Raw genomic sequence first — 576,716 nt, forward strand, 5'->3', positions numbered from 1 at the left:
TATAGTTTTCCTTTCTCTCATAGGGGTGTTGATACGCGACGCGCCCATGACCATGACCGTTGAGTATGCGCAATACTGGTGATAACACTGGCATACATAGTGCATGAAATTCGTGCCACGGCAATGATTTTGTTAACAGGTATACAGTCAAATTGGCTTAGAAGATGAACTACGCCCAAGGCAGTGTGAACGCTCGTAATGAGAAAATCGTAATGCCTACGAAGCCGCAAACGAAGAAGATCGATTTCACATCAGGTGGCGCAACCAGCAACACTACAGAACTGGGTGTAAGAGATATGGATGTTCAAGGTTTGTTAAAAAAGAAGCTACACTACATTTAGAATGGGCAAAATGCAACTGTTGGACGAAGAAAATGCAAAGTGAGCGCTTGATGAACTATTCCAAACCGAGAAATGAAATCGAGGATATACGAAAATTAATGCAATGAATTATTACACGACGTGTATGGATTGTCGAAGTAGGAACAACAGGATAATAACGAAATAAAAATGTGTGATGAAGGTCTTTTTTGTAGCTAAGTGCCGACAAAATCTGCTTGTATTAATTTTCTTTTATTCATTATTTTTGCCGCATCGGTTTCGAGCATTACCATTCAGCATCTGCGGTTACAGCACACATAATCAACGGGTACTAAACTGCATCATCTATGCATTCCTGTATTATAACCTGTTGTAATACCCAGCTCTAGGTGCCAGGGTAAAAAATTTGCATAATAAAAGAAAATTAATAAAGCAGCGTTTGTCGACCCTAAGTGTCCAAAATGACCGTAGACGTCAGCAACTGGAGGGTGGGGGGGGGGGGGGGTATGAGGTGGCATTTGCCCCTCATCTTCTTCTCTGGATTCAGAGATTTTACTTATGACAGAATTCTCAAACGTTCCTAAGAGAGGATAACCATTAATTCGGTAGCATGTAATAACTTTTTTGTGTCACTAATTAAATTTGGTTCTTCTGGCATGATACTTCTCGAAACTGACCAACTCGTTTATACTGAAAATGATAACTTTAGAGTATTGCCGGCCTCCCTGCCCCTGGAAAATATTCTGCGGAAGCGCGTGAAAAGTACCTTCATCATATACCTCTTAGTTGTACAGTACCCACTCTTAAAAGTAAATAAAACTACTTGCAGTCGTGTGATTTCTGATCACCAGACGGATGTTTATGGGAACACGGGAACAAATATCTAAAAATTCCAACGGTAAACATGCATTACGAATATCAGTAGACCAATGGCCGGTAACACAGTCCTACGGATTTGTATAATCAGCCGTACTCACGACAAATTGAGAGCACTACACACGCTGAAACCTACCGATCAACTGACAAATTGGACGAGTGTGGGCGTTTTGGCCAGCCGACCGTCCGACTTTTCTTGTCGGTCTGTCGATTGGGTATGACCATCCGACAACCGACCAATTCAGCCGACAAAGTGTGCCGTGTGTAGTGGCGTCTTGCCAAGAGCCCGACGAAAGTTCGTCTTTTGTCATTGCGCGCGGGATTAAAATATGCTGTTCTAATATACATGACAGAGACACGTTTAACTTTTAACGAATCCATAATCGTTTCCTGTGGCACATAGAATAAAAGGTATTCATTTCACGAATAAAGGTCTGTCGACCTTCTGTATCTCGGTTTTATCTCCGATACTTAAGGGGTATTAAATCTAAAAACTGAAACACAAATAGATCAGATCTTGGATTCCATTTCCGAAATATAACGGAAATAAAACCGAAATACAGAGGTTGATGAAGATTTATTCTTGAAATATACTTGCTTCATTGTTAGAAGTGCCAAAAAATCCAGCCTACATCCAAGTCTTTTGCTATGAAGTGAAAAGTGTAGGACTTCTTTCGCAATTCTGCCAGTTGCCAAATGGTTCATTTCTTGTGTATTTGTTGTTGTATTTATTAGATGATGCGCGTCACCACAATTTGTAGTCTTTCTTCTTCTACTTTGAAATGAATCAGTTTAATGTACAGGGGATGACTTTTACTCTACATACATAAATAAATTAATAACGTTTACATGAACATCTTTTATGTTATTTTTCATTGATCAAATGAAACTATATGGTTTCAGAGTCTTCTCAAGTCTCAAACATCTAGATTTATATATGCAGACTGATGCGACGAAAGAAAATTTTTATTCGTTATTTATTTTGGTTTACCATGGTGTATTTCCTCAGTAAACTACAAATCACGTTGCAGATTTCAGGTATAATTTTAGATAGTAATTGTGGGGACACAGCCGGCCGCGGTGGTCTAGCGGTTCTAGGCGCGCAGTCCGGAACCGCGCGACTGCTACGGTCGCAGGTTCGAATCCTGCCTCGGGCATGGATGTGTGTGATGTCCTTAGGTTAGTTAGGTTTAAGTAGTTCTAAGTTCTAGGGGACTGATGACCACAGATGTTAAGTCCCATAGTGCTCAGAGCCATTTTGTGGGGACACAACGGCACAGAATTTAAGGTCCCCGTAATTTCTGCCAGAAAGTAGAAACCGTAATGTAGCTAACAGCCTCTCCTCGCAGCTTGCAACCTCTCTCATGACTGTTTTCTTTTTCCTGAAGAATGTTTTGATGATATTCAGCGGGTCAGGAAAGTGTGTTTAATCTATTCTTAGATGTTAACAAAAATCGTTGACTTCCACCTTCTCAAGGGGCCTGCACAAGTTCAATATTAATTGACAATACTAGTTTGTCAAACCTTCAATATACGTATACTGAAACGATTTCACAATATCAGTAACATTGACAAAAATTGTCAGTTGACAACGCGATTTTCCAAGATAATGTGTAGAACACCCAAAAGAAAGCGTGTGCTGCAATTATGTTACCCATAGCAACAGAACAAACGAAAAGGAGGAAATGTGTCCGAGGTTGGTTGAAAAGATGGGCGAGTGGCCACATGTTAATTTTCTGACTGAAATCAGAGTCATGGACCCGAAAGATTTCGTAAATTATTTTCCGATGAGCTCTCAATCGTACGACAAGTTATTAGTGTTAATACGAGATAGAGAAGGAAAATACGTTAATGAGAGTGGCAATCGCATTCAACAAAAGATTAGGGTTAACTTCGAGATGTCTGGCGACAGAGAGCTCATTCTAATGCTCGAAGTTAAGTGTTCTGTAATATCAGGATGCACAATTATTAAATTTCTATGGAAATCAGTGAAGCAATTATATTTATCAGGCAAGGATCTGTTCAGGCAATTAACGTAAAACATTTTTGTAACGCTTTGTGATAATTGGTAAAATGGACATGCATTGGGCCAACCTCTTCGTAGTCATTGCAGAAATACGACGTATTTTTCGAAAGGGCAGCGTTTTTCAAAACTGCTGTGTAACACCACACTCTATACTTTATTTTCAAATAAGTGAAGTAAACAGCGTCATAGAGAATCCTTCGTTAATCATCCTAAAGTGGCATATACAATGGTTATCCTTTCGCAGGCCTATTACAGTTCTTTTGTGTTGAAAGACTCCTTAAAAATGGAATCTGATGTGTGATATATACAACGGTGAATTGAAAAAATAAACAGTGCGCACTAACGCCGCGTCACTGTTTCCTGAAGCTCTGTCAACATCTGCATGCAGAATATTGTCAGACCGTCAATATTTGTACTCACTTGTTCGTTATGTATTGACAATACTGAGAATATTTTGGGGCCCATCAATATTGCACATCAGTATTTCTAGTATTGTCAATACGTCAATAGACGCTCTCAGACGCGGAATATATAGTGACAGTTTGACAATATTATTGAACTTGTGATGGCCCCTTTACGTAACAGAGCGTCGGTGAATTTCTTTCTTTGCTTTAGCCACTTCTTTGCTCACTGCTTTCTTTCGGCTTTTTTTAAAAAAAAATTATTGCCTCTAACCCGACAAAGGCAAATTCCAGCTTTTTTCCCATATAAAACCACGCTGCATCTCGTGGAACATAACCTCATGAACTTACTATAACCAATTCGCTACCAGCGATAGGAACAGAGTGGCGCTGTAATTGTTGAGTGCTGACATTTTTAGGCTGCCACGAAATTGGTCGGGGGTCCTTTAACGGCGGCTATAAGGCTGAGACTCTATTGACAAGATCTAAGCGAAGTAGTTGGTTCCCTGTCTCGCTACGCAGAGCTGAGGTAAGCCAGATTGAAGAGCAAGCAAGTGCGGACACGGGCGGAGTGGAGGAGGGCTCGCTCGCTGGCGTCTTCCTTCCGGGCCACCGCCGGCGCAGCACTTCCAGCCGCCAGGCGACTAGTGCTCCGCTAGCAGCCGTCCCACCAACACGCCACGTGCGCGCACGACCAGCCGTCACCGGACAGTAAGTCACACGTCATTTAACGGGACCAGCTCACAATTATTCCTGTCTCCGCTCCTCTCTTGCCGCGACTTCTGCACGCTTGTGAGTAGCATGTACGGTCAGAGCCTACGGAATTGTGTTACTTACCAATATGTAGAACGGTGTGCGGACATTTGCCACGCCGGACATCTGCCACGATTTTACCTGCTCCGAAGGGTTGCGTCCCTTGCCTCCCCCTCCTCCTCCTCCTCCTCCTCCTCACCCGCCGCCCGACCCCTGGAACTGCATTTGCTAACTCAACTTTAGTGGCACTGTCATCAGTAGCATTACCGTCGCTGTTGCGCAGCAGAGGTACTTATTGAGCCTTTCCGCTGGTTTACTTAACATAGGACAAGAATGTCTTTGGATTTTCCGCCACATTTCTATAGAGAGCTTCGTTGTGGAAACTATTAAATGCATCTCGCACTGAAATCCGCACAAAATTTCGAGCCTGAGTAAAACTTCGCCAATCTTGGAGATTTGGCGTTCGTCTAAATTATACGTGCCTTTTTCGGTGCTCCTGTAGCAGCTTTCCGTCGTGTTTTGTGTACCATGGGGGATCAGTTCCGTATTTTATTCATTTATATGCTATGAAACTCTAGAGTGCTGTTGATACTATTTCTTTGAACTTAAGCCACACATAGTCTTCACATACATAGTTTGGAAGGATCGGAGACTGTCTCTTAGAAAGACGTCAACTGAATTTTTAGCTGCTTTTATAAATAGATATATTTCGCGTTTACTTTTGGTGAATTTCTTTGTTACCGAATTGAGCCTCGTTACGACTGTGTTCACTAATCCCTCTATCCGTCGTGATGCTCAGGATTATTTGTGGCTAAGAGGTCAAGTGTGTTTTCGTAACCATTTACAATTTGAATGGCCTCGTGAACTAATTGTTCAAAATAATTTTAAAAAAGCATTTAGAACAATTACGGAAGATGTTGTCTATTTACATTAGGGTCTGAAAATGTATTTTTGTCAACATACGGAAGGTAGATTGAAGTCACTGCCAACTATAATTGTATGAGTAGGGTAACTATTTGTGATGAGACGCAAGTTTTCTTCGAACTGTTCAGCAACTGTTTCATCTGAGACCGGGGGTCGGTAAAAGGAGCCAGTTATTAATTTATTCTGGTTGTCGAAAATAACCTCTGCCCATACTACGTCACAGGAACTATCTGCTTCAATGCCGCTTGTGAACTGGAACACACATTACATTATTTTTCCTTAAGTTGTGCTTCTTGTTTCTGTTGTAGTGCAGATCATAACAATTACGGATTTTCCTTCCAAAACCTAGGATGATTTCTCTGTGACCCTGTAAATACCAAAGCTAAACAATGTAGAACAACGTACGTCACAAGCATAGCATTCTGTATTACTTCATTTCCTTATTTCTAACATTTCAAAATTGTACGTCGACTTTAGATGACACGTCAATCATAGATGTTCTTATCTCTATTTAGTGAACGTATTTTCAGCCATGATTTGAACATTGCCCCGCTACACTTTATCAACTAATGTTTCGCAGCAAGGGATATCGGATTTTAGAGAGTAAATTAATATGGAGTATGTCGTTCTTCTTTTCAAACATTCATATACCCATTTTTTCTTTCCTTATTGTCTTTTGGGCATGCAGCTGTAGTAATTAAAGTAGGCACAAATGCAGTGATCAAAAAGAAACGACTAGCGTACATTCGCATTCTCTTTACATCGTTTCTTTCTTGTTGCTCCCATGGCGATGGACTGTTTCTATCGCAATCAGTAAGCGTGAAAGGAGGCTACCGTACAGACAGAGGGATCTATATTTGTACTTGGCAGAACTAATTACATACCGACATAATCGTCGGTATTGCTTTCGTTTCCACAAAGTATTTAGATTTCGGAAAAGAAGCTCTGTATTTCGCCAAATGTCGAAGAAGGAGGTCCCTTACGTACTGGTTGTATCGAGTAAGATGTGGAGACGGCGGTTTGAAAGCGGACAGTAGTAGTGCGAGGAAGGGCGTCCCTTACCTGAGGGATCGCTACTCAAGCTACCTGGCGAAGTGGCAAGTATGGCAAATGTCCGGCATTCATGCAGAACCACTGCGGGCTTCTCTGAAGGCAGAATCTGAGAGAAGCTTTTGAGACTAGCTCAGGATTCACCAAGATGAATGTGCAACAAAGGGTAAATAACACGCTCGGACTGACCAAGCTTCGGTATGTTCTCTTCTCCGGCATGAGAAAATCTTGTCTATGTAAGCTGTTGTCCGTCATACTTAAGTATTATACTGTATTACCAACAACACTCTGGCTCCGCGAGAAAGTAAAAATAAACAGCCGCATGTTATTGCTAGTTGGAGCGTCTCAACTGTTCGTTTATCGGCGCAACTGTCGAGGCTTTTCCTCCCTCCGCAGATACTCGTCGCTTCCAACTGAAAAATATGTGTGTGCAGTGGATTTATTTAGCGTAGCTAGCCGTGATGATTGCGTGTAGTGTTTAATATCGTGATTGTATTGTTGTTGATGGTTATAGTAGAGAAACGGATAAACCTGGCGCTTACGTAAAACCTAGTACTCACGAATGGCACCAGAAAGCGGTTTGTCCCCACCGATCACTGCTGATAATGGAACACGTTTACATTCCATGGACCACTGCGGGAAAGTTTGGGAGTGTGCCACCAATTCTCTCATGCCGCTAAAATCCCGGAGATGAAAATGTCTACCACTGACGGGGCTCAAACCGGCTCTCTTTGGGCCGAACGCCAACACTTTAGAGTGTGTTAGCGACCCCTACCCCCTAGCAATTTTCACAGTTGATCGATGATACATGTACCTTAGACGTAGTAGATAGTGTCGGAAGTTCCATGCGGCTTTTCGCGGATGATGCTGTAGTATACAGAGAAGCTGCAGCATTAGAAAATTGCAGCGAAATGCAGGAAGATCTGCAGCGGATAGGCACTTGGTGCAGGGAGTGGCAACTGACCCTTAACATAGGCAAATGTAATGTATTACGAATACATAGAAAGAAGGATCCTTTATTGTATTATTGTATGATAGCGGAACAAACACTGGTATCAGTTCTGTAAAATATCTGGGAGTATGCGTACGGAACGATTTGAAGTGGAATGATCATATAAAATTGTTGGTAAGGCGGGTGCCAGGTTGAGATTCATTGGGAGAGGCCTTAGAAAATGTAGTCCACCAACAAAGGATGTGGCTTACAACACACTCGTTCGACCTATACTTGAGTATTGCTCATCAGTGTGGGATCCGTTCCAGGTCGGGTTGACAGAGGAGATAGAGAAGATCCAAAGAAGAGCGGCGCGTTTCGCCACAGGGTTATTTGGTAAGCGTGATAGCGTTATGGAGATGTTTAGCAAACTCAAGTGGCAGACTCTGCAAGAGAGGCGCTCTCCATCGCGGTGTAGCTTGCAGTCCAGGTATCGAGAGGGTGCCCGTTTCTGGATGAGGTAGCGAATATATTGCTTCCCCCTACTTATATCTCCCGAGGAGATCACGAATGTAAAATTAGAGAGATTCGAGCGCGCACGGAGGCTTTCCGACAGTCGTTCTTCCCGCGAACCATACGCGACTGGAACAGGAAAGGGAGGTAACGACAGTGGCACGTAAAGTGCCCTCCGCCACACACCGTTGGGTGGCTTGCGGAGTATAAATGTAGATGTACCTTACAGGCAGCAAAATACTCTTCGGAGATTAATCAAATTTCTGAATCTACAGTTTTTTTATATATTTTTTTTATTAGGTTGGTGCAGAAGTTCGTACTGTTATCGTTCTGCATGTTGGTATTCCGGTTGCTATGGATTTATTTATCGATTATCAATTTCATTTGTAGTTCACTGTCGCTATTGCAGTTTATATTTTGTCATTTGGAGATAGTGAGTGGCGCTATGGACGCTAGAAAATGGGGTGGTAAGTTGAGAAATTGGAACATTCTCGACAGATTCTTCTGTTGGAGTTCAGTAGGGGGGTGAGAGCAGCGAAAGCAGCAAGGAACATTTGCGCCATATATGGGGTTCCGACAGAGCACGCCCAGAAAATGGTTTTCTCGTTTTAAGGAGGATCTTTCTGGATATTAGTGATTCTCCACGTTCAAGAACACCTTTGGGGTTTGATGATCACTGGCAAACGTGATGAACTATTATCATTCCACCATCGTCCGACATCTGCATGTAGTGGGGGAAGGTTCAAAAATCGGCTGTATGAGTACTACATGCTCTAAGCCAAAATCACAAAAACTAGCTGGTGACCGTATATGCATCTCTGCTTGCTTGTCATCAACTGGCTCGTGAACACCGACCATTCCAGTCATGTATTGTTACTGGTGACGCGAAATGGCGTCTTTGAGCTAACATAAGAAAAAAAAGGAATGGTTGAGCCAAAAAAAGAATAGTTTCCCGTACAAGGAACTGCCCGCATTCACAAAAGATAATGTTATGCATCTTGTGGAACAATGACGGTGTGGTTTATTGTGAATTGCTTCCCAGAGATGTAACCATCACTGCCGAAATTTGTCAACAACTGAGAATCTTCCAGACGCAATCAAAGAACAACGACCAGGAAGACTGCGTGAAGTGATGATATTCTACGACAACGCCCGCTCCTATTCTGCTAGACGGACAAAAAAACATACATGAGTTGGGTTGGGAAGGCATTCCGCACCCATCTCATTCACCTTATCTTGCACACTCAGATTTTCACGTGTCCGACCTTTACCGAACAACTTTCAAAGAACTTCCTTTCCGGACGAAAATGCGCTCTGAACAGCGTTCGACGAGTTCTTCGCCTCAAAGCCACGTGATTTCTACAGACGCAGAATCGGAAAGTTACCCCAACGTTCACAGACTGTTTTTAATAGTAAAGGAAAATTTTATTATTGATGACTAAAGTCTCTGCTTAGGTGTATCTGTTGTGTTTACTAAACTTATGGAAAAACGCTACGAACTTATGCACCAACCAAATATTATGAAAAGTGTGAGAAACATGAGACTGTAGACATCAGGCTACGCCGCAGATCAGGTTGATAAACTGTCATTTATTTTTCAATCACATTTCTTGGCTTAAACAGTTCAGTTGTCATCGTCCAGTATATCTTATCTAGGGCTACGCTAGGGATTAGTCTGTAATTAAAACAAAAATTCTGGGGCGGGAATGAGATTTTAACACTGGATAAGCAGACAATCTGTGGGCCCATGTGTGTCACATTTACAAGTTTAGAGACGATCTCTGGTCATTCGGCGGACGTCCGTCGTTGCAAAGGCTTCCTTAATTCTCGCTACTACTGTCTGGAAGAAATAACTTATTTCATTATTCGCGGAACATATATATACATATATTACCTATGTAATCAAAAGTGAACACCCACATACCTGAATTTCCGAAGCTTAATGCCGAAGCACACTAATTTTCTAGAAAATCATTATCCCTTTTCATCTTACAATCTGGAAACGCGAGGGGGAGGAAAAAACGCAGTTATCTTCGGGCATCGCCATATCGATATGTTTCGAAATATTTCTTAGATAGAAGTGATGCTCGTAGCATCATCAGTGACGTGAAACGACTACCAGTTATTGGTGCGTTTCAAGATACACTGGTAGATAATCACAGGAAACAATCTTCCTTGACAGTGATGTGTTGTTTTTATCCTAAAGCCTAACCGCTCATAAATTAGCAGATGGAAATAATTTCCGCTTGTACATCAAACATTTAAACTAAAATTTCGTCGGGGCACGGTATTCGAGGACACCAACTCCACTCTTGAGTTACTTTCATTGATAAGAATATTTTGCACTAGTTTACGGAATACAAAAAAGTGAGTTAACTGAATACCTGGCAACTACTTAAGGACTTGATTGTCCTATCCTCTTGAAGTGTTAAAGCAGCAGACATGAAAGGACCATCTTTTGTTATGCTCTCTTAACACTTCTGTGCCGTTAAATTTTTTTATGAGTGTTATGAACAATATACGATGCATCGTTTTAAGGCTTCGTTCAATGGTTTATACGCCTCAGCCGTGACCGGGGCAATGGGTTTCAAGAAATGTTTTGCTCAGGTATCCCAGACTTTTTTTGTAGTTACGTCGTTTTGCCAAAAGTATTACAGCTAGGACGACTTCTGCTGAAACTGTTGCATTATTTTGTATCTTTCTTTGACTTAAAAGTTCCTCAATTCAGCTACCTTAATTTCGAAAACGAGATCTATTTTCTTCCTTGTTGTACAATCATGTAACATACTTCTTATAGTCCGTAGCTCGTGGTCGTGCGGTAGCGTTCTCGCTTCCCACGCCCAGGTTCCCGGGTTCGATTCCCGGCGGAGTTAGGGATTTTTCTCTGCCTCGTGATGACTGGGTGTTGTGTGACGTCCTTAGGTTAGTTAGGTTTACGTAGTTCTAAGTTCTAGGGGACTGATGACCATAGATGTTAAGTCCCATACTGCTCAGAGCCATTTGAACCATACTTCTTATCTAATGACTTCAACGACGACGGGTCGTATAACCCAAGCCTCTTGACCTCTTTTCTTTCAATGGTCTTTTTTATTACGTCTGCGCTTACATCGATTTCACCATACCGAAAATTGGATTATTTCTATCTTGCTTATATTTTTAGATTACCGGTACTAACCTAAGTCATCTCTGACGTAGGGGCTCTATCTATCAACTAGCGTGAAGTTTCTTGCATTTCTGTGTGTTAAAAAAATTACTATTGCAGCTATTGTATAGTTAAGGCCGACTTACCGTACTCCTTTCATCAGTTCGACCCAATGCAGATATTAAAGAGTAAGCTGTCTACGGAGAAAGCAGTTTTAACAAACGTGTGTGCATTAGCATCTCTAGAAAAGATTTTGCCGAATGGGATATTCTTCCACGTTTGTGTGACGCCAGATTTCACTCGCAGCGAGACTGCGGCGTATCATAACGGAGCAAGACTGATGCGGCCCGTTACGAACGTACCGGTTGCGCGGATTGCAAACCACGTTAGATGTGAAACTTCCTGGCAGATTAAAACCGTGTGCCCGACCGAGACTCGAACTCGGGACCTTTGCCTTACGCGGGCAAGTGCTCTACCATCTGAGCTACCGAAGCACGACTCATGCCCGGTACTCACAGCTTTACTTCTGCCAGTACCTCGCCTCCTACCTTCCAAACTTTACAGAAGCTCTCCTGCGAAACTTGCAGAACTAGCACTCCTGAAAGAAGGGATATTGCGGAGACATGGCTTAGCCACAGCCTGGGGAACGTTTCCAGAATGAGATTTTCACTCTGCAGCGGAGTGTGCACTGATATGAAACTATGAGGCAAAGGTCCCGAGTTCGAGTCTCGGTCGGGCACACAGTTTTAATCTGCCAGGAAGTTTCATATCAGCGCACACTCCGCTGCAGAGTGAAAATCTCATTCTGGACACGTTAGATGTATTCATCGAGATCTAACGTATAATATTGCTGATTATGAATTCTGTCTTGTAAATAATGTGAAAAGTTACATATGATGAGAAGTGTATGCTAATTAGCGTGTATTATACACAAAGAGTTGTTAGGCGCATTTTCTGTGGTGTTTCGGCAGATAACTGCAATTTCGTTTTGGCATTGTTCCGCTCGAGTCAGCTCAGAACAATTCCTACTCATTAAGTCCTCCATGCGACGCCCAGTGTCAACCGTAAGCGTCGGTTTATTTCCCATTACAAACAAAATGATTTTTAAATCGGAATTTTAATTGCCCATTCGATATAGCAGCCCAGTACCCTAGAGGCGAGTGAGCAGCACTGCTGCAAGGCAAGAACAGTCAGCACGTCAGGGCAGAGCTATCGCTGTTAGAGTACTCCTTAGTTTTACTGTCCCTGTTAATGCATATCGATGAACCAAATATCGCACTAGACTAATCCGGAACCGCTCTATCGAATTGGACAGAAACATTCCGGTTTACAAATAGTTTTGTTTGCAATAGGAAACAAACCGACCCTTTCTGTCAACGTTCGGCTTCGACAAGTAATCAGCAGCATTTGTTTGTGTCCGAATAACTAATGCAACCTACATCCTTCTGAATCTGCTCACTAGATTCGTTTATTGGTCTCCCTCGATTTTTACCCCCTCCTCTCTCTCTCTCTCCCCCTCTCCCTCCCCACTGAAATACTAAATTGATGATCCCTTGATGTCTCAGAATGTGACCTATCAACCGATCCTTTCTTTTAGTCAGACTGTGCCACGAATTTCTTTTCTCCCCAATTCTATTCGATCACTCCTCTTATTTAGGTTAAAATTTAAAGCGGAGACTTAAGTTTTGTGTGTAAAATTAATACTGCAAACAAACAATTAAGTTAATCGGCAATTCTTTGGAATTCGACGTTTACTATTAAGGTCTGCCCATGTTTTAATCTGCTCCATCGTCCGTGCATCTCCCACAGTCGACAACTTGAACCTTCGCCAAGGGAAGACATGAAACACCGTACCATGTCCCCTGTGTAACGGTAATACGCTCTGAACGAAATGCCAAAGACTATTATCTCAAGTCATCGAATTCTTTCACATCGGCTCACTAACAGATCAACAAGAAAAGATAGCATCTCAAATTGGTCAAGAGTTCATGTTCGTGTATAAAATCTGTATATGGTACATACATATGTTTTGAAGTATACATTGTATGTAGTGTCGATAAATAAGTGTTCGAAATGACGCTTGTTTATTTCTACAGAGTGCTTAGGCGACGGTTGTAAGAGACCTCAGAGATGACGCTTTATATGCAAATAAGATTACACTCAGGGAGTCCCTTCCATTGTGCGATGCTAATCATGATTCGGCAGATATGGCTACACATCCATGGATACGACAGTTTGTTGACAAAGACAAGAGAAACCAAAGAGTTGTTGGTTCGTTTTTAGTACTTTGTGTTCTGCTTGTTATATGACAGTTAAATTCAAAGACAGGAATATAAATGCAAGAGGTCAAAATAGTTTATTTAGCAGTGTATTCTAGCGATTCCTGGGGAACTAGATCTTACCACCATATCGCACAATCGAAAACACAGCAAATAAAACACTCAGTTTAATACTTATTAAATTGATGATTAGAACTTCCTTCTGACGACTTCTTCAGTCCATTTTCTGTAGAATGACATGCATATCATCATCACATCCTTTCAATAATTAGGCTGTTACCTGTTCAGAACTCACAAACGAAATCATTCTCATCTTTTCAAGATCTTCCAATATCTTTTTTCCTTTATAGAATTTCATGATAGTTTATTTTTATACTTTATGGGCCAATGTCCTGCTAATGGTACCACAGACAGTTTGGAATTTGTGTATTTTACTTTCAAAATCAGTCAAGTGAAAATTTAAGCACAAGCTAAACAAGAAATTTGACACACACGAAATAATACTGAATTATCCAAAATAATTTTTGATCTGACTGGATATTTTCTCGGAATGCCATTATTTTTCCTTTGTTGCTATAAATTTTAAAGTTGTACTTCCTGCAAATTTCGGTCAGTTGGTATACCGATCCTTGGTGGTCATCTTCGTTCTTCTGAATAACGACGACGTCACCAGCAACCAAAGGCACATTCAGATATTCCTCAATCGTTATCGTAATTCCTTTGTTTACTTTACATTTCCATTCGCCAAGAATGAAGTCAATGTAAATGTCAAAAAGGGTGAGTGATAGTAAACACCCTTATCTAACAATTTGGTTAATAGTTACTTCTTCCAGTCGATTCCTACCTGTGTTTATTACAATGCGTGTGGTTTTGTAAAAACGTTTCACTGCGTAATAAAGATATCCACATTCAGACATAGTCTTCCATAGGCTACCACGGCTCACACGAACCAAAGGCTTCTTAAAGTCGATAACGGCCTCACGGATTTCTACATTAAATTCTCTGCGTTTTTCTATAATGTCTTTAATTACAAACACATTGTCTGTGCCTGAACGACCTGATTTAAATCCATTTCGTTCTTCAGAAATAATAGCTTCTGTGATATTCCTCGTGCAGTTACTGATTATCTTTGAGTATAGTTTGTAGCCAGTGTTTAGAAGAATGATGCCACGATGGCTGTTAGGCATTACGTTTCCCTTACTTCTGCTGTGTACCAAGGGTCTAGGATCTTGCAGTCCGTCCAACATCCATTTATAAATGGTAAAAGTCTTTTATCCAGTGGTATCCCTCCACATTTAATTAGCTCTGCGTTTATTCCATCTATTCCAGTAGCTTTCCTGTTTTTGGATCTATTGTTTCATTGCACCTACTTCATCAAGTGTCATCTTTGGCCTTCTGCGCACACCACAACTCTATATAATGATTTATACGTTGTTCATTGAGTATAATATCAGTGAGGCAGTGCCTTTTTTCTTTTTTCCATCTTGAGGGCTTTCATGACCTTATATGCACATTGCTGTCTACTGTGTACGTCGTGTTCTAAGACGATTATGAATGCTTTGCACACAATTTGTTTCGCAGCATTCCTTTTCTTAGTATGTTCCACAACTCTCTGATGTTTCTGGCTATAGGAACTTCAAATAAGCTATATGTTTTTCTGTAAGGTTTCTTTAATTTCTATGTTCCAAATTCTGGGTAGTTTTTTCCCATCTCTTTTCTCCCTTTTACTAAGTGTTTTTGAGCCTCCTTCAGTAACGCAGGTTTTGATATTATTCTATTCTATATCGATGTCTTTATCACTGGTAGTGAAGCAAACTTTTCTTGAAGTCTGTACTGATAAAGTTTCCTAATACTGTATTCCGACAGGAGACGTACTTTGAACAACTCATATTGTCGCTTCTTTTGGAGTTTCTTTGTCTTCTTCCATTTTGATATTAACTTTACCTTACTGCGGGAGCAGTCGCTACCTATGTCTCTTCCTCTATGAACACGTGTATCTTGCATAAGATTCTTCATTTTATCAATAATTAGTATGTAATCAATTACAGACCTTAATCCTTGTGCACTCCACGTAAACTTGTGAATGTCTTTCTTGCTGTAAAATGTGTTAGTAATTTTAAAATTACTAAAGGAGGCAAATTGGAGTAGTTAATGTCTATTATTATTATTAATATTATTATTAAGAGTCTTCTTCGGATAGTCCTACTTTTCCTGATATGGGTAGATTCCATCTCTTGCATTAAAATGATTTTGTTCACTTTCTGAAGATCATCGTAAGAAGCATAAGTACTGTCATTTCTTCCCCCCTTCTGGGCAGTAGACACCTATAACTGTTAGACGACCTTTTGGAAAACGAATCTGGCTGTCATTCTTTTATTTATGAAGCTGTTTTCACGAATCTTTCCATTTATCACTGACTAAGATTGCTAGTCCAGTACTAGCTTGTTTTCTTTGTGGGACACCACTGTAAACGATCCAGTAGTCTGTCAAATCTTTTGTTTCTTTTAGTTTTTTCTTAGTTCCTGTTATTACTACAATGTCTGCTTTCCTCTCTTTGAGTCCTTGATTCAACTTGCTTTCTTAGTTCGTCAATCCTAGAACATTCCATGAAGCCAAATACTTACTATCATCCGCAATGTGAAATCGTTTGTCCTCTAAGATTTTCCGGTAGTCACCAGTCAATTCATAATTCCCTGGCTGCGTTACAAGCGCTGCGCAAGTCAAGTCTTGTGATGGGGCTGCGACCTCTAGTTATCGCGACCTGCCTGATTTTCTGTTGGGGTTGTACCCTTAGGCAAGCTGGCTTCGCCGCGCCTCTAGATCCCTCCCTACCCTGTGTTGTGGAGACACACTTGGTCTGAAACTTCCTGGCAGATTAAAACTGTGTGCCGGACCGAGACTCGAACTCGGGACCTTTGCCTTTCGCGGGCAAGTGCTCTACAATCTGAGCTACCCAAGCACGACTCACGCCCCGTCCTCACAGCTTTACTTCCGCCAGTACCTCGTCTCCTACTTTCCAAACTTCACAGAACCTCTCCTGCGAACCTAGGTACTGGCGGAAGTAAAGCTGTGAGGACGGGGTTTGAGTCGTGCTTGGGTAGCTCAGTTGTTAGAGCACTTGCCCGCGAAAGGCAAAGGTCCCGAGTTAGTCTCGGTTCGACAAACAGTTTTAATATGCCAGGAAGTTTCATATCAGCGCACACTCCGCTGCAGAGTGAAAATCTCATTCTGGACACTTGGTCTGTCTCCTCAGTCGGGACCACTCCTGCTAGGGTGACCCTGCCAGTTCCTACGCAACTGCTGGCACAGCTCTCGACTTCGTCGAAGCACGCAAACCCACCCGTCGAGCACTGAAGGTGCCTTCGGTAAAGCGGTGTCCCCTGGGAGGGCAGAACAAACGTAGCATATAAAATTAAATCTTGATGATCCAGTCTCTAAGAGCACACTAATACCTTCATCACTCATAAAACCTCCTGTTAGCATACACAATTTCTATACAATTTAAACTACAAGCAAACAACACTGGTGGATTTTGCCATCAAGGAATACAGTCATGTCTCATCGAAAAGTACTTAGAATGAACGGAGCTAACGTTTTTACGGTACGTGCGCATACACAATAATACTTTGGTGAGGGAGCCCTGGCAGTAGTGACATTGTAAGGGAAAATAAGCAGAAGATGTGAATTGCAGTTTGTGTTGGGGAGGGCACTCAACGTGGGTGGTTTGTGCAGCAATGTTGACCATCGTGCTGTGGCGATGCAAAGGTTAGCGTTTCTGCCTAGCAAGCAAGAAGACCCGGGTTCGAGTCCTGGCCGCAGCACAATTTTTGATTCCTTTCTTCTGCCTCAATCATTATATTCACGTAGTTGCTAACTAAACCGATTAATATACAGGGTTACAATTATAGAACTATATGATAAAAAAACGTAAATTAGTTACAAACTAAGGCATGCATACACGACGCGAATTAAGACTTTGAACGAGGAATGGTAGTTGGAGGTAGACGCGTGGGACGTTCAATTTAGGAAAACTTCAGGGAATTAAATAATCAGAGGACCACAGTTTCAATAGCGCGCCGAGAATATCAAATTTCAAGCATTACCAGTCACCACTGACAACGGCTTTCACTTAATGACCGACAACACCGGCGTTTGTGTAAAGTTGTCATTGCCAACAGAGAAGCAACAGTGCGTGAAATAATCTTAGAACTCAATGTGGGACATACGACGAACGTATAGTTCGGACAGTACAGCGAAATGTTGCGTTAATGGGCTACAGCAGCAAACGAAAGACGCGAGAGCCTTTACTAATAGCACGACATCGCCTGCAGCGCCTGTCCTAGGTTCGTGACCATATCGCCCGAAAACCTGTGGCCTGGTCACATGAGCCCCGATTTCAGTTGGTAAGAGCTGATGGTAGGATTATTGTGTGGCGCAGACACCGCGAAGCCATGGACCCAAGTTGTCAACAAGGCACTGTGCAAGCTGGTGGTAGACCCATGACTGTAAGGGCTATCTTTACATGGAGTGGAACGGAATGGGTCTTCTGGTCAAGCTGAATCGATCAGTGACTGGAAATGTTATGTTCGCCTACTGGGAGACCATTTACAGACAAACGACAATGTAATTTTTATAATGACAGTGCACCACGCCACCATAGGACAACTGTTCGTGAGTGGTTTGAAGAACATTCTGGACAGTTCGAGCAAATGATTTGGCCACCTAGTTTGCCCGACATGAACTCTGCCGAACAACTTGATGAGTTCATGCCACGTCGAGCTGCTGCACTACGCCGGGCAGAAGGTGGCCTGACACGATATTAGGAGGTATCACATGACTTTTGTCACCTCAGTGTGTATTTATTTTAGAGATATACTTCCATTAATTGTCGAATAGTAGAAATTCGAAAAATACAGGCTAAAAATGATGCTTTTTACTGTCAAATCTCAAACTATGTTTTTCATCTGTTGTCAAAACTTATTTCTTAAGTCATTACAAATACACATCGAAATCTGGAATAATTTTGCACAACCTCGCTCATTGTAAAAATGAATAAACATTATCTGCCATTGTTTTATTCTTTTCGTTATTACCCGTTGACGATAATGCACCTGAGCCACTTGACTTTACAATACTGCAGAGCAGACATATGTGCATGTTATGGTTCATCCACGCCACCACTGAAGAAATTCCCTAAAGGACACCGTTAACAAATGTAACGATTCTACATTTTTCTCGTTTCTTACTTGTTCAACAGCGTATTTATTTCCTCGTGGCTTCATTACACTTGTTTTCAGTATATACCGTAACTGTTGAACGCACTCGACTGGCTTCAAAGAATATGAAGGATGACGGCGAAAGAGAGGGTCGTACTGTGATCTAGAAACTCTCGTATTCTGCCTCTAACTGAGAAAAATATAGTGGTTTTTCAACATAGTCAGCGTAGTTATGAAATTGTTGACACTGTTCTCGGGTAGATATTGTGTATCTGTGAGTTACGTCTGGTCCGCGACGCAATTTTCAAGAAAAGAAAAAAAAATATCGGAGTACTAACACAACCTTTTGAGAAAATGGAGTATTATCTCAACAATCCTCCCTTTCTCGCAGTGTCAGTGTACATGATTTGTTTATTCACTTATTTCCTTTCACGAGCGATATAAACTGTTGACTGATAAAAAAAAAGCGAAAGATAGGCTACAGAAGAGGGAACACAGGACCATTTCGCTGTTCCCAAGGACGACTAAAGGGCAAGCCTTTTACTTAAAAATGTTAACGTCAGTTCGAACTGTCACACCACACCAGAACGATATTACGTCTATCGCTTCAATTCCCTCGTGTCGTAGCATTTAGTGATTATTGGTGGTGATTAACGATCAGGGTATTGCTGGCATGCCTTTGATGTTCTGCTCATGGAGGTCGCGTCGGCGCGGAAATATTGTTCGATTGAGCCTGCTGGTTTAGTTCTGGCTCTAAATTCCATTGCTCTTTGTGACAGCCATGTTACCATGTTCTGCGATATCGTCGCACTCCTGGTTTTCGTCCATGGTTACTCTTCGTTATTGGCTGTTACAAATAGAGTATAATGTCATCAGTTACGGTCCCTTTGCTTCCGATACTGCCAGGATTATGTAGAGTTTCACACAATGCCCGAAGAATCTCACCCCCCCCCCCCCCCCCCCCCCGACAAGCTACCCTTGTCAAGTGCCGAAGGGATCTCGTAATTCTGCGTATATGCGTGCGTGTAGCCAGTTGTCCAGAAGAATCGGTAATATACTACCTAGAGCACAGAAGTGTAATCTCATTCACTGCAGTAATAAAACTCTGTCAACGTACAAATATCATTGTCCAATGAAGGTAAGGTGGCCAGGAAACGGATTACATTGCTTAACCACCGGTATAAAAGAAGACTCCCCTCCTTTATCATATGACTGGCGGTGCTTGTACTGAGGACATCGGCATACGCACTAGACATTTGCTCCGTGATTTCATATTCGTGGGAACAAATACACGTGAACCTATTGTTTCAGACTCGGCGCTTATATGTAATGAACCCTTTATTTGCCTCCGCTGAATGCGTAAGTTCTCTGCACACTTCTGTTTAGTGCTGTTGTCGATACAACGAAGTTCTCTCGGTTATTATTGCACACAAGGACAACCGCCCTGTTTTGCATTCCTTCAAATCCTTTTTAACCGCAACTCGCTTGCTTGACACTTGAAGATTTTTGTTCGGAGCAAGTGGTCATACCATAAAATGTTAGTCGAAGTGCATGAAGAAATGAACGCTATGCCGACATTCTATTATCTTGCTTGCAAAATGAGGGCACGAGTGCAACATCTGTAGCATCGTTGACAGGACGGATTGCGGATCGTCGGCACCTATCCGAGTGGAGGGTCTGAATAAGAGATTCGGACGAATCTGCGACCGTGGAGGCTGCAGATTCCTTGACGTGCGCCATAGGGTGGATAAATGTTACGATCCGCTTAATAGATCAGGAGTCCATTACGCACAGGACTTGGCTACATGGGTAGCGGGGGCTGTGTCGAGTGGGCTGAGCGGTTATTTAGGATATACAGGATCATCGAACAAGAAAAACAAGGTTTCACTTCAAAAGGCTAAAATCAAACACAGGAAGAGGAGAGACCTAGGAAACATTGGGATGGCAGTTGTAAACAGCAGCAACTGTGTTAAGAAAGAAGAAAAGCCTCAAGTGCTAAACAGAAAGCACTAAAGCTGAAATTTTGTATAGATATTGAAAACTGACTAAAGCTGTATGTAAGTTCATCTGAAGTTTCTTTTACCAAGAACTGAGCAATGTTCATATAGGACAAAGTCAGTTGGAGGTGGTGTGATTGTTGCTGTTGGAAGTAGCTTACTTTGTAATGAAACTGAAGTGGATAGTGATATGTCCGCGGACGGCGGCACAAAAAATATCCAGGTAGCAATGACAGACCAAGTTGATTTATCAAAGATTAATGGTACGTCTCCTCCGACGCAAATTGAAACAAAACAAAATAAACCACTCTTTAAATTAGAACAATAATACTTGACAGCTGAAGGCCTGTTTGACTGTCACAAAGTTCACTGAACACACACCTAATGATAATCAAAATCGTGTAGGATCTTCAATGTTAATGTGTAGGGTCTTTCAAATACTACGCAATTTTTAAAAAATTGAATAATTAAGTAAAAAAAGCATCGAAATAAAAAATTCTTTCATCTTCATCTCCATACACTCCCATTTAACTGTGGAAAATTATATCACGCACATGTCCACCTCCACTGCCTCAGAAGGCTGTTACTCGATCTATGAAGTTCGTGATGGTCCTTTCATAGGCATCTCTGTTGATGTTGATGCCGCACTGAATTTCTTCCTTAAGTTGGAGAACTGTTTGTGGTTTGTCCTCGTAGACCTTGTACTTCACATATCCCCATAAAAAGAAGTCACATGGAGTAAGGTCACAAGGTCTGGGAGACCATTCCAAGTCGCCACATAGTTAGATGACAGACTGAGGGACTTTTTTCATGGCATAGGGTTATTGTCTCGCGGGATGTGTGTGACGTAGCCTCATCCTACTGAAACCGCATATTGGCTGTATCCACTTCATGCAGATCGGGCCGAAAGTCGTTTCTGATCATTTCATGGTAATGATCACCGTTAACTGTTACTACATTGCTGTCGAAATTTTCAAAAAAGGGGCCAATCATACCACCTGTCAATAAGACACAACAAATTGTGATTCATAGTGGATGCATGTGGCTCTATCTGATCACTCTAGGGTTTTCTTGACTCTAAATATGGTAAATTTTGGTGGTTAACGAACCTACACGGATGATACTGTGCCCCGTCAGTGAAGGTCGTTGTCCTCTTCTTGTTTTGTGGGAATCCACTCGGCGAAATTTCTCTGTTTCAGATGATCTGAGGGTTTAAGGAACTGCACAAATTGAAACTTGTGTGGATGCATATGAAAATCCTTTTTCAAAATTCTTTGCAAAGAGTCTGTCGAAATCCCCAGTTGTTGAGACAGACATTGAAGAGACTTGTTAGGGCTCACTGCCACACTTTCTTGCACCAAAGCAATGTTTTGTTCCGCGGTTTCGTCCAGGCGATTTTGTGGTTGCAACAGGCCCGGTTTCCTCGAATTTCTTTATCTACCGCAGAACTGTTGATTCTGTAGGAGCATTACTACGCCCAAAGATGCCGCGAAATCTAAGAACAGTCTCTGCATAGCATTCGCCGGTTCTGTAATGGGTTTTCATAACATGTTCCTCCTTTGTTAACTGCTCCATGGCATCTAAGATCCTGAAATACACAAACAACGATTGATCAAGTAATCAGAATGTCAATCATTATTAAAAGTAACAAATACAGTGCTGTAAATTCGAAAACAAAATTTTAACACTTAATTTAAAAACTGTATAGTATATGAAAGAACCTGTACAAACAGAATGAACAAAGTTTAAATCCCCGTAGGGAGCAAAATTGTCTAAGTCCGACTTTTAGGTAATGGAAAATTAAACAGGACTGAATTTAAAAGTCCACAAGTCTGTCACGACGACAGTCCCCGACGTCTTCGGCAGGAAGGCCACGAACGCACTAAGCCCACAGCTGGCAGCTCCCGGGCTCGCTAAGTCTGAAGTGATTGGCAGTGACGTCGTGGAGGCGGTTCTCGAGTAAGAATCCTATTTGATGCAATCCTTGTGGAATCGGCCCCTGGCCTAGGAAACTCAATTCAGAGCGAATTGCTCTGGTCTGACGCGAGCCTTGACCAAAGTCCCACTCGAAGCTTGGGTACAGCCGGGCCTATTTTCGACCACGTGTTTTGTGGAAGAGAATAGGTCCGTGCAGCCCACGGCCTCTAGCAGTGTCTGGGTCGCCTCCTGATGGGACGTCGAGGCATGGTAGCCCGTCTTCTAAAAATTTACCCCCTGTGTTTCAGGGATTTTTAGAATCACGGATGTGGTAATTGCTGATACCACGGGCGTTAAGCCTCGGTACAGCAGATAGTTGCTGTGAGCTATTATGGGTAGATGTTATACATAAAAATCAGAATTAATTAATAAAAGTCCTTTTACCTACCCCCCCCCTTCCCCAACCCCTGATTAAGGTGATACATTTGCTGAAAGGTTCAAAGAAAACGTCTCATTTCGGATGGGTAGTCAACTCATACAGTTACATCATACAATGTCGTATAATGACCAGCCAAGTGGTACCGCTATGTCGACGCAACTTACGTGGTATCGACATATAGTACAGACGAATTAGGTGCCTTCCTGATACATCTCAAGAATATTAATGCGAAAATCAATTTACTATGGAGATGGAGAATAAGGGCCAACTGAATTTTTTGGATGTGTCTTATTAAGCGAGGGGACGGGATGTTGGGCCACAGGGTATATAGAGAAGCCACGCATACTGACCGTTACCTTCATAAAGATTTTAGACCCTTGATGGAACCACTGTGATGTTTATGTGGGTTCCTGGTCACGTCCGTCTGCCGGGAATAGCAGCCGCTGACGTTGCTGCCAAGGCTGCAGTCCTGGTACCTCGGCCCGCTAGTTCTTCCATTCCCTCCCCGTGTTGCCGTCTGTCAGCAGGTGGTCATTTTGGCATTACCACTCGTTCTTCCTTCATGGGAACAAGCTCCGGGTAATTAAACCTCTCCCAGTGGCTTGGACGACCCCTCTCAGCCTCTCGCCGTCAGATCAATTTAGCTAGGTTGCCTATTGGGCACTGTCTTTTTAGCCATCGCGAATCGTAAAGTGGTGCTTCCCCACCACGTTGTGATCATTGCCTTCAACCTTTAACTGTTCGCCATTTCCTGACGACATGTTCTTTTTTTTACTCACTTACGTTGCAATTTGTTTAGCGTCTGAGTAATCGGCCGTTTCGCCGGGCGGAGTGGCCGAGCGGTTCTAGGCGCTACAGTCTGGAATCGCACGACCGCTACGGTCGCAGGTTCGAATCCGGCCTCGGGCATGGATGTGTGTAATGTCGTTAGGTTAGTTATGTTTAAGTAGTTCTAAGTTCTAGGGGACTGATGACCTCAGATGTTAAGTCCCGTAGTGCTCAGAGCCATTTAGCCATTATCTGTCGTTTTAGCAAACGGCGCGAGGGCTGTCGCCCGCGTTATACCTTTTATCCCTCGTAGCAATACAGTGAAGAACATTAAATCTTTAGTTCAGGACCACCTCTATTTAGCTGTCTTTCCTTCCGTCCATTGGGCTTGACTTGCAGTCGCTTTTAACTTCTTTTGTCTTCGTATTCTATAGTTCTGGCATGGGCGCGTATGGCCGTCATTTTTGCGCCGAAAACAACACAGATTCTAACCATCACGGCAGACAAAAAAGAGATGATTAAAATCTTGGTGGTCAGGACGTTCAAATTTTGTGAACCGACTTACTTAAAAGATGAAGTTGAACATCTACGGTCGGCTTTCAAGAAGAATGGTTATTTTAACAAGGAGATGGATAGTGCAATTCGCGCTAGCGAGAGAATCTGGTTCGACGAGGGATAGTAGCTGCCCAGCGGGAAAGTATTCCTTCCGTTCATTAATAAGATTATAGATCGTATCGGGAAAGTATTAAAGAAGTATTGTGTTGAAACTATCTTCAGACGTACCAGGTAGATAAAAGAACGTTTAAGATAGGCAGAAGACATGCGATATCCTTTGGCTACACCGGACGTATACAAAATTCCTTGTAGCTGTGGACTATCATATATTGGTACCACGAAAACAAGTGTTAACACCTGTTTGGTTGAACACAATATGAAGTGCCGCCTGGGACACACAGATAAATCGGCGGTAGCTGAACTGTTTACCAAGAGGATGTTCACGAAATAGATTTCACTGAGACGAGCGTCATATCGAAAACATCGCATTATCAGGCACACATCACTGAAACAATTTTAAAAGAACCGTGCAAGATCTTAAATTAGACAACATCTGGATGTTAATGACGATCGATTACTTTCACTCGAGAATGTTGGCACTGGCAGAGAATCTCATAGCCGACGTCATGTGATGGACTGAGGTGGTCGTAGTAAGACTGAACACCCTAACATCCAAGCAGACCATAAAATAAGCTTGAAATATAGCTATTTAAGAAAAGCAGATAAAAATTATGTTGGCACCTTCCTCGGACAGTTTCCATCCCTTCCAAATTACGTAAACATAGACCAGATGAGGCCGAAAGTCAAGAAATGGTATTCACGGCAATAGAGAGAATCGTGCCAACTGCATTATAGACAGAACAGATCCCAATTGGTACGCAAAACAGGTCAGGACACCGTTGGCAGAAGCAACGAAAAAAGCGCGCCAGATCTAAAAGAATGCAAAATTTCTAAGACCGACGATGTTTCGCAGACTCTCTAAACTTGGAGCAGACTTAAATTCGAGATGCTTTAATAGATTCCACAATGCTCTGTCTCGAAATCTAGCTGAAAATCCAAAAGTACTCTGGTCGTATGTAGAATATGCCAGGAGCAAGGCACAATCAATACCTCCACTGCGCGACAGAAATAGTAATGTTACGGATGATAAAACCACTAAAGCGAAGTTACTAAACACAGTTTTTCCGAAATTCCCTCGCCAAAAAAACTGCAATAACAATTCGAGAATTCGAATCAAGAATAGCAGCGGACTTTACAGATAGGCCTGCCTTCAGTGTGAAGACCCAAGTTACAAAGACCAGTTTTCCTGTCCGGATTGCTTCGTTCGAGTTAAGTTCCATAATCTTTTAGGCTGGAGGTTTTAACGTGTTGCAGAGTGGCTGGCTCATCCTTTTATTTTCGTGACCAGACAGCCACGATCCTCTGCTGTACAGTTTTAATTATTTCTGCCTTTCTTCTCTATGTTGTTTTTGTTGCTGTGCTCCGTTTTACATGTTGCCTTACCATTGACCTTGGGGCTTTTCTTCTCCCGGAATTTTTCTTTTAGTGTTAAGAATGACTGGTGGATGGTTTCAATGTGCTCTGTGTGTTTATGAAACAAGGGACCGATGACCTTTGCAGTTTGGTCCCTTTAATCTTTAAACCAACCAACCAACCTACCTTTCGCAGTACGTTGATGTAGTAGCTCAATATCTAGCAACGTCTACACGCATGCTCCGTACCTAAGGACTGGAAAACTGCACAGACCACACCAATACACAAGCAAGGAAACAGAAGCAATTTGCTGAAAATAGACCCACACCATTGACATAAATTTGCAGTAGGATTTTCAACACAGGCTCAAACATTATGAATGACCGCGAAGAAAACGATCAATCGACACATCGCACTGATTCAGGACATATCGATCTTGTGAAAAGCAACAGGCTCTTTATTCATTAGAAATAATGATTGATATCAATAGATCTCAAATGATTCCATATTACTAGATTTCGAGAAGGCTTTTGACACCGTTCCTTATAATAAAACTACGGATATTGGAGTGTCGTCTCAGTTGTGTTACTGGACTCGTGATATCCTGTCAGAAAGGTCACAGTTCGTAGTAGCTGATGAAAAGTCTTAAAGTGCAGCAGGTGTGATATCTGTCGTTCCATAGGAAATGTTATGTCCCCCCCCCCCCCCCGTTCCTAATCTATATGAACGATTTAAGAGACAATGTGAGAATCCCTCTTAGAATGACTGCACGTGATGCTGTTCACCTTCTAGTCAAGTCATCGGAACGACAAAAACAATTACAGAATGATTTAGATATCTATGGTACGAAAAATGGCAACTGACCCTACCCTAAACGATGAACAGTATTAATCCGTTAAATTTCGGTTACGCGATAAATAACACAAATTTAAAGGTTGTCGATTCAGCTAAACATCTACTGATTCCAATTACGAACAACATTAAGTAGAGCTGTCAAACAGAGAATGTTATGTGGAAATGCGAACCAAAGACTACGTTTTATGGGCAGTACACTTAGAAGATGCAACAGATCTACTAAAGAGACGACCTGCACTACGCTTCTCCCTTTTCTGGAGTATCGCTCTGCGGTATAGGATCCTTACTAGATATGATTGAGAAATGCCATCGGAAAAGACCATCCTCAGTTATTTTGCTTCCCAAATAGCAAAATTTCGGAGATATTACTTTTCAGCACGCCCTCGCAGTATAGGGCGTAAGTCTCATCATTGATAAATATTTCGGAAAATTACATTACAAAAGCATTATAATGCTTTAATTTATTAAATACATCATAGATTTTTATGCCTTGTAGCGACTAACCTTCCGTGGTGTACTACGAAATTTAATGGAAGTGAGATGCAGTTGCAAAGAAGTTTACCAAAATTTGTATCTACACTGACCAACATAGAGGTGCGTACAACATTCCTCTATAATGGTGAAAAAGCGTTACTCCCTGTAACGTCACTGTCGGCTTCGACAATGCTTGAAACGGGAAGGTGTCGACACTTATGATAAAAAAGGCCGCAGCTCAGAAATGCATGTGTCGTGTAAGGCGGGTTAATGGTGTGATATTGGCACCAAAATTCACCACAATTCTCTTCTATTTAACCAGGCTAGTACCACAACGGTCAATATGAGCATGCAACGACAATGGAAATATATATAACTCCATTGTTTTCAAAAACCTTATGTTCAAAATATAAGTCAGTTGTATCCAGTGATGTTTCGTCCATTTTTACTTATTTTCTATTTATTAAGATTTTCCCCTATACTAAGGTTTTTCTGTAACATAACAAATACCCGGAAATTAATACCAGGTGATCAAAAAGTCAGTATAAATTTGAAAACTGAATAAATCACACATGCTTGGAATGTCATTTGAACCAAAAAAATACAAAAATTCAAAAAATGTCCGACAGATGGCGCTTCATCTGATCAGAATAGCAATAATTAGCATAACAAAGTAAGACAAAGCAAAGATGATGTTCTTTACAGGAAATATGTCCACCATCATTCCTCAACAATAGCTGTAGTCGAGGAATAATATTTGTGAACAACACTGTAAAGCATGTCCGGGGTTATGGTGAGGCATTGGCGTCGGATGTTGTCTTTCAGCATCCCTAGAGGTGTCGGTCGATCACGATACACTTGCGACTTCAGGTAACCCCAAAGCCAATAATCGCACGGACTGAGGTCGGGGGACCTGGGAGGCCAAGCATGACGAAAGTGGCGGCTGAGCACACGATCATCACCAAAGGACGCGCGCAAGAGGTCTTTGACGCGTCTAGCAATATGGGGTGGTTCTAATAAAACCCCATGTCATTCCAAGCACGTGTGTCAATCTTTACCTCACTATCTACATTATTCCGTGGTTTATTAAGTTTTCAGATTTATACTGACTTTTTGATCACCCGGTACATCTGATATGTAAGATCTTAGCTTATCTCGTAAGGACATCCCTCCAGGTGTTTCGATCTTGTATATCTTCTTCCTCTGCACCAAATATTCTCATTGTTCAAAAAATGGCTCTGAGCACTATGGGACTTAAGATGTTAAGTCATCAGTCCCCTAGAACTTACAACTACTTAAACCTAACTAACCTAAGGACATCACACATCCATGCCAGAGGCAGCATCCGAACCTGCAACCTTAGCGGTCGCGCATTTCCAGACTGAAGCGCCTAGAACCGCTCGGCCACACCGGCCGGCATTCTCATTGTTAACCGTCCATTTTGGAACCAGGTGGTCATAGGGCGTCCTTTTCCCTTCTTTCCCACCGGTTCCCATTCCAGGATAATTTTCGGTATTCTGGCTTCCTCTATTCTTCTTGAATATGCCCATACCATTGTAACTTTCTTCTATCCATCAAAAAAATGGTTCAAATGGCTCTGAGCACTATGGGACTTAATATCTGTGGTCATCAGTCCCCTACAACTTAGAACTACTTAAACCTAACTAACCTAAGGACATCACACACATCCATGCCCGAGGCAGGATTCGAACCTGCGACCGTGGCGGTCACGCGGTTCCAGACTGAAGCGCCTAGAACCGCACGGCCACACCGGCCGGCTTCTATCCATCACATGTATTTCTTCTGTTACTTGCATTCTCTTTATTATCTCGTCGTATCTTATTTGCTCTTTTCTAGAAATTCTTGCTGATCTTCTCCAGAAGTCCATGTCTGCTGCTTGCAGTTTTTTACGTGTTTCAGATTAGTAAAATTTTGGAAATGGTCTTATGGGACCAAATTGCTGAGGTCATCGGTCCCTAATCTTACCCACTACTTCATCTAAATTAAACTAACTTACGCTAAGCCCCCCCCCCCCCCCCCCACACACACACACACAGAAAGCCAGCTGGGCTGCTTTCACAAGCACCTTCAACAGTTCTACCCCTTCTTCTGTTGTCTGGGGTAGCCTGCGCCGGCTATCTGGCACTAAGGTCCACTCCCCAGTTTCTGGCTTGAAGGTCGCGAATGAAGTCCTTGTGGCCCCTGAGGCTGTCTCCAATGCCTTCGGCCGCTTTTTCGCCGAGGTTTCGAGCTCCGCTCATTACCACCCTGCCTTCCTCCCCCGCAAACAGGCAGAGGAGGCTAGGCCACCTGACTTCCGCTCCTCGAATTGTGAAAGTTATAATGCCCCATTCACCATGCGGGAACTCGAAACCGCACTTGGCCGATCACGGTCCTCCGCTCCAGGGCCTGATTCTATTCATATTCAGATGCTGAAGAACCTTTCTCCTGCGGGTAAAGGTTTTCTTCTTCGTACATACAATCGCATCTGGATTGAGGGACATGTTCCCGCATGCTGGCGCGAGTCTATTGTTGTCCCGATTCCTAAGCCGGGGAAGGACAAGCACTTGCCTTCCAGTTATCGACCTATCTCGCTTACCAGCTGTGTCTGTAAAGTGATGGAGCGAATGGTTAACTCTCGATTGGTTTGGCTGCTCGAGTCTCGACGCCTACTTACCAATGTACAATGTGGATTTCGAAGGCGCCGCTCTGCTGTTGACCATCTGGTTACCTTGTCGACCTTCATTATGAATAACTTCTTGCGGAAGCGCCCAACCGCGGCTGTGTTCTTTGATTTGGAGAAGGCTTACGACACCTGTTGGAGGGCGGGCATTCTCCGCACCATGCATACATGGGGCTTTCGCGGTCGCCTCCCTCTTTTTATTCATTCCTTTTTAATGGATCGACAGTTTCGGGTACGTGTGGGTTCTGTCCTGTCCGACACCTTTCGCCAGGAGAATGGGGTGCCACAGGGCTCAGTTTTGAGCGTCGCTCTCTTCGCCATCGCGATCAATCCAATAATGGATTGCCTCCCAGCTGATGTATCAGGCTCCCTTTTCGTGGACGATTTTACCATCTATTGCAGCGCGCAGTGTGCACGTGTCCTGGAGCGCTGTCTTCAGCGTTCTCTTGACCGTCTTTACTCCTGGAGTGTCGCCAATGGCTTCCGTTTTTCTGCCGAGAAGACGGTCTGTATTAACTTCTGGCGCTACAAAGAGTTTCTCCCACCGTCCTTACGACTCGGTCCCGTTGCTCTCCCACTCGTGGAGACAATCAAATTTTTAGGCCTTACCTTTGACAGGAAACTTAGCTGGTCTCCACATGTGTCATATTTGGCCGCCCGTTGTACCCGTTCTTTAAATGTCCTCCGTGTTCTCAGTGGTATGTCGTGGGGAGCGGATCGAACCGTCCTACTTCGTCTATATCGGTCGATCGTCCGCTCCAAGCTGGATTATGGGAGCTTCGTATACTCCTCTGCACGGCCATCCATCTTACGCCGCCTCAACTCCATACAACATCGGGGTTTACGACTTGCGATCGGAGCATTTTATACCAGTCCCGTAGAAAGTCTTCATGCTGACGCTGGCGAATTGCCACTCATCTACCGGCGCGATAAACTGCTTTGTCGGTATGCCTGTCGGCTACTGTCAATGCCCGACCATCCGTCTTATCGTTCCTTTTTTGACGACTCTCTTGACCGTCAATACGGGTTGTATGTCTCTGCCTTGCTACCCCCTGGAGTTCGCTTTCGTCGCCTCCTTCAACACCTTCATTTTTCACTCCCTGCAACCTTTCGAGTGGGCGAGAGCCGCACGCCACCTTGGCTCCAGGCTCAGGTCCGCGTTCACCTCGACCTCAGCTCGCTCCCAAAAGAGGTCACCCCCGGTTCGGTCTACCACTCCCGTTTTTTGGAACTTCGTTCGAAGTTCAACAACATGACTTTCATTTATACAGATGGCTCTAAGACCAATGACGGGGTCGGGTGTTCCTTTATTGTCGGGGCACAAAGTTTCCAATACCGGCTCCATGGCCATTGTTCGGTCTTCACAGCTGAGCTCTTTGCCCTCTACCAGGCTGTTCTTTACATCTGCCGCCACCGACATTCTGCTTATGTCATCTGCTCAGATTCCCTGAGCGCCATCCAGAGCCTCAGTGATCCGTACCCGGTTCACCCTTTCGTACACCGGATCCAACGCTCTCTTCAGCAGCTGGTGGACGTCGGTACGCCGGTTAGCTTTATGTGGGTTCCTGGCCATGTCGGTATCCCTGGGAACGAAGCTGCAGATGCCGCGGCCAAGGCTGCGGTCCTCCAGCCTCGGACAGCTTCTTGTTGTGTCCCTTCGTCCGATTTTAGCAGGGTCATTTGTCGGCGCGTTGTGTCGCTGTGGCATGCCGATTGGGCTGCACTTACCGACAACAAGCTTCGGGCCTTAAAACCTCTTCCCGTGGCTTGGACGTCCTCCTCACGCCCTTCTCGGCGGGAGGAGGTCGTTTTAGCAAGGTTAAGAATTGGACACTGCCGGTTCAGCCATCGCCATCTGCTGACGGCTGCGCCGGCACCGTTCTGCCCATGTGGGCACTTGCTGACGGTTAGACACATTTTAATGTCCTGTCCTGATCTTAACACACTGCGCCTCAATCTTAACCTGCCTAATACTTTCGATGCCATTTTAGCGGATGACCCACGAGCAGCTGCTCGTGTTCTTTGTTTTATCAATTTGACACACCTCGCTAAGGACATTTGATGATGTTTTTTAATCCTATGCCTGTCAGTCTGTCTTTTATTGTGTTTTCCCTTTTAGTTGTTGTTGTCAACTTGTGCCTCGCGGTGCATTCTTAGAGTAGTCAGGGCGCTAATGACCATTGAAGTTGTGCGCCCGAAAACCACAAAAAAAAAAAAAAAAAAAAAAACACACACACACACACACACACACGAGGGAGGACTCGAACCTCCGACGGGGAAGCCGCGCGGACCGCGAAAATGCGCCCTAGACCGCGCGGCTACCCCGCACGGCCAGATTAATAGCCAAAGTCGCCACTACATACGTAACTATGCTCTCTGTAATCGATTTATGTATGATTCTTTTGATTAATTTTATTACATTTCTACTCCATAAAACTGAGATGAGTATTCCAGTCACCTTCCTTCCACATTGATAATAATGTTATTAATTTCTACCTCTGATTTTCCCTCAATCTCTAAACTGTATCCCAAATAACAAGTATTGACCTTCTTAATTTTCTTTCTCTCTATGTATGTCATCTGGATCATTAGTGAGGTATTCTGTTTTCTGATAATTAATCTTCAATCCTCAGTTTCTGTACTCCATTGCTAACTGGTTACATATACAATTTGCATCCTATAAACCTTGTGCTATAACTACTTTATCACCAGCGAATAGTATAAACTCCATATTTAATTTCCAGCCCCATCCCGTTGCAATTACGGGGCCATGTCTTAATATTTATGTCTATATACATTTTAAATAATGTTAGTAATATGCGGCAGCCACTTTATATTTACAACAAATTAAAATTTACTCATGGTTTTTTGCACTGCGTACCACTGGGGTCATTATGACGCCAGCCTAAATTCCTTTCATTTCTTGAATGTACTATTTATGATAGTAGAATGATGACTGTTACCTTGACCAACTGCAATGTATGTTTTTATGTTCATTAAAATACTGTCATTTTATTCCCTGCAAATTAATTGGGGTCTAGATCACCCCAGTGGTACTCAGTGAAACAAAAGAAAAGCTGGTGGAAGCAGGGTTAAAGAAAATCAGCTACGAACCCGTAAATAATATTCTCCTTCGAAAATAATGAATGTAATTAAAATTTTGTCTGCTGAGTTTTAACGAATTTGAGTAAAGTTTTCATGCATGTTTTAATATGTAATTTACTCAGATACCCCATTATGTTCATTCTCTCACCGAACAATTTTACATTTCCAGTTTCCACCGCTAGGCACAACGTAGATGTAACTTTCCCAACTGGTGTCTCCACTTGTTACTGTGTGCCTTAGTCCTACGTAAAGCGTCGCAAACTTTTCTTCTATTTGGTGTTCGGAAGTTTAAGTTCATGATACAACCTGTTTTCCTTATTAACACGATATGTAGTGATTTGCAATAAATTTCGAGACAGCCGTAAATGTCAGTCCCTGCAACATCTACATCTACGTCCATAGTCTGCAAACAAACTGTGAGGTGTGTGGTTGAGGGTTAGGACATTTTCCCGTTCCATTCAAGTGTGGGCTGCAGGAAGAGAGAATGCTTAAATGTCTCTGTGCGTGTCGCAATTAGTATAATGATGCCCCCTCGATCGCTACCAGAGCGATACACACTACAGTTCAGGAAAAAAAACAGAACACCTTGAAAGCCTAGAGACAGGACGTTCATATTCACAGGACTTGTACATTAGTATATTCTACAGAAATGATTAGCATTTGAACCATGTCGGTCTACGGGTTTAAGGTCAACATCAACATCGCGGCGCAACACCACCCACCGGTAAAATGTGGTTGCGGTTCTCGTTGTCGCTATAAACCGACGGTAATGGATCACGGCGACTTGAGCAGACGTGCAGGATGCCTCGCAGATGTATGCGCGAACCGAACCGTTATTGGCATGAGAGAATGTGATGTATCCCGCCCCTGAAATTGCTGCTCGTGTGGGACGAAGTGTTTCGGCAGTGCAAGGGATGCGTAACGGGTGTGTGTCGAATGGTTCACGGAAGGCCGTAGAACACGACGAGATGGGTCAGGTCGCACCACACAGAACATCCCCAGAGAAGATACACCTCATCCGAATAGCATTACAGGACAGATCTGCGTTCTCCTCTGCTCTGGCGCAACAGTGTACCAGTGTAGCACATGGTACACTGTCAGAGGTGCTAGTTCGCCGCCGTTTACTATGGCATGGGTTACATGCGCGTCGTCCACTTCTCCGCCTATCTTTGACGAATATACATAAACTTGCTAGACGGCAATTGTGTATGGAACGACGTCACTGGGGACAGGATTAGCATCAGATAGTGTTTTCGGAGGAATCCAGGTTCTGTTTGTTTGAAAATTATGGCCGCGTTTTGGTTCGCCGCAGACAGGGGGAGGGGCATCACAGTGGCAGCATTCGCACAAGACATAAAACGCCAGCTCAAGGCCTTATGGTGTGAGGTGATATTGGGTACAGCCACAAATCAGTTCGTGCATGTCCAGGGCACTGCGATCTATGTGAGGGACATCCTGTGACCCATATTCATACCCTTTCTGCACAATCACCTAGACACCATTTCTCAGCGAGGCAATGCACGACCACATGTTTTTGCACGAACACCTGCCTTCTTGGTGTGACAAGACGTCAACCTTTCGCCCTGGCCCGCCAGATCACGAGACTTTTCGCCAGTTGAAAATGTGTGGAATATGGTGAAACGACAGGTGCAGCTCTGCGATCCACTACTAATCACCACAGATGAACTTTGGAACCAGATGAATGCAGCAAAGGATGACTAGTACACAGAACGCCATTCGCGCCTCATACACGTCGATGCCATCACGCATGGAACAAGTTAAAAGGCCCCTGTACCTTCCCTATCCGTTATTGAAGCTGTCAGTTGCTCAAAAAGGAGTACATTATTCAGCAACAAAAATCTTTGATCATTTGTCCAACAACATAAAGTGTCTGACAGGTAGCAGATAAAGTTTTAAATCTAGCCTAAAATCATTTCTTTTGGACAACTCCTTCTATTCCATGGACGAGTTTGTTTCAGAACTGGTAAAAAAATTGTACCTCTAAATGTAGTTGCATGTGTAGAACTAAAAATTTGAGTATATATCTGGCTTGTTCCACATCATGTCGATAAGACAATCGTGAAAATGATCTACAGAACATGACATGACTAAACTAAGCAACAGGACGCATGCTGAACTGAGGTGGCTGAGATGCTAATAATTTCTGCAGAACATATTAATGTGAACGTCCTGTGAATATGAACTTCTTATCTCTAGTCTTTCAAGGTGTTCTGTTTTTTCTTAACATGTGTGTACAAGGGATTGCAGTACATTCAAAGATTCATTACCTATAGCTCGTTCTTGATTCTCTGTAAGCAAGCTTTCATGGGATAGATTGCATATTTCTTCAATCGTTCGCCAGTTTAGTTCTTCCAGCAGCTCCGTAACACTCTGCCACAGGTCAACCAAATCTGTGACTATTTGCGCTGCACTTCTTTGTACATTTTCAATATCCCCTGTAAGCCCTGTTTGATTCTGATCGCACGTAGTTAAGCGATGTTCCAGGATGGGTCACATGACTGCTTTGTAAACAAACTCCTTCGTAGATTTATTGCATTTCTCTAATATTCTACCAAAGAACCGAAGTCTGCCACATGGTTCTTGTACGATTGAGCCTACGTGATCGTTCCATTTCATATCCTATATACTGTTACAACCAGGCACTTCTGTTTTGTTTTGTCATATTCTTCTATGTATACGAAAGATATTCATCTTCCGACTGCTGAATAGGTTAGAGAAGCCTTAGCGAGAGTCTTCAGAAATTCATTTACTTTTTTCAGAGAACTGAAGCCTTGTGGCACGGTCCTTCAAAATCCTTTCCTGCAATAGTGTTAGTCACGCACACTTCATATGAAATAACACAGGCATTAAAGGAAAGCTCCACCTCCCTGGCCTCCGACGCGCCAGTCATACTCAGCCAATGGTGTCATTTCGGTGCGATATGGAGGGCGCGCAGCACACCGCTCTCCCGGCTATTGTGGGCTTTGTATACCTTCGAGCCGCTCGTTCGAGTAACTCCTCAGTTGCCAACACGAGGCTGAGTGTGCACCTCTTTCCAATCCTCCTCCAAAGGAAAAATTCCTGACAGTACGAGGTATTGAACCCAGACCCTCCGCCTGGCAGTCAGTAACGCTGACCACTCAGATGCGTAGGCGGACAACCTCTAGATTTAACAGTGTTGGGATAAAGTTTAGTCAGACTGGGAAGCGTGCACAGATAACCTATAACCTAATGGTTAAAGAGAGAGCTCGCAATAAGCTTGAAATACAGGTTCGATTCCCGGTCTGGAACAAATTTTGAATTATCACTAAGCGTTCATTACATCGCATGCTCATCCTGTCCGAACAGTTTGAACTCATATTGTTTCATGTCATGCATATTCACTGAGTTCAGTCCCATCCGCCCATTCGATTCCTTTAACTAACTAAGAACGCAGTCTTGCCCAGGTGTGTGTTTCTTCCAATCTTCTATTAGTCAATCTCACCCACCCCCTCACTATGTCAATCTCCTCATCTCCGTCTTCTTCTCTCCCCCCTGTCTCTGTCCATCTCCTCCTCCTCCTCACTATCTGTGCCCATCTCCTCCTTCCCAATCGGTCTGTTAATCTTCTCCCCATTTCCTTAGCCACGTTATCATGCTCACGCCAATAACAGGCTAGTGGATCTTACCGCCACATTATTTCTCTCCAGACTGTAACAAATATATGTACAAAATCTGGTTGTAATCGTTCTGGTGGTTTAGGATTAGCTTTCTACCTGTAGCTTTGTCCGCTTACGCACATGTCAAATATTTCGTCCTGCAGTTTCATTTTCACCCAGTTGAATGTTTGACGTATCTCCTGCTATGTGCTGTGCAATGATACAATTTTTGCAGGTACATCCAGTGGTATAGGTGGCTATTGTCTTCTAAATGTGATGGAAATAGAATAGTAAAGAAGCAGTAAATTAAAACGTAATACACGATGCTGCAGTTTTTCACGCATCTCAGCGTTTGACGTCGTGATCCTAAACCATGTGTCGTACAGTGATATGTCTTTGTACGTACTTTCAGAAACATATGTCGATATTTCCTGCGAATTGTGCTGCGAATAGAGTTAGCAGCAACGAAGTAATGAAGTTAAACGTCTTGCATGATGCGACAGTTTTCCTCGCATCTCAGTATTTATGACGTCATATCTCCTGAACTAAGAGTCGTACATTGATATAATTTTTTTCCGATACATTCACTGTTATACGTAAAAACTGTCTGCAAAATGTGTCGCGAATACAGTTCGTAGTAAAGAAGTAATAAATTAAAACGTCATGCTTCATGCGGCAGTTATACTACACGAACAGCGGAAATGTAACTTCTTTCCTCGTCATTTTGTGGCGGATCTTCAGGGAGAAAGTGTTTCGTAAAGATAAAAAATTATGTGTAAAGTTTGTTGTAAGTCTCTAAGTGCTCTCGTTCCCAAATACTGGATCGCTGAAGTATCGGTATTCGTATGTAATGGGCCACCCTCTGTTTTCGCCACCATCCCCCGCTTTGGTAGCTACGTGATTCTTATCACCACAGATATCTCCAGACAGTAAGTGATATGTGTACCAAATTTGGTTGAAATCGGTCCAGTGTTTTAGGACGAGTTATGCAACATACATACATGCATACATATATAATATCCATTCATATAATGTGTATAGATTCTTCAGATTCTTGTCTTGTAACTTAAATTGCCTGAGCGCTCTTTGTGAGGAACATATTAATTTAGAGCAAGCATGTTTTATGAAATGAAAAACATTGCGAATGGGCATCTCGTTCTACCAACTCTGTAATCATCACTTAGCTTGTTAGACTTGCTGCCAACCTTTTATGGTTGTAAAATGCTGTAGCCTCCTGATTTCAAAAAGTGCCTGTGCCATCAGCAGTCTTTCCTACATTATACGTCGTAGAGACTGTCAAAGCTGCATCGAATTCCATAAGAAAAAATTTCTTCGTCTGCGAGATACTCTCGAGTTTTTTAAAAGAAGACTCGAGAAACAGCGTTGGGCAATGAGCATTTACAAAAATATGTAGGCTAACTCGTCCGAAAAGATTTAGCATCGAATTACGATCTGATATAGTGTCGCTCTTTACCAGTTTAGTCACATGTGAAGGTTTCTTTTCCAGAAAGTTAGTCACTGTTTAGCAAACCTCCACGAAGCGTTGTACAGCGCAGACAAAACTACCGAGAGACTCTTAAACGACCATCAGTAGCAGTGACATCAGTCGGCACGAAGATTAGACGTGTCTCGCGTGTTCTCTTGGAAGAAGTAGACTGCTGATCAGCGTTTAAACTCACGTTCACCTTCTGAAGTTCCCCAAACTCACCAAAACGTGCCAGTTTATACGCAGAACAGCGTTAATTTTCAGCTAATGACCACAAGTCGGTGGTATCCGTGTCATCATGTTTGTTGTTTTATAGTACTGTGAAAAATTTACATTGCTATCCGTGCGTAATGCCTCTAGCGGGTCGTTCGCTGTCTCATTTCTATCACTGAAAAGACAAAACGAATGACACTAGTCCGTTCTAAGTTTTGTGAGAACCATAAATACCAGATTAGAGGAGGAGGAAAAAGTTAAAAGGTTTTAATATAACACTGACATTTCAACACGAGGCGGTGGTGTACTAGCGGCTAGTTGTTTACTTGTTCCGGGATTATGTAGCCCTACACAGTACCTGCCAATTGATTTACCAAGAACCTCATGAAGTGGCGTAATGGTGAAAGTAATGAGCAGGGTACGCTTCCATGCAGGCCCAGATCGGGGGTGGGGAGCAACCAAGGTATCTGCCCCGGGCGGCAATGTCAGGGGACGCCAATTTCATATTCTTGAAGAGAAAAAAAAAAACTTTTTTCACAAAGCGCCTAGTATTCAGCGCATGTTCGTCTATCGATTATTCACACGATTTTGAAACTCATCCCTGTTGGTTTGCACAGGGTATGTGATGTCTGTGCCAGGGTACGCATCTAGAAATAATCAATTTTCCCGCAGAAAAAAGGGGACAGAGCTAAACGACCGGAACCGAATAAGCCCTAACGGTTGGATGCCAATCGCTGTTTGTTAATGTGGTTGACGGGGTATGCGAATGATCAGCGTTGTTATCATCATTAGCGAAATTCATAGATTCGGACTACCAGAGTGGAAATAAACAACTAAAAGGAATAACAGGTAAGAAAGATTATATATTATCTTCTCGGTGTATCCAAGAAACTGAAATTTTGACAGAAAATTTTCGCCAGATAGCTACGCTGCTACTAAGGGCCAGTTGTACAGTCCCCAATTAGCTGACTCTTAAGTTCTATTCTGGGAAAAGTGCGAAAAATGTGGTGTGCGAACACGTAATAAACCCTAAACGGAGAATAAAAGCGGGATAACAAAACTGGTGATCCTGGAAGGGTCAGTGAAGTTAACCGGAGAATAAATTTTGATAATGGCAGGAACAGTTACAGAATTAGCGATGACAAGATTGTTGGTTAGAACCAGGAATGAGGAGAAACAGTGACACCACACAAATTATATGAATGAATATGACGATTCCAAATTATATAAAAATTTCGTACTACTACTTTCGATATCATGCTTGGAAACCGGAGTGTATGAATTAGATATGAAACTATTTCCTAGTATAATATATTTTGCTTGTAGTACATCTACTAGGCATTTGATATTGGTACTTCGTGAATAATATTCTGTCGTGTTATTTGTGTAAATGAGGTAGATAAAAATGACAGTTTGTGCCAGAACAGTCTCACCTAATTGTTACAATTTCTCCAATATTAGAAAGGGCTATTTCGTTTTATCTAGCAAACCGTGACAAAATAGATGTAATCAAATCGAGAAACCACGCCAGTTTTGGGTACTATCCGTATTAACAGCTTATTCAGTATTAGACAACGACATTGTGATGTTTCATGTACCAAAACGTTCGACGAACTTTGATGAGGTAATAGATCCTTTCACAGAAAGGAAAGTTGTAGCAAGAGTAGAGAGGGAGGAAAAAAAAAAAAAATTGCTGATGCCTATGGATTGAAGAAATGTGTACTGTCTTGTTTGTCTCTTGTCTTCACTGATTTGATGTTTCCTATATTTAATTTTGTTACAGAAAAGATAAAGTAAGTAGCTAATAGGCAATAAATAGTGCAAATGATCTGGATAGTTCTTACCCTCCCGGTTACAAACAATCCCGTTCAGTATTAATTGAGAGTTTAAGAAGGATAGAAGTTCAAACTGACGGATTGAGAGCAGGAGGGGCACCACAGGCCATTTTAATTTCCTCTGTCCTGAATATAGGTTTGACGGCTTTCATTACAAAATTACACGCTTTAATTCCACAGAGCGAAATACAGTGCGTGCGATAGAAGAATGCTGTGTGAAGAGGAGGTGGCACTGCGCTTAGGCACGCTTAAGACCAAATATCATGACTTAAATTTCCTCGAACATATGTTTTACACATAAAACTCTTAAAAAATGTGGACTAAAAAATGAAAATTTTTTGAAAAATCATTTTTTTATATTTTTGACGATCTACCTCAAACACTCGAGGCGGGTGGGGAAGGGTCGCCACTATAAAGTTATGGCTCTGGTTCGGAAGTATCGTAGATCCTGGGCTGCTTCCATGCCCAACAGATTTATGTTTTTCATTGTTTGCAAAAAACAGCTAAAGAAGATCACGGGATGTTAACATCATAAAGGAAACGATCTCGTTGCTTTCTTCACTTTTTTCCACGTAAGGTCATGTTCCTGTATTTAATGAAGTGATCATCTTAATTTAGAAAAAGAATACAGTTTGTCAGTAAATAAATGGTGTTTACAGGAGTGTCTTGCATGTTATGAGTACTTTAGTCTAAACACGTACACGACGCATGTGAGGCCATTTTCTCAGTGTATACATGGGTCGGATCTACCAAACTGGTATACTCGGGCAAGTCAGCTGTAGGGCGATGACGTTTTCTGTTCGTTACCATTGTCAAGTTTTGCCTCTTCAACACCATAATAGAGAAGAATCCGCTCGCTAAGGCACCAGCCACCTGTGGCCGCCGATCAACAATGCCCATACGTCTTTACTGATTTTGTGCTACGAAAGTGGATTTCTTTCTGCCCCAGGCTAAAATGAACATATTCAAAAAACACTGTGATAACCTAAAGCAGTATTTCACATTCTTTAACATTCCCCTCATCCCAGCAACCTAACCCAGGTGTTTCCAAAGTTTTCCTCTACCAGAGCACGCTGAGAAAACGTGATACTTTGATGGAACACCTTGTTTCTTTTGGAGCATGAAATTTTTTAAAAAAATGAGAAACTCATTTTATTCCGTGATTGCTTCAGTTTTAAATCACAACTAACCCTTAACGACACAGGTGCGGTCTCGCAGACCGTTAGCGTTTGTTGTTCCACCATTGTTGATGCCTAGGAATGGAGTAGGAGATTACAGACTTCTCGTTCTTGCCTGCAGCTGCCGTCGCTTCCTTTGTCAGTAGTCACTTGAATGTGACGTTCACCTTCTTCCGCGCTAGCGGTCTGAGACCGCACCAGGGACTTCGCCTTATGGATTCAGTAGCAAAGACTTTGTTTCGGATACTGTTTTAAAATGGCTTGAGGACAGTTTAGGCAGTGGTGTTGGATTAGACAGTGACAACGAAATTGAAAGTGAACATAATTCAGATTAGGAACAGTATGAAAGTGAAGACGAATTTGTTTTGCCACCTCTTAATTCATTGAAAGAAACAGGTGATCAAAGTGGTGAAGACGGAATGTAGACTGAATCTTTAGCTGAAGGTTCTGCTACAAATGTGTTTAGTAGAATTAAATATCGCTAGCCATCGAAGCCTCTTCCTTTTCCGCGTGTTGAACAAAAATGGGATGAATGAGTATGCCCGTCATAATTCTTACAAAGACGATACTCAGGTGAGCCACTTAAACTTTTTGAAGAAGCTTAGACACTCTTTGGCGACACCACAGATAAAAAGCGAGCTAACGACTACCACTACCACATAGCCTGTGAACTTCGGACAACCATTCGCTGTGTTTTGGGTTAGCAGAACAAAGAGTAAAAGTCGTTGTAGAAAGATCGGAAAAACGCAAAACATTCTCCACCTGTGACTCAAAAAAGAATAGAAAGACGCCTTATATTTGTAATTGTTGCAAGACGCCAATCTAACTTGTTTTCTCTACAAAAATTAACAGCGAGTGCAAGACAACCTTTGAGAAGGAAACTAAAAGCTGAAAAATACTAGTGTAATATTCATGGTTTTTGAATGTTTCATGGGATATTTTGTGTGTTTTATTATTACATCTATAATAAACAATAAAAATAGGAAAATGTAAAATTTCGAGTGCGAGGTATGAGTTTTCATAGCATTAACATTGTCATGTGTTCATTTCGTGCAGTTTTTCGTTTAAAAGTATTTTTAGTAAAAATTAACTTTAAAATTGATTTGGATATACTTGTTGTGTGCTATTAATGTAACCTTTCATATAAACTGAGCTGTTTCACTGAAATTGCTGAATACATTTTTTATTGCTATTTAAATTTAGCGGTATCAGGCCGCACTTGGGACACTGTGGCAGAGGACTTGGGAAGCTGAGGGTTACTAACACAGACATCATGATAATCTTTTAAAAAATAATTGGCGTCGTCAGCATGTCGTAAAAAACCGCCACAATATTAATAGTTTCTTGCGGAGAGCTCACAATTTGGGAAACCCTAATTTACTCTAATCTGTCATGCGTTCTCCGGCAAACGTGAAAAGCCTGCAGATCGCACAATGTTTTTTCAGCAATTTTATCTATACGATTATTTTTTTAAATGTGAGTAAACGTTTTGTACAACCAGATAGAATGTATTAGATTTTAGGCATTTTGAAATGAATGGGAAAATCAAGAAAAAATTTGGTAATGGCACTGTACTCCTGACGAAATTTATTACTTGGATTTCGCATACAAATTTTTGATATTGGCATACAGAGAGAAAATTGAGAGGAGTGTGACTTCTGAATTTTCACAAGGCAGCCCACTGCCAGTTAGTGTCGTTGTTTCGCACTGTTTTGACAATTTGTTTATTCACTATTGTTCACTGTTTCTTTTTTATTTAATTAACCAATTATTGACACACAATCGGACTTCCACCTAAACAATGATTTACACAGGAAACGCGCATTATTGTTGTGTCGGATTACTCGGATTAAACCAATGATGGTGAAACTGCGGTCCCTGATAAAAATTTTTGTGCAGCCAATGGTTCTCAGCTATACGTTGTAATGATATGCATTTAGAAACTAACAGCCGAATCAAAAAGCGTCCCCTGACGTAAACAGCTTCTTAAGAATGTAGTTTTCCTGCTCAACAACAAACATAAATACTCAAAGCAATGTTTTATGATGTGCTTAACGTTGGAGAATTCGGCCGAGGGAAGTAAAGTTGGTCGCTTACCTCTGGAGCAGAACTGTCATGTAGCACGCCCACTGCAGGGTTACAGGTGGTGAGAGGGGAAATGTTTTATGGATTATCTTCTAGTAGTTACAACCAATGGGCGTGTTTGTGCCTTGTACCGATCAGCTGCTATGGCGTAAGTTTTAAAAGTATGTAACATGGATTCATGAATGCGGATTATAAACACGATCATCTTCAATGTGTAGCAAGGAATATGAAATTACATCAAGGCTGTTTTAATACAACGTAATGAGTAGAAGAAAACTGACCTTCAAGACAATTAGTAAACATTTGCGATCATGTTTCATACTGCATCATGCATTTAAAAATAAAATTACCGATACTGTTGTTAATCAATTAATTGTCCGTTCTCACAAACACTTCGTTAGGGAATTAGTAACGGGATCGCTGAGGGAGGCAGAAACCTGAAACTGAGAACAGTCGACACGAAATGTTCCGTATGATTTCGACTTGTAACAATCTGTGGTCGGGGGCGGCGACCAAACTTGTCGCGTCGCTAGTATAGCTAGACTACCGGGGTCTCATAACATACTAATTTAAGCAGGCTACCAATTAATAATGAGGTCGATACAATGCGGCCGGAGGTGCCGCCCGCAATGTCATGATTGGCTCTTGAGTAAAGGAGTTTGACGACCGCTAGGTTAAACTGTTTACTCCTGGGCGATAGTAGGATTAGATATTTAATAGCAGACACTAGATGCATTTCTAATTTCTCATTTATGTATGCTACTTTTATAAATTGTGGGTAACGAACTCCGTAAAGCACTGTATTTATTGTAAAGCTATTGATAGCATCTCCATTTAGAAATTTTGAGAAACCGTGCTTCACCTTCGGTTGGGATGCCTAGCTTAGACAATTCTGCTAGTTGAAGGTTGTTGGAGTATAAAAGAAAGGAAAGAAAAGGAACTACTGATGACAGCTGCATCAGTACTTTGTGTGGACTCAGTGGTGATGAGTGAAAATGTGTGGCAGACCGTGATTCGAACACAGGATCTCCTGCTTACTACGCAGTTGCATTAACCAATGTGGCATCTGGACAGTGTTTGTTGCAAATGTGCGGACAATTTTGGCATACATCCCACCTGACTCACATTCCCACATAGTGCCACCTATCCTCAATCCCCGTTCATGCTTGCTAATTTTAGATTCCCATTGGAGGTCGAATGATATGTGCATCTGCTCTGAAGGTGTCCAGAAAAACAGACACCACACATTCGTATAACTGATTTGCCTCAATGGCCAATAAATCCACAACCTTCAGTGCAGATGCACATTTTGTTTGACCTCCATTGGAAGTCTAAAATTAGTGAGCTTGGAGGATGTGGATGGGGACTGCAGATAGGTGGTGCTAGGTGGGAATGTGAGTGGACCGGGCAGTGTGCCAAGACAGGCCACGCATTTGCAATAAACATTGTACTGGATGGTGCAGTGGTTAATGCAACTGCCTAGTGAGCAGGAGATCCCGGGTTTGAGTCTTGGTATGGTGCATATTTTCACTCTATGTGCTGCTGATTCTGCACAAAGACCCATTGCAGCAGTTGTCATTAGCTCCTGCCCTTCTCTTTCATTTCCTTTTCACAGCTGCAGATTCTGCTGGTGTCTCTTCTTCTAGATATGTCTAAAAGAAGACACACCAACAATCGTATAATTCTGCTGAGCTTTGAGTCACTTGCCAGGGTCACCAAGGCATCACTCACATTAACACTGAGGGAGAATGATGCACTAACGGCCCTCTGCTTGTGACTGTAAACTCACACTGTTGTCACAGTGACATTAATACAGAGCCATTTTGGCCAGGTAACCATAGCTAACACTTGGTTCAAGAATCATAGAAGAAGGCTGTATACATGGAAGAAGCCTGGAGATACTGACGGGTTTCAGATAGATTATCTAATGGTAAGACAGAGATTTAGGAACCAGGTTTTAAATTGTAAGACATTTCTAGGGGCAGATGTGGACTCTAACCACAATCTATTGGTTATGACCTGTAGATTAAAACTGAAGAAACTGCAAAAAGGTGGGAATTTAAGAAGATGGGACCTGGATAAACTGAAAGAACCAGAGGTTGTACAGAGTTTCAGGGAGAGCGTAAGGGAACAATTGACAGGAATGGGGGAAAGGAATACAGTAGAAGAAGAATGGGTACGTTTGAAGGATGAAGTAGTGAAGCCAGCAGAACATCAAGTTGGCAAAAAGACGAGGGCTTGTAGAAATCCTTGGGTAACAGAAGAAATATTGAATTTAATTGATGAAAGGAGAAAATATAAAAATGCAGTAAATGAAGCAGGCAAAAAGGGATACAAACGTCTAAAAATGAGATCGACAGGAAGTGCAAAATGGCTAAGCAGGGATGGCTAGAGGACAAATGTGAGGATGTAGAGGCTTATCTCACTAGGGGTAAGATAGATACTACGTATAGGAAAATTAAAGACAGCTTTGGAGATAAGAGAACGACTTGTATGAATATCAAGAGCTCAGATGGAAACCCAGTTCTAAGCAAAGAAGGGAAAGCAGAAAGATGGAAGGAGTATATAGAGGGTCTGTACAAGGGCGATGTACTTGAGGACAATATTATGGAAATGGAAGAGGATGTAGATGAAGATGAAATGGGAGATACGATACTGCGTGAAGAGTCTGACAGAGCACTGAAAGACCTGAGTCGAAACAAGGCCCCCGGAGTAGACATCATTCCATTGAAACTACTGATGGCCTTGGGAGAGCCAGTCCTGACAAAACTCTACCATCTGGTGAGCAAGATGTATGAAACAGGCAAAATACCCTCAGACTTCAAGAAGAATATAATAATTCCAATCCCAAAGAAAGCAGGTGTTGACAGATGTGAAAATTACCGAACTATAAGTTTAATAAGTCACAGCTGCAAAATACTAACGCGAATTCTTTACAGAAGAATGGAAAAACTAGTAGAAGCCGACCTCGGGGAAGATCAGTTTGGGTTCTGTAGAAATATTGGAACACGTGAGGCAATACTTACACTACGACTCATCTTAGAAACTAGATTAAGGGAGGGCAAACCTACGTTTCTAGCATAGCATTTGTAGACTTAGAGAAGGCTTTTGACAATGTTGACTGGAATACTCTATTTCAAATTCTGAAGGTGGCAGGGGTAAAATACAGGGAGCGAAAGGCTAGTTACAATTTGTACAGAAACCAGATGGCAGTTATAAGAGTCGAGGGGCATGAAAGGGAAGCAGTGGTTGGGAAGGGAGTGAGACAGGGCTGTAGCCTATCCCTGATGTTATTCAATCTGTATATTGAGCAAGCAGTGAAGGAAACAAAAGTAAAATTTGGAGTAGGTATTAAAATCCATGGAGAAGAAATAAAAACTTTGAGGTTCGCCGATGACATTGTAATTCTGTCAGAGACAGCAAAGGACTTGGAAGAGCAGTTGAACGGAATGGATAGTGTGTTGAAAGGAGGATATAAGATGAACATCAACAAAAGCAAAACGAGGATAATGGAATGTAGTCAAATTAAGTCGGGTGATGCTGAGGGAATTAGATTAGGAAATGAGACACTTAAAGTAGTACAGGAGTTTTGCTATTTGGGGAGAAAAATAACTGATGATGGTCAAAGTAGAGAGGATATAAAATGTAGACTGGCAATGGCAAGGAAAGAGTTTCTGAAGAAGAGAAATTTGTTAACATCAAGTATAGATTTAAGTGTCAGGAAGTCATTTCTGAAAGTATTTGTAAGGAGTGTAGCCATGTATGGAAGTGAAACATGGACAATAAATAGTTTGGACAAGAAGAGAATAGAAGCTTTCGAAATGTGGTGCTACAGAAGAATGCTGAAGATTAGGTGGGTAGATTGCATACCTAATGAGGAAGTATTGAATAGGATTGGGGAGAAGAGAAGTTTGTGGCACAACTTGACTAGAAGAAGGGATTGGTTGGTAGGACATGTTCTGAGGCATCAAGGGATCACTACTTTAGTATTGGAGGGCAGTGTGGAGGGTAAAAATCGTAGAGGGAGACCAAGAGATGAATACACTAAGCAGATTCAGAAGGATGTAGGTTGCGGTAGGTACTGGGAGATGAAGTGTCTTGTACAGGATAGAGTAGCATGGAGAGCTGCATCAAACCAGTCTCAGGACTGAAGACCACAACAACAACAACAACAACAACAACAATATCATGAAGAAATGACTACAGTCAGACAGACCATGGTTTACGTGGCAGCAGTGCGCTGGGTTCACATTATGGATGGGCAATCAATTAATTACAGCTAATTGATTAATCTTAATGATTCATGTGGTGGATGATGGATACACTGATACTTCATGTCAGTGAAGTTAACATAATCTATTATCATTGTGACTGATTACTTCAATTTTTGTTTGTTTTAAAGCCTGTTGAGTGCTCACCTGCTGTATGTAGCTTGATTACAGTAAGACGTCAGAACATTTGATGTTAATTGTATTTGGTTTATGAATGTTGCCAACATGAGTGAACTAGCAGTAGAGACTGTTCTGTTTGGTGCAGGTTTCACACACTAGAGCAATGTTCCAGAATGGGTCACACGAGTGATTTTTAAGCAATCTCCTTTGTAGACTGAGTAAAATTTTCCAGTATTCTACATCTGCCTTACCCCAGACTCACACTGTGTGATCATTCCATTTCATATCCCTACAAAATATGATGCCCAGGTATTTGTAGGCATTGGCAGATTCCAGCTGTGACTCACTGACATTTTAGTCGTAGGATACTACATTATTTTGTTTTGTGAAGTGTATGTTTTACATTTCTAAGCAGTTAAAGCAAGTTTTCAAGCTTTTCTCCACTTTGAAATCGTATCAAGATTTGATTGAAGATATAAGCAGCTTCCTTCAGACAGTACTTCACTACAGGTAACTGCCTCATCTGCAAAAAGTGTAATATTTTCTACAAGTTCATTAGTATACAACATGAATAACAAGGATCCCAACACACTCTTTGACTATATCTTCTCTCAGACTTGATCATTAGGACAAATTTATTACTGACAATCTGGTTAGTCTCTAGGACATTGATTATGGCTCTTCCATCTTTTTTCCTCAAATGTTGTTCTCCAAACAGATTTCAGTTAACTCATATTTGGACTGACATCCAGATTTTCCCTCCAATTTATTCATAATTTTTACTGAAGTGCATTCCATGTGGGGACGGTCACCCAATGCCTAGTGTGGTGGTCAGTCCATGTGGTGGAAGCCCCTTGACTATGAAGGGATTGCACTATTGATGCCTGAACTGTTGCACGTGCACGCTGAGGAGCAGGTGCCTGTAGTTTTGGGGGGAATAGAACTTCAGATAATAGCCATCAAGCCAGGTGACCATTACTGTGGCTTGCGGTGCCCATTGTGAGAGCGCCGGACCAGAGTAGGCAGCATCATGGTGCATATCTTGCTTAGTGAAAAGACCTAAATTATCAGCCAGTGGCTATAAGGCTCTGGCAGTATCTTCATACAGACCTGAAAGCTTTAGTGCTTATCGTTTTGACCCCCCCCCCCACCCCCCAAGAACTTTGCTTCCTTGGCCAGGTCATGGTTGGAAAGCAAATACAGAATGTATGCACCACAGTTCATGGTTTGCACCTGGACTGATGGAGGGTCATTTCTATCCACTAAGCTTAAGTCTTTTATATACAATACCAAAAATATGTTTGGAGAATTCTCTTCCCTCGGTAAAATTTTAAGTGATTCTTTCTTAATCAAAACAGCAATCCTACCCAGTCCCAATTGTTACTTTCTTGCAAGAAAGTTGGTGACCTACATACCTGTTAACATAACACACCATAAGAGCCTGAACAGGGTACAGGGTTTAATTTTTCACTAGGATTTAATGCTGCAGATGGATGAGAAATTACACAAAAACTTGGAGAAGCGAAGGATCCACTTCATAATTGTGTACATCAAAGCCAGCAGACAACAAGGTTGTCAGTGAATGATTCATCCTCACGTTTGAGAGAGATTTGCTTCCTGAGAAAGTTAAAATAATTAGCTACTGTTGTGATTTGAAGACATATTTCCACCTTAATGTGGTGTTTTAAATGCAAAAGCTTTGTTCATGTGTCTTCATATTGTGCAAACAACCCGGTTTCTCAGCTACCTCATGGATGCTCACCTTGTGGATAACCCCAATCCTGTATCAAATAAGGAGATGATCACATACTCCCCACCCCACCACCAATCTCCAAAGCATGCAACCTTAATTAAGAAAAATAAAATCCAGGAACTTAGTACCTCATCACATCTCATATTTTGATGCTTGGAAAGAGTAAGATCACTTCTCTCCCATCTCAGCAGTTGTATCAGATTTTGCCACTACTGTTCCCAGGTCATTATCAGCACCTTGAGGGCTCACTCTTTCCATTCCTTCAACAGCAAATGCTGGTAAGCATGTAAGTAAATTAACCCATATGGGGACAGGGTCCCCCAGTTTTTGTGGTTCCTGCAGCACTACCTTAAAGGATCTCGATTCCCCACATTAAGCCAAAGAAGCAGCATATTCCTCTGGTGTCTATTGGTAAGAGGGCTCCCTTTAAGGAATACTCTCTCTGGAAATCTACAGACTAGCAAACACACCAGCCAGTGGCTGAAAGATTTCGAGACTGCTCACTCCTTTTCAGTCCCTGCTCTCATAGCGATTAAGTGCTCGAAAGTGTCCCAGCCATCTAGAGCAGGTAACGAGAAAATGAAGAAATCTTAGCAGAAGGCTACTCTGGGGACACTGGAAGTGTCATATTCCCCATGCCATCAGACTCAGAACCTACATTCACTGTATTGTCCTACCTCACCAATGGCACACAATGATCCTGAGGTGTAATCTATCCTCCTGTCCCATTCATGCCTTACCAGGATGCCCTTATGAGAAATGCATTTCATTGATGACCATTCTCCAACCCTTCGAAGTTACTGTGTTTTCTGTCAGAACAATACTGTCTTGAGTTAGCATCTGAAGTTGTCTGTACATTGGTTTGTGCAGATGCCATCAGTGAATGGATTCCCCTCCCCACTACACTGTAAGCAACAGCAATGCAAACGCAAATGAACCCACTTATTACCATTTCCAACATCTACCTAGACATAGTTACTTTAATCTGACAACTCTTCTCCCCACCACTTTTCTCCTACTTTGGTATTTCAATGCATACTATTCTCTGTGGAAGAGTACCTCTCCATCTGGTAGGAGCCTTTTGATTGGCCAACCTTTTTGTGACGTTGATCTGTATATTATCAGTGACAGTACCCATGTCTACTTTAGTGCTGTTGATCCTACAATGTCTTCCCTTAATCATATGGCTCCACTACAATGGTCACTGTACAGTGATCTTGGCAACAGTAATTACTATCCAGTGATTCCACATTGTCCTGATGGTCCAATTGCCTAGATGTGCTCTCCAAATGGTCAACTGGCAGTTTTACATCTCTGCCATAATATTTGTTGCCTCTTTCAGATTGTATCGATGAAGTTATCAGGTCACCTGCCCACACTACTTGAACAACTAACTCCTTTTCATGGGCTTCCTTCATATTCGGCCAGCACCATTGTGGACCAAAGACATGGCAATAGCTATTCAGCACCCTTGAAGGGTCCTGAAACACCTCAGGTGATGTCCTTTGGAGGCTGTGTTCATAATTTATAAGTGACTCTATGCAGAAGCTCACTACCCGACCTCTTTATCTCAGTGTGGACTAATACACTACTGGTCATTAAAATTGCTACACCACAAAGATGACGTGCTACAGATGCGAAATGTAACCGACAGGAAGAAGATGCTGTGATATGCAAATGATTAGCTTTTCAGAGCATTCACACAAGGTTGGCGCTGGTGGCGACACCTACAACGTGCTGACATGAGGAAAGTTTCGAAACGATTTCTCATACACAAACAGCAATTGACCGGCATTGCCTGGTGAAATGTTGTTGTGATGCCTCATGTCAGGAGGAGAAATGCACACCATCATGTTTCCGACTTTGATAAAGGTTGGATTGTAGCCTATCGCGATTGCAGTTTATCGTATTGCGACATTGCTGCTCGTGTTGGTCAAGATACAATGACTGTTAGCAGAATATGGAGTCAGTAGGTTCAAGAGGGTAATACGGAACACTGTGCTGGATCCCAATGGCCTCGTATCACTAGCAGTCGAGATGACAGGCATCTTATCCGCATGGCTGTAACAGGTGATGCAGCCATGTCTCGATCCCTGGGTCAACAGATGGGGACGTTTGCAAGACAACAACCATCTGCACGAACAGTTCAACGATGTCTGCAGCAGCATGGACTATCAGCTCGGAGACAATGGCTGCGGTTACCCTTGACGCTGCATCACTGACAGGAGTGCCTGCAATGGTGTACTCAATGACGAACCTGGGTGCACGAAAGGCAAAACATTATTTTTTCGGATGAATCCAGGTTCTGTTTACAGCATCATGATGGCTGCATCTGTGTTTGGCGACCCGTGGCTCTACCCTTCATTCAATCCAAGCGAAACCCTACATTTCAGCAGAATAATGCACAACCGCATGTTACAGGTCCTGTACGAGCCTTTCTGGATACAGAAAATGTTAGACTGTTGCCCTGGCAAGCACATTCTCCAGATCTCTCACCAATTGAGAACGTCTGGTCAATGGTGGCCGTGCAACTGGCTCATCACAATACGCCAGTCACTACTCTTGATGAACTGTCGTATCATGTTGAAGCTGCATGGGCAGCTGTACCTGTACGTGCCATCCAAGCTCTGTTTGACTCAATGCCCAGGCGTATCAAGGCCATTATTACGGCCAGAGGTGGTTGTTCTGAGTACTGATTTCTCAGGATCTGTGCACCCAAATTGAGTGAAAATGTAATCACATGTCAGTTCTAGTATAATATATTTGTCCAATGAATACCCATTTATCATCTGTGTTTCTTCTTGCTGTAGCAATTTTAATGGCCAGTAGTGTATGTTATCCACAAGGCTACCAAAGATATAAAACTGTTCTGGGTCTCCTCATTCATGGTGGTAATTCTACCAATGTGTTGGTTCATGCTGAGCACCCAGCAACCTCCTTGGTAATAGCTTCTTACTTGACTGCTTTTAAACTTCAAAAAAGACTAGTTGAAGACATTCTGCTCCCCCCCCCCCCCCCCTCCCCCATCATGATGATTTACCCCTATAATCCTGAATTATATAATGAACCTTTCACTGACTAGTACCTGCTTCAGGCTCTTGATTCATCTTATGATATGGCCTCAGGCCCCGATTCAGTTTATAAATATAGGATTAAACATGTGAATGTGACTTACACCTTCTGCTCTGGGTCTTCAACCAAATTCAGCTAACAGATATTTTCTCTTTACGGTGGAGAGATAGTGTCGTCATACGAATCCTTAAACCAGACAAAATCTAACATCCATCCAACAGCTGGTGACTGATTAGCCTCACCAACGTGCTCTGCAAACTGGTTGAAAGAATAGTAGTCTGATGATTATGCTGGCTTCTCCAATCATGGGGCCGTTTGCTCTCCTATAGGTGTAGTTTCCAGGGAAGATGACCCATACCTGACCATATTTTGGAAATAGCAACCTGATAGGCTTTTTCTAAATTCCATCTCATAGAAATCTTTTTCACCTACATAATGAATATGGCACTGTGCCACCATCACAGTTTACTTACCCTCCATGACTGGATATTTTGAGGCTCCTCAACAATTTTTGTCTTTTTTTATCTCCTGTTAATTTCAGGTAAGAGTTGGTACATCACTCAGCTCTACATATGATCAAGAGAACAATCACCATCAGGGCTCCATGCTGAGTGTGAACACACTTTTTTATTGCCATCAGTGGGCTAGTACTTCCGCCGGACCAGTGGTTACGCTTGGCCAAACTCTCTGCCACCCCAACATCGCTCTTTTACTCTGTTTTTTTAATCAGCTTCAGGTGTGGTTAGCACTTTTTTCTGCTGCACCCTGTTTTACTTTTTAGGAGTGCTTCTTCATATAGCATAACACAAGATCCTAAGAATTCTTTAGCATAAAACTAGTCAGTGATGAAAGAACAGTGTGTTCTCTTCTCATTATAAGCACTCTTGCAATAAATGATTAGTTGGAGGGGACACCATTCACTGCATGCTGAACACGAGGGACACTAGATTGTACCCACCCTCCTGCTGACCTGGTTATTTTTCTCACCTGTTTTTGCTATTGTCAGTCCCACATGCATTCATCACATTTTAAACCTCCTAATGTTAACTATTGTGGTCTACTTCTCCACCCAGTTTGAAAGAATTATTTATTCTGTCAGTCCTTTACTGCAGATGAGTACTAGGGGACCTCATCTGCTCTCTGGCTGACCACTATATTTTATATCTTGTGCAACTATTTCTCATTTCTGACATTACTGTTGCTTTTATGGCCTTGATTTTAGCACTCCTGCATACTATCACAATGTAATCAGTTCACTAATTCCAGATGGACTGTTCCTTGAATAAGGGACTGATGACCTCACTGCCCATTCTGTACAACATACTCATTGAACTAAAAAATGTCGTGCCCCAAGAACTGAATTTTGTATGAGACATACAAAATGTTTTATATGCTAAATGATGTTAATTAACGACTGAATGTTTATTGTTGGTAGATTACTATGGTACTTAAAGTGTACACACGAATCATTAGGCTATACGAAATACAACTTTTTAAATTTAAATATTTTTTGCCATACTTTTTCGAGACATAATGATTGTAAATCGTATTCTCATAACGTTTTTTAAATTATAAGATTCGGCAAGTATCCAAAAAAATAAACAACTACTTAGGAAATAAAAATAAAAATAAAAAAAATTGGAGAGGGTGTTATTATTCATGTAATAATAATGTTATGTTGTAATAATAATGTTATGTTGAAAGTAAACATTATAAATCTGAAACATAAAAATACATAAAGACAACTGCAATACTCTCTATTATCATCAGTAAAAATACATAGTCATAAAGTGTCATTTGCTAGCACTCCTCAAAAGTTGAGAAACAAGAAATAAGTTAAAAGTTATAGTTTCCCAGAAATATTTTTAAAACTTTGTGGGTGTATTGCTCACACTAAAACAAGACAAAATGGGCATAGCCATATAAACATATAATCAAAATTTTCCATTTTAGAGTTATAATGAAAGTTTTTAATCAATACATTAAGAGCACAGCAACATTCAGCAATTGAAGCTTGCAATCAATACTTAAAATTCCTCTTGTGATTGGATTGATGCAAATCAACAGGCCGAAGCACTCGTTGTACCATGCGTCTGCAAAATCTCTCCACAGTGGTGAGCCCCATGTGTGTCACCTTGTGGGGTGTATAAGGTTGGCAGCACATGCAAGAGTCACATGTGGGTGTTTTTTGGACCTGCAGGACTTGCAGTGGTAGAGTTGAGATAGTAGTGTTGCATGTGAATTGCAGCTGTTAGTTGTGTTATTGTCTAGTTCTTGTGTAAGCTGAATGTAGTGAGAATGATTACTGTCGCAGAGAGGGCATTTGTAGTGGAAGAGGTCTTCTGTGCAGGAGGAAACTTTATGGGGCCTGTGAAGTGGCAATTTAGATTGTGTTTTGCTGCTTTGAGGTGTCCACATTGTGATGCTGTACATGATTTAATTAGCAAATTCCAGACAAAAGGTTCAGGTCATGAGACCACAAACTAGTAGGCCCATAATTTCAACAGGACAGAATATTTGACATTTTGGACAAGATGTTGCAAAGTCCAAAAAGATCAGTGGGAGATTATCGCAAGAGGCTAAAGTGTCTCCTTCAACAGCACATAAGACCACTATCACAGCTCTGTATAAAATTACTGCTGTGCAACAATTAAATTGTGTCGATCATGTGAAATGAATAGTGGAATAGTGTTTTGTGATTGGTTTCAGCAATTTAACTGACAAGGAATTGGTGTTAATTCCCAAAATTCTCGAATTTGCTCATCAGAAAATCCACATGCCTCAAGAGAAATGCCATTGCGCACAGAGAAAATTGGAGTGTGGGTTGCCATAATGTAAATGTAAATTATAGGGCCAATCTTTTCTAATACCACTGTCACTTCCGATGTCTATTGTTCCCAGACAATTTATCCATTTATTGTCCTGCTGAATGAAAATATCAGTCATTCACTTTTCCAACAAGACAAAGCTACCACTCATACAGCACACCAATCCCTATGACTTTTAGAAGAAATCTTTGAATACTGAGTAATTAAGGTAGGTCTCTGGCCCTTGCACTCACTGGATCTGTATCTGCTTGACTGTTTCCTTTGGGGTATGGCTACAACATTTGTTCATCAAAATAACTCAAAGACAATAGATGAACTGAAGACAGTGAAAATTGATTATCTGCATTCAATTACATCTGAAATATTGGTGAAGGTCTCTGTAAATAAATGTAAACATGTTGAACTATGCCTTCAAGAAAGAGGAAAACCTTTTCAGCACCTACTGTGATACTGGTGAGTAAAGTGTATTTAGCTGTCATTAATATAATTAATTAATTTCATTGTTTTAATTGTAATAATAAAAATGTTGAATCCCATCTCCCATCATAACTGCAGCCACCAGTAGTGAATCTCAGCCCCTACCTTATACAAAGTTATGAATGTGCTGCCAACCTTAAACACCCCACAAGGTGAGACAAGCAGAGCACACCACTGTGGAGAGACTCTGGGGATGCACTGTATCTTCAGTGATGTGTTGCCTTGGGTATAGGTTTACATTTGATGTTTGTGTACATTTAAGGGCTGTCTGCATTAATTGCTTCACATGTATAGTTGTGGTAGCAGCGGCGGCGGCGGCAGCAGGAGTGAGTTATCTAATAAATGTTCCTTAACCATGGTGAGATATTTCTTTTGTGAGCAGGCAAATATGATTTTAATGTAAAACCACATGAACGATAATGAATGCAACATCATATTAGAATGTGTTTTCAAGCAAGAGACAGCTGAATAATTAAACTTTTGCTGTTGTTTATCACATTGCTGACTTAAGTTCTGTGGCATCTCTAATGGGTGGTTTAAAGTAGACCAAGACTAGCTTGTATGCTGTCAAACAAGATGTAAGTATGATCACATGCACATCACAGAATGATAATGATGATGTTAGATAGATAACCATGGTCTGTAATTTCTCTCAATCTTAATACTTTGTATTACTATCTTATGAAAAAACTGAATATTTCACAGAAGTGCTGGACAAGTAAAATCAGAACAGTGTATTAGCATGTAACAATAGCACTTACAGACCAATAGAACACTGCTGTAGTGATGGGTTGGCAACAGTCTTTGTGCCTGCGTGATGGAGGCAGCGAACAAGGTGATTGTGCTTCTCTATGGTCAGGTAGTGTAAGTTGCAAGCAGACGTGGCAGCAATGTTCTCATGGTAGCATCAGTATACGTCTTTTTCTCTTGAATGTGTAAAGGGACACAAGTGGGTTACTAAACAAAAAAACAAAAGGGAGGCATGTAGCTGTATTTGTTACAGTTCTGTTATCTGTATGATTCCTTTTACTACTTAAGAATATAATTCTTGATCCCTTGTTCTGCATGGAATGTGTGGCCAAAGAAGAAAAATCATTGTGAACCATATTGACTTCAAAATTGAAAGAAGATTACTGTTAATGTAGTAAAAGGTCCACGCAGTGGACACCAAATGAAAAAGCTACTCCTTACGTTTCTGATCTAGACTGCCATAAAAATGTGAAGGACTGTTAATCAGAACTCGGGGAGAAGTTGCAGACTAATTCACAATCGATTTATTGATCTTAAACAAGAGAAGACAACAAAATTATTAAAGAAACATCATACAAAAAATATTTATTTAACAAAAGCCTTACTAAAATGGGATCTATGGTGGACAAAGTGCTCTGCTGGGGATCGACACACGGCACTAACCAGAACACTACTCACTCTATCTCACTTCATACACGTGAATCCAGGTTATGGCATCAAACTACGCCACCACCAAACATCTATATTCTACCATACAAAAAAAAAAAAAGGAAAAATATGGTTCGAAAGAACAGGGTGCTGAGTAATAGATATTATAGCCCTACATTGCAGCAGTGAATAATTTACCATCCTACTGGTCAAGGCAGCACAGTGCAATGTGTTCGGCGACTGAAGTCATGGACAGTGGCAATCTGTTATTAAATGTGCATTCCCGAAAAATGCAAGTACGCGGTCTCGCATTTGGTTAATTCAGAACGCAGGTACTTCCCTAAGAGCCTCTGAAACTCCGATGGATTCCAGTGTGCAGGTGGACCCGTTTGCTGGTCTGCCAAACCAATTTGACTCCATGCCACGACTATGTGTGTCGGAATACGTCAAATGTTTAGACGGCCGGCTCAAGACAAATAAGTACCCCCACGCGTCACTTGTTGTGACCATGATGATATAAGCAGTACTTCTGGCGGTTCAGAAGGTGACTGGCACAGGCCCTAAGTTGCGCTCTAACAAAGGACACAAGTCTCACTGTTTAGGTAGAGACCTGCAGTTCTTCACTAGCGAAGTGCCAGAACAAGAGATTTGTGCCAGAGTGCTAATCTCCTTTTCTCAGTGTTTCCTCCTCAGCTCGGTTTCAAAAGCACATTTCTCTTTTTTGACCACCCCCAATTTTGCACAAGCCAATCATGAGCTGGAGCCCGGCATTCTAAGCTCGGAGACTGGTCTTTGCACTGCAAACTGATTCAACCGATCAGAGACTTTAAAGTTAATTGGCAGAAAACGGAAAAAATTCAGTTTCTTTCCCACAAGTTTGCCATGTCTTTTGCTAACACAATACAGCGTGGAAGTACAGCCCTCCATAAACAGCTTGTTATCTCCCCTGTTGCGTCCATTTCAAAGTTTGCAAAGAACGGCCACAAACTCGCATTGACAAAAGATGTTGTGAAACAGAGTCTGCACATCTAGGTGCCAGTTTTCCTATCCCATGGACATTTGCAGAACGTTTACATTTCTTTTGGCAGCTTGCTCGCTAACAAGGCCTACAATGCGCTGTCGGCGACTTTTCGGTGCTAGGCGATATATGTGGACGTCTGGCGCCAAAGCTTAATGTGTTTCTGCACAATGCAACCACGGCACGGCCTGTCTGGAAATGTCTCCTCACTGTTCTCCAGAAAAAAGTGCTTTGTCACCCCACCAACTCTGTGCTTTTACTGCAGTCGTTTAAGTCTGCACCTTGTTTCTTTGAACGCAGGTAAAGCTTACTGTATTTCTTTCCCTAGAGCATGCAAACAAGACCATAAACTGCTGCCCACCATTTCATCAGAATGTATGAAGTCAAATCGCCCTAGATCATATTCCCTACACCAAATCAGAAGTGAGTGTGCCCTGCAATCTCTCAGTCACTAGCAAGTTGCCAAGGATATAATCAAGCAATTGCTCTATTAAATGCACCACAAATTGCTGAAAATTCAGAAATAAGAAAATACTGTGTAATTCCAAATGTCAAAGCTTCACTCGTTGTAAATTGGAATACTGGTTGTATCAAGAAAGTTATAAAGTGAATATATTGTATAAAGATTGTATTTTTTATAAGTGGGATTGATAAAATAAATAGATTGCATACAGATTGAAATTATACCTATTCATCCACTCTTCATTTATCTTTTCATTCTGGCATATCTGTCTTTGTAACTTCACAAACTGGTTGACCAGAACCCTACCTTGAGAAAAGATTGAACATTGGCCACTTAGTTCACAGTGATGTTGGCCATTTCCTGACTTGTACAATTTGTAACTGTGGAATCAAATCTACTGTTAGGTACCAACTCTGTATCAGGCAGCTGGCTGCAGTATTTCATAATTGCGAGACCTTGTTCCCTTTGAGTTCCTTGTGGGAGTGTCAAGTTCAAAATGAAATGGCAGCATTTCATCATATTAGCAGATCAGGCAGAAAGCAGGACATCAGTGCTTTGCACAAACTGGATAGCTAGCATTAGCAGGAGCTTAGTAAAGCAATACAACTGAGAAGTATCACATCACCTGCTTACATGAAGTAAAAAGCCGGACCAGGCTGTTGGTATAACAAATGCGTTAAGCAAATAGGGCATGATATGAATTGCTGATACATTCATATTAGGAAAGCCTATGTGGTCATTACAAGTGACGTTGGGTCAACGCCAGCCGATATTTCACACTATAAATACTCCAGCATTTGAGTTCAGAAGGGAGACAGTCAGAAGGATCGATGATGTACAGGATGTGTGCACTTGATTCTGTAACATGGTATTGACTCTGGGTGTAAGTCTGTTGTAGATTTCCTGCTTGTGCTCGACACCACCGACAGCCACCAGAGAGATGTCTTCCTCTCCGTAAGCCCCAGTCAAGAGTTTGGCACTGCTGACAGCTTCCAACACAGATGGGAAGGCCTGGGGGTCTTCCATGTTGACTTGGGCCAGGACACCAGCGTACCTGACACTTCAGTGGAGCCACAGGGCCTACCTGCTTGGCAGGCCAGGGTCGGCGCACTTCCCAACAAAACGGCAACTGTCTTCACGGTTCGGAGAGCAGAGATGAGCCACAGTTACAGGAGGTGATTGAGGACCTGGTAGGTTGGCATGTGTAAGCCACATATGCATGCCCCACCTTCTTAGAGTGTGGAGGGTGGAGACTCAGCATTGTCTTCCTGAGTAGCTACCATGCAGTCATGGTGCATCTGGACAAGCAGCAGCAGAGGACCGCCGTAGATTCGGTAAAGGAGAGGTGTATTTGCAGAAATAAATAGTGAAGTCACTCTTCTTTTACTGTGCCCACCGGTGTACACAGGTTACAACCACCTCCTCTTCCCTGAGGATCTGGCAGGTGGCGACTATTGGGAGGCGTGGCAGATGGATGGTGTGTCAGGAGGCACTCGTCCAGTTTGCCACTTTTCCGCTTGCTGGTTCCTCAGGGAAGAGGAGGTAGTTGTAAAACGTGTATGCCAGTGGGCACAAAAAGAAGAGTGACTTTTAACCATTTATTTCTGCAAATACATCTTTCCTTTAGCAAGGATATGGTGGTCTTCTGTTGCTGCTTGTGTGGGTGTGCCGAGACTGCACAGCAGCTACTCAGGAAGACGATGTTGCGTCTCCACCCTCCGCACTTGAAGGAGGTGGGGCATGTATATGTGGCTTACACATGCCAGCCTACCAGGTCCTCGATCCCCTCCTGCAGCTGTGGCTCATTTATGCTCTCTGAACCGTGAAGATGGTTGCCGTTTGGTTGGGAAGTGTGCCGACCCTGGCTTGCTGTGCAGGTAGGCCCCATGGCTCCACTGAAGCGTCAGGAACACTGGTGTCCTGGCCCAAGTCAACACGGAACACCTCCACATCTTCCCATCTGCGTTGGAAGCTGTCAGCAGTGCCAAACTCATGAATGGTGCTTACAGAGAGGAAGACATCTCTCCAGTGGCTGTTGGTGGTGTTGAGCACGAGCAGGGAATCTAAAATAGACTTACACCCAGCTCAATATCATGTCAGAAAATTGAGTGGACACATCCTGTACGTCATTGATCCTTCTGACCATCTCCCTTCTGAACTCAAATCCGGAGTATTTATGGAGTATTTATAGTGTGAAATATCGGCTGGTGTTGACCCAACATCACTTGTCATGACCGCATAGGCTTTCCTAATATGAATGTATCAGCGATTCATATCATGCTCTATTTGCTTAATGCATCTATTTTCACCACCAGACTGGTCCGTAACAATATTCAGGACACCTTCTTGTGTTAGCGATGCGGCTTCTTACTTCATGTAAGGAGGTGACTTGATACTTCTGCCATGTTGCCTCACTAAGCTCCTGCTGATGCTAGCTACCCAGTTCACACAAAGTGTTGATGTTCTGCTTTGTGCCTGACCTGCTAACATAATCAAACGCTGCCATTTTGTTTTGTGGTTGTTGACACTCCTGCAAGGAACACAAAGTGAATGAGGTCTTGCAATTGTAAGATTCTGCGGCCAGCTGTGTGTGTGTGTGTGTGTGTGTGTGTGTGTGTGTGTGTGTGTGTGTGTGTGTCTTTTTTTTCTTTTTCTACTTCTACATCTCCACATAGGTCTGGAGTTGGAGGTAAAGAAGTGTTAATTGGTAATGCCTCATACATAGGTTGCCCAGAATAACTGGTTTATTGTGCAAAAAGTGTTGGAATGCATTCCAGGGGGGTGCCCCAAGCAGCTAGTTGTATTGCTTGGGCCTTAAAACTGGTCCTTGTCCAAACAATAAACAAGTAAAAATAAAACTCAGAACCTTGTAAATGAGATCAAGTAAAATTATTTTTCAAATGGTTCTATTTGGAAAGTGAACATTGCAGTTGTTCACTCTTGGTCAACTGATAGCCTCAATTACTCTATACATTAAAATAAGAGATTATTTTGATTTAAGTGAGTAACAGTACCACTGTAAATTTCACGGGAAGTATTAATAATAAAACAGTCCTGTATGTTTCAGAGACTCCTTAAAGAAGATGAAGCCATCTGGATCACTAATTACACTGATGCTAATATGCACTATAAAATGTAAGTACAATGAGAATAGCTTTGTCGTGCCTCTGTGATTTCAAAAAATTTTGTTACACAGTGCAGTAGTAGTAGTAGTAGTAGTAGTAGTTTGTTGTTGCTGTTGTTATGTCCTGTGTTATAAACATAGTGAATGACTTAGATATGACAAATTGCTTTGAGACACTATTACTACACAGACAATATGAAAATCTGAGTCAAAATTGGTGGACTCCAGCCAATATGTATGTAACACAAAAGTAATATAATTATGTAAAAATCTGTTGAACTTGCATTTAAAGAGGTTTTGAGGTGTTTTGTTATGATGTAGATATATATCTGTGTACAAAATATAAATAAAATTACTTCTTGCATTATTTTGTCAAATGAGTACTGGAAGGAACATGAGTCTTTTTATAACAGAGAGGAATAATTAATTACAAAAATTAATCTCATAATGAAGGTTGAAATAAGTCTTAGACCCATTGAAAAAATGGACAAATATCTTTTACTCACCTCTGGGATAGATGGTCACTGTGAAGAATAAAACTGCATTATCAGTGACCCATCAGTGGAGCCAAACATATCTAAAATGAAAGATAATCTGAGCAAAGGCACAGGAAACAAGACAATGTAAGTATTCCCAGCTAAGACTGTGAGCTGTTAAACAGCCTGAATAAGAGGGTCAATCTGTTAAGTGACCCTCATATTGTCTGAGTTCCATGAAAATCTTCTCGAATAGTGGTGCCTTATTGGAGAAAAGGGTAGGAGATTAGGAGAATAGAGAGGTACAGCCTTTTGATGTTTCCAAATTAAATATTACTCCTGGGACCATTGTCTGTAACATTTAAACTGTCAGACCAGGGTTCTAGCCTGATCTTCACTTTCCTGGGAAATGCACTTACTATTACAACATTTGCATCAAGATATATCTTCAATTTAATGTAAGTAGATATGAAAAAAGAAAGATTTTATCAAATCAACCTATATTACCATTTTAGTTTTTATGGCCTTAAATGACCAGTTACCAATTGAATACTGTTTCATGCTTTTAGGAAAAAATGTCCACTTTGCATTTCCTTTTGTTTTGCTGGTGCCAAAGGTCAGAATTATAAAAGGCTAATGAGCTACAATAGAGGTGAGCTTCCATTATGAGACTGCTCCTCTTGCTGTCAGCTGAGATCATACAAAGTTGAAGATGTATTGCGGCCCATTATTGTCTTTATGTCATGCCTGTATAATACAGCTGATATTTCCTTTAGTAGCACCTCACCATGCTCTGTTTAACTGTCCACAAAGAAAGAGGAAAGAACAAATCTAGAATGGAATATAATAATTTAAATGAGGACAGATTACAGAATAAAGCAGGAATTGAGCAGTAGTGTTCTCCATTGGTTATAATTAACTTCTGGAGATTAGTTCCATTTTAGAATAAATCACTACTCATTAAGGTACTGAGACCTTCAAAGGCTCTACCCTTGTCACCTTGTGCAAGAGCAGGTCTCCTATGCCTAATCACGAAAAATAAACAATATTCATTGGACATTTGCTGATTGGCCACAAAGTTTGTGCATGATAATCACCAGTTGAGCTTTCAGACAAAATGAATTACCAAATAACTATTAAACTCACAGGGCTCACACAGGCATAATCATTCACTGTTTTTACACTGTGGCTCAACTCCATATTCATGATGAATGATAGAAACATGAAAGACTTAGGACATGTTGGAAGGAAGAGTTATTGGTACAAGTTTGGAAAGTGTTAGTGCATGCAACATAGGTTTTGACATTTAGACTAGAACGATGCGAGCAGTGTAGGAAACTATGAAGACTGTACAGTATAAACTCTGCAGATGATGTTGCAAATGTTGGAGTTCATAATGCAGTTAAGATCAGATATTGATTTTGTTACAATATGATACTCTTTACCAACCTTGCACTGGAATTATGAACATTCCTGTGTCTCACAATCATCAGAATCATTGGCAAAGCTTTGAAATAACACTTCATGGAGAGTACAGTCTCTGAAAAGGTTCTACCCTGAAAAACGGGATACAAATGGCCTCCTTGTGGCATTACAATGTAAACTTCACAAAGAGAATTAAGTGCTATAGCCTGACTCTAACCTACTGAAGAGTTGGTGAAAGAAGATAATTGACAGTTGCAGTGGGCTTTCCTCTACTACAGCCAGTCAGCAATGCTGTTTTATATATGTCTCTATGGCAATATCTCAGTGTTGTTGCAGCTCTATATATGAGTAATGTTTTTGCATATAGCCATTTGAGCCTGGCAGTTGAAAGCTGGCAACGTTGCTGTTAGCTGTCAGGGATATTTTTCTCACTGAATCTACTATAGGTAGGTAATTGCTGTGAACCATGTAGTGTGTGGAATCAAGAGCAACACTAAATCAATAGCTTAAAATGTTTAGAGAGTGCACATTAAGACTATGAACAGTATGAGCCTGAATAACTTCTGATGAATGAAAGCCAGAATAATCTTATGCAGCACTCACAGTTTCAAAATCGAAGTCCAGGTCCAGAAAGTGAGGCAATAACTGTAGTTTAGAACTGGTGTAACTATGGGTTTAGTAATTAAAATTCAATTGGTGGATGTGTGTGCTGTGCTGAGCCTTTATTTCCAGTAGAGGGCTAATGGCCAGCCATACAAGATATGTTTCTTGCCACACCTAAGCTGGTGGTTGCCAAATGTGTTTGTTCGAGCCATACTATATTAACACCAGCACTCTCTGAATTCATCTCCACATTGATGAAGTAGTGGGCTGTTAAAAGACCACACATTGCTCACAAATAAAGTGCAAACAAAACTGAGTGTAACAGGTCTAGTAAAGATTTTCATAATTGTTGAATAACATCCTCATTTGAAACAAGGAGTGCTCCTTTCATATACAGCTGGGACAATTGATTTATGCAAGAATCTTGATATACATTTACACTCAGTGCTCACTTTCCTAATTCCATTTTATTTTTTTTATTTTTTTATTTTTTTGTTTAGCTTTTTGGTTAGCTTTTTGGTTTTAGTGTATACAGTTTCTATTGAGGATGTGTTCCATACCGTAAAATTTTTAAGAAACATTTGCAGTTACATCAATGAGCCAACATGTTATGAACACCTGCTTAATAGCTTGTTTGTCCAGATTTGGTACACAATACAGCACCAGTACTGCTGAAAGATGACATTGCTCTCAGGTAAGATGTGAAGCATGAAGGGACGCAGATGGTCCGCAGCTGAAATGTGTTCTGTTACTACTACAGGTCTCATGCACAGGAGACTGTTTTCCGTAGCATAATACTGCTCCCACTGGCCTGTGCCCAAGCCATGGTGCATATTTGGAGTTGCCGTTTATCTTGACGATGGGTATTTGTGGAGATGATAATCGACCTGGTTTAGCAGAAAACATGGATATTTGAAAGACACGTTTCCAACAATCCACGGTCAAATCCTGATGGTCCTGTGCCCACTGCAGGATGTATTTGGGTCAACATGAGAACACACAGAGGTCGTCTGCTGTGGAGTTCCATGTTCAACGGTATACCTTAAACAGTGTGCTCTGAAACACTTCTGTGTGCCCTAGCATTGGGCTCTGTTGGCAGAGATACCACAGATCACCATGTATCTTTTGTTATAGAGCAGACAAGTCTCAGAACCCCACATTTTGCAAAGAGTCATGGATGTCTTACCGCTTAGCGCCCAGTGGTAGTTCCACGTTCTTCTACCACTTACCGTAGATGCTCATGACAGTACCATGTGAACATTGGACCAGCTTCACTGTTTTTGAAATAGTTATTCACAGACTCTGTGTAATAATAATCTGCCCTTTATCGACTCTTATCTCAATAGATTTCCCCATTTTGAGCCCATATCTTCACTAGGGTGATTCCCCATCTATCTCTGCTCCTCTTACATGCTCTCCTTACCACATCATGCCTAAAATGCCACCAGGTGTCATCCAGCATCACAGTGAGCAAGTGGCATAATGGTTTTGCTGTTAAGTGTAGAAGTGTAGAATCTTCTTCAGAACAGTGTGCAGCATTTTACAATAATGTAAAAGCAGCACTGTGTGTGTGTGTGTGTGTGTGTGTGTGTGTGTGTGTACATCACCATAGATTTAGTTCACATATGCAAATCATTAGTTTACATACACTGTCTGATCAAAAGTATCTGGACACCTCCAAAAACATACGTTTCTCATATTAGACACATTGTGCTGCCAGGTAATCCATATCAGTAACCTCAGTAGTCATTAGACATCGTGAGAGAGCAGAATGGACCACTCCACAGAACTCACAGACCTCGAATGTGGTCAGGTGATTGGGTGTCACTTATGTCGTACGTCTGTATGTGAGGTTTCCACACTCCTAAACATCCATAGGTCCACTGTTTCCAATGTGATAGTTAAGTAGACATGTGAAGAGACATATAAAGCACAAAATGTACAGGCCGACCTCATCTATTGCCTGACAGAAATCGCTGACAGTTGAAGAGGGGTCATAATGTGTAATAGGCAGACATCTATCCAGACCATCACACAGGAATTCCAAACTGCATTAAGATCCACTGCAAGTACAAACTGCATTAGGATCCACTGCAAGTACTATGACAATTAGGCTGTAGGTGAGAACTTGGATTTCATCGTTGAGTGGCTGCTCATAAGCCACACATCATACCAGCAAATGCCAAATGACGCCTCGCTTGGTGTAAGGAGCATAAACATTGGATGATTGAACAGTGGAAAAACGTTGTGTGGAGTGACAAATCATGGTACACAATGTGGCGATATGATGTCGGGGTCTGGGTATGGCGAATGCCCGGTGAAAGTCATCTGCCAGCATGTGTAGTGCCAACAGTAAAATTTGGAGGTGGTGGTGTAATGGTGTGGTCATGTTTTTCAAGGAGGGGGCTTGCACCACTTGTAGTTTTACGTGGCACTATCATAGCACGGGGCTATATTGATGTTTTGAGCACCTTCGTGCTTCCCACTGTTGAAGAGTAATTCGGGAATGGTGATTGTGTCATTCAACATGATCGAACACCTGTTCATAATGCACGACGTGTGGCAGAGTGGTTCCACAACAATAACATCCCTGTAATGGACTGGCCTGCACAGAGTCCTGACCTAAATCCTACAGAAAACCTCTGGGGTGTTTTGGAATTCCGACTTCGTGCCAGGTCTCACCGACTGACATCAATGCCTCTCCTCAGTGCAGCACTCTGTGAAGAATGGGCTGCCATTCCCCAAGAAACCTTCCAGCACCTGACTGAATGTATGCCTGCAAGAGTGGAAGCTGTCATTAAGGCTGAGGGTGGGCAAACACGATATTGAATTCCAGTATTACCGATGGAGGGTGCCATGAACTTGTAAGTAATTTCCAGCAAGGTGTTTGGATACGTTTGATCACATAGTGTATATATAAATGTATAAATTGATATAAAATGTGAAAATGTGAAATTATCAGTTTCTTGTTGAAATAACAAACCTACAGCTACATACATTGTTTTACAAAGAGACATTAAAATTTGAAATGTTCTACTGAATAACATCTGTCATCCATTAATAAATGCTTCAGTTTATTGTTTAAGGTGTTTAAACCAGATATCTTTGGTAGTCTGTTGTAGAAAATTGCTCCTATTGAATGTAGACTAAGGTCTGCAGCCTTTTTTACTTGCATTTCTTTGAATGTTTTCTATTCCCTTGAATTACAGTTATGTACATTACTGTCTATTACATTATGTTCTGGATTTAGTTTTACAAACATGATTGCCTGCAGGATGTACACAGAGTGGATGGTAAGTATTTTATATTTTCTGAAAATTTCTGTACAAGGCTCTCTACCTTAGCTACCTCTCTTGCTGCCCTTTTGTGTTGTTTGAAAAGCCCATCTTTAGACTGCTTGTGCTCCACCCAAGATCTCAATACTGTACTCATGGACTGTAGACATAAATGGTAAGATCTTCCTGTAACCATGTCAACAAGATTCTGAAAAAGTTAGGAGAAGAGCAAATAAAAGTTCAGAGAATGTTCTTATTTTATAATCAGAGACTGAGGACTTTACACAGACATGAAAAAGCAATAGTAACAACCTCAGTAGAGAGATCCATAGGACGTGCCTCTTAATTTAATGACACTATCTCCTTTGTCTAAAATTTCTGAAGTCAGACTAATGACTTGTTCCATCTTTGCATGGGAATTACACAGGAGAGTGTGGATTTACATAGAAGAGTACTGTTAGGAAGAGTTTGATGGGAGTTGATGAATCACATTCTTAACTATTCATTACAAAGTGCTGCAAATAGTGAGTAATCATAGCAGTGCAGAAACAAATTCTCCTTTGAAGGGAGGAAGGAAGGAACGAACGAACGAAGGAAGGATGGTGGGATAGAAGTAATGGGACGAGGGGGGGGGGGGGGGGGAGGAGGAGGAGGAGGAGGAGGAGGAGGAGGAAGTAGTTTACAACCCCGAAACAGGCTGTTAGAGGAAATATTGAGCAATAAGATAGTCACATTTGGATGATCCCTGAAGTTCAAATAGTTTAAGCTTCAAGTTGGAAAAAAGCACCAGGCATCTGTTGTCAAATCCTAAATGCACATGAAGTACATGAAACTGATAAGACAAGGTTTGAGGAAGAGTGATGATACATTCAAACTTCTACTAAACTATAGCAAAACAGTATCAATAAACACCTGTTCACCCATTGAGCTACTAACAGCACATCATATTTGCATATTAGATTCCATTTCCTCAAAAACAGCTAGAGATGAAGATCGTGGATAAATTGTAAATGAAATCTTGACCCTGTCAATAAGATAGCAATATTGAGAACTACATTTCTACTGCACGTGTCCAAAAAGACGAAGATTCATTTTCGAGACACCTTTCTTGGAGGTTCCATGCATTGTGCTGTTACTTGCATTTATTCAAAGGAACAACTTTCACTTTGTTAGAGTCATGCTGGACATGCAAGACAGGTGATATGAGCAGAGAAAGTTATGTCACCATAACAGTTGTTCAGTGAGGAAGTTACTTGGCTAAACTGAAACCCTTAGGAACTGATGGAAGGAATTAGGGACCCGAGATACTGTACCAACTTTCAAAAGACTTTGATTTTTGTGTTAGATTTAATATTCTGATTGATAATGTACAGTCAGTATGTCATGGTTGCCAAAAGTCAAGATCTGTTGTGTTACTTAGCCATATATTTTAGTATAAGTAATTAAAAATAGCGATTGCCAGCATGAAGATCTGGTATAGTGTGTTCATTGTAACCATCTCGGCCTTGTCAGTGAATAACAATAAAAAAACTACCAGTCCACCAATTACATCTGTCTTATATTGCCATTAATAAATGCTGTTTGTAATTCAGTGACATACATTATTACAAAGATGCAGATGTGATGAATTACTTATGTAGATTACATTATCAACTGTATCTCAAAAATGATGGTTGGTTTACAAATATATCTAGGAAAATTTCCTCTCTCTCTCTCTCTCTCTCTCTCTCTCTCTCTCTCTCTCTCTCTCTCTCCCTCCCTCTCTCCCCCCCTCTCTCTCTCTAAAAAAAAGTATGTATTCCATGTTTCAGCTGTTATGAGCTGTGCTCGTTCAAGAGACTTTGCCCGAACACATGATGCCTTAAGCACCAATCTAGTCGAGGTAAGTTTCTTTTTTTATAATTTTTTTTTGTATGTTGAGAGTGTGAAATGTCATTAGTCAGATGATGTACATTTGGGAATCATTTGACTGATGCACAGAAAACTTACAATAAACAGTTCTCACATACATGGCTTCTCTGCTGTTAAAAAAACTCTCTGCCAATGAGTCTCCTAAAACACTCATTCCTTCTCATGCATCGAACTTTATCTTCAATAACTATTTTTTTCTGGTTTTAAAGGCCAGACTTAAACAATAAAGTATGGCAAATCTGAAAGACAGAATACTTACATCCTTTGCCGACCTTTCCTTGGGCAGTGTGGAAGGTGTATTGCTAATTTATTTACCTTAACTTCCAGAAGCTGCATCACTTTATTTTGTACATGTCATTTGATGATAATTTCTTGGACTTGACTCACTGCAAAGAACAACTCTTTAATTTCCATAAACAGCTGAACTCAATTTCCTAACTGAAATTTACTTGGTCACTTTACAGATTACAAGCCACTTTCCTGAATGTTGACTTCCATCTTACTGAGGTGGCCTTCTTCACACTAACCAGAATGATCTGGACATTTTAAACCCCTGCAGTGTCAAACAGAGCTTGTGTCTCTGTGGTAAAAAAAGATTTTCAATTACCAAATCTGTTAATACGTACATAAATATATCCGTTCCCAGGCTTTCCTCTACCAATCTGACTTTATTTTTGGCAATGTTCTCCCAGTTCAAAACTACCTGAAAGCCCATTCCACCTGTTTCCCAGTGCCACTGTGGCCTTCAGTGACATTAGAGATTAGTTCACTATTCTGACCAACCTGTCAGAACTCCGGAGATGGGAACTTGCCCTTCAGTATATCCTCTCTTCTTGTTATCTCTGATAATTTCAATTTGCTGCCGCTCATACCTCACCTGCCTTTCAACAACATCTTTGCCTCTGTACATCCACCTCGACTGACATCTCTGCCCAAACTCTTTGCCTTTACAAATGTCTGCTTGTGTCTGTGTATGTGCGGATGGATATGTGTGTGTGTGTGTGTGTGTGCGAGTGTATACCTGTCCTTTTTCCCCCTAAGGTAAGTCTTTCCGCTCCCGGGATTGGAATGACTCCTTACCCTCTCCCATAAAACCCACATCCTTTCGTATTTCCCTCGCCTTCCCTCTTTCCTGATGAAGCAACCTTAGGTTGCGAAAGCTCGAATTTTGTGTGTATGTTTGTGTTTGTTTGTGTGTCTATTGACCTGCCAGCAGATATATTTTTCCCACGTGGAATGTTTCCCTCTATTATACAGACTCATTCAGTTTAATATGAAGGGGCTTTGGAGGAATTTTTGGTGTGACTCGCTGCCTTCGAAAGTCATAATTTCACACCAGCCATCTGTTCTACAACATTTAGTGTGTTTATCATATGCTCATAGGATTTTGGTAGTGTGTTCAGAAACTGACTCAACAGAAAGTATTCCCATTAAGATTCTCATAAGAGGCAATTTTTATTGGAAACAGTGAAAGACAGTTTGTAAATAAACACCTATGACTCTTTAGTGTTAGTTTCTTCTTTATTTGGCTGGATACTTTTGGGAAGCAAGTCAGGAGCCTGTATGCATGCAACTGTGGTGAATTTTATTCATTCTTACTAGTCTCCACTGCCCTTGAATAATGACTTCATATGCTTTTGGGGCTTGCAGACTATAGCAATTACTGCCAATCAAGATTGATTTGCAAGCAAGTACACAAGATCTCTTAGAGAGTTCAGAGTATCTTTCTGTATGAAGGATCAAGGAGCAGAGGTTTCACTTCCCAAAAGGCAGGATGAAACCTTCCTAGTAATAAACTGAGTGCAGAGAAATAATTGAACCACATGAACACAAGATTTCACCACCAAGAAACTTTTAAGCAAGTATACTAAGACTTAATGTTAAATTAAATTACACAGGGGCAAGTAGAGGATGCTCCCACTCAGCTATCAGAGAAGGCACTGTTATATGATCATCATGGAGTGAGGAAAGAGAAACACTGGAAGACTAAGAGGAGAATAGTTCTAGACACGACATCTTACAAAAGCAATGCACCTTATAAAGTACTATAGGCAGGGCCAAATCTACTAGCTGAAAGCATAGAGATTTTATTGAGATTCAGTGTACATTCCACTGTTGTCATGGACATCAGGGATTCCTTCAGCTGGTCTCAAATGAAGAAGACAGATTTGACTAGGTTCTTCTGATCCAGTATTAACCAGGACAAAATGGGAGATCTTCAAATAACAGTCAGTGTAACACAATACTGCTTCACTAGGCTCCCATTTGGCCCTGTGCAGCCCATTTTTACTCTCTGCATCTCTAAGAGAACATGCTGACAAAAGTATGACATCATTTCCCTCTGTGGTACCTCTTACAAACAGGAGCACATGCATGGGTGACTATGGCAGCAGCTGAAAGTGATAATTGGTGATCACCATATACTACGAACTTGTAGTCCTAATGAAACTGATCAGCCTCCCCTTATTGGAATAGGCTACCAACTCAAAAAAACTGAAATTATTTGGAAGGATGAAGGACTAGAATCCCACATAATGACTCAAGTTTTAGGCATAGAGTTGAACACCAAGAATGACTACTTGTGTATCGACCTCAGTGAAATCGCACAGAAGTCAACAGAAGAGCCAGACATCAGATAACTCTTACAATCTACAGGTAGGTTATGATCCACTTGAACTGTTCTGTCTCTTCTGTTGGAAATTTGTTAGAACAGGACATTTACTGCAGGGAAGCACCTGGAATGAACTTTTGTGCCTTGGGACCTAGGAGCACGGTGGTGCACATGAATATTGTCATTATCACAGGCATGTGTTCCAAATGGCTAATCACAGTTCATGGTAAAGACACTCATGTGCATGTATTCTGTGACACATCTGAAAAGACTACACAGAGCACTCAATGTTCTAGCTCATTTAGCCTATGGCAAGAACATAACTTGCTCTTGTTAAGGTGACCTTGCCACAATTGCTACTTTCAGCAACAGTAGTGGGAATCAGACTACTGGGTTACTTCTGCTGCACAACAGAATTCATAATGTCTCATGCAATGTTGTGGATGGACGCTACAGTCACATTAAGTTGGATTTGCTGCAACCCAAATGGATGGAATATCTTTGTTCGTAATTTTGAAATTGAGATTCAAGCTCACCCGACTCTCACACACTGATCATCTTTAATGAGGACTCCTCAGAGGTCAAAAACATTCCATGGAAATTTTGTGGAATGGACCACTTTGGCTTGCACACCCTCAAGATACTCCAACAGTGGACTGGCTACTTCCCAAGGAGAAGACAAAGAAAACCCATAGCAAAGGTCTGTTGACATCTACATTGACCAGCATCATGAACCTTTCTAAATTCAGCTCATACTGTAGGCTCATTCCAACTAGAGAATGTACTCTGTTTTCAATACAGTGTTCATGAGGAGGAGGAATCTTCGGGAGAGCTTACAGTATCTGAACTATTAGCTTCCTCAATGTATTGAATATGAGGAGCTCAGAGAGAATTCTTTGCTGAAGAACTAAGAGACCTTCAAAATAATTTCACTACCAAGAGAGTAAAAAATTACAAAGTACAACCATTTCATAGAAGATGGACTGACACCTAGCAGGTCGACTGAAGTGCACTAGCCTCAACAGGAAACAAAAACATTGGTTGCTCCTTGATGGTTTCCACCATTTGACACAGTTGGTTGTTTGAGGGGGATGCATCTGCCTCCAACACATTGGTGTTCATTCTGTACTGCCCTAACTTTGGACAGAACCTTGGAGCCTCAGAATTTGTTAGACAATCAGAAGAATCCTACACTCCTGTTTTGCATGTATCCTGTGTCCTGAAGAACCCATCATGGCAACATATTGAAGTACCACTGCCATCTGAATGAGTTATGCCAGCTAAACCATTTGCTGTAATAGGGATAGAATTTGCTGGACCACTATTCATCTAAGAGGGAAGAGAAATGCAAGAGTCACATATTGCTGTTTCCACATGTGTTACTACATGACCAGTGCACCTAAAAACTCTGTACAGACTTGTCAATAGCCAAGTTTCTTATGGAACTCCAGTGTTTTGCCAGAAGGTGTGCACTATCGCTTATGATTTACACAGACAATGTGAAAACATTCCACGCCACACGTCCATTGTTGTCCATTGTGCATTCCGACAGACATCAAGTAGGACAATGTGACACCCCAAACTTTCAGAATTGCTACATAGTGGCTCCAGGAACACTCTTCTGAGTTAAAACACTTCTGCTGGCCACCAAGCTCCCCAGACATGAACATTGTTGAGCATATCTGGGATGCCTTGCAACACGGGTGTAGCACAACTCTGAAAGACGGTAACCACTATAAAGACTAATTCCTGCAGATGCTATTGAGACTTGCAAGCTCAGTGAGGAACTACTGATCACCACTGTGATTAGTACTGAACACACTGTGAACTCGAGAATCATTACGCAAGGTGACATTGAAGATACGCTAACCTCTTTCTGTTTTCTGACTGGAAAGAAACTCATAATAATTCCAACGGGATCAGAACCTATATTGAATAATAACCCAGCAAAAGAATTCTAGCTGAGACAGCAACTCTTAGACAGCTTCTTGAAACAGGATGAAAGAGGAGATGTATGAGGCCTTCTGAGGTCCTGATATACACTGAAGTGCCAAAGAAACTGGTATAGGCATGCGTGTTCAAATACAGAGATATTTGAACAGGCCGAATATGGTGCTGTGGTCGGCAGCACTTATATAAGATAACAAGTGTCTGGCACAGCAGTCATATCAGTTACTGCTGCTACAATGGCAGGTTATCAAGATTTAAGTGAGTTTGAACATGACGTTGTAGTCAGCACATGAGCAATGGGGCACAGCATCTCCAAGGTAGTGATGAAGTGGAGATTTTCCTGAATGACCATTTCACAAGTGTACCATAAATATAAAGAATCTGGTGAAACATCAAATCTCAGACATTGCTGCTGCCAGAAAAAGATCCTGCAAGAATGGGACCAACAGTGAGTGAAAAGAACCATTCAACACCACAGAAGTGCAACCCTTCCAAAAATTGCTGCAGATCTCAATGTCAGGCCATCAACAAGAGTCAGCATCCTGAACCATTCAATTAAAAATCATCAATATGGGCTTTTGGAGCCAAAGGCCCATTCATGTACCCTTGATGACTGCACAACACAAAGCTTTGTGCCTTGCCCGGACATGTCAACAATGACATTGGACTGTTGATGACTGGGAACATGTTGCCTGGTTGGACGAGTCTCATTTCAAATTGTATCAAGTGGATGGACGTGTATGGGTATGGAGAAAACCTCATGAATCCATGGGCCCTGCATGTCAGCAGGGGACTTTTCAAGCTGGTGGAAGCTCTGTAATGGTGTGGGGTGTGTGCAGTTAGTGATATGGAACCCCTGATACATCTAGATACAACTGACAGGCGACATGTACATAAGCATCCTGTCTGGTCATGTGAATCCATTGATGTCCATTGTGCATTCTGACAGACTTGGACACTTCCAGCAGGACAATGCAACACCCCAAACTTTCAAAATTGTTACAGAGTGGCTCCAGGAACACTCTTCTGAGTTAAAACCCGTCTGCTGGCCACCAAACTCACCACACATGAACATTATTGAGCATATCTGGGATGCCTTACAACATGCTGTTTAGAAGAGGTCTCCACCCCCTCATACTCATAAGGATTTATGAACATCCCTCAGGATTCGTCATGTCAGTTCCCTCTAGCACTACTTCAGACATTAGTAGAGTCAATGCCACATCATGCTACAGCACTTTTGCATGCTCGTGGGGGGGCCCTACATGATATTAAGCAGGTGTACCAGTTTTTGTCTCTTCAGTGTATAAGGTCTTGATACACAATTTGCAATGCACAATATCTGTTAGAACTGAATAACTTCCATGAAGTTAAATGTCCACCAGGATGTCTTAACAAATTCTGCCCCAGGGACATTGTTCTGGTACAGGAGGACGTGTGTTACAGGTATGTGTGGAGGAGAGCCAGGGTTAAGAGAGCACTACCTGGAAGATAAGGGAAGATTAGAACAATAATCCTCTCCACACCAGAGGCTCACATGATCAGCTGTCCCATGCAGTGGGTCATACCTACAAAGGTCAACTAGGGTGTGGAGGAGGATATCACGGAATGAGCTATCTGTTAAGAACAAAAGATTATCAGATTATTCTTTGGAGAAGTATATCTGACTTATTGATATATATAGTTCTGCGATGCAAAATAAAGTTTGTTTGTGGATCTGGTACACACTGTAATGACCATTCTGTTGAGTACCCACTAACCCAAACGTAACAAAAGTACAGAAAGTACACATCTTGGCATTAGTGGTTCAATTCACCATTAACCCCCTTAACTTAAACAATTTATGTAGAAAAGAGTGAACAAAAATTTCTAATAGCTGAATTTTAAAGTTTGTTATGATTATAGAGTATTCCAAACAGTAGGTCGACAAAGTACACACTTAAGGGGTAATTACAGAATGTTGAAGAAAGGTTATATTAAAAGCTCAAGTATATTCCTTGCTTTTAAAAAATATGCTATATAGAATAAAATGTCTTGAGTCACAATATTTTAGTTGAATCTCTTTCAAAACTGCTTGTATTGTTTTTGATAAACATAATAATTACAATAACACACTTTCACACAACATTCATCTTTATATGTTAATGGCTGTGTGAAAGGCTCTGAAGCTTATGATGCGTAGAGCTACATTACAATCTTCGCACATATATCACGATTCCCTCATATTTTTCTTCCCATTTGCATCTTGAACTTGGCTGCACATCCCATGTATTCTGGTAGGATTCTGCTTCTTTGCAGTGGCTGGGATGAACATTGGGAAATGATGGGTAGTTAAATGAATAAGGTTGGTGCTAATGGATGGATGACTAGCTACTTTCAAAGATAATTCTATCCTGCAATATTTGGCTGTCATCTTTCCAGTCATTGTCACACAAAAATCAGGAGCATTCATTGTTCCTCCAGATTTCTTGTATACGATGAATAAATTAGAGAGAGCCAATTCAAGTAGACAGAAAAAATTTTTTGTACTATTTTTCCCATGTTACTGAATTGTTTGTTATATGTTGGTCAGCTGCACCACTCCTCCCATTGTGTCATTATATGATGTGACTGCTGCTGGATTTATCTGTTTACCCTTTTCATTTCTGCATTGCAGGTGCTCAAAATACACACATCACACATGTCTTTCCATGTCTTTGTACCTTCACCCCTCTGAAAAGCAAAAATATATCCCTTCTTCATTTCTTTATTGAAAGTTTGCCGGCATACCTTTCCTAGAAGGTCACACGGTGCCATACATGATGCTTTTCTTAGCAGCAAGGTCTTCTGCTAGTTGTGGTGAAGTATAGAAATTATCAATTGTAAGGCACTAGCTTTTCTTGAGAAGAGGTGGCAATAAACAAATTGGACTGGTTGCTGTGGGCATTTCTGGTTTTGTCGATGACAAAGAGAAGAATGGGGGAATAACCTTGGGACTGTCCCTGATACAGACAAAATTTCATGCCACTATCGTGGTTAATCTTAGCCTTCTTAGAAACAGGTTGTGTGTCTGAACTCTATCGGAATTATGCTACACTCTAAAGTGGAACAACATGTTAACATAAAATTCCTCACAAAACTTAGAAATCTGCCTGAGGAACTTAGAAACCTGTCTGAGAAACTTAGAAACCTGCCTGAGAAACTTAGAAACCTGCCAGAGAAACTTAGAAACCTGCCAGAGAAACTTAGAAACCTGCCAGAGAAACTTAGAAACCTGCCAGAGAAACTTAGAAACCTGCCAGAGAAACTTAGAAACCTGCCAGAGAAACTTAGAAACCTGCCAGAGAAACTTAGAAACCTGCCAGAGAAACTTAGGTTTTGTTGAAACAAGTTTATGATGATCTGCGTCTCTTGTACACAAGTTTTCAAGTGTGGTAAGAGGTTCAAAGACAGGAGGGAAAACATCGAAGATGATCTGAAATCGGCCTCCCACTTTGAAAACTGAAGACAATGTGGAGAAGATTGTTAGAGAAGATCACTGCCTGAGCATTCGAGCAATTTCAGAACTTGCCTGCATCAATGAGGAAACTGCTTGACAGATTTTGCACGATGACCTGAGCATGACAAAGATTTGTGCTAAAGTGGTGCCAAGAATCCTCATAAATGAGCGAAAGCAACTTGCTCTCTTTAGTGGTAGATACTGAACCCAACCCAATCTAATCTCCCTTTTATATAAGACAAGACTCTCATCTATAATGACATCCCTCTCTGGAATACAAAGAATTTTGAATTTGTTATTGAGATGTTCTAAAATGGTCCAGACTTCCTTAGCTTTGCCTGTGGATGGCTAGCAGGGTCATATCTTGTGTTTCCTGAAAAATTAAGGTATTTCTGTAGCATCAAAAATTGTTTGTGGCTAAGTAAATGGCAAATATTGGAGTTTCAATTAGAGGATGTTTAGACCAATGCATCTGTAGCTTGGTTTCTTTATATTATTTTGTAACAGTATTATAGTAAAGACGACGTTTTATTTCATCACTATCTATGTCCTTCCAATCAGCAATGTTCTTTTCTCGAACTTATCTATTAGTCTCAGTCACTGAAATACTCATTATCTCATCATCAGTTATTTTACTTACATATTCCATCACATCGGAAGTCATTTTGTATGAAATCTGAAGGCATTCTGGTAAAGGGGATTTTGCAGTCACACATTTTCATACCATTTACAGATGCTGGAAAAACTAACATCACTTGAATCACTTTCTTGATCTGTCATCGCTTCACTAACACTTTCAGTGTGTGAAGTATCACATTTTGACCCACTAAATTCATATCAAACTCTGCATCACTCATCGTAACGAAAAATTGAAGGGAAAAACCAACCAGATGATAATTTTTTTTCACACAGTGCAAGCAAGTGGCAACTGGAACTTCTTCCCCTCTAACCTTGCATGCAGCTGACAGAGAGAGGGCTTCAAGTAGCTGTGAAGCTGACCATAGTAGTATTGTTGTGCTCTGTTGTGGCTACATTTGTAACTAACTAGACAAAATAATTTTCTCAATGATTTAAATTTCTGAACAAAATATTGTCAATATAGAAATGTATTCTCTCTTTTTTAAGTTTTTCTAAAAATTAAAATCCCAAGTATTTCCCAGGCTTTCAAGTGAAGGGTTTAAAATTTTCTTTCATTGCACTGTTCTGTAGTCATAACAAGTTATGTGTCACATAGAAATCACAGGACATCGGTTCTTGTTCAGATAGCAGCAGCTCTCTAAATGTGGGATGTTGTCTTCTTTCTTTTACCTGTTAAATTTTGACAAATAGCAGGCAATTTCCTTTCCAGTGTCTGGAGAATTTCACACAGCCACTCCATACTAATTAATGGTGACAATTTGGCATTAAATCACATGAGAGGATCCAACAGGGTGTAGTGTGTGAATACTGGTACATGCATGCCACATTTTGGAAGAGACCACCCAGTTTTCAGCTAGAGTTAGTCCAGAATTTTGTCAGTGATTTGCCCTCCATTTTGAGTGATTCCACTCAGTGCCAACTGCCTGTTAACATTTAGCTGCACAGCAAACCACCTATCTAAAATGTTTGGGAAGGAACTTTTTAGATATTTTCCTCTCATACTGATTCTATCAGTGATACTTGTAAAATTGTCACTTGTTTTACCTCTATACGCACTTTAATTTCTTGCTTATACATTTTACCCATTCCAAAATTTCCTTGTTTTGTTATGACAACTCTTTACAGTTATTATAATTTTCTATCTGATTTCAAACAATGGAAAATCGAGGATGAACTTTAACAATATTATGAAAAGGAAAGTTGCCACTCACCATAGAGCAGAGATGCTGAGTCAGTGTGCATCACATGCCATGTGTCTGTACCTGTCTGTCTGTCGTCCATTTTTGATGAAGGCCTTACAGGTCGAAAGCTTTATTTGTGACAGTCTTTTTGTTGTGCCTACCTGTGACTCAGCATTTCTGCTATATGGTGACTGGCAACTTTCTTTTTCATAATATTGTTTCTCTCTGATTTCATTTATGAGGGTATATGTATTAGCAGTTGGGTACTAATGGTCATGTTATCATTTGCTTCATCCCAAACAAAAAACAAAACAAAACAAAATAAAATAAGAAGCAGCAGGTCACCTAACCCATGTTCTTAGGGTTCAGTTTATAGTTTGGTATGGGCATTTAAAAATATCTATCTGAATATTACTTCTTAGTGGACTACTGTGTGAAGCATGTAATTGATGCACTGAACAAGGAAATTAATATGCTGCTTCTACATGGCCCAGTCACATTCATGTGACCACCGCCTATATTCAAAGTCAGTGTGAAATAACCACTTGGACCGCAGGTGGCAGCACTAGCAGTGGATAGTATATAAAGCATGTCAGGGGGACACAGGAAACAGTGCAATCATTGTTGTAATGTGGAAATGGAGCAATTTATCTGACATCCAAAAGGGTATTGGCATTCAGGCCAAAGGTGGAAGCATTTCCAAAACAGCTAAGTTAGTAAACTGTTTGCGTGCCACCTTTGTTGAAGTATACTGTGCATCGCAATATGACACTATCTAAAACCAGTGCCAAGGTAGCTGTGGTGCACTGTGGGCCATAGATGACAAAGGTGAACATGTGTGGGAGTATATGCAGGTAAAAAAATGTGCAACTGTTGAGCAACTGATCACCCAGATGAACCGAGGGGCTACCAACAGCGTTTCCTCAGTGACTGTTCAGTAAACATTGCTGCATATGGGCCTCTGCAGCAGGCACTGGTTCATGCACCCAGGCCACTGCTGTCCATTGGTAACAAAGGCTAGAATTTGCCTGCCAGTACTGCTGCTGGGCATCTAATGATTGTCAACAGATGGCCTTTTCAGATGAATCATGTTTTATGCTCCATTGGTATGTATGGCATGAAATGTCTGAAAGCAAGCACCCTGCAACACACATCAGAAGGGTTCAGGCCAGAGGAAGGAGAGTTTGTGGCATTCCATGGGTAGTGATGTCATTCTGGGAGGCAAAGTGGATCAATACAACTATCCATCTATCCTTGGGGACCATGTCCACCCCTATATGCAGTTTATTTATTCCCAAACTGTGGCACCTACCAGCAGGACAGTTCAAAATTTCATCCAGCTCACAGTTATGCGCATGGTTTGAAGAGTACCAGGATGAACTAATCATACCCTTTTTGAAAGCAAACTTCCTGCATTTAAATCTAATCAAGAATCTGTGGGATCATCTCAATCAATCTGTATGTTCCAAGGACTCTCAACCAAGGAGCCTAGTGCAACAGGCCATGGCACTGGAGTCTTCATGACTGCACATCCTTGTTGGTACCTTCTCATACCTAAGTGACTTTCTACCTATTCATTTTGCAGCAGCCCATGCTGCAAAAGGTGATTATTACGCTTTTGACAGGTGGTCACATTAATGTGTTTGGACATTGTACCCGCCTTGTATGGTATCCACTATTCATCTCGATGATAATTTTTACCCATATTGGTCACAGTCAACTCTGGCATGTAGCAGCAGCCAGTGAGGCAACACAGAGGCAGTGTGAACATCATTTACGTGACAATAATCACGAGACTTCATGTAATAATGTACAGACTTGCAGTGCAATAATGTTTCATGTTTTGTGGTTGCATAATACATGTAGAAAAGACAAGTAAACTTTCATATCTCAAAAGTTTTATGCATATTTTCAGGATGTTGTGGATAGTATACCCCAGGCAGTTGACTGCCTAGGACTGTCGGCAACTACCAACAGCCTCCTCAGGAATTTCTTCAGGCCTCAGACAAATGAAAAAGTAAATACTCGCTTCTATCTGTATAACAGGTTTGTATTATAGCACCAGTAGTTACACAGGTTTTTATTACTATTCTTTGAAAGTGGAAATGGGACATGACACTAACATTTTCTTTTAACAGGAAAGTACTTTACTATTAATAACTGAGAACGAGTTGGACTGTGTAATTTTTTAACAAGTGCACATCAGTAACAGCTATTCTTGAATAAGAGCATATTCTTAAGAAATTGTTTGTTGTTTGAGTTGTTGAGATGTGTTTGTTGTTTGAGTTGTTAAGATGCGAGGCTTGCTTAGAGAGCACAATGCAATAGATTTTTTCGAGTTTACACAAGAATTTACTATAAAGTACCAATTAATTGTTCTCCACAGATAAGTAGGATTTTCAGCCACGTATGTAATAGCTCTTTGGAGCAGGGTGTTTTCCCCGATAGACTGAAATATGCCATTGTAAAACCATTGCATAAAAAGGGGGATACGTCGAATGTCAACAATTACCGCCCAATCTCTCTTCTGAGAGCTCTATCAAAAATTTTTGAGAAAGTAATGTATTCAAGAGTAGCCTCCCATATTTGTAAAAATAAAGTACTAACAAAATGTCAGTTTGGTTTTCAGAAAGGCTTTTCAACAGAAAATGCTATATACGCTTTCACTGATCAAATATTAAATGCTCTGAATAACCGGACATCACCCATTGGTATTTTTTGTGATCTCTCAAAGGCCTTTGATTGTGTAAATCATGGAATTCTTTTAGATAAGCTAAATCATTATGGTTTGAGGGGGGCAGTGCACAAATGGTTTAATTCATACTTAACTGGAAGAATGCAGAAAGTTGAAATAAGTTGTGCATGTAATGTTAAAACAACAGCTGATTCCTCAAAGTGGGGGGCTATCAGGTACGGGATCCCACAGGGTTCGGTCTTAGGTCCTTTACTGTTCTTGATATACATTAATGACTTACCATTCCACATTGATGAAGATGCAAAGTTACTTCTTTTTGCTGATGATACAAGTATAGCAATAACATCAAAAACCAAGAACTAAATGATGTAATTGTAAATGATGTTTTTCACAAAACTATTAAGTGGTTCTCAGCAAACGGACTCTCTTTAAATTTTGATAAAACACAGTATATACAGTTCCGTACAGTAAATGGCACAACTCCAGTAATAAATGTAGACTTTGAAAAGAAGTCTGTAGCTAAGGTAGAATTTTCAAAATTTTTAGTTGTGTCCATTGATGAGAGGTTAAACTGGAAGCAACACATTGATGGTCTGCTGAAACGTCTGAGTTCAGCTATGTATGCTATTAGGGTTATTGCAAATTTTAGTGATAAGAATCTCAGTAAATTAGCTTACTATGCCTACTTTCATTCACTGCTTTCATATGGCATCATATTCTGGGGTAATTCATTGTTGAGTAGAAAAGTATTCATTGCTCAAAAATGTGTAATCAGAATAATTGCTGGTGCCCACCCACGGTCATCCTGCAGACATCTATTTAAGGATCTAGGGATCCTCACAGTAACCCTGCAGTATATATATTCACTTATGAAATTTGTTGTTAATAATCCAACCCAGTTCAAAAGTAATAGTAGTGTGCATAGCTATAACACCAGGAGAAAGGATGATCTTCACTATGCAGGGTTAAATCTGACTTTGGCACAGAAAGGGGTAAATTATGCTGCCACAGAATTCTTTGGTCACCTAGCAAACAGAATCAAAAGCCTGACAGATAGCCAACCAACATTTAAAAATAAATTAAAAGAATTTATAGATGACAACTCCTTCTACTCATTGGCTGAATTTTTAGATATAAATTAAGGGAGGGGAAAAAATCCAACTTAAACATTAGTGTCATGCAATGTTTTGTGTACTGTAATATCTTGTACAGACATCTTTTATTAACCTGACACGTTCCACATTATTACGAAGTGTCGTATTCATGATCTATGGAACAAGTATTAATCTAATCTAATCTAATCTTTAACAAGTAGATTAACTAGTTATGATAAGTCTAGGTTAGGTATCATTGGCTATTTACAAATGTAGAATAAATACAGCCAGATAGTCTACTTATTGGCAAAAGTATGCAGTGATAGGCACACACAAAAAATGAAACATGTGGAAATCCATTTTTAGTGAAGCAATTTGTTGTGAAGGAAGGAAGGAAGGAAGGTGGTGGTGGTGGTGGTGGTGGTGGTGGTGGTGGTGGTGGTTTAGGCTTTAACATCCCAAAGAAAAATGTAGGATACAGAGAAAGTGGGCCTTTTTAAAGAACTTTAAACGGAAGTTGTAATCACAGACCAAGGAAGACACTACTTAACATAAAAATTTCTAACAAATTAAATTTGTTTCCTTGACTGGGATGTGCTTTTCATGGACAACACACTGTCAGTTGACTATCTGTACTCACTTCATGGGCTGACTCAAAGCTTCACCTTGTCACATGTTTCCCTTCATACCTTCCAAGTGCGTCAATGCATGATTTGCAAATTAGCAGTAAAATACCTGTAGAAAATGCTGCATTACAATCAGAAGAGTCTGAAGTGATGGAAGGGAATAGCAAAGTTACAGAACAGGAAGGAAAAAATTAGGAAAAGATAAAAAATTAAAGCAAAATAGAAAAATAGTGGAGGGTAGCCCTAAAATTAATGGCTCTGATAGGAACTACAAACAGTATGAGAATTTGAAAGAAGAAGAAGAAGAAGAAGAAGAAGAATAAGCTATGAGAAAAATCCTAGTATTCATAAATACATAATTAATATTCATAACTTAAAATAGATTGTAAAAGTAGTAATTCAGGAGGTGGAGCAGAAAATGTACTGCCAAAAGACTGATAGTTAAAATGCTGGCTTTCCTTATGTACACTTTCATCTCATTGGATCTTGTATTTTACCAACATAACCATTGGAGAATTGAAGGTTACTTGTTCACTCAAAACGGAGTTTTTATCATTGTGATCTCAGAAGGCATAATGTCCACAACTGAGGAGCACAAACTTTGCTTTACACATTTACCCCCCACCCCCTGCGGGTCCGGGGATTAGCATAGGCCCGAGGTATTCCTGCCTGTCATAAGAGATGACTAAAAGGAGACACTCACTTTTCTGCCCTACAAGTTCAGGTCCCATTTTATGGTTTGACCTGCCACTTTCCAAATTCTACAGAAGTGCAGGCCATACGGGGAAGGATGCCTTACATGGTGCAGCACTTATCCATAGTGCTATTAGATTCGATCTCCTGAACCTCTTCTCGACATTGCTTTGCATCTCCACCTGCAATTCCACTATTTGGGCGAGCACACTTTCCGGAGTATGTCAACTTCTTTGGTTGCCTCCTGTCCTCTTTCGCCCCCATCATATTACTGGATTTCTTTGTATCCAATATCCAGCGTGGTACCTGGTCCATTGTGGTGAGGCCGTCATGTACCCATTTGGTGATAGCCCCCTGACAACACACGGCTCGCACTGCTAATGCCTGAGCTGTGAAATCCCCATGTCTGCCAAGGAGTAGATGCCTGTCTTCTTGCGACTTCAGGACTCCCGGCAATGGCCGTCATGCCGGGTGGCCTTTGCTGTGGCTGGGTGGTGCCCTTAGGGAGAGTCCCTGATCATAGTAGGTGGCATCAGGGTGGATGACCCATGATGAAGCTGACTGTCATCTTTTGCTGGAGACCGAATGTCCCCTGCAGTCTCTAAGAAAAGAAGCATTGATTTCAATGCTGACAGGTATGACCCTAAATCATTTCCCTCCCTAACTACACCTTGGGAGGAACGTAGGGCTTCAGAGCGACGGGATCCAAATTCGCCATGTTACTTAGTGCGCAGTAGGTCTGATGGGTAATCCTTTCTGGAAACAAAACCGCTCCTGTTTGTTGGCACCTGGAGGACAAGTTTGGGGAAGTGACATCGCTGTCCAAAATGCGCAATGGGTCAGTTTTGATTCATCCCCAACCCAGTCCCAGGCATTACTCACATGTGACAAGCTGGGTAATATTCCTGTTTTGGTCACTCCCCACAAAAGCCTCAATATGGTCCAGGGAATTATTTTTCATTGCGACCTCTTGTTACAGTCCGATGACAAGCTATGTGCCAATTTATAATGGCTTGGTGTTCATTTCGTCCAGCGCATTTACAGGGATCCAAAGACTATAGGGCTGCCACCAGTGCCTTCATTTGGCCTTTTATGGTGATTCATTACCTGAAAAGGTCAAGGTGATGGTGTGCCGATGTGACATCAAACCCTATGTCCCTCCCCCTATGCGGTGCTTTAAGTCCTGGAAATTCAGGCACATGTCCTCCCGGTGCCCTTCCAGTGGCATATGTAGATACTGCACATGTTTGCTGCATCTGAATACTCAATGTGCACCTCCTCCGACCTGTGTGAACTGTGGACAGCATCACTCCCCCTGCTCGCCAGACTGCCCATACTCCAAAAGCAGCGAAAAATTATGGAGTACAAGACCCTGGACAGGCTGTCTTACTGCGAGGCTAAACTCAAGTATGAAAGACAACCCTGTTCCCATGCTATCTTCTTATGCTGCCATCATGACGGCATTGCCATCGATGACGCTGTTACGCTCATCATCTAAGTTTGCTTTAGTGCACCCTCAGGGCCACTCATCTTCCTCCCCCCTCCAATTGACTGGTGGAACATCTTTCTTTGTTGCTCCCAAAGCTTCAACTTTAGGAGCATTGTCCCCCAAAATGCCGGGGACATCTGTCCCCTTCCCCCACCTGGAGAAGTAACAGCCTCCTCCAGCTCCTCTTACATGGAAGGGGTCCCTTGGGAATAACCTTCCATGGTCTAACCCCCCCCCCCCTGTGATCCAGTTGACACCAGCTAGTGGTTGAAAGAGCCACTGACTACCACTTCCAAGAAGCCCTCCCAGACAGCCCCTAAGGAGCAGCGAGAGGGCAAAACTTCAAAAAAGTAGTCCACTAAGAAATGGGAGCCTCCAGAGCCCCCTACTCCAGCACTGCCCAACGGCTCTGCATCAAAGGACAAGGTGGAGATTCTGGCATCCCCTGCAGACCTAGATCTCGCTGATGCCTAAGATGCAATGGTATTGGATGCCAACAATCAACCAGTGGTGACAGGTGATGCTGAGGCCTAATTTGCCTTCTTGGTCACTCCATGCCACCCCAGATGACAGAAAGCCTCATTCTCCAGTGGGACTGCAATGGTTTTTTCTCCCACCTGGCTGAGTTACGTCAAATTTCAAGCATTACACCTGCTTTTTACATTGTCATTCAAGAGATAAGGTTTCCTGCAATGCAGACCCCCACCCTTCGTGGCTATTGGGGATACCACAAAAACTGTCCTGTCTGTGGCAGACTGTGAGGTTGAGTATGTATTTTCTTCCTTACCTCTGTCTGTAGCGAACCTGTGCCCCTTCAAACACCTTTAGAGGCTGTGGCTGTCAGGGTGAGGACAATACAGGAAATTACCATCTGTAACGTCTATCTCCTTCCAGATGGTGAAGCACCACCCCATGTGTTGGCTGCACTCATTTCACAACTCCCCTCACTTTTTCTCCTTCTGGGTGATTTTCACACCCATAGCCCTTTTTGGGGTGGAGCCTAGGTTAATAGCCATGGCAAAGATGTTGAGAACCTACTAACTCACCTCGACCTTTGCCTCCTAAATACAGGTGCCCCCACACACGTCAGTGTGGCACATGGCATACATTTGGCCATTGATCTCTTGGTTTGCAGACCTGGCCTTCTCCCATCTATCCACTGGAGAGCACATGACAAGTTGTATGGTAGTGACCACTTCCCCATCTTCCTGTCACTACCCTGGCCTGATAACCATGGCCACCTACCCAGATGGGTAGGCAGACTGTGAAGCCTTCACCTCTGCTGTCACCATTGAATCTCCCCCACATGGTGCCAGCAATGTGGTGGTTGAACAGGCCACTACAATGATCTTTCTGCAATGGAAAACACGATTTCTTTTTCCTTAGGTGTCTCCAGTGAAAGACAGTACCGTGGCGGTTGCCGGGTATTGCTAAGGCCATTAAAGAGTGTAGGCGGGCTCTAAAGCAACATAAGCGGCACCCTTCCCTGGAGCACCTAATAGCTTTTAAATGGCTACATGCCCACGTTTGCCAGCTTATAAAAAGACAGAAACAGGAGTGTCGGGAGAGCTGCATGTCGACCATTAGGTGACATACATCACCTTCCCAAGTCTGGATGAAGATCAGCCGTATTTTGGGTACCAGACACCAACAGGCATCCCTGGCGTTAACATCAATGGTGTGTTATCTACTGATGCAAATGCGATTTCCGACCACTTTGCTGAGCACTATGCTCAAACTTCTGCATCAGAGAATCACACCCCAGCCTTTTGCATCCTCAAATGGCGGATGGAAGGGAAAGTCCTCTCATTCACTACAGACCACAGTGAACCCTATAAAGACCCATATACTGAGTGGGAGCTCCTCAGCGCCCTTGCACAGTGCCCTGACACAGCTCCTGGGCTGGATCGGATCCACAGTCAGATGATTAAACATCTCTTGTCCGACTACAAGCAACATCTCCTTGTCATCTTCAACCGGATCTGGTGTGATGGCATCCTTCAACTGCAATGGCGGGAGAGCACCATCATTCCGGTGTTCAAACCCGGTAAAAATTCGCTTGATGTGGATACCTATTGGCCCATTAGCCTCACAAACATTCTTTGTAACCTGCTGGCTCCCCTGTGAGTCCTGGTGTTAGAATAGGCCAGAAGTATTCCTGCCAGTCGTAAGATGCTACTAAATGGAGTCTCTCATGTTTCAGCCATTGTGATGGTCCACTGTAGGGTTTGACCTCCATTTTTCAAAATTTTCCCAAAGAGCGAGCCAATTGGGGAAGAGCACCTTACATGGTGCATAGTGTCCATCATGTGCCGAGACCTCTCGCATCTTTCGTTGACGTGGATCTGCATTTTCGCTCATTCTCCAGCTGTTGGGTGAGGTCATCCTTCTGGGTGCGTTTTCTTCCATCCTCTGTGCAGTATTGCTTTCTGCACTGTCGACGATAATGGATATCTTAGCAGCACGGTAGCCAGTCTGTTGTGGTGGGACTGCCATGTACGCTGTTGGTTGTAGCCCCCTGGCCACACAGGGATCGCTCTGCTGATGCCTGTGCCGTTAACTCCCCACATACGCCAAGGGGTAGATGCCTGTCACCCTGGGGAATGAGGACTCCCAATAATGACCATCCTGTCAGGTGGCCTTTGCTGCGGCTGGGTGGCACTTGTGGGGAAGGCCCCTGGTCGGAGTGGGTGTCATCAGGGTGGATGACACGTCATGAAGCATAGTATGTCATTTCTTGTTGGTGGTCTAACACCAACAGTCTCTAAGTGGTCAATGTCTAACTTCAGTTCTAAGAAATATGACCCCAAATCATGTAGAACTTCCCCCCCAGCCTTTCACACCCTCAAACAGCGGATGGAAAGGAAAGTCTTCTCGTTCACTACATGCCACAGTGAACTCTATAACGTCCCCTTCACAGAGTGGGAGCTTCTCAGCATCATGGAACGTTGCCCTAACATGGCTCCTGGGCTGGATTGGATCCACAATCAGATGACTAAAAATCTCTCGTCTGACTACAAGCAACATCTCTTCGTCATCATCAGCCGGATCTGGTGTGATGGTGTCTTTCCATCACAATGGCAGGAGAGCACCATCATTCCGGTGCTAAAACCCAGTAGATATCCGCTTGATATGGATAGCTATTGGCCCATTAGCCTCACCAACGTTCTCTGTAAGCTGCTGGAACATATGGTGTGTCAGCAGTTGGGTTAGGTCCTGGAGTCACGTGGCCTACTACCTCGATGTCAGGGCAGCTTCTGCCAGGGTCGCTGTACCACCGATAATCTTGTGTCCCTTGAGTCTGCCATCAGAACAGCCTTTTCCAAATGCCAACATCTGGTTTCCGTCTTTTTTGACTTACTTAAAGCAAATGACACGACCTGGCAACATCATACCCTTGCCACATTGTATGAGTGGTGTCTCCGAGGCCTGCTTCTGATTTTTATCCAAAACATCCTGTTGCTCTGTATTTTTCATATCTAAGTTGGTGCCTCTCATAGTTCTCCCCATATTCAGGAGAATGGCGTTCCGCAGGGCTCCGTATTGAGTGTATCTCTATTTTTAGTGGCCATTAACAGTCTAGCAGCAGCTGTAGGGGTGTTGGTCTCCCCTTCTCTGTATGTGGATGACTTCTGCATTTTGTAATGCTCCTCCAGTACTGTTGTTGCTGAGTGGCACCTTCACAAGGTGAAGTCATGGGCTCTAGCCGATGGCTTCCAGTTTTCAGCCGCGAAGTTGTGTGTCACGCACTTCTGTCAGTCGTATTATTCATCTGGAACCAGAACTTTATCTTAATGACAATCCAGTCACTGTAGTGGAGACATACCGATTCTTAGGACTGGTTTTCGATGCCCAATTGACTTGGCTACCTCACCTTTGTCAGCTTAAGCAGAAGTGCTGGCAGCATCTCAGTGCCCTCTGCTGCCTGACCAACACCAACTGGGGTTCAGATCGCTCTGCACTGCTGCAGCTCTACAGAGGCCTTGTTCAATACTGCTTTTACTATAGGAGTCTGGTTTATGGTTCGGCGGCACCCTCAGTATCGCCTAGCGATGGGGACTTTTAGAAAGAGTCTGGTGACCATTGTCCCGGTGGAGGTCTGAGTGACTCCATTGCAGATCCGACGTGCACAACTGCTTGCCAGTTAAGTTGCACAAATTCGTAGTTCTCCTGAGAATCCAAATTATCGTATCCTTTTCCCACCCACAGCAGTTCATCTCCTGCATCGGCAGCCCAGGTCAGGGCTCATGATAGCAGTTCGCGTGGAATCCCTTCTCTCCGAACTGGAGTCCTTCCCTTTACCACCTCTACTTGAAGTCCATCACGTACATCTCTATGGTCTACACCTTGGCCAAAGCTTCATCTGGACCTTTTGCACGGCCCTAAGGACTCCGTTAACCCCGCCACTCTCTGCTGTCACTTCATCTCGATTCTTGACGTGTTCTGGGGCTCTGAAGTTGTTTACACCAATGGGTTGATGGCTGATGGTAATGTTGGCTTCACCTATGTTCACAGAGACCATATTGAATAGCATTCCTTGCCCACTGGCTCCAGTGTATCTACTGCAGAGCTTGAGGCCATATCTCATGCACGTCAGTATATCCGTTCCTGTTCTGGTGAGTCGTTTCTTCTCTGTTTTGACTCCCTGAGTAGCTTACAAGCTATCGACCAGTACTACCCTCACCATACTTTGGTAGCAAACATCCAGGAGTTTGTCTCTGCCCTGGAATGGTCCAGTTGCTCAGTGGTGTTTGTGTAGTCCCCAGGACATGTTGGAATCCCAGGCAACAAATGTGCTGACAGGCTGGCCAAACAGGCTACACGGAAACTGCTCCTGGATGTGGGCATCTCTGAAACTGACCTGTGTTCATCTTATGCCACAAGGTTTTTCGGCTTTGGGAGACAGAGTGGCATAACAATATGCACAACAAGACTGTGAATGTGTGGAAGTTTTCCCTGTGGGCTTCTCGCAGGGAATCAGTTGTCCTTTGTTGGCTCCACATTGGCCATATTTGGCTCACACATGGTTACCTCCTCCATCACGAGGGCCTACCTCAGTGTCGCTGTGGCTCCCAAATGACATTTGCCCACCTCTTGCTGGACTGCCCACTTTCTGCCACTTTGAGGTGGACTTATAACTTTCCCAGCACCCTACCTTTGGTGTTGGGTAATAATGCCTAAACAACAGCTTTAGTTTTACATTTTGGTCATGAGGGTGGGTTTTATCATTTGATCTGAGTTTTAGCGCATGTCCTTTGTCCCTCTATGTCCTCCACCCTTGGACTTTTAGGGTGGAGATTTTAATGTGTTGCAGAGTGGCTGGATTCTCCTTTTTTATTCACATGGTCAGCCAGCCAAGGTAATATGCTTTCTTGTTTTTAATCTCTTCTCCCTGTTTCTTGTGTATCTCTGTGGTTTTCTAGTCCTGTTTTGTCCACTGTAGTGTTTGTTGTCCTTCTGTCATTTTTCTAGGTCCTCCTTTCTCCTGTTATTGTGCCATAAGTCTTCTTTGTTTTCTTCTTTCCCCTGAGTAATTGTTCTACTGGAAACAAGGGACCAATGATCTCACAGTTTGGTCCCTTTCTCCCCCTTTTAAACCAAAAAACCAACCAGCCAACCTGGTGTTCATCTTTTCCTTTCATGTGTTCATTATGCCTTGTCTTTTGGGGTGGACATTTTAGTGTGTTGCAGAGTGGCTGGTTCATCTTCTTGTGATCAGCCAGCCCAGACCTTCTGTGCTTTTAATACCTTTTTTACTTTTACCATTTTTCGCTCGTTCCATTTGTTTTATTTTTAGGTGTGCTTCTGCATTCTTTTTCAACCTTTTACTTTCCCAAACATACTTTGTATGTTGTTTTACCCTGAGCCTTTATTGCGTCAGGAAAAAGGGATTGATGACTGTGTACTTTGGTCCATTCATACCTCAAACCAACCAACCAACACAATTACCTGTCAAGTCTAAGCAAGTCAAAATAGATTTTTTTCAAAATAGATTTTTCATTCAATTGTAGTGAAGCATGGAAGTGATGGAACAGCTCAAAATCAACAGAGGAGTGCTCCCCTTGTTATGCTATGCTTCGTCCAGTATGTGTGAACTTCATACTCCACTAGAACATGTCTGTATTGTCATTACTTCTAATCAGATTAACTTCCCCCATTGTTTTTCCCCACAAAACCAAAGCTTTCTTGAATCAGTTTTCTCAGATATAGACAATAAAACTTAGAATTCTAGAGTTGTTCTTTTCCAATGTCATCGTTAAATAGACTTGACTTCATCAAAGAGCCTTTTGCAGAATAACTGATGTTAGAAAACAGCTGATATTAAGATTTTTCATGACCCCCCCCCCCCCCCCCCCAATCCATTTGTACCCTACCAGTTAGTTTAAATTGTGCGGCACAGGTACTATTTGAATTGTGCTAGATTTTAAACTCTAACAACCTCTAGGTTGCTGGTACAAATTGTTGGAAACAGAGACAGTTTATATTAATAACACCTAATAGCATAATGGGATTCATTTGTATTTCTGAATATGTTCCTATATTTGTTGCATCTTATTTCTGTTCTTCACCTGTGGGGTTACGCTGCTCCTTTGCAACTCCTAATGTTCTTCACCACCTTAACTTATTTTATTACAGAGTTTATATTATTTTTAATGTTTACTGCATTTCTTTTCCTATTTAGTGTACATTTTTGGGTGAACTTGTTGATTGGTGTGATATGTCCTAAGTCTGATCTTATCATAAGAGATGATGAAAACCTGTCATCATGGCTTAATACAGTACTGAATTATAATATTGCAAACTATCAGTTTAGTTAAGAACTTGCAATGAATATATGGGCATCACAAACTTTATTAATTTTACTGCTGTTACACACTTTTGTGCATATTCTGGATTGTTTCATACTGTCCAATCATTTTAATTCAATTAGTGAAAATAAAATTAAAGCCATAAATCATGTGAATGATAAAGTTTGTTATGTACCTGAGAATAACTGTAAAAATGAATGTTGGATTGTAATTTATGAAATGTTTCAGTCCTCCATTCCAACTGTGCTAGAAAAAAATGAAAGATAATGACTCAATATGGCTTGCACAAGACTGAATAAAAAATGGTAAAATTCTGGAAAGGGGTTTATTTCACTTTTTGATTAATAATGTGGTGGTGGTAGTAAGGGTGGTGGAGGTAGTGGCGACATGAGGAGGAGGAGGAGGAGGAGGAGGAGGAGGACACGTAGAGGAAATAAGCCAACTAGAAACTAAAGTGCAACAAATGCACAGGAGCAACTTAAAAGCTGTAAAGCACTCACCACAAATTATATTTTTAATTATTGCTGTCTCACTGAGTAGAGGCGGCACTGACTCATAGATACACATATAAACAAGGTTGACAATGTTGCTAGCTTTTGTACAAATCCTTCTGTACTTACACGTGCACTGCTACATTGAACCAGTGGATTACATGGTATTATTACTGCAGCTCAAGTGGGTAATAGAGAGGATGAAGAAATAAAGGACACACAGAATGGGAGGGTGGGTTGGGAAAGGGTGGCTGACCAATTGGGAGGGGTTGGTAGGGAGAGAGGGAGGGGGAGGGGGAGGGGGAAGAAGTAGATGTACTGTACGGGGAGATGGTACTAGGGAGCTCATTCTGGCTGCAGGCAAGTGGAGTTGCGTGTGGCATCCAGTGACACAAGGAACTGGACTGGGAGAACAGAAGGGGGAGAGAAGGCTGGAGAGGTAGCTTTGAGTGAGTGTAGTATGAATGAAGTTAAGTTCATGGGACAGAGGTGGTGGGGCAGGGTCTATGGAGATCAGTACTAGGAGGATTAAGGGATCAAAGGATGTGTTAAAACCATAGCTCCCATTTATGTATTTCAGAGAGGCACATATTTGGGGAGAGGGGGGAGGGGAAGGGGAAGAGGGATGTCATTAGTGATGCAGTACCGAACTAAAAAGATCATATTGAGCTCAACAATATATTTTGACACTTGGTAGTCAGTTTTGCTCTTGGCTGCAAACCGATATCAAGATGTGAGTGAGTTTGAACGTGGTGTTATAGTTGGCGCACAAATGATGGGATGTAGTATCTCTGAAGTAGTGGTGAGGTGGGGATTTTCCAATACGACCATTTCATGAGCATACCGTGGATATCAGGAATCATGTAAAGCATCAAATCTCAGACATTGCTGTTGCCAGAAAAGTATCCTGCAAGTATGGGACCAATGAAGACTGAAGAGAATCGTTCAACATGACAGAAGTGCAACCCTTCTGCAAATTGCTGCAGATTTCAGTACTGGGCTATCAACAAGTGTCAGCATGCATGCAGACCATCATTGATATGGGCTTTCAGAGCCAAAGGCCCATTCGTGTACCCTTGATGACTGAATGACACAAAGCTTTACACCTTGCCTGTGCCCATCAATGCAGACATTGGACTGTTGATGACTGGAAACATGTTGCCTGGTTGGACAAGTCTTGTTTCAAATTGTATTGAGTGGTTGGACATGTATGGGTATGGAGACAACCTCATGAATCCAGGGAACATGCATGTTAGCAGGGGACTGTTAAAGATGGTGGACACTCTGTAAAGTTGTGGGGCTTAAGCAGTTGAGACCCCTGATATGTTTAGATATGACTCGGTGACATGTATGTAAGCATCCTGTCTGATCACCTGCATCCATTCATGTCCATTGTGCATTCTGACAGACTTGAGCAATTCCGGCAGGTCAATGTGACACACCACATGTCCAGAATTGCTACATAGTGGCTCTAGGAACACTCTTCTGAGTTTAAACACTTTCGCCGCCCATGAAACTCCCCAGAAATGAACATTATTGAGTGTATCTGGGCTGCCTTGCAACATGCTGTTGAGAAGAGATCTCGGTACTCTTACGGATTTATGGACAGCCCTGCAGGATTCATGGTGTCAATTCTCTCCAGCAAGTGTGCATGCGTACACACACACACACACACACACACACACACACACACACACACACACACACACGCTCTCTCTCTCTCTCTCTCTCTCTCTCTAATGGCTGCTCTACACATTGATCTTGTGTGTTGATTGTTTTCACAGTTATATTATTGTGTTACTGGATTGAATCTGGTAAAATTTCTGTGGTTCTCAGCTACAGTGGATCATATCTCTTACGACTTCCCTGTTATTCCTATGTCTTTCTAAGATAGATGTCAGCATAGGTGGTTGAGCACAGGCAATGCTGATTTGTTCATTAGAAACTAGTGCCAACCAACAATCTGTTTACAACAGTTAAGTCCTTTCTGAAACTTTAGAATCTTGGGGTTGTTATTTTTTGCTATTGTCCAAACCACAATTTACATCTTTTTAACTGTATAAAATTGTTTTCACAATTATCTGCTCATTGTAACGATTTTATACAGTTCATTTTTATACTACAAAGCATTTGCTGTCAGCAAACTTTACTTCTGAAACACAATAAAATGTTGTTCGAAATTTCTCACACATAAAAAAAAATTATGGTGTAGTGAACATTACTTTTTTAGACACTTTAAAATTGAAAGTAAACTGGACAACGTGATGTTGGTTGCAATGTGCAACGTGTTTAATAGTATCCTTATTTCTAAATACAGATATATCAGGATGGGAAATAATTGCTGCTGCAAACATTCTTTGTAAATTTACTCTTGACCTTCACATTCATCTGATGATGAGTTCTGCAGTTAGTGTGAACCAGTAATATATCTTAAGAATGAACAATAAAATATAGATGCTAACAGACAAATCATGGTATTAACATACCCTTTAATGTGTGTTTCAGAGCTAATAAAACACCTGTGGAAATTAGTGCTGATGAAAGGTTGAATAACTTTTCTCACAGGAATGGTACAATTGTTATTGTTCATGGATTCCTGTCTAGTAGTCAAGAAGAATGGGTCCGGAATATGGCAGAAGCATTCTTTGACAAGGTAATTTCAAATAAATAATTTAAAGAACTAGCTAAGAATGGGCATTAATGAATTGTTCCAATATTCCTTGGGCAAAAAGTCAATTTGACAATGAAATCACAATTTTTTTTAAAAACCGACAAATGTAGTGTTCTGCAAAGTGTATTTTGAGTAGCAAAACAATGGACAGGGTGTTGTCATTGACTCTGATAATATGCAGGAAATTATAATGCAAAAGTTTATACATACATGTGTTATGAAAATGAGTGCTACTCAGTGGCATTTTAAATTAAATTTTGTCCCATTTAAAACTAATTTACATTCCAACAGCCCCTAATGGGGCTCAACTCATTTGTGAGAATATGCAATATGCTTAGGGAGCATAGGGCCCTGGAACATTGCAGCTCCTCTTGTGCCCCCATGTTACAATCTCCTCCTTCCTCCACATCCCTCCCTCTCTCCGTCTCCCTTCCCATCTCCTGTGGTGAAAGCCTCTGGAATTTTAGAACAATAATTTATTAACAAATATACTTAAAAACAATTTGCCACTGAGCCACAGTTATTTTAAAAAGTTTCCCTGCAGTGAAATGTACGGGAACTATCCCACTACAGAAATTACTCTTTGTTAAACAACATACACTGAATATTAAACAAATCCAAACTTACATCTTTGATCAGGGTGCCCCTGCAGACCATTGGGTAATGGAAAAAGTTGATGCCACCTTAGTGCCTACATACATTCTTTTTCTCACGTTTGATTGAGTAGTGCTTTCATCGAAGATCAATGTAGGCTATGAAGTCATTATGGTCCGATCACACATTCCCAACCCAATGCATTGCTACCAGTGTCAACATTACAACCACATTTGCATGTCATGTAAGAACACCACTAAATGTGGTAAAGACACACCTTCTCCCTGCTGTATCAATTGCAATGGTGACCATGCCACCCCATCTCAAGACTGTCCAGTGTATCTCAATGAGTGGGCTGTCCAGGAGATCTAGGTGAAGGAAATAGTACCCTACCATGCTGCTTGATGGTGTTGGCTGGTCTAAAGTCCTGCATCTCACACTTACAGAACCACTCTTGCTATACCTCTCACTCCACAAAGTGCATGGCCATACAGCATTGTGCCTCCAGTTCAGCACTGCAGTTGTAAAGCTGCCCAGTATCACAGTAGCCTCCCAGTCCTGTTCTCCTCCAGCTATGCAACAAGGCACCACATCTTCACCTTAGGCAGCAAAATCACTTGCTTCAAAACCAGCAAGTCGGAAAGGACAAAAGGAACACTCCCCCACAAAGACTTCTTACACCCCTCCAACCAACAAACCCAACAGCAAAGGCTTTAAAATATCAAATATAGACAAATGGTCTTCTCCTTCCTTGACTCAGAGATTGCTGCATGATATCTTTATCCAGCCAACCTCAGTTTCACCAGTGTGCACTGCCTACCTTTTTTTTTTTCCCCTCGAATCCTCAGGCAGACCCAGTGAGAATACCAATGCCTCTGTCGATCTCATGGAACAGGATCTTCCAGCCTCTGCATCCTGTAGCAGTGAGTCTTCGAAGGCAGCTGCCGAGGTGACTACCATTTGTTGCCTCCTCCCCAATCCCCATTATGACTCTCTTACAATGCAACATTCATGGCATTAGGCCTAGGGAAGAGGAATTATGGCTGCTCTTGCAATCGCAGTGTCCACTTGTTCTCTGCCCCAAGAAGCAAAATTGCGTACTCACAAGCATTTGACCTCCTGCATTTCCTTCTGCTCTGGTTTGACCTTCCCCAAAGCAAGGCATTCAGTCTCATGGGGGAGTTGTGGTGCTCATCCGGGATGATGTTCATAGCCAAACTATCTCACTGAACACACAGCTGCAAGCTGTTGCAATCCGCATTATCCTTCTTTGAATCACCTTTTCTCTTTGCAATGTCTACATCCCTCTGTCATTCAGTGTCAACAGGGCAGATTTCTTCCAGCTTAGGTAAACACCCTCACCATTTTTTGCCACACCATCCACTTTGGGGCTCTTCCAAAACCTGTCAGAGGTCTTGGCTGACCTCAATCAACTCAACAACTCAAACTCATCTGTCTTAACACCAGAGCATCAATGGTCCTTTCAGATCCTTGTTCCTACTTGGACCTCTCATTCTCCACTGCCCAATTTGTCCATCATCTCGAGTGGTCCGTTATCTCTGACACATACTCAAGCAATCATTTCCCATGTGCTATCTATTTGCTGACTCCTACCCCATCTACAGTCCCTAGCCAATTTATTAGACGTGCTACAGTTTTTAAGCAAATATTGATTTATGTCTAATGAAATTTGTTTTTTAATACAAAAATTGTGATAAAATGATTGTGTAGTCTACTTCATAACTAAGGTGATATAACAAATAAACAAAACGTAGTATTTGTTGAAAATATTTTATTTCAATAATTATAACAAAAATTAAAATGTTGTGAAAGAGGAAACATTAGTTTTAACATCTTGTTGAGCCACCTCTCGCAGCTATGAGAGGCTTAATACAATGTGGCATGCTGTTGCTGCAGGACTGTACTGTGTCCTGCATTTGTGGATGATGATATCACACAAAGATGATCTTCTCTAAGAGCTGTGTTTTTGTTGTGATGACATCTTTTGCCACCTCCCTCTTCATTAGTTCCTATACATTTTCTGTGGGGTTCATGACAGGGCTATTACCTGGCCAGTCTAACAGAGGGATATTTTGTTCCTTCAGAAAGGATTTAACTGACCTGGCTGTGTGACAGGGAACTCCATACTGCATAAAAATAAATGGTTCCCCATGTGGGAACCATTCTCTGAACTGATGTATTAATCATTTTTGCAGGACTTCCTTGTACTGGTCTTGCCTCATTATGCTTTTAGCCACATAGACATTCTGTGCCCTGCCACAGATGACAGACACGGTGCACATACTGAGATTTATTAGTTAAAATTTCAAATGTGCTTTCATTGCTGAAGCATGCCTCTAAAAATAAAGAAACAAAATTAATATACCACGAAAAAATGTACATAGGTTATATCATATCATAAATAACATATTTAAAGTTAAATTACCGATCTCCAGGAGTCCACATCCTTATCACACCACCATTTAGCCCACTTCAAACGCTTTGCTTCCATTATGGCTATTAACTTTGGTTTTCTAGCAGGTCAACAGGCCTTGAAATTCATATCCATCAACTTTCTGCAAACAGTGTATTCAGATGCATCCACATTATCCTCTTCCAGTTGAGATTTTATCTGTTTCGTTGTTGCAAATTTGTTTTCTAGGCAAATTCTTTTGAGAAATCTTTCTGACCTTGGGGTGAAAATTCGTTTTCTTCCACATTCATTCTTCCCTCTGGGGCTCAATTCTTCACCTGAATCAAATTTTCTTCTTTACGCACATCATATTAGCTTCTGACATTTCCAACGTTCGTGAACTTTCCCAATTGGAATACATTTTCATATTAACAAGGGCATTGACCTCAGCTTTTTTATGTGGTGAAATGCCTCCTCTTTTACCCATTTTTAAAGGTCACAATTAGTAATATGTAGTTGTTAAACAATCAATTGTGATGTCGATATTACGAAACTGGTAATCAAAGCAAACAAAGTATTACATCAATTGCGCGCGAGAACGCCACTGAACATTTCCTTTCCTATATGCTATACTCTGCACATTGATACCTACAATAAGTCAACAATTCAATGTCACATAGCACCAATAGACACAAAATTCAACAATGTAATAATTGCCATGAATAACTGTCATAAATTTTCTGATCAGTCGCATTAAATACAGTACTCTACACATAAACATTACAAATAACATTGAAAATGTGCAATTTGGACAGGCACTGTATGTGAAAATCCAATTGGCAACTTTCTAAGGCTGACTGGAGGCTTTACTCTTCCTTGCGACTTTTGACAAACATTTCCCCAGTTATGATGACCAGGTATAGTACCTCACAGACACTATCCTTACCACTACAGAACATTCCATACCTTGCAATTCATCTTTACCACATCGTGTCCTGATCCGCTGGTGAAGTGAAATGGGCCATCATGTGATTTGCGGTGGAGAGATGCTGTCTGCATTTTTGACCATCGTCCTTTGATGGTGAACTGCATTAATTATAAACAATTGCACGCACAGTGTTGTCACATTGTTTGCAATAGCAAGAAAGCTAGATGGATTTCATTTACTTGTTCTGTCAACAGTTTCACTCCCTCTTCTGTCATGTGGGGCAACCTCCATTGGCTCTCTGGACCAAGGTCCATTGCATGATTTCCAGCCTGACTGTAGCAAGTAATGTCATTATGGACACTATAGCTATCTCCAACACCTTGGGCAGCTATTTTGTGCAAATTTCGAGCTCCACCCACTATAACACCACCTTCCTCCCTCAGAAATGAGTCGAGGTGGCTCAGGTGGTACCCTTCCCCTCTCAGAATCATGAATGCTATGATGCCCAATTACTATGAGGGAACTTAATCATGCTCTCACTTCATCCTGTTCTTCCACCCAAGGGCCGGACTATGTTTACATCCAGATGTTGCAACACCTTTCTCTTGCGGGCAAGCACTTTCTCCTTCATACGTACAATCGTATTAGGGCAGATGGCACATTTCCCAGACACTGGCATGAAGCCACTGTCATACCCATACCTAAGCTCAGTAAAGACCTTCCTTCTAGCTACCACCTGATTTCTCTTGCCAGCTGTGTTAACAAGGTGATGGAATGTATGATTCGTTGCCAGCTGGTCTGGTAGCTTAAGTCTTTCAATCTTCTAACCACAGCACAATGTGGATTTTGAGCATGCTGTATTGCAGTTGACTATCTTGTCACTTTGTCAACCCATGTCACGAACGGTTTTCTGTGGAAATACCAGACTGTGGCTGTGTTGATTTAGAGGAAGCCTGTGACACCTGATAGATAACTGGTGTCCTCCATACTCTATACACATGAGGCTTCTGACTTAGTTTTCAAGGTATGTGTGGGTTCAGCTTTGTTGGACACCTTCATCCAGGAGAACGTAGTGGCTCAAGGCTCCATCCTGAGCATTATCCTCTTTGCTATAGCCATTAACCCTGTTACGGCCCATCTCCTGCCAGATATCTCTGGCTCTCTTTTCATTGATGACTTCACAGTATATTGCAGTTCTCCACAGACTTACCTCCTCGAGTGTCATCTTCAGCAATGTCTTGATCATCTTTACTCATGGAGTATCAACAGTGGCTTTTAATTTTCCACTGACAAAATCATTTGTATGAATTTATGGCGCCGCAGTGGGTTTCTTCCATTGTCCTTACATCTTGGGCTTGCTGCTCTTCAGTTAGCTGAAACTATGAAATACCTGGGGCTCTTGCTTGGTAGAAAACTTTCTTCATCCTCCAAATTGTCTTACGTAGCTGCTCACTGTACCTAGTCTCTGTGTCCTAGGTGTCCTAAGCAGTACCTCCTGGGGAGTATATCGAACCATCCTCCTCCATTTATACTGATCCTTTGTACATTCAAAACTAGACTATGGGTGTTTCGTTTATTCTTCTGCATATCTGTCCCTCTTACACCATCTTAATTCAATCCACAATCATAGAATATGTTTGGCAACTGGTGCCTTTTACACTAGCCTGGTTGAGAGCTTGTATGCAGAAGCTGTCAAACTACCACTGTCGTTGTGGCGTGATGTTCTCCTCAGCAGATATTCATGCTGTTTGTCTGTCATGACTAGTCACCCATCCTACACCTCCTTTTTTATGACTCCCTTGACCACTAGCATGGAGCATATCTCTCTTCTGTTACCTCCACTTTCGGCTCCTACCACAGCAGCTTAACTTCACACTACCTGCCACATTCCTGATGGATGTGAACCCTTCACCCACATTTGCTTTGTGCAGCAGCCTGGGTTCATCTTGGACTTCATTCGCTTACTAAGGGAACTACTGCAACTTGATCTATCAGAGTAAGTTTCTTGACCTTTGCACAGAACTTTGTGACAACACTTCATGTAAACTGATGGATCTAAGACCAAATGTGGTGTCATGCATGCCTTCATCATTAGCAACAACCATTTTTGGTACTGGCTTACAGAACACTGTTCAATATTTACAGTAGAGCCCTTTGCCCTCTATCAGGCCACCCAGTACATCCATCGAAATGGGCATCTTAATTGTCACATCCTCTGATTCTCTGTTACCTTCGGCCCCCCTGTGTACTGTACACAATCCATCCCTTACTGAAATGGGTCCAAAAAAGCTTCCACTTGGTCACTGTTGAGGAAGCTACTGTCATGTTCATGTGGGTTCCTGGTCACATCGGTCTGATGGGAAATGAGACTGCGGACACTGCTGCCAATGCTGCAGTCCTCCTACCTCCGTCCACTGGCTCTTCCATTCCTTCAGATGATCTCTGTGTTGCTGCCTGTTGCAGGTGGTGTCACTTTGGCATCACCACTGGTATTCTCCTCAGGGGAACAAGCTCCAGGCAATTAAACCTCTCTCAGCACCTTGGCCAACCTCATCTCAGCCCTCTTACACAAGAGGCTCGGCTCCATTTTAGCTAGGTTGCGTATTGGGTATTGTCGTTTCAGCCATTGCCATTTACGTGGTGATCCCCTGCCACTCTGTGCTCATTGTCATCAACCTCTGATTGTTCACCACTTCCTAACCAAATGCCCTTTTTATACCCACTTATGTCCTAATGTATGTTTGCCACCTGAGTTATCGGCTGTTTTAGTGAACGACATGTGGGGTGTCAACCTTGTTTTCCTTTTTATATGTTGTAGTCATATGGCAAAGGATATTTCATATTTAGTTTGGGATTTCCACTGTCTCTACAGCGTATTTTGTGGATCTTTCTCCAAGAGGAAGTCTTCTTCTTAGCTCGCTTTCCTTCCATTGGCTCGGCTTAACATATAGTCACTTTAAAGTTCTTTTACTTCTTGATATTCTAAGGTTATGGCAAAAAACCTATTACTGATTTAGTAATAATATTAGATGACTGCCTGAATCCAAACTGCTTTATAAAAAATTCTGCACACACTTTTTCCAAATCTGTTTATTGGAGTGTGATACATAACAATCATTGCTGTAGATTTCCTTGTGTCAGCTCTTGGGCAGTGTCTCTTAGGCAAAGAAACATGAATCATCAATGAAACATGCCAATCCTGTTAAATTTTGTTTAAAACTCCAAATACTTTATTTTTGGCATTTAGTAGGAAATGCGTTAGTATATTACAGTAATGGAAACAGTCTTTTCTGTGTTGGCATGGTGGTGTGAACATGGTCATATAATCATCTATATCAGAATTCCCCCCCCCAAGAACGATGGATCTTGCCTTTGGTGGGGAGGCTTATGTGCGTCACGATACAGATAGCCATACCGTAGGTGCAACCACAACAGAGGGGTATCTGTTGAGTGGCCAGACAAACGTGTGGTTCCTGAAGAGGGGCAGCAGCCTTTTCAGTAGTTGCAGGGACAACAGTCTGGATGATTGACTGATCTGGCCTTGTAACACTAACCAAAATGGCCTTGCTGTGCTGGTACTGCGAACGGCTGAAAGCAAGGGGAAACTACAACAGTAATTTTTCCCGAGGGCATGCAGCTTTACTGTATGGTTAAATGATGATGGCGTCCTCTAGGGTAAAATATTCCGGAGGTAAAATAGTCCCCCATTTGGATCTCCGGGCGAGGACTACTCAGGAGGATGTCATTATCAGGAGAAAGAAAACTGGCGTTCTACGGATCGGACCGTGGAATGTCAGATCCCTTAATCGAGCAGGTAGGCTAGAAAATTTAAAAAGGGAAATGGATAGGTTAAAGTTAGATATAGTAGGTATTAGTGAAGTTTGGTGGCAGGAGGAACAAGAGTTTTGGTCAGGCGAATACAGGGTTATAAATACAAAATCAAATAGGGGTAATGCAGGAGTCGGTTTAATAATGAATAAAAAAATAGAAGTGCAGGTAAACTACTACAAACAGCATAGTGAACTCCTTATTGTGGCCAAGATAGATACTAAGCCCACGCCTACTACAGTAGTACAAGTTTATATGCCAACTAGCTCTGCAGATGATGAAGAAATTGAAGAAATGTATGATGAAATAAAAGAAATTATTCAGACAGTGAAGGGAGACGAAAATTTAATAGTCATATGTGACTGGAATTCAGTAGTAGGAAAAGGGAGAGAAGGAAACGTAGTAGGTGAATATGGATTGGGGCTAAGAAATGAAAGAGGAAGCCGCCTGGTAGAATTTTGCACAGAGCACAACTTAATCATAGCTAACACTTGGTTCAAGAATCATAAAAGAAGGTTGTATACATGGAAGAAGCCTGGAGATACTGACAGGTTTCAAATAGATTATATAATGGTAAGACAGAGATTTAGGAACCGTGTTTTAAATAGTAAGATATTTCCAGGGGCAGATGTGGACTCTGACCACAATCTATTGGTTATGACCTGTAGATTAAAACTGAAGAAACTGCAAAAAGAACCAGAGGTTGTAGAGAGTTTCAGGGAGAGCATAAGGGAACTATTGACAGGAATGGGGGAAAAAAATACAGTAGAAGAAGAATGGGTAGCTTTTAGAGATGAAGTAGTGAAGGTAGCAAAGGATCAAGTAGGTAAACAGATGAGGGCTAGTAGAAATCCTTGGGTAACAGAAGAAATATTGAATTTAACTGATGAAAGGAGAAAATATAAAAATGCTGTAAATGAAGCAGGCAAAAAGGAATACAAACGTCTCAAAAATGTGATTGACAGGAAGTGCAAAATGGCTAAGCAGGGATGGCTAGATAACAAATGTAAGGATGTAGGGGTAAGATAGATACTGCCTACAGGAAAATTAGAGAGACCTTTGGAGAAAAGAGAACCACTTGCATGAATATCAAGTTCTCAGATGGAAACCCAGTTCTAAGCAAAGAAGGGGAAGCAGAAAGGTGGAAGGGGTATATAGAAGGTCTATACAAGGGCAGTGTACTTGAGGTCAATGTTATGGAAATGGAAGAGGATGTACATGAAGATGAAATGGGAGATACGATACTGCGTGAAGAGTTTGATAGAGCACTGAAAGACCTGAGTCGAAACAGATGAAATACCATGACTTCAAGAAGAATATAATAATTCCAATCTCAAAGAGAGCAGGTGCTGACTGATGTGAAAATTAGCGAACAATCAGTTTAATAAGTTACGGATGCAAAATACTAACATGAATTCTTTACAGATGAATGGAAAAACTTGTAGAAGCCGACCTCGGGGAAAGTCAGTTTGGATTCCGTAGAAATATTGGAACATGTGAGGCAATACTGACCCTACGACTTATCTTAGATTAAGGAAAGGCAAACCTACATTTCTAGCATTTGTAGATTTAGAGAAAGCTTTTGACAATGTTTACTGGAATACTCTCATTCAAATTCTAAAGGTGGCAGGGGTAAAATACAGGGAGCGAAAGGCTATTTACAATTTGTACAGAAACCAGATGGTAGTTATAAGAGTCAAGGGACATGAAAGGGAAGCAGTGGTTCGGAAGGGAGTGAGACAGGGTTGTAGCCTCTCCCCGATGTTGTTCAATCTGTATATTGAGCAAGCAGTAAAGGAAACAAAAGAAAATTTCGGAGTAGGTATTAAAATTCATGGAGAAGAAATAAAAACTTTGAGGTTCGCCGATGACATTGTAATTCTGTCAGAGACAGCAAAGGACTTGGAAGGGCAGTTGAATGGAATGGACAGTGTCTTGAAAGGAGGATATAAGATGAACATCAACAAAAGCAAAACAAGGATAATGGAATGTAGTCTAATTAAGTCGGGTGATGCTGAAGGAATTAGATTAGGAAATGAGACACTTAAAGTAGTAAAGGAGTTTTGCTATTTGGGGAGCAAAATAACTGATGATGGTCGAAGTAGAGAGGATATAAAATGTAGACTGGCAATGGCAAGGAAAGCGTTTCTGAAGAAGAGAAATTTGTTAACATCGAGTATAGATTTAAGTGTCAGGAAGTCATTTCTGAAAGTATTTGTATGGAGTGTAGCCATGTATGGAAGTGAAACATGGACGATAAATAGTTTGGACAAGAAGAGAATAGAAGCTTTCGAAATGTAGTGCTACAGAAGAATGCTGAAGATTAGATGGGTAGATCACATAACTAATGAGGAAGTATTGAATAGGATTGGGGAGAAGAGAAGTTTGTGGCACAACTTGACCAGAAGAAGGGATCGGTTGGTAGGACATGTTTTGAGGCATCAAGGGATCACCAATTTAGTATTGGAGGGCAGCGTGGAGGCTAAAAATGGTATAGGGAGACCAAGAGATGAATACACTAAGGAGATTCAGAAGGATGTAGGTTGCAGTAGGTACTGGGAGATGAAGAAGCTTGCACAGGATAGAGTAGCATGGAGAGCTGCATCAAATCAGTCTCAGGACTGAAGACCACAACAACATCAGAATTCATAAAAAAAGGAGAGAATCATAAAACTGAATGTTAACTTGGTGCTGTATTAAATCACAGAATTTCAGTATTCATTAAAGTTTTGGCAGGGTTGGATTAACATTTGTAGTGAGATTTACAATCCCAGTATTCTTTTCTTAACTTTATTTTTAAGTACCTTGCCTCTGATCTAAGTTGATGGGCATGTTTAGTTTTATTTTACCTGTTTCGGTTTGCTCTTGAATTATCACCAACAGCAATTTCTTCCTCCATTGTCAAAACAGCTGTTTCCACATACACAGTTCACAAGATGACTGGCATTATTGAACATGTAGCATTGTCAAGAAAAATGCACTAGTTGTCAGTATAGCCAAATGAGCAAAATGAAAAAACTGCCTCATGTAGAATTAATATGAAAGACCATACAATTTGAAACCTAAACTATAGAGGACTAAATAAGATTTGAAATGACTGCAAGTTTTCATATATTGTTTGGACTGTTGGTGATTCCGATTTCTTTCTTTCTGACTTTACAGCATGAAAAATGGCTATGGAAATTGTATGAAAATGAATTACTCTATTTTGTGTACTGGTGGACATGCGACTTGAAGTGATGCTCCTCATTTAAGGGAAACAATATATGTAAGGAACAGTAAATACATCTAGCTTTCCAAGCTGAAAAGCATAATAAATCCATTTATTTCCTAGATTATTATGCATCTCAACTAATTTATTTCTTCATCACTAGTTCATCCAACTTGCTGAGAAACCCAAAACCAGAATCAATTAGTTAGTATGTCTCAGACCTCTACACAATTTAGATTTAAATTGATTGATGATAGGAAGGAAACTCCTTGTTTGTAAATTTTATGTTGAGCTCAACTAGACATCTGATGCTTTGACATAGTAAGAAGGGGTCAAAAGTAGGCTAATTTTGTGCTTACACTAGGATTGGCTCTAGTGCTCATTGCAGTCAGATAACTTGGTTGGTTTCATCTCATCTTTTTCAGTGCTATTCCTTTCTGTTTTAATAAAGCATGTAAGGAATGTCAGTGCTGATGCAGCTGTGTTCATGTCCAATCTAAGGTTTCTCCATCTTTGACATTTTATAGTGTAAATTTAGAGGAACAAAATATTATTTTCCTGACTTTTCATTGTCATCTGATATTTCGAAGTGTGTGTTCTTCATTCCTTTAAAGCCTTGGGAGAGGGATTTTGTAGCATCAGCTTAACCTCACCAGTGTGTTATCACTTTTGGCATGAGAATGGGAGTGTCAGTTTATGCTGTTTTCAAATAGTTGGCTGCAACTTCATGCTTGTTAGTTTAGCTCTAATTTCTTTTATTTGTCTTTGTAACTCTTAAACAAAATGTATGTTGGTTACTGTGGAATCATTTGGCACTCGGCCACAAATGTGAATTATTTAAATTTTCTCAGTAGTGTTTCACAAAAAGAACACAGTCTTCACTCCAGAGATTTCCTTTGAGCTGTAACATTCACATGTTGATTGAACCTACTGGTAACAACACCAGCAACATGCTTATGAATTGTTTTGATATCTTATTTAATGCAAAACACTGGATCAGTACTCAAGAAAGGGTCAGACTAGTGTTCTATATGTTGTCTCCTTTACAGAAGAGCTACACTTTCTTAAAATTCTTCTGATAAACCAGTCAATCATTCACTTCCCTATTACTAATCTTAAGTGCATGTTCCATTTTGTATTATTTTGCTGTGTTATGCCTAGAGATTTAATTGAGGTGATATGTGAAGCAGCACACTACTAATACAGTATTTGAACATTACAGGTCAGTTTTTCTCCTCATCTGCATTGGCTTACATTTTTCTACATTTAAAACAAACTGCCATTCATAACACCAAATAGAAATTCCATCTGTCAGCCTTGCTTGTTCCTCTTCATTCAAGGTTGTGAGGAAATTATGTGAGAAAAGGGCGAGTTGCTTTCTACATCAGTGCAGATTTGTGGACAGAAGCTTTTCTGTCTCTAGAAAATTTATTATATTTGAACTGCAAACCCTCCTTATATGTAGGAACTTCCTGTACTTTTTTCACTTGCTAGGAACCTCGCAGTGGTTGGGAGATTTTCGAAAAATGCAAGCTAAGTAGGAGGCCAGTGCTGTACTCTCTGTGAAACCACATTGAGGTTCCATCCAGACTTGGCAACTTGTTTGCAATTCTTTTGGTTACTTTTCAGTGCCAGGCATACCTATTTTTATGCCCTCTATGTGGGAGTCTGTACTAAAGTAAATTGATATGATCCTCCTGCATGAAAAAAATTTAAAATGTGATATTTCACTTCAGCTTTCCCTTTTCTATCTTCTATAGCTACACCAGACTAGTCGATGAGTGACTGGATATAAGCCATTGACCTGCCTGGTGATTTTATGTAGCACTAGAATTTTCTTGGGTTCTCGGCAAGATCTTCTGCTAAGCTATAACAGTGGGTGTTGTATGCATTGCATATCAATGACTTTATAAATGAACAGATTTATACTAACTTTTGTCTGTTGACATTTTCACATTCTTACTTGAACAAAGAGTGCAACAATTTCTGCTTCCTCAGCATTTTCCAAATTTTGATATCAAACCACAGTGGGTGTCTTTAATTTGCTTACTTGGCACATACTTCTTCAGCATGTGATTTACAACTGATTTAAACTTTGCTCATAATCTCTCTATGTCCATTGTATTGGAATGACACAATATTCCTTAGTTTCCTAGTGTGATGCTTGCAACAGTATGTCTGGTCTTTCCATCATAAAAACTCTCCTAATCTTCCTGGTGGATTTATGAACTTCAGTAACTATTGTCACTATGATATGACCAGTGTCTCTATTCTGACATTATTGATAAGTTCAAGCCTTTTTGTAGCTACAAGGTCTAAAATATTTCCATTGTGTGTGGGTTATCAAACTATCTGCTCAGGACAGTTTCCAGAAAATGGGCTCAGAAGTACTTCGCAACACTCTGTCCATACAGCCTGCAACGATTTCCCCCAGTCATATTCAGTATGACTTAAAACTAATACTACATGGTTGAGTTACTTCTGCACTGCTGATGGTAGACGTTCTTTGAATGATTCTACAACTTTTACAGTGGAATGAAGTGGCTGCTAAAAAAATCCACTGATTAACTTGAGTTCACTTAGGCCAGTTACTTGCATCCAGATAACTTTGTAATGAGACTCAGTTTTGACTTGAATAGACACAATACTTTTGTCAACTGCAGTGAACACCTCCCCCGCTCCCCCCCCCCCCCCCCCCCCCCCCTTCCCTCTTTCTATGGCACACAGCCTGTCTCTTTCATATACATTCCATAATTCGTAAAATACTTAAGAGCTTTTACTTTGAGTTTCATCCAGCGCTTGAGTGCAACAGTTTTCCTGGAGGGGAAGTAAATTAAAGAATTTTGTTAACAAATGCATCAGAAAGTGTCTTTACTCAGTATGTGACATGCTTTCACTCTCTGTGTATCATCTGGTGTGTGTTTATCAGCAGACCTCAAACTATCACCTAGCCTGAAAATCCCTCATGTGCACTCCACAAATATTCTGCCACCTAAGTAGCTGCTTCCTGTGTATAGTGAACTCCTCACCTATCAAGGGGAGTCCTATAATTCTCCACCCCATAATGCACACCCAGAGATCTTCAGACAAGACTGTCACAGAACTGAGGGAGCTTCTGATTGAGACCCTCTGCTTGGCTCCAAACCAGAGGACCTCGACCAGTTCTGGACATGATATTGCAGATTTTAAACTCCCTGCACGTGAGGCCAGCAGTCTTCACCACCTTTGCCAGCTGCCCGTATGAACTGAGGATGGAATCAGAACCCAAGCGACAAGCATCATTGGTGATGACATGAGCCACAACCTGCAGAAGACTGCACCCTGCACCCTGCACCCTGTATGCAGGGCCTCCTCCACATCTCATATTTGACCCCCCCCCTACCAAACATATCAAGCCAGCACAGGATTATATTTCTTTCCGGTCCTGGTCACTATTTTCCCAAGGGGCCCCATAACACATCTGACTTTGGAACTCCTTATAACAAGTAAATCTGTGCCTCCTCCCCCCTCCCCCCCCCCTCCCTGTGCACCTGCTTGGAACCTGCTGCAGTAGCAGTCAACTATTATCCATCCACAGGGTGAATGTGAGACACTAGATGCCAGTCCCCACATTAGCCCTCTGCCTCAAACAACATGAATGTGTAAACCTGTCACTCACCCTCCAGTGAACAGATTCCCCGTGTTGGGTATGATGTAAGGTGCTGCGGCAGCAGTGCCTGTCATTGAAATAAATAACACCTTTCCTTTTGAAAAACTGAGAGCTGTTTTGATGATACCTTGTGGAATTTCTTCTATCTTTACATACTTCTTTTTTGTTTCCTTTGGTGTTCATAAAAATGAATCTGTGGATATCACTCCTTTACTATAAAGGATACTAAGTAGAAAAACTGTTTGAAATAATCACTCAGGCATAGATAATTAAATCTGCAACAATTTAATGTTTTTTTTAACCATTAATGTAATTTTAAGAATAAGTAAAGTATCCTGTTGTGGGTGATGCACAAATGAGCAGAGAAAGGTGCCCAGGTAGCCAAGAACAATAGAACTTCATTATGACAAAGTACATAATAACATAAGCAACAGAAGCAGCTTTGTAGTGAAGGCAACATAAAAGATAGTCCTGATCTACTGAAGGGTTGTCACTAATACAATCTGGTTCTGGAAGGTGCAAGTGAGCACTCAGTCTGTTACAACTGAGAATCACTAGGCATTTTTGGTATAGGCTGCACTGATGATGTCCTGGTCCTTAGTAATGTGCTGCACTTGCAGTAAGATACTTGCACCACTTCTGAAGTTGGAACATTAATGTTGAAGCGTATTCACATTGGCTGGCAAGCTACTGGGCAGCATCCTGTAAATGCTGCCTGGCAGAGAAATAATGGGAAATAGTCTTGCACGTGGTTCATGGATGCTAGCTAGTGATGGCTGTATCTGGTAAATGTGGTGCCATCAGTACTGCAGTGACTGGGCAGGCAAGCTGAGTTGAATCGACTTGAAGGCGTTTTGAGAGGGTGGCAACCTGCAACATTGTGTTGTGTGGCATCTGGCTGGATCATAAGGCACCAGCTGTAAACCACAAAAAGTTCCTGGTCTAATTGGCAGGTTTTAAAATTCCATGTCTGCTTTTTATGTCTGTGAATTCATTAATGTTGGGATGGTTACGCTATTTTTGTGACCATCCTGATAAATGCCAATATTCTGTCTCCATCATATATTATTGATATTGGCCACAGATATAAAATGCGTAGATCAACTTATTTAATTGCTTTTGTGGCAAAAAATTTTGAATTATCAGTGACCAGCAATTGGAGAAGTGTTAGTACATACAAATACAAAAATACAGTGGCATCTGTGATCCTGAGAATTTGGAATTCCACCATCCTGTTAAGTATGAAAAATTGGACAATGTAAATATAGAAAAATAGGTACTTAAGGAAAAGAAAAGCTGCACAAATCCTGTATGCATATGGACACACAATACACAAAATGACATGGCATAATGTAGGGCTTCACCACTCGGGACCTCCATGCACCATTGTGGGTTTGTCATGTGTACCTGCTTTGTGGAAGTTGACTGTATTGAATCAACCTGTTTAAGTAATACGTCTTGATCTTATTCTGGATGTGACATTGCAACTCCCAAAATAAATTTCTACTGTATGGTCTGCAAAATATTTCTGCATGTATTCTTCCAATTTTTGTCTTCACTTCTGAAAATATAATTTAAAATGTTGAAATATTGCCATTTAATAACCATATTTAATTGTTATATTGCAGATTTCAAATCTGTTGCTGATTAAAGTATGTTTGTTCGTCTGTAAAAGTATGCCATTTGATAAAACAAAAATGAATGGGCAACTGCTCACCTATAGATGACTGATGTGGTAACTTTTTTTCTCCTTTTTGGTTCTTTTTTTATTTTTGGAAATGGATAGTAAGCTGTTAAGATGTATTTTTAACATGCGAATTTTTTGTTTCAAGAGTAACAAATGGAATTTTTGGATGCAAAGTTTCTCTAATGTGATGCCTATAGAAATCTGAAAAAGTGTGAAGTGCAAATTAAGAAAGATTTAGATCATTAAATAATATTGTCTAATGTCTTTCTTCACTGAATGTGCCAGGAGGATGTCAATGTGATTGCGGTAGACTGGACTGGGAGTTGGCAGTACTGGCAAGCCGTTGCAAACACAAGGGTGGCTGCAGCTGAAATAGCACGGTAATAATGGGTGTATTTCACTTAATGTATCTACTCATATTGTCCACATTAAACAAAATTAAATGTTTCATATTCTTCTAACCTGGCTGGCCGGTGTGGCCGAGCGATTCTAGGCGCTTCAGTCTGGAACCTCGCGACCGCTACGGTCACAGGTTCTATTCCTGCCTCGGGCATGGATGTATGTGATCCGACCACTGTGTCATCCTCAGTGGAGGATGCGGATAGGAGGGGCATGTGGTCAGCACACCGCTGGCAAAAATCGCAAATTTGTTGTTATTTTTGTAGAAGTAAACTTTTCTCATTAGAAATATTAGATCTGTGCAGCGAATGAAATGTGTCAGAACATAGATGGTGTGGGTAATTGTGAATTAGTCTTTCCAAAGATTATTTTTGGTGTGAAAATATAAAATATATTGCATTTAATTTTCAGGTTAGTTTTATATAATACCTTATTACAATCACCAAGTATTTAGAAATTGCTGTCAAATCCATATAGAAAATGGCCTATGGGAAAAACTAGGAAAGGCAACTACTGACATGGTGCAGACACACATAAATAGCTTTCAAGCTACCACTCATGTCCTTAGTGAAGTACACACACCAACAATCATCATGCAAATGCACCAATGAAAAACCATGGTTACACACAATTATACTAATGTTGCTTCTGTATGAGAGCATATGCTTTCGTATCCAGGATTAATTTCAGTGAAAGCTCTCTGGGTGTGTGACCCTTTCATATGTAATAAAACTGTCAAAGTTTTGGTCACTATTACAGAAAGTCTTCATCAGGACGACTGTCATATTAAAGATATGTTACTCTGCAAATATAGAAAAATTCAGAGCAGGGGATATTTTTACCATCCTTTATATGAAGACTTATTTACGTACCACTCATAAACAAAGCATGGGAACAATTACTACTTACACATCTCTGTGCAGGTGTTCAGTAGTTAAAAATTATCTTCTAGTTTCAGTATGAATGATAAAGATAGGAACAGCCTGTACCGGAAATCTTTTTGCTTGAATGGTCTAATGTGTGTTCCTGAAACATTGGACATCTATTTGGTATGTATTTCATTAAAGTTTTTCAATAAAACTCTGACAAGAAGCTAATTTGTTATGGGCCATTCACACGGCACCTCTTTGTATTACTCATTTTTCCTTTTTGTCCAACTTTACAGATGTCCTGTTCACTTGACGAACATTCTAGTATTGGCTGTATGAATATTAGGAAACTATTTAAATATCAAACTGTAGTTCATCTCCTTCTCAATCTCCTATGACATCCCTAGGCACTATTGCTTATTAGCATAAATTAGTTTTCACTTATTTGTTCTCTTTTTCATCTCATCTTACTTTGATCTTTATCTTTTCATCAATTTTTGTATTTTTTACTTTATTTCTCCTATATAGTGCACATTCTTTTTTTTCCCAACCTCATATTATTATTATTTCTGAGTTCCCCTGTTTAGACTCCCCCTGCAAAGTTTTGCGTAATAAATCATTTGTCTATCCAGACATAAATCATGATTTGGCTACTGTACTCTAATATTAGATCTCTGCCCACTTCCTACGTCTCCATTTCTGGTTTTGCAATAGCTGTCAATGTTTTCTTCTTTTCCTCCTTACTTTGAGATGGAGAAAAGTTCTATGTTGATTAAAAATTCTTACTGCATAGCATTCATGAGAACTGTTGAAGTCAATATGGAAATTTTATCTGCCTCTAGACACTCTTTCCTTTTAACTTAACACTTAATGATAGATGCTCCATCTGTGGAAAATTCTCTCCACCATGTATGTTGTCTAATGAGCTATAAACTATTGAAAACAAACTTCATTTATACTCCTTTCCCCTTCTCATATTATGGTGAAATTTAATCACAGGTTACTGCTCATTTTGGCTGATGAGGGCAAGGTGACGCCTGAACGAATACATTTGGTGGGCCACAGTCTAGGTGCACATATCTGTTCCTTTGCTGCCTCTGCTTTCAACAAAAGTGGAAGAGGGAAGATATTCCGTATTACAGGTATAGTACACTTTCAAATCCATATGAATGGGTAGCTTGAACCATTTGATAGCTGAAAGCTATTTTACAAAAATACTTTGATAATTAGGTACAGGATAATTCTGAGTAATCCTCTCCCCTCCTCTCTGTAAGAACAAAAATAATTATTTATTAATAATTTGGTGGAATAAAATGACATGAAATGTGGAGTTAGAGTTAAGGTGGCATGACAGTTTGAGACTGCTGTCAGAAGGGACACAGTGGTTAAATGAATTTTAAGACACTTGAGGTGTCACTCATACAGAAAGGAGCAGAAAAGTGGTGGTGCAGTACAAACTGAGAATAATATACATTTATAGGATTTGTTCAAGCAGTGAGTCCCTGGTACTCTGTGACAATTCTTGATAGTTTTCAAACTGGTCCTTCTTTGCAGGTGCGGTTTGAAACGGTTTGGGATTTCTATGCCTTTTGAACACTGTTTTCATTGTGTACTGCAAGGAGCACTCCAATTATCCAAGTAGAATCTGTTCTACGTATGGCTTCACAAAAGTCATTAGGGCAGCATCTACAATAACTATGATGAAGCATACATTAGAGTAGAGCTGTGCAGAAATGAAATTTTTTTGTTATGTGAATGAAGGCATCAAGGTTCTTCTATGAAGTGGTTGCAATAATTGTCTAAAAGGGGTGAATGATTGAAGTGATTTCATTCATTCGATAATAAAAGTGGAGATACAAACATCTCTTACTTAATTCAACTGCAGCAGCACCAAAACAGCTGTCACAGAACAATATTGTTTTGGACGGTAACAACAGTAAGACAGTGGTTATTGAATAAGAACTGCTATGAAAGCAGTGTATATAATGCTGTTTGTATGATACATTTTAGGACATTAGTTTTATTTATTTAACTCTTTGACATGGGACCAGTGTGTCTATGGCTGTGAATCTGGTAATTGTGTAATTATCTACCTACATTTACAGATGTCATTCTTTTGAACAAGTTCCTTGCTTTGCTGATAAGTGTTTTTTTTTACCCCTTTGTGACACAATATTCCTGCATCTCACATGAATTCTAAGGTGCAAATCTTAATTTTCAGTGCCAGAATTCAATGTAATATCGATCTGTGTTGTCCAAATGGCAATTTTTCACACAAAGACACCTGTAAATGCTGCCAAAACTTAATGATATATTTACAATAACAAACAAAAGCCCCAAAAACAGACAACCATTGTTATTGACACTACATTTAAATCATTTCTGCTGGCACAACAGATGTCTTGCCTTTTACCTCCAGTAAATATGAATGTACACCTCCTGCAACAAAAAGTGTTTGAAAATTGGTTAAGTTTGTAAATATTGTAATCAATAAACTAATAAAGCACAGCTGTCATTTGAATTGTGTACTGATCTGATGTCACTTTCCTTTTCTTAATTAACAGCTTTTCAGTCTGTGTGAGCTGTTTATGTTACAGCTCATAATTTATGTAAGTAGATTATATTGACTACTAACTAAATAATGGTTTGTGAGCACAATATTGCAGATTTGTGAAAAAGTGATGAGATTTATTTACATATAGTAAGAATGTGATTGTCTAAACAATGGATTGAAATTTTACAAGTGTTTGGTTTTGGTTTTACTAGTAGTATTGGACCTACTCCAGACACACACAGTTACTTGCTTTCTCATAGATAATTATTGTGAGCTTGCTAAACATAATTTTCAATGAGAAGGCTTGCTTCAGAAATAGAAAACACTTACACATTCACACAAACACAACTCATACACACATGACCATGTCTCTGGCTGCTGTGGTCTGACTGCAGACTGCAATTGCATCCGATGTGAGCAGCAAGCTAGGGTGGGTAGTGGGGTAAGAGGGCAGCATGGGGTGGGGGGGGGGGGGGGGAGGGCTAGCCAGGTAGGGGTGATGTAAGTGGAGGCTAGGGACTAGTGAAGGTTGTGGCCAGAGGGGGGGTTATGGGGAATGAAGGGCATGTTGTAGAGAGAGTCCCCATATGCACAATTCAGAAAAGCTCATGTTGATAGGAAGGATCCAGGCTGTGAAGCAGTCATTGAAGTGAAGAAAGTTGTGTTGCACAGAATGCTTGCCATCTATGTAGTCCAGATGTGTCTCAGCCACAGTTTGTCGAACATTCACGCTGGCAGACAGCTTGTTAGTTCTCATGTCCACATCGAATGCAGCACATTGGGTGCAGCTTAGCTTGAAGATCACATTACTGGTTTTGCAGGTAGCTCTACCTTTGACAGGATAGTTGATGCTAGTGACTGGACTGGAGTAGGTGATGGTGGGAGCATATATGGGACAGATCTTACACGTAGGTTTATTGCAGGGGCGGTGTAGGGATAGACAAGAATATTGCATTGGTTCAGTGGGTGGTGGAATACCACTGTCAGAGAGGGGTTGGGAGGATAGTGGGTAGGGTATTCTTCATTCCAGGGCATGACTATATGTAATCAAAACCCTGGCAGAGAATGTGATTAAATTGCTCCAGTTCTTGGTGGTAGTGAGTCAGAAGAGGAGAGCTCCTTTGTTGCTGGAAGATTCATGTCATTTTGGACTTGTTAAAGAACTTCTCTCCTTCCTACAGTACAAACAATATTTCACCACTAACCCTAAGAACTAGACTCAATCTAGAACTAATATTGAACACTGCCTGACTCATTTCACTACTCCATCCATCTGTGGCGCAGACACATTGCTGACCAAATAACCCCTTGCTAACTTTACAGAATTTCCCTACTTTGAACTTTACTTCACTATCATTCCCCAAATCCCTTAACATAAAAACTAACCTTTATTTTTAGAAAGAACCACAATCCATCATGTTAATACTGATTCAAACATTATAACATTATCTACTCCACCACTGTGGTTATGAACTGCAGGGATTACCTGGTGAAGGGACTCCAACAGCTGTCAGATTCATTCACCTACAAACCCTGCTGCAGTGAGCCAATTCTAAAAATACAGGATGTCCAGTCCTCCTCAAATCCTTAAGGCTATTACATAACCTCTGCCTCAAGGCTCTGTTCTCACTCTTACCACTCCTGCAGTCCTACCTTCTATATGCTTCCTGGAGTCCACAAATCAACCATCCAGGACACTGCATTTTGGCCAGTTACTGTTTTTCCACTGAGTGTATGTCTGCTCTTGTAGACAGACACCTTCAGCCTATTATCAGTAACCTACACTCCTATATGAGACCCCATTCACTGACTCTCCAGTAACTGTTCCTTTCCAACTGGCACCCTGCTCATCACAGTCGATGCCACCTTCCTCTACACTAACATCCCCAGTGCGCATGGCCTTGCTGCTATTGAACACTACATTTGCCAGTGTCCAGCTAACTTCAAACCTACAACCTTCTCCTGGATCACAATGGGCAATTATGTTCTCACCCAAATTAGTTTTCCTTTGAAGGTACCACCTTAAAACGAATCCATGGTACAGCAATGGGCACTCACATGACACCACATTATGCCAGCTTAATCATGCAGAGCATTTCTTCCTAGCCACTCAGAATCCTGAATCCCTCACCTAGTTAAGATTCATTGATGGAATATTTGTGATCTGGACCAAGGGTTAGGACATGCTATCCACATTCCTCCAGAACCTCAATACCTTGTCCCTGATGTGCTTCACCTGGTCCTCCTCAACCCAGAAAGCCACCTTCCTTGATGTTGGCCTCCACTTTACAGATGGCTACATCAGTATCTCCATTCACATCAAACCTACCAACCACCAACATTGCCTCCACTTAAACAGCAGTCTCTTCCACACAGCCTAACCACCCATGGATGTCACAAGTGTAGTGATGAGCAGTGCCTCTCCAAATACACTCCTGGAAATGGAAAAAAGAACACATTGACACCGGTGTGTCAGACCCACCATACTTGCTCCGAACACTGCGAGAGGGTTGTACAAGCAATGATCACACGCACGGCACAGCGGACACACCAGGAACCGCGGTGTTGGCCGTTGAATGGCGCTAGCTGCGCAGCATTTGTGCACCGCCGCTGTCAGTGTCAGCCAGTTTGCCGTGGCATACGGAGCTCCATCGCAGTCTTTAACACTGGTAGCATGCCGCGACAGCGTGGACGTGAACCGTATGTGCAGTTGACGGACTTTGAGCGAGGGCGTATAGTGGGCATGCGGAAGGCCGGGTGGACGTACCGCCGAATTGCTCAACACGTGGGGCGTGAGGTCTCCACAGTACATCGATGTTGTCGCCAGTGGTCGGCGGAAGGTGCACGTGCCCGTCGACCTGGGACCGGACCGCAGCGACGCACGGATGCACGCCAAGACCGTAGGATCCTACGCAGTGCTGTAGGGGACCGCACCGCCACTTCCCAGCAAATTAGGGACACTGTTGCTCCTGGGGTATCGGCGAGGACCATTCGCAACCGTCTCCATGAAGCTGGGCTACGGTCCCGCACACCGTTAGGCCGTCTTCCGCTCACGCCCCAACATCATGCAGCCCACCTCCAGTGGTGTCGCGACAGGCGTGAATGGAGGGACGAATGGAGACGTGTCGTCTTCAGCGATGAGTCGCTTCTGCCTTGGTGCCAATGATGGTCGTATGCGTGTTTGGCGCCGTGCAGGTGAGCGCCACAATCAGGACTGCATACGACCGAGGCACACAGGGCCAACACCCGGCATCATGGTGTGGGGAGCGATCTCCTACACTGGCCGTACACCACTGGTGATCGTCGAGGGGACACTGAATAGTGCACGGTACATCCAAACCGTCATCGAATCCATCGTTCTACCATTCCTAGACCGGCAAGGGAACTTGCTGTTCCAACAGGACAATGCACGTCTGCATGTATCCCGTGCCACCCAACGTGCTCTAGAAGGTGTAAGTCAACTACCCTGGCCAGCAAGATCTCCGGATCTGTCCCCCATTGAGCATGTTTGGGACTGGATGAAGCGTCGTCTCACGCGGTCTGCACGTCCAGCACGAACGCTGGTCCAACCGAGGCGCCAGGTGGAAATGGCATGACAAGCCGTTCCACAGGACTACATCCAGCATCTCTACGATCGTCTCCATGGGAGAATAGCAGCCTGCATTGCTGCGAAAGGTGGATATACCACTGTACTAGTGCCGACATTGTGCATGCTCTGTTGCCTGTGTCTATGTGCCTGTGGTTCTGTCAGTGTGATCATGTGATGTATCTGACCCCAGGAATGTGTCAATAAAGTTTCCCCTTCCTGGGACAATGAATTCACGGTGTTCTTATTTCAATTTCCAGGAGTGTATACCAGTGGTCTCACTGAGGCAGCCACAGACCAAAATTACCCTTCCAACCTTCTACAGAAACAGATCTCCTATGATTTGTCTCTCCAGTCACCTACCACCTCCAATATATCCATCATCCAGCCACAGAGTAGTAGTCCTCTTGTGACTCAATATGACCCAGGACTGAAGCTACTTAATCACATTTTCTTTTCGTGGTCGGAACTGAATATCCTACACTGAATCTTCCCTACCCTTCTCACAGTGGCATTCCACTACCCACTGAACCTACAAAATATCCTTGTGCATCACTACCCCACCTCTGCTCCCAACACCTTGGCTCTGGCTCATAACCCTGAAATACACCTAGATGCAAGACCTATTCCGTACATCCTTCCACCACCTCAACCTGCTCCAGTCTGGTCACAAACATCACCTATGGTGTCAAAGGCAGGGTTACCTCTGAAAGCAGCCATGTGATCTACAAACTCAGCTGCAATGACTGTGCTGCTTTCAATCTGGGCATAACAACTAACATTTTTTCTCCACATGAATGGCCACTGTGAAACTGGCCAACAGACAGCTGCATCAGCTAGTTGCTGAACATGCTGCCCAACTTTCTGTGCTTCACTTCAGTGATTTCTTCACACCCAGTGCATCTAGATCATTCCTAACACCAGATTTTGTGAATTGTACAGATGGGAACTCTCCCTACAACATATACTTCATTCCCCTAACCCCCCTGGCCTCAACCTTCCCTTGTCCCTGTCCTTCACCTACCTGTCCCTGACCCTGCTCTCATTCCAGCACTACACATGCCTTCTACTCTGCCACTGCACCTACAAGTCTTTCCTCTTCTCCTCCTCCTCTTCTCCTCCTCCTCTTCTCCTCCTCCTCTTCTCCTTCTCCTCCTCCTGCTCCTCTTCTCCTCCTCCTGCTCCTCTTCTCCTCCTCCTGCTCCTCTTCTCCTCCTCCTCCTCCTGCTCCTCTTCTCCTCCTCCTCCTGCTCCTCTTCTCCTCCTCCTCCTGCTCCTCTTCTCCTCCTCCTCCTCCTCCTCCTCCTGCTCCTCTTCTCCTCATCCTCCGCCACCTCTCCTCCTCCTCCTTCTGCTCCTCATCCACCGCCGCCTCTCTTCCTCCTCCTCCTGTTCTTATCTTCCTCCTCCTCCTGTTCTTATCTTCCTCCTCCTCCTGTTCTTATCTTCCTCCTCCTCCTGTTCTTCTCTTCCTCCTTTTCCCTGCATGCTGTCACCAGCAGTAAAACACCCTTTCCCATCACTGACTGGCTATCCCTCCATCTCTGTGCCCCAGACTGTGTCCTTTACCCCACCACCCTCCCCAGACTGCTGCTCATGTCAGATGCACACGGGCTGCAGCCATCTGAGACCATAGCTATCTGTATTTGAGTTGTGCCTGTGATTGTGTTTTCTGTTTTCAAAGGAGGCCCATTGGCTGAAAGCTTGTGTGTCTAGCAGTCCTCCCATTGTGAGAGTGTGCAACTCAGCAACTGCTCTATGTGATGAACAACAATCTATCCTTTTAATAATACTGTTGTCAGTCCTTTCTGCGTTACACTAAGGCTGACTGCAAATAATGGTATTAAATTTATGAACATTACTGTTGTTAACAAACTGTGATTGATTGTTAACCTATTTCATAAGGGAATAAAGGCCATTGTCAATAAATCACATACTTTCTAGCTAATCCACTTTACTTGCTTTGGTACTTTTGGCAGCTGACATTTCTCCTCTCGATCTTTGTAACAGGCTCAAAACTGTCAATGACAAAAACGATGAAGCCCATACCATGTTTAATGTTGGAAACCAATCACTTTACTTCCAACTGTGACATACTCATGAACAGTAGGCAGTTTAAGTTTAATAGATCTGTTGTAAGATGTAAGGGAAAACCATGTGCTGTGCACTTTGTGTTACAGTTCTTGCTGTCAAGTTTTTGTGCAGTAATCACACCCTTGATGAATTAACAATAGTTCAGTGTGGCAAAACACACTCAACTTAAATAACACATCCACAGTCACAGTGTTATGTGACACAATCATTTCACCAGAATAACACAGATTTGAGGTTGGACAAAAAACATCACAATTAAGATTGTTATCCAGAATAACTACAGGAAACCTTTCCGTACAGTTTGATATTGTTAATAAATCTATAATTTCTGGTCAGTCTCTTTCAACATAGGCTTTATACATTTGATATCTGAAGCTAGATTCTAACATGAATCCCCACAGTGGTATTACACAATTGCTTGCTTGCCCACAGACTTTTAGATATACTGATGTTGCTAGAGTTAATTCTGATGGCAGACTTTACAGATTAGTTAAACATAGATGTATTTAAAGATAGGCATAAGAATATGATGTGATTTCTGAAACTATATAATGTTCCTTAATTTCTAAAATTTTTAACTGAGTGTGCTTTGCATCATTCCCCTCTGCAGGGTATTTGCAAATTCCTGTTACAAATTTTTGTGACTTGTAGAGGGGAGTCACTACATAATATTTTGAACAGGAACACATGTCCGGAAACATACCATTTCTGTTCTATGACGGCTTCAATTCAGATGTTTCTCATCCACTTATGCTTGAGAAATTGAATTAGATGCAACGCAGTACAATTATTAGGTAACAATTCAAAAGGAATCATAATGAAACATCCATTTATCTTCTTCTTCTTCATGTGCCGTCTCCTCTAAGAAGGTTGGCTGTCATCATGGCAATTTCTGATCTTGATTTGGCTGATCTAAGGAGTTCTGACGTTGAACAGTTGTACCAATTTTTTAAATTGTCAATCCAGGATGTCCGTCTTCTACCCCTCGTTCTCTTCCCACAAATTTTCCCTTCTAGTATTATTTGCAATATTTTGTAATTTACTCCCCTAATAACATGGCCTAAATATTGTAGCTTCCTTACTTTAATAATTTTAATTAATTCTTTTTCCTTTCCCATTCTTCTTAGGACATCTTGATTAGTAATCCTCGACACCCAACTAATTCTAAGTATTCTTCTATATGCCCACATTTCAAAAGCTTCTAAACTGTTCATGTCCTTCTTTTTCAATGTCCACGCTTCCATTCCGTATAATAATTTTGAGAATACATAGCATCTTAGCAACCTCATTTTTGTGTTTAAACAAATGTCTCTCGAACAGAATGCATTTTTCATCTTATTAAAGATACTTCTGGCCTGTCCTATTCTCAATTTAATTTCTTCTGAGCTTTCAATCTCCTCATTTACAATTGTTCCGAGATATTTAAATTTACGTACTTGATCGACTCTTTCCCTATTGATTGTAAGATTTTCTTGTTGGTGTGTTTTAGATATCACCATGAACTTAGTCTTGCTTACGTTAAGAGTCAAGCCAAATTCTTCACTTTTTTGTGCGACTTTGTCAAGAAGTAATTGTAGATCTTTGAGGTTTCCAGCTAGTAGTGCAGTGTCATCAGCAAACCTAACATTGTTAATGTTTAGCCCATTCACTTTAATGCCAGCTATTTCATCTGATAGAGCTGCCTGGATTATGTCTTCTGAATACATATTAAACAATAAGGGTGAGAGAACGCAACCTTGTCTCACACCCCTCTTTATTTCTATATCATTCGATAACTCATTTTCTACCTTCACGGTTGCGGTTTGATTGTAGTAGAGGTTATATATAATGCGGATGTCTTTCTTATCAAGTGTTTTCTTTTCTAACAATTCTATGAGATGATCATGACGAACTTTGTCAAATGCTTTATTATAATCCAGGAAGCACACATATAGTGGCTGGTTAACCTCCATACATCGTTGCGCTAATATGTTAAAAGCAAACAATGCTTCTCTTGTACCGAGGGAACTTCTAAAACCGAATTGTGTTTCACTTATACCTTCTTCTATTTTTTTGTATATTCGTTGGTGTATAACTTTTAGAAATATCTTTAAGGTGTGACTCATTAAGCTTATTGTACGGTGATCATTACAAGTTTTGGCATTAGCCTTTTTGGGTAATGTAACAAAGGTAATGTCAACCAATCCCTAGGAATAATTCCCGAATTATAAATATCATTAAACAATTGTACAAATATATCTATATGGTCTATTCCTATGAGTTTCAGGATGTTGTTTGGTATCTTATCCGGTCCAGGGGCTTTTCCTGTCTTTGATTTGTTGATAACATGTAATATTTCTTCTTTCGATATGCTTGGTCCTCGTTCTCCGATCATGTTATCATAAAATTTTATATCTTTTCTTGTATCTTCAAATAGTTCTTTGACATATTCTGTCCACCTGTCCAGTTTACCTTTAACATCAGGAATTATTTTGTCATTTTTATCTAACAATAAACTTGTACTTTTCTTTTTATTAAGTCCAGCTAAATCTTTAACTTTTTTGTGTAAGTTGAAACTATCATGTCTTGTTTCATAACTCTCAATTTCAGAGCATTGTTCCTTGTACCATTCTTCTTTTGCTCGCCGTGTTTCTTTTCGTATTTCTGCATGTAATCTTTTATACTCACTTTCATCTCTATTTTTAAGTATTCTTCTTTGTTCCATCAATTGTAATATCTTCTCTGTCATCCACTTCCTTTTCATGTTGTCGTGTTTGGTCGCCATTGTGTTTTTACATGCATTATTTAATGTGTCTTTTATAAGTTCCCATTTGCCATCAATGTCTTCTGTTTGATTATTCTTTATCCTAACTAATTCCTTATTAATCTCTTCAGAAGTCTTTTGTTTAGTCAAGGGGTCTCTTAGAATAGTTGTATTTATATAGTCCTTCTTTTGTTTCTTTTGTATGGCTTTCAGTTTCACATGGAACTTTGCTACTAAAAGGTTATGATCAGAAAATATATCAGCTCCTGGATATGTTTTCACACCATGAATAGAATTTTTGTACCTCTTGTTTATAAGTATGAAATCAATTTGATTTCTGCAAACTTCTTCATTACAGTCTCTTGGTGATTTCCAAGTATAAAGTCTTCGTTTAGGGAGTTTAAAAAATGTGTTTGTAATAGACAGATTGTTTTCCTGGCAAAATTGTGACAGCAAATCTCCTCTTTCATTTCTTGTTCCTAAACCAAAAGGTCCAATAAGATCACCTTCACTTCCTTCACCTATTTTGGCATTAAAATCTCCCATGATGATAATAATGTCTCTGCTTTTATCAGTCAAGCACATTTGTGTTAACATTTAAACATTGTGTTTAAATTATTCTAAAACAAAAAAGATCCCAGCATACTTTATGTACAGAACAGTAATGGTGCATTACAGCAGTGGCTTGATGTGGTGATCATCAACATTGTCACAGACATTGTACCTATGAAGCATTTTGTGATACTTTCTCCATTCCACCTGGTGTCTCTTCAGTTTCTAGTGCAGCTGCCACAACTCGTGCCAGCAGCTCTATCTCTGACACTACAACATCTCGTAAATTAAACTTTCATACGAATCTCACAAGTAGTAGTCCATATGAGTTAAATCCAGCAATCCTACCAGGAAAAGCAAATCTGAGACTTTTTTCCTATTCCTAAGCAGTCATGGACATGTTACACATCTGGATTGAAACTGTCATAGAACAGAAACAGTACATTTCCAGACTTGGGCTCCTATTCAAAACATAATGTACTTTATGTCATGTTCAGCAAAGGATAAATGTGGCTTCTTTAATCTCCATCTTCTGTGGTGTTCTGAGCAGAGTGCAGATTGATCTCTCAGTCTGTCCAATACAACATGACTGACACTCAACAGATAACCTTATAAACCCCTTTCTTCATTACGGCTGGATGTTAATCTTTTGAACTTAAAAGACATGTACCTACTGACTATGGGACATGAACAGCACAGAGAAAACCTTTCCTTTTAAAATGTTGCATATTCTGTTTGAAGTATTAGCTATAAAAGGTAAATTGCACCATTTTCTTTTCATTCTAGCCTTGTTGTTAACTGAGTACAGTAGGGACTGGGCTTACTTCTTCAGTTTTTATTGGGAATTTTGTAAATTTTTGGAATCAAATTTATTACTTGTGCCTAATGTTCCTGTTGTATTGATTTCCAGATCATAGTTTTCTTGGGAGATAAGGATAGAAATGAGACAATGGCTCATATGGTGAACTGCTGCATCTTTAAAGGCTGTAGTACGTTGGGAGGAAGCTGGGATGAATGTGTTAGTGAAGGAGTATGTTCCATAAATTTTAAATTTATGGTTACTGTTCTCCATCTGTAAGCTGATGTCTGGGAAATTAATGCTGGGTCCATATTTTCCAGAGAATATAAACAACATATTAAGCAGGAACAACAACGACGACTACTACTACTACTACTACTACTACAACTACAACTACTACCACCACCACCACCACCACCACCACCACCACCACCATGACTACTGCCACTCCCGCTACTACTATGAGTATTACATTATAGAATAATGAGTTCATAGTCATGGAACTTAAAACAAGGATTGGAAGCAGTTATGTGATTGTGACTACAGCAGATAAAGGAGAGACTCTAGTGGAGTTAAATAAAACAGATTATACAAGCTACACTACTGGCCATTAAAACTGCTATGTCATGAAGATGATGTGCTACAGATGCAAAATTTAACCGACAGGAAGAAGCTGCTGTGATATGCAAATGATTAGCTTTTCAGAGCATTCATACAAGGTTGGCACCAGTGGTGACACCTACAACGTGCTGACATGAGGAAAGTTTCCAACCGATTTCTCATACACAAACAGCAGTTGACAGGCATTGCCTGGTGAAATGTTGTTGTGGTGCCTCGTGTAAGGAGGATAAATGCTTACCATCAAGTTTCTGACTTTGATAAACGTCAAATTGTAGCCTATCACGATTTCGGTTTATCGTATTGCGACATTGCTGCTCGCGTTGGTCGAGATCCAATAACTGTTAGTAGAATATGTAATCGGTGGGTTCAGGAGGGTAATATGGAACGCCGTGCTTGATCCCAATGGCCTCGTATCACTAGAAGTAGAGATGACAGGTATCTTATCGGCATGGCTGTAACGGATTGTGCAGCCACGCCTCGATCCCATAGTCAACAGATGGGGACGTTTGTGAGAACAACAACCATCTGCATGTACAGTTTGATGACGTTTGCAGCAGCATGGACTATCAGCTCGGAGACCATGGTTGCAGTTACCCTTGACGCTGCATCACAGACAGGAGCACCTGTGATGGTGTACTCAGCAAAGAACCTGGGATCACGAATGGCAAAATGTCATTTTTTTCAGATGAATCTAGTTTCTGTTTACAGCATCATGATGGTCGCATCCATGTTTGGCGACATTGCGGTGAACACACATTGGAAGCGTATATTTGTCATCACCATACTGGTGTATCACTCGGCGTGATGGTATGGGGTGCCATTGGTTACATGCCTCGGTCACCTCTTGTTCACATTGACGGCACTTTGAACAGTGGACGTTACATTTCAGATGTGTTACGACCCGTGGCTCTACTCTTCATTCGGTCCTTGTGAAACCCTACTTCCTACATTTCAGCAGGATAATGCATGACCACATGTTGCAGGTCCTATATGGGCCTTTCTGGATACAGAAACTGTTTGACTGCTGGCCTGGCCAGCACATTCTCCAGATCTCTCACCAATTGAAAACGTCTGGTCAATGGTGACCGAGCAACTGGCTCGTCACAATACGCTAGTCACTACTCTTGATGAACTGTGGTATCGTGTTGAGGCTGCATGGGCAGCTGTACTTGTACATGCCATCGAAGCTCTGTTTGACTCAATGCCCAGACGTATCAAGGCCATTATTACGGCCAGAAGTGGTTGTTCTGGGTACTGATTTCTCAGGATCTATGCACCCAAACTGCGTGAAAATATGATCACATGTCAGTTCTAGTATAATATATTTATTCAATGAATACCCGTTTATTATCTGCATTTCTTCTTTGTGTAGCAATTTTAATGGCCAGTAGTGTACATAGAACTTTTCCAGTCAGTGCAGCTACAAAAACTACAGAAAGGTCGGACAGCTAAATGCAATCAGCATTCTACCACACATCCACATGGCCTGTCAAGAAAAACAGACCCTGCTTTAGCAAATTAAAGATGGTCAGAAAACTTCAAAGTTACTTCCTCAAGAATTTTTGAGGGCTACATCAGACTATTTTATGAGACTGTTATTAGAGAGTTCTGAACTTCTTGTACCATGAAAGATAAAAAAATACAAAAATCCGACTGCATGTGGTTCCCTTGTCATCTGTTCTTGTGGATTAGTGTTGGGGGGAATACAATGATTGTGACACAATATCTATACGATCTTTTACGGCAATGCTTGAGAACAAGCTATGTACCTCAAGAGAGACTCCTTTTGCATTTGTTGTAATGTTAAGATCTCTTAACTTGTTTACTAAATCTAACCTGTTCCTCATGCTGTATTTCCCTTCAGTTTTTTCCTCAAGATGATGATGATCTTCCTGGCAATATTGTGCACTGGTGCTGGTAGCAGTGGTCAGATTGGCACTGCTGGTTTGTGGAGTGTGGGTAAGCCATACATCTGTGGAGCTCTAGGATTAATTTGAAGAATACTCTTACAAATGCATTCAGAAAAAATGTTGGAGCACTTGTTTACTACTTGATTAGTCAGATAATTGCATTTACCTGTTGGACCTTTCCATAGTTTTTGTAGCTGCACTCACTGAAAAAATTCTTCCACATAGCTTGTATGATCTGTTTTATTTAATAACACTAGAATCCCTTCCTTATCTCCTCTAGTTGCAATTACTTTACTGCTTTGAATCCTTGTTTTAAGTTCATTCATGTCTATGAACTCATTCTTCTATATTGTCCGTGTAGTAGTAGTAGTAGTAGTAGTAGCAGTAGTAGCAGTACTTCTACTACTACTAGTAGTAGTAGTAGAAGCTGTCATCGTCTTTGCTGTGCCTGCTTAATAAGCTGTTGATTTTTCTGTATGTGGAAATGTTTCATTTGACAACACCACAAGTTCATGGAAAACATGATCCAGGGTTCCAGTAATAATTTCCTAGACCTCAGCTTACATATAGAAAACAGCAAACATAATTTTAAAATTTACCAAAAATACTCCTGTACTGCACAGTCATCCAAAAGTCTTCTCACCAGTGTACAGACATCCAGCATTCCAGGAAATTGTGCAATTTATTTTTTATATGTAAGACTTCAAACAAATGTGCAACATTTTTCATGTATGTGTGTAGATGTGTCTTCAATTAAGATGATAAACAGTCGGCCCTTATGAAAAGTGGTGTTATAAGAGCGTCTGCTGAGAGTGTCAGTTGTGTTATATTGGACAGGCTGTTGCTATATTGGACAGTTTGGGAGGTCAATCTGCACTAGGCTCAGGGAACATCATAGACATTGCAGATTGAATAAGCCAGATTCATCCTTTGCTGAACATTCTGTAATCGAAAACCATGAATACATATTGGATGTGGAAGTCCTATACATAGAGGGAAAGATCACAAAGCACACTCAGTTAGAAGTGTTAGATTTTAAGAAACAGGGCATGTGTGAGTCCCCACATTTATTATTAAAGGAACAAACTAGGCTCAAATTATTCACCCCTTTTATACAACACTGCAACCTCTACATGGAACCATCACTTTGGTGCCTTCATTAACATAACAAAAAATTCCATTACTGTTCATAGGTTTACTCCAAGGTATTTTTGGTCATAGTTGCTGTGAATGCTGTCCTAATGAATTTTATAAAGCCACATGTAATTTTGTCAGAATTGTCGACAAGAGAGACTTTCACAGTTGAACTCAAGAATCAATAGCTTAAGAATTTGACAGTTTACCTTTGCTTGGTTCTCAACTTGGGGACCAGTTATGTACTAGAAAAAGAGCTCATAATCTGAAACCAGTCATACAGTAATAATAATGTTTGTGAAACAAGGCTAAAAATGTTTCATTTAGTTAGTCTTTTATAATTCTAAATTACTCAAAATATTAGTGTCTCAGTTAATTAGAGAAACAAAAATAGTGTCAAGAGTTCAGAATCTTGCAAGCATTAAAGCTAACCCCTTCATATTTTGTCTATTAGCTCAGTGTTTCCCCATTACTTACTACAGTCAAAATTTCAATTAGCTATAACTCTTAATTATCTGAGTTTGTAGTGGAGCTAATTGTATCATTGGAATCAGGAAGGGAAATGTAACCAAGTGGACTACAAATTTAAATGTAATTTTGCATAAATTACAATTTTGTGTATTCATTTAGTACATTTTTACATATTACTTGTGCAGCTGGAGTAGATACGGAATGAAAAAGTGAAAATAATTTAGTTATTCATGGGTGTAGAAAACATAACAGATGGAGAAGTTTCCAACTGCTATGTCTCAAACTGTTGACAACATACTTCTCAAGGAAGCAAATGTACTGTAAAGCTGTTACCAGTATCTGCAACTGTTTAAGAAGTTGTATACAAAATGTTCTAAATGTGAAACCACATATTATCCTTATTACACATTTTTGTACAAAAAATACTTTCTTCCTCCATGGCAAGTTACCCCAGACATGATGATGCCATAAGAAATCAGTGAATGAAAATAGAAAAAGTTAGCTAGCTTTTTGACATTTTCATCTTCAAACTCCGACATTATCTGCAAAGCATATATTGGAGAGCTTACACATTTCACAGCACCTGTAACATTTGACTTCCAATTCAGGTTCTTATCAGTACAAACACCTGAAAAATATTGACATGGAAACAAAACATTTTAATTACAAAAAGTGTGCCTACTATTTGACCAGTTAGGACTACACTTCTGTTACCCAGCTCAGACTGAACATCAAGTGCACGTAATGTGCCATCCACAATTCAATTTATTTGACTATTCTGATCATTTGTGAACATGCAGTAACAGATATTGCACAAAATTCATGAAATGAATTTGATTGTCCTTGTTTTCACTCAGTGCAGTCACCTTGGAATCAGTTGGTAAGAAAATTATATAACAGGCAAATAGTTGCCAGTGGCAGTTGTTGAAATTACTTGTTTGTGCTTATAAGTGTTACGCAACTATTAACTCCTTTTTAAGCAATAACATTTAGCCAGTGCAATTTCCATATCTATATTTTAGTGTTTCAAGCAGTTTTTAATTAGGATTAATAAGAAGATGAGGCAAAGACATAAGAATACTGGAATAGGTGAAATTGATCAGGTCAACGAAGGAGAAGAGGCATTCTGTTATAGATTTAATTCTAGAATGCTTTACTAGTTTTCAGCAATATTAAGTTATACACAAAAATGAAATAAAGAATTTCTAATGTTCTGTTCTTACTGTGGAACATTATCAGATTGTCTGTGCTCTTCAGACTGGATCCCAACACCTGGTGATTATCACAAGAACAAAATTTCAGTATCAACTCCAGAGGTTGTGCCCACCAGGGAAAACTGATTACAATAGTTTTCAAACTTCTTGAAGTGCAGTTGTCAAATCCTGCCATTGTTAAGCTTGTTTTGTAGCAAGAGTGCTTACATGTAAGGAAAGTGTGAGGAAGCAGAATTAATGTACATTAATTCCTCATATCTCACTTATGTGTCCAACCACACCGAGAAAAACTACCAGAATCTTCTAAAAGTGACAGTCTTAAGTACCAAAACTTCTTATCTTTGGGACTGAAATCCAGAAACTTCTCACATATTAGAATGCAATAATAAGACAGGTGTAACCTATTCACCACTGTCACAGTGTAGCTATTGTCAATTTTTACCAAGATATTACATACCTATACGCAAGGAAAAACATTCCAGAAGCAGTACCAAAAGTGATTTTATTTTACTATTCTATTTATTTTTGCTTTGAACATTTATTGTAATGTTGTCCTACCAAATAGGGTCACATGCAATTAGTACAAATTACTAATTGTAATTAGGTATACATTACATAATGTGCTTCAAAGTATGCTACCACAGTTGTTTGTTTCTGAATAGAGAACATGAGGTCCTCTTACATACATTATGCCTCCTGCAAATTTACAAGTGTAATATAACTGTTCCATGATTCCTCTGTTGAATTCCACTTTTTTCAAATGTATTATTAACATTTTCTTCTTCTTCTTCTTCTTCTTCTTCTTCTTCTGTCCTCCTTCAGTATAGTCAGCAGGAACAGCTAGATCGTATGAAGATGGTGGAAAAACTTAATTTTCTTAATACCAAAAATATTGATGTTCTTTTTTTATTTTGCAAAAAAAGTTTTATGTAATTATTTATGTTGGTCACAAGGGAAAGAGATGAAGAAACAAGTTACTTTCGTAGAATGACGTAACCAAACGTACAAACTGAAAGCAGGCATCAGAAAGAGACAAATGGGTATCCAAGTGCCTGTGCAAGACTGGGACTGAGAAGCAGTGTGAAGAAAATCCTGCAACTATTTCTGATGGTTGCCAACCATTCATGAGTGTTTAAGAGGCTGTGCTTGAAAAGCTGATTGTTAGTCAGGAACAGTCCAGAGTAGTCAGTGCCACTGCTGAATGCCTTTACACAGTGCACATGTGCATGGCTTTTGGACTGCTGCTTGAACAAACCTTTAATGTCTACATTCAAGCTTTTGTGTGTTGGCTAACCATTTTAAATCTTCTAGGCTGTTATATAACAAAATTTTTCCACTCCTTCTCCATCACCTTGTCATTTTAACCCATTATTAGGGTTTTCATTGGGAGTTCTGCAGATGGTTGAAAACTGTCAAAAAAGATGGTGCTGCATAAATACATAAGGAGTTCCCTGTGCAGTTTTCCAATAAAGATGATTTACTGAGTGATGATTAGGATGCTTTAAGTTTGGAATAAGAGAATAGAAACATCTGTCATTCTTACAACCTGATTTATAAACTACTAAAACAATACTCTAACAATGGAAAATACAGGAGGGATTAATGACAGTATTATGAAAAGGATAGATTGCTGTGCACCATATAAGGGATGTGTTGAGCTGTAGACAGGCACAACACAGACCACTAAACAAAGAAGCTTTCAGCTTAGAAAGTTGATAATGCACACATACACAGCTTGCACACACACGGCCATTGTGTGTGGCCGCTGAGGCCAGAGACAATGATCATTTGTGTGAGAGTTGTGTTTGCATGAATATTTGTGAATACTGTCTACTTCAGAAGAAAGCCGTTTGGCTGAATGCTTCCTTGTTTAGCAGTCTTTGTGGTGTGCCTGTCTGTGACTCATCATCTCCATTATATGGTGAGTAGCAACCTAAACTTTTCATAATATTGTCATTAAAATAATACTCTGGGACACACAGACTAGTGATCAGAAACAGTGATAATAGAAGTATGAAATGAGAACTGTAGAAAACTTAAGAAAAACACTAGTGGACAATGGATATGAAGGCAAATCAGTAGCTAGGTACTTGAAACACAGAGTCTTGGCACTAACATTTAAGATGTGGTTTCCACATTCCACTCAATAAGGTTATTTTATTTCAGCATAGTAACAGGCCAGATAGGAAACATTCTTCGGAGAAATAGACTGAAAGCTACATTTTTCAGTCTACACAAAATAAGACTTATTTTGATCTACTCTGGCCCCACTTTTGACTTCATATTTCTGGAGATATTGAGATGAAATTTGGTTGCAGAAAAGTGTACTTAGATGAGAAGGAACTGAAAACATTGTGAATTAAACAACTGCTTAAAAGACTGCAAAAAGAAGACTAATGGAAAGCATAAATTTCCAGGACACAAGTGTTAGCTGGAGAGTGTAACATTTATGGAAGAAAAATCCTCAATGCTCTGAAAATCATGGAAAAAATGAATCCAGTTTCAACAGAGATAATTATTCAGTTGTTTCTGACCCATCTGGAAAAATCCCCCCTTATCTGTAGAACAGCTGCCTGTACTTAAACAGTAATGGCAGCTTAGCTGTGAGAAATCTACAATTATCATCCACTAATTACCTGTACATCCTTTTCTAGAATAGCATGGGTTAACTTCACGTCATACGGGGAATCACTACTGTCTTTTTTTTATCAGTGTCAGCAATATAATAAACTCTTGGGAACGTAACCTAAAGTACCAGTATTTTCTTTGGTTTCTCCAAAGACTGCATCTAATAGCTAGTTCAAACACTGCATTGCTGTATGAAAAAATATGGTTGTATATCAAACAGCTGATTCATGTTCAAGTAGTTAGTCTACTAGATTTGGGTAAAATAACTGTGTCAGACTGGAAGGCAAGTAATTGCTTGGTTCATTTTGTTCTCCTTACAGGTCTTGATCCTGCTCAGCCATGCTATGCTTCCATGAGGGATAATGATATGCGTCTTGATCCTAGTGATGCCAATATAGTTGATGTGATACATACTAATGGAAAACTATACTCTCTGTTAGGTCTTGGGATACCAGAGCCAGTTGGTAAGCATAACCATGTCAGCATTTAATAAATTTGATATACTGTTGGCTTCACCAATTGGACAATGTATAGCATATTAATTACAAATCAGCACATGTATTTAATTCATGATTATTTAATTAAAAATATTTATTTAGGATATTAACCAATAGAAAATCCAGGATGAGGTAATGACAGAGCTATGAAAGGATAGACTGTTACTCACTGTATAGTGGGGATGTTGAGTTGCATAGAGGCACAGCAAAAATACGGGTAAAAATGTGAGCTTTTGACTAAAGGCCTTCTTAAAAAGTGCAATAAACCCATGCTGCACTGTAACCACAGATCTGGACACTTCAAAATGGAGCACACAGAAAGCCTTTTCCTGTTCCAGTCCCATCTTGGAAACAGATGCTATGCCTGTGCAGTAAGCATGGGTACCACATTAAAAACTTGGACAGTTGCCACAGATCTTGCTGTAAGGTTTGTCCATACAATGTAATAAATTGATTTATTATTATTTTCTTAAAACCACACCGAAGATTTATAAACACCCTGTATATCCAGTGAAAAGATCAACATGTTAAATAATAGATAGCAATCTTATGTAATAGCCAAAAGTATCTCTTATGCCAGAACAACTTTAGGTTATGGTGGAAAAAACTGTTTTAGCTTCTGATGGCATGAGAAATATGGTGCCACATATTTTGGTCATTCTGAAATAAGTAACCAGTATTCAAACAGGCTAAAGTTCCATCCTTGAAGGTGGCATTTGCAAAGCACTAAAGTGTGTAATGCTCATGTTGACAGTCAAAATTTTTGTCCAAAAATTTTAATTAATTGTGGTTCATGGTGTGGGTTCCTGTAGTCATGTCCTAGTTCATGAACCATGGGCAACGTATGAGTGGCCAAGCAAGTGGTCCCGACAGTCGGGATACCAGTTACTTTGGAATAAGGCTGGGCATCTCGGACATATTCTGAGTCATGGTCACCTTTGTGCTCATACGGCAAAGACTACCAAATCCACCGGTTAGTCCCTCAGCCGTTAGGGGTAAAACCCAATGGGACTCGGGGCAAGTAACGCTAGCAACCTGCTTCCCTGGTACTTTAAATATGATGCTGGCAACAATCAGAGCAAAATGCCTCGGACCTTTGGAGGTGACGGAGTCCCACCTCTAACTGACAAACCAGGGGCTCCAAAGATACGACTTGGCAAACAAATGGTAATGAGATGGGGAGCTATTAATATCAATGGGGGCTACTGTGGGAAGAAGGTAGAGCTGGCAGAGGCTGCAAGTAAGATGGGGCTGGACGTTTTAGCTGTTAGTGACATTCGGGTAAGGGGTGAGAAAGAAGAGGAAGTGGGAGAATACAAGGTCTACCTGTCAGGAGTCAAAGCAGGAATAGCACAATGGGGTGTAGGGCTTTACATCAGGAAAGAAATGGAACCCAGCGTAGTTGCAATAAGGTATGTAAACGAACGACTGATGTGGATAGATTTGACAGTGTCTAGCAAGAAAATTAGGATTGTGTCAGTATATTCGCATTGTGAAGGGACAGATCAAGATAAGATGGATAGTTTTTATGAGGCACTCAGTGATGTAGTTGTTAGAGTAAAGGACAAGGACAGTGTTCTGCTCATGGGTGATTTTAACGCCAGGATTGGGAATCGAACAGAAGGGTATGAAAAAGTTATGGGTAAATTTGGAGAGGATATGGAGGCCAACAGGAACGGGAAACAACTCTTGGATTTCTGTGCCAGTATGGGCTTAGTAATCACAAACTCCTTTTTTAAACATAAGAACATTCACCGGTATACTTGGGAAGGCAGGGGAACCAGATCTGTCATTGACTATATAATAACAGATCAGGAATTCAGGAAGGCTGTGAGGGACACACGTGTATTCAGGGGATTCTTTGATGACACTGATCATTATTTAATCTGCAGTAAAATTGGGATTGTGAGGCCGAAAGTGCAGGAGGTCAGGTCCATTTGTAGGAGGATAAGAGTGGAGAAACTTCAGGATAAGGAAATCAGGCACAAGTACATAACAGCGATCTCAGAAAGGTACCAGTTAGTTGAATGTAGTCAATTACAGTCATTGGAAAAGGAATGAACAAGGTACAGGGACACAGTACTAGAAGTGGCTAAAGAATGTCTTGGAACAGTAGTGTGTAAAAGTAGGATGAAGCAAACAGCTTGGTGGAATGATACAGCCAAGGCAGCTTGTAAAAGGAAAAAGAAGGCGTATCAAAAATGGCTACAAACCAGAACCCAGGTAGACAGAGAAAGTTATGTTGAAGAAAGAAACAAAGCCAAACAGATAATTGCAGCATCCAAGAAGAAATCGTGGGAAGACTTTGGAAACAGGTTGGAGACTATGGGTCAAGCTGCTGGAAAACCATTCTGGAGTGTAACTGGCAGTCTTCGAAAGGGAGGTAAGAAGGAAATGACAAGTATTTTGGACAGGTCAGGAAAACTGCTGGTGAATCCTGTGGATGCCTTGGGCAGATGGAGGGAATATTTTGAAGAGTTGCTCAATGTAGGTGAAAATGCAATCAGTAATGTTTCAGATTTCGAGGTAGAATGGGATAGGAATGATGATGGAAATAGGATCACATTTGAGGAAGTGGAGAAAATGGTCAATAGATTGCAGTGCAATAAAGCGGCTGGGGTGGATGAAATTAAGTCGGAACTCATCAAATACAGTGGAATGTCAGGTCTTAAATGGCTACACAGGATAATTGAAATGGCCTGGGAGTCGGGACAGGTTCCATCAGACTGGACAAAAGAAGTAATCACACCAATCTTTAAACATGGAAACAGAAAAGATTGTAACAACTATAGAGGTATCTCTTTAATCAGCGTTGTGGGTAAAATCTTCTCAGGTATTGTTGAAAGGAAAGTGCGAGTATTAGTTGAGGACCAATTGGATGAAAATCAGTGTGGGTTTAGGCCTCTTAGAGGTTGTCAGGACCAGATCTTTAGCTTACGGCAAATAATGGAGAAGTGTTATGAGTGGAACAGGGAATTGTATCTATGCTTTATAGATCTAGAAAAGGCATATGACCGGGTTCCTAGGAGGAAGTTATTGTCTGTTCTACAAGATTATGGAATAGGAGGCAAACTTTTGCAAGCAATTAAAGGTCTTTACATGGATAGCCAGGCAGCAGTTAGAGTTGACAGTAAATTGAGTTCATGGTTCAGAGTAGTTTCAGGGGTAAGACAAGGCTGCAACCTGTCTCCACTGTTGTTCATATTATTTATGGATCATATGTTGAAAACAATAGACTGGCTGGGTGAGATTAAGATATGTGAACAAAAAATAAGCAGTCTTGCATATGCGGATGACTTAGTTGTGATGGCAGATTCGATTGAAAGTTTGCAAAGTAATATTTCAGAGCTAGATCAGAAATGTAAGGACTATGGTATGAAGATTAGCATCTCCAAAACGAAAGTAATGTCAGTGGGAAAGAAATATAAACGGATTGAGTGCCAAATAGGAGGAACAAAGTTAGAACAGGTGGACGGTTTCAAGTACTTAGGATGCATGTTCTCACAGGATGGCAACATAGTGAAAGAACTGGAAGCGAGGTGTAGCAAAGCTAATGCAGTGAGTGCTCAGCTACGATCTACTCTCTTCTGCAAGAAGGAAGTCAGTACCAAGACTAAGTTATCTGTGCACCGTTCAATCTTTCGACCAACTTTGTTGTATGGGAGCGAAAGCTGGGTGGATTCAGGTTACCTTATCAACAAGGTTGAGGTTACGGATATGAAAGTAGCTAGGATGATTGCAGGTACTAGTAGATGGGAACAATGGCAGGAGGGTGTCCACAATGAGGAAATTAAAGAAAAACTGGGAATGAACTGTATAGATGTAGCAGTCAGGGCGAACAGGCTTAGATGGTGGGGTCATGTTACACGCATGGGAGAAGCAAGGTTACCCAAGAGACTCATGGGTTCAGCAGTAGAGGGTAGGAGGAGTCGGGGCAGACCGAGGAGAAGGTACCTGGATTCGGTTAAGAATGATTTTGAAGTAATAGGTTTAACATCAGAAGAGGCACCAATGTTAGCACTGAACAGGGGATCATGGAGGAACTGTATAAGGGGGGCTATGCTCCAGACTGAACGCTGAAAGGCATAATCAGTCTTAAATGATGATGATGATGATGATGTAGACACACACCTCTCATGTACACAAGCAAGCACATCTCATGTGCACACTACCACCAACTCCAGCATATCGGGCCAGAATGAAACTATCACATGGGATGGAAGCAGCAGCCTGAAGGGGGCAGGGGAGAGGAGGGGAGGGAAGGGGAGGGGAGGGGAAGGAAAGGGAAGAGATAGTAGCGTACGGCTGGGGAGAGACACAGACATGTCTAGTGGAATGTGCAGGGCTTCACTGCTAACAGGTGCAGTGTCAGGAGGTTGCGACAGAGGGAGGTGGGGAAAAAAGGAGCGAAAAAGGTGAGGAGTGGGAAAAGATGGGCAGAGGACTGTAAATAAACAGGGTGGGAGATGAGAATGGGAAGGAGATGATAGGACGGGGGGATTGGAAACTGCTGAGCAGAGGGTGTGGGGACATAGTATGTTACCGTATGTTGAGGCCGGGATAATTACAGGAGTGGAAATGTATTGTCAGGAAACTCTCATCTGTGCAGTTCAGAAAAGCTGGTGGTGGAGGGAAGGATCCATATGGTTTGGGTAGTGTAGCAGCCATTGAAATAAAATGTGTTACGTTCAGCTGCATATTGTGTCACAAGGTGGCGTACTTTGCTCTTGGCCACAGTTTGGCAGTGGCTGTTCCTCCTGGTGGACATCTGGTGATGGGGTAGGATAAATTTGTGACAGGACTGGAATAAGAAGAGCTGGGTGAGTGGACTGAGCAGGTTTTGCTCCTGGCTCTTCCACAGGGATATGCCAGTTATGGAAGACTCAGGTGCAATGCCTGCACAATCCACCCACCCAGCACATCCTATTCCAGTCCTGTCACAGGTTTATCCTACCCCATCAGGGGCTAGGCCAACTGTGAAAGCAGTCATGCCGTTTACTAGCTCTGCTGCAATCATTGCACATCTTTTTATGTTGGTATGACTACCAACCAGCTGTCCACCAGGATGAACAGCCACTGCCAAACTGTGGCCAAGAGCAAAGTAGACCACCCTGTGGCACAACTTGCAGGTGAACATAACACACTTGATTTCAATGGTTGCTTGACTACCCGAGCCATGTGGATCCTTCCTTCCATCACCAGCTTTTCTGAACTGCGCAGATGGGAGATATCTTTGCAACACAGTCTCCCTCCCGTAATTATCCTGGCCTCAACCTACGGTAACACACTGCCTCCACACCCTTCACCCAACAATTTCCACCTCCTCTGTCCCATCACATCCTGCCTGTTTCTGTGCAGCCCTTTGCCAATGAATCTGCCCATATTAACCCACTCCTCTCCTTTTTTCCCCCACCTTCGTGCCCCACAACCTCCTGTCACTGCACCTGTTTGCAGTCTAGCTCTGCACTCTCCACCAGACAGCGCTCATTTCTGAGCCCACTCATACACTACTATACTGTTGATTCATTCTCCAACTTTGTACTAAGGCTGTACTTCACTTTGTGTACCTTTTCATCACATTTTGCCTGATTTTTAAAATATTTTACTGTTAGGAAAAGTATTTTAGTTTTTAGAAGGCAATGGCCACACTTCTGAAATTTTAAGGATTTCTGTCTACTTACAATATTGTCAATTACAGATTTCCTTTGGAGTGTAGTGTGTGTCCAAGTAAATTTATATATATATCTTTGTGCTCAAAATAATCATTTTGAATCCTTAGTGAATATTGCTGACACATAATTTGTCCACCACCATCATTAGCATCCTTTTCTCCATCCATTCCCTGCATCTATTTGTTTGGACCCAACATGACCATAGAAAATGCTTAAAAGAAATACCTTTTTCCTGCTGTTGATACTGCCCAATAACTGACTTAGTTTCTCAACATGCACATTCTTGGTATTAATGGTATTATTGTTTAATAGAGCATCACTCTAGTTACAACCAGTTCATACCCTTTTACTTTAAGCTCTTCTTTTATAATATGCTCATCTATGGCATATCCCAATCCTTAATGTTTTAATGAAGTTTTTCTTTACAAGTATAGACATTCCAGCTCTACTAACTTGCCTTTATTGACATGATTGTATAAACAAATATAACTATCCAGTTGTTTCTTTTCTTTCTCTTCTATTTATATTCAAAGTTCATAATCTGTTTTTGTTTGCAACAACTTCTTTTTCCTGCCATTATCCCTTAATTTTACAGGAATGGCACGGATTTGGCAATGTTTGTGGTAGAGAAATGGCCGGATGCCCTTCCTTTCACCCCCCCCCCCCCTCCCCCTCCCCCTCCCCCTCCCCCTCCACTTGAGACAGAATTATGTACCCATTTGTTTACATCAAGTGTTGTTCCATGTGAAAGTGTGAGCATGCTTTTTCAAAAAGTTTGTGGATCATGTAACTGAGGTGGGGTGTCCTTATCAGCTCAGTATTCACGAAGCTGAATATGAGAAACTGCCTAAAAGCCACATCCAGGCTGGCTGGCAAATGAACCCTTACCATTAATTCACCAGGTGGATTTGAATCTGGGCCACTGTGCCATTTTGGATATGGGAACATGCAGCCATCTGGGCGGCTTTTTGTTTGCAGCATCATCTTTTTTGTTAAATCCATTTGGCTTTTCCTTGCTGGACTTGTAAAGATTTAGTGGTTTTCTGTAGAATGGGAGACAAGCCCACTTCCACAGCTGCCTACCAGGACAACCAGGTAAATTTCCTTAAGAGTTTTCTTCATGTAACCTTTGAAGAACCAACACTGTAGACTGCAAGGCTGCAACATTTCTGAACAGAGGTGTCTTCCACCTCATCGACTGTTGGATGGGAAGGTTTTCTATTCTTCTTCCACTCTGAACCTTAGGATTTCTTCATAGTCACAACCACCCATACTGGTCAGTTATCTAATTTATAGAATGAGTGTAGATAAAGGAATGAATTACAGAAAAGTGAAATAATTGAACAGCATTGATTTAATACTATGAAGCAATGTACAAAATGAAAACTTTCCCATGAAAAATGAAATATACAGGTACATAACAATGTGTAGTAATAGCATATATCACATTCGTGATTTGGTGAATCTTGATCTCTTATATTAAAAGTGTCACAACACTATTTGGAAGCCAAGAAAATAAAGATACTGTACGTATTTGTGATGACTATCTCTGTCCTTATCCTGGTTTGGAGCTGGCTTTCACCATGGCTATTAACAAGACTTAAAAATTGTCCATAATTTAATTAAGCCTGAGAGACTGTTCTCCTTTTATATTTGTAATATATTGTTTTGTAATACCTTAAATTATACAATAACTATAACTATGGTTCTAGTATTGGCCAGTCTTGGTTTCCCTGCAGTTTTGTCAAATCATATCCTGACAATATGATTTCATCAGCATCTAGGATGCAGAAGTTTGTGATATCTCAAGAGCAATAGAGTATAGGAGGCATCTGGATTAAGAAATTTCTCGTCATCTTAGACTCACTGAGTACATAGAAAGCTATAAAATGCATCATTACTGCATAGCAAAAAGTCCAGTCTATCCAGGACATCCTACTTAACTTATATCATGAAAGTCTATTGGGTACCAAGGCAAATGGGTATTCAGGGCAAAAAACGTGTCAGATGAAACATTCAGGAGGAATGTGTAACACCTACATACAGTGACCTCACTGTGGAGGCAAAAGTCCCTGCATCACTGGGAGGAGTAGTGGCTGGAATTAAAGAACAAACCACTTAGGTGAAACAGAAACTCGCAAAATATCTCATTGTTGAGACCATACTTGTTATATGTTACTAAAGTTCTGACAGCATATCAGTTTTGTGTTATGAATAATACAAAATACAAATTCAGTGCTCTTAACAAAATTTTTTAATATGGGTAGTGTGATACAATGTGAGGGAGTCCTTAGAACATTGCTTACTGCATTATACACACATTTATAATTACAGTTAAAATTCAGTTATTAATACAAACATAAAAAAAAGTTTTGCATCACCCCAGTTCTCAAAACTCCTGAAGAAAGATGTTGACTGTGGATATTGTATCACAGACATAGTCCCTTTGACTGTTCAGAGATGTCACTAAACCTGTCCAAAGATGTAAACAACCATGCATGAGCAGCACCTATTAGACGGAGGGGGTCCAACAGCCGATCAGTTCCAGTCATTCCACCAGGAAGGAGGTACATGGCTAATGTTGTCTGTAGTTCAACCATGCCTAGACGGTCAATACCATGGTTCAATTGCATCCACAGTGTTACTTTGTACCAGGAAGGGCTCTCAACAAGGGAAGTGTCCAGGTGTCTCGGAATTAACCAAAGCGATGTTGTTCAGACATGGAGGAAATAGAGAGAACAGGAACTGTTGATGACATGCCTTTCTGAGGCTGCCCAAGGGCTATTACTGCAGTGGATGACCACTACCCACAGATTATGGCTTGGAGGAACCCTGACAGCAAGTGTTATGACTCAGACTGTGCGCAATAGGCTGCTTGATGCACAACTTCACTCCCAACGTCCATGGCGAGGTCCATCTTTGCAGTCCCAACACCATGCAGTGTGGTACAGATGGGCCCAGCAACATGCCAAATGGACCGCTCAGGATTGGCATCACATCATCTTTACCGATGAGTGTTGCATATGCCTTCAACCAGACAACCATCGGAGACTTGTTTGGAGGCAACCCGGTCAGTCTGAAAACCCTAGGCACACTGTCCAGCAATTGCACCAAGGTGGAGGTTCCCTGCTGTTTTGGGGTGGCATTATGTGGGGCAGACGTACACTGCTGGTGGTCATGGAAGGTGCCGTAATGGCTGTACAATACGCGAATGCCATCCTCCAATTGATAGTGCAACCATATCGGCAGCATATTGGTGAGCCATTCGTCTTGATGGACGACAATTTGTGCCCCCATCATGCACATCTTGTGAATGGCTTCCTTCAGGATAACATCACTCAAGAAGAGTGGCCAGCATGTTCTCCAGACATGGACCCTATTGAAAATGCCTAGGATAGATTGAAAAGGGTGTTCGTGGACAACATGACCCACCATCCACTTTGAGGGATCTATGCTGAATCGCCATTGAGGAGTGGGACAATCTGGACCAACAGTGCTTTAATGAACTTGGGGATAGTATGTCATGACGAATACAGGCATGCATCAATGCAAGAGGAGTTGCTACTGGGTATTAGAGGTACTGGTGTGTACAGCAATCTGGACCACCACCTCTGAAGATCTCACTTTATGATGGTACAACATGCAATGTGTGGTTTTTATGAGCAATAAAAAGGGCAGAAATGATGTTTATGTTGAGCCATATTCCAATTTTCTCTACAGGTTCTGGAACTCTCGGAACTGAGGTGATACAAAACTTTTTTGATGTTTGTACATTTGGAAATGGTTCAAATGGCTCTGAGCACTATGGGACTCAACTTCTGAGGTCATTAGCCCCTAGAACTTGGAACTAGTTAAACCTAACTAACCTAAGGACATTACACACATCCATGCCCGAGGCAGGATTCAAACCTGTGACTGTAGCGGTCTCGCGGTTCCAGACTGCAGCGCCTAGAACCGCATGGCCACTTCCGCTGGCGTACATTTGGAATTCATCTTGGTTTTGGAAAAGTCTGATTCAGACATTCATCTGTGGGGTAACACTGGGATAGTCGTGATTGAGTAAGAGTTCAGCATATCACAGGTTCATGAGGTGAAGGTTGGGCTGCTTCGTCAGTGTCCTAGTATAGTAAACATGTGGCATGCTTCAGCAACCATTGTTGGGCATAGTGGTGCATCACTGTATTCTTGGAGAGCAGATATCATGACTTAACGTCCCATACCAAAAAGATACACCAGAAAAAAACCTCAACCTCAACATGTGCTTGTCACTGACAAGGTGGATAGCTGTTCAGGCAATGTAGTTGTTCGTAGGCAGTCACCAGGGCACCTGTCATACCCTAGTTGTAATAGGATTTTCCAGATTGGGCATGATAACTACTTGTGGAAATGTAACAGCTATTTTTCTCATAAAGTGGGAAATATTTCCAAAATAATCAATGGAAAAACAGTCAACTAGCTGAAAGGTCTTTTGGAGGATTGATCTTCAAAAATGATGGCTCTAAATGACATTGAATATTTTTTCTATAATGAGAAGCATTACAAGGTATAGCAAAAATGTTAAAATAAACTGTCTACTCACTTTTAGTGGAACCATCTACTTCTCATCTAGCTACTCAAATGTAAAATGTCAAGTCCTAATGTCAAAAATTCATGAGACCCTAAACTTCAGTAATGGTGTTGTCATGTACATACAGGGTAGATATAAACATAAAAGACTAGATAAAAATACTGTGGACATTAGAAGCCATATGAGAGGGTCAACAATGAGAAAGAAAGCTGCAAACAAGAGAACACTACAGCTAAGAGTACATTCATATAGGAAACAAAAAACAGTTGATCAGAATGTTTCCTACAAAAAAGGCTCAAACATCTTTAAAGAAGAAATGCTTCAAAAATTGGAGGAGGAGGAGGAGGAGGAGGAGGAGGAGGAGGAGGAGCAGCAGCAGCAGCAGCAGCAGCCACCGACACCATCTGATCATGCTTTTCTTGTAACATTAATGGAGCTGACAGAGGACAAATTAAGAGATGACATGGGCAGTGGAGTCCCTTTCCTCCAGGGATTCCCTTGCAACCACGAAGTATCTCTATAATATGTGTATTGTTCAAACCTCCTAGAAACAAATCTAGTACTATGTCCCTGAAATGCTTTAATGTGTTCCTTTAATCCTACCTGGTACTCAAGTACGGGTCACACTAGTGTTCTGTATGTAGTCTCTTTTATAGATGAACTTTCCCAGTATTCTCCCAATAAACCAAAGACAACCATTAACCTTCTCTAGTACTGACTATACAAGCTCATTCCATTTATATGGTTTTGCAACATTAGGGCCAGATATTTAATGGTCATGACTGCATGAAGCAGCACTTCACTAACACTATATTTCAGTATCACAGTATTATTTTTCCTCTTCATCTGCATTAGCTTACATGTTTGTCTGCATTTAGAAAACGGCTATGTACAATAAGGGATAAATTATGTACTAGTGCAACAAGAAGTGGTGAAGAAGAATGGAAAGAGTTTCAGGATGCCTTTGTTGGAGAAGCTAGAAACATCTGTGGAAAGATAAGCACCAGAGTGAGAGAGCAACAAGCACCATAGTGGAACAAAAGGGTAAAGGATGAAATACATTTAAGAAACCAAAGAAACAAACTATTTGACAAAGAGAAACAAAAACTGGAGGATTCTAGGAATGAACACAGAAAAATACTGACCCAAGAATACATGCAACAAAAACTAATTGTAAAACAAGTACTAGCTGAGGAGAAAAATGCACAATTGGACCAAAGGTGTAATTATACTATTATTCAAAGAAAGGTAATAGAAAACTATCCAGAATTCCAGAGGCATAACATTGCTTTTGCATGGATTAAAATTTCTGGAGGACATCACAAAAAAGAGGTTTTGAAGGATAATTGAACCTCTCCTCAAAGAACAACAGTATACAGGAGTAAAACTGATCTGATCTTTGAATCAAGAACATTACTTCACTTTTACCAGTATGGCTTCAAAATATCTTTGCAGAATATCACTTGCATCACTAATATTGTGACAAGGATAGATGACTACTCACAGTATGGATGACATGTTGAGCTGCAGACAAAAAGACTCACACATTAAACTTTCAGCCAAAGCCTTCTTCAGAAAAGAAACACACACATTCACTCAAGCAAGCACACCTCATGCACACATGACTGCTACATCCTGTCACTTGAACTAGAATGGAACTGTACCATGTTGAGCAGAAGCAGAAATCTGGAATGAGGCTGGGAAGGGGGAGTCAGCACTGCCTGGTGGAGCATAGCATGCAAGGACTAGGTGGCAAGACAAAGCTGTTAGGTGCAGAGTCAGGAGGCTGCAGGTGAGGAAGGGGGGGGGATGCAAAGTGGAAAAGATGAGGAGCAGAGATGGGGAAACGGCCAGTGGGTGTGTAGGATAACTCTCATCTGCACAGTCCAGCTGGGTGTGGATGGGAGGATCTGGATGGCTTGGGTTCTGAAGCAGACATTAGAATCGAGCAGGTTAGATTGAGCTGCATATTGTGACACAGGGTGATCCACTTTGCTCTTACCCGCCAGTGTGGCAGTGGCCATTCATCCTATTGGGCAGCTCGTTGGTAGTCATACCAATATAAAAAAAAAACTGTGCAATGATTGCAGCAGAGATCGTATATAATATGGCTGCTTTCACAGGTGGTCCAGTATCAGATGGGGAAGAATAAGTCTGTGACAGGACTGGAATAGGAAGTGCTGGGTGGTTAGGCATTTTACCCCCCTCCTTCTTGAAGAAGACTCTGACTTCTCAATGTGTAAATGGTCTTTGGTCGTGCCCATCTGCAACTTGATGTGTCACCTTTACGGTGAGTGGCAATTTATCTTATAACATAATGAAAAGAAAATTTGCTACTCACCATATAGCGGAGATGCAGATAGGCACAACAAAAAGACTGTCAATCATTTGGTGTGCAATGTGCTGTGGAAAGTGTGAACTATGTTGCATTATGGTTGATTTTTAAGTGAGTCCAGAATTGGTGTTAAACTCTTATAGAAGTTGTTACACTGGAGGAATAAAGTGTAGTAATGGCATTAAGTCAAAGTTTTTTGCTTTTGATGGCAGATGTTAACTGTGGACTGTTAGATCTTTCTGCCATTAACAGTTATCCTTTCATTCATTGTCTAAAGTACACTTAATTCAGTTTTGCAAAAAATGTCACTTTTGCTGTTATAGTTTTCACCCATTAAGCTGAATAATGGTTACTTCTGATTTCTTACTTTCTTCTGCATCATATTTTTGGATTTTGCTTACAGTCATCAGTAAATTCATTTAAGGAATAAAATGGATTTCTTCCAGTATTTTTGTGACTGTGTGTTTAAAGGCATTAATGTCCTTTATTTGGCTTATATTGCTTGGAAGGCAACTGAATATTTTTCTCATAATGACTTGTCCTGTGTTGAATTTACTCAGTTTCTCCAACAGTTTCTTGTTTTGTTTTGATGAACCATTTCATTTTCTTAAAATTACTTGTTACTAAGTGCACACAGTAAAACATTTTGAGTACTTCAATACTAAAATTTTTAACTAACTCCATAGTGCATAGCAGCCTAAATTTAATTTACTGCATATGCTATTTATGTGCTGTGTCGATATTGCCGTATCATAGAAGTGGAGACCCACAAATTTTACTCAAGGTACTTGCTCAGATTTGTTCTCCTTGATTTTTAGCACTAACTCAATATCGTTTGGTTGATTGATTTTAAAGCTCATGGTGGTTTTTTATTTTTATTATTATTCTAGATCCATCCCCTTAATTAAAACATTTGTGTCATCTGAAAATAGCAAGGATTTCTGTTGGATTTGGTAAAGGTGGTTATACACACGCGTGAGATTGCACACACCAGGGACAGCAGTGGCCTTAGAACACTTCCCTGAAGCATTCTGTTTAGAATCTTCCCCATGCCTGGGAGTAGTATTTATTATTCTCATCATCTAGAATTTCTATTTCTTGATATATGTTCATTAAGTAAGATTTTATCATATTGAATATATCTAAGGCACTGACCAAGAAAGTGAAGATGCTCTATGGATGATGTCAGTTGTGTTTTGAGTAGGAAATGGAGTGAGCAAATGGTCTGAGATCAAAGTGCAGCAGGGGAGTGCCTTGTCTCCACTGATGCTAGTAATGTGATAAAGGAGCAGTATGGACTTGAATTGAAAGCAGGGGGGGGGGGGGGTTCACTGATGATGATGATGATGATGATGATGATGATGATATAACATGGGGAGATACAAATGAAGACCAAGAAGAATTAATATGTAGAACAGTCGCTTTGAGGAGTCTGTCAGTGAATCAAAGGCTCTACCTGTTATGATAAGCAGACAAGGACAGCATGAGTTACAGCTTAATAGAAGACCCTAGGAGAATCTGCAACATTTCTCATATTTGGGCAATATGACAGATTTTAAAAACTTAAGTTGAAGTGAAGTTATAAACCATACACATAGAACTGCCCAGTTTCAGTAAGTAAGGTGCCTCCTGTGGGACAACCAGATCCCACACAAGGCAAAATCAGCCCTCTTCAGTGTCTACTATGTTCCCATTCTGAACCACTCAGTGGAGACCTATACTCTGGCAAAGAGAGAATAACTAAATCCAAGCTGATTCAAATGAAAAAGAATTAGGTAAGGAATGAAAGGAACAGAATGGTTGGAGATGTAAAACTTAGTGTACTGGAAAAAAATCTGCCAATCTAGATAGACTTATTGAATAACAAATTGTTGTGTTTGTTATATTAGTGATAAAATTATACCTCGAAGTATGAATTTTATTACAATGTCTTAATTATGTGTGAAAATCTTGATTTTATTCTGCTAAAAATATGATAACTGATAGAGCCTCACTACTAGAAGATTGTATTACTCATTGTGTGATGACTTTTATTGCAAAATAATAATATCTTTGTCATTTATACCTTATTTTAGTAGTTGAATGCATATCCCTGTACACATGTAATAATGAAATCTTTAGTACATTTTTCAGGAATTTAAATTACTTAGAAGTACTGTTTGGTGATGCAACAATCATGTGCCATAAGTGTGCCACTATATTCACATTTCAACATTCTTAAGTTGAATCTGCAGTCTTTTTTTTAACAAAGTCTGATTTTTATTATTATTACTGTGCAAACTATTTATTTGCAATTAAGAATTAAGACAACGATGACAACAATGATGACGATAGTAAGCTGCCATTAATCACACCAAATAAAAGTATTGTGTAACCCATTCTGTATCCTTGTACATCACTCAATGACAACTCTTTCCCGTACACTACAGTGTCATCAGCAAAGAGTGGCAAATTGCTACTCACCGTGTCTGTCTCTCTGTCACAAGCAGGCACACCTCATGCCCCTCCGACCACAATCTTCAGCCACTCAGTCGTATGTGTGTGTGTGTGTGTGTGTGTGTGTGTGTGTGTGTGTGTGTGTGTGTTTGTTTTTCTATCCAGAACAAAGCTTTCGCTGAAAGCTCAGCTTATGTAACAGTCTTTTCATTGTGCCTGTCTGCAAGTAATTGTTAACTTTACAGTGAGTAGCGACCTATATATTTCATAATTGTTGAAGATCAGCAAACTCTTGTACCCTTAAATGAGTAATTGAAGCACAATAAAGTTAAATGCAACTGCCATAGTGATACCCTAAGGATGGTGGTTACAAATGAAATTGCTGAACTTTAATAACTTGTGTCAATTAAATTGTGAAAAGTCAGGAACCACAGAAAAAGAAGGTGGATGGGAAGTTTAGGAAGCCAACAGATGTGTTGCAAGTTAGAAAATGATGTGGTATGATAGAGAGTTGGAAGCAAACAACTGATACAAATATTGAGGGAGCAAAGATATCAGCAATAATCGGAAGTCTATTAAAAAGTGATATTGTGCCAAGAGGGAGATAGTGCGAAGAACAAAGAGGATAGAGTTCTTATTTCTGAATTACCATGCGTTAATATTATATCCTTGTAAAGTTTGTGGTGCTGGTTGCTTTCCTGCTACTCAGAAACTGATGCTGTAGTAATGTATTATTGTATTGGTTCTGCAGGACACATTGATTTTTATCCCAATGGAGGGATGTGTCAGCCTGGATGTGTAAATGGGGAAGCTGTTGGATACAAATTTCCTGGAATCCTGTCTTTTCTGTGTAAGTGTAAATAATAATTTTTCTTCTTGCCTATAGAATTACACGATCTCATTGTGAGTGAGCATTTGTGAATGTGTGTGCAAGTGACCATTCCCCACTACCCGGCACCCCACTACAATGCCTGAGTGAGGTGTCCAGGTTGGGATGAGTTGTTGCATTGGGTAGGTCAGTTGAGAAGAATGAGGAAGAGCCAAGGGGAAAGAAATGGTAGGGATTAAGGAGTGAGGAACAGCAAGGAAAGTTTTCAGAGAAGCTGATGTTGAAGAGGTTGTAAACCAACCGCTTAAGTTTGTTACACTGGGCCAGCAGCGTGCTTAACCACTTGGTCAATCTTACAAAAGGCCACAGCTTGATAGAGGCCATTTGTATGGGTGGACAGTTGGCTAGTGGTTGCACCCATCTAAAATGCTATGCAGGAGTTGCATTGTAGTTAGTATGTGACATGAATAGTTTCAGATGTAACCCTATATCTGATGGGATGACATATAACAGTTTCAGGACTGAAGTAATAAGAAGGTGGATCAGAAAGTAATGCCTCCTGCGTCATGAAAAATTTAATAATGAATGTATAACAGTCAAATTAGTACAGATTGCAGCCTGAATTGTCATCTTCACAATGGAATCATTCAAATAGCCACCACAGTTTTTTTTACACATTTGCTCCATCATGCATCAAAACCAGTTTGGAGAAATTGAAGGTTTTCATTCTTGTTCCATGATTTGAAACCTTGATGCATGGAGAGAGTGTACAAGGGCACTGTAATGGGCATCAGCAGTGAGCAGTGTTGGATGATGTACTCGTAGTTTAGTAGTGGAGAAACAAACACTGCGGATAAATTGTGCATTGTTGGCCAACATGTCATGGCTGCTAATCGAGGGCATGTTGATGAAGTGATTCAAGGAGACAGGCACATTAGAGTTCAAAATAAACAGCAAAAACCTGGGTTTTTTAAATCTTGGGTCAAGAAGCAGAATGCTAAGTTTTCCAGTTTTCCAAACCGATTTTGATGCCTGGGTTCAGTGATGGTGCAAATGTGTACAAATGCCTGGTGAATAAATTGAAGAGTAGTGTTGTGTAAAGGACAGTTCAGGCTATGATCTGTACTAATTCTGCTGCTATAATTATGCTCCTTACTAAATTTTTTATGATACAGAAGAAATTATGTTTTGACCCAACTTTGTGTTCAAAAAGTGTATGCATCAAACACACGTTTGCACCTGTATCTTTAACACAGATATTACCCTGTGGCAATGTTTTGGAATAGCATAGGGCTGGTCCACAATATTTAGTGTGTTGGAAAAATGGGGAAAGAGTTGGTGAGAATTTTTGTTAAGATACTTGTTTCAGGGCATCCTCAAAAACTACTGGCAGAAAATGTGGATTGTTTATATCTGTCTGGGGTGGTAATGGGTAGTATGAGCCATGCACCTTAGCAGATGGCTAGTAGGTGTGCTACAAGTGCTGTAAATATGTCAAGGGAAATCTGTTTTGGAATAGGTTTTCAGGATGTGATGGCCTTGGCAAGGCCTTCAGCGAAATAAGAGAGTGATTGCTAATCACTGTAGATGTGCCTTGCACAGCTGAATCCATTGTACAGAAGAGAACCTTTGATGTGAAAGAAGGCAGCTATCAAACTGGAGGTTAAGTCCCATAAGATTTCACACACATCAAACTGGAGGTAATTTTAATGATCTGTGTGTTTCATATGGACATTGGCTTTTCTACACAGAGGTGACAAGTCATAGGATACATCCTAATATTGTGTGGGACCTCCTTTGTGTGGTGTAGTTCAGCAACTCAACAGGTTTTTGAAGTCCCCTCCAGAAATATTGAGCCATGCTGCCTTTACAGTCATCCATAATTGTGAAAGTGTTGCCATTGCAGGATTTTGTGCATGAACTGACCTCTTGATTATGTCCCATTAATGTTCGATGGGATTCATGTTGGGCGATCTCAGTGGCCAAATCATTCACTTAAATTATCCAGAATGTTCTTCAAAGCAATTGCGAACAATTGTGGCCTGGTGCCATAGCACATTTTCATCCACAAAAATTCCAATGTTATTTGGGAACAGAATTCCAAATGGTCTCCGTGTAGCTGAACACATCCATTTCAATTCAATGATCAGTTCAGTTGGGCCAGAGGACCAATTCCCTTCCATGTAAACACAGCTCATACCATTATGGTGCCACCAGAGGTTGCACAGTGCCTTGTTGACAACTCTGGTCCATGACTTCATGGGGTCCACACCACACATGGAACCTAACACAGCTATTCAAGCTGAAATTGGGAGCCATTTGATCACACTACGGTTTTCCAGTCAGCAGTGATACAACTGATATTGTCACAGGCCCAAGAGGGGCACTGCAGGCAATGTTGTGCTGTTAGCATTGGTTCTCTGCTGCCATAGCCCATTAATGCCATATTTCATTGCAGTGTCTTAATGGATACATTCGTCGTACATCCCACAACCATAACCATGTGTATCACCTGAGTACAAATGATAGCTTTGCAAATGCACTGCCTTTCTATGCCTCATGTCATCTGTATATGAACATATTGCTATCCCATGACTTTTGTCACCTCAGTGTATGCCTATTAGCAAGGTAAGGATTGATGTTAAGAAAGGATACTTGCTTAGATGAAGAGCACTAACTTCATACTTTTACCAATTTAGTTTGATTTATAAGTATACGTGTCTGTGTAAGGTAATCTTTAATACTCTCACATCATCTGTGTTATCCACCCTCTCCCCTATATCTCAATGTGCAAAATGCTGATAACCTCTACAAGCTCAGCTCTCATTGGTGCAGTATTTCTACCCTATTCCATTGTTCAGTTTAATTTAATTCCACAGATTTTAAGGGATCATATGATCCAAAAATACTTGATCATGGAATGAGTGTGTGCATAACTAACAGAAAACTGATGAGAAATTTTAAAACAAAAAGCAGACTATAAGAAAAACCACAAACAAGATTTACAATAAATACACTAGTGTGCACATCTTAAGGATGAAAGTAACTTCCATGTGAAGCTTGATGATACTTGGACTATACATAGAAAGAACTGCTACAGTATAGTAGAGAAGATAACTGATAGAAATGGCACTTTTATTTGAAGACAATAATTACATAGAAGTCACTGTAATTTAAGATGGTCCCCTGGACACTGCAAAAGGCAGGACATGTTTCTTAACGAGGTGTGTGTCTACCACAGATGGCAATAAATGGTCTGAAACATGCTCCCTTGCTGGTCACAAAGTAGGTACGTACTTCTTGTCACAGTGTCCTGTTCCTCCACCAGTGCAGTTGACAGCTAGTGGATGGTCATTAGTGTATGTGGATATGCTGCAATACATCTCCCTGGTGCATCCTACATGTGCTCAATGGGATTCAAATTGGGGAAATGGCAGGCCAATCCATTCACCGTAATTCTCTCATTCTGAGAGCTGTTCCACCTGCACTGTTTGATGTGGCTGCACAATGCCATCCATAAAAGTAAATTCAGGGCTCAATGCAACCCTGAAAAGATGCAAGTGGTGAAGGATTAGTGTCACAATAACAATGACTCATGAGTGTACCAAGTTTATACATTTGGTCAGTTTATCCATGCAACATTATACCTACCAACACCATACCACTTGGACCACTAAAATGATCATATTCAGTGATGTTCCTGGTTCAATCTTCCTGGTTCATTACATGTTCCCACCCTCACCTGTGAGGGTCTGTCCAGAATGACTACTCAGGCTGAATCTGCTTTTGTCCAAGAAGAGCATGTGACCCCATTGGTTCAGTCCCTTTGCTCATGGCACTTCCATATATAATGAAAACGATGTGTTATAGGGATGTCTTTTAACTACCTGGTGTTTATCACTTTTTTGTGTGCTGTTAGCAGCATATTGAAAATGAAACCCACAGAATAGTGCACATTTTTCTGTATATGGCTAATGCAATGTTGTCTAAACCCAAATTGAACCATTCCCATCTAGTGTTCATTGAATGGGTGTGTGTATTACTTTCAAATGAATCAATATTAGTAACCAAAAATCCCATAGGGAGCATATACACATGGATGGCAGATAGAGGATTCAGAGATGCTTACACAATGGCCTCTGTGAAGTTTGTAAACTATAACCATGTATCATTCTGAGCACTCTTTCCTGGGTTAAGAATATTCATTATGAATGTGCATAATTGTGACACACAAGGATGCCATAGTGTGAAAGCATGGCCGGTTTAAGGCTACTGCAAGAAATGGTTGTAGGAGGTCCAGAGATTGAGAGGGCTTCCCCATGATCTGTCAGAATTTATCCTTACTTAACAGTCTGCTAAAAAAAAATCTTGAAATTTAGATTGTTTTAATAAGCTGTATTAATCCTGATGTCAAGAGCACCTTCATTACTAGTTCTAATTTCTTTAAACCACCTTTGATGAATATCACATTAGTCTTCTTCCACATGAACTGAGAACAATACAGATTTCCATTGCTCTTCCAGTCGGCCACTGCCTTTGTGTCAATGTATGGTACTATGGGAGCCAGTGATGTGTTTTATACAAGTCTTGTCAGATGCCGAAATATGAAATGTAAGGGTGACATGCTAAAAGAGCAGGTGTGGCAAAAGGATCCATTAAATAAACTTTTGAACTGAACTGACAGTATTCCTGTGAATGTACAGTGTGATGTGGAAGAATGTCATCTTACTAAAGCTTCATCAGTTGATAATGCTGAAGAGTTGTATGTTCCCTGCAAGCAAGGACTAGTGGCTGAGTAAACTGTTCTGCTGGCTGAAATAGCTTGTGATAATGTTATTGTGGAAGAAACCAGACCAGATTAACATCACCAAGAAGAAAGAAAATCGTCTAAGGAAGGTAACGGCCTTAAGGTTGTCATTGATCTTGGAGATCTGGGACTCTGTTAGGATATTATACATGATGATTTTAGGGTAAGAGCAATTAAGGAAGGTGTGAAGGACATTAATGGAAAAAAATTAAAATTTCCTGTGTTTAGTGAGATCATGAGCTGTTTTACTGTTTCTCATTGCTTCTGTCATCTTTTGAATGTTGAAAAAGTTAAGTTAATGTGGCTTGTATATGCTGTCTATTGCTTTTTTGCAAGTTGTTCAGTTTGAGTACTGGCTCTCTCACAAGAAATGGTTAAGAGACTGGCAAAGCCTGTCAAAAATTCTTGCTAACCATGAACTCTCCCACAACAGTATTATTGAAATGTTCAAGTGGAAAGAGCTTTCACAGAGAATTAAAAACTCAAAATCAATGGATCAGGCAGCTCAAGGTCAAATCGATCAGGAAGAAAACAATAGGGATCAGTTTTGTTAAGCCTACATTTCATAGTGTTTCCTTCCCAAAAGCAATCTTCCATTAAAAGTTAACCATGAAATGTTAGGAAATCCAGGTAATGGAAACTTTTTACGGTAGGTAAACTTAGTGGCCTAGTTTGATCTCATATTAAATGATATTAATGATGATATTGTGTGCCTAAACCTGGAAGATTGGTCAAGTTCTTAAGTAAGGACATACAAAATGGAATTGTTACCATAATTTCTGATGAGATTTAATCTATCATGCAGAATACCATTCTCAAAAATAAATATCATTCACTAATATTGCTCTGTGCACCAGCTTCAAGTCACAGGTAGCAATGCATCATTTAGGAGTGGTAGATGTGTTTTCGAAATGAGCTGCAATTGAGTTTTTGAAGCAAGTGACACTACTGGAAAGGGTCACAGGATTCTTGCTTCAGGTACTACAAAGCCTTGCAGATTGTTGGGGACAATATTAATCTTATAACAATGGAAGCAATGTGAAGTGCAAGAAGAATGGTACTCAAGCTTGTATCCTCAAAGAAAACCGAATAGCTTATTAGTCTAATCCTTATGAACAATATTATTTCAAAGTTTATGAAGGATCACTGCTTTCTTACTAAATATTTCTGAAACTTATAATATCCACTATGTACTATTATGTTTTTTACAGTATCTGCAGCCAGTGATGTGACAACTCAGTTGCAGAAAGCAATCTGTAGCCATGGACGATCATATAAGCTCTTCACAGACAGTATACGTTTTCATAACTGTTCCTTCTGGGGTCGTAAGTGGAATTCATTGAGTGAAAGGTAAATAAAATGTGACAGGTGCATTTTAATAATTTGTAATATTATGGGTTAGGAGTTAAACTCTTGCATACATTTTGTCTTATGATAACTGTATGGTGTATAGCTTTAGTCTGCTGTAGAGAGCACTGGACAAAGAGAGACTTCTTTCGTTATACTAATGGAAACTGTACATTTCTGGAAAAGGAAAAAGAAAGTTTAGCATTTTCTTTTGTGCTTTCAAAGTGCTGTTTTAAATTAACTATACTGAGGAAAACTGAGTAAACAATTCTCTCATTCAGATTCTGTCTATGCGTCTTCTATTGAGTTTTATGTCAGCATTCTTCACCCAGATCTCCTCCCCTTCCAAGGTGAGAATCAAATGCTTATGTTACCTAATATATGAAGATTTTTTACTATTGTATCAAGAATAATATTTTTCACTCTCATATGAATTAAAACTAGTTATTTTTTGCCACATTGTAAAAAATACTTATCACTAGTGAGAGTAACTTGATTTAAACTTATCAAATCAAGATTGGCATGGCACACTAGGTGTACACGAGACAGATGCTACTGGCTGAAATATATCATTCTTATTCATATCAATGGAAAATTCAATATGGAATAACAATACAAACACTAGGATAGATTACTATTCTTCACATAGCTGGTACTGAACAGCAGTCAGACACATTAAATGGTAGCCTGTTAGATTCAACCATCAAAGTCCTTCATATGACTGAGAAAAACACACATATTCATATATATATTTTACCCACAGTCGTCTCTGGGTGATGGGCCTCACTGGGTCTGATGAGACAGTTTGTGATGGGAGAAACCTTTATTAATATTTAGTGCAAGAGTTTGGTCAATATGTGTGTTACTAGTAAACTACACATCTCCCCTCTTCTTAAACGTTTAGTTGATGCAATGACTTAAAGCACAGCACTACAGTTCTCATTGCCGCACAAAGTTCATAAGGAGTACCTTGTGCAAATAAATAGAACCATGACAGTATGTGCTTCATAATACACATTCATACAAAATAAAGCCAGTTCTAACTCTGAAAATAATTTTTCTACTCAAATTTACCAAAATGCACACTGTGTACAATGTTCATTTATATATCAAAGCAGTATCGTATTTTCCTATTAATCAAATTTTTTTTTTAATTCTTACCAATGAAATAGTGAAAAAATTTGTACGAAACAGGTTCTGTACAGAAATGGTGGCTGTCAAAAGAGCAATGCGTGAAGCTTTCAAAGACTACTGTAGCAGAATCTGATCAAAAGACCACTCACAACATCCAAGGAAACCTGGTTGTATGCAAAGGCTGTCAGCAGTGCCAAATTTAGTATCCAGACACTCATGATTTCCACAGGAAATAAAACATTCAAATGTTATTTTATAAAGGACCATTCAGGAGTACTGCCCCAGTTCAATTCTCCCACCACTGCAAAGGTGAGGGATAAAAATATTAGTGTGGTGGCACTCAGAATCACTAAAGTTAATGAAGGTGAATAAGAATGGTAGCAGAAGTGATCAACAAAGCTGATGTTCAGTATCTTTGACATCCATCAGTTGTAGAATCCTGGAACATACTCTGAACTTAAACATAATTATGTATCTTGAACAGAATGTCTTCCTCCATGCCAGCCATTATGGATTGTGAAAAGGAGATCATGCACTTTTCTCACATGACAAACTGAAGGCCATGGGTCAAGGTAGCTGGATAGATTAATTCTATCTTGACTTCTAAAAGGCATTTGAGTCGATGCCATACCAATGATTATTAACAAAATTACAGTTATATGTGATAACAAACTAAATTTGTGACTGAGTTAAGGATTTCTTGGTACAGAGGATGTGTATGTTGTCTTGAATGGGACTTATCAACAAATACAGAAATAACTTCAGGAGTGCTCCTGGTAAGCATGTTGGGACTTAGGCTGCTCATGTTGTTTGTTTACAGTCTGACAGACAATATTATAATGACATTTGACTTCTTGTAGATTATGTAGTTACCTGTAAGGAATTAGTATTTTCAAAAAAAGTTGCACAAATATTCAGTCAGATCTTAACCATCATAAAAATACTCATATCAGAACACAAAAAAGGAAAATGTTCTCCTGATTAAGACTAACTGAAAAGTGATGTACCAATTGCCTTATTCTACCTTCCTCAGCAAGCTTAAAATTTTTTCCAATGCTTTTGGCATGCACACACATTTGTGCTCTTTTTAACATGCAATTCACCTCTTACTCTCACAATCTCCCCTAACTGTGACTCACTCACACAAACTAGTCCCTCACTGTAAGTGGCTCATACCCATCCACTCCCACTTGCCCACTGTCACTCACTTGCTCGGAAAGATATAGGGGCTCATTTCTGCCATGTGCTGTTTGAGAGTGAAATAATAGAGAATTAGTGTGAAGGTGGTTTGATGAACCCTCTACCAGCCACTTAAGTGTAATTTGAGGAGTAGCCATGCAGATTTAGACTCATTCAGCCGAACTTGTTGGCACTATCTCTTTGTGTCTCTCTGTCACTACCTTATTTCTCACACCCACAGTATCATCCATTCTGTACTGCTACTACTACTACTACTACTACTACTACTACTCTCTTTTCACTCTCACTGTCTCCCTTTTGCTCTCTCATACTGCTACTCACACATTCATCTCTTCCCACAACTACTCTCTCTTCTCGCTGATACACTCTCTCTCTTTCTCATTCTCATTGTCATTATCGTAAAACATCAAATGTATGTTTGTGCATCACCATGTGCATGTCATGTACAGTATTGATTCAGAGGACAATAAATAAATAAATAAATAAACTGTCTCATTATCAATGGCTCTTGCCCACTTCCACTTTCTCCTTTCCTTTATTCCTCTTCCACTGGCACAGTCTCCTTCACTTTCTCCCAGCACTGTTCTGTCACTGTCAACTGTGTTCCACTGCCACTGTGTTCCTCTCTTTCTCTCACACTGCCATTGTCTCTTTTTGCTCCTTCTACACCACCACCACCACCACCACCACCACCACCATCTGCTGTTGTCCAGTTTTTATTACTTTTCCATTTCTTTCCTACTGCTAGTGTATCCTCTCTCAGCACAAAAAAGTGTGAATATCTTCACAAGCCAAAATATTTGGGAAAATTTTTAAAAGTGCTGAACATGGCAGAATGAGGCAGCTGGTACCCCACTTTTGTCACTTTTAAACTTTTTTGTGCCCTTATCAGAGCATTTTTCTGCTGGTTTGTTTTCTTCCCCGCCCAGGGCACGTCTCATATATGAAAAGAACTTTATGGGTCAGTAAAATTTTGCTAGATTACTTGGGTGAAATTGAAATAACACAAAACTGATTTTACACCTCAGACTGGATTTTAAATGCACAAAAAATTTGCATGTGCTTCAGTACAATATGGTGTTCCCAGAACCCTTCTGATGTAATGGAGACACTCTACAGCAAACTTTAAACCTCTGTATCTCCGAAACAGATAAAGGTACCACGAAAATTTTCATGGTTGCTCAAGATCAGGATCTCAGGAATATATCATAAAAATGTCACCATTTGCTGTTCACAGCAATCTTGGAACCCATGGTTCAATTTTGGTACAAAAAAGATAAAAAAATCTTCCCCCCCCCCCCCCCCCCTTAAGTCCACCTTTAGACTACATCAAATGCAAAAAGAATAAACTGATTTGCTCCATTTACTCAAACCCAAGGAAGTGTATAATATTCTTATTTTGACCATGTACTGCCGTAGGTTAGTAACAGTAAGACATTCCTCCTGTTGGGTACATAAGTGGAACCCTAGGACAAGGACTCTCCAAAACACTTTACCCTACCTATCTATCAACAACAGAACCTGAGTTGAGAGAACAACACAAATCTAAATTATGATTAGGTTGGACCTTCATTAAGCAACTTTGCGGAGGTAATCAAGAGGAAATTCTTGAAATTGTCAAAGACTTGAAAAATTCATATAGTACAGATATTTTTGATATGTCAAATAACGTACTGAAAGAAGTAATATATTTACATTGTACTACATTAACATGCTCCATAAACTTGTCTCACCAAGGGTGCTTTTCCTTGTTCCCTGAAATTATCCAGTGTGACTCTGGCCTTTACGAAAGGAAGAAAACCTGAATCTGCGAACTACAGGCCAATTTCATTGATCCCATTAGTGAAAAAAATCATGTATAAACATGTTAAATACCACACAGTTTGATTTTAGGAAGGAATGGGTATGTACACAAGCTATAGAACTCCTAGGTACACACATTTTATCAACATCTGAGGACAATGCATATGCAGAGGTAACCTTCTGTGGTTTAAGTATGGCCTTAGACTGTGTTGAACACCATGTTTTGCTTTAAAAACTTGAATACTATGGAATGTGTTGTAAGGGTAACTCCAATATGTGCAGTTCTGAAAGGCTGGCAGTGGAGTGAAGGACCCAGATGGCTCAGGTAGTAAAACAGCCATTGAAATAAAGTGTGGTGTTCAGCTGCATGTTGGGCCACAGAATGGTCTACTTTGCTCTTGGCCACAGTTCGGCGGTGGCCGTTCATCCTGGTGGACAGCTGGTTGGTAGTCATACCAATATAAAAAGCTGTGCAACGATTACAGCATAGTTGGTAAATGACATGGCTGCCTTCACAGGTGGCCCTGTCCCTGATAGGGTAGGATAAACCTGTGACAGGACTGGAATAGGAAGTGATGGATGCGTGGATTGTGCAGGTTTTGCACCTGGGTCTTCCACAGGGATATGGTCCTTGTGGCAAGGGGTTAGGATTGGAAGTGGTATGGGGATGGACTGGAATGTTGTGGAAGTTGGGTGGGTGACAGAACACCACTTTAGGAGGGGTGAGAAGTATCTCGGGTAGGATGTCCCTCATTTCAGAAAATAGATAATCAAAGCCCTGGTGATGTATGTGGTTCTGTTGTTCCAGACTGGGGTGGTACTGGATGATGAAGGTGACACTCCTTTTTGGCCTTTCTTTTGAGAGTGGTGGGAGGATTGGGGTTGTGAGGGGAAATGGCATGGGAGATCTGTTTGCGGCCTAGGCCTAGGGGATAGTGCTTGTCTGTGAAGTCCCTCAGCATACTGAGCAAGGGAATTTTTGCCACTGCAGATATGATGTCCCCAGGTAGCCAGGCTAAATGGAACGGCTTTCTGGTGTGAAACAGATGACATTTGTCAAAATCAGGTACTATTGGTTGGTGAGTTTAATGTGGACAGAGGTGTGGATGGAACCGTCAGAGAAGAGGTCAACATCTGGGAAGGTGGCATGCTGGTTTGAGGAGGAACATGTGTGGTGGATGAGAGAGAAGGTGTTGAGGTTGTGAAGGAATGAAGATAGGGTGTCTTGGCCCTGCGGCCACATCATGAAGATATCATAAATGAATTTGAACCAGACAAGGACTTTGGTGTTTTTGGAGGTCTCCTCTAGATGGCCCATAAAAAGGTTGGCATAGGAGAATGACATGTGGGTGCCCATGGCTTTGCTACCGATTTGTTCATAAATCTTCCCTTCATATGGGAAGTAGTTGTGGGTTAGGATAAAGTTAGTAAGGTGTGTGAGGAATGAGGTAGTAGGTTTAGAGTCTGAAGGACATTGGGAAATGTATTGTTCTATAGCGGTAAGACAATGGGCATGGTGTTGGTGTATAGGGAGGTGGCATCAACAGTGACAAATAGGGATGCAGGAGGTAAAGGGGTGGGGATGATGGAGAGTCGGGGAAGGAAGTGGTTGGTGTCTTTGGTGTGGGAGGCTAGATCACAGGCAACTGGTTGGAAGTTTGGTCACTGAGTGCCGAAATTCTTTCAGTGGGGGCATAACAACCAGCAGCCACAACCTGAGGTAACATACTTTCCCCTCACCCTCCACCCAACAGTTTTCACCCCCTCTGTCCTATCATCTCCTCCCCATTTCACCTCCCACACTGTTTATTTGCAGCCCTCTGCCTGCCCATCTTTCCCTGCTCCTCTCCTTTTATGTTCCTTTTTCCCCCACATCCCTGACCCATAATCTCCTGATGCTTTGTCTGTTGGCAGTCTAGTCCCTGCACACTCCACTGGATAGCCTTCGTCTCGCTCCCTACTTGTACACTATTATCCCTTTTCCCCTTCCCCTTCCCCTTCCCCTTCCCGACTGCTGCTTGCATCAAACGTGATGTTGTATTCTGGCCCGAGATGATGGAGTTGGTGGTTGTGTGTGCGTGAGGTGTGCTTGCTGTGTGTGTGTGTGTGTGTGTGTGTGTGTGTGTGTGTGTGTGTGTGCGTGTGTGTGTGTACTGATGAAGGCTGTGGCTGAATTGTGGTAAATAGCAATCTGTCTTTCTTACATTGTTGACATCATACCTCAGTAGCAACAGTAAGCAGATGGTGACTTGAGGTGGACACACACACACACACACACACACACACACACACACACACACACAGAGAGAGAGAGAGAGAGAGAGAGAGAGAGAGAGAGAGAGAGAGAGAGAGAGGAATTGTGGTAAAGAAAGTGCAAAATCATGGTTCAATGAAATGGTTTGCTATTAAATGTAAACAAGGTGCAGATATGTGGCTGAACATGTAATAGTTAGGTGTCACCTTTGAACGCATATGGACAGTGTACTTTGCCTTTTTTCAATCAATTTAAAAACACAGGTTAATACTTTGGGGAAACAGCAAAAATGTAAATGAAATTCTTGTAATTCAGGAGGCAATTAGAGCAGATAGCAGAATTCATTTAAGCCTTAGTTCACTAACTACAATATTTTTACCATTATTAATTTATATATTTTAGAGACTGATATTACACATTTGCTGAGCTACCAAATTTAAATGCAGCAAATCAAAGACATGTTTATAATACAAGAACTAATACTGCTCTGTTTTTTCTGCAAACAATAGTCACCTGTACATGGCAATCAGAATAAATAACAAACAGTGTAAACATGTCTCAAGCATGCTAATCCCTTAAAGAAAAGCTGCACAGCTTCTTGTCAGCCGACCGATTTTATTCTTTAGAAGAATTTTCAGAAATGCTAAACACAGTAATGTAAATACGCACTTTGTAATGTTAATAAGTAAATGTACTGCTGAAGCCTATTGTGTGTACAAATGCTGAATGAATAATAAATAATCTGAATCTAAACCTGGATGAATTGTATTTTTATGCATGGCATTTTGGAACATATTAGGTAGCTCATTCTGTCACTTGCATACAGATAAGGTTCCATAGTGTTGTAGAATTGAAAGTACATAAATGTAGAATTGTGCATTTTACAAAACACAATTTGTATTAGCCTCTAAATACAGTATTAACAAGGGTACAGCAAGAATCAGTAAGCTCGTACAAATACAAGGTGTAAGAGTTCGTGGGGACATGAAGTAGAATCAATATGTAGGTTTGGTTGTAGATATACCGCTTAATAGACTTTGTATTTTTCTAGTATCCTACCAATAAAACAATCATCCACAGAGGAGATTGATTATCAAACTCTTGTTTGACCTATATTGGAATATTACTCAAATGTTTGGGACCCAGACTAAATAGGACTAAAGGGGATAATGAATGTTTACAGGTAATTACAAATGGGGACAAGTTTGTTTGGCCCATTGGAGTATGTCATGAAAATACTGAAAAACCTGAAAGAGCAGATACTTGAAGATAGATCTCAGTATCTTGTGAGAGCCTACATTTAAACTTAAAAGAATCACCTTTAAGTGAGCAATTTGGGAATATACACTACTGCCCTCTCCATATCATTCCCATAAGTACTGAATGGAAAAATTAGGCTAATTACAGTGTGCACAGTCATTTAAGCAGTGGTTCTTCCTCTGTTCAATACACGAGTGGAAGTGCTGTGAGAAGAACTCTCTACCATGTACTTTACAGTGGTGTGCAGGGTTTGTATGTCAAAGTGCGCACGGCTTGGGGAGTGCGCACGGCTTGGGGATGGGGAGTGCGCACGGCTTGGGGATGGGGAGTGAGCACAGCTTTGGGAGTGTGCACATGTGGGTGCTTTATTTTTCTTTTTTTCATAAAAAGCACCAGAGCAGAAAGTCCTGGATTAGGATATCCTGTGGTGAGAGTCATAGTTTTTTTTAGAATTAAATGATAAGAAAAAATTTAAATACAGGAGCATACTTTCTGCATGTTGCTGAATTTGTCAATGTTTGAAAACACATATAAGGGGTACTTATATCTGTATAATCTACTCTTATCAATTCAGTTGCTGTAATTTATAGGTGACATAATAATGAACACCTGTAAATAAACCATTAAAATTTTTTGCTTCTTAAATTAGTGAGAGTGCTGTTGATTTTCATACAAAATATAAATGCATTCATTAATTCAACATGAGAAACTAACCTTTACAAAGCTTCATTTTTCATGTGTGTCTTTATTTTTAAATATCAGTTGTTGCACTGTATGTATTACATTCTTCCAGTTTTCATAACATATCATAAAGTGGTATGTTCTGATTGTAGAGAATCTTTGAATCTGAATACAACATGCTCTCTTGCCAACTGTACTGAAATGGGTTACCTCGCTGATATATTTCCTGCAAGAGGAAGCTTTTATGTACCAACGAGGGAAACTGAGCCTTTTTGCAGTAAGTAACTTTGTTTTAATTGTGAACAGTAATGGTAATTTTATTTTTAATAGCATGTTTTCTCAGAGTATGGATTTCTTAAGATGGTGTAAATTGAGATAGAGATGAGTCTACATTCAAATTTCAAAAGTGCTTTTCTACACAGAAAATTATTTGATGCTGCCAGTCAAATCATACTGGATGATTTAATGCGCCTACTCACAATGTAGAAGAGAATTAATTCTCAATTTCGATTCAAAAGTATTACTTATTTTTAGTGTCCACATCATAATACTGTGGTTCTTGCACAGTGATAGTTTCATAGCAGGAAAACATTATCTGAACGCTTAGTTACTTATCTGGTTGAACTGGAAGTGAAGAAGTTCGTTGCTTATATTTTAATATTATTTACAATGTTTGATGAAAAGGTAATGGGAATTATTTAATTTCATCAGCTTTACACATCTGGTTTTCAAAACTTTTTTATCTTGTCAGTACATATATTCCTGATGTGCGTTCAAATTTTCAGCTCTTTTGAATATTTAGTTAATTGTTGGCAGTTAAAAAGATTGTGTTTTCGAGTGCTCAGCAAATTTTTATTTTCAAAAAAGATGGATTATACAATTTGCATTAAATTTCACTTGAAAAATAGAGTAAACTGCAATACTTCATTCAAGATGTTGACTGTGGCGATTGGCGAATCTACAATGAGTACGACACAAGAGTTTACAAGTGGTATAAACACTTCAAACAGGGTCAATAAGATATTCAAGCTGTTGACCACCCCGGATGCCCTACCACATCAATTACTGATGACAGTGCAAAGAAGTAAGGAAAATGGTTCTGAAAAATTGATGAATCACAACCAGAGACATTGCTGATGATGTAGGTATATTCTTTGGCTCATGCTAAGCAAATTTTTTTGGGTGTTTTCGACATGAAACATGTAGCAGCAAAGTTTGTTCTGAAACTTTTGCATTTCAACCAAAAGATGTCACCTAGACATCACTCAGGAACTGTGCTGAAAGAAGTCAACAACAATCCAGAACTTCTAAATGAAGTTATAAGAGGTGATAAAACATGGGTATACGGGTATGATGTTGAAACAAACACCACATTGTCCCAATGGAAACTGTCTGAAGAGCCAGGACTGAAAAAAAATCTAGCAATTCAATCACTTGTGAAGATTTTTCTTACTGTTTTCTTTGATTACAGTGGGATAATGCATTATGAAGTCTTGCCTTATGATCATGCAGTCAATAAGGTCTACTAGCTGGAAGTTATGGCTGTCTGTGAAATGCAATTAGAAGAAAATGACTGGAATTGTGGAAAAACCACTCATGGAAATTGAATCATGATAATGCTCCTGCTCATAACTCAATGCTTGTTCATGAGTTTTTAGTAGAAAACAAAATCCTTATATTGTCTCAGCCACTGTATACACCAGATATGTGTTTCCTTTGTGGCATGCTGCATGTTCTCCTCTCCATTGGCAAATTCCACCTTTGTGAGACAATTTGTATGCACAAATAGTTATAGTTCCAGTTCCTCAAGGAGAATTTCCATCCTGAATTTCCAGTTGTTGAAATTTGTTCCATCGAATAAAGGAATAAGATATTTTTCCGCTTCACTTGCCATCTCAGCTTAACTTTACGTGAGAGTACACTTGGGACCAGGTATTTATCGCAGATTCCGTTTATATAAAACAAACCTGGGCCCATAACCTGATGTAATTTTAGTTTCTTACAATAAAATAACATACGTAAAGTTAAAAAGTATTATATGGTTTTTATTAAACTGAAAGGCGTAGCAGAACAACTGAACAAAAATGCCTGTTTTACTCTTTGATGGTACAATGGCAACTGACACATATTGTATTCATTTACTCTACGGAACATATTTCAACAACAGGAAATTCAGGATGGAAATTCTCCTTGAGGAACTGTAACTATTACCATTTGTGCAAGCGAATTATCACACAAAGGTGGAATTTGTGGATGGAGAGGAGAAAATGCAGCTTGCCACAAAGGAAACAAGATTAGCTGATATGGCTAAACAAGATCATAAATGTAAGTCTCATCTTGTTCAAAGCATTGCCGACAGTCACCTGGAATATGCGAAAGATAAGGTAACTTCTTTTGATTTATGGACACCTCTGTGATATGTTCGAGAGAAAAGGAAGTGCTGGTCAACTTCTGTTGAGAAAACAATTGTTAACTATAAAATTTAACACAACAAATGATTTGCTAGTTAACCACTTTCTGAAGTTTGATAAACTGATACGTGATGAATGTTCGACTGGAGCTACTGTAAAGAAACGGACAAAGTGTGCCATTTGCTTTTAACGATGCCTGTGGAATACAACATAGTGGTCACTACAATCAAAATGCTCTCAATGAAAGATTTGATGCTGAGCTTCGGCAAAAATAGGCTACTGGATGAAGAATCGAAGTGGAAGGGAGTCACTGGGAAAAACAAAAATGATGAAACACCACCTCCTACTTTCAGATTCAACGGTATCTAAAAAAGGGCTTGTCAGACACCAGTAAAACAAGAAATCAACAAGAAAATTCTTTCAACTTTACTTATCACCGTTGTGGGAAGCCTGAACACAAAAGGGCTAATTGTGGAGTTAAGGTACCAAACAAGAACTCAGGAATCGGTAACTCTGTGGTCGTAGCTAACATAAAAGAGGAAGATGGTTTTTGTTTTGCAGCATCAAATGAAGATCAGTCAACGAACAACATAAATTGGTTCTTGGACTCTGGAGCAATGGAACATCTGATTAACAGTAAGATAACTGTTCTAAATTTTTTGCAATGAAAAGCCTTGTCAGCTGCTTAAACTGCAACTAATGCAAAACTGTGGCATAGCAGATTAGGTCATTTGAGTTATGATGGCATTAAATGCCTCCAGTCACAAGTTGATGGTATGGAACTGGACACTTCAACAAACCCCACGGAACAATCTTCAAATTGTGTCAAAGGAAAAAAATCACAGCTACCATACAATCACAATAGGAAACGTGCCACCAGACCTCTTCAGTTAATCCACAGTGATCTGTGTGGGCCAACTGCACCAGAATCGTTCGATGGAAAGAAATATGTGCTCACGTTCATCGCCGACTTTACACATTTCACAGTGGCCTATGCACTGGAATCGAAGTCGGAGGTAACTCGCTATCTGAAGATGTTTCACGCCATGGCTGCAGCTCATTTCAACTTGAAGATTAGCATATTGCACTGTATGGTACTTCAGTGTACATTAGATAAAATGTTCTGGTCGGAAGTTGTTCATACTGCCGTGTACTTGCTTAATAGAAGTCCTACTGTGGCTTTGGAAGGAAAGGTGCCTGCAGCTGTATGGTATAATGAGAACCCTAATTTGAGTAAGCTGAGAGCGTTCGGATGTATTGCTTATCTACTGGTACCAAAGGAATTGAGAACAGGGAAATTTGAAGGCAAGTCCTTAAAATGGTTACTGTCCTAATGGCTACAGGCTTTGGTGTCCAGAGGAAGGAAAAATAGTCACAGAAGGGAACATTGTTTTCAACGAAGGAAGATTTGACTTTGAAAGTAAACCACCTGAGGACTGGATCCCAGAATCTGTACAGGAATCATCCAAGAAGGATGATAATGAAGAAGACATCGTCGAAGAAGATGCCAAATCAACTGATGGGGGGTCATGAAAGAATTCCCATACCAGAACTGACCAGTGATGAAGAGGAAGCTGAAAATTTGTCAGAAAAGAAAACTGTTCAATGTTCCACCAGGAAGAGGAACCCTTCTAAATATCTGAAAGACTATGCTGCTCTTGCACTCAATGCTGATTCATTTGAGGATGATGTACAAAAAAGCTACAAGGAAATTGCAAATTGTGAAGATAAGGAAAACTGATATAAGGCTGTACAGGATGAAACTGACTCTATAAAGGAAAACAAGACTTGGATCTTTGTTAAATTACCACCTGGAAGGAAGACTATTAACAGTAAGTGGGTGTTTAAATTAAAAGAGGATGAGGATGGAAATATCATAAGACACAAGAATTGTGGCAAAAGGATGTTCACAGAAAAGGGGATTTGACTACGATGAAACATATGCACCAGTGCCTCGACTTGCAACTGTTAGAATAATGCTAGTTATTGCAATCCAACTAGGACTGGTTCTGGAACAACTTGATGTCACCAACGCTTTTCTTTGTGGATTACTCAAGGAGGAAATATACATGACTATTCCTGCAGGAGTGAGTATTCCAGAAGAAAGAAAGACACAACTGGTTTGGTTTGCAGGTTACAGAAATCTTTACATGGCTTGAAGTACGCACTACTAGCATGGAATCACTCTATTCATACCTTTCTTATGTTTATACGATTCACTCAGCCAGAAGCAGATAAATGTCTTTGCTATATGATTTTAAAGGAAGTTTTCATTTATAGTGTGCTCTATGTTGATGACATTTTGATGGCAGGAAATGGACAGAGTGAAATTTAAGTTAAAGCAGAAGTTCAGAATAAAGGAACTAGGAGAATCACAACCATACTTGGGAATCGAGATTTCTATGAACAATGGAGAAATGTATCTAAGCCAAACATCTCATTTGAAGAATTTGCTACAACGATTCAACATGCAAGATTGTAATCTGTTAAAGATGCCTACGAACGTTAAACTGGAAATCAAGGAAGGAAATATGACTGATAAGCCCTGCAGAGAGTTGATTGGGTGTTTAAGGTATGCAATGACAGCAACAAGACCTGATTTGTGTGCTGTGGTCAACTTCTTGAGCAGATACCAAAACAATCCATCGGAAAAACTTTGGAAAAGCTTAAAAAGAATTTTGAGATATATCAAAGGAACTGTCAATATGAGACTAAATTATCGAAAGGGTAATCAAGAAGTTGTTCTGGCCTATGCTGATGCAAACTGGAATAGAAAAGAAGACGCAAGATCTACCTCTGGTTATTTATTAAAATGTTTTGGAAACACTGTCTGTTGGTCAACAAAGAAACAGACTAGTGTTTGATTTGTCTTCTACAGAGGCAGAATATGTAGCTCTGGCGACAGCCGCAGCTGAGTGGCTCTGGGTGAATTATTTACTGGACGATATTCAAATTCCACTCCAGCTACCAATTCGTATATTTGAGGACAATTAGTCCTGTATATGGTTGCTGAAAATATGGGAACATCGACGGTTGAGACACATAAATGTTAAACATAATTTTGTGCATCAACTTCACCACCGCAGGATCATCACGGCCGAGCATGTACGTTTGGAGAACCAGATTGCAGATATTTTTACCAAAGGCTTACCAGCTCCTAGATTCATTGCTTTGAGGAGTTTGTTGGATTTATTTTAATTTTTGTTAGCGTTAAATGTAAAATCATTACACTGAGGAGGGGTGTTAAGATTGCAATTTTAATCATTCTCTGTGTGTGATGTGTTAAGTGCTGTACCAACAAAGAGTAAAACAGGCGTTTTTGTTCAGTTGTTCTGTTATGCCTTTCAGTTTAATAAAAACCATCTAATAGTTTTTAACTTTATGTGTATTATTTTATTGTAAGAAACTAAAACTACATCAACTTTGGATTTTGACACTTGACTACAGGAACCAAAATAACAATTCATCAAATAACTGTAACATTATTCAGAATCAATGTTCGTATACATAATTTGCTATAGTGAAATATCACATGATGTTAGGATTTTTTGTACCTTTTATTTTCATTTTGAGTTAAGTGCGCTTATGAAAATTCATTCTTGCTCCTGCTTCTTTTTCTGTATGGCTCTATTTGGTTATGTCACCTTACGCTGTGAAGCAACATATCATCTTGGTATTCATTTTGCACATACACAAACTTCATTAGAATAATAAATGTACAAAAATATTCATAAACTATTTCTATCAATAGTTTCCTACAGTTGTCATTTGCATCCTAACGTATCCTCCCAATGTACTTCACTGCATCCTTCCATTTTCCCAGATTCTGAACCTCAAGAAAGAAAATGAGCTAAATATTTAAAAATTTGTGAACAGTGTTTACTTCAGTAACATATTTCCATACCCACTGTAGTTGTTAATCAATTAACTGAAGTCCTTTTGCATGTTCTCAGTTTACGACCGGAAAGCAGACCTAGCTATGGCTTCAAGTATATATGCTCTCCACAATTTAACCTGGAACTTGCGCAATATACCTTTGGATTCAGAAGAGTCTTTCCACTAGTAACATCATCTAACAAGTCATAAAATGGGCACTGTTTATGGAGTGACACATGAGATGCTACACCTCACTGAAATTACTAAAAGGTCCCGTGTATAGTGAGAGATTAGTTTCAATCAAGTTTAGTAAGAAAAATTAATTCGATTAAAAAATACACTGTAGTAAGATGTAACTGTTCTGGATGAGCACTGATCAGCATTCTTATACTATCCACTATTATCCTACCTGTCAAGGAACAAAACTAATCATATTTACAAAAATATGTGAAGCAGTATGTAAGAATTGCGTAATAAGGATGTTATGGATGACTCAGTTTACATGGTATAAATTGTAATATTTCACTATTTTCCTCATGCAGTATATTTTCATGTATTATCTGTGTCTAATGTTTCATAATATGAGATGTTGAAAATAGTGCGGTTCCCAGTCATCCTCCAGTGGTACTTATTTCTGTTTAGTAAGTGGTAGCCAATTTAATTTATTTTTAAGAGCAAGGATAAATAGCAAAGTATGTTGTATTGGTGGACAGAATAATTAATATCTGAATTCCACTTTTCTTACTACATAAAAGCTGAATGGAAAATGGAGCTTCCTACTTAAGACACATACAGTAGGCAGGCACTCAGACTTATATGCCTGTGGTTTACATAAGGAACTTTAATAGCAAGGTGCTCCTACAGAAATATGGATTATTTTTAAGAAACCATCTAAAAGGAGATTGGTTGTACATCCAATGTCACATGTTGTCAAACATGCGTGCTGTAGCATGTAACCAACAGGTTAACAGATGCAAAGAGTCCATGAGATAAAATGATGAAGCATTGCAATTAAGAGTGTTGTTAAAGGGGAGGTAGTGAAATCAAACAAAAGTATGAATAAAGAACTAGATTTCAGGAGAGGAGGAATAAAAAAAACTTGAAAAAATATGGTATAGTATTGGTTTTAATTTGCCAGAAGTAGTACAACAAAACAATTTTCTGCACCTTGATGTACAGGAGACAGCTGTGTCCTGCACGAAAACAAGATATGTACCTGTGCCAGAAACACACACTGGAGGTATGCATAAACAAATGGAGATATTGCTGAAAAAGAGAGTATTCATTCCAGTGGCAAAAAATTACTGTTTTTTTTGGGGGGAGGAAGCAAATTAAATTACAGGACTAAAAATGTTACACTACCAATGAAACTGTATAATTATAGGACATAAATTTTGCTTATAGTTTTTGTTTGAGGACAAAAATCGCTCCTTTCTCTTGAATTTCATTTTCAGTTTCCATGTTGACAGCTATCAGGTGCAATACCTACTTGGATGATAAAACAAAATGAAAAAATAATCTTTTATCATAAAAAAAGTCAAAGAAAGAAATGATAAAGGCATAAATTGTATAATAATATATATAATGACTATAACTCTGTTCTATTGGTCCATTCAGGGAAATAGTATTAGGGAGAGGAGGAGGCAATTAATATAAATAGCCAACTGTTTCAGTCTAAGTAATCAGAACTGGGATGCAAAAATTAAAAATATGGTTTTTTAGGATATTCTAACTCTGATTGCAATTTGTTTGAAACTTAGAACTTTCCTGCCATTGTTCAGGACCTCCTTTTTTTCCCCTTCTTTCAGGTATGAAAACTGCTAATAGTGTTGTATTTGCCAAATGCATGTATAGTATGATTACTTTTTAGAACAGAGTGAACTGAAATAGTAGCAGAGCTGGCACAAAGTGTTAAATTCGGTCAATCTAATCAGTTATTGTATGTTGCTTTGGATAAAAGTTACTTAAATTCCCAGTAGTATCAACATATTCTGAGCTTCCCACTATTTGGGAATCACCAGATTAAACATTTAATTCTGTACACACATGGCCTTCCATGATTTGTTTAGATGGGCTCTGTTGTAGGAGAGCAGAAGACTAAAAAATGTAAATGTGCTGTGTGGAACAAATGTGTGCTGAAGCTTTGTAGAAAACTTTCCCAATTTATTATTTAATGATTAATGTTTAGTAGCAATTCTAATTTAGCCCTCTCCTTGATACATAACAATGTTTTGTTTTTTGTAGTCAACTTAAACTAAAGTATGTGAAAGGTTGATAACATGGTCATACTTGCATCTAATAACACTGCTGTTTACAGTAAACACAATAAAAAGAAAAATTTAGCATGGCAATGTTGATTTGGAATCTTTGATGTTCACTTCTGTAGTATATTTATTGGGGAATTACAGAGACAGGGTAATTATACTGGATGCTTGACCAGCAGAACATTTATGTAAATGCCTTATGTTTTAATGTATAAGCTGGAGCAGGACATTTACACTGGGAACTTGAGGAGAACATTAAACTTCCAGCGTCAATAAAAAGTGTTATTGCTCATTGTCAGATGATGGTCAGATTGAATAACTGAAAGTAAAGCGGGGTACTAATAAAGTCTGACAAGAAGTGAAAAATTAATATTTTCCTTTGCCATCCAATGTAATTCTTTTGATTCCTCCAGTTTCTAATAGACTGCACCTCATGTATTAAAAGTATGGCCATTTTGTCAATCTTCAATGTAAGTTCTAACTTACATGTGAAACAGTAATTTTATTCAGATACCATATCTACCATGTGTAAGTGCAACTAGAAACTGCTAAGAATAAATTTTATTTTTAATTTGATGAGTTCCTAATTTAATGTTATCATTTGTTTTTATTAAGCACAATTTAGCTTTCATTTTATAACTTTTATGACAAAAAAGGATATGTAACAGTAAATTTGAGTCCAGTTGCAATAAAATCCTTTAAGATAGCAACACCACATAATATTTTTTATTTTCCTCTACTCTGCTGCTAAGGTACTTTAAATTGAACCTTGCATTAAAGCTAGAAGAATGAAGAAACTGCAAAGCCAAACTGAGCAGTTGTTAAAAGGTTATCGTCAGGAAAAAGGATAACTATTGACTCACCATATTCACTTTTATAAATGAGTAATATTACTGCATTCTTAAATTTCCCAAAAATCTTAACCTAGTGCCCGATTACAAAGACACCACAAATGAATACCAAATTGTGGCACTATGATTGGAGTGCTAGAAAGACAGTAAATATACTGTTTTCCTCTGACCTAATAATTCTTGCGATATCTTAAAGTGTCAGGTTGGCCTTAAGTAGACTATATAATATCCAGGTGGATACAACTGATCTGCTTTCAACTGCCCATATTTAACCTGTCTTTTTGCTAATGTTGGAAAGTAGTCATTGAATTTAGTGGCCAATGATTTGAATCTTAACATTATCTGTCTGAGCTGCTGTCCTCACGGACTTCAAGATTACCCACCTTTCATGCCTTATAATGCTCTGAATTTTCATTACTTGGCTCTTGAAGTTTTGTGTTCGTTCTGCATAGTATATGGTTTTTACTTTTCTTGATGAAATGATGAACTTTGCAATGTTGCTTGTATTGCATTGGTAAGTATTCATTAGAGCTGTACTTCATATGCTGAAAGAACAACTCTCACAGCTGGCAACAGTGTTGCAAGCTTTCAGGCATGAACTGCAAAAGGCTGGCATCAGTATAGCCACTGCCAACTCTGTGCCATTCCCATGGAAACATAAATAAAATTGTGTTACATGACTGACTGAGGTAGGTGTGTCAAGCAGACACACCAAGCTCTCCACAATTTTCAGGACTCTCCTCCTGCTATACAGACAATAATCCTGAGCAGTGACTAAACCTTTCTCTTCCTGCAAAAAGATACTTGGGTTCCAGGTGTTAATATGCTTTCTCTCAGCATCCACTGTAACTGTCCTCTTATCAAGGAAAACTAGATGAAGTATTGTAAGTATTTGATGGAAATAACTATTCACTTACTGTGTGCCCTTGGTAAACTTCTTCTCAGTGTCTGTCCAGTAAATGGAGTAGAAGCTGAAGGAAAAATAAAGTCAAACTTGAACAAAAGGAATATGATGACAACTGGCTTTTTGGACTGCAAGCACTTACTTCTAGTGGAATTAACAGTAATATGGGAAACTAGAAGAGACTCAATGAAAGATGGAAATTATACTTATACACACTATTAGCAAATGTTTTAAAGTTTTTCCCTGCAAAGAGGATAAGCTTTCTCACTGTATTCAAATAGACATTAATGAATCACAGAAGCAGCAGTGGACCCAGCCTTAAGCCTGGTGGAACTTCACTGTTTATTGTGCCCCACTCCGATGATGCTTGAATTCCATTAACTGTTGTGCTATATTCCCCAATTGTTAGATAAGAATTAATCCATTTCCCTGTTATTCTGACTATTAAACTATTGAAGCCTGCTTTCTTTAGTAGGATTTTATAACTCTCACAGTCGAAAGTATGGAACTTGATGCACAGTATTGTAACAAGGACTATTTCACTGTTGATAAATTTCAAAATTTGATAGGTGAAGGCAAAAATAGAATTATCTACTGTTAGGTCTCCATGGAAACCAAACCAATATGGTCTGAGAATATTGTAGTTGTCTCCTAAAGATCAGTTTCTTTAGGATCTTAGAATAAATTTTTAACAAGGAGATTGGGCAGCAGTTCAGTGGATCAGTTTTAAAACATTTCTTGAAGAGTAGTTGCACAGAAACTTATTATAATCTATCTGGGGCAGTATCTTGCTGTAGAGACTCATTAAATATGTGACACAGGGCTGCACTTGATAAACTCATTACAATGCTTCAGCCTGTTTGCAGAAGTACTACAGTGGGAATGAGAAACTGGCCAATTAAGTGCACTGTTTATTCCTTGTAAGCATAGTGGATTTTGGAGTAAGTCTTTCATTCTTTGCTGATTTAGAACTTGTCTTCTGATTGTGGTCAAGAATAATTCATCATGGAAACAAGAACAGTTAGTCACAATAACATTTTTCACAATGTATTCATTATACATGGAGGGCATGAATAGCTTTTTACAAACTATTGGTGACATCTGGCAGCTGCAACAAGAGATTGAAGTTATAGAACATTTGACACTGAGTCACAACAGCAAAGCAAATATGGTGAGGTAACAAGATCCACCAATCATAACCATGCCATGAGTGTACACCCACATCAAAGATCTTTGTGTGCAAGCTTGTTTGTGTCAACCGTGCTGCATCTAAAACTGTGAGCATAAACATTTATGCCCACACAACTGGACATATGGTTTGCAATGCCTTGGAACATTTTAGCACAAGGGATCACAGAAGATGGTGAACAATTTATGCTGGCAGTTAGCAATCTACCCCAGAGCAGTTAGCAATCTACCCCAGAGAGTGATGATAGTTTCTGACCCAATTCTCACCTGCCTCACCAACAGGCATACATTGCACTGAAGACTTCACCAATCACACGCTGTACAAAGTTACCTGAGTAGAGGCTTTCACAAGTGCTTTATCAGGAGAAACATGAGGACAGAAATCCATCTGAATTTTGGAGTCATTTGTGTCCAACAGTTGGTGTTGATATCTAACGAGCTGCTACTACATACCTGGTAACAACAACTACTTCCTCAAGTGCAGCAGACATTAATAATATATAGGGGATTGTCAGTAACAGCTACCACACAGATGACAGTAATGGATGCTCTTGCAACACACAAAGGGCAAGTAAATAAATATTACAATGGACACTAAAAGTGAGCAATGCATTCAGCCAACTACAAGCATGTCCATCCTGCCCTGTCAGCACCACTGAATATTGTGGGAGATGCCAGCCACATTGCAATTGGAGCAGCCCTACACCAAGAAGTCAGTGGGCACTGGCAGTGTTTGTGGGTTCTTCCTGCCCCACCCCCACCCCCACCCTCTTAGCGGTTCATCTTGGGGAGCGGATCGCACTGTCCTGCTTCGCTTGTATCGGTCCATAGTCCGATCGAAGCTGGATTATGGGAGCTTCGTCTACTCGTCCGCTCAGCCATCCTTCTTACGCCGGCTCAACTCCATCCACCATCGGGGGATACGTCTTGCGACCGGAGCCTTCTACACTAGTCCTGTCGAGAGTCTTTACGCTGAAGCTGCCGAGTTACCATTGCCCTACCGGCGCGACATACTGCTGTGTCGGTATGCCTGCCGGCTGTTGTCTATGCCCGAACACCCCTCTTACAAGTCCTTCTTCGCCGATTCTCTCGACCGTCAGTACGGGTTGGGGTTGTATGTGTCTGCCCTGCTGCCCCCCGGAGTCCGCTTCCGTCGCCTGCTTCGACAATTGGATTTTGCCCTCCCTACCACCTTCAGAGAGGGTGAGAGCCCGACACCACCTTGGCTCCAGGCTCCGGTTTGTATTTATCTCGACCTCAGCTCACTCCCGAAGGAGGGTACTCCGGCTGCAGTGTATTGCTCACGGTTTGTCGAACTTCGTGCTCGACTTGCTGGTCACACCTTTATTTACACCGATGGCTCCAAAACTGACTATGGTGTCGGCTGTGCCTTTGTCGTCGGGACCGCCACCTTTAAATACTGGCTCCTTGACCAATGTTCCAGCTTTACGGCCGAGCTTTTTGCTCTCCATCAGGCCATTCAGTATGCCCGCCGCCACTGCCATTCATCGTATGTACTCTGCACTGACTCACTCAGTGCTCTTCAGAGCCTTGGGGCTCCCTATCCGGTCCATCCCTTGATTCAACGAATACAGCAGTCCCTCCATTCTTTCGCTGATAATGGCGGTTCTGTCAGCTTTCTGTGGGTCCCCGGACATGTAGGAGTGCCTGGGAATGAGGCTGCGGATGCTGCAGCCAAGGCTGCAGTCCTCCAGCCTCGGCCAGCCTCTCATTGTGTCCCGTCATCTGACGTTTGTGGGGATGTATGTAAGAGGCTTGTGTCCTTGTGGTGGGATGCTTGGTCATCCCTCCAAGGAAACAAGCTCCAGGCAGTAAAACCGCTCCCAACTGCTTGGACAACTTCCTCCCGACCATCTCGGCGCGAGGAGGTCCTTCTGACCAGGTTGCGGATTGGGCATTGCCGGTTTAGCCACCGCTACCTGCTCTCTGGTGACCCAGCCCCGCAGTGCCCTTGTGGTCAGGCATTAACGGTGCGCCATGTTTTATTGTCGTGTCCCCGTTTTAGTCAATTTCATGTTGTCCTGTCCCTGCCATCTACCTTACCGGATGTTTTAGCTGATGACGCTCGAGCAGCTGCTCGTCTTCTGCGTTTTATAACTTTAACTGGCTTGACCAAAGACATTTAACCTTTTTACTTATTTAATCTGCATCTTTGTCAGGTCCTTTTGATGTCCCCCCATCCCCTTGAGTTTTAGCAGGTTCCTTGTGCTCTAACACCAGTGACTGGGCGCTAATGACCTCAGCAGTTGAGCGCCCTTAAACCCTACCAAAAAAAAAAAAAACCCACCCCCACCTGCCCCCCTCCACGTGAAGGAGCTACATTGCAGACAGACAAAATGAAATGCCTATGATAGGAAGTTGTTAATGATATGTGAGAATGTAAGACATTTTTGCCCTTACATTGAAGTCTGGCCAGTAACAATTTTCATGGACCATAAACTTATCATACTGGCCTTCTGCAACATCAGTGATAAATGTTCACCACGGAATTTCTGGCACATAGTCTGTTGGTAACAGATCAAGAACTGCAGGACTTACTGACAGATCAGACCACAGGATTGCAACTGAAGCAGACAGACATGTCAGGAAGCAATGTTAAGATATAGTGCATCATCTCACAACAGAGGCCAAGCCCCTTCATTATGCAGCAATTCCACAAAATGGCATTTGACAGCATCCAAAGGGGCAAACAGCACTATCAAGTTGCTAACTGAGCATTTGTGTTGCCATTGATAAAATTTACGCCAGGAATTTGACTCACTCGTGCCTCCCATGTCAGCGTCAAGTAGGACAACATGTCAATCCAGATGTCAGAAGTTTTGCGGGATACTACCAAGGTTTAGTTACATACAACTTGACTTAGTGGGTCTGCTTCAACCCTCAGAGGTTGCTCACAGCAGTAGACAGGCTCAGGTGATGGGCAGAGGCCCTACCAGTCACAGACATGACAACCATGACAACAGCAAAGGTGTTTGTTGGATATTGGCTTGCACATTTCAGATGCCCACTGCATGTTACGACAGACCAGGGCTGACAATTTGAATGTAATCTTATCAACCAACTGAATAAGCAGTATATGTTCCAGCACCATCACACAACCAGTTCTCATCCAGCAAGCAACAGACTGCTGGAAAGATGGTACAGAATGCTGACAGCAGTCCTCTTGTGTCACTGAGAGAGTTGGACAGAGGCACTAGCGCTAGTACTGCTAGGTTTACAGACGTGAGTAAGGTGGATATACACTCCTGGAAATTGAAATAAGAACACCGTGAATTCATTGTCCCAGGAAGGGGAAACTTTATTGACACATTCCTGGGGTCAGATACATCACATGATCACACTGACAGAACCACAGGCACATAGACACAGGCAACAGAGAATGCGCAATATCGGCACTGGTACAGTGTATATCCCCCTTTCGCAGCAATGCAGGCTGCTGTTCTCCCATGGAGACGATCATAGAGATGCTGGATGTAGTCCTGTGGAACGGCTTGCCATGCCATTTCCACCTGGTGCCTCAGTTGGACCAGCGTTCGTGCTGGACGTGCAGACCGCGTGAGACGACGCTTCATCCAGTCCCAAACATGCCCAATGGGGGACAGATCCGGAGATCTTGCTGGCCAGGGTAGTTGACTTACACCTTCTAGAGCACGTTGGGTGGCACGGGATACATGCGGACGTGCATTGTCCTGTTGGAACAGCAAGTTCCCTTGCCGGTCTAGGAATGGTAGAACAATGAGTTCGATGACAGTTTAGATGTACCGTGCACTATTCAGTGTCCCCTCGACGATCACCAGTGGTGTACGGCCAGTGTAGGAGATCGCTCCCCACACCATGATGCCGGGTGTTGGCCCTTTGTGCCTCGGTCGTATGCAGTCCTGATTGTGGCGCTCACCTGCACGGCGCCAAACACGCATACGACCATCATTGGCACCAAGGCAGAAGCGACTCTCATCGCTGAAGACGACACGTCTCCATTCGTCCCTCCATTCACGCCTGTCGCGACACCACTGGAGGCGGGCTGCACGATGTTGGGGCGTGAGCGGAAGACGGCCTAACGGTGTGCGGGACCGTAGCCCAGCTTCATGGAGACGGTTGCGAATGGTCCTCGCCGATACCCCAGGAGCAACAGTGTCCCTAATTTGCTGGGAAGTGGCGGTGCGGTCCCCTACGGCACTGCGTAGGATCCTACGGTCTTGGCGTGCATCCATGCGTCGCTGCAATCCGGTCCCAGGTCGACGGGCACGTGCACCTTCCGCCGACCACTGGCGACAACATCGATGTACTGTGGAGACCTCACGCCCCACGTGTTGAGCAATTTGGCGGTACGTCCACCCGGCCTCCCGCATGCCCACTATACGCCCTCCCTCAAAGTCCGTCAACTGCACATACGGTTCACGCCCACGCTGTCGCGGCATGCTACCAGTGTTAAAGACTGTGATGGAGCTCCGTATGCCACGGCAAACTGGCTGACACTGACGGCGGCGGTGCACAAATGCTGCGCAGCTAGCGCCATTCGATGGCCAACACCGCGGTTCCTGGTGTGTCCGCTGTGCCGTGCGTGTGATCATTGCTTGTACAGCCCTCTCGCAGTGTCCGGAGCAAGTATGGTGGGTCTGACACACCGGTGTCAATGTGTTCTTTTTTCCATTTCCAGGAGTGTATGTGCAGCAGTGGTGGAGATAGTTTATGGAGAGCCAATGAGAATTCCAGCAGACTATTTCAAAACTGCAGCACTTTCAGGCAACCAGAGCGACCACTGCTGGTGTAGCAGATTTGTGGCGATGTGTCTTGTCACGGTGAACATCCAGTCTTCGTGTACAAAGTGTTAGCGCATTTTTTGCATCTCGTGCTGTGCAAAGATGCTCTCCGGGCTCCTCTACAACCCCTTTATACTGAATCTTACCACGTACTACTATGCAATACCCATACTACAGACATCTTGCAAAATGGAAAAAGCATCAGGGTGTCGCTTGTAGGAGGGAAGCCAGTATGGATCTTAACATCCCTGATGCTTAACAGAACTTCTTTGGTTGAGGATGGCTAAGGTTCAAATGAACATACACACAATTGGACTAAAAAGTCAGTGTCAAGACATCAGAGGATCATAGAACAACTGCTCACACTGACATAACAACTAGTCACCCATATAAAAGCTGGATGACAAATCAAAGTCAAGTACCCCAAAATTCCAGGTGCTCTACACTTTAAGGGGAGTGGGACTGTGTGGGAAGGAGAAACTGACCAATGAGGTGAACACTCTTCTTTGCAAGTGTGGCGGATTTTGGAGTAAGACTTTCATTCTTTAAACCAAACAATGGAAAATCCAGGATGTAAAGTGTGGTTTCAGTTGCCTGAAACTGCAGTCATGTGTGCAAGTTGTGTTTGAGTGCGTGTGTGTGTGTGTGTGTGTGTGTGTGTGTGTGTGTGTGTGTGTGTGTGTGTATATTGTTGAGAAAAGCCTTAATGGCTGAAAGTTATAATTGTGAGAGTCCTTTTTTTGTGCCTATCTGCGACTCAGCATCTCCGCTATACGGTGAGTGGAACTTTTATTCTTTACTGATTTAGAACTTTTACTTCTGATTCTGTGTTCCAGGAATTTGGATCCTAGCAAATTATATCATAATAACCACTACTTCTATGAATTATCTGATCATCCAGGTAATTTTAATTCTTGAACTACCCTGTTGGTAACTTCGTAGTAACAGTGCTAATTTTAAAAAGTCTCTATCATTGCATCATATAAATGAATTGTTTGATAGTTATCAGTGTACCCATTTAAACATTTATAAAGCAGATATACATAACCAGCTGCTTCAAATAATTGGGAAAGAAACAGAAGACTTCCTTCCCCCACCCCAAGGTAGTGGCTACTCAGATAATTTTGTGTGTTTAAGTAAATAAGTCACAGCTGCAAAATACTAACGCGAATTCTTTACAGATGAATGGAAAAACTGGTAGAAGCCGACATCGGGGAAGATCAGTTTGGATTCCGTAGAAATGTTGGAACATGTGAGGCAATACTGACCTTACGACTTAGCTTAGAAGAAAGATTAAGGAAAGGCAACCATACATTTCTGGCATTTGTAGACTTAGAGAAAGCTTTTGACATTGTTGACTGGTATACTCTCTTTCAAATTCTAAAGATGGCAGGGGTAAAATACATCAGTTATAAGAGTCGAGGGGCATGAAAGGGAAAAAGTGGTTGGGAAGGGAGTGAGACAGGGTTGTAGCCTCTCCCCGATGTTATTCAATCTGTATATTGAGCAAGCAGTAAAGGAAGCAAAAGAAAAATTTGGAGTAGGTATTAAAATCCAGGGAGAATAAATAAAAACTTTGAGGTTCGCTGATAACATTGTAATTCTGTCAGAGACAGCAAAGGACTTGGAAGAGCAGTTGAACGGAATGGACAGTGTCTTGAAAGGAGGATATAAGATGAACATCAGGATAATGGAATGTAGTCGAATTAAGTAAGGCGATACTGAGGGAATTAGATTAGGAAATGATACACTTAAAGTAGTAAATGAGTTTTGCTATTTGGGGAGCAAAATAACTGATGATGGTCGAAGTAGAGAGGATATAAAATGTAGACTGGCAATGGCAAGGAAAGTGTTTCTAAAGAAGAGAAATTTAACATTGAGTATAGATTTAAGTGTCAGGAAGTCGTTTCTGAAAGTATTTCTATGGAGTGTAGCCATGTATGGAAGTGAAACATGGGCGATAAATAGTCTGGACAAGAAGAGAATAGAAGCTTTCGAAATGTGGTGCTACAGAAGAATGTTGAAGATTAGATGGGTAGATCATGTAACTAATAAGGAGGTATTGAATAGGATTGGGGAGAAGAGAAGTTGGTGGCACAACTTGACTAGAAGAAGGGATTGGTTGGTAGGACATGTTCTGAGGCATCAAGGGATCACACATTTAGCATTGGAGGGCAGCGGGGAGGGTAAAAATCGTAGAGGGAGACCAAGAGATGAATACACTAAGCACATTCAGAACAATGTAGGTTGCAGTAGGTACTGGGAGATGAAGGAGCTTGCACAGGATACAGCAGCAAGGAGAGCTGCAACAAACCAGTCTCAGGACTGAAGACCACAACAACAACAACAAGTAAATATAGATCATAGGAAGCTAATTATAGTGTGTTGCTGTTTCTCCTTGTTGATTTATAGTTTCACCAATTCCACATCCCCAAGGGATTACCTTGATAGGAATGACTGAACACCAACAATGACTGAATGTATGGGTGGGTTTTTCTACCCACAACATTAAATCTGATAGTGTTTTCCCATACAACATCTTATAATGCATAAATAATTAAATAATAATCAAAAAGTGGAAGGTTTTCTGCTAAAATTAAAACTTATGTTGCTACCCACATCAGCTGCCAATGTCCTAAATACTATGCAGGGACATTGGCATATAAAAAAGGTAATATTCCGAGGGATATTTTCAGATTAAAGTGTAAAATACCAATGTGAATTGTTGAAGTTTACTTTTCTCTTAGAACTCAGATTGATTGAAATTTCATGAATGTTTTCATTTTTTCCCAAAATAAAGTACACAAACTTATTGTCACACAATAACAGAAATGAAATTTTACCATCATGGGCAGAAACCACAACTAGCAACTGCACAAGTCTTACACAGTGCTGACAAGGTCTCAGCTTGCTAAAAAGGGCGTTAGATCACCCAGTGACTGCACGTAATAGTTAGGAATATAACCCTTATATCTCTCATCCTGTGAATTCTGCCATTCTTGTAAATTGTGTGCAGTGGTTAGTCCAGATAGAACCAATAAAGTCTGGAAACCACATCGATTCCCCAGCATTATATCTGTCCTCGCACTGAAATAAACATATTGCTTACAATAACACAAAACAATCTTATTCCAACAATAGAAACAGAAAATTTCACAACAGACTAAAATGAGAAAATATATGAATGACTGATATAATAGTTGTATATCTGAAAGAAACACACACATGCAAGAGCATATTTCCTTCTCTTGCTGTAGTTTTTGACATTATTGGGAGGCAGTCAAGTAAAGAAAATGTAGATTTTTTTTATTTTTGATATATGTCAAAGATGTCAGCATAATAACAACAACAAATAATCTGGTTTACCTTTATTTTTTATGTGTTAATTTCCATATTGGAAGAGATTTTGGTAAAAAGTTCATCCAATAACAGCAAATGGAGCTAGAGGACAAAAGACGTCTGGTGGGAAACTTGTTCTTACATGTATCTTGAACACGGCAACTGGTGCACATTTATTACATTAGTATAACTCGGAGTGCTGTAATGATTAACATGGATGCTCGCCACAGTGTGATGAAATATATACTGGAAAGAGCTCATGAAATCATCACTATTGAAGTTATAGAATGGATATAATGACTGATCCAAGAAAACTTATACATTACGGAAAAGGGGCTAAGGTTTGTGGATGTAACTGATGGTTTCATCTGTACCATAACCAATGATGATCTATGGTAACAAAAAATTCAAAGAAATGGCTTATCTTTTGATGAAATGAAATGGTATTATGAGGTTTAAATTTTTGTTCCATTATCATCAGTGTGCCACAATTTTGAACATGAGAGCAAAGAGGAAGTCTGAAAGTGGAGACGCAAAAGTGACTCTCACTGAAGGAAAAAGTATAGATACAATTAGTTCAGGAAAATACACTGAGTGACCTAAAAAAACGAGGAGGCACAGGATACAATGTTAACAGGGAGCCCTCAAAACTGCAGTAACACACAGAGGCATGGATTCTACAAGATGTTGGAATTATTATGTACAGGTATTGATCCACACAGGTTGCAATGCTATCCTCAACTGGTTGGTGCTGTGTTCATACAGTGTGACAGCATCTCATAAATCCTTGATTGGGTTGGATGGAGTGATGTAGGAGGGTGAAACCATGGTTATAAATTCACTGGGATGCTCATGAACCCAGCTGCATGCAACCAATGAGTATTGGCATGTTGCGTTGTTCCACTGAAACATGACACCTTCGTCAGGGTACTCTTAATGCCAGAAAGGGATGCAGACGGTCTGCAAAAATTTCTATGTAACTTGCACTTGTCATTGTCCCATTCAGCTGGGGTTGACTCCATAAAGTTCTGGTGTAAATGGGTTCCTAATGGCCCACCCACTTTCACATCAATGCCAGTCTGATAAACAATATACTGTCTATCATCCTGTATGGCTCTTCGAACATGATGCGATGTGTGTTCATCAAAAACTTGTGGTTGTCCTGTGCAGTGATCTGGTCTCTCTCTCTCTCTCTCTCTCTCTCTCTCTCTCTCTCTCTCTCTCTCTGTGTGTGTGTGTGTGTGTGTGTGTGTGTTTGTGTGTGTGTGTGTGTGTGTGAATAATTCCCTCTGCAATACTTAAGATCCGCCCTGGCTGCAATGTTCATTATTCTGAAACAAATGAGATGATTTGTAATTGAGGATGTCACTGATCAAAGGACATCTTGAAGATTGGAACAAACAATTTTTCTCCTAATGGAAGATATTTATTACAAGGAATGGTGATTGCTTCTGAGGTAATAAATCTTCGGTAACAAATATTCTTTCTCAGTTGACTGCCTCCCATTGATATGGAGAACAAAGCTATTGTCCACTATTTAAATACAATGAACAAGACAAGAAAATGGAGCTACTAACCTGTCACCTATCATCAAAGTTCGGCCAGGTTCTACTTTTAACTTCCTGATGAGGACATCCATTAAGTATTCACTTGGTTTTCCTAATATAAGAGGATGACGTCCTGAGCAGCTAGTGACTGCTGCAGCCATACAGCCAGCACCTATAGTACACGAAGACTTTTTAAAAAAGCGAGTCATGCATGTCAACACTGCTAGATACATACAGCCTTATATAAACAGAATGATGGTTGTAATACATGTTAATGGCTGAGAATATCCCTCTCTAGCTTAACCAGTTAGTAGATATGCTTTGTCCATATGAAGTGCTGTAAACTATGTGAAATGTAAGTTTCAAGGCTACCTGAACTCCACTGCAGTGTCTCCAGATAGCCTTTGTAGTGATCACAATCAACTGACCTGCATGGAAGGGTAAGTGAACGTATACTGATGCACATATAGTGAATCCCCACCCCCAACCTGAAGTTATGATTGGCTCAAATAAATCACACTATTTTCAAACAGTGGACAATCCAGGATGGAATGTAACAATATTATGGAAAGGAAAGGATAGTAGCTGCTCACCATATAGCGGAGATGCTGAGTCACACAGGCACAACAAAAAGACTGTCAGAAGTGAGCTTTTGGACAACAATGCTTTTGTCAGAAAGACAGAGAGAGAGAGACAAAGACAGAGAGAGAGAGAGAGAGAGACAAAGACAAAGAGAAAAAGACAAGTCTCTGGCTGCTGAGTCCAGGACAGACACTGAGTATAGCAGGGCATTAGGAAATAGTAACAAAGGAAAACAGCATTGTGTTACAGGATGGAAGAAAAGTCATCAGGAAAAATCAAACAGTGAAAACCAAGGAATATTAGAGGTCTGGCCACAGCAGCCAGACACTGCAGTCCGTGTGTGTGTGTGTCCGTGTGTGTGTGTGTCCGTGTGTGTGTGTGTGTGTGTGTGTGTGTGTGTAAGTTCCTTTCTGACAGTTTTTGTTGTACCTATCTGTGACTCAGCATCTCTGCTATATGGTGAGTAGCAACTATCCTTTCCACAATTTTGTTATGCTAACTATCTTACACTTTTGCTCTATTAACACACACTTTTTCTTTCCAAGTTGTTTCCATGGACAGAAATTTATTTAATTTTATCTGACCACCTGGAATGGGAATAGTTAATTTTTCCTAGGCTTGGTCTCCAAAACTCTAAAAAGCCATCAAACAAAAACTAAAGGGGTTCAAAAATAGCAGGCACAGTTTCTCTCCATTTAAAGTGAAAAGCAAGTAGTCTCTTAATTACATACACTGTGTGACAAAAATGTGTTTAGGCCATTTGAACTTTAAGAATGTTGATAGCACAGAATGCATGCAAGTGGGAGTACAGTATTTGTATCTGAAACTGTGAAAGCAAAAATGAGTGTGAGTGAATGTGTTCATCCTTCTATTTTTAGTTCAACTTATACTCATTGGCAGCAGATGTACAATTGTCGCTGAAATGGCTGAAGTGATTTCAAAGGGAAGCAAGTGCCTTGTTGTTACTGGAAAAAACTGATGTTTTTGAACAGTACAGATGGTGAGAAAATATGGACTGCACCACCATGGCATGTAATAGTTCCAGTATCATTAATTGGCAAAACCCAGGGAGGCATAACTCTGTGATGTCAAGATAAGATGGAGTATCTGCAATAAAAGAAAAATGGATGATGGAAGTATGTAAATAGTGAGACAGTTTTTAAAATTTTCCCCAAAACACTTAATCCAGACAGCAAGTCTTGACCACACTGGGTATCAGAAAATGTAGTGTCTGTTAATTTCCAAAGTAGCAGCTTTGAGGTGCTGTATTTCCAGGTTACTTCAGCCCATAGAAAGGTGATTGTTGCACGATGAGGGAATACAGACAAAAAGGAATAATGCATTCACTAGTAACTGAGTCAGATAGCTGTTGTGTCAAAGAGAGAGCACTCCTGTCACCATAAAAAGAACAACAGTTTAGTATCTCATAAGACTGTGGTGATGTCAAGCCTTCTACTGGCCACTGGCATGCCACTCAAATGCAGGACGTCAGGAAATATGGAAGATCTAAAACTTCTCGCTGTCTTAATTATAAAACCTGTACAGGAATCATGAGACTTGCAAGTGTAGATAAGTGAATTAATAATCTGTGAGAAGAAATAGACAAGTGTGCAACATGTGGATGTTTGGGTCAGTCTGGGGAGCATGCTTGGATAGCCTAAATGGTAAGGCAACTGCTCACAATAAGTGGATCCAGGTCTGAGTCTTCATCTGGCTATAGGTAATACAGCTATACATACATAATCCAGTTAAGTTGAATTTTAGGAATAAATTTCAATATTTGGAACTGTAGTTCATCGTCAAATACATAACATATTGCTCGATATCAGTGCGTTTATGTGTGGCTTGATCCATGGTACCCAGCCCATAGGGCACTCTATTTTTGAGATCCTACAGGCAACGGGCTTTTCACATGCTACTATGTTGAGGGTGTACTGCCAGTAACTTGATTTGAGGAATGCCACTGCTGCCAATGTTAATACCAGGGGTGTACCTGATCAGGGCAGACATTAATAATAGACAGATGGGCCATAATGTAGAAAATCACTCGGCATTTTAATGCTGGACACAAACAACTGGTAAACAGTCATACTATTTAGAACCACCACCACCACCACCACCTCACTATGGGGGTACAGAAGATACCACCCCCCACATTTATCTCTGATCACAACATGTCTGAGGTCACAAATATTGCCACTGGTTGCTCAAAGAACCTAAAGGGATTATCTTGACACAAGTTGTTATATACATTGAGGTTGTGCATCTCACTTCCCAAGAGGGTACTCTTGACACACGTAGCAGAGTTTGTTTACATGGGATGAAATTTTGCACCTGATAAGTTTGGTATTTTGTCTCACCTGTGAACAATAATAGAAACTTACTGTAAGATTATGGTCATCTGTTTGCTTTCTGTCCCATGTAGGTGACCTGCACTTTCAGAAATACTGTGTTCCACCCATCACTCCAAAATTGTACAATCATTTTATGGAACACTTCTTGGTTGAGTGTGATCATGTGGATATTCTGTATATTTTAGTAACATCATGTGAGATGTGCATGGTTTTGATGTACCTTAAACTAACCTCCGTGAGTTATTGCTGTTGTCAATACAAAAGAAGGATGCTACATGCTAACTAGGCAGGTGTGTCTAATGTAATTGCTACATCCCACTATGCAGGTGTCTCTATTGCTCATATGTACAGATAAAAGAAAGAACTATGTTCCTTCATTTTCCATTTATAAGATTTTCTCGCTTTGTGAATTGGCTTTTAGCAAGCCTCAAATTTTATCTTTTATTCTCTTCTCAAAAATATGTTTTGTGGTCTTACTGCTATTGCATTCCAGTTTAAACACTTCAGAAGCGTTAAATCCAACAGCTAGCTACAATGATCAGGCTAAGCAGGTAGTAAACAAGTGCTCCGATATCTTTTCTGAACATGCCTGTAAGAGCACGTTGCAAATGAATCCTAGGGCACCACAGCTGTATAGTTTACCAAAGCTCCACAAACTGGAAGTGCGAATCCCAGGAGAATCAACACCATCTTGAAGAAGCAGCTGGACTTCAAAGGCAAATATAGTATTAAGAACAGTTTGGATTTAGTTAACAAGTTAACAGATGTTAAGGTCCTAACAAATGCAAAATTAGTCTCTTTTGATGTGCGTAGATTGTTCACATGTATTCCAGTGAAAGACTGTTTTGATATGGTGTCACAATCATTGTATTCACACAACATAAATCCAGCAGAGCAGCTGAGCATTGTTAGCACAGTGGAATGCTGTTTGGATCAAAATTATTTCTGCTTTCAAAGGAGCTATTATCAGCAAGCAGATGGTCTGGCAATGGGCTCACCTTTATCCCCCTTACTAGCAGAAATGTTCATGGACAAGTGGGAGACTGATTTTCTGAAGAGAGAACCACCGGCAAAACATGTTGTGTATTGGTACAGATATGTAGATGATATTCTTTGTATGTGGAAAGGTTTCAATAGACAACTCCATAAATCTGTGGAAAATATGAATCAGTGGCACACGTAACATAAAGGTCAGCATGGAGTTAGGGGAGCCCCAGCATAAATTTCCTGGACACTAGCTTAATGATAGAAGACAGTAACCATAAATTTAAAATTTACCGAAAAAGATTCCTTCACTGACACTTTCATCCCGGCTTTTTCCCAACATTCCACAACCTACAAACATGCAGCATTTCATCAATGATCCACTGTCTCCTTTCTATCTCTATGTCCCAAGAAGACTTTGACCAGGAGCTTAACACAATACAAACAACAGCCATAAATAATGAATTTGACCCCAACACCACTGATAAAAATTTAGGTTAAAAGATGAAGCGACAAGCCAGGTCCCTACTGTCCTCAATGAAAAACACAGACAAACAGGAAAAGAAATGGTGCAGATTACCTTCTATAGGGAAATTATCAAACAGTAAAAGTAACATCTTGAAGGCAAAGAGTTTATCTTTGTTTTTCTAAGTCCCTCAGACAATAGGTAGTTTCTTGTTCAATGAAAAAGACAAACAACCAGCTATCAAAAAAAGTGGGATTTATAAAATCACATGCCATGAGTGTCAGTCTTGCAACATTGAACAGACAGGAAGGTCAATCTGTACCAGGCTTAAAGACAGCAAAAAATGTGCAGCCACACTCCAAATCAGTACCACTGGAAACTGTGACAAGATCTTCAACACGAAAACGCAGACCTCCAGCCTACAGCCAGGATTTTTTATGGGCAAGAACACCAGTAGCTCCCTGCTAGCAGCAAACCAAAGGAAAACAGGTGCAGAGCAAAATCTTCATGAACCAAAACTACAAGAAAACCCGGTGAGTGGTGCCAAAAATCATTCCATAGGGAAACAGTCACTATTATCCTTTAAAATATTACACCATAATGTGCAGTCAGTGTTTAATAAGTTACTAGAAATAGATCTCTTCCTAAAAACAAAGCCACACTTAGATGTTCTCTGTATTACTGAACACTGGTTAACAGAAGACAAACTTAAAAAAACGCCACTTGGTGAATTTACTCTAGCTGGTTATTCTTGTCGGAACAAAAGTAAGGGAGGTGGTACAGCAATCTATGTCTACGTCAAAAAAGCCCCACAAAGTACAATAGTATGCAAATAGAAACAGACTTTGAATTCTCCTTAATTATCTTAACAGACTATAACCTATTGATACTGAATGTATATAGAGCCCCTGATGGGAACATCCAAACCTTCAAACACTCCCTCGAATCACTACTCACAAAAATTCACTCACTAAACAAAAATCTATTTATAAGTGGAGACTTTAATATTGACTTCCTCACACCTGGAAAAAACAAAGATGAATTGTTGAATATTACAAATTCATTCAACCTATCCCCAACTGTAAACACACCAACCAGGATCACAAAAAATTCAAAAATAGCTCTAGATCAGATTTTCATAAACGCAGACAAACTACACCACTCAATCGAAGTCATCAGCACAGGTTACAGTGACCATGAATCCCAAATACTAACAGCGAATTTAAATTACATAGGACAATATCCCACAATAACCAAAATGCAAAGGCAATTTAATGATGATAATATAAGGCTTTTTTTAACTATCTGTTAACGGCTAAAAACTGGGCAGAGGTCTATAAAGAAAATGATGTAAACTACATATTTAATTCCTTCCATGAAACATTTCTCCACCACTTCAATACTGCATTTCCACTGAAATCCAGGAAAATCAGAAACAAACACACAAACTCATGGGTAACAAAAGGGATAAGGATTTCCAGCCAAAAAAAGCGTGACTTAAAAAATCACATGAAACACCATGACGTCGATGATCAGTTTAGGTCATATTGTAAGACCTATTTTGCAATCTACAGAAAAGTTATCCAACAAGCAAAAAAATTATACAATGATAAATTTATAAAGGAATCTAACAATAAAATGATAGGCTTGTGGACAGTTGTAAAAAATGAAACAAACAGTAAGCAGCAGGTTATAAACAAAACATTAAAACTAAACCTAAATGATGAAGTCACATCAGATCCCCAAAAAATAGTAAATGGTTTTAATGACTATTTTAGCAAAATAGCAGAAAACCTGATAAAGAAGAACTGCTACAGACCAAATACTCAACACCAAACACTAATAGAAACCATACCAGTACAGGCATCAATGTTTCTTCACAAAGTCTCCAATACTGAAGTACTTACAGCTATAAAAGGACTAAAGAATAAGTACTCCAGTGGTAGTGACAACATTCCTGATTTAATTGTAAAGAAATGTGGAGAATCCATTGTAGAACCCCTAACCCACATAATAAATGCATCCTTTACAAATGGAGTTTTCCCTGGCCTACTAAAGACTTCTAAAATTACCCCACTTCACAAAAAGGGCTCTAAAAATAATGTAGCCAATTACAGGCCCATAGCACAACTCAGCTCATTCTCAAAAATATTTGAAAAATTATTTTACACCAAATTGGAAGACTTTACTAATAAACTATCCTTATTGACAAAACACCAGCATGGTTTTAGAAAGCAAAAGACAACTACCACAGCTATTTATGAGTATCTCAACAAAACCTTAAAAGCACTGGATAATAAGGAAATCACTACTGGTATCTTTTTAGATTTATCCAAAGCCTTTGGTGTAATTGACCATACCCTACTCCTTAAGAAGTTAGCAAATAAAGGTATAAGAGGAATTGCAAACAAATGGTTAGAATCTTACCTGTCAAACAGATTTCAAAAAGTTGAAATTAATTTTGAAAAAAAGAATACAACCACCCATCGGTCTACTGTCCACTCCTCTGACACAATGCCCATTAGATATGGTGTGCCACAAGGCTCAATCCTGGGACCCATACTGTTTCTGCTATACATTGATGAAAAAATGGAAATGTCGTGTGGCTAGGGCCTCCCGTCGGGTAGACCGTTCGCCTGGTGCAGGTCTTTCGATTTGATGCCACTTCGGTGACCTGCGCGTCGATGGGGATGAAATGATGATGATGATGATGATTAGGACAACACAACACCCAGTCCCTGAGCGGAGAAAATCTCTGACCCAGCTGGGAATCGAACCCGGGCCCTTAGGATTGACAGTCTGTCACGCTGACCACTCAGCTACCTGGACGGACACATTGATGATATAAGCACGAAGCTTGCTACAGGACATACCACACTATTTGCCGATGACACTAGTATACTAATAACGGGTACTGATACAGAGGACCACAACCAAAAATTTAAACTGCTTATGTCATCACTCAGCAAATGGTTCAACGAGAACAAACTGTTTATAAACATACAGAAAACAACGTACATCAACTTCAGACTCTCATCCCAAAAAAAAGAAATGCCTGATGTGATTCTAAATAACCAAGAGCTTATGTGTGTGGACTCTGTCAAGTTTCTTGGCATATGGCTTGAAGGAAATCTTAAATGGGAGACTCTCACAAATTATATCTCAAAAAAGCTCTCAACTGTGTGTTACATTTTAAGGATACTCAAAAAATCAGTCACAAAATCTGTTCTCATACATGTATATTATGCTTACTTCCATTCTACATTACAGTATGGAATCATATTTTGGGGGAACTCACCTGGAGGTAGACATATTTTCAAAATGCAAAAACAGGCAATACGCATAATATGTAATCTAAGACATAACGAATCATGCAGACAACATTTCGAAACAAATGGCATTATGACACAGCCCTCTGCTTACATTTATAATATCGTCTCATTTGTCAAGTCATACTTGTTAAAAAATGACTGCACACTAAAATTCAATGGAGATATTCATAACTATGCAACAAGGCAGCAATCTGACCTACATATGATTCAGTCCAGAACTACCTGCTACCAAAAAAGTGTTTTAAATGTTGGGATACAAATGTATAATAATTTACCCAATGAAATCAAAGCAACAAAGAACCCAAGAGCCTTCTCACATAAGTTAAAAAAATATCTCTTGGACCATTGTTTTTATGCAGTTGATCATTTTTTTGAAAGGGGTTAAAAATGTAAACAATATGATAAATTTTCAATTAGGTCTGAAAATTATATACTGTGCATGTCTATAAAATATACTGGATTATTATATACTGTGCATGTCTATGAAATACACTGGACTACTTTACTATTACATTTGTATTGGCTGTTTGTATTTTACCATACAACATTTGTATTTACTGTTTTGTTAAAGATAGCTAACTTCCTCATTGTAAAATAATGTAAAATCAATTTATTAAATATTACTTGTAAATATGTTCCCTTGACCTGTCCAATATCGTATGTACAACCTTACAATTCTATGATTTGTATTAACTGTTTTTTTTTAAGATAGATAATTTCCTTGCTACAAAATAATATAAAAATCAATTTGTAAAAATTACTTGTAAATAGCTCTCTTGACCTATCCAATATCATATGTACAGCTGTACAATACTATGAGTGCCTGGATCAATAAAAATACAATACAATACAATACGATATCACAGAAGCTGGAGATTGAAGAAGCCTGATTCAGCCTTTGCAGAACATTGCCTGAACAATAACCACAAAGACACAATAGATGTACAAGGCCCACACACAGAGGAAAATGGAGCCAAACTCACCAATTAGAAATTTTATAAATTAAAGAACAGATGATGTATCCCCACACCTATTATTAAACAAGCAAACCCAGTTCAATTATTCACCTCTTTTAGATGAAATCACAACCCCCAGGATAGATGCAAAACTTTGGGCCCCAGTCCATCATAGTTAAAAATATCTTGGCTGATGCATAACTTTAGTCTGGTCATTGTAGTATAACTGGTGAATGTGTAATAACGTATGTAATTTGTTAAAAAACAGTCATTGACATAATTGTACAGTAAGCTATGGATCGATACCTTAAGAAATTGAGATGATTGCCTTTGCCTTGTCATCAGGTTTATCTGTGCATTATCATCTTTGGGAATCAGTAATTTACTTGAAAATAGGGTTATAACCCAAAATCCAGGTTGTGCAATAACATTAATAATAAATTGTGAAACAAGGCTAAAAACAGTGTCAAGCAGATGAAAGTCTTTATCTGACCATTATTACAGTAAAACGTGCTCAAAATGGAATTGCATGGGACTAAAATAATTTTCCAAATTGGACAAGTTTCTGGATTACACAAAATTCACTGGGCTTTGTAAAATTTGTGAGGCACTGTGCATAAAAGTACAGTAAAAATTTTTAATTATTGTATGCTGTATTTACGTATCTTCACTCCAGCATAGTAGACATTCATTTACTGTATACTGGACAACAGAATACTGGACTATTACACTAATTGATAAATAACATGGCATTTCTATATCTTTACTTGAACTTTAAATTCGTTTATTATTGTATGTACATACATAATGTGGTGTCACCGCCAGACACCACACTTGCTAGGTGGTAGCTTTAAATCGGCCGCGGTCCATTAGTACATGTCGGACCCGCGTGTCGCCACTTTCAGTGATAGCAGACCGAGCGCCACCACACGGCAGGTCTAGAGAGACTTACTAGCACTTGCCCCAGTTGTACAGACGACGTAGCTAGCGATGCACACTGACGAAGCCTCGCTCATTTGCAGAGCAGATAGTTAGAATAGCCTTCAGCTAAGTCAATGGCTACGACCTAGCAAGGCACCATTAGCAGTATATTGTCTGAAACTATAGAGTGTCACTTGTATCGTCAATAGCGATGTACCAAGGATGGATTAAAGTTAAGTATTCCAGAAGCTACGTACTTTTCTTTATAGCATTCATTACGTATTCTGTTTCAGACCTCACGTCATCCTGCGTGAGCTTATAGCGTGTATTTCGGTCTCCTCAAACCACACTGTGTCGGCACTTCTGTCGACACATCACATATTATTCCCATGTTTATTTGCTTTACATTTCACTTTTTCACCACTTGTCAAGGAGGGAAACTTGCTTTAATTTCCTGTTCAAAATTGTTTTTTCTAGGAAATTTTTTGCACCATACAACAGTTCCAACAAGTTGGGAGAATTTGTGTGTGCTGCAAATTTCATAACATCATTTATGCATGCAATGGCTTCTTCAGGCGTACTAATGTTTTAGGGACATCACTTTGCTCCTCTTCTTCTTCCTTTGTTTTTTCTTCTTCATCTTCTGTGTTGTGGATTTCTATTAAATTTTTTGCTGAAGTGAAAGTGGAGTAAGTTGACAGAAAGTCATCACTTCCAATGTAATCATCTGCACTACATGAAATGTTTCACATTTTCATTAATTCTGCAATTGGTGCTGCATTTTCTTGAAATTCGATGGACAGAGAAGCGTATTGTTCTTGACCCCCAAATGCCACTTTGTTGAAGCACTTGGTGACAGTTTTGGGTTTTATTTCCATTGCTGTCAAGCCAATCCAGTTTACTGCATCCAGGACAGAAACTGACCGTGCAAGAGCAAATACACTTTCGGCTTCTTGAACACTGAGAATAACAAACTGCATCAGTAATTGCCTATAATGACACTTGAATATGTAAATAACCCCCTGGTCCACGGGTTCCGTGAGGCTGATTGTGCCTGGAGGGAACCAAGCCAATTCCACATTTGATAATGTTACTTTCGGGTGGCAGGTTGCATTGTCTAGAAACAGGAGAACTTGGTGATTTCCTTTTTTCAGTTTGACATTGAAAGAGCCCAGCCATTCTTCCATAAGACCACTCACCATCTACGCCTTTTTATTGTTTCGCCATGTGACTGGAAGCTTACTGGCAGCTACGTTTTTGAAATGATACAGTTTTGCTGCCTTTCCAATCACCAATGGCTTCTCCATTCAACCTAAAATGTTTCCACGCAGAAGTACAGCAAGTCATTCCTTGGGCATTTTTCTGCCGGTGCACTTTTCACCTTGAATTGCTAGCGATTTTGAAAGCAGAGCACAATAAAACAGTCCCATTTCATCGGCATTCAACACGTCTTTCGGGTCATAATTCACTATTAAGTTGAACAGTATTGTCTTCCATTCTGTTGATACACTTTTCTACACATCCTTAGCTTCCCCACACACTTCATTCCACAAGATGTTGTGTCTAGCTTTGAAACTGTCCAGCCATCCTGTGGATGCCTTAAACTCTATTAATTCTAAGCTCTTTAGTGACTTTCAGAACCTCACTCTGCAACATGGGTCCAAATAAAGGTAATTTTTTTGCCCACACACTTACGAACCATTCCCACACTATTTCTTTAATTACTTCATTTCCAGTCTTCTTCACCTTTCTTTTCATCTGCCCATTCCCTTTCATCCATTCATCCTGAATCTTATTCTTGTTTCTTAGTCTCATAAATTTGTGTTTTACCACATTTGAAGCACAACATAATTTTGCCTCGATTACATTAAACTTTTTGTTAAGCTTTAATGACAGATACCATTTGTTCGATATCATGTTACTGTATCTCTTAAGGTGCTACTAGTCAGCTGAAACTGGCAGAAAATAATGACCTTGCCATTTAAAACCATTGTTTAATGGAACAATACCCACTTCTCTCATTGCACAAATTGCAGCAGTGTGTGGTAGATGCACAACAATATTCCTGCATGTGCTGGCATGTGCCAATAATGAGGAAAACAAGAAAGCTGACAAACAGAGTGCTGATGAACGAACCGTTTCCTCTGACATACTGTACCAATACTGAGCGTAACTTATTCATAGTTGCACAGAGTGGTGCGGTTTTAGGTCCACACCAGCAGTGCGGTGCTGCACTGGACCTCTTTTCTTGGTTTTGTGCCGCTTAACAGAGGTGTTAAAAGTAACAAACTTGTAGAGTCATGAATAACTAATGAACTTTAATACAGTAGTACTGTATAGGCTCTTTCCCACATTATACAATGTATTATTAAGTATGCTATAAGATTTGCTTTCCATTTCTGCATTAGGTACATCACTCTGCTTTATACAAAAAATCAGCGTACAAAAGTGCACTGAATGCATCGGGACTGAAATACTTGCACGGCTTGGGCAGAATTCCAAATTATGTGCCAATTTGAGCAAGTTTTACTGTTGTTGTTGTTGTGGTCTTCAGTCCTGAGACTGGTTTGATGCAGCTCTCCATGCCACTCTATCCTGTGCAAGCCCCTTCATCTCCCAGTACCTACCGCAACCTACATCCTTCTGAATCTGCTTAGTGTATTCATCTCTTGGTCTCCCTCTACGATTTTTACTCTCCACACTGCCCTCCAATACTAAATTGGTGAGCCCTTGATGCCTCAGAACATGTCCTACCAACCGATCCCTTCTTCTAGTCAAGTTGTGCCACAAACTCCTCTTCTCCCCAATCCTATTCAATACTTCCTTTTTAGTTATGTGATCTACCCATCTAATATTCAGCATTCTTCTGTAGCACCACATTTCAAAAGCTTCCATTCTCTTCTTGTCCAAATTATTTATCGTCCATGTTTCACTTCCATACATGGCATGCATCGGGACTGAAATACTTGCACGGCTTGGGCAGATTTCCAAATTATGTGCCAATTTGAGCAAGTTTTACTCTATTCCAAAAATCACAGAACTTATGCTACCTACCCCTGTGACTATTATTCCAGATCTCAACATTACCATTTCAGGCACATCTTCGAAACAAGTGGAACACTGATCCTATTTTGGAAGACTGTGTCTCAGGAATGGAAGTGCAGTGACTGTGTAGCCTACCTTGAATGAAGATGTAATGTTACTCACCAGGTTCATGGTGTTCCATCCTGTTGTAATTTCATCTGTGATTTTGTGAAACATCAGTTGTCTATTATCATGAAATCAAGAAACTGCAATGCTTTCACCGGTAGAAAGTGTACTTATAAAAAAACATTTCATGGAATACTACGCAACTTGTGATCCAACTATCAGATCATGGCTCAACAATATAGAAGTTACAATCATTCACCACATGAAATTAATACGTCAAATTATGTGTGCTGCATGATGACCCCATGCTACTCCCTTTCAACCTCTAAAAACAAACTCAAACACATAATGAAAAGTGCAAACATAAATACAAATACATAGGTAACTCTAGCATAAGGCAGTGTACAGTGCAAAACAACTCAACTGATGTTAAACTGTTCGAGCAAGGATGTCTTAAATGTAGAAAATAGCTCATGTTGGTTGGTTGTACTACAGTGTGGATAATTTCAACTGCTTCAATTGAACTTTTAAACTTATTAAAGCTATGAATGTAATGGGCCACTTTGATAACAACCTACCGTAACCAGTATCTTTAGCGATTGGTAGACAATTGTTCACTGACAGCCCACTCAGAACCCACATCACAGCCATTCTCAACATTGTGAATAATGACCTTTTGTTGTCTGTTGCTTAAGTAAGAGGTGAACCAATTGTGAGCTACTCCCCAAGTTCTGTAATGGTCCAACTTCTGGAGCAATATTTTGTAATCAGCACAATCAAACACCTTAGTTAAATCAAAAAATATGGCCTAGCATTTGAAACCTTTTGCTTAACCCATCCAGTACCTCTCAGAGAAAGGAGAATATAGCATTTTCAGTTGTTAAACGACTTCTAAAGCCGAACTGTACATTTGATAGCAAATTGTCTGATATAAAATTATCAATGATCCTTACATACACAGCCTTTCCAATAACTTTAGCAAACACTGATGGCATAGAGATGGATCTAAAACTGTCTACATGATCCCTTTCTCCCTTTTTATACAGTGGCTTTACCACTAAGTACTTTAACCGTTCAGGAAACTGACCTTTCCTAAAGGAAAAATCACAAATATGGCTAAATATAGGGCTAACATGTGCAGCACAGTACTTACACTCCATCATAACCAAGAGAATGCTTAGTCTTCAATGATTTAATTATTGACTTAACCTCTCCCTTGTCTGTATCACAGAGGAGTATTACAGACATCAATCTCAGAAAGGCATTTGCCAAGTAAGTTACATGATTCCATGTAGAAACTAAATTTTTATTTAATTCACCTGCAATGCTCAGAAAATCACTGTTAAACAGTGTACATATATTTGATTTATCAGTAACAGAAATATTTTTACTATGAACTGACTTTATATCATTGACCTCGTGCTGCTGCCAGACACTTCCTTCACAACTGACAATATGGTTTTAATTTTATCCTGTGAATTAGCTGTTATATTTGCATACCACATACTCTTTGCCTTCCTAATAACATTTTAAGCACCTTACAATACTGTTTGTAATGGGCAACTGTAGCATGATTGTGACTACTTCGAACATTTTGATATAATTCCCGCTTTGGTCTACATGATATCCATACCCTGACTGCCTATTACTGATTGTACCCCATTTATAACATTCTAATGGAAAGCAACTCCCAAAGAGCATGAGAAATGTGTTAAGGAAAGCATTATATTTATCATCTATGTTATCAGCACTATAAACATCCTGCCACTCTTGTTCCTTGACAAGGTTTAAAAAACTCTCTATTGCTATTGGATTAACTTTCCTACATAGTTTGTAATTACATGTGACATCTGTTTGAGTACAAAAGGCTTTTAGTGTTAAAACTCATGCATCGTGGTCCGAAAGGTCATTCACCCTTTTACTAACAGAATGCCCATCTAGTAATGAAGAATGAATAAAATATTGTCTATCACTGTGCTGCTTTTCCCCCTGCACCACAGTTGGAAAAAACACAATCTGCATCAGATCATATGAATTTACAACATCCTTTTTCTTGCACCATCATGTACAAAATTTATATTGAAGTCACCCCATATTACTAATATCTGGCACTTCTACAAAGTGAATCAAGAACCCTCTCTAGCTTGAGCAGAAATGCTCTGAAGTCAGAGTTAGGGGACCAATAAACAACAAAAATTCTTCATAACATCCAGATATCTGTTCAGTGCAGTGCCGTGATACACCTATGGACTCAAATGAAATACTGTTTTTTATGTACATAGCCACTCCCCCACCCTGCAAGGAACTCCTTGAAAATCAGCCAGCTAGTCTGTATCCTGCTAAAGGAAGCCTCTGAATTGTCAAATTATTTAAGTGGTGCTCTGACATGCTAATAATTTCAGAGTCAACATCTATAAGCAGTTCACTAACTTTATCTCTAATACCTCTTATATTTTGATGGAATATGCCAATTCCTTCACTATTTGGAAACATGACATCCCCTGAAGGTGAGCCCTTAGTTAGAGGGACTTCCTTTAAGCAGGTATACCTATCAGCTGACTTCAATCTAAAAACGGTGCAACTCTAACGCCAATTACTACAGGAATTTTTCCATGAGTGATCCCATCACCACCCACTACACTGTCACCTATAAGCTTTACCAGCCTCCCCTTCTCATAACTATTGAGGTGCAGACTTCGCCTAGTGAAACCCGATCTACTGATGGACCTAACTGGCACCACTGAAATGTGACCCATGCCCTCTGCCATCAGCACTCTCTACAGCCCCATGTTAATGCGCCTAACAGCCACATGAAGATGAGGCCGATCATGATGCTGAAACAGTTGCACAAAATGCACATTAATACCACCAGTTTGAGTAGCTATCTTTACCTCCTCGCCACCTATATCATATTCCCTGTCCCTATCAAGACTGTTCCCTGCTCCACCCACTATCACTACCTGACCCTCCTTCATAAAATTCTTGCATAGCTCCCCTATGCTGTCAGTCACCTGAGCCAACCCTGTACTAGGCTTCACAATGCTGGTGACCTGGTACTCACTCCCCAACACTTCCTGCAACTGCTGGCCCACACCTCTACCATGTGAACTACTTAGCAGCAGGACTTTCCTCTTTCTGTCAGATTTTGCAAATGACCTAGGCCTCCTAACTGCTGAGGACTGCTGCATGTTCCCACATCTACAGCTACAAGAGGCTCCTCTCCACTCAACAGAAGCAGTAACAGCCATTCTTTCCTCACTCTATTATGAGTCGTGTATGAAAAGCATTTGACACTGCTCATAAAATAATGTGTGTTATGTAATGTGCTACAACAGGAAAAATATATGTACAGACACAACTGTTAAGTTCTATCAAACTAACTATAAACTGTACAGCCATATTGTATTTGTTGTTGATAGTAGGTACAGTCAACCTGAGAATATGCACCTATACTTGCTAAAATGTTACTGGCCAGGTTAATGCAGGGGTTGCAGTTTGGCAGGTTGGCTAGGGTCAGGTGGGATTGCGTCATGTACTATGGCTAGAGGAAGAAAGAGGTGGGGATGGGCTGCTAATGGGTCAGAGGAAGGCAGCAGATGTGCTGGCTGGTAATGCAGGAGGTAGCGGTGACAGGTGCAGGGGCTAGGCATGTGATAAATGGATAGTGGAGCTGATGAAGTGTGGCACATTATTAAGGTGACATGGAGGCTTGGATTTTAGGAGGGATGAAAGGACAGAAAATGTTGGGCAGAGAGTGTGAGGACAGTCAATTAGCAGAGAGCGAGACCAGGAGGCTCATGGGAGGTTAACTTTCATCTATGTAGTTTGCAAAAATTGATGCTGCAGGGAAGGATCCAGATGGCATGCTCATGAAGCAGCCATTGAATTTTAGTGTGCTGTGCTCAGTAGCATGTTGTGAAACTGGGTAGTCAACTTTGTTCTCAGCCACAGTTTGGCAGTGTCATTCTGGTGGACAGCTGCTTGGTTGTCACGACAATACAAAAAGTTGTGCAGTAATTGCAGCCGAGTTGGTACACAACAAGAGTGCTTTCACATGTGCCCCGCCACTGATGGGATAGGATAAGCCTGTGACAGGACTGGACTAGGAAGTGTTGGATGGGTAAACTGGGCTGGTCTTGCACCTGGGTCTTCCATAGGCCTCTGAACCCTGATGCAAGTGGCTGGGAGTGAGAGAGGGATAGGGATGGACCAAGATTTTATGTAGGTTGACTAGGTGATGGGATACCAATTTAGGAGGGGTTTTCCTCATTTCCAGGCATGATGATAGATAAACAAAGATCTGGCAAGGGATATGTTTCAGCTACTCCAGTCCAGGGTGGTATTGAGTGATGAAAAGGAGTGATTCTTTGTAGGCAATTCTATGGTGGTGATGGAAGGATTAGGGGTGTTTGTGGGCTAAGTTTGGGGGTGTTTGTGGGCTAAGTGTAGGGCTCAGTGCCTGTCTGTGTAGGCTCTCATGCCTTTCAGAGTAGTTGGCAATGGAATTCTCATCACTGCAGATATGCCATCCACAGATGGCCAGGCTGTATTGGAGCATTTATTTATTTACTTGTTTATTTATTTATTTTAGAGTGGAAGAGGTGACACCCGTCAAATGCAGGTACTGTTGGCAGTTAATGGGTTTCAATATGGACGGAGGTGTGGATGGAGAAGGTGACTTGTTGGGCTGAGGAGGATAAGGTGAAATGGATGGGAGAGGTGTTGAGGTTGTGGTGGAATGAGGATAGGGTGTCTCGGCCTTTAGTCAGATCATAACAATATCATCAATGGGCTTGTACCAGACAAGGGGTTTTGGGGTTTGGGGGGCCAGGTAGGTTTCCTCTAGGTGACCAATAAACAGTGGGTACAGGAGGGTGCTATGCGGATGTGCTTGGCTGTCTCATGGATTTGTTTATACACCTTCCCCTCAAAGGAGAAGTCATTGTGTTTGAGTACATAGTTGGTAAGGTGTATGAGGAATGAGGTAGAGGGATTCGAGTCAAGAGAGGTAGGATTTGATAACTGCAAGGCCATGGGCATGGGGAATGCTGGTATATATGGAGAACACATCAACAATGATGAGCAGGGATACAGATGGTAAATGGGTGGGAATAGTAGAGTGTAGTGAAAGAAGTCATTAGTACCTTTGATGTGTGAGGTTAGGCTACAGGCAATGGGTTGGGCTGTTGGTTGACAAGAGTGGAAATTCTTTCAGTGGCAGCACAATGGCCAGCTACAATGGGTTGTCCAGATTTGTTGGGTTTGTGAATTTTGGTTGGCATGTAGAATGTGTGTGGCATGGGGTATTATCTGGGTGAGGAAGGAGATGGATTTAGGGGAGAGATTCTGGGGTGGGTCTAAGGATTCCAGTAGGGATTGGAGGTTAAGTTGGACTTCTGGGATGAGAACTATGACAGAGCCTTAGATGGAGGAGTCAGACAATTGGCAGAAGCCTTCTATCAGGCAGTCACTACAGTTCTTAACATTTGACTACATGTGGCTGTACCAACATCCAACTGGAAGGAAAAGGGTGTGACATCTAAGAATGATTCACCAGTTAACTAGGGTGAAAGTCATGCTTTTGTTTCTGCCAGAGTCTTGAAAGAAAGGTGTACATAAAAAACTTAATGGATTTGTAGAACAGAAAACTGATGTATAAAGATTTTAAAATACTTGCTTCCCAAAAAAAATTACATCAGAACAGGAACAGAAACGGAGCCACATACCTTAAAATTCTGTTTGTCACCAACTGATCAAAATGTCCATCATTTACACTAAAATACACATTTGCATTTCCTGGTGTGAGGACTTCTGGAAAGTCCAAAAAGATTCCTTTTATATCATTTTACATGCAGCAACAAAGTGATGTTTTAAATCCTCCTTGGCAGTCTTCGTCTTAGAGTTTACCCTAGATTAAAATGTCCAATGCTGTTAAATCAGAGGACTGTGCACACCAACTGATAATGGATTCACATCCTATCCAGCCACCAGGAAAAAGCTGTGTGAGCATGTTCCTAGCCACATGTGAGTAGTGAACTGGGCACCCATTGTGCTGATACCACAAACATCTCATTATTTAAAGTGGTACTTCCTCTAAGGGAACTGATAGCACTTAAGTAAGAATCTGTGGGTGTCTTTTACTCATTAAAGTTTATTCAATGAAGGAAGAACCAATCATATACTGTACAATCATCTTGAATAATGTATTTTTTGAGACTTTCCCAGCAGTTTGAGTGTACTGTTGGTGGTCTGCATCTTCCCAACACATTATTTTGATGTTGTAACTCAGCTTCTTCATCAAGTGTTTCCTGTGACTGGTTACAAAGCTGAACCTGTTCCATATTTATGGCTGGGCAGTGTCTGGTGTTCCCTGCACTATCTGCACCTGCTGTGGCCATTTCTAGCAGTGCTATTTATCTCTAGGTGTTCCATCTTCCATCTGTACTCACTTTTGCTGTTTTCCCCAGTAGCAGCTGTGCCAAGGCATTCCCTACAATGTCCATGCCTACCAGGTGCATTCCCAGGTCTATCAACATGCTGTAAATGTTTATTATGCTGTTGGTGACTGCTCAGGCTTTCTATCATGCCCCTGTCATTTTCCTGGCCTTGTGGGTTTGGTAAGTCACCACAAAGTGTGCTGTCTGCCGAATCGGCCTGCTGTGGGAATTGTATATTCAGTTCATGAATGCTGCAGCAATCTTTCATCGTGGTGGCCACCATCTGGAGTTCTGTAATGTGTTTGCTCAAAGGATGTGCGGTACCTGAGGTTTTGGGTGTTGATGTTGTTCACTTTCTTGTCCTTGAGCATTACAGTTCTCTCCCGAAGAGGTAACTGCCACCTGCTGCTCTATGAGAGATTCAGTCATGTTAATTATGCCCCTTGTTGTCTGATTTCATTGCCAGACAAGGGAACTTTTGCCATTGTTTCTTTAGTAATTCTAAAGCTGGATTCCACGCTTTACTGATCTGGTATCCTGCTCCCCAGTTGTTAACATTGATTGATAGATTCAGTAATCACACTATCCCAAAATCTGGGTTCTGAACCAGGATCCCGGTTTGATCACAATGCATGGCATGTTCAAGTTTCATGCATTGTTCTGCTACTGCTAATTTAGTGGCCTGTCATAGCCTGGAATGTCTTTGGTGTTCTTTATGTCTAATTTCAACTGTTTGGGTGATTTGACTGATGTAAGACATAAAACATTCACAAGGTATATAGCAGATACCATGTTTCCTTAACCCAAGATCGTCTTTGATGATTCCAAGGTGTGCCCTGATCTTCTGAGGTGGGCAGAACACACTTCTTATTTTGTGTGTCTCCAAGATCCTACTGATGTTAGCAGATATAGGCCCTGCATACGGTAGAAAGGCCACTCTCTTGGTCTCTTCTTCTTGTTCTTCTCCCATTATATCAGGTCATATGGTAGGATGTAGCACTTTGTGGTGTCACTGTTGAGTTCCCATTGTCTGTAAACACTTGCTATAGATGTTCTAACTCTGCTGTCAATCTGCCTGAGTCGGACAGTGTCTTGGTTCAGTGCACAAGTGTTCTCAGTAGCCATTCTAATGTGCTGGTTGATGGCAGCTGTAGATATAAGTCTGTGTGTGTTGGTTTCTTATACATGCTGTGGCCTAATGTGCCATCTGTCTTCCTTTTCACCAGGGCATCCATGAATGGAAGTTGACTATCATTCTCTAGTTGCATTGTGAACTTAATATTGGGGTGTCTCGAGTTCAGATGGTCAAGGAACTCGTCCAGTCTTTTCCAACCATGTGCCCAAATGATGAATGTGTCATCAACATACCTGAAGAAACAGGTCAGCTGGTAGGCAGTAGTCATAAGTGTCTCATATTCGAATCTCTTCAGATTTGCCACTACTGGAGATAAGAGGCTATCCACCACCACTCCTCCAGTCTTCATAAAATTGACTTCCACATAGGAAATAAGTAGATGTTAAAATATGCTTGAAAAGGTCCAGCAGAGCTCCAGCAAATCTCTCACTGATTTAATTGAGTGTGTCCTGAAGTGGTACCCTCATGAACAGACACACAACATCAAAGCTCACCATGATGTGTGTGTTCGAGATTCATAGGTTTTTGAGGTGTTCCACAAAGTCTGAGGAGTTTCAGATGTGGTGGATACACTTTCCCCACACATGTTGCTAACATTTTTTTAAGCTGGGTGGCTGTAGGGTAGATGGCTGCACCAATATTGCTTACAATTGGACCAAGTGGTATATCCTATTTACAGATCTTGGGTAATCCATATAGTGTGGGTGATACTGGTGCTTTAGCTTTCAGCTGCTTGACAACCTTCTCAGGCCATCCTGTTTCCTTAAGAGAGCCCTGGTTTTCCTGTCCTCTCCATTGGTGGGGCCTTTGTCTAGTTGATTAAAATGAGGGTCCTCTAAAAGTTGACAGATCTTCTGGCCATAGTCAGTCTTCAGCAGTATTACAGTAGCATTCCCCTGTGTGCTGGTAACACCATTAACTTTTCATCTTCCCACAAACTCTTGAGAGCCATCCTCTTGGTTCTTGACATGTTGGTTTGGATGGCCTGGCTCTGGTGAGCACCCTCCACATCCCTCTCTGAATCTCTTCTGCAACACTTGATGGTCGAGTGTTAGCCATCTACTCCACAGAGCTGATGAAACTGGAAACTGGTAGGTCTCTAGGAGTGACTGCAGAATTGAGGTCTGTTCTGAGTACTTTTATGGAGGCATCATCCAGTTTGTGACCACTCAGATCGTGTGTTTGTTGCACTCTTTTAGTCATGCACTCAAATTTTGCCAGTTGTGGAGCTTTAGCACAGTGGTTGATGTACTTGGCCAGTGACCATGAGATACTGACCATCCTGTCCCAGTCCACTGGTGGTAAGTTGATTGCCAAGTCAAGATGCAGGCATTTGTAGCTCCCTGGATGTGATGTCCAGTGTATGCTGTATATCACAGATCCTTTCCCTTACCACAGTCATACTGGCACGTTGCTTGATTCTATTAGCTGTCTTAGATGTTATATGATGTTTAATTTTTGCAAAAACAGCACCACGTCTCCTCCTCTGCACCTAAATAGGAAACTGAGATAGCTCACCATCGTCTATTTGTGCTGTCATAGCTTATCCAATAGCTTCATCTTCTTGCACATTTCCTCCACATAGTGTCTTGCAATGTAATTTCTTAGACTTTCCTGGAAATTCGGTGTTATATTGTGGAATCAGGTGTACTGCCAGTGGTCTGCATCTTCCCAACACAATATTTCAATGTTGTAACTTTGCATCTTCATTAGGTGTTTACTGCAACTGGTCAACAAGCTGGCCATGTCCCATATTTATGCTTGGGTGGTGTCTGGTGTCCTACACTGTCCACACTTGCTGTGGCCATTTCTGGTGGTGCTATTTACCTCTGGGTGTTCTGTCTTCTGTCTGCACCCATGCCAAGGCATTCCCTACTGGGTCCACACCTGCACCCACCAGGGCATTCCCATATGCTGCAAACGTGAAGCCTGTATTTGCCAAAATTAAACACCATATAATAGCTAAGACATCTAATAGGAGCAAGCATTGTGCCAGTATGGACCTAGTAAGGGAAAGATTTTGTGATACACAGCGTAGACTGGATGTCACCCCCAGGGAGCTACTATGCCTGCATCTGGACTCAGAAAACAACTTACCAACAGAGGACTGGGACAGGATGGATGGTACCTTATAATCACTGGCTGCATGCATCAAACACAATGTTATGGCTTGATAACTGGCAAAACTTGAGCGCATGAGTAAAAGAGTGCAACAAACACATGATACTCAAAAGGTGGTAAATCTGAGTGGTTGCACACAGGACGATGCCACCTTAAAAGCACTCAGAAGGGGCCTCAAATTTTCAGTCACTCCTAAAGACCTTCATCAGCTTTGTGGAACAAGTGGTCAACACTCTACCAAAACACCAAGTGTTGCAAAGGAGATTCAGAGAGAGATGTGCAGTGTACTCACCAGAGCCAAGCCATTCAAACCAAACATCTTAAGAGATGAAAGGATGACCATCAAGAGTTCGTGGGAAGATGAAAACTTAGTGATGTTACTGACGGACAAGGGGAACTCTATTGTATTATTGCTGAAGGCCAACTATGACCAGAAGATCTGTCAACTTTTAGAGGACCCTGCTTACAATCAACTAGAAAAGACCCCACCAATACAGTGAACTGGAAAATCAGGGCTCTTATTAAGGAAACAGGATGGCCTGAGAAGGTTGTCAAGCAACTGAAAGCTAATGCACCAGTACCACCCAGACTATATGGAGTACCCAAAGGGGATATACCACTTAGCACAATCATAAGCATTATTAGTGCAGCCACCTATCCTACAGCCACTCACTTTAAGAAGACATTAGCACCATATGTGGTAAAGTGCATCCACCACATCTGTAATTCCTCAGGCTTGGTTGGAACATCTCAAAACCTGCAAACCTTGAACACAGACATCGTGGTCACCTTTGATGTTGTGTCTCTGTTCAAGAGGGTACCACTTCAGGACACATTCAATTTAATCAGCGAGAGATTTAATGGAGTTCTGCTAGACCTTTTCAAGCACATTTTAACATTGACTTACTTTGTTTGTGGAGATCAATTTTATGAACAGACTGAAGGAGTGGTGATGGGTAGAACATTATCTCTGGTAGTGAGAATCTGTTTACAGAGAGATTCAAGGATGAGGCACTTATGACTACTGCCTATCAGTCAACCTGTTTTTTCAGGTATGTTGATGACACATTCGTCACTTGGGCACATGGTTGGAAAAGACTGGATGTGTTACTTGACCATCTGAACTCGACACACCCCCACCTTAAGTTCATAATGGAGCTGTAGAATGATGGTCAACTTCCATTCTTCGATGTCCTGGTGAAAAGGAAAACAGATGGCACATTAGGCCACAGTGTGTATACGAAACATACAGGCACTGACTTGTATCTACAGGTCAACAACTGCCATCATCTGGCACAGAAGAACGGGGTAAATGGGGTACTGAGAATACTTATACACCAAGCAAAGACATTGTCTGACTCGGGCAGATTGGCAGCAGAGTTAGGAAATCTATAGCAAGTGTTTACAAACAATGGGTACTCAACAATGACATCTGCAAAGCACTACATCCCACCAGATGACATGATATAACAGGAGAAGAACACGAATAAGAGACCAGGAGGGTGGCCTTTCTACTGTGTGCAGGGACTATATCTGCGAACATCAGCAGTATACTCAAGAAACACAAAATCAGAGGTGTGTTCTGCCCACCTCAGGAGATCTGGGCGCTCTTTGGAATGGATAAAGATGATCTGCAGTTACGGAAAACTGGTATTTACCATGTACCTTGTGAATGTGGTATGTACTTTTAAGAACTTTACTTATGTCTTGACCACACTTCTATTTTTCATCAACCTTACGCATTTCATCTTTCCATCATTTTCAAAGGCATTTCTATGTCAGTGATATAAAACATTAGATACACTGTATCACGTCAACATTCTTAAGCACTTGTCTTGACCTTGAGAATGTTGGCATGATACAATGTATCTAATGTTTTTATACAACCAATGTAGCAATGCTTTGAAAATGACGGAAAGTTGAAATGCATAAGTTTGGTGAAAAATAAAAGCGTGGTCAAGACATAAGCAAAGTTATTAAAAGGGCATCCAGATGGCTGTCTCATAGCATTTTCATGCAAATTGCAAAGTGGCACGCCTAAAATCAGTCAAACCATCTGAACAGTTGAAATCCGATGCAAAGAACACCAAAGACATACCAGGCTATGACAGGCCACTATATCAGCAGTAGTAGAACATTGCCTGAAACTTGAAAATACAATGCATTATGATAAAACCAGGATCCTGGTTCAGACCCACAGATTTTGGGATAGTGTGATTACTGAATCTATCGAAATCAAGATGACAGAGAACCTCATCAACGAGGAAGCAGGACACCAGATCAGTACAGTGTGGAATCTGGCTTCAGTATTACTAAAGAAACAATGGAAAATAGTTCCTTTCCCTGGTAACGAACCTTAGACAACAAGGGATCGACTCTCTTATGGAGCACCACGCAGCAGCTACCTCCTTGGGAGACAGCTATAGTGCTCAAGGATAGGAGAGGGAACAACATCAACCACCGAAAATATAAGGCACCAGACATCCTAGGAGCAGACACAGTACAGAACTCCAGATGGCAGCCACCACCGTGAGAGATTGCTGAGGCATCCACGGACAGAATACACAATTCCCATAGCAGCCTGATTCAGCAGACAGGGCACCTTGTAGGGACCTATGGAACGCACAAGGCCAGGAGAAAGACACTGGCACGGCAAGCCAGAGCAGTTGCCAACAGCATAAGAAACGTTTGCATCATGGGCTCAGACATGGTAGGGAATGCCTTGGCACAGCAGCCACCAGGGAAAATAGTAGAAAAAGACTCCGATGGAAGAGGAATGCCTAGAGGTAAAGAGCACTACCAGAAACAGCCGCAGCAGGTGAGGACAGTGTAGGGAACACCAGACACTGCCCAGGCATAAATATGGGACACAATCAGCTTGTCGAGCAGTTGCAGGAAACACGTGACGAAGATGCTGAGTTACAACATTGAAATGTTGTGTGGGGAGATGCAGACCACTGGCAGCACACCCGATACCATGTGATGATTTAGAATAATGTTTACACCTGCCTGAGTCAGTGTCAATTCAGCTACCCAATAATGCACATTTCTTACATTTGCTTTCCATGATATATAAAGGTAGTTTCATCAGTAATGAGATGTCTTTGTAGAAATTGCCAATTCTGAACAACATCTAGTTTGTTCCCTCCACACAATGCACTCTTGTTCTTTACTCCTGTACCCTTCCAATAACAACTGTTTGCATATTTGGTGAATTGTCAGTCTTGTTAGACATCATCTGTTGGGATACCTTTGTGCATACAACTCAACTGTTCTCATTACATTCCTTACAGAGAAGTGACATACCTATTTCTCTTGGTAAATGAAAGATTTTTTTTTTTTTAACTAACCACACTCGACACACATGAATGACAAAGACAGAATGGAAGCTCCATTTCATCTGTAGTCCTTTTATATTCACACTTGGCAGTACAACACAGTTTCCTATTCCTTGTGATACATTTGGGAATGGAATCATGAATTTCCACAAGACAACAATTGGTTCCATGTTGAAAACAGATAAATCCTAAGTTTGAAATATTTTAATTACTCTGAAACCAGTATCTGCATTTTGAAGAGTGAACAACATTGAATTCCTCCCTTTCAGATCTTCAATACTAGCAACAGAAATTACTACAATTTGGTTTGAAAAAGCGAAGCTGATACCAATATTTTCGGGACTATATTTTTCTTAGTGAGATCTTTTACACAGTTAACCTGGCTGAAAACTGAATTATGATATCTTAAATGGTTATTTGTGGTGAACTGATTTTTTAAATGGTGATTCATGCATGTTCGAAGTGAAGGAGGAGTGAGACAGAGTTGTAGCTTATCTCCTACATTATTTGATCTCTGATGGAAACCTTAATTAACAAATTACAAAGCTATTGGGCTGCCAATCCTGACACCAACAAAATGTTGGAATTGTGTAAATCTCTAAGTTCCCAGAAAAAAAATTCCTGCTCCCGAGCTATCAAATAAAAGTGTAGAACTGCATTTCTATTCATTTAGTACTTATAATAAAAGCAAAAAGTTACAGAACTCTATTCACAGTGTTTGGTTTTCTTTTGGTAAACAAATTATAACAAAGAAGCTGAACATACAGCACAAAACATTAATAGGAATAAATCATCTTATTTAAAGAAAAATAGTAATTAATAAAGTAGAAGGTTAAGAAACTAAATACTGCCAAACCTGGGACAGAAAAGTCTCCCTTTATTATCTTCCGTCCTTCTGCACTAGTGCCCAGATACAAGCAGTTGGGATCTTTTACATAAGTTGCCGCCTTAATAATCTTTGGAAGGCTGATATGATCATCGTATGCAACAATTACAGCTCCAACATCAGGATCAAGTTTTATTTTTGAACGTAACAGTGTTTTCAGATCATCAACCATTGGATCAGGCTGGAAACAATAAATAAAAAAATAAATGAACACAGAAATTAAATAAAAGGCCATAAAAATCAAAATCGAACTGTGCTTGTGCAGTTCAAAATTTGATGGAAATTTTCATTCCAATAAGAATATAACTAACAAGATTTTACATATCTGTTCTAACAAGGAACCCCTTGACTGTGAGGTCACAAGCTCAATCTTCAGTAAGGCTCATTTGAAAGTGTTGTGTTAACAACTATGACATTAGCTGGTAATGACTCATCATATGCATCAGGAGGGTGACAGAAAATGAGTGTCCAGGAGGTGCAGAGATCAATCGTCTATGGGATGCATGTATTACACTTCACAGAACTGATATTGTTGACATTCTAGAAATATTCAAAACAAACCGTTAACTTATACCATGAAAACCAAATGAAACATGATGTGCCACAGCGATCACAAAGGTTCACACCACTGAGATCGAAGGTGAACTGCTTAGGAGTTAACAAACCATGTACAATGTTGAGCTAGGTATCCACTCTTAAAGAATGCATATGGAATCATATTGGTGTAGCAGGGTGTGGAGGAACTGATGGTATGTGACCAAATCTGAAACAGTCTTTCATAGAGATTATTGTGAAATTGGCTGTCCTTCAAGGTGTAGCTGCAGATAGTGCAATAATACATTTTACATGCATGGGAAAAAGAAACATCCAGAGGCTGAACTTGTCCAGTGGTTCCAGGTGGTATGAACTTCAGTGCCACACACTTTTCAGAAGGGGTAGTTGCTCTAAAGGAGTACAATTTTTACACACAGACCAGGAATCAAGCAACAGCAAGTTATTTTGACCATGTATTGGTCAAAAGCTGTGCTCATATCATAGCTGCAGTTCTCTTATGTTCATTTTCCCACTCTTGCTTGCTGTGATGTAAATATTCCTTACTGCCCTTGCAAGATCATGCACACAAGAAAGAATTTTCTCACGGCACAATAAGTAACTTTCCAGCCAGTTTACCATCCATATTAACAGTTGGCATAATTGTATATGAATGTGTTAAGGCATTGATGTTTGTTGATTGTGATACTGCTCTCTTGGTACCTATAATTTTCAGGGTTCCTTCCATATGCATCTCCTCTACAAATCCCGATTGGTTGGAGTTGAACACAAATTCATTACTGAATGATGGGATAAGTTTGTTTATCACATCTACACATTTTTGAGCAGATTCCACAGCTGTGCATCATCAAGTTGCGGCTTTGTTTGAAATTTCATTATCTTACATCTTCCAATTCTGTACCACTGTCTGAAGTTGTGTAACCATCCACTGCTTCACTTGAAATCTTTGTAATCTATGTCATGCACAATTTGATGGGCATAGTAGGTCACTATCATGCACATCTTGTAAACTCTATCGAGCATCCCTGAAATAGAAAAACACCAGTTTTTGTAACAGGTGAGCCTTGTCTTGCCTTGAATATCCAAAGTTTTTCTTATGTACCACTTGGTCATATTGCTGCAGACTTATTCGAAATCTGTTCATAACTATTTTTTTACTATGCTGCGGATGATCTTCCATGTACATAGTTATGTTTAATACCTGCTCCTTGGACAAAAATTGTCCTTTACTACGTTTCAGTGGAGAGGGGATTTATGGCTCCCTGTCCAACAAGGATGATGAACTACATAGTTGACTCCTGTTTCAATATCGCTTTCACTTGTTAAGCACACATTGTAATCATTGCACTCCTCATGTACATTGTCCACACAGTCAAGGATACAGGACGCCACATGTTCCACTGACTCATCTCACAGAAATGCTAATATTTCATCTGTCACTTCTTTCTCATGAGAAATTCCTTGGGTTCCTTTCTGATGAAGTGTCAACTTTTGGAACTGTTGTTGTAGATATAATACAATGTTTGCTTTGTTTAGCCAGCTGGACTGGCTGAGCGGTGCTAGGCGCTACAGTCTGGAACTGCGAGACCACTACGGTCGCGGGTTCAAATCCTGCCTCGGGCATGGATGTGTGTGATGTCCTTAGGTTAGTTAGGTTTAAGTAGTTCTAAGTTCAAGGGGACTGATGACCACAGATGTTAAGTCCCATAGTGCTCAGAGCCATTTGAACCATTTTTTGCTTTGTTTGTTTTTGCAATTGCCTTGCTTTGCATCAACAAACTAGTACTGTTATGAGCGACTCATCGAGTAAGCATTTCAACTATGCTCTGTAACCTCATGCTATTCTCATCATTGGATATCTTCTCTCCTGCCCCCTGTTGCCATTAGCAGCCAGTATTGTGGTTGCATGGAAGACAATATGTGGGGTGTTGAATGCCATAAACATTATTGGCATTTTGTGACCTCTCATTCAAGGGGTTTCTTGTAAGTAAATTTCATCAGCTATAGTATGCAGAAACTTTTTATAAGCAGCCAGTTACAAATTTCTTAATGTAACTGAAGTGCAGCATGCAGCCTGCAAAAATTGCAGAAGCTAGTAACATGTACACACAAAATGAAATGAAAGTATATTAGGGTTTAATGTTCCACCAACAGTGAGGACATTAATGATGGAGCACATAGTTTGGGCTGGAAAAAATTGCAAAAAGAAATTGAATATGGCATATATCAAAGTGAAACTGCAGTTATGTGGATTCACTCTTTCTTGCTCAGGTGTTCAAATGAAGGGTCTACCCTCCAAGCCAGGTGGACAAACCCAACTCCTCTGAGATGTTCTCCCATGCACCAAATACTCAAACTTCGTCTAGTACCCAGTCACAAAGGAGCATCACTCTAATTGTACAATACCACCCTGGACTGGAAGAATCATTCAAATTTCCCCCACAGGGCTCTAGATTTTATTTTGATGGTCATTTTGAAAGATGTATGTGGGAGAAAGTAATTTATTTCTTGACTTTCTTGGAATGTGTAACAATCAACCTTTTCAGAACCAAGAATCCTGTTTTCTATTCAGTAACTAGTGTTGGATGAGTATCATCTTTGAGGGAGAAATCTGCCTGTGGCATTAGGCAGACATGAAAAAAATCGTATTAAAATGAAATACATCAGAGTACTATTTCTAAGAACAGGATCAATATTCTGTACTTATCTGGACCTGCTGATTTGTATATGTCATATAAGAACATTATATATTGTGCTATGAGACCAAGTTGCTGCTGTATTCGATTAAATACTTTGCTACATACATCAGGTGATCTTGATGTACAATGTAGCTGTAAGTTAATGTCATTATGAAGTAAACTTGCATAGTTAGAAAACTTCAGAAATAACTGCTCCAGCTACAGTTTAACACCAACTATAGGTCCACCAACATCAAAGGAGCAAACTTATACAGTAGTGACAAGCAACTAAGACAGTGATACCATATGTACACCACCTGATGTATATAGCAAAGTGTGATTCTATAATATGTTAAATTACCTATTTCAAAATCTGAAATATTGTACCCAACTATGTATTTCCAAAGATAACCTGACAATGGCAATCACATCAAAATAGGCCAATTGTAATAAAAAATATATATAAATGAACAATCTTAGTCTCATAGCAAAATATATAACGTCATTTTTGGATCAATATGCTGTTGGAACATAAATCTGATTTTAATTAACTGAGAGCTCTTTCTTTTTATTTCACTTGGAGTGAAATGGTTTTTGGGGTCATGTGTAGCTTTTCCCCTCACAGGTACATTGACAAATGCATGTATTTGTACTTGATTTTGAGATTTGGGTTTGTCTTGAGACATCAGTTTTTGTGACTGGCTTCTCAAGGGTTGACACAAATGAAGTAACAAACACTGGAGGCTCCACTGCTTTAAAAGCTTCATTGGCTTCACCATAGAGAATGCATCTTGTAACTTGTGGCTCCTGAATTTTCCTTCCTTGTTATAAACACTCCCCTTCCTGCTCCACTTTGGAGGAAGAGTACAAATGTGACCTGATTTGTGAGATGGTCCTCCACAATTCCCACATACAGCTCAACCATTACGTGCCATAATGGAATGACCAAATTCTGGCATATTAAGCGTTGCACTGGGGTTGGAACAAAAAGTCTAATCTTAAGATGGATATAGATTGCAAGAATACTGGAGTATTGAAGGTTAACATTAACGTTACAGTTTTTTCCACTGTGCCCTTTACTTGCCTCAAATAGTTCTACACTCCTGTGACACCCTGTTTCTCCATTCCCCAGTTATTCTTCAGGGTCCATCTCGATTATATCAGATCAGGTAACTACACCTTTGCTGAAGTTAAGTGTGTCATGCATTTCAGCCACAACAGGGTAGTTACCTAATTTATTACATCCTAGAAGCTTGGACACTTGGTGTGGCACGACTGTTTCAACTAGTAATGTTCCATTACAAAGTGATCTAATACTTTTTAAGGACCAAAAACACCTTAAAACATCTTGTGAATAAAGAAAAGGAAGAGTTTTTCAAAGGTCCCTTCCCTCTTCTCTCTTGATGACGATGAAAGTACTGTGGCAGGCAGGTGCCCTGTTACTATAATGTGAAACTTCTTCTTGGTTAGTCTGACCATATGAGCTCTCTTTGTTGGGTGGGTGTAGGCACTACCTAGCAGTACATCCATCTTGTCAGGAATAGGTTTTGAGTTGAGATTGTTCCTTTTGAATTCCGTGAGCAGCTAGGGAAATAAATGTTGACTCAGCAGGGTCCCGTGTACCTGAGTGAGCTTTATACAGTTGGCAGGGGGAAGGGGGAGGGGGTGCTGGTGCCCCAGAGATTGCTACCCTCATGAATGTTTTACCTAACAGCAATCCAATCCTTCAGCATGTGGCACTCTTTGAGGTTGAGTTTTTATGTATAGTGGTATGTACCTTCCTCGCAGTCCAGACAGTGAAGCCAAGACATCAATTGTCCAAAACACACAATGTTCCATCACTGCACCTAGCAATGGTCCCTGAGGTCATGACCCACCCACTTCTGGCAGAGCTCCCTGGGGAAAAAACAGCTCTCCCTTCCATAAGTTGTGGGTCACTCTTTGTCAGGCTCATCTGTTGAGGCCTGTCCAGCTTCAGTGGCCCTACGAGTAGCTATACTACTGCTGGCATAGCCCTCACTAACACTGAGGTGCGCCAACCCTCCTGCCTGATGCTGAAAGTGCCTACAATAAGGCAGTGTCCCTAGGGTGGGACAGGATTAGTGAGCTGCCACTTGCAATCCTGTAGTTGGTTTTTGTGGTGCATCAGAAAAACAGGTTCTTCACTGTTTCAAAATCACCAGAATTTCAAACTACTGCTTACAAACATAAATTACTCATAAGCAGTGAGACCATTTAGGATCACAAAGTACAACCTACTGACACTTTGTGTGGGACAGACAGCAACCAAGGTTGGAGCCACTTCCATCTTGTTGACTAAAGAGGCCCAAAATTATTTTAAATTTATTGATGTACATGATGGAGTGGAGTCCTGGGTACAAATTTTAGCCAATGTTTCATAAAATTGTTAAAAACCACATTTCAACAGTTGATGTATGTTGTGTTACTCTTTTATTGCCTAGTTTGTGTTGGTATGCTTGCAGGAGGACAGACTTAATGACTTCTCTTGTTGGGTAGGGTGACCAATAGCTCACTCCAACCACTATTAGAAACTGTGGTCTGCCTGTGAAGTTAGAGAAATAAAAATACATTCAGACAAAACATTTCTTGTATAAGAAGTTTTAATATACCTAGGATGCAGCAGGAGCATCAGAGGTTGCCAACTAACTCATGATTCAGTGGATAGGCCAGGATGCACATTCAGTGCAACACGCAACATTCCTTCATCTTGCTGAACAGTGTTGCCTGAACCATGCCCACGGCTTACAATTATAGACAAGTTGTGGGACTAATCAGCCCTCACTTCAAGAACTCTGAAGTTCATTAAACTCATATCCAGACTAAGACTGGTCAAGTTCCTTACGTTGATAGCTATTCAGCATAACCTAGGAGTTAATGTCATGTACCGGTATATGGCAAACATTGCCCCCCCCCCCCCCCTCTAAAAAAAAGTCTAATTTAGGTTTTGAGGTTTTCCTAAACATATTATTACAGTTGTTGTGGATGACCAGCTGTATTTGACAGTTGTCAGAAATCCTCCAAACTGCTTTCCATAATTGTCTGGAGCAAGTTGAATAGTTGACTCAACAAAATATTCATTCCCTGCACAATCAATGTTCCAGTGTTGGATCATACAGTGGCTGTTGAAGCCTGCTCACACTTACAGTTTCGTCTATTGTTGCTCATCAGTCCCCAGCTTGGAAAGATGTGTTAATGTGATTGACAATAGGTTTTTTTTATTACTGTTGTATCTAATTTTGATACACCCTTTACTGTATCAGGAATATTGTTTTGCTATTGCATTTAAAAGTGTGGGTCTTTGTGTCCTTAATTATTAATACTTAGTTATTGTTACCATTTGTGTGCCAGCATTTGTATTTTGAGAAGACTTTTCAACAGTAGTAATGAACAATTTTTAAATACTGACGGCTGTGTCAAATTCTTCATCTCAGTACATGGCATATACTACAGAGCTTTTGACACTGAAGCTTTTAGTTTTTATATAAAGAACAAGCACACAGTCCCAAATTATAAGGGCTTTTTTGTTGTTTAATCATTCATTTTTGGTGATACACACAATATTTAATTCATATGCAGATGAACTGCATCAACCATTATGTAGGTCAAATTTAAAAAAAAATGCTGAACTATTAGTATTTGAAGCAATGTATGAAGTTAGGAATATGTGGCCTGGCTTCCAAGAGAATGACTTAGGCTGTAATACATTCCAGTAACTTGAATACAAATAAAGATAAAAGTTGTCTCTAGTTCATTATTTACTCTTTTCATTACATTCTTAACATCTATCATTCCATTATCCTCCCACTTTTTCTGCAGCTATTTGTAGCACCCTTACACCAAGATGTTTTGGTGTCTGGAACAGTGGCATGCACAGTCAATTGGCACAATGCTACTGTGATGCATCATTAATGGGGTCTTGCCACATGTTTATGTAATGTGTGAGTGAGGAAGGTTCGCAAGTCTGCTACATCATCGGCTGTATACTTCTGGATGATAAGAGGATCAATCCCAAAATTCCTTGATGTCACAGTATTCTGCCTGCACCCTAACAATAAAAATTAGATAGCAGTTTCGCCGATATTATGAGCAATACAAGGAAATAAGAATTTATGCAAGAACTTTCAGGCTTTTATCACACAGAATTGGACTATAGGATAGCAAAGAAACTGGAGGAAAAATGCTCCACTTATGGGATTTGGTTTCAAAAGGTACCAGTCTAAATGAGTCATTTTGTGCAAACAACATAACATACTTGCACAAAGAGCAGACTATTAGATTTTTTATGAAAAAATATAGCATCAGAATAGAAGTGGTCAGTGGTTTATTTACATGAACCATGGATACACTGCTGATAAATGTTGGCAAAATGACAGTGGTGAATAGTAATGTAAAACAACAGTGCCTGTCAATGTTTCACTGTTGTGAATTCACGTAGTGCTTTGATGGTCACTTCTCCTACATGACTATAGCAGTAAAACTTTGCACTGTAATATAGAAATGGACAGAGAAACATTAAAAATACATACAGACAAGAAAAACCATCTGCCTCCTGTTTACTCAGCTCACAAGTTATGCAAGAAAATGGTGCCCCTCCCCGACCCCCATTCCACCTACTGCTGCCATACCATTATTAGAAGTGGTATGGAATGTTGTAAATACACCAGGCATTTCTTTCTCTTAGCTGAAAAAATAGTGGCTGATGCTCAAAATAAATGTCATGCTTAATCCAGTCTGGTGCAAGTCTTTCACTGTGATGCCACTTTGGTGACTTGCATGTTGTTTATGTTCAAGCAGCTTTTCATTTTGTCTCACAAGGCTGGGCAGACCTCCTTCCAGACCTTATAGCCAAAGAAAACTTTGAAGTACTCAATGGGAATCAAACCCAGGGCATTCACACCACTAACCAACAACGCTAAACACTACATCACAAAGTCAGTTTGCTTTTTATTGTGGTGATATTAGCTTTTGGTGCTGTGAAATTAGAAGATCAGAAATGTCCGATATCAAGGCAAAAAAGTGTGCCTTGACACCTCTAGGAGAGATAATATGATGGATGAGGGAACTGAAAATATTATAAAATCAATTGGTGTGGTTTCAAACAAAGAGTCAGCATTATCATCCGTGGCTGAAAAAGCAGATTATGAATCGACAGACAGGCAGATGAATCAGTGCACCAAGGAAGATAGTTTTACTGGTATTGCCAGCAAAATGTCATGGTATTCAAAGTAAGAGATACTGTACTTCCTTCTTCTGTCCTTGCTCTTCATTTAGTGGCACATACAGAAATGTAATGTGTGATGATGCTCAACTTGTAAGAGTACTGGACTGTACACTATTACTATAGTTCCTCCACTCACTGCTTCTTGTGTACAGACACAACAGTGTTGCCATCCTACTGGGGAATGACACTCTATATAGTTTTTGACAGCTCATTTCTGCACTGTTAAGGTTTTCTTTGAAGCTGGTATCCAACAAGTTTACATTGGTAACATATTCTTGGAACAAAGTTGTCAATGTGTGCTAACACTGAGATGGTGAAATGGGAGGTAATTGTTAAAGCAAATATTTGTACTGTCTTGTGGCCAAGCTCATGTGTTATACTATGTGATCAAAAGTATCCAGACACCACCAAAACAAAAGTTTTTCATATTAGGTGCATTGTGCTGCTACCTACTGCTAGGTACTCCATTCAGCAACCTCAGTAGTCATTAGACATCATGAGAGAACAGAATGGGGCACTCCACGGAACTCACAGGCTTCAAATGTGGTCAGGTGATTGGGTGTCACTTGTGTCATATGCGAGATTTCCACACTCCTAAGCATCCCTAGGTCCACTGTTTCCAATGTGATGGTGAAATGGAAACATGAAGGGACACGTACAGCACAAAAGCGTACAGGTCGACCTCGTCTGTTGACTGACAGAGACTGCCGACAGTTGGAGAGGGTCGTAGCATGCAACAGGCAGACATCTATCCAGACCATCACTCAGGAATCCCAAACTGCAACAGGATCCACTGCAAGTACTATGACAGCTAAGCAGGAGGTAAGAAAACTTGGATTCCATGGTTGAGCGGCTGCTTATAAGCCACACAACATGCTGGTAAATGCCAAACGATGCCTTGCTTGGTGTAAGCAGCATAAACATTGAATGATTGAACAGTAGAAAAACATTGTGTGGAGTGAGGAATCATGGGACACAATGTGGCATCCCATGGCAGGGTGTAGGTATGGTGAATGCCCTAGTAAACGTCATCTGCCAGCGTGTGTAGTGCCAACAGTAAATTTCATAGGCAGTGGTGTTATGGTGTGGTCGTATTTTTCATGGAAGGGGACTTGAACCCCTTGTTGTTTTGCATGGCACTATCACAGCATAGGCCTACATTGATGTTTTAAGCACCTTCTTGGTTCCCACTGTTGAAGAGCGAATCAGGGATGGCGATTGCATCATTCAGCACAATCAAGCACCTGTTCATAATGCACAGCCTGTAGCGGAGTGGTTACAAGACAACAGCTTCCCTGTAATGGACTGGCCCACACAGAGTCCTTACCTGAATCCTATAGAACACCTTCGGGATGTTTTGGAATGCCGACTTCGTGCCAGACTTCACTGACCGACATCGGTACCTCTCCTCAGTGCAGCACTCTGTAAAGAAAGGGCTGCAATTCCCCAAGAAACCTTCCGGCACCTGATTGACTGCATGCCTGCGAGAGTGGAAGCTGTCATCAAGGCTAAGGGTGGGCCAACACCATATTGAATTCCAGCAATACCGATGAAGGGCACCACAAACTTGTAAGTTGTTTTCAGCCAGGTGTCCAGATACTTTTGATCACATAGTGTATTTATCTGAACATCTGTAAATTTGGAAGGAGTCATAACCAACACGTCCATAGCATTCCGTAGCAAAAATAACTACCTATTAACACTAAATGTACAAGAGGCAATAAATCTTTCTTCAACTATAATTTAAAGAGTTGCCTGCCTGTGCTATTTAGCCAAGTTATTTACAGAACTAAATCACACTGTTTATTTAAGATTTCCCATTGTGCAGTCTCAGAATTCAATGATGAAAGCTATTATTTAGCTATTAAGTTGCTGCCACAATGCTATTAAAGAAGATTTGGCCAATAATTTTCATATTCTGAATATTGGCTACAGTCAGGAATTTTTAAGAGAGCATTGTGCATGGCAATTTTGCAGTGTGTTTTAGTGCATGTGAATTTGATGGTCATTTTGTTGCAATGAAAAATTTCACAGAAGTAATTGCTTTAAAAACTCTAGTAGTGGTTCTTACAGTGTAAAGAACTTGGTTCATATTTACCTTTTTCAAAATAGAATGTTCTCAGCATCTTCATTTGAACCACACACACATACCTCTGAAGAATCATTTGCAAATACATTTTGGCTTACTGCTTACACCTCAGTGGTATTTTGCAACAGTTAAAGTGACCCATGTACACAAGAAGTCAAGCAGATCTAAAATAAAGTAATACAATTTTCCATTGCTGGATTTTCCATTGTTTGATAAAGTAATACACATTCATATGAGGGAACATGCTGAGTTTTTATGAGAAAACTCTTAAAGGTTTTTAAATAAAACAAACTTTATTAACATTTTACATCTTTATTCTTCATGTCTACATATTTATTTCTCAACATACTCACCCTGGCGACAAACATATTTGTCCCAACAAGAGACCAGTTTGTTGATACTGTCACTGCAGAATGCTTGACTTCATTGATGGAGCCACAGCCTCTCCTCTGCTTGCATTGCATCATCACGACCAAACTGAAGCCATTGAAGGGGTTCTTTGTCATGGAAAAATCAGATTGAGATAAATCTGGACTGTATGGGGGATGATCGATGGCAGTGAAATCACGGTGACAGATGTTGCAGCACTTGTGTCTGATCTGACATTATCATGCTGCAGGAGAGGGTGCTTCATGTGCAGACAAGCTCTTCAAATTCATGGTTTCAGTTTTCTGAGGACTTCTCACATACCAACGTAGTTACATTACACACCCTCACATTACATGCTACAATTTGGAACCCTCTGGCAGCAGAGGATTGCAACTTGCATCAGCAAAGCGGGAAAGTCAACTGAGTAATATCATGACATCTAATACCTCAACTGATATTGAAAACAGAAAAAAAAAAATTCAGAGGCATTGCTTTTCATTACACCCCTTACAATCACAGGAATGTTGAAAGAGACAAATTTATATCAAATTAAAAAACAAACCCAGTACCAAAACAGATACTGAAGTCACAAGTACAAAATGATATAATCAATGAAAAATAGATACACAAATCCCACAAGACCACTGCACAACAGTAATCATGAGGAATGTGTATGTATTCAAAAAGTCAAATGTTCACTGGCGTGTTCCATTCAGCTCATTTGGTCCATTAAAATTTAGATGTCTGTGTAAAGTAAAGACTTTCTGTAACAATAAACTACTTACACCAGGCTCATTTGATTTGTGGCCAGCATACTTCAACTCTTCAGTAACACCAGATGAGCCAAATACATAAACCTTCTTCTTAAACCCGATGTCAGTCAAATAAGAAGCAGCCAAATATGATGTTGATATTATTTCTTCCTGTTAAAAAAACTGATCAGTACAGAAATCTTGTTTACAGTTATGAATCATTATTAACACAAATGCTATTTTGTTAAAAAAAAGGACTGTAATAGCCACTTCTCTTCACAAAACACTGTAGTTAGTATGTGAAGTGACTAAAGCAGGTGATACAGCTTACCAAAAGGTAAAAAAAAGTGATCTTGTTGCACATATTAATTTTAATTTCAGTGCCCCATTAGTAAAAGAATGGTAGTACAATTATAATCATTCTTCAGAAATTGAGTTAGTGTATTTGACTCAAAACACAGCTAACAAGGTGAATATCCCATTGGGATTGAGATGCAATATTTAACTGAAGCAGATATTCTAAGTTAGTTGGTTTGGGGTATAAAGGGACCAAATTATGGGTCATCAGTCCATTTTTCCTCATGCAAATAAGGCTCAAATTAAAACAATTCCCAAAAGGAGTTGGGAAAGGAAAGGTGTGGGAAACTAATGAGGAACCACACAGAATGAAAAAACAAAATAATGTAACCAAAATGTACACTAAAAGGAAAAGTAGTAGAAGGTATTAAAATAATATAGCAGGTAGCCGAGGCTGCCTGATCACAAGAATAAAAAAGGATGAGCTAGACACTCTACAAGATACTAAAATCTCCAGCTTAAAAGAGAAGGTGAGACGAACACCGAGGTAAACAAACAACAAAGAAAAAGTGAGGGAGAGTTAAAATGGGGTGAGGATGGAGGCCTGGAAGAGAAGGCCACACTCCCGCCCTTGCATTGTGTGATAAAAAACCTCCCTTATGAATAAAACGTAAAACAACACCAGCCATTGAAGCACTGTCACTCAACATCAGAGGCAAGGTGGTGGGAGGGTTAAAAGTCCGCTGCAGAGCAGCTAAAGTAGGGCAGTCCAACAAAATGTGGATGACTGTCATGTGGGAGCCACAGTGACACTGAGGTGGGTCCTCGTGAAGGAGGAGGTGACCATGTGTTAGAAAAGTATGGCTGATGCGGAGCCGGCAAAGGACAATGGTGCCCCTGCAAGTGACTTGCACGGATGACCGACACTCATTTGCTGTCTCCTTGTTAACATGTAGTTTATTTGGTGTAAAGAGGGTGTGCCACTCAGTATCCCAGATCACAAAAATTTTATGTGGAAGACCGATCAGAGATCAGTCTCCGGCAGGCCAATCTCCAGAGTCGGTTTACCAGTAGGCTGTTTGGCCAGGCTGTCAGCAAGTTCATTACTTGGTACCCTGACATGTCCTGGGGTCACTGAACATCCACTGTTTCCAAGGGCATAAAGAGACTCATGGATAGTCAGCACTAAAGGATGGCAAGGGAAGCACTAGTGAAGAGCTGGTAAGCTGCTTAAGGAGTCACTACAGATGGAGGAGGACTCTTTGGCATAGGTGCGGATGTGTTCCAGAGCATGAGAGGCATCTACCAGCTCTGCACTGAAAACGTTGCAACCATCCGGCAAATAAGGCCAGTCACATTCTGTCATCTGCTACTGCAGAACCACTTCTTTTTGACATTAGCTCTACGTATGTTTTCTTGAATTCTGCATGAAGGTACTTCTATTTGTTTCCGGCATCTTACCTGCAACCAACGTAATAATATTTCAAAGCCATTAACACAGAACACAACAGCTCTCCTTGCAGGATGGCTGCAGTGTTTTCACTGCAGAGTTGGTAGCCATATCTCACACTCTTGAGCATATCCGTTCCTGCCCAGGGGAGTTCTTTGTCATCTGTAGTTACTTTCTAAGCAGCCTACAAGCTCTTGACTAGTGCTTACCTCACCATCCTTTGGTACTGACTATCCAGGAGTCTTTGTATGACCTTGGCAACAGTGGATGTTCAGTGACTTTCATTTGGACCCCATGATATGTTGGGATTCCAGGCAATGAACTTGCTGACTGCCTGGCTAAACAGGCTATGAATAAACCAACTCTGGAGATTGTCTTGTCGGAGACAGATCTTTGATTGGTCTTCTGCCTCAAAGTTTTTGCAGATATTCTAAAATCTGAATGACTTGTAGACTACTGAACATGATAACTAACAGAGTTAAGATCAGGTGCAAAATTACAAAGCAGCACTCCATGACCAATCAGAACTTACTCCACTATAACAGTTGCTGTGAAAATAAAGTAAGATGAAACAGTCACTAAGGGGAAGACAAAAGGAAAATAAATGTGTCACTGCATTTTCTAGAGAAACTGGATAGTAAAAAGTGAACACTTGGGGCAGCTGTTGTAAAGGTCTTGATATAAAACAACATTAAGTAAAATAAGCAGAGATTATGAATATTTAATTTGGGTCTTCAGTTGGTGAAAAATTTAGTGAGCTTTTCTCCCTATCAAAATATATCAGTGTGCACAAAGAACAAAATATCTTACATGCTGGCTTGCACTATGAAAGAATTCGTGAAGATAGGTTCAGACAATACGCTCTACAATTCGATAAATGTATGACCTCACTAACTGAGTTATTTTTTAGTTAAACAAAAGAAATTATTCTACTGGGCTATTGTGAGATTCTCCTACAGGCTTCAGTTAGGCAGATAATGAAATAGTCCTACAAGTGAATACTTCTTCCATCTGAATGATTCCAAATCCACCACACTGACTTATTACATCTGCAATGATAGCTATTTCTTCTTTTGAGGCAGAGCCTACAAACAGATGCAAGACACTAGACAGTTACATGCCAACTCCTATGGCAACCCATGCATGGGCCACGCATAGAAATCTTTTCTACTATATTAATCCTAAAATCCACTCAAGCAGTTTATATTCACTAATGACATCTTTATGGTCCGGACAATCTGAACACATTCTGACCCATTAAACTCATCTGATCCTTCTCAGTTCAGTAAACCACCTTATTGAATATTAACTTCTGTTTTATTTTTCCTTTCATGAGAACTTATAATCATAACTATTCACCAACACATTACTTGCTGTCACCTGCTTTGCATCAAAAACTCTCTTCCACATAGCCTGCCAAACCATGAACACTTCATATCCACAGTGACAAGTACATACTCCCACAGTATGCTGTTGAGCTTGCCATAAAACAGCATCTCCTTCATCACATGTACCTCTAAGGCCCATAATAACTGAACCACAATCACTGACGGGATTTTACAATCTCCTGTCAAGCTATGTATTGAAGAAAATCCTACACAGCCTTCTTCCTATCTCACCCAAAACGGTGTTCATGCACCTCCACAACATATGTTGTTATTTTAATGCAGGACTTCCAAACTCATATGCCCTATCTGATTTATGATACAGTCATTGTGAAAGATAATAAAATGTAAATTAAAAATAATAAACTGATAAAATGCTATATATTACATGTACATGAATAGTTGTACAACTGTAACACTATGGAAAAAGATACAATACGGGTGATTCTGGAATCAGTTGCTACAATTGAAGCTTATGTCTTCTCAATTTTAAGAACTTAAAAATGTAGTAAATGTATTGCACCTTGTGTGTCCTCACTCGAAACAGAGCACAAGCACTGGTTGTTTAAAATTAAATTGCAACTACTCACAGAGGTCCAGTGAGGGATGTAATTATCATATGGTAGGGAAACTTGGTAGATATGCCAATGTGTTCAGGTAGGACCAATGACAATGGAAAAAATTTGTTCCACTTTTGGCCACCAGGTGTAAATCTGGCACCGTGATGGAAGAAAGACATTTAGAAATGTTTCCATGTCATGCATTAGCAATGGGACAAGGGCAGAAAATGTCAAACAAGTGAGAAAGGCATAATGTTGAAGCAACAGATCTAATGTGTCTCTGGTAAATGCTTTCTTTCAGCTATCCCCAGAGTCAGATTCAGATCAGGTGATCTTGCAGGCCATGCATCTGAAAAACCTCTGTAGATAACACGTTCGAGGAAGGTTGCATTAAGCAGATCTTTCACAGTGCGAGTGATATGTGTTGCCCCACCTTGTATGAAAACTGTGGTTTCCACACAGTTGCTCTCTTTTGAAGCAGGAGTCATATGTTGTACATGGAGATCTCAATAATGGGCAGACATCATGGTACGCCTGGCAGGCCCTCTGGGTGTATTCTCTTCAAAGAAGCACAGACTGAATATAAAGTTGCTTGTGAATCTATATTACACAGCCACATATGGTGACTGCACAACATGCTCTGTAACAGTACCCCAAATCCAGCAGTTCTGTGCATTCACTGCTTTCTGTACTGTAAAATGTGGATCATGACTCCACAGAACATTGCCCAGCTACATGTCTTCAACTTTGATCCGTGGCATAAACTGCAGAGCCAGTTCAGAAAGTGCTGCGGATCATGAGGTTTCAATTGATGTTCTGTCTGGATAAGTGCAAAATAGACAGCGAAACTTTCCGTACTGTTGACCACGGAATAGGCAATTCTCTTGACACTGCACAATCCCTAGCAGTATCTGGGTGTGTGCTGCATGGCCAGTTAGAGCAATAGCAACTTTGTCAGTAACTTCCACTGGGATAGGAGACCTTCCTCTTCCAGGTGCCACACCAAGGTCACCCGTGTTTTCGAATTTCATTATCATCTTCTTTAAACCACATAATGTCACTGACCCTCGCCTCAGACCTTTCATTCAGCAATACTCAAAGCAGCACTGTAATTACTGCCGTTCACATAAAATAGTTTAGCTAACAGTGCATAAACTCTCTCCTTGACAGCCATACCGTTCACTCACGTTATGGCCTGTCAAATGACTACATGGATGTCACACTGTCACACAGTGTATTGTCAGATTTGCACCTGGTGGCCAAAACTGGAACAATTTTTTCCCAACATAAATCAGTTCCACATTAATACATTAACATATTTACCAAGTTACACTGCCATATGATAATTATAGCCTACAATGGACCTCCATGAGTAGCTCCACGTTAATTATAACCACCCAGTATCTAGGCATACCTCCCCCCATGAACCATGGACCTTGCCGTTGGTGGGGAGGCTTGCGTGCCTCAGCGATACAGATAGCCGTACCGTATGTGCAACCACAACGGAGGGGTATCTGTTGAGAGGCCAGACAAACGTGTGGTTCCTGTAGAGGGGCAGCAGCCTTTCCAGTAGCTGCAGGGGCAACAGTCCGGATGATTGACTGATCTGACCTTGTAACACTAACCAAAATGGCCTTGCTGTGCTGGTACTGCGAACGGCTGAAAGCAAGGGGAAACTACAGCCGTCATTTTTCCCGAGGGCATGCAGCTTTACTGTATGGTTAATGATGATGGCGTCCTCTTGGGTAAAATATTCCGGAGGTAAAATAGTCCCCCATTCAGATCTCCGGGCGGGGACTACTCAAGAGGACGTCATTATCAGGAAAAAGAAAACTGGCATTCTACGGATCGGAGCATGGAATGTCAGATCCCTTAATCGGGCAGCTAGGTTAGAAAATTTAAAAAGGGAAATGGATAGGTTAAAGTTAGATATAGTGGGAATTAGTGAAGTTCGGTGGCAGGAGGAACAAGACTTTTGGTCAGGCCAATACAGGGTTATAAATACAAAGCCAAATAGGGGTAATGCAGGAGTAGGTTTAATAATGAATAAAAAAGTAGGAATGTGGGTAGCTACTACAAACACCATAGTGAATGCTTTATTGTGGCCAAGATAGACACAAAGTCCACACCTACGACAGTAGTACAAGTTTATAAGCCAACTAGTTCTGCAGATGACGAAGAAATTGAAGAAATGTATGATGAAATAAAAGAAATTATTCAGATAGTGTTAAGGGAGACGAAAATTTAAGTCCTGGGTGACTGGAATTCGGTAGTAGGAAAAGGGAGAGAAGGAAACGTAGTGGGTGAATATTGACTGGGGGTAAGAAATGAAAGAGGAAGCCGCCTGGTAGAATTTTGCACAGAGCACAACTTAATCATAGCTAACATTTGGTTCAAGAATCATAAAAGAAGGTTGTATACATGGAAGAAGCCTGGAGATACTGACAGATTTCAGATAGATTATATAATGGTAAGACAGAGATTTAAGAACCAGGTTTTAAATTGTAAGACATGTCCAGGGGCAGATGTGGACTCTGACCACAATCTATTGATTAGGAACTGTAGATTAAAACTGAAGAAACTGATAAAAGGTGGGAATTTAAGGAGATGGGACCTGGATAAACTGAACGAACCAGAGGTTGTACAGATTTTCAGGGAGAGCGTAAGGGAACAAATGGCAGGAATGGGGGAAAGAAATACAGTAGAAGAAGAATGGGTAGCTTTGAGGGATGAAGTAGTGAAGGCAGCAGAGGATCAAGTAAGTAAAAAGACGAGGGCTAGTAGAAATCCTTGGGTAACAGAAGAAATATTGAATTTAATTGATGAAAGGAGAAAATATAAAAATGCAGTAAACGAGGCAGGCAAAAAGGAATACAAACGTCTCAAAAATGAGATCGACAGGAAGTGCAAAATGGCTAAGCAGGGATGGCTAGAGGATAAATGTAAGGATGTAGAGGCTTATCTCACTAGGGGTAAGATAGATACTGCTTACAGGAAAATTAGAGAGACGTTTGGAGAAAAGAGAACCACTTGTATGAATATCAAGAGCTCAGATTGAAACCCAGTTCTAAGCAAAGAAGGGAAAGCAGAAAGGTGGAAGGAGTATATAGAGGGTCTAACAGAGAGATAGAGGGGCTGGCCAGTACTTACCTCAGCTCAGTACAGCCGATAGATACACATAAAACAGAACTGAAAATTTACATTCCTAGCTTTCGGAACTTTGTTCCTTCATCAGGGAGGAGAGAGGGGAAAAAAGGGAAGAAGGGAAAGTGGATTCAGTTACTCACAACCCAGGTTATGAAGCAACAGGGAAAGGTAAACAGGGAGGGTAGCAAGGATGGAGGCATGGTTGTCAGAGGGAAGCCAAAGATATTCTACTGTAAGTACTGTGCCAGCTTCAAACCAAAGAGGATGCATACAGAAGTAAAGAGGTATATAGTATAAAGATAAACACAACTATGTAGGATGAAAAGATGCGTGAATGGCTAAAGAGGAAAGGGAAAGAGGAGAAGACTGAAGAGTGAATGGGAGTGAGGTGGTTTAACGTAGGTTCAGTCCAGGGGGATGGCGGGATGAAAGGATGTGTTGGAGTGCAAGTTCCCATCTCCGCAGTTCAGAGGGACTGGTGTTGGGTGGGAGAAGCCAAATGGCACATACAGTGTAGCAGGTTCCTAGGTCCCTAGAATTATGCTGGAGGGCATGCTCCGCTACTGGGTATTGGGCATCTCCTAGGCAGACAGTTCGTCTGTGTCCGTTCATGCGCTCAGCCAGTTTGGTTGTTGTCATGCCGATGTAAAAGGCTGTGCAGTGCAGGCATGTCAGTTGATAAATGACATGTGTGGTTTCACACATAGCCCTGCCTTGAATTGTGTATGTTTTACCAGTAGCGGGGCTGGAGTAGGTGGTTGTGGGGGGATGCATGGGGCAGGTTTTGCAGCGGGGTCGGTTACAGGGGTAGGAACCGCTGGGTAGAGAAGGTAGTCTGGGAATATTGTAGGGTTTAACAAGGATGTTACGGAGGTTAGGGGGGCGATGAAAGGCAACTCTGGGTGGTGTGGGGAGAATTTTGTCAAGGGATGATCTCATTTCAGGGGTTGACTTGAGAAAGTCATATCCCTGGCGGAGTAATTTGTTGATGTTTTCGAGGCCAGGATAATATTGGGTGAAAAGGGGGATGCTTCTGTGTGGTCCACAAAGAGAACCATCCTGGCCGTCCCATTGTAGCAGGCTTCAAATCCCCAACCGAACGTATCTCAGCTCTGGTAGATCAGCACCTACAACCTATCACCCGCAGACTCCCATCCTACATCAAAGACACAAACCACTTCCTAGAACGCCTCAAATCCATTCCCACTCCTCTCCCACCTGAAACCTTTCTTGTCACCATAGATGCTACATCCCTTTACACAAACATCCCACATACCCATGGTCTCTCTGCCCTTGAGCACTACCTCTCCCAACGCCCACCCGAAGATCTTCCAAAAACCTCGTTCCTTATCACACTTACCAACTTCATCCTCACCCATAATTACTTCACTTTTGAAGGCCAGACCTACAAACAAATCAGGGGAACGGCCATGGGAACCAGGATGGCTCCCTCCTATGCCAACCTCTTCATGGGCCGCATGGAGGAGGCTTTCCTGAAGACCCAACAGCTGCTTCCCCTGGCCTGGTATAGGTTTATAGATGACATCTTTGTGGTCTGGACTCATGGTGAAGAAACACTCCTTAATTTCCTCCATAACCTCAACTCCTTTTCGAATCTGAATTTCACCTGGTCCTTCTCCAAAACCCAAGCCACCTTCCTGGATGTTGACCTTCATCTTGTTGAAGCTCACATCCACACCTCTGTCCATATCAAACCCACAAACAAACAACAGTACCTTCACTTTGATAGCTGCCATCCTTTCCACATCAAACGCTCCCTTCCCTACAGCCTAGGTATTCGTGGCAAACGTATCTGCTCCAGTGACGAATCCCTCAACAACTACACCAATAACCTGACCAGTGCTTTCCTCTCCCGCAACTATCCTGCAGACCTTGTCCACAAACAGATATCCCGAGCAATACATTCCTCCCCGTCCAACAACAATGTTCCTACCCCCAGACCACACAGAAGCATCCCCCTTGTCACCCAATATTATCCTGGCCTCGAAAACATCAACAAATTACTCCGCCAGGGATATGACTTTCTCAAGTCAACCCCTGAAATGAGATCATCCCTTGACAAAATTCTCCCCACACCACCCAGAGTTGCCTTTCATCGCCCCCCTAACCTCCGTAACATCCTTGTTAAACCCTACAATATTCCCAGACTACCTTCTCTACCCAGCGGTTCCTACCCCTGTAACCGACCCCGCTGCAAAACCTGCCCCATGCATCCCCCCACAACCACCTACTCCAGCCCCGCTACTGGTAAAACATACACAATTCAAGGCAGGGCTATGTGTGAAACCACACATGTCATTTATCAACTGACATGCCTGCACTGCACAGCCTTTTACATCGGCATGACAACAACCAAACTGGCTGAGCGCATGAACGGACACAGACGAACTGTCTGCCTAGGAGATGCCCAATACCCAGTAGCGGAGCATGCCCTCCAGCATAATTCTAGGGACCTAGGAACCTGCTACACTGTATGTGCCATTTGGCTTCTCCCACCCAACACCAGTCCCTCTGAACTGCGGAGATGGGAACTTGCACTCCAACACATCCTTTCATCCCGCCATCCCCCTGGACTGAACCTACGTTAAACCACCTCACTCCCATTCACTCTTCAGTCTTCTCCTCTTTCCCTTTCCTCTTTAGCCATTCACGCATCTTTTCATCCTACATAGTTGTGTTTATCTTTATACTATATACCTCTTTACTTCTGTATGCATCCTCTTTGGTTTGAAGCTGGCACAGTACTTACAGTAGAATATCTTTGGCTTCCCTCTGACAACCTTGCCTCCATCCTTGCTACCCTCCCTGTTTACCTTTCCCTGTTGCTTCATAACCTGGGTTGTGAGTAACTGAATCCACTTTCCCTTCTTCCCTTTTTTCCCCTCTCTCCTCCCTGATGAAGGAACAATGTTCCGAAAGCTAGGAATGTAAATTTTCAGTTCTGTTTTATGTGTATCTATCGGCTGTACTGAGCTGAGTTAAGTACTGGCCAGCCCCTCTATCTCTCTGTTAGTATTTGTTTCACATCTTATATGAGATTTTCCATTAATCATTTATATAGAGGGTCTATACAAGGGCGATGTACTTGAGGACAATATTATAGAAATGGAAGAGGATGTAGATGAAGATGAAATGGGAGATATGATACTGCGTGGAGAGTTTGACAGAGCACTGAAAGACCTCAGTCGAACCAAGGCCCTGGGAGTAGACAACATTCCATTAGAACTACTGACGGCCTTGCGAGAGCCAGTTCTGACAAAACTCTACCATCTGGTGAGCAAGATGTATGAGAGAGACAGACTTCAAGAAGAATTTAATAATTCCAATCCCAAAGAAAGCAGGTGTTGACAGATGTGAAAATTACCGAACTATCAGTTTAATAAGTCATGGCTGCAAAATACTAACGTGAATTCTTTACAGATGAATGGAAAAACTAGTAGAAGCCAACTTTGGGGAAAATCAGTTTGGGTTCCGTAGAAATATTGGAACACATGAGGCAATACTGACACTACGGCTTATCTTAGAAGCTAGATTAAGGAAAGGCAAACCTATGTTTCTAGGATTTGTAGACTTAGAGAAAGCTTTTGACAATGTTGACTGGAATACTCTCTTTCAAATTCTGAAGGTGGCAGGGGTAAAATACATGGAGCGAAAGGTTATTTACAATTTGTATAGAAACCAAATGGCAGTTATAACAGTCGAGGGGCGTGAAAGGGAAGCAGTGGTTGGGAAGGGAGTGAGACAGGGTTGTAGCCTCTCCTCGATGTTATTCAATCTGTATATTGAGCAAGCAGTGAAGAAAACAAAAGAAAAATTCGGAGTAGGTATTAAAATCCATGGAGAAGAAATAAAAACTTTGAGGTTCGCCGATGACATTGTAATTCTGTCAGAGACAGCAAAGGACTTGGAAGAGCAGTTGAACGGAATGGATAGTGTCTTGAAGGGAGGATATAAGATGAACATCAGCAAAAGCAAAACGAGGATAATGGAATGTAGTCTAATTAAGTCAGGTGATGTTGAGGGTATTAGATTAGGAAATGAGACACTTAAAGTAGTACAGGAATTTTGCTATTTGGGGAGCAAAATAACTGATGATGGTCGAAGTAGAGAGGATATAAAATGTAGACTGGCACTGGCAAGGAAAGCGTTTCTGAAGAAGAGAAATTTGTTAACATCGTGTATAGATTTAAGTGTCTGGAAGTCGTTTCTGAAAATATTTGTATGGAGTGTAGCCATGTATGGAAGTGAAACATGGATGATAAATAGTTTAGACAAGAAGAGAATAGAAGCTTTCGAAATGTGGTGCTACAGAAGAATGCTGAATATTAGATGTGTAGATCACATAACTAATGAGGAGGTGTTGAATAGAATTGGAGAGAAGAGAAGTTTATGGCACAACTTGACTAGAAGAAGGGATCGGTTGGTAGGACATGTGTTGAGGCATCACGGGATCACCAATTTAGTATTGGAGGGCAGCGTGGAGGGTAAAAATCGTAGAGGGAGACCAAGAGATGAATACACCAAGCAGATTCAGAAGGATGTAAGTTGCAGTAGGTACTGGGAGATGAAGAAGCTTGCACAGGATAGAGCAGCATGGAGAGCTGCATCAAACCAGTCTCAGAACTGAAGACAACAACAACAACAAAATCTAGGCATATTATAGGCTGTTCTTTCAAGTGTTCTCATACAAAGTAGGGCTGAAAGACGGACATGCACCAAAGCATTACACACTAATAAGTTCTGTTAATGGATGAGAAACCATGAGTATAAAAACTGTGCCCTATTCATAGGCAAAATACAGGAATTCATTCTATCTCAATGGCTGGAAGTAGCTATGCATAGATGGTTAATTTGTTTTACCACCTATAGCTTGTTTCTCCTCACATTTAACTACTTATCACCCCAATGACACATGATTCTGGCCCTCAACAAGAAGATTACAGTATGTAGGTGGACTTAACAGTTTGCCCCACTAGGTACAGTATACACCTGCTTTGTTGTGGCCTCCACTAATTTAGTGCCCTGAATTCTTACATGCTCTTATAGCCCTCTAACCTTAAACAGTGTATTCAAAGGAAAGTTGCCAGGCTAGACTAGACAGATTTCTCTGCTGGGTAAATTCACTAGGTGGCTTGTAGTGCACTCATGAAATCTGAACAGATGCCAAACTTTTTGGTTTCAATACATCCCATCTGCTCCACAACCTTTGTTATAAAGTGGACAATAACTTTTCAAGATTTTGTTATCTTGGAGCATTCTACAATGTCACAACATTAGGGGAAAAAAAGAGCACAGGAAATGTCTTATAATACTCCCTGGAAATGCAAACACTGTTCCTTCATCTAGGGGTGTTTATGCTTATTAATAGAGGAAATGAATTTCCTGCAAGAGTCTGCAATCACTGTGAATATATTATGAATAATTCTGTAGCAGCTGAGGACTGAAGTTATCCTTCTACATTAAATCTTTTTTGAAGTTTTAACACTGACAGAAGACACCAGTCTCAGTTTCAAACTTTTTCTTTCCAGTCGTCCATGAATTAAAGTAAGTGGCAGTTTAACTCGCCATTCATGTTACGACAATACCAATGAAAAAAGCAAGGAGGACTTGCTTCTGAAATATTGACTTTGACAGTTTAGCATGTACAATTTAAGACTATGCACAGTGCACATAAGTATAGACATGCTAAACTACCTTCAAATGTAAGAATAGTAACAGTTTATTGGAGATCAAACAGAAAATTGTTGGCCTGCTGCAAAAGAAATTATCAATAGTGGGAGGACCACTGAGATTCCTAACGGATGTCTCACAACCTCATCATTTAAATGGCTAACTACAGTGATAAGCTTTGACAATATTTTTTGCAGCTTTCCACAGAGAAAGCATTTAGAAGTATAAATACATGATGGGAATTCTTGACATTTAAATTAAATTAAATTAAATTAAAAAAATCTCCGCAACATTTTATTTCCTTGTAAGTAAGGACAAGAAACCTTTTCTGAATCACATATCTAAACAGTAAAGCTAACTGGGAAGTTAAGAAGAACACTTCAAGAAGAAACAAGTTCTGGACTGTCTTGCTTAGCAGCCTCAGAATGAATGTCCTGCTCTAACATCATCAGTTAAGATATAATCCTCCTCTAAAATCATCAGTTAATGTCTATGTAGTTAATCTTATTTACATGGTTATATGATGCAAAGCACTATGAAAACAGTATTCATGTTGACCTATTAATTATTTTAAATGGTAAATATGTGTAACTAAAAGGAAGAGTCAAGTTAGTTGTCACATTTCAATCCATCTTTTTCCACTTCCTTGCTCTATTACTATACTGCGCCATCAGACTGGGCAATTATAGCAATAGAAATTTCAAAATGTACCAGAGTTATAAAGCATACTGTTTATGATCTGCGTGAGACATGCAAGTAAGAACAGCCTTCATGGTCAGCCCATGGTGCAAGTGACAGCTGAACTCTGAAAAACTGCTATTTTACTGTGATATCAAGGTGTACTGACCAATGCCACCACATTAGCCCTGACGGGCCTCTATTAAATTGCTATGTACCTTGCCAATGACATATGACTAAGGACTTGAGGCTGTGCATTGCTGCCAGGGACCTTGCTTCTGCAACTCTCAAGTGTGGTGAGGTGGTCAGGTTGCTGTTAAATACAAAGCCCAGAAAACTCAAGCTTTTGTTTACCTTATGAATGGTATCTCCCCGAGCTTCTCATTGTTTAACTACAGACATTGTGTTCCTGTTTTAGGGTTGGAGAAGATCGCAAAATTGTCCAAGAAAAGGAAAACTCAAACTGGTCTTTTAATCACATACAATATACTGTTTATGAAAATAGGATGGTACCCTAAGGGACATGATTCCCCTTTTAAAACAATCTGACAGGAATTCCAGGACTTGATATATGCTGTAGGACCTATACAAGAAGGAAAGTAATAAAATGAGCAGCTGTCTTAGGAAGCCCCACTGATCTAGCTCCAACTGGTACTGTATGAATTTTGGATACAGAAAAATATATCTACTATGTGATGCCTGCATTGGCAAGCAGAGTTAGGTTATTTTAGGTGAAGAGATCCCTCATGCATCTGTACTGGAAGTTACAAACGAGCTGTCTGGATCCAAGAACACAGACTAGATGGCTGTCCACAATTCACTCTTTCCTTCACTGCTATTCAGAGAAATGCTATGATAACCAGTTGAATAAGCTTTGTACTTTTCTGCTTTCGGAAAGGATATTAAGATCACATCTCACCATAGTCTGTGACTGTTTTATTTTCTAATTGCAGATGGAGAGGGTAAAGAATGACCCCTATACCAGCCACTTATGCCATTGTCTGAACTATATCTGTTTGATTTTGAATTATACCAGTAACTAAACATCTCCCACCTTACCACGAAATCTTACTGATGGTCTCCCAGTTCGATATGGACTGATTTTTGATGGGAGGTTGATATCGTGATCCCTCATTTAATTTCTTAAGAATTTGGTGGGTATTGTTAACCAATAATCTGTGAGGTTCTCAGCAGTTAGTTGGTACATGAACCTGTGCAGAAATGCATGCCTGCCCTAGTTTGAGGAATGGTACACTTCATTCCACTGGGGGAAAGAAATTTTGTACATGGCCAGAAAACTTCAGGAAGGATGCATCAGCAGCTTGGAGGATCATGGCTGTAATATGATCCAGCCATTCCTGGACACTGTGATGGTGCTCAATTGCTGCCAGCTGGTTGTGCAATATTCAGCTAGTTTTGCTAAGCATTCTTGAAAATGGTTCATTTTTTTAACATTTCCCAATCTACCAGCATCCTTTCATTTCTGGGCAGTGCCCAATGTGTCAGATGTACCTAGATTGGCATTTCGTCACTAACATGTAAGCTGTTGTCATTTCTCAATGAGTAGTATCTGCCAAGACAGCAAGGCCTATTGAGATATCACTGATGGAAAATGATTAGATAGAATTGCTGAAATTGTGTTCTGCCCTGTGTTCAGGGTGCATAAAACTGCTAATGGCAGGAGTGTTTTGAAAGCTTAACTCCAGGGTCAGATAGTTTTCCAGACCACATAAAAATGAACTGAATGGGGTGCCAATGTAATAAGGTCCACGAGGGTTTTGTGGACTACAGGACACATATGGTCACTATATAAGGCACCTTCATCAAAGAAGAAGGTATCTGAAAGCTATTGTTGAGGACGAGGGGAATGCAGTAGTTATTCATCATTAATAAGCACGCCACACTACCTGTAGATCTTTCCACACTCAGAAAGTTATCTCTGTGGAGGGCAAGGGCAGTATTTTTCAAATGTGTTGTTAGAGACAAAGACACAAGAAATGTGTGTGACAAGCCTAATTCTTCCACAAAAGTTTTGAACACATTTACATTCCACTGTAATGTATGAGATTTCATGTTGTTCCCACCCTGCTGCTAAACTGGTATGCCTATGGCTCTTGGAAATTTTGATGAGTGGCTTTCTGGTTCCTTTAAGCACTTAGTACAATCCAAATAGTCATAATTGGGCATCATTGGCATAGTTATCATTGGGCATGTCAGATATTAACCAAGTAAGACAGTCTGACAAACTGGTGATGTTTTTCTAGATTTGTGCATTTCTATTATTTTTCTGCCTTCCCAGAATGAAGGGTATGTAGTAGCTGATTTTTCTAAAGCTGCCTTTAGAGTTGATTTTGGTTTACTACTATCTTCTCCTTTCATTAGTTCCTAATGGGAATACTGATTCTGTTTTAAGCACGTCTTTACAGAAACATTCAGACTTACAAGTTCTGATTTTAGTTTCTACTGGTATTTGAGTAATCTTTGTGTTGATGCTTTTTGAGTAAAAAATACAAATAAAAATGTGAATGAAACTGTGTGCTAGAATACAACTCAAACACAGAACCTAGCCTTATGCATGAAGTGCTCTTATTGTATTACAGGCATAACTCACAACCTCAGTCCTACTTCCCAAATTTCACAGTAACTCTCCTGCAGACCTCACTGGACTTGCATCCCAGGAAGAAATGATGTAGTTGAGAAATGGATTAGCCACAGTTCAGAGGTTCTTTCCAGAATGAAACTTTAACTCTAGTGAAATGTGCACAGTTTTGAAACTTTATACAAACTGAAACTGTATGATGGACTGGGATTTGAACCAAGTAACTGTGGGAGTGGGTCACGAGTTATGCCTGGATAGCTCAATCACTACGATCACTGTCCATGAAGATACGGGGTTTAAGTCCTGGTCTGACACACAGTTTTAATCTATCAGGAAGTTTCAAAACAGTACACACTCTGCTGCAGAGTGGAAGTTCCATTCTAGAGACAATATATGTGAAACAGCCTGGTCAGTTTTATAATATTCTGCATACAGTATCCTCTATGTTGCCTTATCTCGTACTTTCTTCTCTGCAATGAATTATGAGTGCACACAGTTTTATATGACATGCTTCCAAGAATAGTTTATGCAGTTCAGTGGTGATTTTTTCCTGTTTGTGTGTGTTGTTGTTATACTTACCACAGGTTACTTGGCCATTACAAGACATTGTAGTACTGTTATACTACTGGCATTATTAGCACCTCATGGGCTGGTCACACATAGTTGCACTTTACACAAGAAGAAAATAATGTATTTTGTGTAGGTGGTGCTGCACAGCTTGTAAATATTGAAAAAAGTCATATTTTAGAGCCACCAAGAGTGCTGATGAAATACATCTTTTTTTTTTTTTTTTTTTTTTTTTTTTTTTTTTTTTTTTTTTTTGAATATGCCATTGGTTCTTGGAGGGACACAGATATATTAAAAACTTGCATGAACATTATTAATATTCCACAATGGAACATTAGTACTTTTTATTCAAGTTTTTAATTTTAAAATAAATCTTTATTATTACCACTTTGGTCTACTCATCATCATTGGTCTACTCAGCTCACATGCCAAATAAAAATACCATCATGAATCACTGAAATTGCATAAAATAGTGACATGCAGTAATATAGCTCAATTTTTTTTTAAAGATCCGAAGAAGAGCAGCATGTTTCGTTACAGGTTCATTTAGCAGGTACAAAAGCATTGCAGGAATGGTCAGCTACCTCCAATGGCAATCGCTAATATAGAGGCATTCCGCGTCATAGTATGTTCGACTGTTAAAAGTTCCGACAGCACATGTACCTAAAACAGTCGACCATTACATTGCTTCCTTCTACATATATATCTTACATAAAGATCATCAAGATAAAAATTAGAGAGACTCGAGCCCATATGGAGGCTTACCAGCAATCGTTCTTCCCGGGAACTATATGTGACTCCAACAGGAAAAGGGGGAGACAACATCACAATCTGCCACAGAGAGTATGGTGGTTTGAAGATGCAAATGATGTCAAGTAAAGTTTTGGGTGTCTAATAAAGAAACCAAAGCCAGACAACCTCCTGACACACCTATACCATATGGATGTCAAGGGTCCATTAATGGCCATAACTCTTTTAATAGTGGACAAATCTTCAAACTAATCATAAAATTTCTTACCATGTGGGCATCTCAATATAGGACCAGGCAGAGCTGCTTTATAAAAGACTCACTGTGGAGTACAATTTTACAGAAAATCCTACAAGGTTCACCAGTTTCCATAGTGATTTCCTGGGAAGAGAATCAAAGACTGTTGAATATGGAAGATTAATAACCCAGCTACTTACATGTTTAGCTGACTGATTCAGATGTCCTTATTTGAATTTCTATAAAGTATAGAATATTTTATTTCTATTAAAATTGTAATAATTAATTCGAATGCTGTCCCATGAATAGTTCCTGGCCACTTGGATTCCAAAATTAATCAACTGGTATATAGGTTCTAAAAGAATGGCTATGGGTCACATGATATGAAGTCAGTGTACTCCGAAAAAGGAAACATGAAAATGTAGAACATTCATGTGATGAGCCACCGATTGCGTTCCTTCCTCTTGGCAGTGCTACATAACAGAGTCCTGGGAAAATGAAGTATAAAATATATTTTCCAACATCCTAAGAAGATGGAGGAGATGCTATGCCCTGTTAAGGACACTCATGCCCTCATGAACCCTGTGATTTACAACATCCCTTATGAGTGCGGAAGCAATCACATCGGTCAGTCCATCCACACTGCTTCCACCACTGTACAGAACATCTATGGCATATTAAAAATCGAGAACTGGAGAAATCTGCATTGCTGAGCACAGCATCACAAACAGACATAAAATACTATTTGACAAAATTTAAGGTCTGTCCCAGGCTTCTGTACTTAAAGAGACTGTAGAAATAAGAATGTGTGAGAACATCTTCAACCGTGACAGTGGATACCATATTAGTGGTGCATGGAAGCCAGCTCTCGATGCAGAGAAGAGCCAGAGATATTTGTTGCAATGTTTCCACTACAGCAAGAAAGGTAGCACCACCACCTGAGGTGCTGACACTATCTTCAAAAGCATTATGTACTTACCGACCAATCAGAAGCTGTCTATGGGCTATATAAGGCCACCAAAGCAGCAGTTTTGACAGTCAGTTGCTCCCGATGACAGTGATGGAGGTAACTGTCAAACGGTCGAGGTTTACCCTGAACTCATAAGAATTAAGCTGTTCGTTGTGAACTACTGGCAAGCCTGTTCCATTATACTCCTCGCTGTGATTTGTAATGGTGTGTTCAGACCCTTTATCAGTATACATGAATCTTGGGTAAGCATTATAGTTTTTGAAAATCCATCCCATATTTGTGGTAAATCGTTTATTTAATTCAACAATTGGAGTGGGCCACAATGAGACATCATATATAACTTAATTTTATCCACTGCTGTCACTGTTGCTTCTGTGGCTATGTTACTTGCATAAAATAAAAAAAGGACCACCTTCAGTCACAAGTAGTGATTTTTATTTCAAGACATGAAGCATTTTGAGCCTGGGATCTCATCTTCAAGTGCTTGATCAGTCTACATCGTAACCAGGATTAACCCAAATTCGAAAAATGATATAGACTGATCAAGTGGCTCAAGGTAACCCAAGGGCACAAAATACATGTATTGAAATAAAATCATGATTTGTGACTGAAGGCAATTTGTTTCTTATTTTCCAATCACATTTAACATTTTCTCACTCCAACCTTAAGTTACATTCCCACTGTGCCAGTGTTTAAGACGACCCGCTCTGTTTTGTTATGGTAAGATATGATTTGATCCATACAAAGAGATACATTTAACACCTTAATTATTTTAGCATCCCTAGTAAAACTACATTATCTGAACAATCATAGGTTTTGTCAAAATCACAGAACATGCCAAAAGGATAAAATTTCTTATAGTATTAGCAAAACAGGGTTTGTGAGTATCATACCATGCTTTAACTGCAGACAAGCCTTTGCAGAACCAAACTGATTAGGGTCTGGTGTCACAGGTTACTGTCAGTAAGGTGGTTCAATATTTTCATATGTACTACCATATGAAAATATTTTGAGAAAGCAGGAAGGAAGGAGATGGGGTTACAATTAGAGAAAATATTTCAGGCTTTCTGAACTATACCTTCAATCTTTTACTGAAGAAAGGCACTAAAGGGGTTGTGGACATTATCATTGGCTTTAGGTTTCAGTACTTTGGTTGAAATACCATCACATTACAGCTTTAAGTAACACAATAATCTTGGTGGGCTCTGTTTAACAGTTCAACTGGCAAAACTGTCATCTGCTATGGAATACACTCTGAACATCTAAGTAAATACAATAAATCTCCTTTCTACAGTCCGCTATTCTTCCTGTGTTTTTGACAATAACAACCAAAATTATCTTTGATGTGTTCTTGAAATTTTGAACTTGTTGTCTATAGTATTTACTTTTTAAGTCTTTGTAAAGCTAGAAATTTACTTTCAACAAAGCTTTCTCCCTGTAACATGACAGCATATGTTAACCCATGATGTCACCCTTATAATCAGATACCACAATAATTGTCCTTCATCTCTTATAAAGGATAGGCTAACTAATTTAAAATGTAACAATATTTTTGGGAAAGAAATTTATTTACTACATGTCACTATTATATGTCTTTCCATTATTTGTTCACTAAATTCGTACTGAATAACATGTCTGAGTCAGTATTTATGATTCTGTGAAATTGTTGTTTTTCTTCTTAACTGTAGCTGGCTGTTTTGTATGCTTTATTGTCCAGTTTGGCCATCATTGTGAGATAGACTATTTATTATGGAACACGCACCTACTTCACGTAAAAGAGTGGAAACAACTGTTCATTAATTCATACAGTACATTAAATTAGTTATACAGAAAAATCATTACTAAACGTTTAGAACGATACCTCACTTAAACGAAAACGCGGCGATTTAATATTTCGAGATTAAATAATACGACAAACTTGGGTAAAAAATGTTTTCAAAGCTCTAATTGCGTTTGAACACTTATTATATGCTACACAGTTTTCTTTTTCCTTAGTTTCCGAAGTGAAACAGAAGTTGCTTCTGTTTTAAACTGATGTATGACAACAATTGATAACGATCGATACATGAACAAATAAATGGGTGGGTCGCTCTGTGTATGTATCATGGAGGTGGTATGTATCATTTAACTGGTTCGCTGGCGTCGCAAGTAGGTCTACATCAGCATCTGTTTTACGTGCGATTACTTTCCCATGCACAAATATTGCTTGCTATGGTAAACTACACAGAAAATCTGTGAAAACTCTTACTGCGGCAGAGAAACTGCGGTTAAATTGCTGGACTTTATTGCAAAGAGTCATTGGTTACTGAACTGCACTCTTACTTACTTTTTCGGCCTGAAAACCTAACTTTTTACATTTCTCTGCAGCTCCATTTCTAGTTTTGCTGCTGTTGTTAGTAATGAAGAAAATTCTTTTTCCCATTTTCCTAAAACCATTCATTACTGTTTCCGATCCTTTGATCAAATCATCTTCAAGCCACAAGACACCTACGTTGTGGATGAACGGTAACAGCTAATTTAGTGATCAGGTTGAACGACTCAAACATTTTGTACGCATCAGAAATAAAATGATGTGAATATATAGAATTACCATCACAATCTGTTAGAATGGTATCGAATGACTTGAATAAACTCTTAACTGCATGAGACGTCATCTCAGTAAGTTTCAACGCCCTCATTTCTACTTCCTACATGAAGTCATCCACTAAACATTTTCACACCGAGACCGGGCTGAAGCAAGGTGCATCTTTGGGCTGCAGATACTCATTAGTCATTTGTCAGCTGCGACTACTGCTGACAATTAAAATTAAAGACGTAAAAACGTTGGATTTTTCTTACACAGGCATTGAAAATTTGCACATGCATATTTCCACTGTCACCTTCAGATCCCACTCTGTCTGCTAGTGTTGTCGGAAGTTTTGCTGACACTGACTCATATTAGCGTCTAATGAAGGAATATATGTGGACGTTAATTTGGCTGTACGTATTTTAGCTTAAAAAATTTACCGAGGCGTTAACAAAGAGAAAATGGATGTCTGAGTTTTGGATTAGAAATGTATTTCTCGTAGAAATCATTTGCAAATGTCAAACTCCCTAAATTACCGGCAGGAGACGAAGTGATGTTCGAAAATTACTTTCGAATGAGTAAAGTAATTTGTAATTACAGTGAAGGAAATACAGCAACCAGCAAGAAGTTTTCTTGATATGATTTTATTACACCATTACTATTTTCGGGCCTGAGCCCATCGTTAGACGTAAGCGTTGACTTCTTGCAAGTTTTACATTGGTGTCCTAAAATGATGCATAGTTAAAAATAGATTTACATTTATGTCCTAAAATTTAACAATGTTTTTGTGATTACATCATATATATATATATATATATATATATATATATATATATATATATATATATATATATATATGTGTATATATATATATGCATTGTACTTGCTTCTTGACGTATACATTATGTAAAGGAGGGTTTTTCAGGAACCAAGCACAATGTATATAAGTGTAACACTATGTGTCACAAAAACTTTTATATTTTAGGACACAAATGTAACATTAGCAAGAAGTCAACTCTACCATTTAATGATGGGATCAGGCCTGAAAGTAGTGATAGTGTAACAAAATCATTTCAAGAAAAGTTGTGGCTGATTGCAGTGTTTCCTATAGTGTAATTTATGAAAACAGCTGTGGTGCTCTCCACCAACAATGGATAAAATCATTTTTAATTCCTTTTAACCTGTATTTCTTCCTCTACACAAAACTGAAATACGTGTATATGTCATGCCAGCTAGTGTTACGCTGTCTGTCAACAGTAGATACTCTTATCGCCACTGCAATATACTTACTGTTCTCTTGAAAGAACAGTTTCCTGCTTTTTATATGAATAGCTATTTGCTATTTAGAATACCTACCAGAGAGGCATTTATGAAAGTTAGGCTGTTATATCAACAGTTCCTGCACAAACATCGAATCAGATCTTGATAAGGTTTCAAAGTATCGCAAAGATTGACAACTTACTTAACATGTACAGAAATGTAAAACTATACATCTCACAACATGGAGCAGAGCAATATCTGACTCCAGTGCCAGTCAACTCCCACAAAAAGCTGTGTGCAATAGTTTGAACAGATGTGAAATGCAATGATAATTTATGTTCAGGTAAAGCAGGTAGCAGCACTGATAAAATACGATCTCTCTGCAAAAGAGACTGCTTACAACATTTGTGGATAATATGTTTGAGTATTATTAAAATTTGTGGGATCCATATCAACAGGCCTAACAGGGGATATTGAATGTATATTAAAAAGAGCTGCATGAATGGTCACAGGTTCGTTTGGTTCATGGGAGACCTTTACAGAAATGCTAAGAAACCAGTATTGCCTGACAGTTGAAGACAGACACAAAATTATCCCACAAAAGCCTGTGGTACTGACGATATTTCAAAAACCAGTATTAATGGAAGACTATTGGAATATAGCTCACACCCATATGTTATATTCCTCTTGGAACTGCAAAGGCAAGATTACTTTAACTATATTTACATCTACATTCGTAGTCTGCAGACCACTGTGAAGTGCATGGCAGAGGGTACATGCCTTTGTACAGTTATTAAGGTTTTTTCCCATTCCATTCACATAGGCAGCTCAGGATGAATGACTGCCTAAATGTGTGCATGCACACTGTAATTAGCCTGATCTTGTTTTAACAATAGGAGTGATTAGTATGGAATTGTACTATATTCCTGGATTCATCACTTAAAGTTGGTTGTAGAAACTTCCTAAGTAGGTTTCCACAGGATTGTCTATCATCAAGCATCTGCCAGTTCAGTCATTTCAAGTTTTTGTAACATTCTCCCACTGCTGGAACAAACCAGTGACCATTCATGTTTTCCTTCTTTCTGTCTACATCTACATCTACATCCATACTCCGCAAGCCACCTGACGGTGTGTGGCGGAGGGTACCTTGAGTACCTCTATTGGTTCTCCCTTCTATTCCAGTCTCGTATTGTTCTTGGAAAGAAGGATTGACGGTATGTCTCTGTGTGGGCTCTAATCTCTCTGATTTTATCCTCATGGTCTCTTCGCGAGATATACGTAGGAGGGAGCAATATACTGCTTGACTCCTTGGTGAAGGTGTGTTCTCGAAACTTCAACAAAAGCCCGTACCCAGCTATTGAACGTCTCTCCTGCACAGTCATCCACTGGAGTTTATATATCATCTCCGTAACGCTTTCGGGATTACTAAATGATCCTGTAATGATGCGCGCTGCTCTCCTTTGGAACTTCTCTATCTCTTCTATCAACCCTATCTGGTATGGATCCCACACTGCTGAGCAGTATTCAAGCAGTGGGCGAACAAGCGTACTGTAACCTACTTCCTTTGTTTTAGGATTGCATTTCCTTAGGATTCTTCCAATGAATGTCAGTCTGGCATCTGCTTTACCGACGATCAACTTTATATGATCATTCCATTTTAAATCACTCCTAATGCGTACTCCCAGATAATTTATGGAATTAACTGCTTCCAGTTATGACCTGCTATGTTGTAGCTAAATGATAAGGGATCTTTCTTTCTATGTATTCACAGCACATTACACTTGTCTACATTGAGATTCAATTGCAACGGTCCTACGACTCTCCCCTGCGGCACACATGAAATCACACTTAATTCGGAAGACCTCTCTCCATTGAGAATGACATGCTGCATTCTGTTATCTAGGAACTCTTCAATCCAATCACACAATTGGTCTGATATTCCATAAGCTCTTACTTTTTTCATTAAACGACTGTGGGGAACTGTATTGAACGCCCTGCGGAAATCAAGAAACACAGCATCCACCTGGGAACCCGTGTCTATGGCCCTGTGAGTCTCGTGGACGATTAGCGCGAGCTGGGTTTCACACGATCGTCTTTTTCGAAACCCATGCTGATTCCTGCAGAGTAGATTTCTAGTCTCCAGAAAAGTCATTATACTCGAACATAATACGTGTTCCAAAATTCTACAACTGATAGACGTTAGAGATATAGGTCTATAGTTCTGCACATCTATTCGACGTCCCTTCTTGAAAGCGGGGATGACCTGTGCCCTTTTCCAATCCTTTACGCTCTTCTAGAGACCTACGGTACACGCTGCAAGAAGGGGGCAAGTACTCTGTGTAAAATCGAACTGGTATCACATCAGGTCCAGCGGCCTTTCCTCTTTTGAGCGATTTTAATTGTTTCTCTATCCCTCTGTCGTCTATTTCGATATCTACCATTTTGTCATCTGTACGACAATCTAGAGAAGGAACTACAGTGCAGTCTTACTCTGTGAAACAGCTTTGGGAAACGACATTTAGTATTTCGGCCTTTAGCCTGTCATCCTCTGTTTCAGTACCATTTTGGTCACAGAGTGTCTGGACATTTTGTTTTGATCCACTTACCGCTTTGATATAAGACCATAATTTCTTAGGATTTTCTGCCAAGTCAGTACATAGAACTTTACTTTCGAATTCACTGAACGCCTCTCGCATAGCCCTCCTCGCACTACATTTCTCTTCGCGTAATTTTTGTTTGTGTGCAAGGCTTTGGCTATGTTTGCCTATGTTTGCCGTGAAGTTCCCTTTGCTTCCGCAGCAGTTTTCTAACTCAGTTGTGGTACCACGGTGGCTCTTTTCCATCTCTTAAGATCTTGCCTGGCACATACTCATCTAACGCATATTCTACGATGGTTTTTAACTTTGTCCACTGGTCCTCAACACTATCTGTACTTGAGACAAAACTTTTGTGTTGAGCCGTCAGGTACTCTGAAATCTGCTTTTTGTCACTTTTGCTAAACAGAAAAATCTTCCTACCTTTTTTAATATTTCTATTTACAGCTGAAATCATCGATGCAGTAACCGCTTTCTGATCGCTGATTCCCTGTTCTGCGTTAACTGTTTCAGATAGTTGGGGTCTGTTTGTCCTCATGTTATTGCCACGAATCGGTTCTCTGTTTAACTGCTCAAGGTAGTTTTCCGATAAAGCACTTAAAAAAATTTCACTCGATTCTTTGTCCCTGCCACCCGTTTGAGTCTTCCAGTCTATATCCAGCAAATTAAAATCTCCACCCAGAACTATAACGTGGTGGGGAAATCTACTCGAAATATTTTCCAAATTCTCCTTCAGGTGCTCAGCCACAACAGCTGCTGAGCCAGGGGGCCTATAGAGACATCCAATTACCATGGCTGAGCCTGTCTTAACCGTAACCTTCACCCAAATTATTTCACATTTCGGATCTCCGTCAATTTCCTTCGATACTATTGCACTTCTTATCGCTATAAACACGCCTCCCCCTTCACTGTACAGCCTGTCTCTGCAGTATACATTCCAATCTGAGTTTAGAATGCCATTACTGTTTACATCTGGTTTCAGCTAACTTTCTGTCCCTAGTACTACGTGGGCATTGTGACTGTTTATTAATGAGAGCAGTTCTGGGACCTTTCTATAGACACTGCTGCAGTTTACAATTGGCACATTAAACTTGCTGCGTCCCAGGAGGCGTCTTGTCGGGCCTAGGGAGGGAATTCTCTAACCTAAAAAACCCACATGTGCACTCCACACGTACTCCGCTACCCTTGTAGCCGGTTCCGGCGTGTAGTGCACGCCTGACCTATTCGGGGGGACCCTACATTTCTCCACCCGATAGCGGAGGTCGAGAAATTTGCACCCCAGATCTCTGCAGAATCGTCTGAGCCTCTGGTTTAAGCCTTCCACTCGGCTCCAAACCAGATTCCACCCCACGAGCGAGGCTTTCCGCCTTCACCAGCTCCACCAATCGCCTGTATGAACTGAGGATGACCTCTGAACCCAGACAGTAGGAGTCATTGGTGCTGACATGAGCAACAATTTGCATTTGGGTGCACCCAGTGCTCTCTATCGCCGGCAGGGCCTTCTCCACATCTCGGATGAGACCCCCAGCAAGCAGACAGAGTGAACACTGGCCTTCTTCCCCAACCTTTCCCTAAGGGGCTCCATCATCTGCCTAACGTTGGAGCTCCCAATCACTAATAAACCCCTCCCCCTGGGTGCCTGCTCGGACCTTGCTGAAGGAGCGGCGACATGTCCACTCACAGGCAGAGCGGGCGATGCCACATGGGCAGCCTCCACATTGACCCTCCGCCTCGTTCGCCGTGAACGCCGCTGAACCCCCCCACTCCCCTTGGGGAGAGGGTGGCCCAACTGTGCCCGGTACCCGCGAAAATGTCTCCGACAGCAGGGACAGTAGGTGAAGCACGTAACACCTGGGGTGCACCATGCGACGCACCAGACTCCCCACTGCCGCTACACTCCGAGGCAGCAGCCTGAAGACGGCTGACCGCGGCCATCAACACGTTCAGCTGTTCGCGACCAGTGGCCAGCTCCTCCTGCGTGTGTACACAGCAGTCACACATCCTATCCATCCTAAGAAATCAATTTACTGTAGAGAGTTAATCAACTTTTAACTAGACTGCTAATTCACTAAAGGCGGCTGATAGTTGACTAATCTGTGGTTACTAGACACTTCTTGTAGAAAACAATGAAAATAGCACTACCTTTCTCTGGACTGTATTCAAAACAAACACTAGCACTACTGACACTATGGCTGACTAAAGGGACTCTCTCTAACTGTATTCAAAACAAACACGAAATCTATGGAACACTATTACTACCACTCGACAATTAAAGCTTCCTAAAAGCAAAAACACACGGAAGAAGAAGTGACAAGTAAGAAAAATACAGTTAATACTTAAATTAACGTAGCTCGCTGCACAGGAGACGTGACGCAGACGGCAGTTACGGCGACACTGTCCCCCATTAGTCCTATGTGGTATGGGCCCCACACACTTCGGCGATATTCTGAGATAGGTTTGATGCACAGGGGTAAGAGGGGGCGCTAGACCCCTCCTGGACTCTGGGTTCAGGCTTTTATTCGTTACAGAATTCTCTCGAGTTTCTAGCACTCATCGCCTGTGATTCCACTGAACTGCAGATTTAACACTGCTGACCATGACAAGGAATTCTGCAACTTTATCAGTCACCATATTTTTTGGATTTCTTAGTTGTCACTATGTTCACCGGATATTATATCGGTTCCATGGTGTGGATGCGGCTACAGCGTTGACCTGCAGTCAGGATGGACACGAAACATTTACAGAAACATGCTGAAATAACTTTTTCAACCTTTTGCTATCGATTCCCCGTGCGGATATGGTTACAGTGCTGACCTGCAGTCAGGATGGTCATGAAACATTTACATAAACATGCTGAAATAACGTCTTCAACCTTTTTCTGTCGCTTCCTCGTCGATTTCCTACTGAGCTGAACAAAACATCTTGACACACAGATTCCATCTCTGGCCCCTGACACATAAACATGGCAGCAGTGTAGGTGTCAGTCAATTGATCACAATTCCCATAAGGGCGCCCCCTCCCCTTGATGAACAATGGAAACATGATAATAGTTTACCATTTAACTGTGGATAAGATCCATGGAGGATAGCTGATCCTGCATTCAGTCATATGTGTCAGAACTATTGTAGTACACTCAGAAGAACACTGCCATGCTCTACTGCATGTGTGTACATCTATACTTGATCGATGGCCATAAATTCATCATTTGAAAAAGGAAGTACCATTTTCCGCTAGGAAAAAGGGGAAAACATAAAATTTCAAGCTCAAAAAACTGCATCTCCCAATATTGGAATGTTTTCAAAGTCTGTCGGTGCAACAGCGCTGAATGCAGTACCAGAGCTACGAATTCTACATTCCTCTTGGCGTACTGCACAATAATGCGACAAACAGTCCTAAAGTGCCAAAAGTTGATTCTACCAGAAAGTTTGAAGATTTTTTTGCGAGGTTTCCTTAATTAATTTATCTATCATATAGTGGCCCTGGACTACGCTTTTCCTAACAAAATCAAAAAATGTAGCTTTTAAAACACATTTTGTTCAACTACAGTTATGCCATCCAACACTAAAACGTATAAATCGTATAATCGGTGCAATAAATCAGTTAATGTGACCAGATGTAAAGTTTCATAAGCAAACAAAGTGTTATACATAGCACCAAAGTTAAAGAAGTCTTCTTAAAACGTTTTACCATTTTTCTCCACTTTGAGAGTTATTAACATCGCATTGTTGACGATATTCAGCAGGATTTTGTCAATAATTCTGACTTCTTTCCTATTACAGATTTTCAATTTTTAGGATTCAATCGAACATTATGAATAAACTATTGTATTTTATTGAATATTTTCTTGTTTATTTCATAAGTCGTTGGATACCCTGGATTTAATTATATGAAGATGTAATTTCAGGTCTCTGAATGAAAAATGTGGCACCTGAATTCTTATAATAACATAAAAATACATACTTTGCTTATATTGTTGAAATGCGTTCAACATTCAAGTGCCAAACTAAGAACCTTGAAAATACTAAGTAAATAAATATCAGCCTTTTGAGACACAAAGAGTTTTGTGTACTTCATGTCGTATTTAGTTCATGGGGCCACCACACTTTGCAAACTCTCCAAATAAGTTTTATAAAAATGTCAAGTTTTGAATCGTAAACTGATTGAATTTCCTTGGAATTATACTAGTGAAATGCAGTCTGTCACCTGCTTTACCTACAACTGAGACTATACGATCGTTTCTTTTCATATCCCTACAAATTGCTACACCCAAATGTTTGTATGAGTTGAACGATTCCAACTGTGACTCATTGATACTGTAGTCACTGGATGCTACGCTTCTTCGCTTTGTGAAGTGCATAATCTTATATTTTTGAACATGTAAAGCAATTTGATAATCTTTGCACTGCTTAGATATCTTATCAAGATCTAACATACTTTTGTAGCTTCTTTCTGAGACTATTTCATTATGGACAACTGCATCTGAAACATCCCCTTTGAAAAATTAATGAATTACTGTGCTGGTAAACCCCTTGCATTATTTGATTTTCAAACAGTTGAGTGAAACTGAACGTACTCAGACATTACTCTCTTTACTTATTCTGATCAACACTAAACTGACACACAATATTTTTAGCGCAACGCAATCTGACTTTCAAAAATTCCTACAAAATAATGGCCCTGACTAACAATAACCTATACCTTTCATGAATCACTTACCTCACAAAAACCTTCGTTACTCGAACTACTGCAATACGGCGAGCGCCAATACTTCCAGCTAAATAAAAGATTCTAACTACTGAAGGCACTAACTACTGATAGGCACAGTTTGCAAATGAAAGATTTTGATAGAGAGCAAACAATGTATTTACCTTAATAGTGTTCAAAAGTCATAATATACCTATATATCAGTCCATGACATCCAGTCTTACAAATTTACTCTCTCTGATGGACACACGTCCAGATCATCCACTCTCAAAACTCTGCCATCTCACTCCCCACATCCACCACTACTGGCGGCTCACCTCCAACTGCACAATGCTACACGCTGTTAACAGCCAACTGCCCAACACTACAGTAGCAAATTCCAACAATGCAAACCAGCCACAGACTGCACACAGCACAGTCAATGATTTTCATACAGAGCGCTACATGACGTTACCAACATAAAAACCTAAACAGCCTACATACATAGCCCCCATGCTCCCCCCCAAAAAAAAAAAAATTACAAATTTTTTGGGCAGTGGACAATACAGTTTTGAAGAAATTTTTCATAATAACAATACCAAAGATATCAAATGCACACACTTATTGATACAATGTTGGTCAAAAGCTAAAATATTCTCACAGTCCATAAAGACAGTCCTGATCATTCATCACAGTAAAATTGCAAGTGTTTTTTTTTGTCAAAGCATGAGCAGTAAAAGAAAATGCACACGGAAGTAGTGGATTTCCATGCAGTCTTGAAGAAGTAGTGTTGTCCTTCCAATAGAAAGACAATGCTGACTCTTGACATGCAGACAGGTAATGGGCCACAACAGAGCAAACCCACAGCAGAGTCAGTCGAAGTTTTGAAGAATATTGGTAGGTAGGTAATCACAGAGCAGACCCACTGTAGTCCTGGTAGAGATCATGGTATTGGTGGGCCACCAGAGGTGCAGACCCACTGCAGTCCTTGTAGAGATAATGGTATTGGTGGGCCAACAAAGATGCAGACCCACTGTAGTCCTCATAGAGACAGCCAGCAGCCATCTGTTGCGACTGTGCACGTGCACAGTCACCATTGAAGAGTCTTGCACTATATAGCAAGTCCATAAACCAACACTTGTGTACTCACAAAGTTTTTGGAATTGTCTTTAGAACCAGCAATGCTGTTAACCAGCCCACTGCTGAATTATTAACACAGGTGCATATACTAACAGTCCCAACTTCTAACATATTGTGCATATACTGTGACCAACAGAACTGTGTGCAGTGAAATGAATGCTTAAAAGTTACTTAATTTGATGAAATGGTGTCAATTACAATTTTATAACATGAGAATACAATCACAAAGCTACAGAAAACATCATTAACAACATAATAATACAGATAATATTTGTAGTAGTACAGGCTTTACAAAAGAATAGAAATAAACATGTACATCAGTGTTACAGGAATTATGACATAAGTAAATAAGTAAAATAATGAGAATAGTTTTCGAAACATTAATTTCACACATGAGCATTATAACAGAAGAAAATAAATAATGTCTAAACATCTTTACAAAGTAAATGATATATTATCAATGCAAATTATATTTGAGGATAACAGTATTCCTCATCATAGTGAATGTAGCTTAGTATTAGAAAAATTATACAACATAAATCTTATTAACTAAACACATAAATACAGGAAAAACACAAATACACAAGGGTACACAAACACATATCGGAATAACACAAAGGAAAGGACAGGGTTCGTTTTCAGTGTAACATTTGGTACTGCAGTCCAACCCAAAACTTCATTCCATAGATATTTCCTCTTATTTCAACATTTGCTCCTGCAAAAAAAATCCTATCTAGCCCTGTTGTCCCTAAACCCTACTGTTTTGTTCGTATCCTCTTTGAAAATAAATATTTCTCATTGTACAATACTCACTTTTGCCCAAATCTTTTTCATATAACTTCTCACATTCCTTCCCTATTCTTCATAGTTAGTTTCTTATATAGTCTACCCCCTCTAAAGCTAACTTAAATCTACTGAGCTCAGATATATGTACTAAGGGACCAGGCAATGCAGCAGCAAAAAATTAATACAAACAGCAATGACAAAAAACGCAAATTTGCAAAGCAAGCAGCACTATTAATTAGCAAAGCAAATGCAATATTACAACTAATATAAGGCGATGTGCAGCAAACAAGAAAAATAAATCAGTAGTAAAACTCGCTTAGCAGAGTAATACAAAGTGAAATTTAGTAGCACTATGCCTGGCAAACAGCAGCAGCAAATGCTATAACTTATACCTAAATATGACATAGCTCAAGCAAAAAAAAAAAAAAAAAAAAAATAGTACACTAAAGACAACAATGCAGATAAGGGAAACGACTATTCACATCTTAGTGTCTATGTCATTAAAGTGGTGCACCACAACAACGTATTCTATCAAAAAAATTACCAAGTGGTTCAAAATAAAATTATGTATGCAGTTGCTGTTACTAGTCCCCTCTTATTGTTCTTTCCTTTCCAAGTGCTCCTTTTTTGAAGAATGTGGATCATACAATTATTATTTAACAGATCTGTTGACAGAAAGTGTTCACATTAGCAAATGCATTTAATTTTACTTTATAAAACCAATGCTGCAACACAGCTGGAAAGCAGATATAAAATGAAATAAGCAACTATGTACAAAGCAAAGCATAAAAACATCATTCAATAGCCATGTGGCATTTCATAAGTCAGCAGAAATTCTCTCAACTCTTGTACAAAGACACTTGTCATAATCAGGTGTGCAGATGTAAGAATATTTCCCATCAATTCATAAGCATTTCAGTAAGTAGCACAAAGTATGTACGCCACAGTATAATCATATGTTTCCAAGTAATAGCGTGTCATATTTGCGATGCTTTTTACAAAGGAATGTCAATAGCGAGGTTAATGACCTCTTGTTTCTTCACCTAATAGCTTTTTTTTCCAGGCATGTGGGCGCCCACAGTTCATTATGTCAAGGTCACTTAGCTTTCTTACCGAAATATTTACGACAGCAGTTTGCACTGCAGTGACGGTCTCATATAAAAAAATTTCACAGGTTGAGAATTTACGTTACAAATGTGTAGAAATCCTATAAATATAACAGTGTCCAAAAAATTTTCAGTGGCATTGTGATACATTCACGCATGTACACACATTTCATAACTCTTAAAGTACGATTCTTGTTTTCCAACATCCTTTTTCACATATCAGAGACCCTAACCACTAATCATTACTCCTTACCTTATTATACATATACATATTCATCGACACTTCTTCAATATTTCATCATAATAAATACGTAGCATAACCAAATTCCTCATATACGGTAGCATCATCTTATTGATCATAAACATACCTCAACAGCATAATGCACACCGTCATCATAATAATATCATAAAACCTCAGTCAAATCTCAAAAACGTCGTAGCTTTCTGCAATAATTTCAAAACCTAAAAAAATTTCTCTGCTCATTTCAATAGTGTCATCTACCTCAAACGTTCTTTAAAAATCATGATTCCATACCAAATACATCATTCAAAGCTCTCACAGTATCACAATGGTTCCAAAAAAAATATGAACAATTCACAAAGTACAGACAAAATACAATTTCATAAGTGTGAAGTTATCCAACTGTGTAATTACATAAACATCTGTCACTGATGTAGTAAAAAAATGTTTGTCTCTCTCAGTTAAATGATCAGATAGCTGTGTAATTTATGTGTTAGAGAAATATGGTACCAATGTGTAAAGTTGTATAAGCAAATACCATATTAGCTAAGGCTCCTTGTGCTTGCCAAACTCATGGTACACAAAGTAATCGTGTAACCCCCTAAGGATTAATGTAATTATACCCTGAGGTGTTACAGATTACAGCAATGGAATCAAATGTATCACAGAAAACCTTTGTATCTTTGTAATTCAAAAATCTTTAAAAATAAATGTTTTAAGTACAAAATTAATCACTCAAATACGCGTACTGTAGCGCTAAACTGTGCGTCTTGTGAGATAGTCTCTGTCATTATTTAAGGGTAAAAAATATGCCAAGTGTCGTAATTATCGTTGTCTGTAAGCAAAGTTCTGTAGAAGTCAATGTACTTACCTCGCAGTAAACAAATGTGAAATGCTATGCGTATAGATATCGTAGTTATTACGTACCTTACCACTATCAAGAAAGTACTATAATGTAACGTATTGTTGTGCTACGGAAAAGGCTGTCTCATTGTAGCTACACCGCAAAAGTTACTATTAAAACATGTTTTACTTTCCAGAATAATACATAAAATATGCGCAGATATAAAACAGATACACCGCAAAAGCAACAATGTAAATTGTGTCACACATTAGTAGCGTCGTGATATAATCGTGTAGCTGTCAAAGAAACCAAATGCTAAGTCATCTTCAATCTCACAGAAAGTACTTTAAATCCAGAATGTATTTTCAAGTAAACGAAAATGTTGCATTAAAATCTCGTTAGCAGTACCAGTATATGTTATAAGTATGTAAGCCTTATAGTCTTTACGTAATCGTGCAACTAACAAGCAAGAATGTACACACACAATAACACTGTGTCGTCTGTTCACTGTAACAAAGCATTCGTAATTACTGTCTAAATATGTTCCGTAGGTTCCAGACTGGATAGTTAACTTTAAAACATTGTTGCATGTTAACATTTTCTAAGTGAGACAAAGCGTACAAGTAACGTGAAGCGAAAAATATTATGGCAGAGAATAAGTTAAAAAGCAGATTATCTCTCAAGAAACGGTTTTACATGTGAAATGTGGTGTAAACATTTACTCTTCCTAGTACGCAGAGTTTCAGCTTCAAAGCAATTATTATGTTGTATACGTCGGTAAGTAATGCTAAGGATAGCGTCTAAGTAATTTTTCTCTGAGCCAGCCGGCGACGTGGCTGCCTGTGGTGCGAGTCATTGACTCTCTTTGTTGGCACGCGTCCTTATTAGGAGACCTAACTTCTACAAATTCACCTTGTCGAGAGGGCCCTGCCCTATTTAAATCCCGCCAGTTCTGATGAAATTCTGGTCTGTCGTTACGATTATATCGTCTGTCGTCATACCGGTAGTTGCTGTAATTTTTTTCTTGTCGGTCACGTGTTGGAGACTTTCTCCATGAGTCGTAACTGTGCAGTGGACCGTTGCGTCTGAAGTTATTCTGTCTCATTTTATAATAATTATTTTGGTTTCCATATTGTCTGTTTCTCTGATTATCTCTGTTGTAGTCATTACAGGGCAGAGGTGATCTTTCCCTGTAATTATTACTACTCTGCCAACGGTTGTCATACGTGTGGTGTCTGTTTTGGTCACGATTTGCGTTGTAAGAATAGCCTTGTTGTATCCAGTTATTATTTCTATCATCGCGGAATTGTGACGGATATGACCTGTAACTGTTGTGTTCATGTTTTCGCGTCCCGCGACTGTCAGTGTCAATTTCCAATTCTTGTAACAGTCCCTGAAAAGCTTCAGTGTCGTCTTTGCAACGTCTTGCCAAAATAATATGTCGTAAATGTTCAGGCAATTTGATTAAGCAAATGCGGATGAGTTCTGAGGGGCTGTATGGGTTTGACAGGTGCTGATTCTTGTGAAACATGTCTTCAAAATATTTCACAAGACTGGAAAATTCAGATTGTTCGAACTGTTTCATCATTGTGATGCTATGTTTTACTCGGTATTGTGCAGCTTGAGACCAATATGCTGAGAGGAAGGCATGATAAAGTTCTCCTTCACTGTGACAATCGTGAATGACCGATCGCATTCTTACAGTTGGTTCATTCTCTAAGTAGCCACACATAAATTCTAATCTGTGCTCTAATGACCTGTTGGGAGGAAAACAATGAGAGAATTGATGAACCCACGCTTGTGGATGAATGTCGTGGCCAGAATTCTTAAATGTTTTGAATTTACGTGTAGTAATGAACAACTTATAGTCAAAATCATCATGTCGGCGAGTCGCCTATCGGTCATTGTTAACTCGTTCCGGCGGTTCCATCTCAAAATTCGGTGTATCTTGCCAATTTCTTTCATAATTTCCGAAGTGCCCTGTGTTATTATTTTGTGGCTGTTCCGTATTTCTATGTCCCTCTTCCCGTATTGGATCGCGAGTGTCCTCTGAAATATGTAGTTCTTGTATTACCTGTGTCAACTGATCTTGTACTTCCCGTATTTCTCTTTTGTACTGTGTATTGATTTGATTTTGATTTTGTTTGAATTTTCTAATTTGTTCATACTCTTCTATGTCAGTGAAGGCTACCGGTCTCGTGTCATTCAGATCATCATCTACCTATGTAGATAAGTTAGTGAACTGATCCGAAAGTTCGGCTACTTTCTCCGATAGTGAACTGATTTCCTCAGTGTGTTTTTCTGAACCAAGTTTCAGAGTGTCCATTTGTATTGAAAGCGTATCTACCAAGTCATTTAAGTTTCCTTGTGTTTTTGCAAGTTGTGTAACCGAATCGGTAGATGCAAATGAGTCGATTTTAGCTTGCAAGGTGTCGTGATTTTCATGAACAATAGTTTGCAGTTCTTTTATGGCTGCTTCGTGATTCTGTAATGCATTTTCATGACGCGAAAAAATAGGTTGAAAATGCTCACAAATATGTGTTTTTACATCATTACAGACTTTTTGACATTTCGATTCGATTTTAAGTAACTCAGCAGTTAAGCTGTCACCAGCCACAGACTGCACACAGCACAGTCAGTGATTTTCATACCGAATGCTACATGACGTTACCAGCATAAAAACCTAAACAGCCTACTTGCACATCATCTACGAAAAGTCTCACGTTACTGTTAACATTTCTGCAAGGTCATTAAAACACAACATGAATAGCAAGGGTGTTGACAGCCAAAGTTACTTCTGCTTCTGTCGATAACTCTCCATCCAAAATAACTTACTTCGTCCTCCCTACCAAAAAATCCTCATCCAGTCACAAATTTCACTTGATACCACATGACCATACTTTTGATAATAAGCAGAGATGAGATTTGGAATCAAATGTTTTTGGAAATATGCAAATACTGCATCTACCTGAATGGCTCGATCCACAGCTTTCAGTATGTCGTGTGAGAAAAGTGCGACTTGGGTTTCACATAATCGATGTTCTGAGAATTCTCTCTGCTTGGCATAGAGGAGTGTTTCAAGGAGTCTGTTACTTGTTCTCAGATGGCACGTGAAGATTTGAAAGAGTTACAATGTTCTTAAGTGTGCAATATGGTGATCTTCTCTTGCGGTGACCAGAACCCTGATGACAAGTACGTCTGCCCTCATGTTTCCATGCAGTGTGAAACTGGACTACCGTCAAATCCAAACGGCTCAAAAATCTGGATATTTGTACAACCAGCTTAATGGAGACCCACAGTCAGGTCCCTTTGAAACTCAGTCAAGTACTGATAAAACTATCTCATACGAGTACACTGCATCTCTGTGCCCTTCATAGTTATCATCCAACATCTGGCGCAATTGAAAAGTTTCTCTGAAGTAACTGAGAGCGTAATGTATGAAAGGCTAGCTGACTTCCTGAATAAAAATAAAAGATTGACTAATGCTCAAAATGGGTTTAGGAAGAACAGATCAACAGAAACAGCAGTCTTTCAGTTCATGAAACGGTCCTAAATGCTTTGAATGCGAATGAATTAAGCTGTGGGATATTCTTAGATTTATCCAAAGCATTTGATCTAATCATCCATGACATAACTGCTTCTGAAACCAGATTGTTATAGAGTCCAGGAACTGGACTTCAAATGGTTCAAGTCTTATCTTATTGACAGACAACAGAGAATAAAAACATGTCATGAAGGAAACGAATAATTTCCAAATAAAAAAGCTATAGAGTGCCCCAGAGTTCCATATTATGCTCTCTGTTATTCCTGCTACATGTACAAATGATTTGTCAGACCATCTAAGGCCTGCAGATACAGTGATGGTTGCCTACAACACAAGCATTTTTATAGAAGGAAGTAGTGAGGATGATCTACATCAGAATGTCCCCAAGACGACAAATGAGACAGGAAAATGGTTTACAGATAACACTTTGGTCATAAATAAGGAAAAAGCCATATGGATGACTTTAAGTATTGTTAGAAGCAAATCTAGAAGCATCCTAAAAATGGAGTTAGGAAACTGTGCTATTGCACCAGGTCCACACACAAATTTTCTAGGCATAAAGGTGGATGAGCACTTGAGATAGGAGAAGAACCTAGAACTTTTGAATAAAAACAAAGTAAACGCTGTTATGTGTTAATGAAGCTCTGGAACTATTGCAGCACTGAATCATTGTTGTGTATCTATTATGCTTATATGGACAGCTTGTTTAGATATGGCGTGCTGTTTTGGTAAAATACAGGTATCGCAAAACAAACTTTCAAATTTCAGTAATAAAAGGAGTTCCCTGTAAACAGCCATGCAGGGAAATATTTGGAGAATTGAGATTTCCTAACTTATACATTTACGATTATGTGTGCTTTCTGAAAACTCACCAGCAGTTTCCAATCTTGGACAATCAGGTTCGTAACTATAAAACAAGAAACAGCTGATGATTTTCATAGACATATAGACATACCCACACAAAATTCCTCTACCAAAAAAAGTCCGTTATCAACCCCAAATACCTTTTAATACAGTGACTGCTACAACTGAGAAAATTAAAGAACTCCATAAATTCAAAGTGGAGATACAATAATTTTTAATAAAACGTTGTTGAAAATCTGAATATAAAAAAATAAAATTATTTATGTATACTGATGTAAGATGACTTTTTTTTTACAAGTAAGTTTGTAGATAACCTAAATATAAGAACTTTCATTGTAACTATCGTTGACTATGAATTGATTACATCCATACAATGTATATTGTTAGCAGATGAATAAAGAGATTGAACTGTACCGTTCACACCTCTTGTATACACCTCCCTGCCTGATAACAACAATACACACAAGCAGTTCTTATGCACTCTGGTGGAAATTCTACTGTATAGTGAATTGCAACTCTAATCATTTACATCTCTGTTGGTGGTGAGTACGTGTACAAAATTACATTGACAATTGATGATGCCTTCTGGGTGCTTCACTTTTTCCTGTATAATATTCGCTACGAAACATGATTTTGGGTTTCAGCAAATATGATACTGGAATAAGGTGTTGTATCGCATTTTAATGATTGACGACAATGTTGACCACTTCAAACTGTGAAACGACTATATTCTCTGGATACTCTGGTTCCATTAGCACCCAAATTTCAAATCTTGTAGTTTACTGATTTGACATTTGGAATGGGCATATGGTTACATAGTGGCGATATGGGAACTACTGCCTTTAAGAAGTTCTCTGACAGAAAATATTCTGCAGTTGCTGAAAACTGTATCAGTTACAGTTAACATTTTGGAATTGATATGGATTCCTCTTGTCAGAGAGGATACTGAGCAATTTACTGATACTTTACATGCCTTTCGAAAGAAGCAGTTTCAGCTGAATTAAGTACAATTAGATTTCAATCCAAAAGCCCATTTCCTTTAAACTTTCAGAAATATGATACCAGTCTGTAATGACTTTGGTATGAGATGTTATCCGTGACATCATTTTTGTCTGTTGGCCTACAATGATGTCAGGGATTTTACGATAACATTGACTCTTGATAACAGATAAACATTCACAAAGCATGTATGTGCCTCATTTCGTAACCGTTTATCATTTTCAGACTTTGTATTTCAGTCATTATGGAAATACGATTGACAGTAATTTCTTTTTTCATAATGTCAGTACAGTTATTGATCACATCCTTGAACTGAGAAGGTGCGTGTTACGAGAAAAGAAACTAATGGCATTTACAATGATGACTTCCCATTTCGCAAGTTTACGGAAGGCATGACTGTTGTTTTGAACCACTAGTGCCGCATAATTTCGTCGTATTTCACGTCAACAAATGCGTAGTTGTGGAAACTGATGTGAATTAGATTAAAAAAAGAAAAAAAAGAAAAAGGACAAGTAACTGTAGAAATAGTGCACAGAGGATTCTGTACAAACCTAATTATGTATATAGACAGTTCATCCATTCTGGGAATCGAGACTCTCGACCATTTTTGCCAGCAACTGACATTTATCCCAAGTATTTCAAGATTTTTGAGAATGTTTTAATTACTGTAATGCAAATGTGACAAAGTATTGGCTTTGTGACCCTTCCGTGCCTCAATCGCTAAAAACGGAATCGTAAATGTCGTGTGACTAGCGCCTCCCGTCGGGTAGACCGTTCGCGGGGTGCAAGTCTTTCGATTTATACTTCATAATCCATTACGTATGTACTGAAGAATGAATGAACCCGCTGCCAATTTTGTTATACGTGCTTCCGTTTCTATTCACTTTCCATTTAGCCCCAGTCATTGGGAATCTATATATCATTCTCGCAGTGGCTGTGAAGATTAGTATATCTGCAGTGCAGAACGATAAGAGGCTTTAATAAGTGGTACAATTGGAAGCACCTTCTGCCATCCAGTTCACAGTGGTTTGTAGTGTGTAGATGTGATTTCGTATATCATTGAATGCTCGAACGATTAGTGGGTACTAGTAAACCCACTGACGATTTTCCTCCTCGTCCTTGCACAACGGAGCTGGTGTTCCATTTCTATTGACCATGACGTCGACAAGACGCTGACTTTTAATTTCCCCCTTTTGAGGCCTGCTGATTGCAGTAGCCTTGTATCCAGGGAAAACTACGACGCTATCATTCTGTGTTTGTCCTAGGTTCTCTAATTTTTTTTATCGCTGTAGCTTTCGCACCATACAAGATGACAGATTGATAATGTCTATGAAAGTGATAGAAATTCTGAGCAACGCGCAGGTGGTGGTGAAAATGATTCTTATGATGTTTTTTTTGATTGTTTGCCATGGTTATGACGTGTAGTTCGGGTGCGATGAGGTGTATTACCGGAGGAAAAAAACGAGTTTCGTGTTGCTACGTAATTTGAACAGCGCTGGAGTTGCAAGTATCAAAAGTTCATGGTAATTCTGGACGGCTAATTATGACTGTTTACTTCTGGATTAATGATTTAAAATGGAGTCACAGAAGACTGGTACCTCAACAGTAAAAAACAGTCGGTCGTTAACTTCTTCTCATACGACTCGCGGTACTGCTCATCTCTGCATCACCTTGATACGGCAAGCCACACTGAGGAACCAAAACGTTACAACCACCTGCTTAAAAGTGTATCGCCGGCCGGGGTGGCCGAGCGGTTCTAGGCGTTACAGTCTGGAACAGCGCGACCGCTACGGTCGCAGGTTCGAATCTTGCCTCGGGCATGGATGTGTGTGATGTTCTTAGGTTGGTTAGGTTTATGTAGTTCTAAGTTCTAGGAGACTGATGACCTCAGAAGTTAAGTCCCATAGTGCTCAGAGCCATTTGAACCATTTTTAAAAGTGTATCGGTCCGCCCTTGGAAAGCAGTACAGCTGTTACTTCGCGTGGCATGGACTAGACAAGTCCATGGTAGGTTTCCGGATGTATGTGGCGCCAGTTGCCTACCCACAGGTTACGCAGTACCATTGAGTAAAGAAAGGGTCGGCGGTCTGTGGGCGCGGAGGTGGTGCCCGATAGCGTTCCAGGTGTTTCCCATCAGGTTAAAATCAGGAGAACCTGGGGGCCTAGGCATTAACGTGAGGTCAGTATCGTTTCCCTCAAACCATTGTAGCACGATTCTGTCCTTGTGATACGGCCAGTTGTGCTGCAGAAATATAGCATCGTCGTTCGGGTGGACATCAAGCTTGAATGATTGTAGATGGTCCTCAATAACGTTCACGTAGTACACAAACGCATGACTTTGCTTACTACTACAGGTCCCATGGAGCCCAGATGAATGACCCCCATGGCACAGTACTGTCCCCAGCGGCCTGCGTCCATCGTGCAGGGCATATTTAGGTAAGCCGTACACCTGGATGACAGCATACGCAAACGCGGTCATCGATCTGATGTGACAAGAAACGTGAGTCATCTGACCAGGTGGCACGTTTCCTACGATCCTCAGTTCAATTTAGATGATACCAATACCAATACAATCGTAACTGACGATGTTGTTTGATCAACATGAGAACACAGAGGTACCGGCCGTCTGCTACAGAGCCCAGTTGCCATCAATTTGCGCTGGACGGCGTGCTCTGAAACACTTGTACCTGCACCAGCATTGTACTCTGTCTTGATATCTGCTACAGACCGCCACCTTTCCTACTTCACAGAGCGGGAAACCTTTCGATGTAGTCCCCTACTCTCTGTTTCACCGCCTTTCAACCACGTTTCATAGAAGCTCACGACGCGAACAGCCGATCAGCTTCGCCGTGTTGTTCCCAGGTCCTGGGCCACAACAGTTTGTCCTTTGTCAAGATCGCTTAGCTAAGTGGATTTGATAAATTTTTGTATCCAGGAATCATCTCATAATGATACAGAATTTTGTATCATAATACAATGAAAATAAATGGCTCAAAATATACATACACATGAAATACATAAGAACGTATTCATGAGGATAGGAACCGTGATCGTCCCTTGCCTTTCTGGAGGAACCATCCGGGCATTTGCCTGATTCAGGAAAACCAGAGAAAAGCTAAATCAGGATGCCAAGACGGAGCAGATTCCATCCACCCGAATATGAGATCATTGTCTTAACAACTGCACAACTGCAGTCTCATTTGGTTAGTCCGTATTGTACAACGTTCTTTTATTTGTACACAATTTGCAATTTATATTGTGAAACACGTTTTCGCACTGCCTCACTGCAACGCTATAGACACCTGCTGGTCACTCCTGGACCACGAATGTGCTGCTATATCACTTCCTCTCCCTCCAGTCTGTTACAAAAGCTGACTCTACGCCCATGAATATGCAGCTATGGACCATGCACAACTACCTGTCCTCCACACAGTTCACCTGAAGAACTGAGTCAGCGTTCTCCCCATGATGAGTGAGATGTTGAGCTCAGGGGAATGGCAACGCATTACTGTCTTCCACTATAAATTTTGGTGCATGATTTCCTTGAAAAAATATTGCATTGTATTCATGTATTATAACGTGGTAGTGAACTGTAGTTGTACCCTGTCATTATAACCACTATTCTGAGTCTTCTAAGCAGTTTTTAATTGTGCAGTATGCATTACCTATGGAGAAAGTTTCAGCTGCTTTTTAAGCAGGTATGTGTTAGTGATCTACTTCACCTCGCTAGGCAATTTATTATACAAGATTATTCCCAGAGAGAAAGTACTGTTTTCAATTTTCCGTTTGTTTTTACTTGGTAAATGTTAAGTCCGAACTGGTTCTTGTTCCATTATTATGTTTAAACCTATTAGTGTAAACTTAGTACTGTTTTCGTTGCTTTGCGCAGTAGATAGGTAGTTGAACTCACTTGATGCAGTAAGAATAGCCAGTTTGTTAAACAGTTCTTTACAATAAGCTCGCTTACTATTCTAGTTATTATTTTTACGGCTCTTTTCCGCAGTTTAAAAACTCTGTCCATGTTTTGTGCCATAGATTCCCCAGAAAGGAATCCCGTAGCTGAGAACTGAATGTATGTAGGAATAGTAGCTCTACGTCACCATAAGGCATTGGCTGGTATAAACTGATGATAGAACCCCAAGAGCATAATATTAGGATGATATAATTTTTGCCAGTATCTTTGTGTGATCATTTTACGTTAACTGGCAATCAACGATCATCTCTAAAAACTTTGTGTTTCTACACAATCTACAGATTTATCATCTACACTTAACGCGACAAAGTTGTTTTCACTCTTTATGCTGGAGTGGGACATCCATGCATAGTAGAGGATGGGTCGGATCAAGGCTCTTATACGTGTGGAGGATACTGGAAGGCTATATTATAATTCCAAAAATGCTCATAAAGGTGTTTCAGCACCCCAGCATCTTGCATAGCATGTGTTTTTATATTAATGAGAAATCTCTTTCTCATTTTCTTTTGATCACAGGGAGCTTACTGTACAGTCCCGTCTGGGTAACAGAAGTAAAAGTAAGGCTGCATTATCATGCATTTGAGTAGAGCGCGCTGTACCTCAAATCGTGAGCGTGACAACGTGGCTGTAGCTCACAGTATGGGTGCCTGGTCACTTTACGGCAAGGGGGCTGGCGCCAGGGGAAGTTGATCCCGAAACTGACTTACACCACAGCTGCATCGTTCGCCTATTCAACCGCTGTCGTCCACAGTTAACAACTCCGGCTGATGACCGCTAGCTACACTTATGGTTCGTACAGGTGTTGGTCAAAAATGTGGAAACACCGCGAAAAATGCGTGTTGGAACACAAATACAGGTGCTAGCCAAGCCTCCAGGTGGCGCTGTTGTATTTGACGACGAACATCACCTGTGAAATGTCCTAAATATGAAGTATCAGTCATGTTCAAAACAGCGTCCTGTGTAGGTGTCAGTGCGTTATGTCAATTCGAACGTGGGGAAATTGTTGGTGCTCATATGGTAGCTGCTTTCTTAATCAAGGTAGCCGAAGTAATTGGTGTCTTGAGACACACTGTATTGTAAAAAATCCCTATATCAATAATGGACTTGTTATGCTAAAACAGAACGTATATCTGTGCTGTAGATTAATACCGTATCTAATCATGAATTACGATCATCTTATGTTTAAAAAGGAATGATACACCATAAGTCCCCCTGTTATCTTTTGTCTCCTGACTGCCATGATGTAAGGACGTATTATTTTGTTATGTATATATAATTTAGTTACAAATTATGGTATCATTTGAGCTTATTTATTAAGAAATTGATGAACACCGTTCATAATCAAATATCAAACATTTCCATATGTTTAAGCCCCCATTGGTAGCGATTTGTCCTGTGACGTAACGATAATGCCCAATCAGCACGCTAGCGACTGCACATTAGCATTTTCACAAGTCGAACGTGCAATCTAAATTATTTTGTACGAACTTCGTTCACTACTGCTATTGTAAAACGAATCATTGCATATCATATTTTTACGACCCGGCGTCATCAAACTTTTGCGCTCTTCAACGACGACCTCTGTGCCTGATTTCACCAGAATTTAAGTATACAGGTAACAGGGTTGTCTTCGACAGTAGAGGTCTTAATTTTGTTCCACATCAAAAAATATACTTATGCGTATTATTAATGAACTCCTGCTGTCTTCAATGTGATGTGTCCCACCTCTCGAACAACTAGCATTTGGAGGATCCGTTCGCAATTTCAATCATATTTATTGCTATTATTTTTCGATGTGTATATTATAGTATCGAATATTTATACTATATACACAGGAAAGCGGAAAAACATCGTCCGCTAAGTCACAACTTAGACGAAAGTGTGTGTTGAATGATGGCGCCAGAGGGTCATCGAAGACGGAAAATAAGAGGACGACAGCTGCAGAAGTCACTGCAGAACTGAATGTCCTCGCGACCTCTGTCAGCACCCAACCAACACGAAGGAAGCTCCATAAGCGGGGAACTACACGGGGAACTGTAATTCCAAAACCAGTCGTCTGGCATGCAGATGTCCGTGGCAAGGGAAACGGGGTGCCAAAGACGCAAAACGTGCACTGTGGAAGAAAGTCATCTGGTCGGATGAGTCTGGTTTTGCAGTTTCTAACTTGCGGCCGCGTCTGCGTCTGGCATACGCCATCCCAAGCCAACGAAATAGATTTCTGGCTCCACTAGTAAAGTATGTAAAACATGCCGGGGGTTCGGTGATAATCCGGAGAGCCACGTCATGGTATTCGGTGAGTCCCATGGTTACTCTCGGAGTTCGCATTACTGCAGAGAAGTGTATGACCATGTCATTACTAAGGTAAAATATTTGTTCCCCAGTGACGATGCTGTGCTCCAAAACGACAGGACCCCTGTTTACGCACCTCGCATCGTCAAGGACTGGTATTATGACCACTGGGATGAAGTTTCGCATATCTTCTGACCACTACAGTCACCATATCTCAGTTTTATTGAGCTTTTATGGTGTACTTTGGAGAGAAAGGGGCGTGATCGCTATCTACCTCCATCCCCATATACTTCTGACACCGTCAGCGTGAGGGTGATCTGTAGTATGGTGAACACTGAGTAAATTTTCAACTGTCAAGATCGATAAAATCATTTATTCATATAGATGACCGGTTTCAGCAATTCTCTGTTGCCATCTTCGGGTCTGTATTTACATCATTACGAAATAACCTTTGTTCATCGCAGTAAGTGGTGCTATACAACGTACGTCCATGTTGATATCGTGGTATGTGTACACACAAAATCGGCGGAGTAGTATGTGGTATACATTTGTTATTTTAAAATTGACATGCCGACTTATAGCTCACAATACCAACATGGACGTGCATTGTTTGGAACCACTTACTGTACTGAAGAAGGAGATTAAGTAATGATGAAAACGTAGATCGGAAGACGGCAACAGAGAACTAGCGAAACCAGTCATCTATATGAACAAACGATTTTAGCGATCTTGGCAGCTGAAAATTTATTCATTGTTAACATCTATCATCGTTTAGCAGAGCTTTCCACTATTTTGCAGGAAGAATAATATAAGATTCCCTTCAAACCCATTTAGAACCTGTATTTATCCATTGCGAGACAGTTTTCCTACGCTGTTTTACGCTTGGTGATGTGATGTGTTTTTGGTGTTTCCATGTTCTTGTCCAGCCCTTGTAGGTACGCCGAGTAGAGTTCAACAGAATTGCGGGCTGTGTCTATCCAGACAATCGGAAACCGTCTCCATACAGTCAATTTGTCCTCCAGGCGTCCGTCAGAAATAACAGTGCAAACCCCTAGCACCGTAGTGTGTGAAAATGTTGGCAAGGGAACGTAAACTGGATGAATGGTCTCGTGTTATTTCAACGACGAGTACGGTATTTGTCTTAAAGCCTGTGGCCGTACAATAATAAAGAGGCAGTCAGAATAGCAATGCATGTCTCAGGCTTGCAGTCCCACCAATCCAGCAAGGAGATTGCTGATTGATGATACGGGGTAGTGTCAAGCACGGAAGGTGGATACCTCTCGTGATAATCGAGAGTAATTTGAGCGTTCTTCAATATTGAGACAGGCTCCTCTAAAGTATCACCCAGACCTACGGTCTATGTTTTCGACGATGGGTTTCACATTTCAAGACGACAATGCAAGAGCACAAGTTCCCGTCTTTTGAACGCATTCCCCCAGGGAGCAAGAACCAATCGAATTGAATGGCACGCAGTATGTGCTGACACGAATCTGACTGGTTTTTCAGCGTCAGGAATCCATCATGTTTGGTGGGATCTAAGGAGTGAGCGGGTAGGGTGCGCGAGTGGCAGACTTCTGGGTACCGCCTATTAAAGGGCAACTGTCATTGACAGGAACTCTTCATAATTCTCTTGGAGGAGAATTAAGTGGAACCCACAAGGCTGGCAGCTAACTGACGTCCCCATGGCCGGTCCAGCACAAGACGACCAGCGCCGGAAACGATAAGAGTCGTTTACTGATTGCACTATTTAAAGCCTAAGAGCTACAACGCGCCTGGTATATGTGAAGCACCAAGAGAAAGTTACTGAATGTGGCGGTTCTAGGCGCTTCAGTCCGGAACCGTGCTGCTGCTACGGTCGCAGGTTCGAATCCTGCCTCGGGCCTGGATGTGTGTGATGTCCTTAGGTTAGTTAGGTTTAAGTAGTTCTAAGTCTAGGGAAATGATGACCTCAGATGTTGAGTCCCACAGTGCTTAGAGCCATTTGAACCATTTGGTATATGAAACCGGTAACAGACCTAATGATTTTCAAATGTGTATAATGGTATCACTGTCAAACAAAACATTAGCCAGCAGATGTGATCAATATCATACATTTAATTTTATGCCCCTAACAGCTGAGCTGTTGGCTATTAACGTGATATTAAGCGAGAGCTCACATTTGCATTTAAACGGGAGAGAGGCTGGGTTACGCCGTGAAAACTAAAAGGTTTTCAAAGTGGTCTTATGTTGGGCGTCATTAGTGTAACTATAAGTCACAGAAATTGTAGCTCACCTAAAGAAACTAACTGAAGCTCTTCTAAACAAACCTAGTCAGATGTTTCAGTTTTCATGACTAAGTGTAAACACCACAGAAATTTCACGGAAAAAGTAACGAGGATGAAGCATATTTCGGGTTGCTGAATGTTGAAGGATTCCCACTGAGAGACTGAAAAATTATACGTCATTATTCTCTCGTTGCAACATCCTAAGAGCAATGACTATTGTTGATACTTGCTGATGGGGAAGCTACCTTGTCGCACTGCTTCCAGTAAATGGCCGCGGGGTTCCTGTTACACTATTGGATAAGCATGTGCCGAATTGTTACATACGAGTATATGTTATTGCTGTTTATTTGTCGTCTGTCATTGGAAACCGTTTATGCTATCAAAGTTTAGCTTATCAACGCAAAGAACACTCATACCAAGTGAAAAAGTACTGTGGTTATGTACTAGTTTTTTTCATATTTTTATTGAATCTAGCTCAGTATTTGGGAGATACTTAAAAACCATAACATCACGTTAGACAACAGAGAGGGCAACATTAGGGTCCCTGTCATTACGCCTGGCGTAAGAAAGATACTTTTCTTTCCAGTAAACCTTTCACCGTATAGGTAATAGCTTATTTCTGGGATTGGTGGAATATTAAAACTAATAAAGGCTGATAGAAAACCATGACGCCACAGTAGGCTATGGAACACGGTCGTAATTTAAATGCAATTTCGTGTCAGTTTCCAGATTGATTTAAGCATTTACTGTGTGCTTAATTAAGAAAGTTAATAGAGCGAACCTTCTGGCAAAAAAATATACTCGAAAACAGCCACTTTGTTAGCCGAGGTAGCTAACGCACTACTGTGCGGTAACGCTCGGTTCAGAGATAATCGATTCGAATCCCGGTTGTGGAACAAACTCTCATCCCTAGGCTAGAAAAGAGGGTGCTGAATAATTCCTGATATGATACTTTTCGCCATTATCCCAGATTAAATGCTAAATCTCTCCTTATTATTTCATGGAGTGAGGGCAAGTGATATAATTGATGGTCTGCGCAGATGGGAATTTTATACTAGCTGCCCATCTGGTGCTATGTAGAGATGAGTGTGCTGCGTGTCCATATCGTATTTCTCCCTGGTGTCTCTTCCTATTATCGTCATCAACAACATTGACATGACACTAAAACATTACACACCCACAACTCTTGTACTTCGCGAAGGGAAGACGCCAAAGTTCGCAAAGAAAATACTCATTTCTAATTTTTTGGAATATCTCCTGCTTCTGTTTGTGCACCATAATAGTTTCAGAAACGCGAAATTTGTTGATAACTTGGTCTGAAATTTATTGATAATTTGGTCTCAGACAGCTTAAGTAACAAGTAAGGAAAAAAATTCACAAATATACTTTCATGATATTAGTTCCATGTTTAATGACAGAAGGAAAATGGTAAAAAGGAAATTAAAATGTCAAGAGGAACTAAAGGCACTGAGAAAGCAACTAAGACAAGAAAGAATTTCAGAGAAGCTGCGGTAGGGAGAGGGACAACAGGGAGGGAAGCCCTTCATTTTCAGTGAGGAGGAAGCCTACAGCAGACAAACTCGATCTATGTTGGAGCGAGAAGCAACACGACGCTTGCGCGTGTTTCTGCCCGCTCCTGGAGTGAAATAAAGTTACTTTACCAGGAAAGAAAATTAGGATGTAGTCTGTAAGAGAAGTGTTTCCACTGTTTTTCCAGAGACGAAGGTTATCGAGTTCGCGTTTATGAACAGGGCAGTTTGTTGTGAGCTTCCTGTAGCGATATTCCCCCTCGCCCCTACCATCCCACCAAACCAAGTACGTACCCAGTAAGGAGGGACAGGAGAGGGCAGCTACAGATCCCCCCCCCCCCGCAGCCCCCCTCTCCCCCCTCCCCGCCCGGCCAAATCCTCTCCTTAGAAACAAATTTAACAAATTTTTTGTAATCCGAACTCATCCTGCCATGCCAAAGGGGCTGTCGTGTCAAGCCGGTATGTTTGAAGAAAGACAGAACTTGTAAGAGATATTAACATGCAGCAAGTGTAATCAGAGACATTTGCGATGAAATTCAAAACTATACCGTCATTCACAGCGAAACTAAAATGAGTTGGTCCCCTACCCACCCGTCCTTGCAAATCGAGAACTCTCAACGTGATGTTTCGCTCGAGGAAGGTTGTCAATACTTTACCCACAGCACCGAATCTGTCAAAATACAATGGTGTGGGAATAATATTCAACGAAGGATCAACGACCGCGGAGGGATGTGACTGCGCATTGTAGGAACTTGCCAGTAGGGATGGTAGTTATCGCTGAGACAACTGGTTTTTAGTTGCACTTGTCCTTTCCGCCTCCAATACAATCTGACAGTTTAAACCGCTCACAAAATAACCATTTTATAAAACCGCGGATTTTCGGTCTTTTATTGTTCTTACTTCCGGGAATAAATGTAGACTTCGAACAAAGACTGAAAATTCTAATGAAGGGGAAGGATTAGGAGATGACGATCAATATGTGGTTGAGGTAGCGCCAGCGGCGGAAATCGCTTCCATTGTCTCCAGCAGACATTGCGGAGGTGAAGGAGACGGGCTCGGCAAAAGCCAGAGAGAAAGGTCACAAGTCGATGACTTTCCTGCTTCATAATTTTTGGATGGTATCAATTTTTCACTCTAAAGCAACCACAAAATTAAGGATTCAATTGTTATCCCAAGTTCACAGCATGTCAATAAAATTATACGCATAACAATCAATCAAATTTACCTTCTCCTCCATGGAGCATCGTCAATGTTTTTTCGTTATAGGACGTCGCAAGCTTGTTGAGCTTCCTTCCGTTTGTAATCTTTTCCGCTACAGCACTCCGTAAAATACTTCAAAACTAAGGTGATACCATTCTGCAATACAACGATTGTCTGAGGACGACTGGGAGAAACTACCGTATAGACCAAGTGGGGGTCCTGCAGCGTCTAATTGGCCACACCACACGGCAGTAGGTATATTATTGTCTCTGCAGTTCTGTACCTATCCATATGTGTTTGCTGCTAGTTTCTAACTGTAGGCGTTTTTATTCAAATAGTTCTGACTGGTTTTTCCAGTCGCTGCACATAGAAACGGGATTTTTCTGGGCCTCATGGGCCTCATACCTCGGTTTCTACTGGCGATAGGAAAGCAGGGCAAGTATTTTGGATAGCCCTTGCGCTAGAAATCATTTGTATACCCAACAAAAGCATTCTCTTTGTGTCACTACCCTACACTACCTGGTCATATTTTGAATATTACACACTTTCTCTAGCTTAGGCAAATGGAACAAATCGGTTGCTTCTTTTGAGTTACATGTGGTCCACGGTGCTCCTTAAGAGGCTTAAGGAGGCAAAATTTAGTTCATTGGCGGTTCCTGAAAAGCGAAAACAGCGTTTGTCACCATTTTTTGCCTTGAACAGTGGATATCGAAATAACTAACCGCAACAAATTGCTCAAATTTTAACAATATAATTTCCAAGTATTTGCTTTGAAGTGCTATTTTCAAAATGGCTCTAAGCACAATGGGACTTAACATCAGAGATCATCAGTCCCCTAGACTTAGAACTGCTTAAACCTAACTAACCTAAGGTCATCACACACATCCATACCTGAGGCAGGATTCGAACCTGCGACCGTAGCAACAGCGCGGTTCCGGACTGAAGCGCCTAGAACCGTTCTGTCACAGCGGCCGGCAAGTGCTATTTTACCGTTATCAAAAATTCAAATTCGTTATCGAGAAACAGCCCAGAAACATGGTTTTTGAGTACCAATACCATACCACGAGCTCCAGGACGGCTACGCAAAGAAAATGGCTGAAATTTTTAAGATGTATTCCTAAGATCCCGATCTCGAACAATTTTGAAACTATTCTTGATATTTTTATCCGTTCCCGATAAATAGAGGTTCAACGTTATCCTAGTTATACGCGTAAAATCCGGTGTGAGGTGAAGAATAGTTAGTTTATAAAGTAAAGAAGCAAGGCGAAACATGCTGTAAAATGTCTCCGTTATCATCAGAAGTGCTCCGGGAATCCTATATTCTAATACACATGCAAAATTTTTCTGTACGTAAAATCCGCTCTGAGGTGTAAAATTAGTTTTGCTTTATTTCAGTTCCACATCTACAACTGCACTCTTCAAACCAGTGAGAAGTGCATGGGAGAGAGTGCCTCCCATTGCACCTCTTATTATGGTTTCTTCCCGTTCAGCTCACGTATTGAGCGCAGGACGAATGATTTTCTTAAACTGTCCCTGTGTGTAATAAATCTAATCTTGTCCTCAACATCATTTAAAGCCTGTGCTTGAAACATTGTAAGGCTTTCTCTGGATAGTGTGCGTCTATTTTTGAGAGTTTGCCAGTTGAAATTCTTCAGCATCTCTGTAATACTTTGCCACAGGTCGAACAAACCTGTGACCATTTGAGCTGTCCCTCTGTGTATACGTTCAACATCCCTTGTTAGCGCTATTTGGTATGGGTCCCACACACCTGAGCAATATTCCAGAATGGGTCGCACGAGTGATTTGTCAGCATAAGTAAATTATCAAAATTTTACTGACCCATAAAGTTCTGTTCATATGAGAGACATGTACTGTAGCAGGGAGAAGAAGGGAACCAGCCGAAAAATGAACTTATCGGAGCACAAAAAAGGCGAATATGCCCCTGTTTAAAGGACTCTGAACGAAAGTTGGGATACCAGCTGCCTCATTCTACCTTCCTCAGCACCTTAAAAAGTTTTACAAAAATGATAGCGTGCGAACATAAGCGCACTTTTTTGCGCTGAGAGAGAAGGAGACAGCGGCAGGTGGAAAGAGAGGGTAATGTAATAAGTTCTGGAAGATAGCAGACAGTGACTGCGATACGGAAAGAGCGAAGGAGACAATGGCAGTGTGAGAGAAAAAGACCGATACAGTGGCGATGGAACTTGGTTGATAGTGAAAGAACAGTGCTTAGAAGGGAGTGGAAGAGACAATATCAGTGGGAGAACAACAAAGAGAAGGAAAAAGTGGAAGAGGGTAAGAGGCAGTGGCAATAACAGACAGAATCTATGACAGCGATAACGAGGAAGAGAAAGACAGTGTTGAGTTAGAAGAGACAACACGAGGCGACGCGTTGCGTTGCGAAGTTCCACTCACCTTGTGGTGAATCTCTTCTCACACGCACGCCTCCTTGAAGGTACTGAAATGCAGTTCTCAGCCGGAAAAAATCATATAAGAAACAGGTGTGCGCATCGTAACCACAAGTCACACTAAAAATTGTTTTGTCGGTGGAAGGAATAGTCAAATGAAAGTATTTATCTGCGTAAAATTTCACTCTGTTACGGTAAGCTTAGTACACCATTCACTGCCAAGCCTTACTCTAAGCCGTACAAAGTCTGAAAAGTCCACAAGCAGACATCGTTCATAAATGTAGCCAGTTTATGGTATTTATTAGTGACACTTCCCAAAAAGTTTACAAACGAAATATTTATTTTAGAATAACTCTTTCAAATGTTGCTGTAATCAGTCTCACGCAACAAAATGTTCACGTTCGCGAGTAAGCAACACTCCACTCGGAATTTAGCTATCGAAAATGTCACCAACAGTTCTGAATTGCACACCGTGCTTTAAATCGAACTCTCATCCACACTTACGCCACTTCTCAAACATTTTGGTACCGAAATATCACAATATTAATAATTGTCATCAGAGCACATATCAGTAGGTCTTGTCAGTGTAAGATCCAAGCCCCGACTCTGCTCTTCTCTCTACACAAAACAAGTTTCTAGTTTACCAAAAACCGTCCGAATATGCTAATTCCTGATGGCAGAGAAACATCACAGCCAATCCAAAAGCAGCACATACCCCCTAGATCCCGCGCATATATACAGAACCAATCAAAATTTGTCACTGGATCAGAATAGCAAGTTACTATAAATAAATTCTGAGAACTCACGATCATAAAATTAACTCCCTCTTAACAAAACTTCTCCACCGAAATCATAATCTCATTTCACTAGTACCATAAACTGACGAAATAGTTCACAATAACAACAAAAATGAAATGCGCGTACGGTATTGTTGGCCGGGAGGCCCCATCCGGGGAAGTTCGGCCGCCGAGTGCAAGTCTTAATTCAGTCGACACCACATTGGGCGACTTGCGTGCCGGAGATGGGGAAGAAATGATGATGGGGACAACACATCACCCAGTCCACGAGCGGAAAAAAATCTCCTATCCGGCCGCGAACCGAATCCGAGCACCGTGCATGCGATGCAAGCACGTTACCACTCAACCACGCTGACGGACAATTTATAACAAATTCCGTGTTAGGAATGGCTAAAACAGATGTCAGTCTCGAACATTCCTCACGAAACCAATTAGTACAATGTATAGACTGGAATAAAAATTTACAGAAAACACGCCTTCATTCACTCTCATAACCAAGCGCAATTATAATAGTAATTAATAATCAATTAGACAATTAAACAAACAGAACTGCAAATAAAAGTGACAGTATCTTGACTGCAGCTGAAACAGTGTCTGTCAGCTATTGACCTCTACCAGATCGCATAGAAACTACAAACACTCCAGCATGTGACGCCACCTGTCCTGCGCATGACTCATACTGCACGTCTGTTCACTGCTGTTACGGTGTCAATAGCCACGAAGTAAGGCGTTCCGCCTCAAGCAGCAGTGGGAAGCAATGAATGAGACAGCAGCAGTAAGAAAGAGCAAGAATGTGACAGCTGCAAACGAGAGAAGACAGTAGTAGGAGGACAGAACGAAGGAGACTGTGTCTGTGAGACAGGCGACAGTGACAGAGAGACAAAAAGAAATAAGGATAAAGAAGTTGGACTGAGTGAGTCAGAGAATGAGCAAGTGGGAGAGGATGAGTATGAGCGACTTACGGCGATGGACTAGTGGGTGTGAGCGAGTTAATAGTTAAGGGAGCTTATGGGAGTGAGACGAGTTGAGTGTCAAAAAAAAAAAGCGCGAATATGTTCGCATGCCAGAATTATTGGAAAATTTTGAAAGGTGCTGAAGAAGGTAGAATGAGGCAGATGGTACTCTAATTTCGAATGAAGGTGTTTTTACAGCAGCGTTTCTACAATAAGCCAATACTTCAAAGTAAAAGAAATTTTAGGAATGTAGACAGCTCATTTAAAAAAGTTTAATTAAAAAAAAAAAAAAACCACTGCTGGAATGGTAAATCGATATACCGGTTGTTAGTAAAAAATAGAAAAAAAACCTGTTAAAACTGACCAAATGAACACTGGTTAGTGATGGCTGGGTGTTGTGTGATGTCCTTAGGTTAGTGAGGTTTAAGTAGTTCTAAGTTCTAGGGGACTGATGACCATAGATGTTAAGTCCCATAGTGCTCAGAGCCATTTGAACCATTTGAACACTGGTTATCCAGAACTAAAATACCGGTATCGGTTTTAACCGGTTGCTTTTTCTCTTCCTTACTTGCCAGTTGTCATGGACATAAATTTAAATTCCTGTATGAGATCACGATTGTGACAGCTGAATTTATTGCTAAGGGTGCTGCCATATGCATACTGTTACGGGACGGAAGGCGTAATCGTTCTCTCCGGTTCACGATTTGCTCTCACCCTGTTGTGGCACTTACAAAGGGAACGCATGCAATCGTGCAACCTGTAGTGTCTAGAAAGCCTGCATACTTTGTTCGCTAGACAAACAATCAAACAAGTCATATTAATGAGTTTTATCGCAAAAAAATTACAAAACTTAACTTTGACAATTACACAGATGTGTCGCAAGCAAAGGGCGACATACGAAATAATCTTCCTCAGTGCAGACAATCCCAAGTCTGTGCTGCAGAGAGAGTACAAGACTAGAGCTGACGCTGCTATCGAAGTCGCTAATCTTGAAGCTGCTCTTGAGCAGGGCCGTCACCAGTCGGTGCGGCGCTTATGTCCTCTTCACACAGGGGCCGCTGCTGTCGCGTTGTCTTCCTGGAGGGAGATCCAGTCAGCGTGCGATTGGCTGACTTCTTCTCACAGCCGTCTCTTCTCTGGCGACTGGCGTTCCGGCGCTTGACTTAACGCCGTAACACAATCGAGCGCAATTTTCTGAAACTATTTGTCCACTTACGTATCGAACAAAACAGAAATTAGGCCTGGTTTTGATAAAGACTCATTCTGGCAGCCCACTCAATGAGATGACAAATACGTTAGCGAAAGATGCGGTTCGTAATAGAACAAGACTCCACTAACGTATCCCAGATACAGATCACCTTGAAAGTCTGCGACACAAAGAGAGAGACTGATGGCTCAAGGAAAGGAAAGTACAAAGGGCGTTCAAAAAGTTTTGCACAGTCGTCTCTAATTTTTTTAATTTTTTGTAGGAGGAGAATGAAATTTTTTGTGAACATACTTGGAACATTTAGCTATACATTGAGCCTACTCAATGTAGCGCTGGCTCTGAGGACTATGGGACTCAACTGCTGTGGTCATAAGTCCCCTAGAACTTAGAACTACTTAAACCTAACTAACCTAAGGACAGCACACAACACCCAGCCATCACGAGGCAGAGAAAATCCCTGACCCCGCCGGGAATCGAACCCGGGAACCCGGGCGTGGGAGCTCAATGTAGCGTCCATCAGCCGTGACACATCTGGCCCGACGTTCTTTCCTTGATGTAAATGCACTTTGGTAAAATTCTGGGGATTGACTTTCGCACCTTCGTTTGACCGTGCAGGTGGGCCTCCAGGCGACCAAAGAGGTAAAAAGGGAGCCAAGTCCGGACTGTAGGGACGATGAGGAACAATTTTCCAACCCATTTTCCTGATTTTCTCTTGCGTCATAAGGACTGTATGGGATTTGGCATTGTCATGATGTAGTATGATGAGCTGACCCTGAAGCTGTGGTCTGTGAGTCTTGATGACACGTCGCAGCTTCTCCAGTGACGAACAGTAACGGCCCCGGTTGATTGTGGATGATTTGATCAATGGTCTCCTTATTCACATCACTCACTGCCATCGATAGTCTACCGCATCGTGGATTGTCCAGTAGAGAGAAATCACCTTCTTTAAACCTCTACAGCCACCGCTGGATACTGCTGCGATCCACTGTGTCCTCCCCATAAACAGGGAGCAACTTCCTGTGAATCGATGTGGCAGAGTCATCGCCGGTCTTGAAGAGGAACTCCATCACAGACCGTTGCCGCAACTTGACATCTACTTCACGGTCCATTCTCGCTCACCTGTAAATAAAAGAAAATAGTTTTATATACCAACTTATAGCTAAAATGTTCCAAGTATGCTCACAAAAACTTCATTCTCCTCCTACAAAAAATAAAAAAAATTGGAAACGACTGTGCAAAACTTTTAGAACGCCCTTGTGCTTTCTCGGATACGAAGACGAGCTCGCGATTGCGTAGGGCAACGATCGCAAGTATTACCGTCGATCATGTGCAATTCAAGAACAGCCTCCATCATGTAATCTGGCTCTTTCCTCGCGAACGTGCGTGAAGAGGAGGATATCAATCATCTCTTTTGTTTGTTTGTATAAATCGTTGCGTCTCGATCAACGGTTTGCAAGGAAACTTGGAGAAGCTGTACTCTTTATTGTCAAATTCCATACAAAGTTCTTGAAGGACGTCATTGTCCTGCGTAGGCTGCTTTTAGTTTTGAAATAACATCTGTATTTCAGGTTTTTGTGCTATAATGCCTTGGGCATTTTCAAGTTACCTCTACCACTGTGAAAAACTGTAGTCTCATATCTTATCTTCCACACATTTGTGCAAAGGAAACTTCGTTTAATGGTACCTCTAATAAAAGTTACTTACAAACGTGGTGCTAACGGGCACAGCTTTCGCAGATGTAAATTCCGTATGTAAAATCATTAAATGCAACCATTGTGATGATCTTTGTCGCTGTGTTAGCGTAAATCAAATTCAGATCCGTTAGTTGTAGTATTAATTGAGTGTTATACGTGTTCACAATACAAAAACTTTTATGCTTGTACGACGTACCGCAAGAAACAAGATGGTTGTGCATAAGGAAACAGTATATGTTAAGGGAGTGCATATTTCACGAGTCATAACTCTCGCAAAAAGCGTTGAGAATGTGAGTGCGAAAGTGCATGTGTGTGAAACATAATTATATGTAAATTAGTAATAAATACTTAGTAATACGAGAATTTAATTCAACAACATGTAATACAATATATGAAGTTTGCAAATTGTTTAAGAAAACATAGCTGCCTCTAAGAGGTTCTTCCCTGATGCCATTTAATAATAATAATAAAAAAAAGGTGTTTAGTGGTTTATTCAGCACTTACACATACAAGAGCGTGGAGCGAACTGCCTCCGGCCAGAACACAGGCAGTATATATACAGCTACAGAACATTCCAGTCCAATGATTCTGCACGACGCTCTAAGGGCCATTATTTGATGTTACACTTCAGTGAAATGATATAAAATAATTGTGCTGAAGCTACTGCTTATATTGTGTTGGCAAGATTCCGTGTAAAAAATCATAAGAAAGAAGATGCTATGCATACCGAGTAGACAACAACACATAACCACGTGCCGGAAGCGAACAGAATAGCGGTGATTTATTCGTTTAAAAACTGGAACTTACTGACATACTGAGTTGATATGTTCCCGTTTGTTTCATGAATCTTGATATTAGCCTTGGCTCCGAAACATTTCTGTAATCTGCATGTATGATTCGGAAAATCAGCTTAGTACCAGTAACATGCACGAACTGACTCAAAGTAACTTGACATAATGTAGATGACATTTCAAGTATTAATAGGCAGCCACATACCCTGTTGAGTTAGGTAATACCTTAGCCAGTTCTTAAACTGTGGCTATCAACATCGTTTCGCGTGCATACCTAGTCGGCTGCTCCCTATTTAAAGCTTCATGAGCGTGTAAGAGACCAACGTAGAGGGTGTTTCTCTGGTCTGACACTGTTAAATCTCTCCAGAACCTAAATTATTTAACAATCATTATAGTCTGTGAATCGCTAAGATTTATTAGAAACGTAACTTTAAATAGGGTTAAGTGATAACATCCAGGAAAAAACACACACTATAACTCCTCCCCACCCCTCTCATTCTTCCTGCTCCCACCACGTATTAACGTCAGCCACAGCAACTGTGTCTTCATTTTGGAGAGGAAATTTGCAAGGAGCAAGGGATTTATTTGATATCACACTCTGTCTCGACCGTGGGTGGTAATCGACATTGTCCCTACTCACAGAGAGTCCTAAGTAATTAAAAGACTGAGGAAAGTGGACACAGGGTTCTACATCAACATACATACTCCACAAGCCACCGTACGGTGCATGGTGAAGGGTAACTGGTACCACTACTACTCATTTCCTTTCTTGTTCCACTCGCAAATAGAGCGAAGGAAAAACGACTATCTATATTTCTCTGTACTAGCCCTAATATCTCTTACCTGTATCTTCGTGGTCCTTACGGGAAATGGACGATGGCGGCAGTAGAATCGTTCTGCAGTCAGCTTCAAATGCCTTTCCTCCAAATTTTCTCAATAGAGTTTTTTTCTTTCGTTGATAGAACCTACCGGTAACAAATCGAGCAGTCCGCCTCTTCGTTACCTGTCTGCTGTGGGGCACCGTTCCAAACGCTTTCCAGTTCTATGAATGTGGAACCTGCCGTTTGCACCTTCATCCATAGTTCGCAGGATATTATGCGACAAAAGGGGAAGATGAGTTTCAACACTAATAAAACAGATTAAAGATTAACAGCTAGATGTATCCGATGAGAATTCACCACACTGTCACTCTAATACAACTTAGATCAAGGGAGACGATAACAGAGATATCAATCAATGAATGCAGCAATCAGCAGTTGAAATCACAATATATCTTACACGGCAAGTACTGGAACGAGTTGAATGCCTGAGGGAATCCCAGTTTGCTAGAGAAGGGGGTGAAGACACGACTTAGCGATCGAGATGACAAAGGGGGGTGGTTGTGGTGACTTCTTACCACATTGCTGGAGATGTCGTCTCACGTCAACAGTGTGACCCAATCTCGCGAGTCAAGTTAAAAATGTGACGCCTATTGAGTGATGTTACTGTCTTCTGCTCAAGGTAATGAACAAGCAGACTGTAAAATGACTCGCTATGTCAAGAGCATAGCGCGTTCGCATAGGAGCTGTATGGCTGCAGTTGGTCCAAAGGGGAGCTGGAAAATGTGAGACTGGGGAGGCTGCGCTCCTGAGTTTTATGTGTTTTGAGTGTCCACTCTGTTGCGGCCACAAACTTCGAACATGGTAGTGCCTACTGCATCGGCATCCCACATTACGTCCAACCATCACGGGATGCCTGCATCACAGGCTGTATATTCACCAGGACAACCTACATCGTCTGTGTTGTCAAAACAAAGACTTACCGGCGGCCATAACACAACACACCACCAGGTCTCCACCAATGGCCGCTAGAGACCCGTTCGTGGAGGTTGCAGAACAGCTTCACCAGAGGTCGCAGCTAGCCTTGTAACTACTTTGCTACGCCAGGCACGTGATCGCAAATAGTTCCAGCAGATACAACCGCCAACGGGCTTTATAAGGGGGTGCACTGCCAGCAAAAGGCAGTTCGACGCACCGATCGGAAGGATACAGAGCTGACGCGCCAGCAGCCACGGCCAGACGCTTCTTCTAGCTTGCTGATATCTTGGTGTAGTCGACGAACCTCTTGACGTTGTAGAACTGTTTGTGTTCGCTCCCCTTGAAGAAACGGGTCTGTTTTATCATTATTTGTTATTTTGTATTTGTGTCGATCCGCAGTTGGGATCGAGTCGGTTCTTCTGTTGTATATTGTGTTATTGTTTCGTTTTGGTGAATCCAATAAATTGTTTTCGGACTTGTGTTTTACGCATCTGTATTCTCCTAGCGCAGATACTTCACATTCTCAGTACCAACTGCTGCGAGGAGCAGTGGCCAAGGTGTATTTGCTAGGACATGGAGAGCAGACAAATTTTTCTCTTCACACCGATTTCATGTCCTGACTTCGCTCCAACAGTCGAAATGCAGTCTTCTTTGCACCGCTGGTTACAATTAAAGTGCAGCTACTCATAGAGGTCCAGTGTGGGCTATAATTATCGTATGGCAGCGAAACCTCGTAGATATGCTAATGCGTTAATGTGGAACCGATTTCCGCTAGAAAAGAAATGGTTCAAATTCTGATCACCTGGTGCAAATCTTGCGCTGTGAATGCAAGAAAAATGTATAGAAATATTTCCGTGTGTATTAGACTAGCAAACAGCCAGAAAAGATCAACTAAGCGAGAAATTCATGTGTTGGTCTCATTATTAACCCCCACTTACACAATTTGTTCGATATGAGGACTGGAGAAGTCTAGGAGATGCTGTACAGTACCAGATTTGCACCTGGTGGAGAAAATGGGAACTGATTTTTTCCCGCCATAAATCGACACCACAGTAATGCATTAGAATATCTGCATGTTTCGCTGCCCACACTGGACTTCTGTGAGTAGCTGCACTTTAATTATAGCCATCCAGTACCATCGCACCTCCTTGAGAAAGAAGAAAGCAGCTGTTTGAATTATTACCTAAATTTAACTGTTTCCATCACTAAGAGCAAATAATTAAATCCTCTCAAAACGACTGCATTCTAAATAATTTTGGGATATGGTAGCACATTAGTTCAGGAATCTGTCCATTGTAGCTCCTTTCATTTTAAATTTTAAGTAATGTGTTAATTTGCATTTAAAGTTTAGGCAGCCTCGAAATAAAACACACAGCCTGACGAAAAATGTGAAGCACCCGGAAAATGTGGTCGAATGTCAATGTAACTTCGTACACACCATCGGCGGGTATGTAAATAATCAGAGTTGCAATTCTTTGTTACAGATACAACGGGCACCAGAGTACATTAGTTATGGTTGTTAAGTACTGTTAGCACGCCTGGTACGTTATATAAGGGGTGTGAACAGCGTCAGATGCCGAGTGATCACTGTACAGGACACGGAGATGCCATGTATTCCTCCGAGACAGTGTTATCAGCACCTGACAGAATTTGAAAGTGGCATGATTGTATCATAAATAACCCCTTCGATTCTGCGCCTGCCACCCGAGAACAAGTATCGGACGCATAGCGACATTCTGTGCCATCCCACACCATTGGTCGGAAACTAGGAGCAGCCAGGCTACGGCTGGGCACTACCCTGAGTGTGGTGGTGTCCTGGTCGGAGGTCCATTCTTCCAGTGTTGTGGAGAGGCACAACGGCGTTACTCTTGGCGTCATAGTGTGGAGAGTCTTCACGTATGATTTCAGGTCATGGCTGCTTGTGACTGAGGAAACTCTGACGCCACAATGGTAGGTCACTGACACCCTATGTCCTCATGTGTTACCAGAATCGTGGTACCATTTTTCAGCAGACCGATGCTCCTCCAGACATGGCACGTGTCTCTATGAACTTCGGCGCGATGTTGAGGTGCTGCCGTGGCCAGCAAGATCCCCATATCCGTCCCCAATAAAAATTGTGTGGGACCAGGTAGGACGTCAAATTCGCCCAGCGTCAGTATTCGGGTTTCAGTAACCAGTTAGAACACTTCTGGGCCAGCTTGCCACATGAGAGCATACAACTGCTCTATGAACACCACTCCCAACAGAATCATTACTCACCCAGACCTGAGTGGGTGCCATGTCATACTGATAGTGTCTTTGTAAATATGACTCGATAGTATCACAGAAATAACATCGCCTGACCTCTCAGTCTGAGAAATTACATTTCCTTTCTTCCTCCCTTTCTGGGTGCTTCACTTTTTTTGTCAGGCAGTGTGGTTGGTTAAATTTTCCGTAGATCATAACTGCGAACTTTCTTTGTGATGTGGAACGGATCAGTTTTACAATTATACTACGCTTTCTCAGCAAAAAGTATGGCAATCTGCTGAATATTTACCTGATTTATTGACTTTTCTTACGTGAGTGCAATAACTTACACTTAAGTATGTTCACTCTCCCTTAATGTTCCCTTCTTTTTATTTGCATACTTATGATTTATACTTAACTATTACTTACACACACACACTACTACACATTCTGAAGTGCTTCCATGTAGTCGAGAAGTTATGAAGCAGATATAAGTTAAATTGTTTGTGTTTGAAGTTAATTTTACTGTACGATAACCCGTTAAAACACTCGGTTGGTGGTGGAAAATTTTTTATGGCTGCGTATTTTGCTCCTTTCTCTGTCACGCTAAGGTTGAATGATCGGTAGTGCAAGTCGTTTCTCCTTCTAATGTTCCTGTTGCTTTCGATCTGTGATTGATTATTGACATACTTGATAAGGGAGTAAATGTATTTTAAACCTGTTGTTAGTAAGAGATGTGTAAGTCTGCAGGCCTGCGTGGCCGTTCTCACTGAAGATGAAATTTTCTAAATCGTTAGGCCGCGTCATGCTCCTCTTCATATCATTGTTATACAATCGACGTCTCGACCCCTCAGCTGGAACTTCCTTAAGGATCTTTCTGGTGTTCCTGGTTAACTGAACTCTATCAAAGACCAGTGTCGCGCTCACGAACACCAGAAGATCCCGAAGATGGTCCTAGCACGGGGTGGAAACATCGGCTGTGTAAGAAGGACTTGAAGAGGAACTTGTCAAGTCATAATATGAACGGCTTATTTCAATAGTGGTACAAGTCCATTACCTCCACTTTTCTGCCTATAATGCTTCTGAAATTAATGAGTCAAACAAACAGAAAGAAAGGTTCATCTCTAGCAAGAAGCCATATGCTTGAATATTTCTGGTATCTCAACTGCAGATTTTTCAGCGCTCATTTAACTTTAGGACTCTGAATCTCAATATGAACAAAAATGGACTTGTACCATTATTTAAATAAGCCCTTCATATCATAGAAGGCTTTTCCTTTTTAAAGGGCTATTTACAAGAGATTCTAGAGCAAACACGAGATATTTCCCTATCACACGCTTCTGCGCAAAGAACAAGTTTTTTCTTCAGTGACTAGTAACCTCAGAACATAATGCCATTTTCATCTTCAAAATTTGATATTATCTTTTGCGCAAAAGTTGCAGAGCTTTGACGTTTAAGGAGATCTGCAACATGTGAATTTCCCAAATAAAAAGCTGACAGCTTAGAATATTCTGTTTTATTTATTGTTTTACCCTCATGCATTATTTACAACTGTGTGGTCAGATCTTGTGGAGTACCGAATTACATGTATTTTGTTTTCTGCAACTTCAGTGATAGTCCATTTACGGAAAACCATTAGCTAGCCTGAAAAACTGAGTCCGACAAACGGGAAGCTGCGATACGCTAACTGGAAACAAAGTTAAGCAGGAGCTGTCACACTCTCCGAGGATCTGGAGCAAGACGAGCGAGGAGATGAGTAGCTATCTGAGAAGAAGGTCAGCGGATGGTACCATTCTTCCTGCAAAGTAGTTGCAAGTCCAGGTAACGATGATGGAGGTGGATAGCGGTCACACGCCTTAGTCTCCAAAGTAGACCTCAGAGTCTCAATAGTAATGAGGTCTGGTGATCGGGGTGGCCAGGGGAGTTCATCCCCTTGCTCACAACATCCGTTATGGACGGTGCAAGCTCTGTACGCGGACCCTGTTGTCTTGGAACACAGTATCATTATTTGAGGAACAAAATTGTACCACGGAATCAACTTGATGATCCAAAATGATCACGCACTTCTTGGTAGTAATGCGACCTAGAAGTGTTATGATGGTGCCCATGGAATAGCACGATGTCGCTGCCCAGATCATCACAGATCACCCACAGTGTTTCACTCCTAGGACATAAATTCAGTCAAAAATTGGAAACAGTATGAAACATCTGACCAAATGAGATTCTTACATTGCTGCACAGTCTAGGTTTCATAACTTCGGCATAACTTTTTCTTGTTACTGCCATTTACTTCACTGATGAGTGGTTTTGGGATTCCAGCATTTCAGCTCGTCGTACAGTGCCCTGCTTTTGGAGCTCACTTTACCCAATTTTGGTGCTGGCAGGATTCACGAGTTCAACATTCATCTCAGCAGGGACTTTTTTAACAGTCGTTCTATGATTTTTCGTCACAACCGTCTTCAATGAACATCTGTGATGCTCACTCATCACATACTTTCGCCTGGGTTGCGATTTCGCGGATGATGTTTTTTCGCTGTCTCTCTCTGTACGCGGTATAAATACTCGATACGGTGCCTCTTTAAAGACCGAACACTTCGACTACCTTGGTTGCAGAAGTACCCACCATACGAGCACCAATAATTTGCCCACGTTCGAATTCATTTAGCTCCGACATAATGTACTCACAAGTACAGAGAACACTATTGTGAACACGGCTGACACCTCCAACGTGTTGAGGAAATTATTCAGCTGCCGTTCGTGGTAAAATACTACATAACAACCTGCAGGCTTTGCTGGAATCTGCATTTATGTTCAAGCATGCATTTGTAACGTTGCTTTCACAATTTTGTCCAACCCCTGTATCTGTGTACAGGAACGTCCGGTCCTTGGAATTTGTTAGTTATCTGCTGGTCATCTACTCTTCCTAACGCTCAGTAAAAAGACTGACAGACGACCATAGACGTATGCGTATTAACGTTTGTTAAGATTGTAACATTAAAAAGATACCTGTCACAGAACTATTTGGTTGATGTTGAATTACTTTGCTTCCACTGGACTTCTAGGCTATTTCAGTCATTCCTTTTTAAGGCAAAATCTCTGAAGCATCATAATAATACTATACAATAAAATAGCCATATGAAAAAGCTGATTAAAGACGTTTTTCGACACAAAACCCAAAAAACAGCAATGCCCTGTTACAAATACCACGAAAAAACCCCAAACATTAGAAATCAAGCCCGGAGACGCTTTCGACATAGATACTCCACGGAAAGAGATGGTGCCAAATGGGGTAACTAGAGATGAACTAACGAAAACAAAACATAGGACGGCAGAGAAGGTCAGTCACAAAGAATAAAGGAATTTCGTCATAGGAGACGAAATTTGTTGCCACATGCAACAAGGCAATACATATCGGTGTGGAGCTCAGCGAATGAATAATATTAACATAAGTTTTGTGGGTCATGGTAACACAAGCTATCACATTTTCTCTACAGTTCAAGATTGTGTGCAATCCAAAATTTTGGAGAAGTCCAGTGCCGTAGACTGAGTGATCACGGTACGGACGATGTAAGCCGTAAGCTACGCTCAAGTTGGCTGGCTCCAGTCCATCGTGTGGCGGTACACTATCTGATCAAAAGTATCCTGACTCTCCTATGTATTGCGAAACAGAGCACTAGATGTCACAAGAAACGGACCCACCACTGTAAAGGGAGGCGGAGAGAATTGTATTGACAATTGAAAAGCAGTAACACAAGAATGGATCGGTTAGAAGAGCTCAGTGACTTCGAACGTGGATTACTCATAAGGTTTCACCTGAGTAACAAGTCCACCAGAGACACTTCAACGCTTCTAAATCTGCCCAAGTCAGCTGTTAGTGACGAGACTGTGAACCGGTAATGCGAAGGAACGACCACAGCTAAAGCAAGAGCAGGCAAATCTCATGTGCTGGTGGACATGGACCTTAGAGCATTGCGGGGTGTGACTGAAACGATTCGCATAAAATCAGCGGGAGGAGTGAGTTCAAAAGTGCCACAATCAGTCCAGGCACCACAATGGCTGTGCGTCGGGAGTTAAAGAGAATATGGTACAACGGTCGAGCAGCTCCCCACGAGCCGCACATTTCAGTACTCATTGCTAAGTGACGCTTGAGGTGGTGTAAAAGGTCGACGCCACTGAGCAGTGGATGGTGACTAGTGATTTGTAGCCATGAATCACGCTATACCCTGAGACAGTCGGATGGAAAGGTTTGGATTTGGCGAATGCCTGGAGAACGTAACCTTCCATAATGTTTATAGCCAAGGTGAAGTACAGAGGAGGTGGTGTTATGTTATGGGCGTATTTTTCGTAGTTATAGTGTGTACCCTGTACTGCACATAAGAAAACGATAAATGAGGAAGAATAAGAAAACGTTTTACAGCACTGTGTGCTGCGCACAATTCTGAAATGATGAGTGTACCAGCATAACAATGCACACTGTTATTAAGCAGCTTCTGTGACCAATGGTTTGTGAACAGTAACATTCCTGAGGAAGAACACATTTGGCATGATTTAGACCGTAGACTACGCTCCAGACCCATGCGTCCAAAACCAATGCTTTCTCTGTTTCGACTTTTGAGAAAGAATGGGCTGCCATTCCTCCTTAGACATTATCACCTCATTGAAAGAGTGCGCAGCAGAACTGAAGCCGTTATAAAGGCGAAGGCTGGACGAGCTCCAAATAGGTGGCCTTATACTTTTGGTCAGATAGTATATCTTTATGTAGCAGGGCTGACAGCTTCAGCTGCATTTGTAAGTCTTGTTTTATTTACAATCGATTTCGGAGTTAAACTGCACAATCTTCAGGCCCCTCTATGAGAATGTGATGAAGTGAATACGGGGTATTTATCATGATACAATCCATCTCATAAAAGGTAAAAAACAATTTTTTTTATCTCTATGAGATGAATAATTATGGTTACCTGGAATCCTCATGAAAACCTGGTATTGTAGAAGATCCTGAAGATAATATAATGTAGCAGTGGAATCTTTTACAAATAAAGTAAGACCTATAAAACACCTGAAGGTATCCTTACTTTCACATAAATATATAGTAAGTCCACCTCCGTAGCTGAGTGCTCGGCTTTGATGGCTGCTATGCGGAGGACCCGGATTCGTTTCCCGATACTGACATGCATTTTTCTTTTGTTGCAGGCCTGCTACGAGTTGCTCTGAGTATCCTGATGCCTATGATGCCTATTGAGGAGCTACTTGACCGATTAGTAGCGGATCTATGTTCTGGAAAGTCTGCAAAACGGCCGGAAGAGCAGTGTGCTGACCGCAAGTCCCTCCATACCGCATCCGCCTGACGCCGCTAGGCACCGGATGCCGTTAGCTGCCAGTGGACTTAGACTTACGTCATCGGGGCAAGCTGAAAATTTGTGCCGGACCAGGATTCCAACCCGGGTCTCCTGCTTACTAGGGAGATGCACTGATCATTACACCATCCGGACACAGGGGTCGCCAAAATCTTTCCGTCTATCGCAATACACCTCCCGTCAGATTCAAATTCTCAACTTACGTCACACACTACTGGTGTAGTGCCCCTGCTCATACGCCTCATTACTCGCGACTACTCGTCTATTACCATTAGATTAGAGATTGGTATCACTGGCCGTCATAGCTGTAATTATATACGAGGGTTGGAACATAAATAGTGGCAACTATTTATCCACAACCGATACAAAAGAGTTACATGTCTGCGCCTGGTACTCTCCTTCACAGTAGTCGCCAGCGTTGTGTAGAACCCGTTGCCACCGATGTGGAAGGCGTAGAATACCGTTAGCACAGCCTGTTCTGTTGATGGTGCGAATGGCGCGGTCTGGTGCCTGTCGAATCTCTGGAACAGTTCTGAAGCGAATGCCTCCAAGTGGTTCCTTCATCTTCGGAATCAAATCAGTCACAAGGACTTAAGATCGGGGAGTAGGGTGGATGTTACAGTATTTCCCAGTCCCATCGACCGAACAGAGCAGCCACTGCTTGCGCTGTTATGCGCCCGCGGATTGTAGTGCAAATTGATGGGTGGGTTACGCAGAAAGTGTCGCCGCTTCTTTCGCAAAGCTGGTCGCAGGTGATGCTCCAAAAACGAACAGTAATACTGTACACTGACGGTCTGCCGTGGAAGAATGTAATGGGTTGGGATAACACCATAGCCGGCCGTTGTGGCCGAGCGATTCCAGGCGCTTCAGTCCGGAATCGCGCTGCTGCTACGGTCACAGGTTCGGATCCTGCCTCGGGCATGGATGTGTGTGATGTCCTCAGGATAGTTAGGTTTCAGTAGCTCTAAGTCTAGGGGACTGATGACCTCAGATGTTAAGTTCCATAGTACTTAGAGCCATTTGATAACACCATCACAGTCGTACATGAGAATCACAATAACTTTAGACCACTCCATTCGCACCATCAACAGAACAGGCCCTGCTAACGGTATACTATGCTTTCCATGTCTCTGGCAACGGGCTCTACACAGCGCTGGTGATTACTTTGAAGGACAGTAACAGGTGCAGACATGTAACTCTTTTGTATCGGTTGTGAATAAATAGTTGCCACTATTTAAATTCCAACCCTCGTAGGTGGTGTCTCTTCTTTCGGACATGTCCGGATGATGTAGTGGTCAGTGAATCTGCCTAGTAAGCATGCGACCTGGGTTCGAACCTCAGTTCGGCACAAATTTTCAACTCGCTTCATTAATATAAATCAGTGCCCACTGGCAACTAATGGCCTAAATTCCTTTTTGTTTTGATTCATAGTGGCTGCAGGATCAAAATGATATCTGTTCTTCCAGGCACGTCCGAAAGAACAGATATCACACGTATAAAATTATTCTTTGTTGGTGGAAGACTCCCACTTTCTAATGAGTTTCCTTCCTATTGCCATCACATCCTCTTGCAAAGAGGGTGCCGAGAGCTGTGGTGAAGTTCCGGCCGATCGCGAACTTCCTCACCAGCGCATTAATCATTATTAGACAGACCGTCAAAGCGGCAGCTGAGGCGGGATGAAGGCCCGAGTTTGGCGCAGCCTAAGCCACCCGCGGGAAGGCGTCCTCTGGGGCGGGAGTCCTCAAGTTGCGCGCGACTCAATTAGCTGCGGATATTGGCCGGGATCTGGCGGCGCCGTAACTTCTGCTAAGTAGCAGAACGGCGGCTTGTTAAGCCGCGACGGCTGTCATGCCGCCCTTCCGCCGGCTCGACAGCCGCTCCCGTCGACTCACGGAGCTATTTTACTCTGCATAATCACTACGGCGCCTCCTCAAATAAGAGGCGTACGTGGCTGCTTCAGAACCTTGACTCAGCGCCAGAATTATGCTTCCAGTACTCGGCTCCAAGATTAGTTTTATTACACGCTATTAAAAGAGAGGTTGTAGTTCTAAATTTATGTCTGATTTCCGCGGAATTGAACATGAAAAACGGTTCAGTGACAGCTTTTACACCATCATCGATATCTTCTTCCGGATACAGACGTTAAAGTAACCTCTGGCGTGCCACAGGGGAGTGTTATGGGACCATTGCTTTTCACAATATATATAAATGACTTAGTAGATAGTGTCGGAAGCTCCATGCGGCTTTTCGCGGATGATGCTGTAGTATACAGAGAAGTTGCTGCATTAGAAAATTGTAGCGAAATACAGGAAGATCTGCAGCGGATAGGCACTTGGTGCAGGGAGTGGCAACTGACCCTTAACATAGACAAATGTAATGTATTGCGAATACATAGAAAGAAGGATCCTTTATTGTATGATTATATGATAGCGGAACAAACACTGGTAGCAGTTACTTCTGTAAAATATCTGGGAGTATGCGTACGGAACGATTTGAAGTGGAATGATCATATAAAACTAATTGTTGGTAAGGCGGGTACCAGGTTGAGATTCATTGGGAGAGTGCTTAGAAAATGTAGTCCATCAACAAAGGAGGTGGCTTACAAAACACACGTTCGACCTATACTTGAGTATTGCTCATCAGTGTGGGATCCGTACCAGGTCGGGTTGACGGAGGAGATAGAGAAGATCCAAAGAAGAGCGGCGCGTTTCGTCACTGGGTTATTTGGTAACCGTGATAGCGTTACGGAGATGTTTAATAAACTCAAGTGGCAGACTCTGCAAGAGAGGCGCTCTGCATCGCGGTGTAGCTTGCTCGCCAGGTTTCGAGAGGGTGCGTTTCTGGATGAGGTATCGAATATATTGCTTCCCCCTACTTATACTTCCCGAGGAGATCACGAATGTAAAATTAGAGAGATTAGAGCGCGCACGGAGGCTTTCAGACAGTCGTTCTTCCCGCGAACCATACGCGACTGGAACAGGAAAGGGAGGTAATGACAGTGGCACGTAAAGTGCCCTCCGCCACACACCGTTGGGTGGCTTGCGGAGTATCAATGTAGATGTAGATGTAGATGTACACTGCATATGATCATAATCACAGTCTCGTACATCTATTGGACTGCCTGTTCAACTCCTGTGTATACCCCTGTTGTGACCCCTTGTCGCGTCCCAGGCAAGATAAACGTTCCTGCTGCTACAGAGAGGGAAAGTGACAGCTTGTACATCTAGGCAAGCGAGTCCGCCAGCAAATTCTAGCGGCCGGCTGCGGAGATCGTATGTAGTGCGGAGTTATTTTCCACCTCCCGCATCACGTGGAACAAACAGCACGAAGCTTAATATCACTACACACTAGCATATAAGTCGCGCTACAAACCAGCGGAGTTCCTGCAGCGTTTCTTCGAGAGTGTGCTCCAGTGTTCCAGCACGGTTTTCACCGAGAGCCATCTCCTCGCAGCGCGCTATATCTGCGGTCAGCGGACAAGAACAATTCTCCGGACGTAAAGAAACAAAGTTGCTTTCCTCTCAGTAAACACAAATCTCTTTTTAGTGGTGGTGACGAGTGGTGAAGATCGAAATAAGAAACAATAATTGGCTGATGGTCGAATTGCAACCCATAACACTTTCTGGCTAAATACCGGGACAAAATAACTCCTGTCAGAAGGTCAGTTATAGTAGAACACCAGTTAATACCTCTACTAACTAGTCTGGCGTGAGGCCGATATTAAAAATTACTTACCCAGCTCGAATTAAGCTATCAGAGTAATTCAGAAAATAAACAAGTACGTCAATTGTGTTTTTTCCTGGAGTTAGACCCCAGTCACTGCTAGTCAATGTACAGTAATAGGTGAGAGGTTTTAGAGTCTGGTGCAACCAAAGTCAACAACCAGTATAATTTACAGATCCAAACTGTTGATGCGGCGTCGTAGTTCACATGCCGACTGATGTTTGTCCGGAGCGTTTTGGTTGCCCCGGGAGGACGACTCTGCGGCGTAGAGGCGGTGGACTTTATCGCGCCTTCCTCGATGCACCGAAGTAAGCCCCCGTTGTGGAAGAGCGAACACTTACGGCTATCCGCGAAATGCTGCGAGTAATGAGAATAATGGGCAGGGGGCACTACATTAGTGGTGTGTGGATAAATTGAGAATTCGGGTCTGACGGGAGGCGTGATAGGGTGGTCCGTACAGTCAGTGTTCAGTGTGTCTTAGTGGTGAGAGCGTCTCCATACTAAACAAGACGCCCGGATTGGGAACCCGATCCGGGACAAATTTTCAACTTTCCCCATTGGTTTCAATCAATGCCCGACAATATATGTAATTCTTTTGTGTCTTATCCCATTTACGTAGCGACCCATAGTCGCATATCTGATGCCTCCTAGCTGCGGGCGATGTGATCTGGACGCTGTCTGGCGGCTGACAGGCTGGTCCCTAGTATATCCGGGACCCGCTTGGCGAATCTGCTGTGCAGGTGGCCAGTCGTCGTAGGCGCTCGGCCGAGATACATTACAACTGACCTATCCCAAGAGGATAGGCCGCTCTTCGACAGTGCCTACACTGGATAGTGGACTGTATTGTGCACCAATTGGACTTAGCCCTCAGGGCAAGACTCTCACAGGCTACCATGCCCTGAAGTTAAGTATTTCTATGTCACTGAGTAAATTTGTGTTTCTGGAAATGGAATTGTAATAATTTCAGTAGCTGTGCTAACAGGTATGCATGACTGGTATTTGGTTGCAAATAGCGCCTCTATTTACACTGACATCAGTAGCACCTCGCTATTTATTGTCAACATCCTACGGTGGCGATGAAGTCTATCTACCACAAACCCTTTGGCTATATTGCGAGACTACAGTTGTGAGCAGAAACGATCACAGAAATATCGTATAATAAATTCTCAATTCACTTGCTGTGTCAAATATGGGTAAAACCTCGAGCTTTCGATGAAATCCTCAATCATCTTCGTCAGGAACAAGTGACTGTCGCCGTCGCCGTCGCTATTATGTTGACCATTTGAAAGCTTGTGATTGGTCGGCGAACGTCATCTTTACATCACGCAGATGGAGATTGTGTGCATCTCTGCACTGGTAGTGGCAACACTCTTATGGGAACGTAAACAGTTAAGCGCAAATCTCTGTGTCTGCTCAGCGCCGGGATCTCGCTTCCAGCGCAGACATGGACACAGCCTCTGGCAGCATTGTGTAATGACGTTCGCCGACCCGCAAGGCGTCTGTAGGCAATAAATTGCCACCACAAAAGCAGCCATGACAGTTATTGCTGACGAAAACGATGGAGGATTTAGTCGAGAAATCAAGATTTTACCTAGATTTGACACGAAAAGTAAACAGAAAATGTTTCATAAAAGGATGTCGTCGCGAAGGTTTAGATCTTACGTCATATAACACCTTGCAGAATAGAGTTTCACTCTAAGGCCGATTGTTATCGCAAATGGTGAAGTGACACACGATAACAGACGACGTCCCGTTCATCAGCTGGAAATCTTTACGGTTTATCAGGAGAGTGGACAAACGTGTTGGATAGCGGGTCAGGTGGTGCAGTGGTTGGCGCACTCTACTCACATTTGGGAGGCTCGAATCCTGTTCCGATCACCCAGATTAAGATTTTCCATGCATGTGCAAAATCGCTTCAGCCAAATGCCTGGATGGGTTCTCCAATCCTAGCATGTGCTTGTTGTCGACGGTATATTAGACCCTAGTCTTCCTTTCTTGGTTACATCACAGAGAGTGCGTTGGGTAATACGGGATGTATCAGCACGAGTATTCCCTGACTAGAAAAGCAGATCTCCCTGGTAGTGTGGAAATGGCAACAGATCGGGCTTAATATATTCTGTATTGTTCACTGTTCCATCAACGGACACTAGAGATACGGCGTTAAAGTATGCAGGATGTCCCACAAAACACAGATTACGCTTAATATGTTGTGCGAATAGACAAGTTGATCCGGTTTTCAAGAAGGAACGCACACCTGGGAACGAACAGCTTCGGCGCTGGAGAGCATACAAGTCTGAGAACGAACTGCTGTGTCGGTTTGCTCCAACTCTTTTTGGTGTCTGAATATACACTCCTGGAAATTGAAATAAGAACACCGTGAATTCATTGTCCCAGGAAGGGGAAACTTTATTGACACATTCCTGGGGTCAGATACATCACATGATCACACTGACAGAACCACAGGCACATAGACACAGGCAACAGAGCATGCACAATGTCGGCACTAGTACAGTGTATATCCACCTTTCGCAGCAATGCAGGCTGCTATTCTCCCATGGAGACGATCGTAGAGATGCTGGATGTAGTCCTGTGGAACGGCTTGCCATGCCATTTCCACCTGGCGCCTCAGTTGGACCAGCGTTCGTGCTGGACGTGCAGACCGCGTGAGACGACGCTTCATCCAGTCCCAAACATGCTCAATGGGGGCAGATCCGGAGATCTTGCTGGCCAGGGTAGTTGACTTACACTTTCTAGAGCACGTTGGGTGGCACGGGATACATGCAGACGTGCATTGTCCTGTTGGAACAGCAAGTTCCCTTGCCGGTCTAGGAATGGTAGAACGATGGGTTCGATGACGGTTTGGATGTACCGTGCACTATTCAGTGTCCCCTCGACGATCACCAGTGGTGTACGGCCAGTGTAGGAGATCGCTCCCCACACCATGATGCCAGGTGTTGGCCCTGTGTGCCTCGGTCGTATGCAGTCCTGATTGTGGCGCTCACCTGCACGGCGCCAAACACGCATACGACCATCATTGGCACCAAGGCAGAAGCGACTCTCATCGCTGAAGACGACACGTCTCCATTCGCCCCTCCATTCACGCCTGTCGCGACACCACTGGAGGCGGGCTGCACGATGTTGGGGCGTGAGCGGAAGACGGCCTAACGGTGTGCGGGACCGTAGCCCAGCTTCATGGAGACGGTTGCGAATGGTCCTCGCCGATACCCCAGGAGCAACAGTGTCCCTAATTTGCTGGGAAGTGGCGGTGCGGTCCCCTACGGCACTGCGTAGGATCCTACGGTCTTGGCGTGCATCCGTGCGTCGCTGCGGTCCGGTCCCAGGTCGACGGGCACGTGCACCTTCCGCCGACCACTGGCGACAACATCGATGTACTGTGGAGACCTCACGCCCCACGTGTTGAGCAATTCGGCGGTACGTCCACCCGGCCTCCCGCATGCCCACTATACGCCCTCGCTCAAAGTCCGTCAACTGCACATACGGTTCACGTCCACGGTGTCGCGGCATGCTACCAGTGTTAAAGACTGCGATGGAGCTCCGTATGCCACGGCAAACTGGCTGACACTGACGGCGGCGGTGCACAAATGCTGCGCAGCTAGCGCCATTCGACGGCCAACACCGCGGTTCCTGGTGTGTCCGCTGTGCCGTGCGTGTGATCATTGCTTGTACAGCCCTCTCGCAGTGTCCGGAGCAAGTATGGTGGGTCTGACACACCGGTGTCAATGTGTTCTTTTTTCCATTTCCAGGAGTGTAGAACGAATGCAACCCTTCAGTACTGCGGGTAGACCACCTGATCCTAATAACATTCCTGCGCACAGTCCGCGGGTGCACCCTACTGCAGATCTTGTATGGTCTGCCAGTGCAGTAATGTTGCTGACAGCAGTGCGACATGTGCCAGTACACAGCTGCGGAAATGACAGACAAGGTGCTCGCATAATGCAAAGCGAATTGCAGTGGGAGAGTTGCTCCACGACTGTAACCAGAACGTTTTCGAAAAACACTTACGCCACTTCACTTCCCGTTCGCGGTCACCGAGAGACTCCTCAGAGAAGCCGGAAAGTTGGACGTAGGTACTTTCCCGCCTGAGGGGTTCACCCTCCTCCTTTCATTCACTCATACTAATACAAGCACTACACTACACTACACTACACTTCACAAGCACTCCTAACAGTCATCCACTCGTTTTCATGACAAGTCGGAGGACGGCAGCTTAACTTTAAAATCTGCGACTGTGTATAAATAATGTGCTGGATTTGGGTAAGGGCATAAACCCCTGCTCTTTACCTTTATGTTTCTCATGTCGTCATCCAGTGATTCCATCACGACTAATGTTGATAAAAAGGAAGACAGGAGGTGATGCATGGACTTGAGCTGTATCTATTATTCTAAAAAAAAAAAAAATAAAAAAAATACGAAAATATTGTCACTTTTGATTAATATTTTTTATCGTTTTACCTGGATGCTTCTTACTGCTGCTGTTCATAAGAAGGATGGAAAATTGTGCTTCGTCTTGTCGTAGGTGTCATTACAGTACACTACGTGAACAATTATCACAAAAATGTTATCTCTCATGTTTTCCGGAGTCACTGATTACTGACGTACTCCACGTGTACAGCCGTCTGAATATTCGGAAGTACACCATTAACTGTCACAAAAATGTTGTTGTAACTATTAATTATTTCTATATTGAGATAAATGTACATAGACTCTCTTGTGAACATCGCTCGCACAATAAAGAAATAATATTCAATTTTTCCCCATCTGCCTTTCATTTATTGCACAATCTCAGTATCGGGGTTAACAAAGATTATACATAGAACATAATCTTTCGCTCAGGTTTATATCTCATCAAAGAGGCACAAAGAACAGCGTTATAGTTCAGTATTCCTTGACGCTTGTGGTTATGTTAATTAATTATTGTTTTCGTGACACTTGGTGTCACTGTAATTCTAAAGCTCGGCAATGTAGGTAAATATTTTATAGCTAAATATCTTATTATGTAATATCTTCCCTTTCTGTACATTTATCATATTTAACTTTACTAAACTTGTGTTTGTTTTATTGTATGCTAGGCGACGTGGACATGTACGCTGACTGTAACCAAAGTACGTGCATTTAACGGATCCTCTTTTTATTCTGTAGGCTAAACAACCAGTGGTGGCTTTAAGCTTTATATATTCATTACGATATCTGATAAGTTTTATAGACACCTGAGAATGGTCTGACAATCCAGGCTATGCACCTGTGAGCAATGTAAAATGAAAGGGTGGTTTAATTTTAATAATTACAGCCAGTGCGGCAAACTGATATCATTCATAGCGGTGGATCTTACTGCAAGTAAAATATTGATTTTAACAATAACTGTAGCGAAGAAGATACCTTATAAAGTGGTTCTAGAAATTCTTATGCAATACGTAGGCGAAGGGAAAGGTGGGCGAAATTCCACACATTGGTTCATAGCTGGTAAGCTAAGGTGTGTTGGGTTCTGGGGCCAGTCCCTACCATGTTTATACCATGGATCGGAAACGAAACAGGAATGTGCTACCACAGATAGGAAATTGTATGCAGAAACATTCACTCTGCGTGAACTACTGCCGTAGAAAAGCAGCATCAGCTGTGCAGTCACTACTGCGGTCGACATTTAAACAAAATCCACGCCTGTTGTGACGGTTCCTATCGACTCGTCCACCATACAGCAGGTGGCTGCAGGGGGACACGCAGGTGGTAGGTAACTACGATGTGGGCGCCACTTGTGACTACACGCCAACTATTCTGGCAGCCACCGTCACCATCCTCAACGTATGTTGCAGGGTCAGCACTAACATAGCACCTTCCTTAGATCATCTCGTAGCTCGTGGACCTTTAGCAGAGAGACATGCTCGTTGAATCTTGGTGTGCTACGATGAAATGAATACCGATTTGTGGCTACGGTTCCGTTCTACTATTGAGAATGCTGAGATGCAATGTTCTTTTGTTGTTTCGGTCGGCAGTCTGAAGACTGGTTTGACGCAGCACTCCACATTTCTCCATCCAGTGCAAATCTATTTATATCTGCACAACTATTGCAACCTGTTTTCTGTTTTACTCAGTTCCACTAACTCTTCATTCGTTGTTCTACACTACAAAAAAAAAAAAAAAAAAAAAACCTTAAGAACTTCCTTTTTTATGTCTTACTATTGTCAGTCTACATTTTATATCTTCTCTTCTACAGCCGTGATATTATTTTCCTGCCCAAGAAGTAAATTTCATCTTCTACTTTTAGTGTCTCATTTCATAATCTACTAGGGCTCTTCTTTTTCAGTCTGCAATCAGTTGCGATGTTAAAGGCACAATGAAAATATGGCGATACTTTGCGCAGATGTGTTGCGTTGCGTCTCTAGTGTGCCCGACTGTCACACTTTACAGTTCTGAGCGCACAGTGAGCACGTAAAGACTTCTAGAACAATACAGTCTTCCACCAAGTGTGAGGTGCCTGCTGAGAGGTTTCGCTTGAGTTCATGCAGCCCACATAGCGTAACTGTCTTGCGTTTCCTTCTTCATGAGAATTCTCAGCCGCATAGTATACATACAACGAAAATACTCCTGCAACATTTTCAGTGGAAAGTGCACAGCACCGACTTGGCTCACTCTGATTTTTATGTCTTTGCTCACATGAACCACGGCTATGAGGTCAGCATTTTGGCACAGACAACGAGCGGCACACCAACGTAGAGAATTGGACGAAAGAACAGGTGGCTGCCTTCTATGACGAAGTATTGGAATGCTGGTAGCGAATCATGACAAATGTCTAACAAGAAACCTACCCAAGGGATGCACTTCGATTTTGGTCGGCTTTGAATATGTTGTAGTGATGACCAAAATAAGACACACAGCTTTCTAAACGTGCCCATAGGGTCGTTAAGAGCGCGAAACGCAGCTTGAAAAAAAAAAGTTTAATATTTCTCAATGAATGCTGTTGAAACGGTAACATATACGAAAAAAAATTCTAAATAAAAATTCTGTTGTTTTAATGTACGTTGCAGCGTTGTATCCAGATATGTAGAAAAATTAAATTTTGATCGAAATCTACTCTCTCTTATTAATACGTTTTTCATTTCGACATTTGACTAATAGCAAAACGTATAGCATCACTAATACCAAATTTAATCATGTATGACGAATTGGCATTCCAAAGACGCTTTTGTCAGAAATAAGCTAGAAATATCTCTGTATCATATCAAAGTGCATTCAGCATTTTTTGGCTCTAACAGTTCTGCGCCTCTCTCATTAATGCACAGATTTACAATAATGTTACAACAATAATATAAAAACAATTTCAAATGTAAGATAATAAAATCTGGAAAGGTTCCAAACTGAAAATAAAAAATGCACTAAACGTAAAGAGAAAACACAAATACAGCACAAGATATTTCATATTTCAAAAAAAAAAAAAAAAAAAAAAAAAAGGAAAAATATGTAGAATAATATATATAAAATATACATTTAGAATATATTTATGTGGGGAAGACTTACTAAACAACCTAACATGAGAAATAGCATTTTAGCGGACACATATCGGAAACTCGTCCAGCAATATAGAGATATTTGTAGCTTATTGCTGACAAATGCGTCTTTGAAAAAACACTTCAGCACATGCGGCTGAATTTGGTACTAATGATGCTGTATGTTTTACTATTAATCAAATGTCGAAATAGAAAACAAAATCGTAAAATTGTGTGTGTGTGGGGGGGGGGGGGGAGGGGGCCAAAGGCATCTCGAAATAAAAGACTTTTTCGATAAATGTGGGTGCACTGTGGTAGCGTACATCAAAAACCATGGAACTTCTATTTAATTCTTTTTATATCTGTTACCGTTTCGAGGGTATACATTCAGAAATATTAAATTCAATTCGTTTCAAGGAGGTGTTTCTCCCTCTTGACAGCCGTATGGGCACGTATAAAAAATGGGCGTGTCTTAATCTGCTCAACACTACAACATATTCGAAGCCGGTCAAAAACGAAGTGTATCCCTTGGGTAGGTTTACGTGTAAGTCGAATCGGCGACTACGCAGAGAAGTACCTGGAAAGTGTAATTAAACGTTGCAAATAAAATGTTTTTTATTTTCACTGTGGTTTTCATATTGCGACCGATAGGAGGTTGAAAAAAATTGCTCTTGAAATTCCCTCTGCATTGCGTGATTTAATCCGACTGCATTTCATTACATCTTTTTTACTTTTTTTAATGTTCATGCTATAATCTCCTTTCAGGACACTGTCCATTTCGCACCGAGCGGGGTGGCGCAGTGGTTAGACACTGGACTCGCATTCGGGAGGACGACGGTTCAAAATGGTTCAAATGGCTCTGAGCACTATGGGACTCAACTGCTGAGGTCATTAGTCCCCTAGAACTTAGAACTAGTTAAACCTAACTAACCTAAGGACATCACAAACATCCATGCCCGAGGCAGGATTCGAACCTGCGACCGTAGCGGTCTTGCGGGACGACGGTTCAATCCCGCGTCCGGCCATCCTGATTTAGGTTTTCCGTGATTTCCCTAAATCGCTCCAGGCAAATGCCGGGATGGTTCCTCTGAAAGGGCACGGCCGACTTCCTTCCCCATCCTTCCCTAATCCGATGAGACCGATGACCACGCTGTCTGGTCTCCTTCCCCAAACCAACTGTCCATTTCGCTTAATTCCTCATCCAAGTTCTTTACCGTACTTGTTCTTTTATTAATTAAAAAGAACCAAAACCTGAATAGGGCTAACAATACACTTTCACAAATGAGAATAGGTGAACTATACGAAGTCCTAACACTCTGCAATAATAATGAAACATATTGTATATGTCACATGAAAATCCTTTGAAGGCCCGTGTACAAGTGTACTTTCATTGACGTTACTATTCTCCAGTAGTCTTGAACATCGTACTCCTTCGTGTTTATAAGCGGTCATTACCACTGTAGTAAGTCTTCAGTTTTATGAAATGAACTACTTGTTAGCCTTATAAACTTAATCTAGGCCACTAAGAGCAAGGAATTCTTCCATTTACATTTTGAGGACTGTGAACACGTTTTTCTCTTAAAATAATAAATATTTGTTTCAATATACACACATCAAAAAAAATGTTTTGCGTCACCTCGGTTCCGAGAGTTCCGGAACCAGTAAAGAAAATTGGATCAACATAAACATCAGTTCCACCTATTTTTATTGCTCATGAAAACCACCATACAGCGAGACCTTCAGAGGTGGTGGTCCAGATTGCTGTACACACCGGTACCTGTAATAGTAGCACGTCCTCTTGCATTGATGCATGCCTGTATTCGTCGTGGCATACTATTCACAAGTTCATCAAGGCACTGTTGGTCCAGATTGTCCCACTCATCAACGGCGCCGGCCGCTGCGACCGAGCGTTTCTAGACTTCAGTCTGGAACCACGCTATCGCTACGGTCGCAGGTTCGAATCCTGCTTCGGACATGGATGTGTGTGATGTCCTTAGGTTAGTTAGGTTTAACTAGTTCTAAGTTCTAGGGGATTGATGACCTCAGATGTTACGCCCCATAGTGCTTAGAGCCATTTGAACCATTTCATCAACGGCGATTCGGCGTAGATACTTCAGAGTGGTTGGTGGGTCACGTCGTCCATAAACACCCTTTTCAATGTATCCCTCTCTACTCGATAGAGATCGTGTCTGGAGAACATGCTGGACATTCTATTCGAGCGATCTCGTTATCTTGAAGGAAGTCATATGTCAAGATGTGTACGATGGGGGCGCGAATTGTTGTCCATGAAGACGAATGCCTCGCCAGTATGCTGCCGATATGGTTGCGCTATCGGTCGGAGGATGCCACTCACGTATCCTACAGCAGTTACGGCGCCTTCCATGACCACCAGCGGCGTACGTCGGCCCCACATAATGCCATCCCAAGACATCAGGGAACGTCCACCTTGCTGCAGTCGCTGGACAGTGTGTCTAAGGCATTCCGCCTGACGGGTTATCTCCAAACACTTCTCCAACGATTGTCTAGTTGAAGGCATATGCCACACTCATCGGTGAAGAGAACGTGACGCCAATCCTGAGCGGTCCATTGGGTATGTTGTTGGGCCCATCTTACCGCGCTGCATAGTGTCGTGGTTGCAAAGATGGACCTTTCCACGGACGTCGGGAGTGAATTTGCACATCATGCAACCTATTGCGCACAGTTTGAGTCGTAACACGACGTCCTGTGGCTGCACGAAACGCATTATGCAACATGAGGGCGTTGCTGTAAGGGTTCCTCCGAGCCATAATCCGTAGGCAGCAGTCATCCACTGCATTAGTAGGCCTTGGGCGGCCTGAGTGAGGCATTTGATAGACAGTTCCTGTCTCTCTGTATCTCCTCCATGTCCGAATAACATTGCATTGGTTCACTCCGAGAGGACACTTCTCTTATTGAGAGCCCTTCCTGGCACAAAGTAACAATGCGGACGATGTCGAACCGCGGTACTGACCATCTATGCATGGTTGAACTACAAACAACACGAGCCGTGTACCTCCTTCCTGGTGGAATAACTGGAACTGATCGGCTGTCGGACCACATCCGTCTAATAGGCGCTGCACATGTATGGTTGTTTACATCTTTAGACAGGTTTAGTGACATCTCTGAACAGTCAAAGGACTGTGTCTGTGATACAATATGCACAGTCAACGTCTATCTTCAGGAGTTCTGGGAAGAAGGGTGATGCAAAGCTCTTTCTGATGTATATAGTTCATGCGTCAATTAACACCTTTCCTCTTAGTGCACTGCGAGTCCCCTTTGTTTCTGATCTTAGTTAGAGCATCGTTTCCCACGCTGTTGTTCCAAGTGCGCGTTACTCACATCTGTTGTTTTGATTCAGTTGTGCCTGGGAAACACTTTGCCACCACCGTGTACTTCTCTGAAGCTGTCTCAGTTTTCTGTCGGCTATAGCCCATTAATAAAATTTCAGAAACTTCTTTAAGTTGTGTGGCCATCACAGCTGGCCATGCCATAATGTCATCCTCATATTCACAGCGAGGGTTGTTAGGTCCAATAGCAGAAAAGTCGGAGTTCAATTATACTTAGCTGGAAATTTCGGCCTAAAAGCCGGACTAGTTACTTCAAATAGAAACAGTCAGGTTGGTATTTTCAATCGATTTTTAATTGCCAGTTCCTTGTGAAACCAACCTTCAAAATACTTAAACTAAAAACTACTCTGCGAATGTTTGTTTCACACACACTTTGAAACGCCATATCTATCTACATGAATCGGTCCTTGATATCTGATGATGGATGAATTCCGAAGCGCGTTATATGAGCAATCAGTCCTTGCCTGATGTTTGACTATAACCATTGCGACCCAGTCAGCCTGAACTGAGAACTACTGATTATTATAATAATGTCTTCAGCTTCCTGCATGACTTCATGTCACATTTATATTATTGAATTTAAAACATTATCGAAAATCTTGGAATCCCTAGGACCGATATCTTGTCAGTATCAGTGTCGATCACAGGCAAAACTGGTCGAAGTTCTCGATTCCCGGAACGGATGTTCTATCTATATGCAAAGTGAAGTTTGCTCGGAACCCTCAGTGAGCGACTGATACTTGCAACTGACCAGTTTTTTTAAACTGCATGTACTGTGATGCTCTCCTCGTTATTTTACGTCCACTTTGTTTACTAACCCAATATGATTCTTTAAACGTCAATCCACCCTTTCCGCAATTCACATACAGTTATTTTCATGATCAGTAGCTGGTTCCTCTTCGTTGCACAACGTGGCACTTTGAATTTTACCTTTACTACTATCAGTTCCCCATGCAAGAATAGTGGTTTCCCCTAATTTATGTTCCGTACACAGTATATGTTCATATAAACCTCTTTGTTTGAAATGATCATTTAAATCTCTTGCAGCATATCGATTTTTTTCTTACGACAACCTATTACATACGCACATACACACTTGTCGTAAGCATTTTCCGCTGAAGGGGCTCCGGAAAGGCTCAAAATCATGAAAAGTTCAATTTTTACTTTTTTGCGTTTTCTGAATCTGCAGACTATTACCTTTTAATAGATATATAATTTATTCAATTCCGAAGATTACAACTATTTTTAAATTTTTTTTGAAATGTGTTCTACATGGGCGTGACCCACTGTGGCGCTGTTAAACTGCTGTCAAATGGTGTTATTATTAACGTCCGTGTTCATCAGGTACTTTTTAGTGATGTGAGATAAAGTATGTGTTGTGGCTAACCTGTGATGGTTCAATATATATCGCTGGTGTGATTGTCGATTGTTTCATGTTTATTTACTCTGTCGTTATCTCGAAAATATTCGTATTTAATTCTGTTTCTTGAGTCTCTGTTTTGTTGAAGTATAATAATGAGTAAAAGTAAAGTTATTAGAAATCCTCTGAAGGCTTTTAAGAAAAGGAGAAATGTTGGAAAGCCAAAGGTATGTGTTATTACTGTAAACAATAAAGACGATAACCAAGTGAGTGAACCTAACCTCTCAAGTACACCTGCCCATAGCAGTCAAAGTGGGAAAGAAAATACTTCACAGAAGAAGCTTGGTTCAATGAGTGAAAACTATGAATGTTTTATGGGCGAATCGGATGTGAATGAAATATTTGATATGTCGGTTCTCAAAGGAATTTTTTCAAACTGTGTAAGATGTATTCATTGTAGTGAAGTTGGTGTGGAACTCTCCATAATAAAGCACGTAGGACTTGCTAGTGAAATACAACTGAAATGTGATAAGTGTTCATACATGACCACCTTTTGGAAGAGTGTTGCAGTAACTGCAACTGAAGAAAATGGTAGCAAAATCTACGAACACAACAACGAGCGATGCTTGCTTTAGACAAGGAACGCCTTCGGGCTGCAGACAGGGCTGTAAAGAGTCTAGAAATACAAGCAAGAGTAAACAGGAGGAGGAACAAGAGGAAGCTGGAGGAGGAGTTTGCAGAGGATGAAGATAATCCATCCTATGGACCTGGAATGCACTAAAAAGTTAATCCAATCTTTGTCGCTCGATTCCCAAAACTTTTATTTCCTCATACTAATTACATGTTTTCTAAGGATCTTCCAAACATATTTGTTTCAAACTTTCAGTAAATGTTACACAGTACCTTCTGCATAATTTAACACAGCCTTTTTCCAAAAAACTGTATATTTTTGAATATATAAATAAAAAATTGCAAAAAAATGTGAATTTTCATTACAATTGAAAAAAATCATCTTTAATAACTGAACTAAAATTTTGTAAAATCCCTGTGTTAAGTTGTAGCCCATATTCCAATAAATAATCTGTAAAAAGTTCAACTTCCTACCTCAAATACTTTGTGAGGAAAGATGTAATTTATAAGCGTTATTTTAACATTGCAAGTATAGGGCGTTCCGGAGGCCCTTAAAGAGCCATACCTTCCTTATTGTCGATAATCACAACGGACCACAGTATTTTATGAACTTGTTTGAGTTATTTATGGGCACAATCGTATAAATAAGTGTCAGAAAAAATAGATGACTTCAGAACGATCTCGATTTTTTTTTCAAAACCTGCTGTGGGTCTGGTGAAACTAAGCATGTGGGTGATCACTTACAGGGAAGACTCTATCGAACAGAGAAACCCGCCATTACTTCTCCGGAATCCGTATTTATAGACCCGAAGTTCGCAAATGAATCAGTTACCTGCGGCACGGTTACCACACAGAAACTTTGCTTTATGGCGCTTCGCAACTTCTCAGAATTTGCATCTGAGACGATCTCCGCCGTCAGAAATCAATTCACGGTAGAGTTTTCTCTAGAAATATTGTGGGATGGTTAGAACTCGCTTCGAAACTTACTGTCGCCTCCAAGACGCGCAGGAGCCAAACAGTCTCGTCTGAACTGCGACGAACGCGTCCTTGGCCAAGTTTAGCGAATTAGTACAAAACTGTTCACAAATATTTTCACTTGTCGGACGATTTCATAATTCCACGATTTTGTAATTCCGGGTAATTCTAGTAGGATGAATTACATCACTGAACAGTTTGCGGTGTGTGTTAATTGCAGTCTGATGCTCAAGCTACTGATTATGTTTCCTTTCCACTGCGAGACACATGCTAGTTTTTGACTAATCAACTTTGACTAGAAAATGTTGAATATTATCTTCGATAATTATGTGAATATCTGCACTCTGAGTATGACTGTACGCGCATCCGCATTGTGCTGTTGACCCAGCATAATCCCTGCTGAATAATTAAGATTAATTCAGTTTGTCCTTAAAGAACCCCGGCCGAAGTGGCCGTGCGGTTCTAGGCGCTACAGTCTGGAGCCGAGCGGCTGCTACGGTCGCAGGTTCGAATCCTGCCTCGGGCATGGACGTGTGTGATGTCCTTAGGTTAGTTAGGTTTTATTAGTTCTAAGTTCTAGGCAACTGATGACCTCAGAAGTTAAGTCGCATAGTGCTCAGAGCCATTTGAACCATTTGAACCTTAAAGAACCGTACAGTTAGAATTTTCACAAATATTCCATGTTTAACTTCAAGAGTACAACCCCTTTTGTAAATATCTCTTTCCCAACGGGAATACCAGCGCATCATCTTTCCTTCTGAGATCACTAATTTCATGTACCCTGTAATAAAAAGTTGGCAGGAAACAGTTAATAAAGTTTAATCGCAGATTGGTCGATCTGAAGCGCGGTACTCAGATTTCCATTGTGCATTTCCCTTTGTGGCAGAAACTAGGACCAAATTCACTTAATATTTCTAGCTCATCAGACGACTTGAAACTCAGGGAAAGACAAAGAACGTTAGATGGTGTATTTGTTCAATAGGAAGCTCGTGGCTACGAAAGTCCTAGTTTTAAGGCGAAAGATACCGTGCGTCCGCAAACTCTCTCCGCAGCGGCGAGCGTCACGTGTCTCGCCTAGCGGTACGTGTAGCGTTGGCAGCACGTTCAAGTCTCACCTACACGTGTCCTGAGGACCTGCAGTGGTAGTGTTGTGGTAGCAGTGCTGCGTGTGCATTGCAGCTGTCAGTTGTGTTATTGTCTAGTTCCTGTGTAAGCTAAATGTAGTGAGAATTCTTACTACTACAGAGAGAGCGTTTTTAGTGGAAGCGGTTTCCCGTGCTTGTGAGGCGGCAATTTAGATTTGTTTTCCCGTTTCGAGGTGTCGTCATCGTGACTCGACATGTGATTTAATAAGCAAATTCAAGGCAACAGGTTCAATTCATGATGCACCACCATGAACGAAAGCTTGACGACATTTCCGACATCATGTTGCTGAGTCCATCAAAAACAGTAAGAAGATTATCGCAAGAGGCTAAAGTCTCTCGTACGACAGCATGTAAGGCTGTAACCAAAGAACTGGGGACGTGCCTGTATAAAGTTACTGATGTGCAACAACTGCACTGAATGGACCATGCGGAACGAATAGCGTACTGACATTTCCGACATCATGTTGCTGAGTCCATCAAAAACAGTAAGGAGATCATCGCAAGAGGCTAAAGTCTCTCGTACGACAGCATGTAAGGCTGTAACCAAAGAACTGGGGACGTGCCTGCATAAAGTTACTGATGTGCAACAACTGCACTGAATGGACCATGCGGAACGAATAGCGTACTGTGAACTGTTTCAGCGATTTGTTTACCGACATAGAGTTGATGTTTCAGCTCGAATCTTTTTCACTGATGAGGCTTGGTTTCGCCTATCTCGCTACATTAACTCCCAAAATTCACGAATCTGCCCATCAGAAAATCCTCATGCTTTCCAGAAATGCCATTCTGCGCAGAGAAAATCGAAGTGTGGGTTAGCACAAAGCGAACGCGAATTATAGGGCCAACATTTTTCGATACTACCATCACTCCCTGCTGAATGAAAATTATATGAATCACACATTTTTACAACAAGATAACGCTACTGCTCGTAGGACACATCAGTCCCTACGACTTTTGGATGAAATCTTTAGACACAGAGTAATTATGGAAGGTCTCTAGCTCCAACGCTCACCGGATCTGTCCCCGCCCGACTGTTTCCTTCTGGGTGCGGCAAAAACATTTGTGTATCAAAATAAACCAATAGATAAACCAAAGACAGCGATAATTACCTGCATTCGATTACACGTGAAAGATTGGCAAAGGTGTTCGAAAACAAATATAAATGTGTTGAACTATGCCTTCAAGGAAGAGGAAAACATTTCCAGCACCTACTGTGATATTAATGAGTACAGTGTATTTAATTGTAATCAATATAATTCATTAATTTCATTGTTTTGATTGTAATATTGTTGAATCCCATCTCTCAACATAATTGCAGCCACTAGCAGTGAATCCCCGCCCGCAGCTTATACAGCAGTCTGAATGTGCTGCCAGCCTTAAGTGCCCCCGCACAGCGGTCTCAGGACAGACTTTGCGGATGCATTGTAGTCCCATCAAACAATCAAATACCATATTTTGACGATTTGTAAAGTCCTCAATTAACAGTAGACATACTTTAGTACGTTTTCTGTACAGCTTTTTTAACAGTTTATCACTTTACATGCTGAGAGTATTATTAAAAATGCCATTGGCGTCCTAGTTGACTTTGTGTACTCGTCTATTAGCATAGCGAACCTTAGCCAAAACTCTCACAAATTTTATTTAGTCTCACCTCAGGAACAACTGATCTGCGACCTGAGCGCTACTTCTGCGCATAGGCAATAATATCCTTACAAGATTTCAGGCAAGTGGACCGTTCCGAATTTCAGTGTTCTAATTTCATGCAGGAAAAACAAATAGGCATCTCACATCTTGCATCTCCAGCACAAATGAGGGCAGTTATGTGCAGGCTGTGGCGACATACAGGAAGGAATCCGAAAAGTGCGCTGTGCTCTGGTCGCAGATCTGACGTAACATCCAGTTGCAAGTTTTGTGTGTGTCTTTGTCGGGAACGTAACGGGGTAAGGCCATTGGGTTGACGTACTGACGCGCTGTTGTAATAAACTTTGAATGGATTCCGTGATTTGAAAGGTCCCCATTCAGAAGACAAACACGTGCAAACTAACTACATTTAACACATAAAGTGAGTTTAAACGGTCGGGTTACACAGGCATTGAGCAGATAGTTATTCCTCATCGTCTGCTGTGTTCATAGATACGTTCAGAACGATTTACGTGGCTTCAACACAACCAACAGTCACCAAAACTTTCAGTCATACTATTGCTTCGTCTGTTTGTATGTGGCTGAATATTGGTGAAAAAAGAAACCATAGTCAGTATTTAGGAAGAAGTTCGAGAAAGGTACTTGTGTACCGTTATTAATCACTATAATGTGCATTAATCACTTACCATAAACTCGACATGTGTGGTGCTGTGCATCAATAATAAAGTGCATAATCTATGAGGTCAAATTTAAGATTCGTCAGTACCTAAATGCCAAATTACCCAAATAAAAGTAAAAGAGAGTGGAATGAAGAACAAGCAGGTTTTCGTAGTCGTTGAGACATAGGTACGTCTATTGAATGTTTATGTTTATACTTATGTTTTAAAGATATTCTGTCTTTTTGTGTGTATGGAGAGGCACAAAAATGTGTAAATAACAAAGTTAAATTTCAAAGCTGCGTCCCTTATACTAATATCAGCTATCGACTAAAGCTTATACCTTCGCTAAATATTTAAACGAATTTGTTAATTGACGCCCCGGCTGAGTATTGTTACTAATACTGACACAGAACCTATACACTTTTCGATGAGTGTACCTGTAAAAATAATTTTTAACTTTTCAATTTATTATCTTTTGTTACCTTGTTGTTGTACACCAAGCGCCTCGCTCTCTTATGTTCCTTTTATCTTAATTGCCGATATCTCATGATAGCAATAGTTAGAACGTCGTAACAAATAAAGAAATTTTAATAAGTGATCACAGACGGTTTTGACTGCAAAATAGACCTATTAAAGTTATCAAATAAGGAGGGTTGATTGCATCATAACACATGCCCAAAAGTAGAGGGATACATCTGAGGAACACGAAGCAAACCGTTGAAATCTGTAATAGCGAAATACCATAGTCAGCCGCATCGTTCATCCCCGAAATGTCTGAGGCTTCGCCGCGCGGGATTAGCCGAGCGGTCTCAGTCGCTGCAGTCACGGACTGTGCGGCTGGTCCCAGCGGAGGTTCGAGTCCTCAAAAACGTTCAAATGTGTGTGAAATCTTATGAGACTTAACTGCTGAGGTCATCAGTTCCTAAGCTTACACACTACTTAACCTAAATTATCCTAAGGACAAACACACACACCGATGCCCGAGGGAGAACTCCAACCTCCGGCGGGACCAGCCACACAGTCCATGACTGCAGCGCCCCAGACCGCTCGGCTAATCCAGCGCGGCGTTCGAGTCTCCCTCGGGCATGGGTGTGTGTGTTTGTCCTTAGGATAATTTAGGTTAAGTAGTGTGTAAGCTTAGGGACTGATGACCTTAGCAGTTAAGTCCCATAAGATTTCACATACATTTGAACATTTTTTTTGTCTGAGGTTTCACGTACTTCCAGGGTAATATAATTAGCAGTAGCGAAGATGAACCACCTTCGGCTGTATGTTGGAATGACGACAGTAAGAATTTGTGCCGGACCGGGACTCGAACCTGGATTTCCTGCTTTGCGCGAGCGGACGCCTAGCGGCTTCGGCCTTCCGATAAAGAATCACGGCCAGACCCAAACTTCAATAAGTCGTCGTCGATGTGACACAACATGAATCCATACGTTATGTGTATTCACGTCCAGGAGGGACATATTTATTCAGACTCGAGGGCTTGGCATTGGTGAATCAATACGAAATAGCCGTTCCTGGCACTGCTGTTCCGTATTACGCAGAGTATGTGAACGAGTTAAAGTCGCTTATCTCAATGGATTTCACCATTTGTAGATGATATCTTCGCTAGGGTGATCTACCGTCCGTGTCTGCTCCTCTTACATACCGGGTGATCAAAAAGTCAGTATAAATTTGAAAACTTAATAAACCACGGAGTGTTGTAGATAGAGAGGAAAAATTGACACACATGCCTTGGAATGACATGGGGTTTTATTAGAACAAAAAAAAAAGTTCACAAAATGTCCGACAGATGCGCGTCGTTTGCTGATGATCGTGTGCTCAGCCGCCACTTTCGTCATGCTTGGTCTCCCAGGTCCCCAGACCTCAGTCCGTGCGATTATTGGCTTTGGGATTACCTGAAGTCGCAAGTGTATCGCGATCGACCGACATCTCTAGGGATGCTGAAAGACTACATCCGACGCCAATGCCTCACCATAACTCCGGACATGCTTTACAGTGCTGTTCACAACATTATTCCTCGACTACAGCTATTGTTGAGGAATGATTGTGAATATATTGAGCATTTCCTGTAAAGAACATCATCTTTCCTTGTCTTACTTTGTTATGCTAATTATTGCTGTTCTGATCAGATGAGGCGCCATCTGTCGGACAGTTTTTGAACTTCTGTATTTTTTGGGTTCTAATAAAACCCCATGTCATTCCAAGCATGTGTGTCAATTTGTACCTCTCTATCTACATTATTCCGTGATTTATTCAGTTTTCAAATTTATACTGACTTTTTGATTACCCAGTACTTTTGTTACCGCGTCACGTTCCCGCAACCCCATCGTGCGGCATCCAACTTCACGATAGGCGGTGGTCATAACGTTTTGGCTTGCCATTGTACTTCCTACTTGCCACAGTGTTTTCGTGAATCACAACAACTTTTTTTTCATTTAGTGTTTTAGCCTTATCTTGTCCCAGAACAACACAATAACCACCAGTATTAGCTATTCATTCAAAAGTCTACGCACTGTACTGAACGAGTATCTCGAAAACGGTAAAGGTGGTCGAATGTTCACGTGGTACTCTCGTGAGCATCTACGGAAAGAGGTAGACAGTGAAACTACCACTAGGCGCTAAATAGCTAGACGTCCACGACTCTTCACAGAACGTAGGGTTCGGAGACTTGTGTGCTTAGGACAGATGGTGATCTGTGGCATCTCCGTCGAAAGAGCACAATGCTGGTGCACGCACAAGTGTTTCGGAGCACACCGTTCATCGTATATTGTTTAACTTGGAGCTCCGAAACAGACCTCCCCTACGGGATCACATGTTGACCAACGACATAAATTACGATTGCAGTGGGCACGGGACTATTGGGATTCGACCGTCGAGAAACGGAAACGTGTCTGCTCCTCGGGTGGATCACAGTTTTGCTACAATACGTCGATGGTCATTCCTGCAAACGTCGTCATCGAGGTGAATGGCAGCTCGAAACGTGTATGCGTCAAGGACGCAGGTTGGTGGAAGCAGTATTATGCTCTGAGAGACATTCTCCTGCGCTTATATGGGACCTGTAGTAGTAATCGAAGACACGCTGGCAGCTGCGAACCACCTGCATCTCTTCATGTTTGATGTCTTCCCCGACGGCGACCACATCTTTCAGCAGTATAGTTATCGGTGGCCGAGCGGGATTAACCAGGCGGTCTAAGGGCGCTGCAGTCATGGACTGTGAGGCTGGTCCCGGCGGAGGTTCGGGTCCTCCCTCGGGCATGGGTGCGTGTGTTTATCGTTAGGATAATTTAGGTTAAGTAGTGTGTAAGCTTAGGGACTGATGACCTTAGCAGTTAAGTCCCGTAAGATTTCACACACATTTGAATATTTTTGAAGTTATCGGTGTCTCGGAGACAGAACCATGCTACAGTGGTTTGAGGAGCATTGTAGTGAACTTACGTTGATGTTTCGGCGACCAAATTCGCCAGATGTAAATCCTGTGGAACCCATCTGGATCGCTGTCGGTCTCCATCACTGCGTACGCAAATCAGCGGCCCGTTATTTACGCGAATTGCGTAATCTGTGCGAAGACATCTAATGCCACATACTTCCAAAGACATACCAACGAATGCCGGATCCGCGATACGTAGAATAGATGATGTATTTCGTTCCAAAGACGGACAAACAAGCTTCTAAGCAGGTGGTCATAATGATTTGTGTCATCAGAGTATGCCACGTCAGAACTTGAACACGCTTTCATCCTAGTAATAACGTGTTTTCAGAAATTGCTTTCGTGTGTTTATCAACGGAGAACTGAAATGCATAAATACACTCCTGGAAATGGAAAAAAGAACACATTGACACCGGTGTGTCAGACCCACCATACTTGCTCCGGACACTGCGAGAGGGCTGTACAAGCAATGATCACACGCACGGCACAGCGGACACACCAGGAACCGCGGTGTTGGCCGTCGAATGGCGCTAGCTGCGCAGCATTTGTGCACCGCCGCCGTCAGTGTCAGCCAGTTTGCCGTGGCATACGGAGCTCCATCGCAGTCTTTAACACTGGTAGCATGCCGCGACAGCGTGGACGTGAACCGTATGTGCAGTTGACGGACTTTGAGCGAGGGCGTATAGTGGGCATGCGGGAGGCCGGGTGGACGTACCGGCGAATTGCTCAACACGTGGGGCGTGAGGTCTCCACAGTACATCGATGTTGTCGCCAGTGGTCGGCGGAAGGTGCACGTGCCCGTCGACCTGGGACCGGACCGCAGCGACGCACGGATGCACGCCAAGACCGTAGGATACTACGCAGTGCCGTAGGGGACCGCACCGCCACTTCCCAGCAAATGAGGGACACTGTTGCTCCTGGGGTATCGGCGAGGACCATTCGCAACCGTCTCCATGAAGCTGGGCTACGGTCCCGCACACCGTTAGGCCGTCTTCCGCTCACGCCCCAACATCGTGCAGCCCGCCTCCAGTGGTGTCGCGACAGGCGTGAATGGAGGGACGAATGGAGACGTGTCGTCTTCAGCGATGAGAGTCGCTTCTGCCTTGGTGCCAATGATGGTCGTATGCGTGTTTGGCGCCGTGCAGGTGAGCGCCACAATCAGGACTGCATACGATCGAGGCACACAGGGCCAACACCCGGCATCATGGTGCGGGGAGCGATCTCCTACACTGGCCGTACACCACTGGTGATCGTCGAGGGGACACTGAACAGTGCACGGTACATACAAACCGTCATCGAACCCATCGTTCTACCATTCCTAGACCGGCAAGGGAACTTGCTGTTCCAACAGGCCAATGCACGTCCGCATGTATCCCGTGCCACCCAACGTGCTCTAGAAGGTGTAAGTCAACTACCCTGGCCAGCAAGATCTCCGGATCTGTCCCCCATTGAGCATGTTTGGGACTGGATGAAGCGTCGTCTCACGCGGTCTGCACGTCCAGCACGAACGCTGGTCCAACTGAGGCGCCAGGTGGAAATGGCATGGCAAGCCGTTCCACAGGACTACATCCAGCATCTCTACGATCGTCTCCATGGGAGAATAGCAGCCTGCATTGCTGCGAAAGGTGGATATACACTGTACTAGTGCCGACATTGTGCATGCTCTGTTGCCTGTGTCTATGTGCCTGTGGTTCTGTCAGTGTGATCACGTGATGTATCTGACCCCAGGAATGTGTCAATAAAGTTTCCCCTTCCTGGGACAATGAATTCACGGTGTTCTTATTTCAATTTCCAGGAGTGTATATTTTCGTAAGTTCTTATTATATCAGAAAATACAGCCTAAAAAGAAGTCATAATTCTGCTATTTTTTTACGGAATTGCAAAAAAGAGATCTTACATATGTGAAACAAGGATCTACTGAACATTTAGTGCACTACAAAAATGTGAAACCCTTACCCATCGAGGCAACCTGCTCTGAAATGAATGCCGAATGTAGACTCAGCGCTACACAGAAAAATGTGTATCGTCGTACATTCGCGAGGAAATAAACAATCAGGCATTCAAAAACGCAGCGTATATTAGCGTATTAAAGCATATTCTAAACACATTACAGTTCAAAATTACAAAAACAAACCGAAATTAGTTTTATTTTTTGAAGTCATGCTGACCCTGCGACAAAATATCGAATGTTCACTCAGATGTCGGAAACTGCTGAGAGCTTCCAGAAACGACAAGTGATGCACAGAAAGCACATGGTGTAAAGTATACGCTGCAACGAGATGCAGATAGTTTAGTCAATTCGCTAAGCTAGAAAAAAATAAAAAAACTGTAGCGTATAAGCTACGTAAAAATCAGACACAGATAGTTTAGTTAACTCCCTAAGCTAGCAAAAAAAATTGAATGTAGCATATATGCTAGCTACTTCAGTAATGAGTTGGTTATTGGAAAAACGACATACTGCCTTGGAGAATAAAGTGACTGACTTACGTTCTGTTATTTTAGGATGTCTCACGTAATTGAGTCGAAAACGTATAGTAATGAAAGTATGTCGACTATTTCAGTCGTTTCTTAATAAAAAATTCGTTTTTAGAACACATTTCAACTGCAGAGTACCAGAGATAAGGAATGGTATGTGTGCTTGTGCTTGGGACGAAAGCCAAGACATTTGTGTAAGAGGCAGTCATAGCGTTTCAGATCAATATAAAATCAAAGACGTTGAAAAATTACTGTGATGGTGGTGTAAGAGAGAAATCTGATTTCTGAACATACGGCTATTGAAATGCCTAACTAAGGAGAATTATAGATTTTTTGTACACTTCCGTATTTGCTATCCGTTGTGACAAGAAAGATGATCGGAAATAAAGTCTGAATGACTATGTTTACATTTTGACATTTTACAGCTTCCAGTTAAAGGAATGGGGAACTGAGAAATATGTAGCGACAGAATGAAGTTCCTCTGGATGTTGCTGGAGGTGTAATCTCCATAGTATTCAGGCCAGCCGCCTGAAGCGTAGTGGAGCTTCCATTGAGATAGGGGGCCCGGACGCGGTGTGGTAGACGAGGAATTCATAGCGATGGCAATTCTGGTTACGAACTACAAAAAAAAATAGGACAGCAGAGCCGTCACAGAAAACTGCACAAAGACCACGTAGTGGTGGGCGCTCTACTGCTACGACGTGTAATCCTATTTCGCTCGATGACGTGCATCCGTGCCAACCACAAAGCGGTCTGCACGTTTTCGTTGTTGTGATCTAGTTCTGCTCCACTATGCTCCTCGTACCTCTCTACCCCTCACTTTTCCATCTAGAAATTTATCAAAAGCGCCTTTTTTTATTGTACTCGCCGCATATCGGTTTTTTTGATAGCATAGTGGAGACACCGGCGCTTTGTACCGCGTCCTTGTTTATAGACGTGCCTTTTAATTTTTTTTCGAACCGTGAGTACACTGACAATGATAACAAGTTTTGCAGGCAAAATTGTTGGGGTATACAAGAACCGTCTAGAAAGGGTGTGTCAGTGTATCCAAATTTTGCAGTTGCAAGGTGCCTATTTTCCGTGCAGAAATCCATCAAGATTGAATTGCTTTTTGTAAAGTGTATTATGTACTGATGTTCATGAGAGAATATAGCAGATCCTTGGCCAGCGCTACCTTCCTTCAGTTAGGCGGTTCGACGCATGGGTTGTTTAAGAACCCTAGTTATACAAATTATGCAATAATTGCATTAAATGAAACGTAGTTAAACTGCATCGGGTTATAGTATCAAGTACCAGTATATCTGGGATATGTATAGTTTTGAGTTAGAAGTAGTGTGTACTGAGTGCTGTTGTTGCTTTTCTCTGTTACACGCGTTCTAGGACGCTCGAGCAACGGCGGAGGACTTGCTGTAATAAGATACGGCGTCGTCGAAAGCCGGTCACCATAAGCGAGAAACCGACGGCCGGGACGAGCTGAAAGACGTCGTCGCTGGGAGAGCGGCCTTTGATTGTTATTGAAAAAAATATTGTATTCTAATGCAGAAAGAAAAAAAAGGTTTGTATGATCTTAACTCATATATCAGTTTTTGCCTAGATGTTTTAACAGCATTAAGTCGCACTCATACGTGTGAGCAACCAGAGTTTCTGTTATTACGTTGACGATACAAATGTATTATGAAGAACGAATAAAAACTGAACAGAAGATATTGTTCAAATGGTTAAAATGGCTCTGAGCACTATGGGACTTAACTTCTGAGGTCATCAGTTCCCTAGAACTTAGAACTACTTAAACCTAACTAACCTAAGGACATCACACACATCCATGCCCGAGGCAGGATTCGAACCTGCGACCGTAGCGTTCGCGTGGTTCCAGACTGTAGCGCCTAGAGCCGCTCGGCCACTCCGGCCGGCGAAGATATTGTTAATGGAAAGTTAAAACCTTTGTTGGAAAGTTATCTGTTGCAAGAGTGTTTGTGCTAGATGCGCATCGTGTTAAATCTTCTTCGGATCATGTTACTGAATAGAACCCGAATTATTAACTGAATGAGCCTGAGCAAAAGGGAAGCGGACTGTCTTCGAGGCTGAGTTTCGGTGAAGTGACTTTGGGTATCGGGGCGGTATTAACGTCCATTATCAAAGGCTATTGAATTTTCTTTAAGTGATTTACAGTTTCCAAAAGTTAAAAGGTGCCATAATTTTTGACACCGACGTAAAATTAGCTAAGAGATATGAGTTGGTACATAATTGCGCCCATAGCTCATTAGTTGCATGTGCTAATATCGCTGGTTGTCATAGCAACAGACGACGAAGTTATATGCTGAGATGCGAAAAATGCATTATTGCTTGAGCTTACGAGCAGATTTATTTATCACAGTTGCGGAATTAATGACCGCTAGTCCTTTTCTAAACAAGAACCTGCTAGGATGAAAAACCATTCAAATCCAAGACTGCACAAAATATTTTTTATTCAAGGCAACCGGTTTCAACAGTCTTAGCTGTCATCTTCAGGTGTTAAACATGCGAAGATGACAGCTGAGATTGTTGAAACCGGTTATCGCGAATAAAAAAGGATTTCGGCGATCTTGGCTTTTGAATGGCTTTTAGCAATTAAAACAGGTCGCCCTTCAATGCTTTCATAATGAGAAAATTCAACCTGCTAGGATAAAGTATTTCCTCGGAAGAGGCGACGGTGATATCGACCCAATCAGTAATGATGGAAGAGTCTACAACATTCTCGTAAAGTTAAAGCCTTAGAGAGATAATCCTATTAGCCACTGTGAAGACTAGTAAGCTGCTAAGAGTAATGAAGGTCCAAACCGACCAACATATAGTACTAGAATTTTTCATCTTGTTGGAAACGTATTGTTATTAACGAATTAGACGGTCAGATCGACTGACGGGCACGGTGAGGAGATAGTGCGTACACGTCTGCCCGTCGCAACTTAGTTCTTGTCTTAACTGATGTGGAGCCACCAGTGACAGCTGGTGCCTACAAGTATACCTGTATGAAAAAGATCATTACCAGAACATGAAGATAAACCAAGTGATCAGCTGGAAACGTACCGAGGGAAAATCTAAACAATAGTACGTCAGAACTCAGGCGTTTATACATGAAGAACGTTTACCGATAGCTCTACACGAAAGATTACTTGTGCGACCACGCGGTGCGACACACACACACACACACACACACACACACACACACACAAATATATTCAAAGAGAATTCGTCGTTAAACTGGAAATTCAATTACACAACTGAATGTTAATACACTGCCGCTTTATAGTTATAGCCTATTTTTAACAATCCGTATTACCTTAAGTATGAAGCACGACCCTGTTAATGAAAAAGATTTGTGAAATGATAGCTAGCGCTATGAAGCTTAGCTGCCCATATCCAGTCTAGGAGCCCGCCAAAGAGTGCCTGAATTATGTGCACTTGCGCATTCTTTTTCATGATACCCAAGAAGCTCCCGCTTTGCGGTACTAAGATACATGTATGCGTCTTTGGCGCCAGCTATCGTGTCGAAAACACCCGTTCATGCTACTAAGATAACTAATTCCGAAGCCACACGATGAAAGATAATTCAAACAGTTTATGTAAGGAGAAACAGGGTCACGCACGCTGACATGGACGCCATTCAAGGTGTTCTAAAATGCGTGTATGGGAAAGCTCGTGGAGATAAAGGGCGAGAAGCGCCTGTATGGTCACAGAGACTAAGTGAAACTAAATTTGCCGCCATGCGAGCGTTATTAGTGTGAAGTCTTTGTATAATAGTGCAGTGGAACAACGGACAAACGTCCGTTTTTTTTTTATAAAGGGCGAATAACCAGGACAGAGACACGTGCAGTTTTGTAAAAAGTAAGCAGAACAGAAGCTACAAGCAGAAAATAGGCTTATAGCAGATTCAAACCTTTCCTTTAGCACACTGGAGTCGTGTTGTGGAGGGCAACGGTTCAGATCCCCATCCCCCATCCAGATTTAAGTATGAGTAGCTTCCATAAATAGCTTGAGGCAAAGGGCCCGACAGTTCCTTTGAATAAGACATGGCCTATTTCGTCCCCCAATACGAGATTGTCTTCCGTTTTTAATGACCTCATAGTGGACAGAACATTGAACTACAATTATCCTTCCTTCAAGCATTTGTGAATGGAAAGCAAATTCTAGATGACACACCACACTGAGAACTGAAGAAAGAATATGTTGGTGATTTTAAGAGTACGAGTCACTTAGTTAAGGTGCTCCTAGAATACTATCACAAGTGTGCTGATTCCAACACAATAATTAAAGTTGTTGTCACAAGATAGTAAGACTTGTCCAAATTCTGAGTTGATTATTTGAGCACGACTGTATAACTGCTGCTATTGATAAGGACAATGACAGCAAACTATTGTTTTGGGTACATGCTCAGGCCAATATAGGAAAAAATTACGATTTTCATTCGTTTAATTACTTGTGTAGCTGAAAGCTGCGTTTAGACTTCTATGAATACATAAACATAGCGCCCCGTCACACAGTTGTGGATTTAATATATTTGTTATGTTTATAGAATGAGACTGTATGACGAAAAATAGTGGGCAACGGTAATTTTTAATTTTCAGAGAATTTATATCTTCTGAGTTGCCAATAAAGGTAAAATTACAAAGGTGTACACGAACAAAGGTATTTACCACCTTCATAGCATACTTCAGTTCTACAGAGGGCCGGAGCTGTGACATCTACACTTATCAGGACAGCCTGGAGTGGAATGCGCGTGCGAAGCTCTGTCGGACATCCAAAGTTGATGGCAAGTCATCACTAACAGAACACACATTTATCGTTCACGGATGCACAGTTTTCTTTTTTCAGATTACTGGTAGTCAGGCAAGCAGCTGAAGCTCAACCAAGGCCGGTGTGCGCTGACACGAGTGCCTCGTCGTCTCGGCCACTACAACGACGGGGCTGCACACGCGGTTTATCACTGCTGACGCTGCCTGCGTGGTCCTGATGGACAACAGCAGGGTTAGCGGGTTACCACGATCGCTGACGTCATAGTCGGCGCCTCCGGAGAGGCACCCAACATTTCTGAATGAGGCTGCCATAGTTGTAACAAGTTATGTTATGACCTCTCAGAGGGAGGGAAAAGCCGACGATGCAGGTTTCCTCTCGTCATGGATGCAGGTCAGTGAGGGGGCGGTGGCTACTGCGCTTCCCGAGGATGTTGGTAGCTTGGCAGCTCACCATCAGCTAGGCCTCCAGCGGGCCTGGTGTTAAGGAGCCACCCAAGTCTTCTCATCACCAAAGGCGAAGTCGAGGCAGCAGCAGCCCATCTAAGCCATGTCGTTCAATCTGGGCAGGCTGTTGCATTGTAGATCGAAGTCATCTAGGCAGACCGCGGATGGAGCGTCACAGATCCCACGTCGGGACTTGCTAGCTGCATAATGGAATTTGGAAGTTGGAGCCTTTGAATCAGTCAATCTATGCCAATGAGATAATCATGTGTCTAGAATGTTCGAATGTGTCCTAGTTTTCTGATACTGCCAGCGGTCCACACCGTGCTGCGTTCTCACAACTCTTCCCTTCAGGACTTTCGGTTTGGTTACTTCTGCAGCGTCTCTGTTCTGTAATACTGCTCTTGCATAGGACTTATATGTTGTCACTTCAGTGTGCGTGGTCAACAGAATCATGTTACGCTCCCTTCTCACTCAGATCACTCTGCTGCAACGGCCCCTTGTCATCCACCTTTGGTGGTGCGTGAAAAATTAACACGGTGATGCGCCCATGCTCTATGCAATATTGGCTGTCATTTCTTGTTGGAGGTTCAACCTACATACTGTCGCTAGTCTACCTTGGCTTCATTTCTGGTCACTGCCTCGGCCAAGGAAAACTTCCAAAAATTTTCACATTCTCTCGGTATATCATTCTGGGGCGTAACTATTCTATATAATTTGATCGAAAACTTTTTTCATCACTGTCTGCGAAGATGTGTGTGCTTAGGTTCAAAGGGAGCAATAACTGGAACAATAAGCTTTATGGAACTAGAAATAAACTAACTTTAGTGTGAAATAAAAGCAAACCAGTAACCTTCATTAAGACAGTCTGTTCTGGAGTGCAAATTTTTGCCTCATTTATGGTGTCAAAATCTGCTGCTAGGTAGAATCGAATTTATTGTTGTTGCATCCCTTTCGGTGTAACATGCTGGAATTGTCATTAGCACGCTGTCAACAAAACGGTCACAGCGTTTCTGCCCAACCCTGTCTAACTCTTCGATAGCAGCTTTCCGAAATCATCCAGTGTGTGAGGACGCTTCCTGCGACGGTGCACTGCTGGTCCCAGGCATGTTAAACCGAGATCATGTCAGCAAATACCGTAGACTGTTGCATTTGGTTGAACCCTGCTTCCCGGAGAGAGTGTTTATGAGGTGAGCGCGGTGTGTGCGTGCGTTTTAATCTTCAAAGGCGAAACTCGTCGCCAAAATGTAGATCCCAGGGCTGAGCAATAGCTTGGAGGGTCCTTCCTGATGCTGCACAACCCTCAAACTACTCTAGTGATGGCAAACATCCGACGTCATCTCTGTGTATAAAAGGCGATGTCCTTACTGGCTGACTGACTCATCATCGACCAGCCCAAACCTCTGAGGATAGATGGTTCAAATGGCTCTGAGCACTATGGGACTTCACGTCTGAGGTCATGAGTCCCCTAGAACTCAGAACTACCTAAACCTAACTAACCTAAGGACACCACACGTATCCATGCCCGAGGCAGGATTCGAACCTGCGACCATAGCGGTCGCGCGGTTCCACACTGTAGCACCTAGTACCGCTCGGCCACCCCGGGTGGCGCTGAGGATGGAATCTTGAAATTTGGAGAAGGAGTGGATCTTACACTATAAGCGTCATTTAAGAAGGGATTTTTAGAAATTCCAACCCTAAGGAGGTGAAATAGGGGATGAAGTGTTTTTTTGAAAAATGTCGCTATTAAGGCAGTCTTGAAGCCTGACCTATGAAAATTGATATTTTGTTTCAGCATTTTAGGAAATTTAACCTTATGGCGGTGAAATAGAGGATGGAAGCTTGTTTTTGAAAACATATTATTGTTAAAGAACTACTAAAGTATTCTTAAAGATACATCTATGAACAGTGGTATCTGACTTTTCGGTTACAAATATAAAAATATGTGTTTCACTGTTTTTGGAAATGTAACCCCTATTTGGTGAAATAAGAGAATGAGATCTTTTATGAGTATATTTTATTATGTAAGCAGTTTCAGAGATAAATCTACGAAAATTTAAATTTGGCTTCCTGGTTAGAAATAAAAAATACATGTTTCACAGATTTTGGAAATTAAACCCGTATGGGGGTGAGAATGGGGATGAAAGTTCGTATTGAATTATTCCATCGTGCAAGCATTTTTGAAGCTACATCTATGAAAATTTGTATTTGGCTTCTCTGTTAGAAATAAAAGATATACATGTCACTGCTTTTGGAAATTCAACCAATAAGTGGGTGAGATAGGGGATGAAACGTTTTGTGAAAATATTTCATAGCGAAAGTATTTTTAAAGCTAAATCTTGGAAAATTGGTGTTTGGCTTCTCGGTTAGAGGTGAAAAAATATGTGTTTACTGCTTTTGGATATTCAGCCCCTAAGGAGGTGAAACAGAGTCAGACTAATTTATTGACTTATCATCGCCTAACCCAGACGGCTAAGGATAGAAACTTGAAGTTTGGAGGGCGTGTCGATCTTACACTGTAGGTATCGTTTAAGAAGGAATCGTCCGAAATTCCACTCCTAAGGGGGTGAATAGAGGATGAAAGTATTTCGCTATTAAGAGAATTTTAATGCTGGATCTACTAAAACTGGTGTTTGGTTTCTCAGTCAGAAAATAAAAAATATGTATTTCAGCATTTTTGGAAATTCAACGACTATGGGGGTAAAATAGTGTATGAAAGTGTTTTTTAAATAAATTTTTACTCAAGAACTACTAAAGAATTTTTGACGCTAAATCTGTGACTATCGGTATTCGACTTATCGGTTGGAAATTAAAAAAAAAGCACGTTTACAGTGTTTCTGGAAATTCAACCCCTAAGGGTGTGCAACAGGGGATGAAAATTTTTAAGAAAATGATTCGTTACATTAAACAATTTTAAACCTAAATTTAGTGAAATTGGTATTTCACTTCTGAGTTAGATATAATGAAATGTCTGTCAGTGGATGACACTTGCTGTGAAAATATCTCCACAAGAATGCAAAAGGCATGATTAACAAAAACTTTGAACTCCAGCTATCTGCATCGCTGTTTGGTCGGAAGTACATTCGGAAAAGACCTTGCTTATAAGGCCTTAATTAGCGTGAAAAGCTTTGAAGGTGTTGCAAGTTGTGAACAACATAGAAGTTCAGTTAAATAAAAACAAAAAAATCTGTGCAGGCCATACAGTCTCCGCGACCGAAGCAGCGGGCGCTAAGATAGTTACATGATAGCAACCCAAAATGTGACTGATTCGCGTCACTGCTGAACCCGTGGGACTGCATGTCTGGGACCTGCGTTTGTACCTGGACTTCTTCCACTCTCCTAGCACTATTATCAGGTGTCAGACGAATCATATACACGAAACCATCTCACCAGTTTCCAATACATCTACATGACTGCTCTGTAATTCACATTTGAGCGCCTGGCTGAGGGTTTATTGAATCAAGTTCACGCTATTCTTCAGCGTTCCACCCTCCAGCAGTGCGCGGGAAAACCGAGCAGTTAAATCTTTCGGTTATCATTTCTTCCTGTATAGGTGGGTGTCAACAAAATATTTTCGCATTCGGAGGAGAAAACTAGAGACTGAAATTCCGTGAAAAGTTCTCGTCGCAATGAAGAACGCTTTTGTTTTCATGATTTTCACACGAACTTGTGTATCCTGTTCGTGACATTCTTTCCTCTATTCCGTGCTAATACATAACGAGCTGCCTCTCTTTGAACTTTTTCGATGGATTCCGTCAATCCTGACTGCTAAGGATCCCATACTACCCAGTAACACTCTAGCAGAGGATGGACAAGTGTGGTGTAGGCAGTCTCTTTAGTAACGCTGTTGCATCTTTTAAGGGTTCTGCCAATAAAAAGGTCTCTGGTTTGCTTTCCCCACAACCTTATCTACATGACCGTTCCAATTTAAGTTATTCTTGATTGCTGTCTCTAAGTATTTAGATGAATTCACAGCTTTTAGATATGTGCGATTTATTGCGTATCCGAAGTTTAACGGATTCCTTTCACTACTCATGCGAATGAACTCATACTTTTAATTATTTAGGGTCAGTTGCTACTTTTCGTACAGATATTTTGTCTAAATCATTTTGCAATTGTTTTTGATCATCTGATCGCATTACGAAACAGCAAATGGCAGCATCATCGGCAAACAATCTACGGGAACTGGTCAGATTGTCTCCTAAATCCTTTATGAGGTCCATTCAAAAAATTCCCGAATGATGAGTTGGAGCGAAATGCGGTTGGCGTCCCTGCACACGCCTGTGTTTAATGTGTAACTGCCGGAAGTTTCATTGTTCTATGTCTGTTAAAGTGCGCGTCATTTATGTTGGCGGCCGAGTTTAGGTTCGTTCTGCGCATCTGACGTCACAAAACACAGCCAGCCAATGAACAGAGAACGACGTTGCCAGATCTCGACTGCAGTGCAGAGCATGGACGAGTGTCTTCAGTTTTAGAAACGTTCAGTCATAAATAAAGTAATAGAACAAAAGCAATGTCTTGATAGCACACTTTCTTTTATAGAAAGTTTGAAAAAAGCATTCTTTATACCAATTGCTTCATATTCTATTAATTAATTAAACAAAACAAGCAATAAGACTCCTAATTCAGGCGATAGCAAGGAAAGGTGTTTGTATCAATCTCACCAAACGCTTTTTTGCAGTAAAGAACAGCGGTAATTGTTTATTTCCTATTGTTCTTCGACGAAGCGTGAATATTCATAGTCATACCAACGGTGTTTGTCAGTATTTTGCATGGCATGTTCTACTTTTCAAGGAATAACAAAACCAGATGAGCTGCAATAGCGCAACGGTGAAGGTGTTGGGCCTCTATGTGAAAGGTTATGAGTTCAATCCTTCTGAGGTGCATAATATCTCCTTTATTTAAAAACAATATTGAAGTGCCATACTTAACGAATTTTATTCGTTTGAATGCAATTTTTCGAAATTTCTAGTGCTTTGTCCCTTCATTAACCCTTTCGCTGCTGCAGACACGTGCTCCCCGCATTCCGCGCTGTGCGCGATTTTGTCATCACTGCACTGTTCGCCTGTGCAGACACATGGTGTTCCCACTGCTTTGACACACTTATCATTCGATTTCACAAAAACTATTTGGCCCAAAAATTTGATTTTTACACGTCTTCTTGACTGCTACCTTTTCCCCATAAATGACTTAATTTTGTTTCGATGTTCAACGCAGTTATTATGCAGCATTAAATGTAGTAAACCATTGCACGAAATTTTGAAGAGTTTGCAAAGGTAAAAGTCCATAGCGTATACTTTCCGTATGGTCGATTTTAGCTGCCACAGTGTTTAGAATGAAATGTGGACAAGATATCTAAATTTCATATAAAATTTACTGTATAACATCTCATTTAATTTAAGTACCACATAGGTGTCGTATGTAATATTGAGAAATATTCCGTCTTTCGCGACTGTAATAAAAGTTTTATTTACACCGGGCGCGTTTGGCTTTATTTTAAAGCACTTCAATCAATGAAAGGTATGGCACATACACAATGGTACTCATGTTCTCTTTCTTGTTTTTGTTCCACAGTCGCAGTTTTACCAATGGTATTGAAATATATTCCTCTTCTGCAACTGTAATAAGCGACTTATTTAGACCAGACGTGTATCTCTCTTTTGAAGCATCTTCAGTGGACAGTATTTTGTCTCCTCCATTGCCAAGTCACCTTTCGTAGTTTTGTGCTGCGGTAACACAATATTCAACGTTTGTGTTGGCTGATCAGTGTTTTAGCAAATAAATTTGTTTGTGTGTGCCACACACAAAAATTATATTTGACATAGCTCAGAGGACCCACTGATAGACGGTATGTTCAAGTCCTAATGTTTTTGTAAGTCTACAGTTTTGTTTAAGGTATTTTGTGTACTGCCTTTTGATTGATTGAACTGCTTTAAAATTAAGCCAAACGTGCCCGATGTAAATAAAACTTTTAGTACAGTCGCGAAAGATGGAATATTTCTCAGTATTACATACGACACCTATGTGGTACTTAAATTAAATGAGATATTGTTATACAGTAAGTTTTATATGAAATTTAGGTATCTTGTCCACATTTCATTCTCAACATTGTGGCAACTAAAATCGACCATATGGAAAGTACACTCTATGAACTTTTACCTCTGTAAACTCTTCAAAATTTCGTGCAATGGTTAACTATATTTAATGCTGCATAATAGCTGCGTTGAACATCGAAACAAAATTAAGTCATTTATGGGGGGAAGGTATCAGTCAAGAAGATGTGTAAAAATCTAATTTTTGAGCCAAATAGTTTTTGTGGAATCGAATGATAAGAGCGTCAAAGCAGTCGGAACACCATGTGTCTGCACAGGCGAGCAGTGCAGTGACAAAATCGCGCACAGCGCGGAATGCAGGGAGCACGTCTTTGTAGCGGCGAAGGGGTTAATGCGGCCGTGGTGGATTTACTTCATGTACTGCGCGCTCCCCCCTAAACGTAAGTTTGCGAACTATACTATACTATGGCGCTGCTTCTCTTGGCGCGTGCGTCGTGTGCAACTGGCAATGCAGCAATCTCCCGCGTCTGGACGGGCATGCGCGAGCCGCCAAGATAAAAGAATTCAAGTATAGTTATTGATCAGTGCTGTATTGAGTAGAACGTTATGTCGCACAGTTTGCGAATTTCGAGATGGTAGAGATAGAGGAGCAACGCGTCTGCGCTAAAATTTGCATGAAACTCAATAAAGCCTTTACAGAGACACACAAAATGATGCAGAAAGCCTACGGTAAATGGAAATGCCGTGTGGCGAGGGCTTCCCGTTGGGTAGACCGTTCGCCTGGTGCAAGCCTTCCGAGTTGACGCCACTTCGGCGACTTGCGTGTCGATGGGGATGAAACGATGATGATAAGGACAACACAACACCCAGTCTCTGAGCGGAGAAAATCTCCGACCCAGCCAGGAATCGAACCCGGGCCGTCAGGTATGACATTCCGTCGCCCTGACCACTCAGCTACCTGGGGCGGCCAGCCTACGGAGATGAATGCTTAAACCGTACTCGGTGTTACGAACGGTTCACACTGCTTAAAAATGGCCGGACGGAAGTTAAAGCTGACCCTCATTCAGGACGCCCTTTGACGTCTGCCGACGATGCTCATGTCAGCAACGTCAACGAAAGTGTGAAGAGCTTTTGGATCGGACAAATGAAAGTGAGATGTTCTATAAGAGAATAATAACTGGTGATGAGACGGTTATGATATTGAGACCAAGGTCCAATCTTTACAATGGGTCGGGAAAGGTTCTGAAAGACCAAAAACGTCTCGTCAGGACAAGTCAGTTGTCAAAGCCTTGCTGATAGTTTTCTTTGACTTCAAAGAATTAGTTCATCATGCCACAGGGTCAATCTGCTAATCTATGGCACTATTGGGACGTGTTGCGACGCGTGCAAGAAAAATGAGAAGTAAATGGCCGGAAACGTTTTGAGAAACTTCATGGTTCTTGCATTACCATAACGCACATGCACATTCATCCCTGTAGGTGCGAGACTATTGCATAAAAAACGAAGTCACTGTGCCGGCTCATCCTCCGTACTCCCCAGACCTGGTCCCTGCGGACATTTTTTATTTCAAATCTTGAAAACCCCGTTGAAAGGAAGAAGATTTGCAACGATAGACTAAATAAAAGAAAATTCGCAGACGGCGCTTGGCGCGATCCAGCAAGAGAGGTACCAAGTCTGCTTCCGGAAGCGGAAACGGCGTCGGGAACGGTGTGTCAGTTGTGGAGGAGAGTATTTCGAAGGAGACCAAGCACAATAAGTAAAATGTAAGAGTAGAAAAATTTTGTGGACAAAGTTACGGAATTTTTTGAACAGACCTTGTATACAGAGTGTTACAAAAAGGTACGGCCAAACTTTCAGGAAACATTCCTCACACACAAAGAAAGAAAATATGTTATGTGGACATGTGTCCGGAAACGCTTACTTTCCATGTTAGAGCTCATTTTATTACTTCTCTTCAAATCACATTAATCATGGAATGGAAACACACAGCAACAGAACGTACCAGCGTCACTTCAAACACTTTGTTACAGGAAATGTTCAAAATGTCCTCCGTTAGCGAGGATACATGCATCCACCCTCCGTCGCATGGAATCCCTGATGCGCTGATGCAGCCCTGGAGAATGGCGTACTGTATCACAGCCGCCCACAATACGAGCACGAAGAGTCTCTACATTTGGTACCGGGGTTGCGTAGACAAGAGCTTTCAAATGCCACCATAAATGAAAGTCAAGAGGGTTGAGGTCAGGAGAGCGTGGAGGCCACGGAATTGGTCCGCCTCTACCAATCCATCGGTCACCAAATCTGTTGTTGAGAAGCGTACGAACACTTCGACTGAAATGTGCAGGAGCTCCATCGTGCATGAACCACATGTTGTGTCGTACTTGTAAAGGCACATGCTCTAGCAGCACAGGTAAAGTATCGCGTATGAAATCATGATAACGTGCTCCATTGAGCGGTTCTGGAAATCTGTCTCGATACAAACGTACCGCTATTGCCCCGTGCTAATCCATACATCAAATGGGCATCTGCCAACTCCGCATTTGTAAACATTGCACTCACTGCAAAACCACGTTCGTGATGAACACTAACCTGTTGATGCTACGTACTGATGTGCTTGATGCTAGTACTGTAGAGCATGAGTCGCATGTCAACACAAGCACCGGAGTCAACATTACGTTCCTTCAATTGGGCCAACTGGCGGTGAATCGAGGAAGTACAGTACATATTGACGAAACTAAAATGAGCTCTAACATGGAAATTAAGCGTTTCCGGACACATGTCCACATAACATCTTTTCTTTATTTGTGTGTGAGGAATGTTTCCTGAAAGTTTGGCCGTACCTTTTTGTAACACCCTGTATAGACTAGGAACGGCAGAAGGGTAATAACACTTCTTGGAGAACACCAGGTATCACTTCTGTTTCAGTCGACGACTTTCCGTTAAATACCACGAACTGTGACATTTCTGACAGGAGATCACGAACTCAGTCACATAAATGAGACGATACTCCACAGGCACGCAACGGGATCAAAAGCCTTTTGGAAATCTAGAAATGTGGAACCAATTCGAGATCAGCTGTCCATAACACTTATTACTTCGTGAGAACAATGAGAGAGTTGTGTTTCGCAAGAACGATAATTCTGAGTCCTTTCTGTGTGTCTACGGATCGTTTTTCACGAGGTAATTCATAATTTCCAAAATACTACTGCGAATCGAAGTCAGTGACAAATGTCTGTAAATCATCAGATTACTCCTACATCCTCTCTTGAGTACTGATGTCACCTGTGCAACTTTACAGTCCTTACGTACGGGTCTTTCGTCGAAAGAGAGGTTTACATGATTGTTAAGCATAGAGCTATCATTTCAGCATACTCTGAAAGGAATCTAATTGATATACAAATGGCTCTGAGCACTATGGGACTTATCTTTTAAACCTAACTAACCTAAGGACATCACACACATCCATGCCCAAGGCAGGATTCGAACCTGCAACCGTAGTGGTCGCGCGGTTCCAGACTGTAGCGCCTAGAACCGCTCGGCCACCCCGGCCGGCAATTGATCTATAATCTGGACCGGAAGACTTCCCCTTACTAAGTGATTTAAGCGGCTTTTCTAGACCGACGGTATCTATTTCTAAGTTACTCATATTGATTCAAATTCTAGAATATTTACTTCGTCTTCCTTGGTCATCGTTAACATTACCATCGCTTTCACTCAGTGAAGATATTGGTTGTGTCTTGTTACTGGTGTGCTTCACATACAAACAGAATCTCTTTCGGTTTTCTGCCAGATTTCTAGACAGAGTTTTGTTGTAGAAACTATTAAAAGCTTCTCGTATTGAAGCTGACTCCAATTTTTGAGATTCTGTAAAACTTCAAGAATATTGAGGATTTTGTATTTTTTGTAAATTTTGCTTGTTTTTTTGGTTGCTTCCGCGACAATGTTCTAATCAATTTTGTGTACCACGGAAGGGGGGAGGGCGGGTCTGTTCCGTGTCTTATTGGTTTATTTGATATAAATCTTTCCAATGCTTTGAATGTAAGATACATCCGGACTACAAATGAGGTGTTCCGTTGTGCACCATGGCGCCGAGGCGTTTTTAGAGTTGATCATTTGGAGATCGTTATGTACTCTCTATGTCGACAGCACAAGCAGGTTTGCCTCCATAATGGCAGTCCTATTGTATGCTCTTTGGTGTAAGTAAAGAAAAAAAAAACCGAAATCGAGACCCGTGATCAGGCCCTGAAGACCACGAGATTGTCTACCTCAGCTATTCAACATCGGATGCGGTACTGGGGGCATGGAGTCAGCAGACCTCATTCCCGGCTGCTGTCGATGTTTCGATCTTGGAGCCGCTAGTTCTCAGTCATGTAGCTCCTCAATTGGCATCACAGGGCTGAATGCACTCCACTCGATCCTCCCATCAATGGAAGATCCCTGGCAGGACCAGGAATCGAACCTGGGTTCCCCGCATGAAAGTCTGTTGCGTTGACCACTCGACTTCGGAGGCAGAGTCGGTGTATCTATGAGCTTTACTGCATTAGTAATTGTGTGGTTGACCGCAGGCAGTCACTACCAGGTAAATTTGGTGGTAAGTTCCTATAGGGCCAAACTGCTGAGGTCACCGGTCCCTAGGCTTACACACTACTTAATCTAACTTACACAAACTTACGCTATGGACAACACACTCGCCCTTGCCCGAGGGATGACTCGAACCTCCGACAGGAGGAGCCGCGCAAACCATGGCAAGGCGCCCCAAGTAAATCGTCAGTGTTTTGCATCTCATGTTAGCTGCTGAATTTAGAACCATGTTGCGAATGTTACTTAATTTCCGTGTTCAGCTTCCTGCACTGAAAACTATTTTTGTCGTAAAGGGACTTTGCACCCTGGGCTAAGCTTGGAATGACCCTTCGAGGCATGTTGACAATGAACAGGGTGCAGAAGCCGTATTGTCCTGTTTTTGCTTTCACAGCGCACTCTGCTCATCTGCACTGAGAACGCGGGTTTGCCTCCATTACGCAGTTCACTGCACGTAGCTACTTACTGAGGTCAAAAGAGGATTCAGAAAGAGGTCACTGATTAAAAAGACGAAACAGGCGATACAACTCATGAGGGTGCTGCAAAACGTTCAATTCCTAGAACCAGATTCTTGGGCATTTATTGGTTCTTAAACAAAAGAAATTTTTAGAAAAGTACTTCTCAGTCAACGTCAGCAGTTGAAAGTTTACTTTCAAACACAAAACAATGTTGTTGACAACTCCTAACCCATGGAAGAATTTTTTAACGCGTAGTAATTAATATACTATCCAGTCACATTTGACCAGCGGTCGAAATCCTGAATAACCGCCTTTTGCAGCGTGGACTGTTGCGAGATGCACAGAAAGAGAGCCAGTGAGGTTCTGGAAGGTTGTGTCAGGGATGTGGAGCCATGCTGACTGGAGTGTCGTGACCAGCTGCGCTAGGTTTCTCGGCTAAGGAAGCATACAAACCGATTGCGGTAGTCCCACATATTCTCGATTAGGTTTAAATCCACGCAGTTTGGTGGCGAGGGGAATACAGTCAAGTCATCCAGGTGCTCTTCAAACGACGCACGTTTACTGCGAGCTGTGTGACATGTTGTATTATCCTGTTGCCATCACGACGAGGAAAAACAAACTGCATGTTGGGGTGGACACGGTCCATAAAGATAGATGCATACTTGTGTTGGTCCATTGTACCTTCCAGAATGACGAGATCACCCAACTGATGCTACGAAAACATTCCCCAGACCATAGCGCATGCAGGGTGTTTGCTTCCAGAAGTTTCACGCCGTACCATTGCAACGGCCGTCTGTCTTATGGAGCGTAAAACGTGATTCAGTCAGAAAGGCGATCTCTCGCCACGTCCAGTTACGGTATTGGTATGTAAATTCGAGCCTGCTTCGCCGATGAACAACAGTCAGCATGGGTGCATGAACCAGGCGCCTGCCGTGGAAGACCATGCGCAACAACGTTTGTTGAACGGTCGTCGAGGAGACGCTGTTGGTAGCCCGTTGGTTCATCTGACGCGGTCGGTTGTTCAACAGTTGCACGGCTATTCTCCCGTACACATCTCTGCAGTCAACGTCAACACCTGTCATCTATGTCCCGTGGCACATCACAGTTGCCTCGGCCCTGGTTTCGGGTAGTACCAATTTGCCATGCACGGTATTCTTTAAACACGGCGGCACGCGAAAAGTTTGTAAACTCATCCTTTTAGGAAATGCTTCCACCCGTGGCCTGAATGCCAATTATCATGCTCTTTTGGACGTACTGTAAATTGCTCTGTTTTCACATTACGACAACGACTGCTTTGTTTCCAACGTGTCCCCCCCTCCCCCATATGCTTTATTTACCCTCCACAGTTAGTAGTGCCACCTGTCGTCTGCGAATGGCTATAAGTGTGACTGTACTGTGTATAAAGTATACGTATGCTTAAGGAAGTGTGTGTGTGTGTGTGTGTGTGTGTGTGTGTGTGTGTGTATGTGTGTGTGTGTGTAGGATGAATCATCTAAAACTTGCACGACAAATATTGCGGAAATGGAAAGTGCTACTGAATGGATTGGTAGTCAGGGGCGTATTATTAGCCTATAAACAGATTGTAATAATAATATTTAGAAAGTGCACTTCAGTGCGAACATACACCTTTTTAATGGAACAATGCCTGTTGACATTAACAAACTAAAATTTGGGTAATTTAGCATGTCAGTGGTGTTTGTTGCAGGATTCTAGTGCGAATCGTTATCGAGCTATCGTATTTTGGGAAGTTCCCACACCGACACTCGTGCAATATCTGTGGTAGCAAATACTAAAGACCAACACAAGCTCATACGCTAGATATGTGGATTCTGACTTGTAGTGGGGCAATTGGCCGTCACAGGTTGTGGTCGGAATGACCACCGGCAGTGGCAATTCACGCTTCCATTCCGGTATGGAACGACTGCTGGACACGTTCTAACATTTCAGCCTAGATGTCCGAGGAGGCTGCAGTAATATGTCGTTGCATATCAGCAGGTGTAGTTGGTGTGTCCTTGTAGACAGCGTCTTTCAGATTTCCTCACAGAAAAAATCTACAGGCGTCAAATCTGGGGAACGGGCTGGCCAAGGCACAAATCCTCTGACGATTTGGAAGCAATTCGTAAAGACATGCTGGAGTACTTCGTGCACTATGGGCTGCAAAGCCATCATGTTGGTATCACAGGTTCCCCCTAGTCTTCCGACGAACGTCTTCTAGCATCCGTGGAAGATGGTCTGTTAGGAGGCTGCGATGCTTGTTTGCGTTCAATTTTCCGTCTATGAAAAACGGGCCTGTGGACTGATGGTTCACTATCCCAAACCACACGTTTACACTTTATGAACGCTGACGTTCCACCTGACGAAGCCAACGGGGGTTGTCAACAGACCAATCGTGCATGTTTCGGCGGTTTACCTGGTCCTGGTTGGTAAATATGGATTCATCACTATTACTCTTAGTTTGATAATGTCGGTAGTCATTGTTCCACTTAAAAAGTGTATGTTTCTCACAAAAAATACACTTTCTAGGCAGGTATTATTACAATCTGCTTATTATCTAACAAAACGAGCCACTGACTACCAAATCATTCTGTGAAAACCGTACATCAATAGCGCTTTCTATTTCCGCAATATCTGCTGTGCAAGTTTTAGGAGATTCACCCTGTATAACTTTGGTGTCCACAATCATGTAAATGGTCAACATTTACCTATATTTTTCTCTGAGGAAGTGTGCTACATTTATAAAACTGACGCGTTGCCTATCAATGTGTGAGTCTCAAATTATAATCTGCTGAACTTACAAAACACTTAACTCCAACACAACAAGTTCTCATTGATTCACCTGTTCATGTAGATCAAACGGGGTAACACTAACAACGAACACAAAAAAATGACATTCCGATTTCTAAACCAGGGAAGGGTGAAGTTTCCACGAGCATATAATGGGGAGACAGGTACGTTCTTGTTGTTGTAATTTTCCTTTTCGTCTTATGAGAAGGAATTTTTCTTTTTGTCTTTATTTTTTTCTAAATAATTTAGGTTATCTGAAATATGAAAAGTTTATACTCGTCGGTGAAAGTTATACGTAATTTAAGTATTATGCCCAGAGAAATCAGTATCAAAGGAACAAGGAGATTGACAGAGCTGAAGAACAGCTGTGTGTCAAGGACTGCGTAATTACATTTGTTAAACTGATAATTGGTTAGATTAGCGAGAGAGGTACATAAAGCTGTAGTAAAGGACACTAATAATTAATTTGGCATATTTAATGTGGTTTGAAGTGAATGCAGACATTTGAAAAACGGTGTATGTGTAGAGCAACGTGCAATGACCTTTGTTGGACCGATTAGTGGTTACATCCCCGAGAGAGGTACAAAAGAGGTTATAGTGAAATATGCTAATAATTAACTGTGTGTGTGGAACAGCGTTTGAAGTTAGTGTACCGTGTTTGACTTTGAAGGGAAACAGTTAATAGTAACTGCAAAAGTGCGTTTGTATCCAGTGTGCTACGCTTAAACAAGGAAGAAGGTTAATTACAAAGAGTATTTATACATGCAGAGATAGGGAAGGAAAAACATGTGCGAGAAGTTGAAGTGTAAGTGCATTGTATATCCTGCCATAAACAGTATATAAACAGTATTACTTAGATTTGATTTTCAGATACTGAGAAATTACAACGATCATCTCCCATTTACCAGTCATCTGTAATTTCGTTCAACCTGTTTGCCGCATAGTATACTGCAGTGGTACGACCTTCTTTCATTTGGAAAGAATGGCGTTATCGATATGTATACATACGTGTCATATATATATAGCCACGTCTCAATAGTACTCGCTAATCCGTCGAAGATCGTACGCAGCTCACATCCGAAGTAATTAAAAATTAGTGAAGCAGATTCGTGCCACTCTTACGGCCTGTTAGGGGGCACCAAATGATTTCTTTTGCGTAGTGCAGAGTGAGGATTGCTCGTTTAATATTTTTGTATGTTATAGCACCGTCCATTCTGGCTGTTATAACTACCAAAGACAACAAATAGCTGCTGCTGCGAGAGAGCGGTAGTCTCTGACTCGTTAATTAATTGTATTCAGTTAACTGTAAACTATAATTTTTCAAGTCGGTGTCACACTAATCACTTTCTGAATGACAAATCTAATCACTTTTTACAGACAGGCACTATCTTGGTCACATACTAGGAGAATTAGTACTCTCAATTGACTCCTTCTGTCAGCGTTCGTGATATCTATCACTTATATACCACGACGCTTCAATTAAACTTAATATAAACGGCAGAGAGACAAACAAATTCTTTAATTTGTTCATTTGCAGGAGCTACAGGCAACAAATGTTCGTTCTGGACATTTCATTGTCACTACTGACATGATATGTTAGTCTTAACTGAAATTATTTTCTTATATATATATTTCCTCATAAAAGAGGAAAAACATGTCGAGGACCGCATGCTGCTATGCGTAACACGTGACGCACCTTTGTTAATTTCGTTCTCCTCAGTGTACTGTGTACGTAAAACAAAAACACTTGTTAACCATTGAACGAGATACCGACGAGCCTTACGATCACGACATGTCATTCACTCATAGATACAACAAATGACACACTAATGAGCTGATGAGTATTTGCCAGCGTTTGAAAGATACGAGAAAGAACAAATCCCATCGTAGTGTATGTGAAATTGTATCAGAACTTGTGAATCACACGTTACCGGCGGTAACGGAGTGTACAGTCCCATGTAAGGGAGTGTGTGTGTCCTGTAAGCGGAAAGAGTGGTCAACGGCGGAAGTAAAACCGCGGCGTGCATGACGTGTTTACACCACCTCTGCGCTGCTCGCTCTGCCCGATACTCGTCGTGTCGACAGCTGCTGACGGCCGTGTCGCAGTATTACTAAGGTACCAGGGCAAGTTTCACAAACGAGGAATACGCCGACATCCACCTCACCTACGGGCTTGCAGATGGAAGAACTGACGTTTCAAGACAACTGCATCACGGGCAATTTCCTAGCCGGTGCCTTCCATCCGCAATAACGTTTTACTCTGTGGACAGGCGCTTGAGGGAGTATGGTGCATGCGTAGTACCTCCAGGAATTAGTGGTCGTCGCCGACCGTCGACGTACAGTGCGGATGACGAAGAAAACGTGTTACAAACTGTTGCGGAGGACCGAACAATAAGCACCAGGTCTCTCGCCACTGCGGTCGGAATGTCATATCTACTGTTATGCGAGAACTCCATAGAAACCATTACCATCCCTTTCGCATGCAGAAGGTACGGGTATTATTGCCGAAAGACTACCAGAGGAGGCGGGACTTCTGCAACTTTATCCTACGGTGTCAGACCCACGACCAGCATTTTTCACGAACGACACTGTTCACCGACGAAGCCTATTTCACGAAGGAGGGTATAGTGAATTGCATAATTGGCACTAGTGGGCGGAAGAAAACCCCCACAGCACAGTGATACGAGGGTACCAACAACGATGCCGTGTCAATATCTGGTGTGGTATTATTGATCACCATCTCTTACGGCCACATGTGCTACCACAGAGGCTTACAGGAGAGCGGTAGCTACGTTGCCTGGATGCTACATTACCGGAACTGTTGAAAGACGTTAGTTTGGCCTCTCGTATGAACTTGTGGTACATGCATGATGGTGCCCCTTCTCACTTCAGCGGCACAGTGCGACGCCACCTGGACAATGCCTTGCCTTCGAAATGGATCGGTCGTGGAGGCCCTGTAGCATGGCCAGCAAGATCGCCAGACCTGAATCCACTGAATTTCTTTTTGAGGGGCCATCTGACATCTGTGATTTATGAAGGAGAGGTTGTTGATGTCAGCACCCTTCAACGCAGAATACAACATCCCTGTGATATTACGCAAAGAGATATAGACATGTTGGATCGTGTTCAGAAATCCTTCCTGCTAAGAGTTGGCCGTCATTTCGAACAGTACTTACAAACCGCCACTGCAGCTTGTTTTCATGTGTTTCTATGTTAGTTTCGATTTGTACAGCTGTATTGTATTCGTCTGTATTAACTGCCACATACCTGTGTAGTTGTATTTTGTATTCTGCATCTATGTACTCGTTTCTTAAAACTAAGTCTGGGACACAAAAACCAAATTATAAAACATGCATGTACAGCAGTGCAGCCACTACTCATGTTATTTTTCCTATGCCAACTAGCCACCGGCCAGCGTAACCGATACGAGACAGATGTGGGCGCTGTCATTGCCGCGGTGTCATGCAGACCGTCGTTTGACGCCGCATGCCTCGCCTTCTCGTGAGCGGCTAGACTACCTACAATACTTGCATGCTGTGCCCAGTTGCCGATCTGTCCCCTTGGCCAATGTCGGCTGTGTAACACCCAAAAGTACACTTCATATTTCCAGATTTTTACCATTCAATTGCATAGTCATATATATATAATTGTTAGGGGTATAAGTGCAGATATTTTCATTAATGACTGGAGACCATGTATTAAACAACATTACATCAGTATTTACTTCATTTGCAGATTAGTAATTATAGCTATTAGGAGTAGCATTCTTTTTAGGTTTTTTAGTACTTACAAATACATCTGGCAAGAACAAGCCATTAATGCTTATTTTTCCCTGACCAACATGTCAGCTGTTGAAAGTTGGATGCGTGGATGCAAAACACTTAGTCTACACTGAGACGTAATCCGCATAGTGGTGCAATTATACCAAATTATACCATACTTAAGTTACAATAGTCGAGGGACATGAAAGGGAAGCAGTGGTTGGGAAGGGAGTGAGACAGGCTTGTTGCCTCTCCCCGATGCTATTCAATCTGTATATTGAGCAAGCAGTAAAGGAAACAAAAGAAAAGTTCGGAGTAGGAATTAAAATCCATGGAGAAGAAATAAAAACTTGAGGTTCGCTGATGACATTGTAATTCTGTCAGAGACAGCAAAGGACTTGGAAGAGCAGTTGAACGGAATGGACAGTGTCTTGAAAGGAGGGTATAAGATGAACATCAATAAAAGTAAAACAAGGATAATGGAATGTGATCGAATTAAGTCGGGTGATGCTGAGGGAATTAGATTAGGAAATGAGACACTTAAAGTAGTAAAGGAGGTTTGCTATTTGGGGAGCAAAATAACTGATGATGGTCGAAGTAGAGAGGATATAAAATGTAGGCTGGAAATGGCAAGGAAAGCGGTTCTGAAGAAGAGAAGTTTGTTAACGGCGAGTACAGATTTAAGTGTCAGGAAGTCGTTTCTGAAAGTATCTGTATGGAGTGTAGCCATGTATGGAAGTGAAACATGGACGATAAATAGTTTAGGCAAGAAGAGAATAGAAGCTTCCGAAATGTGGTGCTTCAGAAGAATGCTGAAGATTAGATGGGTAGATCACATAACTAATGAGGAGGTATTAAATAGAATTGGGGAGAAGAGGAGTTTGTGGCACAACTTGACTAGAAGAAGGGATCGCTCGGTAGGACATGTTCTGAGGCATCAAGGGATCACCAATTTAGTACTGGAGTCTAAAATCCTATCAGATTGAAGTGAGCTGAAACAGAGAAATCAACTGTTCATTCTTCAAGAATGTAGAGGACTTATACGCTGCTAAAAGTAACTACTGTATTAAATATCTAAATATTGAAAGGAAGCTGTGACCTCTCTTTTCCTGTACGTGGCTGTGTGCTCCCCAGAGGCAATATACAAGCTGCCAGACAAGTGTCTCTACCTAAACTGCTCTAAATTATATCGTATGGGGTACATGGAGGGTAAAAATCGTAGAGGGAGACCAAGAGATGAATACACTAAGCAGATTCAGAAGGATGTAGGCTGCAGTAGGTACTGGGAGATGAAGAAGCTTGCACAGGATAGAGTAGCATGGAGAGCTGCATCAAACCAGTCTCAGGACTGAAGACCACAACAACAACAACTATACTTTAAACATCAGGTAATAAACTATGTGACATGTTTGTTGAGGAGAGTGCTAGATGCAGAGAAAACAACTAACACATTGAAAGAGGTACATATGAATATAGTAATGATCACAATAGTGCAGATATTGTGCTCATTACTACATTACTATCCTCGTATAGTGGCAGATATTGTTATTATTATCTTCATATGTTCTCATTTCAGTATATATATATAAGTCACATAAGGCTTAACATCCCCTTTATTTCGTGAAACGCCGTTTTTTGGAAAATGTTTGAGTGTCGAGGGGCATGTCTGTTTTTGTTCGGTAATGCTTTTAGCGCTGGTATCAACGGAGATATTGTAGCAAGCATTCTTTTTAAACGGAACCGTGTACTATTTACAACTCTATTCGACAGCTCTTGAGAAGACAATTACAGTGGTATAGCGTTTGTTAATGTTGACGTTGAAACCTGTCGTAAAAAAATCGAGAAATGTTCTAGAATGTGAGAGCATGGTGGCTGGAAACGGCATTTGCAATGCAAAAACTGCCAATCAAGCGTCTCAAACCAGGCTGCGTAGTTATGTACTGTAAAATAGGCCTGCGCCACGAGAATAAAGCTTTATTTACCCTTCAAACGACTGTCGATCTAGAATTTGTATATGGAAATGCGACATAGGCTAGAATCTAGCGTATCAGAAAGGGCGTAGGAAAACTATTTCACATTTGTGTATCCTACCAGATTGAAGTGAGCTGAAACAGAGAAATCAACTGTTCATTCTTCAAGAATGAAGAGGACTTATACGCAGCAAAAAGTAACTACTGTATTAAATATCTAAATATTAGAACGAAGCTGTGACCTCTCTTTTCCTGTACGTGGCTGTATGCTTCTCGGAGGCAAAGTACATGCTGCCAGACAACTGTCTCTACCTAAACTGCTCTAAATTATATCGTATGGGATACATTCATTGAACTAAGCGTTTTATTAAAAATACTTTGATGACCACCTTTACACCGCAAAATAAGTATTCTTCATAATGAAACATCGTTTCATGCTCAACGTAAGTGCGTAATGACAGTGTAACCGGCTACGTGAAATACACGCTGTCGACTTATTTGACATTGCTATGCAATTTAGTACACGCGTAAATTAAATGAACGTAACAATGATTTGATAACCATCCATATCACATAACATAAATTTTTTCTTCCAAAAAAATAACTTTGTACTTTATTTAAGCATGTGTTCAGTTTGTTGAGCATGGGCTGAAAGGCACATTTGCAATCTCCGTTAGAAAGAACGATGAACAGATGTAAGTACTGTGGATGATATGGTAGGACATGCACTAGCGATTCAGCGACACACATCGTCTGGCGTAGTTGGAGCTTTGTCACAGACAACATTTTTGAGTTCTTTCTAAAGAAAGAAATCGGTGGACCTCGCAGGCCATTTGACAACAGAATTTCGGCCTATCCAACGTCCAGGAAAGCTATCATTCAGTATTTGCGTTGCAACACGGGCCCAGTGGGCTGGACAACCCTAGTGATGCAGCAGAGTACATTGTCGAATGTCCATGGTCCTCTTCTAGGAAAACCGGCAGAGTGTTCCTCAGAAAGTGTGCATACGAATGTCCGTTTAGAACGCTTGCAATGACGTAAGATCCCACAACGTAATTTCCTTTGGTGACGCGCCATACGTTTACACTCCATGGCCGTTGATGTTGCACCTGAAGAAGCCAGTTTGGATTTTCTGCAGCCCAGTAGTGCATGTTATGCAAATTTATACTGACGTGGTTAGTAAACGTGGCTTCATCGGTAAAGAGCACGCGGTTGAAAACGTAGGGTCGTCTCTCAGTTGCTGAAGGGCAACCGACGTTCGACCTCACGGTCTTCGAGTGCCTGGTGTAGTGACAGATGAGAGGAATGGAAATTCTGTCCATGCAGGATGCGAATGACACTCGTCTGCCTGACTCCACATTCCTTGGCCTGTACAACTGTGCGGATCCATTAGTGTTGTAGCCATAACAGCTCCTTTGTGTTGTCTGTCAGTTGCAGCCTTCTTTCTTGTCCTCTTTTTGATGTTCAAACAGGCTGTCCGCACTAGAGTCTTCATAATTCGAGCAATTGTCTGACGCGTCGGACATTGGCGGTTTTTATGGAATTTCTTTTACATTCATCATATAAAAGTAGTATATCCAACTTCTCCTCATTGGTGTACATGACTGCATGCAACAGATGTTGAAGCAGAACCGAGCGACCTGCAGTGCAGACAAGTAAACAGGCAAGTGTGTTGACATTCTGACACAGTGCAGCACGAGAGCTCTGCTTGGCGGTGATTGCACCGCTAATGCCGATAAGGCCATCGTGCTCTCAAATTCCAGGATATTTCTCGAATTTTTTAGATAGGTTTCAACTTCAACAAATGCTATATCGCTGTATCTGTTTTCTCAAGAGCCATCGAATGTATTTATAAAAAGCATATAGAAAAATGTGCTTGGTTTAATATCTCCGTTGATAACAGTGCTAAAAACATTAACCGAACAAAACATGCGTGCGACGCTCTTAACATTTGCTGAAAATCGCGTTTCGATATGCGTAACCGTTCACGAAATAAAATGAGTGTTACGTCTTACATGACTCACCCTCAATATATGGTCACCAGGCTCTACTCGTCATCCTATATGCAGAACTTTCTTTTAAAGCCGTATGAACCTTTGTCTTCTTAGTCCACACCATGATTCAAGACCATTGGGATCATCCTTAGCTATAATGTCCGTACATGCAGAATCACGTAATCTAATTTATACACATCAAAAAAGTTATGCATCACCTCGGTTCCGAGAGTTCCGGAAACTGTACGGAAAATCGGAATAGAGGTCAACATAAAAATCATTTCCGCCCTTTTTATTGCTCATAAAAACCACAAATTGCATGTTGCATCACCATACAGCGAGGCCTTCAGAGGTGGTGGTCCAGATTGCTGTACACACTGGTACCTCTCATTCCGAGTAGCACGTCCTCTTGCGTTGATGCATTCCTGTATTCGTCGTGGCACACTATCCAAAAATTTATCAAGGTACTGTTGGTCCAGATTGACCCACTCCTCACCGGCGATTCGGCGTGGTCCCCTCAGAGTGGTTGGTGGGGCACGTCGTCCATAAACAGCCCTTTTCAATCTAGAGTTCATGTCTGGAGAACATGCTGGACGTTCTAGTCGAGCGATGTCGTTAACCTGAAGGGAATCATTCACAAGATTTGCACGATGGGAGCGCAAGTTGTTCATGAAGACGAATGTCTCGCCAATATGCTGTCGATGTGGTTGCACTGTCGGTCGGAGGATGGCATTCACGTGTCGTACAGCCGTTACAGTGCCTTCCATGACCACCAGCGGCGTACGCCGGCCCCACATAATGCCACTCGGAAACAGCAGGGAACCTCCACCGTTCTGCAATCGCTGGACAGTGTGTCTAATGCGTTCAGCCTGACCAGGTTGCCTTCAAACACGTCTCCGACGATTGTCTGGTTGAAGGCATATGCGACACTCATCGGTGAAGAGAGTCCATTCCGCATGTTGTTGGGCCCATCTGCACCGCGCTACATGGTGTTGTGGTTACAGAGATGGACCTCGTCATGGACGTCGGGAGTGAAGTTATGCATCATGCAGCTACTGCGCACAGTCTGAGTCTGTGATATTCGCTATTTTTGACTTCATTAAAACAGCAAATACGAGTAGTTAATACTTTCAGCCAGAAGGCAAATACTTGTTTATAAATAATGATTAATGTATAATAAGGAGTCGCATAGCGACGGTGGAATTTTCTAAATGATGTAATTCGTCGTCTTTGGGCGGCAATATAAACAGAAAAATACGGATAGATATGCGATCCTTCACTATTTTGTTCGCTGGAGAACAAATGAAGCCTTGAGCGCTAAAGACTTGTACTGTTTTTCTTAAGTAAGACGGACGCAGATTTGTGGCGGTCTGATCTAATTTTTTTTTACTAAATACATGAAAACGTGTTCCGTCTGAGTTTGAGTGAAGTGTATGAAGAACTGTTATAACTTATCGTGACGACGCACGGGTGACTCAAAAGGACAATGGCTATATAAAAGAGCGCTCAATGGACATGATACGGACATAAAAATCTACCGTCATTGTAGTACTAAGCTTAAGGTACGATATATGTTTTAGTTATAATAAATATTTGTTCTGGGAATACTGAATCATGTAGCAGTGCTCATTCCTATCATCTCCTCAGTATTATTATTATTTTCGATTATTCCCATTTAAGAGAGCGTTTGAACTTGAATTCCTTTATGATGATTGTTTGTGTTTTTTCTGAGCCCAAATTTTCTTCATGTGTTCACTGTGTTGTTTCTTTCGCTCCGCTGTCCATTTGCATCCTGGTCTCTTCTGTGTTGTGGTGTCAAATTTATGTTTTTTGATGATGTTCCTGAATTCAGTTCTGTTTTCTGCATCGTTTACTGTTATTTGTGCTTGTCTGAGGTCCTCTTCAACTTCTTTTATCCATTTTGTTTTTCCCCTGCCTGAGTTGATGACTTTAAGAATTCGCTTTGAAATTCTGTTTTCATTCATCCTGTGGATATGTCCGTAGAACTGCATTCTTCTTTTCCTTACTGTATCTGTAATCTTGTCTGTGTATTTATATAATTCTGATGTTGGTCTCTTCTTCCAGATTCCTTGCTCTTGTATCGGGCCAAAAATTTTCCTGAGAATTTTCCTTTCTTGTTTCTCTATTTCTTTGATTTTAGTTTGCCCACCTATTTGTGTTGTTTCAGATGCATACAGTGCCTCCGGAAGTACGACAGTGTTGTAGTGCCTCAATTTTGCGTTAGTGGATATGGACTTTTTGTTATAATAGTTCCACGTGAGTTTATATGCTTTCTGTAATTTTTTTATTCTTTCCTCATTGGCCTTTAGGTTGATCCCTGATGGCTGAATGATTTCTCCCAGGTATTTAAAATGTGGTACTTGTATGATTTTCCCATGGGTTGTCACAATAGGCAATTTGTCTTGTGGCACTCTTTCTATGTATTGGGTTTTCTCATATGAGATTTGCAGGCCAGTTCTTTGTGCAATTTCGTGTAACTTCTCTATGGCGTTAGTGGCTTCTTTTCTATTATTTGTGAGGATTGCAAGGTCATCTGCAAAAGCTAAACACTTCACATTGAATCTATTATCTTTTCTAATGCCAATTTGGATTCCTTTGACTTCTTTTTCCCATGTCCTGATGATTTTTTCAAGAATGATATTAAAGAGTAATGGTGAAAGTCCGTCACCCTGTCGCACTCCAGTTTGGATTACAAATGGTTCCGAGATATCCCCCATAAATTTAACCTTGGAGACTGTGTCAGTTAATGTTTCCTGAATGATTGCTCTTGTCTTTCTGTCAATGCTGAATTCTTCCAGCGTCTTGCAGAGCACTACTCTGTCTATTGAGTCGTAGGCCTTTTCAAAATCTACAAAAGTAACCACTGTGTTTCGGGTGTTTCTCATCTGGAGAATCATTTTCAGATTCCAGATCTGCTCTATGCATGATCGTCCCTTGCGAAAACCAGCCTGGTATTCTCCTATTTGTGGGTCAGCTTGTTCTTCTAATCTATTCATGAGAACTTTTGATAGGATTTTATATGTGACCGGTACGAGTGAGATACCCCTGTAATTATTTGGTTCAGTTTTGTCCCCTTTTTTGTGGAGTGGATGGATGAGTGCGCATTTCCATTCAGAAGGGATCTGTTCTGTTTCCCAAATGTTTAATATGATTTTGTGAATTTTTCCTGTTAATCTTTCATCATTTAGTTTCCATAGTTCTGCAATAATTCCATCTTCTCCTGGGGCTCTATTGTTTCTCAGTGTCTTGATAATTTCTACAATTTCGTTGATGGTTGGCAGTTTAGCGTCAGGATTTGGTGTAGACGTCTCGTAGTGAATGTCCTCTGTAGGTCTTTCACAGTTGAGAAGTTTGTTGAAATAGTCTGCGAGGATTTGGCAGTTATTCTTCGTGTTAGTTTCTAGTGAACCATCCAGTTTCTTGAAGCAAAGATTGGGTGGCTGGTATCCTGCAATATGTTCTTTAAACGTCTTATAAAAATTCCTGGTGTTGTTCTTCTTAAAGTCTTGTTCTATCTCATCTAGTCGCCGTTTGTCATAATTTCTTTTTTCCCTCCGAATAGTTTTCGATGTTTGTTTTCGGATTACTAGAAATTGTTGCCATTTTTCTGATGTTTTGTGACTACTGAAGTTTTTCCAGGCATTGGTCCTTTCTTCTATTGCTTGGTCACATATTATATTCCACCACCTGTGTTTTCTCCTTCTCGGGGGTTGACCCAATTTCATTGTGGATTTGAGGACGTCCACAAGTTCTGTCCAGTTTGTGGTGTTTGTCTGACTAATTTCCTGTAAGATGTTTTCCTTGTTGAGTTTTATGTATTCGGGGTCTGGTCTCAGCACTTTGTTTAGTTTTGGTTTTTTTCTATTGGGTTGTAATCTGGTCTTTATCTGTAGAAGATGGTGGTCTGAGTCAAAAAATCCTCTTCTCGTTTTCACATTCAGAATTTCTGCTGTGTTACTCTTGGAGATGGCCACATGGTCTATCTGGAATTCACCCAACATTGTGTTGGGCGACTTCCAAGTATACAGTTTCTTGTTGGGTTTTTTGAATTGTGTTGACATAATTACGAGGCCGAAATTTTCGCAAAAGCTTATCAATCTTTCCCCATTCTTGTTAGTTATCTTGTGAGCTGTATGGATTCCGGTGATTTTCCTGTATTTTTTCTCTTTACCTAATTGTGCGTTAAAGTCGCCTAACAAGATTATTACATGGTGTTTGGCAATTTTGTTTGTCATTCCAGAAGTCATCCACTTTCTGGCAGTTCTTCTTGTTATAGTTATTTGTGGGTGCGTGTGCGTTGATCAAGGTATATGCTTTGTTGGCCGATTTGACGGAGAGCATTGATATACGTTCTGAGGCAGACTGGAAGTCAATGACAGAGTCACTGATAGATCTCCTCAGTATTATTTTCATTTTAATTATGCATTTTGCTAAAATTACAGACACCAAGATCAGCAGTCCAATGTGCGTGTTACATTGATAAAAAGAAAACTGTTTTATCGTCATCTTGCATCAGCTTTAATATTGAATTTCCCTTTTGTGTGATGTTACAGTTGTTTTTGCGCCCTTAAGAACTTTCTGGTCCCTTAGGGAACTGTTTTGTCATAACAATAACTTCACAACCGGGTATGATCGTACCTACGATCATGAAGTAATTAGAAAGACGATAATGCAATTTCTTAATCAATAGCACGCTAGTTGTGACTGCCTCAAGCCACGCAAAACTGCAAGTAAAAACTATTCACATCTCATAATGCAATATTTTATGACAATGGTCAATCCATGATTCTTACGCCAATTGTGATTGATAAAACAGTAAGCGAAATCTCAATTTCCAATTTTCCATTGAGTAACAACATCACTTTTATTTTGTAACATCACACTTGGCGCCGAACAGGGACTTGACCAAAAATAGTTCAAATTCTTGGAAAATTTTCTATGTGCTTGTGTTGATAAATGTTTTGTCGTTTCATGTACACATCAACTCTCTGTGAGAATGACGGAAAATATGCTGGTCAATAACGCAGTTTAATTATCGAGAGAAAGGAAAAGAAAAGAGACGCGAATTTGCTGAGACAACATAGCGGTAACCAAGCCATCAAAAAGTAAGTCAGATTTTGCATACGCAGTGTAGTGCTTCAGTAGCAATGTTGCTTTTCCAAGTCGATCCACATCCTTTCCATCTCCTTCCCGCTATAGAAAATCTGCTTTATTTTATTTTTCAAAGTAAAATTCTTCGTAGTCTGATAATAGAAATTATTTTTCTCCATTGTTAGTATAGCTATACTACATTTTCAACATGGTGGATATTGTGTGCAATTTGCAGTGAAGAGCAACTTTATTCATTTGTCTGAAACGTTTAGGTTCCATCTTGTGTTCCCGCCAGATAGAATTTCATTAGTTGCTCACGCGAGAGCGGTGCTCTTAGCGGACTCACCACGTCACTGACAAACGACGAAAGCCTTGCGTAGCACGTGATTTACTGACGAAAATGGCAGATAGTAAATAGAGACAGGTGACAACAGGAGACGGGAGTGAAGACGTTAACAGTATTCCATACCCTTTACGATCGCGAACGGTAGGTTCCCGTGTGGAAACTGAACTAACTATGTCTGTAACTGGGGAAAGTGATCCTAAAGTCCAAACTCTTCCCGCTGCAGCTACAAATGACCTCGGTGCGTTAATGGAAATGCTGAAACAACAGTTTGACGCAGTAAATGAGACTATAAAAACACAAAATGAGACTGTTAACGCCCGATTAGATGCTGTAAGAGAATCAGTAAAAACACAGCTAGGCACAATCAAAGCAGATCTGCATAAAGAAATTACGGCTGAATTAAATACCCATTTGGGTGAGGTGCAAACTAAGATCAGTGATCAAATTCAGAAAATGCAGAAACAGGTGAAAAGTGAAATAGCTGAAGTATCTGGAACATTAAACACAAAAATTCAGGCAGCTACCAAAGAAATAAACTCAGTTAAAAATACAGTATGTGACATTGAAGGTGTAGTAGAGGATCTGTCGAGACAGGTAGACTCAATCAATATCGAAGAACAGGTTAAGAGCACCGTGAAAGCACATGCAGAGGCCTTGTCGGAACATTACGGTGAATGGATACAGGGTAAAGATATTTTTATCGAAAAGAAGGTCAGGGAGGAGCTTAGGGAGACTGTCAAGGATGTAACATACGAAATCTTAGCTGCTCCTGGTAAGTCGGGAGACATAGTGGTTTCTGAATTGGGACAGATTCGGAGGACACTTACACGGGATCTTCCAGAGTGGAAGCAGCAAGTAGTGGACGAAGTCAGAATGCTAAGAAACTGGGTAGAAAATCCGCACACGCATACGCAAAGTATAGGGAACAACTCTACAGACGGTGACGAATGTCAGTCAACTCCTTATGGTTCACCGCCTGATTACATGCAAAACAACAGTTCTTTTGAGCCCCGAGTGGGAAAAATAAATGATCCGCCCACAATTGTGAGTTTAATGCAAGAGGAAAGTGTGATTAAGCATCGCACTTTTCCTGTTTTTCATCCGCAGAAGCGAGAAATACACCCCATCGTGTTCCTAAAGAATTTTTCCGGTATATTTTCCAGGAGCTGGACAGACAGACAGCGTATTCAGTTCGTCACTGCATTCATTTCCGGTGATGCAGCATTATGGGGAACGGAAATGGTAGACACGTGTAGGAATTATGAAGAGTTTGAGAAAATGTTCTTGGCAAAATTTTGGAGTAATGGGGGTACAGCAAAGATTAAGGAAGGAGGTGTATAGTGCGGAAATTTTCAATGAGAAAAGTGGAAGTCTCCGGCGATACTTCGAGAAGTATCTAGCAAAAATTAAATTCTGGGATTCTCCGATTTCTTCCAAGGACGTAATTATGATTCTCAGAAGCAAACTCCCTGTGTCTATTAGAGAGAAACTAGTAAATGTGTCCGAAGAAGACACGGATGCATTCCTTTCTGTGCTGGATTCCTTAGATTTAATTAGCGAGGATGTGCGCTCCGAGGTTGGCAGCGGCAAATTCTTCCCTGGCAGCCAGCAGAATGCATCCCATGTGGACAACAATGCGCTGAAGGAGAGAACGAGCTACTGCGACCGCTGTTGCCAACCTGCCAGCCGTTATGAAAACGCAAACGGCAATAACTTCAAACGGAAGCAGAAAACCAATTACAGTAATCAGCAGAGACACCACCCAATTTACAAGCACCAGGTACAACATCAGTACGGAAACGCACCCTTCAATTCTGCGCCTGAGCAGTATGGAAATTCTCCACAAACGATTGGTAATTTTTCAAATGGGCCAGTGTACAATCAAAGTTATAGGTCGAAAAATAGCAAGTGGCATGGGCAAGGCGGAGGCCACCCAGCACAACATCAGAACAACTTTTCACAGGATAGAGGACCGCGGAACAATTTTCAAACGGCACCAAATGTGAACTTTCCTTCACAAGGGAATGGTTTTGCTGGCAACCAAAAGATCGGGCGACATCATCCGTCTCAAGTATTCTATTCACAAGCGAATGCACCCGGTGGATTTTACCCCTTTACACCGGCATTTGTACCACATAACCAGCACCATTATGAAACGGAACAAACACTTAAGCCCATGAATGACAAACAGACTAAACATCCTGCGGAAAATTAGAGGCAGCGCCTTTCAGCCTCCTAGAGGTCGCTGCCGGTTCCAGTGGGGGTACTAACAAATACTCTGATTCTGAGTATGTTAATGCGATACGGTACGAACATGAGACCGACTTACGAGATGACCTTGCACCTGACATAGAAGCTCAAGACATTAATGACATTTATGATGCACAGGTTCAGGCTTCGATTAAGATTTCTATTGCCAACATTCCTGTCACAGCCATTGTTGATACAGGAGCAAACATCAATGTGATGTCATCATGTCTCTTCAGACAGGTGTCTTCTGTTTCAAAAGTTTTATCATTGCCGATTCAGGGCTGCTCCATATCGGGAGCGATTGGTCCATTGAAACAAAGAGTTAGTTTACAGACACAGCTCCAACTGCAGATAGAATCTGTTTTGGTTTCTTACCTCTTGCGTATTGGAAATTTCCTTGTGTGAACTGTCAATGATAAGTATTGTGTTGAACAGCGCACTGACTACATGCTAACGGCTACTACATGTAAACTTTAAGTATAAAATGTTAAGTATGGAAAAATTGTTTATAGTGATGGACATTGAACTGATATTTCTTCAACAAGCTGAAGCAGGAAATTGGGTTGCACCAAGAATTTCAATTTAATTTTAAGTTAGTATTAAGAAAAAAAAAGTGCTTGCGAGGCGATTGCCCAGAGCTATATAAATATGTAAAGGTGAGAAATGGAGGAGGATGCGTAAATAAGCACTTCTCTCAAAGTACAAGAAGATTTATAGATTTATTTTTAGTAATGTAAGTACTTGAAGTTCTCTTGTAAACGTCCAAATTACCTGCTTAAAAAAATGCATGTTCAAAACGTCCAGACAGTGAACAGGAGTGGAGGAAATATCTTAGCTTAAAGTTCAGTTAAAGCGTACTGTTCAATGAGAAAACAAGTTGTAAGTGTTCACGCAAGGAGACAATAAGCTGTAGTAAACTAAGTTAGGTGAAATACAGCACAAATAGAGGCAAACCATGAAGCATCAATAATGTAGCGTAAGTACTCCACGAGGCCATTAATTGCTATGAAAGTAAACTATTTCCCTGTGATCTGAGCCCAATGTAAAGAGTATATGAGGAATGTTAGCTGACGAAATGATTTCAGTAGAATCAAGGTACTAAATAACCACACAGCAAGCCCCCTGTATCATAAATAAGTCCAAGTAAAGATCGTCAGAAGATTTGTAGTGTAATCTAGCGACCATTCAATACCCTAATTGAAGGCTAATCTAAAGAACAAGCAATGCAGTGATATTTAAACTTAATACTGACTATAACGAGAGTAAGACGTAGAAGTAGCAAAGCATGCTGAAATGAAAGAGGTTGAAATTTATATATGTGCCTATGTTTATTGTGATAATTTTATTTACTTGCAGATTTTATTGCAAAAATGTCTCCTAAGGCACTCCTCTTATGAAATCCATTTTCCTTGTGCCCATTACTTTTGATCCTGGTTCATTAACCCAGACCAAGGGTCGACTTGTAAAAGGCACGTGTGCTTGGAGGCAAAGCAGTGCTTATGCGAAATGAGACACGTAACGCGATGAACTTCGCTAGCTTTGGTAATGTTTGTTATGGCCAGGTTGCGTAAACCCAGCGAAATGCGGGTAATTCCATTCATGCGAAAAATAGTAGACACGCGTTACCCTATTTTTTTTTTAACAGAGAATGATTGCTGAGCACATGAAGCGAAGAGGGAGACCTATTGTTATCCAGTCTGCCCTCAAATATAAAAAAAAAAAAAAAAAAAAATTGGCAAGCACAAAGGAAAGCACAAAAGAAAGGGTTCAGCGTTAAATGCGTACTCGTTAAGTAGTAGATATGCTGGGTGGCGGTAGAAAATGATCTTGAGTGCACTAAAGAATAAATGCAACGAGTGTTGCGAAATTTGTAGTTTTCATAATGAGGAGATGAGCCCTTAAAAGAAAATTTGAAAGAATATTTTTAGATTCACTAGTGAAAGTAAACCTTGAGATATAAAGAGTCCTTTCATAAAGCAGTTGTTCACTGGACTTAACAAAAGGAGTGACCATTAATTGTAAATATTAGCTCGTAAGTGATCTTTTGTAAATAGTAGAATATAAGTCTTTCTGTACCAATGGAGGAAACCTGCAAAATTGATTGTTTTGTAAATGAACGCTATTGACGAAGGAACTAAGCACGAATGCTGTGTGAAGATGCACACTAAAGTGCGACGTGCATAATAAAAATAACTGTTCAGTGTGTATTAGTGGTAGTGCTGTACTGCAAGTGTAAAAAGAAGTCAAGGCTACGACAACAGGTGCAACGCAGAGTTCAGTGTTGTTCTAAGTGCAGTGACAGGTAAAACATTCGTCGTCACTTACCTGGGAGCCTCATGGGAGGCAGTTGACAGGGAAGTATGGAGGCAGCTTCAGTGTCCGGCTCCACCGATGGAAAACGCGCGCGAGGTGTGTGTATCGATGCACCCGCGTGATTCGAAAGTTCACAAAAAAAAGAGCGATCGACGACCAGCAGCTCTGTTACAGCCTAAGCGCGAACGGATACAGAGTATTAGAGCTCACGCAACACTGTGCAGCCGCTGAGTGGCTGACGTGTGGGTGACGAAACAATCCAAACTTTAAACTGCTAACCGCCATGACTTCAGTCGTAAATACTGGAGGAAAGACATTTGCACACTTGTGTGACCTCATTTTCATACGTAAATTAAGCAATTTTATTGAGTTGAAGTTAAGATAAGTGAGAAGTAGATTGTTAGATTACTCAGACCTTAAAGCAATTAATACCAGCACTCCTGAACACTGCTAAAATGAATTACAATCCTGTCTCTTGATGGACAAAGAAAATGAATGCGCACTATAGGAAGACCCTGAACTCCAAACCAGTACGGATCCTTAACCAATGTATCCCATAGATTGTAAGTTATACTAATAATTTTCCACTTCTTCTGTTTCATATTGTATATAAAAAAACCCGGGAAGCCACTTGAATTCCTGGCACAACAGTGGAAAGGACAGATGTACTGCATGATGAACGCCGTAGACAGCTAACACAGAAAGTGAAAGCATCACGAAGTGTAGTGCTACGCTATTAAACTGTAATTGAACCACAATGAGTCAACAGATGCTCGAACATTGTCCACTCTAGTTTAGTGAAAATAAGCACTCACTGTACTCATGTATTAGTTGTTAAGCTCAAGAGAATGTAATTTCTGAATTCTAACCCCTGAAGTGTGAAATGAACGTTCACTTATTGTTATAAGCAAATATGGACCAAACTTAAATATGCACATAAATGTTAATCTTGGTATTATGGAATGAAGTGACTGAAGAACAAAGAGTGAAAAACTTTATTTTGAAAAATGATAAATATCTGATATATGTTTATAAATGTAATTTCAATTTTTGTACTTTGTACGCCAGTAACATTATGTAAATGTCACACCAAAAATCACGAATATCTCATGAGGACATGAGGATCGAGGTAATCCTTCGGCATTCCCTCTGTCCTCATGGGAGGCAATGTGATATTCGCTATTTTTGACTTCATTAAAACAGCAAATACGAGTAGTTAATACTTTCAGCCAGAAGGCAAATACTTGTTTATAAATAATGATTAATGTATAATAAGGCGTCGCATAGCGACGGTGGAATTTTCTAAATGATGTAATTCGTCGTCTTTGGGCGGCAATATAGACAGAAAAATACGGATAGATATGCGATCCTTCACTATTTTGTTCGCTGGAGAACAAATGAAGCCTTGAGCGCTAAAGACTTGTACTGTTTTTCTTAAGTAAGACGGACGCAGATTTGTGGCAGTCTGATCTAATTTTTTTTTACTAAATAAATGAAAACGTGTTCCGTCTGAGTTTGAGTGAAGTGTATGAAGAACTGTTATAACTTATCGTGACGACGCACGGGTGACTCAAAAGGACAATGGCTATATAAAAGAGCGCTCAATGGACATGATACGGACATAAAAATCTACCGTCATTGTAGTACTAAGCTTAAGGTACGATATATGTTTTAGTTATAATAAATATTTGTTCTGGGAATACTGAATCATGTAGCAGTGCTCATTCCTATCATCTCCTCAGTATTATTTTCATTTTAATTATGCATTTTGCTAAAATTACAGACACCAAGATCAGCAGTCCAATGTGCGTGTTACATTGATAAAAAGAAAACTGTTTTATCGTCATCTTGCATCAGCTTTAATATTGAATTTCCCTTTTGTGTGATGTTACAGTTGTTTTTGCGCCCTTAAGAACTTTCTGGTCCCTTAGGAAACTGTTTTGTCATAACAATAACTTCACAACCGGGTATGATCGTACCTACGATCATGAAGTAATTAGAAAGACGATAATGCAATTTCTTAATCAATAGCACGCTAGTTGTGACTGCCTCAAGCCACGCAAAACTGCAAGTAAAAACTATTCACATCTCATAATGCAATATTTTATGACAATGGTCAATCCATGATTCTTACGCCAATTGTGATTGATAAAACAGTAAGCGAAATCTCAATTTCCAATTTTCCATTGAATAACAACATCACTTTTATTTTGTAACATCACACTTGGCGCCGAACAGGGACTTGACCAAAAATTAGTTCAAATTCTTGGAAAATTTTCTATGTGCTTGTGTTGATAAATGTTCTGTCGTTTCATGTACACATCAACTCTCTGTGAGAATGACGGAAAATATGCTGGTCAATAACGCAGTTTAATTATCGAGAGAAAGGAAAAGAAAAGAGACGCGAATTTGCTGAGACAACATAGCGGTAACCAAGCCATCAAAAAGTAAGTCAGATTTTGCATACGCAGTGTAGTGCTTCAGTAGCAATGTTGCTTTTCCAAGTCGATCCACATCCTTTCCATCTCCTTCCCGCTATAGAAAATCTGCTTTATTTTATTTTTCAAAGTAAAATTCTTCGTAGTCTGATAATAGAAATTATTTTTCTCCATTGTTAGTATAGCTATACTACATTTTCAACATGGTGGATATTGTGTGCAATTTGCAGTGAAGAGCAACTTTATTCATTTGTCTGAAACGTTTAGGTTCCATCTTGTGTTCCCGCCAGATAGAATTTCATTAGTTGCTCACGCGAGAGCGGTGCTCTTAGCGGACTCACCACGTCACTGACAAACGACGAAAGCCTTGCGTAGCACGTGATTTACTGACGAAAATGGCAGATAGTAAATAGAGACAGGTGACAACAGGAGACGGGAGTGAAGACGTTAACAGTATTCCATACCCTTTACGATCGCGAACGGTAGGTTCCCGTGTGGAAACTGAACTAACTATGTCTGTAACTGGGGAAAGTGATCCTAAAGTCCAAACTCTTCCCGCTGCAGCTACAAATGACCTCGGTGCGTTAATGGAAATGCTGAAACAACAGTTTGACGCAGTAAATGAGACTATAAAAACACAAAATGAGACTGTTAACGCCCGATTAGATGCTGTAAGAGAATCAGTAAAAACACAGCTAGGCACAATCAAAGCAGATCTGCATAAAGAAATTACGGCTGAATTAAATACCCATTTGGGTGAGGTGCAAACTAAGATCAGTGATCAAATTCAGAAAATGCAGAAACAGGTGAAAAGTGAAATAGCTGAAGTATCTGGAACATTAAACACAAAAATTCAGGCAGCTACCAAAGAAATAAACTCAGTTAAAAATACAGTATGTGACATTGAAGGTGTAGTAGAGGATCTGTCGAGACAGGTAGACTCAATCAATATCGAAGAACAGGTTAAGAGCACCGTGAAAGCACATGCAGAGGCCTTGTCGGAACATTACGGTGAATGGATACAGGGTAAAGATATTTTTATCGAAAAGAAGGTCAGGGAGGAGCTTAGGGAGACTGTCAAGGATGTAACATACGAAATCTTAGCTGCTCCTGGTAAGTCGGGAGACATAGTGGTTTCTGAATTGGGACAGATTCGGAGGACACTTACACGGGATCTTCCAGAGTGGAAGCAGCAAGTAGTGGACGAAGTCAGAATGCTAAGAAACTGGGTAGAAAATCCGCACACGCATACGCAAAGTATAGGGAACAACTCTACAGACGGTGACGAATGTCAGTCAACTCCTTATGGTTCACCGCCTGATTACATGCAAAACAACAGTTCTTTTGAGCCCCGAGTGGGAAAAATAAATGATCCGCCCACAATTGTGAGTTTAATGCAAGAGGAAAGTGTGATTAAGCATCGCACTTTTCCTGTTTTTCATCCGCAGAAGCGAGAAATACACCCCATCGTGTTCCTAAAGAATTTTTCCGGCATATTTTCCAGGAGCTGGACAGACAGACAGCGTATTCATTTCGTCACTGCATTCATTTCCGGTGATGCAGCATTATGGGGAACGGAAATGGTAGACACGTGTAGGAATTATGAAGAGTTTGAGAAAATGTTCTTGGCAAAATTTTGGAGTAATGGGGGTACAGCAAAGATTAAGGAAGGAGGTGTATAGTGCGGAAATTTTCAATGAGAAAAGTGGAAGTCTCCGGCGATACTTCGAGAAGTATCTAGCAAAAATTAAATTCTGGGATTCTCCGATTTCTTCCAAGGACGTAATTATGATTCTCAGAAGCAAACTCCCTGTGTCTATTAGAGAGAAACTAGTAAATGTGTCCGAAGAAGACACGGATGCATTCCTTTCTGTGCTGGATTCCTTAGATTTAATTAGCGAGGATGTGCGCTCCGAGGTTGGCAGCGGCAAATTCTTCCCTGGCAGCCAGCAGAATGCATCCCACGCGGACAACAATGCGCTGAAGGAGAGAACGAGCTACTGCGACCGCTGTTGCCAACCTGCCAGCCGTTATGAAAACGCAAACGGCAATAACTTCAAACGGAAGCAGAAAACCAATTACAGTAATCAGCAGAGACACCACCCAATTTACAAGCACCAGGTACAACATCAGTACGGAAACGCACCCTTCAATTCTGCGCCTGAGCAGTATGGAAATTCTCCACAAACGATTGGTAATTTTTCAAATGGGCCAGTGTACAATCAAAGTTATAGGTCGAAAAATAGCAAGTGGCATGGGCAAGGCGGAGGCCACCCAGCACAACATCAGAACAACTTTTCACAGGATAGAGGACCGCGGAACAATTTTCAAACGGCACCAAATGTGAACTTTCCTTCACAAGGGAATGGTTTTGCTGGCAACCAAAAGATCGGGCGACATCATCCGTCTCAAGTATTCTATTCACAAGCGAATGCACCCGGTGGATTTTACCCCTTTACACCAGCATTTGTACCACATAACCAGCACCATTATGAAACGGAACAAACACTTAAGCCCATGAATGACAAACAGACTAAACATCCTGCGGAAAATTAGAGGCAGCGCCTTTCAGCCTCCTAGAGGTCGCTGCCGGTTCCAGTGGGGGTACTAACAAATACTCTGATTCTGAGTATGTTAATGCGATACGGTACGACCATGAGACCGACTTACGAGATGACCTTGCACCTGACATAGAAGCTCAAGACATTAATGACATTTATGATGAACAGGTTCAGGCTTCGATTAAGATTTCTATTGCCAACATTCCTGTCTCAGCCATTGTTGATACAGGAGCAAACATCAATGTGATGTCATCATGTCTCTTCAGACAGGTGTCTTCTGTTTCAAAAGTTTTATCATTGCCGATTCAGGGCTGCTCCATATCGGGAGCGATTGGTCCATTGAAACAAAGAGTTAGTTTACAGACACAGCTCCAACTGCAGATAGAATCTGTTTTGGTTTCTTACCTCTTGCGTATTGGAAATTTCCTTGTGTGAACTGTCAATGATAAGTATTGTGTTGAACAGCGCACTGACTACATGCTAACGGCTACTACATGTAAACTTTAAGTATAAAATGTTAAGTATGGAAAAATTGTTTATAGTGATGGACATTGAACTGATATTTCTTCAACAAGCTGAAGCAGGAAATTGGGTTGCACCAAGAATTTCAATTTAATTTTAAGTTAGTATTAAGAAAAAAAAGTGCTTGCGAGGCGATTGCCCAGAGCTATATAAATATGTAAAGGTGAGAAATGGAGGAGGATGCGTAAATAAGCACTTCTCTCAAAGTACAAGAAGATTTATAGATTTATTTTTAGTAATGTAAGTACTTGAAGTTCTCTTGTAAACGTCCAAATTACCTGCTTAAAAAAATGCATGTTCAAAACGTCCAGACAGTGAACAGGAGTGGAGGAAATATCTTAGCTTAAAGTTCAGTTAAAGCGTACTGTTCAATGAGAAAACAAGTTGTAAGTGTTCACGCAAGGAGACAATAAGCTGTAGTAAACTAAGTTAGGTGAAATACAGCACAAATAGAGGCAAACCATGAAGCATCAATAATGTAGCGTAAGTACTCCACGAGGCCATTAATTGCTATGAAAGTAAACTATTTCCCTGTGATCTGAGCCCAATGTAAAGAGTATATGAGGAATGTTAGCTGACGAAATGATTTCAGTAGAATCAAGGTACTAAATAACCACACAGCAAGCCCCCTGTATCATAAATAAGTCCAAGTAAAGATCGTCAGAAGATTTGTAGTGTAATCTAGCGACCATTCAATACCCTAATTGAAGGCTAATCTAAAGAACAAGCAATGCAGTGATATTTAAACTTAATACTGACTATAACGAGAGTAAGACGTAGAAGTAGCAAAGCATGCTGAAATGAAAGAGGTTGAAATTTATATATGTGCCTATGTTTATTGTGATAATTTTATTTACTTGCAGATTTTATTGCAAAAATGTCTCCTAAGGCACTCCTCTTATGAAATCCATTTTCCTTGTGCCCATTACTTTTGATCCTGGTTCATTAACCCAGACCAAGGGTCGACTTGTAAAAGGCACGTGTGCTTGGAGGCAAAGCAGTGCTTATGCGAAATGAGACACGTAACGCGATGAACTTCGCTAGCTTTGGTAATGTTTGTTATGGCCAGGTTGCGTAAACCCAGCGAAATGCGGGTAATTCCATTCATGCGAAAAATAGTAGACACGCGTTACCCTATTTTTTTTAACAGAGAATAATTGCTGAGCACATGAAGCGAAGAGGGAGACCTATTGTTATCCAGTCTGCCCTCAAATATAAAAAAAAAAAAAAAAAAAAAAATTGGCAAGCACAAAGGAAAGCACAAAAGAAAGGGTTCAGCGTTAAATGCGTACTCGTTAAGTAGTAGATATGCTGGGTGGCGGTAGAAAATGATCTTGGGTGCACTAAAGAATAAATGCAACGAGTGTTGCGAAATTTGTAGTTTTCATAATGAGGAGATGAGCCCTTAAAAGAAAATTTGAAAGAATATTTTTAGATTCACTAGTGAAAGTAAACCTTGAGATATAAAGAGTCCTTTCATAAAGCAGTTGTTCACTGGACTTAACAAAAGGAGTGACCATTAATTGTAAATATTAGCTCGTAAGTGATCTTTTGTAAATAGTAGAATATAAGTCTTTCTGTACCAATGGAGGAAACCTGCAAAATTGATTGTTTTGTAAATGAACGCTATTGACGAAGGAACTAAGCACGAATGCTGTGTGAAGATGCACACTAAAGTGCGACGTGCATAATAAAAATAACTGTTCAGTGTGTATTAGTGGTAGTGCTGTACTGCAAGTGTAAAAAGAAGTCAAGGCTACGACAACAGGTGCAACGCAGAGTTCAGTGTTGTTCTAAGTGCAGTGACAGGTAAAACATTCGTCGTCACTTACCTGGGAGCCTCATGGGAGGCAGTTGACAGGGAAGTATGGAGGCAGCTTCAGTGTCCGGCTCCACCGATGGAAAACGCGCGCGAGGTGTGTGTATCGATGCACCCGCGTGATTCGAAAGTTCACAAAAAAAAGAGCGATCGACGACCAGCAGCTCTGTTACAGCCTAAGCGCGAACGGATACAGAGTATTAGAGCTCACGCAACACTGTGCAGCCGCTGAGTGGCTGACGTGTGGGTGACGAAACAATCCAAACTTTAAACTGCTAACCGCCATGACTTCAGTCGTAAATACTGGAGGAAAGACATTTGCACACTTGTGTGACCTCATTTTCATACGTAAATTAAGCAATTTTATTGAGTTGAAGTTAAGATAAGTGAGAAGTAGATTGTTAGATTACTCAGACCTTAAAGCAATTAATACCAGCACTCCTGAACACTGCTAAAATGAATTACAATCCTGTCTCTTGATGGACAAAGAAAATGAATGCGCACTATAGGAAGACCCTGAACTCCAAACCAGTACGGATCCTTAACCAATGTATCCCATAGATTGTAAGTTATACTAATAATTTTCCACTTCTTCTGTTTCATATTGTATATAAAAAAACCCGGGAAGCCACTTGAATTCCTGGCACAACAGTGGAAAGGACAGATGTACTGCATGATGAACGCCGTAGACAGCTAACACAGAAAGTGAAAGCATCACGAAGTGTAGTGCTACGCTATTAAACTGTAATTGTACCACAATGAGTCAACAGATGCTCGAACATTGTCCACTCTAGTTTAGTGAAAATAAGCACTCACTGTACTCATGTATTAGTTGTTAAGCTCAAGAGAATGTAATTTCTGAATTCTAGCCCCTGAAGTGTGAAATGAACGTTCACTTATTGTTATAAGCAAATATGGACCAAACTTAAATATGCACATAAATGTTAATCTTGGTATTATGGAATGAAGTGACTGAAGAACAAAGAGTGAAAAACTTTATTTTGAAAAATGATAAATATCTGATATATGTTTATAAATGTAATTTCAATTTTTACACTTTGTACGCCAGTAACATTATGTAAATGTCACACCAAAAATCACGAATATCTCATGAGGACATGAGGATCGAGGTAATCCTTCGGCATTCCCTCTGTCCTCATGGGAGGCAATGTGATATTCGCTATTTTTGACTTCATTAAAACAGCAAATACGAGTAGTTAATACTTTCAGCCAGAAGGCAAATACTTGTTTATAAATAATGATTAATGTATAATAAGGCGTCGCATAGCGACGGTGGAATTTTCTAAATGATGTAATTCGTCGTCTTTGGGCGGCAATATAAACAGAAAAATACGGATAGATATGCGATCCTTCACTATTTTGTTCGCTGGAGAACAAATGAAGCCTTGAGCGCTAAAGACTTGTACTGTTTTTCTTAAGTAAGACGGACGCAGATTTGTGGCAGTCTGATCTAATTTTTTTTTACTAAATAAATGAAAACGTGTTCCGTCTGAGTTTGAGTGAAGTGTATGAAGAACTGTTATAACTTATCGTGACGACGCACGGGTGACTCAAAAGGACAATGGCTATATAAAAGAGCGCTCAATGGACATGATACGGACATAAAAATCTACCGTCATTGTAGTACTAAGCTTAAGGTACGATATATGTTTTAGTTATAATAAATATTTGTTCTGGGAATACTGAATCATGTAGCAGTGCTCATTCCTATCATCTCCTCAGTATTATTTTCATTTTAATTATGCATTTTGCTAAAATTACAGACACCAAGATCAGCAGTCCAATGTGCGTGTTACATTGATAAAAAGAAAACTGTTTTATCGTCATCTTGCATCAGCTTTAATATTGAATTTCCCTTTTGTGTGATGTTACAGTTGTTTTTGCGCCCTTAAGAACTTTCTGGTCCCTTAGGAAACTGTTTTGTCATAACAATAACTTCACAACCGGGTATGATCGTACCTACGATCATGAAGTAATTAGAAAGACGATAATGCAATTTCTTAATCAATAGCACGCTAGTTGTGACTGCCTCAAGCCACGCAAAACTGCAAGTAAAAACTATTCACATCTCATAATGCAATATTTTATGACAATGGTCAATCCATGATTCTTACGCCAATTGTGATTGATAAAACAGTAAGCGAAATCTCAATTTCCAATTTTCCATTGAGTAACAACATCACTTTTATTTTGTAACATCACACTTGGCGCCGAACAGGGACTTGACCAAAAATTAGTTCAAATTCTTGGAAAATTTTCTATGTACTTGTGTTGATAAATGTTCTGTCGTTTCATGTACACATCAACTCTCTGTGAGAATGACGGAAAATATGCTGGTCAATAACGCGGTTTAATTATCGAGAGAAAGGAAAAGAAAAGAGACGCGAATTTGCTGAGACAACATAGCGGTAACCAAGCCATCAAAAAGTAAGTCAGATTTTGCATACGCAGTGTAGTGCTTCAGTAGCAATGTTGCTTTTCCAAGTCGATCCACATCCTTTCCATCTCCTTCCCGCTATAGAAAATCTGCTTTATTTTATTTTTCAAAGTAAAATTCTTCGTAGTCTGATAATAGAAATTATTTTTCTCCATTGTTAGTATAGCTATACTACATTTTCAACATGGTGGATATTGTGTGCAATTTGCAGTGAAGAGCAACTTTATTCATTTGTCTGAAACGTTTAGGTTCCATCTTGTGTTCTCGCCAGATAGAATTTCATTAGTTGCTCACGCGAGAGCGGTGCTCTTAGCGGACTCACCACGTCACTGACAAACGACGAAAGCCTTGCGTAGCACGTGATTTACTGACGAAAATGGCAGATAGTAAATAGAGACAGGTGACAACAGGAGACGGGAGTGAAGACGTTAACAGTATTCCATACCCTTTACGATCGCGAACGGTAGGTTCCCGTGTGGAAACTGAACTAACTATGTCTGTAACTGGGGAAAGTGATCCTAAAGTCCAAACTCTTCCCGCTGCAGCTACAAATGACCTCGGTGCGTTAATGGAAATGCTGAAACAACAGTTTGACGCAGTAAATGAGACTATAAAAACACAAAATGAGACTGTTAACGCCCGATTAGATGCTGTAAGAGAATCAGTAAAAACACAGCTAGGCACAATCAAAGCAGATCTGCATAAAGAAATTACGGCTGAATTAAATACCCATTTGGGTGAGGTGCAAACTAAGATCAGTGATCAAATTCAGAAAATGCAGAAACAGGTGAAAAGTGAAATAGCTGAAGTATCTGGAACATTAAACACAAAAATTCAGGCAGCTACCAAAGAAATAAACTCAGTTAAAAATACAGTATGTGACATTGAAGGTGTAGTAGAGGATCTGTCGAGACAGGTAGACTCAATCAATATCGAAGAACAGGTTAAGAGCACCGTGAAAGCACATGCAGAGGCCTTGTCGGAACATTACGGTGAATGGATACAGGGTAAAGATATTTTTATCGAAAAGAAGGTCAGGGAGGAGCTTAGGGAGACTGTCAAGGATGTAACATACGAAATCTTAGCTGCTCCTGGTAAGTCGGGAGACATAGTGGTTTCTGAATTGGGACAGATTCGGAGGACACTTACACGGGATCTTCCAGAGTGGAAGCAGCAAGTAGTGGACGAAGTCAGAATGCTAAGAAACTGGGTAGAAAATCCGCACACGCATACGCAAAGTATAGGGAACAACTCTACAGACGGTGACGAATGTCAGTCAACTCCTTATGGTTCACCGCCTGATTACATGCAAAACAACAGTTCTTTTGAGCCCCGAGTGGGAAAAATAAATGATCCGCCCACAATTGTTAGTTTAATGCAAGAGGAAAGTGTGATTAAGCATCGCACTTTTCCTGTTTTTCATCCGCAGAAGCGAGAAATACACCCCATCGTGTTCCTAAAGAATTTTTCCGGCATATTTTCCAGGAGCTGGACAGACAGACAGCGTATTCATTTCGTCACTGCATTCATTTCCGGTGATGCAGCATTATGGGGAACGGAAATGGTAGACACGTGTAGGAATTATGAAGAGTTTGAGAAAATGTTCTTGGCAAAATTTTGGAGTAATGGGGGTACAGCAAAGATTAAGGAAGGAGGTGTATAGTGCGGAAATTTTCAATGAGAAAAGTGGAAGTCTCCGGCGATACTTCGAGAAGTATCTAGCAAAAATTAAATTCTGGGATTCTCCGATTTCTTCCAAGGACGTAATTATGATTCTCAGAAGCAAACTCCCGGTGTCTATTAGAGAGAAACTAGTAAATGTGTCCGAAGAAGACACGGATGCATTCCTTTCTGTGCTGGATTCCTTAGATTTAATTAGCGAGGATGTGCGCTCCGAGGTTGGCAGCGGCAAATTCTTCCCTGGCAGCCAGCAGAATGCATCCCATGTGGACAACAATGCGCTGAAGGAGAGAACGAGCTACTGCGACCGCTGTTGCCAACCTGCCAGCCGTTATGAAAACGCAAACGGCAATAACTTCAAACGGAAGCAGAAAACCAATTACAGTAATCAGCAGAGACACCACCCAATTTACAAGCACCAGGTACAACATCAGTACGGAAACGCACCCTTCAATTCTGCGCCTGAGCAGTATGGAAATTCTCCACAAACGATTGGTAATTTTTCAAATGGGCCAGTGTACAATCAAAGTTATAGGTCGAAAAATAGCAAGTGGCATGGGCAAGGCGGAGGCCACCCAGCACAACATCAGAACAACTTTTCACAGGATAGAGGACCGCGGAACAATTTTCAAACGGCACCAAATGTGAACTTTCCTTCACAAGGGAATGGTTTTGCTGGCAACCAAAAGATCGGGCGACATCATCCGTCTCAAGTATTCTATTCACAAGCGAATGCACCCGGTGGATTTTACCCCTTTACACCGGCATTTGTACCACATAACCAGCACCATTATGAAACGGAACAAACACTTAAGCCCATGAATGACAAACAGACTAAACATCCTGCGGAAAATTAGAGGCAGCGCCTTTCAGCCTCCTAGAGGTCGCTGCCGGTTCCAGTGGGGGTACTAACAAATACTCTGATTCTGAGTATGTTAATGCGATACGGTACGACCATGAGACCGACTTACGAGATGACCTTGCACCTGACATAGAAGCTCAAGACATTAATGACATTTATGATGAACAGGTTCAGGCTTCGATTAAGATTTCTATTGCCAACATTCCTGTCACAGCCATTGTTGATACAGGAGCAAACATCAATGTGATGTCATCATGTCTCTTCAGACAGGTGTCTTCTGTTTCAAAAGTTTTATCATTGCCGATTCAGGGCTGCTCCATATCGGGAGCGATTGGTCCATTGAAACAAAGAGTTAGTTTACAGACACAGCTCCAACTGCAGATAGAATCTGTTTTGGTTTCTTACCTCTTGCGTATTGGAAATTTCCTTGTGTGAACTGTCAATGATAAGTATTGTGTTGAACAGCGCACTGACTACATGCTAACGGCTACTACATGTAAACTTTAAGTATAAAATGTTAAGTATGGAAAAATTGTTTATAGTGATGGACATTGAACTGATATTTCTTCAACAAGCTGAAGCAGGAAATTGGGTTGCACCAAGAATTTCAATTTAATTTTAAGTTAGTATTAAGAAAAAAAAGTGCTTGCGAGGCGATTGCCCAGAGCTATATAAATATGTAAAGGTGAGAAATGGAGGAGGATGCGTAAATAAGCACTTCTCTCAAAGTACAAGAAGATTTATAGATTTATTTTTAGTAATGTAAGTACTTGAAGTTCTCTTGTAAACGTCCAAATTACCTGCTTAAAAAAATGCATGTTCAAAACGTCCAGACAGTGAACAGGAGTGGAGGAAATATCTTAGCTTAAAGTTCAGTTAAAGCGTACTGTTCAATGAGAAAACAAGTTGTAAGTGTTCACGCAAGGAGACAATTAGCTGTAGTAAACTAAGTTAGGTGAAATACAGCACAAATAGAGGCAAACCATGAAGCATCAATAATGTAGCGTAAGTACTCCACGAGGCCATTAATTGCTATGAAAGTAAACTATTTCCCTGTGATCTGAGCCCAATGTAAAGAGTATATGAGGAATGTTAGCTGACGAAATGATTTCAGTAGAATCAAGGTACTAAATAACCACACAGCAAGCCCCCTGTATCATAAATAAGTCCAAGTAAAGATCGTCAGAAGATTTGTAGTGTAATCTAGCGACCATTCAATACCCTAATTGAAGGCTAATCTAAAGAACAAGCAATGCAGTGATATTTAAACTTAATACTGACTATAACGAGAGTAAGACGTAGAAGTAGCAAAGCATGCTGAAATGAAAGAGGTTGAAATTTATATATGTGCCTATGTTTATTGTGATAATTTTATTTACTTGCAGATTTTATTGCAAAAATGTCTCCTAAGGCACTCCTCTTATGAAATCCATTTTCCTTGTGCCCATTACTTTTGATCCTGGTTCATTAACCCAGACCAAGGGTCGACTTGTAAAAGGCACGTGTGCTTGGAGGCAAAGCAGTGCTTATGCGAAATGAGACATGTAACGCGATGAACTTCGCTAGCTTTGGTAATGTTTGTTATGGCCAGGTTGCGTAAACCCAGCGAAATGCGGGTAATTCCATTCATGCGAAAAATAGTAGACACGCGTTACCCTATTTTTTTTAACAGAGAATAATTGCTGAGCACATGAAGCGAAGAGGGAGACCTATTGTTATCCAGTCTGCCCTCAAATATAAAAAAAAAAAAAAAATTGGCAAGCACAAAGGAAAGCACAAAAGAAAGGGTTCAGCGTTAAATGCGTACTCGTTAAGTAGTAGATATGCTGGGTGGCGGTAGAAAATGATCTTGGGTGCACTAAAGAATAAATGCAACGAGTGTTGCGAAATTTGTAGTTTTCATAATGAGGAGATGAGCCCTTAAAAGAAAATTTGAAAGAATATTTTTAGATTCACTAGTGAAAGTAAACCTTGAGATATAAAGAGTCCTTTCATAAAGCAGTTGTTCACTGGACTTAACAAAAGGAGTGACCATTAATTGTAAATATTAGCTCGTAAGTGATCTTTTGTAAATAGTAGAATATAAGTCTTTCTGTACCAATGGAGGAAACCTGCAAAATTGATTGTTTTGTAAATGAACGCTATTGACGAAGGAACTAAGCACGAATGCTGTGTGAAGATGCACACTAAAGTGCGACGTGCATAATAAAAATAACTGTTCAGTGTGTATTAGTGGTAGTGCTGTACTGCAAGTGTAAAAAGAAGTCAAGGCTACGACAACAGGTGCAACGCAGAGTTCAGTGTTGTTCTAAGTGCAGTGACAGGTAAAACATTCGTCGTCACTTACCTGGGAGCCTCATGGGAGGCAGTTGACAGGGAAGTATGGAGGCAGCTTCAGTGTCCGGCTCCACCGATGGAAAACGCGCGCGAGGTGTGTGTATCGATGCACCCGCGTGATTCGAAAGTTCACAAAAAAAAGAGCGATCGACGACCAGCAGCTCTGTTACAGCCTAAGCGCGAACGGATACAGAGTATTAGAGCTCACGCAACACTGTGCAGCCGCTGAGTGGCTGACGTGTGGGTGACGAAACAATCCAAACTTTAAACTGCTAACCGCCATGACTTCAGTCGTAAATACTGGAGGAAAGACATTTGCACACTTGTGTGACCTCATTTTCATACGTAAATTAAGCAATTTTATTGAGTTGAAGTTAAGATAAGTGAGAAGTAGATTGTTAGATTACTCAGACCTTAAAGCAATTAATACCAGCACTCCTGAACACTGCTAAAATGAATTACAATCCTGTCTCTTGATGGACAAAGAAAATGAATGCGCACTATAGGAAGACCCTGAACTCCAAACCAGTACGGATCCTTAACCAATGTATCCCATAGATTGTAAGTTATACTAATAATTTTCCACTTCTTCTGTTTCATATTGTATATAAAAAAACCCGGGAAGCCACTTGAATTCCTGGCACAACAGTGGAAAGGACAGATGTACTGCATGATGAACGCCGTAGACAGCTAACACAGAAAGTGAAAGCATCACGAAGTGTAGTGCTACGCTATTAAACTGTAATTGAACCACAATGAGTCAACAGATGCTCGAACATTGTCCACTCTAGTTTAGTGAAAATAAGCACTCACTGTACTCATGTATTAGTTGTTAAGCTCAAGAGAATGTAATTTCTGAATTCTAACCCCTGAAGTGTGAAATGAACGTTCACTTATTGTTATAAGCAAATATGGACCAAACTTAAATATGCACATAAATGTTAATCTTGGTATTATGGAATGAAGTGACTGAAGAACAAAGAGTGAAAAACTTTATTTTGAAAAATGATAAATATCTGATATATGTTTATAAATGTAATTTCAATTTATGTACTTTGTACGCCAGTAACATTATGTAAATGTCACACCAAAAATCACGAATATCTCATGAGGACATGAGGATCGAGGTAATCCTTCGGCATTCCCTCTGTCCTCATGGGAGGCAATGTGATATTCGCTATTTTTGACTTCATTAAAACAGCAAATACGAGTAGTTAATACTTTCAGCCAGAAGGCAAATACTTGTTTATAAATAATGATTAATGTATAATAAGGCGTCGCATAGCGACGGTGGAATTTTCTAAATGATGTAATTCGTCGTCTTTGGGCGGCAATATAAACAGAAAAATACGGATAGATATGCGATCCTTCACTATTTTGTTCGCTGGAGAACAAATGAAGCCTTGAGCGCTAAAGACTTGTACTGTTTTTCTTAAGTAAGACGGACGCAGATTTGTGGCAGTCTGATCTAATTTTTTTTTACTAAATAAATGAAAACGTGTTCCGTCTGAGTTTGAGTGAAGTGTATGAAGAACTGTTATAACTTATCGTGACGACGCACGGGTGACTCAAAAGGACAATGGCTACATAAAAGAGCGCTCAATGGACATGATACGGACATAAAAATCTACCGTCATTGTAGTACTAAGCTTAAGGTACGATATATGTTTTAGTTATAATAAATATTTGTTCTGGGAATACTGAATCATGTAGCAGTGCTCATTCCTATCATCTCCTCAGTATTATTTTCATTTTAATTATGCATTTTGCTAAGATTACAGACACCAAGATCAGCAGTCCAATGTGCGTGTTACATTGATAAAAAGAAAACTGTTTTATCGTCATCTTGCATCAGCTTTAATATTGAATTTCCCTTTTGTGTGATGTTACAGTTGTTTTTGCGCCCTTAAGAACTTTCTGGTCCCTTAGGAAACTGTTTTGTCATAACAATAACTTCACAACCGGGTATGATCGTACCTACGATCATGAAGTAATTAGAAAGACGATAATGCAATTTCTTAGTCAATAGCACGCTAGTTGTGACTGCCTCAAGCCACGCAAAACTGCAAGTAAAAACTATTCACATCTCATAATGCAATATTTTATGACAATGGTCAATCCATGATTCTTACGCCAATTGTGATTGATAGAACAGTAAGCGAAATCTCAATTTCCAACTTTACATTGAATAACAACATCACTTTTATTTTGTAACATCATAAGTCGTAACACGTCGTCCTGTGGCTGCACGAAAAGCATTATTCAACATGGTGGCGTTGCTGTCAGGATTCCTTTGAGCCATAATCCGTAGGTAGCGGTCATCCATTGCAGTAGTAGCCCTTGGGCGGCCTGAACAAGGCATGTCATCGACAGTTCCTGTCTCTCTGTGTCTCCTCCATGTCCGAACAACATCGCTTTGGTTCACTCCGAGACGCCTGGACACTTCTCTTGTTGAGAGCCCTTCCTGGCGCAAAGTAACAATGCCGATGCGATCGAACTGCGGTATTGACCGTCTAGGCATGGTTTAACTACAGACAACTCGAGCCGTGTACCTCCGTCCTGGTGGAATGACTGGAACTGATCGGCCCCCTCCCTCTAATAGGCGCTGCTCATGCATGGTTGTTTACATCTGTGGGTGGGTTTAGTGACATCTCTGAACAGTCAAAGGAACTGTGTCTGTGATATAATATCCACAGTCAACGTCTATCTTCAGGAGTTTTGGGAACCAGGGTGATGTAAAACGTTTTTGATGTGTGTAATTGATGTGACAGAATGATCTGCTCTTTTTTCTAACCTATGACTAATAGTGTCATTCATTCTTACTACTCGCTGGTGAGTCGTTGACTAAATAGCCGATAATTCTGCCTGGTCTTATACTGTATATTAGTCTCTCTAAGCCATAATGTGTCAGAGATTCTGACTATTCAACGGCATTTCTTAACTAACGTATTGGCTATACTAGTGTCACTGATCATTGAATGAAATTTACTTCTTCTTTAAGTTTGACAAGTAAGACGTCCTTAGGCACAAAATGTCCTACTTGCCTTGGAACATGGGATTGGATTATTTGGTTGATACATTTAATCTGCAAGCTGTTCTGATGTGAGACACTCAGTTAGGTCTAAATTTTGCACTCATTCATGTAGGCTCATATCCCTGCTATTAATTAAATCTAATCTACCATTAAGTGCATTATTTATATATTACACCTTTGACAGCACTTATCTTGCTTATTTGGTAAGTTAGTTTTCTCCAGAGCCTCCCGATGGGCAGACAGTATACGATTAACCCTAGATTAGTGTGCTCCCTGCCGCCGTTGGATAAGCAGCTGCCAGCAGCAAGTCGTATACTTATAGCTCACTTATTTGTTACATAGTTTAATTCTTAATTTCTTTGCTTGTTTTTGGGTACTTGCATTGTTTACTTCATAAATTTCGGGCGTATTATAGTATTTGAGAGTTGTAGCATCGCGCTTTAGTACCTGAATAGTGTAAATTCGCGTAGTCGTTTGTCTTCTGTTTTTGTTTTGAACGGCCAGTGTCGGTTGGTCACAGCCAATGTGCTCTCTGCCGCCGTTGGATAAGCAGCTGCCAGCAGCAAGTCGTACACTTCTAGCTCACTTATTTGTTACATAGTTTAATTCTTAATTTCTTTGCTTGTTTTTGGGTACTTGCATTGTTTACTTCATAAATTTCGGGCGTATTATAGTATTTGAGAGTTGTAGCATCGCGCTTTAGTACCTGAATAGTGTAAATTCGCGTAGTCGTTTGTCTTCTGTTTTTGTTTTGAACGGCCAGTGTCGGTTGGTCACAGCCAGTGTGCTCCCTGCCGCCGTTCGATAGCAGCTGCCAGCAGCAAGTCGTATACTCCCAGCTCACTTATTTGTTACATAGTTTCGTATAGGAGGTGTAATTTCGAGTTTTACTTACTGTAATCGTAAATTCAGGCAGATTGTAGCATAGTCGTTAGGCATTTGTACAAGTCAGTTCATACATTCTTTGCGTGTTTCCCTTGCGATATCTAGGCACGGACTCGTGTTTCAGTAACTGTTGTTCAACATCGATTAGAATGGACAGGGACTGTGACTGCTGTGTTCGGATGAGGGCTGAGTTGGCATCCCTTCGCTCACAGTTGCAGGCGGAGCTGACTTCGGTCGCGCAGCTTGAGGGTGTTGCCAATGGGCACCACTGTTGGGAGCCGGACTTGGGTATCACGGGGATGTCAACCTCGTCCCGTCTGTCCCCAGATCGGTCTGCCGCTGTGGTTGCCCCGGTTGCTGTCCGCAGTGGCGCTGAGCCCTTGCCTGTGGTTGATTGGGAGGTCGTTCCAAGGCGTGCCAGGCAACGAAAGACGTTCCCGGAGGCTGATCAGAAAGCCTCCCCGATGCGTCTGACAAACAGGTTTCTGGTACTGTCTCTGGCTGAGCCAGATGCAGCTGCCTGCCCTGTTTCAGAGGATGATTCTCAGCCTTCAAGGTCCGGGCAATCGCAGAGGATGGGCTTATTGGTAGTTGGGAGCTCCAATGTTAGGCGCGTAATGGGGCCCCTTAGGGATATGGCGGCTAAGGAGGGGAAGAAATCCAGTGTGCACTCCGTGTGCATTCCGGGTGGAGTCATTCCTGATGTGGAAAGGGTCCTTCCGGATGCCATGAAGAGTACAGGGTGCAGGCAGCTGCAGGTGGTGGCACATTGAAACACGGATGTTGTGTGGCGGCGATGGCGAGGCATTGCAGAGTCTCTGACCAGAGAGCCATTTATCGTGGCTAGTCTGCGCTTGACCGCGCGAGAGTTGCGAGCGATTCTCTGTCAGTAGTAGTCGTGCAGTACAGTGGCGAGCAGTATGTCGGTAGTAGCAGCCCAGTACAGTTGTGTGTGAGGAGTCGGCGGGCGTCGACATGGCACTCTGGTCAAGATTCAGGACGAGGTATATTAATTTTAAATGCGCTCAGCTAATAATGTAAATTAACTGTAACTAATTTGTGCAACAATCGCCCCAATAATAATTTTGGTTTTCAAAGCAATTTTTTAACAAAGAATTCTTTAATGAAAGAAATATTCCCTTGATATTCCTTAAAGAAAAGCTTCCCTTAGATTCAAAATTTTTGCAATCAATTTCCTCCAAGCTATGGCAAAAATAAATAAGAGCAGATGTAGCTTTACTAAGGTAAGAATTTCAGTTTAATTAATGAACAGGGCCTAAGATCGACATTTCGGTCTGTTTTTGTTTTCATTGTCACTGAGATTTTATTATCACTGAATTGTTTTTCATTATTTTCGTGAGAGCTTACACCTTGAGTCAGATTGCGATTCTCATTTTTATTGTCATTAAATTTAATTGCTAGGGAGGTTACGCTTGGCTCCATTTCTATTAAATATTGTCTTTTAAATTTTTGTGGGGAGGTTACAGTTGGCGACACCCAGTCCAGGATCGTATTTCGTTGATAATCTTTTGTAAAACAGTCAGATATCTGCTCTTATTTGCTTAGATATAATTAGGATTTGGCGCAACGCTTTTACTAATCTTGTGACTTTCTTTCTACAGGTCAACGGCAATTCGTTGCTCTGTTGTATTTGTGTGTTGCTTTTGCATTGTGCTTATTTATTTTGTGAATAATTTTGACTATTGTAAAAATGCCGCGAAAGACTGTGAATAGTGTATCGCGAGGTATTATGAACGAAATTACCGACTTAAATAACGTGACCGATAGTAATTGTGACACGCAGTGTAATGATGACAATCCTGGGTTCACTGACAATCAGTGCGTTCCAACCATTAATAATGATGTAGACCTTAATGATGAACAAACGAACTCGATTGTGTCTTGTGTTGATTTGACGACAATTGATGACGCTGGGCGCACTATTGTAATGAGCGCTGCCCAGCTTAACACAACCGGTTTACTAAATTTACGTGATGAACACACAAATTTGTCTAATGAAAATGAACAGTGTACTGAAAGTAGGACGGATTTATTTAATTCAGAAATAATGACCGACGGTGTACATTCGAGTGACAAACCTTTTTGTAAATCTCAAAATAACCAAATGGTTATAGAAAGCGAAACAATTCCAGATCCACCATTAAACAGCACAGAGAATAGAAATGCTGACTTTGAGTCGAATCCAATTATGGCATTGTTGCTACAAATGACTAAACAACTTAATGAAAATAATGAAAAACAAGACAAACTTAGTGAACAGGTCAAACAAGATAACGAAAAACTCAAACAACACTTAAATGAAAAATTAGACGACAATTCCAGACACTTAAATGAAAAATTAGACGACAATTCCAGACAGCTTAGTGAACAAATTAGAGCCGTTGCCGCGCAGTGCCATGACACTAAGGAACAGTTGCGCGTGGAAATTGAGGCTTGTTCAAAAAAAAGTAGCGAAGAAATTAGGTCTGTTGCTCAGGAATTAAGGGAAATGCAAACAGCCGCAACAGAAACACTTAGAGACGAAATTAACAGAGTCGCTAAACAATGCTCTGAAAAAGCTACACAATTACGCGACGAGTTTAAAGCAATGACAGCAGAACTTTCGCGCACAATGGATGAAAAGATTGACGCGAAATTTGAACAGCAGAACACTCAAATTGACGAGCGATTTAGTCACCACATACAAAACAGTGATACGCGTTTCCGCAAATTTATTCAGGATCAAAATAAAGTAAAACATCAAGTCATGGAAACAATCACTGCTCAGAGACAAGAAGACAAACGTAAAATGTTCGCGAAAGCGAAGACATATGTAGACAACAATATTGCTGCAGTGTCCGACGAAATTAATTCCATCAAACAGTCGAATACAGAATTACGTGACGAAATTTCTGACCTTAAATCGAAAACAGACACATACACAACCGATTATCAAACAGTGACCGACAGACTCGAACAATTAGAACTAACACAGGATTCAGATGTCGTCAAAACTGACGTTAAAAAACTGAATGAAACTACTCGTAAATTGCAGAAACAGATTAATGCCTCTGACACTAAAACCGATGAGCAGGTAAAAATACTGACTGAAAAATGTGATGAATTGGCCAGTCGTATTGACGTTATAGAAAGTAGTAATGACAATAAGTCAGACGATACTGCACCGGTTTCTTTTAACCAAACACCTGAATTTCAAAATTTACAGCAGACAATTAATGAGATCGATTCGTCCAATAACACGTTGCGTAGAAAGTTATCGAGTTTACAACAAGAAGTAACAGAGATGAAAAGTATTTCAGTTAATAACACATCACAGCAGACGCCACTTTGCGAACATCTGTCAGACTCGCGCAACGCGTATAATTTGGGTAATCTACAGAGAGTACGGGACTTAGATTCCGAACAACCACAGTTCAATAGATTCTCATACAATCCTGAACCTGTTCTATCACAGAGAGACGATAATTTTGATTACAAACATTTTCTGTCAGTGAGAAAGTTTAAAGTGTTTAAAACCGACAGAACACAGATTCACCCACTGGATTGGATACAACAGTTTAGCTTTGCTTTTCCACCGACTTGGCCTGTAACACACAAACATGAATTTATTTGCAGTTTTTTGGAAGGCGAACCGGCAACTCGTATGAGACCGATCGCGAGACAATGCTATTCGGTAGAAGAGTTTCAGAATGCTTTTCTGTCAGCGTATTGGTCGAAGACGACACAGCGCGGAATTAAAGATCAGTTAATTAGTTTGCCAAATTACGAGAACTCAAATTTTCCCAGTGTGACGCAATTTTTTGAGCACATGGTGCAACAAAACCAGTACCTAAGTGAACCGTACAGTGAATCCGCACTTATACAATTATGCATCTCTAAATTACCACGGTCATTAAGGGTGTCACTTCTAACGGGCCAGCAAAAAGAAAACATTTCAGCATTCAGAGATCTTTTACAGCTTTTAGAAGTGCAGCAATCAGACTATTCTTTCGTAAACAAAAACTTCACATATAACAACCAAGGCCAACAAACGTACAGCAATTACGATCAGCCACGTAATTTCAATAGTAAAAGTAACAGACGCTTTAGGAACGATAACTACCAGAACTTCAATAACAGACAAAATTCTAATTATCAATATCGTCAAAATTTTCAGCAACAGGAACCACACTTTAGTAACAATAGAGGTGTTTCACAACAACAACATCAAAACCAGTCGGTTAGCATACCTAACCAACAATGGAATGCACAATGTTTCGCCGCGTGCACGTATAGTCCCAGATCCAACAAATAGTAACGCACGACAGCAAGGAAACAACTACGTACAAAGAAGACAGTATTTCAATTCCTATCGCAATGCACCGTATAGAAATGACTATCACGACAGACGTAAAAACGATGAGCACAATTATCAGCGTACATATAATAACAGTCGGTCTCACCAACAGCAAAATCATACGCAAGAGCATATTCTCATGAATGAACCCGACAGTAGGTACCATCCAGAACGTAATACGTCTGGAAGAAGTAATGGAACAGTTCAAATAGTAGAAATGCCACAACATCCTCCTGATAATAGTAACACGTCAGATAGAATCTGACTAGATACTGTACAGATCGCATCTTCCAGTAACACAAACACTACTTTAGACACCCAAAATGTTGTCCACGAAAATGTAACTACTTTTGACGATATCAGAGACACTCTCTTGCAGGAAAGACCATTTGTTCAGAAAACTAGTTCACATCCTGTTATCGAAATTAAAATTGGTTCATCGAAATTTTCAGCAGTAATCGATTCCGGGTCACCTATGTCAGTTATAAACGAGGAGACTTTTAACGAGTGCAACAAAGAGAATACCTATCCCACATCACCACTAGGCAAAACGAAAGTAAAAGGAGCTGTATCGAGTAAAGGAGTAGACGTTAAATTACATACGCATTTATCATTCTGTATTGGAGGTCATACTTTCCACTCAAATTTTTGGATTGTTCCTTTATTGACAACAGACGTTATTTTAGGTACGAATTTTCTGGTACAACACGACGCAGTTATTGATTTTCAGAATTCTTATTTAATGTTGAAGGATGAAAATATACAATTTGCTATAGAATTTCAGCACTCACTATCTGCGGAAGAGCAAACAATTAATCGCACAGAGGTCATTTCCGCAACACGTAACATTGACAGTAATTCCACATTGTTCACTGATACGTACGTACACAACTACAATACTCCAGACGAAACAGACTACGACGTAATGCAGATGATTTCCGATAAGGTTAAACAAAGCAGTGCAAATACAGACGACGAACGCACGCAACTACGCAAAATTCTTTTACAGCAAGCTCCAGTTTTCGACAACATTCCTGGTACTATGTCCGGCTTTATGTATGAATTTCAAGTGAAACAGCACGACACATTTAAAGCAAAGCATTATCCCATTCCATATACCCACAGAGAACAGGTTAAAAAAGAGTTGCAGGATATGCTTGACCAAGGAGTTATAGAACCGGCAGTTAGTCTGTACATAAACCCGTTACATATTGTTAAGAAAAAAGATGGCTCACTTCGCCTTGTACTTGATTCACGTCACATTAATGACATTATTATTAATGAAACAGATCGGCCACAGACTTTAGAGGAACTTCGACAGAAATTCCACGGTACAGCTATTTATTCCACATTAGATTTGAAATCGGGATTTTGGCAAATTCAGCTTCATCCGAACTGTAGAAAATATACAGCTTTTCTCTGTTTTGGCGACTGTTATCAATTTTGTAAATTACCATTCGGGTTAACTATTTCTTCTGCAGCTTTTATTCGCGGTTTGAACACAATACTTCCGACAGAACTTAAAGACAGAATTACGACGTACGTAGACGATATTCTTATTGCAGAAGCTAACTGGTCTGAACACAATGTGATTTTAGAACAACTGTTACAAACTTTTCATGCACAAGGACTCACAGTTAACCTTAGTAAATCGCACTTTGGCAAAACTTCTATAAAATTTCTTGGACACGTAATTTCAGCAGAAGGCATTGCACCTGATCCGGAAAAACTTCAAGCTCTACGTGACATTACTGTTCCTACAACGAAAAAACAATTACGCAGTTTTTTGGGCTTTATTAACTTTTTTCGTAAATTTATTCATCACTCTGCTTTAGACACACCCAGATTATGCCAATTAACAGGTAAAAACAGTGTTTGGTCTTGGGATAAGCAAGCACATGCTGAATTCATGAACCTGAAACATGCTTTGTTGAATGCTCCACTTTTATCGCACCCAGATCTTACCAGAAATTTTTCCATTGCCACCGACAGTTCTAACACCGCTTTAGGCGTACACATTTTCCAGGAAATTGAAGAAGATGGTTCTACAGTAATTAAAAATATCGCATTTGCAAGCCGCATTCTGTCACCTGCTGAGCGAAATTATTCCGTTACAGAACTGGAAACATTATGTGTTGTATGGGCTTTTACGAGATTTCGGCACTTTCTTTATGGCAGACATACCACCGTTTACACAGACCACAGAGCGATACAATTTTTACTTTCGGCTAAATTCACTCACGACAGATTAAGCAGATGGAAACTTTATTTACAGGAATTTAATTTTACAATAGTTCACATTCCCGGCACACAAAATGTTATAGCAGACGCACTATCGCGTTCTCTGAGCAACAATCAGCAAGACGTAGCAACCAACTTCTGCAAAGCAAATTTCAGTGTCATGTACATTCAGCAAGTAGCATTTGAAAATTTTATTTCGTCGTCATTACAGGACATAGCACAAGAACAAAATAAAGACAACGTGTGGAAAGAAATTAAACACCTTTGGCAAGATAGGAATAATGTTACGATTAGAAACCATTACACTGTACGCAATGACATTCTGTTTCGCTGCTCTCATCCTGACGGCAACAGCTGGTTATTATGCATTCCTGACGAACTGGTTAACAAATTAATCTGGTACACTCATTTAAGTTACGCACATTACGGAGCCAGAAAATGTTTTCTTATACTGAGACAGAACTGTTATTTTACCAACATGGAAAAACGTATACGACGAGTTTTAGCGTCTTGTAAAATTTGCCAGAAAGCTAAGTCAGACACCACTTCACATATTCCTCCATTATATCCCATTATACCTGTTAAATTAAGACACATGGCCGCTGTAGACATTTTTGGTCCGATTCCGAGAACTAACAGAAGTTTTTGCTACATATTTGTCGCTGTTGAGCTCACTTCAAAATTTGTTACTTTCACTCCGTTACGCAAAGCTACTGCTAAAACTATTTCGAAAGCATTTGTAAAACATTTTCTATTTCATGTAGCGCATGTGTTGAAAGTAATTTCTGACAATGGATCACAATTTCGTTCTGCTATATGGACACGCATGTTACGAGCTAGAAACATTTCTCCGATTTATATATCCAAGTACCATGCTTCTTCGAACCCCTGTGAAAGATTAATGAAAGAAATTGGTAAACTGTGTAGAATATACTGCCACAAAAGACACATTGATTGGGACACACACATATTCTCATTCCAAGATGTAATTAATTCCATTCCAAATGAATCCACTATGCTATCTCCGTCTGTTATACTGAAAAACGTTGAACCACCAAACAAAATTAAAGAATTAGTAAACTTCCCTAAATGTCGTCGCCTACGTCACCATGAAATAATTAACATTGCGCTGAACAACATCAAACGTGCCGCAGAGCGCCGGAGAAGACAGCAAAAACAGGTTTGTACACGCCGCGACTTTCACGTTGGACAGAAGATATTAGTGCGTACACACTATTTATCCAGCAGAATAAAAGGTAAGTGCAGTAAATTTGAACTTCTATACGCAGGACCATATCGGATTCGCAGCATTCCTCATCCCAATGTGGTACACGTCGAAACTTTGAGAACCAGAAAATCAAAAGGCAACCACCATTGGTCAAATATTAAACCCTTTATTGAATGAAGACACTGTATGATTCAACACACTATGATGCCATTTACTAATGCAATTATATTCACATGACTAATTATTGATGATTATCGTATTTTTCTTGGCAAGTGCCCGGCAAGGTAAGGTTAGCAGGCCGCTTTTCCTGTCGTTACACATCAGACCGTGCATATTTTTCCAGATGAACTTACGTATTTTATGAATAATTATGCAATTCTATGTAATGATGCATTAATTTTATCAAATTCTCTCTCCATTAAAGTCTTTAATTCTCGCCTCTATTAACTACACTAGATACAAGCTGAACACAACGAACGTCACATTTTGTCTTTTTTATGTACGATTGTTTTCATGTTTTGTTTATATGCACTGTGAAATAGTTAAGGTATAACACACCAGTTGGTTTTGACATTCTTTTTGCCCTATGACATCTCAAGATCGTGACTGTTTTACGTTTTTTTGCTACTGCATTGTATTATTCTGTGTACATTTTTGCATCTGAACACTGTCAATGTCTTTGACATATTACGTTTTCTGTCATGTTATGCTGTATGCTTAATTGTGTCACCATTAACCAGTCATTATTTAGTGGGTATATGATTTAAATGCAAGACATGAATATTTGTTCATCAATTTCAGAAAGATATGATGCGTGTAAGAAATAAATTCAACAGAAATGGGAATTTCACCTACGGAATAAACGAAAGAAGATGCAATAACTTTATGAGGAAGAGTAAATGGATCAGGATTAACAAGCATTAACAAGAATATACTATACTCATCGTAGAATAGCAGTCTTAACTAATTTTTTCTTTCAGAATACAAGGTGATTGATGCAGGATGTCAGACAGAACTACACATCTTAGTTTTAGTGATGAAATATGCTAGAGATAAGGAATAGTTGTGTAATGAGTAATGAAGTGATTTTTTTGCAGATGATAATGAATGCTGATGAATAATGATGAAGAATATGCTACTATGAATAATGAAGTTTTTCTTTACAGGTGATGATGATAATGGAGTTTTTGATGATATGGATAATGAAGTTTTCTTTGCAGATGAGGATAATGTTGAAGTTATATTTAGGCTATGTAGTTATTTAAGTATTTGTTGCAGTTCGTTTTGACAGCAAGTGTTATATTGCACAGTATAATGACTGAAGGTTTTGGAAAGGACAGCTATGGAACACATTTTATACACATTTCACTACCTGTTAATTCGAAGTTCACTACTTTTCAGCATAAAATGCATTTCTCTTTTCAGCTTAATAATCCATTTTTATATATTTTTTGCAGGAGAAATTATTTACGAGATTAATGTGCTATAAGCAGTTGTTCATTAAATCTATGAATGTGGTTACATATACTCTACTTGTTTCATAATCTTGCCACAGCTGACTTATGACGGATGACGTTACACATTTTCATTTATACCAACAAACCAGAAACAAATTTTTTCTTCTTGCTTTCCCTTATAATTACCCAAAGCAATGCATTGCTAGCAAAAAAACAAGATGTATTACCAGTCCCAAATAATGTTACTAGTTTAAGAGAATTCTGAATAATACTGATCAGCTCTGAATAGTATGTCACTTCAGTAATGACTTCTTAATGATACAAAAAAAAAATAATAATGCTTTGTAACGGGCAAATAACTGCCACTGTTTATTGTAATGAGACTACTTATAATGCCCATGATTATTAATGCTATGACTGTAATTAACTGATTTTTAATCATGACTTCTTAATGGTGTGTATCACCAGTTTCAAATAATGCTACTTATTTAACAGAGTTCTGAATAATACTGGTTGATGAACAATGTTTTATACTATTCAATACTTACTGGCCACTGAGTGCCAATAATTAATCTAGCTAAATGAATTATGACCTTTCATGTTTTGGTAACTGGCCAATGAGTGCCAATAATTAATGTCACTAAATGAATTATGTTATTAATTGTGCCATTAATTAGCTCCTGATTTCAATGATGATTTTTCATGTTCTATAACTGGCCAATGAGTGCCAATAATTTGTATAACTCAATGTATTATGTTAATGCTAGGCCAATAATTGACTTTTTTTTTCTCAATGAAGACTTCTGATGAACATTATTCTGTCATACTAAATATGCTTTGTAACTGGCCAAGGACTGCCACTGTTTATTGTAATACGATTACCCATGATGCCAATAATTTAATTTTATGAACATTATTCTGTAATACTACATACTTGGTACAGAAATGTTCAATAACTGGGCTGTGAATGCCACAAACTACTACTGTAATTCTCAATGAAGTCTATTATGTGACTTAATGTCCTTCACCTTATGAGCTAACTACCCTGAATTACTGCAATATCCATTAGTCCTGTCCATCCTCATGATCATGGAGCACTATATTTGGTTTTTGCACTAATTCTACGTTGGTGTGCCTTGTAAGAGCGTGGTGTTGACACGACATGCTGTCCACCACCGTGAGCGATGAAGACGTTATTATGGTCCCACTGTTTGGTGTACCTAATGTACTGCCAAAATGAAAACATGGAATATTACTACGACAGTTCAGTGTCTTGGCTACGCTGATAAATTCTGATGGGAAAAGAACTTCAAATTGTGTCACTTGGTGTTGTACTTCTGTGGAAAGATATGGACTTTCAGAACAGCTGTGTGCAATCTAAAGTGCTACAACCATGATGCAATCCTTCCCTTTCCTATCCTAATAGTGAAAATCATTTTTTGCTAACATCATTTATGTTCATGTGCTATACATTTTTTTCAATTTGCTGAACTCCAGTGCGAGTACACTTATGTCACTTGCCGACATGATTTTTTTGCCATTATGTTTATTTGTTGTGAAAATGCTAAAGACATTTTTTCGATTTGTTCTGAAGTACAGTATATGTGCACTCTTGTCTTTTATATTGTATATACGTTTTTATTTTGATGATATGTTCTGAACTACAGTGCATGTGCACTTATGTTACGTGTTAATATGTTTTCTACTGAACTTCAGTGCCTGTGCACTTTTCTCATTTTTCAATATGATTTGTACTCATTCTGTATGTTCAATACTTCAGTGCGTATGCACGTGTGTCATTTGTTATTCATTGTATATACATTTTGTCATTTGCTGATATGTTCTCAACTGCAGTGCATGTGCACTCATGTCACTTGTCAACATGATTTTTTGCCATTCTATTTATTTGTTCTGAAAATGCTAAAGAATTTTTTAGTGCGTGTGCACGTTATTATCTGTCAAATAATTTGCATATACAGTTTTCTGATTTGCTGCTATGTTTTGTACTCATATCTTGTCTTTGTCTGAAATGTTTTGTACTCGGTGCATGTGCACAACATTTAATTCATGTATCTAAATATTCTGTAAATTGTAGAAGTTTATTAATTAAAGAAAAATTTTGCTGCGCTTGGCAAGTCCAAATGATTCACCATCGCTGCCAAAATTTTGCACCCCCAGTGGAGGGTTATGAAACACGTATGTTGTGTGGCGGCGATGGCGAGGCATTGCAGAGTCTCTGACCAGAGAGCCATTTGTCGTGGCTAGTCTGCGCTTGACCGCGCGAGAGTTGCGAGCGGTTCTCTGTCAGTAGCAATCGTGCAGTACAGTGGCGAGCAGTATGTCGGTAGTAGCAGCCCAGTACAGTTGTGTGTGAGGAGTCGGCGGGCGTCGACATGGCACTCTGTTCAAGATTCAGGACGAGGTATATTAATTTTAAATGCGCTCAGCTAATAATGTAAATTAACTGTAACTAATTTGTGCAACAATCGCCCCAATAATAATTTTGGTTTTCAAAGCAATTTTTTAACAAAGAATTCTTTAATGAAAGAAATATTCCCTTGATATTCCTTAAAGAAAAGCTTCCCTTAGATTCAAAATTTTTGCAATCAATTTCCTCCAAGCTATGGCAAAAATAAATAAGAGCAGATGCAGCTTTACTAAGGTAAGAATTTCAGTTTAATTAATGAACGGGGCCTAAGATCGACATTTCGGTCTGTTTTTGTTTTCATTGTCACTGAGATTTTATTATCACTGAATTGTTTTTCATTATTTTCGTGAGAGCTTACACCTTGAGTCAGATTGCGATTCTCATTTTTATTGTCATTAAATTTAATTGCTAGAGAGGTTACGCTTGGCTCCATTTCTATTAAATATTGTCTTTTAAATTTTTGTGGGGAGGTTACAATATGTCGGCACTAATGACGTGTGTCGCTTTGGATCTGAGGAAATTCTCTCTGGATTCCAGCGGCTATCTGATTTGGTGAAGGCTGCCGGTCTTGCTTACGAGATGATGGCAGAGCTTCCCATCTGCAGCATCGTTGACAGAACCGACTGCGGACCTTTGGTGCAGAGCCGGGTGGAGGGTCTGAATCAGAGGCTCAGACGGTTTTCCAACCATGTTGGCTGCAGATTCCTTGACTTGCGCCACAGGGTGGTGGGGTTTCGGGTTCCGCTGAATAGGTCAGGAGTTCACTGCACTCAGCTGGCGGCTAAACGGGTAGCGGAGGCTGTGTGGCGTGGACTGGGTGGTTTTTTAGGTTATAAGGCCTCGGGAAAGTACGGGGTGGGCTGCAATCTCAAAGGGTGCATGGCAAATACAGGACGTGCTTGGATCAAGGAACAGTCGGAATTGTAGTTGTAAATTGTTGTAGTTGTGTTGGGAAAGTCCCTGAGCTTCAAGCGCTAATAAAAAGCACAGAAGCTGAAATCGTTATAGGTACAGAAAGCTGGCTAAAGCCTGAAATAAGTTCTGCAGAAATTTTTACGAAGTCTCAGACGGTGTTAAGGAAAGATAGATTAGGCAGAATTGGTGGTGGAGTGTTTGTGTCTGTCAGTAGTGGTTTATCTTGTAGTGAAGTCGAAGTAGATACTCTGTGCGAATTGGTATGGGTGGAGGTTATACTTAACAGCCGAACTAAGTTAGTAATTGGCTCCTTCTACCGACCCCCAGACTCCGATGATATAGTTGCTGAACAGTTCAGAGAAAATTTGAGTCTCGTAACAAATAAATACCCCACTCAGACGGTTATAGTTGGTGGGGACTTCAACCTTCCCTCGATATGTTGGCAAAAATACTTGTTCAAAACCGGTGGTAGGCAGAAAACATCTTCCGAGATTGTCCTAAATGCTTTTTCCGAAAATTATTTCAAGCAGTTAGTCCACGAACCCACGCGAATTGTAAATGGTTGCGAAAACGCACTTGACCTCTTAGCCACAAAAAATCCAGAGCTAATAGAGAGCATCATGACTGATACAGGGATTTGTGATCACAAGGTCGTTGTAGCTAGGCTCAATACCGTTTCTTCCAAATCCACCAGAAACAAACGCAAAATAATTTTATTTAAAAAAGCGGATAAAGTGTCACTAGAAGCTTTCCTAAGAGAGAATCTCCATTCCTTCCGAACTGACTATGCAAATGTAGACGAGATGTGGCTCAAATTCTAAGATATAGTAGCAACAGCAATTGAGAGATTCTTCCCTCATAAATTGGTAAGAGATGGAACTGATCCCCCGTGGTACACAAAACAGGTCCGAACGCTGTTGCAGAGGCAACGGAAAAAGCATGCGAAGTTCAGAAGAACGCGAAATCCCGAAGATTGGCTAAAATTTATAGACGCGCGAAATTTGGCACGGACTTCAATGCGAGATGCCTTTAATAGGTTCCACAGCGAAACATTTTCTCGAAATTTGGTAGAAAATCCGAAGAAATTCTGGTCGTATGTAAAGTACACAAGCGGCAAGACGCAGTCGATACCTTCGCTGCGCAGTGCCGATGGTACTGTTACCGACGATTGTGGCGCTAAAGCGGAGTTATTGAACGCAGTTTTCCGAAATTCCTTCACCAGGGAAGACGAATGGAATATTCCAGAATTTGAAACGCGAACAGCTGCTAGCATGAGTTTCTTAGAAGTAGATACCTTAGGGGTTGCGAAGCAACTCAAATCGCTTGATACGGGCATGTCTTCAGGTCCAGATTGTATACCGATTAGGTTCCTTTCAGATTACGCTGATACAATAGCTCCCTACTTAGCAATCATATACAACCGCTCGCTCACCGATAGATCTGTACCTACAGATTGGAAAATTGCGCAGGTCGCACCAGTGTTTAAGAAGGGTAGTAGGAGTAATCCATCGAACTACAGACCTATATCATTGACGTCGGTTTGCAGTAGGGTTTTGGAGCATAAACTGTATTCAAACATAATGAATCACCTCGCGGGGAACGATCTATTGATACGTAATCAGCATGGTTTCAGGAAACATCGTTCTTGTGCAACGCAGCCAGCTCTTTATTCGCACGAAGTAATGGCCGCTATCGACAGGGGATCTCAACTTGATTCCGTATTTCTAGATTTCCGGAAAGCTTTTGACACCGTTCCTCACAAGCGACTTCTAATCAAGCTGCGGGCCTATGGGGTATCGTCTCAGTTGTGCGACTGAATTCATGATTTCCTGTCAGGAAGGTCGCAGTTTGTAGTAATAGACGGCAAATCATCGAGTAAAACTGAAGTGATATCAGGTGTTCCCCAGGGAAGCGTCCTGGGACCTCTGCTGATCCTGATCTATATAAATGACCTGGGTGACAATCTGAGCAGTTCTCTTAGGTTGTTCGCAGATGATGCTGTAATTTACCGTCTAGTAAAGTCATCCGAAGACCAGTATCAGTTGCAAATCGATTTAGAAAAGATTGATGTATGGTGTGGCAGGTGGCAGTTGACGCTAAATAACGATAAGTGTGAGGTGATCCACATGAGTTCCAAAAGAAATCCGTTGGAATTCTATTACTCGATAAATAGTACAATTCTCAAGGCTGTCAATTCAACTAAGTACCTGGGTGTAACTTCAGTTGGAAAGACCACGTAGATAATATTGTGGGGAAGGCGAGCCAAAGGTTGCGTTTCATTGGCAGGACACTTAGAAGAAGCAACAAGTCCACTAAAGAGACGGCTTACACTACACTCGTTCGTCCTCTGTTAGAATATTGCTGCGCGGTGTGGGATCATTACCAGGTGGGATTGACCGAGGACATCGAAAGGTTGCAAAAAAGGGCAGCTAGTTTTGTATTATCGCGTAATAGGGGAGAGAGTGTGGCAGATGTGATACGCGAGTTGGGACGGAAGTCATTAAAGCAAAGACGTTTTTGGTCGCGGCGAAATCTATTTACGAAATTTCAGTCACCAACTTTCTCTTCCGAATGAGAAAATATTTTGTTGAGCCCTACCTACATAGGTAGGAATGATTATCAAAATAAAATAAGAGAAATCAGAGCTTGAACAGAAATGTTTAGGTGTTCGTTTTTCCCACGGGCTGTTCGGGAGTGGAATGGTAGGGAGATAGTATGATTGTGGTTCGATGAACCCTCTGCCAAGCACTTAAATGTGAATTGCAGAGTAATCATGTAGATGTAGATTATCCCTCCATTAAGACCTTCGTAGTTTTCCGCATTTTCGTTTGTCACAGATCCTATCAGCTGTTGATTTCAGAAAACTTGGCTGGTGTGTGATACTAACCGGTTTTCATTACGATTTCCTCCATTATTTGCTGTTTTCTGTTTAGTTTCATAGTATTGGCTGTTTATCACTGTACCTTTCCATTTTATATTCCTGTCGCCTTGTTGATATCTGTTTTTTCCTCCTCATTCACTCTCCTTCGCTCCTTTCCTTGAATGGAAATTACTGCTCTAAGTAATTAAGCATGTGTCATACATTATTACACCCTCTTAATAATAGCTTCTCCTGTAGCTGAATGGGTAAACGATCTTTCAGTACTCCAATCAGATTAACCACATCAACAGGTGTGTCTAATAATTTATCTTCGTCAATACGCCGTATGAAGAAACACTTATGCACCGCCTCCAATCTCTTCCCATAGGAGAAGGGTTTGATAATTATCGTGTCAACCTTTCTTAATTTCCAGCAGAGTGTAAGACTCCTTTAATCTTTGCAAAAACAGACATAATGTCTTATGGGACAACCGCAATCAGTGATTTTATAATGTTACTTAAAATCCGTCTTGATTGCAATTTTTTTTTTTTATTATTCATATGAACAATAAAAAAAAAAAATTGCAATCAAGACGGATTTTAAGTAACACTCCTTTAATCCGCAAAGTTCCCACCAGCTCATAAATTCTCCTCTATTCATTATTGCCCACTTAGAGACTTCCCTACCAAGATATCCTATAGTTAATTGAATAGTCCATTTATCATCACAATGCTAGGTAGGCCGCAGTCATATTAGTTTAAAAATACTGTTGGACATTTCCCATTAGCAAGCTCGAATAACTGGATTTTATTGGACATCCCACGATTAATTGTTAAACGAAATTACTCCCAGAAAGGTCGAACAGGATTCGGTTACTCGTTCTCGTCCTCCATCCTTTCTCTTCCACTGGATTTTCCTTTTGCACTATCCAGCAGAGTACCATTCTGGTATAGTAGCTGAGGGGAATGCCCACCTTTAGATTCTTGACCAATTTCTTCTACGTGTTTTACCGGTTCCTCTTGAGAGAGATTTATATTATCATAACCACTCTTCTGGTCGAAATATGTGTTTGTTTTATTTGAATTTTCGTATTATCCAGAGATGACCTATCAATATCTCTCTGGTTTCTGATATTTTAGATTTGTCTCCGAACGTGTATCACGGTTTTATCTACTTTCCTTAGGTTTTCATTATGGCGGTCTCTCCCCTCAGATGTGAATGCCCTCAATGAATTTTCAAACTATTCACTTAGTACTTCTCTCTCTTATCTACGTAAAGCTGTAAGTCTTGAATTTTTTCCTCATGTTCCTAGTTAAATGTGCTCTTGAAATTATTCATTTTCTCAGGAAATTTGTCCATTTTCTGATACGTCTGATTCTTTTCTCGATTAGACTATTTAATATACGTTTCTAATCTTCCTGTATTATCCTCTATATTCCCTACAAGCTCCTTCCTAATCCTTCCTAATTCTTTTCATTTCAGTCATTGTTTCTGTACTGTTGGCTGTTACACTTTTGTCTGACATTGATTCCATAATTTGACATGGAATTCCGACGTATCCCCTAGCACTTAGATATTGTAAGTTACAATAATCAACTTATTCTAACAAATACCTGGTTCCACAATAAACGTATTTTTTATTTCTCTATTTACCAATAGTTTCACCAGTAGATTCCTGTTGTCATTTGGATTACTTTCCTACCAAAATACTTATAATTGTAGATACGTTATAAAGTTACATCACTTCTACTAAAATTAAACTAACGGTTCACCCATCAATTTGACTCACTACGCTCGTCTGTTGAGTTTGTGGTAACAGCTAGGGCGACGGGTGGTAGCAGTGATGCGCCGTTGAGATTCTGCAGCTGCCTCGCTGCTCCGTTTTGTCCATGGTAACTACAGCACTTCGCTGTGTGACGGCTACAGCTTGGCAGGGATGGCTCCGGCTCAGTGTGTCTCCTTGCTTGCCTCTCGAAATTTATTCTCCATCGTGTCTTCTTTCTTCCCGACATACCTCGGTTTAATTTTAATTTGTGCCCATTATCCGAGTACTTTTACACAGTCTCCACGTTGCAGTGGTACGGCCTTCTTTTAGGGGTAGAGAGTGGCATTATTGATATATATATATATATATATATATATATATATATATATATTATGTATGTATCGTGTGTATAGCAGCCACTCAATATGACTCGCTATTCCACCAAAGATCACATGCAGTGGACATCTGAACTGATTAGAAAGTAGCGAAACAGATTCTTTCCCCTTTTGCGGTCTGCCAGTGGACACCAAACAGCTTCTTTTAATAGTGCAGAGATGGAGACTGATCAAATAGCATCATTAACTCTGGTTGCTGCACCTACCAAAGATAAAAAACAGCTGCTGCTTGCGGGAGTGCAGTTGTGTCTAACTCGTTAGTTAATCGTTTTCATTTAATTGCTGAATACACAGAGAGAAAAACAATCGCAATACCAAGAAGAAGTTGTGCGACGTAAATAGTTGGTAGGTGTGTTTCTACATCTGAAACATGATATCTGTTCAAATTTCGCGGCAGTCTCACAAGAGTGGCGCTAGTAACACCACTATGAGGATGCAACTCAGATTTGCTGTAAATAGACGCTGTAACGAAAGTGAGCGTTGGTTAGCTTCGAGATGGGACTTGGTGAGTTGATGTCAGTCATGAATGCCTTTAAGGCGACAAACACGCCATTATCGAGACATCACTGAGTTTGAATGAGATCGCGTAAGGGCTAAGAAAAACTGGATGTTCCTTTTGCGACATTGCAGAACGACGTGGCAGAAATGTTGCGATAGACGTTATTACTGGCAGCGTTGGTCACGAGAATGTACGGTCGCAAGAAGTTTGGCTCCGGACGGCCACGTGGCACTACCGAGAAAAAAGACCATCGTGCTCGGTGAATGGCTCAGGCGAATCGTATCGCATCTGCGGCAGTAATTTGAGCAGTAGTTGACATCACAGTGGCACAAAGAACTGTAACAAGTCAGATACTTCGAGGACAGATCCGAGCCAGACGCCCTGCAACACAATTTCACTTATACCAAACCACACCAATTTGCGACTTCAGTGACGTCAAGAGAGAGTTCATAGGACGGCAGGGTGGAGGTCTGTTTCTGAAGAAATCTGGTTCTGCCTGGGTGTCAGTGATGGCCGTGCTGAGTGTTGGTTAAGAGGGCCAGTTTCAGACCTGTAATGAACTATACACACTGGATCTATACATGGAGTTATGGTTCAAATGGCTCTGAGCACTATGGGACTCAACTGCTGAGGTTATTAGTCCCCTAGAACTTAGAACTAGTTAAACCTAACTAACCTAAGGACATCACAAACATCCATGCCCGAGGCAGGATTCGAACCTGCGACCGTAGCGGTCTTGCGGTTCCAGACTGCAGCGCCTTTAACCGCACGGCCACTTCGGCCGGCATACATGGAGTTATGTTCTAGGGTGCGATTTCGTATGACAGCAGAAGCACTCTCGTGGTTATCCCACGTACCCTGACTATAAATCTGTACGCCAATGTGGTGATTCGATCTAATATGCTGCCATTCATTAACAGCATTTCAGGGGATGTTTTCCAGCAGGATAACGCTCGTCCACATACCGCTGTTGTAACCCGACAGACTCTACATACTGTCGACATGTTGCCTTGACCTGCTCAATCAGGAGATCTATGTACCATCGAGCACATGTGATACATCCTCAGATAACAACTGCAGTGTCATCCAAAACCAGCGTCAACGACCCTTGTAATGGTCGAACAAGTGCAACAGCGATGAAACTCCCTCCCACAAACTGACGTCCGGCACTTGCTTGTATTCAGCATTCTGGCAGATACAATGTATTATTAATGTACCAACTTTCACGTTTGCAATGGCTTGTCTCGTGAATATTATCCTGTAATCTTTCGATGTTAATCACTTAAATATATTACCTACACAAATACATTCCCGAAATTTCATTACTCTTCATTAACTATTTTTTGGTGCTGATGGCCGACCGGGGTGGCCGAGCGGTTCTAGGCGCTACAGTCTGGAACCGCGCCACCGCTACGGTCGCAGGTTCGTATCCGGCCTCGGGCATGGATGTGTGTGATGTCCTTAGGTTGGTTAGGTTTAAGTAGTTGTAGGGGACTGATGACCTCAGCAGTTAAGTGCCATAATGCTCAGAGACATTTGAACCATTTTTGGTGCTGATGTCTTACCGCCAGTGTATAATTTTCCAAGTCTGTATCACTCTACTTTTGAATGGGAAATCTGATCACTTCACAGGTAAGCACTATCTTCTAATCATAAGCAACTTCTGCCGTGGCATGTGGTAACTATTATTTCCACTTTTGTGGCGAGCATTTAGTTCAAACATTTGTTTGAGTATTATTAGTTAGGGAGAAAGATAATTTGGTAGAAACGTACTGTAGAAGTCGCCTCTGAACTGATAGTTGTGCCATTTAGAATGAAGAGATTTACTGTCAATTGAACATAGTGATTTTTAAAGTGTTGTGTGTGAGATACTTTACTCAATAAATATTTGAACTAGAACTTTATATCTTCATTTATAATCATAGTCCTGGTCTCGCTAAGTAGAAAGAGAAAAGAAACATTTCTTTCAGTAGGCTGGACCAAAATGTGGCCGTGCAGACTGGAAACTAGGATCAGTATGTTCTCCATCGCTTTCTGGCTGACCACAGAAACAGTTGCCAGGCTCGCGTAAGAAAGACGGCGAACAATGACAACAATAAACAACAATCATCTCCATCAAAATATTTAACCCGCCGCCCCACAGGTCGTGAAATCTAAATCATCCAATTCTCCTGAAGACCTGCATAACTGTTATTTATTAGTTAATTTCTTGGATATGCATTCAAATGACATCAATATATCGTTAGGAAGTGTGGAAATACGAATATTAGAAGCAACAGGAAATAACTCGGACGATTCCGTGAGTTGTAGTTCGAACAATGATTGTCGTGCTAATTAAAGCCCAGAGCAAAAGCAGACTACCTTCCGAGCCCAAAGAAAACATGTGCAGTAATTGCTTTCGGTGAGAAAGGAAAGGCTGTAAATTTTTTGGTTAAACGAGGAGGAGAGAAAACGCTTAAACCTAAGGAGTGTGCAAAGCTGGTTTTGTTTAGTAAAATCTGAACGTGAATTGTACAAATGGAAGAAATACTTAGACAAAGTATGAAATACATGCCAAGATGAAACTCACATTAAGTGTGAAAGAAAAACTATTAGAAGGATTTAGAACTGCTCGTCGGTCAGCGTCCTGTTACGGAGGGATCTACGAGACTGGCCGCTCTGAATTACAAGTGAGATGAACACTACTGATTTTCAGGCTTCTTCGACCTGGTTAAACACATTGAGAAAATTATGCAAAAATGAGGTCGCAAAATTGCGGAGTTTACCTCAAGTATATCTGCAGAGTTGTCATTAATAAGTAATAATATACTGAAATTCCTAGCTGACATGAAAACGAAGTTTCTTGCTGCGAATAAAGCCAATCAGTCAGGTTTCGTGCAAGAACTGTGAGCAAACCGCACTTTATCATATCAAACAAAAAAAGACAATGGTAAGTATCAGTGGAGCACTGTTTTCGCAGCTTTATATCTGCTTTCAGGAACATAAAGGCAAATTTGAACAAAAATTAAATAAAAAAACACTATTTTCTTGCAAAAATATCGTAATCTATTTAGCAAAATCTGGCAAAATGGGAGATAATTAGTTAATTAGTTTCAATTATACATCCAAGACGTCTTCTTAGCCATTTGCAGAAAATAATTTATTGGTTTTATTGGACTCTTTGTCTGGACATAAGACACTTCTATCTTTAGGAAGTTGTTAATATAATTCGGATTCCACCCCGTACTAGTAATGTGATTCAGCCTCTCTATAAAAAAATGTTTCAACCGTGAAAAACATTTTTCAGAGACTTGTTGGACAATATAATTTCCGACAGATCTTTGACATTTCAGGTTTATCAGAGGAATGGTGCTGTTAAACAACAGTAATTTCTGCATTGTCAAATTGAACCACTACATTTTACGAATTTGGTGAAGCATGCCTGGTACGCAGCACAAAAGCAGAACAACGGTCACGACAATTTTTTTCCATTTAAGTTCTATATAAACAGAACTTGTAATTACTGTGAAGTGCCTGAACGCATTAACATTTTGTCAGCTGTGCCTGGTGTAAGGAAAATGTTTGTTTTCTTCATGCAACAGCCACTTCACATTTTTTGTGACGATTACAAAAAGTAAACACGGAAGTGTTTCATTGCTAGAAAAATATGCATTATTGAAAAATTATCTGAAAGAACTGTGTTTCAGGAATTGTTATAAAATACTCAATGCCAGCAAATTAAAATTCCTACTGATGAAATTTGTTGTAATGCAACCATCATGCAATACCTCGATTTTCTTTCTTCTCCTTGTCACTTACGTAACAAACAGATCTACAATAGTTAGCGGTATGAACGGTAAGTTATTAAAAAGAAATTGGTGATTTGAGATATGTTTGGTGTAGTTTAGTTGCTTAAATTCACTTGCGTGCATTTTGGACTTCAAGATACGTGGCTCTACATTCTTATATCACGCCTGTATCTGCTTATTCGCCGAACGCGCGCTAGGCAGGAATGACTGTACAAACGGCGGTTATAAGCGGTTCTTAGTGCTGGAAGAATGAGTAGCTTTATCATTTTTTGAAAAATACTTGGAGTGCACCTTAGCTCCTAAAATTTTGACAGTGCACTTTTGTCGGTGTGTTTTCCCTGACTAAAAATGTCAGGGTATGTTTCAACATGTCGGACTGGGCCATTTCCTTGTTAGTAGATATCCTCGGTGTAGCGAAACAGCTAGAAACACTTAATAAAAGAAAGGCCTCAGACCCACACTGCATACCATTTATGTTTCTTTCAGTGTATGCTGATATAAAAGTTCCATACTTGGCGATCATATACAACTTCTCGCTAGACGAACGATACGTACCTAAAGACCGAGAAGTTCCACAGGCCACACCAAACTCGGGAAAGAAAAGAGGAGTAATCCGCTGAAAGCTTATGACTACCATCGATTTGCAGTAGGATTTTGGAACATACTGTGTTCGAACATTATGAGTTACCCCAAAGCAAGCGGTTTACTGACAAATAACAAAGAGGATTTATACAATATCGTTCTTGTGAAACACAACTAGCTCTTCATTCAGCTGAAGCAACAGGGTATCTCAGTTTGATTCCATATTTTTAGATTTCCAGAAAGCTGTTAATATTGTTTCTCACAAGCGACTTTTAATCAAATTGCGTGCCTACAGAATATCGTCTCAGTTGTGTGACTGGATTCGTGATTTCCTATCAGAAAGGTCAAAGTTTGCAATAATCGGCAGGAAGTCATAGAGTAAAACAGATATGATATCCGGGGTTCCCCAAGGAAGGTTTATAGGTCCTCAGCTGTTCCTGATCTATATAACGATTTAGGAGACAATGTGAGCAGCTCTCTTAGATTGTTTGCAGATGATGCTGTGATTTACCGTCTTGTAAAATCATCAGATAATTAAACCCGAATGAAAAGATTTAGACGAGCTATCTGTATTGTATGAAAAGTGGCAATTAACTCTGTTGTCATCCGCATGGGCACTAAAAAGAATCCGCTAAATTTCAGTCATACGATAAATCACACAAATCTAAAGGCTACAAACTCAACTAAATTCTTAGGAATGTTTTTTTGTAAATAAAATCGCCTTTTCTTGCTGCAGCTGTCATTTATTTCTCACAGACGCGTTTTGCCCTTTTTTTTTTAACTCTAAAGCATCTACAGTGGGATATTTTGTTGTCATCTCCGTTTCCTCTCATCTGGTCTGGAGGTCGCACTACGACATCATCTCCGAATTATAATCGCATTTTTATATTCCAAACTTTTTCTTTGACACTGCTCACCACGTTTATCTTTATTTTTGTGGTGCACTATTACTCTTTTACCGCTACTTATATTTGATCGAAAACTGTGCTTTTAAAGAAGTAAATATTGTGCGTGCATTACTTGTTTCCGTCTTGTTAAACGCTTAGGGATTACAATTACGAATAAGTTAAACTGGAACGACCAGATAGATAACGTTGGGAAAGCGAAAGACTGAGATTTATTGGCAGAACACTAAGAAGATTCAAAAGGTCTGCTAAAGAGACTGCCTACGCTACGCTTGTCTGTCCTCTTCTGGTGTATTGGCACGCGGCGTGGGACCCACATCAGATAGGATTCACGGAGTACAGCAAAAAAGTTCAAAGAAGAGCAGCTCATTTTGTGTTATCGGGAGATAGGGGAGAGAGTGCCACGGATATGGTACGCGAATTGGGGTGGCAATCATTAAACAGAAAAGGCGTTTTTCGTTAGGGCAGAATCTTCTCAAGAAACTTCAGTCACCAACTTTCTCCTCCGAATGAGAAAATATTTTGGTGGCTCCCACAGACAGGTAGAAACGATTATTACAATAAAATAAGGGAAATCAGACCTCGCACAGTAAGCTTTAAGTGTTCGTTTTTCCGCGGACTGCTCGAGAGTGGAACGGTCGATAAATAGCCTGAAGTATGGTTCGATGAACTCCGTCAAGCACTTCGTTGTGAATTGCAAAGTAGTCATCTAAATTTAAATGTAGATATAGATCCTTTCAATATACATCATGATTCACAATTAGAACTGAAAAGTCGTGATACTTACAAAACCAAAAATGAATAACTGCTTTCGTGATTACATAGGCTTTCCCGGCGTAATAAGTCTTGAAAGTCTTTTCGGGTTTGCTGCCGGATCCTAAAATCAACTTGACTCGATATTTCGGCGTTCCAACTGGTCGCCATACTCAGGAAATGCTGCTTCTGCTGATTTCAATCGCCTCTTTATAGACACTGTTCCAAAAACCGGAAATGTTGGCGACTACCACAGTTTCATCAAATTTTATACTGTGTCCCTCATTTAGGCAGTGTTCTGCTACCGCCGATTTCTCCGGCTGTTGTAACCTCGTATGACGGCTATGTTCCACACACCTCTCATGCACTGTGCGAATCAAACGTCCAATGTAAGACTTCCCACATTGACACGGAATTTTGTACACCCCCGGTTTTTGGAACAGTGACTATAAAGAGGCGATTGAAATTAGGTTGGCTGATAATTTAATCAACAGAGGCAATGGGTTTCCTCTTAGCAAGACGTGGAATCGCGTATTATCTCGCATCAAAACTGAACGTTCTTCGGTGCGGCCTTGATTGCGATATATCGTTGCCAGCTGTGTTTCACTAAGGGCGGCGCCACCTCCCTGTCTTGGAAGGCAGAATCCGTGATGGGCGGCGCATGCGCCGTGTCCTGAACGGCGGCCTTCATAGGACGTCGATTTGCAACCTGGCGTCATTTCTCAGCGGGACTCATCAGCAGAAGCAGCATTTCCTGAAGATGGCGGCCAGTTGGATCGCCGAAATATCGAGTCAAGTTGATTTTAGGATCCTGCTGGAAACCCGAAGAGACTTTCAATAACTGCTTTCTTTTGAGGCTTAACTGATTTTTAATTTTAGAAAAGCAAAATCATTTCATGGAATGAGCTTTCCATAAGGCAGTATTTCAAATATTTTCAATCATGTGTTTGCAATATAATTCATCACACAAACAAATTTATATTTTCCTCAATACTTCTAACAAGTTTATCGCATAACATTACGTGCATACTACTGCCACGTGGGGAAATTATTCAGTGTACATGTTAATTCGGTACTGGTAGAAAACTCTACTAGCATATTACATATTTTTCATTTTTCTCGTGGCAATAATGATATTCAAAGGAGATCTTGACCAGCTAGGGGACATCTTGCGTAGATGGGTCGTCGGTACGGCTGTGAACTTGTCCGTAGTACTCTCTTCAGCAAAACTACGCCAGAAGATTTCTCTACCTCTGTCAAGTCACCAGGTAGACCATGAAAAACGGAAGAAATCACACAATTTGCAGTATTATTCATTGCACATACTAAAACTGGTAATTCTTTGTTACAAAAGAAAAACATAATAGGGCACTGTACCATGCGTATGTCAGCTTGCACTGTGCCGGAATTACCGCCTGCAATTTCGTGTAACTAGCCCTGCTAATAGCAGACACAACGCCGTTCCAGGAAGACAAGAAACTGAGATAAAAATTTTAAATAGTCTTAAGAATTACGATTTTTAAAGTGAAGAAACGCAGCGGTAACAATCTCACTACACAGAAGTTCAGGTTCTTGGGAACTGCAATTGAGCAGCTATTTGTGTAGACTCTTATCGATATAGTTTTTAAATGCCTTTCCATTATATGTTATTATTACGTTTAAGTCATCAGCAGCGACTTTTAATAAGTAGTTCCTCCTATAATGACGTTAACACACTAACGGAAAAATGAGACTGCGTGTTGTACACTGTCCGCAATACAAAGAATGAATGTTATGAACTGATCGATATTAATCTGAAATTATTTTGTGTGAACATATATGTAAGAGGTAGGACTCTAGAACTGTTTCTATAACAGAAATAACTTAATTTTCTTCATCGTAATCTTGTAAAGTAGCCAAAAATCACTACTACAAATACACAGGCCAGACCGCTCTTTAACATAAATCACAGACTTTAACTGCGCTCGCTTCCCTATTGAGCCTTTAGTAAAATTACAGTGAAGATTGATACGTTTTGCTACCTTCCAGCTTACGCGTACCTCTCGCACAAAAAATAAAAATACGTTTCAAATATATGAATTTTGGCAGGTACAGTGAGTGATCTGTTTGTTTCTACGGCAGTAATATAAACAACTTCTCTGTCTCTATGTTACGAAACTACTTTCATAAACTTTCAACTTTAGAACAAAAATAAACCAGTCCGATTTTTCAGTACTTTTAAATAGATAACTCATTCTTATACCCTTTTAAACACAAATTATGGCCCTCCTTATTTTATTATGATTCTGTCAGTTAAATGATCTCGATTTAACTCGTAAATACTTCGAATTATCTGTCTTGCGTTCGTTTATCATTCTTTGACAGCATTTTTCTGCTTGTTAACATTCCACAGTTCGAAAGCTCGCTTGTTTCTATCACAGTGAATGATTTCTCTCAGATAACAATTATTTAGTAGCTTTGGGCTAAATGAGAAAGCGAAGACCAGGATTTACTCTTAAACAAAATAACAATTTATTTCCTTCTCTTTACTAACTTCGTACAGAGACAAACGCCAACGAGTGATCGAGTGACAAACAAAACTAAATTTCCGCTCTAAGCGGAACTTTTTGTATGAGGTTATACAAAACGAATCAAACTTAAGTTCTAAGGGGTACCACCACTTAGTAAATCAATTTAAAACACAAATTAAAGTGTTCTCAGCCACTTCAGGTGTAAGCGATCCACGATTCTATTAACAAAACCTCAATGAAAGTGTCACTCGTCACTATTAACTACAGGAATAATGGTTGCAGTGGGACTCCACTTAAATATGGTTCAGCTAAGATACGACGGTCAACACGAAACGTTACTATCGCAACTCTGAGTGGGATAAAATTTACCAAAATTAAAAAAAAAAAAGACACACCCGTCTGGTTGTTCCGGTAACAATCTTAAAATCTCTACAAAAATAAAGAAGACAACCAAATAATTCAATTTCCACAAAGTCCTGCTCAGTTATCACCTCAAATATAAATCCTTCCAATACCTTGCAAGGTCGTTACTCTGTGTATCAAAGAACGCCTCCGTCAACTTTTGTCATTAACCACAGCGCCCACTTTATAGGCGTGCTACAAATACGCCACAACCGGAACCCCGACTCAAATAGCTTCAGTTCGATCGCTTTAGTCAAACAATAGTTATTCGATTCACGACTCATAGTCCTCAGAAAACTCGTAACCGGCGTTACAAGTACAAAACTTAAACCCACACTCGGCTAATTGAAGAATACGTCATTGCGATAATTCTTCAAAATAAATCGAGGACGGCAACAAAATTGAATTATTTTCATTCTTTGATATCCAGTCCTATAACCGTTACTGCAACTTTCACCTAAATATAGACACTTTCAGTCATTCTTCTAAAACTGCAGAAACTTCCTATTTGCACAGTGGATCGATACAACCATTCGATATTTAATATCGATAGCTAACTGCATCAGCTCAAGTTTGCGAACAAACAGCAACTGAATATCCTGTCCTTCCGACCCTCTGCGCACAAACTTAGTCCCTCTCAAGTGTCTTTCACTGTTCCTCGATAGTAACTGCACTTTTTTTTTGGGCTTAAAACCACAGCTGAACAATTTCGTTGATGAAAGTACGGCGTCACCATTATTGCTTAACAATTATCAATGAGCAACAATTAGCCATCAGTCGTTCTAGCGGCCAGCTGGTGCATGATGGTCTCTGGCTCCAGTTCTCTGCGGTTGTCTCTGGGCTGACGGATGATCTTCATCGCCACCTTCAGAACATGCTGTACAAGGTACTCGACTACATGTACAAATACATAAGCCATAGATTACATAAAGAAAGTTTAGGATTTTTACATATTCCTTTTCCTCTATTTTGTCTTGTGCTGTTTCAATAGAATAAAACGAACAACAAAAAATTACATCTCCAAAATGTGCAAAAACTATCTGCTCCAGCACAAGCTTCCCAGATGAAACACTTCTCTGCGCCAAGACGACAGAACCAGGAATTAAAAGCACCCACTTGTCATCTTCATATGTCATGATACAGGCGTAGTTTACATGCATACAACCTTGAGCACAGAAAACATGGGCAGTAGAAGCGGACCAAAAAGCAAGTCACGTGAGCATTAAAAGTGTTAATATTTTGTACCAATACACAGATTGAAGACTTCCCTGTAATATTTAATAATGTAACTTCATTTTAGGAGCATTCTCGCAGGCGAGAATTCTGGAAAATTTGTTGTATTTAAATAGTTGTTCTGCCGCGTATTTGTGACATTTAATTAGCTGCAGTTTTGTGACTCGCTGTTATACTGTGTCAGATTTGACGAACATTAAAAGATGTTCGCCTCGACATATGTGCTACGTCACGTGAGTTATAGAGAAGAAATACGAAGGGTTTTAATGTAATCATTTTGTAATTGTTGCCTAAGCAGTTTTCCATAAATGTTGTAGATATCTAGATCGACAAATGGCTGCAAAACCCATCAACTGTGCAGCAATGCTGAGATAGGGCAGCGGGGACGGTGGAGTTCAGATATGGACGCCGTATGACGCCGCGAGAGCTATTTTCAACAATGTGAACATTATTTTAAGTCAAACAATCGTCGCATTTTGTCTGCGATATGGTTCCTGCAGATTCTGGCAATGACAGTCAGTTGAGTTCCCGTTTTGCCATAGGACGCAGCAGATCGTCAGACGGTAGATAATATTGGTAACAGTTTGCCTGGGCCGGGAAGCCTAACTGCTGAGAGGGGTCGCAGTTAGCTCGTTCCGAAATTTGTACGTTATAGGAGATTTAGTAGTGTCCCTATAAACCGTGGGGCTTCGCATGCTAGAATTTGATTAATTAACCTGCGAATGCAGTTGCATGGATTAGGGAGATCTCCTATTTGAGTTAGGAGCTAGTGCAGTAAGCTGGGTACTTGTGAGGCTGGATAATTCCAGTGGAAGTTAGTTTGTCTGGACTTTAAGGGTTCTACAGGTCCGTGAAAGGGTGTTAGCGAAACTGCTCGCTGATTCTGTGGCGATAAAGCTCGTGCTTACTTGGAGGCTGTGGCTGTAGAATTATTTTGGGTTCCAAGCGGAGGTCTCGATGTAGTATATATTTCGTTTGGCTAACGATACAGAGATTGGGAACTGTGTCTTATTTTGCTACGACACGCAGCTTGTTACGTTAAGTTTGGGATCTACGAACGTATAAAGAAAAGGAACTGAAGGTCAGAAAAGTGGGAACCACATAACGAGGCACTGTGTAACCATTTTAAGACTATAGAAGAGATTTGTACCAGTGACATTCGTAATTTGTTTGAAGTAGTATGACTGCGTATTGTCAACGCCTTAAGTGGTTGAGTCTTGGATTACCATTCAATTGCAGGATTTAAAGTGCTGGTGATGCGTTGATTTTTTGTTTTGTTAATTTGATTCCGTTTCAGGAGACATAGCCTTCTTGCTGTAACGCGATCACACATGTACTCAGAAACTGTATTGAGAACTGGATTTTATCAATAAATCATCAAAGAAGTGAGCCGAGATTGGCTTGAGAAAGTAAAACTTAGTCTTCTGATTTGTAGTGTGAGTCTGTTGACGTGTACAAGTTTTGAATAGTGTGGATATGTGTCGTCTTATTTGGAAAATTCTTTGTTGATTATAAACAAAACGACAAAGTCCATCAACAATTAAAACGACTAAGTTCCACTAACAATTTCTGATTATTTGAAAGATGTTTGCATATGAGAAACTGTTTGCGAGTGCATCTGACGTATAACAGTATTTTGAACCGAAGGTATTTGTAATTTTTTGTGTCACGTCATGCGAACTCGCGTTAATTAAAAAGATAAAAACTGAATGTTATTAAACGTCATGCGAACTCGCGTTAATTAAAAAGATAAAAAACTGAATGTTATTAAAAGAGGACGTATTTAACAGAAATTAACTCCAAAGTGCGATAAAAAATAAAGTTAAATGAAATTATAGTTAATATTTCAGTAATATGAATTCCAGACAAAAGACGCTATTTACGTAGTAGAAGCAAGGAGGTAAAAAAAAGAAGGGAAGTGGCACTACAGATCGTTTTGAAGTGAGAGTGGGCGGGGCCTGCCGCCATATTGAGTAACCAAAAACAATAGCTTGCATCTTGTTGCTGATTGCTTCTTGTTCGTTATTTCTGTCGTTTTCACGCAACAGCTGTTTTACATACTAAAAATTGTACAGCTTACATGAACAACGTAGTGACAAGAAGGTAATTTCGAAAGTTTTCTGCTCCTGAATGCGTATTTGCACTAGTAATACGATACATTTGGCCTCGTAACTCGTTTTCTTCTGATATATTTCGGATAACCAGGAAAAGAAGCAAGTGATGTGTAAAGCATGCTTTCGTACTCCATTTAATTCCACTTTTACTGTGTTTGTATCGGTGGTAAATGAAACTAACATCGAAACCAATGCTTGTTTGCTTACTGGTACCGGTACCGCTTCTTGTTCGTCACATTTTCAGTTTCGAGTTACTATGCACAACATTTTTAATGTTCATGTTTGCAAAAAACTTACCTACGTGTTCTCTGCTAGCCCATAAACCTGTGTAATGATGAAAGAAGTAAGGCATGCTATCGTTGTCTTGCACATGACAACATAGTCAAATTATTGAAATGTCAAAGAAACAGAACTGCGTAGAGGTGTACCTCCATGCAGAATAGAGTTCTTGTTTTATTAGATTGTCTGAGTGCAAGTCGGTAATTTTCTAGAACGCTTGCAAGCGATATATATCAAACGCGCGACTGTCGTGGAGCACGGCATCGATTTTCATTACAGCGATCGGAACTACTACGACAAAAGACGAACGATGTGGATTTTGGTTTATAGCGTTAGGAACGATAAAAACAATACGTGAAAATTGTTCAAAGACATATTAAATATAATTTCACTTACCTTATGTAGCATAGCCTCCGGTAAAAAGGAGTATAAATCAGTCATCGATACTCAACAACGAAGAAGCGCTATCTGTGCTCTTAGAATCGCAGTTATTACTATCTTTGTCGCTTTGTACAAGAAGATTGAACATATTTTTTTGTTTCATTATCTTAGCGATTCTGATGCACTAGTTGACTGACGCTAATTGTTCACTGTCTGTAACTGATACGATTATCTGTAGTAGTAATAAAATTTTGTTGAAAGTATATGAAATAAATAATTGTAATATGTGTTTTTGTCAGTAGTGAGTACATATCCTGCATATGATTCAGTACGTAATAATTAAATGTTGCCTTGGGCAATTTGTGTAGGCTCATTATTGTAGCGACGCCATTGATGACAAAAATTATATAAGTTCTCTTAACAGTCATTTAATGCTAAAAGTATCAAAAAGAATAATCTCCATAAACTGAAAACGACGCTTTGTAATATTTTTCAATTCATATTAGGCCAGAGGTACAGTTTTTTTATTAATAGTAATATTTATAAATGCTTACGCTGTCATTGCACATAGGCAGCTATCCTGGAGCATCCAGCCTCACGGAAAAAATAATTAAGCATTGTTTAAATGGATTGTTGTTGTGGTCTTCCGTCCAGAGACTGGTTTGATGCAGCTCTCCATGCTACTTTATCCTGTGCAAGCTTCTTCATCTCCCAGTACTTACTGCAACCTACATCCTTCTGAATCTGTTTAGTGTATTCATCTCTTGGTCTCCCTCTACGATTTTTACCCTCCACGCTGCCCTCCAATACTAAATTGGTGATCCCTTGATGCCTCAGAATATGCCCTACCAACCGATCCCTTCTTCTAGTCAAGATGCGCCAGAAATTTCTCTTCTCTCCCATTCTGTTCAATACCTCCTCATTAATTATGTGATCTACCCATCTAATCTTCAGCATTCTTCTGTAGCATCACATTTCGGAAGCTTCTGTTCTCTTATTGTCTAAACTATTGATCGTCCACGTTTCACTTCCATACATGGCTGTACACCATACAAATACTGTCAGAAACGACTTCCTGACACTTAAATGGATTATCGCGTAATACTGAAGAAAGATTTTTAACCCATTGTAAGACGAATATCTTCGCGTTGGGATACGTATGATATTTCTGGCGACAGCGCCCTGAGAAAAATTAGCCGTGGATTTTAACAAACATAAAAGAGTACTTTCAAAACCATTTCATACAATATGAATAACGGCAGAGTTATCGTTTTGTGAAGCAGTATTCAATTTAAAACATTCAAAAAAAAAAAAAGAAGAAAAACTACGCGATAACTGGTGCTCAACGTGGGGATCGAGGTTCCAGAAAATTTATGTATGTGGCAAGAATATATTATTGATAGAAGAAAATTAACGCTTGTATATGTAATCTGTTTCATGTGTACAAGGAATATTATTTTCGATGTAAAGAGAAACGGAAGACCTGGAACCCACCACAGATTTAAATAAGAATAAAGACGACAGTAAAAACGAAGGTAAGGGCTTCTGAAAATATCTCTTGCTTTGTGTGTCGTGTTGTTTGCCTATATTCATGGTTCGTATTGCGTGGTAGTGTTTTGTAAACAGTAATTCAAATAGGCAAGAAAATTTATGTTTGCTGTAAATTTGTGTAGAATTAGAAAGTTTATATTGTATTATCATTATTTTTAAGTGATTTCCGTGTGAAAATAATTGTGACAGAATAATGTCTCGTTCAGAGTCAAAGAGATTACGTAGTAAGACTAGGAGAGAGGTTGATATGGAAGCAGATTCACGAGAGGGTAGTGATAACGAATTGGAGGATATCTCCATGGGATCTACATCCAATAGGAACATATTACTGATCATGAAATAGAAACTGCACACCAGCCTGCAGAAATCAAGTGATGTGTTGATAGCAGCATATTGCCAACTGTTGCGCGTGAAACAGCCGCGCCTGCAACTAAGCTAACAGTTACTTGCGCCGCGCCTGGTTAACGCCGTGACTGCAATTCTAATGAAATTAGATCAGTTCCAGAAACAACAGGAGGAGAGAGAAAAAGGGAGGGAAAGAATACAGCTAGAAAGGGAGAGACAACAGGAGGAGAGAGAAATAGAGAGGGAAAGAATACAGTTAGAAAGGTGGAGACAGCAGGACGAGAGAGAAAGAGAGAGGGAAAGAACCCAGTTAGAAAGGGAGAGACAGCAGGAGGAGAGAGAACGAGAAAGAGAAAGGGAAGAAAGGGAAAAAGAGAGGGAAAACAAAATATATGAACATCTTAAATGTTTAGAAGTCAGCCGGCCGAAGTGGCCGTGCGGTTCTAGGCGCTGCAGTCTGGAACCGCGAGACCGCTACGGTCGCAGGTTCGAATCCTGCCTCGGGCATGGATGTGTGTGATGTCCTTAGGTTAGTTAGGTTTAACTAGTTCTAAGTTCTAGGGGACTAATGACCTCAGAAGTTGAGTCCATAGTGCTCAGAGCAATTTGATTTTTGTTTAGAAGTCATGAAAGCAGACATAGCCAGTTTGAAACAAGCATACCAGGAATTGCCAAATTTGGTAGCCAGCTTAACCACAGACGTACAAAATCTGCAAATAGAGCAGAATACCACGTAGGAAGGTGTTCAGAACATAACCGAGAGGGTAGAAAATATAGAGACAAGGAATTAAGAAAGAACACAGAATAGCCTCCCTTGCGGAACATACTAAAAAGGTCGTAGAAAAATGGATAGGTAACAAAGAGAAACAGATAGATGATAAAATACAAACAGAAGTGACACGTGCAATTTGCACATTTCACTCGACTGGTCAGATCAATCAGACAGAACAGGAAAGAGTAAATAACATGAGAATGGAGAACAATTACGTACCTGCTTCGCGTGTCTTACCTGAAAATCCGCCGTTCTCTGCCGCTTAAAATACAATTTATGGGGGATAAGCAGGAAAGTGTTGTCCTAACAGTGAACCTTTGAATGATGCAGGAACTGTGCACACTGTATCTTCAATAATGATGGAGGAGAGTTTAATTAAACACCGCAATTTCCAAACCTTCTCCACCGACAAGAAAAATTTTAACCAGGTTGTATTCATAAAGAGTTTTCGAAACATACTGCCCAGAATATGGCCAGAGAAACAAAAGATACAGTTTATTGTTTCGCACATTGTTGCTCTATGGGCAACAGATGCAACTGCAACTAGCTACACCTGTGAACAATTTGAGAGTACATTTCTAAATAAATACTGGTCGCCTTTCATTCAGTAAAGACTTAGAACAGAAGTCTATAGTCCAGAGGCATATAGTCCTAAACAAGGAAGCCTAAGAAAGTGTTTCGAAAAGTACATAAACAAAACGTGATATTGGGACGAACCGATTTCAAATTGTGATGTGATCAGGCTATTAAATGCTAGAGAGAAACTATAGAAATATTAGAGAGAAACTATTCCATGTTCCAGACAATGATTTTGATAACTTCTAGTCCGTCTTGGATTTGATATATTTAATTCAGGAAGACTTAAAGTTGCAAAGGAGCAATGGAAATAGTAACGATTATATCGAAAAGAACAATAATAGACAAAATGGTTGGAATAATTGTGGGAATTGTTCTAATGGGCGAAACCACAATGGTAAACCTGTGAATGGAAACCAGTAGTTTAACAGTCATCCTAATGATGACAAAGGTAATAACAATAGACAGGCTTGGGGAAACAGTTTACCTCAATACAGACGGAAACGAAGGTATGAGGAAAGGTTTGGCCCAGGAGGTGGCAATCAACAGCCAATGCGAGACGCGGGGACACAGGGAAGAATAGATTTGCAATACCATGGTATCCGAGACAGGATAGTCAGAATAACACATAAAGATACACAAACAATAGCAATAATAGGAAAGAACATGGTCAAGCAGGTACTTCAAACAGCCTTGCTTGGCACAATCAGAATCAAAGTGTGAGAATAGATGATGTGACGAATGACAATCGTCCTACATCAACCGACGCTTCAGTCTGGAACCGCGTGACCGCTACGGTCGCAGGTTCGAATCCTGCCTCGGGCATGGATGTGTGTGATGTCCTTAGTTTAGTTAGGTTTAATTAGTTCTAAGTTCTAGGCGACTGATGACCTCAGAAGTTCAGTCGCATAGTGCTCAGAACCATTTGAACCATTTTTTACATCAACCGATCCGACAAACTAAAGACGGCCGCAATTAGCTCTCCGTTGTCAGCCATGGGACGGAGGGAGAGGTCACAAGAGAGTAAGGAGAAACATGATTAGTGAATCTGTTAAGACGTAACAATGGTGTTCGAATGGAGGAGGAACTTTTATCAGAGAATAAGAGATGTAACCAAGTAGATTGTGAGTTGATACAGGCTGTGGTTCAGGCAAAAGGTCTTAGTATACTGGTCAATATCATGATTGATACAGGAGCTACGGTTAATGTGATGAGTTATGATTTATATAGGAAATTGTGCCAATTGCATTAAGTGCCAGTGTTACCAGTTCAGAATTGCGAAGTGTCGGGTGACATTGGTGTCCAAGCACAGGTAGTTATGGGAAATGGGGCATTCAATTGCAAGTCCTGGCAGTAAAGGGATTAAGAGTCGCTTGTATTCTGGGACTTTTTGAGAGAAATGAATGCCTATATGAACCTCTCTCAAGGTATTTGCAGTTTGGAAAATAGGGAAGTGAGAGTGAAACCGGAACTGCTGCGCACTAAAGCTATACATGGCAAGTATTGTCAGAATATTAAAGTGAAGTGTAACCTACTAAAAATACTGCATGTGCAGCAGTGTTTCGGGGGGCGAGATTACAGCCATCACGGTGGAAAGAATGTTAGTAGTACAGAGTCCTGTCAAGCAATAAACAATAAAGTAGAGGATTCCAGGTATCTGACACCAGAGCAACAATTACAATTATCTCAGCTATTAAAGGAACATATAGAGGTATTCTCTGAGAGACCAGTGATCATCAGAGGTTATACGTATAATATTAATGTGATACCACACAAGACATTTTGTAACGCTACTTACTCCATTACATGGTCGAAAAAGGAGGCAGTGAAGCTAGAGATACGAAAGATGCTAAAATGGAGAATAATTGAGCCGTCAGTGTTACCGTATAGCAAAACCGTTACTAGCAGTTACAAAAGATAGTAGAAAAATTTTCTAAGAAACCATAGTACAAAACAAATACTGATAGCTAGGTTCCATCCGGAAGCCAGTCCGGCGGAATGCATATTCAAAGAATTTAATAGGTTCATCCAGACATGTGCGCCGAATAAGCATACAAAATGGATTGAATTTGTAAACCTGTCTGAGAACATATTTAACCATTACCACATTCCGCCTCCCAATACGCTCCAACAGCATTGATGTTGTCTGAGGATGAAAGTGACGAGTGGGTAACTTCATCACCAAAGTTAATCTGTCGGCAGCCGACTAGAGAAGAGAAGATCAGCAAGGCTTTGACTTCTCTTAAACAATGCGCTGAAATTAAGAAACGGAAGTATGACCAACAGTTAAGGAAAGTACAAGAGTCTGAAGTAGGAGAGATGGTACATCTAAAGAACCACCCGAAGGCATCTCTGGTAAATAAAAGAAATAAGAAGTGGCAGTTATTGTATAGTGGACCATAAGTAATCGAAAAGATACCGTATGGATGTAGTTATTTTCTAACTAATCTTGAGAATAAGAAACCAGTGAGTTTATACCCATATAAGGATTTGAAGAAGTTTTATGAATAATGTGTATGTATGTAATAGATGCAAGTTTAGGCTTCATAATATTTCTTTTCATTAACGAAAATGGACGATTAATTCATACGTAAAACGACATAAACTGGTGCTGGATGAAGTAATAAAACATGACTAATAATGATGTGTTTTCCTCATCCGCAGGAACAAACATCTATTTATTTATAATGAACTGATGCTGCTGCTGTTCTTACATTTCATGAGATTTTGCTGTAGAGCGGTGGCGGAAAAAAACTGCAAGGAGGGAAGGGACAACGCACGTCCGGTACGAGGTTGTGTGCGGCTAATCGCCGTCGTGCGTCAGCTGATCGCTCGCCTCGCTGACGTCACGATGTGCAGTACGCGCTGTCGGGGGCGCCGGATTGCGCCCACTCCCTCAACTCTTCACCAGCTTACCACGAAAGAAAATTGACGATGAACATTATATTTTTTGTAAAAAACTTGGCGACGATCCGAAATGAAGTAAAACATTGTCTATATTTATATATTTAAATGTTTGATAAGAGTACAGGCTTTATAGCTCTGCCCTGGTTTTCCCTCGGTTTCCCAGTGGCTTTTACCCAAATGGGGGAGCATAAAGCAAATCATTCTGAGGAGAAGTAATAGAAATGGCTGCACTCAATTTTAAAGCAAAATCATCCATGTGCAATAATTGCAAGAAAGCACCTGTATTAACACAACTATTAAAATCACATGTGTCTGTAGTCATCTCTTTGGACACAGGCATACTTAAAACATATTAATATAATGGTAAAAAAAAACATCAATCTGTAGTGACCTGTTTGGATGCAGATAAGCTAAGAATATATTAATACCATGATTAAATCAAATACGTCTGCAATCAACTGTTTGGACGCAGACAAACTTAAAGTTTATTAATACCACAATCAAACCAAATACGTCTAACGTCACCTGTTTGGACGTAGACAATTGATAAAAAGAAAAATGCTATCGTGGAATGCCATTTACAAGACTGTATGTAACTGTGCATTTGGCATTCCAGGGGGCTTTTATAGCATAGCCTAAGGTAAAAAAAGAGTATAAATCAGTCGTCGATACTCAGCAATGGAGAAGCGCTATCTGAGCTCTTAGAATAGTAGTTATTATTATCTTTGTCCCTTCGTGCAAGAAGAATGAGCGTATTTTTGTTTCTTTTATCATCTTAACGATTCTGATGTTCTAGCTGACGGACGCTAATTGTTCACGGTCTGTAACTGATACGATTATCTGGAGTAGTAATAGAATTTTGTTGAATATATATGAAATCAATAATTGTAGTATGTGAGTACCTATCCTGCATATGACTCAGTATGTAATAATTAAATGTTGCCTTGGCCATTTTGTGTAGGCTCATTATTGTAGCGACGCCATTGATGACAAAAATTATATAAGTTCTTTTCACAGTCATTTAATGCTAAAAGTATTAAAAAGAATAATCTCAATAAATTGAAAACGACGTCTTGTAATATTTTCCTATTCATATTAGGCCAGAGGTACAGTTTTTTTTTCATTTTATTAATTTATGAATAGCCTCGCAGAAAAAATAATTAAGCATTGTTTAAATGGATTGTCACGTAATATTAAAGAAAGATTTTTAATCCATTGTAAGACGGATGTCTTCACATTGGAATACATATATTTCTGGCGATAGCGCCCTGAGAAAAATTGGGCGTGGCTTTTAACAAACATAAAAGAGTACTTTCAAAACCATTTCATATAATAGGAATAACGGCACAGTTACCGTTCAGTATTCAACTGAATCCATTCAACAAAAAAAATTACGCGATACTTACTCGTCATCGATATCTTCGTCCTCGACAATTCCGCGTATTATGTATGCTATCGATAGAAGTCCTTTTTTTTCCTTCCTGGGGTGTACTCTAGCAATATACATTAACAAAATTGGCAAAAGTCTCACAGGGATGCTTTATACTATGGATGCGCAATTTGTGGAAGTAGATGTATTGTAAAACATACAGTTCATCTAGGTCTCCCGGTCGTCCTTTTCTTTTGATGGATGATTTCATGAATTTCCATAATCGGCCGATGTCCTGTGTGTGCTTTCTATGTCAGTGACAGAAAGCACTACAGAAGTCCAAAAGCTATTTACTTAGTTGATTGGTGAATTAGTTAATTCCATATTCACTTGTTCGATTAAGTTATAAACAAATTACTAGACCAAGCACTAGAAATGGGTTCCTTACAGCTAAAAAATAAACTGGTCGGCTAATCATTATACGGAATGATTCTATACCAAGCCGTTGTTAACAGGATAGTTTTACTTGATGTTACCAATGAGAGCCAATATATTCTTCCACACCCTACGCAAGAAGAGGAAGCGTATCTTTTATGTTATTGAGACTCTCGTATTATATTTTTGTCACATTGTTCGGCATTTACCGGAGCATGTCTACCATTACAGATGAAAATGTCGTGAAGAACCGGTAGGCGTTATATCGAACTCAGTTCGTAACACTATTGGCTCTTATCAAACTGGCACTCGTCGATAATGTTAACCATATGTGAAGGGTTTAGCCTGACCGCGATTATACCTGGTGGAAGAAATCGCGAAATTAGTGAAAGAATTCCAAGAGCAAAGCAAACGGGTTTTGAACTTGCGTACTACTAATTTGAAAGTAAAGTGTATTTACATCTACATGCGGTCGCCAGTCTAATTAGACAATGCGGTATCAAGTTTTATAGCAAAGCGGAAATAAACTTTACCTAATAAAAATAACTGCACTTGATACCCAAACTAATCTCTTCTAACATAGTTACTATCAGTACAATACAGCAACTTGTCCTAGCAAACAACATAGCAGCTAACCCTTAATCAGAACATAGAATTGCCAATAAATGCAGCAGTACACATTGTCTCACGTACTAATGGCAAAAACTGCTATGCAGTATAATGAAGAAATTCAGAAGGGCATACGAAAATGGTTCTAATGGCTCTAAGCACTATGGGACTCAACATCTGAGATCATCAGTCCCCTAGACTTAGAACTACTTAAACCTAACTAACTTAAGGACATCACACACTTCCATGCCCGAGGCAGGATTCGAACCTGCGACCGGAGCAGCAGCGCGGTTCCAGGCTGAAGCGCCCAGAACCGCTCGGTCACACGCGGCCGGCAGGGCATATGAACCTATCATAAAGTCTGACTGACAGTAACATGAACTCCTGTTATTTTAATTAACTATCACAAAAAAGATCCTGATCTGAAACGGTACTGATTACTGTGGGCTTCAGAAATTCGCGCATGAAGTTGCGCCATACAAATTGACAGTATAGTTATTATTTATAAGAAAAGTTTTGGTGCAGTATAAATAATAGTACTGATTGCTGCACTTGCTCGGACGGAGCCTTCACTTTCATTCATCACACAAGTTAGATAGCTAATGGGACCCTTTAAACTGTTATGGTTTGAAGAACCATAATCAATCGTAAATAATAACACACAAAATTAAGAACATGGCAAATATCTTTACTAATATCTTTAAGTATAATGAATAATGCAGAATTAGTTCAACAGTGGGCAAGGGGCCTAACAAATAGTCTGTCATTGGACTCAAAGTCGAGCTGGTTTTGTAAGTGACTACACAACTTGAAAAACTACTTTAAATACAAGTCTGCAAACCTGTTCAAAGTGAAATAATTACAGACAGCTATAAGCACTTTGTATTTTTGTCACTGATTATTATAATTATTTAATGAGAAGCTTTCTTTATGAACACACTTTAGGAAACATTAAGATGAAAAATTATGTGGTGTAAATCATTTACTACCGTACGAAAAACTAACCAAACTTCATACTCCACAACGTTAATAAAACAGAAAAATATTTTACTGCCAAAATTGTCAGCTTAATAAAAACAGGATATTTTAAATAAATTCGGTTGGAAAGGATCCTGTCTAGGTAAGTTACTGGGGATAATCACGGGTGTGCACACGTAAGTTAGGAGTTCCACAAAAAGTTATTAGTCAACACATAATACTTGGTCTATTGGATGTACATATTTAGATAACAGTTCTGCTGAAAGTGGTGGCTTTTGTGGCAAATTACAGTGGCTATAAAACTGGCGGTAAAGTAACCATGGTTCTTGATGTTAGCCACGCCCTGATATAACTCCTCTTGGCGTCGTTGAGTTTTGGAGGGGTTGGGTTTTAGAGAATTCTTTTTGTAGTAGGTTGACATTATAGAAAGGGCGGTTTCTAGTTTCTCCTCGATGGCTTCAAACGATACCATTGTCGATAGGCCTCTTCACATTCCACCCGAGGCTCATTTAAATGCTCGTTAGCTCTTCTTCCTTCAATTTATACATCCAAATTAACCGCAATAGCTGACCATGGCTGCCACTGACCACTCTGTATCATAGTCAGATCTCGAATGAATCACTCGTCACAAAGGAATCAAGCGCCTTGCGCGCGAAGTCCACCCCTGCCCTGCCAAACTACTTCCGTAGCGGGCGGGCTTTACCACAGATTTTACCTTTAGCTTCCCTACTTATGGACAAGTAAAATACACAGAGATTTTACAAATTGTTACATTCACAGAATATTAGATATAAAACCAGAGGCATAGTTACAATATAATTTCTTAAAACGCCAAGATAATTAACATAATTATTACATATTTACACAGTCAAAGATCTTGGCTATGCAGATACGGTAGTGTAAAATTTCAGTAGAAAACTTATACGGACTATACATAATCTTGTCGATTATTGGTGTTACAAGTTCTCTGGGTTTTTTTCTTTGGACAATTAGAAGACTTACTTTGCATACCAGGCATTACTCTCGCGGAGGTGCTTCATCAACATTTCATGGAAACAAGATAAAGATTTCGACATCTTTTATGGATCTTTGAAAGTACAGCTCAGTCCATTATAGGATGAATGTATACTGTGTACAAGCATGAGAATGACATTTCTCACTTTCTTATTTATTTTATTTTATTTAACATGATTGCGAGGCCTGGAGATAATGGAAGGTTTCAGATAGATTATATAATGGTAAGACAGAGATTTAGGAAACAAGTTTTAAACTGTAAGACACTTCCAGGGGCGGATGTGGACTCTGGCCACAATCTATTGGTTATGAACTGTAGATTAAAACTGAAGAAACCGCAAAAAGGTTGGAATTTAAGGAGATGGGACCTGGATAAACTGACAGAACCAAAGGTTGTAGAGAGTTTCAGGGAGAGCATTAGGGGTCGATTGACAGGAATGGGGGAAAGAAATACAGTAGAAGAAGAATGGGTAGCTTCGAGGGATGAAATAGTGAATGCAGGAAGTAAAATGACGACGGCTAGTAGAAATCCTTGAGCAACAGAGGATATATTGAATTTAACTATGAAAGGAGAAAATATAAAAATGCAGTAAATGAAACAGGCAAAAAGGAATACAAACATCTCAAAAATGAGATCGACAGGAAGTGCAAAATGGCTAAGCAGGGATGGCTAGAGGTCAAATGTAAGAATGTAGAGGCTTACCTTACTTTTACTTTTTCGTGTCCGGAAACTACAATTTGTTTGCCCAATATTGGGCAATGTCCAATGCTTCTTCTTTAGCCAGCCATAGATCGTCGAGGGTGCATCTGTGCGGGCAGGCTGGGCATTGTAGGAGATGTTCCATGTCCTGTCGAGTGCCGCAGTCGCATTTGTCGTCATTTTCGTCCAACAAACCCCATTTGATCAGATTAGATTTCACAGGAGCCACCACAGTTCTGATGCGGTTAAGCATTCTCCAGGTTTTCCAGTCACCAGAAACGCCGCTTGGTGGGTCCTCTCTTAGTGGATAGTAGATGGGGGGCTCATCTAAGGCGCAACTTTGGAAACGGCGTCTGGATTTGAGTCTGCTGGGGCCACATTCTAGGCCAAATATTGAGTGACGAGCATCAAAGGTTTGTTTTAGCTTCTCGGTATGTTCATGGGCTTTCCTACGTGAGTCAGGGTTTGTGAAACCTACGGCCCTGTAAAGATTTTCTATGGGGGTAGGTTTCATGCAGCCTGTCACTATCCTGCATGTTTCATTCAGGCTAATATCTACCTTTTTTGCGTGGGCGGATCTGCACCATACCGGGCAGGCATATTCGGCAGTTGAGAAGCACAAATCTTGGGCTGAAGTTCTGACCACGATAGGTTTGGCACCCCATTTGCTGTTGGACAGCTTTCTTATTAGGGAATTTCGTGCTTCTACTTTTTTGCGTGTTTTTTCGCAATGATATTTGTATGTCAATATTCTGTCCAGCACGACGCCAAGGTAGGTGGGAGTATCTGTGTATTCTAGTAATGTCCCATCCCAGGTAACATTGAGCCTGTACTTTGCCTGCCTTGAGTTCAGATGGAATGCACTCACTTGAGTTTTGGAGGGGTTGGGTTTTAGAGAATTCTTTTTGTAGTAGGTTGACATTATAGAAAGGGCGGTTTCTAGTTTCTCCTCGATGGCTTCAAACCTGTTGCCTTGAACTGTTATTGCCAGGTCGTCTGCATATACAAAAGTTTTGGTTTTGTCTGGAGTTGGTTGGTCATTTGTATATATGTTGAATAGGATTGGCGCCAACACGCTCCCTTGGGCGAGCCCATTTTTCTGATTCCGCCATAGACTTTTTTTCCCCTCAAGCATTACGAAGCAAGGAAGGTGCCGGGGAGCAAGGAAGGTGCCTCCACGTGTGCATTTTACTTACATGTTACATAGAAGAAAGTAAAATGCCGGCGGTCCCCGGAAACGTTGCCCAATGGGACAACGGCCAAACCTTCCACCACCGGAAACCAATGCAATCAAAAGCCAAAAACAAAAACAGGTCCTCTTCAGGGCCAACCCTGACGATCGTCAGCCTGAACGTCGAGGGAATCACCAAGAATAAGGAGGATGTAGAGGCTTATCTCACTAGGGGTAAGATAGATACTGCCTACAGGAAAATTAAAGAGACCTTTGGAGAAAAGAGAGCCACTTGTATGAATATCAAGAGCTCAGATGGAAACCCAGTTCGAAGCAAAGAAGGGAAAGCAGAAAGGTGGAAGGACTATATAGAGGGTCTATACAAGGGTGATGTTCTTGAGGACAATACGGAAATGGAAGAGGATGTAGATGAAGATTGTAACCTCCCCACAAAATTTAAAATTGAAATTAAAAATAATTATTATGCATAGCGATTCTCATTTTTGTGTGACCTCAGAACAAAACTCGTTCTCATTTAATGTACCCACAAAATTCTTTTCTTATTTAATGTAAGCACGAAACAGAAAAATTCCTAAACTTCGTAATAAAAAATAAATTCAGTAACCTGGTAAAATTTGGACGACAGCAGTGCTGCCTCGTGGCCCTGTAAGATCATTCTGAATAAAAAGCAGAAATTCTTACCTCAATAAAAGAACGGCGAATATATCTGCTCTTACCTAACATTTTTTCGGCACAGCTGCGTGCAATGCTGGCTTATACATTTGTGATTTGTGAAAGGAAGCAACTGATTTTTTTGAGATGAATGCTTTTTTTTGAAAAAAATTACTTTATATTACCAAAATTATTATTAGGACATTTTTTAAAACATTTGGATGACAGTTCAGATACATTACTAGATATGCGCGACGCTGCTTCTTTACCTTATACAATAATACTCCATCTCCAGATTCCCGACCAGAGCAGACTGCAGACAAGCGCAGACAACCTCAGACTAGCGACTAGCAACAACTAACTGCTACAGTTACACAGTTCGTACTGCAGTCAACATTGCTCTCTGGTCAGCGATTCTCATATCGCAGACAGCGCATACCTCTTACATAACCCTCCACTGGGGGGGAAAAAATTTGGCAGCGATGGTGAGTCATTTGGACTTGCCATGAGCAACAAATTTTTCTTAATTAACTAAGTTTACAGTCACAGAATATATATATATGTATATATATATATATATATATATATATATATATATATGTGCAGAACATGAAATAAAATATAGTGCACATGCACTGAGTACAGAACATATCAAGCAATGACAAAATGTATACGCAATGAGTACAAAACATATTAACAAATGACAAAGTGCACACGCACTGTAGCACAGAACATATCAGGTAATGACAAAATGTATACGCAATGAGTACAAAACATATTAACAAATGACATAAAGTGCACACGCACTGTAGTACAGAACATAGGAAATCACAAAATGTATACGCAATGAGTACAAATCATATTAACAAATGACATAAAGTGCACACGCACTGTAGTATTTTTTTACCATTTTACAAGAACTAGGATAGGAAAGGGAAGGAGTGCATCATGGTTGTAGCACAGTAGGTTGCACGTAGCTGCACTGAAAGTCCATATCTTTCTACAGAAGCACAACACCAAGTGAGACAATCCGAAGTTCTCTTCCCTGAAGAATTAACCAATGTAGCCAAGACACTGACATGTCGTATTAATATTCCATGTTATCATTTTGGTAGTACATTAGGTACACCAAACAGTGGGACCATAATAACATCTCCATCGCTCAAGGTGGTGGACAACATGTCGTGTCAACACCACGTTCTTGTAAGGTACACCAACGTAGAATTAGTGCAAAAACCAAATATAGTGCTCCATGATCATGACGATAGACAGGACAAACGAATATTGCAGTAATTCCTGGTAATTAGGTCAGAAAGTGAAGGACAATAAGTCTTATGCCAGTCATCATTGAGAATTACACTAGTCTATCAACTGATTTGAGTAATTGGTGGCACTCATCGCCTAGTTACTGAACATTTCTGTACTATGTCTGAAGTATTACAGAATAATGTTCATAAGTCATCTGATTATAGTGAAAATTGGCACTCATTGCCCAGTTACAAACCATTTTATGCATTATTCAAAAGTGATCATTCAACAAAAGTTAATTGATGGCATACTATTTACATAATTCAGCTAGTTATAGTAATCATTGGCACTCATTGGCCAGTTACAAACCATCAGAAGTCATCCTTCAAAACAGGAGCTAATGAGTGTAGCATCAAGCTACTAGTATTCATATATATAGCATGTAAGTGACATAATACAAATATAAGAAACAGTGGCATTCATTGGCCAGTTACTAAACATATAACAAGTATTGAATATTACAAAACATTTTTCATCATTCAAGTGACATACGACATATTTAAAATAATTATTGGCACTCATTGGCCAGTTACAAAACATCAGAAGTCATCCTTCAAAACAGGAGTTAAAGAGTGTAGACCATGTCTGCATTATTACAAAATATCATTCACTATTACTCAGAACTCATCATTCAAGTGACGTATGACATACTTAAAATGTAACACACTGTAACTATTACTCAAGGTTTGTGATTAGAAAAACATCATTCAGTATTACTCAGAACTCTCTTAAACTGGTAGCATTATTTGGGACTGTTAATTTTTTTTAATACTAGCAATGCATTGCCTTGGGATCGATAATTAATTGCTGGGGCATAACAATATTTACTCTTGACTTATTGCTGCAAATGAGGATAGGTAATGTCATTCGTCATGAGTCAGCTGTAGCAAGGTTATGAAACAAATAAAGTATATGTGATCACATTCATGAATGACACACACAAATGGGTAAAAAAAATGCAAGTACTAAAACAGGTTTAATGACCAACTGCTTATAGCACATTAATTTCATGAATAGCTTCTCTGGAAAAAAAAATACAAAATGGACTATTAAGCCGAAAGAAGAAAACGCATATTATGCTGAAAAGTAGTGAACTTAGAATTAACAGGTAATGAAATGTGTATTAAATATATATGTTCTCTAGCTGTCCTTTCCAAAACCTTCAGTCATCATACCATGCGACATAAGACTATTGTCAAAACGAACTGCAACAAATACTTAAATACCTACATAGCATAAATACATAAACTTTATCATTATCCTCATCTGCAAAGAAAAACTTAAAAGTGGTGCGTTTAGTGGCCATATAAAGTTTATCACTATCAACACCTGTAAACAAAAACTTCATTATTCATATCACCATAACTCCATTATTATCATCACCTGTAAAGAAAAACTTCATTATTCATATTACTATATTCTTCACCACTATTCATCACCATTCATTATCATCCGCAAAAAGACACTTCATCATACAACTATTCATAGTATAGAGTTCCTTATTTCTAGCATATTTCATCACTAAAACTAAGATGTGTAGTTCTGTCTGACAGCCTGCATCAATCGCCTCGTATTCTGAAAGAAAAAATTAGTTAAGACCGCTATCATACGATGTGTATAGTATATTCTTGTTAATGCTTGTTAATTCTGATCCATTTACTCTTCGTGACGAGGTATTACATCTTCTTCCGTTCATTCCGAAGGTGAAATTCCCATTTCATAGTAATCCACTGTTGTTTGTTTAATTTATTTCTTTGACACGTTATTGCTTTCTGAAAATGATGAACAATGATTAATGTCTTGCATTTAAATCATATACCCATTAAATAAAAACTGGTTTCTAGTGATATAATTGAGCATACAGCATAGCATGACAGAAAACATAATATGTCAAAAACATAGACAGTGTGCAGGTGCAAAAATGTACACAGACTATCACAATGTAGCAGCAAAAAAAATGTAAAATTGTCACAATGTTGAGATACCATAAGGCAAAATGTCAAAGTCAACTGGTGTTTGTTATATCTTAAATATTTCATAGTGCATGCAAACAAAACAGGAAAACAAACATACATACATGAAGAATGGAAAATGTGCACGGTCTGATGTGTAACGACAAGAAATGCGACCTGCTAACCTTACCTTGCCGGGCACTTGCCAAGAAAAAAGACGATAATCATCAGTAAGTGTTCACATAAATAAAATTGCATCATTGGTCATATAAAAATCAGGAAATGGCATTACAGTGTGATAAATCATAAAGTATATTCATTTAATAAAGGGTTTAATATTGGAGACATGGTGATTGCCTTTACCTTTTCTGGTTCTCTGCGTATAGAAGCTCAAATTTACTACACCTATTCTTTCCTCTGTTGGATAAATAATGTGTGTGTACTAATATCTTCTGTCCAATGTGAAAGTCACGGCGTGTACAAACCTGTCTTTGCTGTCTTCTCCGGCGCTCTGCGGCACGTTTGATGTTGTTCAGCGCAATGTCAATTATTTCATGGTGTCGTAGTCGACGAGTTGTAGGGAAGGTTACTAATTAATTTTGTTAGGTGGTTCAACATTTTTCAGTATAACAGTCGGAGAGAGCATAGTAGATTCATTTGGTATGGAATTAATTACATCTTGGAATGAGAGTATGTGTGTGTCCCAATCAATATGTTTTTTATGGCAGTATATTCTACATAGTTTACCAATTTCTTTCATTAGTCGTTCACAAGGGTTCGAAGAAGCATGCTACCTGTATATATAGATCGGAGAAATGTTTCTAGCTCGTAACATACATGTCCATATAGCAGATCGAAACTGTGATCCATTGTCGGAAATTACTTTCAATACATGCCTTACATGGAATAGAAAATGTTTTACAAATGCTTTCGAAACAGTTTTAGCAGTAGCTTTGCATAACGGAAAGAAGGTAACAAATTTTGAAGTGAGTTCAACAGCGACAAAGATGTAGCAAAAACCTCTATTAGTTCTGGGAATGGGACCAAAAATATCTACAGCAGCCATGTGTCTCAATTTAACAGGTACAATGGGATGTAACGGAGGAATATGTGAAGTCGTATCTGACTTAGCTTTTGGCAGATTTTACATGACGCTAAAACTCGTCGAATACGTTTCTCCATGTTGGTAAAATAACAGTTCTGTCTCAGTATAAGAAAACATTTTCTGGCTCCGTAATGTGCGTAACTTAAATGAGTATACCAAATTAATTTGTTAACAAGCTCGACAGGAATACATAATAACCAATTGTTGCTGTCAGGGTGAGAGCGGCGAAACAGAATATTATTCCGTTCAATGTAATGGTTTCTAATGGTAATATTATTCCTATCTTGCCAAAGGTGTTTAATTTCTTCCCATACGTTGTCTTTACTCTGCTCTTGTGCTATGTCTTGTAACGACGACGAAATGAAATTTTCAAATGCAACTTGTTGAATGTACATGACGTTGAAATTTGCTTTGCGGAAGTTGGTTGCGATGTCTTGCTGATCGTTGCTGAGAGAACGGGATAGTGCGTCTGCTACAATATTTTGTGTGCCGGGAATGTGAACAATTGTAAAATTAAATTCCTGTAAATAAAGTTTCCATCTGCTTAATCTGTCGTGTGTAAATTTAGCGGAAAGCAAAAACTGTATAGCTCATGATCTGTGTAAACGGTAGTGTGTCTTCCATAAAGAAAATGCCGAAATCTCGTAAATGCCCAAACAACACATAATGTTTCAAGTTCTGTAACAGAATAATTGCGTTCAGCAGGTGACAGAATGCGACTTGCAAAGACGATGTTTTTAATTACTGTAGTGCCATCTTCTTCAATTTCCTGAAAAATGTGTACGCCTAAAGCGGTGTTTGAACTGTCGGTGGCAATGGAAAAATTTCTAGTAAGATCTGGATGTGATAAAAAGTGGTGCATTCAACAAAGCTTCTTTCAGGTTCATAAATTCAGAATGTGCTTGCCTATCCCAGGACCAAATAGTGTTTTTACCCGTCAATTGACATAATCTAGGGTGTCTAAAACAGAGTAATGTATAAATTTACGAAAAAAGTTAATAAAACCCAAAAAGCTGCGTAGTTGTTTCTTCGTCGTAGGAACAGTAATGTTACGAGAAGCTTGAAGTTTTTCCGGGTCAGGCGCAATGCCTTCTGCTGAAATTACATGTCCAAGAAATTTTATAGAAATTTTGCCAAAGTGCGATTTACTGAGATTAACTGTGAGTCCTTGTGCACGAAAAGTTTGCAACAGTTGTTCAAGAATCAGACTGTGTTCAGACCAGTTAGCTTCTGCAATAAGAATGTCGTCTACGTACGTTGTGATTCTGTCTTTTAATGCAAAAGTGTGTATCGAATGTCGTCAAAAGTAATAACATTTTCGTGAACAAGATTCTGCTTGTCAAAAGCATTCCTTACGTTACTGTAAGATGCAACCTGTATTGTATCTAGTCAAATTCTATCTGACGTGCTATTATTTTCGGGAGGATGCTGTGGCATTTCCACTATTTGTACTGTTCTGTTATTTCTTCCTGACGTAGTACGTTCGGGATGATATCTACTGTCTGGTTCATTCATGATAATTTGTTGTTGCGGATGATTTTGCTGCTGGTAAGACCGACTGTTATTAAACGTACGCTGAAAATTGTGCTCATTACTTTTACGTCTGTCATGATAGTCATTTCTATACGGTGCATTGCGATAGGAATTGAAATGGTGTGTTTTCTGTACGTACTGATTCCCTTGTTGCTGTGCGTTACTATTTGTTGGAGCTGACGCTATACGTGTAGGCGGCGAAACATTTAAGCTTGGTTGACCTTGTAGACTGCATTGTTGGTTAGGTAGGCTAACCGGCTGGTTTTGATACTGTTGCGGAGAAAAACGTCTATTGTTACCAAAATGTGGTTGCGACTGCTGAAAATTTTGTACATACTGATGATTAAAATTTTGTTTGTTATTAAAATTACGCTGGTAGTTCTTGTCATTTCGGGAGCGTATAATGATAAATGTCACTTTCAGATAAAACTTGTCGTATCAGGTTTTCTTTACTTATTCTTAATTCTAGATAGATCGATAGTTGAAGAGCTGTTTTGATAGAGATAAAGGATAGTAGAAGAGAAGGCAGCAGTGCAGAAAACTAAAGATGAAACAGCACTACTACGGCTCGTGACCCTGTGCACGCTACGGCACATATTCATCGAAGTGTAATGAATCCCCTGAGGTCTATTACGCGCTGCAAATAAATTTCAGTTTCTGCGTCACAGGCAATGCTGATGAAAATAGAAAAGCAAATTGTCGTATCCAGTCCAAAGCGTGTACCTGTGCTCTGTCATTTTTAAATACTTTAGATTTTTTTACGGATAAAAATTGCTTGTAATCAACGTTATCGTCTCTGAATGTGTAAACAGGTTTAGGATTGCATGAGAAACTGTTTGTCTGTGTCACTTCGGATTCTAAGTCGCGTGGTCTCTGTAAATTACCTAAATTATACTGGCTGTGTGAGTCTGACAAATGTTCGCAAAGTGGCGTATGCTGTGACGTGTTCGTGACTGAAACATTTTTCATCTCTGTCACTTCTTGCTGTAAAGTTGACAATTTTCTACGTAATGTATTATTGGACGAACCTATCTCACTGATCGTCTGCTGTAAATTTTGAAATTCGGGTGTTTGATTAAACAAAACAGGTGACGTATCGTCTGATTTGGTGTAATTATTACTTTCGATAACATCTACACGACTGGTCAATTCATCATACTTTTCAGTCAGTGCTTTTACCTGATCATCGTTTTTATTATCACAAGCATTAATTTGTTTTTGTATTTTACATGTGGTTTCGTTCAATTTTTTAAAGTCTGCTTTGATGGCATCGGGATCCTGTATTAGTTCTAATTGTTCAAGTCTGTCGGTCACTGTCTGAAAGTCTACTGTGTGTATGTCTGTTTTTGTTTTAAGATCAGAGATTTCATCATGTAATTCGGTGTTCAACTGTTTGATAGCATTAATTTCGTCTGATACTGTAGTAATATTGTTGTCTATGTATGTTTTTGCTTTCGTAAACAATTTACTCTTATCTTCCTGTCTCTGTGCAGTAATTGTTTCCATGACTTGTCGCTTTACTTTATTCTGTTCCTGTATAAATTTACGGTAACGCGTTTCACTGTTTTGTAAGTGGTGATTAAAGCGTTCGTCAATTTCGCTGTTCTGTTGGTCAAATTTCGCGTCTACTTTCGCATCCAGTGTGCGTGAAAGTTCTGCTGACATTAATTTAAACTCGTCGCGTAACTGTGTTGCGTTTTCAGAGCATTGTTTAGCGACTGCAGTAATTTCGTCTCTAAGTAATTTAGTTGTGGCTGCATGTGTATTATTTAATTCTTGTGCCACAGATCTAATTTCTTCACTACTGTTCCTAGCACAAGCCTTAATCTCCTCACGTAAGTGTTCTTTAGTATCATGACATTGCGCGGCAACGGCTGTAATCTGTTCACTAAGCTGTTTGGAATTGTTGTCTAGTTTTTCATTCAACTGTTTGGAATTGTTATCTAGTTTTTCATTAAGTTGTTGTTTGAGATTTCATTATTTTCATTAAGTTGTTTGTGATTGTTGTCATGTTCTTTCTTAAACTGTAGCAATACTGCCATAATTTGATCCAAGCCAAAATTAGCGATTCTATTTTCTATCCTGTGTGTTGGTGTATCTGCATTTGTCACGTTTTCTGTAACCATTTGGTAATTCTGTAATTCTTGAAAAGGTTTGCCAATCGGATGTGCAATGTTAGTCACTACCTCGAAATCAAATAAATCTGACGTGTTTTGTGAATATTGTTCAACTTCGTTAGAAATAATTAGCTGTTCTCTGTGTAAATTTTGCAAATCAGGTGTGTTAAACTGGGCAGCGTTCATTGTAACAGAACGTGCCGCGTCATCAATTGTCGTTAAATTAACAGAGGACACAATTGAATTTGTTTGCTCCTCATTAGCATTAGAATCATTACTAGTGGTCGGTACGCACTGATTGTCTGTAAATGGAGGATTATCATTAAGACACTGAGTGTCGCTAGTATTATCGGTCAAATTATTCGAATTGGCTATTTCACTCATTGCACATCGCGATGTACTGTTAACAGTTTTTCGCGGCATTTTACAAAAAATAAAATTAAGCACAAATGAAACAAAGACGAAGCAAAAATGGAACAAACACAATTACAACAAAGAGCAATAAATTGCCGATGATCTGTGAAAGAAAGAGTGACGAATCAGTAAATGCGTTGCGCCAGATGCAAACTACATTTAAGTAAATAAGAGCAGATATATGACTACTTCTCAGAGATTCACAAAGAAATACGATCCTGGGCGGATGTCGCCAAGTGTATCCTCCCCACAAAATTTAAAATTGAAATAAAAAATAAATATTATGGATAGCGATTCTCATTTTTGTGTGACCTCAGAACAAACTCGTTCCCATTTAATGTACCCACAAAATTCTTTTCTCATTTAATGTAAGCACGAAACAGAAAAATTCCTAAACCTCGTAATAAAAAATAAATTCAGTAACCTGGTAAAATTTGGACGACAGCAGTGCTGCGTCGTGGCCCTGTAAGAGCATTCTGAATAAAAAGCAGAAATTCTTACCTCAATAAAAAACGGCGAATATATCTGCTCTTACCTAACATTTTTTCGGCACAGCTCCGTGCAATGCTGGCTTATACATTTGTGATTTGTGAAAGGAAGCAACTGATTTTTTTGAAATGAATGCTTTTTTTTAAAAAAAAAATTACTTGATATTACCAAAATTATTATTAGGACATTTTTTAAAACATTTGGATGACAGCTCAGATACATTACTAGATATGCGCGACGCTGCTTCTTTACCTTATACAATAATACTCCATCTCCATATTCCCGACCAGAGCAGACTGCAGACAAGCGCAGACAACCTCAGACTAGCGACTAGCAACAACTAACTGCTACAGTTACACAGTTCGTACTGCAGTCAACACTGCTCTCTGGTCAGCGATTCTCATATCGCAGACAGTGCATACCTCTTACAAGATGAAATGGGAATATGATATTGCGTGAAGAGTTTAACAGAGCACTGAAAGACGTAAGTCGGAACAAGGCCCGGAAGTAGACAACATTCCATTAGCACTACTGACAGTCCTGGGAGGGCCAGCCCTGACAAAACTCTACCATCTGGTGAGCAACATGTATGAAACAGGTGAAATACCCTCAGACGTCAAGAAGAATATAATAATTCCAATCCCAAAGAAAGCAGGTGTTAACAGATGTGAAAATTACCGAACTATCATTTTAATAAGTCACGGCTGCAAATACTAACGCGAATTCTTTACAGACGAATTGAAAAACTGGTAGAAGCCGACGTCGGGGAAGATCAGTTTGGATTTTGTAGAAATAATGGAACACATGAGACAATACTGACTCTATGGCTTATCTCAGAAGATAGATTACGGGAAGGCAAACCTATGTTTGTAGAATTTGTAGACTTAGAGAAAGCTTTTGACAATGTTGACTGGAATACTCTCTTTCAAAGTCTGAAGGTGCAGGGGTAAAATACAGGGAGCGAAAGGCTGTTTACAATTAGTACAGAAACCAGATGGCAGTTATAGGAGTCTAGGGACACGAAAGAGAAGCAGTGGTTGGGAAGTGAGTGAGACAGGGTTGTAGCCTATCTCCTACGTTATACAGTCTGTATATTGAGCAAGCAGTAAAGGAAACAAAAGAAAAATTTGGAATAGGAATTAAAATCCATGGTGAAGAAATAAAACTTTGAGGTTCGCCGATGACATCGTAATTCTGTCAGAGACAGCAAAGGACCTGGAAGAGCAGTTGAACGGAATGGACAGTGTCTTCAAAGGCGGATATAAGATGAATATCAGTAAAAGCAAAAAGAGGATAATGGAATGTAGTCGAATTAAGTCCGGTGATGCTGAGGGAATTAGATTAGGAAATGAGACACTTAAAGTAGTAAATGAGTTTTGCTGTATGGGGAACAAAATAACTGATGAGGGTCGAAGTAGAGAGGATATAAAATGTAGGCTGGCAATGGCAAGGAAAGCGTTTCTGAAGAAGAGGATTTTGTTAACATCGAGTATTGATTTAAGTGTCACGAAGTCGTTTCTGAAAGTATTTGTATGGAGTGTAGCCACATATGGAAGTGAAACATAGACTATAACTAGTTTGGACAAGAAGAGAATAAAAGCTTTCGAAATGTGGTGCTACAGAAGAATGCTGAAGATTAGATTGGTAGACCACATAACTAATGAGGAGGTATTGAATATAATTGGAGAGAAGAGACATTTGTGGCACAACTTGACTAGAAGATGGGATCGGTTGGTAGGACATGTTCTGAGGCATCAAGAGGTCACCAATTCAGTGTTGGAGGGCAGCTTGGAGGATAAAAATCGTAGAGGGGGACCAAGAGATGAATACACCAAGCAGATTCAGAGGGATGTAGGTTGCAGTGCGTACTAGGAGATGAAGAAGCTTGCACAGGATAGAGTAGCAGGGAGAGCTGCATCAAACCAGTCTCTGGACTGAAGACGACAACAACAACACAACCTGATTGGTCAGTTTCTTTGATTTCGTGAGATAAATAAAAATTCCTATCAGCTCAGAAATCTGTAACGTTTAATTTGGAGAATGTTGTTACAGTAACGGTCCGTCTGCGTAGCTGAGTGCTCAGCTTTGATGGCTGCCATGCGGAGGTCCCGGCTTCGATTCCAATTAGTGCCAAAGATTTTTCCTTGGTGGAAGGACTGGTACGGGGTGCCATTAGCCTCGTAATGCCAACTGAGGAGTTAGCTGAATGAGAAGTAGCGGTTCCATAGTCTGAAAAATGGGACGGGAGAGCGGTGTTCTGACCACATGCCCCTTCATTCGGCGACCGCATGATGCCGCGAGGCAGAGATGACACGGCGGTCGGGAGACGTCCATACCTTGGGCCTTCACGGGCTCGATGAGGAGCTCGAATTACAATAACAACTCGGAAACTGAGCAAGGCCGACATGTTTTTTATTGTTTGCTTATCTTGGTGTGAGGCAATCAACCTCAAATTAAGATGCAGATTGTGGTTTCTACTATTATGATTGACCCTAGCACGTGTATAGGAAATGGCCTTGCTGCAGTGGATACACCGGTTCCCGTCAGACACCGAAGTTAGGCGCTGTCGGGCGTGACTGGCACTTGGATGGGTGGCCAACCGGGCCGCCACGTGCTGTTGCCATTTTTCGGGGTGCTCTCAGTCTCGTGATGCCAATTGAGGAGCTACTCGACCGAGTAGTGGCGGTTCCGGCCAAAAGAAAACCATCATAACGACCGGGAGAGCGGTGGGCTGACCACACGCCCCTCCTATCCGCATCCTCAGCTGAGGGCACAGCAGTCAGGTGGTCCCGATGGGCCACTTGTGGCCTACAGACGGAGTGCTGCTGCTAGCACGTGTATACTAGCCGTTCCAACAACCCAACACGTGTTGGGTTTACATCAAAGAAAGAACCGTGCTGGCCAGAAACATGTAAGTAGTTTCCCAAGTCATCTAACAAGTGTATGGATAAACACCATGAACTAACCTGATCCATACACTGATAAGCAACCGCAAAGTTGGATGCCGCCTGTTGACGTTACTGGCACGTGGGGTACTATGAAATGCCTAGCGAAGATATGGGCAGCTATTGGGGGAACCCATTGAGATAAGCGACTTTGAAAAAGGGGGGATTATTACTGCACGCGGCTTCTCAACGAGTATCTCGAAAACGACGAAGCTGGTCGAATGTTTACGTGCAACTGTCGTGAGCATCTACCGAAGGAGGTAGAAGGACAGCGAAACTACCACTAGACGCTAAATGGTTGGACATTCACGACTCTTCACAGAACGTGGGGTTCGGAGACTTGTCTGCTCTGTAAAGTAGGATAGATGGTGATGTATGACTCTTTGCCGAATGAGCGCAATACTGGTACACGCGCAAGTGTTGCGGAGCACTACGTTCATCGTACACTGTTGAACATGGGCCCCCTTAGCGGACGAACCCTCCGTGTTCACATGTTGGCCCAACGAGCAACATCGTCAAGTCACGATTGCAGTGGGCACGGGACCATCGAGATTCGGCCGCCGATCAATGGGAACGCGTCGGCTCTTCGGGCGACTTACATTTTTCTACACTAGGCAGATGGTCGTTTCCACAAACACCGTCATCAAGGCGAACAGCGAACATGCAGCGATCCGCCAGCGCAGGGTGGTGGGTGCAGTATTATCCTACGGTAGACATTCTTCTGAGATTGCATGGGATCTAGGGTAGAAGCTGCGAACCATTTGCATCCTTTCATGCTTGATCTCTTCCCCGACGGCGATGTCATCTTTCAGCAATATAATTATCCGTTCTTGGAGCCAGAACCTTGCTACTGTGGTTTAGGGAGCATTATTGTGAATCCACGTTGATGTCTCGGCTACCAAATTCGCCTAATGTAAATCCTACGGAACCCATCTGGGTCGCTATCGGGTGCCATCACCGCGTACGCATGAACTGTGTGTAGACATCCAACGCTACATCATCCACAAATCTACGAGTAACGATACGCAGAATTAGTGATTTATTTCGTTCCAAGGATGGACAAACAAGCTATTAAGCAGGTGGTCATAATAGTTTGGCTCATCAGTGCGTTACCCCGCATAGGATAGAACTAATGATTAGACAGGGGTTTGCAAGTTCCAAGATCACAGGTGGACGTCGTACATTACAATGATTTCAACCCTAATGTTGGGTGGGACTTTAGATTGATCATTTATTGAATGACAAAGACGACAAAGCCTTTTTACATACAGCTGATTTTGTTTCGTAACACATTTCTTCACATCTAGCAAATCACACGTTTCTTGCACAGGAAGCACAATACTTGTAGGAAGTTGTGTACTGTCGTCGCTGAAAAAGAAAGATATTTTCTGTTTAGTCACTTTTATATCTGCTTAAAAAATTAGAAATGAATTTTCAGTAATAAATACGAACAAAAACAGACGCTTGATGGCAATATGCCGTTATCTGAAAGGATAAATGCCATTCACCTGTTATATTTAAAGTTGTACTGGTCCCCTGGAAACGAAAAACATTTATTTATGTTTGACATGTAATGTTTAATCGAATAGTTATTCTGCATCCAAAGGAGGACGTAAAAATATTAATTATCTCACTGTAATATATATGAAAAGCAATATCGATGCTTCATGATAATCTAAGTTTTGTAGTAAAGATACTGAGAACAATGAAAACAATAGAAACAGATTTTCATAATAATTTTACTCTTGTTCGAACCTTCTTACTAGATGACATGGAAGGAGGCGTATGTATCTTGTGACGTATTTCTGGTAAATATATGCTGTCATTTATAATCAAACCACTTATTTCCGTTGCGGTAGCATCTCTACATATGTCAAAATTTAATTGTACATTTTTTCAGAGATTAATAACGTGCGGCACAGCTGAGTTGTAATTAGTATTTTTGGCCGCTATTTGCAAGAAGGCAGATTATTGTTCAAATTAACTCCAATATTAAATGGTAAAACAAAAGGAAGAGGTTTTATAATTAATTTCTTTAGTTAACATACTAAACTCAAGTTAATTCCATTAATTTTGCAGAGAGTGATATTGGTAGCAAAACAGATTCTTGTAATTGCCGCTGCACGACTATTTTTTGTTCAAGTAACGAGATTTTCACAGTTAAGAAAGTTTTTAAGCAATAATAAGGGTACCACACAGAAGGTGTTTCCCTAAGCGAACCTACGAAAGTGTAAATCATTTTTCATGTGAAAAGACATTCCATTACAACCCTGAGATACTTCTAAAAGTAAAACATTTAGGTGCTTCACGCCGAGCTGTTCCTAACTTATTTTACGTCTGGAGAGACATTTCAAAGTGATTTGTTTATCGGGCACTGGAATATAGAAAAGGAAGTTGAAGTGAGTATCTTGTATGTAGCCTCATGTGATCATACGATTTATTATTAAAAGTGCAAGTATACAAATACACACATACACACACCCAGGCGTACGAAAAAATCACTACAAAGCGTTGCAGCAGCAATTTTTAAAGGTCACTTGTTAGTCATTTGTCAAGCTATTCTGCCCTGAATTTAGACCATTATCACATGTCATTTGCTTACCACCGCGAACATTTAACTTACTGCCGCGAGTATTCGTTATAATACCTGTCGTCACTGGATCTTCATTCACTGAGTGCATGAATGGTGGAACCACGCTACTCGTATTCGTGGGGAGCGGAGTTCAAATACCGCCCCGGCCAACCACAGTCAGATCTCATGTAATTCTTCGAAGTCTATTAAGGCGAATTCTGGCGTGGTTCCCTTGTCCTGTCCAAGGTTATGCTCCGTATCTAATGACTTAATCGCAAACAGCACATTGATAATTTCAATTTGATTCACTGGTTAGGGTAGTTAATCGTGTAAATTTTTTTATAATAGATAAGAGCCGATAATGAAGATTGAGGTATGTACCTGGCCGTGTAGATAAAAAGCCATTTAGTAAGCGAATACAAGAATAATATCCATCAGTATCTTTAACATATCGACGTACATCAAAGAAATTGTCAGTTTGTATGCTGTATAAACATACTATGTAGGTTGCACGAAGAGTGACCTCCTGAATTTTGCTGCTCTTCCCTGAGAAGGGGAAGGAACTGCCTCGTCTTAAAATTTATAGTGGAATGACGACAATGAAAATTTGGTCCGGACCGGGAGTCGAATCTGGCTTTACAGCTTATCGAGGGTGGTTGCCTTACCCCATTACGCTATCCCAGCATGAGTCACAGCCAGACCCAACCTTCGATATGTCGTCAGCGACGTGTCTACAACCTGAACTCTTACGTTCATTGCGTATATTCCCGTGCAGGTGAGAAATTTTAATTGATAGCCGTTTGCCCGGTGTCGGTGGATAAATAAGATATTCCAATGCCTGTGTTGTTCAGAAGTACGACACAGTGTTCCTTCGGACATTCATACCGCCCCCTCCCCCTAAGTACCAGTGGACATTGTCACAGCAGCTTTCTACGTTATGGCAAAGTGGTCAGCCATGTGGCCGAAAAATGGACCACTTTTACAACAGACCCATGTCTCAGCGGGTTACGAAAGATTAAAATTGAGTTGACGAAACACGTGCCGTCCTACTTCGCCATCGGCGACTGTAGGGCGATTGCTGTGTACGATGGACAGCCACGTACTTACTCCGGTTGTGGCTAAGAAGGACACGTCAGGTCGACGCATCTGCAACAGCGACTTGCTCAAATGCCAACAGGTGACATTGTCACTCCTCCTATGATCACGACCATCCTCCTCAATTATGCAGAGGTTGCCTGGACGGCTGCCCCAGGACTGGACCAGTACACTACTATTGCTCCGCCTTTAAAAGACAGTCAAAGGCTGACCTCGCAACAGGGTACGGATGAGAAGCTAGACATCGGCACATGGGTGGTACTGAATGCAATCTTTCTTCCCGACAACAGGGCAGCCGAAGAACTCCACCGCTATTCAGATTCTGAAATACATATCCGCAAACAGTGTTCCCCGCGGAAACGCAAGAAACGGCGGTGTGCTCCAGCAGACAACTGCCTGCTGCGAAAATCTGAACCAGACTATGGACAGTCTGACGGTGTCTGCACCAAGAGCCGTAACTGAGGTATTCTATCAGCGATCGACGGTAGTATATGGCTACTAGGCTAACGATATTGAAGAAAGCTCACCGCACGTCATGCCGGACACCAAGCGAGGGATTTCACTCCACCAGCCATCAGTGTTGATCGCATGCCACTGTCGGTGACTGTGATGAGACACCCTGACGTAAGTAACCACTTACTGTGTTGCCGATGGCCAATGGTGCGATGGACAGACTCCAAACTTATCGTGTTGCGACTATTAACATCAACACTGTACGGTTGCGCACTGAGTTATCCTGGCTTCAGGACATGCTGCACGCTGCTGTCATCGATGCAACCTTTCTCCAGAAGTATACGTCGACGACTTTCCAGGCATGTGCGGCTATGGCACATGCATGTCCCACGCTTCTCTCACAGGCTGCGGTATCGCTATACTTCTAAGGGAAGGAATAGTGACGGACGACATCACTATTTCCCCGGTGTTCGAGAGTCGGCACTCACAATGCTGGGTATGAGGCTTATCAATATCTACGCATCTTTAGGCATGGACAGACGTCGCGAACGTTCACGTTTATTTGCGGAAGAAGTTGCGTCGGTCTTCCAAGGCTGCCACGACCATTTAATGTTTAGGAGTGTCTTCAATTGCGTCCTAGCATCCGAAGACCTTCTGTCGTATCCTGCGTCCTCTATCGGACCACGGCCCCTCGAAGTGACGTTCCATGTGGGCGATGATCTGAGCCTTAGCACAGTGAGTCGCCGTTCGTTGTTCCGGAGATGGTTTCATAGTATCACAGTCCCGCATTACCTTGTATTAGAAATCAAGTGTATGTCTGCACCAAACCCCATGACCTGGACTATAGTTCATCAAAGTTCGTCGTAGGGCCGGTATGGCGCAGCCCAGCCACCAACGGATCGGCGCAGGATATGCACAGAGGCGGATTTCACACGAATGCCGCGTGGAGTGGCCTCGCGGTTTGAGGCGTCATGTCACGGACTGCGCGGCCCCTCCCGCCGGGGGTTCGAGTCCTTCCTCGGCATGGGTGTACGTGTTGTTCTTAGCATAAGTTACTTTGAGTAGTATGTAAGTCTACGGACCGATGACCTAAGCAGTTTGGCTCCTTAGAAATTCACACACATTGAACATTTGAACACACGAATGCCAGGTATCCTCAATGGCTTGGCAGCAGTTCAGGTAAGCCAGGTAAATGACGTTTAACTTCCACGGACTGCGGCTTCTCCATACTCATTGCTGACAAAAGGAGACGGCACAGATGTGAGTCGAGTGGTCCAAGAGGGTGGCAGGCCACAGTTCCGCATCCTGTGTCTCAGTGGCAAGAGTGCGCGAAACATAAATCTGGTCAGTGCGACTGGAAGAGTGATTCGTGCAGTGTGTGAACTCAGGTCGATGGCCACGAAAATTTTCCCAGGTGTCCATCATCTACATGTCTTCGGTTAGTTCCCCGAGTTCCGGGTATGGATTATGTCGAGGGACTGCTGCCATAGTCCGATAGCGGACGCAGAATTGGATAGCTCGTGAACTCCCGTCTATGTTCTACGTACTTCGTGAACGTAAACGACACAGAAGAGCGCTGACACATTCAAACGAATTGGAGGACGGTTGTCGCCGCTCCTCACAACACGAATTAGGCAACGCATTCCACAATTGCTATTCTCAGCTTTTTTCATCTCAGGCTTCTGATCCAACGGAATTGGCAGACGTTTCTCATATGATTTACGACACCATGCAATGGATGTGACTTTGCCAGAAGAAATTTCGGAAGAGGAAACAACAGAGGCGCGGCAAATGGGTCTCTGGGTCCTGACGGCCTCCCCTTAGAATTTTACGGGACTTTTCAACATTTATTAACCTCTCGATGGACGGACATCTGTCGCGACCTTTCTAGAAGGGTTGATTATAGCAGTTCAAAAAACCGTTCAGTGGTTCATGGGTACAAGATTACCGCCCTCTGGCGATCCTAAATTGTGACATCAAAATGTTTTCCAGCCTGTTGGTTCAGTGAATACCGTGACGTGATCCCAATGACGAAGGCATGCCGTCTGAAGGGCTCACTGCCGCCAACTGATTTCAGTCAAGCCTTCGACCACGTGGACCATGACTATTTGGAAGCAGTCCTCCGAGATATGTGTTACCCGTTGCCATTTCTCTCTCTCGTGATGCGAGTCCTCCGTGGTGCGAACTCCAAGGTGATCGTCAACGAACGGCCTACGCCGCCACTCAAGATTTCTCGATATGTACGCCAAGGCTGCCCCCTGTCTGCATTGCTCTATGCTGTGAAATTCGAACCACTACTACGGGGCCTGCACCTAAGACTAAAGAGTATGACGTTATGAGGTCACACACTTCGATTGAATCGTATGCTGACGGCCTGGTGATTGAGATCCGCAACGGCGACGACACCGGTAACGCACTGGATTGGATTGCTACTTGTGGCATGGCCTCGAGTAATCGTAACAGTATCATCAAATCAGTGGCGATGAATATCGTGATGACTGGGTGTTGTGTGATGTCCTTAGGTTAGTTAGGTTTAAGTAGTTCTAAGTTCTAGGGGACTGATGACCATAGATGTTAAGTCCCATAGTGCTCAGAGCCATTTTTGATGAATATCGGGGTCGGGCTGCCTGTTGACTGTGTTACCCCCCGTATAGCTCAGAGATATCATGAAACGCCTAGGCATTTATTTCCTTGGTGATATACGACGCACCGCTGCTCAAAACTACCAACGATTTTTACAGAATGTCCGGACAGGGATCGCCTGCAATCATCTACGGCCACTGGATATCGTCCAAAGGATAGCGCTGTATGTCAACATAGATTTCGCGTCATGCATCCGCACATCGCCCAGATACTGCCTTTATCGTAGATGTTAGCTCGCCAAATAGTGGAGACCTTTGGATGCTTTCGGAGTTCAGATTTTTCAAATATGAAACACGCTACCGCCGGATCGGGGACGTATTGGCCATGTCCCTGTTTCTGACAGGGCGGTTTCTCTGTTTGCAAGCACGTTAGTCAATTTATGGCACCGTCTTCCAGAGAATTTGACGGTTTTGTTATTAAAGGAACTGGTGCCGTCCTCCCTCACGCCGCCTTTGACGATACAACACGTCCCCCCGTCACTCTTCTACATCGGTGTCTTACAAGTAGACCTCACATCCTACCAGCGGTCCGAATGGCGACCTCACGGGCAGTGTATCGTGTTATGTAGCGTGTAGGATCAAAGACCATGGTAGACTGGAAGCACCCGGACGTCTTTCGGGACGTAGTGCGGCGGACGACTCACCATGTTACTCTGGACACCGCTGTCACTTAACGGCGAGGGAGCGATCCATATGGCGCATTCACCACTATACACGGGCAGTGGAGTCCACGACAACGATGAACACCGTCTTAGCTGCGGAGAGTCGGCCACCGTGTGGCGTTTGCACGTACCAAAACTAATGCTTAAACGTGGCTTAGTGCACACGCAGCGCATTATTTATTTCAAGACAGGCCTAAGGAGACTTTAAATTTCTGAAACTAATGGCAGGAACGACACTGCAAGATTATCTGCAACCCAAAATATAGACAATATTTCTCCAGTTATTTATTGAGTGCGCTTCGGGACCTTCCACGCAGTCGGATCGTCATAGGGAGGAGAAACTAGAATTAAAAAACGACAACAGAACAACGCGCGATTGTACGTGGGGTATACCTCAGTCCAGACGAGATGTCATATCTGGATGATTAAGGTACGGGCGAGATTTGTCGTTACCCTCTTCATTGTGCTCTGGTATGTGTCCGCTTTTTATTTTTCGTCTTAACTGCGAAAAGATCCTCGGATGATTTGTTTCCAGTCCAGTGTACAATGCAATATCAGTTACTGGTGGTATGGATTCCACCATTCGATTTTACTTCATGGCTTCCTTACCCACGTGCTTCACTCCTTTTTAGTTTGCTGCGACAATAGCTGTACGTTAGGTTCTCTCAGTGCCCTCCATACATTCAGCCCTCGATTTGATGCAACAAGTACATTACTCAGTTTCAGTCTTTTCTAATTAAAAAAAATGGTGGAAGACAAAGCATATTTTTAATTTGATGCAGGAGACATAATCTTTAATTTTACGTTTTAAAAATGCTTTGTTTAAAGGCGATGAAGCAGAGCCGAGAAGGCACACATTGGCAACCGCAAGGCGGGGCTGGATAAAGGGGAGGAAAAAAAGAAAGAAACATGATAAAGCGACAGCTCGCAATAATTGGAAAATCCTGGTCCGAGTACCGGTCCGGCACAAATTTTCATCGTAATCATTCCATTATGCAGCTGATGATTGTCAAGATTCGCAACTGCGAATACGCGTAATGTATTTTATAACGGCTGCTCTGGCCGCAGTGCCTGTTCATTTTAGGACTTGCATGCACGTTGGAAGGAACATTTGCATCATACTTCTGAATAACACAGGCACTGCAGTATCGTACTAAGAACTCAGTGCATCGTGACGTCCCCCACCCCTCCGCCCTACCGCTATATTCACTGGACACCTACTGAGCCGTGAATTCGAAAAATTCTACGTTGCTGTAAACGACATGAGCCTCGTGTTCGTTTCCTCAGTTGTCACCTTATGAAATTCAAATAATCTAATGTTTGCTTAGTATTCTGAATTCGCCTAAAATAGTATCCAAGTTGGTATGGCAGTATGGGATCCATTTCTAATATGTCTGTAGTACTTAATCAAAGCACTCGCTTAGTGATTTCTCTAGAGCCAACTTTGTTCCTTACACTCTCGATGATTATTTGATGTATTAATCAGCACCTCGTTTAGTATTTGTTTGGAAGGTATAATACAGAAACGTGACAAGCAAGAAGGAAGTATAACACAGTAACAGTTGGCTTTAGAAATATCAGATTGTTCGACTGGTTTAGAATATACCATTATCAGGTAAACATAGGCTAATAATGTTGAGGAAACTGAAGAAAAGATATGCAGTTTATGATATTAAGACAATTTTTATAAAGATTAATGCAGCGGCGATCTTAAGGGAAGAGAAACAGACAAACATAAAACATGGGGGAAAGATATGGAAGCAGAAAGACAGCGTTTCGTACTTAGGGTGTTAAACAAGCAAGGATATATATGTGATGAATATGTAGAAACATGGAAAGCGTTGCAAAAAGATTCTACTTCTACAACGAGACATTCCTGTGAAGTTTGAACGTAAGAACCATCAACAGAACGAGAAAAAATTTATTGGGCAGTACATGATGACAACACGGCAAATAAATGATACATATCTATACGTTACGAGCATCGCGGATTCGTTAATTCACATTTTTGCGATGTAATGCGGTGTGATACCCAGAGGAATTTCACGGAAATTTATTTTTATGATTAATGTATCATTCATAAAACTGGCCGGATTTCCAATGTTCAGATGTGTGAGGAATTGAGGGACCAAACTGCTGAGGTCATCGGTCCCTGGACTTACACACTACGGAAACTAACTTACGATAAGGACAACACAGAACCACGCCCGAAGGAGGACTCGAATCTCCGGCGAGAGGGGACGCGCAATCCGTGACTTGGCTCCTCAAATCGCGCTGCCACTCCGTGCGGATGACCGGATTTAAAAAAGACTTAGTGGACATGTTGAAATAAGTGAACAACGTACACTGCGTGACAAAAAATAGTGAAGCACCCAGAATCTGACTTTGTGCGTGTACAAAAAATCGCAAATGATTATAGCTGCAATGACATGTGGCAGGTAGAAAGGTCACCCGAGTACATTTGTGTTATTCTCGTTTAGTGTAGTTACTAGACCTTGTAGGCTACATAAGGCTCGTGAACAGCATCCGACGTTGTATGGTCACTGTGAAAGACACGGAGATGCCACGTACTTGTGTGAGATAGTATGATCAGCACCTGATAGTGTTTCAAAGGGGCCTCATTGTGGATCTCCACTGTACCAGCTGGTCGAATCGTGCAGTCTCCAGATTTGTGGGGCATTCCGATGTAAGTCTCCCGAGTTCGACTGCATGGAAACTTGAAGGCACGTGTCACCGTTGTCAAGGTTCCGGTCGAACACGGCTGACCACCACAAGGGACGACCACCGTATAGTGCGTCTTGTACATCGTAACCCCTTCACATTTGTTCCTGCCATCCGATACCAATACTGGTCTCCCTGCAATATTCTGTGCTGTCCTTCACCACTGGTCGGAAACTAGCAGGATGGGACTAGAGAACTGCCGTCCCAAGCGTAGACTGTCGTTAACAGTATATCACATACGTTCAGAGTTTTGAGTGTTACTACGACCAGGGAGCATGGACTGTTGATAAATGGCATTGCACGGTGTACAGCGATGAATGGGGGTCTGCAGTGCCCCGAACAACCATCGCCTGCGTGTATGGAGATACCGTTGCTCCAGTATATTGGAGAGGTGTTACTCCTGGCGTGGGGAGCCATCGGACGAGTTCAGCTCACGTCTGTTAGTGACTGAAGGAACTCTGACGGCACAACGGTATTTCACGTACATCCGTCGTCATCATGTGACAGTATTGTGATGCCATGCTTCAACAGAACATTGCTCGTCCACACATTGTACGCGTTTCTGTGAACTCTCTGCATGATACTCAGGTGATCCAGTGGAGAGGAAAATCCCCAGATCAGTCCTTGACAGAACATCCCTGACACGAGCTCGAACGTCAGTTCTAACCCAGTGGCAGTTTTCAGTATATCAAGGACGAACCCCAAAGCTGTGGGTCAACTTGCCTCTGAAGGCGAAATAAAGGCTTTATGTCACTCTTCTCAGCCGAATCAGTACAAGCATCCAGTCCAAGTGTGAGGAGGGAGAGAGGGGGGCGAAGAAATAGGGTGTGACGACATACTGATAATGCGGCTCATACTGCCAATTTATTTGTAAACATGACTATTTTGTAATCATTGAAGTAACATCGCCCGGATCTCGTAGTCGTGCGATAGCGTTCTCGCTTCCCACGCCCGGGTTCCCGGGTTCGATTCCCGGCGGGGTCAGGGATTTTCTCTGCCTCGTGATGGGTGGGTGTTGTGTGCTGTCCTTAGGTTAGTTAGGTTTAAGTAGTTCTAAGTTCTAGGGGACTGATGACCATAGATGTTAAGTCCCATAGTGCTCAGAGCCATTTGCACCATTTTTTTTTTTTTGATGTAACATCACATACTTTCCCAGCCCATAAAATTTCGTTTCGTTGGAGAAGAGCAAATGTTCTGGGCGTTTCATTTTTGTTGTCAGGCTGTGTATTGAGCACGGATGTGGCTTTAGGACAAACAGAGCAGGACAAAGGTGATGATGAGTTCTAGAAAAACAAATAAGTCTAGGAGAGTATGTTATCAGAAGAAGGAACAGATTCATTGGACATCTACTGTCGCATCCAGGAATAGTTGATCTGGGGCTGGAAGGAACAATCTAAGGCAGGGCTTCCCAACCTTTTCAGCTGGCGGACCCCTTCTTCAGTCGAAAATCCATGGTGGACTCCTAGTCAGTCAAGAGCACAGTAACCTAAAATTTCAGAGCGAAACCCATGCGAACTGAAAGCGTCTTAATGCACGTGCCATGTTCCCAATGCCCCTCCACCCCTCCCCCGAAGTATCAATAATAGTCTTTGGTTTAGAGATGAATGAAAACAACTTGAAAATAACGATCGAATTTGAATTCCCACTGTATCCAGACACTTACTAGTAGATTTACTCCCTTTGTTCAACGCACTATAGCCTGATTAAAATTACTTGGTAATTGACATTTCACACGTTGGAGCTGCCTTCCTCCAAGAGCAATCAACGTCATGTCCAAACTGTTCGCTGTTGACAAGCTGCTGCTTGTGGTCTCCTCACTTCCACTGTTTGGCTACTGTTGTGTAAAGAGCATGCATATTTAGTAACAGTCGTGTGTGTGTGTGTGTGTGTGGTTTTTTCGTGAAATCCGAAGAAAAATGTTCAAATGTATGTAAAGTCTATGGGACTTAACTGCTGAGGTCATTAGTCCCTAGTGTTACACACTATTAACCTAAGTTTAACTTCCGCTAAGGACAACACACACACACACACACACACACACACACAAACACAAACACAAACACACACACACACACACACACACACACGCACACGCACACATGCCCGAGGGAGGACTCGAACCTCCGGCTCGAGCGGTCGCGCAATCCACGACGACATGGCGCCCTACACTGCGCGGCCATTCCTCGCGGCTGTGAAGAAAAGAGGCAGGCCCATGATTCGGGATACAAACACATCACTAAAGAAAAGAGGCAAATGAATTGCCTGTAAAGGACTATTGTGACATACGTTGTGCGACGGGTGGGAATACATTCACCCAGTTTACATGCGTTTCCAAAACCGGATTTCGTAAGCTGATGTCCCAGTTCCGCTGTTGGTTGGTCAGGTAAACACTTCAAAATCCATTCTGGAAATCTGCTTTCATAAAGCCGTTTTCCAGTTCCACAATCGTGACCATGTGAACAGCTCGGAAAGTCTAGTTATTTTTACGTCTTTGCGTATCTACTGAACGACAGCTGTCAGTCCATAGCCGGCAGCAAGCAGGCGGCGTTGCAACAGTGTATTGTCAGTTGGTAGCTGGCAAGTGGCAGGCGGCGTGGCAACAGTTTAGCCACAGCTGACAACTTCAAGTACTACTTGGACACCATATCGTGGCAGTCAGCCTCGACTGTAAACAAAGTAGGAAAACAAACAAACAGACACTCTTATTTCTATATAAGAAGACAAAGCATTTCACAGAATGTAAGACATTTTTTCTCAAAGGAAACAATTCTGGCAGAGGAGGTTTACCTCTTACAAGGTGGCACGTGAGAAGTACTCATTTGCTTACGCTCGCAGCCAGTTGCCACAATATAGTGTCAGAGTAATAGCAAGTAGTTGTAACTGAAGTATAGGCAGGCCATATTTTTAACTGAGAGGACGGAATATATTATAAAGAAAAGAAATTAACCTTAGAGATCATTTTAGTTTTCGTAACAAAAACATCAATGCCAACAGAATTCAATTAATAATTATTTTGTAAATTATAGATGACAGAAACAAAATTCCTACAGAGTTATAGTTCAGGTACATTCACTGAGCGTCTACGAAGAAAAATGCTTTCTGCTTTACTATAGATGAGTCTGTAGGAATAATAATGGAATCCTAATGTGATGGTTGAGGGTGCTTCTGCTGACACAATTTTGAAAAGTTGGGTTCAGTTCTTGACAACTGGAGATGGATGTCTGGTTCCGCATGTAGACAGCTTCGGTACTTAGTTTTGTGGACAGCATAGATCGAGAATCCAGATTCTCACATGTATGTTGTGGCAATCGGAAGAAGTACACGTTCTGCCTTTTCAACAAGGGGGTAGTACTTCTTGTTATCCAAACGGATCCAAAAGTGTGAGTAACCGTCAATGTCAAAACTTGATTTGAAGGTAGGCTCTGGCTCTGAGCACTATGGGACTTAAATTCTGAGGTCATCAGTCCCCTAGAACTTAGAACTTCTTACACCTAACTAACCTAAGGACATTACACACAACCATGCCCGAGGCAGGATTCGAACCTGCGACCGTAGTGGTCGCGTGGTTACAGACTGTAGCGCCTAGAACCGTTCGACCACTCTGGCCGGCGATTTGAAGGTAGGGTCTGTGGCAATGTCTATCATATTCATTTGAGGATAGAATGTTCGGATTTTTGGATACAGCGAATGGGTTCACCACCCATTCGTATTTCTGCAGCTTCTCATCTTCAGCTGTTGGGAAATAACGCTCCAACAATGACATCAAGCTTCGGAGATGTCCCAGGATTTGCTGAAACAAATTCTTCCCAAGCGCCAATGTTTTGTTTTTCAAAAACTCCTTGAGAAGAGGAAAACACTCGACCTCCCCCTCCTCGACACTCTCTGCCCAAAAATTGATTTTCCTCTTGAATGCTCGAACTTTGTCGATAACAGTGACCTTTGTTTCACTTCGCCCTTGGAGTGCAATATTCATTTCGTTCATTTTGGAGAAAATATCTGACAAATAGGCAAGTATACACTGCCAATTTTCGTCATTAATAATTGCTAATTTGGTGTTACGCTCCAAAAGGAACGCTAAGACTTCCAATCTTAATTCGTACAACCGAGAGAGTGCATTCCCAAATGAGAGCCACCTCACTTCTGTGTGGAGAAGCAGGGAACGATGAAGGCTTCCCATATCTTCACACAGAATTGTGAAAAGTCTTGACTTCAACGGTCTTGATTTTATGTAGTTAATGATTTGAATGGATTCGTCTAAAACGTTCTTGAACGAAACATAGCATTTGTTCCGTAGCTAAAGCGTATCCGTGGAGAGTACAATGACTACTGCAACAATTCTTGGCGTCTTCTTTTATTTTCGTTATTGCTCCGACTGTAGGACCCGTCATAGCTTTTGCACCATCTATGCACACATCTATGCAATTAAGCCATGAAAATTCGTTAGTCCTTAAAATATCATCCAACAGCCGGAATATTTCAGCACCTGTTGCGTTGGCAGGTAGTGGTGTGCACAATAAGAAGTCCTACTCAAACCATCCAGAATATTCATAACGAACAAAAGCCAATAAAATCGCTAATCCTGCAACATCAGTGGATTCATCTCTCTGCAGAGAAAATGAATTGTGTTGGATGCGAGAAACAAGAGTGTCTTTCACATCATTTGACATGTCAACAATGCGTCTCTCGACAGTATTGTTTGATAATGGCACCGAAGGTACAAGCTTTACTGCCTTTTCGTCTAGCTTGCAAGAAATAATATCATTAGCACACAGTTTTATGAGATTTTCTACAATGGTATGAGCTTTGCCTGTTTTTGCCACTCGATAACTAACCAAAAAAGAAGCTTTTAATGAATTTTCATTAATTGTTTTTGCATGAATTTTCATGCAATGCTCAGAAGACGCTAGTTCAGCACTCTTCCGTTTGAAAAAATCGATGTCTTTAGCCTGGAAATCCGAGTGAGTACCTTCAAAATGAAGGCGTAATTTAACTGGAACCATTGAACTGTTCGGAAGGACTCGCGCACAAATTACGCACGGAGCTTTACCCTCCTTTGTCTCCATAAAGCCCATTTCTAAAAAGCTTTCGTTGTACTTACGCTTCTTGGTCATTCCACTTCCACAGGATATTGCAACCAATGGAGTACTTGCAGCGTTTTCACATAATAAATCCGGCTGTGGAGCTTCTTGTGATTGTTCTTCGTTTGGTCGTTTTCCCTCCTCATTAATTTCAACTGGAAACTTCCCTTGTTGTGAAGGCGATGGATAAACTGCACCCTCCTTCAATGATCCTGACTTCAGCCATCGATCCATGTTAGAAGTAATAAACTGGTCAAAAATCGACTTATGAAGTAAGCAGTGCACTGACAAAGCAAGTTTAACATTTAATGATGCCTGGGGCCGCATACGTGCCAGCGAGCGCTGTGATTGGGCGACAAAGCTCGCTCCGCGCATGCGTAAAAGGTTTCAGTGCATCTAGCGCCTTGAGCCGGCGCACAAACGACCCCCATATTGTTGCGAAACAGTCGATCAGAGAAGCCGCATTCTCCAGCACTAATCTATGTATGCGTCCTTACTTAGGAACCGCAATGGTTGCTTGGGAATAAGACCTGAAGTACACATGTTTTTCACACGAAAAAAGAAAATAGTGATGAATCTGATTTTCACATTTCTGTACAATAATTTTGCTCATTATTTTACACGATTTGGTGAAAGGTGGCCGCGGACCCCCTAGAAAGAGCCGGCGGACCCCTAAGTGGTCCGCGGACCACACGTTGGGAAGCCCTGATCTAAGGGAAAAATAGTAGATGCAGAAGAAGACTGGAATATCCAAAAGAGATACGAGGGGAATTTGGTTGTTACTGTTACATACAAATGAAACGACCTGCACAAGCTAGGAGAAGACAGATGACCGCATGAAACCAGCCGAAACACCTGAGCCTTAGTAAGGTTAGATATTGGCGAAATGAAGTCCGAGTAGATTGTTTTAATAAAAGCTCCCTCTATTGAGGCCTGAACGTCGTATACGTATCGATCGCATTAATGAAAGCCAAGAAAGGATAAGAGTAAATAATTTCAATAGTCCTTAACAGAAAATTCAAGTGAAAATCTATTCATAATGGAAATTTCCTATGGCAATCAAAAGTTATGAGCAGTTGACGCAATTACTAAAAAGAACGGATCACCTTACATTTACATCCTACAATTTTGCTGTTATTAATATAAAGATTAATTTTGGCAGTATAAATAACTTTGATAATTTTTATATCATGTATGTCATGTCTTCATGTCGGTTTCTCGTATTTCAGAAACGTGATACTTTCTATCAAGTGCGAATATGTTAATCACTGCTTATAAGGAACAGTTTTATAAATGTAAAAAATAGGAGTCTTAAGTTTTTTACTACCAGCATACACTACTTTCCAAGTTATTGCACATTGTGTCTGATTATTTTGTGCAACATAGTTAGCATATTTTTACTATAGAAAAGGTAGTTATTCTGACTACACGTTTCGTAACCTATTTTCACACTGCATACTCCTGGCTGACGTCGAGCAAAATCACTGTTTTGAATAACACGTTTTTGGAAATGTGTTATCCTTTTGGCGACCATATTATTATCAGTTTGGTTGGTTACTTTTTAATTAAAACATATTTGGATAATATCCCCTTGCGTCTTAATTCCATGCGATTAAACTATTCACTTTAATTGCGTGAGTTGAAAGTCTGAGAATAGCATGGATGAAATAGAAAGCGAAAGGTTATTTAAAACTTGTACAGAGTCCAAGGACATGAAGAGGGATGTAGTTGAGGAAAGAATGAGGAAGCCCTCTAGTCTATCCCGTTGTTATTCAATCTGTACATTGAGCAAGCACTCAAGAAACGTTGGAAACGGAATTAAAGATGAGGGAGAATAAACAGAATCTTTGCGTTGTCTCAGTGACATAATAATACTGTCAGGGATGAAAAAGGACTTGAAATATCAGTTAAACGGAATCGATAGTGTTTTAAAAAGATGTTATAAGATGAATATAGAAAAGTAAAACAAGTGTAACGGAGTGTTGTCAAATTAAATCGCACCATGTTGAGGGAATTCCATTGGAAAAAGAGATAGTAAAAGTAACACATTACTTTTCCATTTGTGCAACAAAATAATTGATGATGATTGAAGTAGAGAGGATATGAAATGGAGACTAGCTCAGAAAAACGCTTAAGAAAAGAGAAATATTTCAACATGTGATATTAATTTAAGTCTTAAGAAATATTTTCTAAAGGTATTTGCCTAGAGTATAGCCTTGTACGGACAGTTCAGACAAGAAGAGAAGAGAAGCTTTTGAAATTTGGTGCGACGGAAGAATGCTGAAAATGAGGTGAGTAGATCGGATAAGCAATGGAGTTGTACTGAGTGGAATTGAAGAGAAAAAAAGGTATGGTACAACTAGACTTAAAGAAAGGATCGCTTGATAGGGCACATCCTGAACAGCTGTACAAATGGTTCAAATGGCTCTGAGCACTATGGGACTTAACTACTGTGGTCATCAGTCCCCTAGAACTTAGAACTACTTAAACCTAACCAACCTAAGGACATCACACACATCCATGCCCGAGGCAGGATTCGAACCTGCGACCGTAGCAGTCGTACGGTTCAGGACCGCGCGCCTGGAACCGCTAGACCACCGCGGCCGGCTGAGCAGCTGTGTATTTGGTAATAGAGGGAAGTGTGTGGGGCAAAAATTGTAGGAGAAAGCCTGACTATAGTAAGTAGGTTCAGATAGGTGTAAGTTGCAGCAGTTATGAACAGACGAAGAAACTTGCATAGAAAGCATTATAGAGCTGTATCAAACCAGTCTTCGAACTGAAGACCACGACAACAAGTGAGGGTTTCTTATAACTTGTTATAAGCTTCGACTTTCGATTAGGTATTACAGTTTAGGAATTTTTCTCGAATGTAGATTTGTTGCGTGCAAGGTGGTTGTGATTTGACAGTCGGTGGTTGTGTGTGTGTGAGCGCGCAAGCGCGCGTGTGTCTTAGTCTGTGTCCATATATATATTTGTGTGTATGTGGGTGTGTGAGTAAGTGGAGGAGGGTAGGTTAAATGAAACGTAAAGCTGTCCAAAACCCAGAGACAGATTTTTAACGCTACAGAACTTCATTAGGCACGGTCGAATTGCATGTGGTATGCACTCGCATTCCTCCAATCTTTGAACTGAATTACTCAGCCAGTTTTAGAGGGACCTACAGTTTAATGAGGACTGCAAATCGCATTAGCAAATCGCCGAAGAAGATAAAGGTCACGATACCGGACGGAGAAAAAAATCATAGGACATACTGAGTATCGAAGACCGTACCTTTGGATTTTTTTTCTGGAATACGTCGAAAGGTCAGGGCTTCGATCTGCAGTGGTGACTTTTCATTTATAAACGATATAGTGCTAAGTTTTCGTAGCAAAGTATTAAGATGGAAGGGAAGTTATCTTATTGGGAATCTGTGGAAGAACTACTCGATAGCCAGAAAGTGAAGTGTGGATCAACTGAGGGCACGAGCACACGTACCTGTGGTGAGTACATCAAAGCGGCCCATGTGGAGGCCTACCGTGGCAATCTGGCTGCAGAAGATGAGCAGCTCCAGCAGTACCGTCAGTGTCTGCACCGCCAGCCATGGAACTATCAGAGCCGTGCTGTCCTGCAGGCAGCCCAGAAAATCCTTTTCTCACACAACTATACACACAGACACTCTCTCTCTCTATATATACACTACTGGCCATTAAAAATGCTACACCACGAAGATGGCGTGCTACAGACACGAAATTTAACCGACAGGAAGATGATGCTGTCATACGCAAATGATTAGCTTTTCAGAGCATTCACACAAGGTTGGCGGCGTTGGCGACATGTACAATGTGCTGCCATGAGGAAAGTTTCCAACCGATTTCTCAAACACAAAGCCGGCCAGGGTGGCCGAGCGGTTCTAGGCGCTACAGTCCAGAACTGCGCGATCGCTGCGGTCGCAGGTTCGAATCCTGCCTCAGGCATGGATGTGTGTGATGTCCTTAGGTTTAAGTAGTTCTAAGTTCTAGGGGACTGATGACCTCAGAAGTTAAGTCTCGTAGTGCTCAGAGCCATCTCATACACAAACAACAGTTGACGGGCGTTGCCTGGTGAAACGTTGTTGTGATGCCTCGTGTAAGGAGGAGAAATGCCTAACATCACGTTCCCGACTACTATAAAGGTCGGATTGTAGCCTATCGCGATTGCGGATTATCGTATCGCGACATTGCTGCTCGCGTTGGTCGAGATCCAGTGACTGTTAGCAGAATATGGAATCGGTGGGTTCAGGCGGGTAATACAGAACGCCGTGCTGGATCCCAACGGCCTCGTATCACTAGCAATCGAGATCACAGGCATCTTATCTGCATGGCTGTAACGGATCGTGCAGCCACGTCTCGATCCCTGAGTCAAAAGATGGGGACGTTTGCAAGACAACAACCATCTGCACGAACCGTTCGACGACGTTTGCAGCAGCATGGACTATCAACTCGGAGACCATGGCTGCGGTTACCCTTGATGCTGCATCCGAGACAGGAGCGCCTGCGATGGTGTAGTCAACGACGAACCTGGGAGCACGGATGGCAAAATTGAATTTTTTCGAATGAATCTAGGTTCTGTTTACAGCATCATGAAGGTCGCATCCGTGTTTGGCGACATCACGGTGAACGCACATTGGAAGCGTGTTTTCGTTACCGCCATACTGGCCTATCACCCGGCGTGATGGTGTGGGGTGCCATTGGTTACACGTCTCGGTCACCTCTTGATCGCATTGACGACACTTTGAGCAGTGGACGTTACATTTCAGATGTGTTACGACCCGTGGCTCTGCCCTTCATTCGATCCCTGCGAAACCCTAAATTTCAGCAGGATAATGCACGACCGCATGTTGCATGTCCTGTACGGGCATTTCTCGATACAGAAAATGTTCAACTGCTGCCCCGGCCAGCACATTCTCCAGATCTCTCACCAATTGAAAACGGTTGGTCAATGGTGGCCGAGCAACTGGTTCGTCACTGTGGTGTCACCGCCAGACACCACACTTGCTAGGTGGTAGCTTAAATCGGCCGCGGTCCATTTAGTACATGTCGGACCCTCGTGTCGCCACTGTGTGATCGCAGACCTAGCGCCACCACAAGGCAGGTCTCGAGATACGATATAGCACTCGCCCCAGTTGTACGGACGACATTGCTAGCGACAATACGGACGAAGCCTTCCTCTCATTTGCCGAGAGACAGTTAGAATAGCCTTCTGCTAAGTCCATGGCTACGACCTAGCAAGGCGCCATTAGCCTTACCTAGTTGAGAGTTATCGTATAAATGTCTCAAGAAGAACGTTGTAAACCAACAAAGAATAAAGTTAAGTATATTCCAAAGCTACGTATTTTCTTGATAGCAGTCATAACGTATCCTGTTCCAGACTTGACGCCAGTCGGCGTGTGTGTACGCGTGCCTTTCGGCTCCCTTCTCAGTGTGGCGTAGCTAGCTTGTTACGCCACAACAGATTGGCGACGAAGGAAAAGTGTTCTTTCTGATTGCTTACATTTACTTGTCATGGCTTCGCCAGATGTACTGTCCAAATTTTATCGCTTGCAGAATCAGCAGACGCAGGCGTTATTGGATGCCCTTGGACAGCTCGTCCAGGGTCAACGTGCCATTCACACCGATGCGGCAGCCGCCGCTTCACCGCTACTGCAGCCACAACTGGCAGTTGCACCGCCTTTTAGGCACTACGATCCAGCGCAAGAATCGTGGCCAGAATGGTCCCGACAGTTCGGCTTCCATCTAGCCGCCTACAGAATTCAAGGCAATGAGCGGCAGCCGTTTTTGCTTTCTTGTGTTGGTGTGTCCACCTACCGTGTGATAGTGAAATTGTTTCCCCGACGCGACGTAGCAACTCTGTCCTACGAAGAAATTTTGTCTGCTTTAGATGCCTATTTCAAAGAAACAGTTAATGTAGTTGCAAAAAGGTATACTTTCTTTCGTACAAAATGTACGGCCGGTCAAACTAATAGGGAGTGGGTTGCAACTTTGCAAGGACTTACTAGGGAGTGTGCCTTTGACTGTGACTGTGGCCTTTCTTATTCCGATACAATGGTGCGTGATGCAATAGCACAGAACGTTTCTGATGTTCGCATACGGGAGCAAATTTTGAAACTAGTTAATCCCTCCCTTCAACAAGTGATAGACATATTGGATAGACAAGACACACTTGACTGTGCTCAGGAATCTTTTGAAACTTCGCCAGCAGTGTGTAACATTAACCGGCCCGCTGGACGCGCTGCGCGGCCCAGTAACCTGCCCTCGCGCACTTCGACGCAGCTGCCGCCGCGCTCTAAACCAGGTGTGCCGCGCCAGCACACAAATGCAGTGAAATCATGCCCGCGGTGTGCTACTAGACATTCGCGTGCACATTGCCCGTCACGCCAAGCTATTTGCTTTTTCTGCAATCGGAAAGGACATGTTCAAAGTGTTTGCCAGAAAAAGCTCAGATCAGACAATCACAACCGCTCCAGGCCCTTTGCTTCGCGCCGGAATCGAACCAAGGACACTCCGGCTCGTGGACCTTCGCCCATGGACATTCATGTAGTTAATTTCGCTTCGTCCAGTGCCACTTTCTCTAACAGTGACTGTGTTCGTCCCACAAAAAGTGTGCGTCGACGTCGCCGGAAATCACGTCAATTAGCAAGTGATGCTGTACCTGTATCAGTTCAAATTGCACAAAACAGTCGCTCTTGTCGTCGGCAGGACAATAAACTTTTTGTAGATTTGGACTTTACTGGCAAGGTCATACCATTCCAGCTCGATACCGGAGCTGCAGTTTCATTGCTCAATCACGACACGTACAAACAACTGGGCAAACCTCCGTTGCGTGCCGCAAATGTTCAGTTAAAAAGTTATTCAGGACAGCTCATCCCTGTGTTAGGACAGTGCACTCTTCTTGCAACATACAAGGGACAAACAAAACTTGTGTCATTTTACGTTCTTCGTTCTTCTACTGCAGTGAACTTGTTTGGTTTAGATTTATTTCAGTTGTTTAACATGTCTATTGTAAATCAGGTCCTATCAGTGAATCGGACTGTGCCTTCAGACAGTGTTTCTCGGCTATGTGCCGAATTTGCAGACATTTTTGCACCGGGCTTAGGTTGCGCTAAAAACTATGCAGCACATTTGGAACTGAAAGTCAACGCACAACTGAAATTTTTCAGAGCGCGCAATGTTCCTCACGCATTGCGTGATGAGGTCGCAAGAACATTAAACGATTTAGAATCACAAGGTGTGAGTGAATGTGCGCAATGCCTCTTCCATTTCAGCTCCGCTTCATCGCTTACGCCGTACAGGTGTTCCGTTCGTCTGGACGACGGAATGCGAACGCGCCTTTCGCCAGTTGAAATCGGCGTTGCTTTCTAATACTTGCCTTACGCCATTCGATCCCCAGAAACCCCTTTTGTTGATGGTAGATGCATCGGATTTCGGGATCGGTGCTGTGCTTGCACACAAAGTTGGCTCGCATGATCACCCTATTGCCTTTGCGTCAAAATTGCTCTCGTCTGCGCAAAGAAATTACCCGCAGATAGAGAAAGAAGCTTTGGCTCTCGTGTTTGGTGTTACTAAGTTCCATGATTTCCTGTATGGTAGTCACTTTACCATCATCACAGACCACAAACCTTTGACGTCGCTTTTTCATCCGAACAAGCCTGTACCTCCACGTACAGCGCAGAAATTCATTCGCTGGTCTATTTTCCTCTCGCAGTACCGCTACGATATCTTGTATCGGTCCACTGCTAAGCACGGAAACGCCGATGCGTTGTACCGTTTGCCTGTTGCTGAGGATAAAGCATTCGATTCTTCCGAACTTGCTTGCATGTTCATTGATGCGGAAACCGATGAAGTGGTCGAATCGTTTCCGATTGATTTCCGTCGTGTAGCTACAGCCACAGCTGCTGACCCTGTCCTTGCTACCGTTTTGCGTTTTGTTGCTACGCAATGGCCTTTGTCAAAGTCTCGGATCGAGGATCCGTTGGTTCGCCGATTTTTTGCTCACAAAGAGAGACTTTTTGTTCGACGTGGTGTTTTGTTGTTGCGTTCTGATAATGATCAGTCCAGAGTCGTGGTCCCACGTTCGTTACAGTCCTCTGTTTTACGGCTTCTTCACCAAGGACATTGGGGTATAGTGCGAACGAAACAACTTGCTCGTCAGCACTGTACTTGGTTCGGAATCGATGCTGCGATTACGAATATGTGTTCTTCTTGCATGGCGTGTGCCGAACAACAATCCGCACCACCGTGGAAATTCTTTGCATGGCCGAAAGCCACTTCCCCCTGGCAACGCTTGCACATCGATTTTGCTGGTCCATTCTGGAATGCTCGATGGTTGGTTGTGGTCGATTCTTTCAGTAATTTTCCTTTTGTTGTCAGGATGTCTTCCACGACGTCCTCCGCCACCATCCAAGCGTTGTCTGCTATCTTTTGCATTGAAGGTCTTCCGCAGACTATTGTTTCCGACAATGACCCACAATTCATGACCGCAGAATTTCAGTCATTCTGCCAGGCCAATGATATTCAACATCTGACATCCGCGCCGTTTTTGCCTCAGTCAAACGGTGCCGCTGAACGGTTGGTCCGGACTTTCAAGTCACAGATGTTGAAGTTGAAAGAGTCGCATTCTCGGGAGGACGCGTTGTTGCTCTTTTTGTCCTCGTATCGCTCTCAGCCCCGAGATGGTCGCTCGCCGGCTGAGTTGCTCCACGGTCGTCCTCATCGAACCTTGATGTCTTTGCTGCATCCGCCGCATCAGGTTCCTGTGCAGCGGCAGACTCCTGCTTTTGCTCCAGGCGACGTTGTATTCTATCGCAACTATCGCGGTTCACGGCGTTGGCTCGCAGGGCGCATTCTTCGCTGCCTCGGCCGCGCGATGTATTTGGTTTTGGGGGCCTCTGGTGAGGTGCGTCGGCATCTCAATCAGCTGCGCCTCTGTCGTCGCACGGGTTCTGCCGCTCCCCGTCTGCTTTCAGCGACGGTGCCGTCCGGTCAGCGCCCTGGGGACCCATCTACTGGCTCGCCTCATCCCCAGGAGTTACCGACGATGCCTTCCATTTTGCCCCATGGCGACGAGCCGCCGCAGCCGCCGCCGCCGCCGCCGCAGCCCCCTGTTCTCCCGCCGGCGCCGCCCGCATTCGACGCTTCGCTGCGGCCACCAAGCGCCTCCCTGGGTCACGCGCCGCCGATCGCTTCCCGTGACCAGCTGTCCTCCGCCATGGAACTCTTGCCCGCTCCGGACCACATGATGTCATCGCGCGTCGGATACCCCGACGCAATGGAGGTCGACCCTTCGGCCCCTCCTGTCTCTTTCCGGGCGCATGCGCCGCATGTTGACGTGCACCCTGGACTAGGTTTTCAGGCGTTTCCTAGCTCCCCTCGGACCGAATGGCCGGGTGCGGGTGGCACAGCCTCGCCTGTTGTTAGGTTTCCCACCTCATCGCATACGTCAACATGGGGCCCTCCCCACGGCGGGCGGAAGCCTTATCTCACGACCGTTCGCCGATTTGGAATGTGGTGTCACCGCCAGACACCACACTTGCTACGTGGTGGCTTAAATCGGCCGCGGTCCATTTAGTACATGTCGGACCCGCGTGTCGCCACTGTGTGATCGCAGACCTAGCGCCACCACAAGGCGGGTCTCGAGATACGATATAGCACTCGCCCCAGTTGTACGGACGACATTGCTAGCGACAATACGGACGAAGCCTTCCTCTCATTTGCCGAGAGACAGTTAGAATAGCCTTCTGCTAAGTCCATGGCTACGACCTAGCAAGGCGCCATTAGTCTTACCTAGTTGAGAGTTATCGTATAAATGTCTCAAGAAGAACGTTGTAAACCAACAAAGAATAAAGTTAAGTATATTCCAAAGCTACGTATTTTCTTGATAGCAGTCATAACGTATCCTGTTCCAGACTTGACGCCAGTCGGCGTGTGTGTACGCGTGCCTTTCGGCTCCCTTCTCAGTGTGGCGTAGCTAGCTTGTTACGCCACAACAGTCACAATACGCCAGTCACTACTCTTGATGAAATGTGGTATGGTGTTGAAGCTGCATGGGCAGCTGTACCTGTACACGCCACCCAAGCTCTGTTTGACTAATGTCCAGGCGTGTCAAGGCCGTTATTACGACCAGAGGTGGTTGTTCTGGGTATGATTTCTCAGGATCTATGCACCCAAATTGCGTGAAAATGTAATCACATGTCAGTTCTAGTATAATATACTTGTCCAATGAATATCCGTTTATCATCTGCATTTCTTCTTGGTGTAGCAATTTTATTGGCCAGTATATATACAGGGTGTCCCAGCTATCTTGTCCACCGAAAATATCTCTGGAACAATAACAGCTATTGGAAAACGACTTTCACTGGTATCAATGTAGGGCTGGGGCCCATGAATGTACATATTTGGAAACATTCTAAAACGAAAGCATATGTGTTTTCTAACTCAAACTTATGTTTTTTTAAATGGACCTCCTATATTTTTTCTTCAGCAATCCATAGCATGACAAAGCACACACACAATGGCGTTGAATGCATCGCAATATTCCCATTACATCCCGAGATATTAAGACGCGAAGTTGACGCTTGAAACACCCGACATGCGCTGTTGGCGCACGTCCTGAGGCTCAGGCGTGAACCCCATGCTGCCCGTAATCGCGATGCGATTGACATGCGTAATCACACTTCAATACTTATCAAGAGGTCCGAAATGAATAATACGGTCTGCTGCCATCCTGGATTAACGTCATACATTCCAGCAGGTATTTATCCCATAGGCTAGGGGTGATGCGGTTCTGTAACGTATCTGTGTACCGCAACGTTAGTCACAAAGTTAACTTCGCTTATCGTTAATCCGTTACTAAAAAGGTAATGACGTTCAACGTTAAAACTTTACTTTACTGTAGATCTAGCGCAAGTGACAGTTAATCATTCACTCGTAATAGTAAAATTCATATTGATGGTTTTAGTTAAAACGAGCAAGTGGACTAAAAGTTTTACCGTTGTTTAGGTAAAAATGTTTTGATTTGGGAAGTTCAGGTAGGACATAGAAGATGAATGTAAACATGTTTAACCAATTAGTTTTATCATCACATAATTATCAATGCTATGTTTATCTAATGCATCAAATGACAAATTGTTGCAAACAAATGTTTCTTAACATCACTGGGTAAAATGGCCCTTTGTAGAAACTTCCACAGTGATACCAGCACTACATACTAAACATAGCGTTCACATCTCATGCTCAAAGTGATGCCCATTCGTTTCTGACCTCTTGATAGGTATGGAAGTGTGATTACGCATGTCAATCACATCAAGATTACGGGCAGCATGAGGTTCACGCCTGAGTCTCAGGACGTGCGCTAGCAGAGAATGTGGGGTGTTTCAAGCGTCAACTTCGCATCTTAATATCTCGGGATGTATTGGAAATATTGCGATGCAATCAACGCCATTGTGTATGTGCTTTGTCATGCAATGGATTGCTGAAGAAAAAATATAGGAGGTTCATTAAAAAAAAGCATAAGTTTGTGTTAAAAAACACATATGCTTTCGTTTTAGTTGTACATTCATGGGCCCCAGCCCTACGTTGATACCGGTGAAAGTCGTTTTCCAATAGCTGCTATTGTTCCAGAGATATTTTCGGTATACAAGATAGCTGGGACACCATATATATATATATATATATATATATATATATATATATATATATATATATATATATATATATATATATATATAAAAGCATGAGACGACATGTGTACCCATCTGATGTGCAAAACGTTATGACAGAAAGAACTTCCTCTTAATGTGTCACTGCCAAGTAAATGTTTCAAATGGCTCTGAGCACTATGGGACTTAACATCTGAGTTCATCCGTCCTCTAGAACTTAGAAGTACTTAAACCTAACTAACCCTAAGGAAATCACACACATCCATGCCCGAGGCGGGATTCGAACCTGCGATCGTAGCGGTCGCGCGGTTCCGGACTGAAGCGCCTAGAACCGCTGGACCACACCGGCCGGCCTGCCAAGTAACATAGCTCAATGAAACTTGGACCATACACAGGAAGAACTGCTACAGAATAGGACGGAGCTCATAGAAATACGCGATGAGACGAGCAGAAATGATATTTTTATTAATACAATAATTACACTGGAGTCACCGCGATTCATGATAGCCTGGACATTACAAAAGGCGGGACGTGGTTCTTAGTAGAGTGTGCGGTGACGCTGGACGACAGTGTATGTCCTGCAGTATGCTCCTATGCTGGCCGTAATGCTGCTGATAAAGGAGTTTTTGTGGGTAGGGCGTTCCATTCCTCCACCAGGACCGTTGACAATGTGGGCGGTCATCGATGCATTTGAACGTACTGCAGTACGCATCCCCGACGCGTTCCCATGTGCTCGGTGGGATTCAGGAAATGGGCAGGCCAAACCATTCGCCCAACACCTTCTCGTTTCAAGAGATCCACTACTGAACAGTTATGATGTGGGGAGGCGTACTCACATCCAAATCTTAAACACGATACTCCCACCAGTCATAGTCTCTGTGACACTGTTTTCCTTCCCTACGTGCGTCTGTTCAGGAGCGCATTCGGCCCTGACTTCATTGCTATGGATGACAATGTGTGACCACATCGAACATTGCAGATGGAAGAGCTTTAGGCCGCGCGGGATTAGCCGAGCGGTCTAATGGCGCCGCTCCAGTCATGGACTGTGTGCTTATCCTTAGGATAATTTAGGTTAAGTAGTGTGTAAGCTTAGGGACTGATGACCTAAGAAGTTAGGTCCCATAAGATTTCACACATTTTTGAAGAGCTTTAGGAACGAAATTATATTCGGCGAATGGACTGGACGGCCCATTGTCTCTGACTGAAATCCCATCTAGCGCATTCGAGATGCGCCAGGAAGACGTACTCCAGCACATCTACATCCATCAATGGCCTTCCATCACTTGTCAATGACGATTGTGGAGGAACGGCACGCTCGCAACAAGAACTCCTTCCCAACATTGTAGCCAGCAGGAGCAAGCTGCAGAGCACGCGATGTCGTCAGTAGTGATCACACAATCTTATCTTTTGGAAACGAAGTTCCACGTTTTCTAATGTCCAGGCTATCATGAATCGCGGTGATTTCAGTGTGATTACCGTCTTTGAATAAAAGTGTCATTTCTGTTCGTCTCATTGCGTATTTCTTTCATTTACCTTCTGTACTATACTGTAGCGGTTCTTTCTATGTATGATCTAACTTTCCTCGAGCTGTGTTACTTGGTTGTACCACATCATGCGAATGTTAGTTTCGTCCTTAAGTGTTGCACAACAATATGTCTGTGAGGGAATTTCGTTCCACGTTAATACCGTTGTGCAACAAAATTGGCACGTTGTCAGAAGAGAGAACATGTTCTTGGTTTCCTATAGACACAGTTGTGCTGAGGTTCGGGTAATAGGTGCATCACAGTGTGGGAGTCAAAGGGCGCACCTGCTACAGGTTGTGTCTCATTTACAGCAACAAAACACAGTCGACGGGAGACTAAGTGTTTGCAACCACGCAATCTGATGAACCTGCTGAGAATAACAGACTGAAGGTCCTGTTACAATATTCAGTACACACAATCAGAGAATCAAATTATAAAACTATACGAATGTGAGAGGTACATAATAAAAGAAAGAAGATGTATTTATTGAAGTACGCGGGAAAGTATGATTCTTGCGAGCAAAACGTATAATTTGGGCACAGATTCACAATGAAATTCCAGCTGTATATAGACCAAAAGCAATGTCGCGTGTAGCAGTAGTGAAATGGTGGCAGTAATTTGACCAAGGCCGCACAGGCCTTGGTGATACTGATACTGATGGGGATGGAATGCCATCGACATCGGCCACGGACGACAATGACCAAGAAATCGAGTAACTGATTGGCAGCAATCGCAGATTTTCCAACGGTGAGGACTTTCACTCGTCTAAGAATGGAACGATCGGTTGAACGTTCTAAACATCGTTTACAGATACATGGAGACAGTGTTGAAAGATGTGTCATGCATCTATGTCAGTTTGAAGTGTAGTGTAGCTTTTAGTAAAAGTTACTTAGCCTGCCATAATAATGTGCATATATAGGGTGTAAAGAAATAAGTGCAGATATTTCTAATGGTGACTGAGGATCGTATACTGAGCAACATTACATCAGTATTTACTTGCAGAATAATAATTATAGCTATTAGGAGTAGCATGTTTTTATGTTTTCCTCCAGGAGAAAGCCGTTATGCTTATTTTCCCCTGGACAGCAGGTCAGGTGTTTCAGTGTGGATATATCGACGCAAAACGGTTAGTATATACCGAAAGGCCTAGTTCAGTTAGTGGTGTCGTTATGACCGTGCAGAAAACATCACGTCGTAAATTTTGTGAAGTGTTTGTGGGAAGACTGTTCGACGCACAGAAACAAGCAACCGACACACTGATGTATGTACATATTGAAGTAACACATGTAAAAATATCTGGACTCATGCCAGTTACATCACGTCTTTATCACACACACACACACACACACACACACACACACACACACACACACACACAACAGTCCGCTGCAATTTTAGAAGAACAATAACATCTAAAATAAATGTTAAATGAAAGAAACGTGTCCTTCACTGCAGGTCACAAAAAATGTCAATTTATCACGGATGGGTAGAATGTAACCAAACACACTCATAAATGATGTGTACGTACCCCTAAAATGACTCGCTGCGCTTCATTTCGATAGAAATAATGCAAACCATCTGTGGAATTATCTAACTTACTTAAATAGTCCGTCTCTGAAGACTTCGATGCATTTGGTACAGGCTGTTTTCATTCGACTTTCTGTATTCTTTTTAAATTTGTTTCCGTCTAACAAGAAACCCCTCGAGTGCGAAGTCCCAAAAGGCCAATGATGTTTAGGGCATTCGACGCCCCACATACTGTCTACCACCCAACCCCACAATATTGGCTGTGTCGGCAACAGGGGGCGGGACTGAAGGTATCCAAAGGTGAGCACAACATGAGGCTACGGAGTGTAGTTGAACTGCTTAGTCGACGGGTAGCACACAACAGTGCTACAGTGCTATTGTTGTTGATGCAAAGCAGAGCGATGGCAACGATAAACAAAGCTAGCACTGCATTATCTGCATCTGCATCTGCATCTTCGGTCTGACGATGAAATTTTGAAACTCGTAACGCTTAATAAAGAATTGCGCTATCAAGACTTTTCTGTATTTCAAAGTTGTGCCAAAAAATATGTTTTTCAACATTTTTGGAAATTCAGCCACTAACGGGGAAAATCAACCATTAAGGGGCAAAATAGTGGGTCAAATTTTTTTGAAAATAAATCATTTTTAAAGAACTACTGAAGAATTTATAAAACTGTATCTATGAAAATTAATTGTTGACTTTTCGGTTGGAAATAAAAAGAATTCACGGTAAATGATGACAGCCAAAACAGTTGCAGGATAAAGATTTATTAAAATTCTTGACCACGGGTTCGGTATATATAAATATACCTTCATCAGAAGTAAAGTATCTAAAATTACATCTTGCAATGGAGATTAATAAAACAATTGTGCCAAAGGAGTCGTCAGTAGTTAAAACATCACTCCATCAGTTCGAAGTACTGATGCTAAGCTCTGTTCGCATCGACCCTCTGTCCATAATCATGTTGTATAAATGGAGATGATGTTTTAACTACTGACGACTCCTTTGGCACAATTGTTTTATTAATCTCCATTGCAGGATGTAATTTTAGATACTTTACTTCTGATGAAGGTATATTTATATATACCGAACCCGTGGTCAAGAATTTTAATAAATCTTTATCCTGCAACTGTTTTGGCTGTCATCATTTACCGTGAAGAATTTCAACAGTTGCTGTTTCAGCCATGTTTAAAATCTTGAAATAAAAAGAATTCGTGTTTCATTGTGTTGGGAAATACAACTGGTAAGGGGTTGGGATAGGGGTTGAAAGTTTTAAAGAAAATACACTCCTGGAAATTGAAATAAGAACACCGTGAATTCATTGTCCCAGGAAGGGGAAACTTTATTGACACATTCCTGGTGTCAGATACATCACATGATCACACTGACAGAACCACAGGCACATAGACACAGGCAACAGAGCATGCACAATGTCGGCACTAGTACAGTGTATATCCACCTTTCGCAGCAATGCAGACTGCTATTCTCCCATGGAGACGATCGTAGAGATGCTGGATGTAGTCCTGTGGAACGGCTTGCCATGCCATTTCCACCTAGCGCCTCAGTTGGACCAGCGTTCGTGCTGGACGTGCAGACCGCGTGAGACGACGCTTCATCCAGTCCCAAACATGCTCAATGGGGGACAGATCCGGAGATCTTGCTGGCCAGGGTAGTTGACTTACACCTTCTAGAGCACGTTGGGTGGCACGGGATACATGCGGACGTGCATTGTCCTGTTGGAACAGCAAGTTCCCTTGCCGGTCTAGGAATGGTAGAACGATGGGTTCGATGACGGTTTGGATGTACCGTGCACTATTCAGTGTCCCCTCGACGATCACCAGTGGTGTACGGCCAGTGTAGGAGATCGCTCCCCACACCATGATGCCGGGTGTTGGCCCTGTGTGCCTCGGTCGTATGCAGTCCTGATTGTGGCACTCACCTGCACGGCGCCAAACACGCATACGACCATCATTGGCACCAAGGCAGAAGCGACTCTCATCGCTGAAAACGACACGTCTCCATTCGTCCCTCCATTCACGCCTGTCGCGACACCACTGGAGGCGGGCTGCACGATGTTGGGGCGTGAGCGGAAGACGGCCTAACGGTGTGCGGGACCGTAGCCCAGCTTCATAGAGACGGTTGCGAATGGTCCTCGCCGATACCCCAGGAGCAACAGTGTCCCTAATTTGCTGGGAAGTGGCGGTGCGGTCCCCTACGGCACTGCGTAGGATCCTACGGTCTTGGCGTGCATCCGTGCGTCGCTGCGGTCCGGTCCCAGGTCGACGGGCACGTGCACCTTCCGCCGACCACTGGCGACAACATCGATGTACTGTGGAGACCTCACGCCCCACGTGTTGAGCAATTCGGCGGTACGTCCACCCGGCTTCCCGCATGCCCACTATACGCCCTCGCTCAAAGTCCGTCAACTGCACATACGGTTCACGTCCACGCTGTCGCGGCAGGCTACCAGTGTTAAAGACTGCGATGGAGCTCCGTATGCCACGGCAAACTGGCTGACACTGACGGCGGCGGTGCACAAATGCTGCGCAGCTAGCGCCATTCGACGGCCAACACCGCGGTTCCTGGTGTGTCCGCTGTGCCGTGCGTGTGATCATTGCTTGTACAGCCCTCTCGCAGTGTCCGGAGCAAGTATGGTGGGTCTGACACACCGGTGTCAATGTGTTCTTTTTTCCATTTCCAGGAGTGTATATCGTTACATCAGACAATTTTTAAAGCTAAATCGACGAGAAATGATATTTCACTTTTCGATTAGATATAAAAAATATTCGTTAAGGGATGAAAGTTTGCATGGATATATCACACACGAACGCGAAAGGCGATGTTAACAAAAACCTTTGACTCCAGCTACCAGAAACTTTCATGATCAGAAACACATTCGGAATGCGTGAAAAGTTAAAAAGGTATTGCAATTTGTGAGCAGCATAAAAATGCGATTAAAAAAACAGAAAAATCCATGCAGACCATACAGTCTCCGCGAGCGAAGCAGCGAGCACCAAGCTAGTGCAGACTAATAACTTGGAAAACAGCGCATCAGCTTAGTTGCATGGCCGAATCTTTCGACGAACGAATCTTGTTTTCATACGTTTTGATACCGCTGGTGTACTAAAAGTGAGAATAAATGTTAAAGTTGACTCTATTACTCCATTTACAATTTTTCGGATGTTCCTCAATTCTATTTCTTCATATTCCATCTCCAAGAGCTCTTGGATAGCGATAACGCCCTTACTTGCGCTGAGGGTGTCACCCAACTAAATTCTGGGTGGGTACCGGCTCTGTCATTGTCAGTTAAGGAGAGACTGTGCGTAAAGAGATTTGTTTCACCTCGACAGGAATAATCCCTGCACCATTGTCAAGGTAGCTGCTATACCCTGAGGGCTTTTCCATGTAAAGGAGGGGCATACGATAGTCGTTCAATAGGTAATGCAATACATTTTTTCTAGGCCAGTTTCGGTTTAAAAATGCAAAGTTTGTTGTGGGACATCGTGAAACATTTCCGCATGAGCCCTTATAATCTCATGAAGTTCCGATAGATGACGACGCTATACGAAGGCTTCAAAATGGCGTCTGTAACGGAGATGCGTTGCAAAAAGAGGTCTGGCATTGAGTTCCTTTTGGCGGATAATCAGAGCATTGCAGATATTCAGGCACTTGCAGAATGTTTAGGGAGATCTGGCAATGAAGAAATGCACGGTGAATCGTTGAGAGGGGCTTCTGTCATCGTCGCTACAAGGTCGCGCAAAATTGTCCCACCTCCCGCGTCCGGCCGCACACAGCTGTGAGTCCTGCAATGTTGGAACGTGCCGACACTCCCATTCGACGTGATCGACGGATCTCAATCAAACACCTCGTTGCATAACTGGACGTCACTACTGGTGGTGCTGATACATTCGTCCACCAGTTGGGGTACTCAAAGGTATAAGCCTGCTGATTTCCTCGCCGGCTAACAGAAGACCATAAAAAGCAACGAAGGACGATCTGTGCGGAACTGCCTGCGCAGTATGAGGCTGACCGTGACAAATTTTCGTCGAACATCGTCACGGGCAATGAAGCTTGGATTCATCACATCGAACCAGAAACAGAATGGCGATTCATGTAGTGGTGCAACACTACCTCTCCTCCGAAGAACAAGTTCAATGCCGCACCCTCAGCCGGCAAAGTAATCGCGACGGTCTTCTGGGACTCTGAAGCGAATTGCTCTGTTTGATGTCATCCCTCATGGTGTAACAATAAACTCGGAAGCGTATTGTCCACAGGAAACTGAAGAAATGACTTTGACGTAAAAAATGCAAACGAACTTCGACTTCTCCATGAAAACGCAAGCCCTCACACAAGTCTGCGCGCTCGAGAGGAGCTCACAAAACTTCAGTGGACTTTTCTTCCTCATCCACCCTACAGCACGGAGCTTGCACCTTCAGACTGTCATGTATTTGGCCCAATGAGGGATGCACTCTGCCAGAAGCTGTACGTGGATGATGGGGAGGTTACTAGCTCGGCAAGACATTGGCACCGACGTCGTCGAGCAGAATGGCAATCTGCGGTCATCCAGGACCTCCCAGTAAGGTGGCGTAAGGCCATCGTATTGAATGGAGATATGTTGAAAAATAGAGTTTTGTAGCCAAAAGAGTGGAGAATAGTATCGTGTATCGAAACCCTGAGTAAAACCAACCTTATTTCAGAAAAAAAATGTATGGCATTAGTTGTTGAACGCCCCTCATATTAAGTTTCATCCTAGAAGGTGGAGAAGAAGACAATCGACCCAAGCAGAGCGCAGGATGCTTGAGCAAGACCAAATGGCAGTTTGTTAAGAAAATGTCCGCCTCGACGGCCAGTCACCTCCTCGTCGTTTAGCTGACACCTTGCCGTTTTGCTGTTTGTTTCATAGGTTTGTGCAACTGTCGCAAAGCGTATGTTTCACAAAAGCCTCTGAGGTATACTAAGTTCCACAGCCACGTCCAGCTAAAGCCACACGCGAACGCCGCCGCTGCGGATTGAGCACCTTAAGCAGCTTGCTCACCGTCTAGAACTACCCAATCCTGTGGATTATTTGAATGGGGATCTAAGCTCAGAGATCTACATCTACATCTACATGATTACTCTGCAATTCACATTTAAGTGCTTGGCAGAGGGTTCATCGAACCACAATCATACTATCTCGCTACCATTCCACTCCCAAACAGCGCGCGGGAAAAACGAACACCTAAACCTTTCTGGTCGATCTCTGATCTCTCTTATTTTATTTTGATGATCATTCCCACCTATGTAGGTTGGGCTCAACAAAATATTTTCGCATTCGGAAGAGAAAGTTGGTGACTGAAATTTCGTAAATAGATTTCGCTGCGACGAAAAACGTCTTTGCTTTAATGACTTCCATCCCAACTCGCGTATCATCTCTGCCACACTCTCTCCCCTATTACGTGATAATACAAACCAAGCTGCCCTTTTTTGCACCCTTTCGATGTCCTCCGTCAATCCCACCTGGTAAGGATCCCACACTGCGCAGCAATATTCTAACAGAGGACGAACGAGTGTAGTGTAAGCTGCCTCTTTAGTGGACTTGTTGCATCTTCTAGGTGTCCTGCCAATGAAACGCAACCTTTGGCTCGCCTTCCCCACAATATTATATATGTAGTCCTTCCAAGTGAAGTTGTTCGTAATTTTAACACCCAGGTACTTAGTTGAATTGACAGCCTTGAGAATAGTACTATTTATCGAGTAATCGTATTCCAACGGATTTCTTTTGGAACTCATGTGGATCACCTCACACTTTTCGTTATTTAGCGTCAACTGCCACCTGCCACACCATACAACAATCTTTTCTAAATCGCTTTGCAACTGATATTGGTCTTCGGATGACCTTACTAGACGGTAAATTACAGCATCATCTGCGAACAACCTAAGAGAACTGCTCAGATTGTCACCCAGGTAATTTATATAGATCAGGAACAGCAGAGGTCCCAGGACGCTTCCCTGGGGAACACCTGATATCACTTCAGTTTTACTCGATGATTTTCCGTCTATTACTACGATCTGCGACCTCCCTGACAGGAAATCACGAATCCAGTCGCACAACTGAGACGATACCCCATAGGCCCGCAGTTTGATTAGAAGTCACTTGTGAGGAACGGTGTCAAAAGCTTTCCGGAAATCTAGAAACACGGAATCAACTTCAGATCCCCTGTCGATAGCGGCCATTACTTCGTGCGAAGTTGCACAAGAACGATGTTTTCTGAAACCATGCTGATTACGTATCAGTAGATCGTTCCCTTCGAGGTGATTCATAATGTTTGAATACAGTATATGCTCCAAAAACCCTACTACAAACCGACGTCAATGATATAGGACTGTAGTTCGATGGATTACTCCTACTACCCTTCTTAAACACTGGTGCGACCTGCGCAATTTTCCAATCTGTAAGTACAGATCTATCGGTGAGCGAGCGGTTGTATATGATTACTAAGTAGGGAGCTATTGTATCAGCGTAATCTGAAAGGAACCTAATCGGTATACAATCTGGACCTGAAGACATGCCCGTATCAAGCGATTTGAGTTGCTTCGCAACCCCTAGGGTATCTACTTCTAAGAAACTCATGCTAGCAGCTGTTCGTGTACCAAATTCTGGAATATTCCATTCGTCTTCCCTGGTGAAGGAATTTCGGAAAACTGCGTTCAATAACTCCGCTTTAGCGGCACAGTCGTCGGTAACAGTACCATCGGCACTGCGCGGCGAAGGTATTGACTGCGTCTTGCCGCTTGTGTACTTTACATACGTCCAGAATTTCTTCGGGTTTTCTACCAAATTTCGAGACAATGTTTCGTTGTGGAACCTATGAAAGGCATGTCGCATTGTAGTCCGTGCCAAATTTCTCGCGTCTGTAAATTTTAGCCAATCTTCGGGATTTCGCGTTCTTCTGAACTTCGCATGCTTTTTCCGCTGCCTCTGCAACAGCGTTCGGACCTTTTTTGTGTACCATGGGGGATCAGTTCCATCTCTTACCAATTTATGAGGTATGAATCTCTCAATTGCTGTTGCTACTATATCTTTGAATTTGAGCCACATCTTATCTACATTTGCATAGTCAGTTCGGAAGGAATGGAGATTGTCTCTTAGGAAGGCTTCTAGTGTCACTTTTCCGCTTTTTTAAATAAAATTATTTTGCGTTTGTTTCTGGTGGATTTGGAAGAAACGGTATCGAGCCTAGCTACAACGACCTTGTGATCACTAATCCCTGTATCAGTCATGATGCTGTCTATTAGCTCTGGATTGTTTGTGGCTAAGAGGTCAAGTGTGTTTTCGCAACCATTTACAATTAGCGTGGGTTCGTGGACTAACTGCTCGAAATAATTTTCGAAGAAAGCATTTAGGACAATCTTGGAAGATGTTTTCTGCCTACCACCGGTTTTGAAGAAGTATTTTTGCCAACATACCGAGGGAAGGTTGAAGTCCCCACTAACTATAACCGTCTGAGTGGGGTATTTATTTGTTACGAGACTCAAATTTTCTCTGAACTGTTCAGCAACTATATCATCGGAGTCTGGGGGTCGGTAGAAGGAGCCAATTATTAACTTAGTTCGGCTGTTAAGTATAACCTCCACCCATACCAATTCGCACGGAGTATCTACTTCGACTTCACTACAAGATAAACCACTACTGACAGACACAAACACTCCACCACCAATTCTGCCTAATCTATCTTTCCTTAACACCGTCTGAAACTTCGTAAAAATTTCCGCAGAACTTATTTCAGGCTTTAGCCAGCTTTCTGTACCTTGTTGGGTTGTTTGGGGAAAGAGACCAAACAGCGAGGTCATCAGTCTCATCGGATTAGGGAAGGATGGGGAAGGTAGTCGGCCGTGCCCTTTCAAAGGAACCATCCCAGCATTTGCACGGAGCGATTTAGGGAAATCACGGAAAACCTAAATCAGGATGGCCGGAAGTGGGATTGAACCGTTGTCCTCCCGAATGCGAGTCCAATGTGCTACCACTGCGCCACCTCGCTCGGTAGTTCAGAGATTCTTCGTTTCCGTACAACAAGCAGAAATTTATAAAGGAATACATCGCCCCTCCCGCGTTGTCCGAGTGAAATAAAGATATGAAGGCGTTCTGAAAAGTAAAGCTCCCGAACTTTAAAACAAACTTTACTAACATTTCACATATTTATTCTTCATATCTACATATATATATTTCTCAACATAGTCACCCTGGTGACGTAAAATTTCTTCTAACGGGAGACCTGTTTGTTGATATCGTCACTGTAGAATGTTCGATTTTGTTGACGGAGTCACTACTTCACCTCTGCTTGCGCCGCATCATCACTATGAAAGTGAAGTGCTCGAAGGTGTTCTTTAACTTTTGGAAACAGATGGAAATCGGACGTGGCCAAGTCGGAACTGTATGGAGAATGATCAATGACAGTGAACCCAAGGCGTCTGGTGTTGCAGACGACGCTGCGTTGGTGTGTGGGCTGGCACTGTCGTGCTGAAGGAGAGGATGCTCCAAGTGTGGACCAACTCTGCGGCTAGAAAATCGATTGCAAAACTCTGTTTCTCACGCACCGACATAGTTACGTTGCACACAGTCGTGTTACACGGTACAATTCGTAACCCTCTAGCGGCAGAGGGTTGTAACTTTTCTTAGCGAAGCAGGGAAGTTGACCGGGTAAATCTGTATGCGTGACGCATAATACCTCAACCAACATTTAGATCAGAATCAAATATTCGGAGGCTTTGCTTTTCAGCACGCCCTTGTAATTTACTGTGAGTGTGATAATTACTACATTTGTAAGCAAATAGTAATTGTGCTAACAGTTAGTAATACTAAAAGCTGGCGTTATAGCGAAATAGGATGTGAGCCGTAAGTGGCGAATAGGAGTGGAGTAACACACTAGTCGAATACTTTGTTCTCCTTAGGACTTGGCATTGCTACCAAACTTAGTCACTTAGCAGTAATTGGTTGAATAAAAATAAATTAATATTGCTGTTTCACGTAGCAGATATAGAGGTGCCTAAGACTTATTTTAACGACTGTTCCTGTGGTGCAATAGCAGTTCCTCTTTGGGCATGAGTTCATATTGAAAAACTAATTATATCTTGCTCCCTCTACAAGCTGTAGGAGCTTGCGACGTAAATTTAGAAATACTCGCTTATGTAGTAACTAGTTTCAGTCATGATGGTTCTATGAAACTAGAAAAAAAGTGTAAAATATTAGAACATAAAGGAAAATGAAAAACTAGAATTATAACATGAAGAAACCACTGTATGTTTTAGTCGCGATCAGAACACAGTGCACCTTATAAGCAAAAGCGTGGTTATCCGATGAAAGAGGTATGGTGAGAGAGAACAAGATGTGTTGTAGAGGGACTTACCAAGAGAATACCGGCGAGCAGCATGAAGTTGTTCTCGAAGTTCAGAAGGGACGACATCAGTTGTATCTGCCGCTCTGTTTCCACGCTCACTGCAACAACGCCAGAGACAGACGTTCGTATTGAGAGAGGAAGCGTTACTGAGCAGTTGGCAAAAGTGATTACTTTATGACGAAGGGGACTTTGTTGACCAAAATGCCATAAAGCATGCAGGTCACTGAAAAATACAATATAGGACGTACAAAGATTGCGTTCGTGTGCATCCACCCAATGTCTGTCAAAGTGTTCCTGCATGCGCAGAATTTCTTGTAATTCAAGTTGAGTCTCACACCCTGATGAAAATATACTGAAGAAAACAGGGCTGAAATTTACGTATATCTTTCCAAATGTTGATAGACAAAACTTTAGTAGTATATGCTCATCGGACGCACAGGTTGTTTAATGCTGTGTGGTAGATTCACGTCCAACGCACTCATTCAGTTTAATCACTCTTCCAGGTCACACGAACAGTTAACGTGTCATGTAATGCAGATTGTAAGAGTTGAATGTTTGTTTAGCTTATAGTAAGTTCGTTAATCATTCTGACATACACAGCCAGGCGCCGACCAACCGTGTAACACATGAATGCTAAGATTAGGAGCCGTAGAGAACCATGCTAGAAAGAACACTGAATTGCCCTTTCGTTGTAGATGTACGAAGAAATCGCCACTGCCCCATGGGAGTTCCTACGAACCAATGTTTATCGGATTGCTCCCCTACTAGAATTCTCAGCACAGATCCTGAACCCTGAATGAGTTTCCCCTCTCAACGGTATATTTTCGGATCGAATAGGACAGTCACTTGTTCAAGACAGAAACGTAATCACCAATGAACCGGTATCAACGATAGGAAAAGGTCGAGAGCTTAAAGGGAGTTTAGAGGAACAAATTGTGGAGAGGAACACGTATTCGACAATACAGAGCATCGAAGTTATAGGGGCCAGTAACTATCACCATGCACACGAGGTTGTAGGCTGTGGCTTCAACAAGCTGTAGCGTCATTTTGTAACGTTTATGTTTGTAGATTCCAATTCTCAATTTCTTGCTCAGGACAACGTTTACAGCATCTCGAAGTTTTTTTGTGTCGTTTTTCTACACTGTATATACTAATTTCCACTAAGTAATTATTTATTATCTTTATACACGAGTACCTTCAGAGAGCTAAGATGACTCTGATTTCACTAGCGATTATCGTCTTCTTACTCACAGTCTGGCTAGATATCCTTCTTTCCAGGCGCTTGTGTTGAAGTTGCACTGACAGAGCGCGTTTTTAATGGAAATTCGCTGACTCCTATGATCTTGACAACTGATACATCATCGACTCGTCGTGACTCACGTGAGTAGCATCTTAGCGGAGCTGCAAGCTGGTCGTCCACAACTTCACCGTTTGTTCACTCTCCAAACAATTTTCAACATTTATTCAACGATTCATCGTCGACTCATCTTGTCTGACTCGAGTTGCAACTTTGTGGAACTGCCAACTGGTCTCCAATAACCGCATCATTCATTCACTATTCAGTCTGCTATTGAGATGCGATTGTTAGCGTCTTCTTGCCACTGCAGGCACTTTCCGTGATGCATACACAAGGGAACCCCATGTCCAACTACTCACTTCATGTATTCGGACAGCTTTAAATAAGAGTTTTGGTCACATGTCGTATGTCATGTGACTAGCATTTGCAACTGTCATACTTTAATCAGTGTGGGCTATGCATAATCACATTATGTGTTATGAAAGTCGTTAATATTGGCCAATGTCCACTGTGTGTTTCGTAACGATTGTATATCAGTGAATTTGTTGAGATCGAACAGTCCACGGGTGTGCTGCCATTTCATAGTGTCCAACGGGCACTACATTTTGGCTATCAAACGTATCATCATCGTCAGGTGCGCTGACGAACTGCGCACCTGTGGGCGCCCGGCCGACTAATATCCCCTGACACCGCGAGCCGCTCCCTCCACGCATTGCTGTTTCCAAAGCCTTTCTAACATCATTTTTTGGTTGAGAAGATCGTCCCTGGTACGAATTTCTTTTGGCATCTCTAACGACGCTGTCCCAGTATTTGGAAGACTATGCCATGACCCTGGCACGTTCGCACTCCATCGCGTGATTCTCGGACAAACAGTGCTCTGCGACCGCTGGGATACATCAGTCGAGTGTGCCCGAGGCCTGCGAGAAAAAACACGTGGGCCTCGAGTGTGCCCCTCGGCAACGATCTTCGACGGTGCGCACTGTCTGTCCAATATATGTCTTCCCACATTGACATGGAATCTGGTATCCACCGGCCTTCCGCAAGCTGAGATCATCTTTGACACTTCTCAATAATGTTCGTGTTTTATTGGGCGGGCAAAGTTCGCCGAAATATTGTGCGAACACCCGTGGACTGTTCGATCAGCAAATACGCCGGTAGGAACTGGAGAATCACAGTGGATTTGTTGACTTTCAAACATAGAAATAATATTGTCTTATGTGTACGTTAGTTATATAATGATGGTTTTTAAGAAATGCTTGAGAATTTTTGTCTGAGAATCACACACTTTACAGTGACTCACCCAGCTACATTAATTTATTTTCCTTCAATGCAAGTATTCCTGTATGTTTACATGGGATCGACTTCTTATTTCCAACTAAATTGAATTGGTGCATATAGTCAATGTTACATACAAGTAAAACTACTAGTTCTGCTAGAAGGCCTGTTGACAACCATCTCTGATAAACCTCCACCTGCACAGCAATGCTTTTCCGTTCTCCAGTGGACATGTCCTCAGCCATGATAGCATTGACAGAATGTGAAGTTCGCCTGAATCAGTGTCATACTAAAAATAGCAAGGTTCGTGGTTTGATCCCAAGTAAAATTTTCAGTCACTTTGAAAGTATATTTCCCTCGTAATAGTTTATGGTAATGTCCAGATTCCAAGTTCATTTGCATTCTGAATTTTATGTAATACTGCAGATCCCCTCATTACTGGTAGATGGGTAAATTTCCAAGTTTGACTAGCCCATGTCTATATGTCACTGCAAGAATAAGGACGAGTCAACCTCAATAAATTAGAGAGTAGTACCGCCCCCTACCTTCTCCCTCCCCCTTCTGCTCTCGTAAGACTTCCTCAGAGAGTGTCATTCAACTAGTCTTGTTCCACTACTCATCCCCAACAAGACTGATTATTTTAAAGCGCTTGGAGCTGAAACGAAACTTAAAAGTATTTTAATCACTTTCGCAGAGTAGGTTATAAATCAAGATGAGTGCTCTGGAAAATTACTTCAACTTTCATACTTCCTTTTCTTGTCTTATTTTTATGTGATCCCGTATTCTGTTATTTCCTGATACTATTGCAGAGCATATGTAAACGACAGAAATGTAACTGAATTTTCTCCAAACCCTTGAATAACATTTGTCACAGTTTGAACTACATAATACACTGGTTTTCGTAAGTCAAGAAAACATCACAAAAATAAAGTTAAGTCTACAAGTATATGTATAGTGTGATTAAAATTTGAGGAAGTGTAGAATACATAGAATAACAAACATAATACTAAAATGCATTTTCACACAAATAATTTACACTGCTGGCCATTAAAATTGCTACACCAAGAAGAAATGCAGATGATAAAGAGGTGTTCGCTGGACAAATATATTATACTAGAACTGACATGTGATTACATTTTTAGGCAATTTGGCTGCATAGATCCTGAGAAATTAGTACCCAGAACAACCACCTATGGTCGTAATAACGGCCTTGATACGCCTGGGCATTGAGTAATACAGAGCTTGGATGGCGTGTACAGGTACAGCTGCCCATGCAGCTTCAACACGATACCACAGTTCATCACCATTGACCAGACGTTTTCAATTGGTGAGAGATCTGGAGAATGTGCTGGCCAGGGCAGCAGTCCGAACATTTTCTGTATCCAGAAAGGTCAGTACAGGAACTGCAACATGCGGTCGTTTATTATCCTGCTGAAATGTAGGGTTTCGCAGGGATTGAATGAGGGGTAGAGCCACGGGTCGTAACAGATCTGAAATGTAACGTCCACTGTACAAGGTGCCGCCAATGCTAACAAGAGGTGACCGAGTCGTGTAACCAATGGCACCCCATACCATCACACTGGATGATACGCTAGTATGGCGATGACGAATACACGCTTCCAATGTGCGTTCACCGTGATGTCGCCAAACACGGATGCGACCATCATGATACTGTAAACAGAACCTGGATTCAACCGAAAAAATGACGTTTTGTCATTCGTGCACCCAGGTTCGTCGCTGAGTACACCATCGCAGGCGCTTCTGTCTGTGATGCAGCGTCAAGGGTGACCGGAGCCATGGTCTCCGAGTTGATAGTCCATGCTGCTGCAAACGTCGTCGAACTGTTCGTGCAGATGGTTGTTGTCTTGCAAACGTCCCTATCTGTTGACTCAGTGATCGAGACGTGGCTGCACGATCCGTTATAGCCATGCGGATAAGATGCCTGTCATATCGACTGCTAGTGATACGAGGCCGTTGGGATCCAGTACGGCGTTCCGTATTACCTTCCTGAACCGACCGATTCCATATTCTGCTAACAGTCATTGGGTCTCGACCAACGCGAGCAGCAATGTCGCGATACGATAAAACGCAATCGCAATAGTCTACAATCCGACCTTTATCAAAGTCGGAAACGTGATGGTCCGCATTTCTACTCCTTTCACGAGACATCACAACAACGTTTCACCAGGCAACGCCGGTCAACTACTGTTTGTGTATGAGAAATCGGTTGGAAACCTTCCTCATGTCAGCACGTTGTAGGTGTCGCCACCGGCGCCTAGCTTGTGTGAATGCTCTGAAAAGCTAATGATTTGCATATCACAGCATTTTCTTCCTGTCGGTTAAATTTCGCGTCTGTAGCACGTCATCTTCGTGGTGTAGCAATTTTAATGGCCAGTAGTGTGTATACAATTCTTCCCTCTTTATAGCAACCGTGGGTAGAATCCCAAAAGAAAACAGTCTTGGTTGCAGGGGAAACATCACTTTTACTGGTGTGTTTAGTACTTACGAGGAGTCATCAGAAAATTTTAATATACTGCGAAGATTGCATTGTCACAGTTTTAGGGACTGTTGTGTGTATCCTTAACACACCGGAGACAGCTGAAAGAGCAGTGCTGGCGCATCCCCACAGAGGTGACAAATGTAAAATTTTGCCGTCTATTAATATTTTCTGATGATGACCCAGAAGGGCGAAACATGTCAATAAAAGCATTCTTTCATTTGAAACAAGACTGTTTTTCTTTCGAAAAAAACCTTATTCTCTGGAACGGGACATGTTTTTGTAATTTGAAAAATTAATGTATCGCTTTGGTATAAGAAAGGCAATGTCATTTTGGAATTTGATGACCCTGGTCATTGGAAAAATACATACATCTTCGTGTATTGCTGTTTATGATTACTTGTCTGACTGACACAGGAAGGAATGTCAAACATTATCTCATGATGAGCTTACACTACGCAAAAGTACAGCGACGATGTATTACGGTGAGACAGAACCTCACTTCTTTCGTGTCGCGTTGTGGTAACCATGTTACTTGTGAGCAGGACAGTGAACCAGAAGGGAAGCATCCGCCTTATGAGACTGCACAAAAAATATTTGCTTTTGTAGGATCCCAAAGAAAAAGTCCACCGCAAACATACAAAATGCGACAATGAGTGGAAAGAGATGACTGCGCTGCTGCAATAGGAAGGTTTCAGCTTTACATCCATACAAGTTATAAAAGTGTATGTATCTATGCGTGTCTGTGTGTATGTTAGAGATCTCCTCCTACACCTTAGGACCGATTTCAACCAAACCGGTACATATATCACTTACTATCAGGCAACAATCAAATGGTTCAAATGGTTCTGAGCACTATGGGACTTAACATCTATGGTCATCAGTCGCCTAGAACTTAGAACTACTTAAACCTAACTAACCTAAGGACGTCACACAACACCCAGTCATCACGAGGCAGGGAAAAGCCTTGACCCCGCTGGGAGGCAACAATCGCTTCGGGGGTAAGAACCATCTACCTACCATAGTTCAGAAGGTATTACGTCATAAACAGCGAGATGTATGAGAAATTTCCGCATCGTGCATGGAATTTAAATTTATTATTTCATTGCTACTAATTCTATTCCCAATAAATCACGCAGACAGTACCCATAGATGCCGCTAAATGCACCTACGAAGTTATATCAAGTATCACACATAAATCAGAAAGTATGTCATAAACACAGATGCGCGAAAAATTGCCGCGTCATACATGACGCTTAAATTTATTAATTCTTTACTACTAACTCTACTCGTAGCATCTTTAGCATACGGCATCTACATATGCCGCTGAATGTACCTGCACGAATGTATCAGTATAGGACATACAGTTGAAGAGATACAATGCCATACAAACTGAGATGCGCGAAAAAATGCCGCATCATTGATGAAGTTTTAATACATTTATCGGTTGCTACTAAGCCACCTTAACAAACTCCCTGACAGCTGCCTCAGCTTTTGACAGCTCTCAGCTGTGAAGCGGAAACGGCTGTAGGCGAAAACAGTAGCTGTCTATATAGTTATGAAGAGTCGTTGCCGTAAAGACACGAGAACCAGCTGCGTCCAGCGTACAGAAACTGTCTAGTATGCTGTACTTATATATATTTGTGCGTTATACATATTTCTTTGTACGACTGTTTCGTAATATCAAGGTGTTTTCGTTTTTAATAGAAAATTGGCAGAAGGAATACCCAGATAAAGTCGGTTTCGTCAGCTAGTAAAAAATGAATTCTCTCTTGAGGATCGTACAGAAGTAGTACCAGTATGTATATTTTGTGTTATGTATGTGTGTATACTTGTATGTTATAGTATGTCACATAGTACTTCACTTGATCTGACGGCTCTCCTTTCCGCACTTGCTTCGCGTCAAGTTTTCTCTGCGTAATGTACTGGAACGCTGCTTCAGGAAATATCCTCGTGCAACTGTTTCACGTGACAATTCTTGCGTAGTGCAAACACGTCTTTAGCGTGTCAGAGTCTGAAGAGTGCTATACTTCCCACGATCATACGGAGGTTTGCTTACGGTTTACATACAGTACAATAGAGCTGGCAATGAATTACTTGTGTTCGAAGACATCGCTTCACGAGAAGAGCTCTCTGTGGTCGAACAACTTCGGCTTATAAAATTGAGTCAATCATCTGTTCCTCTCACATAAAATTACTCACAGTATCGAAGGTGCATCCTTACGAACCTGAGCAATCACATTTTCACGTGAAAAAACGTGGAGATCAGTATAATAATCGAATTCTTTCTCTTTATTCCATGATACATTTTCAAAATCAATAAATGCAGTGTGAGTCTCAAAGATTAGTTAACTCTTATCTCTCAGTAATTCAGCATAGTTTTATGATTTTTTTTGTAGAAAAGAAGATTAAATCCAGTGAACACGTCCAATATATCTGCAACAAGTTATTCTGTAACAATGTGCTGATTGCTACGGGATACTTGCGGTGCAACGCTCAACCATTTTTTCTATATTCATTACTTCTGTCCTGTATGTTGAGCCCTATGTTGACCTGATGTATTTTGATTTTTTATATCAAAGCTGAGACCGGGTACTGCAGTGTCTCACTCATTTCGTTCCACGCATCGTCGCTATTTGCCGGTCTCTAGGTATCTCAGAAAATAATGTACTAGTGCCCAACGAAAATGAAAATATTTAAGTAATCGTCCAACATATATGAATTTCTTTTTCATTTATTATACATGTTCAAATAATAAACAGAATATTTCTTAGTAATATTTTTATTCGACTCGTAGATGCTTAGTTCTTGACTCGTTAAAATGACTATCTTCTCCAGTTCACACACTTGTCCCACCAGTGCACCCTCATGCCATGCTGTCCTAGAAAACTTCTAATGTCCTTCATTGTCCTTCAGATGTTCTGATTAACGTCATAAATGATTTCAAAACCACGTCCGTCCAACTCTGGCTTTAAAACAGAAAACAAGGAAACATAATAAATACTTTGTAATGAACGTTTTGTCATTCTCATTTGTTTAAGGTGTTCTTTGCAAACATTTACTTGATGTACCTTAAACTCTTTGGTTAAAAGCAAAGAACAAAATTTTCTGTAACATTGTTAAAATCTTTACATTTTTCTTTTTTCTTGCCATTCGTCTTGACAGTAAGTCAGTCAGTTGTCCTTAACTTCGTCTACTTCGTGATCACCACTTATGATGTTAAGTTTCTCGCTGTTCTCATTTCTGCTACTTCTCATTACTTTCTTCTTTCTTCGATTTATTCTGAATCCATATTCTGTAATCATCAGACCGTTCACTCCATTCAACAAATCCTATAATTCTTCTTTACTTTCCCTGAGGATAGCAATGTCATCATGAATCTTAAAACTGATATCCTTTCACCTTGAATTTTAATCCCACTCTTGACCCTTTCTTTTATTTACGTCATTCCTTCTTCGATGTGTAGATTGAACAGTAGGGGAGAAAGACTACATCACTGTCTTAAACCCTTTTTATTCCGAGCACTTTGTTCTGGTCTTCCAGTCTTGTTGTTACTTCTACTTTCTTGTACAAATTGTATGTTATCTATTTTTTCTTATAGATCCCAGCTATGTTTCTGAGAATTTCTAACATGTAGCACCATTTTACGTTGTCGAACACTTTTTCTTGATTGAAAAGTCCTATGAAGGTGTCTTTTTTTTTTTGAGGCTTGCTACCTTTATCAAGTGCAATGTCAGAACTGCCTCTTTGGTGCCTCTGCCCTTCGTGAAGGCAAACTGATCCTTACCTAAGATACACTAAATTCCCTTTTTCCATTCTTCTGCGTATTATTCTTGTCATTAAATTGAAAACATGAGCTATAAGGGCAATTATGCGATATTTCTCGCACCTAACTGCCTTGGTACCTTCGGATACGTGTGGACGATATTTTTTTGAAAGTCTGATGGTACGTCTCTAGTCTCTTCGATTCTGCGCACCAGCTTGAATAGTCGTTTGGTTGTCAGTTCCACCAGTGATTTAGAAATGCCCAAAGATTGTTATCTGTGCTTTCTGCCGTATTTAATCTCAACGTTTCCAAAGCTCTTTTAAACTCTGACTGTTATAATTGATCCCCTGTGTCTTCAAAACTGATTCCATTTCTTCTTGTATCATATAATAAGACAGATATTTCCCTTCGAAGAGACCTATAGTACAGTATTTCACTTATCTGCTCTTTCCTTTACGTTTTTCATCTGAATTACTCCTGCACTCTTATGTTCACACCTTTGCTTTTAATCTCACTGAATATTCTTTTGGTTTTTCTGTATGATGAATCTGCATTTCAGATTACCATTTCTTTTTCCGTTGCTTTGCATTTTTCCTGCGGCCTTCTCGCCTTACTTTCTCTGCGTTTCCTATTTGTTTCATTCAAGAGTATATTTTACAACTGTATCCCTGCCTTTTACCAACCATTTTTGCACTTCTGTCGTTCGTCGATCAGTTGAAGTATTTCTACTGACACACAAGACTACTTCTTAGTTCCTTCTTCCGTGGTTGCCGCTTATACAGATGTCCATTCCTCTTCAACTGAATCGCCTACTGTGGTACTCATTATTGCACGTAAGGCCTCAGGAAACTACAAACGCACATCATTCCTCAGTACTTCTGTTGCCCACTTCTTTAAACTTTTATTCTCTTCTTTCTGACGATTCTCTTAAACTTAAGCCTACTCTTCATCTTTTCTAAGTTGTGATTTGAATCTGTATCTGCTTATAGGTGCAGCTTAAAATTCAGTATGTGATTTCGGAATCTGTGTCTGGCCGCGATGTAATCCAACTGACCTTTTCGTGTCTCTAGGCCTTTTCCAAGTATACCTTCTCCTCGTCTTATGAGTTGTCAACAGTGTATCTGCTGTTGCCAGATGAAGTTTACTTCAGAACTCTTCTAGTCTTTCTCCTTTCTCATTCCTACTACCGAACCCATATTCTCCCGTATTCAATTGTTTCCTCCCCCACTGCATTGCAATCTCTCACAAATATTAGAGTATAATCTCGTTTTATATACTGAGTTACCCGTTCAATGGCATCTCACGAGGTCTGTTAGAAAAGTATCCGACTTTGTCAGGGAAAAGAACTGGCTTACCTGGAGCGTTGGACACCTAATCACCTTCTAAGTAGCTGAGTTGGCACTCCACACACTTTTCCGCGGTACCGTCATTGTTGGAAGCATTCCGAAAAGGCCTCCTCCGGAATGGAGTTTAGCTCAGCTGTCGTTGATACCTAAAAGTTCCTCTCTAAGTCTGAAATCGCGTTCCTTTTAATGACCTCTTGAGTTTGGGGAACAGCCAGAAGTCGCAGGGGGCCATACAGAAAAGTAATGAGCCCGTTGAAGCACAGGAACCTCGTTTTTAGCCAAAACCGTCTGAATCAAGTGCGAGCAATGTGCTGGAGAATTGTCGTGATGGAGGCGCCAATTTCCTGTTGATTCCAAGTCCGGTCTCTTGCGCTGCACAACATTACGTAAGTGACGGCGGATATCCCTGTACTACTCTTTGGTGAGTATTTGGCCCCGTGGCGTACCACACCGCAGGAGTCAAAGAAAACAGTCTGCATCACTTTGATTTTGCTGCACACTTGGTGGGTCTTCTTTGGTCTTTGTGACTAGGAACGTTTCCACTACAACGACTCGGATTTGGTTTCCAGGTTGTGCCCTTACACCCAGTATTCGTCACCAGTGGCTATGGTGTTCACGAAGTTGGGGTCGCTGTTTGTAGAGTCCAGCAGGTCCTGTGACACTTCAGCATGAAGTTGCTTTTGCTCCGCCGTCAACAGTTTGAGCACGAATTTCGTCGACACTTGCTTCGTGACCAAATTTCCGGTCAGAATGGTAAGTGTCGAAAAAGTGCTGATGCCTATCTCTTCCGCAGTTTCTTTGATAGTCACACGACGACCCCGAATCACCACAGCGTTCACTTTGGCAATGACCCGGTTATTTCGGGATGTTGATGGCCACCGGACCACAGCTCGCTCTACACTGATGTGCTGCCGTCTGTAAACAGGTTGTCCTACTCCTCAATCTGTGGAATGCCCATAACATCGTCACCGAAAGCCATCTGAATCCTCCGAATGGGTTCCACATTGCTGTCGGCCACTTTCTGGCAAATTTTGGTGTAGTAGCGCTGCTCGGGTCGTTCCGCCATTTCCCTTGCAAAGAAAAACCGACGCTAGCACTATACACTGCCTCATTCAACTGCTGCTTGTCAGCAACTGACGCTATCGACAGGCGGGGAAAAATTCACTCATGCGCACAAAGATTCAAGGTAGGTTCATGCAAGCGCGCTAGATTCAAATCCATTAGGCGTTTACAAAAAAAGGTTACATACTTTTGTAACAGACCTCGTATATTCTCTTCGCATTCTGCTTGTGACATTGCAATTTATACCTGAATTATTACTGGCGGGTTTAATTGCTGTCGATACTGATGAGAAAAATCCTATCAATGAACTGTTCACATTAACACTCTCTCTCACCTATCTCCCTGATAATAGCCAATTGTACTCCCGTGAAACCATTTTCAGCTCCTGTTGATATCACCCTACATTCGTCTTATCAGAAATGCTGATTTTCTTTCAATTTCGATTCACTCTCTGCCACTATACCTAGCTAGGGCCTTTGCATTTCCCTTCCACATTTTACAGCTTCACTTTCCAAATTCGTGCTTCCAATACTCCACGTTCCGAGCCATAGAATGTTACTCTTTCCCCGATCATTCAGTTTTTTCGTCATGCTTACCTCCCACTTGGCAGTCCTCTACCAAAGGAACGAATGTGAGACTAATCCGGAATCTATTCAAATGGTTCAAATGGCTGTGAGCACTATGGGACTTAACATCTGAGATCATCAGTCCCCTAGAACTACTTAAACCTAACTAGCCTAAGGACATCACACACATCCATGCCCGAGGCAGGATTCGAACCTGCGACCGTAGTAGTCGCGCGGTTCCAGACTGAAGCGCCTAGAACCTCTTGGCCACCGCGGCCGGCCCGGAATCTTTTGCCAATGGAGAGAGCATCATAACTCTTTTTCAATTACAGGCCAGATGTCCTCTGAAGGCCGTCCGGTATGGCCGAGTGGCTCTAGGCGCTTCAGTCAGGAACTGCGTGACCGCTACGGTCGCAGGTTCGAATCCTGCATCGGGCATGGATGTGTGTGATGTCCTTAGGTTAGTTAGGTTTAAGTAGTTCTAAGTTCTAGGGGACTGATGACCTCAAATGTTGAGTCCCATAGTGCTCAGAGCCATTTGAACCATTTGTCCTCTGGAAAAAAAATTGTATTTAATGCGGTAATTTCATTTCCTTCTCCTTCTTCATGCCGTTGATCATTGCTGTTTATTCGACCTTTCAAGAGCAATTTCTCACACCAAGGGCAAGAGGGTGCCCCAAATTCATGTCCGCTTCTCCGCTTTCGTTGAAAAAGCTGTTGTAAGAACTAAGATGATAACGGACTTGTTGGGCTCGAACCGGAAATCTATGATGTGTTGATTACTAGACAAAGACGTTACGCCAACACAAAGGTAACTTGCTGAAATGGCCTCTTGCAAATCAATTGAGATTACAGTATGTTCTGGAAGAATTTTGATATGCGGTAGTTGGTGTGCACCATTTCCTTGATTTTCTGAATGTCAGCACCTCTTTTTAAGGTTGAAGCCCTTGTTGGTCGACTGTCATCTTCAATTGCTTGTCGACCATTTTGGAACTGCAGAAATATATTGGTAACACTACGTTCGACCGTAGAGCATGTTCTGTGTAAGCTTTCTTCAAGACATTCAAACGTTCTGTAAATGTTTTCCCCACCTTCACGCATAAGTTCTTAAGTTGGTCCCGTAAATCAGATATGGGAAAAAGTCAGCAGTAGCTAAGAAAGTAAACCAGATATAAAAAAAAAAATGCCGCAAAATGGCATGTCACTAGGACGGTTGACTGTCACGTACAAATATTTAGTTATGTTTCTGAATTGATTTTGTATTTTAGACATCATATAAGATCATAAACACAGGAGCATATAGGGATAGCAATTTATGTATCGTGCACAACTTCTTACAACTTCAATTCATCATTCGTAGAGACGGTGACAGAATAGTCGTATGTCATCCTGGGAAAGAGAATTATATGCTACTTCCGTCTGTTATTTCTTTGGGCAAGGGATGTTTTCCTGTCAATTTCAATGGACGAGACAGCATCACGCACAGTAACAGTCAAGCGAAGGACGACCAGTAACCTGCGAAAAGAGCACACCTCCCTGACATTGTGGGGACGGCAATACGACGGGATGGACGAGATTCATGATGTATCTTCGATGTTCATTAGCCGCTCAAAGAACACCAGAACTGTACAGTCATCCCATCATCACGATGCCTGAAGTCCCTTGTACGTCGATGTCTGATTCCTTCAGGCACCTACCGCACTGCTGTTCGTCTCTACTCTCGCCAAGGGCCAACCCTGCTGACGAGATAAGTCTCAGCCATACAGTTAGTAACAACAGGACTTGGTTAAAACAAACATCATAGGATGAGAACATACATATGATGTTACTACAATCAGATGATCTATATGAGGCAATGATTACGTCTTAGACGTTCGTTGTGGGCTCGAAGTTAGACTGGTGCGACATTAACATTTGTTAAAAGCAGTAGTCTCATATAGTGTATCAAATAAAATATGCGACTGGAGTAAGGAATTTTTGTTAAGGAGGATGCAGCCTGTTTTCTTGGATGGAGAGTCATCGGCAGAAGCGTAAGTAGTTTCAAGTGTGGCCGGGACCATTGCTGTTTTTTGTTGTATGAGGGCATGCTGAAAAGTAATGCCTCTGAATTTTTTTACATGAAACAAATGTTATTAACATTCTACATCTATATTCTTCATGTCTACATATTCATTTCTCAACACAGTCATCCTGGTGACGAACTCATTTCTCCCAAGGAGAGGCCAGTTTGTTGACACCGTCACTATAGAATGTTCGACTTTCACTTAACCCTTCCGGGCTGAGATGCCGTGGTCCATACATAAGACTCTCCCCTTAGGTTTCGCCTTCGACTGCGGAAGGCATCCTCCGAGGACAATCGGCGAACTGCAACGAGAGCGCGAGTGAGCGTCATATATATAAGCCATCCAGAGGGCGCCGCTGGCAATCATGTGACGTCGGCTGTGCTAAGATTTCTGACTGACAACGTCGCCCTCTGGATGGCTTATATATACGGCGCTCTCTCGCACTCTCGCTGTAGTTCGCCTATTGTCCTCGGAGGATGCCTTCCGCAGTCGAAGGCGAAACGTCAGGGGAGAGTCTTATGTATGGATCACGGCGTCTCAGCCCGGGATTGTTAAGTGATGACAACACCTGCCGTGCTTCATTCTATGATCAATGTTCGACTTTATTGACGCAGCCACAGTCTCACTTCCGCTTGCATCGCTTCATTGCTATAAAAGTGAATTCCTCGAAGGTTATCTCCAGTGCACCTCTTGCAATATGCTGATGACACCGCATTCCTCGCCCTCGCTCCTACCCTCCAACGGTCCCAACGCCTTCTCCAGAATCACCTTGACCTTTTTGCTGCATGGTGTAACCAATGGCTCCTGAAACTAAATCCTTCCAAGACCCAGGCAATCATCGTAGGTCGTACCACTCGCTCCTTCCGGCTCCTGGATTTCTCCCTTACTGTCTGCGCACGTCCTGTCCGTCTCACCCCCACCCTCACCTACCTTGGCCTCACCATTGACCGTCACCTCACCTGGATCCCTCATCTCCGATCCATCCAATCCAAAGCCCACAACCGCCTCCGCCTCCTCAAACTCCTCTCTGGCCGGACATGGGGGTTGCACCCCTCCACCATCCTCCACACCTACAAATCCTTAATCCGTCCCATCCTCTGTTATGCCAGTCCTGCCTGGATATCTGCCCCCCCCAAATTCTATCAGTCCCTCCAGATCCTTGAGCGTCATGCACTCCGCCTCGCCTTCCGTATCCGCCTCCCGTCCCCCACGCGGATCCTCTATGATCTCATTCCTTTCCCCCATCTGCTCCTCTTCCTCGAACATATCCGCATCCTCTACACCTCCCGCCGTCTTGAACCCCCTCACCCCCTGGTTGCTCGTCTCCTCTCCCATCCTTGCCCCCTGCCACGTCTTCACCGTTGTGTCCCCCCTACCCTCCATCTCTACACCCTCCATCTCCTTTCCCAAGGTGGCTTCCGTCAGCTCCCCCTCCCAGATGATGCCCTCTCTCCCTCCATTTATCCTTCCTATCAACTCTGATCCTCCCTCCCCCTCCTTTCCTCTGTCCTTTCCCTGGGCTCCCTCTTCCCCCCCCCCTTCCGTCCTGTTTCCTCCCCACTACGGCTCTCCCTACCTCCCTTCTCCCCCCCAGTCCTTTTGTATTCCCCTCCTCTGCCTACCCCCCTCCCTGTCGCGTCTGCCCCCTACCCCTCTTATGGGTCCTCATCCTCCATCAGCTCCTTTCCCGGTTCCCCCCCCCCCCCCCCCTTCGCTTTTACTCTCCTTTCCCCCCTTTTTTGTTTTCCCATCTCCTGTCCAGTTTCCCCCCACCTGCTCTCGACTGTGGTGTCACCTTTGCCGACTTTTTCGTGCTGTGTTCTAGTGCCTATTCAGTGTTGTGTTGCGAACAGAAACCATGCTGTCGCTGGGTGTGAATTTTATATACTTTGCGAACAGAATCCAGACTGTCGCCGTGTTTTTTTTTAACTGTCTATTGTTTTCCCTGTCTGCTCCGTATGTATTTTTATTCGCTTCATCATCCCTCTGTTGCTTGTTTTAATTTCCCCATTTTCTTTTCGCCTTGTTACCCACTAAGTCCCCGATTTTATCGCCTGTTTTTTATTATTATTTATTCTCCTGCTCTTTGTCAGAACATCTGTAGGCTGCAGAGCGGCGTCCTAAGCTGCTGCCAGCCCGCCCCCTTTGGGGGGAATTGAAATTCAATAAAGAAAAAAAAAAAAAAAAAAGGTTATCTTTAAGTTTTGGAAACGGATGAAAATCGGTTGGGGCTAAGTCGGGACTTAAGGGAGGCTAATTGATGACTGTGAACCCAAGCTGTCGGATTGGTGCAGATGTTGCACCGCTCGTGCGTGGTCGGGCATTGTCATGCTGAAGGAGAGGGTGTTTCATGTGTGGAAAAAGCTCTTCGAATTTGTGCTTTCACTTTCCTGAGATTTTTCTCATGCACCGACGTAGTTACGTTACGCACCGCCATGTTACACGCTACAATTCGGAGCCCTCTAGCGGCAGAGGGCTGCAACTGGCGTCAGTCAAGCGGGAAAGTCGACCGAGTACCATGCGTCTCATGTAATACCTCAACCAATATTGAAAGCAGAATATAAAATTCTGAGGCGTTACTTTTCAGCGTACCTTCGTATATTAATGACCTATCAGACAATACTTATAATAGCATCTGAAATTGGGGGATTATGTAGCTATTTGTAATGAAGCACTATTTGATGAAACTTCTCTAACACCTAGTCAGATCTTGATAAGATATGAAATGGTGTAAACATTGGTAACTTTCTTTAAATAACCAGAAATGTAAAACTGTGAACTCCACAAAATGCAGAAAAATAATATTGTACATCTACAATACTGATGAGCTCCTCAGCAGAATAAGTGAACTCATAACAAATATAGAGTGGATCAATTTGTATGTATATAAAGTGGAATAATAACGTAAGCTTAGCCGTAGGTAAAGCAGGTAGCAGACACATCTCGTCATTGGCAGAATACTGGGAAAACGCAGTCAATCTGCAAAGAAGACTGCTCGCACGACACTTGTGGCTCGTCTTAGAATACAGCTCAAATGTACGACAGCCATACCAGATAGGGGTGCAAGGGATTTAAATGTATGCAAAGAAGGGAAACATCAATGATCATGATTTGCTAACTCACAGGAGAGTACCATGGAAATGTTGAAAATCCTAAATTGGCAGATGCTTAAAAATAAATGCCCATTGTCCTGCCAAAGACTACCCAAAAATTTTCGGGATCCAGTGAGGAATGTAGAAATATGCTACATCTCCCTGAATTTAGCTCAGTAGTGTCCACCCCCGGTAGCTGAATGGTCAGATCGACAGAATGTCAATCCTAAGGGCCCGGTTTCGATTCCCGGCTGGGTCGGAGATTTTCTCCGCTCACGGACTGGGTGTTGTGTTGTCCTAATCATCATCACATCCCCATCGACGCGCAAGTCGCCGAAGTGGCGTCGAATCGAAAGGCTTGCATCCGGCTACTGGTCTACCCGACGGGAGGCCCTAGTCACACGACATATCGAGCTCAATAGTGGCCGTTAAGGACAAGATTACAGGGCACAAAGATGCAAGTCATTATTCCGAAGCCTCACACGCGATTAAAATGGGAAGAAACCCTAACGTGGTACAACGCTAAGTAGCATCTGCCATGATCCTCACAATGTTTTACGGTGGCTGTAGATAGAGCTTCCAGCTAGAGAATGATACCTGCAACTTGATGACCAGTTCGAGGTAAACGTGTCAGTGAAATGGGAGCAAATGTAGGAACATGGAAATGGGATGTCGATGGGAAGTTGATGTAAGGGATTTGAGAGGGTATTTGTCAGGATGTATTCCGAGGATTGGGTAATGGGCCTGGATGTAGTTGTGCTTGTGATGGGAATTTAGTGTAGCAGGGTTGCAGGTGCTGTACATGGAAGAGTGGGGATGCGCAAGACCGAGTATCTAAGCTTGGCGAGAAGGTGTGTGTGTGAGAGAGACAGAGAGAGAGAGAGAGAGAGAGAGAAATGAGAGTGCTTCTGAGAATATGTGATGGTGACATTGAGCTGAAATGTGGAATGTGCAGCCCCTTGACTTGAGAAAGGGTAAAAAAGATTGAGAATTTGCAAGGACAGCTATGATAAAACGGACTATATTATCTGTGGTGGAGATGGAATATAAGGAGCTGTTGGGCTAGCGTGGGGAATGCTGTTCGTAACTCTTATATGTGGCTTGCCCTTCACAGCAGAGACTATACTGCACAGTGGCGACGTGAGAAAATGCAACTGGACAATGACCAACTTCATATAGCCCAGCGTTCTCCCAAGTACTCTGGAACGATCGGCAGCCCCAATCTACACTGTCGTTACGACGCAATCTTTAACAACTATACGTCTGATGGACGAGTTCGTGACAAAACGTGTGTTCTGCTGCCATCTGGAACCAAGACGCCAAACACGAGTATTAGCGGCACCATCATTTATAGACATTTGAAGCCTCATATTCAAAGTGTAGGCTAATTGTGTGGAATGACCACAATATAAAATCACGGAAATTCAGGTAACTGCGCAAATTTTTCTAGCCATTACAGTCGTGGCATATTTACGCTGAGATGACAAAAGTCATGGGATGGAGATATGCACATATACAGATGGCTGTAGTAAGCGTACACAAGGTATAAATGGGCAGTGCATTGGCGAAGCTGTCATTTCCACTCAGGTGATTCATGTGAAAAGGTTTCCGAAGACATTATGGGTGGACGAAGGAAGTGAACAGACTTCGAACGCGGAATGATAGGTGGAGCTAGACGCATGAGATATTTCATTTCGGAAATAGTTAGGGAATTTGGAATTCCGAGAGCCACAGTGTCAAGAGTGTGACGCGAATACCAAATTTCAGTTATTACCTCTCACCACGGACAACGCATTGGCCGTGTGCTTTCGCTTAACGACCGAGGTCAGAGGCGTTCCGTAGAGTTGTCAGTGCTAACAGACAAAAAACTCTGCGTGAAATAACCGTAGAAATCAACCTGGGATGTACGACGAACGTATCCGTTAGAACAGAGAGGCGAAATCTGGCGATAACGGGTTGCGGCAGAGGACGACAGACACGAGTGCCTTTGATAATTGCACGTCATTGCCTGCAGGGCCTCGCCTGCGCTCTTAACCATATCGGTTGGAACCTAGAAGACTGGAAAACCATGGACTGGTCAGATGAATCTCTATTTCAATGAGTAAGAGTAAGTAGAAGCTTTCGAAATGTGGTGCTACAGAAGAATGCTGAAGATTAGATGGGTAGATCACATAACTAATGAGGAGGTATTGAATAGAATTGGGGAGAAGAGGAGCTTGTGGCAAAACTTGACTAGAAGAAGGGATCGGTTCGTAGGACATGTTCTGAGACATCTAGGGATCACCAATTTAGTATTGGAGGGCAGCGTGGAGGGTAAAAATCGTAGAGGGAGACCAAGTGATGAATACACTAAGCAGATTCAGAAGGATGTAGGCTGTAGTAGGTACTGGGAGATGAAGAAGCTTGCACAGGATAGAGTAGCATGGAGAGCAGCATCAAACCAGTCTCAGGACTGAGGACCACAACAACAACAACAAGAGCTAATGGAAGGGTCGGCGTGTGGCACAGACCCCACAATGCTATTGGCCCAAGTTATCAAGAAGGCACTGTGCAAGTTGGTGGTAGCTCCATAGTGGTGTCGGCTATGATTACGTGGAATGGAGCATGAAGCGATCGTTGACTGGAAATTCTTATGTTTGGCTATCTGGAGGTCATTTTTAGCCATTCGTGGACTTCATGTTCCCAAAGAACAATGCGCCACGTCACTGGGCCACAAATGTTCGCAGTTGGTTTGAAGGACTTTGTGGACGATTGGAGCAAATGATTTGGTCTCCCAATCGAGAGGTCAGTTCGAGCACAAAGTCTTGCATCCGGTAACACTTTCACATTTATGGGCTGCTGTGGAGACAGCATGGCTCATTATTTCTGGAGCGGACGTCTGATGACTTGTTGACTCCATGCCACGTCGACTTGCTGCACTACGCTGGGAAAAAGGAGGTCCGACACGATATTAGGAGGTATCTGATGACTTTTTTCAGCTCAGTGTGTGGTGTATGTGCGTCTCTGAATTAGATATGTTCCTTCTTCATTTTCTACCAAAGTATATTGACACTAATGGCCTACATGGCTGGTGACATTCGGCTTCAATATTGAGCTAAAAATGACCGACAAGAGCCGTTAACCTGGGCTGGGGCGCCACTTGATGTTGACGGAGCAGGTGGGTCTGTCCCGAGACGCCTCGCTGGGCGTCGCGATGTGCTGCAGCCGGTGCACCACATCCGCCGCGTTCACCACCTGCAGCAGGCGGGCACGCTAGGCAGTGGAGGGCGTCCTCTGTAAAACCTCTACACAACAGTGTGCATTCACTTGGTGGTTACACAGCCAAGTTGTTACACTACTGGCCATTAAAATTGCTACATCACGAAGATGACGAGCTACAGACGCGAAAGGAAGAAGATGCTGTGATATGCAAATCATTAGTTTTTCAGAGCATTCACACAAGGTTGGCGCCGGTGGCGACACCTACAACGTGCTGAGACGAGGAAAGTATCCAACCGATTTCTCATACACAAACAGCAGCTGACCGGCGTTGCCTGGTGAAACGTTGTTGTGATGCCTCATGTAAGGAGGAGAAATGCGTACCATCACGTTTCTGATTTTGATAAAGGTCGGATTGTAGCCTATCGCGATTGCGGTTTATCGTATCGCGACATTGCTGCTCGCGTTGGTCGAGATCCAATGACTGCTAGCAGAATATGGAATCGGTGGGTTCAGGAGGGTAATACGGAACGCCGTGCTGGATCCCAACGGCCTCGTGTCACTAGCAGTCGAGATGACAGGCATCTTATCCGCATGGCTATAAGGGATCGTGCAGCCACGTCTCGATCCCTGAGTCAACAGATGGGGACGTTTGCAAGACAACAACCACCTGCGCGAACAGTTCGACGACGTTTGCAGCAGCATGGACTATTAGCGCGGAGACCATGGTTGCAGTTATCCTTGACGCTGCATCAGAGACAGAAGCGCCTGCGATGGTATACTCAACGACGAACCTGGGTGCACGAAAGGTAAAACGTCATTTTTTCGGTTGAATCCAGGTTCTGTTTACAGCATCATGATGGACGCATCCCTGTTTGGCGATATCGCGGTGAACGCACATTGGAAGCGTGTATTCGTTATCGCCCCGCGTGATGGTATTGGTTACACGTCTCGGTCACCTCTTGTTCGCATTGACGGCACTTTGAACAGTGGGCGTTACATTTCAGATGTGTTACGACCCGTGGCTCTACCCCTCATTCGATCCCTGTGAAACCCTACATTTCAGTAGGATAATGCACGACCGCATGTTGCAGGTCCTGTGCGGGATTTTCTGGATACAGAAAATGTTCGACTGCTGCCCTGTCCAGCACATTCTCCAGCTCTCTCAACAACTGAAAACGTCTGGTCAATGGTGGCTGAACAACTGGCTCGTCACAATACGTCAGTCACTACTCTTGATGAACTGTGGTGTCGTGTTGAAGCTGCATAGGCAGCTGTACCTGTACACGCCATCCAAACTCTGTTTGACTCAATGCTCAGGCGTATCAAGGCCGTTATTACGGCCAGAGGTGGTTCTGGGAACTGATTTCTCAGGATCTATGCACCCAAATTGCTTTAAAATGTAATCACATGTGAGTTCTAGTATAATATATTTGTCCAATGAATACCCGTTTATCATCTGCATTTCTTCTTTGTGTAGCAATTTTAATGTGCCAGTAGTGTAATTTCAGGGTGCACCAGGAATTCAGGAATGTTCCTGCAAACAAACAACAATTTATTACTTAACTTTGTTTTGTAGAGGTAACAGTTAAAACTTTACTATTACGCCTTGTAGGATAGGTCCAATACTGAGTGTTAAAATTTCGTCCTATCTGACACATTAAGTCACCGTGCCTGTTTCAAAACACATTCACTGGAACAGCAACTCGAAAGTAAGGTGGTCCTTGTACTTCATGTACTGACATGAGACATCAGTTTGTGTATAATATAGGCTGTTTAAAAAATAATAACATATTTTAACAATTTTTTGACTGATGGAAACTTTCCAAAATCGGGGACATGTTGCCAAAAAACCCACAAAATTATAAAGTTCATTTTGCTATGCTATTACGAATGTTTTATATTTCCACCATCAATCAGTTGTACGGAATATATGTAAGACAACAGATGTATTCGTTATGTATTTTAGGACCCGAGCAGATCCCACGACCAATTCTTGAGCGTAAGGTTGGCGAATTACCCCAGTTACGACAACTTAACAACCATTTATTTCAACAACCTAACGAACGGACAGAAGCGACAACTTGGGCTACTGGGGCGCACACTAATTGCAGAATTACAAGGCTGAAGGATATACTTGTTTGATAGCCTTTTGAAAGAATTGTCATCCATGCCTTCTGACGCAAACGGACTTCAGCCCGTTAATATCGGAAAAGTACGTAATCGCTGAAGTATAATCTCTGTGGAGTTCAACGCCTACTACTGCGGCCTTAACAGAAATGATAAATATCGACAGTAGCTCCCCTCAACTCACAACCGCCATGAGGACCACGTATGCCATCCTGCAGCCTCGCCAATTAACTCAAAGCTGCTAGCCGGAGCTCGGCAGCAATTAAATCCACATTAATGTACGACAAGTAAAATCTACAGCGATTTCAGCCATGTCAACAGCTGCCCAGCTGATTTGTGCAGCACTTAAAACACGCAACTCAAGTGAACTCAACAGCTGCCCAGCTGATCTGAGCAGCACCTAGAAGCCACTGGCAAATTTAAACGACAAACTGCTACCAAACTGAAGAACACGATGGCTGTCCTGATGATCTGTGCAACTTAAAACACACGAAAATTCAATCAACAACTACAACAATCCAAATGAACTCAACAGCTGTCCAGCTGATCTGTGCAGCACATAAAACGACTGATAAATATTAACAACGAACTACTAAAAAGCTAACGAACGCAGTGGCTTCAATGATCTGTGCAACACTTAAATCCACATGAAAATTTAATCACAACTGCAACAACCCAAGCGAATTCAATAACTGCCTAGCTGATCCTTGCAACTCGTAAAATTCTATTAAAATTTTAGCACAAGTAAAAGGCCACTCACGTCAACGGTCAAAGAATTCCCTTCGAGGAATGGAAAAGCCAACACGACCACCTCGAGAAGGCTCATAGCAGAGCCCATCGAAGCACTCGCCAACAACAACCTTCAGCCTCTGTGCCGCCACCAGAGCTCCACAAGGCCCCTGCCCTACGCAAGAAGGTAATGACTGCTTATCTTGCGCTAGACAGATCGAACCAGCGGGTATTTAAACCTTTCGGCGACCCGAGCCGAAAAGCAAGAGATACCCTCGCGGCAAGTGCCATACGGCACAATTTTGTGTAAGAATTATTCACCAATAACAGTCACTGCTACTATTACTTTCTTTTTGAGGTCACTTATATCACTAAAATAAAGGAAATGAAAACTCAACAAGGAACACTCACGCAGGACCTTTCGTGGAGATCTTGGAGGTCAAGAAGAGTCCTTGCCACCCGTATCTAGCACCCGTGTCTTAATGTATAAGTGGCATGCTTTATTATGCCAGTGTGGGTGGGGATCCGTCCAGCTGGAATACGAAACCATTGCATTCCTCCTGAAGCTGTGGACAGCGCCGCCTCTGCAGCTTATGAACATAGCTCATTACACTCTCTATTTCATTCTCAAATGAGAACGCACCAGAAACCTTTTCATAAGAATATTCGTTTTAAGCGAAGCTCTTTCATGATCAGTTACTTTCTGAATGATCTAGAGTCTCCAGTGCGGACGTTGTGCCCTTTGACTTATCTACACTCCTGGAAATTAAAATAAGAACACCGTGAATTCATTGTCCCAGGAAGGGGAAACTTTATTGACACATTCCTGGGGTCAGATACATCACATGATCACACTGACAGAACCACAGGCACATAGACACAGGCAACAGAGCATGCACAATGTCGGCACTAGTACAGTGTATATCCACCTTTCGCAGCAATGCAGGCTGCTATTCTCCCATGGAGACGATCGTAGAGATGCTGGATGTAGTCCTGTGGAACGGCTTGCCATGCCATTCCCACCTGGCGCCTCAGTTGGACCAGCGTTCGTGCTGGACGTGCAGACCGCGTGAGACGACGCTTCATCCAGTCCCAAACATGCTCAATGGGGGACAGATCCGGAGATCTTGCTGGCCAGGGTAGTTGACTTACACCTTCTAGAGCACGTTGGGTGGCACGGGATACATGCGGACGTGCATTGTCCTGTTGGAACAGCAAGTTCCCTTGTCGGTCTAGGAATGGTAGAACGATGGGTTCGATGACGGTTTGGATGTACCGTGCACTATTCAGTGTCTCCTCGACGATCACCAGTGGTGTACGGCCAGTGTAGGAGATCGCTCCCCACACCATGATGCCGGGTGTTGGCCCTGTGTGCCTCGGTCGTATGCAGTCCTGATTGTGGCGCTCACCTGCACGGCGCCAAACACGCATACGACCATCATTGGCACCAAGGCAGAAGCGACTCTCATCGCTGAAGACGACACGTCTCCATTCGTCCCTCCATTCACGCCTGTCACGACACCACTGGAGGCGGGCTGCACGATGTTGGGGCGTGAGCGGAAGACGGCCTAACGGTGTGCGGGACCGTAGCCCAGCTTCATGGAGACGGTTGCGAATGATCCTCACCGATACCCCAGGAGCAACAGTGACCCTAATTTGCTGGGAAGTGGCGGTGCGGTCCCCTACGGCACTGCGTAGGATCCTACGGTCTTGGCGTGCATCCGTGCGTCGCTGCGGTCCGGTCCCAGGTCGACGGGCACGTGCACCTTCCGCCGACCACTGGCGACAACATCGATGTACTGTGGAGACCTCACGCCCCACGTGTTGAGCAATTCGGCGGTACGTCCACCCGGCCTCCCGCATGCCCACTATACGCCCTCGCTCAAAGTCCGTCAACTGCACATACGGTTCACATCCACGCTGTCGCGGCATGCTACCAGTGTTAAAAACTGCGATGGAGCTCCGTATGCCACGGCAAACTGGCTGACACTGACGGCGGCGGTGCACAAATGCTGCGCAGCTAGCGCCATTCGATGGCCAACACCGCGGTTCCTGGTGTGTCCGCTGTGCCGTGCGTGTGATCATTGCTTGTACAGCCCTCTCGCAGTGTCCGGAGCAAGTATGGTGGGTCTGACACACCGGTGTCAATGTGTTCTTTTTTCTATTTCCAGGAGTGTATAACATGAAATGTTGCTTCAGCGCTGAAAATTAAGCACGGCAAAGTTCTGTCGTCATCCACGTTCTCCAAGAAAGCACTGCTTATATCAACATGTTTCCCTTTATCACAACCCTTAAGATTAATGACAGCCTGTGTGCCAAGTACAGAAGTTGACTTAACACTCACCATACAGTAGTATGTGAAATTCTTAAGTCCTCTGATTGGACGGTGAGTATATCAAATTCTGCCGAATGCTCTCAACTCCAAACTTGCGGAAACGTCCTCGCAAAGATTCTTTTGTTGAGAGAACCCCACTGGACCTCAGACTGATCTTATAAATCGGTTCATGGACTTGCATATAGCTGCGTTTCTCTGAAAATCTAAACCACACTCTTTCTATCAACACTTTTACTTTCAGTTTGCTCGTTCAATCGTAACTTAAGCTTTATAATCACATCATAGAGCAGTTGTAATAACATAGAAAAATAAAGCAATAAAATGTAACTGTAAATTTTGGCAAATATTTTGTGTGTTGTTCCCGTTTTGTAGCATGTGCTCGTCAACAAACAAAAATTATTAAAATGAGGTAATTATTTGTTACGTATCTCGTATTATTATGTTTAATTTCAAGATACATGAAGCACACGAACCAGCTCTCACCATGACATTACGCACATGCTCCTGTTTCAGTTAATGTGCTTGAAAATGGGCACGATCCTTGAAATATGTCACACTTGACAGAAAACGCCGAAGTGACGATTTTTTCAGATATTTGTAGAGAAAAGAGCTATTTTATTTAGGTACGCCTCCTCATTTTCAAACAGATATAAGCTCGTCACTCCAAAACTAATTAGAGTCCGAGATTGTTACGTGAAGTTGCAGATAAGTCTCTGCAACTTGTGATGAATTGTAAATGTAAGTTTCGATGACTGGTTACACAGTATGTTGTTGTGGCATTAATCCAACCAAAAAGTATGCAAACAGCCTTCACTAATATGGTTATGTGTAAACGCTCATTATATTATCTTCCAATTATTGTTGAATATAATTTAGGAATAAGTCACCCAGTAAGACACTTATGGAATTTGCGATTCTAAACCACTGAACAGACATAAATAAATAGTTAATATCACGCACTTACGTTTAGCTTCCTGTTATTCGGGAACAGACATTTTCAACAGATTTCTGCTAGCCATAAAAAGGTTTACTATTAGTAAGCTATAATTTAAGAGGAGTCTTAAGGACGTACCTGTGGCCAGCTTCTTACCTTACTGAGAAATTTCTTATCAGATGTAATAAATATACACGTTATTAATTATATGACATAAAATGAACGTTTCATAAAATATGACTTCGGCATAGCTTCAGTGGCGTAATGCGACTAGTGAAAGCACCCTGTGAACTGCTTCTTTTTTAATGATGCCAGGATACATTAGTCTAGTAATTACTTTATTCAGTTTTAATGACAGTGATAAACATTTTCATTTAATATGTAAAAGGAAAAATGTTGAGTTTTCACGCATCCATGAGGATCATATGATTTAGAATCTGTAGAGGGCACATTGGTATATCAGCCCATTTGTAAATAGATATTATGTACTTCTGTTTTAGTGACATGTACCACTTCATCGCGGACATTCTCACTATGAGTCTACGGAACGAACTCTGTATCTAACCTAGGCTCAATTAAGACGTATGAAGTCAGGAGCAAAAGTAATAACAATGGTGAGAGTATGAAGGCTGGGTTTGTGGAATCAGTGTTCACAAATATGATGGTGTAAACTCACCAAGCCGACGAGTGCAAGTCCCACCACCACGAGAGTCGAGCCCATGGGATTGATGAAACACAGCTTCCAGAACATCGGACCATCATCCTGTAAAACAACGCCACAAATTCAGTGATTTATTCACAGTGTTGATCACAAATCACTACAGATATGGCACCTGTCACCGAGATATACGTTCTTTCCAAGTTAGTTGTTATATATTTCAGTGTGATGTGCTGGTGTTAGTGCTGCAAGAAAATCGCGTATGGAATGGACACAACAACGTGGTGTCAGAAAGGTAATAGGAGAGATGTCAATAACTACCGACCTGTTTCACTGCTGGTATCATTTTACAAAAGTTTTGAGAAGGTGATGTATTCCAGAATAGTATCTCACCTGATCAACAACAATATCCTCAGTTACCCACAGTTTGGATTTCAGAAAAGTTGTTCGACTGAGAATACCATTTACATGTTCACTCATCAAATTTTACGAGCATTAAATAATTAAATAGCGTCGGTTGGTATTTTCTGCGACTTATCTAAGGCATTTGAAAGTGTGAATCACAATATTCTGCTAGATAATTTCAAGTTTTATGAGATTGATGAATAATGTCATATCTAACCAAAAGAATGCAGAAAACTGGACTTTGTAATTCAACGAATGTAGTCCGGCCACATTATTCTGACTGGGGAGAAATCACGTATGGGGTTCCCCAAAGCTCAATCTTAGGGTCACTATTGTTCCTCATATATGTAAATCAACGATCTTCTGTCTAAGATACAACAATCATAGTTAGCTCTTTTTGCAGATGACCCTAGTATTGTAACCAATCCATGCCTTCATACAGAAACGGAAGGAATGATAAACAGTGTTCTTAAAAGTATCTTTGGTTGCTTTTCTGAGAATGGTCTCACCGTCAGTTTTAGAAAGACGCAACATATCCAGTTCTGCACATTTAGGGGTACTACACCAGTGATAAGTGGAACATATGGTGAGGTTTATAATAAACAGGGTGGAAACTTCAAAATTCTTAGGTGATCATGTTGATGGGAATTTAAGTTGGAAAAAGCTCATTTTGAAACTTCTAAATAAATGTGTTTCAGCCACATTTGCACTTACACTTAGAATCATTGCAAATCTTGGGGAGAGACAAATTAGTAAGTCGACATATTTTGCGTATCTTCATTCAATAATATCCTATGGAATAATATTCTGGACTAACTCATTTGTCAAAAAGATAGTCTTCATTGCTGAAAAACGTGCTGTAAGGGTAATATGTGGTGAACACCCACAATCGTCTAATAGACATCTGTTTAAGGAGTTGGGCATTCTGACAATTTCTTCACCGAATATTTATTCCCTCGTGAAGTCTGTTGTAAATAATCCACTGCAGTTCAGGAGGAACACTGATATACACAATCACAATATCATCAGAAAAAAATGACACCCATTACGCCACATTAAGGTTATTTTTAGCACGAAAAGGTGTACAATGCCACATAAAAATTTTTTGATAAGTTACCCAGTGATATAAAATGTCCGACAGATAGCAAAGCAAAATATGAAAACAATCTAAAAAAGTTTGTCCTTGACAACTCTTTCTATTCTAACCAAATATTCAGAAGACTGATACTCATTAAGAGGTAATTTTCAAATGAATTCAGTAAATAAGTGGAATTAAATTACAGAGAGTGTGAATAATTGATTAAATTTTGAATAGTACTAAAGAAACGAATTAAATAAGTAGTTACAAGGTATATATTTACACACGCATATAAAAAGCCGCGAATGAGCCAACAGAAAAATTGAAGGCGAACTTGAATTCAACAGACAATATTTCGGATGTTGTTCAGAGATATTTTCTAACATAGAATCACCTGTGGCTTCTTAACGAGAAATAACGTAGTTTTCGTTTATTCAATTTGACTCTACCATAGCTTAGTGCGTTAACGCGCCGCTTCTGGGATTCTGGAAGTAAAACTTGCCCCGAATTGAATGTAACCTCGTGAATTAACTTCGAGGGCTGCTAAGCTGGTCAGCCTAGACTTCTTTTCAGGTGTTAGTCCCATGTCCCACCTCAGATAGAAAAACGATCTCACCGTCGACCAAAGGTTTTACGCTAGATACAGACAGATGGGACACTAGAGATTCCATCCTGGGGGAGGGGGAGGGAGCGGGGGGGGGGGGGGGGGTCTTCAGAAAGGACGTCCCGCCACTCACTGACACTAACATTGCCGCAATCCAAACGACAAAGCTGAGTCCATAGAGCAGCGCGAAAAGGGACGAAAGATAAAGAAGAGAATGGTTTACTCGGTTTGTAACTGCACTTACCTTTGTTTCTGTGAAAACTGCTTCCAACAGTGCAAAAGCCTGTACTACGCCGTTGTGTCGCTGCCCAGTTTTTAGTGAAAGTAATAGGAAGTGGCAAGAAAGCCGCCGTGGAGACCGAGCGAGGTGGCGCAGTGATTAGACACTGGACTCGCATTCGGAAGGACGACGGTTCAATCCCGCGTCCGGCCATCCTGATTTAGGTTTTCCGTGATTTCCCTAAATCACTCCAGGCAAATGCCGGGATGGTTCCTCTGAAAGGGCACGGCCGACTTCCTTCCCCATCCTTCCCTAATCCGATGAGACCGATGACCACGCTGTCTGGTCTCCTTCCCCAAAACCAACCAACCAACCAACCGCCGTGGAGTATCGCAATAGCAGCAGTGGGCTGGCAGCCGCAGTGTGGCGACGTGTGGGCCAGAATAATATGTACGCAGAAGGACTGTGAGGCTGGGTAACCGCACCTTGCGAAAACCGCAGCGTGAAGCGGTAACAGGCATAGAGGGCCGGTCGGTGTCACCACACTAGGGCAGGACACTTGTTACGGGCTGCGTGACTGGGTGCCAGGTTTTAGTGTAAAAAGTGCGCGCCAGAGCCTTATAGGTCTGAATTTTGAGGCAGAGAGGGATGTTAGGGTTATGGTCACGGCCTACTGATGCTACCGGGCGCCCTCCGGCCTGTCGTCATAATCGCAGGGTGCTACATGAGCATCTCCTCTCCGAACCAGTCGGCCATAGTGGCCGAGCGGTTCTAGGCGCTACAGTCTGGAGCCGCGCGACCGCTACGGTCGCAGGTTCGAATCCTATCTCGGGCATGGATGTGTGTGACGTACTTAGGTTAGTTAGTTCTAAGTAGTTCCAAGTTCTAGGGGACTGATGACCTCAGCAGTTAAGTCCCATGTGTCTAATTTTGAATGTACAATAGCCTAGTTGTCTCTGCGGCTACTAGGTGGCACTCTAGCAACACCGCGTTTACTTGCCCACACTTGCTAAAGTGGGCACCTCAGTCTTGTTGCAACCCTTGTTCACAGTACGAGCAGCCCTTAGCGGCTCGCCATCTCACAAGTGTTCATGACGTCGCCTTTCCAGCTTAGATCTTTTTTAATATGTGACTTGTAAGTACTGCATCTTTTCGGGTCAGTACAAACTTTAATTTTGTTAATGTACTATATACTTAATGTTTTAGTGCAGTTAGTCTAATTCTGAAGACGACGCTCATAGTAGCGTCGAGACCAGGTCAATTTTGACTTAATATTTGTGACCGAGGGCTTATCTGTTACAATATAATTCTGACACTGTCACTGAAACTTAGCAGCTATGTTCAAAGTTTTATGTTTCTTAGCTGCCCAGGTATCTAAGACTGCTTCTAAATACAAAGAATTAAAAAAGAAAATTTTAAATACAAGTATGGCTATCTATTTTAACAAGCAGTGTGAAAAAAGGGGACTTGTCGCGACTTAAACAAAAGCCTACATCAATTTTTCTGTATGTAAGAAAAATCCAAAGTCCTTTAGACCTATCATTAACAATATTATTTGTAATAGGATAAAAAAGCTGTACGCTAAAAAAAGACCGTCTTAACGAAGAAGCATACCATTTGTACTTAAATATCACAAACACTTATCGTGTTAACTATAATTTTAATATTGACGACACGTGCACGCAAATTAACGAACATCTAGAGATTTGTAAAATAGGTGTAATGCAGAAACACGAGAAGAAGCTCAGCAATCTTTTCTGTCTGCTTTCTAATGAAAAATGCCCTCAGAATACATTTCAAAAAAGCAGTCATGTCTTTCATGAAAGAATTTTAAATAAAACCAACATCGTCTTTACTGAGAATGAAAAAGTCCTGTTAGGAAAAGGACTAAAATACAATGTCAGGCCTAACCTGTCAGACAGAAATGTAAGAGAAAATATGCTCGTTGATTTAAAAATCGGTCTCGATTATAATAAGATAGATAATGCTTCTCAAGCCAGAATTGCGTATGATGTAACCCGCATGCTAGAGAAAAATGTTGCTACTTTGTCTAATGCTACACAAAAAAGGCAGAATTTTAGTAACTTTCATTAATAATAAACTTAAAACAGCAAATGCTTCAATAACTAAATCCGATAAAGGTTGTTGTCTAGTCAATGCTTACGTTTCTGAGTATGTTTCTAAAACTGAAAATTTCTTCAGTGAAAACAACATATCGGAGCTGCATGATGATCCGACTCCAAAATTACAGAAGGAAGTAAGGTCAGCCATTAACAATGCAAAATTTCTTATAAAACCTTTCCAAAAGAAACTACTCATCAATATGAACCCTCAGCCCCCTAAACTTCGGTCCCAGTTCAAAATTCATAAACCGAATCATCCAATACGTCCAATCTCCAATAGCATGAATAGCACATATCACGATTTGGCCCGATTTCTATACGAAACTCTGAAAAAATCCTTTGTTTTCAAAAATAATTATTCAGTTCCTAACAGCCACGTTTTGGTCCAAATATTAAAAACTTAGTATGCAGTTCAGACACCAAGCTTTTTTCCTTAGATATTAAAAATCTTTATACCAATGTCCCGGAGCATGAGACGCTCATCATTGTGGAAGAAAACTTACGTCAATTTAAAAAAAGATCTATCAGATGAACAGATTACTGATTTTATGAATCTCATTAATGTCGTTGTCAAGTACAACTACGTTGAATTCAACGGACAACTGTACCAGCAGTCTGATGGGCTCGCTATGGGCAACCCTTTAGCCGGCATCCTCGCCGACATCTTTATCAATTCCTTGGAAAAAAAGCTGTTTAACCGTGTCTCAGCCGCTCCACTAGGTATCCTTTCTTACACAAGATACGTTGATGATATTCTAGTCATCTATAACGGACTCGCCGATGGAATTGATCATATATTTAAACTTTTTAACGAACTCCATGAAAAAATTTCTTTCACTATTGAACTCGAAAACGATAACCGCCAATTAAATTATTTAGACTTGACGCTTACAATAGAAGACAATAACATCACTTTCAATAATTTTCGAAAAGAAACGTATACTGACCAAATCGTGCCCGCTTCCTCTTTTCATTCACAGTCTCAAAAAATGGCCTTTTTTCACTCTGCCGTCCACCGAGCCACCTCCATACCACTTTCAACAGAAAAGCTTAATGAGGATATTAATTTACTTAAAACCATAGCAGTCAATAATGAATGTACGCCTAACATAGTGGACGATATCCTAAAAAAGAAAACTGTAAGAACTACCACGCTCAACCCCTCATGCACTGAAATTAACCAAAAAAAAAACGTTTTGACTTTCCTTTCATAGGACCCATTTCCCATCAGATTCAGCGCATGCTTCGCAACAAATACAGCTGCAATGTTGCCTTCTCTACTAATAATAATCTAAAGAGAAACTTCATTCATAATTTGAAATCCATTCGCTCCCCTACAGAAAGTTCTGGCGTTTATAAGATCATCTGCGATACCTGCTCCTCCTATTATATAGGGCAAACCGGACGTGCTTTCACCATCAGATATAAAGAACATCTTTTGAGAAAGAACGACACCAGTCCCTAAATTCATCCTTTGCCGATCATCTCTTAATTACTGGACACGTGCCTAAGGCCATAGGCGATAACAATATTCTGTATACCGAAAAGAAGGGGCGTAGGTTAGATGTCTTAGAGGAATTGGAGATTTTCAAACATCTCACTCGTCATGATGGCCTCATTCTCAACGAACAGCTGCAGCTGGGAAATAAAAACTTTTTTGACTGTATAAAGCCATTGCTTGATCTTTGATTCAGATTTCCTCATGCAGTTTACCGAAAGGTTGTTTTCCTGTCACATCTTTGCTATTTTTCTTGTATGTCATAACTAACGTATTTACGTTACAAAATGTATCTCTATTTAAAGCAGATAAATATGTAACTTTATCCCGTTATTATAAATGCTTACGTTATGCCTGAATCAGCTGCAATACAATTTAATGTGTCTAATTTTAAATGTACAGTAGCCTAGTTGTTTCTGCGGCTACTAGATGGCGCTCGCAGCAACACCATGTTTACTTGCCCACACTCTCTAAAGTGGGCACCTCAGTCTTGTTGCAACCCTTGTTCACAGCACGAGCAGCCCTTAGCGGCTCGCATTCTCACAAGTGTTCATGACGTCGCCTTTCCAGCTTAGTTCTTTTTAAATATGTGACTTGTAAGTACTGCATCTTTTCGAGTCAGTACAAACTTTAATTTTATTAATGTACTATATACCTAATGTTTTAGTACAGTTAGTCTAATTCTGAAGACGACGCTCATATGTTGTTGTTGTTGTGGTCTTCAGTCCTGAGACTGGTTTGATGCAGCTCTCCATGCTACTCTATCCTGTGCAAGCTTTTTCATCTCCCAGTACCTACTGCAACCTACATCCTTCTGAATCTGCTTAGTGTATTCATCTCTTGGTCTCCCTCTACGATTTTTACCCTCCACGCTGCCCTCCAATACTAAATTGGTGATCCCTTGATGCCTCAGAACATGTCCTACCAACCGATCCCTTCTTCTGGTCAAGTTGTGCCACAAACTTCTCTTCTCCCCAATCCTATTCAATACTTCCTCATTAGTTATGTGATCTACCCATCTAATCTTCAGCATTCTTCTGTAGCACCACATTTCGAAAGCTTCTATTCTCTTCTTGTCCAAACTATTTATCGTCCATGTTTCACTTCCATACATGGCTACACTCCATACGAATACCTTCAGAAATGACTTCCTGACACTTAAATCAATACTGGATGTTAACAAATTTCTCTTCTTCAGAAACGCTTTCCTTGTCATTGCCAGCCTACATTTTATATCCTCTCTACTTCGACCATCATCAGTTATTTTGCTCCCCAAATAGCAAAACTCCTTTACTACTTTAAGTGCCTCATTTCCTAATCTAATTCCCTCAGCATCACCCGACTTAATTAGAGTACATTCCATTATCCTTGTTTTGCTTTTGTTGATGTTCATCTTATATCCTCCTTTCAAGACACTGTCCATTCCATTCAACTGCTCTTCCAAGTCCTTTGCTGTCTCTGACAGAATTACAATGTCATCGGCGAACCTCAAAGTTTTTATTTCTTCTCCATGAATTTTAATACCTACTCCGAATTTTTCTTTTGTTTCCTTTACTGCTTGCTCAATATACAGATTGAACAACATCTGGGAGAGGCTACAACCCTGTCTTACTCCCTTCCCAACCACTGCTTCCCTTTCATGCCCCTCGACTCTTATAACTGCCATCTGGTTTCTGTACAAATTGTAAATAGCCTTTCGCTCCCTGTATTTTACCCCTGCCACCTTTAGAATTTGAAAGAGAGTATTCCAGTCAACATTGTCAAAAGCTTTCTCTAAGTCTACAAATGCTAGAAACGTAGGTTTGCCTTTCCTTAATCTTTCTTCTAAGATAAGTCGTAAGGTCAGTATTGCCTCACGTGTTCCAGTGTTCCTACGGAATCCAAACTGATCTTCCCCGAGGTTGGCTTCTACTAGTTTTTCCATTCGTCTGTAAAGAATTCGTGTTAGTATTTTGCAGCTGTGACTTATTAAGCTGATAGTTCGGTAATTTTCACATCTGTCAACACCTGCTTTCTTTGGGATTGGAATTATTATATTCTTTTTGAAGTCTGAGGGTATTTTGCCTGTTTCATACATCTTGCTCACCAGATGGTAGAGTTTTGTCAGGACTGGCTCTCCCACGGCCGTCAGTAGTTCCAATGGAATATTGTCTACTCCGGGGGCCTTGTTTCGACTCAGGTCTTTCAGTGCTCTGTCAAACTCTTCACGCAATATCATATCTCCCATTTCATCTTCATCTACATCCTCTTCCATTTCCATAATATTGTCCTCAAGTACATCGCCCATGTATAGACCCTCTATATACTCCTTCCACCTTTCTGCTTTCCCTTCTTTGCTTAGAATTGGGTTTCCATCTGAGCTCTTGATATTCATACAAGTCGTTCTCTTATCTCCAAAGGTCTCTTTAATTTTCCTGTAGGCGGTATCTATCTTACCCCTAGTGAGATAGGCCTCTACATCCTTACATTTGTCCTCTAGCCATCCCTGCTTAGCCATTTTGCACTTCCTGTCGATCTCATTTTTGAGACGTTTGTATTCCTTTTTGCCTGTTTCACTTACTGCATTTTTATATTTTCTCCTTTCATCAATTAAATTCAATATTTCTTCTGTTACCCAAGGATTTCTACTAGCCCTCGTCTTTTTACCTACTTGATCCTCTGCTGCCTTCACTACTTCATCCCTCAAAGCTACCCATTCTTCTTCTACTGTATTTATTTCCCCCATTCCTGTCAATTGCTCCCTTATGCTCTCCCTGAATCTCTGTACAACCTCTGGTTCTTTTAGTTTACCCAGGTCCCATCTCCTTAAATTCCCACCTTTTTGCAGTTTCTTCAGTTTTAATCTACAGGTCATAACCAATAGATTGTGGTCAGAGTCCACATCTGCCCCTGGAAATGTCTTACAATTTAAAACCTGGTTCCTAAATCTCTGTCTTACCATTATATAATCTATCTGATACCTTTTAGTATCTCCAGGGTTCTTCCATGTATACAACCTTCTTTCATGATTCTTAAACCAAGTGTTAGTTATGATTATGTTGTGCTCTGTGCAAAATTCTACCAGGCGGCTTCCTCTTTCATTTCTGTCCCCCAATCCATATTCACCTACTATGTTTCCTTCTCTCCCTTTTCCTACACTCGAATTCCAGTCACCCATGACTATTAAATTTTCGTTTCCCTTCACAATCTTAATAATTTCTTTTATTTCATCATACATTTCTTCAATTTCTTCGTCATCTGCAGAGCTAGTTGGCATATAAACTTGTACTACTGTAGTAGGCGTGGGCTTCGTATCTATCTTGGCCACAATAATGCGTTCACTATGCTGTTTGTAGTAGCTTACCCGCATTCCTATTTTCCTATTCATTATTAAACCTACTCCTGCATTACCCCTATTTGATTTTGTGTTTATAACCCTGTAGTCACCTGACCAGAAGTCTTGTTCCTCCTGCCACCGAACTTCACTAATTCCCACTATATCTAACTTCAACCTATCCATTTCCCTTTTTAAATTTTCTAACCTACCTGCCCGATTAAGGGATCTGACATTCCACGCTCCGATCCGTAGAACGCCAGTTTTCTTTCTCCTGATAACGACATCCTCTTGAGTAGTCCCCGCCCGGAGATCCGAATGGGGGACTATTTTACCTCCGGAATATTTTACCCAAGAGGACGCCATCATCATGTAATCATACAGTAAAGCTCATAGTAGCGTCGAAACAAAGTCAATTTTGACTTAATATTTGTGACCGAGGGCTTATCTGTTACAATATAACAAACGACAAAGTAAATTGTTAAAAAACGGGAATTTCGTAATAAAATTGCGGGCCGTCATAGGTTGAGCGCAATGAGCAAAAAGTGGTGGGGGAGCACCACTTAACAAATGGCAATGGCTAAAATGACAGGGTCCGAAACGCAACCTGATCTCTTCGCGGCGAGAGGAACGAGAGGTGGTCATCCAAGCCGCTGGGAGAAGCTTAATAACCCGAAGCTTGTAGCCGGCCGGAGTGGCTGAGCGGTTCTAGGCGCTACAGTCAGGAACCGCGCGATCGCTGCGGTGGCAGGTTCGAATCCTGCCTCAGGCATGGATGCGTGTGATGCCCAGGTTAGTTAGGTTTAAGTAGTTCTAAGTTCTAGGGGACTGATGACCTCAGAAGCTAAGTCCTATAGTGCTCAGAGCCATTTGAACCATTTTGAACCGAAGCTTGTTCCCATGAATGGACGGCTAGTCGTGATGTCAAAGTAACACGTCCTGCTGACAGACGGCAATACAGAGGTCGTCGGAGGGAACGTAAGAACTAGCGGGCCTAGGTACGAGGACTGCAGGCTTGGCATCAGCGTCAGTGGCCTTGTTTCATATCGGACCGACGTGACCAGGAACCCATGTAAACATCACAGTGGCTCTATCAAGAGTGAGCACGTGACAGCTTTCCTGGACCCGTTGCACTAAGGGATGGATGGTGTACAGCACACAGAGACTTTGAAGAGCACTGAGAGAGTCGGAGCAGATGACGAAATTGAAAAGCCTGTGTTACCAGATGTACTGCATGGCCTGATACAGGGCGAAGAGCTGTGCCGTAAATACTGAGCAGTGTTCCGGAAGCCGATTCCGAAAAACGTCGGCGCCAATGACGAAGGCATACACCCGGCTCCACGGTCAGTCCGAGAGCCATCAGTGTACAGAAAGGTATTGAAGCAGCCATCCGCGAGCCAGCGCCTGCCAGGGTCAACGGACTGTGCCAGGTTTGTCTCGCTGAACCAACGACGTGATGAAAGCGTTTCTTTCGGCAGCAGTTTATCCATCGGGCCTTCCGGCTCATTGTCAGCACCACTCACCCTTCCGAGTCCAACCGTACTATACAGTTGCGATGTTCCAGTGCGGTTCAATTTATGTTTTCCTGATTAGAAAGTAATAATTACTTTATTAAGCGTGTGTGGCAGTCGGACTCGTAAATTACAGAAGACAGTAGTGTGCAGTAGGTCCCCAGTTACGTGATGGCTGATTACCGTCTTTTGTCTTTGAGAGTTTGCAATCTACCACACGAATTACTTAAAACGATAGTAAACAGATGTTAACAACAAATAATCGTAGAGGAAACCAAGTACTTTCAGTATTAACTGCCTTTGAGGTAACAATCGTACACGATGTTAGCTCAACATGGAGCACCAATTCACAGGAATTCCTAATATTAACGTTCCTATATTCACACGTGCATAACAAAATAGTACAGCAATTTTCATCAAAATTAACATAAGAAACTTTTAATGAGTAACCTGATAGGCATTGAAGGTAGTTATCTACTGTAGTGGTAAAATATTTAACATTAATGCTATAAAATATGTCAGGCAAGGTATGAAAAGTTTAAGTCACTTAGCGATATGTAATCAGAAATTATGTAACGGGTCTCAATTACCACCTATACCTGAATTTAATAAACACAAGCTCAAATTTCCTTACATGCCACAGGTTTCGACATGCAAAGTACCCAAGCCACCACAATTTTCAACAGTAACAGCGGGACACAGCATCCATTATGAAATTTGGCTGGTTTGTGATTTACATATGAAATCTCAGTGTAAGTCGGCGAACGATTTTGTATTCAAGTAAATACTAGCTTTTATCACTGAAAAAATCTTTGGTTTAAAACACTGAAATTGTAAGAATGCTGGTTTTTAAATGCATAAATGAACACACGAGATAAACATTTGCTTTATAAATGACCACTGTTTTGTTACTCAACTTGCAGTTCTAATTACATCAGGTCTTTTACACGCTCTGCTAATATGGCTTCCCAGCTCAAAGTTCACTTTACGTTGCAGCGCAAACAAAATGAGACTGTTATGTGCTGTAGCACAGATCAAATAAAAGTGTTGCATTTCACGTGATGACGAGTTATGTCCAAGCCTCATTAACAAATGCTACTGAAAGGTGAAGTGACAGCTTACTGTTTGTGGCTCTGAATGCTAAAGGATCTTCATTTGTACGTGTAGCCAGCAATTTGTACAAATGCCTCTGAGCACTATGGGACTTAACTTCTGAAGTCATCAGTCCCCTAGAACGTAGAACTAGTTAAACCTAACTAACCTAAGGACATCAGACACATCCATGCCCGAGGCAGGATTCGAACCTGCGAGAGTAGCGGCCGCGCGGCTCCAGACTGTAGCGCCTAGAACCGCTCGGCCACAACGGCCGGCAGCAATATGTATCTTGTAGTTGGCAGAGCCCCATGGTCCACACTACAACTGGATTTTTACTCCAAAATAAGTAAGAGCAAACCTCTTCTTCCGCAACACACAGTTTAACAGCACTTTTTATAAAATAGCAGCATCCTTCAGCAATCATCCGTGGATAATTATACCGGTGCTAGATTTTCACCACGCAAACACCATAATACACGCGCACTGTGCTGACACTACTACTTGACTACTTAGACAATCTTTGTTCGAGAGCTCTCTCTTCTCACAAAGGATGGGTTGCCGCCACTCAGATTAATATGCAGGAATTCCCTTAAAAATCATTACTTGTATCGAAAGCCACGTCTGTTTATAATAGACAATGCACAATGTTAACGTCCTGAGCTTTTTAACAAAATAAACGGAACGTAATATATTTAATTATTTTTAATGTAGTTTAGTAAATGTGTAACGTAGGTTGTTTGCCATTAGGTTCACAAGTTCAAGTGGGACCACGCAAAATGGTACGCGACGCGATTGTGACGTGACATTCTAGAAGTATCTGCAAATGTCAAGAGTCATTGAACTGGAATGTAATGTAACTGTATATATACCGTATGTGTTCTGGCCGGACGCAGTTCGCTCCGCGCTCTTGTATGTGCAAGTGCTGAATAAACCTTCGTTAAGTGAAGTTAGTGTTCGTCATTCATCTAATTACACCTTCTTCTACGCGACAATATTACATCACCGTGAGATCAAGAAGCAAGGCAGAAAAGTAAAACAAGGTTATTTACGTGCTGTACGATCTGTTGCAAAAATTCAAATAGAGGTAATTTCCACAGGTGTGCCCCCTATCTGTTCCTGGCAAAAAGCGTACAAGATCTGAAGTATACAAGTTTCCCTGTGATTACCTGGATATGGATGTAATAAAAGACATTATACTGCGTGCATGTGGACGTCCCTTTTCCACTGCAAGCTAGAAACAGTCGAGAAACCCTCACGACTGACAGCATTCAAACTAGCTCGTCGTGACGACAAAAAGCATTTCAGTGGTTGCACATACGGTATCAGCGTTAGTAAACTAATTATACAACGGGCTATACAAACGAGGAAGTGGCCGGTGTTATCCCGAAAGCATGAGTATCCTGAAACAGCGGTGGTTCGATAAATTTAATTTGTTGAAATGCATTGCTGACAAAGGCAGGCTTACATTCATGACAATCTTTTTCGAACAACGTGAACTCTTCCCCTCAAAAGGCACATATGGCTAGCGTCCTCATTTCTGTCACGTGCGTTAGTCTTAGCTACTGATAGTATCGTGTAGTGCAGTGGATGAATAGTTTGCTTTTCACAATGGCAGAAGAAAAGTTAATAAAGGCACTGAGGGAATGCAGGAAGCTTTATGATACATTTTGCGTCGGTGGGTTGAAAATAAAATTCCTACACACATGGGTACAACGTTTCATAATTTCTTAAATAACCATATGAATGTCAGTGCTCATCAACTGCCTCAAAAATACTGCCAGTTTTCGTTCAGTTGAAATCGACTCCTGTGCATTACATAAATTTGAGTCAATGGCGTGCTGTATGTTTCCTTGTACTTGAGTCATTCTGAAATAATTTTTAAAATCAGCATCACTCATCTTAGTCGTAGTTTAAAACTGTCCACATCTATTCTTTTCAAACAAAAAATATGATGATTTGAATTTTTTATTCATTCGTCTTCAGCATTAGCATCCGAATCTGAATCGGAACTCTAGTCTAACTATAATAACTCTTTTATTCGCAAATCACACATGTCGGTTTGGCAAGCAGCAGGACAGTAACCGGCGTCTGTCAGGCACGCGTCACCTCGACTGAAGGGCATACTCATCATACGCGTCTCAAAACGTGCAGGTAAACTCATGTCACGTCACACTTACTATACACGACACAGTTTGCGCTTAGCCTTGGCTATTTGTAATCCACCCGTTTTTACAACCAGATTCCGTCACAGCAGCCGCCAGATGGGATGAGCGTCTACATTAGGTGTCTCATACAGCACCTCTTTCATTTCCATGGACCACGGCTCCAGCGTTCCTTTTCAAAGTTATGATGTATAAAGATGAACAACTCACCTGATAGAAATTTAATTAAGTGTGTTAATGAAGATATTGTTTAGTGTTGTAATGATATCTGTATCGTTACACAGTCCAGTCACGAAAACGTTAAGCACAAAACAGAATAATGACACTTGACCCTCGTATGAAACATGTAAACTTTTGCCACTGAACACCCAACCTACCTTGTCAGTGTGCAGTACAGTAAGTAACAAATCCAAGTTTCGACCACCATGATCACGACATTGTGTACGACAACTGACCATCGACTTTCTTACAGGCTCAAGAATCCCAGTAGTTTGGCGTACTATTTCCACGGCAGCAACAATCCTAGCAGCAACACGGTGCATCTGAGTATCGAGCATTCTCGTGCTCTGAGTTCTCCATATTCCATCAGAAGAAGTTCATTGGTGTCATGCTTACTGATGGCGTTGGCCATGGAAAAGGACCACCGTAACCAATCTTTGTTTGATCAAATCGTAGATTGATTAGTTCCTAACATAGAGTTCAAAGCTTACTGGTGCCCTGTCGTGTTGAAACAACATAATTTGACGAATTATCAGCGCCACAGCTTCTAAAAACGGTGAGAGGGCATGTTGAAAAAACGTTATTGGAAACGTACATACTCATTGCGATTACTAATGCATATATTCTCAGGGATCTTGTGTGGACAGACCCAGTGCGTATGGGGTTCCGTTAGTATATACACGGCTGTTCCTACTGTTGAACATACCGCCTCCTCCAAACATGAAAATTGTGGTTTTCTGCACGTTTCTGCAGAACCAGTTTCCAAACTGGACACGATGTGGCAAGTCCTTTGGCTGCAATGGCTCAAATGGCTCTGAGCACTATGGGACTTAACTTCTAAGGTCATCAGTCCCCTAGAAGTTAGAACAACTTAAACCTAAGTAACCTAAGGACATCACGCACATCCATGCCCGAGGCAGAATTCGAACCTGCGACCGTAGCGGTTCCCGCGGTTCCAGACTGTAGCGCCTACAACCGCTCGTCCACCCCGGCCGGCTTGGCTGCAATGACTGCACCTTTTGTAGATGACATATGCGCGATTGTTGTTCATGAAGCATTCTCAGAACAGCTGTTTAATTGTATTCAGAGTCCATGGAACTGGCCGATTATTGATGACACGATTGTCACCGATCTCTTCCTATAGGGTTTTGTGGCATATGTCACACGACCGCTATCTTCCATTCCAACACGGAACGAATCGGTTTCATTTAACCACATAATTGTGCAACATATGTACATCACACTACGGGCCGATATGGGTTCATAAAATGAGCGGCACAACAACTCAGAACTATTCCCGCGGCGACGGCAATTTAAACGACGGTTTTTGACACATGCTGACTTTAAAACCAAAGTTTATTAATATGTGATATAAATTCAGATGACCAACTGTACAGACTAGGGCCATGAAACAAAATACTTACTCAAGTCAGTTCTAATCACACAGTATCCCGAATTCCCACAAATTCATTGAAATTCCATAGTCTTTCCAGCACAAGTCATTGAAACTTATTTAGAGCCTACGTGATAATAATAAAGTGTTGCATTAAACAGCTATGAAACCCTTTTCAATGTTTCAAATACAAGCGAAATATTTCTAAGTTCCTGTGACACTGTACAACGTAAAGACAGAGCCCTAAACTGACACCCACTCGAAAATTCAGCACTGGAACAGTCACATTGCCGCCTAGTAACAAAGTCCGAAAACACATCGCGCATAGACACCACGCAGCCCACCACAGTTTCAGCGCTGCACAACGTCCGAACTGACAGTTTTTTAAACCCTCCCTCACACTCGGCCTTATAGAAAGCCACTTCCTCTACACTTCCGGGGCACAGTTCGTGAACAGTCTCCGAACATGGAGAAACAGTCAACCTAAATGTAGTATCTCTAAACTAAAGTTACTGAGCTACAGTACCTATTGTTATATCAAAACGTACGTCGTACAATCTTTAACGTCAAGCTTTGATCTTGTTTCTGCGACTAATATTACACTACTGACCATTAAAATTGCTAGACCGCGAAGATGACGTGCTAAAGACGATAAATTTAACCGACAGGAAGAAGATGCTGTGATATGCAAATGATTAGCTTTTCAGAGCATTCACACAAGACTGGCGCCGGTGGCGACACCTACAATGAGCTGACATGAGGAAAGTTTCCAACCGATTTCTCGTACACAAACAGCAGGTGACCGGCGTTGCCTGGTAAAAAGTTGTTGTGATGTCTCGTGTAAGGAGGAGAAATGCGTACCATCACTTTTCCGACTTTGATAAAGGTCACGTCTCGATCCCTGAATCAACAGTTGGGGACATTTGCAAGACAACAACCATCCGCACGAACAGTTCGACGACGTTTGCAGCAACATGGACTATCAGCTCGGAGACCATGGCTGTGGTTACCCTTGACGCTGCATCCGAGACAGGAGCGCTTGCGATGGTGTACTCAACGACGAACCTGGGTGCACAAATCGCAAAACGTCATTTTTTCGGATGAATCCAGGTTCTGTTTACAGCATCATGATGGTCGCATCCGTGTTTGGCGACATCGCGGTGAACGCACATTGGAAGCGTGTATTCGTCATCTCCAGACTGGCGTACACCCGGCTTTATGGTATGGGGTGCCATTGGTTACACGTCTCGGTCAACTCTTGTTCTCATTGACGGAATTTCGAACAGTGGACGTTACATTTCAGATGTGTTACGACCCGTGGCTCTACCCTTCGTTCGATCCATGCGAAACCCTACATTTCAGCAGGATAATGCACGGCCGCTTGTTGCAGGTCCTGTACGGGCCTTTCTCGATACAGAAAATGTTCAACTGCTGGCCCGGCCAGCACATTCTCCAGATCTCTCACCAATTGAAAACGGCTGGTCAATGGTGGTCGAGCAACTGTTTCGTCACAATACGGCAGTCACTACTCTTGATGAACTGTGGTATCGTGTTGAAGCTGCATGGGCAGCTGTATCTGTACACTGCATCCAAGCTCCGTTTGACTCAATGCCCAGGTGTGTCAAGGCCGTTCTTACGGCCAGAGGTGGTTGTTCTGGGTACTGATTTCTCAGGATCTATGCACCCAAATTACGTAAAAATGTAATCACATGTCAGTTCTAGTATAATATATTTGTCCAATGAATACCCATTTATCATCTGCATTTCTTCTTGGTGTAGCAATTTAAAGGCCAGTAGTGTGTATGAGATACATGTTAAAGACTAAATTGCCCTTTGCGACCTACGTAAACACAAAAAATTACTGTATGTAATTAAATGTTTATGTTTACGTGTAAATCTATTATGTATTTCTGTATTATTCTATGGCGTACTGCAGTGTGTGTCTGATTGTTTACAGTGGATTGTTTCATTTTTTCAGTGAATTGCTAAAATTTTAATTTCATCACCAGTCACGCGTTCCTGCTGGCTAAAGAAATATGTGTGCCATAGCGATATATTGCTAATACAATGAGCTATCCAACGACATTATTCGCTGTCTTTTATCTGATTTTGTATGGCAATTCAGTATTATCATACAGTTTTCGTATATATAAGGGACACTCAAACGAAGACGAGACTGATGGAAATGAAGTAAATGAGCTATTTATTTTTTCAAAAATAGTCGGCATGTCTGATAATACATTTGTCCAAGTGTGAGACAAGATGGTCAATGCCTAATGGAAAAATGATTGCGACTGCCTACGCGAGCTTGACTGTGCATAGGCGTGCACCCCTTCGTCCGAGGCTAATCGACGACCACGAATGTCCATATTCAGGGCTCCAAAAATATGGAAATTGGGTGGGTAGGGATCGGGACTGTGTATAAGATATGTAAGGGCCTCCCAACGAAACCTCTGCAGCGTAGTCGAAACGATCTGGAAACAAAATGTCCGCCTACATATTTCCATGGTTGTTTCGAGTACATTGCTGAAGTTTGTCTAAGAAATCCTTACACGTCCTTCACACAGGCCCGATCTCTCTCCATGTGATTTCCATATTTTTGGAGCTTTGCAGAAAGGAATTCGTGGCCGTCGATTTCCTTCGGACGAAGACCTACACGCCTGAGCACAATCGCGGTTCCGTAGGCAACTGCAAACGTTTTTCCATGTAGCCACTGACCGTCTTGTCTCACGGTGGGATAAATCTATTACAGTAATGGCTGTTACTTTTGAATTAATAAACAGTTTACTCATTTTTTCCCATCCGTCTCGTTTTCATTTGACTGTCCCTTATACGGATGCCCACTATGACAGTTAGGTGGGAATTCCAGCGTCTGCCTCTGGGGCCCGCTCGCTCCCCCGTGGCGAACACACGGCTGGAACCTGCTCAGCCCAGTTGACAGCTGCGTCACCGGCTGCCTGCGGGGATCGTCAGCTCATGCACACACACCAAGCGCGCTCAGTGTATGTGCCAACTCTCCAACAGTACATTAACATCTACAAGGAGTGGAGAAAAATACGGAAATACTAAAAACGCATTACCATGTCTAATACGGCGAAGGACTGTTAGCATTCAAAACAGCTTCCAGTTTTTTCGTAATGGAGAAGTACAGTTCCTGTGTGGTTTTCAAGGGAATTTTACATCGTTCTTTCAGCAGAATAGTGACACGTTAGTTAACGATGATGGAGGTGGGTAACGATCACGCAGTCTTCTGTTAAAAGCAGATCACAAAGGCTCAATAATATTGAGATCTGGTGAGTCTGGTGGCCAGCGGCGATGACTCGTCCTCGTGCCCACTAAACCAGCTGTGCGCTCAGGGACACTGCCGTCTTGGAACACAGCATAAGCATTAAGGAACAAACTTTGTACCATGGGGTGCGTCTGATCAGCCAAAATGGTCACATAATCATTGACACTAATCCGACCGTACAGGGTAATCATGAGGCCCATTGGAATACCACGACATGGCTGCACAAATCGTCGCCGAACCCAGTCATATTTTATTCCTGGGATGTAAACTCGGTCAGAGTTTGGAAACAGTGTGAAACACAGCCCATCCGACCAAATGAATTTTTCCCTTTCTCCATATTTCAGGTTTTAAGGCTTCGGTACCACGTGTTCCTATTACAGGTACTGGCAACATTGATGAGTGGATTTGGAATTCCAGCTCGGTTTGCAGTATGGAGCTCCGTTCATGTTGTTTTGATGTTGGTAAGGTTCGCGAGTGCGACATTAAGTTCTGCTGTTACCTTCGCAGCTGTTGTCCTTTTATTTTTCGTCACAAGTCTCTTCAATGATCTTCTGTCACGGTCGCTTAACACATACTTCCGTTCGCGTTGTGACTCAGCAGATGGTGTTTCTCCGCTTCCCCAGTATACGAAGCCTCTTGAAACACCAATCACTTCGGCTCCTTTGGTTACGGAAGCACCCGTCATAGACCATCAACAATTTTTCCACGTTCGAATACATTTGGCTCCACCATAATGCACTCACAACTACACAGAACACTGTCCTGACCACGACTGACAATTGCAAAGTATTGAGACCGTTGCACAGATACCGTTCGCAGTCAAATACAACAGCGCAAGATGCAGGGTGGCTAGCATTGCTTTTGCGCTCAAAGATCCATTTCTCGCGATCTTCCCATATTTTTACTCAACCCTGTATCTACTAAAGAAAGCGGCATGTATAAAATTTCGTGGGGCGAGCAGAATTACGATCTAGAACGGCAACTCTAACCAAGCAGCTCAGATCGGCCTCTTTCTCTCATAATTTTTGACTTGATGGCAAGAATCTTGGATTGTTTAATATATTTTAACTCAATTTTGCGTTAAGAATTTATCACCTGAGGCAGTGCAACAAAAGTAAAAGTCTTGACTCAACTAAGAAATGAGTAGTAAGAATGTTCTGTGAATTAGGTCACTGCGCGTATTCAGATCTTGAAATTCTTAGGCTCATTTCATAGCAGCCTTTTTACCTTAACAGTTTTTCTGGGCAGTTATAAAAGTTATTGCAGATGACCTCCGCTTTCCACAACAAAGTAGAAGGATCCAAAAATAATATCTGCGTCAACTTTGCTTCCTTATCTTGTTTTTAGAGTGGGATCCTGGGGTTTAGTACTGCTTGCTGCTGGCGGGTATAAAACAAGAGAAACTTACCACTGAGTCAAGATGCAGATGTTTAAGTCCCTTACCCACGAACTAACTTAATCCTCCGAACGAGATCGAAAGATAGATGTCGGACACCGATGATGCGCTAGTGCACAGAACACCAATCTCGTTTTACTCGCTGGACTTCCCACTTGATGTACGAAGTTCCATGATAAATGAAGAAACAAACGTAGGGCTCGGCTGTCAGTGACAACAACACGTGCGTAAGTGGTACAGTTCCAGCGTATTCACAGCAGTGACCCACCTTGTCCCTCTTCTTCCTCGACTAATGCCTACGTATAAACCCTACTCCGACGATAAGTGCATCAACATCATCTCACCTTCACCCACTACTACGAATCACATTTACCCTTAACTAACCCTGAAATCGCTGTACCCATACTAACCAGTCCTACCTCACTCCAACCCCACAAATAATGCCATCCTCCAACGAACAGCTGAAAACGTTATACGCTATACTACACCTATCGATGTTTCCATTGCTTCCAGTCCATATTCCAAATAACCCTTGCTGTCCGCTCTACCATTCATCTGAATGTGCTACAAGGTGACTCGCAAGGGAACCGCGCTTATTCATCATCACCGAATTCGTCCAAATGTATGGCATGTGTGCAGCATGGCCAGGAATGAAAGCAACAGAAGAGGTAGCCTCAAATGGCCAAGCATTTAAAAAAAATGCTAGCATTTGGTACGAAGGGGGGGGGGGAAGAGGTGTGTGTGTGTGTGTGTGTGTGTGTGTGTGTGTGTGTGTACAGAACGGAAATCTGAAGCTCAAGAGGTCGAGTTCCTCTGAAGAAACTTTACTTTCATATTCAGTTTTTACACTACTTACATTGCAAAATTAAGAAATAATACTCAACACATTGTATTTATTAATATTTTCATAAAAGCCATGAAAAGGAAAGAAAAAGGAAAATTTTAATCAATATACAGGGTGATTCATGAAGATATGCAAATACGAGTATTTTAATATATTATTCTACAAGTACAACTAAAGAAAAAAGTTCGTATAAACATAGGACTTACATTTATGTGACCTTTTTTCTTTAGTTTTACTTGTAGAGTAACGTATTAAAATATTTGCATATCTTCGTGAATCACCCTGTATATAATAAGTGTACAATGTATATACCGCTAAAACACAGAAACGAGTCCAGGTAGGGTCAAGGGTGTTATATGATGTGGCAGCCCTCTATCCCCCACCCATGTAGAAGGTTCCTGTTTTTACCTGAAGGGCATTTTTCTGACGACATAAGAGCTGGGAAGTTTCACCCTCTAGAAATTTCTAGAATATTCCAGAATCCCAGAACATTCGAGTGTATTCGAGGACATTGCAGAACATTGGGCATTCTTCAACGTTCCGCAATGTTCCACAATGATCCGGGATGTTCCGGAATGTTCAGGAATATTCTGGAACACTCGGGAATATTCCAGAATGTCCGGGAATATCCCGGAAGATCCCAGCCCATTGTGGAACATACCAGAACACTTTCGAACGTTGTGGAATGTTCTGGAACATCGTGGACCATTCGAAGCCTTTTTGGTACATACTGGAATTTGCCACTGTAGGGGTATATAAAGCAAGAGCCGTCGTGTGTTCAAAAGTCAGTTTCTTATCAGTGACGAAGGGAGGAACCAAAAACGTTGTGCAGTGAGTCAATAAAAACAAACAGTGAGGTGTGAGTAGGAGATTCGAAAAATTTGTTTATATATAACCTGCATAACAAAATAAAAATTGTTGTTTACGAATAAGAATTATAAATAGATAGAACATGTTTTCAATAAAAAATTTTACCTCATATATTTTAACAAGTATTGTAAATAGCCAGAATATGTTTTCAATATTTTTTTTTACGTCTTATACTTTTAAGTTTGGCCTTTTATTCCAACTACTACACAATCTCATATTAACTCCCTGAGCGAAGCCGGGTACACCAACTAGCAGCAAATAAATTTCTAAGAAAGGATTGTATTTAACAGCGTCCACGAGGATTCTGCTAATATATTTCCAGCAAAGGATTGTAAGACGAACACTACAGGTTCGTACACAAAATTGGATCCTTTTATTATTCTATAGTTGGTTCAAATGGCTCGCCAGCCGTTGTAGCCAAGCGGTTCTAGGCGCTTTAGTCTGGAACCGCGCGAGCGCTACGGTCGCAGGTTCGAATCCTGCCACGGGCATGGATGTGTGTGATGTCCTTACCTTAGTTAGGTTTAAGTAGTTCTAAGTTCTAGGGGACTGATGACCTCAGATGTTAAGTTCCATAGTGCTCAGAGCCATTTGAACCATTTTTCAAAAGGCTCTGAGCACTATGGGACTTAACATCTGAGGTCATCAGTTCCCCGAGAACTTTGAACTACTTAAACCTAACTAACCTAAGCATATCACACACATCCATGCCCGAGACAGGATTAGAACCGTAGCGGTCGCGCGGTTCCAGACTGAAGCGCCTAGAACCGCTCGGCCACACCGGCTGGCTATTCTATAGTTGATGATTTACACGTCCAAAGGTAATACTCATCGTAAAACGGGGGAACAGTAATTTTATCGCACAGTGTGCAGCAAACCACGCATAATGCTGTTCGAAGGTAAAAATTAAAATAATGGAATATGAAGTTCCGTACGCGTTAATTAAAATCCGTTGTTGGAAAGTTATTTGCACAGTCCTCTTGGACGTTACGAGTACAATCCCTTCTTTGAAATTTATGTCCTAAATCAAATTTTCCTTTGCCTTTTATTTTGGTGCCTTTTGTGAAAATATTAAGAAATGCATTATACTGAGCATTTCGATTCATTTGCAGTGTAAGTAAGGTAAAAACTGAAAATAAAAAAAGTCACCCGCATACAGACTCGACTCCATTGGCTTTGGCTTACCGTTCTGTACTCGTTCCACTGCTCTAACTGCCTCGTAGACACTACCCTAACGTAAATGGTTCACTGTCTCGCAAGGCCCGTGCCAAAACTGCTATTTTTTTCGAAAAGCTGTCACTTCATTTTTTGGCCAAGCCCTTTAGATGCCATAAATTTGTACGAAATCGGTGTAGTTGTCAGTGTTAAGGCAATGGGCTCGTATTCGGGAGGACGGCGCTTGAAATTCCCGGTCCGCCTTCCAGATTTAGAATTACCGTGGTTTTCGTAAATCGCTTATGGCAGATTTCCGCACGGTTATTTTAGAGGGAGACGGCGTGTTTCCTGCCCATACTTACAACATAGGGTCTCACATTCCGTCTCTAACGCACTCGTCGTCGACGGGCCGTTGACCCTAATCTTGTTTCCTTTTCTGAATGTGGACCTTGTCCCAGAACAATAGGCATTTTCACGTACTGTTGACTTGGCACTCGAGTGTCGCCTACATCCTTTCTATAGATGATCTGACAGCTGACTCCCACTCCAGTTCTCTAACCCTCCAGTACAGTGATATGTAGGCCTCGGTGTGAGTAAGTTATGATAATGGATTTACATGCGAGAGGAATCATTCAAAACACCACACAAGCACCAAGATTTAGCTCATACTTTATTTCTCTACACGAAAAAGGAAAGAAAGAAGAAGGGAAGGAAGGAAGATTAGGGTTTAGCGGAGCACAAGTCTGATCACAGATGGGGAACGAAATCAGTCGTGTGCTTTCAGTGCAACCATTCCTGAATTTTCCTGGAGCGATTTACGGAAACCAAGGAAAACCTACATCTGGATGGCCACATGGGTATTCAAGTCGTCGTCCGGTCCATTCCAGTCCTGAGATTCCGTATATAGATTGAGGGTAATGTTCGAGGATTAAACAGCCGACTTCTTTTACCATCGTCCTACAGACGAGCTGTTGCTCTCCATGTAATGACTTCGATGTCGACAGAATATGAAACTCTAACGTTCATTCCTGTTTTTACTGCACCAGGAACTGCAAATTAACAAAGCAAATAAAAGAGTAACAGGAAGAAAAATTTTGCAGTTAAAACTTAATATCAATCTTTCTACACTAAAAACAGTAAAACTATTGAAACAATGTATCTAATACACATGCCAATTACATCAATGTGACAAACTTTCAAAAGCCTGGAGAGCCACTTTTTCAACGCGAACCGCTGCGAGACGTGCAGGGGGAGAGTCAATGAGGTTCTGGAAAGTTTCAACACGGATGTGGAGCCACGCCGACTCCAGCTTCGTGGCCAGCTGCGCTAGGTTTCTCGGTTGAGGAAACATGGCGTGAACAACCCGAACGAAGTGATCCCACTGATTCTCGATTGGGCTTAAATCCAAGGAGTTTAGTGGCCAGGGCAGGCAAACTCGTCCTGGTGCTCTTCGAACCACGCACATACACTGCGAGCATTTCCGTGCTGGTATGTGCCACCGTGCTGACGAAAAACAAACAGCATGCAGGGATGAATATGCTAACCAAAGATAAATGCATACTTGAGGTATGTATTGTATTGTATTGTATGTTAACTGGGGACCTAGAAACGACGGAGAGACTCCGTCCCCGCCGCAGCCGCAGTGGTCCACAACCCCACGACGACTACCGCAGTCCATTTCACCCCTCCGCCGCCCCACACCGAACCCAGGGTTATTGTGCGGTTCGGCCCCCGATGGATCCCCCAGGGAACGTCTCACACCAGACGAGTCTAACCCCTACGTTTGCGTGGTAGAGTAATGGTGGTGTACGCGTACGTCGAGAACTTGTTTGCGCAGCAATCGCTGACAGAGTGTAACTGAGGCGGAATAAGGGGAACCAGCCCGCATTCGCCGAGGCAGATGGAAAACCGCCTAAAAACCATCCACAGACTGGCCGGTCCACCGGACCTCGACACAAATCCGCCGGGCCGGGCGGATTCGTGCCGGCGACCAGGCGCTCCTTCCCGACCGGAAAGCCGTGCGTTAGACTGCACGGTCAACCGGGCGGGCTGAGGTATGCATACTTATGCCTTCCAGAATTTCAAGATGCCGCAGGGAATTCCATGAAAACATTCCCTAGACCGTAACTCTCGCTCCTCCGGCCTGGACCCTTCTGACGATTGTTGCAGGGTGTTTGCTTTCAGATGTTTCACCGGAAAGCCGTGCGTTAGACTGCACGGTCAACCGGGCGAGCTGAGGTATGCATACTTATGCCTTCCAGAATTTCAAGATGCCGCAGGGAATTGCATGAAAACATTCCCTAGACCGTAACTCTCGCTCCTCCGGCCTGGACCCTTCTGACGATTGTTGCAGGGTGTTTGCTTTCAGATGTTTCACGCAGTACACTCATAAAAAGCGTTTCATCCGAAAAGGTCATCTGTCACCCCTGGGTGGACGTCCAGTTACGGTACTGGAATGCAAATTCTAGCCTTGATCGCCGATGAACAGCAGTTAGCATGGATGCGTGAACCACGCTTCAGCTGCGGAGGTCCATAGGTAGCGACCTTCGCTGAACGCTCATTGAGAAGACGCTGTGGCAGCCAGTTGGATTATCTGGGCGATAAGTTGCTCAACAGTTGCAAGACAACTCGCTCATACAGCTCTCAACAGCCGCCATTCACTGCTGTCGACTACGGACCGTGGTACCACAGTTGCCTCGTGGCCGGTTTTGGATAGTGCAATTTAGCCATGCAAGGTATACTTCCACCATGGTGCCACGCGAACAGTTTGCCCTTTTGGACGTCGGATAAATCGCTCTGTTTCCGCATTACAACAATGTCTGCACTGTTTATCCGTGTGCCCCCCCCCCACTCCACACTACTCCACCGATACGCTTTATATACCCTTTACTGCTAATGCTACCACCTTCCGTCTGTGAGTGGTTATTGCACATTGACTTCGAACACAGGCGATGGTCACGTTAATGTGGCTGGACCGCGCGGGTAGTTAACAGTGGAACCCAAGCGAATTTTAGTACACTGCATGTTGTAACTATATCATGAAATTTTCAATACTACTTGTGCAGTTTGGCTTTACGTTTATGTAAATCCGAATATGAGCTGTTCACGAAGAACTAATTAAAAAATACAATGAAACATAAGACATTATGACTGTGGTTTTTGCAGTTGATTTCAGTCTACTGTTCAGAAAAAAAATGCAACCCCCAGGTTTCGACCGATGACGCAATTAATAAGACGATTTAGCGTGCTCTTTTCCCTCACCATGTAAACTGGAAACCGCACTGTCGAAGGGCGGACATCACAGTATTCGCAACGAGACTGACTTTTAAAAGTTATGAGTTAGCCATTACTGTGTAAACTTTTAAAATGAAAGCGACTCATTAGCTCTAGCAAATAAAAATATAGCAAATATTTGTTTGCTACTTCATGGAAAATTAATGACTAGTACTTTTCGCATTTTCTCGACGGAGCGAAAAGGTGCAGAGACGTCGTCTGCGCGAAAATGTTATTCCAGTCCTAGCAGTAGAGATACTTTCACTTTTCTACTTGATACAGTGATAAAGCCTCTAGTTGGCAAAATATGAATTTCCATAAGCATTTTTCATAAATGAATAAAATTTTACTGTACAGTACTGTACTTGTGATCTGTAAATCTGACTCAGATGTGGAATGTGCTTCGTCATTGTGCGCATTTATCATGGTGACTTCTCTTCGCAATTACTGAGGAATGCTTCCCAGATAAAGAGGAAGTTGTGCTTCTAGCCATAAATTTTCAGCAGTAACGTAATGAACGTTCGGTAAAAGACAAACAATATGCAGACTATAGCATCGTTTCATTGCCGATAACATTACTACGCCGACAAAAAGTGGTTCGAACTATGAATATTATGATGAATCACATACAAATAAGAGAAATATTTCTTGGAAAGAAAACGCATCAGGTATCGTGAAAACAAGGTATAAAGCTCTAATGTAGTATATTACTACACAGCACCCATCAAAAATTTGTTGTACTAAATAAATCTTGGCAGCTATCAGGAACTCTTACTAATAGGCCTATCCTGCTTGCGATATAAAATATGACCGTGGATCGCGTGTAGGCCTAATAGATTTTTCTAATTGGATAAGGCTATCTTTCCCGAAGATGTGATACCGATAAGTAAGAGGAAAGTGTACAACGGACCCTTCTGATAGAAAGTCTACTAAAAATAAAAATTAATTAAACCGAACAGAGCTATAATTTGAAAAATGAAAGTTATTTTGTGCATTCACTCACCAACAACACTGGAAAGAAAAGGGGTAGCATTGATCATGAATCCAAAAGTTACACTAATGAACAAAAAGGAAATAACTAACGGTCGCCAGCCCACTAGGGCAATTTACATCCAAAATCCTGTACAAGATGATGAGAAAGAAAAACATGTATTATTAAACACTGACGTGGCTACTGAAGTTTGTCACGTTTCGTTGACACTAATTTGCAGTGAGTATGTAATGATAAAGAAAACTGAGAAGTCACTCTTCCGTTATGTTTGGCATTAATTTTTGAAAACGCCAATCGAGTAATGACTTAAAAATATGTAATTAAACTGTATGTTAGAATTGAACTTCATTACATGAAAAATGATTTTCAGTGATCTCAACATAACGCCATCAAAGAAACTTGGAAAAAAGCAAGTACTTTTTACTTTGCCATTACTTATTTTGCAAATTGGATTTCATATTTTTGTCTGAACATCTGAGCCTTTTTTACTGACTTGAACAGAATTAAACACTAGAATATGTACCAAACCAAACAGCCATTTGCTCCAACCTATATGTAAAATAAATAAAACTTCCGCACTCTTAATTTGTGCATTTCTTTACATTTGGATTTTTTCCAGTGATTGATTTTCAATCTCGAAAAAAGAAATTGCTTTACTTTAGTCATATACTGAAACCTCTGTTGTACAACAGTTAATTGAAAGTAGACTGAAGTTAAAATTCTTAAAAGTGAAATTATTCATTAATAAACTGGCTGTAACTATTCTGTTTGTTCCTTATGACACCCAGTTAGCATATAAGGGGAAAAAAAAGGAATAAGGATCCTGCTTGGTAACAATGTCTGGGGGCAATGAGGACACAATCGCCCTGAGTTTAACTGTTTATTATTTAAATAAATTTTATCAATCAAATCACATTCAGTTGTGCTGCTGGGTTAGCCGTTAATTCTTTCTACCAATGAACAGTCTTACTTCAGTGCTGTGCATACGACGAAACTCGGAGCCGACGACGAAACTGTGTTGCTGGAACTGCTGCTGTTGTTGAAAACGGTAGCATATTGTGGAGCCACGGCTAATTATAGGAACGGGCAATCGTACCTAATACAGCCTCTTCCGCCCGTCCACTGTCCGTACTGCTGCTACTAGACATCTGGCCGGCGCACGTACATGATGCCGCCGAAAATGGCACTCTCTACTGCGAGAGTGTTAATACCACACTTCCGCACACTGTAAGCGCTGGAACCCGTCTCTCTCTCTCTCTCTCTTTCGCTCTCTCTCTCTCTCCGTCCGCTCCGCGCAACAACTCCCTACTCAAAGATTTTACAACGCACAAGCACTGCTATCATCGTTGCTAGTCGATGCAAATAACAATTCCTTTGGCTTTTTCCCAGATAAATACAATGAAATGTCAACAGACTTCTACCTAAATTCACACATGCAGTGAAGCAATGTCGTTAGTTATTAAAAGAAATCATTTAAATTACAAATATTTACATACAATTCAGAAAAAAATTATATATCGGTAGCGGGTGCCATGCATCCTGCATTTTCGGTGTTACATGGTCATTTAAAAGTAAATCTTGCGGTGGGTGTTTTGGGCTTGAAAGCCGCATGCAGGGATGGAAACATCTCGATACAAGGAGATACCAAGAAGTTCCCCCACAGTGTGTAGACAATGTGTTCAGTCTATTGGGCGGAAAAGCAGGCTAACTCGCCCTACCTGTTAGGCGCCCCTTGCTGCAGAATAGGCCAGTGGTGAGAGAGAAATCTAGGTCGCGCAGCCAACACGTTATGACAGCATCGTAAATGGCCTTTGTGAACAGGGATGGCGGCCATAAAGATTCATGAATTTCCATGTTTGCCGTGGATAAGACGCTATCGAAGAAGCAGTCAGGTGGTGTCATCACACGGCCTGCAGAGTTTTTTGGGAAGCCTCAGGCATTCGAAACAATTTTAGCAGAAGCGCAACATTTTTGGCGGCTCTGAAACGATCTATGTTGGGACACAAAAGCACTTCGTTATCCAGGAAGTCTGGTCGGATGTGCTGTAATGTTGAGGTTTTACATAAACTCAAAGTAACACGCTGTCTAAAGTGGCCGTTGGAAAAAAAAAGTCAGGAGCACAACATCTCCACCTCTCTGCGCGGGAATGTACTAGTCAGGGATTGACAGATTCTCCTGAAAAGAGAAAATGTTGTTAACATTGATTAGGAGTGACTGATGGGTGGGGTAGACGAGTTAGAGGGGAGATGTGGAGCTCGTGGTGTCTTGTGGGGGCGGTTGCTGGAGTGCTTTTAGGAGTTTACCGAGGTTTGGTAGAAAGCGAGGAGGCGTGATACTTGGTCTTCTGATTCAGACAGCTGTCTGTAGTGGATCTTCGGATTCAGAATCCTGTCTGGAGAGGAAACTGGTGTTGAGTGGGGTGCACTTGGGACACTTGTCATGAACGTGACTGTGCACTAGCACGGCGCTTGACTGGGGACCTGTGGTGAGGGCTTATCTGTACCGAGAGTTGAGACTTTAGTCATCTAGGATAACTCGCTGTGCAGAGGGCAGTCTTATTGGTGACAAGTCTGCCTCTTTGACATTTGATCTCCTTGTGCACACTGCCGTATGAATGAGTCGAACTGGTCATTGGTATGACCAGTGAACGGGAGTGTCATACCCTGGAATCTGCACAGATTTCAGGGATCCGTTAGAGAGCAACTGCGATCTGTCTAACGGCTCGCTAGCCACGACTCTGCACATTTTGTGCCCGTGGTAGGGAATTACAGGCGCCGCACAACTCTGTTCTGCAGGCACTTGAACCACGACTGACACCTGATGTAGCCCCGCACTTCGATAACGAGGGTACTGTATTGCTGCTCCAGCTTGTAAGGGCAAACAAAACCACAAACTCGCCACTTGTTCTCATCTGCACCAACATAGTAAACTTCTATGTAGAATAAATCCATGAAAGTTTATTCATTGTTAGATAATTTCATATTGCGTTATCCATTTCTTTTGAGATAGAATAAATAGTTCAGTCAAACCTTAGTCTTAGCCAATCATCTGCCACACAGGGTTGTTAACTATTTGTTGCATTGTATTGTATTGTATAATGTTGTAACCGGGGACCTAGAAACGTCCCCGCCGCAGCCGCAGTGGTCCACAACCCCACGACGACTACCGCAGTCCACTTCACCCCTCCGCCGCCCCACACCGAACCCATGGTTATTGTGCGGTTCGGCCCCCGGTGGATCCCCCAGAGAACGTCTCACACCAGACGAGTCTAACCCCTATGTTTGCGTTGTAGAGTAATGGTGGTGTACGCGGACGTGGAGAACTTGTTTGCGCAGCAATCGCCGACATAGTGTAACTGAGGCGGAATAAGGGGAACCAGCCCGCATTCGCCGAGGCAGATGGAAAACCGCCTAAAAACCATCCACAGACTGGCTGGTTCACCGGACCTCGACACAAATCCGCCGGGCGGATTCGTGCCGGGCAACAGGCGCTCCTTCCCGCTCGGAAAGCCGTGCGTTAAATGGTTCAAATGGCTCTGAGCACTATGCGACTTAACTTCTGAGGTCATCAGTCGCCTAGAACTTAGAACTAATTAAACCTAACTAACCTAAGGACATCACACACATCCATGCCAGAGGAAGGATTCGAACCTGCGACCGTAGCGGTCGCTCGGCTCCAGACTGCAGCGCCTAGAACCGCACGGCCACTCCGGCCGGCCCGTGCGTTAAACCGCACGGCCAACCGGGCGAGCATTTGTTGCATACTTGTGCTGCTATCAGATCATGTTTCATTTTTATCATCACGCTTAACATGTATTTTCGTCTAATTTTAATCAATAAACTTGTGCCATAAGTTTTATAAAATATCAATCCCTTGTTGATATATTAACCAACCATCAGCAATTCACATATTTTGTCACTGATAGGACCACCATTTCATTAACACTCTTTCAGCATTCAGGTTCATTTAGATTCTGATAATTATGATAACCTCAAGTGCAGGCTATCAACAACTAACACAATTAATGGGCAAAATCAATTTAGCGGATTCATGGGAAAGATAATCAAGAGAAAAGTTTAAAGTGATTGCTGTAACTTAAAGAGTCCCCTGTCGCCTTCAGAAACATACCGCAAGTCCAACGTTGTCGTGCACACTACACTAACTCAAGAGGAGGCAAGTCTCCAATATTCACTTTCGAATGTTGTGCGTATTTGTCGGAAAGGAAGTGAACAGAGTTAACTACAGTAGTACCATGATAAGCAGTACAAATTTAAAAAAAATATATATCGTAAAGAAAAAAGGATTGATGAATAGACTAAATATTATAATTCCCTTCGAAATAGAAGAGAGAGTAGTTTGTTTGGCAAACACAGAGCACGGTTAAAATATACTTTCTGTGCAAACCAAAGAAAATATGATACGCAGTTGAAAATGCTCTCTAAGATGTGACGTCATAGCAGTCATTACGTTACTGCTTAGTATCGCAAATTCCTGTCTGGAAAGGAATCTCCTACGCCCGAAACTCCAACTCTTCACGCCGTTTCTTTTTATTTTATTTTTTGTCAAAGCGAACTGGAGACCCATCCAGGTTGGCAGTGGTGTCGAGGGGAGTAGGGGAGCGGGCGTTAGTCCGATAGTAAGATTCAAATTGTATAAGTGGAATAGACAGTTGCAAGCTTGTGCTCTGTAACTAACAGTACAAGTTTGAATTTCCTTACCTGGTTTATAATATAGATGATCACTGGTCACGCAAAAGTATACCACTTTCCAACGATTTACAACAATAGGCATTTTTCTCCTTTTTGTGGTATGGAGAGTTATCAAAAGTGGTTTTATTTCTAGGAGTTAATTCTGGGTTAAGTTATGCCTCTGACGGTAAAAATGTACTTACGGTGTGGGCGGATTTTCCATTGTATGTTGGTGTTAGTAACGGTTCGCGCTATGACTGTTGGGACGTCAACAAGACGACACGTGACTCAGATGTAGAAAGTCTGTGAGATTCTCGTTCGCAATTCTCTTTGTTTGATAAATGAAATTAGCTGACACTTTGTTTCACTCGCAGCAGTTTAATCAGTTGATATTTTGTTTTACTCGCACCAATGTAGTCTGTCCAATTAGGTCCCAACCTAACCGCAACTTCGGAAATCGTCACATATTCGGAAAAAACAGCCGAATATTTGTGGTACCCAGAATTATAAGACTGATCGATTCTTATTCGTTACCTTCTACCACCGCATTCCCCCAACGGTACTCCTCCACACTCTCCACATCCTCTCCCAACGAAACTTTCCATCCCACCTTCCCCAGTCAGACTCCCTTCCTCTCAACTCCACTCGATTCACATCCTAAGCCTTGGTCCGGAATGGCATCCCTCTTCACTTTCCCGAATTCTTCCTCTATCCAAGCTCCCGCACAGACACCATCGTAAGCGCTACCCCAACTGCTGCATCCTCCTAGTAGTCTAGGCCCACTCATTACTTCACATTGGAGTTTTACTTCTTTTAACTTCTACTCCTGTCCCTCTGTCTGTTATCTTTCGCGAAACATTCTGTTGCGTTTTCATCTATGTCAGTCTTTCAGTTAATCAACTAATTCACTTTTTGTATTTCAAATTGTGTAACTGAATCTATGTCTTTTTATTACGTCATGACTTTCAATTTGTCAACTGCCACGTCCAATTTTATATATGTTTTCAACTTTTTGCTCTCGTTTGGCTAAAGAGCGGCGACTTGTATCCGCTGACAGCCCATCCCCCGCCCATATGGGGCGAGGAGAATGAAATAAGAAAGAAAAATAGTGGTTACCGTATACTCCTGATTGGCTGTGACCAGTGATAACGAATTGTCAACAACAACACCCAACGACTCCATGCACAACAATCACTGACAATTTTTTTCTTTTTACGATGCTCATCGCACGTACCACTAATTTAATCTGTCATATTTGAAAGTAAAATCTCATAGGTACATCAACTTTTATCAGAGTTTCTACGCTTGTCTTACACTTCACTTCCAGGAGGCTGTGAAATTTTCGCCATGTTGCTGTTTCCATATCTTGTCTGTAATGTACTGTGGAAATTGGTAGAAAATAATATATGCTATTTTGCATGCACTTCAGTATCTCTGTCACTGTCTTCGTGTCTCACTTTTCAGACATAACCCGCCCCCGTGGCCGCGGCCTCTAATACACGCTTCTGCAATGGCGCTCGACCCGGGAAAAAGCCGGTTCGAATCCTAGTGGTGGAAAAAATTTTCGCTACCAGTATTTGGCCGCAAGGAGAGGAGAAGTGGTGGCGTAAAGTGCCTGACGACAACCTTTGTACTAGTATCCTGGTTTAAATACTGAACTTCTCCGCAGTGTCTTATGAAGTGAGGTAGTGTGATACTGTGGGTGGTGATCCTTCTGTCGGATGGGGACGGTAAGGTCGGCGGCCCCCTTGTGCCACTCGCAAGCAGTAGGGCATGCGCCGGCACCGAGTTTTACCTTCTCCCTTCTCCCACCATTGACGTCATACAACACAAATAGTACACAACATTACACAGACACAGACACACACATACACACACACACACACACACACACACACACACACACACACACACACACACAAACAATACATACATGTAGCATTGTAATAGAGCATGTTATAAATAAATAAACATGTCGCCTTCTCCTTCAATACTGCGACTTCTCACTGTTCATAAATTTGATGGCATCTGTAAATAGCAAGCCATCGTGCCTGTCGGCAAAATCATCTTCCGTGGTCGTTTCTGTCTTTGTGCTGAGAGCTAAAGACACTTTATACTCTCAACAGGGATGTGGCTGATCCTTAAACACTCTATTAGTCGCGTGGGATCTCTCAGATACAAAGCTACGTATTCTCGTGGTGGGCGGCACTCGCGTGAGCGGTTCTAACTCCCCATTCTTCTCTTCCTCTGCCTAGTTGCCAGACTAGTGCCATTCGTGTTGCGACCTTTCCCGCTCAAGGTTGATCGGTGTGAAGCCGTTTTGTTTCTCAGAGATACCACGCGACCGTATTATCTTGTAGATCCATTGTATCTGCTTTCCGATTTTGATGCTTCATGTAGGTCGTTAACATAGTGATATCTATTACTTGTAGTTATTAACTCTCCGATGAAATACCGTTGGTAAACACGTACGCGTATCCTATAGATACAACACGATTGTATATGTTACATCTGGTATGTGTACTGTCCTTACATCTATCTATACATGTTTGTGGATAATAATATACTACCATCGTCTTGCCACAGGTCAGCAAGGACACAAGAAACAAATATGGTTTCAGTAATCCTGCTGACATCGCAAAAATATACGAACCCTATTTGGTGGCTGTGACATGGGTCCTAATGATATTCCGCACCAAACCTGGTGTCAAGCCTACCGCAAACAGTTTACGCAGACGAAGACCGTGACACGCACGCAGAGGAAATAATCAAAGCACGTCAGGACAGTTCGGAAACTGAGAAAAGCGACACTGATGTTTCATCTGATGGCGAAGAGGACGATGAATTCTATGTTCACCAAAAAAAGAAAGGTAAGAAAGTAATTGACTTCATTTCCTGAAAAAAACAGGAAGACCCCTTATCGTTCGTCGCTAAGGGGGAAACAATCTTATTAGGAAAATCCCGGGCCTGATCATTAGATCTAAGGGAATTCACACAATTTTAGACATGTTGGCTTGTTTAGGTGTCGCAAGGTTGTTGGAGATCATTGTAAACTAATATACCGATTCAGTAAAAGATAATTATTCATGGGAAAGAGACGTGAAACCAGCTGATCAAACAGAGTTGAAAGCATTCATTGGACTTCTATATATCAGATGACCCTATAAAGCTAGAAAACTAAACCTCGATGATTTATGGGCTAACGACGGATTCGGGATTGAGATTTTCCGACTCACCATGACTCTGCTGCGGCTTCGTTTCTTACTTCGGACTCTTAAGGTTTGAGAACAGAGAACCAAGACAAGAGCGAAAAGCTGTTGCTCGTCTTGCTCCTGTTCGGGAAATTTTCAGAAATTTGTACTGAACCGCCAACAATGTTCTTGTGTAGGGGACGATTTTACAATAAACGAAAAGTTACACGCCTTCAGAAGTAGGCGTAACTTCATCCAGTATGTAGCGTCCAAACCGGCAGAATACCGGATAAAGAAACTAGCTGCAGCAGATTCAGGTGTATACTATACACTGAACATGGAAATTTATGAAGTAATTTAAGCCGACGATCCTTTCCAGGTAAGCAACAAACACGTAGACGTGGTTGAACGTCTGGTTACTCCTCTTGCTAACTCCGCCCGAAATATCACTGCTGACAACTGGTTTCGCGACACCACTCTCCGTCACGACTTGGCCGCATGGCAAATCCCCAACGAACTGAAAGAGATAAAAAGGAGGAACCATTTTCCAGTATGTTTGCATTCCGCAAAGAGGGCACTTGGTGTCGTACGTGCCCCAAAATAAAAACAAGAAGAAAAACGTCATTGTTATTTCCCGCATGCGTATGGATGGAGCGATCAACAATGAAATCGTGGACAAAAAGAAAACGGATATGATTTCCTATTATAATCGACATAAAACAGGTGTGGACGTGGTCGACAAAATGTGTTTTGAGTACACTGTGGCACAAGATGGTGGCCAATGGTTATTTTTCGTTGCTGCCTATAAACAGCCAGATCATATATGTAGTAAATGGAATCAAGTGCCGGCTGGCCGAATATCCTACTCCGTACTCTTGGAAAAGAACTAATAAGAAACCAAATGCTAAGGCATTCGCTACTGCCCCGCTTGGCTCTAACCATTTCATTTCGCCTTCGGGAACTTCATCAAATGGAAACACCTATACTCCCAGTAGCACAACATCCGATTACACCAAAACGCGAAAGAACTGCCAAATATATTGGGCAAATAAGACTACAAGACTCACTCAGCATAAATGCAAAGGATGTGGTCAATATTTATGTCTACAATGCGGTGCAATATTTTATCCCGACGGCTGTGACACTGATAACGACATCGAAGATGATACGTCTCCCTTTTTTATTTTACTTCCTCAGAAAGGTACTTATTTCGTACCTGTTTCATTATTAGATTCTACACACAAATACTGTATTCTGTGTAAAGTTACTAAATGTTAATAAAGAAAAGTTCTAGTGCTCATTTTCATAATGTAAATGTTCAGTTGGTGGTATATTAATTCATACACGTTTTGTTCTGCGTTTTGTTCACTTACGGCAAGATCTGAGGTTAATTGAACCTAATGGTGCGACGTTGATCCTGTATCTCACAGATAAAATGCAACCACCAGTGTTCCTCCTAATGACGTGACCGTTGCGTGTTAATCACGGCAACTAGACTCTATCAGAGGAAGTCACAGCAGTTTGTAGGAATGTCACCTGGCGTGGACGCTAGAGCCTGAACAACCAATATCAACCCGCTTACCACGTTTCTAGTATTAACAATGAGGCGGCTGATGTTTGTTGTAGGGACTTTGCTACTCGTGTTGCGCATGCACAAAGAGCACTTTCCTCTTACCCTTGCCTTCACCCCTCTTATAGCGGATGTCTCGTGGCGTGACCGTAGTGGGTACTGGTGTGGGCAGCTCTACACCTCACCTTATCAAGTAATACCTAAAATTTTAGCACATCTGTGATACAATGCGAGAGGTGTGGCGTCAAGGCAGCTATATCCATTGTTTTATCGGATTCATTCGTACTAAATCTACCTGTGATCGCTTGTGATTTGGCGACATTACTAGGGTGACCAGACGTCCGGATTAATCGGGACATGTCCTCCTTTTTAGCTCTTTGTCCGGGGTCCGGGCGGATTTTTACAGTGCCCGGCTTTTTCGCAAAGTTGAGCGTAATACCGTTAAATTTACAATTTGTCCGGTTCTATTGCTCTTTTCTTAAATACAAACTATTGGCACAGCCTTCGTGATAAACACGCACGAAGGCGGTGTTAGTAGGTGGCACCAGGATCGTCGATGTCATCGTTGATCTACCTATAAGCGAATGCAAATACCGATTATTAAAAATTTCGTTTCGTATCTTCGCTTTGTATTGGCTTGGCTTCCTGTAGTGCACGTGTGATTTGTGAGTGTAAGTTTTAACCGACTGAGTTACGTACAATATTTGGCTATGCCTAAACGAAAGTGAACATTTTTTGATGTCCTTTCCTGCAAAATATCCGGCATAAGAAAGGGAGAAATGAATTTAAAGCGTGTGGAGCTGGAACGTACGTTGCAGTGGCCAATAAAGGTAACAAAAAACTTGACAGATTAACTGTCATGATTCTATTTCGTTGTTTCATAGTCAAGCAATTAAAGTGCAGTTTACATGTCGTCAGCTGCTGCTTGAATTGTAGATGTTGGTAGCGGTGCGTCGAATGAAGGGAGGTGAATGGTCTTACGTTTTTCGCTTTGTAAACAATTCCGTGTTGTTGACATAACAAAACAATTGACGCCACACTGTCACCACAATCAATGTTTTTAATTTTTTTTATATTGCTCATTTAACCACCACCTGATCATCAGTAACAATTAGCTACTAGTTTTACCGGTAACTCCCAGCAGTCACGTGACTTGTCCAAAGCTGACGGGTGGTATCCTCATCTGCAGTTGACCCATTTGATGTGTCCTCTTTTTTCTTCATTTGCCCTCCTTTTTGAAGCTGTTTGTCCTCCTTTTTAAACAATTGCATCTGGTCGCCCTAGACATTACTTATAATTAACAATGATGTACCGCCTCTCATACCGCTACTATTTTTCCTCTCGTGATATTTCACGCACCCCTGCAAAGCGAAATGAACTCTTCAGTGTACCTTCCTATTGGAAGGCAAGCTACAAGTGCTAGAACTCCTGCATTGTTGCTCCCATTTGTTTCTTATTTACGCAACTTGAGAGGTTCCTCAGTCGAAATATAGTGTTTGGGTGTCGTTGTTCTGTTAGATGCCACCATTTATCCTTGGCTGGGAAAGCTAGAAGTTCTATGCAACGTATTTTACATAAGACAGATGTGGATGTTCAAGAACGCCTCAGTGAATCCTCAGATGTAAACTTTGATGACAGCGACAATGACCCTGATTTCGAGATATTTAGTGATCATGAAACTGAAAGTGACGAAGATGTGACCGCTAATGACGATGGAGAAGCTTACTTCTTCGGTAAGAACAGATGTTTTCGCTGGAGAAAAATGCAGCCACCAGCCAGCGTAAAAAAAGGACAATGCAACATCGTCCTGCAGCTTCCTGGACTGCCAAAGACGGCGAAAAGTCTCGGAGGAAACCCTGCTGTTTTGAAGGTATGGAAACTCTTCTTTATCCAAGACATTCTAGAGGAAATCATTCTCTGGATAAATCTGAAAATATCTAAGCTTAGAGCACAGCTAATCCTATCTGCAATATATTGATGCCATTGGACTGAAGGCACTAACTGGTATGCTAGCGTATTCAGTCATTTTCAAACCGGGGAACGTATCAGTTTTCAGCTTGTTTTTGCAACCGATGGAACAGACAGAGATGTTTTCAGATGCACTGTTAGTAAGGAAAGACATCTGCGTTTATTATCTTCATTACTATTTGACAACCCACGTTATTGGGGGGAGAGGAAGAAAGTAGACAAATCAGCAGCAGTTTCCCATATCTTTGTGCGTTTCATCTAAAGCAGCCAGCTTGTTACACTGTAGGTGCAACAGTACACGTCGATGAAAGTCTTGTACCTTTCTGTGGAAAGAGCGTGTTTTGAAATGCATAATACGGCTTGAAAATTCAGTGCTTCACTGATGTTTGCACAGACTACTTGTGCAATGCGTACATTTATTCCGGAAAAGCAGCGATGTTCACACCCTTTCAAACTATAAGAAAGATCACAGTGTTTCCAAACAGGATGTTCTTCGGTTGGTGAAACCTACTGAAAACATACGGAGAAATATTACAGGTGACAACCGTTACTAATTAGTAGAACCAAGCAAAGAACTTTCGACAAAAGTACTCACATACGTCGGTACGCTGAAAATAAATAAAAAGGAAATATAACAGCAGCTTCTACCTAACAAGGAGCGAGGTGTGAAGACATCTCTTCATGATTTTACGGAAGATGTGACACTGGTTTCCTTTGTGCCCATGAGGTCCAAAGCTGCAATACTGATCTCTTCTATGCACCACGCAGTAAACAATGAACCTGAATCAGGAAAACATTAGATGATCATGTTTTATAACACGACAAAAGGTGGTGTGGACTGTCTAGACTAAAGGTTTGCAGCTTATTCGCACAGTCGCCGGACGAGAATATGGCTTGTGCTGCGAATTCTTATGTGGTGCATCAAGGTTATCCAAAGGCAGAAGTAATGACAAGTTTGATCTTCTTGAAGACTCTAGCAAAAGACCTTGCTGAGACTCATATGAAGTGTAGACTTTGTATTGGACGCTTCCCTCGAGAGTTGAGTGGCACCATCAGAAGAATACTTCACACACAAGATGAGCCTCGACACTGAAAGAACAGTGCGAAAAACATGTGCCTTTTACCCGTTTCGGTTGAAGAGGAAAAAAAGATTTCCGTGTTGACAGTGTGGCGTTCCGACTTTTTTGAAGTGTTCTAGGAAGGTCTGAGTGAAATGCATGCAGGTTGAAAGTGACTGAAATACGATTCAGGGCCTCATAAAACCACATAATTAGTTTTTATTGCCCTTTATTGATTTTTTTGAGTCATCAGTCTTCTGAGGGGTTTGATGCGGCCCGCCACGAATTCTTCTTCTGTGCTAACCTCTTCATCTCAGAGTAGCACTTGCAAGCTACGCCCTCAGTTATGTGCTGCATGTATTCCAATCTCTGTTTTCCTTTTTGCCCTCTACAGCTCCCTATTGTTAGATGGAAGTCTTCCCTGACGTCTTAACAGATGTTCTATCATCCTGCCCGTTCTCCTTGTCAGTATTTTCCACATATTCCATTCTTCTTCGATTCTGCGCAGAACCTCCTTATTCCTTACCTTACCAGTCCATCTAATTTTCAACATTCGTCTGTAGCACCACATCTCAAATACTTCGACTCTCTTCTGTTCCGGTTTTCCCACAGTCGATGTCTCACTACCATACAAGGTGTGCTCCAACGTACAATCCCAGAAATTTCTTCCTCAGATTAAGGCCTATGTTTTATTCTAATAGATTTCTCTTGGACAGGAATTCCCTTTTTACCAGTGCTGGTCTGCTTTTGATGTCCTCCTTGCTCCGTCCGTTATTGGTTATTTTGCTGCCTAGGTAGTGGAATTCCTTAACTTCATCTACTTCGTGACCACCAAATCCGGATGTTGAGTTTGTCACGTACTCATTTTTGCTGCTCCTCATTACTTTCGCCTTTCTTCGATTTACTCTCAGTTCGTATTCTGTACTCATTAGACTGTTCATTCCATTCACGAGATCATGTAATTCTTCTTCATTTTCACTGAGGATAGCAATATCATCAGCAAATCGTATCATTACTATCCTTTCATCTTAAATTTTAATTCCACTCCTGAACTTTTCTTTTATTTCCATCATTGTTCCTTCAATGTACAGATTGAACAGTAGGGGCGGATTAGCGACGAGGTTCGGTGTGCCGGCCAGCCTGTGGATAGTTTTTCAGGCGGTTTTCCATCTGCCTCGGGGAATGCGGGCTGGTTCCCCTTATTCCGCCTCAGTTACACTATGTCGGCGAGTGCTGCGCAAACACTGTCTCCACGTACGCGTACAGCATAATTACTCTACCACGCAAACTTCTGGGGTTACCCTTGTCTGGTGTGAGACGTTCCGGGAGGATGGGGGGGGGGGGGGGCGGGGGGGGGGGGGGTGGTCCACAGGGGTCCGAACCGCACAATAAGCCTGGGTTTGGTTCAAATGGCTCTGAGCACTATGGGACTTAACTTCTAAGGTCATCAGTCCCCTAGAACTTAGAACTACTTAAACCTAAGGACATCACACACATCCATGCCCGAGGCAGGATTCTAACCTGCGACCGTAGCGGTCGCGCGGGTCCAGACTGTCTGGGTCTGGTGTGGGGTGGTGGTGAGGTGGGTGGACTGCTGCGGTCTGTTATGGGGTTGTGAACCACTGAGGGCTACGGCGGGACGAAGCCTCTCTGTTGTTTCTAGGTCCCCAGTTCAAAACACACACACGCACACACACACACACACACACACACACACACACACACACATATATATATATATATATATATATATATATATATATATATATATATATATATATTGTATATTATCCGTCTCTCCTTATAGGTTACTCCAATTTTTGTCAGAATATCGAACACCTTGCACAATTTTACATTGTCGGACGCTTTTTGCACGTCTACAAATCCTATAAAAGCGTCTAATTTTTCATTAGTTTTGCTTCCATTATTGAATTATTGAGAGCAATATCCGCTCTACATTGAAACGATAAGCAGTAAACTCAAAATTGGCTTTGCATACAATTTCTCATAAATAATGTGAGTTTTTCCAAGTAGTTATTTTGGAAATCTGTAATATTATCTTCCTGATGATAATCTGAGAGTGAGTAGAGAGCTAACTATTTACCGTTATTTTAATAACACACAAATAAAAAATGTACCTTAATTTTGCTGTGCCTTATTTGTCTAGATGTTTTAAATCCTACATTGTTTAAAAACATTCAAGAAGTGCAATGAACGACAGATAGTCATGGAAATATATATTCAGCAAAGTACTGATTTTGTGTGTAATAAATAAACAGACGGTCTGAGAGACACATCCACAGTAACTGTGTGCCTGTCAGCGGCCTTCGTAGTTAAGGACAACGAAAAAAAAGAGAAACAAAAACAGTTTAGGCTGAGAAGAACGTGGTCTGCTGGTGCGACTTACCCTCCTGAAGGCCTCTGGGAACAGAATGCACCAGAGAGTGGCCAACATCGCTGACGGGAGCGGCCACACACCTAGTTCTCAGTACGCTGCTTTTGACTTCTGTCACATCGCCCGGCAACTGCAACAATACCATCGCCCTGCGACGTCAGGTGTTTCCACAGCTACCACAGAGGACAATTACCTCTCCAGATCGTCTTTCATGTGTAGCGACTGTCTGTGAATGGAACGGCACGAACTGTCCATTTTGGATTAGACTACTCGAAGACGTAGCGCTGTTTAAACAAGCACCCACGGAAAATAATGGAAGAGAAACGCAAAAATTACGTTTACAGAGGATAAAAGCAGTGGACAGAGAGAGTGATGAATTTGTTTCATATACACTTAATAGGTACACAAGCCACAATTTAACGCCATGAAAATTCAGCTAATTCGCAATTAAACATAAGAGGCTGACGAAAGAAGAAAAGAGGTCTGCCTCTCGAAATTATCTGGAAATGGGAAGTTTCTAAAGTGAGTAAAATTAAATGAAAGCAGACAGATTTACGAGGGGAGTTGAAGAAGAAAGTTCCACTTTATTAAGCGAGGTCAAGTAACTTTTATTGAATACTGCAGTACACTTTAAATGGACACAGATACGTTACACTAGTTTTCAGCATAGTCACCAAGTCTCTGTCAATAACGGTCGAGCGTTCTACTAACCGTTCAGTTCCTGCACGACAGAAAGCCACTCCTTTGTCACTGAGCCATTCGAGAACCATTGTGTGAACGTCCTCGTCGTTGGAAAATCACGTACCCCATCAGATTTTCGTTCAGCTCGCCGAAAAGACGGAAATCGTATGGCGCGGGATGTGGACTGAACGCTGGATCAGCATCAAATGGTTCAAATGGTCTGACACTATGGGACTTAACTTCTAAGGTCATCAGTCCCCTAGAACTTAGAACTACTTAAACCTGACTAACCTAAGGACATCACACACATCCATGCCCGAGGCAGGATTCGAACCTGCGACCGAAGCTGAGTATCAGCATCACTCACGTCTGTGCGGCCTTGGTCAAGTTGTTGGCGTCATTGCAGTACTGCGGGACGCGACTTTGCATTTGGTCCACATTCCGCCAGCCGAACAGTCTGTGTGCAATTTACACGTTTTCCCAACAAGAACCGTATTGCTGTGTCTACTGCAACTTTGGAATGCGTTTCCACTTACTTTACCATTTCACCCCAGGCTGATATGCGTCTGTTATCCACACCGCATCAGAACAGCGTCTTCAGCTAACCCGAAACGTGCTCTCTTCTGACAACGCCCCGCTCCTGTTGCGTAACGGTCTTAAACAACACGTGCAACTTACTTTTAGGAGTCCCCTCTTGCATTAACTGAGAGTTAAAGTAATGGAAGAACGTGTGACCGAGATAAACAGAAACGACAAAGTGTTGTTTTCTCAGACTACATGCACCGTACCACCTTGATTAGATTAAAAGAAAATATTGTGAGTCAGCCACTTATAGCACATTTGGAATATACACAAAACGGATTTAACGTGCAGTTAGTAAGAAACGCATTTCTTCCACTTCCTCGTCTGTAATTGAGAATCATTGCTACCTATAAAGGAAAGAGACTTAGAGATATCATTCTACTAGCCTAGTGCATATTTCGTAGCGTTTTTGTTTCGTATGTTGGCATTCCGGTTGTTATGGATTTATTCATGGACTGTCATTTGTTATTCTCATTCATTGTTGCAATTTGAGTTTACATACTGTCGTTTACGTACTCAATGGAGCTGCGGACGATAGAGAATTGGAGCGCCAAGTGGAGGAATCGGAACATTTCCGACACATTCTTCTGTTTGAGTTCAGTAAAGGGGTGACAGCAGCGTAGACAATCAGAAACATTTGCGCCTTGTATGGGGATAATACCTTCGAACAGAGCTCGGCAAGAAACGGTTTTCTCGTTTTAAGGTGGATCGTTCTGACATTAGTGACTCTCCAAGTTTAGGAAGACCTTCGGAGTTTGACGGTGATGGTTTAAACGCCACAATCCACAACGATCCACGTCAGTGTACAGGAGAACTGGCAAATGTGATGGAATGCGATCATTCCACCCTCGTGCAACATTTGCATGCAATGGGGAAGGTTCAAAAATCGGGCATGCTCTAAGCTAACATCACAGACATCAGTGGGTACTATATGTGCATCACTTCTCGCCGGCAACGGGCTCGTGAACAACAATGACCATTCCTATCCTATGCCGCTACTGGTGACGAGAAATGGTGTCTTTATGCTAACGTAAGGAAAAGAAAGGAATGGCTGAGCCAAAACAAAGCAGCAACTCGCCATACAAAGACTAGCGCGCACCCACACAAGATAATGTTATGCATCTGTTGGAACAGCGACGATGTGGACTACGAATTGTTTCCAAGTGTAACCATAACTACTGACACTTATTGTCAGCGACTGACTGGTCGTGCAGACAAAGTCTGAGAATAACGACCAGGAAGACTGAGTGAAGTGCTGTTACTCCACGATAATGTCGGCCCACATTCTGCTAGACTGACAAAAAAAACGGTATACAGGAATTTTGTTGCGGAGTCATTACGCACACACCCTATTCACCTGATCTTGTTCCTTCAGATTTTCACCTCTTTCGTTCTCCATTGAACAGCCTTAGAGGAATTTCCTTACCGGATGAAAATGTCCTTCGAAAATGGCTCGAAGAGTTCTTCGCCTCAGAATTTTATTTGGTTAAAATTTTTATTGTTTAAATACTTTTTTATGTGTTTCAGATGGGGAACTAACTCATCTGCCTAGACGGCTTCCGAAAATGGTATAGGAAAACACTCAAGCTATATGGTGTCCCTAACCAGCTAACCTGAGACCATATGTGCCCTTCAGCCGTGGAAAAAGGGGAATAGAGCAAGGTCCGACTCCACCCGTCTGCTGTGACCTGTGACGTCATATTTCGAGTAAAGTAGATGGTTTACACGAGTTATTAAGACAACCACAGACAACATTTAATAACTGATCGTTTACATTCTTCAATATGGGGGCCACGAGGTAGACCACTACGGTCGAAAACAGACGTAAACAACACGCGAAATATTTCAATCAGTTGCTAAAGAGAAATTGACGGGAGAGCCACGGGAATGGGAGGGTTTTGGGCGGGGACAAACTAAACAAAGGGTTAACAAAGTTAAGATAATTCCAAAGATACCAAAAAATCGAAACATCACGACTGCAACTTCCTGTAGAAGAAACAGAAAGAAAATACAGAGAAAACATATTATTCGAATCAAATAATTCACCTGGCTTGTATAGCTCAAACGAAGATAGTGGTACCAAACCCCTCCAACAAAAGAATCACATGATCGAAAAAAACCACACTAATTCTTAGACAATTAAACAACCGAAAATCTAAGGCGCTCCAGTCATGGGCTGTGCGGCTGGTCCCGGCGGAGGTTCGAGTCCTCCCTCGGGCATGGGTGTGTGTATTTGCCCTTAGGATAATTTAGGTTAAGTAGTGTGTAAGCTTAGGGACTGATGACCTTAGCAGTTAAGTCCCATAAGATTTCACACACATTTGAATTTGAACAAACAACCGAAAATATATGTATAAAAAAACAGATGTGGAATCGCAGAATAGGCGGGATCTACACAGCCCTAACGAAGCAGCGATATCAGTCACCCCTCCTCTCCCCCCCCCCCCCCCAAAAAAAAAAAAGAAATCGAGAAATGGCACACACGAAATCCTTTAAAATAAAATAATCAAAAACAGAAAGCCAAAACTGGAATCAAGCATTTCACATAATCTATATAACTAAAACGAAGACAGGGATACCATGCGCACCTCTATAAAACAACGACATAATCGAAAAATTCCTCCAGAGAAAACCGAAATAAATTTTATAAAATTTTTTAACCGCACTACAAACTAAAAGTAACAGAGTCAGTGACAGTCAGGTTAGTGTTTCTCTGTTGCTCAAGGATGGCAATGCGTACAGTTTCACGTAGCCAATATTTGTAAACCTGCATATCAGAAATATTTGGTTACCTTTTTCCGAATATGCTGTAATTTCTATGGATGTATCTAGGCTGGGAGCTAGGAGCACAGGTTATAAATTTAATGTTCGTTGTCACAAATAATTGTTTCCTTCCGAGCGGATTACAAAGTACAAAGTTGTCGTTAGGTTGGTATGTGACAGTTTGGCTGAGTTGGCGAAGCTAACAAATGTGAAGGCTGAAAAAAAAAAAGAAAAAGAAAAGAAAACCAGCTGTGGTGACCGACTGACCTGCAGCTCAGCCCAAGGTTTAGGTTACCTTGGAATACTAGTTTTACTCGCAAAAATTTAAATTAATAAGCTTTGTTTCTTCTGAATATGTCACGAATTAAAATGTTGTGGTTGGATTGGGACATAATAGCACAGCTTAAATGAAATTAATAATATTGGTTGCTACAATATTTGTCCACTTCCTATGAATGTGTTAAGATTTCGGAGGTTGCCATAACTGAGGCAAAAAGGTGACAATATGACGTGGTACTGTTAGTACGCTCAATTTATAAGCTATTCGTATAAGTGAAGTTAGCGTGTCACTAGATTGAGTGTCACTGTACTCTTTGACATAATAAAAATTTTTATACTCATAAAATATAGCCTTTGGACATGAGAATGGACCCACCTGTGTTTTATTTTAATGTGTCACACTTTCCAATTCCCGTCTACACCCTGCCATGAGTGGCTGATTGCATGAAGTTTGAATGTGATGGAATATACAAAGGTGAAGGACTACTCAAAGATAGATGGAATGTAGTGGGCTTTGTCCAAACATGACGTGTGGGAAAGCTAAGCAAAGAGATTTCCTGTAGCCTTCGGAAAAGATCGATAGAATCGAGAGTAGAAGATGTCAGGTGGCTACAGCCAATAGGACACATTCGCCTCCGGCCAGTCTGAATAAAGGACACAGTTAGACGAGCTGGCGTGAGGAGCGGACGCTGCTGTGGACCTCTTACTGATATGGTGGATTTTAGATATTAAAACGAGTTACACCATCGTGCAATGGATAACGTTCTTAATGTGTCATTCAGAGTCAGTTAGAAGACGGTTTTATTACTATAATTTTGTTCGTAGAAGGTAATTGGTAATTTGTGGTTGGGACCATTGAGTATGAGTTTTGACCATTAGCTATGCACTCCGTTTCAGGAATAACTGTGAAGAAAATCTATTCATTTGAGAGAATGTGCTGAGCTGTTGCTTATTAGTAAAGTTTTGTGGGATAAAGCTAAATTTTATATGAGTTTCCTTGTAACGTGGTCATGGGCATATGTTCGCGGCAATTCTGTGAGCGCAGATTCACAATTAGAAATCTAAAGTTTTGTGTCTGGTTAATCATCTTGAATACTGGCTAAGCAGAACAGAACATGGTCGCAGTACTTTCAGATATTATTTCACAAATTCTGGGCCGTTCCTTTGCTGCTTGTTCTGCAACTACAATGGGTGGGTGGAATCTATTCTGAGTTCACTTGAGGTATCAGATTATGCTTAAGTGTATTACTGTTTTCCAAAAGCAATTTGGTAAGTATGAAACTCCTTTTTGTGAGAATTTTCGTTCGATTTTAACTTGTTTGTTTGTAAGTGAGGTTTGGTCATGTGTGTAGTAGTAATAGGTCACATGGTATATAAATTTGAGAATGATTCGAAAGTTGCTTCATTTCCTACAGTACGATATTATGATTTTGATGGCTATCACCCATGTCTTCCTTAATAATTTAGTTATTTTCGGTGAGTTGCTTCTGTGAATACTATTAGATCCATGTGTTCCCGGCATTGTGTGTTCGCTGCCCCCTGGGAGTCCAAGATGTTTGTTTCAATCTCTTGGTGTGGAATAATAACCAGTAGAAGCTAAACCCATTAATTTATCTCAAATTTTAAACTTCGCAATATCCTTTTGTTTAGTCAGTTCGCACCAACAGGCTTTGATAAACGATATCAGATACGATCACTAAGCTCATAGTGTATAATACGATTTGTACATTCGGCCCTGTTGCTTGCAATAGTCAACAAGTCGAATGAGGTGGGAACTGCGATAATAGGTACCTGCTTTCATCAGCGACGCAGTGAATGCTGCCTCAGACGACGTAATGTAATAGTTGCAACATCATAGCCTTTGCCTCAATTTCGAACGTAAATAAAACATAAAGTTTTGATCACGAGAATGTACTGCACGGGGAAACGAAAGATCTAGAGTGCAGCTACGATCCTCACTTACAAATTTTTTGGGTAGCAGTTCAAATCTCTCATGGAATTCTTATTTTTTGTAGTATGTTCCTTTTTCTTTTTTGATGGCAACCCTGTGGTATGATCTTTTATTCTATTATTGATATGTGGTTACTAAGTGTTACAGTTTGGTGCACTTATTGAGAAGTAAACAAAAGTTATCTGCAGTTCATCAAATAAATCTCTATTATTACAAGTAAACTGATAATGTGTCCATGAGGAATGGCGTCAGCTCTCTAAATTTATCGTGTCATGCGACCAGAACTGTGTTAATTTACAGGACAAATAATTTTTTCGTATAGTACAAAGGGTATGATCTCACTTGTGATACCTCCGCCGGGGCCCACCTTCGCAAACTCACAGTGCCAACAGCCCAGGAGAAAACAGGCCCCATGCGGCGAGCGCCCCAAGCACTCACATTGGAGCAATTCTACAAACACGCAAGGGATAGGCGGCAGGATGCCCTCACCTCGCTTAAGAATGGACACCTTGTCAAGAGGCTGACAGACAATAAGAAGCATGTCGAAAATTGATGAAACCCTACAGCCATTAGGACGGAGCGTCAAGAATGCATACGTGAAGGCGTGTGAATGCTTCTGGCTTGCAGCAGCCAGTTTTATCTGCCTTAGGAAACAAGAACGTGTCGACAATTCCGGCAACCCGTAGGCATTTGGAAGGAGCGTACACCCAGCACCAAGAGGCGTGTGGAACTAAAGAACTGCGAAAGAGGTCAGCCTGCTTTAAAAAAGTCTTTTCTGGACAGTAACGACGTTCAGTATAAGTCACGAACGCCAGCAGATTCTGAGACGAAGCACAAACATGAGACTGTCCAGGCCTCACTCAGAGATAGCCGTTACAAAGAAGCGTTGTATGCCTGCTTTCACAGAAACTTGGTGTTCCGGTGTAACGTCGAGCGCCAGCAAGACGATCAAGAACGGAAGAGGAGAGGGCTGTGAGAGGACGTCAGCCAATAGTACGCTGACAGGCCCCTCTCTAGGACGACACCGAGACAGGAGCGGCATCTAGGCCAACAGAATAGAAGCGCCGCTCCGCCTGGCCGCGCCCGAGTTGAAGTCGAGCCGACCAACGAACGCTACAGCAGTGACTTAGAACTGTATTAGTTCACTTGTATTACGAATTGTATATACTGAAGAGCTTGCTTATGGCCCCTTGCTTGCGACACCTTTGTATCTCACAAAGTTAAGTATTGTTATCATTTCCTTTTGTAATAAACTCCAGTAACACGAATTGCTTGAATTGTTGTCTAGAGATCCGAGAAAGAGAAAGGCACCATTTTCTGAGTCACACACCATCCCAAGCGAGACAGAGAATTTCTGTCCTGCACTGGGAGGCGTGATCATGAAATGGAGATTAGTCAATGGGCAGAATTGCAAATTTAATCTGCCAATGACAACGTCGGAAGGAGAAAAATTTCTAGCAGTCGTTGAGCTCAGAAGTAGATAAGGAATGAGAGAAATCACGGAGCGAGAGTACTTGGGGGCTCTTCCATCCATTACCTACATCTGCCTCCCGACACCGTGATACAGCAGCTTCGGCCATGCAACACACGGCGGAGAGTCAGCATGGAGACTGGACCTGGGCAGACCATAAAGCCACGGGTCGCTGATGAGAGCTGCCAGCTCGTCGCAGCTGCTACGAAAGACATGTCGTCCTGACACAGCGCCTGCTACCGTGAGCGCTACATGACGAACGACCATCAAGAATGGTGAGATGATTTGTTCCCCCCCCCCCCCCTCCCCCATCCTTCCACTTAATAAATGAATCGTGTCCACGTCCTGTCAAATCGGTCCTGAGATTTGTAATTTTCTCTTGTTTTTTTTGTGTGTGTAAAAGTTACTGTAATAAATGCAGTCATTTCATGTTTTATTCGTCTACACAGTCTTTACATTCACTTATCAATCCCTAAGTCTCATAACCTTTTACTTTTTGATTTCCCAAAGTAGGCGATCTCATTGGTATTTTGCATGCTATGAGATATCATAAAGAATTCTCAACTCACAGCAGTTTTGATGCTCAACAGGGGCGATCTCATTGGAAATTTGCATGCTGCTAGATATCACAGACAAATCTCAATTCACTATACATTATTGATCATGGTTGATGAGGCAGAGAAATATAAAATACGACGGTTAGACGAAACAAATTCTAATAATCATACAGCAAATTTCAAATAATAATCTGGAGTATGCCAAAGACAAAACTACTTCTTTTGATCTGTGATTATAGCTGTGCAATGTTTTCGAGTGAAGAGGAATGCCAAGTCAGTTGTTAATTCTGAAAAATTCGCTAATGATAACATTTGTTTCAACAAATAACTTGCTTGCTGATCATTTTCAGTAATTCGACAAATTAATTCGAAAGCTACTATCATCGGGAGCAAGATTAGAAGAAACCGATGTTGTTTACATTGTCTTTTTTGTTGACAATGTCGCCGGATTACGATAATCTACCAACAGCGCTATAAACAGCCACCAGGTACGTTAAGTCTACACTTCGTGAAGAACAGTCTTTTGGATGAAGGTAAAAAGAAGAAATATGTTGAAACTTCCTGGCAGATTAAAACTGTGTGCCCGACCGAGGCTCGAACTCGGGACCTTTGCCTTTCGAGGGCAAGTGCTCTACCATCTTTTTTTTGTTTTTTGTTTTTTTTCCACCTTTTTGTTTTTGTTTTTTGTTTTTAATGGGTTATGAAACTGAATTGCGTCTTGAAGACAATGTTAGAAAATTGTAAATTGTAATCCGAATTGATTACGGTGAAAATAACTCTCTCTATAATACTATTGACTGCATTAACGGAACGCAAAATATTCTTCCATTAGAATTTAAACAAAAGTGAGAGAGAAGCAAAGTAAAAAGTAAGAGAGGAAATTAAACTTCTTCAGTGATGCACGTCTTTTGCATGAGAATAGTTTTTCCCTACTATTCTTGTGCTGTGGCATGACTCCTGTTACTTCTTGGGAAAACCTGCTTTTTCGGGGTTCTGCTGAGGCCTTCACGGCTGCCGTATCGGTCCCGGGGCACACGAAGTCCCCACCGTACTTCACCCTCAGCAGCAATCCCCTACTTTGGCAGTCTATCTTGTTCGGTCGATTTCATATTATTTAGGTATTAACCGATGCCTTTTTCTGAAATAAAATTTGCATCATATTTCCGAACTTCTTTTTATGGTCTTTGTTCCGGTATATTTTGAAATATTCGTCTTTCATATATTCTCGATATTCTTGTTGATTGTCATTGCCTTTGTTGTTAACAACATAATTGACAAAATTTCTGAATAGCCACAAGATGACATTGTTTTTTTGTGGTGGAAAGGAAATTTCTTCTGGGAAGTGTATATCGTTTAGTGTGATTTCTCTTCCATCGGTCCGCTTGAGAAAAGCGACTTGCAATACAATGTCGTTCCAAATATTCTTGTATCCATTACAGATGAAGTGATGCTTTAAGGAGTCCAAATTCTGACATTTTTGGCACACATTGGTTGCTTGTAGTCCTATTGAATACAGTTTTTCATTGGTACTAATAATGTTGTTGACAACACTGTACCATGACGCTTGCACTTCTGTAGTCAGTGTTTTGTTACTTATATTAGTCCATATTTTTTCCCAGTTTTTGTTGGGATACTTCAGCTCCATTTTATTTTGGTTTTCGCGTGATTGTAACTTCTCTACTATATATTTAGTTGTCCTCTTCTTTTTGTCTGTTAAAATGCATGTCAAGTAGCTTAATTCTACATAAAAATCCTTAATATACTTTAGGTTGTAATTTATGTTGTAAACATCTACTGGCGGCTACATGCTTCCGGGTTTGAGAAGGTCAAATAGAGCGGCAGTTATGCTGTTCGGCTGTGTCTCTATAAGTTTTAGCGTTCTTTTAATGAAGAGGGCAGTGTTTTTCCTCCGAAGGTCTGTCAGCCCTAGGCCTCCGTTTTCGGGTCTCGATGTAGTCGTTCCTACTGCTACTCTAAAAATATGGCCTTTCCATACGTATCGACAGATTGTGCTCATTATAGATTTCACTATGTCTGGAGGTGTTGGTAAAATCTGAGCGACATATGCAGCTTTCGAAAGAACTGCACAGTTTATTAGTTTAATTCTTTGATATTTAAGTCTCTCGTTTCATGCAGTATTAAGCTGCCTCTGATTTTTCCTAACACCTGTTTCCAATTAGCAGCCGTTGTTCTTAATGGGCAACTGTAAAAAGTTATGCCCAAAGCAGTGTGACGCTCCACCCTGCTTGCCCACGGTAGCTGCACATTGTCAAGACCCTGTAAATTTAAAAAGGAACTTTTCGTTTCATTTATCCTCGCACCACTTGCCCTGCTATAAAGCAATAACTTGTCTGTTAGCTGGGCACAGTCATCATCGCTCCTTACTAGAACTCCCTCATCGTCAGCGTATGCATTTGTAACCGTCTCCAGCCCAGCTATTGTTATACCTTCTAAAGTTGTGTTCAAAAGCCGTAAAAGGGGTTCCAGAGAAACCACATAAAACAACATGGACAGGGGACTTCCCTGAGGAACTCCACTAGATATCAGTACTTCATTAATATATTGTCCATTGATCGAGATTTTGGTTCGTATGCCTCTGACGATGTTCATTAAAACCGCTAAGTTGCCATCATTGAAACCTATGTGTTTCAAGGTTCTGAACAGATATCCGTAGTTGACTCTGTCAAACGCTTTAGCAAAATCAATGAAGGCAATGCCTCCATTCGCTGACGATGATGAGAAAATAGAAATGATGTCTCGATATTCACATACAGTCTTAAAAATGGTACGTCGAGGGAGACACGTCTGGTAGCATCCAATGACTTTTTCTAAAATCGGTCCCATTCGTTCTTTAATTGCACGTGCAACTACCTTGTAATCTGAGTTCATTAGACTGATCAGCCTCATTTTAGTAATATCTTTCGTGTCCGTACTACTTCCCTTTGGAAGTAGTACAGTTACACTTTCCTTGAAAGCAGCAGGAATTTCCTCTCCCCTCAAGACGTCATTATCTACTTCCATGAATTGGGAACCTATTAGGTGCCAAAAGGTCCTATAAAACTCCACAGGCAGGCCGTCTGGGCCTGGAGACTTACGTGAAGGTGAAGATTTGAGTATATCAAAAACTTCGTCATTCGTAATTTCTAACGTTAAACCTCTGTTCTCCTCCTCTGTAACAACTGCCTCTATTCCGGAGTTCTGTAAAAACTCTTGTACTGAGTTGTCGTCAGTAGTATTTCCAGAATATAATTGCTGAAAAAATCTATGTGCTTCAGTTAAGATATCCCTTTGTTCTGTCAGGACTCTGTTATCTTCCGTTCTGAGGCAGGCAATAAAATTTCTTCCTCTGTTTTTTGTGTGTTGTATCAAGTGGTAGATGGAGATGTTTTCTGCCTCCACCGTCGTTCTAGTGTGTGATTTGATTTGTAATCCCTCCAAATGTACCCTCTTGATACTTATCAGTTTGGCTTTAACGTTTTTAATATTGAGAAAGACGTCTTGAGACATTGGTTAGTCGTAAAGGTCTCTTAAGCAAGAGTAGTAAAACTCCATTGTGTGTCTTGACCATATTGCCCTTTCTTTGGCGTAAGATATCAGCGCTGCTCTTATCTTTTTCTTAGCGGCCATAGTCCACCATTCAATAGTTGTTCTATATTTAGTACGCATCCTTAAAAGCAGACTGCCAAGTTTCTTGCATCTTTAAAGCTAGAGCGTTTTCAGAGAGGGTATTGATATTTAATTTCCGTAGTGGGCGACCCCAATATGTCTTTTGCCTGGTTAATTTGATGCTGCACCTCACGCCGAGGTGGTCAGAGAAGGCAGCTGGTATCACCTCGATACTACTGACTTTAGTGTCTAAAGTGGGGGTGACATATATTCTGTCGATTCTGCTCTGTGTAGCACCAGTGATATATGTGAAGCGAACCAGCGTCGGATATTTTATTTCCCACGCGTCAAACCACTTCATGTTGGTGACCAACACCTGCAGTTCTTGCGAGAAGTTAAAATTTGGTCGCTGATCTTTTTATTTAAAACGCTATTAAAATCTCCACCAATGACAATTTCGGCAGGGTTTTCTTGGAGTAGAAATAAAATGTCACTTTTAAAAAAGGCTGCCCTCTCTCGTCTCGCATTGTTGCCTGAAGGTGCGTATAGGTTTATAAAAGTGGTGTTAAAAATTTTGCAGCTAATTCCCCTCCCCGACTCTAAAAGGCACACGTTTGTCATCTCGATCCCTTCTTTAGCAAGGATGGCTGTTCCACACGCGTTTTCTGGAGCCACATTCAACACCTCTTTGTTCCATGAAACATACAATTCTTTGGCATTAACTTCCTGCAGGAAGGCGATATCTGTATCTGACTGATACAGAAAGTCCTTCAGTGCAGCTACCTATGCTTGACTCTGAATTTTGTTTATGTTTAAGGTGGTCACGTTATATGTATGTTCCACTGTGAGACGCTACAAGGCAGTACACAGAGGACACGGTATTGGAGCCGCGGACAATAACTTCGGGTTAGATATATATAGTGTTATTTTATTTTACTTGTATTCCATTCACGGTTTTCTTTCGTTTTTCTTTCTTTTCTTTCTTCTTAGAGTTCGGTGTAACAATTTTCAATAAAAAAATTCTTCCTCAAACACCTCTTCCGCCCCCATTGCATCGTTCTGATCCTCCTTTTCGTCCGCCCAGTTAAATCGAGGCTCGGTGATGTCGTGTCCTTGTCCTTGTCCAAGTCGGGCTTCATTGTCCATATATGATGTATTGTCATGCAAGGGTTCATATGTTCCGTGTGGCGTGTCAGCCCGTTCTTCTCCCTTGTTCCGATCCGAAGACTCGCCGACCGCTTCCTTTTGTGTATCTTCGTCCTTCTTTTCGGTCTCCTGTATCTTCCTCAGCCGCTCTCTTAAAGGAGGGGCCAAATTCTCTGCAGCTTGATGTGATCTTCGTCTCTTTTTATTTTTTGATGATTTCTGTGAAATCGTCGGTGAAACCTTTGGTGAACTTCCTGGCGACTCCATGGAAGGCCGAGGAGAAGTCACCTGTCCCGCCCTCGTGGCGGATGATTTTTGAGCCGTTGCTGCTGTTTCTACGACACGTGAGACGGGTGGTGTCATTGATTCGTCTTTTTGTGCCACTCCTTTTCCTCTGACGTTTCCTGAACCTGTCTGTGGTGTCCTGTCATCTGTATGGTTGTCAGTTTGCTGTTGTATCACTTCCTCTTTATGTCCATCCACTGTAGTTCCCTCTGGGATGTTGGCCCTTTCGTGTGTAACTACCGCTTCGTACTCTGCCATGTCTACATCAGGTATTATCGATGAAGCTTGTCGCTCGTTGGAAGAGTTGTCAGACTCAGAGGGCAAGCGCGGTGCGTCCTCAGTGACGTCATTACTGGCCAGATTCTGATTGTCATCGTTAGTCAACTCCGCGGTGCTTCCTGTTTCCGTGCGCGCGTCGGAAGGTCCCGTCTGCTCGTCCATATTCTGTTGATAGGGGGCCCGGCTAGCTGCCGCGACAGCGTACGTCACTTGCATGCTAACAACTTGTTCTGGGACAGCCGCCTCGTTAGTCGGTAACTGAGGAACACCCTTTCTACTGCACTCACTTCTGACGTGCCCTGTGGCGTTACATAGTGCACAAGTCCGTGGCTGCCCATCATAAATTATGAGAGCGCGATGGCCACAGATATTCAAGTAAGATGGGATATGTCGTAAGAGCTCAATCTTAATCTGTCTAACTCCATTCAAAACCGGAAACATAAATTGCTCCGACCATTTTTCTGCAATATTAGCTATAACCCTACCATAGGGCTGAAGACAGCATTGATTGCTCCGGGCAGGGACCTCGAACGGCAGTTCGAAAACTCTCACTGTTCGAATGCCTAGCCCAGCATGGGAAACAAGAACTTCACTAACGGTTCCGTTTGCATGATTAGATTTCATTTTGCCACCACACTTGTCAACTATCGAGGAGCACAAATCAGAGGAAATCAATTTCAAAAAGACAGAATTGGAATCAAAAGAAAGATGAACGCCAATAATTTCGTCTCCTGTGATCTTAACTGTTTCTGAAAGCCACCTTTTGATCTCAAAAGCCTTTGGTCTTTTACAGGTCCAATCAAAAGTGAATCTAACCGTATCTCTTCTTTCACAGTTAATTTTGTTCATTTTGTAATTTTAAATCACTGAAAGATGCAAAGTAAACAAAGCGCTCTACTGACCTTCGTAACAGCCACACAGGCGCTGTTTACGCCAGCCCTCCTAGCGCTGCCGCCACACGTCCGTCCGGCTCGGCGGCCGAGCAGCGAATGACACCATCTGAGCTACCGAAGCACGACTCAGGCCAGGTACTCACAGCTTTACTTCTGCCAGTATCTCGTCTCCTACCTTCCAAGCTTTTTAATCTGCCAGGAAGTTTCATATCAGCGCACACTCCGCTGCAGAAGGAAAATCTCATTCAAGAAATATGTTGTCAAGAAAGACCACATCGACGGTTTCTTTGTCGCAGTCAGGGCAGAAATCGAAGTCTGGTAAGTCTGGTAACAGTATTACATCAGATAGCAGAGGTATTAATTGTTTTATTTTTCGGTGTTACAACTGTGGATTTAAAGGACACAAGCTGTCAGATTGTCGAAAACCAAACAAAAATGAAGCACATAAACCAAAACAAAATTCCGCAGGGGCAGCCTCTGATGAGAAAGAGAGCAATTACGTTCCCTACAGTTACCGGAAATAAAATAGTATTTGGATTCCGGAGCTACAGAGCTCTTAAGAGGTAATAATATACCACTGAAAAATGTGAAAACGTTGCTAGAGTCAATTGTAATCAATGTTGCCAAGTCTGGAACATTTTTATATGCTAAGTGTGTTGGTGAAACTGAATTTATAAGTTGTGTACATGGCAAGAAAATACCGATTTTGATTACAGACATCTTGTCAGCTTCAGATCTCACCTATAAGCGGTTATCAGTACGTAAACAAGAGTCAACAGGTTTATGAACAGTTTTTGAGAACTGTAGAGGTGTTATCCAAAAGAACAAAGTGACTCTTGTCACTACACGAAAGAGTGAGTCAAATACTAAATTTTATACAGTAGGAACATCAGTGTCATGTAGCTTCAGCAACAGAGATGATTGAATTAGGGCACAAGAGGTTGGATCATCTGAGTTACGATAATATTCGTAAGCTATCTGATTTTTGTCATAACATGCATTGACGGGAAACATACGTCACATCCCCATGAATGCCGAAGAGTAAAAACAACCAGACCATTAGAACTTTTTCATAGTGATCGAACTGGACCAGTTACTCCAAACTCATACGGTAATAAAAGGTATGTTTTCATATTTATTAACCATTTTTCTCATTTTGCCTGTATTTTATTTTCTGGAAGCAAAATCAAAAGTTCCAAACTTTTTTAAATTTTTTGAAGTAATTTCTACAGCTCATTTTAATATGAAAAAAAGCATCGTCTTCGTTCTGATAATAAGCTGAAGGTTTTCTGTAAAAACTTGGTTATTCAGTTTCATTTCACAGTACGATGTACACTGCAGCAGAATGGAGTTTCTGAACGTCTACATAGGACTATTTTGGATAAAGCGTGTTGTACGCTTATAAAGTCAAAACTTGACAAGAGTTCCTGGACAGAAGAAGTTCCTTGACAGTTCATATTAGAAACAGTAGTTCAACTAAAGGCTTGGAGGGAAAATTACCAGCAGTTCTGTGGTATGTGAGAAGATCCAGCTTGGAGAAGATGGAGGTTACCGATTGTATAGCCTTTTTAAAAATTCCAAAGGAACTTGTAGTTAGAAAGTTTGATTATCGTTCACGTAGATGAATTTTTATTGGCTATTGTCCAAATGGATACAAATTTTCGTGTCCAGAGCTGAGGAAAGGACGCAATTTTTGATGAAAGGGAATCCACTTTCGACGGAACAACTTGTGAACATTGGCCTCAGGAGAAGACTAAAGCAGGACAGAAGAATGCAAGACTGAAGAAAATAGGACAGAAGAATAAATACAGACGAAAAGAAGATAGAAGGAAAGAGGACGGAATATTCGAGAGAACTGGTCAAGACGACTGAAAAGATACGAACACTTCGACGAAGCAACAGGGAGCAAAGAATGCCTGCACGACTGACGATTTTGCAGTACTGGCCTTGCATGCTGAATCACTTGATGATGTTCCTGAATGCTATGAAGGTATACAAGGCAGACATGATGAACCTGAATGGAGGGAAGCAATTAAAGAAGAAATAGGGTCATTGGAACTTAATGTGTCGTGGGTGTTGACTGAGTGCTATCCAGAGAAGAAGCTAATTTATATCAAATGGGTGTTCAAAATTAAACGAAATAAAGATGGAGATGTTGAAATATATAAGGCGAGGCTTGTAGTCAAAGGGTGCACTCAGAGGAGGGGTTATGATTATGATGAAACATACGCTCCTGTTGCGCGTTTGGCTACATTGAGAACACTGGTGCCCATCATCACTGAAAATGTTTACGTACCAAACAGATGTCAAAAATGCCTTTCTGCATGAGGAACTGTACGAAGATTTCTACATGAAGATACCTCAATGTGTCACACTCCAAAAGAATCAATTATTCAAATTGAAAAAGGCCTTGTATATATTGAAACAGGTTCCTCGTACATGGGATGCAACATCTGATACTTCCGTCAAAAGTATTGGACTTGGACAGTCAGAGTCTGACAAGATGTTTGTATAATGGCAATTTAGGAGATAGTAGAGTCTACCTTCCGTTATATGTAGATGACGATATAACTGCTGCAAGTAAATGTGATGAGATTGACAACATTAAAATGGCTTTGGGAAATCGATTTTTCGTGCAAGATATAGACGAACTTAAATCGTTTCTTGGCAATGATTTCAAGAGATCAGATGACGGAATGATTATCAGGCAACCTATATACTTGCAAAACTACTGGAAACTTTTGGCATGAACGATTGTAAACCTATTAAGTCATTAACCGACACCAAACCTAAAATGGAAAGCAGGGTAATGCTGACTAACGATCAAGATTGCATAGATGAGTCCAGATTATTTCGTCAGTTGATATGTTGTTTGAATTGTGCTACGCTTACAGTACCGGAACTGAGAGTAGCAGCAAATTATTTCAACAGGTACCAAAACAATCCAAGGAAGAGCCATGGGAAGGGACTTAAAAGGACACTAAGATACGTTAAAGAAAAGCTGGATTTCGGTTTGCGCTATGGAAGAGGAGGAACTGAGTTGGTTCTCTGTTATGCAGATGCAGATTTTGGCAGTGTAGAGGAAAGGAAGTCTATGTCAGGATTCTTTATGTAAGTGCATAAGAATACTGTCCGTGGGACAGAAAATAAAAACCGTCAAAGGTGAGTCTCTATATCTTCGACTGAAGCAGAATATGTAGCCTTCGACACGGCACCAGCTGAACTTCTGTGACTAAATCAACTGTTGACTGACGTGGGTCTCAAGATAACTACCTAGTAAGGATTCTTGAAGACAACCAGTCTTATATTCATTTGCTTGAAAGATGAAAGCATCGAAGAATGAAACACATAGATATTAAATACAATTTTGTCAGATGCCATGTGAGCAAAGGAATTATTGATGTATGTTATATAAATACGAAGGAACAACTGGCTGACTTATTGGCTAAGCCATTACCCAGTGTGCATTTTAAAAGGCTGCGAATTGTTTGAATTGAGGAGGAGTGTTGAGTGTTGCAGTTCAAATCTCTCAACGGAACTATATTTTGTAACATGTTTCTTTTTCCTTTTTGATGGCAACTCTGTGCTATTATCTTTTATTCTGTTGTTTATGTGTGATTGCTGTGTGTTACAGTTTCTTGAGCTTACTGAGTAGTAAATAAAAGTTATATGCAGTTTATAAAATAAATCGCTATTATTATAAGTAAACTGATAATTCGTGTGCCTGAGGAATGCCCACAGCTTTCAAAATTTATCAACAAATTATTAAGAGAAGCATTTATCGGAAAGGTAGCGGATAAAGTATTTTAAGAAAGAAATAGGAAAAGGACAGATAAATCGATGGACTGTTAGAATTCCCGCAGAAACAAATGAGACACTGTTTTGGTTCTCATTCACGACATTATAAAAATAGTTGCCTTGAAACTTGAAGAAAATATGACAACCAGTAATGTGAAATAGAAATTATATTTAGATACACACCAGGAAATGACGTGACACCATCCAAAGACATCAGCTAGTACCGCAAAGTCCTCTTCACCCAAGAAGTCAAGCAGTGGCCCCATACTAGTCTCATTCTAGCGGCTCTCCGTAAACATCTAGTTTTATGCGAGGGCTCTTCTCGTCACGGTTATGGGAGTCCTTGAAGAGGAGCACGAGCCAGAGCAGGGGTCTCTCTGCGAGCTCTGTGTGTTCCAATGAGACGACATAATGCAGTAGTCAGCGGGCACTTTATGGATGTGTCCCAGCCAGAACAGTGGTCTCTGTTCAAACATTACTGTGACACTACGTAACAGTGGCTTAAAGTGAACGAATTATGTTGCTCTTTGTTTTCCTACGGAATCCTTCAGCCTACAAACAGCGCAAACAGAAAGCATTGAATTCCATGAAACTATACTACCTCTTATAAAGATATATTGATTTCTTTGTTATAATATTCATGATATTTTTATCCACACAATGAGAGAAGTTACGTGAAAGAGTGACAGTCATGTATAGGAAACAATGCCGTCTCAAGTCAATAGGTATTTTCGATACTAGCCGCCTGTTTTGGCATTGGTCTAATGGTAATGGGTCCTGTGGCGTCTCTTCTCTGTGAATATTTTGAATTGCGTTTCTTTATAAAGCTATTCGTTGTCATATTTTCTTGTTTCCTGGAGACACATATTTTTTTTAACTCTGCTATTTATGTGAAACAAAATGTTCTCTCCTCTGTTTCAGTAGGAATTATAATATTTAGTCGACTTATCTGGCTTTTTTCTTTACGATAATTATTCTTTTTTCAGCTCTTACTGTATGATGGTATTCACTACAGCTTGTAACGTAACAAATCGACACAAACAACTAGTGCTATATGATACAACGGTTTAGTGTACCACCTGATCCACTTTAATTACGCTGCGTGCAGAATATATGTCGTTCTATTATGCATTTCAATTTGAAGTAATTATTATTAATGATTGATGTATATATAATTTGCTTTGATTGAATGTACGACAAGTCTTTATAAAATTGTTGCTTGTAGTGTGAATAAATTTCATATTTATTATTTTCTTTATAAACTAAAACAAGGTGATTTATGTAAAAAAGTATGAATTGCCATCAGAAAACATTACAACTAAAGGGAAGGAAAATTATAATTTCACTACATTTAAAATTATTTTTAAATTATGTTTAAAATTAAAGAACCCTTTGGAGAAAAGTCCTCAGATGGGCAACCAGTACTAAGCAAAAAAGAGTAAGCTAAAAAGAGGAAGGAATATATACAGGGGCTATACAAGGGAAATGAACTTCAAGTCAATATTATAGAAAGGACAGAGGAAGTGAATGAAGATGAGATGAGAGATATGATATTGTGAAGAGAATTTGAGAGAGCAATGAAAGAGTTAACAAAACAGAAGGCCCTTGCAGCAGACGGCATTCCGTCAGAATTACCAGACATGACAGAGCAATTCCACCTGGTCTGCAAGATGTACAACACGGGCGAACTGCTCTCAGACTTCAAGAAGGTGTTTATAATCCCAATTTCAAAGAATGCAGGTACTGACACAAGTGAATATTGCCGAAATGTCAGCATAGTACGTCCTGGTTGCAAAATATTACCACAATTTATTTACAGAAGAATAGATAAACTGGATGAGGCTGAACTTGTGGAAGATTAATTTGTATCCTGGAGAAATGTAGGAACACGCAGGGCGATACTGACCCTACGACTTCTCTTAGAAGATAGGTTAACAAAAGACAAGCCCACGTTTATAGCACTATAGTCTTGGAGAAAGCTGTTGACAATGTTGACTGGCGTACACTCTCCGACATTCTGAAGGTAGCACGAGTAAAATACAGGAAGCGAAAGGCTATTTACACCTCATACGGAAACTAGACGGCAGTTATAGAGAGTCGAGGGGCTTGAAAGACAAGTAATGATTGAGAAAGGAGTGAGACAGGGCTATAGCACATGCCCGCCGTTAATCAGTCTGTACATTGAGAAAGCAGTAAAGGAATCCAAAGAAAAATTTTGAGCAGGACGTAAAGTTCCGGGAGAAGAAATGAAGACGTTGAGATTTCTCTATGAACGGAATGGACAGTGTGTTGCAAGAATATAAGATGAACATCATGGTATGTAGGCGAAATAAATCTGGCGACGCTGAGGGTATTAGATTACAAAACGAGTCACAAAAAGGAGTAGAAGAATTTTGCTGTTTGGGTCTTAAAATGATGATGACCGAAGTAGCGAATCGGTAAAAAATAAATAAATAAATAAAGTTTCTGAAAATGAGAAATTTGTTAAAATCTTGTATTAACTTACTTTGTACTTTACATGTGGCAAGCACTTTATAGACCATACGCCTACTCTACGAGCCACTAACATTTCTTTGTGTGGAGTGCACTGTTTGCCCACTTGGTACTGATGTTCATACTAAACTGTGTTCTCCCAGATGTTATCCCGCCACTTAACTCTGAGTCTGCGTCTTCCTCTTGTCTCATCTATTGTTTTCTAGAATGTTATTCTAGGTAGTCCATTCTCCACCATCCTGCTATATAGCCTATCCAGTTCAACTTTTTCTTCTTTAACACATTGGCGATCATATTGAGTCTGTACAGTTCTCTTATTTTTTCATTTTTTCTTATTCCCCCAGTCCATGTTACTTTCATGATATAAAGACCCAGAAATTTTCTTTAGTATTTTTATTTCGAATACTAACAGTTTTTCTGCATCTTTCCTGCTAAACAGTATTGCTTCACATCCATATGCCGGCTTGTGTGGCCGAGCGGTTCTAGGCGCTTCAGTCTGGAACCGCGCGACCGCCACGGTCGCAGGTTCGAATCCTGCCTCGGGCGTGGATGTGTGTGATGTCCTTAGGTTAGTTAGGTTTAAGTAGTTCTAAGTCCTAGGGGACTGCTGACCTCAGATGTTAAGTCCCATAGTGCTCAGAGCCATTTGAACCATTTTTTTGAACCATCCGTATAATGTTACCGGATAACAGTCGACTGATACATGCAGATTTTGCAGTCAGCACGAAGTAATCATTTCCTTTGAATTTTAATGAAAGTTCTCTGTTGTTAGATGGACGGATATAGAAATATATATCCGTTCTGTTGTTAGTAGAAAAGATTTCCAGTACTTGAAGCGGTCAACAAACTTGTAAGTGACTCCACAGCCAAAGGCACATTACTTCTGATTTTCTTACTTATGACCAGGTATTCTGTCTTTTCTCCATTAACACGTAAACCAGTTTTCTCATCTGTTATGTAATATTTTTCACCATTCTGATTGTGGTGTCACCGCCAGACACCACACTTGCTAGGTGGTAGCCTTTAAATCGACCGCGGTCCGGTAGTATACGTCGGACCCGCGTGTCGCCACTGTCAGTGATTGCAGACCGAGCGCCGCCACACGGCAGGTCTAGAGAGACGTCCTAGCACTCGCCCCAGTTGTACAGCCGACTTTGCTAGCGACGGTTCACTGACAAATTACGCTCTCATTTGCCGAGACGATAGTTAGCATAGCCTTCAGCTACGTCATTTGCTACGACCTAGCAAGGCGCCATTATCAATTGCTATTTATCTTGTGATGCATGTACCGTCAGACCGATGTTCACCAATTATGGATTAAAGTTAAGTATTCCAACAGATACGTACTATTTTTGCTAGTCTCATATCCCTGACCTGTTCCAGACCTCACGCCATCCTGCGTGAGCTTAAACGCGTGCCTTTCGGCTACCCGTCACTGTGGATTGGCTGTATTGCCAGTCCACAACACTGATTAATTCTGTTTTGGAGCTACTCAATAAATACATTCTTTTTTGAATGTATTTGTCTGGAGTCTAGCCTTGTATGGAAGTGAAACGTGAGCGATAAGCAGTTCACACAAGAAGAGAACAGAAACTTTTAAAATGTGGTACTACAGAAGAATGCTAAAAATTAAATGAGTGCATTGAATAACTAATGTTGAGGTACAGTATTGATTTGGGAAAAAATAGTTTGTGGCTCAACTAGACTGTTGATAGAACATTATGAGGCATCAAGGGATAACCGATTAGTATATAACGGAAGCGTGGGAGCTCAAAATTGTAGAGGGATACCAAGAGATGAACCCAGTAAGCGGGCGCAAAAGGATGTAGGATACAGTAATTATTCGGAGATGGAAGGCTTGCATACGATAGCTTATCAATGAGACCTGCATCACACTAGTCTTCAGACTGAAGACCACTGCAACAGCACATGATTAAAAATAATATTTTGTAAAATTAATTGTTAAAAAATACTTACCAGGTAAGTTTAGATTAAAAGGAATGAAAATTTATTGACTCTGACTATAGTGTGGGAAGTTACGTTTTTCATATTTTATTGAAGAATTTTCCAATTAAATAATGCAAATTACAAAACGTTGTACTCAAAATTAGAAAAACACATCGAGCAGATAAGAAAATCAGAATTATTCCACGACAGAAGATATGAAGGTGAGTACTTTTGATTATGACGTTACAGCTCTAGTTGAAAATAAATTAAACTCGCAAATAAACTTGGTATCTTACCTACAGCAGTTGAAATTAATTATTTTGGAGCGACTGTACTTCATCGTGGAATTATTGTTAGGAATATAGTAGTTCAAAAAGGAATGTTACAAGCTGTGTTGCGTTATCTGTTACACTTGTAACGCTTTTTATTTTACGATATCGATACGCGATTCATATTCTTTCCGAAAATGTCTCTGATAATAGTATGCTCGTCTCAATAAAAAAGACCGTGTATAACATAGACCGCGCATGTTCCTATATCTGCCGTGTTAACTCTTGAAACCAACATGTAAGTCACGTGACTCCGGGCAGAAAGCCGAGTTCCTGTCATTACGCGATGATTGAATGAAGCTGATAGTTACAGTTTCTCTCATTGATAGCTGAAATCAAGCATTGATTTTGTCAATTCAAAGAACTGTAGTACTACTCTTACAGATGTAGTAGTGTAGTTAACCTAGTTTCTCTAAAATTTCTGATAATAAAGCAGTGGTTGTCGTTTTTACATGTGGTCAAGTTGAAACGTATTGACAGTTCTTCTAACAAGCGACAAAATAACTCTATTTTATTTTATTTTCTTTGCACTTTGAACTCTTGTAGTTCACCGCTCCCACAGAAATGGAAGACAAAATAACAATTTCTAACGATTCTAACGATTCCACAAAAATATGTGCGAAATGCTTTAGTAAGCTTTTCTAAAAAAGGAATTTCAGTTATGTGCATAATGTCAGGTATTTACACAAAATAAGCACGTATGTTTTTTGACTTTTGTTTAGTCCAGTACAGATAACTAAAAGATATCAAGATAGGAAGCGTAATGTATTAGAAAACATTGATAATACTGGTGTTGTGAGCTAGATATGTACGATATGTCGTCTCAAAATCTTAGTCATTCACGAAGTTTTACTTCCAAGGACCTACATCCATACTACCTTTCAACTTATTAAAGCAATTCACTTACACAACTGAGATTTTCGTCACTTTACCTAATGTGTAGGATACAAAACAGCTATCCAATCTGAGCGTATGTGAAGGGCTTTATTTATGCATCCAGTAAAAAGCGCAGCATTGGATCTCTAACAAAAATGTCATAAATTGTGCACTATAAATGCATAATGATATGTTCGGCTTCATACCACGAGTTACGTGACTTAAATGTTGGTTTCAGTACAATGATGTCATGCGCAGTCTATGTTATCTATGGTCTATGCACGATAATTTCTGCAAACTTGACGTCATTTTGACGTCACACTCAATATCGAAGACCACATGATCGGCTATCGACTTTGCGACAAGGAAGAATATGAATATTATTGCTTCTTGATTTACTCCCAGAAATTTATTCGTAAGCTGTCCTCTTAGTTTCCTACCTAACGACACACTTGGAAGAAGACGAATATTCAGATATAAAGAGCAAAATGTTTGTGAGAAGGAAGAATATAATTTTACTTTTGCTCGTTTTAGTAGCAGCAGTTTAAGCTATCCTCTTAAGTTCCTGTCCAACCACAAACTCGGAAATTGCTAAATGTTTATTTCATACTTCGCTCTCAGATCAGACTGAAGGTACATAACATCCAATATTCCAGAACATACTTGTATTACATTCGTAAAAAAGTAACAGAATGTGTTACCAACACTAACATGAGAAAAAATGCACGTAACGGGACGCGAATGAACTAGTTTCGACTCAAGAAACCACGACGTTATTCATTACGCTAGCACTAAGTCATGCAACGTTTAACTCCAATCTTAGTTATCATATTCTATCATGAAGGCTTGTTTCGTTGATGCGTTATTAAGTGACATTTAATGATAATGGTGATATGTGTGTGATAAATTTTCAGTGATCCTTTACACTGAAACGGCATATCGCAAATTATAAAACAAGTGTGTGTCATTCTTAATTTGTAAATTATTGACGACAATAACTCACTCATAAGAGAGCACTCTTATATGGAGGCATTAGCTGTCAATAAATCATTAAGTCACATTTTGTTACAGCAATAATTACAGTAAATCATTCTAAGAACGACGTGTTTTTATAAATGTACCGTACGTGAGACCCGTATCGAAGGCTAATGAAAGTCGATAGCCGATCATGCGGTCGTCGATATTGTGTGTGACGTCATCGGGAATTTTTATGAAACGTGAGTTACTCCCTGTCGCATGTTCACCATGCCAGTGGCCATGGTGGTCAGACTTCGGCTAGTATCGCTGTTTCAACTTTATTCCTGTACCTTAGATAAGTTCAAGCGACAGGTAAAGCTGCAGCTCTGTTTTCTAGTTATCAATACATTTCACAGAATAATTTAGCAGAAAATGTTACGAGTGATTAAATTACCGGCGTGTTTACCCAGCACCGCGATCAGCCATCATTCAGGCTAAACTTCTGTATTTGTTCGCAAGAAAGGAGAGTTGGTAACGCTAAGTAGGGGCCGTCGTTGTCCATAGATCTGACTTAACTAAGAACAATAGTACTGCCGTACTTACCCAGGCTTCGTAATGGAGCAACGGTGTTTTGACAATATATAACTAAAGATGCGATTGCATGAATGTATTCTAAAGATGTAGATTCATTATCACGGTTATATAAATTTCATACAAACGAGCTTTGTCGCTGTCAACACATTTTAAATAAACTGCGTGTTATTTTTGAGCAAGGAATATAAAATCATAGATGCTACATAAACCGAACTGTTAAGAATTAGTCGAATCAGCAGCATGTTTGAAAATGAATGGAAAGTACACTGGTATTCAGTCTATTTCTCGTGTTTAATGACAGACAGACTTTTGTGTCTTCTTTTGGTCATTACGATGAAAAAAATTCCTATAATATACAGATGAAAATAAATTTTACCTTGAGCCATAATGATACAAACATTGAGTGGCGTTCAAAACAGTTTGTTAATTTCGAAATAATGATTACAGAAATTTGAATATGATTGGTACTACCAATCCGACAAACGGAAATTTCTCTCTAGTTTGCCACTGTTCTTTAGTTTCCCTTATAGACGGTTACACTTGTACCACAAACGACGATGTCTTCGGACTGATAATTTTATTCCCTCTATTACTTACATTTTTGCAAAAAATATATAGTTATTAGAAATTGTGAGAGACAACGGCTGTTGTCACACATTACAAATAAGGACTGAACATAGTTTACGGACATTTTGGGATGTCCTCGTGCGCCGTACCCGACAGAAGAAGCGCCAACTTTCCACTAGCTCTCGCTACGGTATTTTTGATTACTTGAAGGTAATCAGGATAAGTAAGAAAATTCGAAATGTTTCAAGAACAGTTGTTGCTAGTTATGTAAATGAAGTGTCAAAAAATTATAAAATCACAGCATAAAATGAAGCTTCTCTCTTTTTTTTAGGTAAACTGCCATACTGCCAACTGGAAATCCGCGACATTTGTAAATGTTTGAATATAATTTATTGCGCCACGATCGTTTAACTCTATGTAAAATATTCACGTTACTGGTCTCGACAATTATCTGCCACCTTACGAAACTTCTCCGCTTTCTGTTGATCTGTATACGAGAGAGAGCTGTACCGTGGAACATTTCTCAGATTTCCGCTTCTAGCCAGCCCTGTAATAGAAATTTAATATAATTTCTTATTCCCTTTTCAAGTGATGGCATTCACTTTATGAGTGCTGCTATTTTTTTCCTAAATCGAAAAATTACTCTGGAAAAATAAGATTTTTTTCAAATGCAAAAACCTGTTTCATGGTACAATACGGCCATGTACCTAGGAACAAATATTCCATTCAGATATGAAAGTGCTGCAAACGAGAAAATCTCGTCAGTACTACTTAATATTCTGTGTGTTACGTTGTTCAAATAGTTCAAATGGCTCTGAGCACCACGCGACCTAACTTCTGAGGTCATCAGTCGCCTAGAACTCAGTACTAATTAAACCGGACTAACCTAAGGACATCACACACATCCATGCCCGAGGCAGGATTCGAACCTGCGACCGTAGCGGTCGCTCGGCTCCAGACTGTAGCGCCTAGAACCGCACGGCCACTCCGGCCGCCTTACGTTGCTGTTTACTAGACACCAACAATCAGTTAGTGAAATAAAATTAAGAATGTTGTCAAAAACCAGTTACAAGCCAAAAAACATTTTGAAACGGAAGCTGTTGGTAACCAGTACAAAGTTCCTTTTCAATACAGGGAAAATCGTTAAGGCATAACTGAAACTCAGTTTATTTGCAATATCACGAGTTTCACGGTAGAACATCTTTTTCAGTTTCAAGGTACAAGATAGCGCAAGCCCGGCGAAGAATGACTTAACCGTCAATGCGTTGTGAAACTGGTTTTAAAAATATACAGAACTTTACTCACCGTAAACTTCTGCACCTGAAGAAGTGACACTACCATAGAAATAGCTTTAACAGGTTATATAGCAGTTGAATGTGTTGAACTCGTATATGTACAAATGCTGAAAAAAACAAAGCCTCATGTCTCACAAAAAAGTCGTAAACGGAGGAAACTGCTTATGGCAGTTTCTAGTGCACATTCCTTATTGTGATTCGAAAATCAGTGGCTAGATTGAAAGAGCAAGGAAACATCGTGTGTTTCTAATTACACTATCCTCAAGTACAACACTGTCCATTTCTCTTAATAGTAATAGGATACTGATCTATATTTAAATATCTTCAATGATTGCTGAAAAAAATGCAAAATAAAAAAAAAGCCAAACGTTTTCTGAAATGATTTGCCCAAAAGGAAGACGTAAATCATATTAGAGAAACGTTTGACGCCCTTTCGAATTACGCTCTAAATCATGTACCATCATGCTCAAAAGTATCTCAACGACCTGAATTGCGTTTTGCCTGATTTGTATGCAACGACGTAATGTAAATGTCTTGCGGGTCTTCTGCTCTCTTTCCGGTACAGTCTTTTGACTATACAAAATGGTCACTGCAAGAGGCTTCAAGAGAGAATTGATCTATATGGCCTTCAATCCAGATAAAAAATTAATACCATGGTAATGCAAATATCAGAAAGCAGGTTTATCAGATGATACAGCCCTAACGTTTGCAAACATAAATTTACTACCGATAAATGGCATTTAAAAAAGCAAGTTTCAACTTGAAATTGTATGGCGAAAATTTTCATGTTGGACTGGGATCCGGAGCTCTAATCCACCTACTATTGTTCCTATTAACTAATCACGGGAGATTTTAAATACGGTTTCACTCACAAATAACAAAGTACTCAGGTATTTTAACTCGAAATGGCATGGCACAAAGTTTTCTTTGGACAGAGATTCGAACCCAATAGCTAATCGGATTGACATCTAACTACAATAAAATGTTAGAAATCGGAATTTTTCACCAGTAGCGAGAGGACTCAAACAAACGACGAGACAAAGTTTTGCCTCACTAGGATTCGAACACAGCACCTGTCGTCTTCGACTTCTAGTCACTAAAAGACGTTAAAAACAGGTTTATTTCACCTGTAGCGAGCTGTGTACATGCTGGCGTCTGAAATAGAAATAACTTGACAAAAAGTTCTATTCTGAGTGGGTGTCGAACCCTACGCTTATTATCTTTGTTGAGTTTACATGAAGAGAAGTTGACTATCGAATTATTTTTCACCGGGGAGTTGCATGGGTTTGAATCAGCCATCGTTATTGTTGAGAAAACGGGGAAAGGCGTTAAAAATCATGATAATTTGTCATCTGTAGTTTGGAGTTCGCATGCTAAAACTTCAAATGACAGGACAGAAAGTTTTGTAAAATTACCAAATAATCAGCAACCAGTCACAAAATCATGTTTTATTTATTTACTTTTGCAAATCGATTTCAACTGATTAACAGCCATCATCGGTGCTTTCAACGAATATGTGCCCCGAGTAGTAACGCTGTCTTAAGCAGAGGTCAAGCATAAAGCTTGCTTAAGACAGCGTTACTACTCAGGGCACATATTCGTTGAAAGCACCGATGATGGCTGTTAATCAATTGAAATCGATTTGCAAAAGTAAATAAATAAAACATGATTTTGCGACTGGTAGTTGCTTATTTGGTAATTTTATGGTTTACGGTCGCTGCACAACTTGGGAACCACATGGAGCCCACCATTCATAAGAAACTTTTGTGCCAGACCGGGCACGTCTACAGACGTTAAAGTAACCTCTGGCGTGCCACAGGGGAGTGTTATGAGACCATTGCTTTTCGCAATATATATAAATGACTTAGTAGATAGTGTCGGAAGTTCCATGCGGCTTTTCGCGGATGATGCTGTAGTATACAGAGAAGTTGCTGCATTAGAAAATTGTAGCGAAATACAGGAAGATCTGCAGCGGATAGGCACTTGGTGCAGGGAGTGGCAACTGACCCTTAACATAGACAAATGTAATGTATTGCGAATACAAAGAGAGAAGGATCCTTTATTGTATCATTATATGATAGCGGAACAAACACTGGTAGCAGTTACTTCTGTAAAATATCTGGGAGTATGCGTACGGAACGATTTGAAGTGGAATGATCATATAAAATTAATTGTTGGTAAGGCGGGTACCAGGTTGAGATTCATTGGGAGAGTGCTTAGAAAATGTAGTCCATCAACAAAGGAGGTGGCTTACAAAACACTCGTTCGACCTATACTTGAGTATTGCTCATCAGTGTGGGATCCGTACCAGGTCGGGTTGACGGAGGAGATAGAAAAGATCCAAAGAAGAGCGGCGCGTTTCGTCACCGGGTTATTTGGTAACCGTGATAGCGTTACGGAGATGTTTAATAAACTCAAGTGGCAGACTCTGCAAGAGAGGCGCTCTGCATCGCGGTGTAGCTTACTGTCCAGGTTTCGAGAGGGTGCGTTTCTGGATGAGGTATCGAATATATTGCTTCCCCCTACTTGTACCTCCCGAGGAGATCACGAATGTAAAATTAGAGAGATTAGAGCGCGCACGGAGGCTTTCAGACAGTCGTTCTTCCCGCGAACCATACGCGACTGGAACAGGAAAGGGAGGTAATGACAGTGGCACGTAAAGTGCCCTCCGCCACACACCGTTGGGTGGCTTGCGGAGTATCAATGTAGATGTAGATGTAGATTCGAACACAGATACGCGACAATTGGCTCAGTAACACAAAAAGAAAATCTCTCATGTATAAAACTTGCTGGTGACAGAGTTTCGGCCTGAGGTGACTTCCACCTCTGTCATGGCCCAACCTACACCGACCCACCTTCAGTAGGTAGCGAAGGGACGTTGTATTTAATGTGGATTGGGCCCACGGTGCAACCCCATGTTGTTCAACTGCTGTTACTAGAGGTGAAGAGGGGATCTGTGTGCTCATTAAAAATGGTTGCTTGATCTGAGAAGAGAACACACAGCTTAAGCACGCGTAGCAAGAATCTTTTCAACAGAGCACCTAGGTACAAAGACCTCTGGTTCACATTCATATCCTAATGAAGTAGGCTCCACACTAAAAGTGAGTCCTGATTCCCGGGAGGTTGATTACAACCTGTTAGAAACATTCATTTCCTTGTTCGTTCATATCGACATTCATTAGCAGATTTGGCTACCCAGTGCGTGCTTTCGATTTGATTTCATAATAACTGAAATAAAATCACATATCAGCTAGCTGCATGAACTGGCAACTCGCTAGCATGGAGAAATTTCTGCAGGAATTATTGCTTTCACTTGCGATTCTGCGCTGATGTATGTAATTATGGGCTATTCATAAGTATGGAGCAGTGTAAACATATAGGCTAGATATCGACCGCACTCTCATCTTTACGTTTTTAAACCACATTTCGTCTCATATAATTACGTAGGCAAGGGCGTAGTGACATTTTCTCATACAGTATATTATCTCAAATGTGTTGATATATGTAATCCACCAAGCTAAAGTTTACCTAAAAAAATTGGACAGGTGCAAGTAGGATTCGCGGTTCGAGGATTACATCAAATCTTAATTTATGTTTCTAGGTGATGATAATAATGATAATAATAATAAGAAGAAGAATTTCGTGTCGACAATGCCCTGGTAGAAACCTTTTTATTGGATGCCACTTTGGCGACTGAAAAACAACAAGGATAATGGAACAGACACTTGAACGTGGAATACGATACACGTGTTGTTTCTGACGACTCCTCAAAATGTTGAGAAGTCAAGATAAGGTTAAAAGAAAGATTGGAACACCAGTGGTCCGTCCGATGCTCGATCACGCGACCTGGCGGGTCGCTGGCACACGCACTTTATCGCCAAATCACCAAGACTGCGTATGTACACAACCTCATCTATCGAAGATCAGTATCGAAATATGTGACATATGTATGGTAGTATCTTTAGACTGCACTGACTTCGAATCTTAAATATTTTACACCACCAAAGACTGTAGACATTAGTATTTTACTTGATACCCATACCTGTTCCTGAGAAAAAAAATCTCTTAACAGACATACAGGCTGACGAACTACAAATGAACAAAAAATCAGTTCGAGAAAATAACGAAAAATCACTGTGTATTAACCTTATAAACAGAAAATAATGGTTGGCCCTAACAAAGAAGCAGAAGCATGGGACAGAGTGTGCCCTCAAAATGTAGCTTTAGTGGCACAAAGAAGATGTTTTATGTTAAGAACTGCATCCCAGGGATGTCTTCATTGCAGTTGTGATCTGTTTTCAACAAGCGAGGCACCTTGTGGTCGCAACATACGAAGAACGACCAAGCAAACTGCCACTATAGTCTGTTTAATATTAAACGACAGGAGACGTCTGTCACTTGGCGCTGCAGTATTGCCACATCGGCAACCGCTCGATTCAAGGTGACGTGCAAACACAGTGTTGAAATGCTGTTCACGTAACGTAGAGCGATGTCGGAAGCTGCTGCCATCAGGTATGGCGGGAACGCGAGATGCTCTGTCCACAGCTGATTTTAAACTATCAATGATTGAACTGCAACAGACAACTGGTTTTGTAGTCCTGAATTTACACTCGTCTGCTAACCTGGCAACCTTTTGATGTGCAATGTATCCGAGAACACGGCCGTTCGCAACCTGCGGCAGAACTACTAATCGCGGTCGCTCTGCTCCCAGCGATAAAAACTGACCTGTACGACGAAACTGAAGACAGAAAAAGTTCGGTTTCAGCGCCAAAAGTGAAGTGTAACGGCTCGCTGTTGCAACGCGAGCTGACGCGATACCGACCGATGAGCAGTCCTGGTTGGAACTCATTTACAGGTTATAGGCGACACAGGCAGACTGGTTGGTTGATTTGGGGGAGGGGACCAAACAGCGACGTCATCAGTCCCATCGGAGTAGAGAAGGATGGGGAAGGAAGTCAGCCGTGCTCTTTCAAAGGAATCATCTCTGCATTGACCTGAAGCGATTTAGGGAAATCACTGGAAACCAACATCAGAGTGGCCGGACAGGGGGTTTGAACCGTCGTCCTCCCGATTGCGAGTCCAGTGGGTAACCACTGCGCCATCTCGCCCGGTCAGGGGGATTTTAAACGGAAAAAAGTATGATAGGAAGAAAAGTAAAAGAAAAAAAGAATAAATGATTCTGAAACCAGTTAACTGAAAATACACACCTGGAAATGGAAAAAAGAACACATTGACACCGGTGTGACAGACCCACCATACTTGCTCCGGACACTGCGAGAGGACTGTACAAGCAATGATCACACGCACGGCACAGCGGACACACCAGGAACCGCGGTGTTGGCCGTCGAATGGCGCTAGCTGCGCAGCATTTGTGCACCGCCGCCGTCAGTGTCAGCCAGTTTGCCGTGGCATACGGAGCTCCATCGCAGTCTGTAACACTGGTAGCATGCCGCGACAGCGTGGACGTGAACCGTATGTGCAGTTGACGGACTTTGAGCGAGGGCGTATAGTGGGCATGCGGGAGGCCGGGTGGACGTACCGCCGAATTGCTCAACACGTGGGGCGTGAGGTCTCCACAGTACATCGATGTTGTCGCCAGTGGTCGGCGGAAGGTGCACGTGCCCGTCGACCTGGGACCGGACCGCAGCGACGCACAATGCACGCCAAGACCGTAGGATCCTACGCAGTGCCGTAGGGGACCGCACCGCCACTTCCCAGCAAATTAGGGACACTGTTGCTCCTGGGGTATCGGCGAGGACCATTCGCAACCGTCTCCATGAAGCTGGGCTACGGTCCCGCACGCCGTTAGGCCGTCTTCCGCTCACGCCCCAACATCGTGCAGCCCGCCTCCAGTGGTGTCGCGACAGGCGTGAATGGAGGGACGAATGGAGACGTGTCGTCTTCAGCGATGAGAGTCGCTTCTGCCTTGGTGCCAATGATGGTCGTATGCGTGTTTGGCGCCGTGCAGGTGAGCGCCACAATCAGGACTGCATACGACCGAGGCACACAGGGCCAACACCCGGCATCATGGTGTGGGGAGCGATCTCCTACACTGGCCGTACACCACTGGTTATCGTCGAGGGGACACTGAATAGTGCACGGTACATCCAAACCGTCATCGAACCCATCGTTCTACCATTCCTAGACCGGCAAGGGAACTTGCTGTTCCAACAGGACAATGCACGTCCGCATGTATCCCGTGCCACCCAACGTGCTCTAGAAGGTGTAAGTCAACTACCCTGGCCAGCAAGATCTCCGGATCTGTCCCCCATTGAGCATGTTTGGGACTGGATGAAGCGTCGTCTCACGCGGTCTGCACGTCCAGCACGAACGCTGGTCCAACTGAGGCGCCAGGTGGAAATGGCATGGCACGCCGTTCCACAGGACTACATCCAGCATCTCTACGATCGTCTCCATGGGAGAATAGCAGCCTGCATTGCTGCGAAAGGTGGATATACACTGTACGAGTGCCGACATTGTGCATGCTCTGTTGCCTGTGTCTATGTGCCTGTGGTTCTGTCAGTGTGATCATGTGATGTATCTGACCCCAGGAATGTGTCAATAAAGTTTCCCCTTCCTGGGACAATGAATTCACGGTGTTCTTATTTCAATTTCCAGGAGTGTAATAACAACCAGAGTCATTGTGATAAAGATTTAAAAATAAACTGTTATTGTCGCTGGATGGGACTCGAACCATCAATCTTCTGCTTTTCAAAATGTAGGTTTACTACTACCCTATGGAACACTTCTCCTTACGCAGTTATATTTACGAGGGTTATTCCAAAAGTAAGGTCCGATCGGTCGCGAAATGGAAACGACTATGAAAATCCGATAAAGCTTTGCACAGATGTGTTGGGTAGTGTCTCTAGTATAACCCCAGTTACCATCACGTCGCTCTTCTCATTTCTGAGCTCGCAGTGAGTGCGTAAAGATGTCTAGAAAATAGTGTCTGCCGCCAAGTACGAGGGCCTGGTGAGAAATTTCGCCTGAAGCTATGCAGCCAACATTACATAACTGTCGTGCTGTTTCGTCTTCACGACAATTCTCAGCCGCATTCTGCAGGGGCAATGAAGATGCTCCTGCATCGTTTTCAAATGGAAATGTTAGATTACCCACAATACAGTCCGCAATTGTCTCCCCCTGAGTTTCATCTCTGGTCACATGAACCGCTGTCTTTGACGACAACATTTTGACACAGACAACGAGGTGTAGGCCAGCGTGGAGAATTGGCGGAAAGCACTGGCGGCTGCCTTCTATGATGAGGCTATTGAAAAGTTGGTACAACGCTATGACAAAAGTCTAAGTCAGAACGGCGACTACGTAGAGAAGTAGCTGAAAGGTGTAGCTAATTGTTACAAGTAAAACATTTCTGATGTTCACTGTGGTTTCAATTTGGCAATCAATCGGATCTTACTTTTGGAATAACCCTCGTATTTATCCCCAAAATCAGTAGCAACGATCATTTGCCGCCTCCAGGAAGTTCATTTCACACCGTGTCGTATGAAGTTTATCTACTGTAAGCCGATCTCTGTGGTGATAATATTTGAATTTGTGAAGCCGAATCGCGTCATGGGCGAAAATATCCTGTAGCCTTTGGCTATTGGCGTGTACGAATGTTATTTCGTTGCCATCGTTTCGTGTGTGTTGTTTTGGGTGTGTTTATCATGTGTGATTTAATTCGAAGTAAAAGGGCCAGACCCAGGATTCGGGATACAAACACAACAAGAAAATAAGCCAAACGAGGAACTGGAGGTGAAATGACCGTTTATTGTGGTAGTTTGGCAACGGCGAGCAGTTCGGCCGTGGCAATGAGCGCTATGGTTGGAGGAAGATAACTCCAACATGTGAAGTGTCACCTATCAGGTAGTGTTAATTACACTATTTCGTTGCTATTGTACGACACACGTATATGTGCACTCTGATGATGTAAAACAAAAAAAGCAAAGAAAAAAACCTATCCAGGAATTTGGATGGAAAGCAAACTCTTGCGCACTTATTCTTCAGATTTAGTGCTCCTTATCGAAAAACAATCTGGAACATTTTTTTGTGAAAGAAAATCCACTCTAAACTTGGATTTTCGTCGTACTGTACTCAATATCAGATGCTCTCTACAACTTTGAAATCCAAAAACTGCCTGACTATCGTCAGACTATTTTAGTTAATGAAATGAGGTGAATATATTGTTGATGATTCATCTCTCTCTTATGTTTTTCTGTTATATTTCATTAACCGAGGAGAAATGGTATAAAAATATGCTCTGTTCAGATACAAATGAACTACAATTTCCCTTACAATTAAAGTGCAACTTAATAAAACGAATAGTACCTGTAACATAAGGCCGACCAAAACATCACGCATTAGCAAGAATTTACGCAATTTAGACCCCCGTATGGTTTGTGTCTACGTGAAGTCCTCTGCCCATCCAAGAAACCTTGCGGGATTACCACAGAAATGTGTAAACTTTACACTGAGAATAGACCCAGAAAGAACCCAGTTATCAAATTATTCAATCCCACACATAATCAGTTGAATTGTGTAACAAAAAAATCATAATGTATCTCAATATCAGCAGGAAAATACACTCCTGGAAATGGAAAAAAGAACACATTGACACCGGTATGTCAGAAACACCATACTTGCTCCGGACACTGCGAGAGGGCTGTACAAGTAATGATCACACGCACGGCACAGCGGACACACCAGGAACCGAGGTGTTGGCCGTCGAATGGCGCTAGCTGCGCAGCATTTGTGCACCGCCGCCGTCAGTGTCAGCCAGTTTGCCGTGGCATACGGAGCTCCATCGCAGTCTGTAACACTGGTAGCATGCCGCGACAGCGTGGACGTGAACCGTATGTGCAGTTGACGGACTTTGAGCGAGGGCGTATAGTGGGCATGCGGGAGGCCGGGTGGACGTACCGCCGAATTGCTCAACACGTGGGGCGTGAGGTCTCCACAGTACATCGATGTTGTCGCCAGTGGTCGGCGGAAGGTGCACGTGCCCGACGACCTGAGACCGGACCGCAGCGACGCACAATGCACGCCAAGACCGTAGGATCCTACGCAGTGCCGTAGGGGACCGCACCGCCACTTCCCAGCAAATTAGGGACACTGTTGCTCCTGGGGTATCGGCGAGGACCATTCGCAACCGTCTCCATGAAGCTGGGCTACGGTCCCGCACGCCGTTAGGCCGTCTTCCGCTCACGCCCCAACATCGTGCAGCCCGCCTCCAGTGGTGTCGCGACAGGCGTGAATGGAGGGACGAATGGAGACGTGTCGTCTTCAGCGATGACAGTCGCTTCTGCCTTGGTGCCAAGAATGGTCGTATGCGTGTTTGGCGCCGTGCAGGTGAGCGCCACAATCAGGACTGCATACGACCGAGGCACACAGGGCCAACACCCGGCATCATGGTGTGGGGAGCGATCTCCTACACTGGCCGTACACCACTGGTTATCGTCGAGGGGACACTGAATAGTGCACGGTACATCCAAACCGTCATCGAACCCATCGTTCTACCATTCCTAGACCGGCAAGGGAACTTGCTGTTCCAACAGGACAATGCACATCCGCATGTATCCCGTGCCACCCAACGTGCTCTAGAAGGTGTAAGTCAACTACCCTGGCCAGCAAGATCTCCGGATCTGTTCCCCATTGAGCATGTTTGGGACTGGATGAAGCGTCGTCTCACGCGGTCTGCACGTCCAGCACGAACGCTGGTCCAACTGAGGCGCCAGGTGGAAATGGCATGGCAAGCCGTTCCACAGGACTACATCCAGCATCTCTACGATCGTCTCCATGGGAGAATAGCAGCCTGCATTGCTGCGAAAGGTGGATATACACTGTACGAGTGCCGACATTGTGCATGCTCTGTTGCCTGTGTCTATGTGCCTGTGGTTCTGTCAGTGTGACCATGTGATGTATCTGACCCCAGGAATGTGTCAATAAAGTTTCCCCTTCCTGGGACAATGAATTCACGGTGTTCTTATTTCAATTTCCAGGAGTGTATATGTTTTAACAAGGGTGCAAGGTCACAATTTCCTAAATTTTCGACCTTTACATCTGCGGGGCGCTAAATTGAAATTGCTGATGTTGAAGTTAAGATTTCCGTAACAGTTTTCAATCTGGAAGCTTACAGTTCGATAAAAGAAGTAAAAAGCCAACAAAATATTTAGAGCTATAGCGGGATTAGACCCAAAAGCAAAGGTAACGTTTGTTACACAAGGCATTGGGTTACCGCTTAGATACCGAACCTGCACTGCTGGCAGTACACTGTCAGTGGAATATTCTTCAGTTATAAAGATCATTAGTAAAGCTAACAGATTAGTTATACATTCTGTGTGGAACGGTCTTTACGGAATCAAACAATAATTCTTGGGCCCCATTGTTACACCTTACGTGGGAATCAATCAGATTATTTATCAGAAATAGCAACGAAATATCAGGTGAATTTAGTAGGACTGTGCTGAATTGTGCCAGGAAGTAAATCGACGATCACAGAGTTGCCGAACATATCCTATAACGTTGGAAATTCTCAGTTAGACGAGCTACAGGAAGAATACGTCGGCTTAGCTGATGTGCTGAGCTGGTTAGCACCTGGGAATATCTCCTTTCGGAGACGCTACCGCGTTGACTGGAGGCCGAAATATCTGAAGCATAACCCAGAGTTATTTTTTACATTTCAGTAAGTATGATTTCGATGTAAAACATAGTTACGAATAATAACCAGACTCATCGAATGTAAATCGAACATCATAAATAAAGTGTATCGGGAAATATTTGGATGGTCATACTCTTCAGTAGCTGCCGTAATAAACTTTTTCCCTCAAACTACGAAATTCATTTTTCGGACTCGTTTGACTTCTTTTTATTTTCTGCTATCATCCGTGGGTACTCTGTAAAAATTATGAGGAAACACGTTTAATTCTTTTGTTAATTATGAACGTATAAACAACGTTTCTTAAGAATAATTTTATTTTCTTATACGGAAATC

At 41.4% G+C, this 576,716-nt stretch overlaps 2 protein-coding genes across 3 annotated transcripts; one reads left to right on the forward strand and one right to left on the reverse strand.

The window, feature by feature from the left end:
- The first annotated feature begins 212 nt into the window (after window positions 1-212).
- On the forward strand, window positions 213-173,740 carry LOC126456107 (pancreatic triacylglycerol lipase-like). The gene is made up of 13 exons (XM_050091860.1): window positions 213-309; window positions 4,043-4,334; window positions 61,600-61,667; window positions 69,247-69,317; window positions 81,121-81,251; window positions 95,608-95,755; window positions 112,369-112,463; window positions 114,351-114,493; window positions 133,978-134,121; window positions 149,916-150,014; window positions 156,012-156,150; window positions 164,632-164,756; window positions 170,844-173,740. The coding sequence occupies exons 1-13, from the start codon at window positions 213-215 to the stop codon at window positions 170,951-170,953; spliced, it is 1,662 nt and encodes a 553-aa protein (XP_049947817.1). The 3' UTR covers window positions 170,954-173,740.
- Window positions 173,741-183,466: 9,726 nt separating this feature from the next.
- On the reverse strand, window positions 183,467-245,058 carry LOC126457407 (glycerol-3-phosphate phosphatase-like). Of its 2 annotated transcripts, XM_050093675.1 has the most exons (6): window positions 244,904-245,058; window positions 244,640-244,800; window positions 224,018-224,155; window positions 212,273-212,483; window positions 185,671-185,812; window positions 183,467-183,841 (listed from the first exon to the last, which is right to left on the reverse strand). In XM_050093675.1, the coding sequence occupies exons 1-6, from the start codon at window positions 244,989-244,991 to the stop codon at window positions 183,658-183,660; spliced, it is 924 nt and encodes a 307-aa protein (XP_049949632.1). In that variant the 5' UTR covers window positions 244,992-245,058; the 3' UTR covers window positions 183,467-183,657. The 2 variants fall into 2 exon arrangements, with proteins under 2 accessions (XP_049949632.1, XP_049949633.1); XM_050093676.1 differs by lacking the exon at window positions 224,018-224,155.
- Window positions 245,059-576,716: the final 331,658 nt, after the last annotated feature.

This window comes from Schistocerca serialis, chromosome 2 (assembly GCF_023864345.2).
Source record: "Schistocerca serialis cubense isolate TAMUIC-IGC-003099 chromosome 2, iqSchSeri2.2, whole genome shotgun sequence".
Taxonomy (NCBI): domain Eukaryota; kingdom Metazoa; phylum Arthropoda; class Insecta; order Orthoptera; family Acrididae; genus Schistocerca; species Schistocerca serialis.

Excerpts from the sequence above, each read along its gene's own strand:
- LOC126456107 (XM_050091860.1), top strand. The coding sequence starts at position 213 with ATGCCTACGAAGCCGCAAACGAAGAAGATCGATTTCACATCAGGTGGC. Across the intron at positions 61,668-69,246 it reads GCTAATATGCACTATAAAAT|CTGTTATGAGCTGTGCTCGT; the intron begins GTAAGTACAATG and ends TCCATGTTTCAG. Across the intron at positions 156,151-164,631 it reads TGGAATTCATTGAGTGAAAG|AGAATCTTTGAATCTGAATA; the intron begins GTAAATAAAATG and ends TTCTGATTGTAG.
- LOC126457407 (XM_050093675.1), bottom strand. The coding sequence starts at position 244,991 with ATGAGGGCGTTGAAACTTACTGAGATGACGTCTCATGCAGTTAAGAGT. Across the intron at positions 185,813-212,272 it reads GGGAGACTTTTCTGTCCCAG|GTGCTGGCTGTATGGCTGCA; the intron begins GTTTGGCAGTAT and ends CGTGTACTATAG. Across the intron at positions 183,842-185,670 it reads ACTTTGATGATAGGTGACAG|TGCGAGGACAGATATAATGC; the intron begins GTTAGTAGCTCC and ends TGTTTATTTCAG.